Raw genomic sequence first — 576716 nt, forward strand, 5'->3', positions numbered from 1 at the left:
GTGAAATAATGCTTTTTATCAAGGCTGTCTTTTAGAAAGCTATTGGCATGCTAACCTGAAATCCGTGCTTTTCCTTAGGTTAATTGTGTCCCTTCTTTAACCTTCTTAATCTCATTTAGAAGAGAGTTGTTGCACGTGTACTTGAGGGCCTACATGACTGAGTACATATTATATGAGAGCAGTCCAGCTTACTCTGCATACTGCTTTGTTTGTCTTGGCAAACCTATACGTATATCTGCCTGTGGGTGGGGTTTCCATAGTCATGGTTCTGCCAGATATTGGTCATATTTCACCCTTCTTTTTTTTTTTTGAGCAAAACGTCCATCTACTGAAATGAGGCTCATGTTTAAGATCCGAGGATAAAGTGATGACAGTTTTTCTTTGCATTTCCTGTATTGGGAGCTCTCTAATCTTTTTCTTCTGTTTGTGAGACACAGAATTTTGATTGTATGTGAAACAATGGAGTTAATTTGTAAATATGTCACTGTGGGATCAAAGCCTTGTCCTTGGTGGTTTCATATACTCTGTCGTGCTGACATCTCTCTGCAAGACTTCATTAATGTCACTGATTTTAAACTAGGCCATCCACAATACTCTCTTCTTAACCGCCCAGTCATTCATAAATAATGCAACATGTTCAAACAAAAGCTAGATGTTCCGTCAGTTAGTGGAAACTGGTGAACTACAAGAGCTAGAAGGAATGGACTCAACTCTCCACCAGAATTACACTTCTTCCAGAGCCTGCTACATTTCCCCAGTTTATCAAGCGTCAGTGATGGTGCCGCAGGTAATATCAGCTCCTTCAGTGAATGATTTAAAGCAGCAGGGGCACATACCTCGGGGAGTATGGGACATGCCCCAGGGAGCTGCCTTTTGCCTTCTTTACATCCGAAACTCTTACGTACTCCAGCGTAACTTTCGAGTATGGAGACTGTGCAGGCTCGAGTCTTGTACAAGGAAGCGCATTCTGTAGGCCAGTATATTGACCATAATATTTTACTCACAGTAGTCTGAGGCCTATCATAATAGTTTAAACAGGCTGTCCACTTTGGGATACTTTTTATTCTACATTGCTAACAGTAAGTAATATTTGATAATTTGTTACGACGTTTTCAGTGGAGCCACCTCATTAGAAATAAATATCTTATCGTATTTTTCAACTGTTGTACCATTTCATAAGTAATTAAAAAATTTTAGGTATTTTCAATATTCTTTGTGTTACTCATTTGAATGTTTTAAATGAGACACAAAAAGTGGAAACATCGAGTTCAAAGTCGAAGCTACCGTTTGAAAACATTTATTTTTGGTGTAATGGTTTTACACTATTAGTATGCACAAGTGCTGCATAACTTGCATCTAATAATAGTGTGTTTTCTTAAACAGATGACTCTCCAGTTGCATTGACCTTGCCTTGTGTAGCAGGACCTTGCTGTCTGCTGTTTCAGACAATGCTCTGATGTGAGACCTCTCCTCCCACGGTATTTTTCTCTGTCTGTGCTACAGCATACAGCAAGAATGCTGCTGCAGAGATCTCTGGTATTTGAGGTTTTGTTACACTGCATCTCCTTTCTAACGTTTTCATAATGCATTCCTTTACTCCAAGTACAAAACTCTGTTGCTCGGATTAGGTTAATTTATTTCTGTAGCTGTGCAAGTATCTTTCAGCAGTATTTGGGGAAACCCAACTAGGTTTCCCTTTGGAATTTAGCAAGATAAAAAGGGGTCATGTAGCAGAGTAGCTACTGCTTTGTGCACTACCGACAGTTCACGTTAAAGAGCAACCTGTAGAGTTCCTCTTGAGGAACTTTCTTGATGTGAATGCCTCCTTTTTAATTCCTTTAGGGTTGCTACGATTGCTTTGGATTGCAGCTGTGTACCAAATTGCAAGGGAAAAAGAAAACCCGGTGTTTTAATATCCAGGCTGAATTGCCCTCTGAACACAGTATTCTGCTTCTGGTCTAATTTTAGGTAACTTTCATACTCTGACGTGTTTCAAAGGTGTATTTTCAACTAGTTAGTTATTGTTCAGTTTGGCCAAGCATGCTAAAATGCATTTGTAATGAGATTGTTTCATTGGTGGGCAGAGGTTTCTAAGAATTGGTTAGTATTTTTCTAACTTTTACTAGAAGAATTCACACTTTCGATGACTCAAATACATCAGAAGTTCTGTGAGCATATGCATTGTTTGTACCGAAAGCTGTGGGAAAATAATCTAACTGCAGGTATTTCTTGTGAAAGCTTCAAAAGCTCACTCTGTGTGCACCTGTTTTAGTTCAACAGGCTTATGGGAAGCAGTAGAAGTAGAGGAACATCTATCCAAGGCTCCAGCCTGCTGGATTTCTGACTGCAGGAGAGGCAGGCAAACAGGCTGCCTCCCTGTTTGGTTCTGTAATTTGCGTTTGCTCTTTACCTGTGCCGTGGGCTGCTTTTCTGTCACATCTTGAGTGGCAAAGGTGTCAAAGAGCACCAAGCAGATTATAATGCTTCTTGAAATCTTTCATATTGTGGTACTCCTGCATTTTTTTAGATGAAAAATATTGCTTAATGTGGCTCCGTCAGAGCCCTCAAAATTTTTCAGTGTAGCTGTTACTTTTGTGAGTAGTCTGTTGTTTGCATTTTTTCCCGAAAGAGCAAAGGGGACATACAAAAAGGGGAGAATCTTGCATAATTACCTTTGCTTCATTGTGGTTGCACCTTTTTTGTTTGTTTTTGCTTTTCTTAATAGTGAATTTATGGACGAGACAACAAAAATAGAAACAATAAAATGAAGCAGTTGGACAGCTGCTTATGTTGGAAATATTTTAATCTTAACCACTCAAAATGTTGCTGTTACTATTGATTTGAATATACATCTGCTGTTACTCTATGCAGCAAAGTATAAGCAAGAAATTCCACTTTAGTGGAATTCCAGTTTGGTGCCTTTGGTAGGCATAGAAATGAAATATGGAGAAACTTATTATAGAAAATGGATGGTATCGTATGTGTCATTAACTAAAACCTCCATGGTGATCCTATTTAGAGGCATTCCCAATACCATTAACCTGGGTAATTTAAATAGGTTAGTCCACTTAGAGGGCTTTTTTCTTTCTTTATTTTATTTTTGTAGGACAAATTCAGAAAGTAGCTATCACTATTTAATCACCTGTCACTGTGTAACAATTTTAACAAGTTATACCATCCACATTAAATACACTCTCCCTTTGAATAGTCTTGATATGTCTCCCAGTATGTAATAGGTACACTTAATGGTTCAGTTGTTTGTGTTTGGTTTTGTTTGTTTTCAAAATGATCTTTCTTCTTGTAAGATAGGGCTGTTGGAGGGCAGTAATTGCTGCTCAGTGCTTCTTGCCAACCAGTAATTCATCCAGTTTTGCTTTTTGCTTTTGCTCTCGATGAGCCGGTATCTTGCCGAACAGCTCAGACATGTCTTCCCCCAGTGTTGTATGAAGTCTGCAGTGTTTCTGAAAAAGGAGAATTATTGTGATTTGCTGAGAAAGGAAAAGTGCACTGCTTTTTCTTTGCTAAGCGTTAAAACTGCTCTGTTCTGTACTCCTGTCTCATATCTAAAAGCAGTTCTTTGCCTTCTAGATCTTTGAAAATACGGGCTCTTCTAAATATACCATGTCATAGAAACCTATATACCCTTTCTACGTTTTGGGTATATATTTTATGTAATGTGCCTCTGCTACAGATAAAGTTATGGAGTAGTTAATAGAAAGATGTTACCATGCAAGGAATTAAGCAGAGATTTAAAAATGCCAGCTGCGTGGATAGTGTTACCTCATATTTGACAGGTTGAGAGGTTTCCTAAGTTTGGAAAAATCATGATGTTGACTTTATATAATTCTCCTCTTTTAAGGCACGGTAAACCTTGGATCTATACTATATCTGTCAGGGTGTTTCTGGATAGAGTCTTCTTGCCTCTATTGAAAATAATATTAGCTTAGCCCAAATACATGTAACATTGGATGCTGTTGTTTTTATTGCGTTACTTATTCCATGTTGGCAGAATTATGATGTGTGTAAAAAATACATTTGCTTTTTGGTCCACTATTCAAACAGATTTCAGAGACTGTATTTCAAAATTCCACTACATGGTTGAGCTAACTTGCAGTATGAAACAGAAATGTTTATTGATTTATTTTTTTAAATTTTTTTTTTAAATTTTTTTTCCAGATGTGTGAAGGAGAAGGTGGTTTTTTTTTACCTAAGCCAAACTAGCCTTCTTGGTACTTAACCAGAAGACATTCATAGATGAAGATCTAGAGCTTAAACTTGTTTGGGAATACAGTTTAATCCGAAAAATGCACTATTCAGTTGTTTCCATTCTCATCTAGCTTTCCTGAAATAAAATTAAAGTTAGGTATAAACATAGTACCCTGGTATCAGAACATTGTGGCCATGAAAAATCTAGCTTTAGTCACCTATTTTGCTATAAAGAGTATAATGTTAATACTGTTCTTTCTTGTTTGTGTTAAGCAGATATTGTCAACTACCAATCTAGTTGCACAGGTTAAATTTATTTATATCTAGTTATGGAAACGTTTTGAATTTGCTATAAAGAAAGAACATTGTTTTAAAATGTTAGTTTAGGGCCATGAGTAAGAGGGGTTTATGAGTCTCTTATTACTGCATTATTAAATGCTTTTTTTTTTTTTAGCCGTCAGATGAAATTTTTCTTGGTCCAGCAAATTCTGAGCTATGGCAAATGTTTATTTTTAACTGAATTTCTGTGTCACTCAGTTATGAGCGTTTTTTTGGAAGAATGTTTTGCTTGTTGTGAATATGTTCATGCAGCAAATTCTGGAACCCTGCGTCTTAAAACTTCTTATTTCTGTGTAATAGGAGATAACAATGACTTGAGGAGATCAGGGAAAATATAAAGTCTTCATTAAATTTTTGTAGATTCATTTGTATAAAGGAATAGGAATTTCTTGGAAATCAGCAATAATTTGTGATGGAAATGGTCCTTCCAACTTTTCCAAGATAAGGAAGTACTAAAATTGTAGATTTCTCTGGTAGAATCAGAAAAAAAAATGGGTAATTTGTGATATTCATAAGTGGATAATATCTACGATTGGAATCTATTTTCACAGGTTTTTCTAGTCACTCCAATCAAGTCCATTTGGGGGCCATGCCAACAAAATGATTTTACTCTGAAAACTGTGTTGTCAGCACCAGCTGTTCAGTGCATCAAGTTCCAAATTCTCCTTATCCTTCCCTTTCAATGATTAGTTTGGCTTAAAAGTAATAAATGGGGAACCTTCCTTTTTGTCTTAAAATACTTAAGCCTTTATTGTTCCCATTTTCCCCTTGTTTTTATAACTAAATGTTCTGTTTTTAAAGCTGAGATTATGAATAATTATATAATGGTACAACTAGGGGCTTCTAGAAAAACTAAAATTTGTAGAAAAATCTAAAAAATCTGCAGTAAGATCTTTGAAATGGCTGTATATTATTAGACTACTATGCCTGCCTGAATTATCTTTCAGGATTCAGGTCATAACATCTGTTTGGAGTTTTGTTACCTGATAGGCATAGGAATGGTAGAGATGTGTAGACAGTAAATGGTTTTCAGGAGGTCTTCGAGTCCACCTCTTCAGAAGAGGCAAGTTTGCATCTTCTTTTAAAATTTGCAAATGTCGTTCTATTTTGCCAAAAAACCTTGTGTCATCCCCTCATTTTGTTCCATATGCGCTTTATTATATTATGCAAGTTGATAATGTAAACGTTCATCTTTAACAGTCAGGTATCCCATTGTCTAAGTACATAGAATTTGTTACTGAGGCTAAAATTTCTGAAGACAAAAGATAATGTACCACAGTTTTAATAGTACAGCACAGTATTATCCCAGGTAACAGCTTCTATGCACCCCTGAACTTCATCTCAGCCGTGTGCTTTATAGAAAGCTGCATGGAGTTGACTTATGAGTTACTGAGAGTGCTGTAAAAATATTTGAGGAAGGTGTGTCTGCAGATTTAAAGCAAGGCAAAATAGTTTGGTATGGTGTGTGCACAGATTTAAAGCAAGGCAAAATTGTTTCGTATGACAGCATGGGAGCTGTGATGGTCAATAAAGTATCTCATCTATACGTGAGTCACTCTGCTCTAAACTCATGTGCCTTACTCTGACTTGACATGGTGCCCTAGATATTTTTGTTTTGCTTTATAATGCCATTCTCAGTCTTTTATCAGCTTTTCTGTGTTCCCTTGAACTCTGAGGGCACTCTTGAGAAGAGCAGAAAGCCCCAAACAAAATAAAATTAAAAAGCCCCTTCACTTGCTGTTCTTGCTTGAATTTATCCTTACCAAAACTCTCCCAAACATTTCAGGTGCATTTGACTTGATGAAATCAATGGATAATTAAAAAAAAACCCAATAGCCTCTGTCTCCTGGTTCTCCTGCCTTACCCATTTTGCTTACAGTAAAGCTCTATTCTGTTAGCAACCATACGCATCCCAATAAAGGTTTTAAAGTTTGAATTGAGACAGAGACTGTCTCAGCTCTTGGCCAGCGAATGCAAAGAAAGTTGGCCATGTTCCCTCTACTTGCCAGAAAAGCATGAAAGCTGGGGCCCTTCCTCTGTCAAAGAAAAAGGGAAGCTCTGATCTTTCTGCATACAGATTTATGCAAGTATTGAGTCCCTGACCTGTTCTTGGTAAGACGTGTCTGTCTCTTGCTTGCTAGATGTGGCCCAAAGTCCCCAGGAAAAGAACTCTAAACTGCAGAGAACTTGTATAGATCAACCTGGGCTTTTTCTTCTGATTATCAGTTTGACTGTACTTTTTTTTTTTTCTCTAATTACAGTCTTAAATATCAACAAAAAAATTCCATCTCTACAGTAATACAGTTTTTAAGCATGTGGCTTGTCTCTGATATTCTTTCTACTAAATCTAAAGACCTGCTTGCTTCATTTTTGTTTAATATTTGATGTACATATAAGTGTATAATAAAAAGAGCATAGATGATGTCATCTAGTATCGTAGTATTTAGTGTGTGTGTGGGTGTAGACGCTTCCAGTACCTGGCCCTCTCCCATACAGGGTTTTAAAACTTTCGATATTCAGATAATCTAACAGTCCATTGAATGATGTGAGACTATATAAAATAAAGTAAGAATATTGAGTTATGAAGGGAATTATCAGTAAAATTTAGGCTTATTTTTAAAATATGTACTGGTATGGTTTTAAAATATTTAATTCATTATTGTCAAATAGTAGAATTTAAAGCATTAAAAATCAGAATCTTGAGTTTAAAAGTAGTATAGTAATAATACCTCTTGCACATTCTTCTTACCGTAACTGTACCTCAGACTATATAGAGGTTGCAATGTAATTTTTTCTGGTGAGTGGATCATGAAAACCAAGCAAGTGTTTTGGGTTTTGTAGTTATTATAGGTAATAATTATGCACACCTGAATTATGTACAACTGTTACACAGTTACATAAACAATGTACATCTGAGACTGTTGACTTTTTCTTTATAGTTATGGCATATGTTCTGTAGTGAGTATAGTTTTTATTTTTCAGAGAGGTCGCATGGAAAATAAGAAGTGATGAAATGCATACATTGTGTTTTCAAAAGTATGGTGAAACATTATAGTACTATTAGCGTTATTACTTCCATAGCTGTTTTTGCTTTTATAACAGCATTAGAATGCTAAAATAAAACCAGCCAACATTAATGAATAGTTAATAAAGCCAGAAAACTATACAGAATCCATGAAGACCTTAGTGTGGGGAGTGTGCTGTCTGTTTCTAATTTAACCTGTTCTCAGATTACTATCAGGAACTGTTCTAAGTTTGTCAAAGACTTTGAGAGGTCTACAGTAGATTTTGATGGTAAAACTTACCTTTCCTAAACTAAATTTCATTCTACTGATTTTGTTTTTTTTAAAGGTAGGTAAAAAGTGAAAGAAGTAATCAATAAATAATTTTTGATAGCTTTGGAAGTCAATAAGAAGATGTTTTGAATTTACAGGGGGTTTGAGTGTGTCAGAAGCAAAAGAGCAGGTCTAAGGAGGCACTTAAAGGTTTGCAAGGTAAGTTCATAATAAAATAAGAGGACTACTGACTTAAAAAAAAAAAAAAAAGCCCTAGAACTTCAGGCATGCCAACTGATTCGGAAAAGACGGAAATGAAAAAGATCTCCAGGAGCAGGAGGTAACTGTTTTGAGGTGTGGTGGTAGCGTGCCTAAGAAGATTGATGAACAATATTTAATTTGAATTCTCAAAGGACAGGTTAGTCTGCTTTCATTTACGTATGCTAGTTTTATATGTTGTTTCTTAATAGGCCATCTACTGTTATCAGTGAACTTTATTCTAGATGTATACATACATTTTTTTTCCTCCTCACCTCAGTCCTCACACATGATCTGCTTCTTCCTTGTTGGCTTCGTAACAAGCAGACAGTGACCTGTGGGAAAGCAAAGCAAATAACTCCATATAGTATGCAAGATATTAGTTGTGAAAATGGAGAGTTTGAGACTGCCTGTTGTACCTTGTGAGTCCAGTACAGGCGATAATATCCTCAGTGGGTTACCATTTAAAAACACTTTGTCTACGTATCATCAATGAACTCGACCGGTGATGGTGCATCACCTTACAAACTGTCTTGAACCATGTTTTTGTTTCTACGCTGCTTTGAAACATTACATAGGTTTCTGTTGCACACAGAGGAGCGTTGCTAGCATCAGCTGTTGTTTTGTTTAAAACTGTGTAAGTTGCACAGACCATTAGTTTTCATCGCTGCTTTGCCTCCCCTCAGGGATCTTTTCTCATGCCAGTTATTACTTCATAACGTGCTTAGCTGCCTGCTAAGGTCATTGTTGAATGATCAGTCCTGCAGGTGAGCCTCCTGCATCTAGTCTGCGGGTTTTCCCCTCAGCGGGATGAAGTCAGTGTTGTCATCCTGCCCCAGAGAAGCCTGATTACCAGGCCTTGGCCTGCTCCTTGTCTTTCCCTTTGCTGTCTCAGTGCCAGCCCGATGGCGTTTCATTCAGCGTTTCAGAGTAACCTCCTCGTCCCCGCTTTTGGCCTTGCTGGCAACCTGCAAAAGTCTATATTCAATGTGCTGTTCGGGTGTTACTTGTAGAATCACTTAGGTTGGAAAAGGCCCTTGGGATCATTGAGTCCAACCATCAGCTCCACTCTACAAAGTTCTCCCTTACACCATATCCCTTAACACCACATCTAAATGAGTCTTAAGCACATCAGGGATGGTGACTCCACCACCTCCCTGGGCAGCCTATTCCAGTGTCTGACCACTCTTTCTGTGAAGAATTTTTTCCTAATGTCCAGCCTAAACCTACCCTGCTGCAGCTTGAACCCATTCCCTCTTGTTCTATCACTAGTTACCTGTGAGAAGAGACCAGCACCAACCTCTCTACAATGTCCTTTCAAGTAGTTGTAGAGAGTGATGAGGTCTCCCCTCAGCCTCCTCTTCCTCAAACTAAACAGTCCCAGCTCCTTCAATTGCTCCTCATAAGATTTATTCTGCAGGCCCTTCAGCAGCTTCGTTGCCCTCCAGCACTTCGATATCTCTCTCGTATTGAGGTGCCCAGAACTGGACACAATACTCAAGGTGTGGCCTCACCAGTGCTGAGTACAGGGGGACAATCAGCTCCCTACTTTTGCTGGTCGCACTATTTCTAATTATTTCTAACTTGGTGATTATATTCCCTCAAATTCCTTTTACATTTTGCGGTGAGAGCGCGGTTGCGGCTGACAGTGAGGCCGGCCATCTCCCTCCTCACGGGCCAGCTCTGCCCACTCCTCCCCAGACCGGCACCGGAGAGTGAGCGGGGTCTCATGTTGATCTGATGAGTCTGGTGGAAAGGTGAGGAGCAGCAGAGGACAGGGCCTGGGCCCAGAGCTGCCAGCGATGTAGCTCAGCCCAGGACCATGGGGACAAGCCTGAGCTGAAATGGCTCCTGGGCCTGTTGGTGGCAGTCACAGGTGGGGCTGGTTATGGCGTTTAAGGACGTGGTGTCCTCAGGGCCCTGACACTCCCTCTGACAGACATCCACGATGATCCCATCCTGGGTTAAAATTGCATATCGTGCTAGTTGCAGCGTTGGTTTGTTGTTATCATGCCCAAGTGCGTTACAGAAAACGTAGTAGTTTCATCTTCTTTAACTGTTACAGCAGCAATAACCTTGAGTGTTTCAGCATGCATTCGCTGGTTCCTTATCTTTTACAGTCCTTTTGTGCTTGGGTTCTTTGGCTTCTTTAACTGTGGCACTGGCTGTTTTCTCTCTGGTGCTTTCCCTTCTCCTCTGCTCAAACTGAGGGCATACATCAGGCATATATATACACCTCATCCCTTCTAGAACCTTTTTGAGCTAAGTAACGTGATATGAGCGGGGATGCACAATCAAATGGATGTAAACTAATCTTTCTGCTTGACTGAGAAGGTGTAGCCTATATACATAACGATCATTTTTACGTAATGTGTTATTACTGAGGCATATGAATATTGGAATGTATGTGTATCTAGTTTAGGGTAAAAAAACGCAACAAGATTTCCTAGTAGCATTTTCAGATTTTAATGAGGCAGTGTTGTTTGGATGCTAGCAGAGTCTCTGGCACACATTCCCGGTTATGTCAAAATAAAAAAGGGTGTTCCAGAGAAGGAAGCGTCCTTTTCCAAATTATGACTGCATTTTTTAGCCTGGTTTCTTACAGAAACAACTTTGCAAAGTCACACTGTGTGCCTGTATGTCTTTTCTTCAAACTTTTAACTTGGCCTTTAGCAGTCAGGTTTATTACAAAAATGCAGATCTCAAATATACTAAAGACTCAACAAATTTCATGCAAATGTTACTTAGGTACAGAAAAGAAGTTCTGTAAATCATTCTGGCTTTGAAGAAGTTGTTCTGAGAGTTCACACATTAGCGGAGGATCCATATATGAGCAAATCCTTAGTAATACCCCAGCTGTAAGAAAAGCTTCTCTTGGAACTGGCGTCTCCTTAGACATCATGATTATTCAGAATTTGTTACTTCTGGAAGTAACTAAGGTATATAATGCTTGGTTATCATGTGTTCTGTTGTTTTTCGGTGTACCTTTGGCTACTGAATACTCTACGTGGACATTAAGTATCCTCTGAAATACTTGTCCATTAATTTTACCAGCAACTTCACTGTGTTAAAATTGCATTCCATCTGTTCAGCTGAAAGTACGAGAACCTTTAAGAAATGTAACAAACTTTGAACAAGTGATTGTTTGAGTTAGATAAGTATAGAATTAGCTTTTGCCACACATTCTTATTCCAATTAACTATATTGTGAAGACTGAAGTAGACTAAAAATCTGGGATAAAGTTCCATCTTATCAAGGGAGCAGACTTTCATGTTTAGAATTCCAAATTATTATTATTCTTCAAGCAAGGAGCTTGACTGTACTACCCGAGAGCGAGTTTTATGATGACTGCACTTAAGGTGAACACTTGCTGAAGGTTTTATCCCAAAAGAAAGGGTAAAGTCCAAATGCAGAATTATAAGCCGCAGGTTCTAAATCTCACAAGGAATCTCACAAGTAGTCAGAAATGTTTAATGGGCTACTTTCATAGAGGCTCTAAAAGATAACGATGAAAAGCAAATAAATCTGCATTTGCTCAACAAGGGTATAGATATTCGTTGCAATAATTTTAAAGATCCTCAAATGAAGGATCACCGAAACGTGTCATAATCATACATGGAGTCACGCTATATTGATCATCAGGCATGTTTCTCTTTCAAATAAGTTAAGTTGTTAAAGAAATGCAACTGGAGCTTAAGGAACACGGAAGTTGCTGTGAGCCTATAGATTTCTCTGTGTTTTGTTCCATTTATCTTAGAAGACGTGATGGTATGTTATAAAAGAAACCTCCTAATTTTGACCCTGGGTGTATTTCCATCCTATTTATTTATTGAATAAGATTGAATTACTAGTATTCATAATGTCAATTACAATGATGCCTACAAGACTTTTAAAATATTAAAACATTTATTTAAAACGATTGCTTACAATTTATTATGTTGGTAATGACCTCTTATGTTAACATAATAAATACCTTGCAGCACTGTGAAAAAATAATTTGCAGTTGTATGGTGACTTGCGGCTTGCATGTTTAATTCTGGGAAGAGCCACAGTGGTAGAGATTACTTCATGGCTTGAATGAGTCAGATTGTTTGCTGTATTTGTGTAGTGCTGTTTTCTGTGTCACTGCTTAATATCTAGAAACGTTAGAACAGCATTAGTAGTATAGAAATTGTTTCATGTATTTTCAGAGTTGCTTGATCAATAGTCTTCTGAAAATGCCATCTTTCTCAAGCCGATAACTAATTACCCTCTAAGCAAATTTTTTTTTCTCTTGAATTCTCTATTAGGCACGATAATAATATGCAGATGAAATAACAGATGTTCAAAAGAGGTAGTAAAAATAATAAGAGACTAAATATTATGATTCCTGAATGCATGGTATGAATAGGTCAGGAATGGTATACAAAGAAAATGTATTTTGAGAAAGTGCAAGAGTGGTGCAGTAATTTAATGTTAGTCTTCAGCATTTGAAATATTTTTCTTTGCTTTTCTAGGACTAAAGTGTAAATGCATAGATTGACAAAAGACTGAACTGTTGTTCACATACAGATTAGCTTTTCATTTGTATTTGAAACATGTACTGGGGTTTCAGACTCACTCTTGTTGCAGTTATGACAGCTGAGCAATAATATATAAATTATTACTCAAGTAATGTTTTTAATAGGACTACTGTGGCTTAGCATAATGTGAATAAAAGTGTTAGGTTGGGTTTATAGAAGATAAACTGTAGTGATGGATGCGCCTCTAACATACCATCAGACATTTTAGTAGTCAGAAATATTTTTATTACAGATTCTGTTCTCACCAGTGTGGCTAGAATTACAGCTAATGCAGTCAGTGAGAGAAAGGGAAATGAGAGAAGACTTGGGTGCTCACACAAGAAAAATTCCGTGAGGAAGAACAATGAAGACGAGGAACCTGAGGTGTTCTTGTTCCTCATTGTATAGCCTGGTCCAGAGTAATTTTAAAACTTTGGCAAGGTGACAGTTTCTCATGGCAAGGTGAAATTGCAGTTTGTCGAAATATTTATCGTTGTGCCACTTCAAGTCCCTTAAAGGCACGGTTTCATGCTGGGTACAAATGCTAGATGAGCTCAGGTGGGAAGGCTGCCTTGTTGTTAACTGGAACTAGGTAAGAAAGGGGATTGCCAGGACATTCCTGCTGGAGGGGCAGGGCTTTCTGCCTTGTGATGCTAATCTCTCTGGTAGTACTTTAGGAAAAGGGAGGATGAGAGATAATGGTGTTAGGATATTTGGGAAACGGTCCTTTCCTCGAGGCTGAACTGTCACTCATTTACAAGCCACTGAGCTAAGGCTTGTAGATCATCTGAATTGGTACTTGTTATTGCAGTGTCCAGGTAAATAAACCTGCTTCTGTAGAAACAGATGTGCTGGTTTCTATTGCTGCTGGAGCTTGGGTCCTAGTGCAAGGAGAGAGGCCTTGCTGGGAGGCATAGATGGTGCTCCAGGCAGGGTGTGGAGCGTGGTTGACATGCTGTGATGTCCGAACCCTGACCACCAGTCTGGAAGAGTCAACCTGCTGTAGGGCTGGGCTGGTGGCTGGCTGGCTGGCTAAGGCATTAAGTGGGGCAGTTCTGATCTTGTGGCAAGACCGATGCATTAGTAGGCTCACTTAATTCCCATATTAAATACTGAGGTAACTTGCCAGACACTTGGTTGCGGTTGAAAGAGACAAATCTGTTACTTGCCCTTGTCTTTTTGTGTCGTGTCCAGTGTGTGCGTTCCTTCATAGCAGTTCAGTTTAGGACTAAACTGAAGGTAGAATGAAATTAGAAAAAGGTAGTATATACAGAAGCTGGAAAGGAGTATTGAGGTTTCTGGTGTTTTCACATTAAATAAGACACCCCCTTTTCCATAAGCTGGTAATCACGCAAAGGAGGATGTAGGGATCACGTGTGGAATCATCACAAATTGATGGAGGGATCACCTGTGGAAGCCAAATCACCATGTGCATAGTGCAAGTTATTGCCAGTCATTGCCAGATGAAAAGGTAAACAAACTTGCTGCTCAATTAAACCATGCCCCTTGCATCTCGGATTTTATTTCTGCATGTCTGAGACAGGTTTCAGCTGCTGTTCAGTTGCTTGGTTTCGCATTTCACTTCAAGGTGGAAAATTTTCAGTAGACTCTATGAATGGAAAAAAAAAAAAATTAATCCTGATGGATATAGTGAACATGAGATACTGAGGATGGTGTAGGGGTTTGACCAATGCTTTTCTGAACAAGTCTTGCAAGTTGACTAAATGAAAATGTGTTTGTGAAACTGTAGGAAAGCGATCCTGCTCAGCTGATACTGCTTAAGCTGTTAAAGAAGTCTGCTCTCTCATCTAGGATTCCTTTCTGCCTTTTTTATCCCTTGTTTTTACAGGGCACTTTAATTTTATCATAATAATTCTCACTGTTGATCAAGAAGGTTACTTTGTTTATTTTGCTTTACTGAATGGCATTTTCTGGTTTTATGTGTTGGAGGTGTTTACAGTCTTTGTTTCATTTCTTCTAACAGGAATTCCTTACATTTTAATTTTTAAAGTTTTGCCTGGCTTATGGTTCATCTTCCCTTGTTATGTTTTCAGCTGAATTTCCTGCAGTGAAAATGCAATCTTGTAAGAAAGTTAGAATTACACTCTTCCTATTTGTTTAGATAATCAGGCACTCTGCAGCAGTTGCACTAGAGAAATTTTGATGATTAAAAATTGAGAGAATGTGGTTAAGATGTGTAATTTTTATTAGCTTTAAACAAATTTAGCTCTAATTTGATGATGATCTGATAAGGGGCAAAGAATTGATTCATTTAGCAGCTGTAGTTATTAACTCAGAGTAGTATAACCGGAGAATTGAGTTGATGCTTCTGGTTTTTGAAATCACAGTGGTACATATTTGGTTTTGGTAGTGGAGTTTTCAAATCTCCTTCAGAGCAAGATGATTTTCTAGCTGTGTTGAAACACAGCTATTTTGTTATTATGTTTGTTTTATGTTTGTTAAATTTATGTTTGTTATATGTTTCTTGTTTTATGTTCCTTTATATCTGATCTTTCCAAGAGATTCTACTCAACAGTGTGAAGTTTGTTGAATTCTGCGCTTTAAAGATTTTTGTTTTAAATTCTGCTGCACTCCCTTTTCCTCTGAGCGTAAGACTCAGTGCTCCAAAATCTTTTTCACCCATTTGAGACTGTTTTCACAGTTCTTCAAAAAGTTAAGGAATTATTCCACAAGTACTTGTTCAGAGATGGAGAAGGATTATCCCGCTGTTAATGCTTCGAGTTGTCATGCATCTCAGATAGAAGAACTCATTCGTCTGAGTGTCGATGATGAAATTAGAGCTTTCAGATAAGGTTGCTTAGCATGAAATTCAAGTAACCACTGAACAGAAAGTTTATTTAAACAGCTTATTGCAGATCAGATCTAGAAAGAAATAAAGAACTGACCCTGACAGTGAGATAAATTCAGTTGTGGGTTCTCTCAGTGCGTCTTCTCATACAGAAAAGGAATTTCTGTAAAGAAATGAAGAGTGGAGCTGCTGTCTGGCAGTAGCTTCAGATTCTGCCTGATGCAGTGATGAATGATGAGGCAATTGAGAGGGTTCACCACCTGGCAGACATTTGCGTAGTTTGGGACATCTAATACTTGATCGTGTTTAGATAAGTATTCTAGAAATTAGAAAAAAGACTCTAACTTGACAGGGTGTATAAATACTGTAGTTCTTCGAGATTTTTTTGTTGTTGAAACACAGACACTGGTGGTAAATCTGAGGTTCCACATGATGCTCTATGCCAAATAAAATGTTGTTGTAATTTGCTTCCAACTGTTCAAATAGGGTTTGTGCACATCTTGAGCGATTCTTAAGAGTCTGGCTGTTTCCTCCTTATGGCTTGCCGGTGGTTCCCTGGGCAGAAGAAAGGTTTAGAAAACTGACGATGACACATTGGTGCCCTGTTCTTGTACTGGTGTCTTCTGCTTGTTTCTGAGATAAGGCACTGCAATGAAAAATTAATAGTGTGCATGACACAGGATAAAATAAGGAGGACTTGATAAATGTGGGTTTCTTATTCTCCTCAAGGAATTGATCTGGAACAAACTGTAGCTTATTTACTAAAAAAAAAAAAAAGCTCTTTTTTTTTTTGTTACTGTAAATGGATAGTTTTAGTATACAAACAACTTCCCTCATGAATCAGTTGTTTTCTTAAAAGCTTAAACTGAGATTATATTGTTTTAAACACAGTTGTCGGGGTGACATGAGATGATCAATAGTTTTGTATCCACTTGCCGCGCCGATTTATTTCTGTAGTTTACTGTTTCCCAAGAATCTCTTACTCATTGATTGCTTATGCCTTAGATGCTGTGCAAATATTTATTAATTTGAATTCATTAATCTAATTATTTGGTTCTTGGTTTGTTCTTTTTTTGTGTGCTGAAACGTCTTTTGTTTAGGATAGATAGTCACTATGTATATGTAGCATGTAGGATGTAAGTTGGAGAAATAACTATAGATGTCCCAGCACAGCCAGGGAAAAAGGGAGGATTGTCGGGCTGCCTCCATTTGCCTTTTAGCTGTCTTGAATTACCTTCTGTCCCAGTCCAATAGCAGTTTGCCCATGGAAGCCACCAGTATGTGTTTTGTAATGTCACATACCTGTTTGTCAGTCCCCCTCGTTCTCTGCACCCATAATGTCAGCCTCGGCCAAGCATTCACTAAGTTGCCTGTGAAGCTGCCACAGCATCCTACATACTGAATTGCGTTTGGCGTCTCTGTCAGCAGGCGACTCCTCTGAATAATCCTCATTTTACCATGCGACCCGTCCCCTACTTGTCCCTCATACAGTTGCTGCTGCTTCTTCCCACAGTCCAACCAGCATCCTCCAATATTTATCTAATCATCTTTTCCTTGACAGCCTAGAGTTGAAAGGCTTTCTGACTTACCACATTGTGTGATGGTTCTGATCCTTCATATGCCTTTCCTTAGACTACATAATAGTGTAAATTTTAGCATAATGTGTTTTTTTTTCCTCTGAAGCAGAATTCCTGATGACTTTGAAAGGAAATTAGCTTCAGTGGTGAATTATAGGTTAAACTGATACTAAATTAATACAAAATTTTATAGTCTTTGATTATGTTGGATGTTTTACGTAGACTGTTACAGACTTTAATCCCAGATGGCTGGGGAATAAGGAATTACTAAACATTGTTATTAATTATTATTAATACTAACTAGAACCAAAAGGAGACAAATTAGTTTTGTGTCACATGCTTTTTCAGAGTTAATACAATTTGTGAATGTGTGTGCAGAAAGGTTGCCAGATTGTTTATTTTCATTATTCATTTGTCTTTGTTGGCTGACCTCTGCATCCAGGATGATTCACTAACGCTGGATCTAGTTTCTTATATTTTTACTTTCCTTTACTGATAGAAGGAGCACATTACATTTCTGACATAACTTAAGCCTTGTAAAATGAACCAGTGTAGTTATTAATGGATTTCATCAGCTAATCTAGTGGCTTTAGAAAATGTCAGCATGTGTTGAATACAGTGCAGGCTTAGCTGTCTGCTTCACGTGCTTTTATATTCAGATTTAACTGTGAATCAGTGTGTTTTGAGTGGAATGTGCAACAGGAAGAATATGATTTTGAACAATTTCAGCATTGTCATTATATGCAAATGCATGTATAAGTTTGTATGAGGATTTTATATGAGAATCTAGGCTTTGGCCACCCATATGCAGATAGGCAAGTAAGGGAAGCCACAGGGAGTGATAATTCTGCAATTTTACAGTAAGTTCCAAAATGCTGTTTTATTTGTTGGGTTTGTGAGTTTTACACTTGATAGCATTTATAACACTGTGTTAACGCACTTCATAACATGTCTAATGAATTCCAACAGTTTAAGGAATTTGCTGGGCACAGTGAATTGAAATCTGTTGGTTACAGTGGAAAGCAGAGACTAAGAAGACTGTAATGGGGGACACATGAAACCCTTGTCATCTGTTCAGCAGAGCCGCAGCTTCAGATATTTTTGCAGTTGTCCATAGATCAGAGGCTCTACCATCATGGTTTTTACTTGCTATTGGATGAGATTTTAGCATACTTGTACACTAGATAACTTTCCTCTTAGTTTGTTGTGTTCAGGGTGCATTTAGGCATAATAACAAACATGATCTAAACTGAAGCTACTACTGAGACATGTGGGTCCCTACCAGGCATTCCCAGTATTTTCTTTTTGTGGAATATACTGATCATGTGGCCACAAGGTGAGTCAATTCATTTGGATGAAAAGAATAGTTTCCCTACAAATGAGCCAGCTGAATCAACTTAACTCTGGGGACTCATGCTATCTGGGCGCACGAGATGCGGGAAATGGGGACTGAAGATCAAGAGTGAGGGGAGAAGCGAGTCTGCAGCTTTGGTGGTAGCTACCTGCTAGATGGACATAGCTGAAGCATCAAATTAAATTTGCAGATTGCAGAAATGTATAAACCGATTCAAGCAGCATTTTCCTCCCTTCCCCATGCTGCTCATTTTCTCCTCTGTGCTGTTGTAGCACACATGTTAGTACAACCATATATGAACTGGATTGGGAAAATGATCTAGCTGTGAAGTAACTTGAGCAAAAAATTCTTGAGATGGATCAGTTCCCTATCATGTTGCAACGGTCATGAGAGGATGGGAACAGCTGGACATAGGCAGGGATCTTCTTAGGCAGACATTATTCTTGCTGAGATGGATTTCAAATGTAGGCACAGATACACAGAGTGATGCTGGTAGAGAGAAATGGGCAGGCCTGTGGCCTCTGGAGTTGAGGAGACAGGTGACCAACAAAACCACTGATGGGGAAGATTTGAGATAAAGTTTGTAGAGAAAAGAAAAAGATCTTAGAGAAGCAGTTTGAGGAGGACACGTGTAGAAACGCTTTGGCATAAGAAAGAGGTTTGAGAATGGTATTGAAGGAAGGAGGACTGGGGAAGAGCAGCCCTGGCCTCGGAATGAGCTTTGTGGACAGTCTTGGATATAAATGGACCTCAGATTTTAGCAGCTTTCTGTTTACAGAAGCAAATCAGGGATATGATTTTTTTTTTTAAGTTTCTCCATAAAGAATGATGTAAAAAAAATTCAAGTTAGCATGCATGGTCAGTTTTGTGATCTCAAATTCAATGTGTGATGTTAAAGTTGCATAATTATCTTGTCCTTTTTGCCTTGTGGAGTGATGTTATTTTGTAAGAATTTCATTTGGCGACCAGTGTAATCAGCAGTATGTTCTTTGCAGTGACAGTTCATTCCATTAATTTTTATTCCTGGCTTAGCAATATTACAGGGAGTACATTTATGAATATATTTTGGTGGCTTGTGTTTTCATTGGATTGCCTGGAATTTTTTTGATGCAAAAATGAAAGATGAATTGGTAGACTGAGATGTTTTGATAGATGAGAGAAATCCTTCAAAAATCAGTACTGAAGACTGATACATGTACATGTTTTATACCTTTTACAAGGTTGATATAGCAACAAAGAAACTTAAGAGAACAAGAAAAAAACCAGCTGCTTCTCATTCTAGCTCCTCCTAGATCTTTCTGCTTTGATCAGCATCATTGTATGTAGATTTGGACTTGAGGGCACTGAATGGTTGCCAGGAGAAATAAGATGGGACATTTCTAGATGGATTGCTTGCAGTTTTCTTCAAGTGTGTAGTGGCAAAAAGTTATGTAAGGTGTTATCTGGGGATTTGAAGGAAGGAGGAATGGGGAAGGGGGATAGCAAATGATAGAATAAGGTAATTGCTCAGGTGCTTTCCTCTTGTGTGTGCTTATAAGTGTGTTGGTTTTTGTTTTGTTTTGTGGTGTTTTTTTTCCAAAACGAAATAGTTAAAATTGAAGAAAGTGAACTAAGAGGAATTTCAGGGTACAACTTAATGATGTAGGGACTGTCAGGGAATATGGACTTAAAGAATTGCTTGGGTGTTGTTTTCTCATTGTACCTCTTCTACCATTGTGCTGTGGCAGTATTTTATAGTGTGCTCTGTGAACTGTGTTGGTAACATAACTCCAGTTTAAGTCCCGTCCCTGCCACTCCGTCCAACTACTGCTATCTCCTTCTACACAACTTTTCTATGAATTGTAGCTTTTATTGTCCTTTCTGGTGCTAAATCTCTTATACAGGATCTGAGTTTCCCATCTTGACACTGCTCTGGCATGCACATGCATTTTGTAATGCATGGAGAATGTAAAACTTGTGGCTCTTCGTTCTGTCTCTGTCACTTTCCTTTATGACCCTCCCTGATCTCTCTTCTGTTGTTAAACCAATAAAATTGAAATCTTGATTGAAATATAAAATTGCAGTTTTGTTTTTCATGCATTTACTGCTGTTACTGTCTGAAGAATGAACGCTGTTCTCTGGCTAACAAACTTTTAAGCCATGGTTGTTTAGTGAAATGTAATTTGTCTTAAATTTGTTTTTCCTTTTTGATTAGCCTACAGGAAAAAAATGATACATTTAGTTACACTTTTGCATTTCATTATGTGAGAAAATAGCCTATCAAATATCCTATTAACTAAAGAGTGTGTTTTACCTTTTGATTTGTGCCAAACTGCTTTTGGATGAAGATTAGTAATCAAGAAAAATGAAAGCTGACACTCTGAAATGGTTTAAAATATAACTGTTAATCATTGTTACTCGAGAAGAGTATCAAAATAGGTTTAACACTTCAAATTACTGTCATTATTAAGCTTTCCTGATGTTATCCTTCCCATCATTCCTAGTTGTTTTATCGACTACAGATGATTTAATTATTATGTGTAACAACTGCATGAACTGAATTGAAGAAGGCAGTCCCTTCTGCTTCTGTAGTGGGTCATACCGCCTGGGTCAACATTTGATTGATCGGTTCAGTGATCAAGTTGCTGTACTTAGCCAGTGATTTGCCTCCGTTTTATGATATATTTTTCTACTAAAGTTTCAAAGCCATATTTTTTTACTTCTCTATTGAATTTAGACTGTTTTATTAAACTTAGCCCTTAATATAACTCTTGGCATTTTCCACATTTTTAAGAATACACTTAATGTTTTTAAATATTAAATATGATAAATGAAATATAAGCATATATTTTCTTAATTTTAATTCATCATGATTCATCTGGGTGTGTCTCTCCTATTCTTCTGTTTGTTGAATTGTCTGTAACCTCTTATTTTCTGATTCCAAGATTTACTTCTACCATGCTATATGCAGGAAAAAAGCTGAGAATTAATGGCAACGTTGAAGGGCAGGTTAACTTTTTAGCTTAAGACATACAAGTAAAGGAGTCAAAAACATTATTGATAATATTTCAGTCTTTTACCCTACTCTGCCTTCATGTTTTTTCAGTCATAAACCTCTGGCAAAAGTACTGTGTTTTCTTCATGATTTCATGGTAACATAAAGTTTAATGAAAAGAAAACCCGCATAACGCCAAAACGCTTTTAGTTGTGATAGAGTTCAGTTCTGAACAGGAAGTAATTATTTATTAAAAGACAGTGTAGATTTAAAAATGATTTTGTTCTTCAAAATGTTTTAACTTATCCTGGCTGTGAGTCAGAAAAATTATAGAAAAGACATTTTTCTCTTTGTATGTATCTTGTATGTTCAATTCCAGTGTTAACAGCTTCAGTAAAATTAGTTTTCTGCAGTCACGTAGCTTTCCGTAGTGAAGACAGCTATTTAAATATGTAAAACATGACTGCGATTTACCCAAATTGTGAAATGAGTCTTTAAGAAAGATTTAAATGTGTATTTTCGAATTCTCTAGCTCTATTATAATTAACTTCTGTTGGTTTGTATTTCTTCTCTTTACATAAAAACAAATAGAATTCCTTCTGTTGTAGTTGTGATTGTAGATTTTGTGCCGTGGATTCTGTTCAATACATATGTATTTTTTTTCTTTTCTTCACAGAAAACCAGCTTTTTGGATGCCCTATTGGGAGATGTATCTTTAACATGGATTATGTGTTTGGTCGTCTTCTACAGCCCGAGGCAACAGTGTGTGTGCTACATATGATAGAAGAATTAATTGTGCGAAGAGACAAGGCGAATGGCTATGTCACAATAAGAAGCTGGTTTAAAAATGTTTGTATTTCATGCCAGTAATCCAAGGCTGGGGAAGCCTAGTAAGCCGAACAGTTGAAAAAGTTAATTTTTTTTAAAACCCGGTTCAAAAAGAACAAGTAGTCAATGTATATTTTACTGTGTTCCCCGATTATTTAGCATTGAATCTTTTATTACACTGAAATCATGGTGTGAGGATTGGTAGACAACAACGCTCCTCCCCCCCCTCCCCGCCCCTCAATTCCCAACACACATCTAGCAACTAAAGACTGTGTCAAGATGACCTCTGAGGAAATGACAGCTTCTGTTCTTGTCTCTGTGGCACAGGGTAAAGTGATACCTGCTCAGTCAGCTGGAGATGAAAATACTGAAAATGCTTTGGACACCAGTGTTATAAAAAGACATACTGCCAGGCCGGGAAGGCAAACCACACACGCTCTCTCATACTTACACAGACTTGAAGAAGAAAGTCTTCAGGGCTCAGTGCCCAAAATATTCTCTCTGGCGAAAGAACAAGTGACTAATGACAATAGTAATGAAAACTTCTGTGAGAGGAACAGCTCCATCCCTGATTCAGTGGAATTTCTTAACATTAACTGTAACATTGTACCGAAAAGCTACAGGAGTAATATCCCGTGCAGCCAGTTGTATAAATCTTATGATCCTTTAGCAGGGGGAGAGGCATGCCTGGAAACTGGAATTCCTGTTTCACTGGAAAGAGCCATGCTTGCTGAAATTCAGTTGAAAATGAATGGATCTTCGTTAAGAAACCAGACAGCAGTAAATAAGAATGACAGCAATGATACTGATAAAGTGGCCTTTTTTCACTTTCATTGTGCTAGTGAAAGGAACATATCAAAGGCTTTGTGCAGTTTACACAACGGCTTCATTTTGGATGACTGCTTGCAGCCAGTAAGTGTTGGCGATGGTAACACCGCTGGTTCCCCGGCCTGCGCTTGCAGATTAATGGAATTGACAGATAGTTGTGAGAATGAAAATGGGCAGCAGGTATATGAAGACGCTTTAAGGGATAAGTATTTATGTCTGGAAAGAGCACCACGAAAGGTTAAAGTGACATGCTCAGGTCACAACTTTTGTGGAAATAACTTTACTGGAAGAATGCCCTCAAAGCCCTTTCTGAGCCATTTTGAAGACTGTAATGATAACTGTGAAGAAGAGATGGAAGAAGATTTTTTTAGAAACAAAAAGGAACGTTCTACTTTATTAATAAGACGTTTCTGTAAAAATGATAAAGAGGTGAAAAAATCAGTTTATACTGGAACAAGAGCAATTGTTAGGACTTTACCTTCAGGACACATAGGAAACGTTGCTTGGAATTATGTTGAGCAAAGGAGAAACAACAGTGGCTTGAAGTTTTCTAGGATTACAACAGAACAGCTAACTGTAATTCAGTCCTTAATAAAATCGGAATTTAATTCCTTTCTTGAGAAGTCTTTATGGTATGAGGTAAGCTTTTCATAGTGTTGGTTTTTTTATGGTTTTTTTTTTTTTTTTTTTGGTAAAAGTTTTGATAACCTGGTGACCTTTTCATTAAAAAAAAAAGCCTTCAACTAGTAAACAGTTAGTAACACTGAATAGGATGTTTCAATTAACCACGTTAAACCTCATGTTGAACACTGCTTTTTAGATAGAAGAATTTATTTTCATCCTTTAAAATTCATTTGGGTTTAAAATAGGCACGGGGTGAAATGTATAATTTTATATCTGTATAAAATTTATACATACATATGTATGCATATACATATATATATACAAAATTAGGTATATATACATAGACATATGTGTGTATATATATGTATGTATATGTCTTTATATATATTATTTATACATAAGAATGTAATATACCTGTATACAGATATAAAAAATTTATACATATTTTATAGTTTTATTTTTAATAGAAAATGTGTATAATATGCATTTATATTTATACATGTATATGTAAAAATAGATGTACTAATATATATTATAGATATACATTGTTGAATATATATGGCATATATGTGTATATAAACATTTGATGGATATATTAATGATATAATAATTCCATGGAATAAATTGTATAAAATGGTAAGTGGTAGTATTAGATCACAGTGAAAAATTTTGTTACTCTAAAAAAGAAAGCATAGTATTTTCCTTAAGTTACCCTTATTTACAATGCTTCTACGCTTGCAAATAACTTTAAGAAATTACATAATAGTTGAATAACATATAATAATACGCTGATAATGCCCTGTTTTGTATTCTCTTAAATTAGAGAATACAAAAAGTTCTAAGTTTAGAACGAAATAATGAATACATAAATTATTATTGTAGAAATGACATAGCACATCCTTAATAAATTGCTTTAAGTAGTAAAAGATTTTCTGTGATGGTAGTAATTAAATAGTTGTCTATGGAATCTGTAAAAGAGATTCTGACCACTGATTCTCAAGGGTTCATCTGAAATGTGACTACTGAGAAAGAAAGGCCAGCAGGATAATCATCAAGAGAAACTCTTTCAAGGAGACTAGTAGAAGAGGTGTTTACTGAGCTTAGCAAAAAAAGGTGGTGTGATTTTTCTCTGCCAAAATGTGTGAATAAGCTCTAGGGAGGGGAAAATAACCAAGGTAAGGATAGTGTGGACAGATAAGCTATTCTTCTAAACTAGTCCTGAATAAATGTAGGTTGAAAACTGGAAGAAACTTCTAGCAGTTAGTGCTCAGACTCTGCAACAGCTTTCAGCAGGACTGAAATGGAGGAAAACTTACTTGTATAGAATCATAGAATCATTTAGGTTGGAAAAAACCTTTAAGATCATCAAGTCCAACCGTAAAATTGATTATGAAATTTTGTCAGTGATAATAGAATAGTAGACTTGGTGGCTCAGGAGCTCTGTATGACAATTGTGCCCTCTAGTACTATCCTCATATCCTTCTAGAAACTGTTATTTTTTCTGTTCAAAGAGTTGATTGAAAAGTTCTACGAACATTTTTGTCAGGTTTTTGCACTAGGTTGCAAAACTTTGTGGCTTCATAATTGTGATATTCACTGTCCTAGTCAGTGGAAGCTCAAACTTGCTGGTACAGAGTGTGGCCTGAGTGGTGCAGAGTCACCCCCCTGTGAGGGGATGAATGTGAGCCATGTATTTAACTAGTATAGTATCTGCTTAGTACATTTGTATTATCATTAAAATCTTTTTTTAGGGAGGAAAGGGAGACTGTTTTGTAGCCGAGATCTAGCGTAATTTTCATTCATACACATATGAAAAGGGAAGCATGTGTTTAGGTTTCTTCATTAGGCATTTCCAGTTTGACTTGGAGTTCTTTTAACATGCATGCCTGTTTCACTACTTTCCACCACTGCTGCATAATACTGAATGCATAGCATTTCGGGGTGTGAGGGCTTTAATTTGAAGATTTTTATTTTTATTTTTTTTTTTTAGTACACATAGAAACTCAGAAATAAATGTAATAAATACTCACCGAATAATTACTTAAATAGGAAAACTTCTGTCTATAAATGAACAAAAGATTGACAGGCACAGTAAAGCACTCTGTGTAATTACTGTGCACAGAATGTTTTCTCATGGTCAGAAAAAGCTTCTAAGTCTTTATTCTTCCAAATGGTGACTACAAATATTTTCCTTCTTATCAACCTCTGTATTTAATCTATTTCTGTATAATATGCATTAAGCACTCTTAGCATTATTTTTCTGTTATTTTACAGTCAAATATTATTTCTGTGATAATACTTCTATGTGTTTATGGCTTATTTAGCATTATATATGGTTTTTCCACAAACATAGAAATTAACTCGGTGGATGTGACAAATATATGGACCTGCTGAACATATACGCTGGGTTAAAATAATTTAATGAATTATGAGCATTTACAGGAAGCTTTCATGCTAATTATCAAAGGAAGAAGGAGAAAGTAGTAAATGAATGTGGTAATTTGTTCTTTCTTTCCCCTTATCTCACCCTTTGAGCATGCATTCTGTTTGGAACAGCTAAGTGAACAGTAGTTCTGTTCTTCAAGGGGAAAAAAAAGTTGGAGAAATTAAGTTTTCATAGCAGGACTGGTGTAACATGGAACAATAGAGACCTTTATGTTTTAAGTAGGAAAATGTGGGTCTCATTTGTTCATATCCCTTACATAAAAATTCTAGTGCTAATAAAGGAAAGGCACTGAACTGTTGTCTTGAATATTTTTTTCTTTTTTCTTTCCCTGCATAGGAAGGTGGGACTGAGGCTTTGGATTATATAGAAAATACACGAAATTATATATATATATACACACATATATATATGTAATATAGCATATATGATTACTACTTATAGATATTTGTATGCAGATTTAGACTCCTCTGCTCTGGATTTAATGTATGTGTTGTATGAAGTGAGAAATTTTTTATGCTGAACATTTTCTCTAATTTTGCTTGTAGTTTTTGCAGCTATATACAGTGCAGTACTTACCCTTGTCAAATGGATACATGTAACATAGCCGTTGTATCTATTAATGAGAAATTTGCTTGTCTGTTGGAACAGTGCAAGTCCCTTGCACTGGTACATACCAAAGATGTGAAGATTTGCCACAGAAACAATGAGAGTGGAAGCTTTTGGTGTTGGCTTTGGTTGGCCTGGCACAACCTATCTACTACTTGGGTTCAGCTCAGCTGCATCATATTAGTAATCTGACTAATTACAAAGTCAGAGTTTCTGGAATCATTGAACCATCTGTGTCTGTGAGATGTTAGGTTCATAATGCTGAAGTATACTTCTTTTTCTGCGGCATAAGGGTGTTTCTGCAGTAGTTGTAATATAATATGACAAAAGTAGCCAAGTCCACTGTTGACTAAGGTACTAAATTTGAGCGGCTCACTAGACTGCTGTGGGGTGATTCTCTCAAACCAGGTAAGTGACCTCAAGATCTCCAGATTACAGCTGCGACAACACAGTTGCAATGTATAATAGCTTAATTCTTTAGTTAAGCTTATTTTGTAGGCGTCAGTACCATCTTTGCTGTGTCATTACATTCCTGATGCCAGTAGTTTGAGCTTTAAGAAGCAAGAATTCTGCTGGCTTGCTTAACTCTGCTCTCATAGAAGTTTGCACACTAATATATCTTCCACTCTTCATAGCTACGAAGGCGCTACTGAAATGCCAAATACTGATGAGGCAACAATGAAAAAAACACTTAATTGCCCCCACGTCTGTTTCCAGATAGCATAATGATTTTATTATAGATTTATCTTGTAGGAGTGTTTAGTAATTAATTTAATGATTTGGTATAGTAGTTCAGCATCTGTTAGCATCAGGTATTTTTTCCATATAGTGTCAATACTATCGATATGATTCATGTGTAAAATCAATGTAATGCAAAGATTTTTGATGATGCATGGCTAATGTAAGGAGTCTCATATTAAGATTTCTTGATTTCCATAAAGTTGAGCTAAAGTCAGTTGGTGGCATCTGTTAACAAACAGTTAAGGAGAGAAAAAAGACTTGGAGGTAAAAAATTTTTATTATCCTTTTTTATTAATATAATATCTAAAATAGTCATCTTGGATAATACTTCTAAAGAAACAGAGCCAGGCACAAGTAGTTTTCTGTTTAATAGATGGTATTTTCCTGAAACTTTTTTTGGTTTAGAATTGATTATTCATTTTGAACGTATTCAGAATTAAAACTAATATTTTGCAATTAATATAAATGTCAATTTTAATTCTGGACCTGTAGAGAGCTCTATTTCCTCCACCTCACTTCCCCCCACCTCTGCCAGAGGTCCATTTGCAGTTCTAGTCAGTGTGTCTTTACATTGCGTGGTTTTCTGGCATTTCTGAAAATGCCAGAAATTTTCAGAAGCACAGATTGTGTGTTTCACTGTCAGTCATAGAAATAACATCTGCTTTGACTCTTTTGACAACCAGTTGCACCACCTAAGTACAGGAGCACTTTACATCAAATGCTAACATATGTTTATGAACAAAGGAAAGGTTAGTAATGCTATATGTTCAGAAGAACATGTTTTTTTTTTTTTGTTGCTTTTCTCAGGTGTCAGGTTAATTTAAACCTTTTATTGTCAACTTTTTGTCAGAATGAATAGTATAACCCTCTTTTTATCTAGTAATATCTTGGAAGATGCACTTTCCAGTGTATTCCAAGCATAATTTAGATAATGAAGAGGCCTGTGTTTATTCTTAAGAAGTGAAATAAAAACTTGAAAGCCTCTGATTTCCCGTGTGCTAATGATAATAATAAGAAGCATGAGTCCTTGCGTATGTGCTGTGTTTCACTCAGATGACTGATCTGGCAGAATAGACACAAAGCTTGTTGGAGTGGCCCCGTGAAATCACCTGGCAATGTGAGTTTTACTAGTGAAGTTATTCTGCCAAACTCTGTGAGATTCACAACCCATGAAGCAGCCTAAAAAATTAAATTCTTACAAGCCTTTATTTCTCTGTTCTTTTTAATTGTTTCTGTAGGAATTTCAGGTCTAGATTTGCTGTGATATCATCTTTCTGTTAGGATTATGTGGTTTTCCCACAGGTTTTTCCTTCTTGCTCCATATTTAAAAAGATGGAATTCTTTAAATGGGCTCTTACTCTCTTCCCTTCCAGTTTTGCATGCATATCTAAAATGTAACACTGCTCTTTATGGTAAACTTTATGCTATATTTGTAGTTTTACTTAAAAAAAAAAAAACCAACAAACAACATACCCAAAAAACCCGATAGTTTGCAGTTGTTAATTACAGACAGATTTGGGGTTTGAGATATTTTGTTTTTCCGCTCGGAAATAAAATTCCTAGGCCAACATGCTGAAAAGAATTTGCAGGAAAAATGACATAAAGCAAATAATCTGCAAGTGGTTGGGGGTCTCCTCCACTCTAACAATATTTTTTTTTATCTGACTCTGCATGAATATTTTGCCTGTTACTAATGTCGTCGTGTTTTCATACATAAAGGTTTATATTCGTATGCTAAAGTAGGTGGTAGGTATGGATGAGCTGGTTTTTGTTCTACCTGGGCCCTGTGTTTCTTGTTTCTTTGCATAACAGTTGCAGTCTTTTGTTTAAAGAAAAAAGTTCATGAGCAAAATTGACTATTCGGAAAAAAAATTAGGGAAGGAAAAGAGAAGCCAAATAGGCATGAAATTATGTTTTCCCTTCAGTAAGTGCCGTAAAAATAAATTGAACGTTGTTAAATGAAGCTCTGTGCTTATATTTGCTTTGGGTTGAGTTACTCTAGTTTTAAAGTCGAGCTTTAAAAATAGAAAATTTACCCTCTGTCTGTAGAAGTAGTCAGTTTTATTACCATAATGTGTGATAGAGATAAATCTCTTAATACTTTGTATTATTTTGTAGTTGCCTCATAGCTTTAACAATTTTGTGCCAAATTATGAACAATAAGTTTTAGCTGTGAGCACACTTAGGTATTCAGAGCCAATAGTGTGGGAGTCTTGGCAAGAGCAATATATTATGCCTTCAGATTTTCCACATTTTCTGACTTTCCTTCTAGTGACTGTTCATTAACTGTAAAGAAGCATGAAGATCTGTTTTAGAAAATCTCCCTGCAGCACATTAAAGTGTTCATTTTAGGGTGTTAGAGTTGGACACTCTTCTAAATTCTTTCTCAGTTGAAACTAAGTTATCTCCATTACCTGTATGAACTGTTGAAAAGTTTGGGTTGTTTACACTGGTATGAGTGAATAAAAACTGTGCCATATAAAGCTCACTCTGTTGGTGAGTGAATAATTAAAATCTAAATTGATGAGATTTCATATACATTTTAATTTGTCGTGCTTTTCTACAGTCTTTCAGGATCTTGTAAAAAGAAGGTTTTTGAAAATGAGATAAGCTTGGGTTGACAGTAATTGGTAGGCAAACATCTTATTGGTATGAAATTTCAAGAAGGACTTAGAGGAAAAATCTCTACTGTAAAATTGTATTTGCCACAATATCTAAGGCTTTCTCCATGAGGTACGAGGCTATTTGGTTTCTCTATTTGTGAAAAGTGATTTGGTATAGTATGATTATGAGCCTCTGGTCTCGAAGAATTTTGCTTGAAAATACAGACTGGTGACAGCTTAAAAAAAGGAATACCAATCGAACAGAAAACAGCTGTTGGGTACTGTCCAAGTACGTATGAACTGGAGTATCAGGGGACAGGAGAGCTCTGAGGGTGCTCCCACACCAACCAAAGCTAATAACATCAGTGCAGCAGTTGGAACCAGGGTGACTCAGGGCAGTGTGACAGCATACAGCTTTCATCAGGAATGTCGGAAGTGGGGCAGCCCTGGAAACATAAACATTCAGCCCTGGCATTTGTAACTACTTTCTTCCTTTTTTTTATTCTTCTAATAATTTCACTAGAAAATTACATAGCTAGAAGCTATTCCTTACCTGCAAAATAAATGTATTGGACGGTGCTCATATTGTCCTGCAAATTGTGTAAAATTTTTTTAATATTTTGAACTGTAACAAGATATGATAATTTTTGAACTGAGGTTAAAGACTCACTTTTGAGATGCACTCGTCAATCCCCTAGCTGAGTATGAGAGAGAAAAATATGTTGGATTGGCTTATGATCGTTCTTACTTATGGATAATATTCCTGTCTTCATCTTCCCATTTCTGTGAAGTTCAGAAGAGTCTTTTCATCACTGGAATTAAAACACTTATTGTAAAAACTTAAGATTTTCTTAGGATAGCAAATACTCAAAGATATATACCTACAGATAAGTTTGCTGTCATAGTATGGGAACGTGCAACCGTAATGAAATGTTTGTTTTTCTCTTGAAATCAGCGCATGCACTTGTTGCAGGCCTCTGACTAATCTAATTAACTCATGTTCAAACAGAAGATTTTTCTTTTCTTTTTTTTTTTTTTTCCTTAGCTTTTCCAGTAACTGTGATGCCTGTTGACTGTTGCCAACATTTGGACTTTGAATCCACAGTAAAATAATGTGAGCTTCTTTTAAGATGATTAGAAGTTATTCTTATGTACTCTTCATGATTATTTTTATTTTATTCTCCAGATACTGTAAAAATTGCTTTCAATAGATCACAACAGATACAAACCTTCATTAGTAAAGCGTGGGCAGAAACTTTACTAAGGATGCAATATTAGCTGCTCTAGTTTCATGTTACAGCAGTCTTAGTTCTTAAGGTGTTCGGAATTCCCTTCAAGTGTTAGAGAATGGGTGAAATCCTGGCCATATTGTAGTCTATTTAAAGTCTGGGATAAAGTTATTTGGAGGGAGAAAAAGAAGCATGTGCAAAATGGATCTATTGGCTTCGTGGGAACCATAATTTTACATCAAACATTTTAATAGAGACATATGCCAAGCTTATATTAAGCACTTTTAAAACTAGTTTTAAACCAAAAAATCTTGTCTGTATAAATATGCGTAGTGCATATAATTCAGGTGGGATCATTAACTTGATATACAAAACTTCCTTCAGTACCCTTCAGTTGCATAAACTGTTGCTTACTGTTCATGTTACCACACTGGTTGGAAGCCCTACTTCTGGACTTAAATGTGTTGTCCTAGCTGTTTTACAAAGAAGCGATGATCTCATCGCTTCTATAGACTTAGAAGCAGTTACTTATTAGTGAGCTCACTTGGGTTTTTGGAGAAGATAAACTTCTCCCAGACACTCTCCATATGCTGTGGCTAAATTTTCTTTTATCTCAGCAGGCTGAGTAGCTGTGTGCTGTGCTGTAGTCTGCAAGAGAGACATATCCTAAGTTTCCAGTGGTGGAAAAAAAAAGAAAAACTCTTTCCCACCAGTTCCAACTGTTAATATTTGGTAATTTTAGAGGTATATGCATAAAAGCAAAGAAAAAACAAGGTGGGTTTTTTTTAATGTATGTAGTCAATCAACACTGAAATACTTCTAGGCTGAATAAAGGTATGAATGATAATTCTGAATAGTTTATCTTTCAGCAAAAACTTAACAATGTATCTCAGCCATGAATTGTTCTAGATGTGATTGTGAGTTGGATCAAGAAAGAGACCCCTGAGAGAAAACTGTCATCAATGATCTCTGTTTTAAATTAGGAATTTATCTGGAGTAACTTTGCAGAGTTAAAGCATCATGCTACAAACTTGAGGCCGTTCTAACCCTGTGCATATGTAAGATATTTTACTTTATATGAGCACATTATGGTTGCCGTGGCAACCATAGCATTGGACTTCCTGTCTGTTTACAGTCTTGGCATTGCACTAGGTGGCTAATGGGTGTAAATGTAAATGTACATATTTTAAAGGAAAAAAATATTATTTCATGAACATTCATAATTCCTTTTTATGAAATTAACTTGTGTTCTGGCTCACCAATGTGTCCTTTTGAAACTTACCTTACTTAAATGCAGTCAGGGAGAACTTCAGGAGTGCAAAATCTTTTGCTACATGAAGATTTCATTGTCATCTAGTGATTTGCCGTCAGCATAAAGGAGGCTTTGGTTTATTAACACCAAGTCACTCAACGGGTTCAGGCTGTAGAAAAGATAGGTAGAAGTTATCAACAAGCAGGAAATACAATATGGATCATATTTTAAACACGACATATTAATTTTCTTATTCTCTGGCAGTCCAGAAATAGAGTTTTTCTGTTTCTTTCCTTTTTTTTTTCCTTTATCCAACAGGTCGGAGATGGACTTCTATAATGATTTGAATGCTTCCTTTGAGCAACAAAGTTCTTTAGGCTTTCATCTTTAGCAGGCATTTGTGAATCATTGCATATTTAGTTTTGCTTGCACAGTGTTTCTTTGCCATTGGTTTGGACAAACTGCAAATCCAGCCTTTGTAAATGATGATGACCAGATTTGAGTAACTTTTTCTGGTTTTGAACACATTTCTCATCACACTTTAGCTTTGACCAGCTGTTTCCTGTTTTTCCTCCCAGTGGTTTAGCTGCTGAGGAGATAAATGCATCAATGGTTTGTTTCAGAATTAAAATTACCTTTATAATATGTGGATGGAATATTAAAACAAATAAGTTGGACACCATTACAAGTAAAGTTATGATGAAATTCAGAAGATGAAGTATTGTTTGCTGTACTTAGATCTTTCACTGATTACAAAGCTTTTGCTACACAGAGAGCTCTTTTGATAGAAGAAAATTATTCCAGCATCGGAAACACCAGGGTGAAGCTTTGTGTGGGGAATTTGGGGGTGTGTGATGGAATTTTTTAAGCAGTTCCGAATTTTTGTGTTCATATGAGAATATTTTGATTTATTTGATCTATGATCTACACAATGACCAGACTGTTACATCATATTTGTCCTGTTCAACCTCCCTCTCCCTGGTTTTTGGACTGATTTGGATACAGGATGTGTTCTTTATTGTAATCATACAAACTATTTAGGAATTTTAGAACTGAGTTTGTGTATGTATTTTTGGAGAATAAAGCAGGGCAGTTTAGCAGGGAAGACAGGGAAGAGTTGGTATATATCCTGGTCTATTAGGACTGGATCGTGCAGTACACGTTATTTCTTTTTGTTCATGGTAAACTTACTCCACATACACACAGAGAGCAGCTACGTTTTGTCCTGGCTTCAGACATCTTTCTTCAGGACCTTTAAATGAGTTATTTACTAACTTGAAAGGTGTTCACGTAGATAGTAATGAAAATATTGCCCTCTGTCTCCAGAACTGAGGTTGTCACTATGTTGCATTGTGGAAGGATCGCTTGTTGTCCCTTCTTTTTTCAATCCTAGTGCAGCAGGCTGTTCTGTGGAATCTAGTGTCACCTGTCCCTTGCTCTGCTTTAGTCCTCCCTGTGACCTAAGTGGTCAGATCTTATGTAGCCTCTGGCACGACAGAAAAGTACACAATCAGAGACAGTTAATAGCATGTCAACTCCCATGGCCAGTGATCCTCCCTGGATTGAGGGGTTTAAATATTCCTTACCTGTTAGGTCACTGAACTTTTTATCAACAAGTAGCAGAGGAAGAGCTGGGGTTTTGTCTGTGGTGAAGGTCCCAGCTCCAGAACCTTAGAGCATGTGTTTGCTCCCCTGGACAAGGTGCGGTATCGCTCAACTATTTTTCATCTTTACCCGTTTATAAGCCTTATCCCATACCATTTTTAGGGCCCCACAGATTTCTACAAATGCCAGCCTTAATAGCATTTACCTCAGGGTATGGTCCAGCTGTTGACGTTTGAAAGAGATTGACTCCTGCAGCTTGCGCTGCCTTCATTTCCCTATGGCTTTTCCAGGCTCCTTCTCTACAGGTTCCTTTTGGTAGATGACTCCAAGATCTGCTCTCTCTTATTCTAGGCTTCCTGAACTCGGAAATCTCTGTGGTGTTTCTCATTAAATTCTGTCAGGAGTGTTCCCCTCCCCACCTTGAAAACTCTAGTTTTTTTATAACTCCTCCTAAGTAGTTTTGCTCTTCTTACTTCAAGCCTACCAGTAGCTGTCTGTTCTTGTTCCCTAGTGCCTTTCTTGAACTTACCTTCAGCTTGCTTACTATTCCCCAGGCTGGTGGTCTTTATGGATCTTCCTTTATCCTTCAGTCTTATGTAGAGAACAGACTTCCCAATACATTTCCCTTTAGTTCTCTACTACTAGATAGTATTTTTTCATAATATTCACAATCTACTCTTCAGTCAAGTCTAATAGTTAAGGCTGAAGTTCCGTCTTCATGCAATTGTGTGGTCTTAATGGGCACTCCTGCTTCTATTAGTCTTACATCAGCTTTCTTGAGCTCATACAAATTTATATGTGGCAACTCTACCATTTATAGCTGTTATATGTCATTTTTAGCTCTTTTTGGTCCTCTTCCTTTCCATGTTCTTTTTGGAGAATTTTTTTCAGTGAAGTTAGTAAACAGCATTTAAACTTCACATTGGATGATTGATATGCACATGGTTGTAGTATTACGCTTTTAGACTGAAATTGGCTTTCCAAAAGAGCTTGTATTTTTGGCTGAAGTTAAATGTCCATTTCATCAAACTATCATAGAGAATAGTACACTTGTAACTTTTTTCCTGTTGTACTCATCAGGAAAAAAGAGGTATTTGCTAATTAGTATTTATATTAGGCATTAATGACTAGATTCCTCTGATCATTGCTTAATTTTAATATCTCCAGTCTGCAAAGAAACACAAGGAAAATGACAGCCAAGATGAAAGCAGATTCACAGGAAATATCCATGTGGTTGTGACTCGGTGGATCCAAGAGAACAAAAACCGAAAAAAACCTTTTTTTCATTAAGAAGTGCAAATCGATTTAGCAGTACTGGGCAGAATTTGCTAATGAGATATGAAAGGTAGTTAACAGAAAGAACTAGTGAAAAGGAGCCAGTGTTCTATGAAAAACTTGGAAGGAAAATAAAAGAGATAGTTGACAAAGAGTCCTTTGAGTTTTGGAACTTTAAAAATGTAGAGAGCAAACAAAATAATCTTCTTTCTAAACCTGACCAGAACTAAAGGTTTTACTGTTTTCCTGTGGAACTAAGACATATGTAAACCAGTGCTAATGCTATTGTGATGGTTATGTACAAAGGTTGCACTTGAAGTAGAAATATAAAGAAAATTAAAAGAATTTGGAGAGAGATTGTTAGTAATCATTTGATTTCTAAACCGTTATGAACTGAGGCACTCTGGCAAGGCTTGATGCGATGAAGCCAAGCATGTATGGCAAGGCTCAGTAGTTGGGCTATTTTGCTAGCTTCTTGGGTTTTTAATTAGATGATGTTTTATCGTGTTTTGTTTTGTTTTGTTTTTTTTTTTTCCTGGGAATATTTTCTGCTATGGAAAGTATCTGATGAAAAGAACATGCTTTTTTTAAAATGGTGGTTGCTTTAAAAAATTCAAATCTTCAAGCAGAGATTCAAATTCTTATCTGGGCAACGAATGAAATTAAATAATGAAGTAGAATGAAACTTAATTTTGGAAAGCTTAGGATAACAAAATTTCTTAGAAGTCTAAGATGAGGCATATCAGAAAATTCAACGCTGCTATTGATATCTGGAGTCTCTGTGTTTTCCAGAGCCTTAGACTTCCACCTCTCTCCCAGAGAGGAGGGGCAGAGCTCCCAAATTTATCTTGCTCATGTATTACCTTTATTGTGATAGCAGCAATACTTCACATGTGCACATGCAAGAAGAGTTGTTTTGTTGCTTAGGTGACATTTGTGTATAATTAATAGTATGTGCACCACAGCTTGTAAACCCATGACTGAGTCCATGATTTAGCTGGATCAAATTTTGTAGTTTTTGACTGAGATGAGATATGTGCTTCATGTTCTGTTGATAAATACTATGTTGGCCCAAATCTAAAACAGTCCAGATCGTAAGTTGATTTTGTTTTTTTGAGAACAGAAAAAAAAAAGTTGACATTAAATGTCATTTTAAAAAAGAAATAAAAATGAAAAGCCTCATAAGCATTGTATCATCACCCTGTAATCTACCATATTCCTCTGCCTCAGCCATGTCCATATTGTCCTGTTTCGTTGCCTCCCCCTCCTCTGCCCTACAACCTGCAGCGTAGGGAACTTTGAACTTCAGATTTTAAACTGTTGCCACCTTCGCTATGGTCCTCTTGTTAGGCATGCTGGTTTCTTTCAACACTGTGGCCTGAGGGCATTTAAGCCCAGGGTCCAACCCCGCTAAAACTATGGTTTGCTGAAACCTTGCTGACCTGGGCGGAATTGTTGCAGGGGCTCACACACCCTCCACTTCCACCATTTTATGTCCAGATTTAAAGTGGGGGGAAAAGGAAACTCTGTTCCTTCTGTTAGCATACCTGAGCTGCTTATCTCTTAGGCTTGTCCTGAATCACATCCTAGAGTTTCTGTCTGTGCTGTTTGTGGCTGTGTCAGCTCCAGCTGCTTGGGAGGGAATCCCACAGCTATACCAGGGATCTGGAGCAGCTGCAGCTGCTGGGTGGGCAGGGGCCGGATGGCACAGTCTACCTGCAGGGTAGTAAAACAAGTTCAAGTTTTCCAAATATTTATTTTTGAAAAAACCCTTGCCATGTTGTTAGGCCAAAATGTTAAGACATTAATGTCTTCAGGACCCCTTAAATCTGGGAAACAACTTCTTAATGAATTGTCAAGGTTACTGTTATGGGACAATAAGTAGTTTGGGGTGTATTGGTCTAGAATAGATTAATCATTACTGTGTGACATCGAAAGCCGTATTCTTTTTTCTTCTAGGTATTTGCCTTATTATGATTTTTTTTCCAAGAAAAGTGCATAAAATGAAAAATAGATTAAGCACTGACAATTTATTAACTGGAAATTTGAAACCACACGGTTTTTGTAAGACGGCAGAGTGCTGTTGCCAGTCAATGTTCTGCAGTTTTAATTCTTGTACTTTTCTAATTTTTAACTTGCATATTGTATAAGCAAGCACTACGAACAAGTCACCGATACCAGTTTTTGTCTAGTACAGAGCATCTGCTTATTGAATAACATTAACTGATTTTTCTCTTTAATCTGGTCCTCTGTGGCTAGAGGATCTCCTTATTAGTATGTCTGCTAGCACACGTGGTCCAGCTGTTGATCCTCCACATTTATTAACAAAAGATCTAGGTAAGAACAAAGGGCGTAAAAGAAATTCTGTTTTGTGTTTCCTGCCCGAGTCAAGTTTGACCTGTAGCACTTGCTTGGATCAAATGGCTCTAGGACCATGAGGCTTTGTAGATCCCTGGCTCAAAGGCTGGCCTATTTCCTAATTGTTGCAAGTTGCTACTGTCCTGCCAGCTGTTGACGTGATGTCTAACATGGTGCCTTTGTTTTAGCCAAATACTGTGGACAGATGCAAATGATCTGACTGACATCAGTCCAAGAAAGAAGCATGGACGTTTGAACTATTCTTTATCAGAGATGATCCCCCAAAACAGGCGGGAGACAGGGTGAGAAAGCTTTGTTTATACAGTAACTCTCATTATGCTTTTTTGAAGGTAGCATTCACACTTTAGTACTATTCAAAAAAAGTTATGGCCAAAACTTTTAAATACAGGCATTTAAACCAGACACCAAAAAATCATGATTAGTCTACTGGATAAAACTATCATGATTTTAGAGATGCTGAATGCCTTGTATTTCTTATAATCAGACCAGCAACATTTAGAAGTCTTATGAATTTACAGGTTTGATTTCAGGAGTCCAATTGGAAAATCTGGGCCTAAATTCCACTGAAACACGCTGTGAAAGTGTTTACAAGTTTTGTGTCTGTTTGACTACAATATCTGCATAACTGTCATGACTGATTTCCACTTAGACCTGGTTTGCGTACCTATGTACATGCACACACACAAGAAATATATATTCAGATCATAAGTGTGAATATCTGATACAATATCCATAATGATAAAATCTTTGTCTTGCTGCAGTTCTTTCAGCAATACAATTTCATTAGAGAACCTGGACAAACTATAGTGGTAGGAGAATCCTTATACTATATTTACGCTGACCCAAATCTCTGCAAGGATAGTTTTACAGGTATAACTTTCCTGATAGAACTGTATTAGCATCTCCGTGCTAGGAGAGAAAAGGCTAAGGTTTCAAAACAGCTGACAGATGACTATTGGTACTGTAAGTGTGGAAATTCATTCCTCTTTCCATACCTTGATTACAGCACGTATCTATTCATTTGTTGAAACTGTATAAATTCTGAACTATTACTGAAATTTGTACATTAGAAGAAAAAGAATCAGGAAAAGTCTAATCTTCACCCATATGACTGAAGTTTGACTATATTTGAAACAAAATGTGAGGCATATGCCATCTGGTGGACAGAATTATTCATACAGTTTTATTGGTAATCTTGATATATTTAACAAGCAGCTTTTATTAATGTTTTAAGTCAATTTCTGTTCCTTGCTGCATTGTCACTTTTAATTGGCATTGTGTCCTGGTCTCAGGCCAGTTTGGGCAAAACCACGACAGATTGGTGGATATTTCTTCAGTCAGAAGGGAAAAAAAAATCTGAAAACTGAATTCAAGACAAAACTTGGCTTTGGCGTATGATTAGTGAACTGAATGATTGGAAGAAAACCCCCAAAACCCAAATGGAAAAGTAACTATTTTCCCCCACTTCAAATACTAATTCTAAAGGCTTAAAAATGTGTGCCAGTTAGTCAAAGATCGTCTCCGATACACCTTTCTCAAGCCCCTGCCTTATTGCAAACTATGATCAGTTTGACATGGTCTTTGCAGAAAGACTGGATATTGCTGTATGTCTGCACTGACGTAGCAGGTGAGACACGAGTAGCCTTTCAGAGCCCGTGGGCTCATGTCATGCAGCAGCTTTCAGGTTCCTTTGCCTGCAGGTCAGAATTGCTTTTTGCCAGACATTCGGGGCACGGTTTCATCAAGTACCATTTTGTACAGAAAGTTACACTTTTAAAAATGTTAGACTGCTAGTAGATGTGAATGTAGACATGACTTGGGTATTTCAAAAACCTAGATTAGGCAGATACCGTAAAGAGTGTGGCCATTGTTAAGTATTTCTCTTTTCATGCAATGGTGCATGACTTCAGGTTATATGTTTCAGGGTAGTTTACATAGTAGACAGTGTGGGATAAGAAGCGGAGCAGTCAATGTATATTGATTCTGGTAGAAAAATTCTGTTGTGTTGGTGGATAGTTCTTATTCTTTGCTCTTTTAGTGGACGTGGAGGAATCTAACATCCTGTTATTTACTGGAAGACTGATATTGCAGCTCCCTCATTTTTTCTTTAGACTGATCAAACATAATACAATAAATTTTTTTTCTAAACTTATTCTTAGCCTATTAGAAAAAGAATTGAAGAAGTACTTCATAATGTCTTTCATATGGTGATTTACTATGGCTTGGATCAAATAAAAGCAAGTTTGTGCTTATAGTCTGAAAAGGAATGATTTATTAAATACATTGTAATCAATGCATGTGTGAAATGGAATTGTCATCACCATGTTATGTCATCGTTCCATTAGCTAATGTAATGGCAAGGAGAAAGCTGAAATACAACACAACGGAAAAAACAGGTAATGCTATTGCTTCCACATGCTCCTGATTTCACAGAGACAGTTCAGGTGTCTGCACTGTGCTGCACCACATTCCTAGCTCTGAACGTTTATTAGTTCAGTCATGGTGCACAAACAAGATGGAGATTTAATTGCACATGGAAGCATTCATGGTTTGTTTTATTACTGGAAGCAACTGGCTACTTTAGAAGTATTTAAAAAGATTCTTTTTGACAGTAAATTTACTTACAGTAGACTCAACAGACTTATTATATGTGACTCCAAACTTCATGGCTCTGTTATTCTTCTCGTAACTAATTTATTTCTCAACATTAGAAGACAAATAATGTTTAAAAATCCAGAAGAACAAGTGTTCACATTATTTGCAAAATTACAGTTGAAATGTTTTTGCACTGTAGTATAACAGAGCTTCTTTTTGAACTAAGCTGCTTTGGCACTTTTCTGTGTCGAATATTTCATGAAGGAACAGCATGTACAAGCTCACCCCGCTTTTAACTGTTTGACTGATGGGGAAGCACACGTTCAGTAGAGCATTGCTAAAATGGCTGCAGGTTTATACCTCTTCACATGGTCCTGTATTCTTTCAGAAACATCTGTATGCTACATTGGGAGTAAATTATCTGGTTTATGCTATGAATCCTACTGTGTCTAAAATGTTTTATATTATTATTTACTCTCACAGCACTTCAAAAGGTTCAACAAACACTGGTGTCTAAAGTTGCTTTGAAAAGATCCTTTCCCATCAATTTTTTAAGCGTTTTCCACATGCTGCTGTTGTTTGCCCATGAAATGCTGAATAACTCCTGCCATGTTATATTAAAAAAAAAAAAAAAAGTGTTTTTACCAACCTGATTGAATGATGGTCAGTCAAAGGAGAAATATAAGTGACTTTAGGCCCAAAACAGGCCAAGAGATTAAAAAAAAAAAGAATAAAGGGGGTAGATATGCTTTCCTAATGTTCAGTGGGGAGCGGGGAAGGAAGTGTTTTTATGGTGTTTAAAAGGTATTCAAGGATTCCTTCAGGGAATTTGTGCTGAAGCCCTCCTCCACTTTCATTGGAAAAGCTGGCCAGAAATGTTCTGGTTTTCATTTCCAACTTAAGAGCACAGTAAGGGGAGGCAGGTTGTTTTCCACCCTATGGGACCAAGCAGAAGAATTGGGTCTTTATGATGTCATGTAGGTCAATTTGTCTAGATCCCACTTTTGATTTAGAAGAATACGGTCCATGATACGTATGTCAAACCTTACTTTTCTAGGATTTTTTTTTTCCCCCTTTACCAGTGTGATAGTCCTCATAAAATGGTTTAAAGTTGGGATTTGGTGTTTTGCTGGCTTTGTTCTACAGACCAGACAAAATAATGTTTCCCTGAGGTGAATTTGCCCATCATGGAGCCAGCCTCCCTGGCTTTTTGTGCTTATATGGCTTGAACAGAGATATTTTCTCTTGGATAGTCTTATGTCCTGACAGTTAGGTTTATATGAATATAAACAAAAAGAAGACTTATCCCGAGCAAATTATCTGAATATAAAAGATTTATTCAATTTGCTTTGTTTTGTTGCTTAGAATGTCCTCTGTGTTCACATATATATTTGAAAAACATTTTAAAATCTGTATTTATGAAAATGTTGCTCTTGGCAAAATGATGAAAAGAAACATTTTTTTCATGTAAAGAACACTAAATAAGATTACATAAAAGAAAAATTTAAAATTAAATTCTTTTTTTTTTCTCATCTTCACTGCTAAGCATTTCAAACAAGTTTAGGCTTTAAAATCAAAATATTTACAAAAAGTTAGTCAAGCCTCAATACAGCCTGTGAATTTCAAAAAACATTGGAATATCACTCCTTAAAGTCTTTACTAGCAGATTTTAAAATGTTGGATATCAGATTCCTTGCTGCAAAAACCTGATTGCCCATTTTACTTTCTACTAATTGAATAAGATTGTGGGCAAAGCTTTTCTGCGTGTTTGTACCATTGTCATGGCTATAGAAAACAACTTTCCTACCAGTAGGTGGAATCAGATGTGAATCTTAACTATTAAACACTGTGTATCTGTGTTTTCTAATCTGGCCAAATGAAGTCATCTGAATAGCTCCAGTTTTGAAGTTTGCAAATAATAGCAGCTTTCTAAAAAACATTCAGCTCAGAAGAATACAAATTAGGTTGATATAAAGTTAGCATTTATATTTAAGAATAGTGTGGCTTTGATACCTGTTCCCTGTGTGTGCTTTTGGAGAGTACTCCTGGATGGGTTAAAAATGTTCTATTATTACATGATGTTTACCACTGTCAGACTTTAAAACTTTCTTCTGGGTGTCTTCTTACAATCACGTTCTGGTATTTTTGCATTGTCTGAGTGACAGACTGTCTGAGTGAAAGAAAATCCTGTTATTTGTTAATATCCATAGCAGTCCAGTAGGCAGTTTCTTCTGGGCAACTTTTTTTTTTTTTTTCCATAGAAATGTAGAACTAAAATCTTCGAGCTACAAATAATGACCTATATGATGCAAAAAATAAGGTGCCAAAACTTAGGAACACTGGAAGTTAGAAGTTACAGGTTTTCCTTCAGACTCTTCCTTTGAATAGTTCTTATTTTGGAGATGTCTTTTACATACTCATAGTCTCCACTTCTGCTGTGTTTGTAAAACTGTAGTAGTATTATGTACTGATTTTGGGGTATAGTTTTTCCCTCCTGGGCATTTTGGAAAGTAAGAGAAAAATTCACCTACTCAGTAAAACTTTTCAATAAAATCTAGAAATTTGTAAATAGACAGGAAAAAAAAAAATATGGTCTTTAGTGATGGACATTTCTGTCAAGGCTTTAACACAGACTTTCCAGTTGGTCTTTGTCAGGTATAAAAAGTGCAAGCTAGGCTTCAGTCTGTTTTTCTGAATTCTTCTAAAATGGTGTCCTGAATTTTTGTCTTCCTTCTTCTTTACCAGTAATTTTATGAGCTGGAGAGTTCCCATTTATGTTCTTGGAGGAAATAATTTTTCATGGGAATGTTTTTCTCCTTTCACCGAGGAGGCGCTTTCCAGGGATGGTTTGGATCAAATCATACAGAATATTTGTGATGAAAAGCATAAGTTGCTGGAGCTCACACACAAAGCATAGCTCATACTTTCTCAGTGAAAGGACTGGAGTACTTAACGTATTGCAAATGCATGTCTTGGTACAGACACAGGTTCCAAAATGTCTAAGAAGCTAAAGCCCTTTGGGACAAACTTACACAGACAAATTTCATGAAAGGTACGTGGGAGAACTCGTAACACCAGAGTTCTGCATCTGGGTTTTTCTGCTTTGGGACAGACTTGGCAAGCAGACCAAAGAGGATATGTTGGATGTTGTCTTAATTTTCTTTTTTTTTTTTTCTTCTTCCCCCAAGCCGTATGCTGTAATACAGTTCCTTGCAGATATGTGCTCTCCCCAGTTCCATTCATACAGAGAAGCAGAAAGCTAATGAGATGCGTATTTAATGATTTGTAGGATTTCTTCCATGCTATAACACAAATTTTCTGCTCTTAACGGTGTCAAAGAAGGTCGCTGTGAAATTAAAGCTATTTTAGAAATGACAGGCTGTTAATTAAGAGGTCATATAGTCAGTCTTCTGCAGAGATGGTTTGTTCTCTTTGGAAGGAGAACAAAGCTGAGTAATAGTGCACCTTCACCTTTTTGTCAAGAAAATCCTGCAGCTGGGGAGAATGTCATCTTCTGCTAAAGCAGGTTGCATCATTTATGCCTCATGTGCTGACACAATAAACTCTAAACTGTTATCCCTCAGGCAATTTGCAGTGGTTTGTTTACGTAAAATTTCTTGACATTATTGAGAAAACATAGCTTTTTTTCCTTGGACTGCAAGAACAACAAATAACAAAAAAGCTGTTGATGTGGGTTGGAGGGAACAATGCTGTTCATCTGTTGGATTCCACAGATGAGTGGAATCTCTTGTAAATCTTCTCATGCTATTAGGTCTGTATGTTGTGGCACTGAAAAATACATGAAAAGTGTATTGGACAGGTTTTCTTGCTAAGCCTGTGCTAAGACTAAGTGAGCTAAGGATGTCTTACTGGTGCCTGACTCCTGACCGGCTCAGGCATGTCAATACTTGCCTTGTGTCCTGCATACGACACTTGGGAGTTCCTGATGAGATCTTAGAAACAGCTCAGGCCTGAAAACATAAATGGGTGTAGGCTTGTCAACCTTCTTCTCACAGTCTTTCCTTTTTTTTTTTTTTTTTTTGTTTTGTTTAGGGAGGCATTTCAGGGTGCTGTGAATTTAGTTAGTTCGACAAGCCTGTTTGTGTAGAAAAGAATATTTTCAGGACCATGGGGACATGATGATCTTAAATTCAACTGATAGAGAGCATTACCAAACTATACATGGAATTTAGATAGTGTTTTGTTCTTCTGCACAAACCATAAGTCCCCAAAGAGGAAAGAGAATTTCATTGTTTATCTGCCAGAAGCGCACTTAAATTGTATTTGAACAAATCTGTTAGATTTTTCTTTTGTTGAGACTGCCAAGAAGAGATTGGCTGTCTTGAAGTATTTCTTTGCATAGTGGATCATGCTGCACATTAAAGAAGCTTAAAAGAGTAAAGCAGTTTCTGTACTAGATGGTATCAGGGTTCACACTGTTTGGATAATGACGTGGTCATAGGCACTTAGAATGAAGATTTTATTAGGGACTCCAGGAGTTAGGAATTTTCAGTTCAAATTACTTCTTTTGCTTTGTTCTAAATTTTCAAAGAACGCTTTTGCAGCGATTGTAGAGTAGTAGTTATGAAAGAATGTGAACCTTAGTGGCATGTAATATATAAGTAAAGCTACAGATTCTAGAACTGCTTAGCTAAATCCATTGCATGTTTTTAAGCCCTTATTTTTTACTTTAGTCGTGTTTCTTATCGATTACCTTTTTCAAAACCATTTTGCTAACAAATGTCCTTTAATGTCCTTTTTGTCCTTTTGAATGTCCATAGACTTGAAAATGTCAATAGTTTATGAACTAAATGCCCATAGATGTTTGCCAACAAACTTCATATTTATCTTGGAATAAATTCTCTTGTAGTTAAGAAAAGCAATTAAAAGTGCTAATCGAGACTTTATTATATTCCCTAGTTGCTTAATTCAGAATGATTGTTGTTCCCCTGCTTTACAGTGGAAATAGAAGCTGCTGCTGGGACTAGAATGATTATAGCAAAGATGGGTATCTCTTCATTAGTATCTCCCATGTAAGAGCGGGGCTACCTATTATTGAAGAAAGTGGTTTCAATGAAATGAACAGACTTGTCATGTAAGATGTCCATTTTCTAGATATTAGCAGGTAGAACATCTGTAGGCATTTCTCTCTGTTCCAGTAAAACATTTGGCAGGCCAGCTAAGGAAGAATAAATAGGTGGTTTTTGTAACTTGTAGATGCAACACACGTATAATAATAGGGGATTTCTTTGAGGACCTCATCTGTGCTGCAAACCTCAGTGTGCTTGGAAGTGTATCCAACATGTTTTCTGTGGGAGAAATATCTTTAAATATTTTTATGAGATGTCCCTATCAAAGATTCTCGATTTTCACAGACGCCTCTCAGCAGAGTTAATCAGTAGCTAGAAAACAGAAAGTGGAGTGTATCTACCTACTACGTTGTTGCTCTGCCTAGAAACACGCTCATCATTTGGCATAAAGTAGGCAAAGGAGATACTACAACTATCGCTTTCATTGATTACCCGCACAGACTCTCCTTCCAGTATACTTTTTATGTTGCTCTTTTGCTCAAATGTCATTGATCGATCCCTATTTCCAAATAATGTAATGAAATTGGTGTATGTGGAAGAGGTGTTTACCCTGTCTTTTCATGCTTGGGAATTCCATGTAAAGACTTCTGTCAGTATTGATACCATGAAAAGGGGTTGTATTCTAAACACAAATCCTTACAGGAAGAAAGAGCCAAATTTAAGAACATCTAGTAGTCTTGCTTTGTCAAGCAAAAGTACTTTTTCCCTGAAGATAATGGGTAAGAAATTTCTTCTGGCTTCCAGCACTTGAGGAAATAAACCACAAATTTGTATTAGAGAATTTTGGGTACCAAAGCAGGTGTAATAATGTCAAGGCAATACCGGAAAATCAGTGATTAGAAATAGACAAATTATTTTTTCTAAAGAACAGTTCTCCACAGGTAGTTGTATGATATTTCATTATTTTTAAAAGTAAACATTCTGTAGAAAAACAGATAGAATGCATTCCAGAAGGTCTTTTTCAACAAAAACATGCATGTGAAATTTTCTTTCAGTTCTGGAGCAGTGAGAAAACTGTATTGCAATGCCAGGGCCTACAGTACTTAAAATGGCTGTAAAGTACTGATCTTTGGAGTGTTTAATGACAAGGTTTTGTGAATTTTTTTTTTCTTAACTCAGCTATTTCCTGCTATTTTTAGATTACTTTCTAGGTGACATCTTATATTTAATAATGATAGTCCTGATAAGTACTGTTAGTACAATAATATTAAAACATTTGTTATAGTTTTTTCAGAAATCATTGCCTCTGTTTTCTGTGGATAGGAGAAGTCATGAACAATGGTCTCTGCCAGGTACCCCTTGCTGTCTGTTAATTATTGTAAGAGACACTGAAGGAAGCTATCAGGTTTTACTGCTAGGTGGATGTTTTGCATGTTATTTACTTTCCCGACACGCTTGCGTGCAACTGTAGCTTATCTTTTCATAGTTCTTGTTCTGTGTTAGTTTTTCCATAACTTTAAGGTAAAGTATTTTAAGGACTGTAAGGGGCAAGTCACGTTATTTAAAATATCTTTTCAGAAGATAGGCAACTGTCACATTTACTGCAGTTTTTCTGCTACTCAGTGGCTCTCCTACTTTTACCTTTATCATCGTTACCTTTATCACACATTTCTTCTTTTTTTTCTTCCGTTACTTGTTATTCTCACCTATCATTGCTTTTCAATCAGTGTTTGTCCACCAATGAAGTTATTCAAGAATAGTATTTGAGGGTAAACTAAATAGTAACAAGGCCCACTTTTGAGATAAAGTTACCCAGGTTACCAGATATGGATTTATTCAAGTTTATTTGAAGTGTGACCCACTTTAAGGAGTCTTCCTTAGGAGTGTAAGGCCATCAAGCCACAAAATACCCGGTGTGCTGTAGTATATCCATGTTGGCTCCTTCATCTGTACTTTAATCTTGAAGAAAATGGTTTTGTAAGGCAGTTTATTTCAGTTCCTGCAATACACAAAATTCTCTTTCATCCACTTTGTGTTCCTCTGCGACCCTCTTAAAGTGGCATACAATCACCCTTGGAATTTTTAGGTTTGCAAAAATTACTTGGGTAACAGGCCTTTCCTGTCTAAATTGTGCCCCCTTGTGAAGAAACTGGGTGGGTCAATAGAAAAGGACATCTGCAGCGTTAGAGCAGAACAGTGTGCAGCAGCCTCAGCACTATGCTTGGGAACTGTTTCAAGAGGACAGCAATTAGAAATTATCTTCTTGTGTTTATATAATTTGGCTCAGAGTTTTTTTCCTATTAATCTGTATATTTTCTGCAGTAATATAATTGTATTAGTAGCTTAGAGATGAGAAATCTAATGTGGGAAGAATTATTTTACTTTTACTTACAATGAATTTACGTGATGCCAGTGACATTATTTTCTGTATTTATAAATACATTTTAGAAATTACTTAATTGCTAACATTGTAAAATATTTTTCTGTAAATTCATACAGTACAAGGAGTCTAAGGCAGTGCTTACAGATAAATTTAGCATTGCATCATTTCATTGGCAGTAATGTAAACACAAACTCCAGTATGTCAGCAAAATTGAATATTAAATATTTCAGATTTTATTATCTTTGTGTCTGTGGTTAAAGTAAAATGCTTAGGGAGTTTTTACAATGAACAGATTTCCACTGACTGTTGGAAAAGTAGACTTGTAGGAGCTGCAGAGGTGAGGCAGCACCATGTGAAATGCAGCGACGGGATTAAGATTTGGCAATGTACGTCTTTTCTCTCCAGGCTCTTAGGCAGTCTCTGTAGACGAGAACAGACTGTCATCTTGTATTGCTGAAAGCTAACTAGCAGTTTCTGCTTGTGTCTACTTGTTTAAATTTCTATACAGTTTTGTCATTTTTCCTACCAGTTGATATGGATATGGATACGGTGAAACACAGGGGGAAAAGGTATGGTTCATGTAATATAAAATATAAAAAAGCTTTTCTTACTGCAGGAATAACAGGGAGGCTTTCCTTCTTCAGAAAGAAGAATGTAGTGCTGCAGAAAAATATATTCTTGGTATATTAAGCAAGATATTTCTTACTGGAACGTGCTCTTTTTCAGTCAGTACTTACCCTGCAGATGTAAACAATTACTGATTTCTAAAAGTCTGTGTTGTTTCCTTTGTATTTAAATTAGGCATACTGCACATGAATGTTTGCTAGCTTATTGTGTTTAATTGACTGTAAAGCCACTTACAGAATTTTAGTACTTGAAGTTATAAAACTTGGATGAACTTCTGTCTACTTGTTTGCTTAGTATTGGGTTCTAACTCTATAAACGAAGTAATATAATTACCTCTTTTCTTTTTTTTACTTTGTTGTTTTGATAAAATACTTAGACACAGTTAATGAAGTCGGCATTAAAACCTCCAATGAATACCTCATTGTTACTGTAAATTGATGAAGAAATAGTGCATGTACAGCAAGGATTTATAGAAAATGCGTGCTATTTTTTAGTAAAGTATGTTGAAATCATAAAGTGAATATATAAGATTTGGTTTTTTGAATATTCAGGAAGAACAGAAATGAAAGCAATTTCTGTACCTATCACTTCACCCACTGTAATCAGTAGAAAAATGTTCAGTAGAAATACAATCAGGATGACATTTGATTATTATTATGTACGTGTTTATAAACACAAAAAATATTCTTTTGTCTTACTCTCCCATCATATGCACATGAAACTAAAATTGCAGGCAGCTCACTATACACTAGTGATGATAGTGAGAGAAGTTTCCTTTTCTCAAACATATGTTTTACTCTTTAATATTTGAAAAACTTGAAAATTGTGTAATGTTCAAGTGTACTGGACTAGTCTTCCAGTAAAGTACTATGTTTCAGGAATTTAAACTATGAACAGTGCTTTTGACTTGGCCCAAGCAATTTATTGTGTCGGTTGGTTAATGAGGAATCCAAGTACCTACTTGTAAAAATAACATAATAATGTTCTTTTTTGTACTTAAGCTCTGATGATTAGTAAGAGTGAGTTGTGATGGTTATACTTAATGAACACAAATTCTGTACCTCTGTTACAACTTGTCATATTTTCACTTATACAGCGGGAGGAGTTTTACCTCCCTGATGCTTTTATAGTTTAGAGTTGTAGCTTTACTATGTTAAAAGCAAATAGGCTGGAAACATTATGACAAAGCTTTGAGGTTTTCAGTAAAGGGCTCAAATATCTGCTTTTTTCTTTGTGCTGCTGTGAAGTGATAAAACAAAAGGTAACTGAAGGTTGGTACATTATGAATAATGTTAAAAGTCACGTATGCTGTGATAATGTCTGGCAGTGCTAGGCTGTGGGACTTATTTTCCAAGGAGCAAAATAAACGCATAGGAAGATAAAATTCCTGTTTTAAATTGTGTACACAGTGATAGAAAAGGTGAGCTGTACAGATAGAAAATATTATTAAATGACCATATTGATACATAGCATGTGTGTGAATATGGGCTTTCATTGATGTATTAGTAAGTCCAGAGGAGTAACACCCCCTGAAGAAAGTAAATACACAGGTTGCCAGTCAGGAGATAAAAAAAAAAGAATGACTAGACTGAAATGTTAAATTACAGTCACGCGTTTGTCAAGTACGTAGTGAGGGTGCAGAGTTGTCAAAACCATCTTAACATAGTTTATGGAATAGTATTTGTTGCTATCTTTACTCCCCCTTTCTTTATTAATTTTGAGGGAGGCTGTGACTCTTAAAAAAATGTCAATTTTGTATCAGTTATTTTAATAATACTAAACTAGTGCCAAAACTTTCCATCTTAAATTTTGATAAGAAACTAAACTTCCATCATTGCTTCATTTTCTGTTTTCATATGGTCTTTGATAGATAAATCTTCATATGCAGGTTTAAATGTAAAAGAACGTATTAGGACAGTTTGTAGAGTAACTTTTGGAATACAAAGACTCAATTTTAAAATAGATTTTAGAAGTATATGTCTTGGATGGAAATTACTTTTTTCCACCATAGCATCTTCTATGCTAGTATTATAATAGGTCTATATATTTTATGTAGATTTGGAGTTTGATGAGACCGCTGTTATAAAAAGCATATGAAAACTTTACCTACCATGGGAATAGATTGTCCTCGATATGCTGCTGAGGAAGTAAGATTCTGGAAATCATCTCTGCTTGTGTTTTCTGTGCTACAGTAAAGATCCACTAGATCTAAATAACCTTTATAAAGGATTTTTTTAAGTTTGGTTTTTTTTTTTCTTTTTTTTTTTTGTCCCTGATGCCACCTCAAATTCTTATCATAGCACTATTTGAACAAAAAAGGCTTCCTGCTTATTCTTGGAATGATGCTACTGTGACAAAAATGCCTTCTGAAGATCTTAAGAGTGTACTTATCAAGTTTAGAGTATTTGAAACTTCAGTAAAATGTTACGCTACTACTAGAGTTTTATGGAAACGTACAGTGCTTTCAAGGTTTTTCTGTCCTTCTATGATAGTTATTTAAAATGAGAGAGCAAACAACCGTTTTTGCTTGGGAGTTAACTGAAACATCCACTACAAATTTTACTCCGTCAAGTACATGAATACTTTATTATGTATGTGAAAACTTAGTGCAGTTAATTCTAAACAAATCTGTACTCAGCTCTCCCAAAGCTGTTGAAGCTATTTCTCACCAAGATGAAGCTTTTGAAAAAGTTTAAAAAATGCTAAATTGGGCATATGTAATTACAGATAAAGGAGTCAAAGTTTTTTCAAAAGTGGTGTGGCGGTATGAAAGAGAAGCTCATAATAGGAATCAAAGTTTTATCCTTCATTTTGAGAGGTTAAGCATATATATAGGTCATTTACACATGTAATTCAGTGTAACATAATTGCAATTTATAAAAAAGATTGCACTGAGCAGAGTGTCTATGAATTTTGGTAAGGAAGCTGTTGTATATACAAAGTTTAGTTGAAGCTAATGCTAAAGCAAAATAAATCTCATGACGACTAAACTGTAGTGCCTGGGTCTCTAACAATCCCCAGAGAATAAGGAAAGTTAACTTAAAATATTTTTGTTCTTCTGGTCTTAAGCCAGATGCCTTAAATTCTGAAAATCAAGCCTCAAGTGACATTCCACTCTAGTGGGAAAAGAAAGGAGAACATATACTCTAGTCCTGCAGAATCATATTTACTTCATTAACAATTAAAAAGTGTAATTTAAATACTGTACTAATGCTCTCTCATTGCTGCTACCTTGTTCGGTCACTCATTTTCTCACTCAGTCTCCTAAAGCAAGCATATTTACTTTAAAAAAAAAATCTTTTAACTGTGATGAAGGAATTAGGACTTTTGAAAATTGCAGAACGTTAGATGATCTGTTTTGTGCATTTCAGGCAAGTAGAACTTAACTGGAAATACAATTAATGAATCATTGTCCCATGTTTAGAACTTGGAATTGGCTTCCAAAACTCCATTTGGAGACAGCAAAATAAATTAATAAATTTTAATGTAATCATAGTGGTACCATCATTTCATCTTTTTAGCAGATTTGGATGAAATGCAAAAACTCTTCCAAGTAACAGTTGCTTCGGTAAATAACAGTTTTACTCTAGTATGCAGTTGTCTTAATATATTAAGTTTGGCTATTAGCGTGTATTAGGTATCTATCATCAAAGTTGTGTCATAAAATAAAAATAATATGTGCAAATTAAATGTACTGTGTTCTGCAGGACAATTATTTAGTTTAAGGCAGCATTTGAACACAACAGCTGGAAACAAGGAAAAAAGGAAATTATTTCTTCCGGTCACTGTATTGTGTATTACCTGTTCATGCTGTCTTCTTATCTTAAACTTTTCTAAACTTTAGATACTTTCTATAGAGACAGCATGGTCTTCCTTAGCAGCTAATAACATTTTTTAGGAAAGTTATTAGATGTTCATTGTGAGCAGAGATGAATGAAGACTCACTTTTTATCAATAAATAAGGATTAAATATGTCATTTAAAAATTAAGTGCAGAGTATCAATATTCTGCTGTTACTTTGGGCAAGGAATGGTGCCTTTTCTATTTCTAGGTAATTAAAAAAACCCTTGAAGTGGAAAATGCCTCTTTATAGAACAAAGTTATTTTGTTTCATGAAATCATGTTCTGTAGCCTGACCTAAAAGTCTATTAAACAATTCAGTCATGAAAACTCTGAGAATTTCCTGGCCCCTAAGTACTATCCAAAATAATCTTATAATTATTCATGTGACCCTATGAACCCAACAGCTGAAGAACAAGCAAACAAATAGGCATGGATTCAGTGTCTACAAAATTAGAAATTGAGAACTAGATTTCCGGTGCTAAAGAAAATGCTCCAAGTTGCTCTTTTATTAGCTGTATGCCATGGGTAGGATGTATAAATCTTACAGCTGTAGTAATATGCTACTAATCTTTTACAACAATATCAATTGCAATTGATTATAAATGAAAATATTTAGAGATACAGACAGAGTTCTGTTGTACTACATGTTTATGTGATACTTATGTTTCTTATTGTAGATCTAAATTGTAGACTGTTTCTGATAGATTTGGAAAGACGATTTTAGTATTCTTTCAATATAAATCCAAAATGTGTAGTTCAATAAAATCCCAATATGAATCTTTGTACAAATAATAGTGATTGTATAAATACAAAGACAGTTTTATTACATGTACTTTGTCTTTGGGCTTTGACACGTTTAGTCTAAGCTCGAGACCTTCATAAGCAATTCTAAGCAGTTCCTTTAGTTGCAGTGATACAACATCACACTGTGTAAAAACTGAATTAACCAGTGCTCTGAACTTTAACCCCTACCAGTGATTATCTTTTGACTTTTAATATCAGAGACACAGAAATGGAATAGACTGTATGCTTTCTGAATCAGTTATGGAAGTATATGTATTAAAATAAGACTTTAAAAGAACAGGTAAAGCCAGAGTTTTGCAGAAGTAGTTACAGCTAATGTTGGCAAATAGGTAAGATTGTAGAAAGAGGATGACAGACCAAACATTTAAGAGCTGGGGAGACATGATCTTCAACAGGCGTTATTTTTAGGTCTTGTGTTTCTTTCTTTGTTTTTAGGATGGTCTTGTTGACAGGAGATCTCATAAGTTTTTTGTATGCTGTGGGTTACCCCTCAAACTTACTGTCAATTTGCAGTCCAGAAATATGCAATTAAGCTTGTCATTGAGCTGTTTAAATAATCAGTTCACGCGTGTGGAGATACAGTTATTTTTAAATGTATGAGTTCTGTGGAAGCCTTTCCTCAAATGGGAAGATTACGGTTGTTAGTAAGGTACAAAATCATATGGATTTCTGCCTGTGTGATGTGTGTGTGGTTTTTTGTTTATTTGTTTGTTTCTTAGAGAAAAATCTAGACTTGCTATTGCTCTGCGTATAGAATAATAGCTGAAAAAAATAGACATGTGGGAAGGGGGCTGTTTGGTTCCTCTGCGTTGGATGTTCAGCATTCATCTGTCTTGAATGCACCAGTCACACTGTCAGTGTGAAAAAGGTGAATGTGATGCCTGTTTGAAACCTGTAATGACCTAATTAAAATAATTAATTAATGTCTACCTTTGAGAAAGTAAGCCTGTAAAGATCTATTAAGTAGACTTTTCGGTGGCTTCTGTTAGTATTTCTCGCTATTTTTTACTTGCCTTTGGAAAGCTCAGAGATCAGTTTTGATAGTAGCATCCCATTACAGTTTGATGTTCTAAAGACCTACAAGAAAAGGTGGAATTTACAATGAAAATGTTCATCTTTTGAGTTGAAATTATTTGATCATGGCATATTCAATATTCTTACATCTAAGTGGATTGACTGTGAATTATTTCAGTCTGCTTTCTGACATGGAGTTATAATCCTAATTACTGTCTATTTTAGATAATGTACTTATCTACAGTAAAACTTCTATTCTCTATTGAAAAGTCAACCCGCTAGTTTCATCTTGTTTTAAAAGCTTTTTGTAGCACAGATGAGAAGTTCTATATGAATGGAATATCTTTGTTTTTCATCAGGAAGAGGTATATATTTTTTAAAAAAGTAATATGATTTTAGAACAGGAGCATGTGTGGTGCATATACTTTTATGTTAAAAACTCAGTAGACAATTTTGAAAGCTGATAACTCAAGAAATTCCAAACCATGTGATCAGGTATTCAAAGACGTGACCCACATCAGACTAGTAAAACTATCATCTTCTCAATAAATAAAGGTGTGCATTAGCTTAGCAATTATGTTTAGAATGGGTAGTTACTTTTAGAATAAGTTTGATTCAAACAGATGTTTGAATAGAGTATATTTAATTCATTTAGTTACAAAGACATCATATGGTTTGTAAGTGAATTTGTTGATGAAAGTTTGGAGGAAGTAAGTAAGCGCACATGTAGAAAATATAAAGAGAATACTGGCTGCATGAAGAATTGACAAGAGTAGAACAGTTAACAGATATTTATCTCAGGATACTAAGTTGAGAAGTACTAGAAAAATATAAAAATCATGATTTAAACTGAAGAAGTTAGCAAGAGAACTTAATAATCAAATAATTAATAACTATTAAGAAAAATATTTTTTCACATATACTTTTGTGCCAATAGAAATATAAATAGCTGACCCACCTGACCATAAAGTGATATTTTTGGCCTTTTCTGGGTAAGATTACAGAAGTCTCTTTCACTGGCAGTGGCATTGTTTCACATTGCTGAAAAGGGATGTGAAGAGCTCCTGTGTTGTGCTTGGTGTCATCCTTTCATTTTCTCCTTAATCAAATTGAAATTTCAAGTACTGACAAACAATATTTCAAATGACAGTTAATTGATGTCTATTGTCAGCCTCTGTTTTATAATTTAAAGTGATTCTTCTTAGTAGTTATTTGGATCTAAAGTGCCTGCCATGAGAATTTTACTATTTGCTATTTTACTATTCCTTCTCCACTCGACTGCTGATTCTTTAGGAGCAGGACTTTCTGGGGGTGGAGATGCTGTGGTAAATCTGTGCCCCATTTATATCACACCGCTTTTTCTGTCTTCCAAATCTGTGAAGTCCATCTTTCGTTCGGTAACAGCTTTTAAAATAATTAGTACTGTTACCTTACAGAAATGGAAAATTAGTAAGTAATAGCAACAAAACTTTATCAAAAGTGAAAATGACACCTTGTTGGAAGTTCGGGCCTACTCTTACAATTTCTGGTCATAAGTAAATACAACTCTCAAATGTATTTGTTTTTTTTAAAACTGTATCATTATTTTCTTATGATGATGAATGAAGAGATTTCCCTAGTAAAGACATTGGTCATATACTAGAACTGAATGGGGATGCCTGATATTATTTCTGAAGAATGGGGAGTTATGCTTAGGGATTGCCTCTGCAAGATGGTTTGATCCTCATTAAATTCAGTTTCTGCTCCTTGAAATGATCTCATCCTTAACAGGATGCAATTCATAAGAAGTATTGGCTGGTGAGGTAATGCACATTCTCTAATTGCAATTGAAGCTGTAGAAAGTTCACAGAACATCGGGTAATGAATGTTAATATTTGGGCACATCTGTGCTTGTTCACTCTTTTGGCAACCTTCCAGCTGCCATTGATACAGCTCCTCATGTTACCAGGGTGAACTCGGCCGTTTTCGTGTGTGTCTTCTGCTGCTCTGAGCCATGTTGCCCAGTTACAACTTACTGTGTAAAATTTGGTACACACCAAAAATTGCTGTTGAATAAGTGCACATTGTTGCTCTGTAGCATGGTACTTTGTCTTGTGTGCTGTCCTGGCACTGTAAAGATCCACATATTCCTAGTCATTGAAGAGAGAGCGAAAGTTTGAAAAGCCTTTGAGAACAGACATTGCAAAGAGGATATTGACAAGACAGTTGCTGGGAGGGTGACCAAAAGGGACAGGTCACTGCAGTATTTTATCTAAATTGTTAGAACCTGAAGATCATTTACAGAAAAGCAAAAGGAAATATCTGGGCCACCCACAGTGACAGTAACACTAGATGTTATTAGAAAAGCCATGAGCAAATTAGAGTTTGTCCTGAGTAGGCTGGAACAAGCGTTGACTCCTGTGATGAAGAGATGCCTGAAGACCACTATTCCTTTCCTGTGATGTGTTCTTTCCTTCAGATGTGGGAGGGGACTGGACAGACTTTTCTGCACGCACCTCATCTGCCAGTCTTACACACCCTGCCCTGGGGAGAACAACTTCCTTTTGACTCAGTAGATTTATTCCTATTGTAAGGAGAAAGTGAGAGTATATGCTAGACTGAAGCTTGGCATCATGTCCCCTGTCCCCATCCATGTCCGTCCCTCCCCAGTTTCTGGGCAGTGAGGGCATAGCATGCAGTGTTTGCTTTTACTCACTGTCTAAAATTGCAAATTATGCAAGCATATCTCTTTTATAAAAATCGCAATCTTGTTAAATGCATTGAAAAAATGCACACAACGCAAAAAAAACCCTAAACGACCTTACTTCATTTTACTTTATTTCCTTGCTTTCCTCTTTTACCTGCTCCTTCTGTTGACTGCATTCAAAGCATCCTCAATGCAATGACACTTAAGTTTTTTTCTACCTCAGCTATCTACTTGGAAATCTTCCCCTTTGTCTTTTCTGATGCTTCCGTGCTGGTCTGCTGCGGCAGTAACCAAACCTTTCCATTTCTTGTATTCTCAAAGTAGTTCCTAGTTTTCTTCTTTATAGTGTCCCAGACAAAAGATGAACAACGCCTGTGAGCCACACCACCCTGAACGTGCCTGAACCACCCTATAGTGAATAGTGCATTTGTCAAGTACTGGGCAAAATTATAGCGGTATTGATTACTGTGTGTATTTATTTTGAGCAAGGTTTTCTCCCCACCCTCCTCTCCCGCCCCAAGGTAACAGTGTTCCTAGTATGTCACGGGGTCCACTTCAGATTGTACCATGGCACGGTATTCTCTTATTTTCTAGGCGTTTTTTCAAATACAAAACAGCATTTCAGCAGTCAAGGGTATTTTAAGGAATTTTTCCATTACGAAAATTAGCATCTCGGCAGTCAAGATATTCTGTTTAAGCACCATGTGAAAATACATAGAGAGCAAGATAGGAGCAATTTAAGATGTAGAGAACACTGTTAACCCCCGATGTTCTGAACAGTCTTTGCACAATTTCATATATTTCAGTGCGAATGTGTGTTTATAGCTCCAGCTTTCTAGCTGATGAGTTGCTACTGCAGCTCAGATTACCAGATCTCCCAAGGCTATTCTTTGTCATCCTGACACGCTGTAGCGGATGGTGACTGTGTCACACTGTGCCAAAACAATGCTATTTCTTGAACACAAATGCAAACCTGCACCAAATGGCTGTGCTTCAGCAGAAGTCCCTTCAGGTGATGGCAGTTCCGTTGGTAAAGCTGCAGGCAGGCCCGATGGCAATTGCCATTGCTGAAACCCTATCAGTTCTGCTTTGCAGGGCAGTCCTTGGCTTGCAGAGCCAGCGGTAGGGTGACGTGCAAATACATCTCCAAAAACTGTTGAGTGTGAAGAAAGGCATCATGATATGTAACCCTTTATTTATTTTATTTTATTTTATTTTATTTTATTTTATTTTATTTTATTTTATTTTATTTTATTTTATTTTATTTTATTTTATTTTATTTTATTTTATTTTATTTTATTTTATTTTATTTATTTTATTTTATTTTAATCTGAGATGGTTGTTAATACTTTAAGAATGTTGTCTGTTAGCCAAAAAAGATGGATCATGAGATGCTGGGAGAGGATTCGTGGGAATTTTTGAGTTTGACCCCAACTTGCAAAACTGTAGTTGCTTCCAGATAGCTGTTTCCATATTTGCCACAGTGTACCTAAGGAGAAACTCAGCAATAGAGTATTATGACAAACAAGAAATCAGGGAAGCTTGGGATAGGTAGTGAATGTCATGCAAATTTGAGTGGCAGTACTAAAGCTTTTGGATGAATATTTGACATCATCCACTTCATCTTGAATAGTAAGTTAGGAATGGAATTTAATTGACCACACATTTTGTCCCTTGCCCTACTGGTCTTGTAAAATACCAGAACGTAGTAAGACACGTAGCCAAAAATTTGATCAGCTGTTCTGGTGTGTGCTTATTTGGTCACAAGCTGACAAGTGCCACCAAGAAGATAATGTTCTAACAGTCTAAATGTCTAGCTTTTGTACTCCAAACACTGAAAAATACTAAGAAAAATGCTCAAATTAGTTCAACGTCTCAAAAGCATTTCTAAAGTTCTCACCTATTTGATTGCTAAGGTGAACAAGACATGTCGATACACAGAGCTAGTCCTGACAGAGCAGACCTTTCTGCTGTTCACAGCATCATCTCTATCTAACACAGTAACATCCTTTAGCTTTGAACAACCTGCATAACTGTGTGAGATATGGGGCTCTGGCATGTCATCTCGAGAAACTTAAGTACATAATATAAAGAAAGACAGGTATATACACTGTTGTAGACATAATAGGAGGTGCATTCAGTATTTAGTGTATTTCAGTTCTCATCATTGATACATAATCAGAAATTGTTACAACAGATTCAGGTTTTAGAAAGTCCATGAATTAAAGATTTCCTTCTTCCTGAAAATCAGAAAACTATACATGTTAAACTTGTGGCACCCCATTCTTTTTCTTCCATGAAAGTTATGTAGGGATTGTCAATCTTTGATTGATCTTTTTGAGTGCAGAACATTTGCAGTGATACACATTTGAACCCAATACTGGAACCATTAATGCATAGTAACATGAAGATTCTGTCCTGAAACAGAGAGATGGTGTAAAATTGTAAAAAAAAGAAAATTCTGATAAATTTATCAATTTGTTTAAAAAATATATTGTTTGTACGTATTTGCAATTTTGCCAAAGATTTCACTTTTTTGCAGGGGAAGTTTGAGTCATAATGAAGTTGCATACAGATGATTGTTAACTTACTGCTCAATATTAAATTTTTTTTTATTTTAGGCTTATATTGCATCTACATTTTCTTGCAATTAGGCTAAAATATTTTTCAAAATTTGAATTAGTGACTTTAGCAGTGGCGATAGAAAATACAATACGACCATTTTTGCTGTAGCTTTTAAAGTTTTCTTTTATTAAGAGAGTTGTGTTTTTTCCCTTGACATTACAAACATCCATCTGTACAGAGCCTGACTCCTTGCTGTCGTCTTAACCAAATTTTGTAGTGAATTTCCCTGCAGAGATGCCTGAGCTTTCTGAGAGCGCAGAGAGGAAGCTGATGAAGGAAGCGCTATAACTAGATTCTGTAGTGCTGTGAGCAATAAGCACGCAGAAGCAAGTAAGCCTTCTCAGAAATGGGATCGCTGGCAAACACAGTGCTGAGAAATGGCCAATTTATTTGGAGCTAGCTTAGGTCAGAAAGCTGCAGGGCTTTTCTGGAGCTCGCCTTCAGAGCACTGTCCGAGTGTCTTTGTACCTGTGATGTTTACTCAGAAAAGATAATTGTAAATGAAAAGTGGAGAATTGACTGTACAAAATAGTGTGATTCATTTCTATTTTGGCAGAGCAGGAATTCTTTTTGAAAAGACGAGCTAGATTAAAACCAAGGTCAGTAATTATTCTGTATTGGCTTAGAAATCTGTATGAGTTCACAGGACCTGACTTTAAATCCCAGATCAGTGGCAGACATTTTTTCATAGATTGGTCTGATTTTCAGCATTTCTGCAGATTCCAATTGACAGTTGTTTGTTCCAACATCTTTGAAAATAAAGTCGTTAGCAACTTAGCATTGTTCAGAGAGTAATTAAGTGACTGGTTCTCTCACAGTGAACTAGATCAAGGGATAAATGTTAAAAATAATTATGTCCAAAATAATTATGTCTGAAAGAAATGTTCCTCAGGCTATGGCCTCGCTCTTGTTTAAACAGAATAATGTTGGGTGGTATTTTGAGATTAATTAGATGACTGATTTTTCAGGTAAGAGTGTTAGGAAAAGTAATTATTAATAGAAATTTCATTAGGAAATTTGTTTCCACTTATAAAATAATACCATTTTTTCAAAAGATGATAATAGTAAGGAGTAATTGGAGAAAATTCTTTCATTTTTGTTTTAAAAAAACCCCAACCCCACAGCATCCTTAGAAGAAACTGGCCAGTGACAAGTGCTGGCTCTAGGTAGGCAACATCTTTACAAAAAAGCATTTCTTAATCTATTCTGCATTTGTACTTTAGCAGTGATCTTGGAATGTCATGTGCTAATAATCAGTGGATATGGTCATAACCTGAATGAGATAAATCTGAGAAAACTCAAGATCCTTCAGAAAATGATGCGGCTATCAGCATCACCTCTTTTTTTAAAACTTTATCGAATAAATGCTCCAAAGCGTGATGCTGGAGTGCCATTTTGGAAGACATAAAACTGATGTATTGAGTAACTGTGCATTAATGCTTGATTGTTTTGTTCTGAGCAAATTCCTATTCCAGTTAAGTGTGTTTCCTCTTTCAGCCCCCCTCCCATCCACCCAAATTCACTTTACATGTTCCTTTGTTTCTACCCGAAGCGCTTTTTTCATAGCAGACTGCTGTCATATTCCGTGCTATAGGTACTTGAATTACATTGTTGTGGAATAAATCCATGTAAAAGGGATTGGAACAGTCCTTGGTCATGACTTCCAAGAGATCACTGTTAGCTTCACTTGGTCAATATTAATGAGGGTTTTCTTCTGAAAAACCTGCAGTGCAAAAATGAAAAATCACCATCAGAATTTACTCATTTTAATGAATTTTTTCTTGGAACAGAACAAATTTGGAAAGAGCAGCATTTCCTGTGATGTTACTGTGTTTAGGCTCGTATGTTCTGTAAAACCTTTGTGTTTTCCAAGGAGATGTTTAAGTGATCTTCAAGACATACTGTGCTGAGAGTTATTACTTGTTAAAATACCATTCTGGTTTACAGGCATTTAATATTGCTTTAAAAATGTGCAACAAATAAAGGCTTTGTGTCTCAGGAATGCTGTGCATGGGCTGTCGGCAGCCCTTTGTAATAGAAATGCTCTGTAGGTAAACAGCCAAGAAATCGGACTGCAATGTATAGTACTAACCAAGCATATGTGTGTATATATATATACACGCCTCCTACATTTCAGTATTTCATTTTGATCATTCAGGACATATCAATGGAGGGTTTTAGAAAGAGTTTGGACAGATGCCGGTCAGAAACAACGCAGTGAGTTATTAAAACCCCATTAGGGCCTATTTCCTGTTATTTTTACAGTGTAGTAGCAATAAGCATAATTTTTCATGGCTGTTCTTTACAATTAACTTTTTGGGTACATATATTCTTTATTATTATAATAAAGTAAGAAAAACTAAGCCTGCTTCCTAATAACAAAAATCTTTGCTCTGTTCTTAATTCCAATTTCTGGGTTTCATATATGTCAAGCAGCTGCTAGGTGTTTGGCACAATGGTAACGTGCCCCCAGGTTCTAAGCTAAATTCCTGAGGCAGAAAAAATGTGAAAAGAGAAACAAATAAAAGATTACAGTAAGCGGGAAGGGATACATGTAAGTTTAAGAAATCAGAACAGTTATTTTTGTGAACTGTATTTCCAGTACAGCAGCACCCGTCAACTCCAGCTTCATTTTGGGGGAATATTCGTCATAAGCTGTAGGGCTAAGAATGGCTGTGGCGTTTAGGTTTCTGCCGCTTTTACGTAGTAAACCTGCAGTAATGTGTGTAGAGAAAAGGACATAACGTAATTTGCAACTGTAGTGATGATTAAACAGAAGAAAAGATTATAAGAGAAAATTGTGGAGCAGTTTCAAGGCTAGCATGAGTTACTTGTTCTTATAGTTATTTTTAAAGAATATCTTAAGTAAATATGTCTGTTGTCACTGTAAGAAAGTTTTATTGCCTGAAGGTTATCAATAAGTTAACTTGCAGATACCATTTTAAGTTACTAGAAGCAAAAGTGAGGGTTTTCTAAAGTAAAGTTTTTATGATTTATTGTATATGTTATTAAGAGCAAAAAATCTATTTTGTTTCCATTTATTTTCCAAATATGGACTTGGTTATAAAACTACGAGGCTGCAATTCCTCCTGAATTTAATCTTTACTTTAATGTTAATTTTCATTTTTGATTTGGAGGACATGTTTTTCTGCTGTAGTATTCTGAAAAATTGTATGTTGCAAGTAATTTTTATTTTCTTTTTACTTAACATTAAAACCTCTTTAAAAATAGAAGAAAGAAAAAATCTATCAAAGCCATAGTATACTTTCACTGGAATACCAGTGTGTTAGTATCTGGAGGTACCTGATTTAGCTCATTTGTTATCTTAAAAGTATAATGGGGGGAAAAAAAGTATTAGAATGTATGGTTTTATTGTATAAGTAAATCTTAAGGTATTATAATTGCATATAAGTGTTACCATTTACATGTTTGCTATTTACAGTGGTATAGGTAAGAAAGTTCACCCTAAACTCCTTGTAAGCATCAGTACTTTGCACTACTTAAAAAGAAATTTGAATTACATTTAATATTGCAACGCTTTTAGATCCAGATACTGTCCTCAGTTTCTTGTGAGTTACTGCTCAATATGTAGCATGTGAGATACTGCAGCATCAGACTCCAGATGGCTTTGAAATCTTTTAATTTGATATGGAAGGCAAAAGTGAATCAGGAGCGATATGCCCCTGTGTATCATTGTTTTTTGACAGGTAGCTGTCAGTTCAGTGCTGCATTTTACTCTTTTTGGTTCACATTCATTTTTAATTACAGTAATCATTTTTTGGTAACGATATAGATAGATATAACTACATCTGCCAGGATGAACTGTAAGCCCTGGCTTGGAATCAACTTGTCTCCCAGGCAGGATTAAGTTTCCCCAACTGTCTGGTGCAATCTCACTGAAAGGTGATTTTCCCTATCAGTTACCTGAGGGATATGTTCCTATTCTGATTGTTTCAGTTCTCTTCATTGGCTGATGAATGTACGCGTTCTGAGTTTGTATTTTTTCGCAACCTCATCTGTGTGCAGCAGAAGTAACACATTCAGAGCTTTAACACATCAAAACAAACAGTATTTGAAAATGTTATATGAAGCGCGGAGTCTTTGGAGACAGCTAGTGCCCTGAAGTCTACTTTATACAAAAGAGATTAACGCCATTATTCTATGTATAATCTCTCCAGCAAAACACTGTCGCCTATTTCTGTCAACAAATGGTTTCTTTGCTTTGGGAGCTGAAAGAAATTTTAGTTGTGTAGGCAACAGAACAGGCCTTTATAAGTTGCAGAACCCAATTTTAAAAATATTTGGTAAGGTAGCTGTAGTTTTGAGAAGTTAAATTATTTTCATTAACTAAATATTTTTTTAAACAAGGAAAAAAGACTAATTATGTCTGCTATGTGTGTCACACTCACAGTCCGTGCACTATTTTGCAGTACATCTTTTGGAAAGGTGTGTCATACGCACATCCCACTCTGCCTTGCAGGCACTTACCTGACGAAAAGGTCTGCACGTATCCTATCCAGATAACATGTGCTCTGAGGGTGCATTTTCTTTCTGAATAAAGGCAGAGATGAGCAGTGTTCTTACTGAGAGTCTCAGAGTCCATAAAACTGTTGTATACCAAAGAAAAGAAGATCAAAAGCCTCAAGTAAAGGCTTAATATTTCTAGAAGCCTTGGACCATATAAATTCTGGAAAATTTGCGGGGAGGAAAAAACCAAAAAAGATAGATACGACACCATTTGACTGTGTAATGAATCACAGAAGCCGTATTTCTAATGGAATTGAGTTATAAAAGTCATAGTCAACATGCGAAAGATTTTTTTTTTATTGTTTTATGGTAATAAATATGTCAGTGCTCTTTTTCAAGTCATTGAATTACATTACTAGTTAATAAATTATTATATTTTGCATAAAATTTTACCATTTTCCCCAATAAATTTTTAATACAAAAATTAAAGCTAAGAAATATGTACTTTACCAAATATTGCATTTTATTGGATTTTCTGGTTTGTGGCAAAAAATAAATAAGCAGTAAAAAATGTGCCAAATTTTGAATTCAGTAGCTGAATCGGAGCTTCTGCTGTTCTCAGTTTTGTTACTTGGATGAAAGAATTACATCATCATTCACAACGTCTGTTTGTAGAGGATCAGGTACCTCGCGGGAGCGCAGGGCGTTTGAGCCCTCCTCACTTCCATGGCAGGGCAGAAGTGGACCCGTGTGCAGGTCCCTGTGCCAGGAGCCGCTTCCCCGCTTGGTTATGTGGCTGACATGTATGTGTGCTGGGGTGAGGGTGCCGGTGCCTCTGACATGTGGCGTGCACAGACTGTGCAAACAGTTTCTTATCATTTGACTGAGCACATGTGTGCTTGCGTTGTAGGACTGGATGCGATTTCTGCCACGTTGATGGATAGCTGTATTTTGTTCATATGTGGGGAAGGATGGCAATAAGAAATAAGCCATTAATCACAAAAAATAGACGCTAAGCCATCAGCTTGTGTCTTGGGCGCATCTAAGGACTGATGGGGAAGAACCCGATAAAAATTTTCTCAGCACGTGTCCTGGTAACAGTTATAATGCCCTTTCCCTATGTTAATTTTTAGTTTGGTAGTTTACACTTTGTTATTACAAAGCACAGATCATTGAAACAAATTATTAATCAGTAAGTCAGCGTACAAGAATGCAAAGAATCAAGTCTCTCCTTGTATGCTAAATGAAAAGATTTCTTCCAGATTCTTGCTTTGATCATTAGACTCTTTTAAATAAGCAAACATTACTTAGTTGCTAAGCCACAGACTGAAGTTCATTAGTGTGTTAGCACAAATATTGGAAAAAGACTACTAAACCAATATTAGATAGAGGACCTGTGCGTAGGCTGGAAGTAATGCAATGAACGTGACACCAGAACATTTTGAAAGATTGCTCACAGTGATTAAAACCATTTCTGTTTGCAAAAACCCGCCCCACGCAGCAAGAAAAAGTGCAAACCCTGCGTAGATCTGTTTTTCTGCTACTGATATCTGTAAGACTTTACTGAACGTACAGTAGGTTTAATAGTCTTATGAATAATTTTGTGTATATTCTTTATTTTAAATGTTGCCCAGATGTGTTGATGTGGCATTTTTTAATGATTTTGAATCATTAGATTGAAATGATTTTTAATGATTTTCAATCATTAGATTGAAAGCCAGAATGCTATCTTATTTAAATATCTGGCTTGCGAACGCATCTCAAAAATCTTCGCAAATTGGTGTTGGATTCATAGATATTTCAGGTTTAATGCATAAATGCAGTGTTTTAACTCAGTGCCTTTTTGCAGAGGCTGTTGAACTTTACAAGTCATGCTACTTCGGAATTTGTTGGTGTTCGGTTTATTATCTTAGGTAAATGAACTAACAGTTCATGCTTTTGCATTCTTCACAGATCTTCAATACAGTGAGAGAAGAAGGAGCAGAAGATGCTTTTGAATATTTTCCTTATCTTCTGAGAAAGCTCCCAACGTTTGCTACAGACTGTATATGCAAAGATGGTGGGTTTTGTGTAGAACCATGTGTAACAGGTGCATACTGTCAATATCGTGCCACTTTACAGAGGACTGCACTCTCTAACTATATAACTGGTGCTTTACTAGAAGCAACTACATCATTAGGAGCAAGAAGTGGTCTTTTAAATATCTTCGGAGGATCAACTGGAAGAACAATGCTTAAAGGTAATGATTTAATTTTTGAACCCTGTCCACTTTAAGTATGGGATGTACTGCAAAATATATACTGCTATGTAATATTCTGTAGTTTATATACTCACATATGAAGTTAACAGATAAAAAAGATTTTCATGTTTTCAAAGTTTTTCCTTTGCAATCATAATGTGCCATAATGACTAGCTAAATTAGTTTAATAAAATAAAAATGCATGCAAAACTGAAAAGATTCTTATTACAAAACAAAAATCTTTTCAGTTGTTTTTTTTTTTCTTTTTAGAAATATTCCCGTCTGCATCCAAAGTTAATGCCTAAGTGATTTTTGTTAGGGTGTTTCTTTGTATAGTATTTCTCATTGACCAAGTGCTTCTGCTGAGAAAGGAGTATATACTCAGTTATTATTGTTTTCATTATACAGCTAGCTGTCAGCATAGCACTGTGTGGTAAGTATGTACAATTCATTACTGACCGATTGTTGGTCTTCTCCTGGATCCATCATCTTTCCAGTACTGGATCATTTCAAATAACATGGGTATTGTCCATGTGGAAAACACATATTGGAGGATGGATGTTATGTACTAACTTTCCATGCTGATCATCCTCATGTGCAGTAAGAATACCATTTTGTGATTTAGTTTGGTCAGGTTTTGAAGTTAAACAGGACAAAGGCATTCTTGGTACAAATTCATCGCATTAAAACAGGGTTTTTTACAGAATAGTAACTGCGTTTTACATTCATTTTTAATTAATGCCTTGAATATTTCCTAAGGTACTCAAGCATTTTGGGATTTGTCATCATCTGATGTACTGTAACAAAAGCATGTAGTGTCTCAGTTGTACAGTTGGAGAATAAATCGTGGATATTATGGCTAGCTGAAAATTTTACAGTAATATGACAAAATCAGTACAGAATTCTCAGTGCAGTTGCTTAACTAGTGCAGATATTGAACTTATATTTACAGACAAATAATGATACAGTTTGTGCTCAGATCAGGTTGTCTTATTTTTATATCAGAATGTCCCTTTCTAGTTTGAATTAGTCTCTCTTCAGGTGAATTGAATGACAGAGAGGGGCACGAAAATGGTATGAGAACAGGTAGAGATGACAAACTAGCAGCTGAGTGAATTTCAGCAGTATGTTCAGCAGCATTACTAGCTTCACATACCCTCATTGTCTGTGAGGGACAGGTACGTACAGTACAGTGTCCTATTTTGGTAGGGCGTTTCCTTTTTATTATTATTTTTTCTATTTTTATTTGTTCCTGGGAGACGAGTGCTTAAGAAAAACAAACATGTGCATTCCTGTGACAGCTCTGGAAAGTAAGATTAAAGAACTGAGCCGTGTACTTAGTGGTGCAGTGTGGTGGACCTTCTTCCTACAGAGTGGGAGAAGGGAGCACAGGGTTTTGATGCCCCAGACCTGATCGAGACTCTAAGGATGCTCTGTCCCCTGAGTACAAATGTCATCCTCCATGGGGCATGTTGCTGCAGTGCCCGAAAAGCCCAGCTAGTGACTGTCACCATAGAGCTGGAGGCTCCGCCTGAGTTCTGAAGCTGGAACCAGCAGCAATTAGCTCAGGCTCACTGACATGCTAATATGGCTGTATCTTTTTATAGAGCCTGAGCTAATGACTGCATGCGTGTGCTCTGTGTACAGCACACTTTGCACTAGTTTGGGGATCTCTGTGGCGCCTGTATTGCATGGTGTATGCTTCTGTTGTCGTATTCTGAGGCCAAGCAAGTGAGACCTTAAAGAAAAAGCAAAGAATTGCAATTCCACAGACAACCTGTGTAGACAGTAGAGGTTTGATTTATTGTAGAGATTTGATTTACTGTCTAGGTATGACTTACTGTAGTGGTCTCTGGTGAGGAAGAGATGTGCTGCAGCTTTGGAGTGTTGCAGTTTTCTGGATGTCCATGTTCAGGTATATCACAGTGATTCAATATAGCTAAGAAATGACAAAGCTATCGTAACAGAGTCTTCTCTGAAAACATTTACAGAGTGTTACTTGGCGATGTTATTAACTGAGACATTAGCATTAGCAAGGAATCCAGCAGTATTCTGAATTCAGAGCTGCAGTTATCATTCATGGGTGTGTACCTTTTAAGAAAGAAAATTGTCCTGTCCGTGCAGATTGATAAAAACGTTATTTTCATCTGTCTGCCATCCTCTCTTACTGATGGATTTAACATCAAAGGTAAGCTAATCTCATCTAAACCTGAGGACTTTTAATTAACATGGGTAACAACTCTGTTGTCAAATGCAGTGGAGGATTTATCACAGGATACAGCATATCACTGTAACGCTTCACTTAGTAGTTGTTTGGAGATGTTGAAAAGGGTATCTATTGGTCGTGTTGTGGTTTAATAGTAGTTGTGGTTTAACCCTGGTAGGCAGCTAAGTGCCATGCTGCCACTCACTGCCCCCCATCCCCTGGAGGGATGGGGGAGAGAATTGGAAGGGTAAAAAGTGTGAAAATTCATGGATTGAGATGAAAGCAGTTTAATAGATAAAGAAAAAGCTGCTCATACAAGAAAGTAAAATATTTGTTCACTACTTCCCATCAGCAGGCAGATATTTGGCTGTTTATGGGAAAACAGAACTTCATCATGTGTAACGGTTGCTTGGGAAGACAAATGCCGTAACTCCAAATGTACCCCCTTCTTCCTCTTTCCCCCTGCTTTTATTACTGAGCATGACGTCACGTGGTATGGAATATCCTTGGGTCAGTTGGAGTCAGCTGCCCTGTCTGTGTCCCCGTTGAACTTCTGTGCTCCCTCAGCCTACTTGCTGGCAGGGCAGCATGAGAAACAGAAAAGGCCTGATGCTGTGCAAGCACTGTCCAGCAATAACTAAAACATCCCTGTGTTATCTACACTGTTTTGGTCACAAATCCAAAACATAGCCCCATGTGAGCTACCCTGAAGAAAATTAACTCTGACCCAGCCAAAACCAGTACAATAGTGAAGGCGATATTTCCATCAGCACTTGCGGTTTGGAGACCTGTTGTGCATTTCGTCAGGGCCCTACCAGCCTTTCTCAGACAAGACAGCAGTATATCGAAGTTAAGAGAGACCAGGGAGATGAAAATAAATATTTGCTTTCACAGTCAGAGGTTGTGAGTGCCCATGCAGTAATTTCAGTGCTTTGCACTGCCCTGAATTAGTATCAGCAACAGGAAATTAGCATTATATCTTTTAGGTTAGGTTTCTTCACGTTGCTCAGCCTGTTGAAGAATGGAGGGAAGATGCCTTCTCTGATTTTGTTTCTACTGTTGTGATCAGGAATAGCAAATGTTTGTCGTTGCTGTGTTTCACAAGCTGTGACAGGACAGGTTTTCAAGTGTTGGCTTGCTTCCACAAAAACTTAAAGCATAGGTTCTCAGGTCTTTGTATTTAATTTATTTTTTCATTTTTGTATTAGAACATGTCTTACAGTTTTTCCTTTAAAATTGTACTTAAAAAAGGATTTGCAATCTAGGAAGATGTCCTAGTACAATCTAAGATTCAAACATAAAGGTCCTGATGGAAGTGCAGGAGAGCACAGATGTGATGAAAGAAGGAAATTATAGACATCTGGTTTGTGCAGGATAGTGCAGTGTAGAGACACTTGACCTGTTGCTGACTTATTCAGACCTGAACTGGAGTAATGTCATGATGCAGGGAAATCCCCTATAGTGGTTGGTTTGAAAAAAATTTAGGCAGCCTCAGTTAATAATCCTAAACATGACCTTTTCTGGTGATGTTACTAGCTGAGATGGTGCTAGTTAGAGCGTGATTGCTCCATACTTCATTCTACAGATGTAGGCATGCCCAATGGCAGAAAGCATGTTGATTACTTGAAACAAATAAAAGAAAGCACTAGCAAATGAAAATGCGAACACCAATAGCACTGACGTAGGTGGAACTAGAATGAATTATGAAAACAAGATTATATAGATTTATTTTAAAATACCTTCAAAAGTAATTTGCAATGTTATATAAGCATAAATAAAAGAATTCTTGAACTATCTACTAAGTGTTCTACCACTCAGAAATTTGAACTCAGACTTCCTTTGTGTCCTATAAATGTTGTAATACCTAAAACCATTGTGAATAAAAGCTGAAAGAAGTGGTGATTTATTATTATTATTATTATTCATATTCATAAATTATGAAGTAATTATGGGAAAACATTATTGAGGTGGATCCAGTTCAACAGATCTTTACCTTGTAAAGATGCGCTACATAAAGGTGCTATTGAAGTCTCGCTCTACTGCATGTTACTACTTACAGTGTTAGACAATGACAAATACTCTTGCGTATTAGAATAAAAGTTTGTGTAAACTTTTACTGAGGCTCTGAACTGATGGTAGGTGTCAATGCTGGCATCAGCTTTGATCATCTCTCTCTTCTTCTTGGGTTCTTGTTCCTAGAAACTGATTTAACTTCAAAAAAATCCTGTAAAAGAGGAGAACAATAAAGGGCAAAGTCACTTTGGCCTAGTAGTGCCACTGAGTGCACCATTTTATCAAGTTGTGTCCTGAGTCAGAGATCTCTAAATTGCCTTAGATATTTGTATATGTGTTATGAATTTCAGTACAATGACTTAATAGGACTTCATCAAAATGTTTACCTATAACGTAGGTTTACAACTGTGTTTAAAACATGCTGTGATTAATATTTTAGTACATTGCCATGTACTTTATTTAAACATATCATAGAATGATAGAATGTGTAGGGTTGGAAGGGACCTTTAAAGGTCATCTAGTCCAACCCCCCTGCAGTAAGCAGGGACATCTTCAACTAGATCAGATTGCTCAGAGCCTCATCAAGCCTGGCTTTGAATGTCTCCAGGGATGGGGCCACCACCACCTCTCTGGACAACCTGTTCCAGTGTCTCGCCACCCTCATTGTAAAGAACTTCATCCTAATGTCTAATCTAAACCTACCCTGCTCTAGTTTAAAACCATTGCCCTTCGTCCTATTGCTACATGCCCTTGCAAACAGCCCCTCCCCAGCTTTCCTGTAGGCCTCCTTCAGGCACTGGAAGGCTGCTATAAGGTCTCCCTGGAGCCTTCTCTTCTCCAGGCTGAACAACCCCAACTCTCGCAGCCTGTCTTGATAGGAGAGGTGCTCCAGCCCTCAGATCATCTTCGTGGCCCTCCTCTGGACTCGCTCCAACAGGTCCGTGTCCTTCTTGCGCTGAGGGCTCCAGAGCTGGACACAGTACTCCAGGTGGGGTCTCACGAGAGCAGAGTAGAGGGGGAGAATCACCTCTCTGGATCTGCTGGCCATGGTTCTTTTGATGCAGCCCAGGATGCGATTGACCTTCTGGGCTGCAAGCACACATTGTTGGCTCGTGTCCAGCTTTTCATCTACGAGTACCCCCAAGTCCTTTTCCGCAGGGCTGCTCTCTATCACATCATCCCCCAGCCTGTATTGATAGCAAGGATTGTCCCGACCCAAGTGTAGGACCTTGCACTTGGCCTTGTTGAACTTCATAAGGTTTGCTCGTGTCCACCTCTCTAGCTCGTCCAGGTCCCTCTGGATGACATCCTGTCCCTCTGGCACATGAACCACACCACTCAGCTTAGTGTTGTCGTCAAACTTGCTGAGGGTGCACTTGATCACACTGTCTATGTCATTGATGAAGATGTTGGAACAGCACCGATCCCAGTACGGATCCCTGAGGGACACCATTTGTGACCCCTCTCCATCTGGACATCGAGACATTGACCACCACTCTCTAGATGTGACCATCCAGCCAGTTCCTTATCCACCGAACAGTCCACCCATCAAGTCCGTATCTCTCCAACTTAGAAGGATGTTGTGATCATTACCTTTGTGCAGGCATTATGCAAATACATTCTAAAGTTAAGAGGATTCTATTTTTATTTGATTGAAAAATATGGATTATTTTAGTAATTCTAGTTTTATTTTGTAAAATGTTTGGGAGTAGGAGGGTTGTATATGCATCTTATTCTAAAATTACTAGTGACAAATGATTTGAAGAAAAAGGTCTTTTAATAATGTATATGAAACAAGAATGGGTGGGCTACTGAATTCCACACTTCATGATTTCTGAATTGCTCTAAGGGGCAGCCCACATAGAGATTGTGTCTTGTGCCAAAGATATATAACATAATAGCAAGGTCCATGTCAAGTAGATGTGTATCTTTCACCATGCAAAACCATTCCTCAGCTTTGCTATGAGTTAAGCTGCAGTACGGACATGAAACTGTGGACACAATTTAGATGGTTGTCAACTCTGGAGTAATTATTACTGCACTTGGAACGACTTTCGAGACAGTTCTTAAAAAGCTTCAAAAGTGGAAGTGAATCTGTTTATTAAAACCAGTCTGTATCAGCTAGTCTTGAGAAGATCTGTCAGATTTATGTTTGGTGGACCTCTTCTGGACGAGACAACATTCCACTACTTTTCCTTCAAAATGTTTGCAATTCCTGGAGATATAGTTGAGCGCTCTCTTGCATAATCCGTTTAAAGAGGAGCCCATTACTTTAATGGTGAATGTCCTTCATGATTTAAAAGGAAGACTTCTCAAAACCTTATACGCTCTGGAGTTAGGGATTTTATGCAATATCTGCCCTGGAAATAAGGATCCTGCAAACACAGAGTCCCTAATGCTGGGCTGTGCTCCTGTTTTTTTTTGTCTCTCTAGCACTGAGCATATTGTGAGTTCTTCATGTTCAATCCTTCAGGAGTTATTTAGTGACCTGAGCAATGAACCTTACAGTCACAAGTAGTCCGACTCTAGGGAATACTGTTCTAAGGTTTGGTTCGGTAGCTAAGGACCCTAAATGCTCTGAGTCCCCAGGGCTGGAACGGTCTTGCAGGCAGACCAGCTGCCAGTGTTGTTAGTTCCAGAGGAGCCTCTGAAGCCAGAATTCTCAGTCATGTGGATGGGGGACTGAGAGTCTTTAAAAGCTCATGTAGGGCCTGCTCTGTAGAAGACTCATCTCTTGGGTGTGGAGCAGTGAGCCTGCAAGCCCTGCTCTCCGATGGCTCACAGAGCGGTACGGCTCCCAGCTGAGGAGCTGCAGCTCCAGTCCCAGTAGCACAGGGACAGTCTGAGGGTGGACTCCCGGGAACCACAGATGCCTGAAGTTCCCACAGCTGGTCAGTGACATTCACATCCTTGTCAGCATCTTTGTTACTACAGAGAACGTAATCTTCATGTAGTAACACCGAAGACATTTCAGCTGCACTGTTTCGGCACCTCCACATGTAACAGAATTTCTGGTTAGTAAGACGTTTTGAGAGTGTCTTTCAATGGGATTTGGATTGAAACCAGATTTCTTCCTGGAGAAAGGAAATCCTGCTTCTCAGCCTGTTCTGTTTCTTACAAATTGATTGTTACAGAAGTTTGTTCATAGTTGTTAACGGGCCAGAACTTTCACTGGAATCATATTTGTAGACTCAGTCATTGTCAGAGTTCATGTGGTGTTGACAATTTTTTTACAGAAAATGGAAAAAAGGTTTGGGTCTTTTTTAAATCTTAAGGAAGGAACTAGGGTATGTGAAAATGTTTGTGCTTTGTATTTGATGCCTGTGTCCAGAGTCATTGCTGGGAAGAAACTTGTACCTGTCCTTTCTGCATCCCCGCCCCTGAACCCCATTGCAAGGATAGCATCTGTAGCTTTGTAATCTAAGAATGCGAATAATCTAAGTGTAAAGTGTAATAAAAGTGTAATCTAAGAAAAGTAAAAAGAGGTGTCTGAGGATGGAGCAGACAGCAAACATTTCAAATCAATATTCTTTTCACTTTAGCATCTTTCAAAGTTGCTTAAGTCTGATGGCACTTTCTTAAGTGATATATATCAGACGACATCCTTGATTACTCTTGTTCATCTTCCAGACAAAGGTTACTCAGAACCCATTGACAAGACAATGACAATTTTTGACCAAGAACAGAAGGAAACTAATTTGTCGTGAACATCCAGGCAGACTGTATTGATCTTAAGAAAAGCTACTTCATTCATCCCTCAGGATTCAGAGATTAACCTTTTCCTGTAATCAGACTTTGCCATCAGCAAAGACTGGGCAGCAAACAGGATCCAAGTCTCTGTGGCTTTTCCCACTGCTGTTACTTGTACCCTCTGCACAAGGCTTATTATTACAATATTGGTGGAATTCCATGATGCTGGAAGCTGGGGCTGTTGTCTGACAGCTGTATGTTGGAAGTCATGAGCAGTACAGGCTTTATGTGCACAGACTGAGGAAGGCTGACATGATTTAGCAGCTCTGTGGTCTGCTTAACCTTTGGGCCTAAAGGTTAAGACCAGCTAAAGTGAGGGATAAAGCCAAATGAGCTGAGATTAAGACTTGGAAAGATGAAACGGTGTCTCAGGCTGAGAACCTAAGGTAAGAAGATGAGTCAGGCAACACGCTGTAAGAAAGGAGATCAAATCCAGAAGATATCTCAGACAGTAAGTAGGTAATGTGGCCTGAGGCAAGGGTGTGGGTCAGGAAACCAAGAATTTCATGCTACTTGGTTGACTCCAGGACGTACATCAGGAGGACCAGGAACAAGTGCAGGTCATTTGGTCAGGTGCAGATTAGGAGTGACGTGCAGGAAGCACAGATAAAGGCTGAGATGGCCAAAAGAAGGAGAAAGATTGGAGAGGACAGCTGTAGCCGGGGGACACCTAGGACTGTCTGGAGCTGGCTACGATGGTTGTCTCCTTAAACTGGCAGAGCGGAAAGATCACTGCAGTCTGTCTCTCAGACCTGTCACCTTCTGGTCAGGCCTGGTTGCAGCCAGGTTGGTCACAGCAAGGGCAGTAGAGGAAGGACTTAAGCAGGATCCTTGCCAACATTAGTTTAACAAAAACTTACTTTAATCCAACATGTTTAATACATTCTAGGCACAAAGACTTAAACTCTGCCAGCATAGCTTATTTCGTCCTTATAGTCATCTTTCTGGGTTCAGTAAGGTAAGTGCTGCAAGATGAAAAGATACATAACTGTTCCAGGGAGTAGACTGAAGTTAACTAGTGTAAGTAATCTAAGTAAAATAATTACAAATGTTTTAATCTGTAAAATTGGTCCTTTGGCACAACAGGTATCACACTCCATGGTACAGGACGGTACATGTTTGTATGGATCTTGATTTCTTAACCAGTGTATAGAGCTAAGCAGTTAAGAAACAGAACTGAGTTTCAGATGGGTTTGTATAGATTTTATTTCCAATAATATATGTGGCACTTTGGTACACTGACGATCCTCTAACTTGTGTAGCTGAGTCTCTGCTCACAGCAATATTTTTGTGGGTAGTCTATGGCTGCTGTTTCCACCAGCAGAAAAAAGAGTTTAATTCATAGAATGAGTCTGACTGCTATTTGTTGTGAGGAATGGAATGGAGGACATACTGATGCCTGTGGACGAAGCTGAAAGAGCAGAAGTTTTTGCAAAGTGATGTTAGTTTTATAATCAAACTACTTATTTTTTTTATGAAGAGTCATTAGTCTGTAGAAAAAATTAAATGGGATTCTAAGTGCAGATAGTTAATCCCTAAACCGCTTATTATTGTTTATTATCTTAAAGGTCTGAACGTTTGTTTGAATGGGCCTTGTAAAAGTAGTGTCCATGGGAACTTTTAAAGCGCAGAATGGAACTTTTTGGGTATGTTTATTTTAGCATGTCAATCATAAGCAAAAAACCCCAAGGATCTCAAGCCTCAAGATGACTCAAGAGTCATCTCTAAAGATTCCCTTGAAGTTTTGTTTCTAGGAAACAAATTAGAAGTAAATCAATTTTTGCATGAAAATGCTGTTTTATTTACACCTAGGCATAGTTTTCTGGGGGTTAAATTCTTAGATATACTGTACAGTCTTCTTTGTAGAATGAAGAACATTCTGATTTTTTACTTAGGTTTTCAGATATTTGCTTTTATAATGAGTGGAAAAGTCTTTAGGATTGACCCTATAATGACGAGAAATGTTTAATCTGGTGGTTTACTTTGTGCTTTTGTAGGGAGATAGCATTAATAGAATTCGTATTTATAAATAAAATTAATTTTTAAATTCTATACTGTATCTCCATGGGGGTCCTTATGTTATCATATTTAACATGAATTCTTCAGAAATGTAAGCATGCTAGTTTTCAGCTGGCAGTTGGAAACAGCACTAAATTGTCTTTCTTCCAATTAAGAAAGAATATGCTGGTATTGTCAATGAAAAAATAATGATGCATTGGCCGGGTTCCACAATCGTTCCTCCAGTAGAGGTTTTTCAGACAAGACATATATTCACCGTATAAACAAAGTGACTCCAAGTGTACTGCTCACATTCCAGTTCTGCACGGATCGCTCTCTCAGACTTCCTGGGGAAATGGAGAAAGGTTTCTTGTGGCAGTGTGTTGTTTTTCAGTCTTGTTTACTCTAGCAAATTTCATAACTAACTTTTCACTGATGTAGTCCTGCTGCTTGTAAAAGTGATGTACACGGTGTGTAGACAAGGCTAAGGTTAGAATGAGGGAGACGTGATAAAAATGCCAGAGCCTGATATTAATGGCTGCTGGGATCAAGGCAGTTTTGGTGTCTATGCAGTTTACTAACATAGATGCAGCCTGAAAGGCTGTGCTTTTTAAGTCCCTCTATTTGTCGTTTCTTTACAGTTCATCACACTTCTGGAAGCCTTGGGGAGGTTTTCTTCTTCTTTGCCACTCGTAGAAACTTTTTTGGATTGTTGCCTAAGTCATAGAATCGTAGAATCATAGAATTGTTAGGGTTAAAGCTCATGCTATTGCCTTTTATTAGAGACTGTAGTGCAGAGTGCATGATAGCTGTAAAGGTAAGGCATTTGCTAATAAAGAAACCCATGGCGCGGTTTTTGTAATGCTTCAGCTGAAGTTTCCTAAAACAAAACTAACTTCGTTTATTGCTCTTGGCCTGTTTAAACAACACTGATATAAATATAACTTGTACAAAAGCTTGGATGTAGGCTAACTTATTTCTTAATATATTTAAAGACAAAAATCCAGCAGAATTTAAGTTGTTCTTGTTTATAACTCTGCTGTCAAAATCAAATGCTTTTAGTCTTAGCAGGATGTATGTTCATCCTTAATTTCTAAACTTCCTTCCATTCAAATCCCAGTGTTCCAGCTTTTATTTGGGGAGGTGGGTAACCTGACCTTTCAGTGAGCCAGCCAAATGCATGTCTTCTTCGTGGCTTACACAAGGCATGTCAGTTATGCATTTTGCCACAGTTTGTAGCTTTAAACTGAGCAGCTGTTGCCTGACTGTTAGTTTGGACAAGTGCAGCGTACAGACTTTCTGTGGTATTGGAAGTACCTGCTCTTCTGGCATTTTTAGGAGGAATCCAAGATTCAATGGAAGACGCTTTTGCTGGTAAGATTTGCATTTCTGTGGCCCATAGTACACAGTTGTGATTATGTGTAGGGACTTAAAGTGATAGTTTTATTTCCAGAGTTAGAATTAGATTGGGTAAGGGGTTTCTAATCTAGTGTTGGATCTATAACGTCTGCTTTTAATAACAGTGCTTTAAGGACACTTAAAACTGTTTCTAGGTGGAAACTGAAGTAGGGATTAAATATAAACAGTAGGAATTTAAAATCCTCCCTGTTTTAACTGTGTATTTTGTATTTCAACTTGTTCAAAATGAAATATAATATAAATATTTATAAGAAATTTAGGTATACTTTGCATTTATTTCATTCACGTTGCAACTATTTTGATATCAAATTATGTTGTGGGACTTTCCTTTGTTTCTTATTCTACAAAAATAAGTGACTGTTACAAAAAATCCTGGACAAAATATGAACGTCAGCTATAGTAAAAATTTTTAAAAGTATAAGGACCAGATAATTATTTTCTTCCCTAAAGTTTATAAATTACTCAAATTTTACAAGTTAGTAATGTATTTTTGAATGTAAATCCACTTCTGCTTTTTTTCTCTTGAGCAAGCTTTTGTTCTTGAATCTTCAGTATACAAGTTTGTAACTTGTGACCAATTTATGTTTTGTGGATGCTTAAATCAGTTAATTATTTTTTTTCCCCTTCTGAATTACATGAGTGCATAGCAGCATATAAAAGAAATGTTTTGCTAGTAACTGGTCATAAAGAAACAGGTATATTTACATTTTTTTAAAAGTAGCATGTGTAATTTGAATGAACGTTAATAAAATTTTACTCTGTGAAAGGAATGTCTTTTATGTGCTAACCCTCCCATTTCCCTAATCTGTCTGTTAGCTAAAGGCTATGACAAACATTCACCGTTCAGAGAGGTAGGATCCCATTGCAATAGAAAGGTTGTATTTGTTGTCAAACCCTTTATTTTCACCTCAGTGATTTAGACAGCACAGAAAAAAAAAAAAGGCCCCATATGAAGTGTATTTGTATTAATTGCAAATTAATGGTGGTTTTAATCCCTTTATTCAGTCAGTGATAACCAATGTTTTTAGGTTCGATTTGAGGTAAAATGATGCAAGCATTTTCTAGAAAATAAGCTGATAGGAGAATTTTTGTTAGTGTATAATTTGTTTCGTATTTATTTATGGGACTTCTTATTGACATAGTTTTCTATTGTTTAAGTGTTCGCTTTGGAAATAGTTGTTATGTATAAAAATGCATTACTACACATTTTAATAATCCTGAAATAAGTAAATTACCCATGAGATTTATCAAGCATGAGCTGAAAATATTTTGCCTACAAAATACCAAACAACAATAGAAGAACTAGAAATACAATTGGATGCTGAAAGTACCTTGAATTGGTTCTTGTGATTAATTTTAAGGACTGCACAATTGTACAGCAATTAAATATTTTTATCCTTCATTTCCCTTGGACTTGGTACAACGGATTTTATGCACATTTTCAGCTTTCTCTATAAAGTGTTCAAACCTAGAAAGGGGACAGATCTGATGCTGTTGTATTAGGTCTCCTCTCTCCCCGCCTCAATCACCATTTCAATTTCTCTTTCCTCTGGTATTTTGGAGTAAAGCACAGATACATACCTTTTGACTTAACCATGTTGCCACAGGCAGAAGTGGTGTCTTCTGAGAGCATTTTTCTTGGCGGGGGAGAAATCTCAGTCTGGAAAAACTATAGTTTGGAATGCCTTTAATATGTTACTGTTAGATTTGAAGAAGATTTCATCTGAAGTTGTTCACCTGTATTTGCTTATTCAGAACTAAATTGCAAAGCTCTGCAAAGAAATTGAACAAAGCTTACTTTAACATGGATATTTCCTTATAAAAGTGGAGTAGTTATTGAAGTATCATAAACATGTCCGACATTTTCTAAAAATTCTCATAGGTTTTGTTTTTTTCAAATAAATTGCTCTTCTACTGAGTTTCCAGAAGTTTCAGATTGAAATTCAGAAGAGTTCGGATTGGAAACATTGTTAGTCGTTGAGCTCTGACCCTGAAAATAGCTATACCTAAAGCCATTAAAACACATGGTGTTTTTTTTGACTACACTTGTTTTTAGAATATTTGTAGGTAATACTACCATTTCCTACTACGTCCATCTATGGAACTTCAGCCACTGGAACCGTATTGAGACTTCTGCAAATCTCAGAAGGGTGTAATGTGCCAAACGTCTGAGTTCATTTTCATGTACTCGACCATCCTGTGTTGCACAAGGTCATACTAGAATTTGTAGGTTAAAGACTTGTTAGATCTTTTTAGAGATCTTTAAAATGTCATTTTTATTGGTGAATAAATTAAACAAAAATAATTTTAACAAAAAAATCACAATAAACCATTATGGCATTAGTAACTCAAGCTAAGAATCCAGTACAGTAACTAATTTGAACTTAAAAAGATCAAAAAATGGTTAGTGTGGTCAGAAAAGAATTCTTTTGCCATATTTGCTGAGAAGAATTACGTCATAGTAATTGTTCTGGTTTTGTGTCACTGTAGGCACTTTCTTGACTGAGAAAATGTAATGAATATTTTATGAACTTATTTGTGGTGAGGAACTATGAGATAGTTTTGTTATTATTTAAGCTTGATAGTGTCCTCAAGTTGAGAAAGCAAATTAACATTAAAAGTAGAATTTTCTTCTAGGTTTCAGATCTTCATAATATGCTGTTTTGCGACTTCCATGAAGCAAAAGGAATCGAATTATGTCACGTAGTTCTTGTATACCTCATAGGTAAAATATTTGTGAATGTAAAACCTCCTAAAAGCTGTCAACAAACCATTCGAATATGTTCATGGAACAGAAAAGAGAAAGAAGTGCTGGCTGTAGGTACTGGTTGTATTGAAGATGGTTGTAGGATTTTCCATACAAGCTTAATGTTTGGAAGGAAAAGACTTCAGGAATTTTCTATAACCATATATAGAGTGAATTGCTTTAAAAAAAGACAACAATTTTAAATTCCTATATACAGAGATACAACTAGAACTGTATCTGTAACTAGGATTTCTATTTGCTCACAAACCCCACAAATACTAGACTTTTTTTTTATGCAAAAGAAACAGCCAACCCCCCACAAAACCAAAACTTCTTTTGAACATCAAGGGGAAAAAACAGTCTTGTTTTGTCTGTGTGGAATTATTTGATTTAAAAAGAACAAATAGTTCAGAATGAAAAGTTGATACTTTTATTTTGAGTATATAACTTTTTTAAAGGGTATCAACTGATTGGCCAAAACATAAACTCAATATAAATACATAAACATTTTAGTCACACAAATATAAAATAATTTTATCCAAAATTTTGTTCAGAGATTCAGCATTTAATGTACTCACTTTTGCAAAAAATACGTTCTTTTAAAAATATTTCTTTTTATGTATATAAAATGTATTATCTTTTAAAAACCATAATTGCTTTCTTGGTGTTTTCCATAAGCTGTGTAAAAAGCCTGAAAATGATAATTTTACATTTACATTTTATTTGATTTACAGCAGTCTCTTGCAGAATATGTTCCTGCATATTTGAGCTCTCTCTCATATGATTGAAAGTTAAAGAACCGCAGCCATGTTGGGTGCTACAAATAAGACCAAACCCCAATACTTGCATAGTTTGGAAATTCACTGCATTTTTTAAAAAGAGAAACATGATTATTCTTGTTCCATTACTTTTGGCCGTCAGAAGGAATGGAAGTTACAGCCAGTTGTTCGATGGTAGAATAAGATTAGTATTATAATATTTTATTTCTCAGTAATAGCTACAATAACAAAGTTGATGGAATCATGAAAGTAACAGTTTTCTGATTCTACTGGGCAGAAAATTATATCACTTTTCATGTCAGCATGGGAGGACTGGTGGGGAACAGCCTGCAAAAAAGCACTTGTTGGTTATAGTGCATCACAAGCTGTCAGTTGGTTAGGTATGCCATGTTGGGGTAATAGGTTTGCAGTTTTACTGGGAGGGAAAAGTAAATTGGTTACATGTAAAAGCCATGCAGTCGTCCTCTCAGTCTTGTCATTGCTGACAGTCCAGCTTCAAGCGCTTTCGACATACATGATAACCTTCAGATAGATAATAATTACTGTAAAGGGAAAGTAAGCAGATGTCCTTTAAGTCTACTGGGAGTGGGACATAAAATGGACCGGAACAGCAAACACCTCACTGTAGGTATTGTGATAAAAGAGGAATTTGACAGAGGAGGGATCCAGTCCAAAAGGACTTCTTTTAAATGTCACTTGAAGAAAATGGACATAGGTGGTGTTGGCAGTCATAACTAGCAGGACAAAAGCAGCAAAGGTGGCGAGAAGAGAGATGCGCGTGACTGAATGCAGAGGGACTACTTTCAGAAACATCTTACAGGAAAGGGAACACCTGAGCGGCAAAAAACCCCATGTTTAGTAATTGCATGGGTGATGGCACATCAAATTTTAAGACAGGAGGGCAATAAGAGCATGTTGTTTGGGAATGTAAGACAGCTCATAGAATTGTAAAGCATAATGTCAATGGAGACCTCTAGCTACAGCCTGACATCCTTTTAAGACGTCATTTACTTAAACCCAATTTTCTGTACTTGAAGCTCAGCAGTTGAAAAGGCAGCAGCGCTAATGTACAGCCTTTAGAGGATGCCTTAGAACTACCATCCACGTGCACAGCTTCTTCCAGTGGTCAGTGATGCTCACAGTCAAACTTCAAACTTTTTACTTCACCACTAAAGTGATAGTTTGTAAGGTAAAATGCTAAACTGCCATGTAACAATCCTGGAGTCGTTTGGGTTGGAAGTGACTGTGCTGGTCATTTAGTCCAGCTCTGCTCAAAGCAAGGCTGACGTGTTTTATTTCCCTAGCTGTTTTGTTTTCTTACTATGTGAACAATATCGCTGACAAAGTTGGGCCTAAATTCCATTTTAAACCTTAACCCCAGTGCTCGTAGCAGTGGTACCACAAGGAAGGGAAAGAGGAACTTTTAATTTTTACTATGTACTTCTAGAGAAGGAATTAGTTGCATTTGAAGTGTTCAGACTAGGGGGTGATACCTTAAAATCTGAGGAAGTAATCTCAGAAGGTACCAATTTTGAGTTTGCTTTTGGATAGCAAAATCACTAATTTTGAAAGCTTTCATGTTAGAAAAGGACTGCAAACACAGTATAATCTGCTAAAGCTAATGACAAAGACAGAATTCATTAAAAAGTCTTGTGACTGTTTATAAGAGCTTTTATGTAGTAAGTGTATTAATCCTGTGAATACCAAATGGAATAAATACTTTCATTTTTGCAACAAGATAACTAGTTACAACAGTATAATACATATAGCTATGCTCTGTTTGCTTGAACGCAATCTTGTATAACTTTGTTAATTTAGCTTGCACTTAATTCCCAAATGACATGAACTAAACAAAAACAATTATAGAAAATAATTGCTTGTAGCAGGATTTAGCCTAGCAGAACTACAGCAGTTCACTAGTGAGGCTGTAAAAAAGCTTGCATGCGTAAATGTCTATTTAAAGCATTTATATTTGAAGTAGGAAAAAGGAAGTGATATTGAGGCAAGTCGTAGATGTTGGAATCTCTATTATGAAGTTAAGATTGATTTAATAGCTTTGTAGTCTATTGTTTAATTTCTTTCAGTTTCTATTCATGTGCCTGCCCTGTTCTCTGCAGTTTGCTGTATTCCACTAATCCCTCTATGGCTTAAACGCCCGAGTCATCGAACAGATTCGAGTTCTAAGGCTAAATCCTGCAGGCTCCTCCACTCTATCATTTAAATACATCTGAAGGAAAGAAACAAAATCTTTTCAGTTTTGGCTTCTCAGCAGTTCTTCTTATTGTGCTGAGTGCTTTTCATAAAGCTATGTAATACTTCTGCTGTCTCAGGGCTATAGATTCTTTCTTGGACATCACGGTTTTATTAAGCACACCACCATTTCCACTGAGATAGATGCATGCTTTAAACAGCTTTTGAGGGCATCAGTGAATTTCAGCAGGTGACTTGCTAGTTTATTTGGTTTGCATCTGTTGGCCTGGTTAAATCATGACTATTGGAATAAACTGAATTGAGAGAGTTAGTAGAAACTGAATGGAAATTTCACAAGCCAAACAGGGTATTAAGAAGTGCTTAGAAAAAAAGGTGGTGTCTAACTGATAATCATATTAAGAAACTGTTATCAATCTTATTTTAAAAATGAAGAAATAACAAATCGAGAGGTTAAGACAATTGCTGTAGTTTTTTCGGGAAATCCGTCACATTCTCTGAGACCAGGCCCATGTCATTTACTCATAAGACTCTACTGTTTAACAAATAATTAAGCTTGAAATATGTTTTTGCTGATTCTTCTAACAAATTTGCACACTGATATATAGCTCTAGAAATAATTTCACCAAAAAAATTACTTAAATTTACTGGATCTGAACGTTAAGTAATCCAAGAAGCAGTATCCAAAAAGAGTTAATTGGTGGCTCGTGCTCTGCTCTCTGTTATGAGTGCTTTATATGAGTGAATGCAGGTACTTAAGTATATCTGGAGCAGTTGAGAATCTTACACATATTTTGTTGATTGCTACAATCTACGTGAATTTGAGGATTTATTTAAATGGAAATTTTATAAATTTATATGCAGTTGTATGTTTATTCCGTCAATAAGTTCTTTGGTTTCTGGTACATTTTCAAATGTTCTAGTTTGTTTATACCGCTGTGTTTTTCACTTAGTGAGGTTTACCTTTTTGTATAGGAGTAGAAAAAGTTTCAAGAATTTCTAATAAGCTTAACTTTAGGTCACACCACTGTCTTCCATGGAAGTTAAAAGATGCTGTAGCATTTGCAAATTTATATATCAAGGTAAATTTTCCTCTTGACTTCAGTAATTTTATATGTGTATTTATGAAGATTTACCTGCATGTGAGCAGTGCACGTTTGCTGACTTTTGTCTGAGAATATGGCAGAAAAAGCTGTTTTACTAGCTTATCAAGAAAGATGTACCGAAAAATTTAAGGAGTATAAGATATTGCATTATATATGACATGTGGATGTTCAAACAATATGGTATTATGAAGTAAAATATTATACTTTTATAGAAACTAACTTTTTACTTGGCGAAGCATTTCTTTTTTTAGTTATTTGTTTGGAATACTAAATATTTTTCCTGAAAAAAATATTTTAAATATATGCTAAGAGCTTTAATTTTATACAGAATACAGGTAATAATTTCACAAATAGATAAATCCTTTTGACCAGTTATATAATTACAAAGAATAACACATTTTATTAATGTTTGCTGTGTTTCCATTTCTAGACTTCTTGGCTGTACGGTCAAGAAAATTACTTGGTTTGATGAGTGCTCTTTCTGTCATAGATGGACATGTTGAACGTGAGAATCAGCTGCTAAAAGATGTATGCAAGGTTTGCCTTTGACCTGACAAGTAACTAGCTCAGGGAGTTACATGTTAACCCAGCTAAACTGCTTCTTACATGTATTTTTACAATTTACACTAAATTCTGGGTTGCCCTCAGTAAATTCCATGGATACCTGGTAGCTTACCTGGCCACGTCTGTACTGCACGGCTGATGTGGCGCTCGCTGCAGTGGTGAGGTAGCCCTAGATGGCCAGATCCTTCAGTCACTGCTATAGCCACTGAAATTGAGTGCCCTTGCATTTGATGTGTTCTATATGTCAGTGGAAGGACTTTCATCATGTTGACCTAGGTTTTGCTGAATTTTATTTCTCTTTTTCCTTTTAAAACGCCTCTCAGCATCTTTTCAACTGGGCTCCTGGCACAGTCTTTGTGATTCCAGAAGCCTTGCTAAGAATAGCTGACTACTAGCAATACTTTCTTAAAAGAAATACTGGCATGCTATAGTACTTATATAACATCACAAACATGACTTACTTTGATGGGAAGTTGTAAAATCACTTTAATCCTTTATAAAAATAGTATATGAATTTCCTTTAGCTTCCCATCATCCTTCTCCTGGGAAAAATGAACTAGTTAAGGATGCCTGCTGATACAACCCTTGTGAAAGATTTCTGGTAATTTTTGTAATTAGATGTTTGCATTAAAAGATACCTTTTAAAATTTGGAAATTGGATTCTAAAATGAGGAATAGCTTCTTTCATTTAATTTTACAAACTCATTATGCAGTCCTTTTCTTTACTCAGTAAATGTAGCTAAGGTAATTGATCTTTACCAAATAGGTATTGTACTACACTGTAAACTTGCTTCCAAATTGCAATTTAGGAAAAAAATGTGAGACTAAGAGTAATTAAGGGGATTGCTGCTACTCTAGGCAGAGAGATCGGTTTTACTTTTTCCAAATTAGAGGGGGAAATAGTCTACACAAGAAAAGAGCTGAATTACTTCCCTTCTGAAACAATGCTATAGCAAAAAATTTATTTTATTCCTCTGTAGTTACAGGCTTTCCTTTTCTCAGGCTGGGTTCCTGGGTTATATTTTAACCCTACATGAAAAATACTAATTGGACATTTTTTGTATGTTTACAGTAATCTAGTTTTAATAGATACTACACATTGACCAATGAGCTTGGAGGAAGGACTATGTCTGGAGGAAGGAAAAAAGAACAAACCCTAATCCACCTCAAACTAAAACAATAAACGTGTATTACGAAAGCTGCCTGTGCTTTTCCTGCACTGATCCCTTTGCATGTTGTGTACTGTAGTTTTATACTTGAGATACTCTCCAGGTGTCTTTGGCTACCTGCATTGGCAGACGCGCTTAGAGGTTGAGGTTCCCACAGATTTCAGCTATTGTGCATCTCCAGCTGCTTTTTTCTTTGGTATTGCAGAACGTATGTGGAAGAAACACGTTGCTGTACTATTTTTAAAGTTTTCTTATGAAGTATTTGTTAAGTAATAAACTTTTTGACCTGAGAGCACGCATAGAACACTGTGATACCATATTTCTCAGGGAAAGAGCAAACCCCTTTCTGGTTCTCTTCACTGTATAACCTTTTCTATTGCTTTCGTTATGCCTCTTCATCACAACCAATAAATGCTGAAGACATAGATCAGTTGTTAAAATAATTTTTAAGCCAAAGTACTTTTTATACTGCCTCCAAGTGTAGTCCTTTAAGACTTACATGCTTAACTCAACGAGACTGTGCCTCTGTAGTCCAACATTGTTTTTATGGTAGTTCATAAATGTGACTGTATTAATACTAGCTTTGAAGATAGTCCACGTTTAACTCCAACTAAAAAAAAAATGTAAATGCTACATAGAATAAAAATTTAATTTCAAATACAAGAAAAAAATTTAAATAATATAAAGAACAATTCAAAATAGTTCAGTTGGAAGGGACCTACAGCAATAATCTAGTCCAACTGCAATAGCTAGCCCTAATTTCTTTTAATCCAAATTTAAGAGATTGTACCTGTGTTTCTCCAGGGATGTACGTAAGGATTACAGCAAGGACACGGGCTTTAATTTTACTTCTATGGTTTTGCTCACTCTAAATAAGACACAGACAAAATAATATTTTGAATGCAGAAATCATACCTGGGGCAGTGCAGCTCTGGATGTGTGGGGGTAGAGGTAGCGTGACAGCGCACTGAGAAAGCCATGCCTCTGCTCCACAGCATTCCCAGTGGCTGCTGTGGCTGCAGTCAGGTTACTGAGCGGGTCATTAAATAAGACTGAAATTTTCAGGGGTTTTCTTGTCAGTTAATTATGTATTCATTTTCACATCTTAAACATCTCCCTCTCTTTTTGACTAGTTCCAGTGAATACTCTTTTAGTATGTCTTAAAATACTTGCATGCCATTTCTTTAATAATGAAGTGCAAGTGCTAAACGCTTGTGAATTATGAGTATTATCTTTGCCCTTCTCGCTGTTGTGAAACCCTTAAATTTATTTCCAGTTCATCATTCTTCTCCATTTTTGGAATCTTTTTTAAACATACATGTCCTTGGTTCATTCATTTATTCTTGTATGAGAGAGTCTTTTCATATTTTCCTCTACATAGTGAATTTTGGACTCAGGGGTAGAATTACTGCACTGTAATGACTATTTCTTTATAGTAGTATAGAATTCACTACTCCTGTTAACCCTTTGTTAAGTATCTTTCTAACTTCTGGTACTTTCTATAAGAGCACTTTGAAAGGCCATGTTGTTCTTGTTAGGTTCTTCTTGCTGTACACTGCAGACAGGAATAATATAAAAATATTAGCGGAAAAGTTTCGTGATATTCCACTGCATTTTTCTGACTGATGCCTTAGTACATCATGTTACCTTCTCTGGTATGTTTTAGGGCATTTCTTTGTGTATGTTATATTTACATTTATGTTTAAATACAGATATATTTCCTAGGTTTTATTTTGGTTTGAAATCTAGACATATTGGATATCAAATTAAATTATAGATTATACAGTAATTCTCCCATTCACAAAATGTTCTCATCATCAGGGAGCATTCAGAGCACTCTGTAGAGTGAATAACAGAACCCTCACCAAAGCTAAGTGGTGAAGGTGTAGATTGAAGGATTTCGGCTATAGTTAGGCAGATAAGAAGCTGAATTTGTATTATTCAGAGTGTAATATAAAAACAGTGAAAAAGGTTCCTCAGCAGATCACACACAGATATTTTGAACACAAGTGCATGATTTGCTGTTAGTGGTTCTAGTCTCTGTCCTTTTTCTGTGAAACAAACTGGTGTTACGGTCGGATGCTGTTTAGGTAACTGCTGAAAACAGACCAGAATGATGAAACCTCTGAATTGATCAAACATTTTTCAAGTGTATTACGTTCTTTTAAAATTCTTTCACTGCTAAGCTTCAGGGCTTAAATCGGGAACATTTAATCAAGTGGTGTTGTTTTTACTGGATGTGACTTGGATTAATTTTGTTCCAATAATCAGTAAGGATAACAACAAAAATACCTTATGCAGCAGATTTGCCTGCTTTGGTTTATGTGGAAAATCATGCACAGGATTGTCTTTCATGCGAAGATTCAAAAGGCAAGAATCATTAATCATAAAGACTGTACACTTATCCGATCTTACTTAATTCTCATATTATTCCTTAACATAATTATACTTTAATTTCTCAGATTGGTGTCTAGTCTTCATCTTGTACTGCTGTCATTAATGGCGGTTTTAGTATTTCCTTCACTTGGTACGACACTGCAACCGTAGTGAACAATCTTATCGTTTTTACCTCAAAGGACTAAATTTAATGATTGTTTTCCAAAGTGAAACAATTTTCATGGAAATAGTTCTTTCAATGTAGGCATTCCTATTTTCTGCAGTATTTGGGTAACTGGACGAGACAGGAACAGACGTTCCTCTTTCCCTCCCATCCTTGAAGGGTGTCTTGTCACATCTGATCTGGCCTTCAGGGTGAGACCAAAGGAAGGAAGATGGTTTGTTACAAAATGTGTTTCTGAGGATCTTAAAGCCAAAAATGCAATTTGGGTTTGTGTTTGTGGTAATTGTTAAAAGTTGTGCAGCTGGGGAGCAAACTGCAGCAGATCATTAAATGCAGGGATTGCTGATGTGGAAGAGCAGTGCCCTCAGGCTAGAAAGGAATGCTTCAAGGCTGAGGGTCTGAAACATTGACAATATCTGTTGTTGCAGTTTTGCAGTTAATTTACATTCCGAATGCTGTATTTTACTGCAACTACTGTTTGTACAGTTTGTATAGTCTTCCAAATTTAAAAACTGCCTAACACACACACACACAGAAATAATAAAAAAAAAAAAAATTGACATCATGAGCCTCTGCTTTAATGGGTGCCTAACTTTATATGCATGTTCTTTTTGACATCCTTATTTTCCATAGGTATATATGTATTCTGAAATTACATTTTTGTTTAACTTTTCTGCTATTCTCACTGACTCATAACAGAGTTGTTTTATTCTTAAAACTGAAAAAGTACTTAATTTCGACTTCATGTAAATGGAAAAAATAAAAATAAATTTAATTTTGATCCATCTTGATCAGAATACTCAAATATTGGAACCTGATCTGAGATTCCTGCATGTTGTTTAACCACTGGATATTTCTCCATTGCAGAGTTAACTCAAAGTTGTATGCGATTTAATTTGTTCTGTCACTGGACAGAAACTCCTGCTTTGATTTTGGATGTGCTTTGTATCAATTCTTGTGAGTGAGGTTAAAGCTTGGGTTCTGCTTTAACTCAGGCAGTAACTTGTTCACTTTGCAGTGAAAATTGCACGGTTCTTTTTCTAGAACGCTCTTTTCTTCCAAAGTCAACTCATAAATCTTCCCTTTTGACCATTTCTTTCTTATGTGCTGGAATTTATCTGGTAATTTATATATACATTTATTTAGCATTTGAACTTAACATTCCATGTGCTATGCTATATTTATATCCAGTATTCTGAAAGGTCTTGAATACAGATTCTGCATGGAGAATCCTGATGGTGTGTTGGCCAAGTCAGGATTCTACCACTGTGACAACCTTTAGGAGAAAGATTTGTGACATGTATGTGAAAATGGAATATGTCTGAAAACATCTCCAGCAGATTGGCAGAGAAGGGGATTCATTAGATGGGATTTCATTGCAGGAAAATAATGAAAAATCTGAAAATAGTTCAACATCAAGCGTGGCAGTGTCACATCAATCTCTTTACAGCATTTCTACATATCTGTTACTGTGACGCAAAGGTGTAGATTTACAAGTCAGCCGTTATTTCTCTTAATTCCTCCAGCCAGCCTTCATGATGATTGTTGCTTCTGAAGCAACAAAATCTTGTGTCTGCTCTTGCGCAGCGCGGGCTGCAGCCTGCCACGGCGAGACAGATGGCATGTATCAAACAGCTTTTGAGATCTAATTTTCAACCAACTGATTGGACGTTCACTGTCTATTGGCCAAATTTATAATTAAACCTTCTTCTGGCAGGTGTTCTGAAATCAGGATATAGTTTCATGAACTACAGCAGTAGGTGAAGGTCCCCTAAAATAGCAGGGCCCAGGTGGCCCACTGCCAAACATGTAGACTGGAAGCAATAAGGCTGCTTTCTGACCAAACATGTAGATGGTGGGTCTCTTCAGACTTTTGGCAATATACACTGCTGATTCATCTCTCCTTAATGTCTATGAACATGTCTATGTTCAGCCAAACCTTGCGTAACACTAGGTGCCCTTTGTAGCTGGGATATCTATTTGCTACCGTGGTAGCCTCAGGATCGTTTGTTAGGGCACTGCCTTCAAAGCCTTTCAGGTGCAGAAGAAATGTTTGCTGGCTGGGATTAACCCATCATATTAGACTTATTCTTACGCAGATATTCTGGAGGCATTGCTAGTCATCCTGTGTCTGCATGAGGATCCAGTCCCAGCTCTTTGCTAGTTGGCCCAAAACGGAAAGAAATCAGGAAATCAGCATCAAATGGGATAAATTTTTTTCTGAGATCTGCTACTGTTTTTGTAATCAAAATTACTGTTATGGTGCTACTATCTGCATCTTTTTTCTGGTGAGTACACAGCTGGAAGCAAAACCAGTGGATCCATTTGTTATGGACAGGTCTGTGATTGTTTCTATCAGCTGTAGCCAGTACCAGCCAAACTGCATACGGAGCAGGAAATGGTTGGTTAAATGTGTTGACAGTGTATGTTAATTCAGAGACGAGCAGCCAAATTCTTCTTTTGTATGCTGCAAAATATTTCCGTGAATGACTCAGGCCAGTGGAGTGGTAAAAGCCCTGGGACACACTGCCAGAAATCTGAGCAGCAACGTAGATGTAATTACACAGGGCAGCGTGTAGCTGTTCATGGGGGATGATGGGAGGCAGGCATCGCAGTCTCAGGTGTGGTGAAATCACGATGATACTTTAAATTCCTTCCATGTATTATGTCAGTGCTCATATATATATATATATTTATATAGTTTACAACCAGGATCTTCTGAATCCAACCACAAACACAGTTTAAATGATTTTTCAAGCTCATACTTACGGGTAGGAACTTCTGAAAAATGTAAGGTTTGCTATGTAATTGTTAATTTAAAGTTAATAAATCCTTTGTGTTGATCTTTAACTCAAATTTAAAATCTGAGTGAATGTTTCTCTGTGCATAGACTTCACCCTGTGAGAGTGTTTATCCACAACTTTTTTGGTAAAAAAAAAAAAAATAAATTTTCCATGCCTATACGTCTCAACTGTTCTGTAATTTGTTTAGTCGACTTAAAATTTGTTTCACGTCAGAAATTATATAGGCAGGTTCTATCTCTGACTACACAGTATTTTTCAGTTTTTTCTGGGATTCTCTGGGTTTTTTCTAGGATTCTCTGTGGGTCCAGAGAAGGGCAACGAAGCTGGTGAGGAGTTTGGAGAACAAGTCTTATGAGGAGCGGCTGAGGGAGCTGGGGTTGTTCAGCCTGGAGAAAAGGAGGCTGAGGGGAGACCTTAATGCTCTCTGCAACTACCTGAAAGGAGGTTGTACAGTTTCTTCTCCCAAGTAACAGGCAATAGGACAAGACAAAACAGCCTCAAGTTGTGCCAGGGGAGGTTTAGACTGGATATTAGGAAAAATTTTTACACTGAAAGGGTTATTAAGCATTGGAACAGGCTGCCCAGCGAAGTGGTTGAGGCACCATCCCTGGAGGTATTTAAAAGGCGGGTAGACATAGTGCTTGGTTTTGTCAAGAGTTAGGTTGATGGTTGGACTAGATGATGGGAAAGGTCCCTTCCAACCTAGGCAATTCTATGGTTCTGTGATTCTATTTCACTCATGCTATAATTGCGAAGGATAAAAAAGAGCACACAGTTCAGAGTCTGGTTTTCAAAACTGAACCCTTTGCCATTTCCAAAAGCAAGAAGTGATTTTGAGAGTAAATGGTTGTTGCTACAAGCACTCCCTGTCTTTCTGTTTGCTGCATTCCACTATGCCGGTCAGTTCATGAGTCAGGATTTTGTGGTATATAATTGTAATTTAATTCAATTATACCTCAACATGATTGCTGCCTTTTTTTTTTTTAAATCCTCTCTGGAGGTTTCATAACCCTATTCAACAATAAAATCTCAGCCTTAATAGAAATATCTGTGTGTTACAGTTTCGTAGAGATCTATTTCCTATAAAATTGCGTTCTACAGGTGATTTCTACCTTTTTCTTTTTTCCTTTGTACTGTAGAAACTATTGTTCTTTTCACCTGGCCTATTGTGATGACCTGCTGCTGCTCCATCGGAGAAGATCACCTTCTCCAATGTCTTGCTATTACCATGATCAAATTAAACTCAAAGCAGGTATTCTCAAACTAGCTGTGAAGTTTGCTGTTTCTATTCCGAACCTGAAAAAGATCTTGTGCCCCCAGAGTGTGCCTGTAATATTATTTGGTCTAATAAAGGATTATTTTCCATACATACCCTGGCCAAATTAATCTTCTTTTCTTCAAGTCATCATTTGGGAATCTTCCTTTGCTCAGAGTATTATCTTCTGCTTACTGATGCTCAGGTCATACTGAACTCCAATTTTATTTCGTGCAAGGACCCTGTGGCTCCAGAGCTCCCCTGCTAGTAAGTTACGGTGCCTGCTGATACGTAGTTTTAAGAGGTAGCTGATAGTGCTAGATTTAGGGATATGGAGAGAGAGCATGCGTGTCTTCTGGTTCTTTGATTACTTGACTCATAAGTAAATTTGAAGAAGAAATAGGATCTATTAATTTCAGTGGTTTCTACAGTGAAATTCAGCTGGAACTTGATCCTGTTCTGTGGCAAGCTTCCCACTGAGTTTAATATCAGGCCCTTTGATACCAGAGTGAGTTGTTTGCAGTCAAAATTGATAACGGTGAATTCATGTTCATTAAAAGAGAGAGAGCTATGTTTTTAATTATACAGAAGAGGAACAGGAAATTAACAAAAGCTTGTTTGGTTTGGTTATTATGGTACTGAGATATGTCACATCCAAGGGACAGCAAAACAAATACCAGTTATGCTGATCTGTATCTGAAGCTGGTGTTCAATTAAACTGTCATATATCTTCTGTTTGGGGGAGTTTTTTATTGTATTTTTCCTCTTTTTTGAACAGAACACTTCTGTATTATATATACTCACAGTTGTTCACCTGTGGCTCTTTTTTGATTTTTTCTGTGGTCTGCTTTTATTTTCTCACTGTAAACATAATCCATATGTGCATATAAGCATACGAATAGTTTGGATGATGTCTGTAGCATGTCTTGTTAAAAAGGCTTCTATTATAATTCATTTATTGCATTACATTTTAATATCAGCTGAGAAAAATAATCCCCTAAGACTTTTGTGTAATTTCAGTCACAGTAGTATAATTTAATGGAAGCAAAGTAAAAAAAAATCAAAACCACAACTGAGTTATAAGATGTTATAATAAGTTGAATAATTACTTTTCTTCCTAGAGCTATTGAGATGTTTTCTGCTTTAGAACGCTAAGTTTGTCATAATCACAGGATCTTCTCCCAGTACCCTTCTAGAGAGTGAGCACTTTTTTAGAGATGGTGAATTTTCACTTTACTGCTTTCAAGCTGCTGGGTTTTGAATGTACAAAGAGAATACTTTTTTTTTTTCTCAAAGTAAATGTAGAAAGAAAAGTAACCTAGAAATAAAGCTAAGACACAAATCCAGTTATTTGTCAATTCATCAAACTTTATTAAAAGGAAATTTTCATCTTTTTGGCAGGTTTACTTTTTTGAGGTTGTGCTTATTTAAGAAATATGGTGGCTTTTCCCTGGGTGCGTTCCCATATGCATAGCACATTCCTACAAGTATCAAATGTACGAGTTGTTGGGTTTGAGCTGGGATGAAAGTAATTCTGTACCACTGTCCTTACTTGGTCACAATTCACATGTAAAATGATGTGATTTTATCAAAGTATAAATTGCATGGTTGGCAACTGTAATTTTATGCAGGATTAGAAATTATGACATTTGTGTGATTACAGTCAGGGTTATATTTATTTTCCTTCTGTCTTTGTATGAATTCCTCTTACTTTGCTCAAAGCCAATCTTGAATTTCTGCTTAGAGAAAATTGATGACGGCAGCCCAACATTTATACCATATTGTGTATTAATAAATGATCTGTCTGCGTGATGAAAGATAACTTAATAAATAAGCAACTTTTAATTTTAGCTTTACAAGAAATATGGGAAATGTACAGATAATTTTGCTTTTATTGTTAGGACGTATCACGTCTTATGTAACTAGTGTGTTTAGTAGAACATACAACTGTGGAAAAATTCTATGAATGATTACATATAATTAACACTAGCCTTCTAGAAGTATTTTTCATGGGTTTATTTATAGAAGTTTCTTTGCATTTTTCTTTAAAGTGAACTCCCTGTTTTTCATGTTAAAAAAATACTGAATCAGCTTCTTGCTAATATAGAAAATACAAACATAATATGGTTCAATAGAGAAAACTATGAGAAAAAACAGCTTTTCAAGATTGCCTTGAAACTTTTCTGTGTACACACACAAAAATGCACACACAGTTTTTACATACTTATATATTTGAAATTTATTTTTTCAATATAGCTTTTATACAGCCTATACATATACAAGATGTGTGGAAATTCTAAGCTTTATAGTAATAAAGGCTGAGTTAATTTGAAGCTAATCTATTGATAGAAGAGCTTCTTACTTAACCTTGTAGAAAGTTTTTTAAAAAAGTAAAAAAGAGTAATACTTGAGACAGTGTTTTTTAGAGTTTATGACTAGCCTAGGCTGAGTAATATCCTGGAGCAGGCATTCTGCATTTTTCTCCCATTCTTAAATATATTACTCTTTTGTTAGAGAAGACGAGACCTTTTTGTTTCCATGTGTATCGACAATGATTAAGTCAACCCATGAGTCATTTTTTTAAAGCTACGCAGAGGTTATCTTGTTTTGATTAATAAAGGCAGTGCTTGCTATTTAAAAGATTATCTGCTTCAGCTGTTTATCAGAAGGATAAGCAAAGCTATCAATTACAGCTTTAGATAACTTGCAAATGACTAGTCAGGGTCCTCTTATTCTACTAGTTAGAGCAATAACTTGATGTGGTAGAGCACAAAGACTAATGCCGTTTACTGCAGCAGCAGCTAATGTCAGTGAGGATTGCATCCTGCCTTAACTCTAACAACAAAATCTGCTGTGATTTTGGCCTGAACGCAGTTCCATTCTGCAAGTTAATCTAAGGACCTGGTTTGTCTTTGAAGCACAGAAAGATCCGATCTATTTCCTGAAGCACGTAAACTGGCAACACAAAGCTAGAGGATTTGTAGATGAGACTGGTTAGGGGGTTTTATAGCAGAAACAGAGAAGTGCAGATCAGTTCCTGATGTGAAAAATGATAGAAGTCTTAGACATAAAAAATAGTCCAAAAAAGAGACTAGTTTAGTACAGGCCAATAAGAAGAGAGAAAGAAAAAGGAGTAGGCTCTTGTGCAGAATGTAAATCACGGAGGGCGGTGAAGCTGAGAATGAGGATCCTGGATTTTCTGTGATGAAACACAGAAGACTGGAATGAGGAACAATAAAAAAATCAAAATCTGGAGAGGTGAAATACGTCAACAACCAAGACTTGCAAAGATGTGAATTATGGATGAAAGAAATACTTCTAGGTGTAGGAACAGTCAACAGAAATAAGTTATATTTTCACTTCTTCAGTATTTATATCCATACTTTAGCTATGAGCTGTCAGCCTTTATAATTCTGTTTGGCCTGTGCGCCTCTCCTTGGATGTCAGCTGCACTCTTGCTGCAGCAGCTTGTTCCATGGACTGTTATATTAAAGACACAGCACTTATTTAGTTCTTCCAGTTTAGTGGAGAGTTGAGAAATGCCAGTTTGAAATTAAATTTTTTTGAAACAGGAGGATTTTTATTTATTTTCGGTCTTCTTCCAAATCCAGCAATACCAGTGGCTGATCTTGTTTAGCCTGAGACTTGGATCATCTTGGCTTAGCTTCCACAAAAAGATTTTGTTTTTGACAGCTTCATTTTTCTAGTAGAATGAAGCTGGCTTGTGAAGCCATTGTTACAGAAGATGATGCTATCTCTCGGCTAGTTTCATTAAAGGATTTCAAAATCCCTGCAGTAGCTTTCATCTGGACTTGATCAATGGGCAGTCAGTCTAGCGAAATAAAATTCAAATGAGGTATCCCTAGTAGTTCCTGGCAGTCCGGAGATGCACTGTGGAGCCACTACCTCTGGTCACTTCAGTGTGTCAAGCTTTGTTCTTAGATGTGAGAGGCTGTAATAAGCAGAGCCTAAAGGGTGATTGTACTTAGGCAAGGCAGTGTGCAATAGGATCATCAACTGTGCCCTAGCCTGTTGCAAATTCAGTGTCAACCTTTGCCAGTTTTTGTGGTCTTTGTCTCAGAGCTTCAGCGAATCTGTTGAAAGTGTGAGTGTGGTCGGGTTTTCTAGTTGATGTTGTAATGGCGAAGGTGAATTCTTGAGAATGCACCCCTAAATCTCATCAGCAAGCAGTGCGTTGGGGAACAGCTCATCTTCACTCATGTGTTACCTCTCTTCCGTCAGTTACTACTTGACTGGGCACTCCTTACAGAGTTAAGCCTTCCTTTCCTACTATATTGACAGATATAAGGTGTTTATAACTGTAGTTACTGAACAATGTTGAATTTGCAAAGCACCAGTATTTCTGTGGCATTGCATTGTCCGTGCTACTTGCCGTCTTGTTTCCTGCGTTATGTGATCACCAGCAGCTAAGCCATGATCTGAGCTGTCTGGTCCAACTCTCCTTTCCTGACCTCAGTGTCCTCTCCAGAGCTCGGATGCCACTGGCAGCTACAGCTTGATAGCAATTGGGATGTGTTAGTTGCCTTCTGGGAGCACATCTGGTGCAGCTTCATCTGAAAAGGATACAGTTTGTGTGCTCCAAGACTGTAAACTGAAGCACAGTAAGTGAGGATGTTTGGGAGATTCTCTTCAAAAGTGCATTTGTGATCTAAAATAAATTAACAATGTAGACGCAACCTGTACGCCCTGTTTTAGCAGTGAGGCACAGGAGAGACTGGTACAGGTTGTACTTTCTGTGCCTTCTGGCTGGCAGAGTACCGTTATTTCCCAGGAAAGTGCTTGAGCGTGGAGAGCTGTCATGCATGGGGACTCAGTGTGCATGACATGGGCACTGTGACTTCTAGGGACCAAATGGGTGGTAGCGGATGTTTGTGTCGTGCATTCCATGTCCTTCTCTTTCTGAGATAACACTGGTTGTGACAGTGACAGTTCAGTCCGTATATGCAAAGCACTGTGCAAATACACAATCCCTGTAATATAAAATGAACGTTATATTTTGCATTGGTTTTATTTTGGCATAAGTTTATGTTCTGTTGCAAAGTCAAGAAGAGTGCAAATGAGCTTTAAGAGCTTTTTCTTATGAAATCTTTCAGAATTGTTCTGCACAGGTTGAAGTAGAAAACAGATTTGGAGTCTCATGTAGAATCAAAGCAAATGAGACTGAAAGGACACCCAGAAGCTCACTACACTTCATCTGCTGCCCAAAGCATGTCAACGTAGCGTTCTTAAATGTCTTTTTCCCCACAGATCTTTCTTGCAGGAGTTTCAGTGACAGAGATTTCTTGGTGCCTGCAGATACTTTACAGCACTACTTCACTATCCTCGAAGTTACACGTGTTTCCCACTATGTAACCAGGATATTGGTTGTTGCAAATTAAGTCCATGACCTTTTTCCTTGCCAGTCTAGATACAGAAACAATTACTCTTTGGCTCTTTCAGAAATCTTCTATGTATTTGAAAATTTCTCAATAGGCTTTGTTAGCCCAAAAGCTTTATTTAGGGCTGATATAATTTATCTTTTGACTTTTAGTAGGATATATAAAGAAAAGGCAATTTTCTCTCTTTTTAACTTCCCACTGATTGATACAGAGTTTGCAGAAAACGATTTTAACAAGGGAAACCTCATGTAGCATATTTTATGTTTATTATAAAAGGATGAATTGTAATCATTCGTTATGACTTGGGATTTTTTTGGTTTTTTTTGTTTTTTTTTGGTTTTTTTTTTAGACAACAGAAAGGATATTTGCCTCCTCTATGAAATAAGAGTTTATTGATATATATGTGTACCTCCATTATGTGTGCAAAAAATCTCTAAAGATACTTTGTGAAGCAATGCAAAAAAATAAACTCCTTTTCCTGGGAAGGGAGTACTGAATATACTACTATGACTGTTTATACACTTAAGTAATTCTTGAAAAATTATTGTTCAAAGAATCCATTCTAAACTTATCTAGTCAGAAGACTCATACCGCTGTTTTGGAATCATTGTGTTGATGTTTCAGGCTTCCCACATGGTCTTAGGAAGCTTGGCTTCTTCCTTCTTAGGAAAAGTTTTATTTTTCAAGGGACATCACTGCAAGGATATTATAAAACTACCACGAATCTTTTGTAATAATGGATAAAACATGCATACTCCCGAATACATGCATTTTCCCAGAGGAATGAAAAATGTTTTGTAACTTCAGACATCTAGTTTCACCGTGCAGTGAGGTCAGATAAATTGTATCTTATAGCTAGAGGAATATGAAGAAAAATGCTGACCACACGGGTTTTATGTCATCATTAGGTGTTAATTTCTTGTGGCAGTAGAGTCCCAATGCCCCAGTCAAGGCCTCCAACCCCTCTGTACTGGGGACTCTCATGGAGGCAAAACAGCCCCAACCCTGCCCAGATGGTCCTTTTATTTGAAGTTTTGACAAGACAGCAGGTGACTGAAGCAGGCGTTTGGATAAGTCATGAGGCAAGCATGTTATGGCAAGTAGCTTAACAATCTCAGAAGCCCTGGTTACCAGTTATTTAGCTAATACCACATGTAGTTTTATAGACATATGCAGAAAAACCCCAACTAAAAGAATGCATTAGGTTGTTTAAGTATAAAGTAGTTAGGATATAGTGTACTGCTGAATGAATGAAAACAGTTTAATAGAACAAAAAGAACAAATTGTCCTGTTTTTGCACAGCCCACTCCAAGAGTTAAAGGCAAAACCTAATAAACTTTTTATTTGTTTTGTTTTAGAACGTCAAGCGTGTACATCTATGGCCGGCTCCAGCGTCCTTCCCTCCAATGTGGCTGGTATCAGCAAAGAGCTGATCGAACTGCAGCACCTCATCCAGTTCCCGGAGGAGGTTGCCAGCATTCTGACCGAGCAGGAGCAGGAGCTCTACCGGAAAGTCTTACCCATTGACTACCTCTGCTTTTTAACCAGGGATTTGGGTAATGCCGAATGTCAAAGCAAACTGCCGTCTATCAAAGCTTCCATATCTGCTACTATTCTTTCTTCCCCCAATGGTGAACATAATGCCGTAGAAGATCTTGTGACAAGGTTTAATGAGGTAAGACAAAACTTTAAAATTACATTTCATAAGGGTTATTACCTGATTTGTGGATTAGTTATTTCCTTTATCTCTCAGAGATGAATTTAGCTGTAACGACAAATTTTTGAAACGTAAATTAAGATGACCAGGGGATTTAGCTAAATAACTTCCACTGAATTTAATAGGAGTTATGTGACCGATTTGCTCAGTCAGTTTGGAAAACTGCAACCTAAGTTTTTCCTGCACATTGTAAAGTAAACAGGAAGAAAAAAATTAGAGACTTGTATTTCTTTGTGTTTATATTGACAGTATGGGGTATACTTTCAGTCAGTTTATTATTTTGTTCAGGAGCTAGAGTTTTATTTATTTGTTTTGGATTTTTGTAGACTAAGCATGGTCTTCTAGCACAGAAGTATAATAATCTAGAAGTTCTTGTATTCTCTATAATAGAACTACACTAATCTGGACTATTTATTTATTTATTTGTTCACTATGTGCGTCTTGAATGTTGCTATACAAAGTAGTGTCATTTAGCATGGCATTTCCATAAGCCAAATTGTGAATGCTTTACTAAGATTTTACTTTATTTTTAGTATGGTGATATTCTGATAACCCCTAAATAAAACCTCATGTTTTAGCTGCAGAAAAAGTGGAACAATTTCTTTCTTCCTTTTTTTGTATGTGAACCATATGCAGTGTTAGCAGTTTCTAGATTCATAGAAGTGGAATAAAATGAAGATAGTCTTGACTTATGCTCTTTTAGTTTGTTATCCACTGCATTCTTATGCTTTAATAAGAGATGAAAAAAAGACAGCACAAAATTAAGTAAATAGAGCAGAGTATGTATTAACCCCCAGTGAATTTCCTGCTTCCTGGGCAAATAAGAATCAGTGACTGAATATTTAGCATGTTTCGAAGTGTTCCTCTTTCTTGCATGTTATTGAGATTTAGGAAGTAAAATAGTATAAATAAGTTGGCTTCTCTCACGTAATTCTATTATGGGAACATAAATAAAAGTTGCAACTACAATGTTCAGTCTTTAGGCAAAGCCGAAAAATTGTTTAAATTCGCTGTAGTACTGTATTTAGGTAGACACTGTGGCTGGTGCATAGCTGGAGAGGAATCTAGCTACTGACCCAGCCAGGGTCCTCCTTCCTGTGGTGCTTCTCTTATGGTGATCACCATGGTGAGGGCAGCGGGCAGAAGGTGAAGTGGTCAAGCTCTAGGATGTCTTAGTGAGGCACAATGCCTGGGCAGTTTGTTAGGACGTTTTGCAATTAGCTGTACAAATCAGATTGACCGTCATGTCTTCTGACACTGAACAGTGACAGAATTGAAGAGCAAGTAGGTAGTGAAGAAGTCGTGCCAGGAGTGACTGGGACTATTGCATATCAATGAGAATTTTAACAGTAAAGTTGCCTTTTGGTAAAATAGTCAGTGTTATCTTTTAGTATTAGAGGTTTGTGACTTTGCAAATATTTTTTGTAGCCTAGCATTACTTGTCTGGTAACGCTACAGGACAATTTTTCATATAATTTGAATTAATTCCTGAATATCTGGTGCATGGATTATGTAATATTTAGGGTAATGGATTATTTTAAGTATAATTTGGAATAACTTTTTTTAAACGTAGCTGTTATATGTTTAAATGGAGTTATTGTACAATATTGACTGCTTATAATAAATCACTGTTTTGCTCTCTGCTTTATCTTATGGTGGAGTATATGAGTTGCCATAGCCAATCACAAGCATGAACTTTCAAAATGTCTTTGTTTATAAATGGCAAGAAAATTCTTGTGCAGAGAGTCATGCTTTTGTTGGCAAAAGTCAGTGAGCACTTGCTGATTTTTTTTGGCATTGCCTATAGAAATACTGAAGTGTATTTATAATGTGGGAGCCAGAATGACTTTTAGGATGACAAGCCCCTGACACATAATGGGAAAAAAATCATTTCATGCCATTGTTCTGTTAAATGAGCAATTATAGTATATAGAGGATTTTTCATAAAGCAATATGCTTTTTAGTAATTTTTCTGATACTTACTACATATTGATGAGGAACACTTTATAGCAGTTCTTACACAAAGGAACTTATTTAATAGAAAAATACTGACATTTTCATGGAAGCTTAGATTGAATACTAGTATTATTTACTGTTTAAATTCCAGTAACTCCCAGAAACCCCTGTTTTTGACTGAAGGTGAAAACTCCCATTGACTGCAGAGTGCAAGATCAAGTGGTAGATATTGGGAAACATCATATGGTTCCCTTATACTTCAAATATGTTTGCTGTTACAAACCTGTTGTTTTCTAGGTGTGAATGATTTAAATATTGTTACTGGTGAGATACATAGAGTATGAGTATCTTCTAGTCATTTGTGTAAACCTTTCTATTTACTATCGGCTAGTGTTGCTTAATATGAATTACAGTATTTAGACCTCAATGGGGTCTAAAGGGAATAGGAAAGACTTACATAGGAGAAAGCACTTATGGTGAGTGGTCAGCCTTACGTTTGTCATGGAAACGGTCTACAAAGATTTGCAGAACTGAATTAGAAATTAATTCAAATTCAGAAACCAAGTTAAGAAGCACATAGTGAGAAATGTGCATCACAAGTAACTTCACACGCAAAAAGAAAAGTTGTGGTCGTGCCTTAGGCCAGAAGGACTTTGCATTCAAGTGGGATGTGTGAGCCTGTTCCTTGATGAAAGGTGAATAGGCTTTTGTCCAGCCAGACATTAACCAGTATCTTAGTGTTACACAGAATCACAGAATTGTAGGGGTTGGGAGGGACCTCTAGAGATCATCTAGTCCAACCCCCCTGCCAAAGCAGGTTTGCCTAGAGCAGGTTGCACAGGAATGCGTCCAGGCAGGCTTTGACCGAGTGACAATGCAAAAAATAAGTAGTGATGGGTGGTATAAATTTAATTTGTGGGCCCTGCCTGATTTTTTTTCTGTTTGTTTGTTTGTTTTGAAAATAGTAGCTCTATCCCTGCTTAAAAGGCAAGGTAACCAACTTAAATGTTTAAGAGAGCTCCCTTGTTAATGTCTTTGTGGCAAGGTTTCCACAGCCTGCTTATGCCTTGCCTGAAAAGCCACACAATTTGTTTTTAACCTGCAATAATCTGAACACAGTTGTCATAATGTCATTGTCTGCTCAGGGTGTCCATGGACCGAGTCCTCTGTATTATGGAAGAGATGTGATTCGCTTACCTCTGGGAGCTGTGATAACCATTCCCTGTTTGGTGAGGCTTTAGTGAGTGCTTTGACCTTGAATTCAGGGGTACAGCAAGGCATTCTACTGTAGCTGGAGGTACCTATATTTCTCACAGATACTGGATGAAACTAGTAACTGTGTGGCTTTTGTTTCTGGTATATGAAGATCTTATTAAAAAAAAACCACCAAACAATGAAGATTGGAGAAATAGATTTACCTTTATTAATATTCACAAAGGATGGAAATTACAGCACTCTAGATCCTCTTCATGTATAGATTTTTTTCTTTTCACTGTCAAGAATGCTAGGGAAAAAAATTGTAGTAGGGCAAGTAGTGTAGAGACATGAAATATGGATAGCATGGATTAAAGCTACTGTCAAGCGCTCCATGAACAGTGGCACAAACATACAACTGGCAAATCCTGTGCTGTGGAGTCTGGGAAACAGAAACTGCCTTTGTTTAAGAGAGGGTGGTTATGGATTAGACCTGACATACGCTTACTAGAGGGGATTACGGCGTTATGTATTTCCCTGTGTCTTGTCATGGATTTCGAAGAATCAGTTTGTTCCCTGCTGTGTTAATCAAGGTGGCTGCCATGACAAGGAGCTTGAACACCCAATGACTTGTTTCAAAAATACGTTGTGAGAAAGGTTAGTCATGAATGATCTGCTTGAATCCCACCAAATAGGATGGGATACATTCTCGGATTGTATTTCATCTGTATTTTAAAAGTTTCAGGTCATTTCAAGTCTCAAGTCTGTACAGAAATTCACAGGGAAATAAAATATTCACAGGAAAATAAGAATCTTATAATCTGCTAATGTTGGAGTGTCTCTGCAGGATTTACTCTCTCTGATGGAATTTTCAGACAGATAGAAGTTCATATGACATATAACCCAGTAACTAAAGAGTGGTAATATTTACATATATAGACACATTTTTTTCAGGCTTCACTACCCTAGAGGTACTATAGAAAGATGATAAACATGGTGAAGATTGCCACTGAAGTTTAAATAACTTCTATAGTGCTGCTATAGAAAGCCTGGTCACTACTGTTTAAGAAATAGTTCATTAAACTAAAGTTAAAGTAAAAAATAACCAAAGAATTGGAGGACTTTTCAACATGTGGAGTAGATGCCGTAGACTTGAAAAAGGAAAAGTTAAAAATGATGGATAACCACAGAAGGATGAGAGATGCAGACAAGAGATATTACTAAATCTACTGCATACGATGCTGCAGAAAGACTATGGATTACTATGTAATAAATATCAGATATTTAATGGGGAGGAGAACAGAACTGAGAGAAATGATACAATGCTCCTAATGGATTTGGAATACACATACTTCAGAATGAATGAAAATAAGTAAATAGTTTTATCTGCTTAAGAAGAAATGCATCCTGGTGTTCTGCAATTAGCAAGGTGCTAATTCCCATGTAAAGAATAGATCCGGTCACTTTCTTGGAATAATATAATAGTGTGGCATCAAACACTGAAAACCAAACTTTGTTGGAGTAATACAATAGTGCGGCATCCAATGCTGAAAACCAAACAGGGAATTCTGTTGGATTTAGAAAAAAGGAGAGAAAATCGTATTGTGTTCACCTGCATCTACAGCTCTTCAAGGCAGTGCACGCACTATCTTGGACATCTAAATGGGGCTGAAATTGAAACTTTATTGGAAATATTCTTTTATAATACTGTGATTAAAACACAGTTTTTTTCAGTTGTTCCTTAATCCTGATGTTTGTATCAGATTTAACAAATATGCAAAGTCCAAGGAGAAGTTAAATTACTAAAAGGAAAAAAATTAACTGCCATGCTTTTAAACCCCAGATACGTTCCTAAACTTTCATTGATTCAGTGGTCACCCTCATTTTCTAGGGTGGCAGATTGTAATCTCAACTGTTGTAAAGTTTCTGTGTTTTGACTTCTTGTCTTTATTGTATAGAAAATTTAACAAAAAAGCTTCGTAATATTTCAGAAGGCATTTAAAAGAGAAACTGAAAATGCATAAAGTAACTTTGTTTTTTATTTAATGTATTATGGGAGAATTGGGCACTAGAATGGATCCTGTTGTTTTTTCTCTCACTTTTTCTTGCAACAGCTTGAGGTTTCAAATGGTATCAGAGAAATGGAATGATATTTCTGTCTCTGTAACCTATTTGTCCTGAAACTCTGTTTGTGTTATACATCTTGTTCCTATGGGCTGTCTGTTTCTTTACCTATATCCCTTACCCTATGCCAAATATTCTTAAATGGTTTAGCTTTTTAGCTTTTTTTTTTTTTTACTGTGCTAGCAGAATGTAAAGCTGTACTGTAGCCTGTGCCATGTGTACACAGACAATTAAAGAAGGTATTTTGCTATTTGGTTTTTATTTATCGTAAAGATTTTGGGCTATGTGCATTCAGTATCACCAGCTATAAATAAAGCCCGTAGTCTTTAAAAGTTCGATTAAAATTGTAGTTATATGATAGTGGAGCCTTGGGTATGACATGTACTCATCAGCAAGACGCAGCTGATATTTCCTTTGCTTCTAATAATATCAAATTGATCATAGTCTTGTAAGAGCAAGGCAGGGGATCAAGCTAGAGACAGGTATTATTTCCTGTTAGTAAATGTCATTAAAAGCTGATTGTGAATTAGTGGCTACTGTGGGAGGAGGAGAGTCAAATACAGTAACATGTAGCTTTGCAAAACTGTTGGCTTTTGGATTGTCTAAGACCGTGCATATAATAAAAATAATAGTAGTAATATATTTTCCTGCTCTGATAGAGCACTGACTACCAGAAATGTAGTTTTCATGGATGTATAAAAACGGTGGGAGGAGACTATTTAGGAGATTCTGCAGAGTTAGCAGAGCCCTGGTAGCTGGGAAGAGATCAGGAAAATGGTACCTAAGTGTGTTTTAGGACCCTGAGAACCGTAACAACATACTTTTTCCGTCTTGTCTTTGTTGCCTGCTGTGCCTTTCCCTTCTTCCTGTAGTTCTTTTCTCTGATTCTTGTATGGTATTATAAGCGCCATGTGGCCCTTACTCGGTATCATACCCTTATGATATGCCAAAGTCTTCCTGGGCATCTGTTTCTTTTTGTGTATCTTTACCCTCCCCAACTCTCGCATGTTTATGGTTTTTACTCCCAGCCACTCTTCTGCCTCTCGCCAGCAAAGCAACCACAGAAACATAAGTTCAACGTGCATGTTGTAAACATTTATTTTTACGTAAACATTTTAAATAATTTCAAGCATTGCTCAATATAAACATGAAGAGTGTCTTGTAACTTGATCTTTCTGGCCACAGCTTCAAGTAAAAGAAAAGCAATAAAATTTTAAAGCAAAATGAAGCATTTAATTTTCCATACTTAGATATGGGTGCAAAGCAATTGTGATGTCTCTGATTGACAGTTGCACCAGATTGAAAGATCGTTCAAACAGCCGTCTGAAGGTAGTCCCACTATGGAACTGAAAATGAAAAATAAGAAGTTCAATATATGAGGTGATTTTTTTGGAAAGATTGAATTCCCAAAAAATAAGCTAAGAAGGTAAAAATGTTCAAACTGCTCCAGATTAGCACTGCTGCTGGGGTGGTTTCATCATTAACTAAGTCATTCTTATATTCAATAAAGTTAATTAAAAATATGGCTATTTAGGACACTAAATAATAGTGATGATTTTATTTTTAATGGTTTAAATTTGTAAGTTTTCTTCATTGTTCATTCAAAACACCAATTTAAACCCTCACGAGCAAAACAGAGACATATCATTTTACTGAAATAATGGAATGTAAATAAATATTGCGCTCTGTCTGTTAGTTCAGCATTTTTGTGCAGTGCCTAAATGGGTTTGCATAAGACTTTTAAAAAGATTGTGTTTGTACAAATATCAAACTGTTTCCAGTCCTTGTTTGGAATAGTGTTTAATCAGATTTAAAACGGTAAATGTTCTTTGTAAGGTTATATAATTTCACTCAAGCATGTAAAGTGAACCATCTGTTCATAAGGTAATGAAATTTAAAATACTCAGATTTAAAAAAATCCATCTGAAAATTATGTTGCATATTATATCAAAACCCCCAAAATTTTAATATTAGTGAAACCCATTTAAGTTGGTTGACAACCCATTGGTTGACAGCCGGCTGAATATGAGCCAGCAGTGTGCTCAGGTGGCCAAGAAGGCCAACAGCATCCTAGCCTGTATCAGGAATAGTGTGGTGAGCCGGACTAGGGAAGTGATCATCCCCCTGTACTCGGCACTGGTGAGGCCCCACCTTGAGCACTGCGTTCAGTTTTGGGCCCCTCGCTACAAGAGGGACATTGAGGTGTTGGAGCGTGTCCAGAGAAGGGCTACAAAGCTGGTGAGGGGTCTGGAGGACAAACCTTATGAAGAACGACTGAGGGAGCTGGGGTTGTTTAGCCTGGAGAAGAGGAGGCTGAGGGGAGACCTTATCACCCTCTACAACTACCTGAAAGGAGGTTGTAGAGAGATGGGGGCTGACCTCTTCTCCCTGGTGACGAGTGATAGGACGAGGGGAAACGGGTTCAAGTTACGTCAGGGGAGGTTTAGATTAGATATTAGGAAACATTTTTTCACTGAAAGGGTTATTAAATGTTGGAATAGGCTGCCCAGGGAGGTGGTGGATTCACCATCCCTGGAGGTGTTTAAAAAAAGGGTAGATGGGGCACTTAGGGACATGGTTTAGAAGTGGCTCTTGTCAGGGTAGGCTAAAGGTTGGACTCGATGATCTTAAAGGTCCCTTCCAACCTCAACAATTCTATGATTCTATGAAAATAAACCAATTCTGTGTTATATACTGCGATCCTTGTATCATCAGCATGCACTCAGGGGTTTGTGCACAGTTAGCAATGTAAAGGAACTCACAGTAACCAGCTATTAGTGCTAATGCTGCATACTGCTAGTGTTTTTAAAAGCCTCAGGCATATGAATCTGTTCCTTATAGTTTTATAAGAATACTGTCCCTCAACAACACTTCTACTTTGTGGAAAGACTTTGTAATATTGTGAAAGATGGATTTAATTTCTTTTTTAAAGCAGGAGAAATCACAGTACACTGATATACTGAGAATTCTGCTTTTAAACCAGATAATGTATGTTTTTCCTTCTTGCCATAAATAGTGTGTGTTATCTGATGAGGGTTAGTGTTTTACATGGTTTATTCATGTTCTTCGGATTTTACTTGAATTTCTTGATTTTATCAAACAAAATCATTAAACCAGAATGGCTTGGTTAAATGGGTTACAGATTGCCATGGTTGTCCTTTGGATACCTGAAAAATCAACTTATTGTTTTCTATTCAGAGACTTCTCATACACATGCTTCATTTCGTCGGTATTAAAGTTGCTTGCTTTCTTGCTCCAGTGTAGGCAGCAGTTAAATCAGCTACAGTGTATTATTGAAAGATATCAGTCACTAATTTTTATGTGTTAGGGAAGGTACGTACTGTGATTTTACTTTGTGGTAAGCGAAAAGATTTTATTTTACTTGCTGGCAATGCTAAGTGTTAAAAACTTCAGGTACAGAGTTACGTTTGCTGATTTCACCTCTGAAAGCTGCATCTCTCAAGTATTATGAAGTTCCTAAAAAATGTAATATAAAAATAGAAGACATCATTTCTTCCATGTAGCATCACCCACTGAAGTACGTATTTTGGGAATTGCTGTAAAAGCCTTATAAACTTAAGAGCTGGGGAAACTCTGGGGAAGCTGAGTGTAAAGCAGCACAAATGACAAAACACTGGGCTTCACAGGTGGAGATTCTTAATATTTTCCTCCCTCACTACCACTTCTTTCATTTACATTCTGATAAAAGATAAACAATAAATTCCCATTCAAAAAAAAATGCACAGAATGCATACTGTAGCAGCTATGTAAAGGATAGTAAATAATTTTAGATATATATGAATTATTATAATCTTGAGTATTAGAAGACTAAAAGAAGGAAAGGAGTAAAGTAAATCTATGGCAAATTTAGGGATACTGCTAATAATTCAACATGCAGTATGCGTGATTCCATTCTGTGTACTTCATGGAGGAGGATTCCTGTAGAGTAAATGGTAAACAGTCCTGTAGTTTGCACATGTAAGGACTTAAAGGTCATGTGTGGTACCTTGAGGGTCAAGTTCCACCATGGGTGTCTCTCTTACATCCTTCATATTCTATTAGTACAAGCAGCTGAGCATCAGTAATAAGCTATATCCTACAGGACTTTTTAAATAACTGGTAGTTCAGGCAGTTGAAAATATAGTCTCATATTATTTGAATGATTGATATGGATTTCCCACGTTTGAAAGTTTAGGGTGGGCTTATTTATTTTTCGTTAATAAAATGCTATAATTTTTAAAAAATGTATTCCTACTATTAATCCTGGCAGTTGAGTTATAGGAACTTTTCTGTCTATTTAAATGACATTTAAAAAAAATACAAATTAAAAGGGAGTTCTGAAAATCAGAACAGAAATCGCTGGATCCTTCTGCGAATGTGATGTCCTGAAACAGGAAGGTTTGTCTATCCTAAATAAAGGTCTATCGTTGCTACAGTTGTGAAAAATCACAAGTTAATTAAGTTGAAACATTGAATGAGACTTAGTCACTGACTTAAAAATATTCAGAGTATGTTTGAAGATTAACGCTTAGTGTGACATGCCTTTCCCAACTGCGTTAGTAATATTTAAGTTGAACTTATTTGAAAACTTTGCTTAAAGACAAAAAAACTTAAAAAATCTTTAAAAAAAGTTTATTGAAAAAACCAGATTTCAATAAGAAAGAAATAACTTTTAAATAGTTAGAGGTGATTAAAATAGTTAAAATAATAAGTTAAAATAATAAGAGGTAATACATAGATAATTTCAAAAAAATTAAAACTATACAGATCTTTATTACTACTGTGCTTGTATTCGTTGCCCAGCTACAAACTGCGTTGCCTGGATGTCTGATGCAGATCCTGTGTGCTCAGACTAAGATTTGGAGAAAGCTCCTGTACCTCTGAAAATTTCCAAATGAGGCTACTTTACAACGTAATCAAGATTTGGCACAATGTTGTCAGTGCTCCTCTGTAGTAGGTCACCAGAAGATATTGAAATCTTAACTAAGTATCTATTTGATTTGATTTTGTTTGTTTACTACTTAATATTAGTAGGCAGTAATCCTGAAGGACACTCATTTTTACCCATCTGAATGAAAAGACGGATGTTGTTATCAACTTGAGTGGATTGTATTTCAATTTATGACTTTTCTTGTGTCTTGCAATCATGTGGATTGTACTAACGAAGCCAGGATACATTTTCTCATGCTTTTCGGACTCATCAGCAGCGCAGCGGAAATCTAATTATAGGTTTGCTGTGATGATTTCTGTTCTGAAGGGAGTTTAAAAGGAGTTACGTTAACAGAACTGTGTAAATTGAGTGTGAAAAAAAGTAAACTAAGGAAATAATGATTAATATGTAGATCATGGTCTGACATTAAAATGATACCTAACACAAAACTTGGTCCGAAAAATGTTATTGCTTATGCTGATGAATACTCGCAATGTATTTTGATCTTCTTGGCACAGCTACTACTGCGCACTCTTTTGGCTGGGCTGGGCTGTCTCTGGTCCCAGCGCTGGCTCCTTCAGGCACTGCTGTAGCGGCAGCCTGATAACTAGGCAGCTGGCTTCGTGATGGTACTCCATCCTCAGGTTAGGTGCTCCTCAGGTGTGATGCAGCTGGGGAGGTAGCTCCGCAAGCCATCCAGCTATGAACTGCTGAAAGAGGAGGTGCCGTTCTGCATCCAGCTGCCTGACGTCTCCAGAAGTCACTGCCTGCTTCTGTCAAGGATGGAGCTCTGTTCACCCTGCTGGAAACCCCCTCTTGGAGGTAGAAATCACACCTGGTTTTAGTGACAGAGAAACTGTGCCACTCCAGAATACTGTCTGTGCTACTTGCTTGCCAAAGTGCAAAACCCAGGGTTTTCAATTCACCTTGCAGGTGATTTCCATAGTCGCCAAGAAATATGTACGTATACAGCATTGTTCTCTGCTCTTCTTTTGTGTGAGGTGCATCTAGCTCAGATGTGCACAGGCAACGTCTGAGGAATCCCATTTCTGACCTTTCATTTGAATGAAGATCTTGAGAAGTTTGTTATTTTTTGAACACCGTCTGTCAGGGGAAGCTTTATGCATCCCAGCCAGCAAAAATGTAGTATATGCATTATCAGGTATTTTGGGGATTCAGTGGCAGCTATGTAGTTGTTTGAGAATGTCGGTGATTCTTATGGAGGCATTCTTTTGAGGACGTACTCTGGACTGTTCATATATTTGTCAATAAATCACAATGTTCATGAGTATATTTACTGAGTATTGTTTAATGTTTTTATGTTTTAATTAATAAACTTAAGTTTCATCTAAGTTGTGAAACATGATGTTTCCTGAAAATCACAGTCCTTTCAACTTACCTGAATTTCAGTGCTTGTATGTTGTTCATTTTAGCTGTGGCCATTATGAATAATCATCTCAAATTAATGCCATACCCAAGCTATTTCAGTATGCATTTATTTAGAATATTGTTCTTCATGATGAAGTTCTTGGATCCTTCAGTTCAGTTCAATCTGCCTAGGGAGAGCAAAATCTTCATGGAGTTCAAAGCTGGGAAGTCACCTCAGTCAGCAGAAGTTCAGCTTTGATTTTGTGCTCCTGTAAAGCCTACTGATTCAACCAGATCTCCCACCTTCAAAACTTCTGTGAGAAAATTCTTCCGTGGCATTTTAAGTGGATAACTGATAGTTCTGCTTATTGATTCTGTGTTTGTTTCCCAGCTGGGCTTCAGGACTACATTTAGTTTTGGGGAAATGCCCCCTCAGCTCTGTTGTCTGACTGACTTCTCCTCCCTTTCCAGCTGTCTTCACTAAAAAAGCTAGGAGTAGAAGTTTTGCAGATGTTAGGCACAGAACTCAGCAATAATCTCACTGAATGAAATGAGACGGCCTTTGCTCGCAGCTCCTTTCTTCTGCTCCCTCCTTTCTGACAATACTGTTGCATTTTAGTCATCCATGTTCTAGTCTCAGACTGATGAAATTGTCCAAGAAATCAGTTTTGGGGTGTCAGGCTGTTATTATTTTAGAGAAGCCCATAATAGCCCTTTCTGGTGGATGTATGATGCATTCAGATTAATCAACCAACAGTCTCTGAATAATTCCTAGAAAAATTTTATGGAGACCTGATGCTATTCAGAACCACCAGAAAGGTCAATTTATACTCCTGGCTACTGTTAGATATGACATAAAAGAACCATAAATCAAAACAGTCTGCAGCATACGTAGAGGAACAATTCTGTTTCATGTCTAAGTTCATCAACACATAAACCGATATGAATGAATGTTTCCATTATCTGCGTCTGACTGAAGTATCCCAGCCTGCTCCTCACACTTTTTCTGATCTCCAGGAAATGTGAAAATACTGAAGTTTCTAAAGCTGGCATGTGGGTTGTGTCTTTAGATGCTCAGTTCTGCCCCTGATTCTGCCCAATCTTATTATATCTCCCTTTGCCCATTCTGTTTTAAAATGTAGAGGTTCAGTCAATTTATTTTTCCTCCTTGTTTAGTGAAAGATTTAAAAAATATTTTCTACTCTTCCTGTAAGTCTATTCTTGTCCTGCAAGAGGAGTGACCATAAACTTCATGGGAGACTACTGCCTTTTGCACCCTTGTTTTGCTCTTCCAGATACATGTGCCATCTCGAGGCTGCAAAGGCTTGTTCATGCTGACCTTTATCATTTTTTGTTTGCTTTTACAGAGTGTTTGTAAGAGTTCATCATAACTGTTTATAGCAGTCCTAAACTCTCTATGAAATAAAATTTCAACAAGTGACTGTCCTAGTTTCAAGGTTGCTTCTTAACAGGGAGTCTGAATTCGATTGCCTTTCTAGACGTTCCTTATTAATTTTGATCCTGTTTTCTCCTGACCATTATATCTTTACTACCTTAGATTAAAATGGATCTATTTAAAATTATATTATTCTTTAACATGTTTAAACACATATTAATCAAACTGTCATTACCACACTTGGTATTTCATACCAAACAAATACTAATTTTTTTTTGTGAGATTGCATGTTTAGCATTTGCATTCCCTAACAGAACCATTTCTGGAAAATAGGAATAATATCCAAAACCAATATGTAATTTTATTCCAGCATACACAAATCTATGCCAACCTTGAATCACAGATTTAACTGTTTTGTTTCACAATTTCTGATATTTTTATGCATTTAATTGATTACCTTTCATTCTGGTTTTGCCCTCGTTTCATCCCCATGTCATGCAGTTTTCTGGGGTTTTTTGTATTTTTCCATACATTCATGGTCTTCAGGTATGCACTTCTTTGTTGATTCATTTTTTAGATTTTAGGAATAACCAACTGAGCACTTCAAATAAAATTTCAGCTAAGTTCAAATTCTCATTCAGAGCCAGTGCAGTGATTAGATGTATCTTGTATAGGGCAGCCAATATGAATAGTTTCTATGTATTTATTTTTGTATTGTGGCCTCTGCAGCGACAGTGCATTAAGGCTGTGTTTGGGAAAGCTGCTTGAGCATGTTTCTATGTATGACATTGGAGTCTGGTATTTGTTCTGCCTTTGTTGAAAGCTCTGTACCTGTTGTGTGCTCCTACTCTTTTCTGTTCTTACATGTTAGTTATAAAAACATACAGGAATTACTGAAACAGTACTTAACCTGTTTTCTTTTGATTATCACTAGACTTGAAGTGAGTTTCTTCCAGCTCTTGCCTTCCATACCCAAGTTGTTCGATGCGGGCTAGAGCAGGTGGAACGCTGTTTCTTAATGGGTCCATTCTCCCCTGATCCTCACATCCCATTAGAGCATCCCTATCCCTGTTGTACACACTCCTGAGTGTGTCCTCACCATATGAAAACCAGAATGATTTTATAACCTCATTTCTTCAGTTTTAAAAATATGATTTTTTTTTTTTTAATATACATGCCTTATATTGGAACTGTGGCTTGTCTTCTCATCTGCACATTTCTTATTTGCTGTTCTTGATTGATTTGCACATCGGAAAGAGTAAATGTTAGTTTAGATTTTTTGTATTCTTTGACTGTCCTCCCTCAGGAGTGAGAGGCTCAGAACATTGTGTCTGCATAGACTTGCATAAACGGAAGCCCTATACATTTTTAGTGGATTTTTTTTCCTGTTAGTACAAATGCATTTACATTTTATTTCTCATGCTTGGTTTTTTAAATAAAAGTCTATGCCCCCTGGGGTGTGAACTAACATTTTCTAATTTTTATAAGCCTCTCCTCACACTGGTGTTGTCTGTAAATACTTGAATCCTTCAGGACCAAAAAATGGAACTCGGTGTCAGTAAACAAATCACATTTATTGCTTCCTAAGTGTTTACACAATGACAAAAATCAAGCCCCCAGGGAATCATATTGTAAAAAGGAACAGTTGGTTTAAATTAGGTTTCCATGTGAAATATAGCTACTTTTTATGGATGTTGTGGGAACATAAACTGGAAAGAAAATCTGCACACTGATAAAATGAAGGTTTGATTTTTTTTTATTTGTTTAAATAGAAACAGAATCATGTACTAAGTTAATTTCTGATTCTGGCATTAATTAATCACCAAACAGAAGTTGGTAGTATGGTCACACTTAGGAAGGTGGTGGGGTTTTTGTTTACTTCGTTTGTGATCTTGCCAATAGATAATGTGCATTATTTTCAATGTTCAGTGCATATAGCAGTTAGCAGATTTGTACATCAAATACAACTACTAGTTTTGTGAAATTAAGCAAAAATAAAAATTCCAGTTTATCAGCTTTCACTATCCATGTTGTAAGAGCGAGGGTTATTCAGTGTGAGGCTGGGATTTGTAAGCAACGTTGATGAGAATTTACACTTCAGAGCTCTCTGGCAGCTTTAGAAATCAGTGCTAGTTCATTTTCTTACGTGGCCTGAATGTATATTCAGAATATCTTATATTAAGATACAGTGGGTTTTTGTTTGATGTAAGTATTTCTGGAGTAGTTAATGATTTAAGTGTTGTGATTATGTCTGTGTGCAAGGTGTGTTTGCAATGCATATGCCATTTGGCTGTGAATGTATGAGTAGAATTTTGACTGCTACCCTTCTGATGGAAGGAAACCACAAAACCCCACATTATCCATCAAGTATGCATGAATGCTCCAAGTGACATTGCTTTGGCTGACAGTACTGTCTGTTTTATTTTACAAGGTGAGCTCGTGGGTTACCTGGCTGATCCTGACTGCAGGTTCTATGGAGGAGAAACGAGAAGTCTTCTCATATTTAGTACATGTGGCAAAATGCTGCTGGAATATGGGCAACTACAACGCCGTAATGGAATTTCTGGCAGGGCTAAGGTACTGGTAACTCTTTTTTTTAAATGGCTTTTCAGTGATAGATTACACTGCAGCTTCTGTTAAGCAGATGTCTCTGGAGAACAATGGACTAAACAGAAATCCGTGGCTAAATCACATCGTCTCACCCTGTGACTTTCTAGTAATCCCTTTTGGAAAAATGAAGCATGCTAAAAGCCTTGTTTTTTGAAAATGCTCTGGAGACACTGTCGGTTTTCCTGGTACATGCTAAATATGTTACATTAGAAAACATACTTTTTCTTTTTAAAGAGAAAATTTTAAAATGTGAAAAGAAGATGGGAAAGCCGTTGTGGTTTATCTTATCAACTAAAACTAATGTAACTTGGGGCTGGTGTCACCAAGAACATAAGTGAAACATAGTTGTGGTGACATTCTAGAAGGGTCAGTCTTAAATTGTAAAAAAAAACCCCAAACAACTCAGAACAACAGAAAACCCCAACAAATCCAAACAGACAGCTAAACCTCTTTTTTTAACCTCTACAATTTACTTATACTGGCTGCTGTTGGTATCTTATGCTGTCATGGTCTTACATAGCCAGCCCTGCAATGTCTCCAGGAGAAAGACAGAGTATGGGCTTAAGGAGATTTTGTTTCTCGCTTTCCTACAGAACTGCAGGTTCGTAGAGGGCCGGGTGGGTGGGAAGGCAACGCCTTTGCACAGGCAGTTCAGAGGGCAGCAAATTGGACTGAACAGGGAAGAGTTAAGATCAGATTTCCCATCTCTCGGCTCAGACCCTCCTTGTATATCGTGTTTGTGTAACAAAGCTTTAAAGTGTTTGTATTGTCGCTCTTGGTGGTTTAGTAAGGATTGAGCTATTTGTTTACATTTTTGGTATATAAAACACATTTGAAGCACTCATAGACACGGGGAGTCTCTTTGAGCAGAATGCATCCACAGTGTCCAAGCCGTGTAAGTTGTGAAGGAAAACGCAAAGCAAATTAAGGGCTTAATTTTATCTCTAATGCATCTGGACAGCACAAGGCAAAGAGAGGAGAGGAAGACTAATGCTGATTAACAGTGTTTCTGGGACAGAAGAAAGTTGGGTTGAGGATGTTCTCCTGTTAGCATTTCTACAGACCTTTTGGTATGTCTGAGGCCAGGGGTGGGTAGAAAGGCCATACCATTGCAGAGACATACAGCTCAGAAGGCGAGAGACCTCCCAGCAGTGCTCTCAGTCCTCAGGGAGCATTGGGAGCTATTTCTGTTTGAAATCAAAGATTCTTTTCATCTACAGCACTGCATTGGTGCCTGAGAGCTGGAGCATGGTCCTGTTCTATTTATTTCCATGAAAAGAAATATTTTATTTTGTGGGTGAAATGGGAAAAAAAACAATGTAAATTATTTTAAATACGTTTAATTTAAAAAAAAAAAACAACTTTTGCTACATTTGTGGATCGTGCATGATACAACTAAAGGAATTTGTAATAAACTGTCTGGTTTATCTTTATGCCATTTCCTTAATCTTTTCTTATTTTTTCCCAGGCCCTCATACATTTAAGGCAATGACACAATTAAAATGTTAGAAAGCCTGCTTGTATGTCATATGCAGCTGGGCTTTTATTAAAATGTCAAACATTACTCCAGTAGGTCAGACTGCTTGTTTCTCCTTTTTAGATTTGTTCTTCAATAATTCAAAGGGGGGAAAATGATCCACCAACCAGAATTTTCATGGAAATAATGACTTTGATGTCATTCATTCTTTTCAGAGTAATGATGATAATTTCCTCTGTTACGTACATACTGCAAATGTTGAAGTTGAATGTAAATTGTTTTTAATGTTTTTAATAAATGTTGTGATCTCTTTTTGCAATAGGTCAAGAAAGGTTTTAAAAATGTGGCAATTTATGGACCAGTCTGATATTGAAACCATGCGAAGTCTGAAAGATGCTATGGCACAACATGAGTCGTCATCTGAATACAGGAAAGTGGTCAACCGGGCACTCAATATTCCAGGCTGTAAAGTCGTTCCTTTCTGTGGTGTATTTTTAAAAGAGCTTTGTGAAGTTTTGGATGGAGCATCAAGCCTCATCAGACTCTGTCCACGATACAACTCCCAGGATGAAACATTAGAGGTAAATGAAATTGATAGTGTAAGAGGTTATGTTCATAGCCATCCAGTGCTTTATATTATTTCATTTTATATTATTTATTATTTTATACAAAGGCATCATCTAATTAAAGTTTTCCAAACCAGACTGTTAACCAGGCTGTTCAGTTACACGGACCTCGATTTAATTCCCATAGTTACTGTAGCAATTCAGATTTGGTTGTTTATGCCCAGTTCAATATCAGAGTACTGAGAAATTAATGCTAGTGCTAAAGGATCGTGTTTATACTTTGGGTAAAGTATGTATGTAAACCCTTAAAGATATAACTGCTTTCCGTTAAATGCCCTGACCTTCCACTTAACTCATTGGGAATTGGATGGGTTTCAGTTTCTTAAAAACAGAATTCAGAAGCTCAGTGGATCAAGCTTCTCCTCTATGAAAAGAAGCAATTCCTTTGAGTTTTATGATTTTGGTTTTGTAAGAAAAATGCCCCTGTTACATGAAAAGGTTAGGACTGAGGCTTTTAAAAAGTTTTCAGGAGTTATTATAGTTTATGTTACTTGATTTATGCAGTGATTCGTTCTGTTTAGGATTGGAAGTAGGTAAAAAATCACATTAGAAGCTAATAGGAAATATATGCTAAATATTCTTAATTAATGTAAAAATTTCTCCAGTGAGAAGCAGGTGACACAATATTGTATTTATTATTATACTGACCTTTTAGATATCTCTAGTTTGTTTCAGATTACAGTGGACAAGATAATTTCTTGCAACGAGTAGGCCAAGATGGATTAAATAATCCAGAAAAAGAATCAACAGCAAACAATATCTTTCAAACTATTCGGAGCTGCAATCGCAGTTTGGAATCTGAAGAGGGTGAAGATAATTTTAGTGAAGGGAGCAATTCAAGAAAAAACTCTTTGAAGGACAAAACCCGGTACCAGTAGGTCTTGTTTTATTTTCTATCGTTACCTATATATTTAATGTTTTTAATCTTTAATTTCCTTTTACCAAGGCTTGCTTTTAGAAGTAAGAGTGACTTTGATGTCTTCCCTTGTATTTATCCTGTTCCCATTCAGAATTTTCTCCCCAGCAGTTATGCTAAGTATCTGATACGCAAATGCTTGGGAACTCTCTGTATAGTTATATTTTCCCTCATGATGTAACTACTTCCTCTCACGATAAGGGTAAATCCTTTTCGTCTTACACATAGAGCTTTAAAAATCCACAGTTACGATTACAATTTTGATCTGTGGTGACAGGAATAGCACCAGGACATATCTGTTATCAGAGCTCAGAACATTACATTCTGCATGCTCGGGCAGTGTTCTGCCCCCTTCAAAAATAAAGGTTATTTATTATCCTTCAAAAGACCTCTTCTTTTAAGGACATGTTAGTTTGAGGCTTTTAATTATGTCTGGTAAGCATTTGTAAATCAGTACACATTTTGAATTTTCAGGTTGCTGTAGTCCTGCTATTTTACATAGAAGTTTACTTAATTGTGTCCCATGTAAAAGAGCCCAGTGTTCAGTAATCTCAGACTTTCACTTTGAAGGCGTGGTATATTCTGTACTATTCACCAGCAAGAAATAGGGTAAATGCAAAGTTTAAGACATCACTTGTTCTTCTAGAATGTTGCTTTGCTATGAAGTTGCAGCCCATATAGACATACGTGGGTCAGCTTTAAACTAAGTAACCGTGGTAGAGTGTCTTCAAACTAAGTGACAGAACTGTACTCCTCAGAGGTGAGGCACTGTAAAATTACATGAGGGCTTGCATGAAAGATCACGCTTAGGTCACTGCTTGAGTTATGTTAGTCATAATGTCTATCAGAAATATCCATATGTTCAGAAGTATCCAACATATTTCAGCTACTTACACATAAAATCTAATAAGTGACTGCCTGAGAAGGAACTACCATCTTCCTGTTTAAAATGCATTTATTTCATTAACGTGCAATTCTAAATTTCATTTCAAATAAATAATCATTATTTCCTGAAAGAATGGTTTCTAATAGAATTATTCACATCTGGCTGTAGTTGCTTCTGGAAAGTGGAGCAGTGGATTAAGCTGAGACAGACAGACCCACCTCTCTGTCCATTTATGTTGTCTCTTGACTTACTTCAGTTCAAACACTGTCTTCCAGGAGTTATTTTTGTTAATTAATATGCTTTAAAATGAACTTGCAACTCAGAGTTCACATGGAGAATAAGCTAGGAAAATCAAGATTTCACTTCAATGAACATAGTAGAATTTAAATATAAAAGAACAGTATGGAGAAAATTAAGTCCACTTTGTTATGTGTTTGTTAAATCAGTTCTTGGTAAATTAGTTATTTATGCTTTATATTTAAATATAATCTAGTAAACTCCACTCCAATTAAAGTAGGAATTAAATGCACACATAAAAAAAAGCACTAATATGACAATGAAATGAAAGTTTAAAATTTAAATGAACAAAACTGCAGATAGGTAATTAAAGTTATGTTACTTGGATCAGGCTACTAACTACTCATTTACTAGTATCTATAGTTCTGGTGGAGTAAGTACTGATTTTAACAGTATAATGACATCTAGAAAAATACTCCTGGAGTATGAATTTAGCTCACGTACCTCATAGACTCTGGAAATCCCTTATTCACCTGCCGTCTCTTTCCTGGGCATCCAGAGGGCTGGGTGAGGCACAGGAGCAAATTGCTGCAGAGGCAGAAGGGCCAGATACTCTTGTCCCTGTTGTATGGAGGCTGCAATGTGTGCTTTATTTTTAGTGCTATGAACAACTAAAGAGTTCTAAGGAAGAAACTTGGGTCTCTTTTTTTGTGAGACCTAAGTCATATTTGCATACAGTATTGTAAAAACCAAATTATGTAATAATTATGTATTACCTGACAATTGTAGTATTGTGATTATAAAGGCAGAGAAATACACTCTGCAACATGTTTCTCATTACTTTAAAATTGCAAGGAAGATTTTCAAGTAGTTTGCCTTTTGGTGATTTGGATTAGTATTGTGGAACATGAACCCACCAAAGCTGGTAGGTTAGTTTTATTTGAAGAAAATGAAAGGTATCTAATAAAATCAGTGGGTAGTGGGTATAATTACTTTCCCAGTTGTGTTAGCGAATAAACTCTATCACTCTCTAATCAGTGACCTGTCTAATCACTCTGAATTTCTGTATATGCCAGATAAATATCAAACTTTGATCTTTATTAGAACTCTGTCTTGACGGTTCTTAAATAAATAAAGGTAGGTAGGAAAAGACAAAAAAAATCAAGTTTGAAATCTAGATTTTATAGAATTGTTAATTAAATTACCTATTAAGGTACTCTAAACCTTGATGCATTGCTTTATTAGCCTGGTCTCATCTTCACTTTTAAGCTTTCGTAACTGCAGTAAATACCTTTTAAAAAAATAGGGGAAAACCTGAAGTTTGTTCCTTTTTGTATCCCATGCAATTTCCCCCTCTAAAACTGCAATCTGTTTTAATGTTTCCTTTATTCTTTCTTTTCATTTCCTTGCATCTCAGTGCAGCACATGTAAAGAAAGCTTCCAATTCAAACCGAGTTCTGTAAGTGTGTTCTCAATAATTGATAGCTGTGTGGCTTTTGCCAGCTCCTGTTGGAGGTTATGTTTCTGTATATGATTACGTGTGTGTGCTTGCCTACCTGCTTCTTGTACATTTTAGTCTGCGGCATGCCAGGGCTATCAAATGTCAAACAAGGCATAAACAAAGCTCTGCCATTTCTGTCTCCACTATACTAGTCTCCTCCAGCTGAGCACATCTAGTCTCAGAATACATTTTCTAGCATTTTTGCGGAGTCTTATTTGATTGGTTTGAGGGCCCGGGGGAGAAAGAGCTGCTCTAGTTTTGCTTAATTTGAAAATGTTAATCTTGTATAATATACATAAATATTTTAATATACATGTGTCTGGTAAGACTGCGGTAAGACAGTTCATATACCAGCTCAGTTACAATACATGACCTTTATTTTAGGAAGATTTCTTAATGAAATAGAGCTACAGTTAAGGCTGATACAGTTATTCTGCCTTTGTCAGTCCCCTCACCACCAGCAATAAATTCCCAGCCCATTGGCTACTTTTTGCTAAATTTGGCAGAGAGGTAGAGATCTCAATGATTAATAAATTCATAGAGGGACCAGTAGAATTGATGTCTGGAATAAGGGAAAAACTGAAATTGATTAGTGCCCTGGGAAGAGAAGAGTTTGAGGAAGAGCTAATGGTTGTTTGTGCTGTTTAGCTTAGGGAGATAGTATATGTGACTTGGAACAAATCACAACATGAGCTGTCTTTTGTTCAGCTGGTAGGACTGGGCAGGAGCTGGGAGTACTGTGGTGATATGAAGGGGAAGCACTGAGGGTGTTAGGACAAGATGCCTTGAAGAATATGCAGAGGAAGCTGGTTTGGATTTTATTGGCTGGTTATCCTTAGGAAAATGTGCTTCGTTAGTTCTGCTGTACATGGAACAGTTTGCTCTTTTCTATGTTCGTTAAAGCAGTATCAAAATATTGAACATTTGTGCATTCATATGTGTTAGAAACTTCTGCAGGGAAGAAATTTTATTTAAACTACCTCATTTATTAGTTCAGTAATGTTGCTCTGTATCTACTGTTTCTAATTATGGTAAAATATTTCAAAAATTTTGGTTGCTGCATAGAAGTTTCATGTTAATATCTGGCTTGAGTAAAATTAAATTTTCTAATGGAAAGTGTCTGATAAAATTCTTGCTGCATTCTTATAAGGAAGGTATGTATTTTAACCACTAGTTTACGAGTGTTAATCAGAGAATTATCTGATGTGAAAGGTCTGCACATTAAATCAATAATGGAACAGAGATTAGAAGACCTGTCTTCAATCCACTAGATCTTGCTAACTGTTTCCACATACGGTACTTCATATTTCAACTGAAGCAATCTTGTGCTGTGGATTAAGAAACGGGAATCACTTGGCTTTAAGATCCAAACAGACATTTTTTTTATTGTTAATGTAATGTTTGGAAAGTTCTAAGAAAATATAGTTACACTGTTACATGAGTTATAATTAATTATAGCAGCATCTACTAATTAATTCAAAATTGCAATAACATAAATTGTAATACTGTAAAAATTACAGATGTTCCTCTAAGTCCAAATTATATAGTGACAATAGTATTCTTTTTGTTTAAACGACAGCAGAAAAAAATATTCATCAATCATAGCATAAATCAGCACATGTATCGCTGAATATAAGTCTCTCGTCTTTGTTCACATACAGGTTTATAATCGGAGATCTTTCCGATTCTGAAAATGATATATTTGAGCAGTTGAAGGAGTGGGACACAAATTCAACTGAAGAGCAACAAAAGGCTTTCTGCCACGGGATAGAACTCATTCCCTGGTACGTGTTATCTATCAGGGCCGACGTCCACCAGTTCATGCAACAAGGGGCCACCGTCATTCATTATGACCAGGAGACACATCTCTCAGCACGCTGCTTTCTTCAACTTCAGCCTGACAACAGTACTTTGACTTGGACAAAACCCACAACGGTTTGCCCTGCAAATGCAAAGGCAAAACTGAGTGTGCTGGGTAATACTGCTGAACTTGGTAAATACCAGTTTCTTGGTAATACTGGACTGGTGGAAGGTTTTTTGGACTTGTTTTCAGCCAAGGCTGTATATATGGGACACTCTGGCATCGATATGCACACTGTGTGTGTTCAAAATAAACTTTGTAATATGTCCCTTGAAGAAAATGGTATAACACTACTTTATGGACTTCAGACTACTGATAATAAGTTGCTGCACTTTGTTGCTCCAAAATATACTGCCAGAATGCTGTATGACGGATTGCTGGAACTGACTAAAGCTGTAAGAAAAATGAGGAGATTCCCTGATCAAAGACTACAGTGGCTACGGAAACAGTATGTCAGTCTTTACCAGGTAAAAGATGCTGTGATTTTGTATAAGAACAGTTCAAAAATGTCAACAACTTAATGTATTGCAATTAGTTTCTATCGTAAGTAAGCTAAGATTAAAGATGAGCACCAAATTTCCAACTTAGTAACATGGCTTAAGTCAGTAAGATCTGATTCTCCGCATAATGTTGTATCAAATCTTGCATGTTTTCAGTACACTGAAGTTAAATCTTTTTTTGTTATGAAGCTCTTCCTATGTTTGGAGTTTTGGAATAAGTATTTTATTAAAGAAAAAGCAATGACTGTACTTGAAAAGGGTGCTGAAATACTGAGTGATGAGAGTTACGTCCAAAAAACCCCCCAAAATAGCAAACAAAATAGCCCTTTGGTATTCATGCAGTAATTAAAAATTGTCTCCTCTTGATGTTTTGTCTTGTATTGGTTCCTTAGAGACGTCTATATTATTCCTTAAGAAAATGTGTCTGTTCTTGTTCTCCTTGTTTTGTTAATGCTGATGATTTTTGTAGGAGGATGGAAGGTTTGAAGGCCCGACCTTGGCTCAGGCTGTTGAACTGTTTGGAGGCAGACGATGGAGTGCAAGAAACACCAGCACAGGAACTCTCACCAAAAGCACCGAGAAACCTAGTGTACAGAGAAACAACACTCTGGGAATAAGCACAGCTAAGAAAAAGAAGAAAGTACTCATGAGGGTAGAATATTCTGTTATTCATGTATTTTGTTACTTATCTGGCTGATTTGTTTCCTTCCTGCAGTTACTGTGTAGCTACCTGTATTCTGAACCAGAGAAGATAAGTTAGATGATAATTGTAAAACTGTTTATGGCAGTTTCAGGTTTTGGGCTTATTTTTTTCTAATAGTTTGCATTTCTTGTCTCATGCTCAAAGCATTCTTGGGACACGTGGGTGCTGGAGCTAGCAGAAGGGAACAGAATCTTGTTGAGACCTTTAGGTGCTACCTCAGTATAAAGGTAAAATATTGGTAATAATAAAAATATCAACATGCAAGTGATGTTTGGAGGCTGGTGTCAGTTTCTGTGCTCCTTTTTGTTTTCATGTTCCCAAAAACATCACCACGGTTATTCCGCCTCAGGTTAGCACGCAGTTTTATCTTATGTGGGTGACAGGAACACTGAACTTTGTCTGGCAGTCTCCTTGTCTTTTCCTGGACTCAACCACTTTTAGCAATAGCCAGGAGAGAGGCAAATGCAGGGACTAGCAGCTCTACACTATCTGCATGTTCTAGTGGGCAGGTACGAGAGATCCTCAAATGACACGATCCATCCTCTTTGTGGTCCCTGTGCACCAGTGGAACAGTGTAAGACCAGCCGCACCACTTCAGAGAGGTGTGATCATTCTTGTCTTCTGTGTGATGTCAAACTGAGGTAACACCTAATGGTCCCACACTGCACTATATATCCTGTTTAAGTTGTCTCTTTTCTACTGCTATCAGCCTTACAGGAGTCTGTTTCATAAGGAATAGCTGATTTATCTCATGGGTTTGTTACAGATTGCACTGATAAAGAATGGGAATAGCAGTGGTTTTGGGATGTTTATTGTGGTGCTCATTATTTGTAGGGTGAAAGTGGAGAGGCCACTGATGATGAAATGGCAACTCGGAAGGCAAAAAGCTGTAAGGAATATCGTAATAGAAGTGGCTCGGATCCACAAGATATTGATGAACAAGAAGAATCAGGTAGATATATCCCTTCAGTATTTAAAAGTTCCTTCGGATTTTGCTCAAAGTCTTTTTATGCAGACATGTCTTCTGGTGTTAAAAATGCACTTATGATATAAAACTGCTTTTGCAGTTGAAACTCCGAATGCTATAAACTTTTAAATTAATTTCTGTAGTTGTTCATGATTCTTCTCTAATTTAGTTTTAGTAGCATTTCCTTTCTATTCAGATGAAATGGGTATATAAGTGTTGTTCAGAGTGTATGTTTTTGATTGTCTTGGGATAAATCTAGAATTCCTTTAATGTCTTACTCTGCGTTAACGAATTATGATATAAGTCTCTTGGACAAAAGCATTTTTATTGGGCCCGATGTTGTAATTGTGTTACAAATTTTTGTTTTATCCATAGATCAAAATAATGTTACTAATGCTTCTCCATCTAACAACCTGCCATCAAGAAGAGCTCACTCTCTGACAGCATCTGGATCTCCTAATTTAGGAGCTACAACATCTTCACCAGCAAGACCAGTCTCCTCTCCTGTAATGTCTTCAAGCAAGAGTCAGTCTAGGTAAGGACAAAATCAATGCTTTGATTTAAAAAGAAAAAACGTTACTGTTACTTAATTATCATCAAATGTGTGTTTTGTGCCAAACTGACGAACTCTGACAAAAACGATGCCAGAAATTTCATTAGCCTTTTGATAGACATCTAAAACTCATTGTAGAACAACGTAGACATTTAAGCTGAAATAACATGAATCTGAGGATGGCTTTGTAGCAAGTCCCTGAGCAGCATGCTTCAGTTTATGGCTGTTACAGAAGCAGATTGGAATGCTGTTCCAAAACTACACAAATACAGAGTTTAACTCTTTCTCCAGATCTTCTCCAAAACATAGTTACAGATATCTTCTGTATAATGAAAATCAACAGAAATGTTACAGATGTGTGAACTGAAGTTCTGAGGTTTCTCAGCACAAGTGATTTCTTCCTGGGGGAGTATTAACTTTTGCTAACATTCCTGGTGATGATTGCAGTACCATCTTGGGGAATTGGAGGAACAGATTTGAAATCTTTCTCTTACAGGCCTCTCCTTCTTGAACATTCATCCTTTTTGTGTCGCTTAGGCGGTGCAAAAGGTTATGCTGTGGTTGTGCACTGACATGTTGTATTAATTCTATAAATACTAATGGTGGTGGTGGTAATAGTTGTAGTAATAATAATATAACAGCAATAATATGTCAGGGATGTGGATGGTACATGATGACATAGAAGACTGTGTCAACAGAGGCCTTCCAGTGCCTTTCAACAGAATGAATACTAAGGTGTGGTTATGGATATGAATTTTGGGGTGTTCAGGACAGCAATTGTAAACAATGGAAGAGATTACTGCTGCTGGTAGGACATTATTTTTGAAGAGACCTGTCTTATGTAATGGTTTATGTTGTGTATTTCTTAGGATTTTTTTTTCCACTTAAAATGGTTGGGTTTGGCAATAGTTGTGAGTAGTAGAGGCACCTGTGGACATCTGTGGTTGGCTGCTTCTCCTTCTAATACTGCTTTCTGAGACTCTTACTATGTTCTTTACTTTTTGTTCTTCACTGTCATTCACACATGGGATTGGACGTGCCAGACTAGGATTTATCTCCGTAAGACATTTCTCTTTTTTAAGGATTGGAACAGCTTTCTTTTACATTAAACTGAAGAAATACTGCTTTACTACTTCTGGAAAATGCTTCTCTGTTTTACAAATCCACTTTTTGCTGTTATGCCAAAATAATTGTTATTCTCTAAATGAGATTAAAAGGCTCAGCGGAGAATTTGCATTCCCAGGGGGAAGGACAGCTAGTGTTCCTTTAAATCCTCTCAGTCCTGGGTTTCTGTACAGATCCCCGTGCAGCTTAGCACTGGGGGCCTCCCCAAGTTATGACAGGTTTTCCCTGGCAGAGTTGTCTGGAAACTCCACAGCGTCACTTGGTAGAGCTCTCCCCAACTTGATACGACCCCTCTTGCTAGAATTTGCTCAGGATACAGCTGTGTGGCTGTTTCATCTGTCCTGAGGAAATCTTCCTCAGAACAGAATTACATGTTTTATCCATTACCTCGACCCAGTTTGCGTGAGCCGTTAAGAGACTTGGAGCACTGGAGAGAGTTTTATTCTTGGTATTTACCCTTTGGACCCTTGATAGGTCTGAATTGTGCTTGCCAGTTTTCATGTGTGTGGACACTTCACATGTGCTAAAGGAAATAAATATTGTAGTGCCTCAACTGTGATCAGTAAGTCTAAGCTATCAAATAGTTGGCTCTCTGCTTTGCTGCAAACTCCTGTGATCATCCACAATATGTGTATTAATTCATTCCTGGGATCTCTTTTAGAGTAAACAGCTAATTGCCTCCAAGATGGAATTTAGGTACAGTTCTGGGAATATTTGCTCCAGAGACTTCTGTGATTAGCTAGTATTGACGGAGAGCTTACTCAGTCTCAAACCATCTACAATATACTGTCTTGTATATTGTATATTGTGACTGTACGCAGTCCCAGCAAGGATTGTACCTTCAGGCAATCCACCCACGGTCATGCCATGTCCTGTTGATTTGTATTACATTAAATAAATGGTAGTCTGACAAGCAATAACTTATGCCACAGCTTATTTCAGCCACTTCAGATACAACACAGCAAAAACGAAAATGATGTCTTAGAGACAGACAGGCACCATGGGGTACCAAACCAGACCTGAGGCAATTGCTGGGCAATGCAGAGCAATGTGAACTTGAGGCTTTTGCCCCACTCAGAAAATATGACAGGATGGATGCCATTAGCAGTATAAATATAACTGACGGAGGAGCCTGGGGCAGTGGTCCACAAGCTGTGGTACATACAGACTGCGAGCAGCGCAGTATTCTTCCTGGAAGCTGCTGCCCTTAACAGCAGTGATACACAAGCAAAGTAAGTTTGGGAACCCACATAGGCTGAACACAGACATCTTTTGTTTCTTTTTGCTCCAATTCTGTTCTTAATTCTGTGGTTTCCTAAAAATCAAGTTATATACTTGTTATACCCAACCAGTTTTGTCAATAGCATCATAAATTAAGATAAAATGAAGTATCCATTTTCCAAAGTAACAGAAAGTTGGAATGACCTAGATAATGAAATAACCTAGGAAATACAGGATCCACTGGGAGTGCTTGCTCGCATTTGTATCGCTCTGAACAGATTAGAGCCAACAGAGTTTATTAATTCAGATTAACATCTGGATTTAGACCTAAACACTGGCAAGGCTTCGTAGTTGGAGGCAATGTTGGACATGAGGTGGTTGTGCACATTAGGTGAGTGCGTGATCCCTCGCGGAACCCAGAGTTTAGGAGAGTGGGGAGCAGAGGGTCCCACTGGGCTGTGCAGAAGCCTTTGTAGCACAGAAAGCTGAGTTGGTAACAAACGATTGTTAGCTGCAGTGAAGCAGCTAGGAAGAGGAGAGTAAGAGAGATTTCTAGTTCTTTTCTCTTTCTCTTGCCATATAATGTGTGCATTAACTTCACCTGACCAGTAAATTAGATCAATGTCTCCACCAAGTGAGAAGTGCTAAATAAAATAAAATGTATTAAAGTGAAAAAGAATATCTAAATATAATGATAGCAATTTAAAAAGAGGAGGACCTGGCTATCTTTGTGATACATTTTAAATAATAGTAATTCTTAGGGGTAAAGAATGAAAAACTGTATTTTTACATATATAACTCACAACCTTGATATTCCTGACCCCCTTAACAAATAATTAACGTTGAGAATAAATCTTTGTACAGTCCAGATGTCCAGATAATTTCCAAACATAGGTAGCTTGCAGCTGCCTTCTGTCATTCTTTCAAAGCAGATGTGCATCCAGCAAATTCCCAAGTTCTCTGGAAATCTAGTGCCTCCTGTGAGATGAAGGAAGCAGGGGAAAGGGTGGTAATGCCGCTGGGAAACAGATAACAGGATATGGAAAATTAGAGATGGGTTTTTTTTTGTGGAGAGAGTAAAACGGCTCTCTCTTTAGCTGTATACAGGTATAATCCAGACTGCTACTAATTGCAGTTTTGGTGGTTGGTGGTGGGGGGATTTTCTTGAGGGTTTTTGGCTTTTTTTTAACAACCTGTATTTATTACCCATGGAATGATTGTGGAAAATACTCTTTAGTGATCAGATCCGGTGAAATGCTGAGCATTATCATGTGCTGCTGGTCTTCCATTTGGTACTCTACAGTTCCAGTCTGTTTTCTGGAGTCAACAGACTTTCCTCATCATGGTTTATTTTTCTTGCCTGATAAAAATGTTAGGAATGATTTTATATGCAGTATGTCAGTACTTGCCATAGTGATGTCAAACAAATTGAACATTATCAACTAAAGTAAATGGTACTTTTTAATACTTTTAAATCACAGTCTGTTTTCAATTGCATATATCCATCCCAGGCCAGGAGTGAATTGAGGAATCTGATTTAGCATATTTACGTAAAAAGTTGCCTGCTTGCAGCAGGTGACTGCAAATGTCTTTAGGAACACTGGAAAACAAGCTGGTCCTGTTTTTCCATCACAGCTGTTGGAACTATTTGTACTGAACCTGATGGCAGAATTCATAGATTAGTGGATTTGTAGATTTGAACATTACGGAGCAATAAACTGACACACAGTCACCTAGTCTGATATTTTGAAACAAATACTGTAACTTCTGGAGTTAGTTATGGTTTAAACCAGACAATTCTTGATATTTGTACTGGCTGCTTAGTTCCCTCCCTTTTCAGGCTGCTGGTGCTGGCAGATCCCATTCCTGCAGTTGTGTTCGTTGGTGTTTAGGCACAGGAAGGGGCTCAAGAGCTCAGCCCATCATTGCACATTAGTACATGAAATTCACTAAGGACATGTTCATACTGCTTAAGGGATAGTTCAAGTTGGGGCCTAACTACACTTATTGATGTAAATCCTATAGGAGCCTAAAGATTTTGGGATGTGGGTTTTGGAAATGTCAACTAAAATATGTAGCACCAAACAGCTAGTTGTTTCTATGATCATTTTCTACCTTTGCTCTCAAGAAATTCAGTCTGCTTTCCTTCCTTCAGTCCACAAGGCTGAAAGGAGGAAATCATTAGAACCTCGTTTCTAGAAGGAGATGGCCTCCATGGGCTACTGTCCAAGCCTAAAAGAAGAGGAGGACTGTAGCTTGATGTGTCTTTGAGGTATCTGGTGATAATCCTGACTGTTCTTGGGGAGTATCTGGGAAACCCATGGGCTAGGAAACAGTGTTGAGTGCTGAGAAGGTGGAAGAGGTATGCTTCTTAAAATCTGCACCTTTAATGCTCTCAGATATAAGAAACTGCAGGTGCATAAGGAAAATATTTGTTTTTCTTGCATATCCAGTCAGAATATTACTATTTTATTTTGACAGTGTAGAGCTTTAAGGAATTCTCCATCTCTTTTATTTTTCCCATGGCAAAGCTTCAATAAACTTCATAAACAGCCTGTGCTACAAGAATATTGGCATTGTTTTCTTTAAAGAGAAAACGAGAGTGCTTTCATTTGTGCCGTTTGCATCAGGCCCTTTTGCACGTGGAAGAGTTTTAAATAGCATGCATATACATTATTAATTCTGGCAAAGTCTTCTGGTGTCTTGAGGGAAAAGAATAGCTGGTATAAAACAAGAAGTCACAAACTGTCATTATGCATCTTATAAGATACTGCTTTATTTCCTTCTTCCAGATATTGGTAATAAATGCATTAAGAAGAGCACAAATAAAGTGTTAATGCAGTAATGCGTAATACTTCAATAAGTAGAAATTTAACAAACTACAGCAGTCTCTTTCTGATTTAGCACATGGAGCAGCAGTAGCTGGCATGGTCGCGTTAAAGGAGGAATGAAGGGGTTTCAGAACTTCATGGTGTCTGATAGTAACATGACTTTTGTGGAGTTTGTAGAGCTCTTCAAATCTTTCAGGTAAAATATATTTTTATTCTGTACTGATCTCATTCATCCAAGTTTACAAAAGAGCAAAATTTGAACTTTTCAAATCTTTTCTCAGTGTCCGTAGCCGCAAGGATCTGAAAGACCTTTTCGATGTCTATGCTGTGCCTTGCAATCGATCCGGTTTAGAGCCTGCTCCACTTTACACTAATTTGAAGATTGATGAAAACAGCAGTGGATTTCAGCCTGATTTAGGTTTGTTAAAGAGGAAAATACATCTGTTAAACTGCTGAACAGCTTCAGTTATTGGCCTTAAGAAAAAGTATCTCAGTCTATAAGTTTAAGTAGAGGATTGCTGCCATACATCCACTAATACCTAGTTAGCAGGATGTAAGACAGGTTTGTTCAGAAATGAAGGGGAGGAAAAGTACTCCTGTTTTTCATTAGCCAAATATATTTGTAACTGGTATAGTAGAAGAATAAAACTTGTGGCTGAGCATCTGGGCCCAACACAGGGATCTGTATCTGGTTGCAGGAACTCTGGAAGGGCTAAAACACTGAGCAAAGGCAGTGAGGAGAAATGAGGAGTCTGTGCCCTGTGTCTCATTTGGTTGTATTTTTCCTATCCGGTTTCCTACTAGATCTCCTTTATGTGGGACAAGGGGTAAGGAAACCTCTGTCCCCCTTTACATTCCCCACTTGCTGTAATCTAAGTCTGGAGCTTTGTCCATATTTAAAGAAAACAGTCTTTCTGCCAGGAAGCATGTGGGGATGGTACCGTGCAATTGGCATATGGGACTGGCAGAAGAGAAACGGTGGTCACACAGGAAGGGTATGGGGTTGTATACAGCAAAGGCGAGGCCTTGAGGCTGTACAGGGTGGTGAGAAGCAGGAGGGTCCTGGGTGACAGTGTATGAGAGGGTGTGAATCCACTTTAAAGGTTCCAGGATTTTGTTTGTAGTAATTGAACACTTACAGTCCACTCCCACTGTTTTCATACATGCTTAATACTCTTATTTCTACTAGTGAACAGAAACAAGATGGTTTTGTTCAAATTTACTGTCAGTCCTAAAATATTCAGTCAGATATTCATGTGTATTATATATTACATTATATTCTGTACAGTATATATAATACATATTATTTTATAGCTTATATTTATATTTCCTTTTTTTTGTCTTTTAAGATTTGTTGACTAGGAATGTTTCAGACCTTGGTTTGTTCATTAAGAGCAGGCAGCAGCTATCAGACAACCAGAGGCAAATATCTGATGCTATCGCTGCTGCCAGTATCGTAACCAATGGTACTGGCGTTGAAAGCACATCTCTAGGAATATTTGGAGTGGGAATCCAGCAGCTAAATGACTTTCTAGTGAATTGCCAAGGAGAACACTGCACCTATGATGAAATCCTCAGTATTATCCAGGTCTGTAATGGAAACATCTTTCAATTCCTTTTACTTGAACTCTTGTTACTTCTGTTTTCCCCATTAGCATTGTCCGCCTTGTAGTCAGAATAACATATCTGTGGATATCTCCTTTCACACTGATGTCACTGCAGTTTACTTGAATTCATTCTTAATTTCCGTCTTAATAACCTGTCTTAATTTTGGAATATAAAATTGTGCAGAAGTCCATAAGTATGTCCATAAAAAGAAAAAAAAATCATGCAAATAAAGTTTTATTGTCTATGTGTGCTTTATCTGGAAAGGGATATCACCACTTGGGAAAAGTATTCATGACTGTGTTGTTTTCTCCTTGACTGTGACCACAGTAGAAAATTTTGCATTCCTACAAATATGCATAATTAATATACTCCAAAATTAAGCCCCCACTTAGCATTTAACAAATGCTAAAACCTGTACATTTCAGTTATCAGCGTGTAATATAAAATTGCAAAGTTTAAAAGACAGAAATTCTAACGAAACGTCAAGTTAGCATGCCACGAGTCTCTTTAATTTGAGACGGTGCTGTGTTGTGTTTAAGTACAATAGATAGGAGAAGGATGCTTGATTATAGATCCTTTTTAATTTGAGCTTAAGTGCTGACTCTGCTTTGAACAGGACGTTGGATTAGATGACCTCCCAACATCCTTTCCAACCGGAATGATTCTATGGTTTACAATTATGAGTTCAGTATGCTTGTTTAGTGAGTTGTAAAACAAGCACGAGCATACTGCGGGCACCTAATTACTTTATCCACAAAAAGATGGTTAACGTACTAGCTGGTTAGTTCAATGAGCACACTACACTATGAAAATATGAAAAAGCCGTATTTCTAAGAATTGTTTTATGTCTCTCTTAAATTTCTTCCTTTTATAGAAATTTGAACCCAGCGTGAATATGTGCCAGCAGGGGCTGCTATCTTTTGAAGGATTTGCAAGGTAATTATTTATGTGTTAATTTATGTATATATTAAGATGACACCAGTGTATTGATGCTTGTATGTCAGTCACAAAATACTCAGTGCAGCATAAAATTTCCTCACATCTTCTTGCCTCTAGATTTTTGATGGATAAAGACAACTTTGCCTCCAAAAATGATGAGTCACAAGAGAATGCTGAGGACTTGCACTTTCCACTGTCATATTACTACATAGAATCTTCGCACAATACGTACCTTACTGGCCATCAGCTTAAAGGGGAGTCCTCAGTAGAGCTCTACAGCCAGGTATGCAGGATTGGATCGTTGCGTAGTTTTCAACATGAACTTGTTTGTTTAACTGGCAAGTCGCAGAAACATGACCTTTTTGCTTTGAAAATCTGAATGTCCTAAACCCCTGCTTGCAAAACGTTGGAAAACATGATGTGTGGGAAAGCTGCCTGTAAGCACAGTTGTGCTCAAATGCCTTTTCTAAGGCAAAAAAGTTGGTTTAGTTTGAGATTCATAGCATTTAGACACCAGTCGGTCTGACCCAATCTACTAAAATTAGACTTTCCCACAGGAAAGACTGATCTAATATTTTGGTTCATTCAGATGTCAAAAACACTACTCAAATACTGTACATTGCACTGCAAAGACAAATTTCAAATGGAACTATAACTTCTAAAAACATTACTTCTAGGAATATTCTGCAGTTTTTGAGACTTTCTGCCTGATTGGTGGTGAACAGGAAGAGAAGGATTTCTCCCTAGGGCTTTTGGTTCTGTGCTTGTTTGTGTGTGTATATATATATTTATGTATATTTGTGTGTCTGTGTATTTACCAAATGCTAGAGAAAGCATCAGACTTCCTGTCAGTGGTGTTTTCATTACTCTGAATGTTAATGACTTCACCATTGAGAAGGGTTCATATGGTGTCCCGTGCGCTGCTTCACCTGGAGTTATAAGACACAGGGGTGAGGCTGTGTTAAGAAAGCCCAAATAACCTGATTGCATTGAATAATGCAGTTGCAAAGGAGGTTCCTGTAATAGCACTGCACAGAGTGATGTGAGTGTTGTGTTGGTAATAGATGGGAAGTGAGATAGAGCTCAACTGGCTCCAAAATTCGCGTGATGCAGAAAACCTTCTTCCTGTCCCTCAAGTAGCTGTCGCCAGAAGAGAAGGGGCACTTTGTTCTGGCTCAGTGTGTCTGGCTCTCATGGAAGTCATGGTGTGCCAGCTACGGACACAACTGCCTGAAATCTAATTATTCAGATTTTGAATAGGAGAAGTAATTTTTTCTTTGTTCATGAATGTTTTTGCTGGAAATGGTTTTGATTGTTGAGGTCTTCATTTTCAGTAAAATATTTAATTGTAGTACAGATAAGTCTTTCGATGATAGGCGGCCTAAATATTGATAGCAATAATAAGCTGGGCTGCCAACAGATGGGTTAGCTTATCTTTCCCTCCATCCTTCCTCTTTGCTTTTTTCAGTGTTTTTCTAGCAAGTAAGGTTTTCTAAAATAAATAAATGAATACATAAAAGATGGATGGATGGACGGATGGATGGAAATCAGCTTAATATCATTAAATTAGATGGCCTGTCACATTTCCATTCTAACTATCCTCACAGAATTTGTTCATAAGACATTACCATCGCTGTGGTAGCAACCTGGAACAAATGGCCGTGTTACTTTATAGCTGCTTTTGCAGGTAGAAACATAGAGATGTTTCTCTCCCTCAGAACCACTTTCTGCAAACAGTTTCCACCTGTCCTGTAAGATACCATGAATTTCAAAGCTTTATGGTATTTCTCCTAAGAACATGAATGCATTCTTAATTTTCCCACTCTTTCTCAACCTGGGGACTGTAGCTTCTGTGGGCTGTTTACTCCACAGAGAGCACTCTTTCCAGCACTTTCACTGAATCACAGGGCTTTCATTTAACTCTGCAATGTCAGTCTTCTGCTTTGATGGCATGAGACTGTGGCTTCTACGTGCTTACACTGTTCAATTGCATTGTAGGTTCTTTTACAAGGCTGCAGAAGCGTAGAATTAGACTGCTGGGATGGCGATGATGGGATGCCTATCATTTATCATGGGCACACTCTTACTACTAAGATCTCTTTTAAGGTATGCTGGTAATTGCACATAGAAACAAAAAATGAGAAGAAAATCAGTAACTTTTTCTCTGATGAAGGAAAAACTTCACCTACTAGAAAAGTACCAATCTTAATGGGCTAAATCCTAATAGAATATGAACTGTGGACTATGTCAGACATGAACTCCTCAATTGTAAACATGCTTTTCAAATTAGTTTTTGTAGCATGTGTACTGTAATTTTCTGTCTTTTTTTATTGTCAACATAACTAGCATAAGTAGCTCTTACCAGTTCTGTTGTAAGAAGATGCTAGGTTGATCTGTAGGAGCTTGTTTTGGAAGCAAATTGTATATTCTTTCCTCTTAGAGGGGAAAAGAGATGCCTTCTTTTCTCCCCTTGCAACTAACAGTAACTTAACTGAATGCCGCAAAATAATCACGTTCTTTCAATGACCTTCCTTTCTCACAGGAGGTAGTTGAAGCTATTGATCGCAATGCATTTGTCACCTCTGACATGCCAATTATCATATCAATAGAAAACCACTGTTCATTGCCTCAGCAACGCAAGATGGCTGAAATTTTCAAGGTAGGCCATAAATTGTGGTAAATTATTCTAAGCACGTGCCTTGGGATTTTCCATAATATATCACATGTTCTCGATATTTCAGAATGTATTTGGAGATAAGCTGGTAACAAAGTTTTTATTTGAGAGTGACTTTTCTGATGATCCCATGCTTCCTTCTCCTGGCCAACTGAAAAGAAAAATCCTGCTTAAAAACAAGAAGCTGAAAGCCCATCAAACACCAGTGGATATATTGAAACAGAAGGTAAAATCCTTCCTTAATAGCAAGGAGTGAGACCTAACTTTTGTTAGAAATAATTCATTTGTGTTTGAAGTTTTTGCCATTCCAGTACGTATAGCAGAATAATCTAATGCATACTCATGCTTGGAAGAGTCCCAGTGGATTGCAATGCTTTCAAATAAGTAGACAAGACATATAGTAAAGTATAGATACAGCATAACAAAATTTTAGTGTATTTTAGTTTTATAATACTTCATAATATTATGATTAGCAGCCCTACATGCCCTATGTGATAAACATAAATGAAGTTTCACTGTGAGGCTGTAACATCTGCTATTCATGTTTGTTGAGAAATAGTGATATACATTGAGTGTGTGTGTATATATACAGTATGTAGTAATTTTTAGTAGAATTTTGCTTTGTTTTTTTTTTTCATATTCAAGCCAGGCAAATGCTCTCTTACTCCCTTTTCAGGAGGACTCTGCTGTTCAAGTAGTATTTTTACCTATAGGAGAATGCTTTTGGTTTCTGAAAATTAGGGCTGCATCTCTGGTAGCCTCAATTTAACAATGTCTATGGTTAGTCAGCAATTAAATTGAATCCTTGAAAACTAATTGCTTTTACCCAAAATGTAAATACAATTGAATTAGAATTGAATTCTTGTATAAGAATAAGTAAACCACACTGATTGTACTGGTATATGGACATTCTCCATCTTTTAAAAAAGTTCTAAACTGTTTCCAAAACAGTGTACCTCAGACTGGAAAAAGGCAGTCTTGCTCTGAATAATGTGCAACATCCATTTTCCCATAATTAATTAGGTTTCATATCTTACTGGGTGTTTTTCTACCAATACAAGTTTTCTTTATACTCAGACCCTTAAGGATGATATTTTAGTTTGATTTTAAAAATCCTCCTTCTCACTATATATGTCCAGTGCTTCCATATAAATAAAATAAAATGCAAACAGTGATGAAAACTCTTTTGCTTTTTAAAAATACTTAACAATCATGTAATAAGTGGTTCTGTTGCTGTAGGCTCACCAGCTGGCACATATGCAAGCACAGGCTAGCAATGGTGCTAGCAACCCCACACCTACCAATGAAGAGGAAGAAGATGAAGAGGATGAATATGACTATGACTATGAATCTCTCTCTGATGGTAACAATATTTATTTATTTATTTATTACAGTGTTCTTGTTGTTAGAACTGTAGCAATAAGGCATGTAAATATTCTAGTTCAGGAATGATGTGGGTGAGTTGATCTTACCTTGTTGAGAGGAAAATGTAGTAAGTGTCCTTGTCAGCGCTTTGGTACAGTAGTCTATAATACTGTGAAAATAATTTGACGGTGTAGAAGACTTGAGTTTGACTTTAACTCCAACCATTGGATGTTTTAACTGTGCAGAGTATGCTACCTTGCAGTCTTTATAAATCATATTTTATATTATGTATATTACGCAAAAATGGTTGTGTTCATAGTGTACTCTATCTGCATCCGCCTGTATTGTCTTTTGTAAGTTTAGACACCTGAAAGCTCAAAGTTCACAACAGGTTTAGCCCTTGCATCTGCATGATTGTTGTTAAATTGACCTAAGGTGCAGATTCTCCAAAGTCCTCCTTGGTTACTGTCTAATCCCAGAGACCTCCTAAGTACCTGGCTTGATCAATGAAGATGGCTTTATTAAAGCTGCTCAGTGAAAAAGTGGCAAGTCATGCCTGACTGACTTGCCTTGTAAGTTCATGTGCTGTCTACGGTTCAGCTATCCTAGACCTTCGGGAGCTGGCAGCTTAGCATACATCCATCTTTAGGTCCAGTTTATAGATTGGATATAATGATTGGCATGCCAGAGGTGATGAAAAATACTGCAGTTAGTAACTTCCACTGCTTCCTTAGCTCTCCGGTTCAGTCAGACAAATTTGATTCAACTACAGATGAAGGAGAGGATGTGCCGCACCGAGGCGACTGAGCTGAAGTCATGCATCTGTTTTTGCTTCTCTTGCTGCAGGGCTGGTAGATTCTGGTAGAGCAAACAGCTGGAGTCAGAAACATTTAATCCTCTCAAGTTTTGTCAAAGGACATTAGTCAAAACGCCCATACATGGATTGAACAAGCTGGATGCATCTAAATGGGTTATTCATTACTTTTAATTAGTAATTTTCAGAGAATATATCGAAGTAGATCACGCTGTGTTTACCTACTGAGACAGCAGTGGTGGTACAAGTGACACCAAGGGTAGTTAAATGCTGCAGCATTGTTAAAGTCCATAAATGGATCACAGAACTGGCCAAGGGGACGAAAAATTTACAGATTTGCTTCAGTGTAGATAAGCATAAGTAATACATTTAGGGGAAAAAACTTAAACCTTGCTTATATGATTCTGAGCTCAACAATGGCAGTATCAATTTGGGAGATCATGGAATTATTGAAAGTTCTGTAAAACCCTCAGGTTAGTGTGCAGTGACAGACAAAAGATGGGCATCATCAGGAACAGTAGTGAAAACAAAACATCTTTTTGCTTCTATATAAAACCTTAATGTGCCGCAACTTGAGTTCTGTGCCTACTTCTTGCCTCCAGAATTCCAGAAATATATGGTGGGGTTAAGGAAGTTAGAGAGAAAGGCAACCAAAAAAGTAAAGGGAGTGTGGCAGTGGCCTTGCACAAGTCTGAAAAGGCTGGAATTCTCTAGCTGGTAGAGAAGAGGACTGAGGGGTGAATTTGAAGCAGGGTTTACTAAACGATGAAGTGGTGGATAAGGGGAGTACAGAACTGTTACTCATTACATCTAGGAAGTGCTTAGTAAAACAAGTGGAAGATCAGTCTAAAACAGGTAAAATAAAGTATTTCTTTATGCAGCTAGTATTAAACTTCTGGAATTTGCTGCCACTGGAAATGGCGGAGCAAAACGGTATCAGCAGATTGAAAAAAAGAATTGGGCAAATTCATGGACAGATTTATAAGAAAATGTTATGGGTAGAAATGTACGGTCCGATATCCCTAATATTCAACAATTGTGGATGTTGGGGTGGTCCTAGGGAAGTGGACGATGAGTGAATGCTCTCTTTAAACAGCATCTCCTGTTGCCACTGTCAAAAAGAGAATGCCGAGCTAGATGGACCATTGGTCTGACACGGCTGGGCATGTTCTAGGTATGCAGTGAAGTACTTCACTGATTGAACCTCTAAGTGTAATGGGTACCTGTTTAAGTTCTAGGTACCGCGTTCAGAGAAGATGTAAGGCTCAAACATGCCCTGCAGCACAGGGCTTCTTTCCAGTTGGTCTCTTATTTACATTACTTCTTTCTGTGTTTAATGGTTTAAAAAACAGTCACAAAATTAATGAATGCAGTTCAGGACCTGACACTGCTTGTGGGATAGCAGTATTATTTATGCTAATGTGAAAAGTTATGGGTTTGGTGCCAATGCTGCCCTCAGTTTCATTTTACTAGGAAGTTGGCCTAACTGGCTACTTGAGAACACTCGTTGTGTGGGATGGCGTAGATGTGAGTTGCTGTGAAAAACTTAGATCTTTGTTACCAGACTTGCCAGGAAAAAATTGCTAGCTGACTGCCCTAAGTGATGTTTGGGCAATGTTCTAGTTAAGAGAAGGTTTGAGAAATCTGAAACTAGCAAGAAACATTTACACCTTCCAATATATGAAGGAATCTGTGGCATGGTTTACTGCTTTATTACAATGATTATTCTTTGGAATCTTTAATTATGTTAATATTTTGGCAAAACTAATCTAAATAATGGTCTGTAAACTTTCTAAAAGATTTTCAGTTTTATTTTCCTTACTGATATATTTGGTTTGCGTAAGGCTAATAGTTTTACAACTGACACTTAATTTTCATTTCTCTGGCTGTAATTCTTAATTTCCTTTACTCTTATTCCCTCTGTGACTCCGTCTCCCTGTAGCTGATGTCCTTAATGCTTCTCCTGCTCCTAACAGCCAGGAAGGTAAAGGCCATTTGGTTGAGCATTTTAACTGCATGAAATCAGCACTGCATCTCCAGCCTGTTCAATGTGACAGTGTGAATATATGGTTTCTACTTCATATCAAAAATGCAGTCAGATATTTTTAGATGGCATTGTTAACTGGTGAGGAATTGTTAAAGCTGCATGTGTGACACTGGTTATGCATAAAAAGAATATGGTCAAAGCATCAGGAATATCAGGAATGAAATAAAACCATTCCTTTTGTGACAGTTCCAATATTTTGTTCCAGAAAGACCAAATTAGTAGGTGCATTATTCTCAGATAAATATGTAGCTTAGAAGAGGAATTTCTGTAGACGTAAAAAATATTTGCTCATGGTGAATGTAAGGAGAGGAAAGCCAAAACTTGCTGTACAAAGACGTGTACGTGTTTGATGTGGTTAATTGTGTTTGGACTTGAGCAATTCTTTGTTGTTCAGGAATATCAGTTGTTTTCAGATGGCAAGCCTAATTCATTAGATGATTTTGTTTTAAGCATCTTCTGAGCACAAAAGGATGGGCTTTAAAAGAAGTGCAACATATTAACCAAAGCTGAGCATTAAATTTTTAAAGTAGAAAGTTACTGCTAAAAGAGAATGCTTTCACCAGTAAATGCATTATTTTGGCTTCTGGTTATTCAGATAAGATTCACAGCATTGTCCACAAATATTGTTAATTCAAATTAAATTTTCAGTTGAAACTGTTTGGCTTTATGTTTATTAAAATCCCATTAATTTTTAGATAACATTCTTGAAGACCGACCTGAGAATAAATTATCAAGTGATAAACTGCAGTTTGAATATAATGAAGAGACTGCCAAACGAATTAAGAAGGCTGATTGTGCTACCTACAATAATAAAGGAAAGGTAGTTCTGCTTTTTCCCCCCCTTTCTTCTCAGCCACACTTTGATACATAACCAGCTTCAAAAGGATTTGAGCAGTTTAGGTAACTGAGACATCAGATAGCAAATGCGATTTAATGAAGACAAATAGTAGAAAGCGTGGAAGCGCACCAGAGAAAATAGATTAAATAGAACAACGCTCAACATACTGTCCAAGAAAAGTCCTCAGAGGTTATTGTATATACAGACTGTTTGGCTGAACATTTTAACTGTCGTTACTCTCAATGGAAGACTTCATTGGAGCTAGATCCAGACATTTATTTAGGTGTCTAATTTCCATTAACATCGATGGAACTGAAGATTTCATCTGAATCTTCAGCATCTCTGTGTATCTAAATAAGTTTAAAATACCGCACGATGATATCAGATAGCCACACTACCTCTTATTAAATCATCTGACAACTGAACCGGTGCATTGCTGTTTAGGAAATTGTAACTCCTGAACACAGATTTTTGTCTAAATTTTTGTCTAAATATTTGTAGAACTTTACTGCGATTGAGGCCTTTGCACACTACTGCAGTATCAGTAACAGGTATTGATGCATAGGCCTGCACACGGAGATATGTTAGGTGCAGGCAGCAAACCATATAGGAAGAAGGAGATAAAAGGATTTTAAGGACATAAGTAAGATACACAGTAGTGCTTTCACATTGCATAATTTTATTATTGTATGTTCTTGGAATTGTCACTTAGGTTTATGACATGGAACTGGGTGAAGAATTCTATCTTCCACAAAATAAGAAGGAAAGCAGACAGATAGCCCCAGAGCTATCAGATCTTGTCATTTACTGTCAAGCTGTAAAGTTCCCTGGTAAGTACACTGCCCTGTTTTCTTGCTTTAAGCTGTCTAATTCTTGGAGACATTACGTTTATGTTTTGAATTAGTTAGTACAAGTGTTTTTAAATTGAAGTAGTCGAGGAGCTTTTTTCTTGATGATTTGGTAGTCTACATAATAATAACTCCTGGCTGAGAAGTAGTATTCATAAATTATGTGAAGACATATTGTTTGTCATATTAAAATGTTTACAAAGGTGAGATTTGCCAGTCTTCACAACCGCTCCGTTGCCAAATGACAGACAACAGAAACCTTTATCTTAAGAGCTCCAAGTTTCCATGTAAGGACCTACTGAATGAGGAAGGAAAATATTCTCAAAACCTTGCAGGAAGAGCTTGTCACATTTCTTTAAGTGACGTCTTTAGTGTGTTTCACCTTTGCCTACAGCTGCATCTTCTGTTCCTTCCTAAGCGAATAGGAGGAGAGCCATCTGGGGGCCGTTTCATGGGGTGGATGGGGACAGCTGATTGCACGCTCACACACACTCTTTATGGAGGGGGTTAAGGAAATAGGAGGGTCGTCTTTTGTACAGTAGGAAGAATAATGTTTGCAGAGGAAAGGGAGAGGGAGCAACTGACCTGGAGATCACTGTTAGTTACTCGTTCAGTACTGAAACATGAGGTTGAGTATGTTTTGGCTCATACTGTGTACATAAATACTTTTAAATTGAGAATTTATTGTTTATTGATGTGTTTAATGTTTTGAATGAAAAATCTGCTTTTTAATGGAATGGTTCTCTCTGGAAAAGTTAGCAATTGTGCCAAATCATGATCTTATACAAATAGAACTATAATCAGATTAGAGAAGCTAACCAAACATAAAATAGTGTCAGATAGGCAAGATAAACATATTGAAAAATGGAGAGACATTCTTTTATAATCTTCTATAACTTTAAGAATTGTAGGTGTCACTTGTAAAAATAATAACTTCTAAAAATTCAAATCTGATACTCTTTTTAATGAAATCTGCAATGAGATATCTTTTAAATAAAATATTTTCTTTTAAAGAATGATATTCAAGATTAAACACACATAGCTTAAGTTGTTCCAAGCATTTTGACATACAAAGAAGTTCTGGTGTTCTAAGAAAACTTTAAAATGTTTCAGTTTTTTAATGTAATTTCAGTTATAAAAGAAATACTTGCTTTCCTTATCGGATTTCTTCCTCTTGCTTTAAAGAGAACGTGAATAGAACAATTAAGAAAATGCGTTCCTTTCACAGATAAACACGTGAAGCTGTAGAAATTGGTTTTCCAACAAACTTTGTCTCCTTTGAGACAGATACTGCCTTGTCTGCAAGATGCACAGACTTCCATGGCCACCATGCTACTGATGGGATTCCTCTGCTCAGCTGGAGGGCACAGACATTGTGCACTGCCATACCCCAGTTTTGTCCATTAATAATGAGAACAAGCTGGTAGACCCATGACTATGTAGCTCTATTGACTGGGTTACTAACCAACTCAGAAAAATGCAAGAGTTTTGGAAATATGGAGGCAGTATTCATGTCAGTGGCTGATCAATGCTGTAAATATTTTATTTTTCCTGTCTTGGTATATTTCTATTCTGTGTTTACAACTGCCTATGTCTCTGAATGTTAGTCACTGATTTGTGACTTTAAAAAAGGACAAGGACCATTATGTTCATTTATCCTAGCCTACTGAGTAACACAGACTTCCCTAAGTCTCCCTGGTCAAAACAGAGTTTATCATGTGGAGAAAATAACATTTCTTGTTTAGAAAATCTCTGGTAACAAGGAATCCACCACAGCTCTTGTTGCTTTAGTGGTTTTTGACCCTTTTAGTCCTCGTTTAACTTCAGTTTCAGCCTGTTGGATATCATCATACCATTGTCTAAGAGGGTGAAGGTCTGTTCTCTGGGTTACTCAAGACGAGGGCAGTGAAGCGTACTTGAGCACGGTACTGCTATAACCCACTGGCACATGGCTCGTTGCCTTGGTGCAGAAATCCTGACATAATGAGCAGAGAAAATTGAGTACATGAAAACAGGACCTGCACAATCAAGTGCAGGGAGCAGGGAGTCACCTGAGCTAACCGGCATGAAATTCAGTCTCCATCTCCATTGTATCAGGCTATCTGCCCCTATGGTATCACTTTTCAAGAAATAAAAGTGAACATGAAAAAGGGCATCCTACATACAAAAGTACCATAAATTCTTATTCAAGGTCTGCAAACCCGCAGACTAACTGGCTGTCTGAAATGCATGCTGAGAAGGTGACAATTACAGTTTAACCTGTTACTTGAGCATGGTTAGAATAAGAAGGACGGGTAAATTCGCCATCCTCTGGATTAAAAATCTGAAAGCAGTAAAGCAGCGTGGTTATATCGAACGTGAGAGACAGGCACTAAATTCTGTAACTCAAAGGATATAGCATAGGAGCTGTAGAGAAATGCAAAACATTTACTTTGTCATTAAGGTAGTATGATAGGATCTACGTGCAGTACGGTGGGATCTAAGCTGGTCCTGCTTTGACCAGAGAGTTGGGCCAGATGACTTCCAGATCCTTGCCAACCTCCATTATTTTATGAATTTATGATTCTTTGAATAGGTGATGCTGTATTTTGGAGTCAAGTTTGAATTGGTGTGAAAAATGGAGCTTGTCTCTGGGAGGAGGCGTGCCACATGCCAAGCACGGCCATGGGAAAGACTGAAAGAAGGCTGCCAGCTGTAGCTTACTCTATGGCCACCACACTGGGTTCAGTTAACCCTGGTGTTCTGCATTGCACTCTCTGGTGATTTATGAGGTTAGGCTGTTTCCTCAGTGACTGTCTCCACAACAGGGTTTTGAAACCTGGATCTTGCTTGCCAAATCCATTTGATCCATTGAAAACTGGGATTAAATAGTGCTGGAAGCACACAGTGCATAACTCCTCATTTTTCTAGTCAGTTCATATTCCTTGATCTCAGCTTCTACCATCTTCTGTGGTTTATGTGTATGCTTTGGCCCAAAGAGACAGTACGTCTCCAACATTGAAAACATTTATGTATATCCTAAATTTTACTAACCCAAGCAGTTCCATTGAAACTATCACCATAATAAGTACACGTAGACATGCGGTAAAGATTGAGAGCTGGAAATTTACAGCTGTGGACAGGCTTCAGTAGAAGAGAGTCCAACGTATCCTCTTTGTGATTTGCATTTGTAGTTGAAATTAGTATTAAATCCAGAACTGTCTTTTGGCAGGTGTGAATTGATGTGAGTTCATGAAGGTCGTTTTATGAGTCACAGTTAGACAGTGTACTTGCTTTCTTGTATTTTATAGAACAAGTACATCTTGGGTCTCTGAGAGCATCCCACACCTCACTGCTGTGGGTGTCATTGTGCTTTTTGACTTACTTTGAATTTGGTCTGCCGTGTACTCCCTCCAAGTCGACAGAAAGAAACTGTAAGGGGGATTGAGTCTGTTTACTTCACTGGGATTTAGGCCATGATTTTAATGATTATTTTGCTAGAATGTATATGTTTGAATAATAGCTGTACTAGAGCTTTCCAGCTCTGCTTCTAGTACATACTGGCCATTAAATGCTTAATGGATTTTGCACACCTACCACGTTTCCGTTATTGAAATACAAATTCTAAATAGAGGAAGGTAACTCTGAAAACATCTTGAGGTTAAACTGTTTAACCAACAGCATTTGGGCTTTTTCCTTTACTTATCTCTTCAAATCATATTCTTGTATTTATGTAATTATTTAAGTATCCTATCCTAGATGAATTCCATGATATTCACTAATGTACAGATTTATTGCTTCTATAGAAAGGAATATTTTTAAAAAAATTATTCTAAAGATGGGGCTGTTAGAGCAGATTTTTTTAGTATTAATTTGCACCGTTTGGTAATTTGAGACAGAGCCACTACCTTCCTCAAGCCAAAAAGTAAAACGGTGAAAAGTTATATCACAGAGAGATAACTGTATGTTGTATTGCTTCATATAAGTTTTATATACATTATATGTATAAACATAATATATACATCTATAAAGGCATGTATATATATAAAGACGTTAAAATTAAATTATGGAGAAAAATACACTGCTCGCCCTGTGTACTATATACCAGGAGTATTCATGCCTTCAAAAATAATGTAAAACATGATGGAAAATGTCGTGCCCTCTTGGTCATGTTTTTTGGCTCATTTATTTTACATTTATGGGAACAGGCTTGTCAACTCTAAACCCATCTGGCTCTAGCAGAGGAAAAGAAAGAAAAAGCAGGAAGTCCATTTTTGGCAACAATCCTGGCAGGCTGAGCCCTGGGGAGTCAGCTGCTCTTGCCAAAGCATCTGGAAAAGGTAAAGTTAGCATCTTCTTTCACCAGTCACGTGGAATGGCTCTGTAATCCAACACATGTACCAGACCAAGTTGTTAAAGATCAAATACTTTACAATGTGTAAGATGTTGAACTTTGGAATGGTTTTTCATTAGTGCAGCAGCTATTACAGTAACACTATTATAACTGAAGTGTTGAGTGTGGAATGTTAAAATGGGATTACTTGGTCCGGAATATGAAGACCCTAATTCAGAAACGATTCAAAACTAACATATTTTAAGTGATGTATCTTAAAATTTGTATTTTAAAAGGTATGAATGAATATTTTCAAAGTACAAATGGAAGGCAGAACTGTTGGGCTGGATTCAGAATAGGATTTTTAGTGTCTGAAGTAGGACTTAGTGGCCTAAAATTCAGCCAAGTCCAAACGGGTAATTGTGCAAACTCCCGTGTTCCACTTTGGATGTATTTAGACTCCGCAGGTGATTCAGTTTGTGAACTTGGAAATCGTACTTCTGCATATGAACAGATGTAAAGAAACACAAAGAAAGTGCAGAAAAGGTTCTGGAACATCTCTCTGTATGAGACCGGATCCCCTGCTGTGAATGCCATAAACAGAAAGTTAGAAAGTTGTACCCTTTATTGTACTCATTTTCTGGCTCAAGGAACATTGCGTTTCTTTTCAGCCCAAGGGCACGGCTGCAGCAGACAGGTTAGATTCCCTTCTAGAGGCCAGTGTCCTAAAAATGAAGAAGTCTAGTGCCTAACTCTAAAGGATATAGGTGTTTTGCTGGCGTTGTCCTCTAACTCTTATGGCCTCTGTAGACTGCCTGTTTGGAGACTTAGCAGAGGGGTTTTGATCTTGCCTCCCTTCCTCATGTGAAATGTATAAATTAGAAGAATGGAATTTTACTCCTCATTTATGAAAATTGTTGTTGGCACATCTAATCACGGTATCATCTCAATACTTAAACATTATGTTTCTTCTCATGGATTGTTTTTAGTGTATAAGAAGGAATGTGACACACTGAGTAGTGGCATTTTCCACTGTCACCTTTTTCTTCCATAAGCAAAGTAAGCACACATGCTTCACTAGAAAACATTGAATTTTTGGAGTCTCTGGATCTGCGGCTGTAACTTGAGGGCACTGTTTATTTTCCAGGTCCTTTTGATGTGATGCGTCAGACCTGGGAAGATCCTTGTTCTCCTTACAACTCTCCAGCTTCTCTCAGTGCTATCATAAGGACGCCCAAGTGCTACCATATCTCCTCCCTGAATGAGAATGCTGCCAAGCGGCTGTGCAGGCGCTACTCCCAGAAGCTGATCCAGCACACCACCTGTCAGCTCCTGAGGACCTACCCTGCCGCCACGCGCATCGACTCCTCAAATCCCCATCCACTGATCTTCTGGCTCCATGGCGTACAGCTCGTGGCTCTGAACTACCAAACAGATGGTATGGGTACACAAACGCACGTTTCAATCCATTTTAAATGGGAAATAAGTCCTTAAACAGTGAATTTGTATTTGATGATTGCTTTTACCAGCTGTCACGAGGGGATGTACCTGTCTGTGCACCCCAGCACAAGCAGGTTCATACCATGATAATCTGGTCCTTGAGAGCAGTGATCCCAGGGTTCAGGAGTTTTATGCCAGCGCAGCAGATCTCCTGATAGCACGGAAGTGCTTGGACAGCAACACCTGCCATTTTTATTTTTATTTTATCGCTGAAGATTGGATTTTTTTCCCCAGTTCAAGTAGCTGTTATCCCTTTCTGATAATTTCAAGTATAAAAAGGTAGTGAACTATTTTTTACATAGAAGTGCCACCTTGGATGCTGGTTTAATGTTGGTCAGACTATTTTGGCCACTTTCTGTTCTATCTTGTGTTCCTTCACCTTTTTGATGGAGGATCCGTTAGGTCATCTACAAAGCTACACATTTAATGCTTTTTCATTCTGCAGTTCAGGGTAAATACCTAGAAACTTCTCCGAGAACAGGTGTAGGCAAGCCCTACAGTTGGATAAAGACAACAGAAAGGGACAGAAAAGAATGAATGTTCTTGTAATTTTACATAACTAAGTATTGGATAGATTGGATACATAAATTACAGCTATCTCTGAAAACCAAGAATTAATTGACGGCACACAACTAAAATTAAAAAAACAAAAACAAAACCAAAAAGGTACTTAAAACATGTCTTTGTCTTCACTATTACAGCTTTTCCATTGTACCATTGCTCTTTGTGAGTTTTGGCTGCCTTGCTTTCACAGATCTTCCTCTGCAACTTAATGCAGCGATGTTTGAGGCTAATGGTGGCTGTGGATATGTTTTGAAACCTCCTGTTTTGTGGGATAAAAGTTGTTCGATGTACCAGCAGTTCTGTCCGTTAGAAAGAGATCTTGATAATAAGGAGCCGGCTATATATTCTTTAACAGTAAGTACATTAAAAGGGATTTTCATACAGCCGAACAGGTAGACGTAGACATTTAACTACAGTCTTTGACTAGAATTACAGTCATGCTTCTGTATGAAAAGACTGAACCTTTAATTCTTGCTTATACTTTTGAAGGTCAGCATAACTAACAGAAATCAGAAGGAGAAGGAGCAAAAAAATTATCTTTATTTTATTTTATTGACTAATTTCATAGTTACTTTCACCCTTCCCTTCACAATATTTGTTGAAACACAGTCCTGAAAGCATTTTTCCTGGGACCACACAACTGTGTAAAATTATACATGCGCCTGGATGTTTCACACGTTTGTGAACGCTTCAGAAGCTCCACAAAAAGCCAGTATGAAAAGCTGCGGTGAATCTTAAGAAAATAGTTTTTAAAACTTATATAATAAGATATATAAGTTATGGATTTGTGCCCAAAAAAGAATTCTAAGAAGCTAGTCCCTTCCAGGAAATGTTTCAGAAAAGTGAGATCCGTAAGAATCAAAATTCTCCCAGCTGTGGTAATTAGGCACACCTAATTCTTGTGTTGTGTGTGCCAAAGCAAGGCCGAGGTCAGTGCCATCGCCCCACAGTAACGGAGAAGAAAATTTGATCCTTTTTGACTACGTTACTGGTACATTCTTTCTGGATTAACTTTCAGATGCCTTGAATGGTTGCACTCATGATGTAGAGTGTATTTTTTTCAGAGGAAAGATACCATAGCAACGGCATGGGGGGGTGTTTAAGCAGCTCTGCCTCTGAAATTACTGTCCTTGCAATTACAAGAGTAGGGGAGCGTTGTAATTAAATCAGCGTGTTACCAAACTGCGCTTAGGAGTGTGATAAACAATATTTAGCTCAGAATCATGACAGTAAAAGAATCACTCCACTAATCGGTTTCTCTGTGTACTCCTCGGCTTCAGATTGTGTCCGGGCAGAACGTCTGCCCCAGCAATAGCACGGGCAGCCCGTGCATCGAGATCGATGTGCTGGGGATGCCTCTGGACAGCTGCCATTTCCGCACCAAGCCCATTCATCGCAACACTCTCAACCCCATGTGGAATGAACAGTTCCTTTTCCGGGTGCACTTCGAAGATCTGGTCTTTCTGCGGTTTGCGGTTGTTGAAAATAACAGCTCGGCTATAACAGCTCAGAGAATCATTCCCCTGAAAGCTCTAAAAAGAGGTACAGTACAGTTTGTAGTGACACCCTATGCCAAAAGGCTCCAGCAGATGCCTGAACTGAATCCTGCCGGAGGGATATTTTTAATCAGCTGGTTGCATTTTTCTAGAGGAGACGGGGAGCAAATATCAGGCAACATCCTTTGCCCTGACAGTACGACGCTGATCTGATCGACTCCCTGGGAGCTGGAGGCTGTCCCAGTGACCTGTAAAAGGATCAGATCCTGAGCTATTGCAGAGACTGGGGCATCTCCTACGCAGTCGCTCCGATCCTGAGCAGTGGCTGTGAGGTGGTGTCACCTTGAGACTTGCTGCTCCCTTAGGAAGCGTGGAGCGATTTCACTCCCTGCCTTGTCCTTTGCCCAAGAAACTGCTGTAACTGGCGGTCACTGGGCAGAGGGGAATTGCACTTCTCGCAGCTGTGGCTGGAGGAGAGGGGAAGGAAGGGGTGAAAAAAGGTGAGAGAGAAATGAGGAGGCATCATTAATTCCGTGACACCTGGGGGAGGGAGTTTCCATATTGCCAGCAGCCCTTCACCAGAACAGTAGAAATACTTTCACGTTCGCTTCATGCCACTGCACGCAAGTCTTAGCAGAGGAGGAGATGTCACCAGATATACATTTTCCCAGTGACAATTTGTCCTTGTTTCATTCATATTCTAATATTCAGCTATTTCGTGTGCGAATGTATTGAATATTATGGCAAAACAAAGGTGGGCAGCTGTATGAGCCACTCAGCAGTTCATAGCATTTGGGTGCATTACACTGTTTTACAGACGGAGTGTTAATGCATCTTATTACAGTGCTTTAAATCCTATAAGTGTGGCATATGGGAGCCGTAAATACAGCAAATTTGAGTTTTCCATCTATGAGACCAGGATGTGACAAAGTACTTACAGAAGGGTTTTTTTCTCTTTAGGCTATAGACATGTCCAGCTCCATAACCTGCACAATGAAGCGTTAGAAATTTCTAGTTTGTTCATAAACAGTCGGAGAATGGAAGAAAGTCCCTCTGGAAACACTCTGCCTGCATCTATGGTAATTTATTAATTTTTTTGCTCTGTATTTTTCTCTTAATGACTACTATGGTGTGAAGACTTCCAGAACCAGACTGTTCAAAGATGTTAGCCCCTAATCTGCACGTTTTTCAGAAGTACGTCAATGCCTAATTCTTTTGGGTTTTGGAGGGAGTTAATGTTAGGTTACCTGGATTACTTGTGTTTTATTAACTTTAAGCATGTATATTATCATTTTGCTGATTCCTGAAGTGTTAGATAAAACCTGCCAAGCTCCTGTGTGTGCAGCAGATGTGTTGCAGACGTTACCCTCCTGTGAATACATGCCAAACGTATCTCGGCGAATTACTGGGGCAGAAAGGAAGAACATAAATGGTTTGGAGGGTAAAATGAAGCTATAGATTTTCATCCAGTAATTCGTACGCTGAATCCAAATAGTCTGAGCTCAGCTAGAATGGATAACGAGCAATGGAGGGTCTACCCTTTGTCCAGTGGCAATTCATGGACTCTCACTGGAAGACTTTCTTCTTTCTATTCATCTTCAGATTGGGGTGGGGTCTTTTGGGGGGTTGGTTTGTTGGGGTTTTTTTAATGCCTTGATGTGTAGTGTAAGAGCCACGTATTAGCTGGATCCCTTTGCTCTGTCAAGGTGTACGCACAGTACAGTTTCTTTAAAGCAACCTAAAAATAACATGCCTGTGTAAAAACCATTCATTAACCTGTTGAATGTTGTCTAAACAGTTGTTTAGCACGGGGGAAAGGAAAGCTGCTGTGACTTACAAAGTGACAATTCATGGAATTCCAGGCCCGGAGCCTTTCACTGTTTTTACTGTAAGCGGGGGGACCACGGCTGCACAGCTTCTCCAGCAGGTAGGTGCTCACTGAATTGCAGACTCTAATCGCAAGAATCCACACTAACGCCATTCCGGACGTTCAGCTCCCTGCATTTCTCACGTGCAGGGTCACTGTAGCTCATTCATCACAGCAAGGAGCTGCTTTAGAAACGTATTACTCTGGAATTAATTACATTCCAAACACAGAATATCATCAGTCAGATTTTCCCATCTTGGCTTCAGAGAATGGGTTTATAATCTTAGAACGTGTTCCCTATTCGTATTTCAATATTCGGGCATATGCAGATGAGAAAAAGAATCTTTCTGACGGACGGAGGCAGTGGGCTGTCCTTGCAGCCATGGCAAACATTTCTGTGCAATTCTTTGAATTTGAGCACCATAGGAATACAGAGTAAAAGTTAGAGGGCTAAGTTCATGAGCAGAAAAACCAGTTAACTCAACGGGGATTGTTATTCTAGCAGTGGGAAAAGACTGTACTGTCCTGGGATTATGAATAAATTGTCTGGCCAGCCAAACAGGACAGAAATAAGCTTAAATAGTACTGCCTTGTCTGGAATAGTTGAACTGCTTGGCTAGGCTAAAGAGAACAGTACATTACCCTGGAGTAAAATATCTGAATAATAAATAGCACATCAGAAATCTTGCCGGCGCTGTCAGAATACTTACTGATTCTTAAAGCTTCCTTATTCATTCTCATTTATAACTACTGATTATGCAGTGTTTATATTTAGCATTCTAATTGCTGTGTGTTTATTGTGGTCTGTCTTAGCTCTTGGCTACCACAAAAGGCACCGAGTCATGTGCTGCAGACTATTTTCTGATGGAAGAGAAAAGTTTTATATCTAAAGAAAAGAGCGAATGCAGAAAACCACCATTCCAGAGAGTGATTGGTCCTGACGAGGGGCTTGTGCAGCTTTTGAACAGTTGGTTCCCAGAAGAAGGATACGTTGGAAGGATTATCTTTAAAACTCGAGAGGAAGTAAGTCTGGTCTAGATAAATTGTTATTTACAAAGGTAGCTAAAAATAGCTGTTAGGCCCAGGAAACAAAAGGCTGCAGTGTTTGTTTCACGACTTGGTGAGCAATGTCAATGCTGTGCACATCGTTTAGAAACAAACATAACCCTGGAGTGAGCACAACCAGACGTTACACACCTGTGTGAGACTAACCTGACTTCACTCGGCTCTGGGATCAGCTGGGGGGGGTTAGTCACCATCGCTTACTCAGCACTTCAGCGCCACTAGCTTACTGGTTTGAGTGATAGTTATAATTTAACCTACATCTAGATTTTGACGTGGTGGGAAATGAACATACAGGAAGAAGGATAATAGTTAACACCAAAAGATCATAGATAACAGAACTCCAGACTACAGTTATCAATCAGATTAGATGTCAGCTATTAGAAAGGATTTTAATATTAAAGAAGTCTAAAAACCTCAGAGGATGATTAAATTACCAATGATAGCCTAAAATAATAAAATAGGTGATTTCTTTTAATTTAAAGGAGGAAGATGGAGCAATTACTTCAGTTTAAACTATGAGCACAACAGCTTGAAAACACGCTAGTGGCCAGGCCTGGGAGGGAGAAACAAAAAAGCAGGAGAAAGACACTTTATGATCTTATTTTCAGAGGCACTTCCTTTGCTCAGTTCAGCACATGATGACGCTTGCTTAGTCTGAACATAGTAATATCTGCACACATACGTTTATATACGCAGGTTTTACATACACAAATGACAGAGATCCTTTAAAATGAAAAAAAAATATTTTTAACTGTTTATTTTCATACAACTTCAGTTAAGCTTCAGCTTCAGATAAAGCTTCAGTTTGACGAATTACCATTGTATTACACAAATCCCTGTTTTGTTTTCCTCTATTGCTAATAGTGGGAGCAAAAATCACTAGGTAGAAATTTGTTTGTGGAAACAGTAGCCTGCTTCATTCAGTTGCCTGACTGCAACACTGATTTTGTCACGGTACGCGACCACAAATGTTTCTGCCAAACCCCATTCCTTCAGAAAACATAGGTTAAAATCTTAGATGTGAAAGCTGTGCTGTAGTTTTGTCCGCTGATGCTGGTACCTCAAAGCGTTAGCTGTAAATTTGAGCCTTGCTGCAGATAGTGGCCTCAGATCTTGGAGCTGGAAACGAAGCTGCAAATTTGCATGGAAAAACAAGGAGCGGGTCCTCTTACAGCTTACGAATTCAAGCTGTGCTACAGGGGTTGGAGAGAAATGCATTATTGGGGAGGAATTCTGTCTAAAATCTGCAGTCATCACAGAGCCTGCAAAAGGCGAGAGAAGCAGCCTGCCTTCCTCTTGCTCCACAGGAAAGTACTCGCTCAGGCTTCTTGCTCTCTAAATTCTTTTGGCTTGAGTGCAGGGACAAGGAGAAAAAAGGACACTTTCCACCATCGCCCATCTGAATGCCACCACTACGTGACTAAACATAATTTTGCACACATAAGGAAATAAAGTGATCATTCTTGCGTCATGTGGTACTCTGCATATGTCTCCGTTCCTTGCCTACTACAAAAGGTATTTTAGACGCTGATTTTAGAAACACTGGTATTTAGAAACACAGGTATTTATATAGAAACACAAGCAATGGTGGGCTATCAAAACTCTTGTATCGAAGACTTGCATTTAATGAAATGGAGCTGGGGCAACAGCAGTCTCCAGTTTTCACGTGATAAAAACCTTTTGTGACCACCAGCTATTAGTTACCTCTCTGAAGTAAATGAATTTGGCTCTTCTTTTTTTCTATAGAATTTAAATGAGAGAAACATCTTTCAGGAAGCAAAGGAAGATGTTGCCATCAGCTCTGAGGATGACAGCTTCTTCGTTCAGGTACACGATGTCTCCCCAGAGCAACCACGCACCGTCATCAAAGCTCCACGCTTTAGCACGGCGCAGGATGTCATCCAGCAGGTGAGCAGCACGTGTCCCTGCAGCAGCTCTGGAACACGCAGGGGGGAGGCTGGTCTCGCACGGGATGAGGAGGGGTTTGCTCTTGGCACTAGCTGGGGAGTCAATCGGTTTAGTAACCTGGAGCTGAGGGAACACCTTCTTTTCTTCTGCTTTTAAACAGACTCTTTGCAAAGCCAAATACTCCTACAGCATTTTGAGCAATCCGAATCCAAGTGATTACGTGCTCTTGGAAGAGGTGACAAAAGAGCCAGCAAACAAGAAGTCCTCAACATCTAAACCATCTCAGAGGATTCTCTCTGATCAAGAGTGTGTGTTTCAGGCCCAAAGCAAGTGGAAGGGAGCAGGAAAATTTATCCTTAAACTCAAAGAACAGGTTCAGGTAAAAAATTAAGTATGTTGCAGCAGGTTTTGTAGATGGTGTATGATCAGCTTAATGGGAACCTACTTTGGAGGGGAGGGAGACACGACTGGCAGGAGGATGGGCAGGGAGAAGAGACCACAGCAAAAAGCAGAGTCCTCTTTTCTCCACACCTCGCTTACGTTTTTTTCTTTGCTAAACCACATCGGTTACATCCAGCAGCATGATTCCTTCCCAGCCTGTGAATCCCCCAACAACCTTTATCTCCTGCTACCAGCTTTCTGTTTTTCAAAATCTTCCGGCTGTGCACGCCATGCTCCCCGTCATAGTGAAGCAGGACTATTCAAATGGGCAGAACTTAAAAACTACAGGAATAAAGTCCCCTTTATTCCTGCCCAGTGAAAAAGTTGTTCTGTTGCTTTATCTCGGGCTTCGGGAAGGGCAGGAATGAAGTACGTGCCTGCTGGGAGAAGGAGCTGTGTTCTCCCTTCCAGCAGATGCCACCAATCCACAGCAGCTGTTGCTTTAAAGTAACTGTGTCATAAGCATGGATTTTTTTTTTTTATATACGTTTATACCATTTTTGCTAAACATATCTTTGACAATGCATAATTTTCAATTAATTTATTAAGAACAATCAGAAGAATGTGTTTGGCTATGGAAGCACAGCCGCACTGAATTTCAAAAGGGAGGCCTGCTTAGAAATACGTTGTGTTTTCGTATCAATTCCGTAGTTCACAGCTCACAAACAGCCTGTTCAACCACTTCTATGACCTCATCTTTTTTTTTTTTTTTTTTTACAGGCAGCACGAGATGACAAAAGAAAAGGCATTTCCTTTACCAGCGAACTCAAGAAGTTAACCAAGTCAAGCAAGCAGTACCGGGGATTCATCTCGCCACCGCTGCAGGTCTTGCCAGACAGTCCGCACAGCAAGGACGATCGGGCTGCGTGCAGTTTGACTTTCAGCGACATTATGGAATAACAACCACCACTGCCTACAGCACCGTCTGTTCAGGTATGAGATACTCATTCAGATTTAATACACGATTTGCAGAGTATTTCTTTCAACGCTGCAGTTGGTTAAACCGTAGTGAGGTACGCGGGGCTGACAAAGAGCCACAAGAGCCATATAGGTTGGTGTGCGCGGGCACAACAACATCAGTGAGGTCTCATTATTCATTATGGCATTTGCTACAGCAAATCAAGGTGCTGTGAAGGCTGGAGTTTCGCCCGCTTTCTCTGCCCATTTAAAAAACAAATCCAAAATGCTGCCTCCTGGTTGATTTTATGGTATGCGTTTTAATCAACTAACTGTGCTTAATTAACAATGTCCCGTTACCCTTTTGCTCTGGTCCAAAGTAAATGGAGGTATCCTGTAGAGCATTTGTTAGTTTTTATTACATGCATATAACAAAATCATCAGGATTGACGATCTCCTTTATAGCTAAAACAAGTTTATAGTGTTAATTTCTCTCTGTGGAAATTTTGCCAGAAATGTTGAAACATTTTTACTATTGTTTCTGTATCTCTTCAATTTCTTCCATCTTGCTTGACTTAAAACAACAAATGAAATGCACAACATAAGACCGTCCCGTTTACATAAAGGCTGCACATGTAACTTGTCCAGCGCTGTACACTAACCAGAGATTTGCAGAGTGCTCCCACAGCACAGAGACATCATCCGAGAAGTTACAGCTCACTCTAGATGAATAAACCCTTTTTCATAGAATCACAGAATGGTTCGGGTTGGAAGGAACCTTAAAGATCATCTAGTTCCAGCCCCATCTCACATACAGCCAATTTAAGATGGCGTTTTCCTTTCCACATACACCTAATTATGAAAGCATTATTTGACATGCGGTGTCATACTACTGCTAAATCATTAAAGTAACGGAATTCAAATATTTTCATTTGCAAAATACTTCAAATAAGAAGGGACAAATCTGATGCGTTATTTCTAGGCTACTGTAAAAGCCCTAAATCATCACAACAATCTGAATTCAAGAAAAGCAAAGTAAATTATGGAAAGATCCCAGTCACATTCCCTCTTCTTCTGCATTTGTTCTTTCATTTTTTTGAAAACTGGAATTGACACGGTTGAATCCTCCTGCAGTGCCTTTGAAAGAACCTGCTGCAGTCTGAACTGGTCAGCAACTGTGTGCTAGAGATGCTGAGTCCAGGCAACGCCGCCGGATTAACATCCAGAATCTGGGAATCCTAAGTGGGAAGTTGTAGATCGGCAAGATGCCGGTCAGCCATCGGAAGATTCCCCTCTTCCCGTATCTTCACATCTGCAGATTCTCGGTAGGCGGATGAAGAAGTTTTCTTGGACGGTATGTTGTAAACAAACATTTGTCGTTGCCCTCCCCTTTTTAAACAAAAGTTAATTTTAGCTACTTGCCTCTAGGGAAACTGAAGGCAGAGAACCAGAGCGTTCTTTTATGTGTATTATATTAAAATAATGCACTTTTACCTGAAGATTTCTGTTAAACACTGTGTTAAGTGATTGTAAAGAGATTTTAAATATACTGTAACTTCCTTCGCATGTCTGTTTAACTTTGGTGAATATACACAAACCGCTCAAATTATTTATGTTTTATCTACTTTAACAAAGTAATGTACCATAGCTAAATACACCTAACTGGTAGTGATACTTTGACAAGGAACAACATTTTCTTCTTATTAATTCTAGTTTTCCAGGCTTGTGTTTAAAGAAAGAATATTTATTATCATGTTCCAAAGTACATGCCATTGTATAATATATTTATCGTACACTACTTTTGAGAAAATGCAGAATTTTTACCTCTCCCTGGGTTTAGAGGAAAAATTGTTTGAACTTTTCTGGTTGTTTCTTTTCAGGACAAGATGTTTAATACCCAAAACTGACCAAACTCAAAACAATGCGTAGATAAATGTAATTAAGACTTCAAAACTTTGAATTCAAAATACATTTTTCCGTACAGTCAGGAAACGTCATTTTACTTGTCTGTTAAACCCAGAGAGTACAAAGAGCTCTTACACTATAACTCTTGACACTTTTGTTTACAGAGAAACACTGTTGTAAAGTTTTATGTTTGCTGAATTCATCTTTTGCTATTTAAGTTAGTCGTGGTTGTCTCCTTTTTTTCTCCGTGGGAGTTATTAATGTGCTTAGTTAAAACAATCCATACCAACTTAAGAAACAGTTGCTGAAATGGGTCACCCCTTTGCTTTCCCCCAAATGGATCTATCTGTGGTGAATAAATTGCCCAGCACACGTTTTGTCTCCCTAGAGCAATCCCTAAACAAAGCATTTCAGTTCCCCGCTGTGACTAAATCAAGAGCTCCATGAATGCAGGGAGTCGTTCCACACCAACTTGAGCGCTGGAGCTCCGAAGAGAGAGGCTGCGCCAGGCAAAGGCTAGCACAGCGGTGTCACTAAGGTGAGGCGTCCTCCCGATAGCGCACGAACGAGAGTGAACGAAGTTACGGGCAGTCCTCCTGTGACAACTACACCCACCCAATAATTGGAAAATGAAATAAAAGAAAGCCAAGTCATTAACTGGCACATAAACAAGCAGACAGAACCTGCATTCTGTCACCAGAAGCTCTGAAGTCTTTCACTGTACGCTCCAGAAAATTCCTATAAAGTAGCCGTTACCGAAGCAAAAAAGTGCCCTCTTGAGGTCATTTCCAGCTTTCATGGAAAAATAACAAGACACACAAAAGAGTCAAATTTCCCTGTGGTTTATCCCCCAGAGACCACGCAGTTCCCACTGCTTAGCTTCAATCCTGCTGCAGCAAACCAGCGGGTTGCGATTCAGCAATCGCAAGCCAATTAAAACCCCCTCCCACCCCCCAGCTCAGCCGCTTCCCCCCGTATTACCAACTCTCTGTGAATGAGGCACATCCCCATGGCGCAGGCATCGCACAAGACTGACGAGGAAAATGTCAGGCGTGACATCTTATGCGTAGTTTTATATGCATAGTTTGCTTTGGAATGCTTTGGAATTACTGGGACATCAACCTACTGCACAATTCAACTAATGCAACTTTTCTTCTTTTAATGTTAGTTTCATTCGCTCTTTTATTTTAACCCAGTAAGCAATTCACATCACTAAGAATTTTTTTTCTTTTGGTGTTTTTATGGCATTTTAGAAACAATACCTACTTCCCTATAGAGTTTGCCCATACCTGTTTGGCTTTCTTTTTTTTCTTCTTATATTCAGCAGCACTGAACATAAAATTCTTAGCAGTAGTATCCTGCTAGTAGTAGCTACTAAGATACCTGTAGTATCTTAGTAGTCTGGAAGACACGCTTGCTAATTCACTAGATTCAACGTAGAAAGTTCTTACATCCATGTTATCATCTACTAATGGTTTTCTGTCACATAGATTAAAAAAAAAACACCACACCAAAACAAAACACCAAACCTTGGGAAATCAAGGGACAACATGTCACATTGTGTAACGCAGGTGTAACACTAGCCTGACGTCTAGTGGTAACTCCAACACAGTAGTTTTGTACTATTTCTGCTAAGACAATATTTTTCTAGCTGTGGGAATAGGTTATTAATGTAACTATCATCTTCCTTTATCAATCCAAGTCTGAAGCTGCTTTTGCTGCTGTTCATCACAGTGAAAGAGAAGAGCAAAGTATTTGGCTTTCTGTTAAAAACCCCTCAACTTCATAGGCATGGAGACATCTGAAATTGTGTAAGACTAATTACTCCGTTCCATTATTTTCATTAATGTACATATATCACTTAATTTCAAGTTTAGATATTGGTAAACATCCGAGTAATCTTTTATTGGTGAAAAGTACATTTTGGGGTGACGCTGGAAAGGAATACAGTATCCTTCCCTTTGTGTTGGTTCCAAGTATCCTGATAATGAAAATAAAACACTAGTTGAAGCATTAGACAGGGTTTTTTTTGTTAACTTTTGTGAAAGCCCAGTTAAACAGATTCCGTGTGCTGAGTTATTACTCTAATAGGAAAGTTTATTCTGCTTAGCCACAGATTTTTTTTCTGTAGGAATACCTGTCCACACATTCCTATAACAAGACTGACAAAGTAACTTTGTCCCTTTTTGTGCTTTTGGCTGGGCATGGACATAAATTAGGAAAATACATTCATTTTTACATTACAAACTATTTACAGGAAGCAACTTGCAGGATAAAGTTTAAAAGAAAGGAATGTAAATAGTCAACACCTTCCAGAAACACGCAGTCTCTGAGGGGGAGCAGGCCTCACGCTGAACAGTTTACAGGTGGAAGTCTCACGCTCTGCTGCCTATTGGCAAAAATACAGAAGTATTTTATTCTACACTATTTTAAAACCACTGTCACCCTTCTGCCAATTTCTTACCGTTCCCTTGCGTAGCACGTGCTGCTTGCAGTCGTGTGGCTGCATGGGACAGAAGCTGGGCAGGCACCGAGCCTGGCCCCGCTGCGGTGCCTGCAGGGAGCGGGGCACGCCGGGAGGTACTGCCTACTGCCTGAGAGGTGTCCCGTTTCTGTCCTACTAATCCCAAGTTTGGCAGTTACAAGAATAAAAAAATACTACGTCGGTTTTAATTTTTAAGACCTAGTCACATTATTTTTTTTAAGACCTAGTCACATTATTTTTATTACTAGATGAAGTATCTCAATAGCCATCTTTAGAAGCCCTCTGCTGCTAGAAATCATGGGATTTCAAGAATTAAAGCCTTTAGCGTAGAAATACCTAAATATTTCATAAACACATTCTCTTACATTCATAATTTGTCTTTAAAAAGGAAGAACTTGCTGGTGGCTTTACATTTCAGAGAAAGGTTGAGTCTGCAGCTTCTGAAACTGAACTGTCTTGTTCTGCTCCAGCTCTCCGAATGCTTCAGCTACGATTTGGTTTTCAGTCGCTGGCTGTTACTATTCCACTATTAAACTCAGTTTACTTTTAGGGTAGTCCACTAAATGTAACAACGGTGGCATTTTTTCCTGTCTGTGATAAATATTTTGTAACTTCAATAGTGATAGACATTTGGCAGAGTTAGCACATTAAACACAAAAATAAATAGCAGTAAATAGATTTTGCTCCAATACGTGTCTAGACTATTTCAGAATTACTTAGTTGTACAGTTCTTTGCCTCTTAAAGCATATCAAAGTGTTCTGACAATGCAACATCACTATGTGCCAGTCTTTATATTGTTTGGAAACTATGTAAAATGTACAATTTTAAAAGCGACTTTTCCACCTGGACTATTTTCTCTCTGCTGACTTGAAGAATAAACTTGTATTTGTATATGTTGTAAAAAAAATAAATGGTTTAAGATGACTCTGCTTTTGCCTTCCTGAAGTGACGAAGTACTGGCAAACGGCCCCCTTGCAACTTTCACAACTTAAATCGCATCCGTATTTGCAACCACTTAACTAGAAAGAACTACCCAAGAGCTATGGGAATGAACCTCAACAGACAAACACGTGTGTTACCATCAGTATGATGTACGCAGTTTTGTAATCTACGTAGTAAAGTATGTATTTTCTAATCGGTTAATAGAGAGATGTCTGTTTCACAACTGTTTGCGAATTTATGTTTAACTACTTGAAATTTGGTGAATTTGTCTGATTAATACTAAAAACATGTATTAAAACAAAAATAAATTACTTATAAAACTGTAAATATCTGGATAAAGGACTAAATACCCTAGAGAAAAAGAAATGTTTTCTAATTATTGTAAGAAGGTTAAGCGACTTGAGCAAGAGACATCACAGACCAAACACTACAAAAGGTCTTAGCGGCCAGACACACTCCCCTGCGGAACGGAATTCGCATAACGCCAATACTCAACTTTGAAGGTATTTCATATATTTTACTTACTGTTTGCAGCTGAAAATGGATTCTAATACAACCAGACAATAAATAATATTTGGAGAATTAAGATTAAAAAAAGGAAAAAAGATTTACATTCTTACCCTGAATTTCTCCAGTATTCTCGACAGCGGTGGTTTACTGAAGACATCGTAGTAGAGCCTTCAATCATGATGGTAGTTCCGAAGTGGAATTTAGTAATCTCAATTGGCCAATACCAAGATTTACCAGAGGGGAAAAAACCCACCAAATGCAACATTTCAAGATGAGGTAAATGGTTAGGAGACGTCAGAAGAAAACCAGAAAAAAATGCAATACATATTCCAAGTCTGTAGGTATCTTAAACTCAAAGCCAATATTATATTAAAATTTCCAAAATATTTATTAATTTATCAACACAACCCAGTGATTTCTCAGAAACACGTATGTCTATATTCTGTTATAAAACTTAGAAAATACATAAACAAAAATACTATAATGCATGGTTGCAAACAATTTTAAAATGACCTGGTTTTTGTATCTTTTTTAAATTGGCCGTTGGTGTTCCCAAGCCCTGAGAAACACGGGCTCGGTGGTGAAGTGGCGAGAGAGGCCTTCAACCACGTGTGAAAAAAAACCTGCTGTTACACACATTTCTTGTGTGTTTCTGTATTCAGCCAACTTGAACTCCTTTAATGATGAGTGGAAATTTCTTTCAGACAGTCTTTCTCCATAATTAAGAAGGCAACGGAACATGACTGATTGACAGATACCATTTACGACAAGGATGATGCCTTCAAATGTTTAGCAAAATCCAAGGGTTTGTGAACAACAGTCTCACCGATGCGTTGTTGAAGCAGTTTGTTCAGCTCTTCATCTATAAATGCATCCATTTGTGAGAATGTATCCTGAAAATTACAAAATAGTAGTTGCATTACTAGCAAGGCCAGTATGCATTTTCCATGCACAGCTTGAATTAGCAGCCCCGTTTCTCTCCCATGCGCCCAGCCCACGGAACAAGCAGCTGAGGTGTACCTGGCCTGCCACTAAATGCCACCTGGCTGGCAACAACGCACTGTGTCAGGCAGCCCTTCGTAAGCTCATGGTTTTGGTGAGGATTTTTTTGTTTTGTTGTAAACTAGGCTTTAGAAGAATACCGACTACACTTAGCCACAGCGCCCAGCGCTGACGGAGCTTACACGCTGCTTCAACACACCTTATAAGTCGAGCATCTCTGATGAAAAGGCGAGCGAAAGCAGTAATGCCAACGGCAGAGGTTGTGAGTCAGAACGCAATGCCCTGACCCTGCCTTGAGAGATCCCTTCTGGCTGCAGCCAGACCCGGAGCCCTCCAGTCTTCCCTCGTGCTCAGATGAGGAAGGTCATGCACGTGATTTATACCTCCCCGCTGAAGTCTTAAACACTCCCATAGTCGAGTACTTTGTGCACTCGGGGACGAATGAGATCCTCTTTTAGTGGTGCACAGGGAAAGAAAACTCCAATGCAGAGCTTCTGTCAATGGGGGGGAGTGCTGACAGACAATGGCAGCGTGGCACACAGAGAAAACCATGCAGGACAGAGAGGGTAAAACTTGGATACTGCCAACGTTTGTTAAAATGAGCCAAACAGCCAGAGGGTAGGCAAGACCCTTAGTCTTCTTCCCAGTTATCTCCTTTGTAACCACCTGTGGACAGTTTGTTCTCCCTGTTATCTTCCTCTTCCTTTGTTTCTGCTACCTGAAGAGCTTGTGCACTTCTTTATTCAAGCACTACACAATCTCTCTCCTATCTGCTGTTCACAGTCGCCTTCTGTCAGAGCTGCTCATCTACCACCCTTACCAGGACAGGCACCTCAAGACCTCATTGTGAAAGGACAGAGTAAGTCAGTACAAATGCATTTTCAGAAGTTGCTTCTCTAAAATGGAAAATAAAATTGTGCTCTCAAAGTTCTAACTGACATTACTGAGTTACAAATTGGAGGCACTAACAAGGTTAATAGGTTATAATGTTTACATTGGGAATAAAGAAACGTAATTACCACTTTTTAAAGGATGCACCACTCAGTGGATGTTTAATGGAGGTTGGCATCTGGAACACATCCAGTGCTGAGGATCTTAACAGTGTACACCCATTTCTCCTCTTCATACATTAGCTCTCTGTTCCCTTCAAATTTACACTTTAAAGCTATAAACTGACGCTAATGGGGATCAGTATCCTCCCACATACTCAATCAAAAGCTCTGGAAATCCAGCTGTCCTGCCAACTACCCACCCTGGGGACAGAGAGCTGGCTTTTTATTACTGCTTTTTGAACAAACATTAGTTCATCACTACAGAAAAGGGCCAAGAAATCTGCACTGAAGCACTGCAGAACGCAAAAGATAAGTAAAATAATAGCTACCACACTCATTTTGCTGCATTAACTGATGCTATGGGAGGTGGAACTATTCATACAGCCTTTTTTCCTTCTTTATAGTCAGTGCTATTTTATACCAGTTAAAAAAAGGTACTTGACACAGAAAATACAGAAACCAGAAAGCCAAACTTAAGTGTGCTCGTGCCTGGGCACTGCAATATATATTGCAGCAGATACAGGTTATGTTGGTATATCGTGGTTAAAAAAAGGACACCGAGAGATAAGATGGTACCTTTCTTCTGGGTGTTACTGACGCAACAGGAGGATTAAAGGTCATTCCCCTCATACTGTATGCCTCAAAAAGTTCTGTAGCAGGCCTGTAGCAAAAACCACAGTGAAAGAAAAATGGCATTAGATACATTTTCAAATAAGACCTCACCAAACCAAGAGCAGCTTCTCCCACACATGTGCCATTCATACTCTCATCATGCTTTAAGAGAACTCCTCAGAGAAATGAGCATCACCTGGAAAAGACCAACAGCTGGGGAACAATGCAAGTAAAATGTGTCTAAATATTCAGCTGGGGGACAGAAGATGAAATGGGAGACAAGAAAACTGTTCTGTTGACTTGCCAGAGGTCCAGGCAGTCACTGCTTGCCCTGTATGAATTTTAAAAAGTAAAATAAAAAAATACAGATAAAGGTTATATCTAGCTGATACAATCTGCCTGAATTTCCAATAGTTTATTTACCAAAGGGTTTTATGAAAACTAAGCAGCCATGAGAGAACAGGGAAGACCATCACACGGGCCAAGAACTGGTCAAAAGACAGGAAAGAGAGGACAGGAGTCTATGTTTTGCAATGGCAGGAAGAAACTATGGATTTCCAGGAGGTCTGTGCCAGAACCTCTGCTTTTCAACACACTCAAAGACGAGCCGGAGAGTACCAAGTTATTTGTGGTAGTAAGAATGAGCTGCCTGCGAAGAACTGCAGATAGACTGCATGAGATGGTCAGTAAAACAGCAAATTAAATTTAACGTGGAAAAAAACCCACACAGAAAAGCAATCTCAGCGTCACATAAAAGTTGATAGTTGACCACTATCACTTAAGGAAAAAAAACTTGTTATGATAGATGCTTTCATGGGATTGTGACCTTAATGCTGTTTGGAGTTGGAAAGAAAAAGAAAACAGAATAGAAAATAGTTACATCAGTGTATACAAATCCACAGATCACCCACGTCTCAAATACTGTATCTGAGTCTCCAATTTCCTCATCTTGAAACACTTGAATTGGTAAAAGTTTAGGAATAGTCAACAAAGATGATGAAAAGTATGGAACAGCTCCTGTCTGGGCTGGATCCCTTCAGCCAGAAGAGACGGTAGCCAGAGGGACAATATGACAGAGGTCTCCCAAGTCAGGTGAGGCACCGAAAGAGCGTGTTAGAGCAGCCTGTTCACTCTACCTCCCAGGGCAAGAACCAGGGACTGTTAAATGATGCAGGCTGGCACTAGGTTCAAAACAAAAGAAGGTAGGTCTTAACGTGATGAGCTGTGGACTCACAGAACCCTTACCAAACAGTGCTCTGTTTGCAAAATGCATGCTCTGGTTCAAGGGACACTGAACAGTTCTGAAAAGAATTCCACGAAGTGGTAATAAACAAGAGAATGGTATCAGGTTCAGGAAATGCACCAGACTGAAACCAGCTGGAGGCCAGGACACTGCTCAGAGCATGTGTCTTACACACTTGCCCTGTTTCTACTCTTCCGGAGGCACCTGCTTCCAGCCACTGCTGAAGAGGGGATGCTGAATTAGCCCTTAGTCTGAACCAAGATGGCTGTTCTTGTGTTTTAACACACTAGGGACATTAGGCTGCAACTTGGTTTCCAAGTTTATGCTGGACAGCCACGGTTCAGTGATCCTAATCCATATTCAGATCAGGGCTGCTGATGCAGATATTTTGCTCCCGTGGGAAGAAAGCACACTGCACTTTGAGAATTTTACCCTTGTCACAGCCTGGCAACAAGCCTCAAAAGAAAGAAAAAGAAGAAAAAGGCAGCCAACATTCTGTGCTGGCAGAAGAACAAAGACAGTGAGTTTGAAGAACAGAATCTTTTAATTTTATGGATAATTATTTTTAGAGATTCCTTTAATAAAGTATGAGCAACAGCTACTTTTCAGGGCACTCTTTTTAAAAACAGAACTCTTTGGTAACTCACCTTTGGCTCAAATCAAGTGGAAGAGCTGCTGAGCCTTCAGTTGGAGCTCCAGCAATAAGGTGAGCTGCAAACGTCCGCACCATTGGATGATAGTGTCTCTGAAAGAAAAGAAAGGCGGCAGCTGGCTGAGGGATAAGGGATAATGTATTTATCTATGGTTTCTCGCATTTATTTCCATTTCAATAAGATGGAAGGTTCTGCTTTTGGTTTAGATAGAGAAATAGCACCCGAAAATTGGTCAGTTTCTGGGGTTAAGTGAATGAAAACATGCAGTCATACATTTATTCACTGGAGTTAACTCTCTGGAGTTAACCTAACTCCTACCCCCAGCAGGCAGGAGAAAGGGCAGAGGATGCCCTCCCAAAGCCCCAAACTCTAAACCCTGGCTGGAATGACAGATCAAGGTGTCAGTTGCTCCCCAGAGAAGGGCTGGACTGCAAGGGAACTTAAAAGCCTCCAAAGTAGTCTTATTAGGCAGCCTGCAGTAAGATCCAGTGTGGTGCTATCACACGGGATGTGCAGCATCCCCTTTTGAGCTCATTCCTGCCCAGTACCACTGTGCTGCTCTCCCTCTTTGTATGGAATAGGGTATGTGGCCCAGATTTGATTGATAGGCCTGAAGATCTCTGTTCTCTATTTGTGTAAAGCATATAAAACCATTTAGCAGCTATTTATTCCTGACTTTTACTTCCCAAATCGCTCAGTTACTCACTAACCTGCAGTAAATGCAGCTCCCACAGCGCTGTGTTCTGAGCATTGCAATGCTCCGGTTCATCTAGTTCTGGGAGATAAACTCCACTGCCTTGAGACTCGTTGTCTAGTAAGAGGTCCATCTTTGGGAATATCTACAACACACAAAAAAAGGACTGAGTTGCTTATATTACACATCCAATTATAACATGGTTAAGTTCAGGATTCATTCTATGCTATTCAGTCTCAGTAGCATTTAAGGATACTCTGTTTTCCTCATTCTTCCTTAAGATGCTTGAAAATATTTTGCATAAAATAAATTTGTCAAAAAATTCAATAACATTTAGCCAGTAAGCTAAAAATTCTAACAAGTAAAACTTACTTGCATTAATACCCTGTTTGTTGCCAAGATCCCAACACTGGAGTTTGGAAGCACGTGAAGGGCAAGCGTGGAAAGTCGCTTCAGGAAAGCAAGAGCTCGCTGCTGGGAAACTTGCTTTCTCCGCTTGGCAAACATGACATCCAGGCACTGGAGCACAATCTCTATATCATCATTGGTACGACCTCAAAAGCAGAATTTCACACAAAGAGTAAATAACCATTTTGAGGAGCATACAGCTACATACTCTGCTATTGTCTGCACACTGGAACCTGAGAAATAGCATGAAAGCTAGGAGGTTCAGGCACAGCATGTGATACAGACAGAAGCATCCATCCTTTGTTGGTAAAAACAGTCCATTTTTGAGCAGAAAAAAATGTATAATTGTTTCTGTGCTCCTTTCTAAGAAAATATTCGTTCCATCAAAAATGTCTAAACATTAGAAGCAGTTAGTGTTTTGACCCTAAGTGCATTCATTCTATCATCTTTTATAAATTGTTAAACAGTGCAAAGATCAAGTCTTTTAGCCATCCAGAACTGTAGAATGTTTTTTCTCAATCTTTGCTCCTTAGTGAATACAAATTTATGAATTTAATTAAAATTATGTTAATTTCAAACTTTATAAGTATCCTTTTCTCCATAAACTGTTCAGCTACTCAGAATTATTAGAAAATTTAGATTAGAAAATTAGAATGTCAGAATTTAAAAAATCAGAAATATAAATCAGAAGATTTTAGAAACCAGAATTTAAATTGAAATTATTTTAAAAACTGTATTAGAAAAAAAATAAGATATTTTTCTCTATTAGAGAAAGAATTAGAGAAAAAATAGATAATTTTTAAATTGCCACTGAAAGAAACAATTATAAGGAAGTCAAAAAACTTATACTGAGGACAGGATAAATGCTTATCCAAGCATACTCGGCATTCCCTAATGAAGACACATGATTAGAACCCGTTACCATGTATTGCATGGTAGGGCTGAGAGAGCTGGGGTTGTTCACCCTGGAGAAGAGAAGGCTCTGGGGAGAGCTTATAGCGGCCTTCCAGTGCCTAAAGGGGGCCTACAGGAAGGATGGGGAGGGACTCTTTATCAGGGAGTGTAATGATAGGACACAGGGCAACAATTTCAAACTGAAAGAGAGTAGATTTAGACTGGGTATCAGGAAGAAATTCTTTCCTGTGAGGGTGGTGAGGCACTGGAACAGGTTGCCCAGGGAAGCTGTGGATGCCCCATCCCTGGGGGTGTTCAAGGCCAGGCTGGATGGGGCTTTGAGCAGCCTGGTCTAGTGGGAGGTGTCCCTGCCCATGGCAGGGGAGTTGAACTAGATGATCTTTAAGGTCGCTTCCAACCCGAACCATTCTGTGATTCTGTAATAATACTTCTAGTATTAGTATTGCAGTAGTGCAATGTGCAACTTGAGAAAAAAGGAGAAAGTACTCTTCTCAGAACTCAGGTATCCAAAACAACTGTAGTTTATTAACAATATATTAGGGCTATGATATCAAATAAGCAGAATAAACATTATCTTGGTGAACAATGAAAATGAGAATCTGGAGTTACCTGCATGTAGACTGAACAGTGTCTTGTATAGATGTGTGTAGAATTTCATCGGATCAATGTTAAGAACATCACCTATTAACATAATCCCAAATAAACACGTTTACTCCACTAATTTATCAGACGATATTAAACAAAAGTTTGTTTTTAAACATCTCTTACCTTGACCAGAGAGTATATGAAAAGCACTGAGAATGCAATGAAGACTCTCACGATAGCTTAAATCCTAAGAATACAAAACTGATTAAGTACCCCAAAGAACATACTTTTAGGAAAACTGTAACAAAATGAGCTCAACTTACCCCAGATGCAATGAGAGAATGAAGGACAATCACCAGGTCATCAAAAAATTCCACATTTATGAGATGAGCAAACCTAGAATCAAAGGGATTTTTATTTTTATGCTATACACATTATCTGCAAACTCAGTTCAAACTATTTTGAATTGCCAGAATCCACACCTTAAAAGCAGAGCTAAATCAAATGGTGATTAACTGTTATCTTCACATAGATGGCCCCTTCACAGCCCCTAACTGTTAATCACAGCTTCCCTATAGGCCAGAGACATGCTCAGTGTTCTTGAGGAGATAATCAGACCAAATAATGGAATCACATCACACCCTGGGTTTGCATCACACCAATTCTATCATGGGAAATTTCACATCACATTGAAATGTTTTTAGAAGTAGGTGAAAACTTCAGCAGAGAAATAAAAGAATTTTAACAAATGTTTCAGGGGTAGTCTTCTCTCACTGCTTATAAACCCCTTTCCAAGTCAAAAATCCCTTTGGTGCTTTATGTCTTTTCTAACACACACAGAAGAAAGTGGACTCTGTTCTTACTTTGCAAGACCTTCTAGCACGGCTGGCAAAAGTGGAGACTTCTGAGCTTTCTTCAAGATTCTAAAGTATGTTACAAATACAATATTCAAGGTCTCTGTGTGCTGAAGGAAAGAAAACAAAAAAAAATACTGAAGCATGAAAACAAGACATTTCTACTTGACTTAAACTCAATTGAAAATACTCCTCTCTGTCCAAGCCTGCACTCAGGCCTTCCAAACCGGTCCTGGCACTGCCACCTCTGCTCTCCTATGGTGAAAGGCTCAAGTCCTGCTCTCCTGCTCCCTACTCTATCCCTTCACCCCCCCTCGCTAAACTGTCTCCCTTCCCCTCAGTCCACGCTAGCCATACTTCTCTCTTGCCTAAACGCCACTCTGAGAGGCTGGTAACAGCCATTACACAGCGTCATATGGAACAGGGCACCTGGAGGATATATGTCAATGGATTCAAGTACTTTTTTTGCACAGAGAACAAAAGGAAGCAGGAATGGCTAAGTTGGCTTTCCTGGGTAAACTGAGAGGGCTTGGTTTACTAAAACCTAGACCTCTGGCACAGGCAAAATGTTTGTAAGTTGCCAGTATTATCTAGAGGTGTAGAATGCTGACAGGTTGGGATGCGGGGGAGAACTTGGTTACAAAAGGGTTAGGAGTGGCTACCTTGCAAAAGTAGAAAAGTAATTTCTAAATTATTTACCAGTTTCAGTTTTTTTTCTTTGCTTTCTGACGCTTCTGCTTCCAAGAGTTCTCGTTCCAGTTTCTCTTCTGCTTTCCTCCACTGAAAACATACAGTTGATTTTAAGATAACAAATTAAATCTTTCCAATCAGCCTGGATATCCAGGTTCCAAAGATACCCAGAGAACAAATCTTCCATGCTTAGTGAGTTGCTTAAGTTGGAGCTGCGATGCTACAGGGTAATCGACTAAGATATACTCCTTCCTATCAGAAACAACCAATGGCATTATCAAGACCAGAAAGAGAAAAAAAATGGTAAGATAATAAATTCCCTGTAGAACCTCATAAATGTTCAAGTACAACACAATCACTGATGCTGAGAGTTAACAATGGCAACAGGAGAAGTGCAATCATTGCTAGAACAACTTGCTACATAAAGTCACTGAAGCAAAGCATGAAAAAGCACATCATACCTTTCTTTGCATTCTTGAAAGGTTTTTTCTTTTCTCTTTGTAAGTCATGAACTTCTTCTTTGGTGCAATGTCTTCAGAATCTTTTTGTAATTCTACTTCCTTAATTCTTAAGTGAAGAAATACTTTTAACACCTATTGTAAAATAAAATAAATACAATAAAAGGTGATCTGCGGCAGAGGAATGGAGGGTAAAAAATCCTGAGTTCCATTCCAGGTAGTGGGCTTTGCTAGTCAAAGGTTCTTCTGTTTACTCCCCTCCTGTTCCTTCATACCTGTATCTCTCATCTCTGGTCCCAGTTCCTCCCCCAGCACTGTCCATTTCTATCCATTCCTCCATCTGCCTCCCTCACTTCAGGTCCCCCCGCCTGACTTAATCCACGTCTCTGTCAGGATCTGATCTCCTCTTCCCAGTCTCCTTCCCTTAGCCCATCTCTTTCTCTCTCACCCTCTGCCTCAGCCCACTCCTAAGTTGCCTGTATTCTAACAGAGTGAGGAAATTCTGCTTATCTGTAGCCAGCAGTTGCACTAACTTTAACTTACAGCTTTTTTTTAAACTGTTGACAGAAGAAAATTGTGTAGTACAACAGAAAGACTCTTACCTCAGGTCTGACATCGTAATTTCTACCCCTCACAAGACCAGAAATGACCTTAACTACACCGAGTGAAGCGCAGCCCAACTTGTCTTGTTTAAAGAGCTTCTTAACTGCCTCGCAGCACAGTTCAGAAATCTGAAAAGTGAATTCAAACAAATGCTTCTGTAAAGCCAAGTCCATGACAACAGCTAACTGGTAATACTGGTGGTATTTACTAATTAGAAAGTGGACACAGCCTGTAAAACAGCAAAAAGATACAGCCACAGGATCTGTGGAATAAACTCAGGAATACATTATTTTTCATGCAAAACAAGAACTCTTTCCCTAATCAGAAAATAACTTACCATTTTTGATGCATCATTCATGAGCGGAACAATGAGAACAATAATGTTGTTGTGGAAGTTAAAGTGGGGTAGCGCCACAAGCAGCTCACATAGACACTTCACTGCAATCTCTGCTAGACCTTTATATGCTTTTAATGAGATGACATTGCTTTTCTTCAGCTTCCTTTGTTTCCAATCTGCACAAAATATTATTTTTAGTGATTACTGTTCAGAATGTAGGGGAGCTTCTAAATATTTACATTTTTAGTTATTGCAGGCATGCTCCTTCATACTTCATTCAAGTACTATTTCAAAGACAGCAGGTAGTATTCAATCAGAGGAGGTAAATTGTAATGCCGCAAACAATTTTACATTTACTACAAAAAATGGGAAGCACTAACTGTACCTTTAATCGTTTGCTCCAGATTTTCCAAGTAAAATTTATACTGGCTCACAAGGCCTTCTTCAAATTCTCTCAGTTTCTGAGTTTCTTTTTTAACCTGTAAACATAATACAAATGAAATTTTATTTGGAGAGCTAAATCCTGAAATTAGCCTGTGAGTGGTGGAAAAAAAAAAGAAGTTTTAAAACAAATAACAGATACCTAAGTATATTTTTCTTCTAGGCAGACATTCCTAGAAATTTATTAAAATATTTCTACATATTTCTGTACATGTTCTTGTGCTTAGAGGGCCTTTTCCAACTAGGCCTATTTAATTTATAGGGACTGAAGTGAAATTTGTAACTAGATGTTATTTTAAGGTCATGACTCTAAACTGCGCTACCTTCTACAGAATTGGTTAAAAACAAGCTCCAGAAAACAAGTTACTCTGCATTTGTTCAGCTAATTACTAAACACATCTCAAAGAAATCTGTGCCAGTTAGCTGTTAACGTTGCATAATTTCTTTCTAGTTCCCTTCAGTTTAACACAAAACACTGTCTTATTCCACAGTTTGTTATGAAAGTCACCCAGGTTTGGTATACCTCTTTTATATACTATTTTTTTCCTCCATTACCACCAGCACATCACCTACTTATTGAACGAAGTACATAAGAATTAAAGGTTCAAAACAAAGACCTCTGCCCCTGAAAGTATCACAGTTTCAGAATTTCCACAAGAACTTGTGTATTTGTCACCCTTTGCTCAAAACTGTAAATTCATATTCAACAAATCACTATTAATATTTGGCATAACTTAAAAAAATCCAAACTACTCACAATACTCTATAAAGAAATTTGGTATTTCACCTTGGTAGCCTTTTCTGCTTCAGTTAGAGGCCGAATTTTGTAAGAAGGCACAATATCTTTGAATATCTCCATCAAAGAAACCATGACCAGCTTCCGAACAATCACGGCCACATTAGGATCCTGTTCCATCAGCATGGCACGCAGTTCCTTCAACTTTTTAATCTGATTAAGAAAAGAGTCAGACAAAGTCAGCTGAAGATCACTCACAAACCAACATACAAGCACAATGTACATTTCAGCAAAAGTTTGCCCCGAGAAATGTGCCCCATTTTTAAATACTAGAAAGAGAAAACTAACTCAGCAGTTACTCAGACTCTACTTAGCACCGCATAGAGAGCCAAGAAATGCTAGATACTTCAACAAATTATCTCGGGAATGTTCAAACTACCCTGCTATTACAAATTTGCACAGAATTAAAAAAAAATTATTATCATATCCTGAAACATGGAGAACTATCAGATACAACCCTGAAATGAGAGCTTAAATAAGGTCACGCTTAAGGAACAAGGTAGTTTGGACAGGAAATATCACAGACAGTATTTCCTAAAACCAAAAGTACTCAGAAGGACAAGTTATTCCTGAACAGCACAGAGTCATCTGGTTCTTCACCTCATTCAAATCCTTTGCACCAACCTATGGCAGCAGTTTCACTGTTTGCCATCCCCTGAGAAGTGATACAACCCTGAACTTTTTCCTTGTTCTACTCACGTATTTTTCTGCTTTTGCTATTGTTTGGTCACTTTTGGTCACTTATTTATTGACTTACTGCACAACACAGGCACACGTACATGCACGTTAAGTCAATGCTACCTACGTTGTTGTCTGGCTCGGAGAGAATGGCAGATGCTAAGGCTGCTATGTGCATCTTCCTTTCCTGCAGCTTTTGTCTCCTTTGAGCAGCCATTTCCTCAGGAGTGAGAACAGGCAGGGGTTCTTCATTAAAGTCTAGCATAAGGTGTGAGAGTTAAAAGGAAGGTCACTACGGAAGCCACTTAACAAATGCTACAGTTCCAGATACTGCATTTCAGATGGGTACTGTGATAGCCCCACACAAGAGTAACACATGCCACTCCACAGTAAAAGAAGGACCTTGCTAGATCTTATATTAACCCAGAGATTAATTCTTCTTCCACTCCAAAATCTTACACCTGAAAAAAAAAATTGGACCAAATGTTTTTCAATCTGCAAATGGTACCTCTAAGTACAGTGGCAACATACAAACTCAACATATGACCCCAACTGTGCCAAGAAACTGCAGTGCTCTGCAATTTGCAGCAAATTATTCACCACTTTTTCTTTTAAAAATACAATTGTTTTATTTGCATTTTCTGAGTGTTATTTTGCTTCAAGTATTCAAGTACTTCCTCAACTTCAGATTAGAGAATAATGACCCAGAATTAGCAGTGTTACAACTGCAACAGTTATTTGCATATGACTCCTTTACTGGATAGCAAACTGCAAACTGAAATCTGTATTTCCTGGTATTCTGATGTTTTAAGTAAAAAATGTCAAAGATAGACACTCAAAAGCCTACACAAGTCTGTGTCCTGAACTGCATTTCAAAATTATCTCAGAGTAATCAAACTAGAACCACGGCATATATTCTTTAAATTAAGACCAAGATTTTCCTTCTAACTAGCAAAGATGACACATCAATAAGGAATGTCATGCAAACATCAGTTCCAGGTGAAAATCAAAATAATTTTAGAGAAAGAGATTCTGAAGCCAGCTGTTGCTCAGGTCCTGAGATACTAACATGTAAGAAACCAAACTCTGAATCACCGTTATGCTTTGGTGGCAACATGGCAACACCCTAAACAAAATGCACTTAAATTACAAGCTTCTTTAGGGAACAGCAAAGTACTCTTCAGATAAATCAGTGATTTGGTGTCCTGGTTTCAGTTGGGACAGAGTTAATTTTCTTCCTAGTAGCTGCTGTATTTTGGATTTAGTATGAGAATAACGCTGCTAACACATACTGTTTTAGTTGTTGCTAAGTAATGCTTACATTGAGTCAAGGACTTTTTCAGCTTCCCATAGAAGCTGAGAGGGAGCATAGACAGGACAAACTGGCCAAAGGATATTCCATACCATAGATGTCCTGCTCTGTATATAAATGAGGGTTGATCGGGAGGCAGGAATCCATGATCGCTGCTCAGGACAGGCTGGGCAATCGATCATTAGGTGGTGAGCAATTGTATTGCATTACAATTTTGTATACTCTCTTACCATTATTACTATTTTCTCTTCCATTAAACTGTCTTTCTCTCAGGGTTTTTTTTTTTTTTTCCTCTTTTTCTCCCTCTTTTCCCTACCCTACTAGGGGAAAGATAGGGAGTGAGTGAACTGCTGCATGGTCCTAGTTGCTGGCTGGGGTTAAACCACAATGTTTGGGGAAAAAAAAAAACCAACAAAAAACGCACAACAGAAAGCATACATGATGTTTATTACCCTCTCCTTCCTCCACTTCCGCTGTATCCTCTTCTTCATCCTGTGCAACATTGAGAACTGCAAAAATAGAGTGTCTTGTGTCAGGCATGTAATAAATGCTGTGGAATTTTAAAAGAACAAATTATGTACATCTTGGCTACTATACCAGTTCCAGAATCCGTGTCTTACCTGGCTTTTCCATAGTTCGGGGAATAATGCCACCCTTGTCTTTGATGGGGAGCAGATGGATAAGTTCTTTTTCTGGCTCAGTCTGCATGCGTCTTGGCACCTTCTCATATTTGTCCATCACACTTTCATGTTTTCGTTTTTTGATGTGAACAGGTTCACTGAAAAATACAAGGCAAACTAAATGAATTAGCCATCAAATTAGACATGAACCATGTATGACAGGACATGAGCTGGATTAAGTGTCCACACTCAGAAAAATAAATGATGGCTGATCTTATTAAGTGGAATGTTTGAGCGTGTTCACCTCTGATCACACCAGTCACCACTCAATCAAGCAATTTTTATGTGGATCTGTACAGGATCTTTAAATTCAGGACAATACAGTGCTTCCCATCTCCTTTTTATAGGAAACTAAATGTTAAACGAGCAAAGACAAAATGAGATTAAGTTAATCTGGCAGGTCAGCCAACTTTGTGCATTTTGAACATTGGCATATGAGTGTAAACGCACGCATGCAAAATACTTGCATTGATTTTGAATTTAAAAAAAAAATAATTAATTGGTGTAATCGCTTATAGTACAGGTACACTATGAAATGTGTTATCTGTTTATCTTACTAAAAAACTAAAAGCCAGGAACAAGGAATCACATTGTTGAAGCCACACGGTCTGTCTTATAACAGGAATACTGCTTTTGTTCTTGTAAGGGGCAGAGTTTCAACTATGGACATCTGAAGGATTCTGAAAGCTCTGGGCTCAGAGACTGCTAGGCTTCAGAAAGTAAAAATCACTTGTATGAGAAGTAGTTTTATATCCCAGAGTCTACCCAGATTTCCTGCACACACGACAGTCACCCTATGCGTGCATGGTAAGGACAACGCACCAGCCTCAGCCTTGCTGTCCCTGTGCAGATCAAACCTTTCCTGTGTACCCAATCCTACTCAACAAGCACAGGAATTCTATATGTCTGTGACTGTTCTGTTGAGAATAAAGAAAATACTGGGTCATACCAGACATCTGGAAACCCTAGTACTAGCTGGTGGGTTTGAGGTGGCACTGCTCCCATTCATGTAGCAGTAAAGGATGCCAGGACCCTTCAAGTAAGGCAACAGTGAACAAATCAGATGAAACTTGCAAACGCAAACACCCCTCGGAAACATGATTTCATCCCTAAAATATTAAAAATTTTGGAAAAGACTGATTAAAATACAAAGATGCAAAGTAGAAACTACTAAGACCTAAGCACAGCCTGTCTCTCACCTAGGCCAGAGTGCTATTTTACTTGCCTCCCTCCCCACGGCATGAGCAGGTGCCCTGGCAGGGCTGAAGCTCACTAAAAATTTAACACTGAGCAGTCCTGCCGTGAAAGATTCCACCAGCAAGCAAGCAGGACAAGGACCCTCGCACTGGACAAACAGTCCAGTGTCTTCCTTAAGATGTCCCGCTCTGCCCTATACTGCCTTGACTTCCCAGGCGAGGCTTAACCAGGATGTGATAATGAGTGGGTCAGTGCACATTTTTATTTATCCCTACTCCGTGTTAACTTCTACTGTTACTACCGTCACTTTTCTACTCTGCTGACTGGGAAAGCCAGTGTCACACCCCACTCTCGAAGCATAACAGAAATAATGCAGTGTAGTGTACCAACCTTTCGCAGGATATGTTCTTAACCTGCACATAAGTATATAAGAACATAAGTATTTAGTCTGTGCTAATATGAACATGTAATTTATAAGTGAGGTAATATTTCACAAGTTCTTAAGAATAATTATAGTTCATCAGAGTAAAGCAGATAAAAAAGACATATTCTGCAGTTTTAGAGAACACTATGAAAGGAGATAAAAGCTAGTAAAACAGGTAAAAGAGCACCTACTTCCATTGCGGTTTTCCACCATTCTAAAAATGCTTGTCATAATGAATGCAAGACACGAAGAACTGCATCTTGAAAAATGTCACCAAGTAAAAATACACAATAATTTTTGTGTTTAAACTTATGTGACATCTAGTTTGTTTGTGGGAAGGGGAAGGTTTGAAGTAAAACTATTATAATGCGAGAACTTGCAATTTGGCTACAAGAGACCAATCAGTAGAGTGCAGCACAATTGTTAACTCTGGAAATAAAAAGCCATTTACTACTTTCTTTAAAAACGAGACTAAATTATTAATTAGTAACTACAATCAGCATTAACAAATTAATTTGTACTGGGATTAGAAAAAAAAAAAGCTAAAAGAAATGCTCTCTCTTCTTCAAAACAATGAAAAAATGATTTTTGCTCATTTCAACATTCAATCTGAAACAAGTACTCCAGCACTGAAGAAACGTGGAGTTTACAGGGCAAATTAAAACCACCTTACAGCAGCTAGGCATACAGAGTCTTTTCACAGTCATCAGAAAAGGCAAGTTAAGATTTTCAAACAATCATGCAATAGAATACTCTGTAGAACTATCTTTCTGTGTACTTCATTGTGAACTCTGCCTAACACCTTGCTCCAGAAAACTGGTAAGGAATTTTTTTGTATGAATGTTTTGGTGTTGTATGTATTTACAGACACGGCTTCCAGAGCCTTTATTTTTTTTACAGCAATTTGCAATCCAATATGGAAAGTACAGTGGCCCAATGTCCAGGGAACATCCTGAATACTCTACATATAGAAAAAAGTACTCTGTATACAGATTAAAGTATCTTTTCCAGTTTGAGGAGTGCTACTCATCTCACAGCTAGGGACCTCACAGGAGGGAACACTGCAGAAACAGTATCCTGAAGGTCAGGCAGAACAGGTGAATGTACTGATGCACATCAATGCATTAATACTGAATATACTGACAGATTAAGGAAACACTAAACTGGAACTGAAAAGAAACACCAGACTGAAACTGACCTCCTGATGTATGTATTACATTACATATTAATTACGTATTAACCACAAAGCTGAACTGGTACAAAAAGTAGACAGACATCACAACACTCACTTAGAAGAAAGATCTCTGGTTAAAAAGGATGCCTTTTGAGACAAATCTTCCATTAATTTTAAGTCATCTTCATCCATCATGTCCAGGGGAAGAGCATCTTCTTCCTCTTCTTCATGTTTTTCAGCTATTTCAGAAGACAATGCATACAAATTAAGATCCTGTATGTACATTCAGACCTCGAAACTGCCCCGTTATTGTGAGATCCAATAATGATTAGAGCAAACACATTTCTACCACCTCCAGCTGTCAGATCTTGTTGCCAGAATGGAACTTTTTACTTTTCATAATTCTCCCTTTTGTTCATTGAAACAAGAGCAGCAATTATTGTACACAGAAAATTAAACATGCAGCAGGATATTTAGTAACCCTTGTACTTTATCACTTACAAAAATAAAACTGAGCAAACACTTACCAACTTGTTTTTTCTTGCATTCTTCCAGCGGAAAAGGTTTTCTAGAGATAGCATCTCTGACAGCCTCCCTTAGTTTCTTTTGTTCTTTTCGATACTTCTTAGCAGCGCTCTGCTGCTTGTACTGTTTATTCTTTAATTTGTTGTCAAGTTTTATTTTACTAGTTCTCAGTAACTTGCGAAAGCTTGGAACTCGTTTTGTGTTTTTTCTCTAGGGAACAAACAGAAAACTACAAGTAACTGACATATTCATAGCCTCTGTGAAATTTATTACACTGTTTCAGATCTCATTAAGTTCATCTTTCTGTCACAGGAGAACATGCTTCTTCCAAATGGTATCATGAGTTAGCTCCAAATTTACCCAGCTGTGTTACATTTTTGAAAAGACAGACCTGCAAAGAATGTTTTACAGAAACATTCTCAGACAACTATTTTATTAAACCCTGCGTCCATCACTTTTAGAAACCTGAACACTCAAAGTACGGTAAACAGACTGCTAGGGCACAGTTCTTTGCCCTATGTGCTCCCGAGCACTCTGTCTCCTCTCTTGAGGATGCCATCCTTCCCCAACACACAATAAGGTACAAGGTACCTTAGGGTACGTTAAGGTACTGGTACAAGGCCACAGCCTCATGGAAACGTCCTCCCGCAGCACACTTCCTCACGCTGAGCTTTGGCCGTCTCCAGCCCTAAACTCCCCGTGACCGGTAGCTGCATGGAAGACAGGTGGCTGCGCGCTGCAAGAACAGCTCCATCAACACAGGCACCCAGCGCCAAAACCACACAACGTTCCCAGGAGTGTTGGGGATGGAATGGGATGCAGAACAGCTCAAGGCGGGAGTATGGAAAGGCAAGGGCTACAGAGAGAAAACGGGCCATTGGGTTACGGGGGTGGTGGTGGGGTGTCCCTTTGGTGGGGGGACAAGTGGCTGGCCCAGGGTGGGGCTCCTCGAATGAGGAAATTTTGCCAGTTCACCTTTATTCTCCCTCTTTAGATTTGACTATCGGTAAAGCGCTGAAGAGACAGAAGCAACGCTGACGGTCGTCCCTGTGCCTACGGGCAGCGCCGGGCCAGAGCAGCTGCAGAGGACGACGCCCCTGCCCGGGGTGGGCTCGGGCTCTGCCTCCTCCCCTCCGCGAGGCGGCCCCGCCGCCGGGGCCGGGCGGACAGGGCCCGCCGCGGGCTGCCCCGCCGTCACCGCCCCGCCGCCACGCTCCTCAGCGGGACGAACCACGGCCCTTCATTTCCTCATCCATCCCCCGGTTCTGACAAAACCACCCTCGAGGGGCGAGAGGTGAAGGTGTGTTTTGCCGGGAACCCACCGCCGAGGGGCGGAGGCGGAGCCGGCAGAGGAAAGCAGTTCCCTCTCCAGGAGCCCGCGGCGGACGACCGGCGGCCGCCCTCCCCCCCCAGCACCGACCGGGCCGCCGCCGTGCCAGCCCCGCGGCGGCACCTGGGGCAACAGGAAGCCCGGTGAGCGCTGCCACGGCCGCCACAGCCCGCCCGCCTCCCCCCGACAGCCGCGTCCTACCGACTTCATGGCGGCGGCCGCGAGCGCGTGCGGTACCGGCGGCGGAAGCGGCGGGGCCGCGCCGAGGCCCTCCCCCCGCCCCGCGCGGCCGCGGCCACAGCGCCCCCTGGCGGCGGAGGGCGGCAGCCGTTGCTGAGGGAACGAGAGGAGCGCTGCGGAGGGCGGGGGGTCCCGCTTCCTAAGTAAATAAATCTGTTATTTTTAGTGCTCCAACACCGAAACGCCCCCTCCGGGAGCGGAGTATAACACCTCCGGCATCACCGCGGAGCCTCACAGCGAGCAGAGCCGACCTCAAAGCCTACGGCGCCGCCCGTCACCTCAGCTCCTCCTCAGGGAGGCGAGGCAGCAGGCCAGGGAAGGGCGGGTGCTTTCTGCAGTAACCCGCTGGTTTCCGTCCGTGCACCGCTACCCTTGAGGCGCTCTATCGCCCTACTTAGCAGCAAGTTACGGAGGAATGCGAAAAGAACCACAGCGCACATCTGCTATAAGTTTTATTTACACAGGAATTGTTACTAGTGGTCTTAAAGGAAGGCTTGATCCTTCTATTTACAGTTATATACAGATTTATAGTTGAAAAGTAAGAAAACTGTACAAGATAACACAAAAATATAAGACAAATTGGATCCAATTAAAGTAGTGAATACATAAGTTAAGAAAAATCTGACATTTAAATTTCAAATTGTTATGAGTAGCATATATGTAGTTTTTAAACCAGATAGCAATGTAAGGTACACCACACTAAATCTTTACCCCAATTATGTAGACTCTGCTTTTAAACACCAGACAACTGGAAGCCTCCTGCACTTAAAAATACATAATGGCAATTTTGACTTGATTTCCACAGAGGGACCAGTTACAAAAACCCACATGTAAGGAATTTATTTACATTAAATATTAGCAAAAAATGGACCAAGAGAGCGCAAGTGTTCCTCACCTGCAGTGCTATCCATTTTAAATTTCCATCCCCTACAATCACAAACTGTTGTACAGCATCTTTGAGAATAGGAAATGTTTGAAAACATCTGCTGTGACACATACAACATGACCTTATGTCTCACAGTTGAAAGATTGTTAAAGAATTAAGTATCACTAAACCGGATGGTTTTTGGATTTCAGTATTGCACGCTAATAAAAGATAGTTTCAAAAAAACCAATTCTGTGTCTCCATTATTCTGAAGTGTTAAAAGTGGCTGTTCCTTTGACCACACAAAGTCTGCAAATAGCTTTGTCAGTTTCTAGTGTTCACCATTACATACAAGTATTTCTTAGCTGGAAATGGCTCAACAAAATAAAACTTCTGGTGGCAAAACCCTTTCACAGAATACCCACTCTATTTTCAATAGGCTGCACAACCAATACACCAAAACAAATGCTTACCACCACTTGCTTTGAAAGCTGTACACTCTGAAAATAACAGCCCTGATCTTACCACTCTTTAAAATTCAGATGATTTTTGCTCTAACAGGTTTGGGCACAATACTTCCACAGTTCCTGAGTTAATTACATTTGCCCAGACTGAAGAATGAAGCTGCAACTTAAAAAAAAAAAAAGAAACAAGTAAATTAGACAATATCCCTTCCCAAGTTTTAACCATCTTGCACATAAACATACCAAACAACCTTATTTGGTCCTCAATACTTTCATCAAATGGTTAATTTTGGAGGTAATATTTGTACCAAAGCATTTGGTTTGGATAGCAGTTTTGGGGCCTTAAGATTTAGCATTTCCCTCATCCCCCCCAAAAAGTGCCTTTGTGGTATTTGTAAAAAAAGTTATGCCTCAAAATTTTCTTTAAAGTACCAACAGAAGTTATTACAAATGTTTATTGCATTGAGCTGATTCTTTTAAAGTATTAAATATGAACTCCCCCACTTCTCAGTTTCATAGGTTTTAGTATTCTGTGTGAAAACAAATCTTCCCACAACAAAAGCTAATACTGGCAAAAGGGTGAAGATTTTATCAGTTCATTACTCCACTGAGAGCTGTGTCATTTTTCCATCTCATTTTCACACTTTCTATAGTGCTTTTCCACATAGAAGAGATGTGAAAACTCCTTTGTGATCAAGTGGTTTTCCACATTTTCAGTTGACCTCAACATCATAACGATTAGCTTTTCAGTGCTGGGCTATGGTTCTTGTCCCCTTCTTTGTTGTCCTTCATCAGTGAGGCAAACACCTGGAAAAGTAAATTAGCAAATATAAAAAAAGCCAGTCTTATAGACAAGATCTATATTAACCACCACAATATTAGCATGGAGATTAATCTCTAGAATGAGACACTAGAAAGGAAGTGCCCATTGCTCAGAAGACAAACACGCAGCATAAAGCGGTCATTAAGTGCCCCATATACTCATGTGCTGACATGTCTTTTTTTGAGATATATAGATATACCCAAACTCACCTGTGCCCATTTTTTGTTACTATTCTGCATCTGAATAGCTGCAATACAACTAAAAAGCTTTTCTGATGTAATGTCTTCTGGAAGTTTTGTTAGAAACTGTGCTATATGAATAAAGTCCATCTGTAGGAGAATATCTTCATATAACCGAAGGATTCCTAATCCTGTCCTAAACAAAAATTCTTCTCCATCTCTACAGAAAACGTCCCAGACACGACAGGCCAGATCAAGTGGTAATGACTTGCTGTAGAGGGTAAAAATCCTACAATTGAAAAAAAAAAAAAAGGCACAGTTATAACTTTAACATATTTCAGAAAGAGGAAAATACAACCTCCTTTAAATCTCAGTTATATTAGTTGAGAGTGAGCAGATGACAAGTTATTTTATATGTTCTTATTTTTTCCATATTTCAAAGATCTACAAGTCTCCAGTTTTTGAAGTCAGAACTCCTACTCTGAAACCCATCTCTGTTTAGCATACAGGAAATCCTCCATTTGAAAGCCACCTCCTTTAGGAAGCTCTAGCTATAGAAGTTACAAACATTTTTACACTCAAGCAGGGTATAAGGTACAAATAAGAACTTCAGCAATAAAGATCGTAACTGTGTAACTTAACCCGTCCCATTATTTAAGCCATACAGTTTAACAGCTCTGTTCATCATTTGTTTTCTAAACTAAAGCCAGAAACTACCTCAATAGAAGGCTACATCCCACTAATGTCCTAAGGAGTAACTACATTTCCATGATACATTATGAATGTGTATTCACCTTAAAAATCATCCAAAAATCAAAAGACAGTTGCTGTTCTATTCTTACCAAGACGTATCCGATTGCATTTCTTACTGTAAAGTTTGTTTTTAAAAAGCATTCGTTATACATGGGCAGAGAGTTCAGTCTGCTGTATGTACCATATTGTAGAACCCCTCCCATAAATGTGTAGTGGTTCCTTTGACAGAAAGCACAGTGTTCTCTGTTTCCCCAATATTCTTTTTGGGAAGTCGTTCAGGAGCCTCAGAACACTCCTTACCGCAGACTACCATAACCTTTTCCACTCTGCCTTTGTAAGAGGAGCTGTCTGTCTCAAGGCCATCTTTGGAACGCATGCAGGAATAACAATTTCATTTCTCACAGGTAACTGGATGCAGAATGTTCTAGTACTTTGTACAGCAGCACTGTTTCCACAATATATATACCTCTCTCAATCTGCCCAAACTCTCAGGACTGCAGCACACTCCTGCCTCACAACCCGCTCCTGCTGAGACTTACTGCTCACTGGTAAGCGGCATCTTATAGCCAAAGTTCTTCATTCCCAACTACTCAGATGACACAATGTTTTTATATTATTGAATTCTACCCAATTCAATTTACACTATTAGAAACTTCTAACCCATTAATAATCCTATATGAAGCACATCCTTATCCACACACACACTTATGAACAGACATTCCACATTTGGCAGCACTAAGCACACTTCAAGGATGCTTGCCTTACTGCCTTCAATTACAGGCACATCACGTAGTTTGGTACTCTCTGTTTTAGAACACTCATTACTTCAAAACGTTCACTGTGTTTCCAAGTTTATCCCTTCCCAAACCAGGTCCTAAATTTCATCCTCCTTCTGCTTTAAGTCTATATTCCTCTAGTCATTCTTTCTTCAGGAGCTGATTATGCTCGTTTCATCAAGTCACTTACAATCAGTCATAAGACAACTATGGTGTAGCAGCCTCCTCTCCCCTACTTATATTGCACATAGCTGACTCACCTGCAGCAACGAGAAAATGAGACACAGGACTCCTGTGCACCTCATTTTCTATCTGAATAGATGTCACCCCTAATCCAAGCTCATAAAGTTTGAACCCTGCCAGAGGAACTCCAGTTGCACAAAACAGTTCACCATGACTTCACAAGAAAGCTGAGGTACACAAACACCTACCGAATGCTTTTTTTTTTTTAATGTTATAGTTCTATTGTTGAAAAACCTATAGCAAAACAGAAAGTGTTTGCTTTGTTTGCCATGTTCTCTGAACTCACCAGTCTATCAAATATATGTCTGGAGTAAGACTGTACGATTTGAAATGAAGAAACAATTTGGGAAGATTTTCTTCAAAGAATACTTCAAAGGCTGCAAAGTATTTCAGCATCTGTAGAGACAGCAAAGCACCTCATAAGCAGGCACCAAAAGAATGTTTAGTTGTAAAATAACACAAACCCCACCAAAACTGATGATGTCAACATAGCACAATGTGACTTCTTAGGATAAGTACAACTATTAAGTGTTTCTAGAGGGAAAACAAAAAATATCAGAACAGTAGCATGTATTCTATGGATTAGAATCTGGTACTCTCAATTTTGTAACCAAAGGCTAAAGTTCTCTGTTATTCAATAGCAGTCATCAATAAAACAACTATGCTTCAAGTCAGAAGAATGTTATGGTTCAAAACAAGAAAACTCTGTGCATACCATGCTGTGATCCACACGGAAAAAGGCCAGCTGGCATGGCTTGTTTAGAAGGTTAGCAAAGGCAATGAAAGCATCTGCCTCTTCCAGATTGAGAATGAGCACAGCAGCAATAAAGGACATCCCTTGTACCTTCAAGTGGGAAAAGCATCAGGCAAATATTGGTGAGTAGGTTCAGTACATCGTATATCTTTGGAAATGCAAATATTTACAGTCTGCAATATGTCAAATACCATTGCATAACATTTCCAGATGAACAGAAACAACACGGATAAATAGTTTTCATGCATGCAGTCAATTTGCTTTCAGCAAGAAATAGAGTGTTTCTTCAGATGCTGGGTTTAGGTGTTTGATGGAATTTCTGGGAAGACTCATGATCACGAGTTCTTGGGACTTGGAATGCAAGAAAGTTAAAACCACACAGGCTGGACCCAGAGCTCCTAGGAGGCAAAACTTGGCCTTAAGTTCATTGTTAAGCTATGGGAAAAGCAGACATGGATAAAAACCTCACATATGGAACAGTTTAGACCCAGACAGATATGTTGGAATTCAGACAAAATTCTGTTTCAGAACAGTCAATACATATCTTCCCACTTGCCAAAAAGTATTTGTTCACATAGACAAAATCACTTTTAAGTGGTTAGCTACAACACAAGTTTACATTTTCCCATGATTACTCTCTCAAAAAACACTTAGCCTGCAATAAAAGTGAAGGGCATTATTCTTGCAGTTGTTAACTGACGATCCGAATACTCATTATACTAAAAATAATTTTACCAATTTCAACTGCAATGATGATTATCCTGCTGTTTCTAGGCATTTATGCTGCCTGCTTCTCATTTAAAAAAATGCACTCAGTATTTTAACCAACTAGGGAAAAAAGTACTGGTACGAATCAGCAACAGTCCAGCAGCTTACCATTTTTGTGGGATAGATGGGTGTGGAAATAAGATTACATTAAATTTACCACCATATTAACATTTAAAAAAAAAACACCTGTGACCAGAAATATCCAGGGTAGCTGAAATGAGAAAGAGAAGACCTATTTGTGAAAAATTACTAATTTGCCTTTTAAAACTCCACCCTGGGAACAAGCAGTGTCAGAACCTGCAGAGTTTGTAATCTCACTTGAAGAGTATGGGAGGGTCTCCAAAAATGAGCTCACAGGTGATGGAATTCAGGGCTAAAAACATTTGAACATGAAAAACCAATTAGATATTAATGCAGAGTCCCAAGCTTGTCTGATTTAGGAAGGAAAACACACCCTGTGCTAAATAATCCTTCATTGCACAGATCAGACTTAAAACTAAAGTTCTTTTTAGCCCAGAAGCAATTGCAGCTTGTGAAAAGTGTTCTAGCTACCCCCAGGAACAAAGAAAGAAAAAGAAGGAAAAAGCATCCGTTTGTTATTTAACTGCTTCTGTGAGCTGACACCATTCAGCAGAGATGTTAAGCTTAGTTGGTTGGTTTGCGGGTTTTTTGGCAGTTTTTTAATGGGGTTTGTTTTTGTTTTTTTTAACACAGTAATGTTTGCTGCAAACAATCTTATCTTCACTGAACTCAGATAGAGTGATTAATCTTTGGCAACAGGACACCAATGAGGAGTTTCTGGATTTTAGGATGTGCAGTAGAGAAGCAGAGTTATCACTGTGGAAATGGCAGCAGTGGGAGCAACACCAGGACAGAACAGGCTGAGTCCTCGCTGGAATTCCGCCCACAGTTTTTTTTTCCTGTAGGTACTCTGGGTCTGTCAGAGCTATAATGCCTTGTGAACACATCTGTTTAAAACTGCAAGCCAGACAGTATACTATCCTTGACATTCAGTGCATTTTCAGCTATTTAATTATCTCTGAGAACTATCATCATTCTAACTGCTATGAAAAGAATAAGTGCCAAAGTTGAATTTTTTCTTTTTAAGTGCTAGTAGCATAAAGTTTAGATAACCTACTTATTTAAATACAATCTAATACATGACATCTTAAGATTATTTCCCATGTTATAAACATTTTACAGCAAATACTTACATATCCCACATCCGGTCTGTAACATGTATATGCTCCTAAAACACTATGCAGGAGATCATGATAAGGACCACCCTAATAAAAGGGGAGAGAGGAGGGGGAAAAGAAAAAAGTTTTTTTTCAAAGTCACTTTATAAATATAGGAAGGTAACAAGCCAGTATTTTAAGATGCAAATGAGCCAGTGAATTATTGCTTTGTTCAGATCTAGAATAGTACAAGTTTTTTTACTCGAAGCATTTCCATGTATGCTTTTGAGATGTTCAAGGAAGAGTAACAGACCAATTCAGTGGAAATCGATATATAATGGAAAGTAAGGATATCTGGTACATATCCAGGTTGGTTTTTCTTTTTCAGAGACAGTGGATGTTTTAATTCTTAGTAACACAAGTTACTGTACTGCAATAGTACATGCTATTTTCTATATGTGCGCGCATATATATTGTATCTGTATAAAAATCATAAAGCCTGAAAGTGTGTACTAAAACACAAGATTTCTGTAGAAGCAGTGTGAATATTCTCAGTTTTGCATGTAATTTCGTAAACATTAACAGGAACCACACAGAATTTTTCCAGGAGAAAAAGCCTTATAGTCCATCCCTAAGTGTCCCTACTTTATTCTCATAAAAAAAAAGAAAAAAAAAGATTACTATTTGTTGTTGTATGTAGAAAGGAGTTAATTTTGCTTTTGTTGCGTTACACAAACAACTTCTAAAAACTATTCCATCTTTAGCCATCTAGGTTTCTTTTCTTGCTTAGCTATTCAGAAGTTTAAAGTTGTCCTAACTAAAGTTACAGAAGTCTCACCTTCTGGAAAATATACAGGGATGGAAATGTGCGTGATATATCCAGCTTAATTAGCTCCAGACTGGCCTCGCGATCAGCAACAGATGCAACTGCATCTGCAAGTAAAACCAACACTTGTTAAAACTGATAGAAACAGGTTACCTGTTACATTTGTATAACACTCTATCCAGGCTGCAACTGGCCCTGCATTCTCTAGAATTTGAACTTTGCCCAGCCCAGTCCTCCAAACCCTGTTTTCTTTCTTATAATCTACTGTGACTTCAGTTACTGAGTCTATTCCAGAGCACAGAGTGAGAGTACTGCTCTTGATCAAAACATGATCCAGTGGGATCTCGCTTTTCAAATTTTTAATTCCTCATCAGCTCATTTCGTGGCTCATTTCAACCAGCAGCATTGAAATATACTATGTGCACTAGAGGGGGAAAAAAAGATGAATTACATCATTATCACAAGAAGCCAGCACTTCTTCACCTGTAAAGTCAACTATTTCTCATGTCCCACTTTTACTGAAGGTAACTAAAATATACAGAGAAGCTTCACTGAAGTTTCCAGAACTGAACACACAGTTATGATCTGCACAAGTTACATTACTTCTGAGCTCTCGTTAGCTCTCATTTGACTCAGATTTTTTTATTTTTTTATTTTTTGCATCCTTAGGACTGGCATTCTCCAAATGGCAGGAAAGAAGGTAGTATTCACTCAAGAATCTCCAGAAGAAATTCAGTCGGCCCTTGAGTTATCTCTGTCCTATCCTGTACGTAAGGGTATGATGCAAATGCTTGTGATAGCGAGGAGAAAACACATGCAACACTTGGGGAAAAGGCTCTTTCAGAGGGCTTAAACCAGCCAAAAGCCATCTGGAAAGCAGAAGATCACAGAATTTGATGAACAGGCTAAACAGAACCTGCTCTGCTGAAGCCTGGAAAGCAGCATTTCCTTCCAGTCCTACTAAAACTATGATAGTTGCATTCAGGAGTGAATGGGACTGCTGCAGGCTGTGTTAGGGGAATTTGGGAGAAAGAGGGCAATTAACAACTCAGAGAAAGAACATAACACAATCTAAAATAAAAAGTTCAAGAACTGCTGTGTAATCCCTCCTTTCTCTTTCAAAAGGCACAGGCATTATATTGGATAATTTGGGATCATTTCATTTGGGACAGTATCTGTTTAGACTGATTCCCAAGGAAGATGAGAATCTGTGATATAGAGCACAAGAAACTCTGGATTTATACAATAAATTCACTTCGTGTACTCCAAAGAGGAGTTGCTAGGGGGTCTTTTAAACAGATCTGATAGGTAACATATCTTTTGACAAATGTCTTATCTTCAAGACACCAAAACATACTTTTCATGCTTTAATCTTTATCTGCCAAAATAAAGCATTAAGATATTTGAACAGGAAAAACCCTCAAAACTACTCAAATATGTTAAATGAGGCTAAAATATTTGATCTTCTGGACTTTGCTACCAAAACCAGTAATAAGCACATTGGGCTGGCTTGCTTTTCAACCAGAGATCAAAGTCTTATTACTTTAAGTTTTCTCTTATTACGACATTTCCCAGAACATCTGACAGAATCAAAATGGACCCTTCCCCCTTTCATTCCCATCCAAAACTACTACCTTTCCAAAATAAACAAATTACCTAAGCTTTCCCCCACACTCAGCCCACACCCCAACAACAAAAGAACAAAGTGCCACCCCATAATCCAAGGGGCATTGCAAATGTGTTTCTGAGGATGAGCATATTTACAGTCACGTACACACAGAATCTTTTATAAACAGTTTGTCTCAAGGCTTCAGATGAGTCACAGAGGTAGCTTAAGGAAGACCCGAATAATTTACAGTCAAACTAGCCAGTTAATCAGGATTGGCAATGGCAAGTGCAAACAAAAAAGCAGAGTCCCAAGAGACCAACTCAAAAATGAGTTACTTCATAGCAGCTGCTATTGACAGTATGACACGAGACAGCATTTAAAAAAGTTAACAGCACAACGAGTTAACGTTTATAACAAAGATACAGCCACCATTATAAACATCATTGATGCTATTTTTAACAGAAAAAACACTCACAGGAGACAGTAATACACCAGCAATAAAACTCCATTATATATACAAGCATGCTAACAGCCCCACTTAACAGATTTGGGAGGAAAGGCCATCTGAGCAGCCAAGGAAACCCAAGTGGGATCCGAGATGTGTAATGGTACACATTCTTCACCTCTCAGTTCCACAATCAAAAAAATAATTTTTCTTTCCCAAAATTGTGGGCGGGACACCAACATAAGAACCATCTAAGCAGATCCAAGCAGCAGCACATACTGTAATTTAGTTTCCCATTTCTTCTTTTTGTATTTCATCTAAAATTTTCATGAGAGCTTACTCCTGGTATCTAATAAAGTCAGAGGAAAACACATTCATTTGCAAATGAACTAGCACATGCAATATTTCAATGCATCTTTTATTGATATAGTAAATACTGTTCAGCCCTTCACTCACCAACTTGTTATGAGAAAGCAAACATTTAAGTAGGGAATGAGCCTGAGTTCTTTTAAGGAGTATTCCTAACGCTGCAATTGCAGCTGAACTTGTGAGACCTGCTGGGTTTGTAGAAGTGAATCGGAGGCTGTCTAGCACTCAGGAGATCTCACCTTCTATGTCATTCTCAGAACTTGTCTCACTGAAGCTTTTCCATCTTTCCTTAGCTCTCGACAAGAAGATTTCATAAAGTTCTGCAAGAAAGCAAAACAGAACCAACAACAAAAAAGGAAGAGGTAAGTAAGAAAAGCACCCATGCAAAACATCCAGAAAAGCACACTAAGTATTCTTGGCTTTGGTTTTGTTGCTTGGTTTGATCTTAACCACTGTGGGCAGGGGGAGAATCTATTAGATGGTTACCACCAACCACTGCAGTACCACTACATACAGTTTTATAGTGTGCACTGTATTATGCTTTCTTCTGTGGTGAACTTGCAAATTACAACAGGGAAATCATGTCTTAAATAAGTCAGATTTTTATTTTTGTGAATAGGCTGGAACACTTCCAGTTCATCAAAATCATTAGTTATGGAATAAAGCAATTCGCTTTTCCACCCCTTAAGAACGCAAAGCTACAAATTCTCAATTTTAAAAATAAAAAGATTTTTTTGGGTGGGGAGCATCATCTTAACTCTTACAAGACTAAGATGTGTTTGTAGGCAGGTTTTGAACATTGTTCCCATAATCTACGAGGCTATGATGTCTTACTGTAAAAAAAACACCTGTTCCTAAGATTGTGAAATACAGTTCTTCAAAAAGCAAATATAACCCAATTTATATTTTTTAACAAAAGTTCAAATTTTTCTTTCAAAATAACCAACTTAATTTTTGCATTAAAATATGATCTGTTAAGGCATACCAGGAGTGATATTTAATTCGTTTCCCACAGCTAGACTCCAAACCTTCCCACGTACACTGGGGGGTAATCCCTGCCACCACAGCTCTCGAACTCGTCGGGTAGCACGCCTAGGACAAGGAAGCAGGAAAAAGAGAGGAAGAGGCACATATTACACATCTTGTTTTCTAAACTCATTGGGAAGCTTACAAGCAAAGTAATTGAATTCCCAAATCAATATTCAAGCATCTCTGCTTATACTAAAGCCCCATTAAAAAAAAACCCAAAACATTAAGCTCCCAGAAAGTACATTTCATGTTGCTTTGTAATGAGCTCTCACTATATCACAGCAACAAAAACTGACTTCTTGACAAAACAAAAAGAAAAAGGAAGATAAGGTACATGGTTCCTCCGTTTCCAGAGGAGAAACAAGCCAGCCTTGCCTCATTTACACAACAGAATTTTACTTACATGCCTTCCCAATTAGGTAGTATTTCATTGACCCAAATCACCATAGCGCTAGCAATATTCTCTTCTTGCTTGAAACGCTCTCTCATTATTTTTTTCCTTTTATGTGCTTCTTTAATTTCTGTTAAGTGTAACATATTAATAATTCTGTATTAGTGTATATAAATTATTAGGTAAATAATTCAGCTATTATCAAATTATTTAGATGATGCCTGAAAGAGATCAAGGGTAGATTACAGTTGTGCATGAGCTAGCTGGTACTATTTCTGTTGATTGTAGGTGTATTTCTCAGGAATTTTTTAAATTTAAACTATCTTTAAATTATTCAAATACACAGTGATTTAGACAAGCAAAAATGTGGCTAGAAAACTCTTAGCACTCTTTTCTGCAGTACACAGAATGACTAAAAAGCAAGCACATCAGCAGCACTGTTTTTCCTGCAATGAATTTCACACCACATTCTACTAAAACCTTACTTATTACTTAGAATAACCAGCAATAATTATAGATAAAATTATTATTCAAAAGTTAAATTCTACATCCATTTTAAAATTATTCAAATTTTACTGAAAATACCACCTAGAAGGATTATGTATTTTATTTTCTGGGAAGAGGACCGAAAGGTCTGAGATAAGGCAACAAGGCTGAACAAGAGAAAAGTATTCTGCCTTCTGTTAAAAAAGGATCATTTGCAGATCCTTTGTTTTTTAATAAGGAAGAAGCACAGAGCAGTGCTATCTTGACATCACTAAGAACCACTGTGAAATTGCAAGGCATTTTCTATTTATGGATGCATTAGACACATCAACAGAGTAAACGTGCCATCCCTGGTAAACTGATACAGCTGACCAGCTTCATTAAGTTTTTACTGAAGCTTTGTGTGCAGCAGTAGTCAATTTAATGAATACCAGGGCACACATACTAAAACACTACACATGGCTGACCCTCCAAAGATACAGTTAGAGAAAATGGACCTCAGATCACACCTTACAAGATGCACGCCACAAAAGGAAGAGTAAAATGAGTTCTCAAATGCCTTGGATTTCTTACCACATCTTTGAGAGTAAGCTGCCACAGATCCATAGAGGCTCAATCAGTTCAGAAGTTTCTATCTCTGACAACAGCCCAAGTAGAACATGCAGCACAGGTTCTTAAAATAGCTTATTCCCTGAACACTAAGCATGAGACTACAGAAGTTCTTTCAACAACTATTCATAGATTGACACAGTACCAGACACTACAGATATGTTTAACTTAAAAAACAGATCTAGTGGGAGTAGGGAGGTTCACACAGGTAAAGCTGGTTGGAAAAAAACCCTTAAGTTTTCACCTGCCTTCACATTGAAATTGATCTCAAATTCCTGTAAAAACCAGATCTTTAAGCAGTCTGCTTTATACTTTGGCTCTCAGTGGCAACTGCAGCAACACAGCTTGAAAAAAAAGAGTCTGAGTACCCAGAAAGTTTCCAGCTGATCACATTAGACAAGTAATTTTAAAAAAAAAATCAACAAGTTTCTACTTAAAAATTAAAGAAAAGGTTAAACTAACTTCTGAACCTTGATAATTGAGTTCTGTTTTCAACTGCATGCACATATGTACCAGAGAATACCCTAGATATTAAACAAGGTTGTTACTGTACCTACTAGCCTACAAGCCAGGAATTACTTTATCTTTGCTGCACAGTTAAAAAGAATTATGGGGATTATTGGCAGTTAACATACCTCGCTTTTTTGCCTCTGCCACCATCTCATCATATTCTTGCCGGTGACGTAAAGCCTCCTCCACTGATTTGGCAGGAAGATTTCTGAAAACAAGTTGTTCCTGAATTCAATACATACAAATGACATTCTGAACTATTTCAAAACAGGTTTTAATTTGGCTTCTCTCTAAGGTGAGCTCTGGGGTTGTCACACTGCCAGTGTTTCAGTAACAGCAGTAGAGGACTTACTGATTCAGAACTACCAGATGTTTACAGCTTCTGTTCATTGGTCCTCTTACAGATTCCCCCAAAGCTGGGTTATTAGATTTGTTGAACATCTGGAATGATGCTCAAATGACGTTTGCGTAAAGTGACAAAAGAGAAATACTGATATTCCATATAAAGTTGTTTATTCCAATGCATTTCTGCACATGCATATTTTAATCATTAAATATACCTGCATATCGATACTCCATTTGTTTGTATGAACTCTATGATGATGTGTTTTCTATAAAAGGTAAAGGTTTTTATTCATTATAGTTAGCCCTTTAAAACTCCCACAAGAGAAGATAGGTTTACCAAAGGAAGAAAGGCTAGATCCTCATTTATGTCTGAGCTAAAGCTAAGGAAGCTTGCTATAGAACCACAAGTTCACCAGCCTAAAAAGGGTTTGGTTTTGGCTGCGTAATGATCCCCTAATTGCCAAACACACACTTCCTTTTGATGGAGCAGACTCATTCCAAAACAAATCAGAACACAATGTTTGTCCTTAGTGTCTTACCCAATCTCTAGTCTACTTTGGTTCAAAATAAACAGAAGACAATTTTTTCATTTTAATATGCACCAAAAAAAAGTTTTTCATCTCCTCTTATACAAGGAGAAAAGATCACTTTAATAACATTTCCAATGGAAGTGAGAGTGGAATGTATTTTCAAGGATGAGATTGTGGCAACACAACTCTTAACACACACTTGGATGGCACTCCAATTTGAAACAAGTGGAAGTGTCATTTGTAGAAACAAACCTGTTTGTTTGTGAATTGTGATATTTTGAAAGTACAGAAAAGCATCAGCCAACCAGTCACCGCATATCTTACTCTCCACCATATGGTAAAAGAAATAATGCTTTTACAAAAAAAGAGTCATAGCAATCCGTACCTCCATTCAGGATATTTCTGTCTTAGCACTGAATAAGCATATATACCACTAGAGAGAATACTGAAGGAAACAGTGTGTCCTATTTTCCATTTCCTAATTGGAACCGATTAGAGCAAACATTTAAAAGTGCCATCACAAGCTTTCTCAAGGTGCAGCTGGAAAGCTTTGCTCCATTTGTTTTCCTCACAGCATGTGCTCCTACTCAGCAGGTCCTTCTCTTTCCTTCAAATTGCTGAAGACTGAAGATATATAGCTGAAAATACTGACCAATTTATTACCCATTTTTCATTACTATTCTTAGTTGTACTTAATGCAGTTTTTGGTGCATCTTCATCTGCTGTTTCCTTGCCTTCAGCTGCAGTTTTAATGAGCCGTGAAAACATAACTGGAACAGGGGCAAGGAACAGTTTCAGTGAACACTATCATCTCTGTACCAACAAAGCATTTCACTGTAGTTGGCAGATACAAAATAAGCATTCAGCATTTGCAGCAGGAAGGTTATTTCTTGTGTTTCAAAGGCAATTCTTCCCACTCCTGCTGTTACTTACCTAATACTTGTTCTTTTTTCACTTTTTAAAAAAAACCCTCTTCTGATAAACCAAGTCCAGGCTTGCTGAAGTGACAACTGCCACTGTTAAGTCTTCCCAACTGGTATAGGAAATTGTTTCCAGAATGGGGGAAGGAGAAGGGAGTGTGCACTGAGATGGCAGTGAAGAAATTGATAAAAAAAGTCCTCAGGAATATTCCCGATTAAGGATGCCCACAGCACAGGCAGCTGTGATATACAGTAGATAACAGACTGTTCGCCCCATCACAGTGAGAAAGAATTTCTCGTATAGACTATCATATACTTAAAGTTTCTTCTGGAGCTATTTGTTAGGCTATTATCCGGAATGGAATAATCCAATGATAATTTCACGTAAGACTTGTGAAGTTTATCTCATCAGAAGCATATCTAACAAATTCAGTCATCATCAGTTCCACAGCAGAATCATACTTACGCTGGTCGATCCTCCAGAATCAAAGCAGTAGTTGAAAGTGGTTCAAACTCAATATTTTTACGTCTTGCTGATGGGGGTGGAGGTTTATACATTCTTCCTGTCCGTGCCTCATATTCCTAAACAACATTATCAATAGAAATGAAGTTTCAACTTTCAGCTTCACTGCTCATTAGTAAGCATATTATTACTCATTGAACACTTATTTAATAACGTTAAAATATATAACATTAAATAATTTAAGACAGCAAGAAGCTAACATTACAAGCTGAAATTGTTTATAGAAAGACAGTGCAGCTTTCCAAAACTGCTAAGTAAAGATGAATGAGAAAGCAGTTTCTTGTATCAACTTAATCTTTGATTTATTCTAGTTCAATAGTACTACTGAGCATCCAAGATCAGTTAGTTAGGAAAACTGCATAATCTTCCCAAACTAATTAGTGCACAAGTAATATGTGAAGTTGACCAAAAAAACCAAAAAAACAACCACAAAACACCACCACCAACAAAAAACACTAACAAGAATGTGTGTCTTCTCATTTCTTCCCTTTTGATTCTAGCCACCCTTAAGATCTGGTACTTCTCACGTTTCTGAAGCCTTTAGCAAGACCAAACCCACGTTATTCAGAACTACCTACACTATACTAGTTATGATAAATATTGTTATATTGTCACTGAGTCTGTTTCATATAATTTCTTTCTCGGAGGTTAAAACACGCGATCTACTTAGAAAGAAGTATTTACCAGCCTTTAATACAAAGAAGATTCAGAGGAAGAAAGAATCCCATTCCTTTTTCCACAAGAGCAACTCAAAACAGAAATATGAAGCTGTCTTAGGAAAAAGGCTAGACAGAGCCAGATGAAAACTTCAGATCTCACATTCCCTCTTTTTTAGCCTCTGTAAATAAAAAACTTACTGCCAAGTTACCGGGAAACCCATTCCTATGATCCAGCAAATCTTAAAAGGTTATCTGTGAGAAGACTTTCAACTTATTCCCAAACCAAGTTAGCTTGTGGGTTCACACTCTGCTTAGGCATGAAGGCTAAATACTAGTTTCTCTGCAAGTCTTCCATATGCTGGAATTCAAACATAAAATATTAAGAGCTGAGAAAAAAAAAAATCATCTTTTTAAGAGAACAAATTCAAGGTACTTTAGTAATACTTTCACAGATCACACAGCTCTCTTCTTAAGCAGACCCAAGTGAGCTCTAACTTGTACAAGCTTTTTTTTTTAATCTAAAGACAGTTTGTTCTTGTACATGTTGCTTTAATAATTGTGTAAGTAAATTCAATCTCAGATTAACCAAATATCTTATGTTTAAGTCACCACAAATAAAAAATTGATCAGTTACTAATTAGGTGATGTCTCTTTCAAATGAAAAGTAACAGTCTTCTCTAGAAACTGCTCCCAAATGAATCTCACACCTAATACACAGCTTCTTGTACACATTAGTTCTCACAGGGAGAAGAAACAGAGGGCTTTACACATTCAGTGTTCATTGACAGCATTATAGAAACAGAACTCACAACTTTAAAGCTATTATATAGCTTGGGAGGGCAGCACACAGTTGAAGTCCACAAAGTTAAATGGGAAAAGACCTCAAAGACCTCTTAGAAATGCAACAATGGTTCAGATTTCCAGAGAAGGCACAAAGGGTCTGCCCAACAGCAAGGTGGCTTAAAGCTTTCTGCTCCACAGCCTCCTTACCCTACCCATTTTAATGATCTCTAACAAAATTTCTGTTCTTCCCTATTGGGCATAATACATGAAATGATGCGAAAAGTATAACCTCAATGATGTCGTGTTAATCTCATCTCAAAAGGAAGTTATCACAGAACCACTGAGGTTGGAAGGGACCTCTGGAGATGTAGTCCAGCCTCCCTGCTCAAAGCAAGGTCAACTACAGCAGGTTGCGCAGTGCCTTGTTCAGCCAGATTTCTAATATCACCAAGGATGGAGACTCCGCGCCTGCTTAGACAGAGGCTATGGCATCCGGTATTCCCAACTGGTTTCCCATGAAAGTACTAACCAGGGCCAACCTGTTATCTTCAGAGATCAGACGTGTTCAGTGTAAGGCCATATGCATTATATGCCGCTATACTTTTCAGATACTAAGCAGTTACCTGGACTTCTTGCCCTTTTCATTTTCTAGTTTGTCGGAGTCAGAACGATAGTTTAACTGATGAGAAAAAGTGATTGCACCTCCATGGAACAAGCCAAAGAATAGTTTTGGAAACCCTTCAGAATCTTTTGAAGTAGTTTCCACCCCGCTCTCCCCGCCAAGTCTTCATCTCTCCGCCCCTTAACCACTGTATCACTCTGCCCCACAACAGCGTACCAAATAACTCTATTTGTTAGCACCCTGGAAAGACAGGCACAAACCTAGAGCAACCACCCTACTCTTTCAACTAGAGGAGAAGCTCTGTTGCTTTTTTGTCTCCATAAAAGAGCCCAAATATGCACCTTAAAAAGAAAACATAGCAACTGTTTGCTATCATCATTTATACATACATTCACACTAAAACCATAATTCTTTGTAAACACAATGACTTAAAAGTTACTAGCCAACCGTTCTTAAATACAACTTAGTTCTAAATATTTCTAAGTCTCTGGCCAAGAACAGTGGTTATACAGATTTCCTAGAACAAATTCCTCTCCTGAAGGGTAATTCCCAATATCACTTTTGATTGAAAATGATATGTACCCAACATCATTCAGCACATTCAAACAAGTTTTAAGTTTTGTTGTAATCCACACAAGCCTGAGGAAAATCAGAAAACTAACACTCACTGTATGAAGGAATATACATATTTTTAAAACTAAAATTATTTAATTCCGCCTAGAACCATGGTGACATTACAGGCACTCCTGCCATGCATTATAACCTCAGGCTACCCCAGCATATTCTTAAAATCGGAATGCATCTCGTGATAGCACCCAGAGGTCAGCATCCAGGCTGCAGTACAGTAGCAATGCCATCCCTCATATTCTTGGCAGAAGTTCTGATTTACTTTTGCACTTTCCAGTATTTTGTAACAGAAGCCACAAAAATTAAGTTTTAGTAGTCAGAGATGAGGAAGCTCAAACAGTACCAACCTTTTCAACACTCCTACATACCTCATATGTATGCAGGTTAAATAGAAAAAGCATTGCAAGACGGGCATTAGAAATGAAGTCGCTCTCACCTTTTTATTACAAGAAACGCATCTGAATGGTGCTAGTGCTTCTGGCTATCATACATGCTAAGAACAGATACACTATTTCCAAAGCAACAGAGAAAGAAAACAACAACAACAACCTTCAACAGGGATTTTCCACAAACGGCAGAACTCATCACCCAACTGTGCTTTTGGAAGTACACTTTACGAACAGTTGGTTTTTGCAAGAAAAGAACACATGCGGAGAGAGGGCAAACATGCAGAGAGGGAAAATGGTAAGCGTTACTAGAAAGAGTCAAAGCAGAGACCAAAATAGTTTCAGGCTCAAGCTGTCATGACTGCACATTCCCCAAGGTGAAATATACTCCAAAGTATCCAAACTTCCCAATGTAAGACGCTTCTTCCTCAAGAAGCCTGTGCTCCAGAAAACTTATTTGAAGATTAGATCCCAGACCCATCAGACATGCATGTAACTCACTAGTTTGTGCAAATAAAATATCCATTTTTTCTGGAATATTTTGTATGACTAGATGTAAAGAATCCAATAGCCTTCACCATGCATTCAGTGCAGAATCCAAAATTCTTGGCAAAGGATAAAAAGCTTGAGCTGACATGGAATTTAACTACAAAAGAGGTGAGCTAATACTCTTCCATAACAAGCTAAAAAATACAATTTAAAGTCAAATGTCTTGCCAAATGCTTAACATGCAGGGCATATGCCAGAGAATAGAACAATTGACAGCTAAGATTCAAGACTACGTAAGACCTGTTTATGTTAAAAAAAAAAATAATTTTGGAAGCATCACATGTATAGTTTCAGTAGCTTAGGGAATGTCGTTAAAAAATTTGCTGTTGCAGCATATCTGGTATTTATTGGAAGTTAGGGAACACTTCAAAATCCCAAAATAAAGAAAAACAAAACTCAGCTTTAATAGAAACTGAGAAGAGTTACCTCCTTATTAAGGCTGGAACTGCAGCCTCTCATCTACCACCAATAATTAACCTGTTAAAAGGCTAAAAGCACGTTTTTCCTGAAGAACGCTGTGACAATATATTTAAGAGCACTTCGACATGTGGAGGGACTTGTATTTCCAGTATTTGTTCCAACAGAAATACAGATAAGCCTATTAACCTACAGACAGGTAACACAAATGGGGCTGGGAAAATAGCCTTTTGCTTATAAATTGCCTTGTGCTTAAGAAGAAATTGTATCTTCTTTATAAAAAAAGGCAAAAAAACCAACCACACAAAAAAAACCACCACACCAAAAAAGTCCCCTGATGTTTTATGCAAAAGAAAAATAATAAACCTGCAGAGGTCTTTACTGCCTGCACCTTTTTTGATACCTACATGGAAGACATACAAAGCTGAAGTTTCTTTCATCCTTCCTCAGAAGAGCCACGTGTAACAGCTAGACCATTCAGAGCTATTTTAGGTATCTCTAAGCACTACTGCATTGTGTAACATACATGTAATTGCCCATAGCTGCTACTTCCAGCATCTAAGCAAACTACCTTATAGAAAGGAAAACCAGCTGCATTGCAGCATTCCAAAAGCATTAGTTGACCTTACGTAGGGTGTGCTTGTGGGGATAAAGTATTTAACTGAGCATGCACATAACGATTCCATTTTAGAAGACAAACTTGCATCTACAGTGCCCAAATTGTAGAACTTTAATGGAATAAATACTGACCATTGAAATTTAACATGCATCTCACTGGGATAGGTTTTGATCTATCTAGGATCCAACAACAAAAGTTGAACTCCGGAAATGAGCGATAAAAGCCTTGGATTACAAGGATTGTGAAAGTCCTCACAGTCCCGAAAGTACCAATTATACAGATTAAGCACCACAGATGCAATTATGTTTTATGTATGCTGGAGGAGAACGCAACTTGATAGGCAACACTGAATTAACTTTCACCATCTTAAGGACTGCCTTTATTTGAAGTAGATGTCAAGGCATACTAATACTCCAATTAAACAGAGCATGCACCCTCTGTATGACAGTATCTTTTACAATGCTTTACTCCCCCAGAATTCTAAGCCTGATACTGAAACAGGTTTTGTTCAATCAGTCATGACTGCTGTTGAGGAAACAATGGGGATATTCTGCAAGTGGTTTTAAACCTCTCTTCCCTCTACACACACATGCAACTCTGTGGAACAGATGGGCCTCTAAAAACATCTATATGATTATTTTCACAATGTTGTACAGCTAACTAGAAATATCATTAGAAAAATTATTCCCCTTCATTTCAAGCAGAGTTGATCATCCAAGAAAGGAAGCCTTAATAGAATCTCTTTAGGAGGGCACCCATCTACATCACTTTAATAAAAGTAACAGAAAATTTGTTTAAGAACTTCTGCTAATGCATAAGGATTCCCTTTTATGTTGTCATATGTCTCCCCTCCAGGTTAAATGTTAAAATTGCTGAGCTAGAACTGTTTGCAAGGTGATTGAAGACAAAAATGTGCTTACAGCAAGAGTAGATGTCACTGAAAAATTCTGAGTCATAAACTAGACATTTTCCCAGAACTAAGAATGGCAGATGCTATCAGGACAGACAGAACAGTACATTCTTCCCTAACCTGCAGGCAATATAGGAAGAATCTATATTGAAGGAGGGAAAATTTCTAATCTACACATAGTACAGGAGAACAACCAAACAGACATGAAGAGTTTCTAGGTCAACCTTCCAAAGTAATGCCGTCCACCTTCAATTGTTCATTTACTTTATTTTTTCCCCTCAATTGGACAAGTTGCATCAAGTTTCATCTTTTGTTGTTCATGAAAAAAAAGCACAAAGCCAGAGGCTTCTGAACCCAATAATGAAGAGCTGAGAGTGGCTAGACCACGTAACGTGAACGGCAGGCAGCACAGACTAGCTAGCAGTTACGTTACTGCTCTGTTTCACAAAGCCAGAGAAAGAGACCCACAGAACTGAAAAGTTAACTTGTACCAGTCCTGTTTAACACAGGGTGTGAGACTACATAAGAAGTTTTCAAAGTAACAGGCATGTGCGTTGTACCAATTTCAGAAGGATACCAGTCAGAGCAAGTAGAAGACATAATGTATAGCAAAAGTTTCAATAGCTACCCTTTTCTAGGTTTCCAGTTTCATATTAGAAATCGTGATTAAAAGCATATGGAGTTCTCAAGTGCCACTGTTAATAGCTTGTGTGACTTAGTGGCAAGGGAAAAAACAAAAAAGCTTCTAGGATATCAATTTTCAAAGCTAATACAAGGTGTTCAAAAATATTACAAATTAAGCCTTTTAACAACTGCCACCATTATTGAAGGAAGCACAAACATAGAAAGTAAATTACTGTCAAGCTCTATTCCCTGCTATTCAAGAACATGCAATATAAACGATAATAAACAATAATACTCTACCACTTTAAGTTGTTAGTGAGATTCATGTGTGAAGTTAATTTATTTCTTTATTTTACTAATGGTATCTAATGAGTTGATGGTTAGTGCCATAAAATATTCATGCTATTGTGAAAATGTGATGTTTGTTCTATTTTAATGAGTGCTACATAGTCCCATGCATGGCATTGAATACAACTAGAAAGAATATATATTAAATGTCATACCCCTGTGTTTAATAGACTGAGAGTAGATATTGACGCAAGACTGCCAGAACTGTCATCCTAATGAGAAAAAACAGAAGCAAAACCTTAGTGAATAAATGAAGGAAAAGACCATTACAATATAGCAACATGCAAGCCAAAATTTAAATTCACATGTAGAGTATTAATACTCTGTGTTTGAAGAAACGTGGCTGTTCCTCCTTCTTCTCCAGGCCTCCAAACATAAAAAAAACACATAAAAAGACTTCCCACTTGTGCAAGATGTGCACTTTTTTTTCCTGTTTTAATTGATGTTTCATATTTTCTATGATAAGCACCTTTGCCCGAAGGGAGATCTTTTTCCATGGCACTTCGCAGGTGTGAGACAAAAGGTGTTCCCTGATACACCGTCTCTCCCTAGACCACATCACCCATAAAAGTTACACTTCCACTAGCCTTTGTGGACTTCCACTAGCCTTGGAAGATAAGCTGTTAAAAAGGAAAGAACAAAAGACTGTCTATAGGCTGACACAAGAGAACAGAAACTGTTTGCTCTGAAAATGGATCTTGAAGACCTTGCCTTCATTCAGCTCCTGTTAGATTGCGTCTCACACCTATAAACTAGTTAGCTTTAAAGCTTAAAAGGAATATTCGAGAAAGGGAAAAGAAACATAACTGGACTTGGATAAGCATTTGGCAAGGAACAAAATACGAGGGTAACTTTCAAACTGAACTTTCACATTAAGAGTTTGGGTTTTTGTATTTAACATGAGAGGGCAAAAAATACCACTAAATCACACAGTGACTTAGAGCAGGCCTTTAAGTCCCTCACCTTGCCCCCTCCCCTCTTATGTTATAATTAGTATTTCTAAATTGAAAGCTCCAACGTGTACTGCATCTCAACCTCACTGGTGAGCTGATGAGAACTAAGATACATTTGTAAGGCTTTGAGGGAAAAAAAATCACTTAAATTAAAAGTAAGATTCTAAGCAGCGATCTGAACCCCCTCACGCCCCATTGCAGCAAGGCAACCAGGCAAAAGCACGCCCGACTGCAGGAGCCCCTGTACGACCACAGCTCGTCAGGTTTCCATTTCAAAGTCAAGGCTGGTTTTCTAATGGAAGAGCCACGCTTAAAGACAGGGCAGGGGGTGGGGTGGGGAGACACAGCCATTGCTCTTAAGCATTGGATTACAGCACCTGGAAGAAGGAAAATAAGCTTTTTATCATACCTTCAACGTTATTTCTGAACTTATCTGTAGTGTTCTTGTACCATGCATACCTCACACTAATAAAAAGCATTTTAAAGGCTTCCTTCTCCCTTGCCATACTATTTTCTCCTTTCCAGTACTGAAGCACCATGCCAGTCTCAGAAAGGTTAAGGCTTATATAAGTAATAAAAAAAAAAAATCCAAACAAAAAAACCAAACCACACTTTGAACAAAAGTCACAGCATCTTTACCACCTGAATCTTTTTGCTAAATCCTGTCCTTCTGGAATTTGATACAGCCTGCCTAGATGATGATTTTGCTATCGCAGCACCTCAAGCTCACCAGAGTAAATCTGCTTAACCTGCAAAAGCTCACTTCTTAAGAGAAGAAAAAAACAATTATTTTTATCTGTGCCACCCTCTGCTAAAGAAATTCAGAGGCTTCCCATCAAAAAGAGAATCCAGAAGACCAAAAATTTAAAAAAAAAAAATAGCGTCCCACCAAGGTAAACGTAGTTCTATCATTTTTATATCTCAAGATTGTTTCTATAGTCTTTGTTTCCCCAAAACCCATCAGCTTCCAAGCACAGAAATGAAAATACATACAATGCTTATGTTTTCTTTTTCAAACTTTAGGAAGAGAAAGTTTGCTTCAATACTCTTCAGAGTTTACCTCAAAGACTTTGCTTTTTTTTTTTTTTTTAAAAAAAAAAGCAATCAGAAGAATTCACATCAGCAGAGTCATCACCTCTGCGGCATTTCAAAATGCCAGTCGCATGCTCACTGTGGAGTACTCCCCCGAAGATGCATTTGTGCCACCAACATAGCACTGACATCATGAGAAGTTCTCCTTGACAAGTTTTCCTTGTCAAAGCAGTGGGTAAGCGCTGGGAGTAGGAGCTGAACCGTGTTTTACAACCTTTATGCAAACAAAAGGAGAGGCGTTTGTCTCCCTGAGGTCCTACCAGTTTCATTACCATTGTACTGACAAGACAATAATTGCAAAAGTCTAAAACGGTGGGGAGTGTCTTTGAAAGACTTCAACACAACGCTTTGTTTTACCACTAGCGTAGCATTTTACTGACTACCTGTGCGACTCTGGAAACATGACGGACATTTCTTGAGAACCTGACTGCTACAGGGTCTACAAAGAAAACCGTCACAGCCTTCTCACTGCTGCAAGCAGACAAATTGTTATTCGGGCGTTACATGTTCCTTGCAAGACCTAATATCCCCATTTATCCTCTGTCCTGGTTTCCAGGCAGTTTGTTACCAATGTTTTTCGACCTATATCTGCTAAACAGGCATGAGTCTCGCCTTTCTCTTCTCTCCAGCAGTAGTGCAAGACCAGCCAATGTGACCTCTTATCTAGATAACTATCTGCTTAAGAACCACTCCTATGAAAAGGCATCTAGCACTGTACATACCTTTTGTATGTACAGAGTTGTACATACAAAATGTACTTCTTTCCGACACTTTCAAATCCTTAGATTTGTTGACAAACGTGCCATATACACTTTTTAACCATTAGGAGCTTCCTGCATTGTTAAATTGAAACAACAAAGATGGGAGAGAAGAGTTAACATTTCAAGTTAGAAGGTCTGAGTCATATGAAAACCGATTCAAAATGCATCTGTTCCTCCGAAGAGAAGCCTCTGACAACTCTGGTCCCTGGGAGACCATGGGAGTTGTGCTGATCCAGTGAATGCAATTTCTCCATTAGATTTCAGACTGGAGATAACGACATCAGAAAAATATGCAAGTGAAGACACTATTTTTCAGCTCTCAAGTACAGTATTTTACTCCCTCCCCCCCCGAACAATTTCAGAGCCACCCAAAAATAATATTTTCAGAGGTTAGCTGTAGGACAGTGACCCAAAATCAGAGTTAGTATTTAACGGACTGTCCAAACTAATACCTTCCATTTTGTACAAAACGTGGTAACTTTTGGAAAGGATGGCTTTAATTCACTTCTGAATAAGCAATCATTTCTAAATCACTGCAACCTTTTCATGGTGTGTCAGATTTAAATAGAAAAGCAGCTTCCCCCATCTTATTTAAGGCTGTCACTGACAGTATTTTGTTAAAACTGCTGATAAAGTGAATTTAGTGTATGTTTTATTTTTCTTTATCTTGCAATATGTATTTCCGTATTTTGAGTTTACTTTAATTAGGGCGTATTAGGAAAAAATCACCACGCTGCTTTAAACAAATTAATAAAAAGTATTCAAGGCTGCTTTAATAAAAAGAGCTAAATTTAATGGCTTGATATTCAGAACCATTACAGATTAAAAGCTCTTTATTTCAGTAAATGAAACTGAGCCTGCATTTTTAAACAGAACTTGCGCTTCAGACAATACGCACCAAAATGTTACAGATCAGCCCACAAGTCAGTTTCTGTTTTAAATGCTTCTATATTAAAATATTTCAGCAGTCTAATTTAAAGCAGATTTCTGTACAGACTGAAAAGAATTTACTAGACTAATCATTAATGACCACATACTTCTTCTAATAGCCAGTTTTATTAGCTGCAGCTCAGGAAAAAAGGCACGCTTCCTGAAACCATCAAACGCATTTGACATTTGCAATCCTAAAGAGTTGCTGTCTTCCCTTTTTAAAAAACAGTGAAGGAAGGAAGCCCAGAGGAGGGAGATGTCCAGCAAAAGAGTTGGCCTCAATCACATCCTGCTTGGGCAGCTCTAAATCCAAGGAGAGCCGAGCCTGCCAGCAGCTGCGAGCAGGGAGATGCGGCTGCCAAGAGCTTTCAAGCTCTGCCCCAGTTGGAGCCAGAGCATCTCGCCCAAAGCATTGCTGATGGCAGCACAGCTGCAGGGGACTCCACCATCTCCCCAGCCCAGCAAGCCCTGCAGGTTCGCTTTTCGACAACAGTATTTGTCGTCTTCTACATACGCTAAGAAACTTGCAAAGATATTATTTACAGTAATGTTCATTAGACAGTCTCTGAAGGCAGAGCTGGCTAGCATCATTGTCTGAAAAATGTCTGAAACAGTATCCCTAATTAAGTTTCCAGATTTTCTTGGAAGTTATTCAACATATTAGAATCACTACCTGGCTTCTCTGCAGAGGCATATATAGCAATGTCCAGTTGATGAACAGTTACTGAGAGACACAAGCATTCATTTAAATGTAGTTATCAGTTTACTACATCATCCTTAGCAAAACACAGATAACAAAGGAGGCTTCCCATCAGCCAGGATGGAAACGGGGCATGTGAGCTCTACCATCCTTTTGACTATAAATCTACAATGATGCAATTTTTTTCTTGTTTTATTAATAGGAAAGTCCTTTAACCTTCACGATATTGCCATAAACCTTTGATGTAAGTATGACCCTTAACCAAAAGGCTTCCTCCTTCTATTAATTACAAAGCTTTTCCTGTTGCGAGTTATTTTTTTCTGCAAAAGGACTTCTCAAAATTCCATCCATCATCTGAAGGATGCTGACTCATTAACGAGTTTCCTTAACCAAGGGTTTATTTGCACCCTCCCAAAGCTGGCCACTGGCATCAGTAGAGGCACAGAACTTTGCGTTCAACCATGGAGAATACCATAGCTGTTCAGGAATGGCATGATTGTTGCTAATAAACTACCCTAAACTCCCTCACAGGCAGCTTGCCTACAGCTTAATCCCATTCTACTTGCATAGTCTTACACCTAGAAGCTCATTTTACAAAAGCTGGTAAACAGCGAACAGCCATTGTTCTGACCACAGATGGCTTAAAAAAAAAAAAAAGGGGGGGGGTGGAATTCAGGTTTTATATTTCAGATCACACTGGATCCCTTGACTTCAATTTAGAAAGTCAATGTGGAAGTTCATAGAGACACTCCGCGTAGGACATGAAGTGTTCTGCCAGGTTCACAGAATTACTTGTGAACAGAACATATTAAGCTTTAACCATATTTCTGTCAGCTTCTTAAAGGCCCCAGAACTGCATTCTTGCCTACATTCATTTCACTCACATCTCCTGCATAGTGAAGAATTTAGTCCAGGGACTTCAGTCAGCCATGCAAAAGTGAAGATACTATTTTCCACTGATCTTCAATAACCAAGCCTGCCTATATTCATTCTTACCCATCGCCAGCTTGGCAAATTTGAACACTTTTGAGAAAAGAAACCATTGGCTTTTCTTCAAAGGCATATGCACAAGGAGCAATATTGGAAATTTTAAACACACATGCAAGACATCTGACATATATTAAATATGGGAGACATTAGGGTCACCTCTCAATTTAAGAAACAAATTTTCTCAGGTATTATAGATCTAACTGTGCAGAGTATAGCATCAGTCTGGATCCCCCTTTGATAAAGCATCATGAGCTTAGATATACAGTTATCTAAAGACCACACTTTATCTAAATTAGAAGCTAAAAATATTAGCTATTACTGACACATTACTCAAGATTATGTAAATCCGATACTGACCCTAATCTGGCAACCATAACAACACAAACCACATGACTAGTGGCTAGGACCAATTCAATCACGTTTAAAGACAATACATTACTTTAATATATTTGCTCTTCTGCCACTTCGGAGAAGTTAAGAAAATGGGAACATTACAGTTTAAAAGAGTCACTAAGGGACAAGAGAAAATAAGACTATTTCTGCAGATTATGACTTGGTCTCCAGAACAAACATCTTCATTACTAGAAAACGGGAAGCAGATGACTGGTAGCATTGTGCAAACCCTCTGTTTCTCAGGATGCAAGAGACATCTGGATTTTTACCACAGTATTTTCATAGCACAAGGCCAACAGCATTCATCTGCAAGTAAACTAAGAACACTTGCCTTCTCCCACCCAAAAAGGGGAAACCATTTAAATAAGGAAAATCATATTTGAAAATGTTGAAAAAGCATTAAGTTTACTTCACAGTACATCAGAATTATTTGGGTTGGAACGGGCCTTTAAAGGTCACCTAGTCCAACCCCCAAGGATTGCACTTTAGGTAATCTCATCATTTTCCTGCAACATTTTATTGTATGACAAGTGCCATTACATTGAAGCCCTTCAAAAAGAACCTCTCACTTTTCACTTCAGTTGCTCCCAAAAGGCCCTCTTCACCATGAAGCTCTTTCTAGAAGATGGCTGAACACTACTCCATTCACAGCCATTTGCACCTGCCAAACACATCAGCTTATGTGGAATTTAAGAAAGACGACAGAGAAAACGGCTCTCAAGAGATTCAAGTTACTGTTTTCACCAACACAAGGGGCGTTCACATTTCTTACGTCAATAAATCTTTCAAATTTAGGATCTCACGTTAACATCAAGTCAATGATATATTACCAATTGCTCATCTTTAAAGACTATACATTTTATTATTATTTTAACAAAGTAAAGACAGACTCCACAGGAATGAGTATATGGAAGTGCAGCTTTGTATGAGAGGAAGGAAATCAGAATTACCTTTCTGTAGTACCCCAGTAACTCCAAAACAAGTTCAACATACAGTACTATTTTGAAACAAAAACACCTTGAGTGAGATTAAAAATCCAAATGAAACAAGATCACACGTTTCAGAATTCTAAGCAATTTGTCACAAGTTACTCAGATAGTAAGTCTTCCAAGGCAAGGACTACTATGGAAAGATGAGTTAAATAACAACCACAAAAAATATTTTAAAAAAAATCAGTTTTGTAACACCAGAATATCCAAGAATGCTTTAAGAGGATAAATTTATTAGATTCATATCTAGTTTGAAGAAAAACTGAATATACAAGTATGACTACAGTTTTATTGCACAAAACAGGCAAAAGTAACTCAGAACTAAACTTCATAAAAGGAAGCCTAGAATACTTCACAATCACTTAACCATTAAAAAAAATGTAGCATATCACGTTAAATAAGGCAAAGTTTTACAGGAAATTAATACAATTTCTGATGTTTTGACCAAAACAGCTTAAATGCTTTTTGAATAAGTATTACTGTATAAGCACTGAGATGTACTGAAGAACGTACTAGCTAATCATAAAACTCAAACTCCTCAGTAACTACTGTCCTTCAGACAAAGTCCCAAAAGAGTCTTCCCAGAGCACTCTATGGCTGTGTAGTAACAACGTGGAGATAACGGCAGAGCACTGCAATACCTATGCATTAATTTCTACAAGTTTTGTACCTACAGTTGTGTGATATTTACTCACCTGCTGAATAATTTTGGAATCTTTTGGAAGGTTTTCCCTGGGTGGGACTTTTCCAAACAACTTCCAACCAGGAGCGCTTTGGACAGCAGGTTTGAGTTCCTTTGTCCTTTTAGTGAAAAAGTTTCTGAAAAGAGAGGAGGGTTTTCTTTTTGTTTATTGTAAGCATATAAATAAGTGATATTTGTACTCACATTTCTTTAAACCAAGTTCACCACTGTAGAGGTTTATGGCTCAGCAAATGCAGCGTGCTACCTTAGCTTTCTCTTATGCTCTAAAATAAGTAACTTGAAGTGGAACAGCTTTCATTACAGGTGCTTTGATGCTAATATATTTGTACTTAACAATTTTACCTCTGAATTCTAAGCTACTTTATGCAACATCAGATCTGTTTCAGTAATACGGGACACTTTCTTAAACGTAAGTTAGCAGCATGCAACAGCTCTCAGACTTTTGTTTGGGATTTGGTTTAGTGTATCTTATGGAGCTATTTGGAGACTGAAAACAGCTGGAAATCACTGTGTAACTTACAGATTTAAAAAAAGAAGTGGTGAACTATTACTTCTACTAACACTTTCTGCAATCTTCACACCTTCAACTTTCATAACATGGACTAGAAAACCGCAGAGCATGCACACAGCTTCAGTTTAGCGGGTAACCTTTGCCAGTGCCTAAAGCAATTACACTCAAACAGGCAGCTGACTGCATCCCGCCTGGATGCGTTCCTGTCCAGCTTGCTCTAGGTGAGCCTGCTTTGGCAGAAGGGTTGGACTAGATGATCTCCAAAGGTCCCTTCCAACCCCGACAATTCTGTGGTTCAATTACTTCTTAGAAAGGCAACAATCACAAGGTCATACTAGCAACCATTTGTCTAGATACATGGCTGTACTATTTGACTCTGATCACAAGCTCCCACAGAGCGTTAGGTACGAGTGCTTTGAAATTGAAAGTGCATTTATTTTGAGTATTGGAAAGTTACTTTCCAGAAACTTATAACACAAAGGGATTAAAAGTTCATAGTCTAAGGTTACTTCTCAGGATGCTTAAAAGTTGACCTCTGAGCAAACATAATACGGAGCACTTTTATTGGAAGATGTTTTTGTGCAGTGCTAACTAGCTAACTTTGTACTTTCACACTGTTCCTCTGGAAAGAGATCCCCAGATTTATTCTTTACCTAAAGCATTTGCTATATTTTAAAACACATTTCCTTCTCAAACTGAAAGCATTCCCATTTTTGCACAGGGAATAGTCTCTTGGCTTTGCCCAGACAGAAGTAGTGTGCTTCAACAACTGCAATCCCTCTGAAAAGTACACAGTTGCTCTTAAATTCCAGAGCTGTCAGGGTTTCTGACCATGCAGCACAGTTTTACAATTAGGAACTGTTAGTGTTTGTAAGACATTGTATAGCTTTCAAATACAAACTATCTTTTCAGTTCCCAGAATGTTTTTGTTATTTGGGAAACAAGGAAACGCCTGTCACAAAAATCCCTTCTGTGCAAGTCTGTGTGAATGGACTCTACAGATCCTTGTGTGTAGCTGAAGGTCTAGTCCCCAGAAAACAGCAAACTGAAGAGAAGAAGTAGATGCTGATAAAGTATGAAAGTCTCCCAAGAACCAGTAACCTCAAGACTAGCCGTCCTGTGGAACCCACGACAACCGAGAAACTCAGAACACCAAGACTCTGCTCGCTCCGCCTGAGGCCACCAGCACATGCTGCCATCAACAGCTTGCTAAAAAAAAGGCAAAAGGCTGCATTCAAGAAAGCAGCAGCTGCTCTAGGCAGGCAGGGACTATGGGATTACATACACACCTGATGAAAGACAGCGCCTTGAGGGGATTATTCTTTTTTTTCTTGAACACCCACGTAGAAGCTGTTGGCGCATCAGTGCGCCCCACCACTCTGTGGAGGTCTCACAGCTGTTGTTCCAACCCAGTAACTGAGTAAGCATGTTTGGGAATAACTGCTTGCACTGTATGAATAGTTACCTGCCATTAATGGAATCAAGCTGTTGCTATTAATAATAGCTTAATTAATACAAGGTGATCTAATAAGCATTGGTTGTGAGCCATGCATCCCAGAACTCTGTCCCCCATCACGGAAATTTGCAGTATCTCAGTCCATCCCTGCGAAAGCCAAGTAAGCACCCAGAACACCAAACGAGCCATTTCTGACACGTGACCTGGAACGAAAGGCTGATGAAAAGGCCAAGCCACGGTACCACTAAAAGACACTGTCTTCAGTCAATCCCAGGACTGCATACCATTAGTGAAATGAACAGGTCCATCCATAAAAGAAAAAAAGATGTAAAAAGTGTGCTTATGTAAATGACAAAGATTCATTTCACAAGTACATGACACCTTTCACAGTGCTCTGCAGGGTCTTCAGGAGAGGAGTGTTCAAAGAATCATCAAGAAAACAAGACAAAGTATTCTAAAGACCAAGATGTCACTGAACACCACGCTACAGCCTTGCCCTTAAACTGGCAACTACTGCAGTGGCTGTATTTGAACTTAATCAGAGATTTTTTTTTTCCCCAAAAGCAGGTATGAAGAGAGATACGCTCTGGAGTACTGTTCTTGAAATATGGAATAGCTCATGCATCCTGACTTCATGGATAGCCATAAGCATCCAGTCCCAGCACATACTTCAGAATACCACCAGGATTACCCAGCGGTTCAGCTCCATTGCTTCTAGCACTTGTGGAAGCTGAAAAAATGCAGGCCTTTAACACTGATGGCAATCTGTCACTGTATCAAAGCTGTCTGATGATTAACCAGGAAGCTGGCAGATTTAAAAAGGAAAAATGTGTAAACACACAGGTTTTAATTAATATTTCTGTACAAAAGATTTAAGCCTGCTCATGGCTCTTATGAGATTTGATTTAATTTTTTTTAAATAAGTATAACATTAGAACAAGCCTTCTAGAAGGTAGTCCCCACCATAATAGATCTTGAGGGTTTTTTTTTATTTAAATATTCTTTGCTGTACTGAATTAAGCAAAGGCTTATTTTGCTTTTTACAAATGCACAAGTGAAAATACAAGTGTTACTCTTATTGAGTAGGTATTAATTGAAGTTTGTTTCTTGCGAATGCAAAAAGCTGGTCAAACTTTACATCATGTCAGAATAAACCTCACACAGGAATGCTAATCCAAGAGAAATTAATGGAAGGTTTACAAATAAGCTTTGCTGAAGATGGAAGGACACTTTTAATACATTGTTTTGGCAGCTCACAGTATCACATCTGATGTGTTGTTGACAACAGTAAAGCCTTACAAAAGCCCTGTTAAGGAACAGCATCTGTGAATACTTAGAAGTTGCATTCACTGAATTGCACGAAGTGTACTAGATTTGATATATTTGTTGCTGCTTAGAATATTCATGAGTTTCACTGATCCCAGGAAAAGTTATCCATTGAGATGGACTGAAGAGTCAATAGCATTTTGGTACAGAATCTCAAAAAACATTGGAAAACTTCAAAATTCCTTAAAAAGAAGCCTACCGTTTAGAACTGAATAATGCTTTCTGCTGAAAGGACCTGTGGGATAGAAGTATTAAATTATTTCATTGAATTAAGCTGTAGTTTACAAAAGCCCAGTGGAAAAGTTGCAAGCTTTTTCCCTGCTAGTTTTATATACCCACACTGGAACACATATTAACACTCTCAAATGGCGCTCAAAAACGTTTCCGTAGGTGTGCTGAAGAGCTTGAAAAGTAGCTGAAGCACCACAGAACAAGAAGCTGTTACTGGCACATACCAAGACATCTGTCCCTACCGTGGTTTGGATCACACTATACAAAAACCTATGGTCTCTCATGATCGCACAACTACAACAGCTGTAGTAACAGCTACAAGTGGTAGTTTTCTTCCTTATTTAACAACATTGGTTCAACTATTCCTGCTTGTGCCCACAGCAGTCTGTGCAAGAGTTTCACCATACTGATGGTATGATCATTCAAAGATGTTAGCCATCTCCACAGGTGGCATTGATGTGATGTTCTAGTAATGTGATTGCTTGTTTCCACTCCGCTTTTCTTTTCAAATCACTTTTTTTCTTGCTGTTTAAGATAAACTGGTGAAGTCTAAAAGCAGTTAGAATTAAGCCTCAGAAGGGCATAGGTGGAACTTCATATTTTAATGGGATTTTTTTGTTTACTTGGGGGTTTTGGCTTTCCCAATAGCCACCATAAACCTGAACACAAAATTTTTTCCAACATTTTGAGCTAGCTACATGCCAGCCCAAGAGGATGACAGATTTCCAAGTTTTAGAAACTACTGGAAAACAGCAGAGACAAGTGCTTCAAAATTGATCTCAAATTTCATCCAACATCAGACTGGAAACTGGGCTGCCGTATTTGCACAATAGTCACTCAAAGGAAGCTGAAGTGCTTTGAATAGCAGCAACCATGAACATCAGCGGGCAGCAAAGGCACCAGGCTAGATACAACTCCTGCACTCTGCCTCTAGGTAAAACTGATCCACCTCTCTACAAGACCAGTCTTGTGATAGTCTGCTCTTTGACCAAAAACATCAAACTCAAATCTAGTTTCAAGATAGATGTAATTTTGGTACAGTTCTTTCAAAAAAAAAAAAATCCCACATACTGACCTTCCCTTTCTACAACTCCACTGTGTGCCAATCACAACAGGCTATACGTATTTCGCTGCTTTGTTCATCCCAGTAAAGCCTGAAGTTGCTTTCCTTCCCACTCCAAATGCACATCCTTGGGTTTCCAATCTTAACTTTGAGCCTCAAAGGAACATGCCAGAAGAATTATCTCTGATGATTCAGAGCTCTGACGTTGTTGAGATATAGTACTGCATTATTGGACACAATCAGCTTCATTTACTTCCCATTTTCCCTAAAACTCACCCAAGTGCAGCATTCTTAACAATAACACTTGGAAACAGCATTCACAAGCCTGTATCTGCCCTTAGCTTTAAAACAAGATATACTTCCTAACTCGCCTCTCCACTCCCTCCATAAAACTGTAACCTGTAGCCTTTAAACCCACACATACATTCAACGCCACTTGTGAAGCACCAGCCCCAGCTTTCAATGCTACAGGACTAAAGGGACTCCACGGATAGCACAGCTGTTCTAACCTGGCAGAGAAGCAGGAGGATGAATTGTGCCAGAACCCCAAAGGAAAAAGAAAATAGTAATTTAGAAATCTGTGAAATGCAACTAAGTTGCGAGATGGCAAGCTAAAATGCAGTCCTGGTGCATACAGTTCACCCTGAGTTGTTAAAGTACTTTTAGTGTGACTGCCTAGAAAGTCATCCTAACAGTTCAGCCAGTGAGGCTAGCAATGCAGTTTCAGTCAGATTTTTAAAAGGCATAGCACACTCAGAGTTAATTAGTCAGCCAAAGCAGACAGGTGTCCTAATAGGGATTTGCCTCCTCCGCATGGAAGGCGAGGTTGCAGCATCATTCTACTTCTTAGTAGGTGTTAGAGAATCAAGTCATTACAACACCTTCAGACCCAAGCTTCACCTGTTCTGCTGCTTTTAGGTATCTATATACAAACTGCAAGTGCAGAAGGTTGGATCTTACACCTGAGCCATTTAAGATGAGCATATCAGTGTGAAGCATATTAAAACCAGCCTACCTTTCTCCAATTTGTTAATCCTGCACTACAAAAAAACCAGCAAAAATCAAGTGGTATCAGCTACTGACACAAGGATACGGTCTCAGAAGAGAGGATAAAACACGGAATCATCATTACCGTTAAACCTAAGCAACCAAGCACGCTTCCTTACAGTTCACTTTAATATGCAGATAAATCTAATTCAAAATGCTGCACAATATTAGGCAACGAAAAACTGTGAGCATCCTTGGAAAGCAATCCTTGCAGAACCTGAAGCATGGCACCAATGAAACAATTTTTTCCAAATAAAGTATTCAGAATTCAGAGTTATCTTAGAAATAAATGAATACTGTGTTTAAAGCTTGATGCTGAAAGGTAGACTACTATTCCCTAATTTTTTTCACTTGCAAGGTAGCTTTGACCTTGCTCAAAATATTTACTCACTGATCTACAAATAAAATAGTTCCAACAAGTGACCTTTTAAGTTAGAGTACCAAAAATTACTTTTTTTTTTTATAAAAAACCCCAACTTACTGTTAAAACATTTTTGTGACTTCTACTTTATACACACAACCATCTGGTTTACTGTCATTTTCAATCAACAAACATTTCTTCTCATTGCATCCACCTTTCAAGAGCTGATAACAGGGAAGAGCTGAGAAAACAAGCTTTGAAAGCCACAAGAACTGACAAAGGAAGTGAGGGTTGATTACATTTTCCTTTTTATTAAGCATCTAGTACATATTATTAGACATGGCATAAGACAACTGCCTCATGTTAAATCCAGGGAAGCGAGACACCAACAGGAAGGAATCAGCATCACATCAAGAGCATCCTCATTCTATCCTATATAACTTTTCGACCAGGAATCACAAAGGCCAGGAGAGGGAATCCAGCATGGAATTAATGTTACAAATGAGCACTGAGTTGGACAAAGAACAGTCTAGGTTTACTGTTTGTTTTAAATATAATTATAAAAATGCAATTAGAAATCCTGGAAGTTTCATTTCTCTGCAATAACTATAGAACATTAAAAACCCACTGATTCCAATAAAACCTCAGAATTTGTAAAAGGAATGTGAAGTAACAAAACTCATTAAAAACTGTGTATGTATTACATACAATTGATTTTGCATCTCCAGAAAGGTTAGAGTTCTGCTCATGCATACAGGCTGTTCTTGCTCCATCCCTAGGCTAATTTTTAAGTAAGTTTCCTAGGCATACCAAATAGGTCTATGTTTGACATTTGATGAAATTTGAATTAGCTGAGAGACAAACTGGTAAGAAAATTACTTGTGTACCTAATAATCTTTATCCAGGGAGCTGTATCAGTGAGGAGTTAGAAGAGGTATGTCCCAGGAATTTTTACTGGTATAGCATTAAAATGAATCGTTTTGACTTAAAACCATACTTCCAGAACAGTCTTCACTGAAGACCTCCGCAAGCCTGCAATTCCATATTCCTTTCAAGACTATAACTGAGTACAGAACAAGAATTATTACATTCACATTGGCATGTCTTTACCATGTGTAAAACTCAAAAGCTGCTTAAGAACACAACAGAATTTTTCTTTGTGCTCAAGTCTTGTCCATTCTGTTAAGGTCTTACGTGCAACAACTCGGAAATAACAGCAGAAAAACATTGCTTGATTATATATAATTAGCTCTGCTTTAAACAAGACTTTTCAATAATTTACATACAGAAACAAACATAACAACTCTAAGCATAAATAATGAATCATTAAAAGGAAATAAAACCTTTTAGTTAGCCACTTACAAAGCTTGCTAGGCAAGAAAAGTAGGATTCTGTTTCTACATTTTAAACTGTTTACATACAGTACACTATTTGTAGGAATTGATAAAGTGTGTCCAAAAAGCTACAATGTATGTTCAGAGTGCACACAGTAATTATTTCTCAGACCAATGGATAGGATATCCCCTTTATTTTAGATTTGAACTATATGACATTGTCCAGGAGCCATTTGCTCACTTTCACATGCTCAGAAATGTCATCTCACATTATTAGTTATGGCTAGAAAAGGGATATGAATGTAAAAATATCAAGAACAAATACCCCCTACTTTACAAATGCACTTTTCAACTCATCCTTTACTCTCACATTTCAACCTTAGTTTGTAAGTTTACATGCAACTGTTTTTATGTTTAGTTTAAAATTCTTAACACGGAGATTTAGAACAAGGGACTAATAATTTTTTTACACAGTCTATATTTCTAGTTTCAAAAACTGAGAATAACATCATCCCATTTTGATTCAATACATTTATACAATTGCTCTGAGCAGAAGTTCCACGTTCTACTCTATATTGGGGGAGAGGTGGCCCAACTGATTCTACAGTTCACATCTTCCACCACCTGGCCACAAGAAGTTGGACACCAGCTTCTCTTTAAATTACCCCCAAACACAGCTCTATTACAGGATCTTTCTAGTTTCAGCACATTTTAGCAGTACAAAGATCTCTTCTTTCTCTCCACACCAAAACAACCCGAAGAGTATCCCAAACCACCCTCTCCAAAGGAACTTCAATGTTTGCATTTCTAAAACTACAGCCTTCAGTGCTATACAAGCAAGTTTTTGGTTTCCCCCTCCTCCCCCCAGAAAATTAATATAATGAAACTAGAACACACACTTTCAGCAAGACCAAGCTTGCAGTATTTTATTTTTTTTTAATGAAACTGACATTTCCATGAATACTACTGGTCTACTAAAGCCTCAGCTACAATTAGGTATATCTGAAATCTAATGGACTGTCAAGGAGTAGCTGCTAAGGAGCGAGGGCTAGGGAAGGAGGAGGTTTCTGGCCTCTTAGAGAGGATACAAAGATTAACAGAATTATTATGGAACTGCGCTGAAGAGACTAAACTAGATCAAGCCTATTGCTCAAGCTCCTAGTTGATACCAGTCCCAAAGTGGCTTTACAAACTGCTGGCAAAACAGTTTTACTACAGGTACACACACATTTGGGAAGTTTTAAGAGTTGAAAGTGTTTAGCAATATATCACAGAACACTTACTGGCAAACAGTACTTTACCAGTCCACGTTATACGCTTAACAAAAAGCTGGTGCACAGGCCAGCTTTACGAACAGGCTCAAGCATTCTGAACCGTATGTAAACAGACAGACACGTATGTAAGGTGATTTTCAGAATGCTCAAGTACAAAAAGAGTAAAGGAAGATAATCAGTGTGGTCTCACCTTTACTTTTCAGAGCAAACTAGCAAAACAGAGCTCTATGCCAAACTATTCTATCATCTTCATATTTAATCAGGTAGTTCAGCAGATATTTTGACAGTATGCCAAACACTATGGTCAATTTTCTGTAATAATAACCAAGTGTCACTTGCCCACAGAATCTAAACCGAAATCCTAGATCAGAGCTGCAAGAAGTGAACAATTTCTACCAGTTGACTACAGATGTTCTGCTATTTCTTGCATGGCCAGGAATATCTACTCCAGCAAAGCCACAGCTGGTTAACCAGCAACATACTCCAAACTAAACAACGCCAGAAGAGTAAGACCTGTTCCTCCCCGCCACACACATAATGGTCAAGCTGTTTCAGCTCCACTAAGGGGAAGCCCGTTTCTTTTCCTTGCACCAGTACTGTCCTACACTCCCTTCTGCTGCAATTCCGAGACTTTCCATACCTTGCAAGTCACTAATCCTGCAGAAAACCATCCACATTTTTCCCCTCCCCAGCTTAATGAGCTACAGCAGCTCACAGAGGATCAAATAAATACCAGAAGCAGGGAAGAGACATTCCCTTTGTTTCCTGACAACAGCGAGTTCTTCAATCAGCTCACCAAGATATCTCAAGGAAGTACAACCTAATTAAGCAAACTACCAAAAACTGTTCAAGTAGTAACTCACTTCCAGTTAAGGCAAAAGTCACCAGCTTTATCAGGGCAGTCACCATACCTATAGTCCAAATGTTCCTATACCAGGTACGTTTTCAAGACCAGGTATGTTTTCGTGTTTCAAGTACGTGAGAAAGATTTTCAGCCTTAGACAGCCTATAAGTCAGTGAACTGTAAATTCAAACACAAGACACAGTTTTATTTTGAAGACTGTCCCAAGGGTTGGCAATGCATAGTACTCTGACCAGCCTGCTTAAACTTCATTGAATATTTTTCCCTTCTGCTCCCAGACAGAGTGCCTGTCGACTACTTGATTGTGTAATGTAGTACTACAAAGTACTACTGTACTATTTTTGTAGACGCTCACTGTATCAGGTTTCTGCTGTGGTTCACAATATATTTTATATCACTGCCTCAGTGATAAATTGCAGAAATACTACAAAATGCAAGAATCCATTTTTGATATTAGACAGCTGATATTAATACGTAAAAGCCTGATTCCTTTCAGTTTTGCCTGATGGCTTTGTGTTTTACAAAGCAAGGAAGAAATTCCCCAGTCTACCACTCAGCTGCTTACAGAATTTGAGGAACAGCAAGCAACTTGCAAAACACCTGAAGTTTATAGGAACAAAAAGCTAGAATCATAGAATCATTTAGGTTGGAAAATACCTTTAAGATCATTGGGTCCAACTGTAAACCCAACACTGTCAAGTCCACCACTAAACCATGTCCCTCAGTGCTACATCTACACGTCTTCTAAACACCTCCAGGTGTTTAGAACACCTCCAACCTCTGCACTGGGCAGCCCATTCCAATGCCTGATAACCCTTTCAGAAGAAATTTTTCTTAATATTCAATCTAAACCTCCCCTGGCACAACTTGAGGCCATTTCCTCTTATCCTATCGCTTGTTACTCGGGAGAAGAGACCGACTCCCACCTCACTACAACCACCTTTCAGGTAGTTGTAGAGAGCAATAATGTCTCCCCTCAGCCTCCTTTTCTCCAGGCTGAACCACCCCAGCTCCCTCAGCTGCCTAAAGCAGAGATACTTTGTGCTCTGGAATCTTCACTGCTTCCCACTTCACAGCAAATACCTTTGGTAGTTCATGGTTTGTTTGGTTTTTTTAAAGCACGCTGGCATCCAGCATACAAACAGCTTCATTATTGCCCAGCAGCGAGACAGACAAGAACCTACATTAATGGATGCATTAGGCAACTGGAGCAATACAGACAGGACTGAGCTGTGATGTGGCCAGGGCCAAGCTTCCCCTGCTACAGAAAGCAGAGAAGCTGGTATCAACAACTCTGCTGCTCTTGGGGCACTAGTAAGATGTGTGAAGTACAGTCACCCTTTTCCCATAGCATCTTCCTCAGCACATCAAACCAGACCGAAGCAACAGAGGCAGCAGCAGCAAGCCTGGGTTTCTGTGGCTCCAGCAGAAGGGCTATAGCTGTTCTGCTGCTCTCTCTATCTCTGGTGCCTTTTCTCCTTTACTTTTAGACAATCACCTAGTTTGCCTATAGCTGGCCTTCAGGAAGTTTGTTTAGATCAACAGAACTGCCCTAGGCAAGGGAAGCCAACAAAGGCAGCTTTTATTTTACTACCTGATCAAGAGACTCTCTCACTGACTTGAGAGCACATTTAATAAAAGTCCCCAATATAACAAGGGAAATTTAACATGATTTCTTCTTAATAAAGGAGCACCTTGCAGAAGGATGGAGAAAAACTGCAAAGAGCTTCCTCCCATAGGCCACAGGTTTTATTTTCAGTCAGGAGGAAAGGAATTTGCAGGAACACCAGTCTGAGTGTTTGGCTGTCAGAAGCTCTGGAAGAATAAACTCATCTGTGACCATCGAAACTAGTTTTCTACTAATTGAAGTCATAAGTTCACCCACACAACATCCATCCACCTCACACCACTACCCCAATGCCGGGCCAGAAGCAATATGCTCTGGAAGCAGTTTGCACAGCTGACTGGTTTCTGCAAATACAGAGCCAAATTAGCAGTCTCTCTTTTGCAGGCTCTCCTTATGATCAGCCTTCATTCAAAAACCTGTAGGATTTGTACAGTCGAGTCCTCTCAGAGAGGTTAGCAGGCTGCAGTATTAGAGAGATCAGGCAGTACCTGCCTAAGCTTCACGTCCTTAGAAAGCAATAATAAAAAGGCTGAGAAGCACAGTGCAGGCTGAGAAGCTTAAAGCAGTGCCTACCACCCAGTCTGGCAAACCTAGTCCCTTCCCAGCTGAACAGCAAACAAGACCAATAAGGGATAAAAAAGGACAGGCTTCATATCATAAACATCTCAGCAGTTCCCAGAAACTGAAGAGAGGAATAACAATTTTTGCATCCATGTGAATGAAATGTGACCAAAATCCTTAAACTCCTTTTTTATTCTTAAACAATCAAGACAAAATAGCCTAATGAATAATTGAACAGCCAAAAGAGCAAAAGCATAGAACTATCATTTTCTTAGAGGCCAGCTGTGATTAAAGCAATCTCCTTTGGTTGTTGTTTTCCATGTACAACATTCTCCTTTTAGTCATAGCCTATTCAGAAGGGAAGTCCCATTCACTTTGCCACACTACTATATTGAGTCTGTAAGAAATTCTGCGACACAAAATAAGCAGAAGAGACCAAGGAATGAAAAAGGCATTCTGCAAAATGAAAGGGGGGAGAAGATACTTTCTGGTTAAGTTCAAATGCCTTTCTAAAACACTCCTTAGCAAAACAAGCTATGACTCCAACAGTTTGTTGCACACTAAACAGCAATTTCAGCTGTCTGGCTTGAAAAAAAACCCAACCAACCAAACAAACGACACACCACCACCACCCCAAAAATACAGCATTAGTTTAAGGAGAATTTACTTCAGGAAAAATCCTATTAGATTTTATAAGACTCCCAGTGCAAATATCTGTACCAACATAGAACATTACACTGTCTACCAGGGAGAGCAGAGAAACTGCTAATACTACTTTGGGTAGTTTAAATTGATGAAGATTACACATATGGCTCTAAAGTCTTAGAAGTGACATCTATTTAGTCAGCTTTTGGGGGGAAGATGGGCTGCAGACAGAAGTTAGAGTAATATAGCAATCTGATACCTACCTAGAGTTAAATCAGTACGTGATTTCTTCCGCTTGTGCGCCTGAAAGTTAATTTTGGTTTGCTACTCAACAGACATCCTAGCCAAAAGGCTCGCATGGATGCACAGCATCTTACATACTTATGGTGAAACAGCCATTGCTAGTGCTTTTCAGAAACACAAAACTCTAAAACCTATATATCACGAGGCCTGGGAGTGAAACTTTCTCAAGCAGGCATTTTCAACTCATAGACCTTGAGGACTGCCTCATTTTTGTGAGCTGCTGGGAACTGGTTCACTAATAAAAACAAGGCTGCCACCATATAGATTTAATTTTCTCCAGTAGGATCCGCTCTTGCAAGAGAAACTTTAGATGTGCAGAGTTATTTCCCTGACCTTTTAATGAATAAAAAGTTTATATAATTTGGGTAAAATTTTCCATGTACAGTTATTAAAAAGTCGGGAGCTGGAAAAAAAGAAAAAGAGCACTGAGCATTCATCTTCAAAGTTTGCTACAGTTTGTTTTACTTTGGAGATTACCCTTACTTAAGTTGTCATTATATTTGTTATTCATGTGACTGAAAGACAGAAACTGGCAAACACGTCAACACAACTTCAAAAAACAAACCATTCTTAGCAAACAGTGAATGAAGAATCTACAGAGAAGCTCCTCATTTTGATTATATGAACGCTTTTTCCCAATTATGCCAAGTTAATTAAGTCTCTAACTCGGGGAAAAAAGAATACTTTTTGAAGTTAGTCACAGGTTTGGGTCCAGGTGCTCTTGCCTACTTTCTCCAGCCAGCTTTAATGCAAATCAATTATAAGTATTCGCTTGTTCACTTAGGTTACAAGTTTGCTTAGAGAAAGCAAAAAACTAGACCAACAAAGACAGAAGGGTGCCCTCACAATTTCTGTGGGGGAAGCCTTACTGTACTCCTTTAGCTCTTCTCTCCAGTTATCTTTCCGATATATTGTCAGTAAATTTCCTTGATCTGTTTGTTAGAAGCACTCTGTACCTTCCCCACCCCCTTATCCAGACAGGGAAAAACCAACCCCAAAATCAAACACACAAGTCTTTCAGGATGTCAGCAAGAACTAAGATACAGGCACAGGCAATACAGGAATATAAATTAAGCATTGTGAAGTGCCCCCATCAATCTGGTTTTCATCTTTACACAAATAGAAGGTTTAGAACATCTGTAGCAAGTAGGACAGCTCATTCCCCACTTGACTCTCATTTTTGACCCAAACCCCACAGAATTCTTCCCCATAGATGCACAGTACAGCCCCTGAAGTTTCATGCTGACATATGAAACAGAAAAGCTCTGCATACGAAAAGAAAGATCAATTCTGGTATTAAACATTGACAAGACACAACTGCAGGCTAGGTATATGCCTATATAGCTCAAAGAGCTTCAAGTGCTACTCAGTGATAAATTGAAATATAAACTACAGATCTAGAGACATTACTACGTACACCAGTAACAATACTCAGGGAAATGAACCTCTTTGCAACCCTCCACAGCCTCTGTCAAGGACATTTGTAGGAGCAAGAAGATTAGCAGCTTTTGAAGAACTTCCTACTTACTAAACCACAGAACTGTGTTTACAAAGATGAAGAAAAAGATGTGGGCTTCAGTGATTTCTCAGTTCTTTGTTCCACATACACTGACTCCCTTCAACCTTCCGTCATCTCCCCGAGTGAAGATTTTTCAAAACAATAAGCACAACTGTTCTGGGTGAGGAAGGAAGGATGAGACTAAAGACAGTTGTTCTAAGCACATGTGTGCCACCTACCATATACGTTTACAACCCCTTACACCTATTGCTCACAGCACATCCCAAAGACCTACAAGAAGGGGCAGTTATGAATTAAGCTCTTTGCAATTTTATCAGAAAAACTTGTTAGATGAAGTCTGGAAAACAAGTACTTTGGAAAATGGTGCTTTACCACAGCAAAGTAAGTATTGCTGCTGTTGTCAACAGTAAGCTTTGAATCCAGGAATGAGAAACTTTTGACAACTACCAGATACCTAAATTTGCCTATTAAATACGTAATTCAGAAAGGGACAGTATCTACACAAGCTGAGAAGATATATGTATGTACACAGGTAGAACTATGAAGTATAATTCATCTTTAAAAGAGGTTCAGAACCACTGTGGCTTTATCTCAGCCCTAGAATACTCACTGCTGCTTGCCCTTTTTGGGTTACTGTTCTGCTCTGTATGTGCTGCTTTGGGGAATAAAGTCTAATTCAGTCAAGGTAATCATCGCAGCTTTAATTCTACTGTCCATGCAACATTCCTGCTCACTGAACCATTCTGTACCCAGTAGCAATCCACTGGAGCTACCCAAAAGTGATCCAATAACTCAAGAACAGAGCTTTGCACTTGTAAGCTGCTACGTAAGACCACAAGCTGTAAGAGCAGTGCCTACATATGACTGTGTTTGAGTCATACATAGGAGTACGAAGCAGTGACAGGTGACTTTCAAGAAGCCACTTAATGGTCTGACCATAACAGTAGCACAGGGGAAACAAGTGACCATAGTCACACAGTTTTCCTTGCCACAGCACTCTGCTCCACATACCTCTGATTTACCTGAGGCATCCCACTTCACATGCTGAGAGAAACAAAGAGGTAGAACAAAAAGACAGCAAAACCAATTATTTTTCAGTTAGAAGTTGTTAGCATTGATTTGACAGGCTTAATAATTTGTCATAAATACAACTTAAGATCTCAGGGCCGAATATTACACCTAATACTTACCTGGAGAAAAAAAAAAAGCTTTAATCTTCGATGTAAACTTTCCCATGACCTTAGAATAATTATTACTGACAGTCTCGAGGGTGCAGCCACTCTTCCTGTCACAGAGCTTGGGTAAGATGCTGCTGTTCAGAGCTGCAGGCTTTTTCCCCTACCTCACCTCATCGGTTTCTCCTCCGGTTCAGTGAAATAAAGACAGACAATTAACATGGATGATTTCAAAGAACTGAGAGGCAGACCAGTCTGAAAACTGAAGAGCTGGGAACAAGCAGATGGAAACAGCAGCCTCCTAACCCAGATCTGCCGTGACCGAACAGTTTGTCTGACTGGGCAATTACAACAATGAAGCTTTCACACTGAAGGCTGTAGGACTTTCCCCTTCCCTTCTCTCAGTTTTTAAAGAACAGCAGGAAGTGTCCACCTTTTAAAAAAACTTCCATATATAATTATGACCGTTAGAAAAAACAATGAGAGCTATCAAATTTTAGACAGTTTGTAAACTAGGCAAAAAGCATTACAAGTAAAAAACTTCCTATAGAAGATGCTCCAGACTGCTGCACTACCTGTGTTTAGCACATCCAGTACCTTTTCTCATATACTGTGGGAGCAGGTACACATTCTGACAAAACACAAATGAGTTGTGCTCTCTTAGCGAGTACATTTGATCGAACACACCCACCAGTGTAACAAACTTTGGAGAGCAACATCATTTATGGCTCTGTGCTCATTCAAAAATACAAGCAACCATCTGCTGAGAAGCTTCACAAGGAGCTATAAGTTGCTACCAACATTCAATCACCAGACAATTTTTATACAAGTTGAGTCCTCATTACTGACAGCCAAGGTATTTCTCTTTCTAAGAACCGGAGAAAAATCCACTTACGATGGCAACTGTCAGTTTTGACTAAATCTGAGCAGTTTGAAAAAAAAAAATTGAGAAGTCTGAGCTTTTAAAGTATCAGAAATGGTTCAGAAGACAAGAACTAACTACTCAAAAAAATAATGAAAAGAAAGTTTTATTACCACTTTCTAAGCAATTGAGAACTACAAACTCTAGTGTTAACGTATCCAGAAACAAATCTATCAAGGAAGAAAAGTTTGGGGTTGTTTTTAAAAGAAATCTATCTGTAAAAGTGGTTATTAGTAGATCTCATTTTGGCTGCTCAGATGAAGTCATCTGTAACTAAGGCACTTTTATGAATGTATAGGCAGAGCTGAAGGTAGTCTCTGAAGCCGATATTGCTCACCAGCCCAAATGCACAAGAGGCACAGCCAGCTGGGCTACGATATTGGCTCTCTGGCCAATCCTTTTTTTCACTGAGGCATCAGCACTATAGCTTTCGCCAGGATAGCAGCAATTAAACTTTTCCATGTATTACCTAATGCTTCACTGAAAACAGCAAACACCAGTGTATATTGACAACAACAACTACTGCAACACCAAGTTCAGTCTTTTCTATGCGGAAAATTCTCCAGAATTTCATTCTCTGGGGCAAAACACAACAAGAACCCATGTCACTGGTCAAAGCATTCAAGTAATGAGGCAAAGGGAAGGCAATACGCTGCAGTCCACATACCACTGGGGGGAAAAAAAAAAAAAAAGGGTGTGGGAGGGAAGAACACTAACAGGAACTAGTGGGAATAGAGGGACATCTCTCTGCCCATCCTTGAAACAAAGTGGAGGCACCAAACTCACCCTGCAACTGCCACTATCCTTATCCTCAGGCAGGAATCCATCTCTCCCTTTCCTGGAGGTTGGCAAAAGGAGCCTGTTTCTCAATTTAGGATCCTACCTTGAGATCAAACCTCTCCTCTTCTATATCAATTCTTCAGTTAATAGGTTCAATCTTATTCTGTCTTCTCAAAACACTTAAGAGACCCACAGTGCTATCAGGGCAACTGTCACACAGTAACTATAACCCCAGGGCTTTGGAAAATAAAAACTGTTAGAAATGAAACTCCCCTCTTCAAACATAATAAAAGTAATACAGAGCATGCTATAAACTATTATAGTCAAGATGCATCTCCTGTGTGGTACATTAAACAGTGAGCCATGCTACAGAGTCCCCAGGTAATGAAGGTGGACATCCTAAAGTTTTTGGGTTTGTGCTAGAAACTTAACAGACGCCCAATTAATTTGAACACAAAGCCTAGTCCTTATAGCTTCCCACACCACACTTCAGAAGATATAAGTAAACTGCATCTACACTGCCAACAGGTAGCAAAAGCTTTATAAGCCTTTGCAGCTTTCATGATGATTCTCAGAATGACCCAAAAGCAGCTTCTGATACCAACAATTTTCACCTTATTCCCCAAGCGGTTTAATCAGTGCCACCGTGCTCACTGGGACAGCAAAACGCTCTGGCACTGGAAGCAAATTCCAGTTTGAAGTCCACGTAGTTTGTAGCACCGAGAGTATCTTTATCATCTTACCCTCACGCCCCCCGCAAAGCCTCTTTCCTGCTGTACCAATATTTACTCGGCGGCAAAAGATCCCGCCGGGGTTGGAACCACTCATCGCCTGACCAGCAGCAAGACACGGACCTTCGCAGAAAACCCACCGCCCGCCGTGGACTGGCCGGGCGGACCTTCACCCCCGCCCCGTGCCACCCCCCGCTCCCGCAGGGTCAAGGCCGGGCGCTGCCGGAGGCGCCGGTACCGGCCCCGCCGCCCGCTCCTTTACCTGGTGAAGAACTCGGCGAAGCTGCTGCCGGCGCCGGCGATGCCCGCCCGCCGGGCCCTCTCCGCCGGCTCCTGCGGCGGCGCCGGGGCGGCGGGCGCCGTCCCTCCGTGGGGCAGGTGCTCCGGGGCGCTGCGGCGGCGGCTCACCTCGTAGGTGTTGCGGGAGTTCAGGTTCACGTCGGTGAAGCCGAGGGGGGCCGGGGGCTCCGCCCGGCCCCGGCAGGTCCGCACGCCCGGGGCGGCCTGCGCCCGGCTGCCGGCCTCGTCCCCCGGGCCCCGGGGCGGCGGGGCGCTGCCGGCCGTCGCTCCCCCGCGCCGCTCCGCCTCGCTCCGCAGCCGGCAGCTCTTCAGCGGCTCTTCCAAGGCGGTTCCCGCGGGGCCGGGCGGGCAGGGGAGGAAGCCCCCGTTCTGCAGTTTCGCTTCCTCCTCCTCCGGCCCCGGCTCATCCCGTCCTGCCCGGGGGGGTGGCGGCTCCTCCGGCGGCGGCGGCAGCAGCAGGAAGCCGACGTCCCCGTTGGTCATCCTCCCGCGGGGGCCCACGGCGTAGGCGGCCCCGTTGGCGGGTTTCTCCGGGCAGCGCTTCCCTCCCGCCGCGGCGGCGGGGCCGAGCGCCGCCAGGTACCGCTGCAGCAGCCGCTCCTGCCCCGGCCCGCCGCTCCTCCGGCTCAAGCCCCGTCTCCCATCCCGCTCCCCGTCCTCCTCCTCCGCCGCCTCCTCCTCCGCCGCCGCCGCCTCCTGCCGGCCCGCGGGAAGCACGGCTGCGCTGCCCGGAGCTCCGGCATCGTCCGGCCCCACCATTTGCCGCCGCCGCCGCCGAGCCCCGGGGATGCCAGCGGCGCAGCGGGGCGCGGGCGCGGCCCCCTCGGCGCGGCGGGGGGCCGAGAGGTGCGGGGTCCTGCGCACCGGCGGGGCGGCGAGCGCGGGCAGCCGGCGCCGCTCACCGCCTGCGACCGGGACGGCGGCCTCGGCGGGGGGGGCGGCGGGCCCGGCTCACGCAGGCGCCCGGCGCCGGCGGCGGCCCTTCCCCCCCCGGAAAGCCACCATAGAGAGGCGGGGCGGGAGGGGCGCGCCCGGCGCAGCCGCTTCCGGGACCATAGAGATGCCAACTAGACAGGATCTTCCCCGCCAGAGAGGTGCCGCGGAGGCCGCTCCCCCCCCCGTTCTCCACTACCGTATTACGGTAGGCGCGCCGCATCTACCGCATTCCTTCAGCGTGCCGCGCACCCTCCGCCACGAAAGAGCCCAGCTCCGCAGCCGAGCGAGCACCCACCGCCCGGGCCTCGCCGCCTGCCCACTCCTGCCGCTGCCCCGGCACCCCCGCAGGGCCGGTAGCCGGGCGGACAGACGGACTCCGCGCACCCACTGACCTCCCAGTGCCTTGCCCGGCAAGGCCGCACACGGGGCACCGCTCCCCGCCGCGGGCTTACGGAGAGCGCTCGGTCATTTCACCGTTAACCTTTTCTTGAAGGAAGAGCAATAATAAAAAGCCGTTTAACCGCCAGCGAGCGCGTGGCGAGGGACGCCGCGGGTTAGGGTGTGCTTACGGGCGGTGAGGCAGGGCGGGGAAGGCGGCAGGGCTGCGCCCAGATCGGCGGGCGCTGCGGCAGCGACCGGGAAGCGCGATCCCGGTCCTCGGAGCGGGGCGGGCTCTCAGGAGGACGGCGGAGGTTACCCACGGAGACCCGGCACCGGATTCCCCGCGGGGGCGGGCGGCAGCGGAGCAACCCGCCGACCCGCGGCGCAGGGGGCGGGGGCTGGGCTTGGTGCCGTTATTCACCTCAGAGCCGGGGAGGGGGGCAGCGGGTCCGGCGGCCGCGCCTCGGCCTGGGGAGGAAGGGGAGAGGCGGCCGTGGCGGAGGTGAAAGGGAGACATCGCCAGTGCGGAGCCCCGGGGCCGGGGCACGGCCGCGGAGCCACCTCCTGCCCGACGGGCGGCAGCAGTGGCCGCGGGGGGGCGGGACGGGACGGGGCGGGGCGGGCAGGGCCCGGGCTGGGGGTCTCCTCTGAGGAGACAGGACGTACTTGAGCTTTTTTGGGGGGAGGAGGGAGGGAGAGAAGAGAGGTAGGATGGGCGCTGTGAAATCACGGGGTGAATCTTCTCCCTTGCCGTGATGGGATCTCAGAACTCCTCAGGCTGACGCTGGGGAGGTGGATGGAGGATGCATGGGCAGGCAGGTGTCAGCACCTGGGCTTCCTACCACACCTCTCAGAGGAAAAAACCAAGTTATTGCCATCCCCTGGGCCTAGCGAGGGCCCAAGGCCAAAAGTCACAGGCAAAAGAAAAGGCAGAGGGGCTTCAAGTCCCCAGAGCAGCACTAACAGCATAGGCCCCATACAAGGTCTAGCGGGTACCGTTCGTCCTAGGCAAGTGCCCCAACCCAGCAGGTTATCTTTGTATTCCTGCCGTACATACTCACAGCTGGTGGCAAGGGAAGTACCACTCTCCTGGAAATCCTCGGCCAGAGAAGTCCTCCATTTAGGTAACCCCACCTTCAAACCTCCTGCAGCACAGTGGCGGTCCTTGCTTTTAAAGGCAGGCAGGTGGGGCATGCCCAGAGAGAGACCGCGCCTACCGTGTGGAGATGGGGAACTGCCATGCTCTTTTAATGTGGTTTGGTTTTTTTTTTCTCTTAAAAATTGTGGGTGTTTTAGAAAGAAAGGTTTAAACTGGGAATCTTCATCCAAATAAAAAGTTGATGCATTTCATTCTGTTACGACTTCTTATTAGGACTTTGCACTATAGAGCCTTCTGGGCTTTGCTTTAGTAAAGAAATAAACAAAAAAAAAAGTTTGTGATTTTTTTTTTCCCCTTCTTGTCATCTGGTAACTGCACTTCTGAAGTCAGATGTGCAACGCTGGGTGTTTTACATGTAACAAGCAAGTCTGATCTCACCCCTTTTGACTTGAGTAGCTGGCAAATACTTGGGATCTCAGAGGCTGGAGAAGAAAAAAATCTGATTTTTTATTTTATTTTTTTTTTGCCTTGCCTATCCTGATAGCAGGTATGCAGCTTCATCCAACTACAGCTGTGCAACATAAAGGACCATTGGCTTCAGCTGCTTGCAAAAATGCCCAGTAAAGGTTGCCAGGATTAACTTTCCTTTGGATGTGCCAGCTGAACTGCTTGTGGGAGCACTTTGTAGGCTACTTTGATCAAAACAAACCATTAACAAAGGTGAACTAATTAAGCTTTTTGGTTAACTAAAGCTTTTTAATTAAGCTTTTTGCTGTCACTAAGATGGTAGGTTTTCTGTTCTCCGCTGTGATCCGCGTCATCTCAGACACGTGGACTCTGATCACCGTGTCTGCCGAGTGAACGTCCATCCTGGGTGCTCCAGAGGCTCTCTGTGCAAGGAGACTATGCGACTCATCTGCGGTATATGCCACGGATCCTCTTTTAGACTATGGGTCTGCATGGGTGGCTCACCCATCCACCCTGCACAACTGTTGTATTTTAGTTTTTAGATAAAGTGATGCAGCAAGCAGAATATCCCAAAGAGTACTTGAGTCGTAATAAAAAAAAAAACAAAAAGAGTCTTCGTATTGTTCTACCCCTCTTAAATTGGTGACTGCATACACTGTAAGAAGGGATCAACAGTGCTTTCACTTAACATTCACATAGTCATCGTTACCCTGGATAATGTGATATGAAGTGAATTGTTGTGGAAACACAGCAGCACTCTATGCCTTGCAGGTAAGGAAGGGGTGGATGCTGTGTGAGTCCATGAAGTATAAATTATCCAGGAGCTCATTCTGCACCAGGACAAAATGAGAGGTATATCTGCCTTTACTAGTGAGAATTTTAGGTTTAAGGAAACACTCAGAAATCCAGAGGCTGTTTGTGCTCATTTTCAACGGTGTTCACTGTTTACCTGGGATGCTGTATGGCAGTGTCACTCTTGAATAGACTCCTGTGATTTAATTAATGTAGAATCTGCAAAATAGGACCAGATGTTAAACGAGCTAAGCAAAATGAAGACTGGCACTGAGACTGTAACACAAGACTGGCTTATGGTGAACTTATTTCAGTGACTGTGGCTGGGATAGCTGGTAATTATGCCAGGGATTCCAAAGGGTAGCAGGTTGTTTTACACAAAATAAAACCACTTGGTTCACTGCATTTGCATTGATTTCCACCTCTAGGAGTTGCTAGACAGGCAGATTAGTTATATTTATATATACAAAATATATTTAAAAATAATATTTCCAAATAGTATTTTGGATTTTAAATCACTCCTGCAGGATGGAATCTAGAGCTGAATGAGGATTTTGAGGCTCTGTATTGTATTTTCCAGAAATGCTCAGTCCTGAGGAATACCTCAATGAACTAAAGAATTAAAGATGTGATTAGCAGGGATACATATTATACAGTTCATACATAGCTGATAATGAAACAGCTTTGAGCCAAGTATCTGAAAGTCAAGGCAATAATTCACAGAAAAGTACATGCACCTCTGGGCAACTAGTTACATGTTAGAAGGTCATTCTGATTTGGATGGGCAAGGGTGAGCAGGTAATCTGCATTCTGCAGAGGGCTGTCAGCAATCCACAGGGAAGAACTGGGGACTAAAGAGTGGACAGGTGGTTATAAAATCCAGGAATTTTAAGAGCAGGGTTGCTGAAAGGACTAGGAGTGAAGGAACACGTTTTGAGCCTTGCGAGAGTGCAGTCCCATGTTACAAATATTACAGCAGATCTGTGAAATCATCTGGTTCAGTAAATCAAAATCCCCCATCACTTCACTGATTCATTTTAGGGCAAGGCCCCCCAAACAGTTGAATCATCACAAGTGAAAGAGAGTTAAACTGTGGATGGAGGTTGGGAATGACTGGCCAGAGCAGGAACCGCTCATCTTCACCTTGACATTGAAGAAATTACAACATGGGATTCTACCCTAACCACACCATACTGTAACTGTGCTGTTGCCTGGTACTGTGGAAAATTGTATTATTTATACTATCGTTCTAATCTGGTAGTGAGGTCCTTAGTACCCCATGTTTTAGGGATATTCACATGAGAAATAGCATAATTTATTAGTGAAAAGAAAATGTCTGCTTAGTTGAATATTGTGAATAACTTATTAAGCAGTGATTTTGTATCGTCCTCAAACTGATTAGGACAATTTGTGTGTAAGAAGATTGTTTGTGCTCCTGGATCTCTAAGGTGACCCTTACAAAGGAGGCAACTTTCCCAAATAAGATTCTGTGAAGAAAGAGGGAGTAACACTGCATAAACGTGATGCTGAATCCTTTTTCTTTTGCTAAAAACTTTTCTGCAGTAACAAAGCCTCTAGCTCAGTTTATAAAATATCTCAGCTATGGAGAAGACAATCCGGGCATCTGGGATGACAGAAAGTAGGCAGCAGTATCTTTTCTACCTTAGAAAGGTGTCAGCTCTGAGTTCTATGCCAGTTTTGGGGTGGTAGCAAGAGAATACAGATGAAACAGGAGCTATGCGAGAGGAGTCTGGCTAGTTTGTTCTCACAGTTAGTCATTGAAAGAGAAAGGAAGCAACCTTCACTGGATTCATGATTTTATGCTACGAGCAGGACGTACAACTTTCCGGTGAACAAGTCCTCACGGAGGCAATGTACAAATAATAACACATGTAGACTTTGCTCCAAAGAGTATACAATTAAAATATTATGTAAGGAACAAGCCAGGGTTTTCAATACTCCTTACTTAAGGTTTGCACGAACTGCAACTTTGCTCCTTGTTCCAAAGAGGCAGCCTTCTTGGTTGTTAAATACGCTGGCACCAGAGAACTAGACCTGTCTGCATCCTTGCCCGTGTTTGACAGCTGACCTTTCGATACCATCCCTCATTAGGAATAGCTCCTGTCTATATCTACACCCTGGCAAAGGTCTGAACACTTAGGAAATGTCACACCTTGCTCATATAATTAGCACAATTCTAGGTCATTAGTTCCAGCTCTGGTTTCCATTTTGATCTGTGTTGCCCCACCCAGTTATGGATTTTAGTTGAAACAGACCATTTTTTACTCCCAAGCTTAAAGTGTAAGGAATATCCTGCAGTAACATAAGCCAGGCAATTGTTTTCAAGGAGGTTGTGAACACAGGGGAAGGATCTAATCTCGCAAACGTTTGTGACAAAACACATGGCTGTGAACTCTGCGTACTTTGGTGTGTGGTCCGTGCAGAACTAGACTCACACGATGCCGCTGGCAGTACTGAGAAAATCGTTAAGGCATTCGTTCAGGAACAAGAACCTGTGGCTGAAATGCAGAACGCAGTGAGCTGATTTCCCCACCAAACTGACATCTCCATGGGGGCTCAGGTCTAGTGTGAAATGTTAAAAACCTCACGTGTTTAACACCTTGTATCTAGTAGGTCAGTTCAAAGGCCTGTCAGGACGGATCTCTGGTACAAACGCAAAAAAAGGGCTGTGACTGCAATTCTCTTGACCATCATTTTAGCATGGTGAATTTAGTTCGCAAAGCCTACAAACTAGTATTACCATAAAAATTCTTAGTTTGTGATAACATTGTGTTTACCTAGACTGCTCATTAAGTGCTGGTAGAGTCTCTTCAAGAGCCTGCCTTTGCCATAAAGCAGGAACTATCCTTCCTCTTCAGGGCCAGATATCTGAGATTTTTTGGACTAGCCCTAGCATTAATATATCCCAATGCAAATGCCAGCCAGTTGTGATATTGAATGAGATATTGAATGAAACTGATCTAAGAAAAGCACACACCAAAGTCTTTTCTTATCGCTGGCATTTTGCCACCAAGAAGATGATGCAGCTTTGTATTTTGAATGCCTGCACACAAAACCTAATACACTAGTAAATTTTAACATCAGAATGGCTACTGAAAGTGCTAAGCCTGAAATTGTTAAAAATAATTGTTTTTATATAACAGGTCAGGTGGTGAGAAGCAAGGAGAATGTCCCTATTGACTCCAAAATCATGACACCTGTCTTGGCCAGGACTACCTACCACAGTAGATATACCAGCCTGAGCTCCAGCCAGTCTTCCTTTCTCCTGTATTTATGTTTCTCCGAGGAAAGGAATAGTAAATGGATTGAGGAGACAGGTGATCTGCTTCTGTGTCATTAATTTCCTACAGAATTGTAAGATATACTTACTTTTCCTTATGGCCGCTGTGCAGGGACTTCAGGAACCCCAGCACTGAGGCCAGGAGATGGAGAGGCCAAGGCCCAGACTCATCCTCCCTATTCCTTTGCATTTTTACAGGTCCCCTCTATAGGCAATGGAGACAGACCTTCTCGAAAGGGCAGGTTAGCTCACTTGAAATCAATCTCACAAGCCCATCTGCGCTGTCTACCGAAGGAGAGCAGAGGCAACACACAAGCTAAGGGGCATTCTCCTAGGAAAGAGTGAGAGGGGCAGTTTTGGGGCTAGGTGCTATGGATGCAAAACATTTACAGGGATTCCAGGGGAAGCCAGGCAAGTGCTTGGCTGAGAGATACAGCAAGGTACAGTCGGTCAGAGCATGCCACTGCTCAGAGAGGTTTCAGGGGCTCTTGTCCCTCGTTTCAAGGTTGAGGCCACTGACAACAGAGCTGCTGGTGCTCCCAGGGAGACTCGGACATTTTCCTAGCAGGGGTAAGAGAGCCCCAGCCTCTGGTTTAGAGGCAGGATACTGGGCTAAACAGACCCTTAATCTGACAGGAATTACTTTTCTTATGTTCTTATATAAGTTCTCTTCTCCAATTCCTGTCTGAGGCTCACAAATCAGACACTGCAGTTCTAGAAATTATGAACAAGGAGACCGTCAATTTTTAATTTGTTCCCAAGTGCTGAGAAACAGCACTGCTCTAAAAAAAACCCAAACAAACTGTACAAAAAATAAGCCAATGCCCACCACAAGGTTTTCCTTTTCAAAAGAACAACGTAGCAAGGACTCAGATATTAGTTTACCTCTTGTTCCAACCAATGCTGATAATTGAAATACACACTTAACCAATATGTAGCTGGTGGTTTCCCAGTGTTGTTTCATTACTTCTGTAATTAAAATATGGAATGGCTTCCTCAAATCAATATATAGGAAGAACTGTGCCCTAGGGCTGCAAAATGTTCTTCCATTTGCAATAGAGTTGTGCTCTTTGGCAGTTCACTCCCGAGGCTCTCGTTTCTTTGGAAATGCTACTTTGGCAAGAACATCTTCGCACCCCACTAATAGCAGTTTGCACTTTTAATACAAAGCCTTCTGGGCAAGATCTCATCGCAGAGCATAACCAACAATTAATTAAGATGTTCGGAGACACGATGTTTGGCAGACTCCTGCACGCTGCAAGCTTTTCCTGAGCACATTCCCAGTTGTGCTGCAGCCCTAGAATTTAATTACAGTGCTTGCGGATCAAACATGTTGGATACCTGTATTAAGAATTCAGTCCGTGGTGCTTTGCTTGTGTATGGCTTATGCTTGCTGTGGTTCAAACAGTGCCAAAGCCTCCCTGAGCACTGCAGGGGGGTAAGCTATGTTTGCCATTGCTCTGCCAGGGGCTAAAAGGCTTTCCGGGTTATTGACACTCACTGGAAGACTCTCCTTCCGTGTAACCTCCATGTTTCCCACTGCCAGACTGGTCTATGTAGATGACATACCTATGTAGAGACTTCTGTTACCCTCTGGGTAACACCATCGAGATACTGAGAAGCTAAAGACTGCTAACATATCCTGGTTTAAATGTCACCAAACCCGCAGGGACAGAGAGTTAGTTACCTAGAAATCACCCTTACCTGAAACCAGGTTAAACCAAATAGAAATATTTATTACCACATCCAAATCAGAAGTGTAATCACACTCATTCTTAATAGAACAAAAGAGAGAAATGAAGAAGAAGATATATTATCTGCTTCTGCTATGATCCAAAAGGATTTTTGGATTATTTTTTTTATATTACTGATTCTATCCAGCTGATTGATTACACACTTACCTAATCCACAGTCTCGATCTGTCTGCCTGCCAGAAACCTCAGATGGTTTTCACGGAGACTGCGAGCTTTCTCTTTCATTTTGTCCAAATCCACCCTTCAGGTTCCACCAAAGGAGTAGGTGTAAGCTGGCAGAGAGCGGGCACAGATAAAGCAGAAGAAAAGGAACAGATGAGGGTAAGCAGGCAATACCGCATCTCACATTCCTCACTCACTCGGGCAGCAACGCTGTGTTGTCGGTGGAGGCACGTTTTGGGGATGAAATGAAAGGGGAGTTGCTGTAATGAAGCACAGATCAGAGCCCTTTCCTCACTTCCCTGGGAATATATCGGCCAGTCGGACTCCATCTGAGTTGTTTGGGGGTTTGTTTTGTTTTTTTAGGACCAACAACAGCTCTTCCTTTATTTATTTCATCCACAACTTAGAGCCATTTTGAATTATTATACTGACCCCCAACCCTTCCCTATTTCCAGGCAGGTTATCAGCATAGTCCTTAGCCTACAGCAGTAAATAATTTTTTGGGGGAGCTCATTCAACTGTGTGGACTCTACTTTGCACTTTTCCTACCAATATTTATTGTCCCATGTGCTGAGAGTGTTTTATAAGTTTTTTGTTTACTTTTCTAAAGTTATTATGTAGTTGATAAAGATTTGTTAGTCCGCCCACATGGTGATTACAACCTTATCAAAAATTCCCGTCTCAGTCTCGTGCTCTGTTTGCTTGCTGTGTCACTGATACTAATCAAATCAACTTCTATGGTTGATAAAATATAAGCAGCAAAAAAATAATGGTTTCTTGGAATTTTTCCTTTTATTTTTTTTACCAAGTCATATTGGATATGTACTCTTTAACAAAAAAAAAGTGCTGTAATGCACAGTGTGGGCTATGAGAACAGGACTCAGTTTTTGCATTCTCCGAACACAATCTGTTTGCTTCATAAACTAAGTTCATATTAACTTTTTAGGAATAATCTAATTTATCTGATTTTATGCTGCCCTGAACCTACAGGTGCTATATGTGTGTGTGTGTGTGTGTGTGTACAGCATGGTTGTGAAATACTTCCTGAGGCTGAGCATCAGGTCCTGGGCACTCTGGAATTCTGTCCACTAAGTTTAGTGGCAAGAGAAGTCCACTAAGAAAAAAAGATGAAATTTGAAAGAGTCTTTCCTCTTGAATTCAGTGAGAACTGAATTGGGCTTAGGACTACTTGCAGATGAAATCTGTTAATTGAATTTTATTATAAACTATTTTCTTGAGAGATGACCAGCATAGAAGCTTTCAAAGCTTTCACGGAAAATTGAAGAAATTATCACAGGGTGTATAAGAGCAAAAGGTAGAAAGAGCGAACAATTTTTCAGTGACAATGTTGGTGTGAACAGACCCTTTCTCTGTCCAGCTCCTGGTCATGCATTCATAGAATGATAGAATGTGTAGGATTTGAAGGGACCTTTAAAGGTCATCTAGTCCAGCCCCCCTGCAGTAAGCAGGGACATCTTCAACTAGATCAGGTTGCTCAGAGCCTCATCAAGCCTGGCCTTGAATGTCTCCAGGGATGGTGTCTCCACCACCTCTCTGGGCAACCTGTTCCAGCGTCTCACCACCCTCATTGTAAAGAACTTCTTCCTAATGCCAAATCTAAACCTACCCTGCTCTAGTTTAAAACCATTGCCCTTCATCCTATTGCTACATGCCCTTGCAAACAGCCCCTCCCCAGCTTTCCTGTAGGCCTCCTTCAGGCACTGGAAGGCTGCTATAAGGTCTCCCTGGAGCCTTCTCTTCTCCAGGCTGAACAGCCCCAACTCTCTCAGCTTGTCTTGATAGGAGAGGTGCTCCAGCCCTCGGATCCTCTTCATGGCCCTCCTCTGGACCCGCTCCAACAGGTCCATGTCCTTCTTGTGCTGAGGGCTCCAGAGCTGGACACAGTACTCCAGGTGGGGTCTCACGAGAGCAGAGTAGAGGGGGAGAATCACCTCTCTGGATCTGCTGGCCATGGTTCTTTTGATGCAGCCCAGGAAGCGATTGGCCTTCCTGCCTGCTGTCATGCCATCTCAGCTGTTTGTGTGACAACGTGATGAATCAGACTGAGAAAGTGATATGGTTGAAAAATAACTTAATTTTTTTTGCTGCGCTGCTTTACAGCCCTAGCAGTTCTGGTGGTTTCACAGCAGGTGAAGCTGGGTGATGCAGACACATGGATAAATAGCTGGAAGCAGGAGTTGCCCACCTCCGCTTACGACGTGCTGCTTGTGAATGCTGAACCAGGTCCTAAATAGTAGTACACAAGAGCTTATCCTTAAAAGAACAGGTCTCTCTTATCTTGGGCAAACAGAATAACAGGGAGTGGTTGGAAAGGGTAAGGTTCAATTTACTGCTCTGTGTTTAAGCTGCGCTGAACAGGCAGATTGTCCCTTGGGAAACAGTGCAGGCAGGCACAGCCAGCGCGACTGCGGCTAATCACAGCCAGCCCAAAAGAGGAGAAACTTCCGAGGTCTGTTATTTAGGGAGGCCGTTTGTTAAGTATATTTACTAAGAAAAGTTTGTCTATTTATAAAAACCAACACGCAACATTTGGCACCATGGATGGATAGGAATGAGGAATGAGGAAAATGAGAAAAAAAAATGAGGCGTATATTTACTATGCAGAAATAATCACCTTCTAGTTATGCAGTGTTGCATCCTACACATACCCTGAGCTGTTTTCCAGACAGCATTTCCAGAAAGCTTTTGCTGCTGAGTTATTCTATACCGTTTTTTACACGATGCTTATTACCGTGATGTAACAATCCAGCAGCGCATTAAGTAATGGCTGTAAGCGCAGCCATTAGATAAAAGCTATGGCTGAATTTTGGGACAGTGGAACACTTCTCATTTCTCAGTTCCAGGGGTATAACTCATTTTATCCTGACTCAATGTTAAGAGCTAATCATACATCATGCCGCCACTTCTCCATGCAACGGTTTCCATAGATGGAAAGCCAAGGGAAGACTGAAAGGGACCTGGTCCCCAGCCTAAATGGTTGGGGTGTCTCCTGGGAAGTACCTGTCATGCAATCAAGATATAACCAAGGCAACTAACATTTGTCACGTTCTACGACAGGGAAAGATGCACGTACTACAGACAAGGACTTTTCCTTATTTGTTTTGTATTCAAACACAAATTTGCTCAGCTTTTGCTAGAGAAGAAACATGGAACACTAGGTGGCAAGGTGTGTGAGGTGCTGGAACTTCTGGGGCAAAGATTGCAATCAAGCGATTCCTGCAGGATGGATTTTTTTTCTCATGAGAGACAGTCCCCAAGCAGTTATTAACCACGATCTTTGCTGTGAACATTTCATGTGGCCTTTACCAGAATGAAATCTGGGGAAGCCTTGAAGATAAAGAACAAGAACTTGAATCTGAATCAATTTCCAAAGTAGCCAACGTAGGCTGTAGAGACCTTACCTGTTATGCCCACATATCTGTAAGTGTCCTTGAACATCACTGCCCAGTTACGTTAAATGCTGCAGTCCAGCCATGAGCTTGCAGTGAGTGAGTAAATGAGGCTTGCCATTGCTTACCAGTATGGGCTAGTAACCTAACTTAGTAATAGAAAGTTTATGCCATCAAATGAGTGTTTGAGAGGAATCCAAAGATTGTTCTAAAATACAGGTTGGGTAGATTGTAGGGATGTGGGATCTTCAAAGAAAGAAGAATGAATATAGGGTTGTAGAGCCTTCAAAAGTCTTTTATCTGCCTCCTGGCATCGCTTCTGCCTTGCTTACATTCTGTGTACCTAATTGTTGTTATTCCTCAGACCCAGGTTACCCAAGCACCAAGCCTTACTGGCGGCAGTGGCGTGGTCACCTCTTCAGGACAAAAACCACTGTCCATCATCTCTGTGTCATCTGACCGTGTGGTCCAACCAGTTCCAATAGTGGGTGCATTCGGACTTTTAACAAGACGAGAGATTGAAATGGCCCTTGTGAAACACTAAAATTCAGTGGCTATTGTGTATCCCACCTGCTGGGTGCTAGAAAGGTTTCCAGCTTGCTGACAGGCTCTCTTTCACTAAATCTCTAAAATAAGCGAACACAAACCAAAACAAAAAGCAATGCTGTGGCTGTCTGAAATCCATTAAAGTCAAATAATTTTGAGCAGAGATTAAATTGCACTTCTTAATGCTGTGCTGAGCACTGTCCCATATAGACAGAAAATCCATTTGCAGTCTACCCTTTGAAAATATCACACATCTCTCAGAAAACTATTTACACTTCAGGGGGACATGGGCAAAAAAGCAAGGAAAACTCCCACTGATTTTCTGAATAATTAAAATTTGCATATTCTGAAGCAAACCAAAGAGATCCATTCCCAAATTAGCAGATAGCTTTTTGTCGGAAGCGGAGCAGAAATTATTAATTTCTATAAGAATCTGGATATCATTTGACAATGGTTCTCTCACATCAGTTAGTAAGAGCGGATTTAAAATATTTTTCATTCTCCAAAGTGCTGTGTGTGCCCTCTATTGGAAACGTATGATGGATTGCGTTTTTTAACATTAATTTTAAAGCTTGTTTTATAAATGCAATGGCAGTCAATGAAGCATTTGTATCCCAAAGTATACGCAGGTAACATTTTAAAACAGACAACTCTTTATTATAGACTGGTTTTCACTTTGTTATTCTCTTGATTACTTTAATCTAGATTAAACACCGGTTAAAATAACATAGGTACTGATTACTACAGCAATGTAATGTATTTTGTATTTCTGTTTAAGAAGCAAAATCAAAAAGCTCTTTGCCCTGCCTCTCTGGAAAAAGGCAGCCACTGTCATAATATACCTAAGTAGCAGGACACGTTGCTTTGTTCAATAGAGAAAGTGCTGGTTTTTACGCTGTGCAACTCCACAATACAGCTCATGCGCAAGAGGACAAAGATTTCATTAAAACCATCTTTCTGCCTCCTAAATTATGGGCTGCGTCAGGAGCCAACTCAACCCGAACTTTGCTCCTATCAGCCTCGTGTGCTGCTTTGCCTTGCAGTACGGGCTGCCCGCGAATGGTGCTCAAGATGAGAGCAGCAAGAAGCACTGTCCCAGGGCTGCCTGGCCATTAAAGCTTCTGCTTTTACCTTCTGGATTTTGGACTGCACCTAAATGTCGCACTGGGCGTTTCATCCCTGCCCGAATTGGGAAGGGCACCCGCTCAAAGGTGTTCGCCTTTGAAGGTGCCGAATGAAAAACAGCAGTGTTCGGTCGGTGGCCCCCTCCCGGGAAGGTCCGAGGCGTGGGGCCAGGGGTGAGAAATTGCCAGCCCCGTTCTCTGACCTGAGCATCTTTGGTGGCAGCAGCTGGCTAGAACTGTGCTTCGGAGGGATGAGCAGAGGGAGCTGGTAAAAGCCGGGCCACTGAGAACACCAAGTGGGGAAAAAAACAAGAGACTCACTTATGCTCGTTCTGAAGAATGCTGGAAGGAATGATATCTGGATAACAGAAAACAATATGGTGAGCTTAACAGTGTGATATCAACACAGAAATTCCCTGGAGAATGGGCTGAATTACTGAAGCTGATCAGAAAAGTGCCATCACCAAAGGTGACCTATCGAAAACAGGCAACGCAGGATGCCCGAAAGATGGATTTTGCCTTTAAACTAAGCCTTACCCAGCAGACTAAAATAAAGGATGAAGACTCCTTTTAGCATTAGCTGTGGTGAAATATGAGCATTATTTTTCTATTTAGTAATAAGTATTCACTTTTTTCTTGCACAATACTGAACTCATTTGTTTGACTTTTTGAAGGAAAGCGTTTAGAAATGTTACATTCCTTTATGTGCATTTATCGCTAACAGAAAAGATTAAATGGTGGGAAGACAGCTACTCCCTGGAGGTATTTAAGAAACGTGTAGACGTGGCTCTTCAGGGCATGCTCTAGTGCCCAAGATTATTGTTTGTGGTGGGGTGTTGTGTGTGGGGTTGTGGGTGTGGAGTTTAGTAGGTGGGTGCTTTATTTTTTTTTTTTTTTTTTTTTTTTTGCAGTTGGACTCGATGATCTCAGAGGTCCCTTCCAACCACTAAGATTCTGTGATCTAATCTTTACTAGTAGCGAAAAAAAAAGCACTCTCTCAGACTGAAGAGTAGCTGTAAGGTAAATCTGAGCAATGCTATCATTTTAAAAGCGCTAGAGTCCTCATGTCCAGGTGGCATACCCAAGAACTCTGAAAGCACTTATAGATGAAGTGTTTGGGCTATTAGCAAAAGCACGCAGCTTTTGTGTGAGACCTGGAGGGTCAAAATAGTGCACCTGTATTTAAATTATAACTCTACAGGGCCATCTCCAGGCATTCCCAACAGGGATTTACTCAAGAGACTGTATGGAAAAGGATAGCTTGGTAGACTCTCAACCAAATGCCTCGATATCTGCTAGAAGCCAGTATCAGACCCCTAATGTCCATAATCTCTACATTTTAAAACTCTAAAAATATCTGAACTTTTAGGTCCAGATATTCTTGCGTTTACTTCCCAGACATGTCCTGACCCAGCCACAGTGAGAGACTCGTGTGTGCCAACCCTGTGGCTCCCTGGGCACGCTGGCATCCACGGGAAGGGAACTGGGGTACAACAGCAGGAAGGAGCCAGGACCTGCTCTAATGAAGTTCCCGGTCTGGATGAGGATGTTGGAGCATGCTGCGATACACACCTGCAGCTCAAATTAGGCAAAGCCTGAACGATCCAGTCAGCAGAAGAACATAAACCCACTCTGTTTAGATTACATAAAACAGATGCACAGCTAACGCAGAGACCCTGCATTCGGTCAATTTGTCAGCCATGCTATAATAAAACACCTTAGTGATTATGGTAGGAGAGTATCTAGTTGGCAAAGTTTCTGCAAAGAGACATCATCTCTTGCTGAGCTGGTATAAAATACTGTCTTGATTTTGTCAAAATAGCAACAAGGGGGAACTGATGGCAATTATTCTTTGACATTTAAAATTCCTTAAACATTATCCTTCATGAAAGATTGCTAAAAAAATTAAGAAACTTCTTTTTATCTCTCAAGGAAATCTGTTCAGCCGCTTTAGTGGTCCAAATAGGTGAGAAGGTAGCACCTTCACTGCTGAGTACCCATTGTGCTGTGATAGCAGCAAGCGTTGTGGAAAAGCCATTTACCTGTAGTTATTGTTCTCCAAGCACCCTGACACAGGAAATCCCAGTTGTGTGTGGACTGTCTTCCAAATTAGATCATGTGAAAGTATCCTCACAGACCGGTATCCATAAGCTATCATAAAGCGATGCTTGGAGGACCTTTCCAAAAAGTGAATTTGACACCTCTGGCCATTATACTGCAGAGAGAAGCCAAGCATTTTTCCCAGAAAAGTAATTTAGTTAGATATTGCATCACTTGTAGTCTTCCTTACTTAACTTCAAAGGTATTCCAAACTCAAGAGCTGATTTACTAAAGAACTCCCAGTGAAATCACTTTAAGAACTATATTAACTTCAAATGAGGTGAAGAGCTACAATGGACTCTGTATCGGACATCACAAATTCAAGTTATTTCTGTTAAGCCTGAACAGACTAAACATGCGTTTGATATTTAGCTGTTGATTGAGCTATTCTTTCTGTAACTTGTCTAGACAGTTTCTGAAACAATGAATTATTCAGTGACTTCCAGTTCTATCATACAGCTAATCCATATCTCTGTAATAAAAAGGTCATTTTTTTTCCCAACAGTAAATGCTGGATTCACTGTACAAATAGATCAGCAGTCTCAGTAGATGATCAAGTTCACAAAACTCACATGGCATTGAAAGCATGAATGTAATATATAAAGCTAAGATGGTAAGTGTACTCACATATGCATATATGTATAAAATTTGACAGATTCTTTAGCTATACAGAGATGGATAGATGGAAAGACAGATAATCCTATTCGTTTCAGCTGTAACTTTATTGCCTTCAATGACATTTTCTTCCAAGACATATAAGATTAGTCCCCCAAAGTAGCTGTAAAGGTAATCACAAACTCCAGTTTAGTCTAGTTCACATACTCCCCATGTTTTTTCACACTGCAAGGCAGACAACTTATTCAGAGCATCATTTTACTAGTACCTCGATACGTCCTTACACCGCGTGATCACATTCCATTAAATCGTACTTCTTCATGAAGTTGTTGTAATAACACTCCTCCATTTGGACAAGATCTCAAAATTAAATGAACTGTTTAATTAACCACGGTCGGTATTACATTCTTTCGACAGAGCAGTAATGATCGGGTAAACGTGGCTGAAATCTACAGTCGCTGTCTGTACGAGACCAGGTCAGGGCAGTGAGATTTGGCGTCAGCCCGCACGCAGGCTGCAGGCGCGGCGTGGACCCTGTCATTAACCTGCTGGAGGCTCCTTCTCCCCCGCCAACGGCAGTGTGACAGCACGGGACATGAGAACTGCGGTGCCCTTCTAGGAGGCACCTTGAGGTTGGGTTGAAATGTTCGTGGCCTGTTGAAGCGCTGAGTTTTAACCTGCTTCAGTTGTCCGGCCAGCTAGCACAGTAGGGACCTGGACAGCAGCGTCAGCTCCAAATGCAATCATAGTAAACCATTAAAGGCTTAATTTTAAGTCCTGAATCAGATCTCCTCTTAATCATAATATGTCCTATAAATATGTGAGCACTGAGTCTAGGATGAAACAGTTTTACAGGGCAAAGTAAGACAAGGAGAGGGAAAGGGAAGGGGGAAGGAAAATGATTTGAAGCGTGCCTGACCAGGCTTCCTTCTTTCTCTTCTTGGAGGCAGAGAGATTTTGAATGCAGTGACTGCATTTTAAAAATGTACAATATAGAGACATTATATATATTGCAGTATGATTTACGTATGTTGTCTGGGGAGGTTTACTTTTTCACAGATGGAATGAGCTTGCAAATATTCTGGAATCACAAGAGACAGTTTTATCCAGTCCGTTAATGTCTTTTACATGATTTTGCTTAGACCCTTCCTATTCTATCCCAAGTAAGATTAATTCAAGAAATAGCTACAGGCCTTAAAATCAAATTTTTCAGCATTTTCACCTTGCTGCGCACACTGATTTTCACACAGCACTGTGTTTTCCCCTGTGTGTCTCTCTCTTCCCTCTCCGATAAGCTTACACTTCACTCCACCGTGCCCAATACAGGAATCAGAGCAGGGCAATGTTTCTATTCCTGTCTTTGCCACTGACTCACCGTATAGTTTCTTCAGCATTTGCATCTTGCACTTGGATCCTCTGGTGTCTAGGAAGATGAATGTGTCCATGTTTTCTTTAGGATAAGACCATTCATCATGTCTCGCTCTGTGTGGATTCTCTCATGTTTAATAAGGGCTGAATCCGCACTGCAACCTTCTTCTTATTGGTGAGGACATTAGTAGGGGTTCTGACTTCTACCCAGATGCTTACTTTAATTACAACTGTAGGAAATTAATTTTTCTAGACATCTACCTCTTAGTCAGATTTGACTTCAGCCAACAGCCTCAAAATTTTGAGGTAGGGCACTCGCATAAAAACACGCACACAAACCAGTGTGATCACATCCGCTTCCCTTTATAATACATGCTAAAAAGAGATCTTTGTAGAGCATGATGAGATCCTGGAAACTGGAGCTACACAGAGACACTGAAACCAGTTGTTTTTATAAGGATAATGCTAGCTACCTTCAGCTGCAGAGCCTTGTAGCACTACTAACTGCTGAATACGCCAGCATTGCTCTTTCCTTTTCAAGTGCTATATTGCCCTAATTCCGTCTGCTGTCCCATTTACAATTCTTCACAAATATATTCTGTTCTTCAGGGTCATTTTACTGACTGTTAAATAAATGTATTGAGTAAAATTAGCAAGTGTGTAGATAATTCTTAGAAGTTTTTACAAATGTAGTCCTTAGTATTGGAATGAAAATCAGAGACCTACTGTGGTTTGCAGATATTGGCAAAATCCACGTACGTGGAACTACGGATGTTTCCAAATAAGACAAGGTGTGGAGCTGGCTCTTACATTACAGCCTGTGTCGTTTTAACAGCTACTAGTCTTTTTAACAAAGTATACATTTTACCAGAGAAGATTCTAGCTAAACTGTTTGAATTATTAGTTAGTCTTATGGACAAACACATTAACAAGAAACACATTCCAATTTTCAGTAGGAATAACACAGTGGGCTGCGTTATGAAGACTGTGGTCTCCAAGGCACAAAGCAACTAGGATCTTAAAAAACATGACCAAATGTTAACAATCTGTTATGAACTGATACAATCCAGCTAGTTTATCTTAAATATGCTGATTTTTACAGGCTAAACTGACAGCTTAGCTGTTCAAAAATTTTCCAGTCTCTCTTCTAATTACCAAGACTATCATAACAGTACAATGGAAATCAGATACTTACTGGCTTGAAAATTATTTGTGTTGGCACTAGTGGATGAAGTCATTTTAATTAGGAGGCAAAAAGAAAATATAAAATACCTCATCTAAAAATAAATACCTGTTTGCTACGTTAATTAATTACACGAGTTGATATTTTGTGTTCACATCCCAGTCTCTTTTTTTCTCATGACAGGATTACCGTATAAGTCCTTCCAAAATAAAGGATTATGCCCTATTTGCATCAGGATACTTTATTGTAAGCAAGCTGTAAATATATGCAAGACGTTTATATGACAACACGGGTATAATTATAACAGCAAATGAAAAATTATTGAAACACATCAGAAAACACCTTAGGCTGAAAAATACGGAGGTAGGTTTCGGGCGCTTGTGTCTGAGGAAACGCATGAACCACCTTCTGCCAAATTGCAACAAATCCAAACCAGAGGCGTCTTAGGTTTCCATGCTTTTGGTGTCTTCACACAGGATTTCAATTCGAAACGAAAAAAATAAACAGCAAAATGCTGTTTTGGTGAAACCACAGCTTCTAATACCCAGATTGGATAGCCTTCTCAGTGGAAACTGATGCGGTGCTGTCGTGAGCTTTAAGAAAACTGAAATTTGATCGTTGTCCCCAAAAGGAGGAGATACTGGGGAAGCGCCCGATCCTCGTCCCTGGCACCGAAGGGCAGACGGACGCGGGGCTCTGCCCAGGGCTGTGCTGCGGGGAAATCTCCCTCCGGCCACTGACGAGGGTCGCTGGATCCCGGGGACTTCCCACGCCATTCATCCCCCCTCCGTCCGGCGGTGGGCTGTCCCCTCCGCTGCGCCTGGGAACCGGGGCGGCAGCCGCCGCCGTGCGGCACAGCGGGGCCGTCCGAGCCGCTGCTGCGCCGCCCCAGCGCTCCGGGCGGGCACCGCGGCTCTCCCCCCGCCGCCTTCCCCCGCTCCGCGCCCGGGCCGGTCCCCTCCTCGGGCCGGGAGGAGCCGCGGCGAGGGCGGCCCCGAGCAGCCGTCGCGGTGAGTAGCTCCGAGGCAACCCGCGGGGGAAACTGAGGCAGGCGGCGGACAGAGATGCTCCCGCCGGCGGCCGCCCTCCCAGCCCCGGACGGCGCCGGCTGCCAGCGGTCCCGCCGCCCCCTCGGGGGGCGTCCCGCCGGCGGGAGCGGCCGGAGGGGCCCCGGGGAGCGCCCCCGATGGGGAGCGCGGTGGCGGGGGGCGGCCCGCGGGCACTGCGGGCCCTCACCGGGTGCCTGCTGGGCGCCCTGGTGCTGAGCACGCTGGTGGGCAACGCGCTGGTGTGCCTGGCCGTCCTGCGCTTCCGACACCTGCGCGCCAAGGTCACCAACTGGTTCGTGCTGTCGCTGGCCGTCTCGGACCTCTGCGTGGCCCTCCTGGTGATGCCCTGGAAAGCGGTCACTGAGGTGGCCGGTGGCTCCTGGCTCTTTGGCAGCCGCTTTTGTGACACCTGGGTGGCCTTCGACATCATGTGCTCCACCGCTTCCATCCTCCACCTCTGCATCATCAGCCTGGACCGGTATTGGGCCATCGCCAGCCCCTTTCGCTACGAGCGTAGGATGACACAACGCCTTGCCTGCACCATGATAGCTGTGGCCTGGGCCCTCTCCATCCTCATCTCCTTTGTCCCAGTGCAGCTACACTGGCACAAAGCCAAGGATGTGAGATATCCAAGCTCCTGGCTGCCTGGGACACCCCGCTGTGATGTCAGCCTGAACCGCACCTACGCCATCACCTCCTCCCTTATCAGCTTCTACATCCCTGTGGCCATCATGATCATCACCTATACCAGGATCTACCGAATTGCCCAGGCCCAGATCCGCCGCATCTCCACCCTTGAGCGAGCAGGGGGGCAGTGGCCAGCTCATGGCAAGGAGCCCACCTCCTCTTTGCGGAGTTCCCTGCGCAAGGAGACCAAGGTGCTGCAGACCCTCTCTATCATAATGGGAGTCTTCGTTTGCTGCTGGCTGCCCTTCTTCCTGCTCAACTGCCTGCTGCCTTTCTGCCGGGAGAGTGACCATGAAGGACAGTCACCCTGCATTGGCCAAACCACCTTCAACATCTTTGTGTGGTTTGGCTGGGCCAACTCTTCGGTGAATCCAGTGATCTACGCTTTCAACGCAGACTTCAGGCGGGCTTTCAGCAACCTGCTGGGCTGCCGGTGCTTCTGCTGTGGCACACCCAGATCCACTGTGGAGAGGGTCAACTTCAGCAATGAGCTGGTTTCCTATCACCATGACACCACCTGCCAGAAGGAAGGAGCTGCCTCATCGTCAGTGCCCCCTCCTGCCATCACTGCCTGGGTGCAGCCCGTACCCCATGCCATAAGCCTTCAGGGCGAGGACAGCAGTGAGGAGATGTCTATGGAGAAGAGGCCTGTGGCTTCTCAGACACAGGCTTCCCCCGGCATCAGCCCCAAGAGTCGTCAGGTACCAGCCATTTTGCAATTTGATTGCGAGGCAGAGCTCTCCCTGGAAACTATTACCCCCTGTACGGGGCTTGGTCGGTGCGAGGGACCCCATCACCCCATTCCAGAGGGATAAGTGCTTGTGCAGTTCTCACACACAGCCATCCCATGGGGAAAGGTCACTCTGCCCGCACATGGGATACATCTGTCTCCCAGCAAACAAAGTCCCATCCCAGAGGGATGGGGACCTGCTGCTCTTACCCCAGAGGGGTGACGGGTGTATGAAGTCCACCCCAAAAGCATATAGCAACCACATACTAACTGCTTCCCACGGACACCTTTGCCCCTTACTCTCTTTCACAGTCAGTAGACATTTCCCATGCGTTTGTTCACCCCCAAGCTTCAATCAAACCTGCGACATTTATTGAGAATAGTGAGATAATTAGATCAAAATAAAAACAACTCATAGTTTGAGACTCTATAATAGATAAATAATATGTATATAAATTAATCTTAGATTTAGCTTCATTGCTAAAACCCATGTTTTCCCCCTCTCATGTTTTCACATCATACCTGTGCATAGTTCTGGTCTTAAAGGTTTGTGTTTATTTCTGTGTTTATTTCAAAGCTGCCTGTCTGGATTTACACATCTGAATCTGTGTTTAGGCTCTTAAATAAAAATTGCTGTGTTAAAACATCGCTATCTCATGTTGAGTCAAAAGACTGCCCAAAACCTTGGAAAAATAAGTTGCTTTTATGTCGGACCCCAGACACAGGTTCAGGTGCCAAACTTTGGTATCCAGGCTTAATGATACTGAGCTAGGATCTTCCTCACCCTCAAATGTTGGAAAATGTAGGATTGTATTAGGCTGAAGTTACAGCTGGATGGTGTTTGAGAACTAACACTCCAACTCCAGAGTGAGTTAAGAGCTGCTATCGGCTGAGGCAGCTGCAATCCTTCTTTCTCCTACTAGTTCAGGCAGCTGATCCTTCCAGAAAGCAAACTGGTCCACAAAATAAAAAGTCACCAGGTCATCTCTCTGAACCCATTTCGCTACTTGTAGAATGAACAGCAGCAAAATGCAGAGCAAATGGGTGCGGGAAGGCTTGCAGGAGATAAAATTCTGGGGGAACTTGACAATCATTTCTGTATGCGTAAAAGGGTTCAGCAGACAATAAGGGAATACAGCAGCACCACAACTGTCCACCACTTAGGAGTTCTACTGCTGACCGTTTAATACTGTGCTCCACTAACCACCATCATTACCCCATTTTTCCGTCCTTCACCTCTGATTGAGTTGATTGACCTTGATTCATCTAAGGAAGACGATGAAGATGCAACTGTCCAGAAAGAGACATCAAGAATGCTTACGCTTCAGGAGTTTTCTTGGACATTTGGTCTTATAGATGGCACAGCTGATACCTTTCAGAACAGTGATCCATGCTGAAAAGCCAGCTGCTGGAAGAGCCAGACTCTCCTCCCAGTGATCCTGCTCCCTGTGAATTTAGGTCGTGTGTAGTTAAGTCCCTATATGCATTTCCCTCCACCACAGTAATTCTTGTAAGAAACACTGCTTTTGCTATCCTGCTCTTTTCAGGAATGTGTCCTTCATGAATAGCCGTGTGTGACTGTAATCTGTTCTTCATGGCCAAGACTGGCAGGACAAGGCGTAATGGGCTTAACTGTAAGAAAGACCAAGGTGAGACTTTGGAAAGACTTCCTAAGAATAAGGATAATTAAGCACTGGAGCAGATTGCCTAGGGAGGTTATGACATCTCTCTCAGTAAAAGTCTTTAAGATGATATTGCTAAACATCTGTCAGAGAGGACATTGGCAGCGTTAATCCTGTCTTGGGGCAGAGGCACAGTGTAATGGTGTCTTGGGATCTTTTCTAGTCCTGCTTCACTATGACAACACAACTCCTTAAGCACTGAGCTTAAGATGTTTGATTTTATTTTTTTTTTTAATGCAATGATCCTTAGCTATTTTATTGAACGCAAAAAAGCATACAGATAAGAACTTTAGGATCCCATTGGCGTATTTCCCTTCTCTTAGTGATTACCCGTTTTTCTTAGCATTTAGCAGCTATGATTCCGCATGCCTAGTGCCTCATCTGGAGTGCAACCCTCAAGTAAACCTCGTATTTCCTTAAAAGAGATACAAGATCTGTGGGTTTTGTTTTGATTCCCTTTGATTATTTTCTAGGTTATCATAAGTGAACTGTATATGTAATCAGATGCTAAAGGGTCAATCAACTTGTGAGATTTTCCTTGCTACATTTCTTCCTTCTTACATAAACCAGAAACACGTATTGTAAGAGTGTCAGGATCTTTTATCTTCTCCAAAACCCTCAAATTATATCTTAGAGCTGCGAGAGAATTCTCGTCTCACCCCCTCCACACTAAAACCCATGCCAGGGAGATACAGGCACACCTGATAAGACGCTATCCTGCAGCGTGACTCCCTTGCTGCCCTTGCTGCCTCCCACTTCTGTTTCTGTTGCAAGAGCTTCAGCTGGTTCCATCCCTCAGAGAGTCAACTCTCCCTGCCCACACACATCTCCCTTCTCGTGGGCAGGCAGTCTTCTGGCAGTCAAGGCCACACATGAAATTATTATGCACAGGAGCTTTTTTTTTTTTTTTAAGTGTGTGTACAGTCTCATTATTAGTGATAATATTGGAAGGGAAAGATTTACCTTCTCACAAGGTTTGCCCTGCCTATGGGAGATGTCTTGCCCAGGAAGTAGCCTGGACTTAATACACAGAGTGATGGAAACTTAGTGTATGACAGAGTGGGTGGCAGAAATTAAGCAATGAATATATTTGAATAACATTTTCTCTTAAGAATAAGCCGAAATGCATGGTAGCTTTGATTTATGAAACCATACTTGTGTTAAGAGTGGAAAAAGCTATTTGTATCAGTGCTTGTGCCTATAGTTTAAATAAGGTGCATTAACAGGTCAGATTGTACCTGAAAATGAATCGATATTTACCTGAAGAAAAAAAAAAGGTCTTTACTGAAGCATTTTAAAGGGACAATTTAAAATTCCTCTTTGTAAGTGATGACGGAAATAGTTGTTTGTACCTAATTGATAATAGTCATTACTGATGTGCAGATGATAGACGTTACGATAGTTTACAGCTGTAAGGTCCATTGTAGTAAGTGCAGTGTAATGTTCAAGGCTGCAATAAATTTCAGAAATTGTGTGTTATAAACTGTTTATACTCATTTTAAGTGGCATATTACTGAAGGTACTTCATATGAAAGCTACAGTGCATAGCCCTTCAGACTACATCTTCTGCTGTTGCTGATTTAATAACACATAAATATTGATACTGTATGTATTTTTATTTTCCTACACTGGGAAGGCTCCTGAATGTTAAGCATACTACAGACCACGCAGTCCTGTGAACAGTAAATGAGCAAGATTTATTTTCCCAAGATATTTTTTTAGTGATTAACTGTGATTTCTAATTGACATTTTTCTAATGACAGGACAAGTTGCTACGTTAGATTACACAAAATTCGATTAGCATTGTTAGGTTCAAGTCTGATGAAATATATTGAAATTATTACAAAAAGCCAAAGGTTTACTTCAACAGAAATTAAGAGGCAAAATTATTTTCTACCTACACCATTGCAGTCACCCAAAAGAAATACCTTCCAAAGCAAAACCTTGGTGGTACTTTGTTATCCATTTCTGGGTCAGAACTTTCTTGGCTTGGCAGGACAAAATGAATCACAGATGATGAAGGTATTGTTTTAGGGAGATCTACAGCTATACAAAACCCCACACTTCTAGTAACTCAGACCATCAAATCTACATACTACTGTATGCATTCATCACAATATATGTAAGGTATTTTACAGACTAAAAGCAGTTCACTTCCATGCCTACTAGTTCCACACTTACATACCATTAACATCACAAGGACCTAAAAAATAGCTTTTCAATAGCCTTGGTGTCAAAACGGTCCAACCTCACAGATACCTTATCTAAACACTCTTATTAGCCAATGTCTAAACATTCAAATCAAAACACATTCCAGTTCAGCAAAGTAGGGCTTTACGATGTACACCAAACCTCTTCTCTGTTCAGGCATATGATTCCCACTCCCTTTCCTTCTGTCAGTCTACAAAGTTCTCAACCAGCTACGCCTCCCGAGAGCACTTATTTCTTTCTACTACACAACTGAAATGAATACAAACTTCTTGTGGTCAATTAAAAGCTTACATAGCTGAGCTGACACGACAGCCCTTCTCACTATTACCTTGCACACGAGAAATAGGGATAATGTCTCTGTAGCCTCCTTGAGTGGCTGCCGAGATGCTTATCTAGCTGAGAGCTTTTCCCTGCTGTTCAATTTCTCTGAAATTGCTCATTTGGTTTAAAAGTTAGTCATGGGGGTAAACAGAGACAGATACGTCCATGCATACGCGCATGCCTTCTTAGACAACAGGGTTAAAAAGTAATCAGCATTCTTCAAAGAAAAGGAAATGTGAGGTTCAAGGCAGAGCTCTCTGGAGCTGGAGACACAGCAGGGTGAGGACAAGAACTCCGTCCTCACCAAAGCCCCAGGCTGGTTCCCACACCCCTCTGTGCCAGAGGTGCCAGCAGAGATACCAGGTGACATTTCCACCATCTAAGACCAAATGTACCACCGCCAGCTACACACAGCGCCTTCCTAGCAGGAGGCAACAGTGGGACAGCAAAGATGTACTTGAACACCGCACCGATGCAAAGTGTCTTCCTGCTTTCCAAGCAATACTTTTAAAAGATTAACTACAACACACGTACATCCTTGACGTTGTGCTTACATTTTTGTGTTCTGTTGTTTATTGCTTATCTCTTTGCCTATCATCTTATTTATGTAGGGCTTTACTTTGCATTACACACAGACTTTCAGAGATCGCCGCTGACTTTCAGAAGCTTGTTATAGCTACAGCACTGCCTCTGCGCGTATCGGTTCCAGGAATGAGAAGGGACTCAAAAAGCACATGCCACTCAGCATGAGAAGATGTAAAGCCTTGGGACAATTCTACAATTCAAACCATAATAACAGAGAAAGACATTCTCAAAGAAATTCCCCATTAGCAAAATCCTAATGAGCAAAACCTAAAAAAATTAGATTTCCTCCCACTCTGCCCCTTCCCTCAGATTAGAAGTCTACCCATATATCCAATCTGCAAGGAAAGTCTTCCACGTTCCCCACCTTCTCTCTCCTTCACCAATGCATGCAGACACGAGGATATTGCAGAGGGAAAGGGTTTCCAGCTCTAACTCTTCCCCTCCTTCCCACATCCCGCTGCTCCATCTTTAAATAATAAGAAAAGCAGAAAAAGAGAAAATCTAAAGGAAGCCACCACCAAAATGACAAATGGTTCCACTGTCCAAAGTCTAAGCAGCCACTTCTCAGGGTGGAAACCAGTACAGTCATATGGATGTGCTTTATATTTATATAAGCTTTATATAAGCTTTTGGATTCCTCCACCTGGATGTTTTCAGGAAGGGCAATTCACAAAAGGCTGTGAAAGTTATTTTGGCCTTTTTATATTGTAAAATATATTTCCAAGGCATCAGAGGAGGTAATATTTTTCCAAAATTAGTCTTCCCTCCTCCTCCTTTTTTTTTTCTTGTTAAATTGTTGTAATTTGTTTTGCTAAGTTGAATACAGACTAAATAACAATATGTCAGTCCTTAGAAAGTCCATCCAAATATACGTGCAAATGGAAAATAAATTGAATAGGTCTGATTTAGTAACTAGCCCATATAGTTACTATGATAAAGGTAAAAATATTAAATCTCATCCACAAGTTTATAGCTGGGTGTAACTTTAACAAATGCTGAATTCAGTGGAAATATCAATGTAAAGGAAGCAAAGGTCATAGTTCAACCGTATATATTTTTTTCGTATCCCTCTGATACTAAGCTGATGCTTTAAAATTTCAGTAAAGCTTTAATTTCAGTGAGAAACAGCTGACCTAGGTAGCAAAAAGAGAACTCTGTTACAAAACTCGGTTGCCATAAGCATCTGTTGTTTTGCCTTTGCCAAAATCATGCCTCTTGTGTTGGATTTCAGATGATGCACCCACGCACACCATATTAAGTATATTTCAATCAGTTGAATATTTGTCAGTAAAAATTCGTGTGTGAAAAATTCTCTGTTCTTCATAAACTGTTTTCTTCCCCTCACCTGGGGGCTGAAGTGCCTTTCTGGATGTTAAGCACTCTCCGTCCAGTCCCCCTGGACCCTGATGTACTTAAGTCTCTTCATCACCATGGTTACAGCCTCCCACCACATAACTCTTAACTTTATTTATCTCATTGTTATAATTTAACTCGCTTTCCTGAATCCTCTCCCCTTTCCTACTGCAGAGGGACATACAGCAGGGCGCATCCCTCGGGTATGGGCTACTCCTCAATTTCCTGCTCAAGAACCGATTCGCGTTTACACCAAAGGCGGGCACAAAGGTGCGCACGAAGACGACTTGTTGGAGTTATGAATTTTTCTAGCATATTTGGCTTAGGAAAAAAACCCACCTTATGATAATCCTTATGACCTGGGCTTGTTAACCCTCACCAGTCCCTGCCTGTGTCTGATCAGACAATCATTTTAGAAAACCCGGGGCTTGTGCCTGCATTTCACATTTTGCTAAGTTAACTAGTTACAGGATAGGAAAACCGCCTCGCAGGGGAACCACTGGCAGCAATAAAGTGTGGACATGTATGCAGGATCTTTACATGTGCATAGCATGAAGTGAATGAAGATGCTGGGGAAAGTGTAGGTTTATCTTCATCAACCAGAGGAGCAGAATTTCATCTCGAGCCAGTTTTATTTTAGTTTAGGTAGTGAGAAGACATTTCCATTTGTAAAATTTGCAGAAACCGTTGCTAGGTTCCCCTTTTTCTTTAAAGATCATTTTCATAGAGTTTTCTGCAGTTTAACATTTTAATATATTTTTAAAACTAATTAAATTCATCTTTGCACCCACCCTCAGTGAGAATGCATCAGTTCATTTTACTCCCTTCGTATTTAGATCTGAAGTGGCTGCGTGGAGCTTATATACACTATTTCATGGGCTCAAATCCTGTGATGACTTCTGCATGGAAGGTAACTAATTACATGTGAGCAAGTTGTCTCAGCTTCCATTGCAGCCAATAGGGATCTAGAGCAAACAGTCCAATGTGTGTAGAGGGATTTATCGGAGCAGGTGAAGATACCTGCTTTAGGATGAGAGGAAAAACTCCCTAGACCCTGACTAGCGGAAGGGGGGAAAAAAACCCCAGTAATGCAGGATAGCAACAGACAGGAGATAACATGATAAAGTTATGAAGTTAAACTAGTTGCATTTTTTACTGTTGGTAACAAAGCTCAATCAGTTAGAGATTATACTAAAAACCTGACAAGAAGTAATGATCTTTACTGTCTACACAGAGCTGGATTTGATCTTTTGTTTGCTGATCGGTCCAAGAAGTCTAACGTCCCATTTAGATTTCAGGAAATGGATGAAACCCAAAGTGATAAGAACTATCAGTTTTCCAGAGTAGTTTAAATAAATGAATGCATAAAATAACACAGAGCATGGAGTGTTTACTAATGCCTAAATCAGTAATATGGTCATCAGGGGCAGCATCACGGCAAATGTTCTTGATGCACATTTGTTAACAGAGGAATGGAAGTATATAACAGAGCTGAGTTTCAAGGCAGCAAACTGGTAATTAGACATTTTGCCTCTCATGTTTTGTACTATAGCAGAATATTAGTGCTGACAAACTTCATTGTGGCAATAAATTGATTGACAGTGGTAATTAATAACCAGAATTTTCACTCTAAGCATGCTTATCCTGTAGTACCAGTGCCCCCAAGCCATGAATTACAGTAGCTGATACCTCCTTGGTGTGCTGGCAGCCTTTGGTCTAAAGCTCTTCAAGAGCTTAAAAGAAAACATCTGCACCATCGTAACCCAGAAGGCCCTCTGCTACAGTCACTCCTGCTGTTAGGCCTTTCACGACCGCAGCAATGGTCAACGGAAAATCTCAAAAAAAGGAAAGACTTTGCCCATATTCTCAAAAACCTGTCCCTTTCCCAGGGTGCTGGCACCTGGGGACAGTGGCTGTTCCACATGAAGACGACATCCTCGAGGCGCTCTGCCGGTGTCCTTTCAGGCAGCATTATGGCTGCGTTATTTCTGGCACCGTCTGTTCCTGCTGCAGCGGCTCTTCAGGGAACAGCGTGGTGCGGGAAATTGGGGTGCTGGCCCTGTGACTGCCCCTTCTTTTGCTGTGTGACTGACCGTGCCATCCCGCTGTCTTCTCCACAATGGCCACGAAGCAGCTTGGGAGAGGAGAATCCTTCAGAAACCAAATCATTGGGTAAGTGGCATGAACAGCAAAAGCCACGTTTGCTCTTACATTTATGCAGATGTTCTTCCGGTGTGATGTTCTCCTTTCAAACAGGCTTTAGAAGGTAATAGTGACCACTTTTGCTTTTGTTTACTTTCCCACTTTTCATTTCCAGCTGCATATTGTGAGGTCCCCCGTTTTGTCTTAGCACTTTGGTGGTGACCACAGGTATTGCCCACAGGGCCAGTCCGGCCACCTAGGCTACCTTTTAACCCAGCCTAACAGCATTCGACTCGTAGGAAAACTCTTTTTGAAAACAAAGGCAATTTTTTGTTGCTGGAGCTGCAGTAAAAGTTCTGCACCACTGCTGCATTTCAAGAACCTTTTAAGGTTAGATTTTAACAGGTATTAAGATAGTTCTCAAGATAGCTGCCTAAATGACTTCGCAAAAGGCGAGCGTACAAGGCACAAGAAAGCATAACGCACAGAGCAACTATTACTGGGGACAAGCGGGTGTTTTGGGGACACAACAGCTTATGGCAGGCTTCTTTCAAAAAGGGGCTAAATTTTCACTGTACTGCTGACAGCTTGTGCTACTGACGGAGCATAAAGTAACTTTAAAGATGTTTGTAGTGGAAGCCATTTCCTTGAGGCGGGGTAAAAAGTTGCTACGGTGACCCTCAGAGGCACTATCTCAGCACATCTGAGGGCAGCCCAGGGACAAGGGAGCAGAGATAAAGCGTAATGCCTTTTGTGCTGCACTGATACCTGACAATTCAAATAAACTGATTTTATTTGAAGCACAGGTCACTGTGCTCACTACTACCGTCACGTTTGCTTCCAGATAACGCGCAATAGCTGCTTATCTGAGTATGCTTTTCTTTTTTAATAGAAACAACATTTTATTTTGCTTCTGAATAATCCCCTCTGTGAATTTAAGCCTAAGTCTCAGAGACAAGCAAGCTGGACAGGCAAAAAATTTGAATTTTAAATGTCTTGTTGAGCTTCAGTTGTTGTTTAGTATGTCTTACTTTATAAAGCTGAAATGTGTGATTTTGGGGTGGCACAAGCTGAGTTCAAACAATGCCTCAAGTCATATGCTTCCAAGTATATTTTTTTTCTCCCTAGGTGTTGCTACATCATGCCCGCTCCCCTGCAATCCAGACAAAAGAGTCATCCCTGGGAAAAACACTGACGGAAGATGAGGGAAATCTACAGACACTAAAAAAAAAGAACTAACCTTGAAGGCAGAACAGCAACACAGGGGAAAATTTTCACGTAGTTTAATACCACTGAGTATTGACGCTAATATTTCTGTATTACTGAGAGAAAGAATACATTATTTTTTTTCATATGCTGTGAGAGTACACATGGGCTTGCACAGCCTGTGTATTTCTGCCCCATAAAAAACACTTTCATTTATAGGGCAGGGCCAACTTCATCATTTGCTAGTATCTAATACACCAACGTTCTCCTCACTACCTCAGATCTTTAGATAAAACCGCAGTATAAACAAAACTAACCACACCATTCTATACAGTTACTAAGTTGGGTTTTTGGGGGGGAAACCCGTCCACCTTTTAGGTAAGTGACATCTCTCATAACTATCTCTTAACAGTAATTCTTTCTTGTAATCGTCTACATATCAGCTCACATCACGGAAAAGCAAAATCCAGCCTTCAGTTTGTGAAGAGTTTGGTAAAAGAATTAAGCTCTGAATAAACTGAGCGTCTGAACAAGTTGGGTGTCTGAACTTGCTCCAGTCTCAGGTGAGGTACTTTATTGTGATTATATACAGAAAGCATTATCCATGTTACATTTTTCCTCTGAAAAAAATATATTATTTCTATTATGTTTTATTAAATAAAATTAAGCCTACCAGGTAGTTTTGCTGTACGGTTAATACATTTGCCGTTTAGGTTTTCTGGAATTATAACTGGTAGATGGGACTTTTTGTTATAGAAAACATCATTGTTTTTTAAAACTTGTATTTCAATATATGGTTTTGAAATTTTCTACTCAAACTACAAGACATTTAATCTATTTTAAAGAGTGCTGGTTTTTGTTTACAACTTGGTTGTCAAGTAATTATAATTTTTGTTTCCCTTTGGAAGACCTCTGCAAGTACATTTTGTTAATAAACCCCTCACAACTTCCATTTTCAGAACGCAAAATTTCCTCTCATCTCACAAAAAGAAGAAAACCAAGAAGCAATCCCAGCCCTCTCTCAGTGATCTCTACAGCACGTTTCCTCCCACACGTGGCGAATGGGGAGCTCATGCTGCAGCACCAGGTTTTACATCGCCAGCCGTCTGCCATCCTCACGCTACGCCTGCTGCTTCGGGAATAAAATGCTCTCTCACACCATCTGATACAAACATTCTCTGGTAAGGATTTAATAGCCGGTCTCCTGCATCATTTTAGCTTTTTCCTCCCTTTCTACTCTTTAGCTACTCTTCTCACTTAAGTGATGAAATAAGACTTTCATAGCGTGTTGGTCACCTCCACCACGTTGTGAAAGACTGCAAAGAAATAGTCTCAAGATGTATTTCTTGAGTTGATTTTAAAACTTTGCATTTTCTATAAATGTTCAGATTAAATGTTAGGTTTTCCCCCCTCCTTCTGTCTATGTCTAAAACAAGTGGCCAAGGTCAATTTAAAAGGTAATCAATTTTCATTCTACAACACTTGCATGGTTTTTGAATTACACGGTGTAGGCCTGTATGCATGTTGCAATGGAGGAATATATTTTCTGCATCCTTAAATCAGCTGCAGGATGACCAGCTGTAAGTTCTATGAAAGGAAATGGCCTTTTTTTGGGTATTCTAATGAAATCCTCTCTTTAGTAGTACTTGAAATCAATTCTTTCCGTGATTTCCTTCACTATTAGAGAGCAGAGGCTGATTTATTTTGAGCCAGCTTAAATAACTGGAAAGGCAAAGCTGAAGTTCAGCCCTTCACAAGACTTAAAGTTTTGATCAGCTGATCGAAAAGCCTGGAGCAGTAGGGGTGTCTTAGCAGCTCCCACACCAAGCTCAACAAGGGGCATTGTCAATGACGGGGTCAGTCCATTAATTATACAGTGAAGAATGAAGGTAGGAAATAGTGGTCATGTGGGTTCTCTGAAGGAGACAACAATGACTCTTTGACAAACGTTTGAGAAACAGAAATGAAAAAGCTTCATAAGTTTGCTTATGAAGGTAAAGAATAAGCACGGTAACATTTACATGACTAGAGAAGATGCATTCTCGCAGAGGAAGGCGGTTTACAGAAGAAAACGCTTAATAGTTGGCATTTTAAATAAGAATAATTACATGCTTAGGAAAATGAGCATGTAGTTATGCATCTCTAATCAGAAATACAGAAGTTGAGAATATACAAGTCAAAGTACGAAAGGAATATACACATGGTGTGAGGAACAAAGCGATTCCTATGGAGCAATGGGACCCCCACCAAAAACTCAAATCACGGAGACTTCCTGAACTCCAGTGTGAAAAGCACAGCACTGGAGAACACAAGGCGAATGACTCAGACCACCTCGTGAAAAAAAAACCTTCAGGGAACGCAAGACAGAAAAGATGGTGGAAACATATGTGGAACAGCTTTTGTTAAAGCAGATGAAGTGAGGAAAAACCGTATTCTGAGATGATTCTGAAGCGCCCTGCGATGGCCTGGCTTCCAACAGAGCATTCAGCAGCAGCATGATCTGTTGACTGAAAGATGGGCATATGGCTGACTTTAAACAGACTCTGCAGCCTAAGAAATTGACTTGCAAGTCTTCTAATCTCTGGTTAATACTACGCATTTTATTTAACTTTTCTATCATTTTGCAAAAAGCTATCTTTTGAATGAAAGGTTGGGTCGAACTTCATTGGAACTTTATTGGCAGGGAAGGGAAGAACAAGCACACAAACACGCCAAAAAACCCTGACCCTGGAGAAGCGCTTAAATAGGATCTAGAAGACACTTAAAAGGAAAATGTGAGCAAGGAAATTCTTGTTTCACTTTGGTCCTTCCATACTTTTATGAACACAACACAAACCCCAGAATTTCAGCTATCTGCAGGTTAAAGGTGCTAATAATATATTAACCGGTAAATAATTTTACAGAACTCTTTTCAGTTGTGATGCTTATTTGTCGTCTTATGATGGAAGGAGGAAAATACTTCACAACTTCGCCTTGCAGTGCTCTAGCTCAGAGTGAGGGGCCATGTCATTGCATTCAGAAGATCCTCCAGCATAAATGGACATGACGCATTAGACACCTCCACCAGTAAATACATGATACCCTTTAGGGACTGAACTTCTGAGGTGCCCAACACAGATGAATGGGACAGTTGGGCACCTTCCCAGTGTAAGGGAATATTTTACTCTTCTTCATGACCATATTGCCCTGAGCAACTGAGAAGTCATTCTACTATCTCCTGTCTATCTCCTTGTAGATGATGCTTATTGCCACATTAAATATGCTTTAATTCTCTTGAGTCAGTAACAAGAAATCAAATAAACAATATCTCAAACAAGTAGGTTAAACACAGCTATGCTCATGTTGCGTATTTAGAACAATTAAGGTTTATGAAGCATCGATTTTCTTTACCTACTTCTCTGAAAAGGAGCCGATACTGACAGGGCTGGGGACTGTGGATACTTTCCACTTGTAAAGCAAAAGTATTCTTCCAATCATCAGCAAAGGTTGCTGCAATCCTAGGGTCTAAAGTAAGAGGAATAAGTTTGATTCTTCATAGTGATTGGAGCTTTCATAACAACCCAAATGCTTAGCTCAAATGAATTTTCAAAGCTCAAAACCCTGAAGTCAAAGCCCTGACCAGTTCTGTGCACAGCATCTTCAATGTGGGTGAAGTGGCCTATAAACAGAATATAGGGCTTTCAGTTCAGAGTTAAAATTTAACAGCATAATTTATTCATTGGCCAATGAAAAGTGTGATTAAAGTTATCGTCTGAACTTCTGAAACAGAAAGATGCATGAGAAGGAGACAGCTTTAAGCAATGATCGATTTTTTTTACTGTTGCCATATTTGCCTTCTTAGTTTTTTTTCTTCTTTAGGTTAACAAGCCCACCGCTTCAACTGTTTCATCATAAATCAAGTTCTCTAGGTCTGTGACCTCCTCATTGCTGTTCTGCAGACTCAGTCCAGCGGATCTTGATCTTTCTTGAAGAGCAATGCTTAAAACTGGATACGATGCCCCAGTCAAAGCCTGGCATCAGCCCATGCATTACTTCTTGTGTCTTATCCTTGTTTATGTGTCTGCCTTTTTTGCAGTTGCATGAAAAATGCTGTCTCACATCCAGTCTGTGATTCACTGTAGCCTTATATGCATTTCTGACAACGTGTCATTTACTCAGCATCCCTCAGCCTGGATTTGTGGAGGTGTTTCAGACCAGTAACTTGCACTTCTCTACATTGAGCTGAATCTCACGGTTTAGACTGTTCCTGTGAGTGTTCATGTTCACTCTGAATTTGGGTTAGAATTTGGATTAGAGTCCAAACTGCAATCTAGCCCAACACAGCTGTAATTCCCTCCAGTTTAGTCCCCTTGCAGGAGTCACACAGTAAGCACACTCTATTTCATTTGCTTACGTGGACGTGCCCATTAACTCCTCTGAGATTTGTTTCAGGCTCTCTGCATAGATCTCCACCACGGTGAACATTTTGATTAAGTTTTCAAAGATAACCCCATAACTAGCTGAATTCTAGAACTATAAAGGTTATATTCTAAGGCGAGGGGGAAAGAAGTCAAAACCCAGCTACAGCAGCAACACAGACCAACTGGATTATTTTAACGGCAAACAGAACAAAAGGATACAGTGATTTTGGTAAGAATGATCTTTCCCTACTGTCCTGTTTTCATCTGGGATAGAGATAATTTTCTTCCTAGTAGCTGCTGCGTTTTGGATTTAGTATGAGAATAATTGAGATTACAGCTGCAGTGGAACGGGGCAGTTGTGCAGTGCAGAGGGGATGCTGTCGACGAGCACCTACTCATGGATAGCAACAACTAAACCAATATGTGTTAAGTAATGCTCTTATTAAGGCAGGGACTTTTTCAGCTTCCCATAGAAGCTGAGAGGGAGCATAGACAGGACAAGCTGGCCAAAAGAATATTCTGTACCATAGATGTGCTCAGTATATAAACGGGGGTTGATCGGGAGGCAGGAATCCATGATCGCTGCTCAGGACGGGGTGGGCAATCGATCACGAGGTGGTGAGCAATTGCATTGCATCACAATTTTGTATATTCTTTTACCATTATTATTATTATTTTCTCTTCCATTACTGTTCTATTAAACTGTCTTTATCTCAATCCATAAGTCAGGGGTTTTTTGTTTGTTTTTTTTTTGTTGTTGTTTTTTGTTTTTTTTTCCACTTTTTCTCCCTCTTGCCTCCCTACAGTGGCGGGGGGGATGATGGCGGGAGGGCAGTGAGTGAACAGCTGCACGGTCCAGGTTGCTGGCTGGGAATAAACCACGACACCCCACACATATCCCCATCAAAACCAAGAGATAAAATCGTAGCATGTGCAGGCAAATTAATATTTATGTAAGTAAATATAGTAAATATAGAAGTAATGAGTATCAAAGACTAAGATCTGCTTTACTGCAAAAGATGAGTCACAACCATGGAGGAAAATGTGTACATAAATATAGGTATGAGGAAAACATGGGAAAGAAGATTAGGGAGGATAAAATTACTATATGGGGCGGCTAGGCAAATTTCCTTTCTGTTTCATTCTCTTTCCTCAACTCCCCAACATAATAACTTGTATGAGATTTAAAGTAAACCTGACCAAATCAAAATTTTACAGTAAAACATTCATTAAAACACAGTAATATTTCCCTCCAAACCTGATATGCTTAAGATAGCTTGCTGTAAAAGCAATCCCACACATATTAGACAACTCCATTTCACATTGCATAAACGATAGCAAGACTGTAGAAAACGGACAGGGATCTCAGTGTAATAATATATAGCAATTACAGGTGGTCAGAACTTAATCTGAAAGCAACTCCAAGGTTTGATGGACTAATTAGCTAAGGCACATGATGTGCCTTATGCTCACTGGAGCCACAGAGGGTCTTAGAAGTCACAATGCAGTTCTTTATAATGCCTCACGGTACCCACAGCCTTAAGTTAGATGCCAAGATTCCTCCTACAGCCCATGGGAAGTCCTCAGCACCCATGAAAGCGATTTACGCACTCCAGCATGCCGAGCACGGAACCATGCACAGCTAACAGTCACCTAAGCCCTGTCCTTCAGAGATACTTACATATGTAACTCCAGGACAGAAGGAGATACTGGCTTCCACTTGAGATTCTTGGTTGTAAACCCTCTCCTATGGTTTATTGCTTAAGCCATTTTATCTCCTTCTCAGGACCCTCTCCCCCTGCTGGTTTCCCTTCCCCAAACAACCAAATAGGGAGAGCAGTGTCCCCATGCTCTAAGTATGAAATGCGGCAAGGAAATGTAAGCTCTATCTGAAGATCCTCCCTTCCCCCTGAGTTGGAGGAAGGACTCCAACATCCCACACCTTCTCCAGCAGTTGTTCACTCAGCCTCTGCAGAAGCCTTTCCTTTTTAGGACTTATTGCACAGAAAGAAGCGAGTCAGTATCAGCGTCTACCCGCCCCCCCCCAAGTCCCACTGAATATTATTTGTTCAAAATAGAACAGCTCTATGAGGAAAGAGTAGAGGGGTATGGTACCCCCAGGTACCCAGGAGTAACTAAGCTGCTCTTTTGGGATGTTTTGGAGAGCCACTGCTCCAAATCACATCCTTGCTCTGACCCATCAGGGCAGCTGCCCAGTGAGCCAGCCTTGGAGGCAAACTAAAGTGTTCTTGGATCCAGCTCAGGCTGCAACTAGTCAAGAGCTGGTGCCTCGCAAAGACATGGGCAGCAATGGGCGGCCTGGGGAAGACAGAGAGGGAGCCACACTTAGACTGGCCCCAGGTGTTGATCAAATCACATCCTTACCCACATGAAGATTTAGAACAGAAATGCATGTGAAAGCCAATGTCTAAATGTCTGGGTGCAGATGACTCCAAAGGCACCTAGGCACACGTCTTCCTTTGTGGCTGTAGTTACACACACCTCTCCCATGAATATCCTATTAAAAGGACGGGGGATCTTTAAAGAAGTCACTGTAAAGGAGTGATGACACAAGAAGAAATCCTAGCGCAGTTTTCACTGCCCCAACTCAGTCTTCGATACAGCAGCATTCATCTCATGCAAAGAGGGCTCGATTTTAGCTTTGATCTCCCAACACCTCTGCTGCCGTGCCCCATCCCGGGCAGTGGCTGTCACCAGGTGTCCCCCGCACAGGGGCTATCTGCCGCTGGCTCAGCGCTGCCTGCCTTGGGGCAGCTGCGGCACCACTACAGCCTTGCACCTGCGATACCACGGTCTGGGTAGTATCTTCACAGCAATGGAAATACAGGGTATAAATATTCATGGCGGATGTGAGTGTACATATATATAGAGAGAGCGAGCTCAGTAATATTCTGTCCAGAAGTTTGTGACAGCTCAGCCTGGAGCTCCCCTGCAAGCCCCTCGGGGTAGGAGCGTCCCTGCCGTGTGGTGCTGGGCTGAGCAGGGACTCGCTCTGCTGCCCATCTGCTGCTGCGGGGACAGCGGGGACCTGCTGGGGACTCGCGGGCTTGTTTTCTATCTCCATAAGAGGGCGAGAATGCCAAGTAGTTTGGAACAAACATGCAAAATACATCATCACCCATGAAACTGAAGCACGTGTGGATTTTCAGAGCCTAATTCCCACCAGAGGTTTCCAAAACTGGTGTCTGATCTCCCATCCCTAAACGTGCAGTAACACAAAGATCACATCCGCGTTCTCTTGAAACTTCGGGCATTTTTTTTTTTTTTTGTAAAAACACATCCTCCCTATATAGAAGCCTGTCTCCGCAAAAATAACCATCCCAGAACAACCCACACTGGTATTTTACTTCCGAAATGGGATTCCCTTTTTGTGATTCAACTCCCATCAACTTCAAAGGAAAACAAATAAATCAATTCCCGTCCGCCCGAACCCTCCCGAGGAGGGGCTCCGCACAGCCGCTGCTGCCCGGCTCTGCACCGGGACCCCGCTCCCGCGGCCACCTCCCAGGGGCGCCGCAGCCCCGGGATGGTTTTGCGGTACCGGCGTGCGGTTTCCTCGAACAAAAAGGGCGTGTGCGCGTATGTCGGGGAACTCCTCGCAAGCCGGTGCGGTCGGGGCACAGAGCTCCCCGCGTGTCCCCGCGCTGTCCCCCCGCGGGCGGCGGGCCGGGGAGGGGCGTCGGCGGGGGCAGCCCCCGGCCATTGATAACCCCCGTCCACGCCGCCGGGGAGCGCAGACCGCCGCGCACCCGGTGCCCGGGCACCTCCACCCACCCCACAGCGCGCCGTGAGTGGCCCCGCAACAGAGCGGAAAATACTGGGGGGGGGGGGGGGCGTTGGGGGGAAAGCGGGCTCGGGAGGAAGCGAGGGGGCTCTAGGGGAGCTGTTTGCCGGGAGCAGGCTCCGGCTGCCGCTCGCTGCTTGGATGCCGCAGCCGGCGGGTGCGGGTCCCGGCTCACGTTGCCCCGGGGTTACGGTTTCCCGCTGGGGTGGTCCCGGGGCCCCGCCGCCATCGGAGGGGGAAGAAAACGAACTAAAAGCCGCGGGGGTTACGACCCTGGAGGGATAAGCCCGCCCTGCGTCCCCCTGCCGACACAGACCCCGCCGGCTCAGCCCGGCGCGACCGGGGCGGGTGGGAGCCGCGGGGACGGGCAACGGGTGGGAGCCGCGGGGACACCCGCCCGTCGGTGTCCGTGTCTCCGCAGGGCGCGGAGGATGCTGCGGGCCGGGACGCTCCGTCGCTGAAGCACCGGAGGAGGCTCGGGCGGCGCCGAGGAGATGCGGCTGCCCCTGGCCCTGCTGGCCCTGGCCGCCCTGGGGGCGGCGGCCGGCAGGGCGGGCCGGGAGGCGGAGGAGGAGGCGGCGGCGGGGCGGTTCTCCACGCCGGAGCGGCACCGGTGCAGCTGGGAGGTGCGCTGGGCGGCGGGGGCCAGCGAGCTGCGGGTGAGCTGCCGGCCGCCGGCGGGCGGCGGGGCGGCGCGGAGCTGCGCCTACCGCGGGGAGCCGCGGCGCTGCCCGGCCTACGGCGGCCGCAGCCGGCAGTTCTGGCGGCAGATCCTGGGCCGGCTGCGGCGGCGGCGGCACCCCTGCGCCCGGGGCGGCCCGCTCACCGCTCGCCTCTGCGCGGCCGGCCGGGCGCCGCCCGAGGCGCAGCTCCGCCTGCTGCCCGCCCCCGGGCCCTCCGCGACCGCCGCCCCCAGCGCCCGGCCCAGCGCCCGGCCCTACTGCGCCCAGCGGTGGCACTCGCTCTGCAGCTTCTTCGTCGGGTTCTGGGAGGGATGAGCCGCCCCCCGACCCGCCGCGACACCCACCCCCCCTCCCCTCGGCCGTGGCAGCCCGCAGCCGCCGGCGTCCCGCTGCTTTGTCAGCTTTCCTCTTCTCCTCCCCAATAAAGCGATAACTATTTTGTTACAAGAAACTCGCGTAACTCTTTCCTCGTCAAAGTGCTGCGATCCCCTCACGCTGCTGAACAGCGTGTGTGGCATCGCTCAGGGAACCGAGGTGACGAGAGCATCTGGGGACAGTTCGTGTATTTGAGCACATTAAAGTTTTTCAAAGGATGTAAACGCCCGGAGGCAGCTATTCTCTCCCCCTAATCTATTTCTATAAGCCTAAAGGTTAAAGTCACACTGAAATTGCCCAACTAGAAAAAACAGACATTTATACCAAAATAAGGAACACCTGATGCTTCACCAAACAGTAGGTCCTAGAAAAATCTTTCTTGCTTACAAAGCTTTCACAAGCTAAACAAACCAGCCCAGTTCTGTTTCCACCGACCATATGATCACCGACCAACTTAAAATATTAACATGAACAGAGCTAGGTGAGAAACCAGCTGTGAAAAGACTGAGAAACTCAGAAGGAGCTAGGCACACACAGTGGATTTGGGAAATGAATGGTGTTTCACCTGCCTAATGAGCTAGGGCCAAAGCAACAGTCACACTTAGAGGGACATAGTGTTGAAGTTGTAAAAAGTTGTTTTACCAAGGGGGAAGAGGGGTTCGAGATGCTAAATACTTTTATCCACTTACTGTGGCACATTTTGATACGAAAAGCTCAGGTTTCCCCTCAGTCCTGCTTTCTCTCCTTTAGACACATCCCACTCGGATTCAAAAAAAAAAAAGGGATTGTGATTTCTACAGCCCACACCTGACTGCACATCAGCAACTCCCCGACCCCGCTGCCCAGTAGAGCTGTGTAGAAAGCAGGGCTGCACTCCAGGAGATGCAGGAAGGACGTACCCCCTTCATTCATAAAAAAGGAAGCTCCTGGGCAGTCACTTGTGGAGAAACCAGTACAATACTTGTCTGCAGGGAGGTGTTTGGTTAAGGCTTACATTAATTTAACTGTTCCGCAGAGATATCTCAAAATAATCCCTGCAATCATAGAATCATAGAGTGGTTTGGGTTGGAAGGGGCCTTAAAGATCACCTTGTTCCAGCTCCCCTGCCCTGGGCAGGGACACCTCCCACTAGACCAGGCTGCTCAAAGCCCCATCCAGCCTGGCCTTGAACACCTCCAGGGATGGGGCATCCACAGCTTCCCTGGGCAGCCTGTTCCAGTGTCTCACCACCCTCACAGTAAAGAATTTCTTCCTAATATCTAATCTAAATCTCCCCTCTTTCCATTGAAAACCATTATCTCTTGCCCTATCATTACACTCCCTGATACAGAGTCCCTCCCCATCTTTCCTGTTGGCCCCCTTTAGGTACTGGAAAGCCACTATAAGGTCTCAGAGGGCTACTTCTCATACATTCTTCCTGAACCAGAACACTTTGGTGCATCAGCAGACCCAGCACAGAGGAGATGAGACAGAACCAGTGATTAAACATCAGATCCCCCCAACAGGTGTAGTAAAACAACCACAGAAGCCAGGGATAAAACAGACAGGGCAGTGTCACAAATAAAACACAGTCCGCCTCAAACAAGAGGGATCAAAGGAGCACTCGCATCAGGAGATATCAGATATATTTTCTTTTTAACCTGAAGAATCATTTTGGGGAAGCAGCTGGGTTAGAGGATGAAGCCAGCACTAGTGTTACAGGGCCAGTGCTCGCTGCCTGACCAGCTCTCGGCCCCAGGAAAACACACTTCTGTCAAAGCTCTAGCATTACGGATGGATGAGTGTCTGGCCATGTATTCTGTATGCTTATGGCAGCGTTACTTACCTTGCTGGATTAAAGAATTTCACCTTTTCGACAACATGTTGCAAAAGCTTGCATTCACAGCTAAGCTGTGGCCAGCTTATTAGGACAAAGCGGTATTCAGCCTCACAGGTAATCACAGCAGCCTACAGACTGCGCTAATCCAGAATTTTAACTATTTTAAATTGAACTTAATCCAGACAAGTGAGAAGTGGTTTCTGATTTATGGTCCTTGCAACTCGGACGCTCAAGATCTGGCAAGATAGCAAGTAGCATTCCCTTTCTTTAATGTAAGTTCATAACATAATTGTTCAATTAGAGTTGTTTGAGACTGATGAAGTACTGCCCAGGGACAAACTCAGCGTTAGTTTTGAAATTAGTTTTTTAAAAGCCGAACTACAGAGTGTTCGTAAGAGTTATGCAACAGGAGCTGCTTATTGCTAGTCCTGAACGTGGCCCCTTCAGACAGCCCCTAAATGCACCCAACCTACAACTTAATGTGCTTGAGAAAAGCCACATGAAAAGGGGAAAAGCCAACAAAAGCACCAAAACAGGACTGCCGCTTGCATAGCTCTGTAAGCACATGTGTACCTTCGCAATCTGTGCTTTAGCCCTTCTTTTGCGCCATGAATCCCCATGTTTAATAGAGAAGGAGCATTTGACGTGAACCCCTAGCTTGTGGTCCCTGGTTCATTGTATCAAGTGCCACAGACACACCTGGGTGCGGTAGGGGGGCAGCCACCAGCATGTCCTGCTTCGCAAACCAGCCCCCCGGGCTGCCCCAGGCACATGGGGCTGCCTGTGGTCCTACATGGCTCCAGGTGCCTGCCCATGACTGGGAGCACCTGCAGACTCTTTCTATACAGTTTTAAGGCTGGCTGTGAGGAGGCCACCAAGAGGCCACAAGGATGCGCCCAGTGGCTCTCAAGAGGACCTGCACTCTTGCATACAGCTTAGTGCCAAGGCATTTTCCTTTACCTTCCATTATTCCTTTGGATAATCCTCAGGAGCGCTATGCAAGAGCTTGATCGTTAATGTATGTGACTTACACAATTAATTTTTTTAATGACTGCTCACTCTTCCCTCGTGTGTATGTCATGCCGACAGCTGCATGGCAGGCTGCTGGCCATGGCATTGCACAGTATCTTGCAATAATACGCAGCTTTGTTTTACTTCCATGGCACTGGCATAGCAGCTTTGTGCAGTGTCGTTACAGCTTGCATTTCACGCCATCAGACGCAAAGTTGGAACACCATGGCAACTGATCTGATTACCCACACCACCCCATGTTTAAAAACCCAACTAGGAGCTCTGAACAAATTCATTGTTTTACCCAAGAGGAGAAGAAAGAGGATCCCTTGCTCCACGTTTCACCACATTATTCCCCTGACTCTCCAAAAGAGCTCAAAGTCTTTCTTATAGCACCACCAAGTAATGAAACACAACAACCCAAGAGACTGTATTCATTGCATTTTCTGTGGTTAATAGCACCAATGCCTAGAGCTGAACAGCAACAAATACTCAGTTTTTGTACTTTGGGTATTGCAGCTCCCAAAGGCTGGAAAACCCCAGTCAGAGCCTCAGATTTGTTTTTAAGGGGGAAGACCATGGCTGTTTGCTTCCTAACTCAACATTTTCATCCTCTCCCATGGTTATGTGGCAGCTGACACCATCAGCTCAGCCAACCAAACACAGGAAGGCTTTGTTGCCAAAATCTTCACTTCCAACAGAATTTGTTCCTTGCCAGCCCTATGACAGCTCCACCACAGCATGTACTTGTCACTCCCCCTAGATATAGCTCAGCCACCCAAACCTGCCCACAAACCCCCCTCTGCAGCCAGCCTTACCTCTGCTCTCCCACGGCAGCTGTGGTGGCCCTTCACCGCATCTCTGATTCCTGGCTTGTCTGGCTCCTGTCATCTCATCCTTTGCTCCTCATGGCCACCCAATGTCCTCATCAAGAAGAGCCAGCGTACCCAACCTGTCAGAAGCAAGCCCTAGCTGCCTGTCCTGCAGGCCTGATAAGCTCTCCCATCCCATGGGCAGGTGGTCCTGGGCATAATTAACGAGAGGGCACCTTCCCCACATGCAGCTGGAGGTTGGGTTGTCATCACAAGGGTGCTGCCAGCTAAGAGTATCAGGATACCAGGCCTATCCTTCAAGGAAAAGCATGAGCTACCTTAAAAAAAAAATAATGAAAAAGAATCAATTGACTTTTTAGCTTCTGGATTTTGAATTCTGGGAGCTTGAACTCTCTGGAATTTTTCAGCGGTAAAAAAAAATCAAATCAGCTTTGTGCCATATTGCACACAGAGCATTGTTTTCTTTCCTTTGGCTGCTCAGTAGAGATGGGAGACAGTTTGGATTCACAGGTCACCATATATTCATGAGACCATACAAACAGATATCTCCGTGTCTGGAGGTTCCAACAGAACCTCAAGAGCTGGCAATACCGTTTCTTGACTTTCCTTTGGGGCGAAATCAGTGAAGCTGAATCTGGGTATGTTTCTAGTGCAGCTGGCTTTAATTAGTCTTTTTATACATAGAAAACCCTTGATCTTATTAAATAGCAAACTAGTAATCCCTCTTTCACTGCTTTCTGGTTTCGAAGGGACAATTACTCCAATTTGTGAGGTCAAAGCCAGCAGTAAGTCGTGTTGCTGTCTGCCGCAATCCCTTCCTATACAGCATCATCCCAAAGCTGTGCTGTCTCAGTGCAGTAAAGGACGGTGCTCCCACGAGTGGCGCTGGGTCGCGGCCAGCAGGAGCGGCTCGGTGCTGTGGGAAGCAGGCTATGGAGGGCGATTTAAAAAACAAAAAAAAACCACCAAAAAACCAAACCTTGAAATGGCTAAGCTGCAGAGAGTTTCACCCAGAAATGTCAGCGGCCATGAAACCTAAAACGAAGCAGGGGAGTGCCGGGGGAGGATGCCGGGAGACGTGGTGCTGGGACTGGCAGCAGCAGAGGCGGCCACGGCTGGGTTGCCAGCCCCAGGTGGCAGCTCCCGGGGTGGCTCTGGGGGTGGCAGACCCCAGACTTCAAGGGGTTCAGTCTTTTGCCCCAGCGCGCAACAGGAATTACTCTTTCTTGGCTTCTGCACTAGGCAATTCCATGTGGAAAATGCCTGATATTAGGAAAAAAGCGTGAGGGTGGAATAGGGAGGGAGATCCCTGAGTGAGATGCCATTATTTACATGCGCCGCAGTGCAAAAAATGTACTTATTACTATCCATTGGAGCGTATTGGGTCCCGGCCGGCTCACAGACTGACCCCAGCACCCCGGTGGCCTGGCAAAGGGTGGGTGCTGGTGGGTGCTCAGGTCCCGGCTTCGGCACCCTCACGTACCCCCATCTCTCTGTGGGAGCCCTCAGTACTGCCTCCTGGCACCAGCGCCCGAGGCCCCGTACAACTAGCGAGGACACCTGCGTAAATCTTGTTTATTCCAAAAGCTGGTTAAACTGAGGCCTCAGCTGGGCTGGAGAAGTCCTTCAGCTATTGCAGATATCTGGGAGAAATTGTTTTTTGGAAAAGGGGATGTGACCAGTGTTTTGGTCTACTGGGATTTACACTTAACCTGGGCCCCCACCCTCTTTGAGGCTGAACGGCACACGGGCCGAACGAGAAAGTTCAATTTCCTGTGAGATAACGAAAACTAAAGAGAGTTCCAGCACAAACCGAGCTTAATTGTCAGGTGTTTGACACAAACTGGGATTTAACCTGCTTTCCCGCAGGGCTGTAGGAAGAGGAGAGCTGAATTCCCGTCTCATTCATGCCTTTACCATTCCTCTGAACACTTCAGAGTTTCAAGAGGTGAAATCTGGTCGGGCAGTCTCCCTTCAGCCACCAGCTCTACTGGCTCATACGTGCCTGTGTTTGCGTATTTAATGTTTCCACATCTGATCGGTTGACATCGACGTTTGTTACCTGAGTTTAGGACCAGCCTGTTCTGGGGGAGCCTGCAAAGGGATGCTCTGGTTTTGGGGACTTGTGCTGCAACTGAAAAGCCATCAGGTTATTAACAAATAAGGAAAAGGTGGAGGCACAAAAAAAAAAAAAAAAAAAAAAGCAACCATTCAGTTGGGAGCTGGTTGGATAGCAGAACCTGAAATCTTTGGGAATTTCTCTTTAAATGTCTCTGACATATTCTATTCTCCCTTGTGCTGCGAGCCCCGTCTGAGGCTCGCTGTAAAGCCAAGCAATACAAGGGGCGAGAAAACAGCGGGCTTTGTCATTTTGCCAAACGCCATCCTTTGTAATAATTTGGGTTTTTAAGAATCTGAAGCTGAGTTCATAAACGCAGTTACATGAAAGATGCTTTTAACCATACGGTATTACAGAGTTTCGATTAACTCTCCCAGCCCTCACACTCCTTCCTTACGTGGAAGGGAACTGTTAAGTACAAGCACGTATGAAATATCTGTAGCTTTAGAAATAATTCAGCGTTTTAGGGCCTAACCTTGTCTGGTCTGTGCTGGGCTCTGTGCACTGTGTACGGTCTGCGCTGGCCTCTCAGAAGGCAAACACTGTCCCCAACCGATTTCAAGCAGTGGGAAGGTTAACGATGCGCGTTCCTCCGAGGGGGGTGAGGGCCCCCAGTTCCTGCTGCCGGAATAGGGGCATGGCCTGACCGCAGGGCTGGGGGGCTCCAGCCTTCCCACGGGAGAGACCCCCTCCCCTGGTGCCCCGAGCGGCCCCGGCCTCCCCCGGGGTCCCACGCAGCCCCGGCCGGCGGGGACAGACCCCCACGGTCAGCCCCTGGGGTGTCAGCACACCAGGGAAACACAGGGATGCTTCACTGACAGCAAAAAAAAATAATTAAAAAATGTGTTTGTATATATAGATTTTATGTATTTATATATAAAAATTATCTATATTTCTATATTAATTATATATTTATAGTTATATATATTTCAGAGCTCCGCCCTTGCTGCTGGCCCGTGCAGCCTGGATGGGTACACACAGTTAGTAATGCCCCGTGTGCCGCGGGCAGGGGGCTCTGCTGCCGGCGTGGGTACCGCCCGGGACGCACAGCGCCGACACCACGCTGCCGCCCGCTTTACACCCGCTGTTGGATCAGCTGGAGAAGTTTTATGTGCCTCTCTCGGAGGAAATCTAGGAATAATCGCTCCTTGCAAAAGAAGGCTTCTTAGGATTAGAGTTGCAACTAATTTCAGACTCTAACGTGACATTGTTTTCTATTTAAGCTCATAAAATGAGTCATAAAACGAGAAAAAGTTTGATGAAAGGGTCATGGTGAACACAGAATTAAATAATTTCTTATTACAAGTTCATAAAGTACTGAAGTTAAAATACCTCTTTAACAAAGGAAATACATAGAACAAAACCTGGTCCAATAAAACAGATCCAAATCCCAAAATGCAAAGTTGTATGTAACATCTATTTCAGCACACATTGTTAATTTAATGAAAATTATATCTAGAGCCCCTATTTAGTCTGACTACTGGATGCAACAGATTTTCTTGCATGAACAAATGAAGGTCTTGGGCCCCAAAATGTCTACAGGGTTTGAATTCGCAGTTGAAAGACAGCAAAAAAATCCGACTGTGACTTATTTTTCAGACCGCACTTGTAACTAGAAAATACATGAGATGTATTATCCTCAGAGGCAGTTTAGTGAGAAGCAGGAGAAGAAAACCTAGTGGCTGACTTTTTAAAGCTGAGCTGCTTTTCAATTAAAAATTGTGGTGTGCTTCCCAAAGTCACCATGCTTAGCAGCAGCACGATTTGCACTAACAGCAATAAATATAGCCTCAACCTTAATGTGTTTCCTTCTTTTTCTTTTTTTTTTTTAATTTTAAGAGCAAAACCTCATGTGTTTTCTTCTTCTTTTTTAATTTTGAGAGAAAAACCTTTCAAAATTATGAATAAATTTGTCACTAGTATCCTTTTGATGGGAAAAGAGTAACAAGACAGCCACACAAGAGAGTATTATTTTGTGGTAGTCGAGACAAGATGTTGAGGGTTTAGAACTGATCTTTTGTCTCTGCTCGAAGACAAATGGTACAAAATTTATATGCATGCTTCTGTCCTGACAGCAAAGGGCTTCGGCGCGGCGCTCGCTGAGAGCGAACGGCTCGTGGGGATGCTGCTCTCTAAAGTCCCTCACCATGAAATGGCCTCTTGCGATTCATCTCCCGTTAATAGCAGCTCCAAGACTGTAGCCTCTCTCTTTTTGTTTTTGTTGGGTTGTGGTTTTTTTTTTTTTTTTGAAGTTCTTTTATCCCCAGCTGAAGCTGCCCGTGTTCTCATTGGAGCCCAGAGGGTGTAGTGTGAAGGTTTTTCTCCCCTGGGCTCTATTCTCTCGCCGCCCTCAGCAGACGTCGGGGCAAGCCGGAGGCCCTATGGCAAGCGGGGCCCGATGTCATCCCACCCCGCGCGGGGCCAATGAACGGCCTCCGGCACCGCCACACACGTACACATCAACGGCATCTTAATAGCTTCTGGGGGCTTTTTAAAGCTTTATTAGTCCACGGTAAATAGCAGCGGTAATGTGATCGTTCGTTTCAATGGACATCTCTGAGCCAGGAATTTTACGGTGCCGTAGTCCTGTAGGAAAACAGTACCAGGAAAGAAAAAAATAGTTTGGTTTAAGAAGTTATTATAGCTCTGAGGGAAAGAAAAGCTCCTATTTTCCTTTCTGGGAGACAAGGCAGCCCTGGGGCCGGGCCAGCCGTGTGCAGGGGGCACCAGTGGGGACAACACATCACTGGGCCACCAAGAGGCCCCAGCTGACCCTTCATGCCAGTGCCAGGATGGTGGGAGAGCCCGAATTGCCTGGTGCTGGCTGCCACCTTCCTTTTAACGTGCCCATGTGGCAAACGTGGCTTAGGAACCAAATAATATCACAAAATTAGGAGTGTGCACACCATGCCACCAGAACATAATCTGCCACAGCTTCCTCTGCCGTTTCTGTGGGTCCTCACCTGCTGTGGTCGTGCAGATGTTTCGTTGCCTTTTTCATGCTCTTTGCTGCCCAAGGAAATTAGACTCAGATGGTTGTGTAGGTTTCTGCCTCTGTAGTTCCTCTGCCCACAACTTGAGGCTGTGGTGGGGACTCTCAGAGGTGCTAAATCCTTTTAAGTTATTTAAACTAAGATGCTGGAGCAGAGTAGACTTCTTGTTGGAAATTCGGACCTAACTCCTGAATTAGGTTGATGAAAATATTTCCATGGTGCATCACTTGCAGCAAAAGTAATTGGTTCTATAGAGAAGGCACCACCTAACATTAAATCAGAGTGGAGGCGGGTTTAAAAAATTCAGAAGAAAAGGCTGGAAAAGTTGTCATTTGCTGAAGAAGAATAGCTTCTTTATTGTTTGTTATTACATAGTCTACACAGACTATTACATAGTCTACAAGGACTAAGTACATACAAGTACTCTTTGCAAACTTGAAGTAGTGATTTGTTGGATGCCCTCTCTCTCCTATGCATTTGGAAATCCCGTCCACTGCATGCCTGTGCGGTGAACCCGCTTATCTCCCAGCGGCTCCCCAAGGCTGGGGAACGTTGCTTACGCCAGCAGCCGTGGTCGGCAGGAGCTGGCCTTGCAGCTGGCAGGGGCAGCCTTGTCCTTCTCCTGTTTTGCTGTTGCCCATGTTTTTATGTCAGTGCAAGTGTTTATGGAGTCACATCGCTTCAGGGTTGAAGCATTCCGGGACAGGGGAGGTTTCGGCTGGGTCATTTCCCCCACATGGTCACACCAGCATCAGGGAAGGGACAGCACAGGACCTGAAGTGAGTGTCCAAAGGCAGGTGAGCCTGGCTCCTTCAGTGACAGGGCTGCTGAAATCTCATCTGAAATGGCTGTAATTCAACGGCGTGGGCTGTCTGTTTCTTGCAACTGAGTTAGGGCTCCACAAAGATCCATTTATTTATGTTTCCCTAGAACTGGCCTGATGAAAAGGTGGTTTCAAACTAGCTATCAGCAATGTTTCATTTAACCTCCTGTACAGTGAATTACACAGCAGCGTTAAGATGACCCGGTGTAACCACCAAACTCCCCACGCACATTCGCCAGAGCACCTACAGGGTGCCAGGCTGCCCCAGCAGCAGCACGGAAAGGGCGCGGATTTCTGGCTCTGAAGATCACCAGAAACTTGAAATCTATGCAGTTACAGAGAAATAACTGCAGTTCTGCTTGCCTTCTATCTGCAAATGCTGTGAGATATATTTTCTGTGCTTGGGCTGGCCGCCTGCTGGTGTTTCCAAGCCCCCCCCGGCCCTGAGCTGCCTGCGCAGCCCAAACCACCCTTCCAGCGTCCTGCCACAGCATCTCACGTACACCCCTTATTTCTGTCCGGAAAACAAAGCTAGGGGACAGAAAAAACAGCTGTGGGCTTGATCACTCAGAGAAGAAGTTCAACCAGTTACACTATTGAAGAGAATGGGATATTTTTCACGTTGATGACAAAAATCCTGGGCTCGCTGATATGAGCTAGTAGCTTCCCTGCTGTGTCTTGATCAGAAGCTGAACTAAGCACAGTCCTCGGCCTTACATTTAACGGGGCTATAATGGGGCTGCATTTTACATCCTCCACTATCACTCCTACCTGCACCTGGAGGCTAAGAGCCACCCTAGGGGCCCGAAGGGACGGTGGCCACCCTCGGTGGCCTGTGCTCTCGTACAGCATCTCCCAGCGCTGGCCATGCCCTTACCCCACCAGCTCTCCCACGGGGGGCCCAGTGGCCTCCTCAGCCACCTTGCCCTCCCCTTCTCCAGCCCAGACCATTCCCTGTCCCCCAGGGAGAGGCTTTGTCCCGTGCCAACACCCAGGCATGCCACCGGGAACTGCCGAGGGGTGCGTGGCCATCGTCCCTCAGTGCAGACGCAGCAAACAGAAGCCATCGCCAGTCTAGCGACAAGCACAGGCTCTATTTTAGCAACACCGGCTGACCAGCATTGCAAAAATGAAAAAAAAAAAAAAAAAATAAAAATCACACAGTCTGTCTTGTGTGGGGAGGGGTGAAGGGAAAGGAACAGACATTTAATGCTGACAGGGGTTTTAGTTAAGTTTTGATCGATGAAATTAAGCTTTCCATGGCCTTCAATAATTGCTTGAGGCTGTAGAAAGGCAGGGTGTGCGTGTGTGAGCTCATCCCTGGTGAGGAGCATCCTTCCCCCAGCGAAAGAGCTTATTACAACTGCTGCTGCTCTCGATTTGCATTAAGATTGTGAGTGGAAGAAGTCAGAGTAAGAAGTATGATTTCTGTTGTTGGCCTGTTAAACCAACACAGCCCTGTCACTGCCAACAGGGGCGGAAAAACGGTAGGATGTAAAGGGAGAAAGCCCCCCGCAAAAATCTACTAAGATAAGCCACGAACACAATACTGATGTGGTAAGTCAGGGCAATATGCAAATGGCTGCATGTCCCAGAAACCCTAATCCTATCAAGAATGCAGAAGATGTTAATTTGACCATCTTTCACAGCTCATAAATCTACCCGCAGCAAAGCCAGGCTGCCAGATGTCATCCAGCAGCGCTTCTTTGAGGCCGGCAGCCTCCGCGTAGGCGCTGATCATGCCTCAGTAAAGCCCAATAAAGAGCATTGTTTGTGTGGCCTGAGAGCAGCGTCTCGGGTTTCGCTACAATGGGGGAAACCAGTGGGAAATGCCAATGACTGACTGGCAGAACTGGTGGTCTCGCCTGGGCTGCCTTCCCCATACGGAGCTATAAAGATTTCACAGGCCTTTCACGTTGTTAGTATGCAGATTAATTTATCTTGTTCTTAAAAATTAGCAGCACAGGCTCCTCAACTTAATCTCTTGAATCCTAAACTATAAATACAAGCTGGACATAGCTCCTTTCCCCTCAGGCAGATACTCCTTATTTCTTGACACAACTTAAAATGACAAACAGCTCTTTTTATGATGTGATCTTACTCTTACAATTCAACATCGAGAATAGAAACATCCTATTTCAAAGCAAGGAAAGTTCTCTAAATCAAAGACCTCTAGAAATATATATGCCCTTTATTCTTCTCAAATACAAGGCTTAAAATTACCCGTTGCAATTTAGGTTCTTTAGTATCACGAGGGATTAATCTAACTTGCTTTTACAAGGCGTATATTAAGGCGCCACAGCAGATATTTTTGCGTGAAGTTACCTGGAAGCACGCTGGATAAACTTCATTTTTGTCCGAACTGAAAATGCCTTTCAGCTTCTCAGTGGATATTGTGACTCTCACAGAACTCTGCATCGTTCTGATTGATTTTTCTGAGAATAACAGAATTCTAAGGCAAATACATGTGATTTCATAGTGTTTACAGACACCAGAAAATTCATTATGCTAAAACCAGGTCAGCGAGTCCAAACCCGCTATTTTAGGAGTATTTCAAGTAGGTTAAAGAGGCTGAACCACAAACTCCCCAAAATCTGTACTGTAAAACCAGTCCAGTGAAGGAGACAATATATTAAGCATTATTTTTAAAAGTTTTTTCTTTTTTTTTAAAAGGAAAATATGTTATTTATTGATATTGCAATAAAACATCTGTAATACATAACAATGCACCCTATTACACAATTAATGTTTAAGCTATTAATTGTACAACAACGCATCATTACTCTTTCTTCTTCTCAAAAAAATAACCACAACCAAAACTTGATATATGAAATATTTAACTCTTACATTTTGTTAAACTCCTTTACTGAAAAGCTGGCATTTTCTCGGAACGGGGAGAGAAGTCTCAGCAGACAGAAAGCAGGAATACCTAAATCCACAACTATTTGTTAACGGACCATCTTGTACGAGTCCTTGGCTGTTAATAGTTGCCACATGTCCAAGGTTCTCGTACCTCTTACAAATTATTGCCATGATTTCAGTATTTCTGCTGGACTACCTCCTTACAGCAGACACATCGTACTTACATATTTTAAACAATTCAAAACTGGTTTTAAGCATGTTCCTGAATAAATCTTTCCATTTACATTGTGTGAAACAGTCCTTTTAATTGGTCCAGGTCTGAAATTACCTCTGAGCTGAATTATTTCTTTCTTGTATTTTACAAACATCTGTTCTTTTTATTAGGTGTTTCCAAAAGTGTCATTGATTAACCGCACGTTTAATAGCAGGCGATATTTCAGAACAAGTGCCTTGGAATATGGTCTAATACACAATTACATTAAAAGAGCAAGTTTCCGTATTTTTTTTTTTTGTCCAATCCTACCCATAAGGGGTCGTTCCCATTGGAATTCCCCCCGGTACCAGTCAGCCCTGTGCTACTAGTGAGGATCGCTTGAGACGTGCCAGCACCAGCTCATGGTTCTGCCGCTCCCTCTCAGCCCGAGTCTGATTATACAAATGCTCAGAGGCTTTTAAAGATATTTAAAATGCTTACGTGGCGCATAGAAACGGGAAGCTGGATAGAAGGTTCACTTTAAAAGTTTTTTATTTCAGAAATTCCGCAATCTGACTGACTTTTCACCGCAGTTAAGAGCGGCACTTCTATTTTTGTCTCCTTATCCAGAGGCTTAGTGCCTTTCATCCTAATTTTGTGTAGGCTATTTCAGATCTCCCGGTATCCCACTGACCAGATTTTCTCTGTTAGTGTACCTATCTGCCACCCCTCTGAGACGCTCAGTCAATCTCCCCACCCCTCCTTTTTTTAACCCCCTCTTTTTCTTCAAGGTCTGTTCTGCACCCTTAGAAATCCACCTTACCAGTAACGTGCCACCCGCTCTCCGTTCAGAGAGCTCTAGTCCCAGTAGGAGAACGTTTTCCTTTCTTAAAACCTATGTTTTTGCAGCTTCTAGTGCATTTTCACATTCCTAATCTTTTGAAATAAGCTTTAGCATTAGCCCCTTTATTTTGAAGTCAGATTTATTTATTTGTCTGATTACTGGATTTAGAATATTTGCATTAAATAACACCTTCTGTGCTATGTGCTTCAGGGGCCTCGTGTTATTACTGGGCCTAGGCAACCTGTGAAACTGCCCTTTATTTATGTAGTTTTGGTTATTTATAAATCTTTAGGCTTTAGTAACCTACAGCTAAGTAGGTTCTTTCCCTAAAGTAGTTCTTTCCCTAAATCCTGAATTAGACTTTGTTTTATGAAAACAAGTGCTCTAATGAATATTTGTTATTCAAAATGAAGCCCTTTAATACCAACCCAGATCTAATTTATTCTATTGCGGGTTTGCAGTGCTTCAGTAAAATACTTCCAAATAGGGAACCACTATCTCTCAGGCATTGCTCATCATATACAGATTTATTTAAAGATGATACTTTTGGGCTGCTTGATAATTAATTCTATCATTAATTAAAACAGTACTTAATGTAACTGCTCTTAGCTTCCACTTTGACTATGTCAATGATTAAAAACTATTAGATACGATATCCTCCACAGTTGGGTCATAAATATTACATACGCTAATCGATTTACTTATACTCATTTTTGCAATAAAATCCATTTTTCCCTTTGTTTGTGTAACTTCAGTTCTACCTACCCGTCAATCCTATTTCCTTGCTTAATTTATTTACCTGCTTATTTACCCGCTTATTTACCCGCTTCTTTATCAGGGGAGTAAGAAGCTCTGCTTCTATACCCGTCTAGTCATCTAGGATGCCCGCTGCCTCACAACATCAAATAAATCTCTTGGTGTGAAATAAAGCTTCTGAATACCTTGCTGGAAAATGCTACGTTTTTGAAAAGCAGCTAGACAACATAAACCATAAACCAACATATACCGCTAGCGCAGAAACAAGTGACTACTTCCAAGTCTACTTCTCAGGCTATTTCTATTAGCTTCACCATTCAGTATTAATGCTCTCCCCACGTACCAACCTAGATCTGTAAACGGTACTATCAGCTGACGTGAAGCTGCTTTCACAACTACAAAAAGTCTCAATCATACGTTCTTAGGCACTAGCGCGTTTTCTTTTGCTCCTTAAACAATTTACATCTATTTTAAATGTTAAGGTTTGCAAGCACTACTATGATCTTTTGAAAACTCTGAATGGTCCTACCTTAGAAACTGTGCCAGTGTGCGTCCCTGTAGCTGTGTCACCGCACGTGCGCTGTGCAAGGGCACCGCGTACACTGCAATCCTACCAGGTAGGAAACCACCACAATGCCCCTCGTTGCCCCCGTTAAGACCCCAGCTGAAACATACTTGAGCTGCGGAATAAATTCAGCGGTTTTATCGAGATGACAGATGGAGAGCTGGATCTGACCTCCGCTTCCTTCTTTGAATTTTCTGGCTGTATTAAAATCCCCACCCCCACCCGCCCGTATACATCCTGCCACGAGACAGAACCCAGGTAGATGATTTAACGTGACATGCTTTAATTTACCACTGTGCCATGTACTGCGGTTTTTCAGCTTCTCTCTGATAATCAATGCTTCAAAACCAATGTTTTTAAGAACTATCGTATAGGCCATTTGCCTTCAGTTTTTAAATTCTACTTCTTTTTCTTGCACACGTTATTTCCCAGGTCTAATGTCCATGCTTTGAATTGGCTGCAACTTTCTCCTAAACATGTGTAGCCTTCTCAAGAAAAGCTAGTGTGAAATCCCTGTAATGCCTACACATCAAGCCTTGTTTGCTGGCTTTACTCAAACATAAGTTGGGAAGTTGATGTACCATGATTATCTTGGCCATTCCCAATAATTATCCTAGTTATTCCTACTGCCACATTTCAGTGCTTGGAGAACCTGCCTGCCTTTCTTCGCAGGTTGTTCTTTTATTATCTCTCCCCTCCCGTCTGTCTTCTCTCAGTTACCAACCTTGCCCCTTTCTGGGGCAGAACACATCAGCTACAAACCAGCCATCTACATGCTTTTTTCATCTTGCATTCTGTTGTGGCTGCCTGCAGCTTCTTCTCAGCTAGTGAGCTGCAGGCAGAGGGAAGAAAGCCCTTGACACTCTCAGAAGTCCCACTGCTTATGCTTCCTTGGAGAGGGGCAGGAGGCGGCGCACGCCTCCCCCCACACCCTGGCCTATAGCACTTCCCTCGCTGACACCGTCTCCATCCACCTCCTACTCCACCTTCAGCGGGTGAGGGAAAAGCACAGCTCCGAGAAGCGCAGCGGGGCAGAGCTCAGGCAGCCTGGTTTTCCAGCGCACCCAAGGTGAGAAAGCAGTCTCTGCTGTGTTGTTGCGTTCCATGAGTACAAATCAAGCCTTTACACTTTTTTTACTGGAAGGCCGAAGGCAAGACACCTGTGGAATCCTGTTGTTGTTTCCAAAATCTGTTTTATTACATTACGTTCAGGAGATGGGCAGAAGAAGGGGAAATGGCTCCTAGGATGTTCTTCACTGACAATGGTGGTCTGCTGGGAAGTTCACTTTTTTTAGCTTTTCTCAGCTTCCTGGTGAATAAAGTGAGTGAGAGTGAGCAAGTGTGTGCGTGTACTCATATGTACACACACAGCCTGGTGCTCAATGAGCAAGTTCAGGGTAGAAGAGACAGGGGCAGCTCCTTTTATACACAGTTATTTCTATTCAAAATTAGTGCCAACATACCTCTTGAACACGCATTGCACAGATAAGCTTTTCAGTTATGTATGACAGAAGAATCTGGCTAAATTATTTCTTTATTTCTAAGAACTAAATTATGAGTAAAGTTTTTAAGAAACAACCCAAACATTTTCAATTTGCTTAGTTGCAGCAGTGTTTTTAAACTAATAACTTAGTGTTTAAAGAACTAATGATGCAGAAGGGAAAGTTAAATTTTAGGTTGGTTTGTTGGTTTTTTTTTTTTTTTTTTTTTTTTTTTTTTTTTTTTTTTTTTACAACCTACATTGCTTCTGGAAATTCCACCAATTTTATTAGAAGTTGTACTTCCAAGATACTTTAAAGATTTTCATCACCCTTGATCTTACTAAACATTTGCTTTTCTGCCCTCTAGTGCTCGTATCTATTTAAATCTTCTATACAAGTCTGGTTTTAGAAACCTACCATATAAGTGGTCCTACTGAAATTAAATTTATTTACTTATTGTGATACTACAAGTGACACTTTTGTTGTTGCTCATATATGTACCATACTGCTACCTATGCAGTTATCAGAAAGGGAAGAATTTTTAGGTTACTCTTCATTTTGTAAAACCAACTTAAGGCAGTTTTCTTTTTCAGTTTTGGACCATATAATGGAGTTTTAAATGCATAAATTGAAGCTTACTTCTAGATGTATTGCTAAAACGTTTTGACTGGTAGCTAAAGCTGTTAGCTATATACCAAACTACAGATTTCCACAGTATTTACAGGTTTTCATCCACACTAAAAGATTTTCTATTTAATGCAATTAACTTCCCCTCTAATGATGTAGTTTGTTATAGTATTGTGCGTGTTTACATTTAAAACAATGGGTTGACATACTACGGCTGTAATTACTCCCATGCTACCAAAAAACAAGTGAATTAAATTTATTTAGTGTTAAATGGATATGGAATGTTATACAGTACATGTAAAGACACTTCAAGATGAGTAAAGCAGAACTAATTGCACAAGAGATTAAAGGATCACCTCAAAAGTCAGTATTATCAAATCATTACAGCTTCCATCTTCAGAGTGCAAGGTATGTCATGCAAAAAAATAGCTAAAAAATCCCCAAACAGACAAAACCAACATTGTGGTACCACTTAAAATGCTATCATACCACAATATTTTACAAGACATTAAGTGATCATTCATAGAGAATGAAGCATTTTAGCAATAACGAAGAAGTTTTAAACATACTTAACAGATTTTGCATGAACACCAATTCCAGCATTACTATACCTAAGGAACAGGCAACATGCTGGGAGAAAGTACCTAAAAATCAAAGCCTTTTTTATTCATAGCCAATATTACTTTCCGCAAGAGTTATGCAATCTTATTATTCAGATTCCCCACATAACTGGGTAAGGCTCAATACATTTTTACATAGAGCATAATCACATAACCACCACATCAGCAAGACAATTTCATTATCTTGACCAGTTACTACATTTAAAACCATGGTATGATAACATGCCCTGCAAACAAATTGTCTTCTGGGACAGCGTCCTGCATGTAGAAATATAAAACAACTAAAATATACTCCTAACGACTTTAACCCCAAATGAACTATAATTTGTATTTACATATTTTTGAAATATGTAGGTAAAAACTGCAGATGGAAGAGAAGCAGAATACACAAGAGAGCTACAGCAGGGCTGAGTGAACTGATGGGTGCATTCAGTAACCCCAAGTGAGACTTGAGCAGGGGGCTGTACCATTCGTACTCTTCCTCCACCCAAGGGGTCTTACCAGGGCTACCAAAGGCAGCTGCTGCCGTGGAAGAGCTGCTCATCCCGCTCACGCACTCCTCGCCCAGCCGGCCGAGCACAGGGAGCAGATCCTTGCACCCCGACCAGTTTCGCTCAGCCAAAAGCGCTGCAAAACACGCTTCTACACACCTGCTTCAACTACAGCTTGAACGTTAACACAGAAGAAACACAGGTGATGACAGGATGGTTGTTAACATTTCCACCTCGCAATACTCATATCCTGAGGGCACCAACAGGTTGATTCATTTACCAAAATAAGCATACAAAAGAGGCCAAGTTGTATGCCCTCATATTAGGAATAAACTATTTAACTTCCCGGCTTAAATGTAAGCAAGAGGAACTCAAGAAAGACCTCCTTGAGGTTAATTTTCCAACTACATTCAAAGAAAATAATTTACTGAAACTGTAACTTGCAAGGTCTACTAGCCTTGAAGTGAGGATACAGGTTTAACTATACCTATAGTTAAATAAAAAACTTCAGAAGACATTTTACAGAAATAAAATGCAACTCTAGGAAGTAGGTGGAAAAACACTTCAGTATTCAGCTGGAACACTCTATTTTCATATCCCATCATTCTCAGGAATGTATATTTCATAAATAAAAATACAGAAAAAAATTTGCGTATTCAATCTAAAATCGGATATTTCTAAACTTCTTCAGATAAAATTTGCTTTCTCCCTCACAAATAAGTGATAAACCCTGAAAAAAACCTGACTTTTCAAATCTATCGTGCATGAGAAAACACAGATGAACAAACCAACATCTGGGGAAAAAACATTTTGTACAAGGTTGCAGTTCTAAAACACTTATATTACAAAGCAATGTAAATAAATACCAGGCTAGTACAAAAGCTCTTATTTACAGTTTTACAAATGAAAACATTTTCAGTGTAAATGTAGTGTTTTAAAGAACACAATATTAGTAAAGTGAGTTCCTGTATAGAGCATTACAATTTCTGCTAAATTTCAATGCAGTATTGTATAAAACCATTTTTTCAAGTTAATTTTTGCTTATAATTTAGTACAGCCAAACCCCAGTTTATTCCTGGAATGGTATCTGTTAAAGTGCTGAAAAAGAGGACATTTCTGAAATTTTAGAAAAACATACTGTACATTATTAAAGCTTTATCAAGTCAAAAAATGGTATATTTTGTTCACATTTGTTACCACACCACCTGTGGATGAAAGTTTTTCAACAACTCGTTGCAATTTTCAGGATGGCAGCCATTGGTATCTTCGCATCAAAAGTCTGATGGTTTCCCACAAGTAATTTGTCTTAAGCTTCAGTGGTGGCTTCAGGTTTCATAATCTGGTAAGTAATCAAGTATTCTGGATAAGCCTGAAAGAGTGACACACACATTCTTTGTTATGATTTTCTGGATAAATCCTGAATGTTTGCTAGAGAGGGTAAAAAAAGACAAAGAAAAACGGCAAAAGGTCAAAGGTAAAATGCCTGGAGCATTCAGGAAACATGGATCCTTTCACCTGCAACCACAACTGGAGTTTGTTTTATGCCAAAAGCAAGTCCTAGCACCTCGAAGGTCAGGGAAAAAACCCCCAACACATTGCATGCTTTTAAAAAAACCACAAGTCTGAAAAACCAAACCAAAAAGCTGTTTACCTGCTCCCCTCTGTAAATGACATATTCTGCCAATGCCAAGCCATTTACACTGGGTCGCCCAGTAACCGAGTGATGTCCTGGGGGAGAATGAGCCATTTTCATAGCACTGAACTGCAGGAAAGACTTGCCCAGTGTCACGCGGCAAAACAGCAATTGCCTGTGTTAAAAGGGAAAAAGGAACATGAACACAAAATACTTGTGAAGACAGCCAAAAAGACTATCTTTGTATTTTGAAATGTTTACTTGTGGGGAACAGTGGAACTTTAAAGCCACTTTAGTCACTCTCTGTAGTTCAGAAAATTCAGAGGTTCTGTTATAAAGGGCAAAAGTTACGCTCCCTTTGGAAAAGCTTGTGAGCCTGAGGGAAGGGTTGGTAATAACAACGAAAAATTTTGATCTTAATTACTGGAAACTGTATGCTTAACAATAGACTCAGAGACTGTCACTACCTTTCCACCTTTATTTTGTATTTTGTTTTTTTTTTAAAAGTTTTCTGATTGTGACCCCCATCACTCATACCGACAACATAATTCACTTGTGTTCTAACACTAGATTTGTATCTAACAAACAAATCAACATCAACACCAAGTGCAAACTCTAGGTCAACACAGAATACCTCATACAAGCATTATTTTTGTAGATCAATGTTAGTACCATTTTGTTTAGCCAAAACTTTTGCTTTTCTAACTCTTCACACAAGACAAATCAAAAAAACCCATCTTACTCAAAACTTTAGAAAGCATGGAAAGACTCTGACATCTTCTATAACTCTAGAAGATTATTCTCTTTATTTGAGAGCACCAGGAAAGAGTAAGCAATATGAAAAGGGGCAGAGACTGGAAGGAAGGAAGCGGGAAAAACAACCTTATCCCTGTGATACCAATGCAAAACAGTATGCCCGCAAGCACACAAAATAAGTCTCCTGGTTGAAACGATGGCCACTACCCCAACTAACTCCATGAAGTAAGAGTGTCAACAACAGGTGTTCTGCAGAAAAATGGATTTAAGAACTCAATCAGTGGTAGAGCCTCCACAAATCCACATCTATAGTTTAGTGTGTGAAGCAGCAGTGACGTGGGGGTGGACTGTTACAAAGTACATCCTCCTCGAAGAAATACAGCATCTGGGTATCACTGATATTCTCCTTTCTCTGTAAAAGGCTATGGACTAAATGCTCATATTGCTGCATCTTTCACACAAGCATCTAGCAGATCCTGTTCATTCTCTACCTAACTCTCTAATTTTTAAAATAAGTTAAGGGCAAAGGTTTGGTTAAATGCACTGAAGATGGTTAAAGAAGGTTCTTTAACGCTTAAATATCAAAGTTTTCTGAAAGTCTCTATTAGGCCCAGCATATAGAGAGTGCTGAGAAGGTTTGGTTACCAAGCAAACCTTTTCTTCAGAGAGACTCTGATGACTTGATGGTCTATGACACAATACCCAAAGGCAAAATCAGATCTTTTGAATGACTTACCTGTGGCAAACATAACAAGATCTATCTTTGTGAATGGGACATCCAGTGCCACCTCCAATTCCATACACATACTGATTGCTTTTTGAAGAATTTTCAGCAAAATAAATCCCAGCTCCAAACATACCGCCTATATAGGCATGTCTCTCATCAAAGCCCTTGTGAATGATTGCATTCACAAACGGGGAGCCTAGAAGAAAGGAAGTACAATTCTGAAAATACAGCATACAGATTTTTTTTTATTTGTCACAATTCAATCATCCATTCCCAACATTTTTTTTTGTAGGGTTTCTTGTACACATACAAGGAAATCAATCTCCAGAAATTCTGACATGATTTACACAGACATCTTGCTAGGGGTATTCTCCAAATGACCGTAGCTGCTAACTGTACATTTTTAATACAGACTTGCAAAAGATAATATCTGAGACAACTCCTGCTGCAAGAGAATGCTCTATAAATCTGCACTCCTTTGGCAGAACTTCATTCTAACCAAGATTCATTGAACGCATTGCTACACAAATCTTGTGTTCTTCCTAACACTAAGTAGATTGCATTTACAAAGCGTTAAATGTCAATCAATATTTATTCACTTGCAGTTGTCATAAAATTTAGCCTGAAAGAATAATCTGTTCAAAATGGTTGGATTCTGCATCTCAAGACACCTGACACCTATTAATTTTCACAAAAACTGCAGGGTTTCTTAGTAAGGATTTTTAAAACAGTATATATCAATATGAAAGCACCTTTAGAGAAAAGATGTTCAAAGAGCACATGGCATTTCAGAGTTACGTTAGGAATTATAGTGAACACAATCCAAAGCTAAAGATGATAAAACCATATATGAAGCAGAAGAACATTCCAGATGAGAATGAGAAAAATCTGACAACTGCTTGTCATCTTCCGCAAGTGGCATATGTGGTTAAAGATATATGCTAATGTTTAAAAAAATTTATATAAACTAAAGACTTCAAAAAAATAAAACAGAACACTCATAAAGCATTAAATTGCTTTGTTCCAGGGATAATTTTGTTATTATCTAACTAACCTAAAAGACTTTCCTTTAAAGACAGGTCATTCAATTAAGAGGCCATTTCCTCTCACAGGGGTACAGACCACAGTCAAAAGACAGGATTTAGACATCTACAAGTTTGGGCAAGCAGTTCATTATTGTGTTATTGCTGCTTCCAGCAATGTATGTAGCTTTCATTGTTAAGGATGTATCGTGAACTTGCTTAATTTGCTCGTCAGGATAAACTACGTATTTGTGCACAGGAGAGCTTTCAATTGGTGTTAATTTGCTAATTATAAGCTATCTTTTCTGAAATAATGACCAAGAACTAAGTTACCAAATTAGAAAAAAAAGAAAACAAAAAAAATTTCACCCTAAACCCCAAAACAACCCATCGCAGAATAAAGTTTGACCCTTAGTAATTTTGGTCATACAGCCAGTAAAACAGAATTAGTAACTTAACCATGGAGGAGGCACACCCCTTAATCTCCATTCATAATTGCTAAAATGTTTTCTCTTAGAACTTTGAAGTCTCCTTTAGGGAGAAACAAGGAGATGCAAATTTCAGAAGAAAGATGCAGTGTGTTATATGTCCTCACTGTGACACATATAAACATTTGTTGAATAAAACTCATGCGAAACCTAGAGCCCATTTCCATTAAGAAAATTTACTTCGTTTGAGCTAGTCGAATGAAGCGTTGATGGTGAAATGAGTTCATAAGGTACATTTCAATATCTCACCATGAAACAGCATCCTTTCATTAGCGTGGTTATGATTCTCTTCAGAAACTTCTTTCCTCCTGTGAGTATATCTTTCCCATAGTTTTTTGTTGCACACTTTCTGAATCTGAAAGTCAAAAAATGTAAGTTCTGCTCTGAAATGGAAAACTTCTATTTGCTTTACTTGACAGATGTTTAACCTATAGTGGCTATACCACAGTACACTTACACTGCCACTTAAACAAGAATACTTTCCTTAGAACTCAATGAAACACAAATTCTCTAACTTATCCTGCAGAAGCTGATTGTTATAGTGTAATTAAGTTAATCGTAATTATATGCTTCATTAAGACTCAATTAATTTTAAACATCTGCTGAGCAATGCAATACCTCCTAGTTTAAATTTAGCAGGCTTAGTCACAATTCTACTTGAGTATCACTCCAAATATAGCTGGATGCCAAACCACTAGTAAAAAGATCACCTAGTAAATGAAGAAGTGTCTTCCACGATGACTTCTAGAACACTTTTAAAAGAAAGTAACTTATGTAGTCTCTGCAAAGGTATGCTGGACATTGGTGAAGCCTTATGTGTGTAGATAACAGCATATCAATTCTACTGTGAAAACTGTAACATCAGTTCAGAATAAAACTTAGTTTTATTTCAAGTACTTACTTGAAAATCAGTCTCTACCATTTTAATGAAAATGACCGTTTCTTCAGGGGGAAAAAAAAAATGAACAGAAACCAAAATTCCACTAAATTATTTAAAGCAAGGTTGTCTACTGCCTAGTGTTTTAAGCTTCTTTGGCGTTAAATCCAGACAAAATAAGTACCCTTACTTACAGGCTTCAAGAGTTTTGCCTTCACTTCTTGCTGTTTTCTGTTTTTCCCTGCCGTTCCCTCAACGGAAACCCTTCTTTTGTTTCCTAGAAAACCTTCCGTCTTTTTCTTCATATGTTTTGCAGTTTTCTGTGAGGTCCTTCTATGTCAATGTCTCATAAAATTTCTTAATGACTCTTAACCCATAAGCAGTGTTTCCCTATAATCTTACTCTCTGAATTTCCCTGGAAGATGATCTTTATCCTGTGCGTGTCTCAGAATGGCATGTCTTATCACACTATGGAACTCAACAAACAAACATAGAACATCTTATGGACATTTTCTTTTCAGCCAAAACTCTTGTAAGGTGTAACCACTGACCACACAAATGCAGCAGCTACCTTTAAGATGTTGTATCTATTGAATACTCCGCCAGCATGTCCTCCATCTCTATGCTCTCGGACAGTACTCTGCATCTGCAGATTGAGAATTTTAAGGAGGATCAGTTTGTTTCAGACCACATTCAAAACAGATATCCTTTACACAGACAAATAATCAAAAGAACTAATTCTGTCTAAAAAAAACCCCAAAACAACGCAAGAACTTTTTAGGCAATAATTATATGCCAGATTTTGTGGATGCACATGAACATGTTTAATGATTATTTTTTTTTTAAAAAAACCCAACCTAATCTATTTAGAGTATTGTTTCTTCAGAATTTTATTGTGTGGTTATGACACTTTGGAAGGAAGTGACTTAAAGCTGTGTGTAACAGACAGGACATTGGCAGTATAGAATTTATATGTTATATCAAAGAGGTTTTCTATAGTAGAGGTTTTAAAAATACTACAACCAGTAATAACATGGGTAAGAAAAAAGTTATGGACATTATGAGCACAGATTATAAGCGGTGCAGTCGAAGTTGGAAACCTGAACTACCCTTATGCAAGTTTTTCTTAGGCTTAGAGATGCTTATTGCACTGTTAAATTGTCTAGCAATGCTACTTTATCTACTTCTTTAGTAGAAATAACAATACTGAGATAGTACAAGGAAAGGCATACCTCTTCTTCTACTGATTGAAATTCCTTATCTTCAGTGGAAAGATCTATGAGAATAGTTCCGCTACCAGAAGTATTTAGAGTCAGATACGGGTTAAGTCCTGTGAATGTAACAAAAGACAACAGTTTCAGAAATTGCTTTAAGACTGCTGATTTGGAATGATAACCAGCAACATTCTTCTTTTTAAAGGGACTATTTTCTCAAAACTCAATTTACAGAATGAAGAGATTGGCTGCTAAGGAAGGCAGAGATTACCAATGACTATAATTGCCTTCCATCAGCCTCATACATTTTTGTGGATGTCATAGTGCAATCCCTCCAATCATTTTGTTAGTTTCAAACAAATTTTTTCAGCATCTCGGTTTAGAGCCTCTACCTATATGTTACCATGCACACACTATAAACGCAATGAGAAGTACAGCAGCTGGGTCTGGATGCAGATCAACAGCAATCATTTCCATTGATCTGTGGTTACTGATCAATCACTCTCTCAACAAGAATAAACCTTTCAGACACACGAACCCATTTGTGTTTAGCTCAGTATGTTAATGTACATGGCAGGGAAACTACATGTAAGCAGTTGCTTACTTAAGGGTTCATTCAACTCTAGGCAGTGAAACAGTGAGCAACCCGTCCCTGTACAGAGTCCGTGACTACTGATGGCGATGGCATCATGAACAAGAGAATTGACTTGAAGTGCTAATTCAGTAGGATTAATCTTCCCACGGATCATGCAGAAAGAGCAGACAGAAGAACTAAGATTGTGCACCTAAAAGGCCTCAGCCCAATATCATAACAAATATGCCCCCCCAAAATTTGGAATTTTATGCAGAATCCATTGTCAATTTACATATAGACAGACTTCAATCACAACTGGCAAGTAATGGTAATGTAGTTACCGGACATAAGAATACAAAGCCAGGGTACATCAGGTGTCTCTTTGCCCATGGCCTTCCCAGACAACTAGCAGAGTTAGATACTGGGTCCTAACCAGAGCATTTGGGGTCTAACCAGATACGGGGTCTGTCATAATCTCTCTAGAAAGGAATAATGTGTGGAAAAGGGAAATTACAGATTCATCCACAGTCAGGAGCCTCACATTAGCAGTGTGCAACTGGAATAGTGTATAGAAAATTGACAAAACAACTGAACGACAACAATCGTTCATGCCCCAAAAGCACAGCCTAGAAAAAAAAAATATTGAGTTGCTGGAATATTCTGTTTAAGTACTTAGGCCTGTGGTTAATGTTACAAATGAAAGTGTCAGGCCTTTTATGGCAAGACAGCAAGAGTCTAGAAAGAATGGGGGTGGGAGTGGCGAAGGAATGTTTGACATTTTGTCTATATACAGACACTAAAATATGTACAGATATACATATGCTCAAAAATATATCAGTCCTACTTGGAAGGCAAAACCAGTGTATGATTACTGGTTGTGTAAACTTTGTACTCAAACAGGACATGAGGCTGAAATGACACCTTAAAAGTAACTTCTATCCAAAATACTCAATGAATCTGACAAAAACTATCTGACAATTACAAGAAAATTACGAAGATTTGCTTAAATACTTCATTACTAGAAGAAGGATTATCTTAAGGGTTGGTTAATACTGTTTTAAGGAGCAAAACAAATTTAGAGCTTGGGATAGTGACTCTCATTACTATGGAGTGCAGATTTTATAATGAAAATTCACAGATGATGTCTCAAGAGGGAAAAAAATCCTACCAATTCTAACTCGTTTCTTCAATTTCTATGAAACACAGCAAAACAATAGCAAGTGATGTTTCAGTGAGACAAGGAGGAAACAAAGGTTTGGGTTCTTTTTTGTCTCTTACGCAGCCATATTTAAACGAAGCACATTATTCCCAGGATTGGGCTATCAACAGTGCTGCACAAATAAAGAGGTTTTAGCATAAACATCAATACAAACTGAAGCTGTTAAACAAAGTAATTATGTTAATTTTGGTTCACTGGAAGCACACCAACTGTATTTTTAAAGAAAAGTATATATAAGAATTTCAGCTGGCTTTCTGAGAGAGCAAACACAGTATTCTTTTGCAGAACCCAATGGAACAGTATGTAACAGGCCCTAACCCAACAACAGAGAAGGTGCTCTGCTCTCCCGAGTGCTCCAATGAAGATAAATACACCCTACCTCAAAAAGCTTACAATCATTTTGCACTAGATCTTAGTACCTAAGTAAACACAAAATAGTGATCACAAAGAAAAAAAAAATAAAGAACTGAAAGGCAAGATTCACAGCACAAATAAGTGCTTATGTTTCAAGTCGGAAGACATTCTTATAATTTGAAGTGCTGTTTTCTAGGACAAGTTTTATTATAAATTCTTTTTAATGAGATACAACCCAGAATAATCCAAAGCATTTATAAAAATGGATTCTATATAGGCAGTGTTACATAATAATTTGAAACCAGTATATACCTTGCTGTCCAGAAATGAGTCTTTCAACTCCTTTAATGATTTTATGCCTATGGCCATACGCATTAATTCCAATCTCTTTCAATTCTTTGTGTCCCATTTCAACCAATACATCCAGTGTTATCTGTAATGAAAGCAACACCATTATTTTGCAGAAGAGCATAAACGGACTAGAACAGCTGCCAGTGACAGTGAAAATATACCTCACAATAGTTAAATAGCAAGTGTGCAAAGAACATGGAGACTGTAGTGTATTATTCTTGTACTTTACTTTTACTCAACTGTTTTATCCAAACTCTCTCTTCAGATAAATATGCTACAAACCACAACTGTGTAACTTTTATTGCTTTCAAGGATCATGTTTCTGATTGAGAATTTTCCAGATGTATTCAAGTCAACAGAAACAAAACCCCAGAAATTACTAATCAACACTGACTACTTATTTCCTCCACCATTTATACTACTGAAAGGAAACATGCCTACACTCTCAAACTGATATAGACATTATTGCCCCCAGCTTTTAATAAAAAAAATCCAGTGACACTCCTTTCTTTCATTCCATTCCTTTTGACATTCGCTCATTTTAAATCTGTCTCATTATGTTATTCTAAACGGTCAGTATTTATTCCCTTGCCTTCTAGGGGAGTATCTGGAAATAAATATAGCTACTCACCTGTTCTCTCTCAAATATGTCAATCAGATGTTCAAGGCCAAGGTTCCGCACAAACTGATTTATGCTAAAATCTACACCTGAAACTGGGTAAGAACAAAAACTCAAGATGAACATTCATACATGTATTGTAAATTAAAGTACACACATCCCACACTGTCTGCGGCAATAACGAGACAGAAATTCCTGGTCTTCTGAAGATGGGCAATAAATACCTGTTTCACTAACCAGTGGCAACTATTACTTAATCTACCCTAGTACCGTAATACTACCCCTCCCAAGAGCAGTGTTGGTGCTTCCACGAGCTAAGCAACTAACTAGCTACCACAAATGCAGGTTCAAACAGAAAATATTTTAATAACCAAAACGCTACAGAAGTAACCTTTTCAAGGTATCTTATCTAAGGATAGATAGATAGATAACGTTTGTAGTAAAGTACCGCCTGGTATGGAGCCAAGTTTCATTTGACTTCTTTTTTTTAAAAACACAATTCACCATTTTGGTTCCATACAGCAAAAAAGGAATATTTTAAAGATTCTGTAAGGCTAAAGTACTAAAATCTTACACTACAAGACTTTCAGACTTCTGTTCCTCGTTAACAATATCATAAGGAACCGGGATACTGCATATGTCACAGTAGCTGTGTGCATGTGTGGGAAATGCTACACTTGTGTATTCTTTTTACCATATGGTAGAAAATGTTATTCATTCCTAACCGAGAAAGTCTCACCTTCTTTTTTCTCGAGAACAGTGGCTCCCTCTGCACTGTTTGTACCAACAACAGAAGGAAGTTCAGAAAAACTACCCGACAAGTTGTCAAGACTACTTGCAGCAGACAGACTGGATGGACTGGATGGAACAGAAGACAGGGAATCGCTTGTAGAACCTGTAGCCTGAGACACACTTATAACCTGAGGTTTGTAGCAAGTCGGTAAGGCAGAAGGAGGCATTGCTGCTGTCAATAACGCGCTGACATCATCTGCCTAAATAGCAGAAAACAATTTATTAAAACAGACAAACACTTTTACACAACTTTTTTTTCCACTACCATGCATTATCATTATTCCAGAATTCTTACGTATACTGCAAAATAAATAAATTCGTATTGTAAAATGCATATTTTTCCAACACAGTTTACAAATGGCTTTTTGTGCCAACAGCATACATGAAACCGTAAATAATTTATGAATAAAAACTGCAATAAGATAAAAAAGTAAAGACTCTAAAGTTTCTAAAAAACTTTACAGACAGTTAAACAGAATTAATTTTCTAGGAAAAATGAACAAAAGCTTCTAGTGGCAATCAGAATTTATGAAACAAAGCAGTTACTCTGAGTGTAGCTTTGAACTGTATTGTAGTACTTAAAAAAAACAACAACCAAACACCCAAAAACTTAACAGCCAGAGAGTTTCCTAAATTTATCTTGCTACAAAGTTTGCTTACATTTTATCGCCACAATTTTTGTATTAGTCAAACTGTAAGTACCAAATTAAATGCACCAAATTATAAGCATGAATTCCTTTTGTTGGTGGCTTCCCCACTTTATCCTGAAATAAGAAGTCTTGAGCGAGAAAATAAAGAAGGTTTATAACAGCTCTACTGACTTTCCTTACCAGACACGTGTAAACACCAGAGAAGCCACAGTATTTTGAATTTTGCAGAAGCTGCTGTATTACCTTTTTTTTTTTTTTAAAGGATAGTTTCTAAATGAGCTGCCACAAATGGTAGGTAAGTACAGATTTCCCAAGAAGAGCCTCATCACTTACAGTGACCAGGTCCAATGGTGTTTGTCCTTCCTGGTTTTTCAGAGTAGGATCAGCCCCATGTGCCAGCAGCAAGGCACAAAGCTGTGTCCTTCCTTTCTGGGCTGCTTCATGCAGAGGTGTGAAAGCCCATTTGTCCGTAGCATTCACGCATGCGTTATATTTTATAAGTAAAGCTGCTACATCAACATGCTGGAAAAATAAAAACACGTGTTAAATTCCAAGGTACCACAGCGTATCAAACTAACTCAGAACTATTACTAACACTTCTCTGTAAACCTCATTCTGAATTTTCTTAGAATATGTTTATGTTTTAATTAAGATTAAAAAAGATTATTAAAACAAGGTGTTTTCTTCCTCACCTATTACATAAGAGTAAAATGTTACTATTTTTCCTCTTGTGAAAAAAGGATAGACTACAACAGAATCCCAAATCCAGGGGACTCTGAAGGAAAAAAAGTCTGAATTTGAACTTCCAGTTTGGAAAGTACTCCAACTGTTTTAAAAACTTGATCCAAGCACAAAGATCCAGGAAGTCCACAGAAAACAATTACTGTCTCAATACCAGCCAAATAAGTGAAAATGAAATCGTGCTGATAAAATTTGACTGGCACAGATAAGGAAACGCATTTTATGGAACACCGTTCAGGCTGTTGGCTTTCTAAGTGTTCATGTTCAGAAAACTCAATTCTGTAAACTCCAACCATGACTTTACAAATTCAAGAGAGCCTTCACCTATACAATGAGCTGACTATGACTGAATTATTTTTTTTGTATTTTAGAAATAAGATCACAGTACAACTCAATGGCAAAAGCTTTCTAGAGAGTACTGGCTCACAATGCTGTCAATGAAATACATCTTTTTTTTTTTTTTTTGATAAATAAAGCCTCGGAAAGTTTGAGATATTTACCCCATAAGATGCTGCATTATGCAGAGGAATCAAACCTCCTTTATCCTGTGCATTCACATCCGCTCCATGCTGTAACAGGTATTCTGCAACCTCCAGATTGTTGTAACCAGCTGGAAGGTTGCAAAAGGATATAATAAATAGAACATATTAAAAAAAAAAAAATCCTCAACAGACTGCAGAAAAGTAATAATTCACTTAAATTACTTGAAAGTTAAGATGTCGATCCCAGTGAAGACAGCGTATTACCTATTACAAGAGTATTTGGTTTTAAAACCTCTGTCACTAAGCAATAAAAGATCCTCTTTGGCCAGAGAGAATAGGAAATAAAAGTCATTAAACAGTTTAGAAGAGAAATATAAGATTAATATGCATAAAATGCTTTTATTTTTTTAAAAGAGAAATTAGGGAATCCTCTATCTTAAGGCTACACTTTAAACTTGCTTAAACATAGAAAGTTCAACCACAGTAACTAATAACTCTGATCAAACCAAGCAATTAAAACACTGACCTGCTAAATGTAGCGGTGTTGAATGCCGTCCTTGTGTATCCCGACAGTTGACATTGTCAGGTGAACACAGCTTTTTTACTCGAGCCAAACAACCTTTCTTCGCAGCATCTAGTAGAGCTGCATCTCCTCTAAGTAAGTCTTGAATATCAGTATCACCGTCTTTAACAAGGTCTAGAGGAGTATTTCCATCTCTGTTTTTCTTTGTAGGGTCAGCTCCATGCTGTGTACATCAAAAAGAGGTGGTAAGAATGTAAGTAGAATAAATGCATTGCGCCTTAGGCACCTTATGCCTTATCGAGCAAATATTCTGCACATATTTGAATCCTTCAGAGAGAGCCTTCCATTTACTGCGTAGGAAAGGACAACATAATTGCTAGTATTATCCCTTTTACTGAAAACATTGTTAACTACAATCATTTAGAAACCACAAAACACAAATCAAATTCTCAAAGAACTTACATTTCAGACTGAACAAGAAAGGAAAGGAAAGGAAAAGTAACCTCTCTCCAGCATATGTAATACCTGTAACAGGAGTTTGCAAATCTCGTATTTTCCTTTTGCTGCAGCTTCATGCAAGGGAGTGAATTTCCATAAGTCAGCTACGTTGACAACTGCACCATGTTTAACCAACAGTTCTGCAACTTCATAGTGACCATATGAGCAAGCATTATGTAAAGGGACAAGTCCTCTGCAAACAACCAAAAAAAGAGAAAAGTTCTGTTTAAAAATTGGGTCTTTTTTCACAAAGTGATATGAACTTACAACACAATGCACCTTCAACAATCAAACCACAACAAAAACTGTTGGTTTTTTAAAAATTTTCACAATAGTCTAATATAGTAGGAATACCTACTGCCCAAGTGGTAAAAATGCAATCAGCAGTGGCACTGAAGAGAAGCAAAAACACAGGGCCAGAGAAACTCTTGACAGTCTAGTCTCTAGTACTGCAAAATACTTTTGTGGATATTCTGAACATCTTCATTCTAACAGAACCTTCCATGAAAATAAAAAAGAATTGAATGTCTGAAGAAAGACAGGATGTTTACCAGCTAGCAATATTCCAGAGGTGACAGATATCAGCAATTACAATTACCAAGAAAATACACATTTAAGTATTTACCCCTTATCTTTTGCATGCACATCAGCTCCATGTTGAAGAAGATATTCAACAACGGATACCCTATTATATCCAGCTGCAAAATGAAGTGGTGTAGACTGACGACCTTCAATATCTCTGCAGTTCACACTTTGAATTGTACATAGTTTCTGTGAAAAGCCCAAAACAAAACATACATCATTATACACAGTGTTGGCACACTTTTAATTTAGTCATAAAATGTTGTTACAGACATCTAATTTTGAAAAATTGTTTTCATTAAAAAGAATGGGTTTTTTTATTAATTTATTTTTACATAAAACCTTTGCTTTTCACAGATTGTGTCCCAAGAAAACAAATAATTAAATACTCCCTCCTCCCAAATCCACACCTGTGACTTCGTATTTACGCTTTTTATATAAAACAAAATTCTGGAGGTGGTGAACATGACATTTTGTCATCTGTAATATTTGTGCAAAAGCCTTGGGACAGGGATCACAACTCTAAAGCAGTCAGTAAAGGGCTATTTGATTGCTTGTTTTGAGAAATTATAGTTTGGTATATGATTCCCTCATTTTTAGGATGGATTTAAGCTTACTTTTACAGTATCCACATCTCCAGCCTTTGCAGCCTCCAGCAATTGTCGATCTGCATCGGAATTACCTAACGGGATACCTTCTGCAAAATAAATGAGGTTGCATGACAGGTTAAGCATATGTAGTTAAAGGACTATGTTAAGACAGTCAATCATTTGAGTATTTCAGGGATTCCCCTTAAAAAAAGTTAACCAATTATAGACAAGTTTCGGCTTTTCTTACTAGCTACAACTGTAGCTATTAGCTCTAACAGTGTTTGCAAAGTTGCCGTTAGCAACACGCTTCCTATCCATTTCGAAGTACTGTGGAACCAACTAAAGATTCTTATTTCAGTATGTACCCTGTTGCCTCTGTTCACAATTGCAAAGTACAAACCAGACATTTTTTGCTTTTGAAACTCATTTTCTACAAGATCCCCAACTCCCTACGTCAGGGTTTTTCCAAAACTATTCCAGGTGGTTACACCATTACATATTCTGAGCATCTCTGACAATCTGTATAGCTGAATACCAGAATGCAAATGATATTGCTAACTACACCTAGAGCAGGCACCCTCCCTGTGCATGTGGTTATGGAATAAGAACTGCACAACTTAGTACTGTCTTTTGTAGAAAGTACTTTTTTGGGAATTGTGTTCACTATTATTTCTTGACAGCACTTGAAATGTCAAGTAAAACGAAGCACCACATAACTTCAGAAGTGGATCTTGAATACATCAGTTGTACCTTGCAGTAGCTGTTGCACACTTTCAGTCCCCATTTGTAAGGCTGTAAAGCCCTGCAGAGACACAATGGAAGGATCGCATCCAGAGCTCAACAGCAACCTGCACGTCTGAAGATGACCACAGTGTGCTGCTCTATGAAGAGAGGTCTGGCCAAGATTATCTAATGCATTAACCTAAAACACAGACAAGAAATACCACCATCAAAACTTAATATTAAAGCTGTTTTCATTGCTGACTGGGAAAGCATCACAAGTAGTCTTCTTAGTTTAATTAAAATAACATATTCAGCATATTTGTAAAGGTCATAACATTTCAAATAGTAAAATTTAAACGAAAGTAGTTCATAAAGTTCTAACTACTTTACTGAGGAAGAACAGGACCCTTTTAGAGGCATGTGATTAATCCAGCATCAACAAACAGTTACAGCAATTCTACCACATACAGAAATAGGCCCTTATTTTGCTTGTGGCAGCACAAATCCTCAGTGCCAGCATGCAGAACAGCTTTTACCTGCATTGGTTTATCGTAATTTTTCGAGAGTGAGGGCTTCCTACGTGTTTCAGTCAAGATGTATTTAACAATTTAAAGCTCTGCACCCAAAAGTTACTTGTATTCCCTACTGTTCCTCTGGTTTTGATCATTGCTTTGGAAAACTCATGGCAGTCAGGCTGTAATCAAATTTCCATGAGAGAGAGATTCAACTCCTAGTTCTGCAGGAACCAAGCATTACAGAGAGTATGTCCTTCCCACTTTCTCTTTCTGTGGAAGTTTCAACTGAACACTGTGTTATGATTTCACATTTTGCCTTCACTGTAATTTTTACTGCACACGTCCAAAGTCTACCTGTTACACAGTTCAGTCTAGCTTCTTGTTGTTCGTATATATCCCTTACTTTTTTTTCCTTAAATATTTCATTACCACTGCTGGACAATGAACTGAATAAGATACTCCACAAGCTTTCAGTTATCAGTGAGAACTACATCTGCATTTCTTATAAAAGAGGACCAAAACAACAATGACGCCTCAACGTATGGGGCTGTACTGATGGCCTATGTCTTAAGTGTATGAAATCTACAACCTTCCAAAATGAACTATGTCAGAAAAACCTGTCTACTCGGCTGTCCATTCTCATGGTATGAAAACCTACATAGTAGGCAAACCTCAACAACAACAAAAAAGTATGAATAGTAACTCATACCTTAGCTTCATGTTTCACAACTACTTCAACAACATCATTATGAGCCTTTTCTGAGGCCACATGCAGAGGAGTCAAGAAGCTTTTTAAAAAAAAAAAAAAAGAAAGAGTAATTATAGAATTTATTTTGCAAAGTCTTCTAAATGCACACTTAGGAGTATTCATTTGTAACCACTCACTCTTTTGTTTTTTCATTGATGTTGGCTCCTTTCCTCAGCAGCAATTCACATACTTGTTTTCTCTTAGGATATGGAGATGCAGCAGCACAGTGCTGAGAACATTAAAAATGGTAGCATTAACAACTAGCTAGCAGTATACAGGTTTTAATGCTTGCTGATTAGCTGGCAGTTAAGAGCTGGTTGTATGCAGTCAACAGAAAAAAAACCCAAAACATGCAGAAGCTTATTGATTTGGGAGATTCCACATGGGCTTTTGGATTTACTCTTGTATTTTCCAGAGCTCCCTCTCCAATAATTGCTGGAAACCTTCAAGCTTTAGAAACAAATCTAACATTTGTAAGCTTACTGTTGCTTAAAACTAGAGCATTCTACAGAAAAACAGTCATTTAGACAACCTAAAATAAACAGGTGATTTAGATTAGTCTTAACATTAACCTTAAGAACAAAATATTAATCAACAGTATTTAACTAGACACTTGATATTCCAGGTTTGTCTGAATTACACTGTTTGACACTAAAATTTTTAGTTCTAAACTATTACCTAGTATGTTTAGGTCAGCCACAATATATGCAAAATAATGAATAAATCCTGAGATATTACCAATGCTGTCTCATGTGTTTGAGGATGCTTGAAGTTCACCGTCTCCAAAGAAAGATGTTTCTTTATACGAGCCACATCCGATTCTCTTGCAGCCTGTAGCAGTGAGTGACCTTTGAATTCATCTTTAAAAAGAAATACATATATACCAGAAGGTTACACTCCTTAACTCAAGAAGGACCAAGAGGATTGTTTCTTTCAGTTAGATAAAAATACTCATTTTAATCAGCACACCACGGTGCAGACATTTCCAACTCAAACTTACATTTTTACATCACTTGACAGAACTTGTTAGCCAAGTCAATATGCTACAGGAATGCGCTTTGCTTCTAAACCAAAGCCAGAGACATCCCAACTGGCTGAACAAGATCTATTTCACTCACCACTGTTCTAGCCCCACTCTTTGCATATGTACCAATTCAAGCATATATAAATCGCTACTTCTGACCTGTCTTTCAAAAAGCATTTCTAGATGCTAACACAACGTCCAATGTAGTATTTACTGGTAATTTTTGTACATATCCCAGAAAGTTACTGTTTGACCACGGAAGGACAGAATTTGAAGGATTCTTTTCAACTCCTTGAGTTTGCGGGACAACAATCAACGCCTTTACGCCAACAATTGCTGAAAGAAATTGATGAAAATACCAAGCTGTATACTCAAACATATTCAGCATTCTAAACAGTAATGTTTTTTCTTTTCTTCAAACAAAACACAGTGCAATAAAAACGAGTATTTCAAGAGTCTTGATGCAATGACAGGAGCAAGTATGGAAAATGAAAGTGTACTGGCAAGGTCACGAGGGAAAGCATGTATTCAGGGAAGAAAAGCTACAAAACCTGTCACAACCACATGACCATAAAACTGACAATAAAATTATTTTAAATGTCCACGTTCAGAAAATCTAGCAACCTCAAATTACAAACAGTGAGATGTACTGTCCAACACTGCACAATTACTTGAAAGTGTAAACATTTTCCACATCTGATTTCTGGTAGGTCACTGTCTAGGGAACCTAAGTACACATTACAATCTATAACTGTAGAACTGATCTCACTTTATACTCACATGCTAATCGTTCTTTTAATTGGGGTGTTGGAGCCAAATCAATGGTGCTTTTGTTGTGACAGTTCAACAGTGTTGGGTCAGCACCATAACTTAACAAAAGAGAGCATACTTCCACCCTGTTCTTAGAAGCTGCTTCATGCAGAGGAGTGAATTGCCATAGATCCATTGCATTCACACATGCTCCATGCTTGAAAGGGAAAGGAGTAAAAAAGATACAATATCAAAACCAGGTCATTAGAAAAAAGACTTCTGTCATTAGTTTCAACGCAGTAGACTATTAAAATGAAAATCAATGCTTGTATGCAAACTGTATCCAACACATTCGTCAAACATTCATTTTCAATACAACACAACATTTCAGCACACTGCAGTTTTTAATCCTCTAGTGTCTCACAGGTACATTCAAAAAAGCCAAAGGCACGCTAGTCTCTTCAGGCTTTCTCCAGCATCTCTAAAAAGACAACAGCTCTGCTACAGGTCAAATAGGAGAAAGAGCCTAGTTCATATACTGCAAATCACCTTTGAACACACTCCTGTTTCTTGTTGCTCTAGAAAAAGTCTAGAGCGAACTGTTGCACTAAGATAAGTAAGTGTTCTGTGAATTCCCCCCAAGATATGAATGCCAAGATATCTAGGAGACAGGCACTCAAAGTTGACTTCAAAACATTTAAGAACGAGGTTCTGCAAGAAATACTCTTGGATGATTAATATCTGTTTAATTTTTCTCCAGTAACATTACGTATATGCCTTGAGTTCTGTAAGCAAGTCTGATAGGACATGCTCTTTCCCTTTGCTCCTGTTAAAGCTGTAGTGCTTTGCAAAAAGTAATTCAAGATTCCCTGGAGCAGAAATCTCAACAGGGAATACAACACAACCTTAACAGTTAAGACACGCAGTGGCGTCCAGGCAAGAGGATTTTTTTATTGTCTAGTACCACAATTGTAAAGATTCACTTTACAATGGGCCTCTGATGTAAAAAAAAAAAAGAAAAAAAAAGAAAAAATCTTGTCTATTTATACTTACTACAATATATGCTTATTTTAGTATTTTATTTTTTTTTCCCCACTTAATTTTTGCTAAACAAATAGAAGAGAGACATGGAATTAGTGGGGACTGAGACCTACAGGACAGAACAAGAACAGCTATGCCCTGAGCATCCAAACATCTAGAGTTATCTAAACGAATACACCCAGCTGTTATAATGATCGTGATTTGCTGTAGGAGCTGAGAATGGGCACAGTTCAAAAGTCCACTGGTGGACAACACAGATTTTTGCAGGCCACATCTTCAAGCCACTAGTTTAACGTGCATCATACTTTTCTTCAACATTAACGTAATCCAGATAAGCCACTCCGGTTGTGAGAGTTCACTTACATTAGGAAAGCTGACATATTTTTCTTTCTTTAGGGTGAAGGCTACAATTCAGGTCCAGAACTAACATTCTAAAGTTCATTCCCTCAAAAGACCCATTACTCTTTAATTTTAAAACATTTACGATCTTTACTAGTATTCTTCTCAAGAACCTCCTAATACTCTGTCTTCTGAAGTATTTTTTCTACTGTCAAACTCAATATTACTCAAGTTTTGGTGGGTTTTTTTGAGCGTTTTTTTTCGTTTTGTTTTGGGTGAGGGTGGGAAGATTGACGCAAGAAGTACTTACTTGGTGGTACAAAAACATTCAACTTCAGAGCAGAGAAAGTTAAAAACAGAAAGCACATTTATAAGGAAAAAGCTTCCTTGCAAGCAGAAGATTCTGTAGCTCCAGATTAACAATCACTAACTAACACGTAAAGCATAAGCAATCTACCATTCTTTAAGCTTAGTAAATCTAAATTAAAAAAAATGCAACTTGCACTAGTCTAGTATAAATTGTTCTTATTTAATAATATGCAATTTAACCTCTTCAAAGACCAACCTTTACTAGAAGCTCTGTTACTTCATAATGACCATAGGAACAGGCATTGTGAAGTGGCACCAAATCTCTGTATAGGAGAGAAAGTGGGAGGGTGATTTTCTTAATGTGCATATTTCAATTCCAAATGTATCTATATTGCATTTATATTGCACCTTGAACACTTTACAAAAATAGTATCAACCATGCTCAAATGAAGTTGAGGGGAAACAAGAAGGCGGAGAAGAACACAGAAAATTCTGACAGCATTTTTCAGAACAATAAATGTTTAGAATAATCAGAAGGTGAAAAATTTTAATTGTACTGTCTTACTGCAAATGAAATGGTTCTGCTCAAGACTCAGAACTCTAAGCAAGAAGAGCTATCTGCAGGGGATTTTCAGGAGTCATGGTAATTATTTCCTTTTTCACAATAACACTGCTGTAAGATTATCTTCTCCCTTGGAAACTAAAGGAGTATTACTGGCTAATGTTCAAGTAACTGCACAATATTGTACGGTAACAGCAGAGCTACAGACATTTTAAAGCCAGCTTCACACTCTCTCAAACCCAGTGGGGTCTTCGGAGCAAGCGAGAAATTGCCCAAAGCGAATTTTTTCACTCTGGGCTAGTAAGGAAGAAATGACAAGTGTGAATTCCAACCCCACCAGGACAATTAAAGCTGTCTGATCAGGCAGCTATTTATGTAGATGTTAAGTGATCCTAGGAAAAAGAAGGAATAAGAGCTTGCTTTCCATAATCTTTAACATACATAAATACAGATCTGAAAAACAGGGTTTTCATTATATTTTATGTAACTAAATAAACCTAGCATGTCTATATTTCACAACACTTCCTGACGTGACAACCAGATACTTGAAAATGCAGTCCAAATAAAAACTGGGAAACAAATCTTCAATTTTTATCACATTATTTGCAAAAAGAAGCACAGAAACTTAAAAGTAGAAAGAAAATTAAGATTGATTCAATCGTCAAAATATTTGCTGACTTCACAGTGGTGTATGAATGTATTTTATTAAACAAAAGATAATAATTTGCCTTGTGATATCTAAAAGGCAACATGTTCTATGGTCAGCTCAATTTGGATTCTACTGAATCACAAGTCTTAAGCCCATACACTTTGCATTTTTGTCACAAGAGAAAGGTTAAAGATAGCATAACGGTCTCAAGTTAGAAATTCTTCATGGTTAAAATAGTATTGCTATTCTTTACTTCATCTTAATTTTTAACAAATTCTGTTTATTCTGAACACAGGAAAAAGTGAACCTACCCTTTATCTTTAGCATGTACGTCAGCCCCATGTTGCAGTAAGAGCTGTACTATTTTTACACGGTTATACCCAGCTGCTAAATGTAAAGGAGTAGACTGAAATGACAGAACACAGAAGTAATCAGTAACACAAAATCAAGGGTCGATTTTATATTTATTTTTTTTCAAAACTTGTTAACAGTACTAATTACCGAAGTCTTTAAAATACTTGCAACATTAAAAAACAGAGTGCTTGAATCAGACATTTGATAACTATGTTCATTGTTTACTGACTATCGCAGTCATCATAAACACAAATCCTGGATTTACTCCATCAATAATACATTTTGGCAATGAAGACCCTTTTTAAAGATTTTTGAGTCCTGCAGTCCATTTTTGTCTTTTAGCCTACCATAATTACGAATACTTTGCTGGGACAAACTATGTCCCTTGTGAAAGGGGAAATAACATGGCAATTAGAAATGACAACTGCTAAATTATAACGGGGTCTCCCTGCCAATCAATAGATTAAGTTTAGAAATTCTCAACAGAGATTGTTATCCACATCTTTGAGTGTAGTAAGTCAGTGGGGTGTGAGGGAAATTTAAACTTCTCTTCTAAAAATTCTCAGCTTCCACAGAGCCCTCGGGTAACTGCTCTACGATCTTTCCTAGTAGACCCACCCAAGCATACCCATCAGCAGCACCAAGGGAAGAGCTACATATTAACGAAAGGAAATCTTATCCTCTTCCTTTACAAACCAGCAGCTGAACTGGGTTTGTACAGTTCCTAGAGGATGAGTCTCCTAACTAGAAGATGAGAAAATAGACATGCATAGGCATTTTGGAGATCCCAATATCTCACCACAAAGCCTTAAACAGGGCAACTCATTCGAACAAAACTTAAGTGAATGAGTATGCATACTTAATGAGAATGAGGATGCCAAAAATTGATACTCGATAATCTGAACTTTCAGTAGGCTACGGGCAGAAGACTATCAGGATTTTTTAGAATGGAGATTTTGAACATTTTTCACGTAGTTCTCTATCAACGCTTATAGCAATGAACAGCTTGCTCCTGAAACAGCAGCAATACCTTGCCTAGGGTATACGGCAAACAAGGGGCCTGTGCGTAGCTCTTTGTGATAGCAAGAAGAATCTATGAAAAGGCCTCCCTTTTTTATCATTGCAGATATGAAGGTCAAGCCGTAGTTCCAATTAAAACGGTGTTTGTTAATTGCTCCTAGATGGAAATACCTACACAATCCTTTTACGGTTAAAAAACAAACAAAAAATTAGCTGGCTGCTAGAGAGGTACAATCTTATTTTCCCATATATATTAAAGAAAATAGATAGATCCTATGTTTAACATTCTTAAAATCTGGTCAAACACTGTGAAACATGTAAGAGTGAACTAATTTTAAATCAAATTTTAAACAAAAATACCTTTCTGCCATCACTTGCATGACAGTTAACATTTAACGGTGTAAGAAGAGACATCATCTTTTCTTCATTTCCACTCCTGAAAAACAAGATACGAAATGGGAAAAATATTTTTATTCCAGTTTTTAGAGCCTTATTATGTTTTTATATTTTTCCTTGCTATAACGGTTAGTAAATCTGTTCTGCAGTAATACATTCACTTCTGTATTGTCAGCATTAAAGGAAAAGCAAAAATACATTTATGTTACTATTTTTGTAGCTTTATTCACAGATAACAGCCAAAGCTTAGCACCTAGGTGAAATGCCAGCTCAAAAGACAATACGTATATTCATTACATACAATTCTGAAAATATAAGTAAATTTCAAATAACTTCCAAACATGCATACCTCGCACTTTCTAAGAGTTCATCTTTCTTGTATTCACCTGGAAGACAAAAGGGAGATTCTTTAATTGTTAAATAAAAATCTATATACGTGAAGTTCACAACTTCTCCTCCTCTTCCAAAGTTTTAGAGAACATAAGTGCTAAAAATTTGACAGCCCATTACTGACCTAGGACAACAAACTATTTATCCAGAACACATCCCATGACTAAGATAAAGGCTATATGGGATTTTCTACACAGAATTATAAAACAGAGAAAAGTTAAAGTAGCATCAGGAGGACAAAACCCAAAATACTGTCTTACATTCGTTTGACTGTTATTAGTCATAACGTAATCTAAGGATTATCACTTACCAGTCAGCACTGCTTTTGCAGATGGGTCTGCTAAATCCAAAGCTGTTCTTCCATCTGTGTTCCGGATGGTTGGTTCAGCACCATGCTGCAGCAGTACTACAAAATGCCAAAGTTTCCCATAAGAAAACAATTCTATAAGACAAGGCTTCTGTGACGTATCATTACTGTAAGCCACAAGCAACACAAGAAACATCCAGTTACCAATCCTAACTTCCCCTCTCAAATTTTTAATGTCAGAATTCCTTACTGTCATCTGTGAACAGTTTAACTAGTGAAACATGCCTAGACACATTTTATGAGAAAAAAGCAGAGCAGAAATGGAACAATTACAGACGGGCAGAAGGCGATCTCAGTTGAAAGACTGTGACTGACACACCACAAAAACCAGCAGCTACTTCACATCAGCTCCAGAGCATGCTGCCTCAAATCCACAAGTGACTATGCCCTACGTATGAATCAGTAGCAGGCCATGCATCTTGCACACATATTGAGGCCAAACACGCAATGTTATATATAAAACTCTCCAGATGTGCTCCTTAATAAAGTAAATGAGAGCAAACCACACAATCAAAAAATTAGTTTCTTGACCACATATCTAATTTTCTACCTCTTCCTAACTCTTAAGAACTGTGTCGGAAAAACAAGTAGTCAACATAGTTGAAGTTTAGCTTCTATCCTTAATGAATTTAACATGGCTGCTACACAGAGAGACAGAAAGGATTCATTATCACAACCAGTTTTGCTCTTTACACTGTGCTGTGAGCTTACACACAGGCAGTGTAAGAGTCTAGGCTGAAGCAGGTAAGAACCTAGCTCTATCATGTCACTCTAAAGTTCTTTCCTCATGACATCAATGTGAACCTGGCAATAATCAAAAACAGATCTAAAAACTTGTTTCTTATAAAACTGGCATATGAATTTAAGTTTATGAAAGATTTTTAGTTTTAATCCTTATACCAGCCATAGCTTCATTGAGTAAAAATGGTCTTTAAAAAGTTCTTGATTTTTCATAGTGAAAAGAAATGAGTCAGTCACAGGAAGAGTGGGAGAAAATTACCAATGCAGACATCTGTCTTGCCCTTAATGGCAGCTTCATGAAGGGGAGTGTAATTCCAGTTATCCCGAGCATTAGGATCTGCACCATGTCGCAAAAGAAGATTGACAACTTCAGCATGACCAAAGGAGCAGGCATTGTGAAGAGGAATAAGGCCTCCATCATCTCGCGCATGGACATTGGCACCACTTTGAAGTAAATATTCAACTACATCCTTCCGACCAAAACCTGCAAGAGGTAAAGGGAAGAAAGGTGTCAGGGTGCAATAGGAGAATACCCTGTCCCACATATACAGATTAAAACAACAAACTTAACAGTAACCACTCTAAGTAACAATCACAACCAGCATTCTTTACTAAAGGAGCATTTACACACTAAGGCTATTTTTGAAACCCCTAAAATTAGATTAAAATCAGTAGAAAAATAATATTCAAGATTACTGCAACAATGAATATCTTAATAGTGCTCCCATGAGTCAACAGCTTCTTGAAAACATAACAAAAAGAAGAAAACACTGATAAGAAAACCTCCTTCTTAGTCATTTTATATGACTACTAAATCAAACAATATTTTGTATGATGCTCTGCCAACTCACAGCCAGTCTGTGAATGGACCAATAGATGAGACCTGGGAGCAGTAAGGATGAAACTGGCTACAAGCCAATGCATGTACAATTCATATTCTAAGCTTTTAAAAAAAGATTCATATAACATGAAAAGTATTTTATGGAAACAGGCCACTTGTTTTAAAAAAACAAAAAACAAAAAAAACCAAGCAAGCACCACAGCTTTCAGGTTAAAATTAGAAGCCTGGCTATTTGCTTTCTACGGAATAATTAACGCAATATGCACACAGTTTCCATCTTTGAAATGATCACTTAAGAAAACCGTTAGGGACATAAGAAGTTTATCTGAGACCATTCTCTATTGAAGAAATTTATTATGAGAGCATGAACAACCATAATTTAAAGATATTCAAAATGTCTATCTTCAGTGATGCCCAAAACGATTATAAAAATTTGATCATGACTGAAGCACAAAAATGTTCTTATACTTTCTGAGGCACTTTTTTTATAAACCTGTCACTGAAGTTAGTAGACAGCAAAAAAATATGCCCATTCGTACACTTGGAGCTAGGAACATATAATAAATAAGGTAATTGTTCTTATAAGCCAATTCTATAGCTACTGTTGTTTAATTTCAGCTGTATCTTGCACATTTTTATAAGAGCAAATAAACGAGGACATCAAACTGTATATATGTTGTCTCTAATATTTTCGCAAGAGGACAAAATGACTTAGGACTTCTGCTGGTAGCCGTCATGCCCATCTGGTTACATTCCAAAGGCCACTGCCTACAGAAATCTCTCAAAAGTGCCATGAAGGTCTCTTTGGGTCTCAGGGATTATTAGGGCAGGTAAGAGCCATATTTTGGTATTTATCAGACTTGTGCCAAGTACCTTCTGGGAGATAACCCATGTGTGCAGGACTTGGCCTTCCTTACTTTAAATAGAATCATAGAATTGTTGAGGTTGGAAGGGACCTTTAAGATCATCAAGTCCAACCATTAACCTACCCTGACAAAAGCCACTTCTAAACCATGTCCCTAAGTGCCCCATTTACCCTTTTTTTAAACACCTCCAGGGATGGTGAATCCACCACCTCCCTGGGCAGCCTATTCCAATGTTTAATAACCCTTTCAGTGAAAAAATGTTTCCTAATATCCAATCTAAACCTCTCTGAGTTGCAAACCATACTCCTGAAGAGATCAAGAACTGGGTGGCGATCAAGTCTTGATTCAGACCAAATCATCACACAGTTGCCAACACCAGTGATACTCAGATTGTAGCAAATTTAATCCATGGAATGTAGGCAGGTGTAAATCCCTGCAACCATAACCTGTAAACGATGTTCATTCCTGATAACCACAGAGCATTCCACAACAAAGTCACAGAAGCATATGAGAAGTGTCAGCATTTTAGTTACAACTGAACATTTTAGTTTAGTTGCAACTCAACTTTTTCATAGCGTGTTCTTCACTGAACCTGACCATTCAGTAAATCCTTCTCCCAGACTGACAGCAACTGATATCCTGGAGCAAGAAGCACTTTTGCCTTCACTATTCAGAGCTCCAAAAACCAAACATTGCCATTATTAAGCAATTTCGGGATCCGACTTGCTGAGAGGAGATCTTGTATACAAGCTGTACAAGTCAAAGCCAGGAAATGTATTCAGAAAAGCCTTTGGTTAAATTCTGTCTTTCCTCCCACATTCCCCACAGATTTCTGATTATTATAAAAATAATTTTATGTGGAAAATTTTTAATCCCAGAATGAACTCCAAGGTATTTTCAAGTAACAGTGAAAAGATTATACTGGCAATGTGCTCCAATTCTCCAAAATACATTACTAATAACACAAATCTTAGCTTGCTAGCACCTTGACTTCGATAGAACCACGTACTGTACAGTAAATTTGCTTTCAAGTCTCCACATTACAGCTACCCACCTTATAATTAACAGAAGGCACCTTGCCTGCCCTAACAGAGAACGGGAGCTCAGCACACTTGAGGTGAGAACTGGATCAGACCTACGGTCCACGCAAAAACAATTTATCTGCACAGGCACAGCAAGCCATATTCACTGCACATGCATGCATATTTCTGGTGCCAAAAATACCAGTACCTACACAGCATATAGCCATGCAGCCATATTGTCTATATAGTAAATTATATGCAGCCTATTTCTCATTCTTAAATAAATTCCACTTCCATAACTAGATATTATAAGTATTGTTATTTTTCTTAAATATGCCCTCCTGAGTTTTTCTTACATCGTCAAAATTTCAAAAAATTCTGTTTCTAGTTTGAATGTATACTGGAAATTTGCTGAATTCTTCGAGGATCTACTCGGATGAGACCTTTTAGAAGTGACAGAGTCCTGCAAGCACATCACCAAAGCTGTTATTTGATGACAGACTGCTTGGTGTCATCTTCTTTCAGTACCAAAAAAATGTTTTCCGGAACTGCTTTAGTTACGTTTGAAAAGCCTCCGATCAAATTCTCTGTCCAAAAGTTACATGTCTGGCAGCTAAACATCACTCATTCCTGTCCCTCAAAGCTTTGATGTATAGCCATGTTTTTGAATGTAAACTGCCAACCTTATCAGGAATCAATACCATAACTGAAAATCAGCTATAGTAAACCTCATTATAGGCATAAAGAATTCACCTGGATACCTTCTATTTAGTACGTAGGTTCAATCAGATACAGTTCATGAGCAACCCATAGCTTCTCTCTGCACAAAGCCTGCATCCATTCAGAAAACACCCTAAATAGAGCAACACCCCTAAACTACCTGTAGTTATCTGGATGTTGAGATGGCCTCGTTTGCATCACACCAATTTTTGTAACTTCTCTTCAGCACTGAGTGCACAGCAGGGATTCCTTACTTCCTTGTGGAAGCATCTGTACAAGAGGGCACCATATATGGAAAGAGGAAGTATTTTCTCATTATTTTCTAAAGAATGTATGTGTACAGAGGAGATAGCCAAACTCTGTATGATGGTCTCTCCCTCCTCTGTCATTTTCAGCTGACACAGGGGAGGGAGCCACTACCTACTGTAACAGTTCCTCTTTGCCATTAGTCCACTGCTGCAAAAACAATTTCAACACTTAAAAAGCCCTCCTCGTTGTAATTTTTAAGGGGTAGTGTTTCTTTTTGGCTCTTGAGCTTCTCTCAAAACACCAACTGAATGGTATTAGAACTTGCAATTGTGCAAGGTAACCATCTCATCATCATGAACACTTTATTTCTTCTTGCAAAGCAGAAGTGCTACTCAGGGCCTTCAGCTGACACTTTTCCACCATCTATGACAGCCGAGTAGCTTGCTGCACTCGCTCCCCGAAAAGTTACAAACTTTTCCCAGACAAATCCTGAATATTAATCACAACAGAAACTTGTAACTGTATATAATTTTAAAAAAAATATTTATTTCATTTACAGCCACTGTCGTGTCATAATTGACATTCACCTAATTTTGACAGGATGAAAAGCTAATAGAAACAGCTGAGCTCCAAATTTTCTACCCTGCCCCAGGTGTTCACTTTTCTCGATGAATTTTAGTTTGCAGAAAAGGCGTTTTGTTTCCTGCCAAGTCCCTAAAACCTTGTGATACTTTTGGATTTGACATGCACTGTGATGAAGAGGCCTGAGTTGAGGTAGCATATGCAGCTTAGCACTGAGCCCATTATGTTGAGAAGGGTGGTGAGCTCTTGACTTAAGCATCAATACAACTTGTCTGCAACACACACAGTTGTGTACTACAAAATCCAAAGAGCAACCTTCACCAAGATCCCAATGTGTGTTACTTCTAGTAACGACACATACCCAGGGAGAGCCTGCAGTGTTTTTTAAAATATATTTTAAAAGCCACATTTACAAAATAACACATGGAAAAGAGGAATTTGTTTTATTTCTTTAAAATGCTAGGTAAGATCTGGAAAAAGACTTAAATGGTAGAACCCAAGTTCAGGTCCCAGAATGCCACTAAAAAAAGCAAAAAGGGCAACACAAAACCTGTCTTCATATTTCAGCTCCACCTCTTCCATAAAACAAGTCTTGAAACTGAGTGAAACTAGTCAGAGAAGTTTCGTAATGTATTTTCTAAGAATACACACCTAGGCTAAACAAAGCAAGAATACAGTGGACTTTTGCTTTTACTTCCTGGAATGTAACTCCTTTAGAGACAGAAGACAAAAGAAGCTAGTGTTACTCCAACTGTAAATAATGGTGGAAAAGCAAAACAAAACAAAAACAATAACCCCCAAATCCAGGAATTACTTATGTCCATCTTTCACACTGAGTCTACTGCAGGTATGCTGACAAAAGCGGAGTTCTACCTGAAGCAGTGGCAGAGCGTTAAATCAAGAAATTATACGAATATTTTATGTCACATGTTAACCAGAAACTTTTGGCATCTCCTTGTGAAAGGTGCAATTAATTTTTCTCTATCACGTCTGAAGCAGATATAAGCATGGCTATGGCCTCTCCCATACCTATTTATCATTAGAAGTCTAACAAGTATGTGAACTTATTGCTATGCTTTTTTGAAATAAAAAGCTTTCTATAGATCTGGAGTTCCATTTTTTAAAGTCAAGACAGATCGATCCTGTCCAGAAAGATAAACTAGATCACTGTATTCCACGAGGAGCTCCTTAGGCATAAAAAGAAAACGAAGAAACAAAACCCCCAAACCCCCTCGCTTCTCCAAAATGCTGTAATACATACTCATTTTTTTAGAAGTCCAGAGTTTATTAATGAACACACAGGACTGCTGCACATAAAAAGATAGCTACAAAATTGTTTTCCTCTGACAGGAAACAGAAAGCCTCCTGGGCTCTCTTGTTGATCAAGTTTCTTAAAACTGTGAAATGCAGCTGTCCTGAAGAGGCTTTCAAGAACTTAGACCCGTTAAGTCTACTGAATGTGAGGAAAAGACACCTTAAATAAAAACCCTTTCAAAAACAATTCAGTGAAGAAACAAATGTCTTTATTACTACCCATGTTTTTTCAGATGAAAAGCAGGTACTGTCTTCTGCAGCTTGCCAGCCCTGGGGTCCTACACCTAATGCCACAATCAAATCAAAACAAACAACATGAAAACAACAGTCACAGTCAGGTCTTTGTCTGAAAAGGTGGGATAGAATCTTCTAGCCTGTTGCCAGCGAAAGCAGTTGTGCTGTGATGTCAGTTGTTTGCGTATTTAAGTCCCGAATTAACGAAGTCTATTTGTTAACGATAAGAATGCAAAAAGCTTAGAAACGGCGTTATCTGACAGACACCCTTCATGGGTAAAATTCTGAAAACGAGCAGGCCTGCTGACATCAATGGAAACGATACCTGGGACGTATGTCACCTGTCAGCGCACACATGTCACAACACGAACAGTCTAAACCTCGCTCCAGATGTCCTCAACGCCAGCTAAGGTTTATTTTATTTTATTTTAAAAATTAACAGGACGCCACCTGTAGCGCTCGGGACAGCTGATCAGCCACGCCAGGGCGGGCGCTGCGCCTGGAGACGGCCGCAGCCCGGGGCCGACTGCCGGACGCACACCGGCGCCGGCCGGTGCTTCCACCTCCCCCCCTCGCCGCGCCCAGGCCCACCCTCTGCGGCGGGGCCTGCGGGGAACCGCGCACCCAGCGCTCCTCCCCGGCCCGGCCCGGCCCAGGCCCAGCGCCGAGCGGGAGGCGGCGGTGCGCGGCCCGGCGGCGGGCCTGCCGCCTGGCGAGGCCACCTCCCGGGCTCCCCCTTCCCCGCAGAGGCGGTAGCGGCGGCCCGTACCTGCGGCGAAGTGCAGCGGGCTGGACTTCCTGCCTGCCGTGTCCCGGCTGTTCACGTTCTCGGGCCGCACCAGCCGCTTGACCCGCTCCACGTCCCCGTTCCTGCAGGCCTCAAAGAGCTCCCGGGCCGGCTCCGCCGCCGCGCCGCAGCCCGGCGCCTCGGCCAAGGCTGCCGCGCCGCCCGCGCACCGCCGCCCCGCCATGCCGGCCCGGGCCCGCCGCCGGCAGCCGAGCAGCCCCCGCCGCCGCCCCGCTCACAGGCCGCGGCCCTGCGCGGCAGCCCCCCTCCACACGCGCCGTTGGGCGGAGCGAGGGGACCGGCGCATCGCGGCGGAGGGATCCGGGCGGAGCGAACCCCAGCACCGCCGGACTCGCTTGCGCAGGCGCCCCTTGATCGGCTGGGGCGCGCACGCGCAGTGGGGACGGTGCCTCGGGGTTGGCGGGGGGTCGGGGCGGGCCCCGGCCCGGCTCCCGTGCGTCTGCTGCGGCCTCCGGGACGCTTCGAGCGTCGTCGGGGAGCTGACGGGGTCGCATTGCATTGCACTGCCCGGCCCTTGCCCCAGCAGCGGTGTTGCCGCTGCGCTCTGGGAGGCGCGGCCGGGGCCAGAGGTTGTCGCTGGGGCCTAGAGGCGGGGATGCGGGAGGTGTGCGTGAGCCGAGGGGGTCCCGGCCTAACGGCCAGAGCCACTACACGAAGCTCTTGTCGTGTCACGCTGCTGTCCTCCTCCGTCCTGTGCCCCGGGGGTGCCTTTACTGCTGCGTTACAGAGCTGAAACTGGATTCTTGTTAATACGAAACAGTTTTTGAGTACGCTTTTCGCAAAGTTGGGGAGGAAGCAACATAGAAGATACTGCTTGCGTGGTTCATCCTCAATGAGCCCCATTTTAGGGCAAGATTTGTAGGACAAAAACTCAAACGCAGAGCTAGCAATTTGTCCCAGAAGAATAGAAATGTCCCCTTCCTGCTTAACAGTAATTAAATGTAGATTAGGAGGTGACAAGTATTGAGGGATTATCTTCTTTTTTTGGCTGTAAAATATGTAAGACTGTTTTGGTGCTAATAACTTAATGATGCAGTCAAAATCCTTACATAGTTATTTACATACCAAAGTATCTTGCTCAAAATTAAGTGCATAATAGCTATGAAATGGAAATTATACAATATAAATTACGTAGTGTTCTTTATTAATCTCAGAAAACAGATACTAGAAAATAAGGTTGGTTGACTTCGCCAGTTCAAGGTTTTTGAAGAGAACAGGGAGTATCTCTTTCCCTCTTGTAAACCTAACGAGTTGATGGGGAAGCCTGAGCTCACGTGGGACTAGCTACAGGATTCATTTGGTAATTTTGAAATGTATTTTTCCACTCATGCCATAATAAAACACTTACTTTGGACAAGGTAGTTGAATAGCTGGTCCAAAGGCAGGGAAGATAAGTGCCTCCAAACTGGATTGAACTTGCAGACTGTTATTATACTAGTAAATTAAATGGCCTAAGAACCGGGAAAGAGATGCAGCTGGTAATTTCCCCAGTTTAGTCACTTCCAGTTAAACATCCTTGTCTCTGAAACAAGGCAGTTACAGCCACATTGCCCGTCCCTTGTCTGTGCTAATGCCTAAACAGTGACCAGCATTTTTTTGGGGGACACTACTAGGGGTCCCAGGCCAAAACCATGGTACAGTAACAGGTCAACGTCCAGTGTCTGTGTCCTGGCGCTGTTTAGTTTACTAATTTACGCGTAGCTGAAGCAGGACAGAAGAATGCAGCCAGCCCAGGGACAGGAACCGTGTGCTTGGACAAACACGTGATACCTTGGTCATGGGTATTTTCTGTCATCCCACTGGCTGTTCTCCCCATCACCACTTAAATTACAGGCTGTGCTCAGTGGCCAGGGAACAGCCAGGCTATGACCAGAGTCCCTCTATCAACTTTGTCACACATACATAATTCATCCCCTGCTTTGCATGTGGCCATGATGTTCCAGCATAAACTGTCATCAAGCGTGGCTCGTGGGCCTACAGCCATCGCAGACCTTCACAACATCTCCAAAGTACACATGACCAAAACTGCCCTTTCTGCGTGCCAGCTCCACAGACAAAATGAGATCTGCAGTGCTGCTGTTTGTATCTTTTATTAGCCGCGTTAGCATAGCTGGAAAAAATATACAAGCTTCTGAGTTCATAAACCCTTCTTCGGGCCTTCAGCAGGAATAGCAAATGCATTAACTTGGCTGCTTCCATTTTGAAACTCAAGAAGGGACTGTGTCCGTGGAAGAACAAATACCTGTGGAAATACAAACACATCCTACGCCCCAGATCTTCTAAAAATGTTAAGAACAATTTTTCACTAGCTCACTATATGTAAACTCTATCTGTGTTTCTTTCCTTGACAAAAGCAATGATGAAATGTGAATGGAAAAAAAACCCAACCAAAACACAGAGTTAGAACAAGAGCAGGGTTATAAAGAGCATGATCTAAAATGAACAAACTCCACATTCTTTCCACATCATTATACCAAAAAGATACTATTATTCTAAATTACCTGTAGCCTGACTTCCTTTTCCAGTATGGCTTCTTGATAGATTGAGAATAAAACTATGGCAGGTTTCTGTGAAAATAATTTTTAAAAATATTACACTGGAAGAGCAGGATTCAATTAGTCTAGAATTCAGTGAGTCGAAGACAGCATATTTTAAGATGGGTGCATTAAGAGCCTTCACACTGACTTTTGAGATTCACATCGTATAAATCTACTTTTTATTTTACATTTCTTTTATGAGAAAATAATCTGTAAAGTTCAGTGCTTTCCTTCAGTGTTCTGTACAAAAGTATGGTTAGAAAACCATAGCTGAAATATATGCCAGATTCCACCCAATATACGTGGTAGGGATTTTTCCAGAGGAAGCGTGTGTGTGGAGGGGTGTTATAACCCACCTATTATTAGCACCACCTGAGAGGCTCAGCCAGTAACAGCTTCAAAACATTTAGTTGCCTTTTTTTTTTAGTGTAATTTGTGATATACCAATAGCCTCTGCCTTGGCAGCACATTTACGATAGTGGCATGACCTGGCCTAATAGTTACATGAAAGTATTTTTGAAGTGTGCTTAAAGAGTTTATTTAGAAATATGATTGGTTGGCCGCTAGAGGGCAGAAAAGAAGAAGTAAAAAAAAAAAAGAAAAAGAAAAAAAGAAGAAGAAGAAGAAAAAATAAACAAAAATAAAAAGAGGGACTGTTGGGTATGGACAGATTAAGGAAGCCTTAAAAATAAAGCCTTTTTCTTTCTGCGTAGGAGATTAACGTTTGCTTATGGGCAGAGGCATGGCCCACGCTGATCTGCAAGGCAGTCCCTCAGGTTTAGGATTTTCATCCGTCTGCCCTTCATTTTGTGAGGATTTCTCAGCTCTGTCTAATTGGTCCCTGCAGTAGTTTGCCTTGCTCTTGAAAGCAAAGGAAAATGCTAGAATTAGTAGGTCATTTCAAGTGTTCAGAATGTGTCTTATTCCAAAAGAAGAATTATTTAAAATTTCTTCCTTTTGAGGTATTTTCAGATGAGACTTGGGAAAAAAACCTCTAGCCAACCAACAATAATTAATGCTTTACAACAGGAAATAATAAAACATGCCTATAAAGAAAACAAGTAATTTCGGAGGGAAACAGAAGTGGTCTATTGTTTAGTTACTAAATTTTTAAAACTAAAAATAGAAACTTTCTCAGTGCAAGTGACTTTTTCTAAATGAAAAGAGAGGCTGATCAGTTTAAGAAATAAGAGCTCACTGCAAAATCAAAGCAGTACAGGTTGTACAATGGTGAATGTTTGTACAACCAGATCTTTAAAGGAACTTATTTTCTCCCTTCCCCTTCTCATCACATCTACCAAGTACTTTGGGTCCTCATTTTAAGCAGGAACTAGTTTGTTCCTTTTCTCTGCCAGTCAGTCATCTGTAGTTAGTGGCGTGGTATGTGTGCCAGCTTTGTTTTACCAGCAGATGGGGGTAAAGTGGAATAAATATAAAATGTTCTGGAATAATGAAGGGATTAAAAAAAAATAGATGAAGAGAAATTTGGAAATAGTGAAACATTGAGAGACTGAGCATTGCAGAGAGGAGCAAACGCGGAGCCAAGCCATCCCTCTGGGAGATGTGGATACGCTGTGAGTTGCTGACAAGCTGTAACGGTTTGCGATTTAGTTATTGAAATACTGTATCCATGTATGCAGCAACCAAGAGAACTCTTCAGCAGCTGTGGAGATGACAGTTCACATGATCCATTTAGAGAAGATTCTTTTTAGTGGTAGGGAGAAGCTTGTGATCATGACACCAGAAGCACGGATAAGTGCATGACGGTTCATGGAAACTAGATTACACAGAAAGCAAGCCTTTAGTCCCGGACCCTTGTGATTTCACAGAATCACAGAACAGTAGGGGTTGGAAGGGACCTCTGGCGATCATCTAGTCCAACCCCCCTGCCAGAGCAGGGTCACCTAGAGCAGGCTGCACAGGAATGCGTCCAGGTGGGTTTTGAATGTCTCCAGAGCTGGACACTCCACCACCTCTCTGGGCAGCCTGTTCAGTGCTCTGCCACCCTCAAAGTAAAGAAGTTCCTCCTCATGTTTAGGTCGAACTTCCTATGTTCAAGTTTCAAGATTTCTTTAGAATGATTCCAGTTTCGCTGTCAAAGATGACTAAACAGACACATGTCTAGAGGGCTTAAAGAGAGCTTTTGTTTGTTTTTCTCTAGTGCCTGAAGCATGGCTGGGAGGAAAGAGGGCTTTTTTAAAAGCACGGACTCCACAAACGCAAAACAGAATTACGTGGGAATATGGCAGAGACCTGGGAAATTGTTATTTGTTATTCGGAAGAAAGCCACAAGAAGCAGAGGAGCAGTAGGGCCAAAGATCAGCATTGACGAGGAATGTTAGCAAAACAGACTTAATTTATATCGCAGATAGGTACAATAAGATGTAAACGCCAAAAATAAATAAAGGCAAACTAGAATGTCTGTCCAACCAGGTCATATTCAGCTTTTCTGAAGCTGACTGAAAGAAAAAAAAGAAGTTGGCTGCTTAGCGGGCTATATGTCTAGAACCGACAGAGATGGGAAGTAGTACTTCTCACAGAAAAAATCATCTTAGAGGGAGAAAATGTCAGAGGAGCAATAACTAGTGAAAGAATCTCCATGCATTTAAATTGCAGTTCAAGTGACATCATTTTAACAGATTTCAGTATTAGTTTCTTGTTCCAATTGAAAAAAAAAAAGGCTTTGGTGAGGTTCAGGCATCTTCACAATCTATCCCAGGCATTTAACAGAAATGTCCAGCTCCTCCGAGTAATTAAGAAAGCAGGAAGATTTCTCACTGATGTACTCTTAATTGCCCTCTGACGCCCTACCTCTTTCTATTGATGGTATAAGAAGCCTATACTTTAAATTTGGATACCTAAATAGGTTCCCTATAGTATATATTGTAAATATCATACGGAGTGTGAAGGAAAGCAAAAAAGCAACTAAGTGTAATGGCTTTTTAAAAAGTGGTAGTGTACTGCTCCAACTACTTGCACATAGATTGGGAAAATGTTATTTCAGGACAAATCCTTGAGAGGCAATTTCTCAACAATTCACACGATGGCTTCTTGGAATGCCTAGTTCCACAGTCTGGGGAAAACAAAAAAAAGAAGCAGCCATTCTTGACTTAAGCCTAAGCAACACAGTTACTTGGTTAAAGAAGTAATTATAGTTTCACCGTGAAGTAATAATGATCAAATCCAACGAATTTCAACATTTCTAATGGGAAACTCCCACTGAAAAGTAGTCCATGGCCCTGATTCAGAAGAGGAATTGTGATGAAAAGAAGGAATGTCATTACAGTGGTATTAAAATCAGATATGAAAACATTAAAATCCTAAGACTTACAGTGAAGAATATATCTATGCAGGTTTTTAACCAAGTGACAGAAAAGAAGAAACTGATACATTACCAAAGTTCAAACTGTTTAACCATTGTAATTTTAAATTTTCACCTTTTACATGCACATTCACAGAATTATCAAGCAGACAAGTGAATTACTTCCCTTTCAACTGCCTATTAAAATAGCTGTTAAAATATTTTAAAAGTAAGATGTCTTGGGCATCTGTGCCATACCCACAAAACCCACGTGTAAAGCAATTTTAAAAATTATTTGTTTTAATTGAAAGAAGAGTTAGTATATTGGTAGGCTTTGTTTATTGCCAATGTTATACATTTAAAGGATGGGAAAATATTAGCAAATTAAGTATTGTTGCATTCTGTCACAGTTGATTGATGTAAATGAATGGCAATGTACCATTCATTTATGTACCTAGAAAATCTTTTTCTGGATTTCGTATTTTATAGCAAGGTGAGGAAAATTCTGAGTGCTTTATTCAAACAGTTTATTCTAGAATTATTTCTGTGATCTACTTCTTTCTGTAGTTCTTCACAAGCAACTGAGATGTTTCTTCTGCATAGGTTATAGAAAGCCTTATAACAGTAACTTCTGTCTTTATTGATCCACAGAAAATACTTTTTTCCATCCATTCGAGAAAATGTCTCTGTTTTTTTTCTTGGATTGAACATATCTTGATTGTTGAAATGTTGCCTTATGGTCACTCTCAAGATCACAGTTACACGGTGCCTAAAAATAGTAAATAGCAGCGCTTGTATTTCACCTGTGACTGTGATTCTTTTGTGTAGCATGTACCCGCTGTGTACTTGGCCAGTACAGCCCGTGCCTAACACCTGATAAATTCCTCTTTAGATGGCAACATTTTTGAGTGTATAGGGTAGTCCTTAATGTCATGGGATTTTTAGCTATCTGTGAAATATATTTAAAAGTTATCCTTTCTGGATTTTATACGTGACCGAATACATTTCTATAAAACAAAAAAATAGGTCTTTTTTACTTTACGGAGTTACATAAATGCTAACTATTGCTGTTCAGATGAAGTTACAGAGGATGTCATTTCAACAGCAAGGTTACTTGGGGCTAAAACTATATATATCTCAGGTTCTATCACTCTGGAGTCCCTCCAGGAGAGTGAGTGGTCATCCTTCTCTCTTTCCTTTCCGCTTCTTTTCCTCGTCTGGCCAGGCCATTTCGTCCTCAAGGTGGGATCTCAAAGTACTTTAGTTGAAGGAGTCTCTGACCTCTCTTCACCAGTACGTGCCCAGTAGGAGCCTATTTCAGTTTCCAGATCTACCTCATAACCCAAACAATTTCAAAACTGGAAACGGAACAGCTGCATGGAAAATTAGACTGGTGTGGAGGTAGTGGGCATGATTAAGCTCTTAAAACCTTAAAGATACTTGAAATGCTGTCACTGCACACCATATACGTGCACACAAAATAAATGTCCCATAGGCATGTAACAGTGAAACAGCTTTCTCCCAGTAGGTTTGGAACTGTTTTTCTTCAGAAATAATTTCAGTGATGGTCCGTCCTTTGTTGTCTGGACAGCTCGTGCAGCAGAACTACTGCTGTCTGTCTTGGTATTGTGCATGTACGGGAACTCATCAGCGTGGACCAGAATAGCCCTTGGAGTGTAGCTGAGGACACAGCACCCAGCCATTTTTGTGGCCCTCTTAGCTTGTAAACAAAAATCCTGTGCAGCAGATAAGTACCAGACAGAAGCTGGCCTCATTTGTATTTATTCCAAGATAAATGATATTCCTTTAAAATAAATAAAATGGAATGCATGCTAGTTACTAGGGATCTTTAATTGTAGGCAAACAAATAATTTTTATAATTTGAGTTAGTTTGACGCAACCAGCAGGGTCCCCAGTGTCAGCCATGTATTCAGAGCGGTGCAAAGCACTGTAGAGCTTATGACAGCATACGCGGGGGAGTACGCAAACGGCTCAGGGACTTTCTTCTCTATTCAGACACTTTAGACTAGAGCAGTATCTAGTAATTTTATTAGGAATATCAGTTTCCCATTTTATAGTTAGATTGAGTGGTCTGAAAGAAGTCTGCTTGCTTAAGCTAAGATTTGAGTGACCAAAGTGCAGACCGTTCTTATCAGAACAACTGATACGTGCCTGCCCTCATGCTACCAGCGTTTTATCCAAAACAGAATGATGACAGTACGGAAACATCCGAAGGTCTTGGGAGTCCTCCAGCTTAGCCAAAATAGCTTTTAGTAAAATGAACTTGGAACCAAATAAAATCATACTTTTTTTTTTTTTTTCCCCTGAGCTATTCTCATTTGGCAGCTAATCAGGCAACAGAGAGGGCAGCTCTGGAAAGACGGATTCACCTTATGGAGAGTCAGACCTGTCCCTTGCATCTGACAGCACGGCAGCACCAGCTGCTGGGGGGGAATTGCCCTGCTTTTAGTAGAGATCTCAGGGAGTCCTGTAGGTGTAGCCCACCCTGCCTAAAAGCTGAATCAGTGAGGGTTTTTTCCCAGATGTCCAAGCTCTGGCTAGCAAAGTATTACGGTATTTTGAATAGTCATGTTGACTTACATAGAGGTACCCACGTACGGGAAGTTCAGAAACATACCTAAATGCTTTGCTAAATAAGCCGGCCAACAACCAGTCTCTTTAGGACAGCAAAGGAAATCAAAGCTTTGCTTCTGGGCCAGGCAATTCTGCTGGGGGTGGCCTGAGGTTCTGCACTGGCAGAAGGGATAAAGAAATAAATAAACCTTACTATAGATTCCCTTAGCTAACATTCCTCAGTCCTGTTTTATTTATCTATGGACAGATTTATAATGTACTTTGATGCTGAGCTCATAACATTCTTAAATTATTTAATAAGCCGCTGAAGAGAAGAGCCAGTTCTTATATGAAATCAGAGACATTATGCTTCAGTATAGTAAGAAATTAAACAAGTATTCATGCTACTTACATTGCTGACAAAAGCTGTGGGAAACCATGCTGGCTACACCTCAATTACACATTAATGACTGCCCTGAGACCACTCCGTAAAGCAACAATCTTGTCAGTCAGATCATAGAATCGCAGAACCATTTAGGTTGGAAAAGACCCTTGGGATCATCGAGTCCAACCATCAGCTCCACTCTACAAAGTTCTCCCCTACACCATATCCCTTAACACTACATCTAAACAAGCCTTAAGCACATTCAGGGATGGTGACTCCACCACCTCCTTGGGCAGCCTATTCCAGTGTCTGACCACTCTTTCTGTGAAGAATTTTTTCCTAATGTCCAGCCTAATGTGCCAGCTTGGAAGCACAGGCTGAGAGATGGCGTGAGCTGGTCCCTCACAGTGCTGGGAGTCCAGCATCCCAGGTCACAAAGGCTGCAAGGGACTTGTGAGGCAGCAAGATGGACTGAAGATGGCCAGGGAGTACGGCACTAATGTGTGGACTCTCTCAAAGCAGCATATATAAAGCTGGTTTGTCTACTTTTATGGAGGTAATTCACTTGTGGAGGTGGTAGAAGAATTCACTGTAGATGTGGTAAAAGAGTTAACTCCAGAATGACAGAGGGGTTAAGTAAAAGCAGACGTGCTGCAAAGCAATATTAGAACCACACAAGTTGTTATATCAACAGAATGAAGTAGTCACAACCTTGCTATTATTATTGGTCTGAACATCAGAAATGCACGAACTCCAAGCTATGCTCCCACACAGGCCAAACTCATAGTGTTACTCCAGCCAGAGATCTGTGTGTATGGACAGAAGTCAGCCCGGGACAATGCTGAAACTCATCCTTTAGGAAAGAGCAGCCTAAGGAACCAGATGTGACCTTTAGTTACTGAACTACTTCAGAAATATATTGCTTCTTTACAAAGAAACAAGGAATCCAAGATTGTCTATGTTTGTATTTTGAAATTGCCCGGTTACAGATTTTTTTTTAATTTCTCAGTTGCACTTTGTCCAAATACTTTAGACAGAGGATTTATTGGCAGTTATTTTTTCTTAGGCAAAGTGCCAGTGTCCTCTTTTAAATCCCTGCTTCTGCTCCAGCTGATCCCAGCACAAATGTGAAGGCTTAGGTGACTTCATACTCCCCAGCCAGAGCTTCCAAACTTACATTGCGTAAAAAGCTTGATATAGCCCCTCTGTATCTACGTTGGGAGGAGTTGTGTAAAGCAGCTAGATGTGTGGTTATTGTGAGTACTGGCAAATTCCGCTGCTTTTTTTTACTTCTGATGCCAAGCACTCTGATATATCTTGGAACACAGTCTGTGCCATTTGGAAACCCTGCCTTCTGCTCGCTCTTCAGGGAAAAAGAAGTTGAGTGAAGAGAAACCAACACAAACATGATGTGCATTAGGTGTCAAAGAGTTTCAACCCAAAAAATGAATATCAGTGAAAGACCTTGATTTTTCAGGCCAAAATGGTGCTTTCATTTTGATAACAGCTGCTTTAGAATTATGGCTAAGAAATTAGCTTGTAATATTGCATGCAGGCTATTTTGTACCTCAGTCTTTTGTAAAACACTGGGGCACTTCAAATTAATGGATGGAAACATTAGCATAAATGTTAACTAAGAATCCCAAACAACAAAAAACAGTGAATATATAAAAAATGTCAGAATTTCAAGGGCAGGGGGGAGAGAATATTTTCACAAGTGTGTGACAATTATCCGCACTTTGTGGTTGCTTGGTATGAAAATTTAGATTGCTTCTCTTGTAGTAAGAAGTATGTTTATGAAAAGACAAACAATAACACCTTTTCTTGGGCTTGGTCCCAGGAGAGGGAAAGACCTTCCATAATTTTGGAAGGCTTTAAATCATCAAGCGATTAACAAGGAAAAATATGACAGAGAGAGGGGAACTGTTTTTTATGTTTGCAGCTCAGCTTGGGCGGGTTGTGTTGTGCTGTGTTCAAACAGCCACTTGACATGGGCATTGATTGACATTCCAGGCTAAATTCAGAAGGAATTCAAAGCCAGGCCACAGTGACCTGCAGGGGTGGATTTGTACGTTCTTTTCCTTTGCTGCGTGCCTTTTACCACCTTATATCACTCTCCCACGTTTATCTATATGAAACTGACATGCTCCTATTTTTAAATCTCTTCTGAATTTGGTCTAGACCCTTTCCTTTAAACAGTACGTTCGCGGTTGTGCATTTGAGCTGCCGCACTGGAGCTGGTTCGCAGCAGACCCACTGACATGCAAACCCTGCTTTTGCATCTAACACGTTAGCATATGGTAAGTCTAATCGCACACTTACAGGGAGGCACCGCTTGGGAGCTGACAGGCCGCTAACGTTCTAAGCTGCCTCTCAGCTGTAATGGAGAACACGACTGCTCTGAGGGCCAAAGAAGTTCATCTGAAATCCTGCTGTGGCTTCAGCAAGCCTCTTTGACATGACCCAAAATGAACGAGAAAGACTCGCTGAATCAATTCTTGGCTGTCTTCTGTTAGGTGAGAGGAGGCAAGGATGGATCTGACCCCTTCTCCTCACGTCTGCAGGGCAAGAACGGCAGGTTGAGTCCCCTATTATGTTCCCTCCAGCAGCCTGCAGGGCTGAGTTTTCCACTGGGAAGTGTTTGCTGTGTGGATGCGTGATCCCAGCCCCGAGACTGGCACACACACGGCAGCTAGACACACTCGGGACTGGCACAGCTCCTCTAGCTGCAGGGACAAAAAAGGAGCAGGAGGAGGAGGAATGGGATGGCAGGAAAATGTGCCTCTTAAAATGTCACGCACCATTTTAGCTCTCGCTTTTTCCTAATGTGTGTGTTGCATCACTTGAGGCACAAGGTGAAGAAAACAGAGCAAAGGAAGGGCAGTGGCCAACATCACCTCTGAATTATGGCCCTTGTGCTTAGCACAGCTCAAGGACGCTGAAAATCTTTTTAAAATAAAACCCAAGAAGGAATTTCTGCCGGAGTAGTGATGTTTGGATGAAATCAAATGTGCCTACAAAACACTTAACTGCAGTGAAAATACACAATTTATGAAGACATAAACTTTCCCTTTATATTTAGAAGATGTATCTAAATAAAAAGATTTTTGCTTAGTTCTTTGTTGGCACATGTTACATTTAAATTGTGACACGTGTGATGGGAGAAAATGATCAACGTGAACTGGCAGTGCTCTCTGCTCTCTTCTGGTTCCCCTTTGAGGAACGTGTAGGAAACCATAGAAAAGTGCCTCATGAGTAACCATCCTGGGACTCTGCTCAGAACCAGAACAAAGCCTCTGAGATACGGACCCTCTAACTCAACTTATTTCCTAGCCTGGCATTTATTTTTTCCATCACCATTTCCTCCTGCTCTCTGCCTCCTGCTCCAAGTTAGACCAAATTTAATAGATAATTCCAGACATTCCTATTCAAAAGTGTCCCCTGGAAGGAAATCAGTGCCCCATTTTTCAGATTCAAAAAAAAAAAAGCAAAAAGCAAACTAAGCATTTTCTTGGAACGTATGCCTATACCTCTCTTACCCACTCTAAATCCGTGCATACACTTTTTGCATCAGACATCCTATCACCTGCCGTCTGAGCCAGGCTACCAAAGACAAATTTAAGACGCATGAGTAGTCAATTATCTGCAAGAATGAAGTCTCAGTGGGTAATTGAACTCATCTACTCATAAGACTTAAAAAGGAAGAAAACTGGTTTTAGATATGATGCTATGTATCAGCAATGGAGTCATAATCTGTTTCGGTAGTCTTACCCTGCTAAAAGTATGCTGACGCAACAGTTAAAGCATTGTACGACATAACAGTGGCTCAAAGGATTCTACAGTAGTTCAGCTATAGGTTATTGGAGCGCATATAGTACGGTGTATCTGTAAGTCTCCTTACCCTCCTGCTAGAAAGCCTTGCTCTAGTTCCTTGTTTCAGATCTTTGACCATATGACTCTTGTGATAAGGCATGAAAACATCATCATTCAGCTGTGAAACTTATACCAACATTAATCTTCTGGGAAAGTAGCAGATGTGCTCAGCTGGTCTGCTGAACTACTTCTTCTTCCATAAACAATACAGGCAGATGAAATAAATAAAAGGCGACACTTCTTGAAACTATCATAGGGTTTTTATGGTGTTTCTTTTCAGCATTGCAGCAGATTGGTGTTGGTTATCGCCATTCAAGCCGATTGAATTATACTGGCACTGAAGTACAGAAACCCGCGTACTCAAAGGAACCTGATGCTTCGTTAAATTTGTGCAAACTATTGTGGCTGTGGGGATGATGCACAGTGCAAGTATAATTGTCTCAAAACTCGGAGCACATCCCACTGAATGGCTTTCTAAGCATGTCCTTGCCCCATCAAGAAAAGACTGGTAGTAGGAGTTTCAAGTGGGAGTTTCCACCCTTGTTATTACTTGCATTGTAAGGGTTACACGCTGAGTGTGGTAACATTGTTCAGGGAAGGATCTTCAGGAGTATAATTACTCTTTCAAATTCATATGGATAAAGAAAGGAAATGATCCTAAGAACAGAGGACCTCAGAGACCCACAAAAGCAAGAGGAATATCTCTGTTGACTTAGCTGAGAACCTATCATTAGAGATGTCAACCACCAAATCATGGCAGGGACCTTCTGTATTTATATGGTAACAAGTTATTCATCGCTTCACACTAGTTTGATGTGCTTACACTGGGAGTAGTTCTCATGTTTTTCAGGAACTCTGCAGTTTCATTAGGCACAGTTGGTTTTAATCAACATTGCATCCAACTCTAATAGGTTTGTACAGTTTAAACAAAATAGAGATTAATGCCTTATTTTGATAAAAATGGTAGAAAGAAGGTTTTGCTAATTTCAACAAACTGATGTAAAAAAAAAAAGAAAAAAAGTCTGAGGTCAGGAAACTCCCTGCCTTGGACAGAACGACCTTTACCTGCAAGAGGGATTGATTTGCCTTCATTTTTGTATACGGCTATCATAAAAAAACTGGGCACAAGCATGAGCCTAGAATGCAATTTACAAAAGCTATAGTGTGCTATAGACTATATTATGTATTTTTAAATTTCTACATGCCATTTAAAAACACAGAGGACAAAACTAATGCTATATTACTTGTAAAGCTTATAACAAGGGGTGCTAGAAGTAGGGCATATTAGAAGAGACATTACAGACCTGTAAGTCTAAGGCTGATCTGGACCTTTTGATTTAGAACAAGATCAGTGACAGAAACGATGGGCGCACTCCAGAGCACAGCATCTTTTTACAGAGATTTGACAATAGTGAAGAATACGTTTAGACTTGTGAAGCTTTAGGATGTAGCATATGAATCAGCAATCTTGTTTTTTGGATGAACAGATAATGAATCATCACTTCTCTTCCTCTATCTGTACTTACGTCGTGTTACATAAAAGGGCCAGATATATTATTTTATTTTCTGGTATTACACCTGCAGGGCATTCATAACCTGATTTTGGAGCTAGCAGCCCTGATAATAAGGTGTCTCATTTCTAAAACAGAGACATTCCATTGACCAACACCCCATCCTGCTTTCAACGTTGCTGTGCTATGACTAGCCGAGAAGTTTCTCCTTAAATACCTTCTTCATGGCATATTCAAGTACAGACTGTATGAATTATGAATATGGCTGTTATCCGGAGAAGCCAAATATGTAATGCATGATGGCAGAAATAAAATGGATACATCATTCTATGCTACCATTTTTATACAGAGCTAGAGTTTATTTTCTCTTCTGCGCACTGTCTTTATGACTACCCTGAGGAAAAAAGTTACAAATGGAGCAACTTTCCTTTCCCTTGGGGAATGGAGAGTTTAAGAAAGTTAGCATTCCATGTTGGATGGAAACAGATTAATTCAGATTTAGTTTGCAAATATTTTACTTCCCTCCAGTCCCTCCCTTGCTCCCAGAGGACAGAATCACAGCTTCCTCTCCCACAACAGCCAGTTGATAGGGCCAGGCACCCGCTGGCTCAGGAGATGGCCTGCTCCTGCCCTGTCAGTAGGCTGCAGGCTGCCTTTACTGGAATCTATCTCTCTCACCTTCTTCTGTTAGAGCTATGCGGCTTTGCATACATAAATATACTGCAGAGAAATATAGAAACATATGAAAAAGGAACAGGAACTTTAGGATGGGTTTGACCTAACCCAGGAGAAGGATATGAATGGCACGCCACCCATGCCATGTGTTACTTTGCGTCCCATCTCATTCCCTGGGAAGGGATCCCTGATAGAACTCCTTGCTAAAGTCAAAGAGAAAGGTTGGGGTTTTTTTAAAAAAAAAAACGGTTATGTTCCCAAGAAACACTCTGATGAACACTTATTCCTCTAAACATTCCAATTTTGTAACAAAGAAGAATTTCTAACTACCCCTGGTTAAGAGAAGCTTTTTCCTTTTTACTAGTCTGGGAATAAAAACAGAATTCCTTTTCCTCTCCAGCACACTCAGTGCTTTCTCCTTCAGAGAAAAGTCCTCAAATAAATCCTCATACCTTTAAATAGTACATTATGACTAGTAAATGCGTGGCAGTGTCGCCGAGGTGAGATCTATGCTTTTGCAGTAGAGGGCAAGTTAGATGAAATTAGTGCATGAGCTGTGTTTTGCTCAATGAAAAAAGTCCATCCAGTTGCCTGGTTAACACAAAGTGGCTAAAAAGTACTAGCCATGAAGGATGCGTGTGGCTTAGATTAGCATTTGAGCAACCTTAAGTGCTTTGAAGCAAATTTTTGTTGGTGTGGTGTAGGAACAGCATGGTGGAAGAGCAGCTGTGATTTTTTGCATTAGATGCCTTTTTAACGGGCTTCAGAAAGAAAAACTGAAAAGTTGCCAGCCTGAATGCTTAAGTGAGATGAGGTAAAGTAGTCATGAAAATCTTAGTGGCTTTCGCTAAGCTAACAGGGCAATAAGCCTTGGGTAAAAGATTAAGGGAGATAAAGTGGAAGTGTGGTGAACCAGTTTAGTAGACTTGGATCCAGAAGGGATGAGAAGATGAAATGTAAATCGACAACATGAGAAGACACACAACCAAACATTAATTAGAAGAAGAGGTAGGAAGATGGAAGCGGCAACACGTGTGGAAATAAAGATGTGGAAGATCTTAAGGTGCCAGAGCAAAAGCCTCCAAAGAGGTTTGATGTTGGCCTATCCATGACAGCAAGCAAAGCAAATTGTTTGTGTATCAGTATTTTGAGGAAAACTTTTTTTTTCAGTTTTACAGATTAAGTGTGAACAGGTGTCATTTTGAAATGGAGGCAGCTGTTAAATAAAAGTCCTGAAGGTCTGGAGAGAAAGATTGCAATAGTCTGTTTACAGAAGTGCAATATCCCTTCCATAGATGACTGAAATCATATACAAGAGAGAGAATGATTTCCAAAACTGCCAGATTTGGAACAAAGAGCGATAAAAAGAGAATCCTCCAACCCACAAATAAAATGTAACTTATTGTATGCCAAAATACTGATGTGATAACCGCTGTTTCCCAAACAGAACAAACAGCCCTGAAAAAATTGCACAAATTTCTGTGTACTGATCTGTACAGAGGCGCTGCCATAGCAAACAGAAGTTCTGCTTGTGTTCTAGTATGAGGGAACACCATGGATCTTGTTTAAAATCCTGAAATAAAGGCCAAGGGAAGCAATTATTCCCCTCCATGGGGCACTTGTGAGGTTGCATCTGGAGAACTGTGTGCAGGTTTGGGTTCCTCAATACGAAAACCTCACGGACTAACTGGGGTGAAAGCAGTGGAGGGTCACCAGGATGGCTAGGGGACTGTAACGTGCTGCACAAGGTGAGGCTGAGGGAGCTGAGTTTGCTAAACTGGCAGAAGAAAAGGCCAAGTAACAGTGGGTCGGAGTGCAGCCTCCCACTGCTGAAAGAGGGAGTAGAGAGAAGATGGAGCCAGACTTTCCTCTGAGAGGTACAGCAAAAGGAAAAGAGGCAGCAGTCACGTGCTGCAGCAAAGGAATTCCAGATCGATAAATGGAAAAAATTACAAGAGTGGCTAAGCACTGGCACAGGTTGCCTAGAGAAGCTGTGGACTCTGTCCTCGGAGGTATTAAAAGCTCAGCTGGACAAGCAACCTGAGCAGCCAGATCTAACTTTGCAGCTAGCCCTGTTTTGAGGAGGAGACTGGATTAGGTGACCTCAAAAGGTCCCTTGCAGCCTCTGTTATTCTACGACACTAATTCTCTAGAGAACCATGCAAGATTTTTCTCACTGATTAAATCCATTTTAAAGATTGCAAAACTTACTGTAAGCATTATTGCATATATGGAGCAAGCACATTTTGACAGTAAACTCTGTGTTCTGGGAAGCAGCATCCAAGAATAACCCAAGGAAACCAATTTATTGCAAATATGTTATTTAGGCCACAAATCTTTCTACACTCAGAGGCCCTAACTACTTCCCCTCCCATTGCAGGATGAAACAAGACTGATGCTGTTACAGCACTTGGATTTAAGAGCTTCATTCTTTCCAGCAAATCTAAAAATGAAATTAATCTCTGCATGAAATTTGACCCCTCAGAAACTGAGTAAATATACATACACACACACACACACACACATATATATATATGTTGTGCATCCAAAAAGGATAACTAGGTCAGATCCTAGGAAACTCCAATGTTACAGATGAAGTGATTAGAAATTAGACTAAATCTGAAAAAGAGAAGGTTCATTCATCTCTTAGACCTATGCCATAGGGGAGCTTTCCCCCCACACACATAGCAAATCCAAGAAAAACTTGACACAGAATTTCATGGTACTGATTTCCAAGCCCTGTTCTTCCCTTGTGATACACAAGACAGAAAGAACCTTGTAAGAGAACCTAAAATACAGGAATGGATCGAGTCTCTTGGGTGGCAGAACAAGAAAAGGAGCATTATTCGGACCCTTCAAAGGCTTCTGAACACTCTGAGCGAACATATTGCAGATGTCAGCTGGGCTGCTGTCAGATACAGCAATACTCATTCAGGGCGAAGGTTTTCATTCAACGTAAGTCTTATGGGAACGGTAATCATATTGAAAAAACATGTGGCTCCTGAAAGGCTGTAAGGAATTGTTCACACTTGGATAAAGAAATCACATTTTTACTTGAAAGTTTGCCAAGAATGAGAATACTTCCCTCGTAGCTGATGGAAGTGGCTACTCAACCAACATTTGCTTGGTCACACAGGATTAAACATAAACTCAATTGCACAAAGCAGCATTTCACTTACTGTTTTCTTTGGAAAAGATTACCGATCAGCAGAGGATCCGCCACCTGGGCCTAGGAAAAAAAAACAGAGAATAAACATTGATTATCTATCAGCATAGATAAATATAAATCAGCAACACGATTTATAAATATAAAACATTTGGCCACAAACCTTCTTGGGTGTGTGATTAAAAAAACCCCAAAACACACAAAAAAAAAGAGAAAAGAAGTGCATCTTCAAAAAATACTGAAATACTGCATTTCTTTTAAACATCTAGGAGAGCCTTTGCATTCTCAAAAACTGATCTGTATTCATAAGCCAGATTTATACTCATGTATAAAATATATGTATGCATTTTGTTTTCTGCACTCTTATGAATCCTTCATTGGAAGTTCAGATCATTCCAAGAGTTCTTCCTTCTTTCAGTTTTTCTTTCCCTTTTTGCTCTAAGTAGCAGCAATTTATAAGTAACACAGCATTGTCTTTATTTCCTCTGTTGCTTACTACAACCAAAGCAATTATACTTTTAAAAGGCTGCATTTTGCATAAGAGCTGTTTAAGGGAATCTTGCTCGAAATATCCTAATTTTAATGTAATCACGTTACACAAAACATTTGAGCAGTCTGAGATGCATTTTACTGCTTTTTCTGTCAGTTGTTTCAGAAAGCAATGCACTTCTCTTGCACTATACATTTCCAAAGCGATGACTCATCTACCATTGACTAATCTGTCATTAATCGGTCTTAACAAGATTAGACGTTTTAAATCAATTTCTAGCTTCTACTTCAGTCCAAAGCTTTCATTTTCTAGGAATTTAAATGCCTTTGAAATTAACCTTACAAAGTTCTGAGACCCGGTACTGGCAAGAACTTTTGCTGTTGACTTAAAAAGAACCAGACCGAGCGCCTCTGCTGGTGCTTAAAGTTAGGCCTACATCCTGTCCTGGTGAGATTGAGTATCCTTAGAGTTGCAATAATACAGCATAAACCCCATCCATCTTTGCAGAGTTTCTGGCGGGGTTTGGCTGCACGCCGCTCGCCCTTTCCCTGGGGGCGGGTGGTGTTCTGCCAGGCAGGGCTGCGACCAGCCACCATGTCTACCTGCAAGCTGCGGCTGGGCGAGAAACGGCCATATTGTCCTGTCAAAGGGTGACTTTTCAAACATTGTCTAATAACAGAATATCTGGAAAAGTTAAACATTTCTGAAAACTTACTATTCCCATCTCCAGCTTTATGTCATTTTGCCTTTTTGAAATGTTTCATTGTATTTGTTACCTTCTTCTTTCAGAGTTAAAAGTTTATTCCCAGCATATCCCAAACAAACGTGGTTTACCAGCAATTTCATCCTGAATGATACCAACGAAAAAATGCTCTCGCAGCCTCCCAAAGCATAGCGGTATCATCATGATAAAGAGGGGTTTTGTGGGCACCAGAATACGTTTTTCCAGACTTTCTGTGATTTGTCTGTTAACAGGTGGTCATAAGTTACTGAAGTCCTCTTGGTGAGGGGATCCCAAAGGCTGGAGCATGTTAGGTCTGGTTGAACCATGAGGAATGGGCTAATAAAAATTCTAAAACGATCAAAAACTTATTTGTTCCTCATATGGAGTGTGCCAATGCTGCAGAAATCCCTAAAACAACAACGGAGTTTCCCAGGACAAGTTTCCTCGGTATATATTCATAACCATTAGGAATTTTCAAAGTTCACCAAAGGGCTCTGAGAAGCAAGTAAAGAAAATAACCTTCTATTAAGACTAAATACGACTTCCGCTCACTGTATTTCCTTGGATAAACCACTGATTTGAAATTTTCAAAGGCTCACCGTCTGAAGTCAGTTTGGACTTCACTAGCCTTGCTGTGTACCTGAATAGTCGCTCTTTGCATCACAGGCACATTCATAGAAACCTGCTGCCCAGCTTCATAGTTAATACACATTTACAAAGATTAGTCTTAGTAGCAGAGAGCGAATACTGAACAGAAGAGGTCAATTCAAGAATAAATAAAAGAAAAGGCTGTTGTAAACCCTGGGTGACAGCACTGTCCCCTGACCTAATGGGCCACGTCTGTCTGTTATCACAGGTATTCTTTCACCAAAGCTCTGCTTCATTCACAGGTGTTGAGTGATCCTGCAGGAACCAAATACGTGCCAGCCAAAAAGAAGATGGATGTGTTCTGTTTTCTAGTAACCCCAGTATTTTGCCTTTGGCCTATGAATTGATTTTTGTCTCAGGCCTAAAATCAAATAAAAAACTTCCCTGTTAAATTGCATGCTATAACTGCCTTGAGCTAGCGTGGCTCTCCCACCCTGCAAACAGCATCAGTTTTTCAAGGGGTGCATTACTATGCAAGTAAAATGGAGATTTACTTCTTTTTTTTCTCTCTGGACCTTTTTTTCCTATAAACGTGATTCTGACTTAACTTTGCTCTGAGGAAATGCTTGCTTATCTTTGCTTCAAAAGGCTTCGATTAAATGCCAAAGGCCATTCAACCCTTTCTGTACCCTCAACAGCAACATATCTCCTTTCTTCCCTCCTGGAGCTGTGGGGGAGGGGAAGCAGAGAAGCGCAGCCACCTGAGAGCAATAAAGTCAGAGTAAACCACAAAAACCTTGTTTAATTACTCAATTTCGGAACACAGACCGAAAAAAAAGCAGCTCTTTCATTCTACTCTGCCATAAATGACCAGAGCCAACAAACAAATGACCAAAGCAGCCCATTGCTGCCCAGTAGCTGACAGAAACTCACAATCGCTCATTATCTGCTCTCAGAGCTGCTGATTGAAAAGCCTTGGTTAGTCCAGACAGGTGAAGAACTGTGAGACCCAGAGGGCCGTCTGCATATAAAAGCTTTCACTGTGGAGCTAATACCATATATTTTTCTTTGAACAGAACGGCGTGAACCCAATTGCCGGCTCGTCACTGAGCAACCTCAGTGAAGCCCTTGCAAAGCGAGCCTGTGCCTTCCATCGCCTCCGGATCAGCCAGCCTGAAAACTGGTTTTAAAAACATGCATTTAAAGTTTACTGAAACTATGGCGACTATACTAGAGCTGTATTTAGTATTGCTAACTTGTTGCGATTAGCTTCTTACACTTCAGTTGCAATGTTTTCAGAAAAAGACAACTAGTCTAGGTGGTCAATTTGGGTTTCCTTGTTACAGAAGCAGTTGGAGATATAACAGTCTATGATGGGCTTAATTTTATAACCAATCCTGCCTCTTCCTATATATATCTCTCTCTATATATATATCTGCCATTGCTTCTGTGTGCACCTACAAATGTCAGGAAAGCTGATATGCCACAAAGTGCTGTCAAATGCACAGCAAGACAATGATTTTTTTTTTTTTCCCTCTGGTGTTCCCATTTTAGCAACCCTGTTTGAGAGGTAAGACAGACAGACAGATTTACATTTTTAAGCTGCCGATGACAGGAGAGCTGCTGAACCAAAATAACTGGAAACCTGAGTCCTCTATAAAAAGCTCAGCGAGGGAGGCATCATTGACAGTGCAAACTGGCGTGCCACCTCAGGTGACCCTCTGGGTTTGCCTTGATAACTCCTCGGATGAGGAAAGAGTTACCCTGGCTCTGCACAACGCTCTCTGCTTGTACTGGCAGCCGGAAACCGGGACTCCAGTCTGCGGCCATGAACATGCCCCAGGTTACCAAGAAAGCACGAAGTTGCTGTATCCAGTCCATATTTACTGACTTGGGCAATGATCTGACCGTGAAAGGCTCTGTATCTCACTACTGTTTTTTTTGCTAAGCATACTACCTGAAATAATCTTTCATCATGTTGTCTAAACCGGGCAAAACAGGTATTTTAACACAACAGGAACAACATTTTTTTATAGCAGCAAACAGAGCTACTACATAATCGCAGAAATAGGTGTAGCGGAACCTTGAGGTGACTCCTTTTATGCAGGCTTCAAACATGGAATAAAAATAATTTCCCAGGTGTTATTTAATGCCTGGTGTGATCCAGCAGCCGCAGCTGCTCTTGTGCTCCCAGTAACGCATCAGCCCAGGACAAACACTCAGGTACCACAGGCTCAGAAAACTTCTCCAGAGTTATTCGCTCATGTTTTATAACGGGGGAATAGAGGAGATGTGGTAAGTGCCAGCCATGAGCGCGACCCTCCCTTATGCCCCTGGGGGATCGTGGGCTCTGCTTACTGCTGCCAGGCAGGGAGCAGATTTCCTTCCCAGGAAGGATTTGTAGCTCTTCCTAAAGAGAAATAAACCCCTTCCAACTGGCGAGGCTTCCAGAGCACAGGTACTGTTTTCTAGCGCTTTCCCTAGCCAAATGATGAGAAAGTATCATCTGCCTTTGAGAGGGAGCTGGCTGTCACCAAGAGATAAGATGGTGAAGGGAAGGGAGAGGAAGAGGATGTGAGCGGTGGGGTGCAACTGGGGAAGTGAAGGACCAGGGAAGGTCGTCCTGAATAACTGGTGGCAGGGAACAGAGCAGTACTTTCCAAAGGCTTCATCTGCGTGACACCTCGTGTCATGTACTGGCACGAAAGGCAGGAACTTCAGTCACCATGGGTCCGAGCTAAGACACTGAAGCCTTACTGTACTATGAATACTCTCATTATCCGTGGAGACAGCGTACTGATCCGTGTGCCACACGTCAGTCAGCAGAAGTCTTCCCTCTCCAGCCTTTTCGTGACAGTTTTTTCTCTCTGCATCTATGTAGCTTGAATCCAAAATGGAGGTGTCCTTGTCACCACCTGCCACACTCATGCTCACACACCATCTCCTAATAAACTCTCACACATAGCAGCGGAGCTTTTCATTATCTCTGCTCGCAAAGCAAGAACAGAAAAGCAATTTGCATTAGCCAGAAAAATCCTGTATCGTCTGTCCATCCCTGTAAGCCCCCTTTGCTTCATGTAGAGCACAGGAGGGCCTGCCACATCCTCAGACAATGCGCACATCACCACGCGTGGGAGGTGAAAAACCATCAGCACCATTGAAAATAAATGTCCAAAAGTACTTTTTCACTGAGGACAAAGGACAGTTACATTACAGGATGACAGATTTCTGGCCCCGGCAACATTATCTTACAATGTAGGGCTCCAGCTCCTTTTCAACGAAGCTGAGAGTCTGTAATTTCAACTGGGTATTACTGCTGTTCCACAAGGTAACATCCTTTAGCAGTGATTTGAAGCAGCCCTACTGTGACATGCGAAACAATATTCACCTTCACACGGAAATCCCGTGTAGCAAATCCCTGTTTGCTTTCCAGGTGCTTGAAAAGGCGGATGTTTGAGCAAGCTCACTTTGAAACTCCTGCCTGCCTTCCAGAGGCTCTGTCGAGGCTTCTTCTGCCTTTCCTAAGGAGAACAAGAGCGTAAGGTGCAGTTTCGGAGCAGGCTCCTACAGCGCTGCAGCTCCCTGCTCCCCTCTGGCTCCGCTCAGGCAGACTGAGTCCTGGCAGGGAGGGCTCTGCTTGGACACCCCTACGAAACACTTGCAGTGAGACATGAGAACCCCGAAAACAGGAAGAGTTAAGTGCCACAAGTAGGCAACACAGTAGGGCATTGGGCCTTAGGGATGGAAAAAGAAAGGGAAAAAAAAGGAGGGGGGGAGAAGGAGGGGGAGAAAGGTGGAAGGGGAGGAAAGGGAATGGAACAGTGGGGGAAAGGAGGGGAGAAAAAAAGGAGGAAAAGGAGAAAAAGGAGAAAAAGGAGAAAAAGGAGAAAAAGGAGAAATAAAAAGAAAAAACGAAAAAGAAAAAATAAAAAGAAAAAGAGAAAAAAAAGAAAAAGAAAAGAGAAGGGGGGGGGAAGGGGGAAGGAGGGAGTAAGAAGAGGGGAGAGAAGGGAACCGGCGGGTGTCCCCGAGGGGCGGCACACGCCGCTCCACAGCCGGTGCAGCCGCCGCCGCGCGGCCGGGACACGTGAAGCGGCGGCAGCCGCCCCCCCGCCGCGGGCACGCACCGCACACACCCGCCGCGCCCCCCGGCGCTGGGGCCGGGGCCGGGGCCGGGATCGGTGCCGGTGCCGCCCCTTGGCCGCCCGCCGCGGGAAGGGCCCCATAAAGGCGGCGGCGGGGCGGGCGAGGCGCGGAGCGGCCCCGGGAGCAGCAGGCGGCTGCGCTGCCCCATGCACTGCAGCAGGTAAGCGCCGGCACCCAGCCTTGTCCCCGTCCTCGTCCCCGCCCCGCGTCCTCCGGGCGTCCTGCTCCAGCCCCGCCGGAACGGCGGCCGGCCACCCACCTTCAGCCGCTGGGGGAACGGAGCCCCCACACTTCCACTGCTCTCCCTCGGTTTTATAGGTTAGGCTTGTGTAGTGGCTGCTAATGCTGCTGGACCCCCCTCCCTTTTTGCTGTCAGTTCATTTTTGCCTCTTCTAGCAGCCTGCCTTTTTCAGGTTGGGAGGGTTTGGATTTTTTTTTTTTTTCTTCCCTTCCCTCTTTTTTTGATGCTGCAAAACTTAGGAGCAGTAGCCCTAGTAGATGGTCATGAAAGTTGCAGAGAGTATTTTTAAAGCCTTGGTTCTTTTCCTATTTAAGCAAAGCAAAATTTGATTGATTTGTTGCTGGTACTCTCCTCATCCTACTTATTATGGCAAATCCTGCCATGATAAAAAAAGCAAGGAGAAGAATTGAGAGGCCAGTACAGATTCTGCTTTTCTTGGCAGGGCTCTGGAATACCAGTGAGAACCCTGGGAAGGAGAAAGCCATTTATTTAAGTGACAAAGCAAATGCTCTGGCTCCCCATGACTCACCAAAAAAAACTCCAAAAAACCACAACATTTTCAGCAAGGACTGCACCCACCTTAGAAGGGTCGTGCTGCACTTGAAGCCCCTTTTTGCAGATTCAAGCTCACTAGCTTTGAATGGGCTGTGTTCTTGCATAGTAATTGTGATTCTCGTCATCTGAGAGGGGGGGTTACAAATTAAGTCTTTACAAATAAAGCTGTAGCATTCTTATTGAATACTTGCAGTAGGCTTTCGGCATGGGCTTTGGGGATTATAAGGAGATGTTTTTAAGGCAGTTCTTGAAGCTTCTCCCTCCCTTCCCCCCCACCCCCTTATTCACTCATCAGTCAATGTTAACAGTGCAGAAGAGCTCTGTTACCTAGACTAGGGTTAACAGCTCATCCAAAATACTTCCAAAGGTGCTATAGCATTTTTATTCACCTGAATTAACCAAAACCAGAGTGCCAAACAAATGCATTTATGGTTGTTCAGAGCGAGGGTTCTGCATCAAGGTACATAGCCTCCCCTTGGATGCTCCGGTGGGATGGGCAACTTGCTTAATATAGTGCTGTCTCTGCTCGGAGATGAAGCAGCTAATCCAACTTGCTGGAATTTTAAGAACTGGCTCAGAGTCTCTAAAAGGAAAGCTGAAGTGGACGAGCGCTTCCACTGTAACTGGATCCATTTTACTGGTTACTAGAACGTTCTTTTCTATATTTTCAAGGAAACGTGTTTAATTAGCTATCACTAAAATCTATTTTTCAGAGGTTCTGAAAATGCAAATGAGACTACATCTGAATCGAAAGAGTTCAGAATTAGCAAGAAATGACTGAATGCTCTCACCCTGGTTCCTTAGCTTGAACTGTCAATTTTAATTTAGGCTGCATTATTTAAAGCTGTGCAAAGACGAGGCTATGAATAATTAAGACAGCGGATGAAGCAAATATGCATTCTTAAGAAGCTTCTTACCTGATGTAGCAAATAATAACACCCTGTGTTTCTGCTCCTTTCAGAATGATACAGGTCTTGGACCCGAGACCCTTGCCAAGCTCCATCATGCCCGTGGACGTGGCCATGAGAATTTGCTTAGCCCACTCTCCACCCCTGAAGAGTTTTCTCAGCCCCCTTGAGGACTGTCAAAGAAACAACTTTGTGAACAGATTCAAACCTCTTAGACCGTGTCTTCACGTGAAACGTGACTCCGAAGCTCAGAAGAGCGACTGGAACCGCTCGGCGGCCCGAGCTAAGAAGCGAGTTGTGTTTGCAGATTCGAAGGGGCTGTCCCTGACAGCGATACACACCTTCTCCGAGTTCCAGGAGCAACCTGGATGGGATCTTCAGTTTGACCTCTTGGGCCTTGAAAACATAACATCTGGCTTAAAGCTACATGAGGAGAAAAACTTGATTCTGGGTTTCCCTCGACCCTCAGCTGACTACCTGGACTTCAGGAATCGCCTGCAGAAGAACTTGGTCTGCCTGGAGAACTGCACCCTGCAAGAGAAGGTGCTCTCGGGCACTGTGAAAGTAAAAAACATGAGCTTCGAAAAAAAGGTTCAGGTTCGAATCACCTTTGACACGTGGAAGACCTACACGGACGTTGAGTGTGTGTACATGAACAATGTTTACAACGATTCTGAAAATGACACCTTCTCATTTTCCATTGACGTGCCTCCTGCCGTTTCCTCTGAAGAGAAGATAGAGTTTTGCATTTCTTACCAAAGCAGAGAACATACCTTCTGGGACAATAACGAGGGTCAAAATTACAAGATTGTCCACGCAGAGTGGAAGCCTGATGGCGTTCAGATACCATCTGCCGAGAAAGACTGTGGAGATCTTCAGACTCCAAGGAGAGGACAAGAGAGAGAGCCTGATCAACTAGGCAGTCCGAGGCTGTCCAGTGGTCTCTTTCCCCAGTGGCAGAGCTTGGGTCGGATTGAAAATTCATCACCGTATTGGTGATCCATACCAGTGAGGAAGCATTCTTCCATTTGGCAACAGAACAGTGTCAGCTTCCTGGTTCACATACTACATGATGAAACCACCCGACAGGTTTTTTTTGGCTGGCTGAACAAATCCAAATTCACTAGTCTGTGGGACTTGTTAAACCATATTATGCTACTGAAGTTCTTAGCCAAAACTTATCCTTGGAAAGAAAGAAAACCAAGATAAAACCCATGTGTACGCCACCTACTATAGAGATAGCATGCCCCTATCTTAAGTAAACGCTGCTTTCTTTCTGCTGTAGGCTCTCGCTGAGTCAGTAGGTGTGAGACTCTCGCGAGGAGGTATGGAAGGCAATGGTATCTTAGCAAGCAGTAGTAACTGCATGTGTGAGAGTGTGTGTGCCTGCACAGGGACATTACGTGAACAGAACATCACAGTGAATTTTGCACCTATTAGGAGTGCTATAGAGATGAGGTGCTGTGGTCGGGACGGAGGTGTGCTATGACCCTCTATGTGCTTGTAGCAGAGGCAGGTAGGAATGTGGGTCTGTACAGGCTTGTGGCGTCTGGGGTTTGTGGTGTCAGTACAGGTTAAGAAACTTGGAGAGGATAATGGAAAAGTGGGAGAAAGGGAAGAGGTAGGATGCGCTGTATAACTTGGAGATGTACAGTGTTCTAATTTCTTCTTTCCAAAGCTGGTCTTCTAAATCCCAGATTTTAGAAATCTCAATTCTGTGGGTTAAAAAGGAGAATGCAGAAAAGGATCCAGAGGATCGTGGAAGTGACTGCTGCTTTGGGAAGACACGTCTGCCCTCGTTGGCTTTGGGAATAATAAGTGTCTTGCATCTGAGAACAAATCTAACCTTGACTTCATCATCCTACTCACTTAGAAGGCAGATGGTTACCTTTTAATGTTAAAAGAAAAACGTGCCTTTAAAAAAAAACCAAACCACCCTACATGCCAAAAAATAGGGTTAGGTGACAAAACAGACCAAGTGATTTGCAAACTTCCTAGTCTGTAGCAGCATGAGATGATTTGACTCATCACCTGAGCTGATCTTACAGCATCTGATGGTGAAGTGTCCTGCTCCCTATTGCAGAGTTAGCAATGACTTTTCACAAGTGTGTAACATAGGTAAGGTCCTTCATATTGAAGACAGTGAGTTAGCTGCACGTTGTGAAAGCTTATTTCTTTAAAAGAGCAGGGTTGCTACTAGTTTTTTCTAGACTGAATATAGGCTTGCACATAAATAGAAAAAACTGCTCTGTTTTATTGTACCTCATTTTTTGAAGATTTTTTTTTTTACTTCAGTAAAGTAATGTGTATTTTTTATCTGTATGCTTATAATTTAGCTTTCTGAGCTGTCAAACTGTGTTTCATGCAAGAATTCAGAGAAATTGTCTAATGTGTACTCAGCAGGTGTGAATACCGGCACATCTTTTAGCTTTACAGAAATGGTGTTAACATCAAAATGTAAAAATCACATTTTTGCCCATTGCTGAGAAGTATAACATCCTGAGTCTGAAGGTACTTGCAGTGCAGTGAGACAATAAATTCTAAGGGGAAATAAGCCTCCTCCACTAATTGCACTTTTTCCCTATGTAACCCTTGCTCTTATGTGTAAACTAGCCATTTTAAGAATAAATTGTATTTTGATACACCTGGTTCTTACTGTGTCAGCTCAATCGCTCTATTTTCTCAACTTCTTCAAACTACTTCAGTTGTGATAGAAGGCACAACCAGGTTGTTCTGTGCCATGGGACGTTTCTGAAGCTGGCTGTGGTACGGTATCTCAGGTCAACAGCTGGCATGACCCTGAAGATGAAATCCAAGGTCTTCACTAAATGAGTGATCCTCAGAAGTATTCACCTTATGAGTTGTATTATTAAAAAAAAAAAAAAAAAAAAAAAAAGCCCTGTATCTCAGCAAATTTAACTGGACTATTTTGGTTTGACAGACCTTGCCAGGAATCCTGCTGGACCGTGGGCGAGCCTGTCTGGCAGGGCTCTGTCTTAATCTGATGGCTGGACTTAACCTGCCGAGCTGTAGCATATGTGATACTTGCATGGATGCATCTAGACAGAAGCACTTAATGCCTTTTGGCTCGTTTTCACCTGGTACTTAGCTCATTGTGCTGCCTCCTGCAGCGGTACTGCTGTTTGGGCACTGGGAGGTTGGGTTTTCTCCTCTTAGACCCAGGAACGCAGCTGAACTGCCATCAGTACTAAACAACTCCCTAAAAAAAATAAAAATCAAGTGTCTGTCTCTGAGCCAGCCATTCACCTTTGGCACTGCAGCGTGGACCTACCCTTGCACGCGCTTAGAGTGGAAAACACGGTGCGTTGTTTCCCAAGGGCCCTGGTGCCCCGGGGACAGAAGGTTTTGGTAAACTCCTGCTCCTCCTAGGTGGCAGTTCAGACCAGCACAGAGTAAGAACAGGCTAGCCAGCACCAGGCGGACCCCAGATACTTCATATGAGATTTCATAATACGTTAACTCAGTGACAGGATGCAGTGTAGTTCAATCCGTTCCACACGAAGTCAAGGGTTTCCCAGGAAGAGGTCGAGTTTAATTACAAAAAAGCAACTCCCAAAAGGCAAAAGACACGGCACTAACAGCACGTTTCTGATCTAGGGAAAGAATTTAGAGCTTCCGCATCGCAAAGCCTGCACTGGACACAGATCCCTCCTTTCCCCAACGTCATCCACCAGTCTCAAAATCTACCAAGTACCACACTGTGTCTTACTGGGCAGGGGCTCTCATGAAACGCGCTGCACCACCAGCTCCCCGCTCTAGAAAAAAGTGAACTGAAGAGAGATTTGTAACTTAAGTGGCTTGAAGGTTCCTCTGCCTCTCTGTGGGACTTTGCTTCAGCAAACCAGATGCAAGGCTACTGCGTAGAGCAGAAGCCTTCCAGCGTGAGGAAAAGCAGCATTTCTTATGCTCCAGTCAAGTTTTGTGACCAGCCATCACAACTGAAAATGCTTACTTGTCCTTCTCTTGGCTGAGACATAAATCACTTGAAAATACCAGAAGACAGGTTCCTTTGACCAAGCTTTGGCTTTAAGCCAGCTTCTTTGCAAAGATGCCTTGCAGGACTTTATTGGCCCAGCAGAGAGGCAGCGCAGTGCCGCAGCATCGCTCAGCAGCTCCAAAGCCCTCCCTCAGTCCAGAGAGAAAAAGGATTTCTCCCGTCTCCGATCCCTTACAAAGCAGTGCAGTTTCACTCCTTCCTCTTTTAAAATACTAAAGCTTGCATCCATCAAAAAGGTAACAGGCTCCTAGAGGACAGCATTAGCAACACTAAGGTATATTAACTGAAAAAAGATATTAGCATTCCAGTATTTTTCTTATAGTATTTATCAGAAACTGAGAAAAAACATACCACCCTTGGAAAACTGTTTTAGCTACAGGGATTCAAGTATGCGTCTTAGTTGCTGCTCTTTCAGACACATCCTATTCAAAATCTGAAGTTATAAAGCAGATGCAGTCCTTGAAACAGAGCTCGCAAACCTAGGGCATGGTCTCATGCCCTTAGGAAGACACTTTTCCAGCTGCATTGCAGATCTGTATTTCCACCACTAAGGTGACAGAGTGGGCAACTGGATTCACTCCTAGAGCTCTGTAGGTCTATGGTATCTAACTTTCAGTTATAGCCTGTGGGTGGCACAGCACTTTATTCTTCAAACATAAGTGTTTCAAGTTGGGTTCCTCCTAACCGTACTCACTTTTGTGAGGCTAGGTCTAGTCTCACCGTGGAAAATTAAATTGAAATTTGCTAGTGCTTAATATTAACAAAGATCTGTCACCCTGGAAGATCAGCATCTGAACATTTCCCGAGAAGATAATTAGAATTTTCACAGGCAATCAGTGAATGTCTTTTTCTGTAATTACACATATGTCTAGGCAAATTGCCCCAATTTGTATGGTAGATCTAGTAAATTAGTGGTAACATGGCAAATATTATGGTATTTATATATACATAAAGCAACAATTCCCACCCCTCTCAGTCACTTCCGAGCTTTAAAATGAAGTGTAATCAAGAACAAAATGTTTCTGTGAGGGTGAAACAGAAGAAGGTAAGGCTGCGCTAAATCCTCTCTTGAGAGGCCTCTCCTCCTGTTTCAAGAGACACCTGTACTGCAGCCATTCCTGACTGGCATTGGCTTAACCTGTTCTTACAGCCCTCCTTACAGCTTTCCAATTATTATTTCCTCTTCTTACCTCGAAAGAGGCTCCTGAGGCCTTAGCCTAATTAAAATTAGGCTCCTAATTACTTGCTTTATTCTGCATAGACGAGAAGAGGAAACTACTGCTTTCTTTTTGCAATAGCTCGTAAGTGCTTGAGAGCAAAGAACAGCTTTTCCACCTCTCCCAAATCCCTTCTCTAGGCCATGTAATACTTCATTGCATGAAAAATGGGTGATCTGGCTTTTCATCCCCGTTTGGAAAGGGACCTTTGGATTATCCTTAAGGCAGAAATACCACTCTCAGCTAGCTCTGGTAAAAGTCCTGCAGTGTGGTCCTCAACTGCACCAGTGAAAACACAGCACAGCTCAGTACCCATCTTTCCTCGCTCAACTGGCTTCACGTGTCTCATACAATAAGGCCTGGGGAACGTACATATCGTTTGTGTAGTGCTCGATAGACTGTCTGTGAAGCTTATGACAGCCAGGCAGATCGAATCACTGGTGCGCTCCACTGAATGATTTATTCTAAGGATGGCATTTCCACCATTAAAACATTCATCTTTTCCCTGCTCCTCCTCCCCCTGTTGCAAACTGCTTCTAACACTCCAGCCTTTGTCTGTCTCCTTTCTGGACTAGTCATTAAGTTGGTCAGCTTTCATTTTTTCCATGTGAAGAACAGTGTTTTCTGCTTCAGCGACAAAATTCATGCGAGCTTGGTAAGATTCACACAGAAAAGGCAGATCGACTTTTGTTTTTGCAGTGTTCGCTGCAGGTGGCCCAGCATTGATCTCGGTAAGCGCATCTTTCAAACAGCGAGGTAGAAAATACCAGGGTTAATTCTGGCGAGGCAAAGCACGACCGCAGCGCTGTGGCTCCGCTCAGTTGCTGATAATTTTGTAAGATGCTCTAGGCATCGCAGTGCACTGAACGTGCAGCAGTCGTGTTACATGCGTTACGTCCTCAGCTTCCTTTGCGCGCAAGGGGAAAAAATAAGGCTGCTCAACAGCTAAAGACTGGGCTTTCTGACAGTAAGATTATGGTTACAGTAAGTTAACAACCGTAACCGATTCAGGGGGAAGGAGTAAGTATTGAACAAGGAAGCAAACATAGTATACCAGAAACTGGAAGTCTGCAAGAGAAGAAATTGGTCTACAGTTTACTATACTGTAAAAGAAACAAGTGGGCAAGAATAAAACAAAAATTCTTTGCTTCAAAGGTGTTATTGGGGTAATACCTCTGCTATTTCTTCATATTTCAGGTCATCATAATATTTTATATGCTTTTGGATTTGCAGCATCTTACACCTTGCTTTTAGGAGCAACATGAAAGTGGCTGCTGCTATGCACTTGACAAGGTGGCAACGGGACCAACATGGCAATTCCCCTCTTTTGCAGAAATAGTAAAACAAACCAAAAAGCTTCGCACAGCTCAACTCCTGCCCTAAGTAGTCCCCTCTTCCCCCAATCACACACACAACCGTAGTTAACCATGAAGTCAAATCCATCAAAAGCAAGTATCTGATTTCTTTTTTTTTTTTTTGAAAGAATGCCTCTTACTGATATTCCTTTGAGAAAACATCGTTTTAACAGACCAATTCATAGTATGCAGCAAGTATCATTAACTGAAATCAGGGAAAGCTCAGGGTGAGGTGGTTTTCTGTGTGTGCTTTTGTATCTTGGGGTTTTTTTTAAAGGCTTTTCCTTGCAAGGCTTTGCTTTTGTGTCTTGCCTTCCCACTCACAATCTCCCTCCAGTTTCCCATGCCTGGAGCTAATTCAACATCTAACCAGGAGACAGGTTCTGAAAGCATCCAGCTGCCTTACTTTAACCCAACAGTTACAGTAGAATGCATAGAAGTTTACAAAAAAAACCCCTCAAACACAAAATCACAGCACACCAAACAAACCAAAAACCAAACAAGCAAAAACCCCAGTTCTATTCCTCAACTAATTACAAAAGCTAAATTACATACTGCAGGTCCATCAGGTTAGGTCAAGAATATTATGATCCAGTACAGACTTCTGACTTGGCTCTGGGGACCATAGCAAATCCACTCACCCCAGGAAAACAGATCCATCCGTAACCTCAGAGCACAGACACAGCCATTACTGTTCTCCCCTCCCCATAAAAAGCTCAGGCCACAGACCAACACAGTGCAGAAACACGCAGGAGCTGCAGAGTTGGATGGGTACAGTTACAGATGATTTTGTGTTCAGGTGACAATCATATGTCAAATATTGGTATCCTTCAAGCTCTCCATCTATCAAAAAAGATGAATGATGGAAGAGCTCCTAACATTTTCTGCTCCACTTTATTGTTCCCTTGGGAGAGCCCCACCCTCCCTTTTGCCTTCAAAGGTGCACAGTCAAGACCAGCACGTGGTCTCTGTGTCTGTAATTATCACCTCAGCAGCTGCACCAGCAACACCATTTACCCTTTGCTCAGCATTGGGAAGTCAGGAAACATTAACTTCCAAGCCATTCTCCCCAGCCGTAGCACTTCTGTTTCTATCAGGCTATAAGAGCATCATTTTCTTACCTGGCATAATCTTCTGAAAGACACTGAGTGTCTGACTTGTTGGACAATATCACTTTCAGAGGTCTGTCAACACCTTTGTTGAGGAAGGACACCAGGGCAGTATATAATCCCAGCACACAGGAACAACCTGCTGGTGGAAAGGAGACCCCAGCAATTGAGATGAGAAGAGTTAGGACCACTCATAGTCCTCTCAACAAGAGCTAAGAACCATCCCCACCAGTAGGAGATAGAAAGGATGCCTTAGGGATAGGTGTTATTGCTGAAGTAAATCTTCTGCAGGCCTGATGTCAGCCTGGGAGTGGTGGGTTAGTGCTGAGTGCTATATTAGCGGCAGCTGAGAAAATGGGAGTAGCAGATGCTAATTGTATGGCACACATGATAGTTATTCGCTAAATAACTGAATAACATTGATTTCCCTCCAAATCAAACCTTTACCATGCTGGAGAAAAACAAAAGGGGTGTTTCACAGGCCCCTCTCGCAGCATCCTAGTTGTGCTGGGACCAGTTGCTCAACTTTTTACATTGGCTCATGCAAAAGTGTAAGGTCAAGGCACCACTGAAGAACTGCCTGGGCCTGTGCTGAACGTAGTGTGGACCTTGTCAGAGCAACAGAAGTGGGTACAAGGTGTTCCCACGCAGCTGGAAGAGAGCGATGGGGCGATGCACTCTGTGATGAGTATGAGTGAAGGCTCTGCTCCTCTATTCCAAAATCCATGAGCAGCTGAATACTGAAGAACTTGACTCTGATATTCATTCTAGCTAGCAATTAGAGAAAACATAGTATTTTGATATTTTCAGTGGACTGCAAATGTCAAATATTATCCTTTTATTATCAAGATCGGTTACAAAAATAACATTGCACTTTATCCAGTGAAAAATATGCTACTTCTTAAGTATAAAATGTCATACAAATGCTACAAGTGTACATTCTGTGCAAGTGCAGGTCGAGCTGTCATGTAGCCATAGCCCCAAGCAGCGAACTGACAGTGGAGGTCGTGCTGGATTTCTACTCCTCGCGCTTCAGTCATTACTTAGAGAATGGGAAAAAAGAGAGATGAAGTCTGTTTCCCAGACCACATCTTGCTAGCTAGTTATTACAGCTCACATCTTACTCCTGCCAGCTCCAGGAAGTTGCCCAGGGCATACACCTGAGCTGAGGTCAGGGTCACGGTGGCCGTGAAGCTGTTCGCCCTGGCAGATACAGTCTGTCTGGTCTCGGGTGATAATATGGGAAAAGAATTACTTTCTGCCAGTGTGGCAATGATGCAGAGAGAGAGGTCTGTGCAGTCATTTTAAATAATCAGAGGCTTAAAAGATCCTCAGAGAAGGCAAAATTTTACCCTTGCGGGCCTACAGATCACAAGTTTGTACTAACGCCTTCCTCAGCCACCGGTGAATGAATGTACGGCAGCAATGCCATTACAAGGAACAATTAGGCAGAGACATATATTTATAGTTAATTATCATGTTAGGGCAGCAAGAACAGAGCAGAGTGAATTCCAAATACATAATATTGCCCTCTCTTCCTTTTCCGTGTGGATTATATTAGTCCCTCTGGTGTTTGCTTATCCCTCTTGGGAGCCTTTTCAAAGGCTTCTCAGCTCTGGGATTTAATGCCTGGCATTGCTGACGTGCGGAATTAAAAATGTAAGGCATATTTGCCACCTTCTGTTTTTAGATCAGCAACAGAGAAAGTAGTGCTTGGCCCACACGTAAAGCCAGGAGGGCCCAAGGGATGCAGCTGGGGCAGAAGAGGAGAGGAGAACCCATCGCAGGGCAGCCCGGAGGGAGGAAGGCAAAAGTCCCCCTGGAGCTACAGGAGCAATCGGAGGAGAGGGAAGCTGTGGAGGAAAGCTCTGTCAAATGCTCATTGCTGTATGCTATCTGGCAGGGAAACATGTTGAAGTGTTATTTCAGGAGACAAGAGGAGAATGTTTTTGTCTATAGCCCTTTGGCCGGGAAAAGGACTGGGTAATAGCTTAATTGATAGCTGCAGTTGTTAGCAATCAGACAGGTTTGACAAAAGACAGTAAAAAAACCCGGTTTTCACTGGATGGTCATGATGTACAAAATGAAAAATCTTTTATTAAAAACAATAAAGAGAATGGGAAGCGCATTTTCTCTACCCTTAATGCAGCATTATTAACAGTGCCAGTGTTTGCTTTCTGAAGTGGCCCACGGACATTTTCCACACACCATTCTACCTGTTTTCCAATTCCTCTTGTTTACTGAGTATTTTTTAAACCCTCAAGGCATAGGTGTTAAAGCAGTACTTACAAAAATGGTCTCTCATAACACTTTTGAAGGATCTTCTCAGACAGCAGGGTTACTACCGCTCCAGCAAAACTGGAAACCAGAATAAATTTCTAATAATTTACCTTTATTTTTATACCGTTCCTTTGGTAAATAGAGCAGCGTAATTCATAGGCACATAACCTGTGGTTTAGGTGCCACAGGGACATTTGCCTCAGGTTTAAAATAATCTTGAGACTGTGGTGGGCTTTTTTTTCATCCATAGCTTCAATTTTTGTCAGAGCAACTTCTTGCCTTTCCTGCTCTGAGTCACCAGTTTGTGCGGAACAGCATGGGAGCCCCTGCAGTACTTTATGTAAGGGTTTATTTGTGGGCCTTTATGGAGACAAATCTGCGCAGTGGTTTCTAATGTATTTTTGCCAATTGATTTTAAATTCTGGCCTCGCGCAACTAATCTCTGATGTTACTAAAAGCTTGCTGGTTTTGTGACTACATGACAGAGCTCGGTCTGAGATTGCTTGCGAGGGAGAAGTATCTGTAGGGCAATTCCTCTTGAACTAATGCCAGTCCTGCCGGAGTGACTTTGGCCCATTATGTTCAAGCATCTTTTTGTTCCCCAAAGGGCACTGCTTTTCAACACCGCACCGCGAGCCCGCATGATTTCCCGGGCAGTGTGGATTTCCCTTCACATAATGGTGCAAATTAAGCGTCTCTGTCCTTCAGTAAATTTGGGACGTGTGTGACCGCCTCTCAAACTGGCAAGCAGCACAAAAGCGAAAAAGGACAGAACGTGGACTGGCGTCCCTGGATATGTTCCACCATCCGCTAGCTCCTCGCTTCCCATGCCGGCTGCCAAGCAGAGCCCAGCCAGCTCCAGGCACAGGGCTGAGGGGACGGATGGGCCGGCGAGGGCTGGGCTGCGGCTCAGTGCTGCTGAAGGAAATATTCCTCTGCTCTAAGGAGGCGCTGATACAGTTGTACCGCCAGCATCTGCTTCCTCTTAAACATCTATTTTAACTCCTACATTTGACAGATGGGCCAGTGATGGGGAGATGAGTGCTGAGAGCCTCGGCTAATTTCACTGATTTGGAAACATAACTGAGAAATACATGTATTTTTATCCCTTGCTATTTTCACAGGGGTTTTACTCCTTTCATTTGGCAAAGGCCAGGGCTACAAATCAAATCTGAATTTAATTTAGCAAGGAATAGAAGATGGAGGTACGAAGGTCTGGCTGATCTATACCAAAGGTTTGGCTGATCTAAACCATTTCACCCGTTTTCATGTTTTTGCAGGCCTGCTGAATATTTCAAACACAATTAACAAACATATTCTTAGTTCAAAGACTGCATCTCTGGAGAAGAAGGAGCAATTTTTGATTTCTGGCTGGATTTCCCACCGTACCCCAACCAGGCTGCAAATAGTTCAGATTTCTCTGGGGTAGCCCCTCAGTTTTGTTGGCCAGGGGACACAGTAATTCTGCCATCGTGCTTGCCTCCCTTCTTGGGCTCCATGCAGTTTTTCCTCTCATGCATCCCCAATTCCCACAGTTGCAGCAGGGCTATTCTCACCTTATGTCCTGCCTGAAATTCACAGGCTGTATGTGCCCGTGTGAGTCAGCAGTAATTACACTTCATCTTTAGGAAAGACAGCGGTGAAGGAGGTGAAGGTGATTCAGCAGAACGCTTTATTAGCAATATCACACTGGCAGTCATCACACCTGAGTCATCAGGTCCGAGCTTCACAATCACAGTGATCGTGTAATAGAGAGTTATCCTAAAGGTTTTCTGTAGTAGCCTGAAATATGCTATCCCTTTATACTTACAGACTGCAAATTAAAGCACTGTGGAAGGGCAGGGATGGCGCCTAAGCGCTATGAGCAATTTCACATTTGTCTACCCTGTCAAACGTTCTTCTCTCATTTCTCAAAATCCACAGCACTGTAGTTAGAAATCAGCTTATTGTGATGAGTCAGTGCTCGTAGTATTATGCTGGCACAATTGAGGCACTAGCAATTAAACCTTATTCTCCAGTTTTCTGCCTTTTTAATCACTGCCAGTTTTCATGTGTTTCTGGCTTATTACTTGCCTTGACGGAGCTGGAGGCAGGTGGCTGATCAGGTATCACAGAGACGTGCCACGCTGATGTTAGTCTAACCACAGAGCTAAGATCTCATCTGAACCAAAAGGACTGGATTTATATAATGAATTCACCATGGGGTTACGTTGCAGCATCCATTAAAACAAGAGCAAAGCAGCACTGGATACCAATATCATAAAAGGAACCAGCAGTTAACTGTGTGATTGGCCTGGTATGTTTGTTAGCAATTACAGTAATTAGCAATGTAAACTAAAGTCAAAGGAATGTCTTCCAAACGTTAACTATTTCTAATTTCTTCTATAAAGTGGTGCGGCTGGGGGTAGCTCTTTCTGAGGCGGAGGGTGAACCACCCCTGGACTGGGACACACAGCAGAGACTCTTCTGTGGGCCGTGTGAGTCTGCAGGCTCCTTCTACAGCCCTGCCAGCACGCTGGCCCCCGCTGTCAAGATCTTCCCCCTCTGGTCCACCTTTCCAAACAAAGCCTGCTAATTACGTGATATTTTGTACAAGACAAATCAGTAAAGGGTCGGCACAAGACCAAGAAACTCCTAGTTTGTGGCTTAAGGAATGCAACGCTTAACATATTTTGCCTAAGAAGTATTTTACAGCAATGACATGCCGTCCTCTCAGTGCTTTATAAGGCCAAGTGGATAATCTTTCCTTATCTCCTAAATATGTTTTGTGTAATACCCTGAACAGCCTTTGCAGCCACTAATAAAGACAGTATTTTTTATGGACGTTCCAATTTTACAGAATCACATTTTATTATTTTTTTACTTAGCATAAAGATGTTACGTTCTGCAAATATTTTCTTTAAGGCTGACCGTATTTTGAAGGCATGTCAGAAGGAAAGTGCTGGGTTTTTAATGTAAGCAGAAGAGACCATTGGAATGCCACGAAGGGAAAGATGGGATGGAACGAGTGCTGTGGCTGTGCAGGGGGGGTCACATCCGAGAGCAGGCGTGACGGCTCCTAAGCCTGTAGCTGCGTCTTGGGCAAGCAACAGCTTTTCCCTGAGTTCAGAATGGAGGCTAATTGTGCTCTTCCTCAGGGGAAACAAGGCATTTCAAAAATATATCTGCAAAAGCTACATGGTTATGGAAACCACTCAAGTTAGCCAACATGAGAGGGTGTGTCAAGCCTTGCTCCTCTCAATAACTTGTGTTTTACTTAATAGCACTTTAAAAATTTCACTTAATTCAGCACTGCCAAATGCCTTCATGCTTTTGGTTTTTCTCCTTTTGATTCCTTTCTTAAAAGACTGAATTAAAACCTACCTGTCTCCTTTCAAGGTTCCCATTTCTGTTAAACAAAAGAATCAGAAAGAGGAATATAAAGTCAGCAGAGAGAGAGACTAAGATTAAAGGCAAATGGGATTTTGGTAGCCTGGCTGTGACAACCCTTACCCTTTCCTCCCTCTTTGTCTCCCAAGAGCTGAACTGCAAATGGTGAAGACATCAAGGTGTTCTTTTCCAAGCACGCAGAGTTACTGGGTTTTCTGCTCAGCACTTTTCCTTCCTCCAAGACTCTGACAAAACCACAGACATCACATACTGTAAGAAGCACCCATGGGGCACGAACCTAATCAGTGTCCTCATCCCCACTGCAGTGTCAGCCCTTCGCTGAGACCACGCAGAATGGTGAATAATTCAGATGACAAATGTGCCAGGTGGAGCACAGGCTGTGGGAGCTCTTGCAGCCACCGGTGCCTCGGGACCCTCATTTCTGTGCTAGCACATTGCTAGCTACCTCAGCCCCAGTGGGGGACATCCAATTTGATTCCCTTTCACATCTGAGAAAAAGAAAGAGAATTTATTGTAGGAGAGGGTCCTGCCTATGAGTTCCCTCCAGATCTGAGAGGAGAGGCTTGGAAGAACCTTTTTCAAGGTGTTCCACTGTGCACCATAGACAAAAAGCTTCCCTGCATATAAAAAATGGATCTATTTTAAAAGTCTAGTGTTTAAAGTATTCACCTGTCTTGCCGTGTCCTGTGAACACTTACGTATTTCTGTATTAAATTGCCATTGGGTAAAGCGCACAAGCAATTCCTGAAGCCGTCCAGGGGGTAAAGTGTTCCTCCTCTTATCTGCAAGAGAAGAGAGTTGGAAGTAGGTGCTCGGTTGCTGGGGTTTCTCACAACTGAGGCACCTTTGGGGCACACAGTCCCAAGAATTAGGCAACCAGAGAACATTAACAATGAAAGCTGAAGCTGCTGTAGGCTGCATCTGCCTGCGGCCGTAACCAGCTGCTAGATGGAGTTAGGGGAGCAGAAGGACTTAGATGCCAAAGTTTCCTCTGGACCTGGACCTCAGTGCAAGGAAGCTTCCACTGGATTTCAAAAAAGGGTCTGTCGTTTGACCTCTGGTCCTCCCTTCACTTTCAAAAGAAAGGTGGATGCATAATAGGATTACTGTATGCCCCGATAATACTTGAAGTAGCAGATAAAGAGATAAGGGGATTCGGGGATAACTAGTCTGTACTCAGATGGAACTGATTTTCATGGAGAAAATGGAAGAATCCCTCTCTCAAATATATACAGTACTTGCGTTTTCCAGAAAAAATACTACTAATTTCTTTACATGGTTTTACAGAGCTCTTAAACAGTTCTTCAGTGTGAAAAGCTTTGTTTTTTCCAAGTATGTATAGATTTATTGAGCATTTAACAACGGCTAGAAACACAGTCGACACTGAAACATTTATCCACTCGATTGATAAATACCTTGTTATAAACATAGTCAAGATGCCACAAAATATTTTCCCTGATAAGAAATAAAGCACAGTCATGTGTCATTCTGATTTCAGCAATGATGATATCGCAAAATATGTATTCATAAATTCACTTCACCAGACAGTACCATAAGGACACAACTACTTTGTTTCCAAGGAGATCCCACAACAGATCCCATATTAAATAATGTTCCAACTTCATTTTCAATGAACAGGGTTTTCTTTTTAATTTAAAAATGGGACATCATCTGAAAGGCACACACACTTACCTAAGCTGTGGATTAATCAGGCCCTGCCTTCAGCTGATGCCTCTATTATGGAGCTCTTCACAGAAAATGTTTTATGCTCACCTCAGACGCAGCTTCGCCTACTTTTAGTTAAAGCTCTTCCTCTTCTCTTTAGAGAGCTGATGGCAAAGGTGAACACACTCAGTATGTTCTTATAGTCTCATTTACATATGTTTTATATCACGAGTCTTTTGCTTTATCTAGTTTATCCCACCTCATCCTTATCCTGGGTAATTGAGCAGTGAGCATACAGCAGAATTGGGTTCTGAGGGAGGAATTAGCTCTTAGGTGAAGGGCTGTACTCCAGGTAGCTTCCCAGGGATTTCCAGGGAGGCTGAAGGGAGCTAAAAGCGTGCTAGCTTCTGGATCTGCCCCCAGGGTAAGGACTCCTCCGGGAGGCGAGGAGCTGCCCTAGTTAACCACGGCTTTGAGCAGCAGAGTGGACTGCCCCGAAGTTATGGGGCAAGTTGGTGCACAGACCACTTTGGCCATATTTCTGACTGTCCAGCTTGTCCTCCAGATCTTTCCTGAGGTCAGCCTGAGTCACAGCCTTACATGTGGGACTATAGGGGCAACGCGGATGGGCAGGCTCCTGGCACCGTGCCTACGTGAGGCTGCCCGGAGACTTCACAAACTGAGGAGGGAAAGGGTGTGTGGATCTTCTGCCAGACCCCTTTATAGCACAAAGATTACCGAGTCCCCAAAATACACCGGGTCAGGTTGTGAGTTTAAAAGCACAGATATGAAAAGCATGAGGAGGAACCACAATTTTAACTTCTTGCAGGCTCAGAAGACACATGTGTTTCTAACCTTAGATCTCAGAAAAATGAAGGGCATGAGGTCTCGCAGTCTGCCCTTAACACTCAGGGTGCTTCTGGGATCTAGTGATTGTATCATATCTCTCAGAACTGCTAAATGAGCCTTTAAAAAAAAAAAATTAAGCAATTTAAGAGCCGAGAAGAAATGCCAGAAGTGTCAGTGATAGGCATCCTTCCCTACCCCCAGCCCACCAGCCGTGCTCAGTAGGAGGTTTGCCTCACTGGAGCTGTATTAAAAACACTGTCCTGGGCTAGATTTCCATGAGGAGAAGGATTCCACATGCCCATGCCAGAGCTCGACCCCAAGCTTACATTCCTACTGCCAAAAGGTACTCTTTGACACTTAAAAAAACAACTTGATTTCAACCTGCAAACCACAGACAGGCCAGGATCCTCTCAGGAAAAAAAAAAAAAAAAAAGAAAAAAGCAAGCCTAATTTCTACACATGGAATCCCAAGTTCTCAGGGTTTTTTTGGACAACGCTGCTTAGAGGACCTCAAACAGAGGATGGAGACATGACTAACGCTCTAGGCTGCAGCCTTTCCTCACAGCAGCAAGTACAGTGGCATCTAAGGCATCCATCCTATGTACTCATCTCACCACCATGAGTTAGGGTTGCACAGCTGGCATGCAAGCACTTTCAGTTATGAGAACTCAACCTGGGAACAAGTCATCAGTAGAGGTCACAGCCCAAAAGCTTGCCAGAGCTTTGTTGCAAGAGATAGCAACATGTAAAAGGGGTTAGCAAGTTTCCTTGAAAAGCAGGCCTCAAGTTGCGCCGGGGGTGGTTTATATTCGTGTACCAGGAGAAATTTCTTCACTGAAAGGATTGCCAAGTACTGGAACAGGCTGCCCCCAGAAGTGGTTGAGTTGCCATCCCAGGAATTATTTAAAAAGCATGTGGATGTTGTGCTTAGGGACACAGAATCACAATCACAGAATGGCCTGGGTTGGAAGGGACCTTAAAGACTATCTTGTTCCAGCCCCCCTGCCCTGGGCAGGGACACCTCCCACTCGACCAGGCTGCTCAAAGCCCCATCCAGCCTGGCCTTGAACACCTCCAGGGATGGGGCAGCCACAGCTTCCCTGGGCAAGACATGGTTTAGTGGGACTTGATAGCGTTAGGTTAACGGTTGGACTCGATGATTGTAAAAGTCTTTGCCAACCTAAATGATTCTATGATTAATTTTGAAATTGTTGTAGACAGTGAGCGAGCCCTGGTTCTCCCTTATGCAATTCGGAAAAATTCCCCTATATATCCCCAAGCTCAGTACACACAAGTCCAACACCCTCCCCTCCCCGCTTCGAACCCCAGATGCACTTTTTATTTGAATTCTGGGTTTTTTTTCACTTTCAATAATGGAGTGAATTCATGCGAAGGCCAGGTGCTATGCTATAAGAAACATTCATTCTCTCTCGAGAAAATCAAGAAAGAGCCAGTGAGACAGCAGCGTTCACAGAAATATTTCTGTAGGACCCCTACTTCTGTACCCCCTACTACTGAGGCACTAGCCTCATTGGTTCTCGAGAAACATCTCCCTGGGTTACGAATTCTCCTCTGATGAATTCTTTATTCCACCCAGTGACTTGAATTTATCCCATATAAACCAGATATATTTAGAAAAAGTTGCAGTCAAACCCATACGGTGCCATCATTGATTTATGCCCAGAGCAGCACCAAATGAGCGATCAAGTTACAAAGTAATAAGAGAGGTCTAGCAGACGGGCGAAGCACCAAAATAAATATTCTGATAAAAACACAGATTCAGCAAAACACCAAACCCAGCATGTTCTTGGGAGTTTGGGTTAACTAAGTAAATTTGCTAAGAATGTTGTTAAACTATTATAATACTAAGGCACAGGACACGACCAAGGACAGTTCAACATAATCTGGATATCAGAGAGAAAATGCAGATCTTATTGTGGCTCAGTTAAACTTTGCCCCCATCACGCAAGCTTAAAAATCCTTCTACAAGAGCTGCCCTTTCCCACAATCTGTGTCACTAAAACTAGATGCAGCAGTGGAATTTGTGCACCCAGAGCCCTCAGCTGCTGTTCGTCACATCCTGCCTTGACATTTCATATGAAACTGCTTTCATTTCAGGAAATTGGACTCAAACTTGGGAAAAAACCTACAGTAATGCAAGTGGATAAAATACTGTGCCATCTTAATGGGACATGGCAACTTGGCAAAAAGCTTCTCATTAGCAAGGTTTTTGGTCACCTTGGTTTCTGTTTTCTGCTGCAGGACAGGAAATGTTAGATAAATAATACTTTTGTTTTGGGGAATGTGGCCTCATTATAACTGGGGAATCCAGTGCCATTGCTGATGGTGTCTTGGGGGCAGATTCTGAAGCTCGGCTGCTCCCTTATTTCCCATACCCCCACTTTGAACCCGCTCACGGGTAAGGGAAATGGGTAATCTCTCCTTTTGATCAGAAAGAGGCAGTCACAGAGGCTACTCTGTGGTAATAAAAATTATTTTAAGGGGGTAACAATGCTGCACAGTCCATTGCAATCTGCAAATGAAGTAGAAGGACTTTCAACAGCATGGTTTTCTTGTATATACAGCCTGTGTACAGAACTAACATTTAATTATATCTTTTGGGGTTAAAAACATCTGAAAATAACCTCCGACAGCAATTATAACCCATGGATGGCAGACGTATTTCCAGAGATAATCATCTGTTCTGGCCAGAAAATGAGACTTACGTGGCTCGAGTCCAAGGTCAAATTTTAAAAACACTTTCAGAGAAATCACTTCTAGGACGATGGTTTCTCAACAGTTCTAAGTCAATCCAAGCGCACGGTGCCACCAAAAATTTCTCCCTGCCCTCCTCCTTCGCCTGTACGTTTCCTCCCTTCTCTTGGGCCTGTGTGAGCAGGGGGTGACCAGAGCAGGACACTCATCCACCTGCCAAATGGACTCATTCTTTGCTGGGTTCATTTTCAGCGGCTCAGACTGGGATGATCCCAAGCCGACAGTCTTGGTTACAAAAGTGCTTTGGAACCAAGCACAGTTCAAATATGTTTTTTCCTGCTGTGAATAAATAATTTGGTTTCTATTGCAGCAGCAGCTCAGGAGGATGGGAGACCCTCGTGATAGTCTCCCACAATGGTGCATGGTGCCTGTTGCCTATGGCTTGGAGCCTGAAGCCCTCTGCCGGACTCTCGCTCTCGTGCAAAACCCTTTGCACGAGTGGGAGCAGGGCTGAAAGGACCTGTCTATGTGCTTCCAGCTATAACACCTGGGCCTGAGCAAACTTTTCCAGCATTAGAACTCAGGATGAATAGGCATTTATAAAAAGACATATGGTAGGCAACTCTCGTGAGTAGCTTTTGTCGGAAACAAACGCTGAATGCTGTACGAATGGGGGAACTTCCGTTGCAGGAGACTGTATAGCGGTTTTCTCAAATATATGTTTGTTGGATATGGCTGTCTCAGTCTATCAAATCAATATTTTCTAAATTAAGCGGGATTTATATAAACAGAGCGTAGTCTCTAAGGTGCTGTTTATGGTCTGTCTGGTATAAGTATTTATGATCATTCTAAAATTAGTGATTTTTCTAAAGCGTGCTTTTGTTTAACATAGCTCACGACAGTTTCTATGGTAAATATGCAGTTTTATTTTTTAAGAGAGAAACAGAGGCAACATAGAAACCCACTGTAAACAGTGCTACAATGGTGGCTAATCAACAGAGGGTTGTTCTCATTTAATGCTAAGCCTGCTTCTTCAGTCCAGTCTATTCGTGTTCAGCCATAACTGGGAAGACCTGACCTCGGATACGGCAGGTGCTCCGAAATGCTTGGAGAAACAATCAACTTCCATGTGACATATTCTAAAGAGCTGCTGTTATGGCATAATCGTGTATGAAAATACAGAAAAATAAACTAAATAATACACTTATGTGGAAACAGTTTTCCTACACGGAACGCTCTTTAGGTTGAGTGATCAGCTCCACAACTCCCTGTTTAAAAAAAAAAAAAAAAAAAAGAAAAATCTTAAAATCAATCATTCTATGATGTGATAGTTAAAACTGGGCTGTCCCAAGACAGCTCTTAATATCGTTTCAGACTGGGCTTAATGTTAAGAGGAGTGCTGGCAGGGCTGGTGCTTCCGCAGCTGCAATTGTTGGGATTTCCCCTGGGTGTTCTGGCAGCCCAGGGTCCTGGCATCAGCATTATGGGGATAAAACAAAGCAGATATTCCATTTTGTTCAGAATTAAAACATTTCCGTGTTAATATGTCCACAGAATGCAGTCCAGCAAACACCCCCTTGACACAGGCTCTTTCCTTCTAGCTGTATATGCTATACTTTGCTTCTCAGGTCTTTTTTATGACCATGTAGTGTGAAAGGAACAGTAGCAGCTCTCTTAATAGGGAAAAGAGGGACACACAGGCTTTCTCTGAAGGAGTTTGAAAGACAGAGTTCGTTTTGCATCTCTCTCTGCTTTAACGCCTTGCTGCTTTGTGCAGTTCTGGATCTTTCTGAATTTTCATTCTGGATAGCAGTCCGCGCTGCATAGCGAGTGTTGGCTGGCTGAAATGATTGTCTGTCCTTAACTGGGCAGGTCAGAACATTTACCAGTACTATAGTTCGGTTTTCTTTCTAGTCTGTTTTTAAATACCTTGGTAAAAACACACTCCAAATACTCTTGACAGCAATAGCTTATGTGTCTTTAAATACAAATCTAAAGGTACACTGAAATATCTATCGAACCCCAGAAATACAGAATTTGCTGCCGTATGTACGCGGCACTTGCAGACTGTACAATCCAGCACTTGTGTGGTAAAATTATGTTGAAATTTCACCTGTCTCTTCTGTTCAATAGTGTCACCTATGTGTAAATATATCGTCCGCAGGCTCACAGGTTTCACTATTTGAAAAACAGGCCCTTCTTTGTTCTCTGTTTATTAACTATACATTCATAAAGCATGCTTTAATTATTTCAAAGTATATATAACTCCTGTCAAGTTGTGGTGGGTAGGATGCTTCCAGGTAACATAAGCATCACAGTTTCTACTGCCAAGAAGTCGACAGCCACATCTCCAATGTGCTGAGAAGCAGCTGCTCCCATTGACTGTACGGTACCGGGTTAGGGTTTCAGGTCGCTGCAATGGAGAACATACGTTGCTCTCATGTTCAGCCATGGCCGGAGTGCCTGGTTTTTAAAAAGTAATGCAGGATTGCTAGAATTAGTTGTGCAATTTTTTTTTTTTCTTGTCTTTCAGCCTGGTGGATTTTTTTTTTTTTCTTTCCAAAAATGAATTACTGTTGGCATTTTCATTCTTACCTTCATCACAACAGCAATGGGAAAGTAGCTGTAGACAGTAACTTTTCTTGAAATTTTACTGGTGACACGTGCAATTGGTTTTCACAAGTCCATTTCTTAGTACTTGTCTCATTATTGCTGAATAAATTTTGTTCCAGGATGTTTGGAAAATTGGCAAATGTTTGCCAAACTGTCTGTAACAAAAAGACTATGAAATTAGTTGTGAGCTTTGCTGGAGTCATGAGAAAACTTTATCTTTAATTACAATTCAAACATTGTAAATCGCATTATTTGACTATAAATAAAACACCTCCCAGTTTCCCAGTCTGATCTCAGCAACTGACCACCGCTCCCAAAGCCAAACGAATCACTTATGCTTCAGGTCACTGAGATTCATCTTGGGCTGTTTTCTGCCGGTAGCAATTACTAGATCACGCAGAGGAAGCTGCTGAGCTTACGGAAGCTCAGCTATAAAATGAATTCCCGCTCCTGTCTCCATGTATTCTCTTTGCAGCTACTGGATCTGGGCCAGACTGTTTTTTTATCCATGTGTGCTGCTGCAGTACCATGCTGGCCAGAAAGAACATTGCATTCTGCTGCCTTCCTCCTCTGGCAGACGCTGTGTGTACCCAGCTAATTAAGTCCACCCTTTGCTAACTTGCTCGTTTTTTTTTTTTTCCATGCTGCCTTTTCTCTTCCTCACCCTCCTTTTAAAAGCTCTTCCTCCTTTTAATAACATCTGTCCGCTTCTCAAGTGTTTCTGATTATACTCGTCTCCATCTCTTGTCCCTCTGATCTCTTGCAGCTCTTTCTTTTGCCACAAGCTGCTTTTCCAATGTTTCTCTCTCTTTGCTTGTTAAGGAAGTCCTGTCAAGGCTTGCTGTTGCCGCTGCGCTGCTGCACAGCTCGCTCTGCAAAGGCTACTTGTTATTTATTATGTGGATATTAGTCAGCCCTGGAGAGAAGGGCTGCATTGTGCTACGGGTAAGGCTGAACCCTGACCAAATAAATCAAGCTCCATTTTGCTTCCTTTCAGCGATCAATTTATTTCGCTGCAGCCCGCAGCAGGACTAAAGGCATCGAGTCGCACGGCCATCAGAAAACATGGAGATTTCTGGAGTTTGTATGAACAAACTGGCTCAGATTATTTTCTTAAAATGGAATGAATATCAGCAAACCTGTTATAAACAGCAGCAAAAAATTATGCAAGTGCAGAGAAAGCACAGCTGAAAATTAGCTTTTACCGATTTGACTAGATGAGGATTGACTGTTGCCCAGCATCTGCAGAAATGGCTGGAACTGACAGCAGGATTGAAATATCCCTTCTGACATGATAGAAGAAACTGTGAAAGAAAAATCTAGCAGCTGCTCAGGGAGGTGGTAAGACAGACGTAGAAATCATTCAGGCTTGAACAAAACACTTCTGGTTTTTTTGGAGATCAGCTCTTGCTTTTTGAGAAGCAGCTCTTACACCTGGTCGAGTTCAGTTACTACAATTCAATGATCCTGGATGCTGTGCACTTCCCCTTGCCCTCCCTTCATTTTATCCCTGAATGTCATCAGAGAGGTTACCTAGGGAAATTATGTATCAGTGGTTCTGCAAGCCTTGGGGAAAGAAATCAGGGAGGTAAGATGAAGAACACGGAGCATCTCCTAAGAGGACCTAGGCCTTCTGTCGATGATGATGATGAGCACAAATCTGCTGCCCCTGTTCCAGGCCTGAACCGTAAGAGCTGAAACATCCATCCCTGTTACCACACTACATATCTTACCTTCTGAGTTGTCATCCTTCCAATATTAGCATGTAAACAATAACTTACGTTACTTCTCGCGTGCCTGGGTAAAACCTAGCAGCAAGAGCTGCTCTGATAATTCATGGGAACCGGCTCTACAGTCTAAAGAGCACTCCTCTTGCTGGGTTTCTGATTGAAGTACATCACATCTGACAAGAAGGGCTTTCCTGACAGCTGGCTAAATGAGCAGCATTGCAGGGCTTTGTATTAGGCCCTTATTGTGACTTGCAAAAAGGTTTCAAATCCTTCATTTGCTCAAGATGTAGTGACCATCGCAGAAACGTCTGGCACTGCTGCTGTCAGGAGGGGAGAGAGTTGCCCCTTTCCTTCCCCTCAGATTCTGCTGCGGAACGAAAACCAAGGCACCAGCTACACAGCACCGGCCCAAATCCCCATGAGCAGGCTCCCTGGCTGCCAGCAGATCCTCCTTGGCAGGAAGGAAACATGGGGAAAGGGAAGACCCTGGTCTTAGGGAACCAAGATCAGAGTCTCACTCAAGTTTGGAGAATGGCTGGAAACAGCATCAAGCCACTATGTACGAGTGAGACTCCTATCTGTAAAATCTGCCTTTCGTTTATGTCTGAATCAGAATATTGGGCATTTTTGGGACGCGACATCCTTTTTGTTGTTACTGCAGGTCGTATAAGAGACCATATGCAACTCAAGCATTTTGTTTTCAGCTAAGACCTGCAAGCTTTGCTGAACTCTGAACTCCCGTGGACTCTCTTCTCTCTGCTTGAGAATAATTCACTCCTACGCACTTTTTCTCAAGCTACACGATCCTTTTCCCACATGGCCATGTAAGCAGATCCATGCGACGCAGGAATATAGAGAGGAACAGAGCACTGAAGAGCGAGCACTGGAGTCTGCCTCTGCCTCCTGCAATAGAAGGAATGTGATCACGTGGAGTGCATCTACTTGCTCAGATCTGGTGTCAGACGGATAATTTGTGTCCTCTCTGCAGAAGTAAAAATAAATAGGGTTCAGGCTGAGTTCAATAACCTAAGGTTGCATATTGGCAGCCCACAGTTTTCCTGGGAGATGGGGCCCTTTTCAAGTTCCCCCTGGCAGGAAAGCGGTGGGATGAAAGCCCAGTGCAGGGATGAAGGGCACGGTGCTCACACTTGGTGCATGAGGTGACTCATACTTTGTGGTCGTGACTTTAGTGGGCTTTTGTGAGCCATGACTGCAGCGTCTTTTAGCAGGATTTCCTTGAGTCACTGGCCTGTCTGTTCAAGATCTACACATCTGTGGAATGTGAGCAGGTTAATAAAATAGGCTGTTCCTGTTCACGCGCAGCATTATGAATCGTGAAGTGCAACTGTGGGTAGACTGTCAATTAATTTCTATCTTAATCTCTCTTTTGAGTAACAAAAATACTTTAGTAAGTAGTAACCATCCCTTTGCCAGATCTCACAAGTAAAATCTACTCTTAGTGTAGAAATACCAAATGAGAGTAGCAAACAACTGCAAACTATTATAAACCTCCAAATCCCTGACCAAATTAGGTCATCCAAACAGCGTCCCGTCTTCTGCTGCTTTTTTTCCGTTCCCACTCCTCTCCCTTGTTACACTGCGTAGGAACGCTGACTTCAGAGCAAGAGCAAAAGCAAGGTTGCCATGGTCCTCCTCTCGACCCACTTTAACGAATCTCCAGCACACAAACAATTTAAATTCATGTGTGAGGATTTACCATGAAGACAGAGAGCTGGCAAACTGTAAAGCAGCCAACCCAACCCACTGCTGCAATTCAACCGATCGAAGCTGAATGATTAATGTACATTTGCAAATGGGGAATTATTTGTCCAAAAGGGAAGAAGCCAGGCTGTAGTTGCTGAAGGGGGAAGAAATGGATTCTAAAAAGAATTTGGGATCAAAGGGGGCAATTGATTGAACATTTTATCAGCATTTATAGATACCTAATGGTCGTGGTGGGGAGTAAAGAAGAACGAGCTAGGCTCTTCTCTGCAGTGACAGGACTGTGACAGGACAAGAGGCAACAGGCAAAAACTGTAACACAGGAAATTGCCTTTAAACATGAGAAAAAACCTTTTCACTGTGGCATAATCAAACACTGGAACAGGTTGCTCAGGGAGGCTTTGGGTTCTGCATCCTTGGAGACAGCCCTGGGCAAGCAGCTGTAGGTGGCCCTGCTTTGAGCAGGGGGCTTGGACAAGAGGATCTCCAGAGGTCCCTGCCAACATCCACCTCTCTCTGATTCTGTGAGAAGTTGCCTGTGGCTTTTCAGTACCTACACAGAGATTGCAAATATGAGAAGGACCAGAAACTTACCTCTGTGACAAGATTAAAGAACTAGGAGCTGATCCTCAATGATTTAAATAAACTGCAAAGTTTTGACCATCTGACTCGCTGGAGCAATTTGCTAAGGACTATGGTGGATACTCCACCAGTGCCAATTTTGGAATCCAATCAGACATTATTCTAAACACCACCATTATATTCAACTTGGAACTAATTTAGTAAAATCTCTGGTCTAAGCTGTAATGTGTTTATATTAGATTCTTTTTAATAACGATCTATTCTATATAAAGTATATTCTTATACTTTATAAAAGTACATTACTGAATGGGGCCTGTGTTCCAGTGAACTTAAATTTCTTGGTGTATCTTTTAGCTCCTGATTTTCATAACATAATTTTGGCCTCAGAAAATTGAAAAAAAAAAAAAAATTTTTTTTGCATAGCATTGTCACCTTGTAGGAAAAACCTACAGTGAGAAGACCAGCTGATGTATTTTTTTGACTCCATAAAAGTGCCTTTGAAGAAATAAAAATACCTTTGAAAAAGAAGATATAGCACAAGAGAGCCATGTACAACCCATATTTCTCCCTGGGGTGCCTTGCAGTATTGGTCTTCACAAGGAAAAAAAGTATTGGTGCATTTTTTAGGCTGAGGTTTTAAAAAGTTTTTAAGAATGACAAAATCACCTTAAGTACAAGTGTAACCATGAGGGCAAACTTCAGTGATAACTTGTAAATTTATGGAAAAAGTGCCCACCTCCTCCTGACTGCAGACGATGACCAGGTGCCATGGGCACAGAACTGAAGCTTGCAAAGAACTTTAGGATTTTAAGCTGGCTCAAAACACGAGGGCATGTGCATCCGAGCGGTGCATTTTCTAGTTCAGTGTGTCAATGGAACAGCAGTCAGTGTACGTAGTGTGTTGCACATGGACAGAGTGCCTTAAGAGGTTCAAATATTTATTTTGTAGATTCTACAGCAGTTAGGTCTGTGCAGCCTCTTTGTCCATCTAGAGTGTGCTGCAACCGCTCAGGTTACAGCCCCCAGTTTGCTGCGCGTCCTGCTTCCGTGAAAAGCAGAATATCCTTCCCATTCCTCCCTTTGGCAATTTTCAGAAGTGAAGGTGCTGCAACTTGTCAGCATCTTCCGTGGGATACCTGAAGTAGAGACAGCCCCGGGCTCCACACCGGCGTGTGGCAGACCGCGGGAGAGCTGGGGGCTGTTTTTCGCAGCCTTCTGTCAGGCAGCCAGACCAAATCCCTTTAGACACAAAGAGAACATTTTTAGAATAACTAACGTTCAGCCAGTGACAGGCCAGACAAAGTGATGCGTTTCAGAAAATTGCTGCTCAGGAAGGAAGACTGGAGATATCAGGGAAAGAGGACTCTCAGCTTTTCAGAGCCGCGTTCAACACTTGCTAAATCTTTCCAAAACGAAAAGAAGTAACACTAAGTTGGCTAAAACCACCGAGTACGTTTGACCTTTTTTTCCCCGATAAGCAAAATCTTAGACTTGAGCTTGAAAAGAATATAAAACTTGTTCTCTCTGGTACATTATTCCTTTCTAGAGATGGGGAAGAAGATGTTTGTACCGGTTACCCGAATTTAGTAGATCAGAAAGATTCCAGCCTTCCACCCGAATCGACACGACCAGAGACCTGCCCCAAGATGGGACTGCGTAGCAGATCCCCCTCCCCACAGAAGCAAACCCCTGCATCGCTAATGCTTTGGAGCACCTGGGAAGAGACCTTTCAATCTGCAAGAATCGGGGCTCAGAAAGGACCAATGCACCTTACCAGCCTCCCCTTGAACCTCTTCACTCAGCTTTCATGAGCAGAAAACCAGACCAAAATACCAAAGGCACACACAAAGAGGAATACATAGACCATTTCTGACTGTTACCATTGCAACGGAAGTCTCGGATCCCCTCTCCCCCACCCCCAGACTCCCCAGCCCCACAGCAAAAGTAACTGGGGAGGCTGCAGGCACTGGCACGAGAGTGCAGAAAGGGCACAAATCACTCTCTCACATAAGCAAATTTCTAAATACCCAGCGGGAGTAAATTAAATGCCACCATTATTTGCTGGGAGCGGTGCTTTGCTTATGTGATTCACCTGCAAAGTTGTAAAAGATGTGCAAACAAGCACTGCCATCTCTTTTTTTAAATCCAGGCCTGATGACTGGCAGCCGAACGCAACATGGAGTTAAGAGAGTAGTTCAGAGCTTGTGGAAAAGAACTTTTGTTTCATTCTTCCCATTTCTGGGCAAATAGAAGAAAGGAAAATAAAGTAAAAGACATTGCTAACTTTAAAAGTTTGCTCATTTTCTAAAATGCACCAGCACAATGCTTCGCTAGCAATGGAGAAAAAATTCTTACAATCCATGAAAGATGCAACCATTCCAATTTTTTACCAAAAAAATTGCATTCAAAACCCGGGGGAGAAGAACTGTCTTTATCAGCCTCCGTGTGTTTACTAACATGCATATGTCTACAAATATGTATTTACCAATCGCAGGTTACCCAAGTTTAATAGGTCAGAAAGACACTTTAATGTCAGTTAAAATTTAACAGTCGTCTTCTAACTTGTGTGGCTGCAGACTTTGAAGCTATGCCCAAAATAAAGTAGGAGTTGTCTGTGGGACTAACCTGATTTGAGCATGGTTGGAAGGCAACCTTTGAAGGACTGCCAATACAAATGATCCTTATTGATAATGTCTGCCTTGAGCGTGGTGAAATGTCTCTTGGATCAGATTCACTAAACGTTTCTGTCCTCTTTGAGCACCTTTCAAGTTTAAAAAGATTAAATAAAAAAAAAAAAAATCACAGAGTTTTAGCAAAAAGGTTACCCTAGTGGTAAGTCTGCATTGTTGACCTAAAATGGCGATTGCCCAAGCTCTTTTTATGTTCTACTAAATAAAGATATTTACTCTAGTGTGATGTTAATTAATAACTATCTGATGGGCTAAATTGGAAACCTGAAGATGGGACTGAACAATCAAAAGCAGAATCTTTTTTCATTTAGTCTGCAATTGCTGCCAAAATCAGTGTTTTAGACGTCTGCTTCAGCTCTCTTGTGATGAATTTCGAGCGATGAAGGTTGTCTGCCAAAATGGTTAGATTTGCATGCTGGAGCTGGGATGTAAAGGCACTGGTGTTCTCATTCCCCCTTTTTCTCTTTCCTTCCCCAATACAAGAGTAAAATTTTTCAGGTATGCAGCTTATGCTGAAAGTACCACAGAGCCCAAATACAGACAGCTGCAAGGATGCAATAGAGAATTTTAGTCCACACGGAGTTTTAAATGTCTGTTTAATATGGGAGCCTGACCGTGCACTGTACAGGGAAGGGAAACACTAGCTACATCTTTTTGGTCCATTTTCCTCAGTTTACTTTGTGCCAGCTCCCAGGTTTGAGCAGGTTTCCTCTGGAAGGCCAGGACAGCCATTCCCCTTCATCTGTAGCAGGATTTCCTAAACTTCTGAAGGCTGCTGCTCCTCCTGCTTCAGGAAAAGGAGCGAGGTCCTGGCCCCTGGCAGTTTTGCTGCAGGCTTCCTCCCCATCCCAGGCCCACCCGGGGTAAGCCCCTGGCATGTCAGCACTGGCTTGTGCTTGTTTTTTTCCAAAAATACCACCTCAGATTGTCCTTTCAGAAAACGGGAACCCCTGACAGCTTCTCTTTAACGCCAATATTTTAAGAGGTTACCTATTGCCAGTGTTAATGTCAGTATTCACCCCATCTATATACCTTGTGTCTGACACAGATTTCTCCTGCTATCCTATTAGTGAAGCCTTATCACATTTAAATCCAATTATCATTAATTCAAAAGACAGCCAACAGTGGATAGCTATTCTATATTCTTAGAGGCTGGAGTACAAGTATCACAGGTTCAACTCTACGTTTCTTTTTAAGATGATGAAGCGCCAACTTCATTCCCAGGACTGAAGGGATGAACCCTCCCCTCCAGCCCAGGTACGGCCCCCCCCCCAGGCATCACCAAAATGCTATAGGAATCTGTGAAGCCCTGCAGTGAATTTCAGCCTCTGCTCCGCGTTGGCGATGCCACGAAGTGAACTTCCAGCAGAGCGAAAAACCTCTGCTTTCAGTAAAATGGTCCCTGGCCGCCAAAGCGTAGCACATAGACAGTGCTTCGCTTCCATCTGCCCTCTTTGGTAGCACATGTAAACTTGGATTTTGTGATGTGACACTTAAACAACTAATGTAGGCATGCAAGCAAATAGTAACAAAGCCGTAAGCCTTTGTCGTGGCTTCTGCAGCATTAATGCTACTGCAGCAGAAAGCAAAGAACACTTTTCCGGTTACGGGAGAAATACAACTCCTGCCAAAATCGCGTGTCATAAATTAACAACACGGAACGCTTATGAAATGTGAGATTCTTCTTTTTCTTAATATATTTTAGAACACATTCTCCCACTAACGTTTTCCAGAAACATACAGGATAACCCCACCGCAGCTTAATAAACCACCCCTTTGCTCTGTGCTTTTTGTATTTCAACACACTTTCCCCAGACGCCACTCTCAGCTGAGATGGGCTGTTTCTACATTTAGCAAAAAAAATGTAAACACTCTGCAGTTTAATGAACCAAAACCATGTCATGAACTAGAGGCCTTCCCTTCCCCTCCTGCCTCTCCAAGCAAGCGTTTCAACTGGCCTCTTAGCAAGCATTTAAACTTCTTTAAAGGCAACATTACCAAAAATGAAATCAAAGTGGCTTTCATTCTGTCTTCAGACCTACTGCTATTAAATATGGAATTATCCTGGGACTTGACTGACAGGCGGCCCTACTCTCATTTCAGTCCCACAAGAATCCGTTTAGTTTTTCCAATCTCAAAGAAAATAAAAGAAAAAGACATATTTTCTTTAGCAAAAACTTGTCTGTATGTTGTTTAAAACATTCATACCAAATGTAGGAAAATAAGTAATCCTCCCAGCTGATATATTAAAATTATTTTGCTAAGAGCCATGAGTGTCAGGTGTCCAGAGTTTTCCAAAAACCTGGTACGTGAACAAATAGCTGCACTTTCTGGGTACAAAAAACACGGACTCCCCTGCGAACAGCCCGGGTGCTGCCGGGTGTTTGCGTACAACCCCCTCCACGTGATGCAACCACACAGGTCTCATCCACCAGCGCTGGAACCGAAGCCAACCCCGGGTAGTTACGCTACATAGTAAATTTTCACTTACGTTTTACCCATGAATATTTATATCCCAGAGGCGCACAGCTGTGATATGAACGCAGAGACGGAGAGGATCCACACCACCGCCAACATGAACGATGGGAGCTAAGAGCGATACGGCTTTTCCAATTGCAGCCCGTCAGTGCTGCATTTTGAAGGATGAATTTTGAAGGACGCCAGTGGTCAGAATCTCTCTGTTGACTCAAGTTTGGTCAGAGCTTTTAGTCCTCCCGGTTAAGCGAAGAGACCGCTTGTTTGCCATCCGAGAGCAAATGCCCACCCGGTTCTTCCTGAAGTGTTAGGAATAAGAAAATCGTATGAGGTGTTTTTGTTTCAAGTGGCTAAAATTGTCATTCTGCATAGTTAGTACGGCTAGAAATTAGTCCACTAGACCACTTATTCCAGTAGTGGACCAATGTAGCTCTGACTGGGCTTAATTGACCATGTTGAAAAGATAACATGTTGATAAAGCTCATGTTCTCTGAACGAGCTATTTTATATACTTTAATGTGAGGTAAATGGATATTGCTGAAAGGAAGGAAAAGACAGTGCTAGAGCAAATAATCAGCCATTTCAGGCACAGAGAAGCCATCTGGGAGTGTCCATGCCATACCTTCGGTATCCAAATGTTCTTGCTTTCGGCAGATGGATAACCCTGACTCTGGGCAGAGCCAACCTGCTCGCACAACACTTTTGGCTCATGGTGTCTCTCTTTCCTTTCCCCTAGTCGCCCAGGGAATGGAAAGCACGGAAATCTGGCACAAACTGCCCATACGGGAAGCCGAGGTGAGCTCCTGCTAAGCAGGGGCTGCCTCCAGCAGCAGCTTTCCCCTTTTGAAGCAGCTTCAGGATTTTCTTCCCCAGCCCTCCCTGCCCTTCGTTGCCTTTGCCAGCACCGTTTTCTGGTTCCGTTAAACCCACTTTAGGGAATTTTGTGACTACAAAGAGGGAATTTCAGTGGTGTTAATGATCCTAGCAGCAATGCCGGGGCTGCAGCAAGTGGGATGCCAGGCAGTGCGAGCTCGACCGCACCTTACCAGCGGCTGTCGAAGAGGAATAGGGGCTGTTGTGGTAAGGAAGTGGTGGCAGACAAAAGGCAACTTGGTAAAAATGAAGGAAAGCAACACTCCTGGCACGCCGGCACCTTGCTTTGACCCAGGAATAACGAAGATTGAGGCTGGCTGGAAATCTGTGGTATTACTATGCTGCCTCTTGCAGACTCAGGACATTATCCTATTTGCCCTCCGCAAAGCTTCTCGTGAAGAAACAAAACAGTCTCCTGAGATAATGCTGGTTTATGGCAGAAAACCACCATCAAACATAGAGAGATTGGCTGCACTTTCTTACTATACAAACTATGTACTTGCCTGTACTGACCTCTAAAATAAAAGAAGGCAAGGTAGCGCTTGCCATGGAGGAAGTGTTTCTGATCCAGAGGATTTCAATTCTTTACTTTGCCCAATATATTATTTTGCTCTTACTTCCTGACTAATTTATCTTGGATTTTAAAGGTGATTGTGAATTACAAGAACACATCCAGGTTTTCAGTGGACTTCAGCTTAGATAATATTGTATAAAATATACCCCAAATAGGAAAATACCACAAAAATCATTTTTTTGAAAGCACTGCAGTCTTTAGAACTGATAAAAAAGAAAATCCTCCTTTGGGTTACCCTGCTTTGGGTTCATTCTAAGTGCACTGAAAAGAGTCTTTTCATGGGCGCTGGGCTGAGACCACTCTGATATTATCAGGATGGAAAAAATAACAATCTATTATTGCACGCAGAATATGCTGGTGATAAATGTTGGTACTGCTTACGTTATATTACATTAACATTTCCCAATACTTTTTCTCACCTGTTTTTGTCACCTTTTCTCTTGACTTACCTCCCCTTCCACCTATTGCATCTGCCAAAGAGGGGGTAACCACTGAACTTCTCACAGTCCTAACGCTGGAGAAAAGAAAGCAATGTTCAGTGGTACTTGTCATTGCAGACAGTGGAAATCAGGGGTCATCGGGAGTCATTGCATATGGCTGAACAGTCACATACCCTTTTGCACATCCATTCGTCCTGGGCGAAGAGAGAAGTCAGTAGCACAGAGATGTGCGTTCCCCCTTCCAGACTTGTTCTGCTGATGCAATGCTAATAAACCGTGTCCTGGAGAAAACTCACTCTTTGGGGAATATGAGCATCCTTCTGCTTAAATATGGTGAAGACTTGGACAAAGAATTATTCCACGTGTAAACAAAGTCTGCTGCTTATTTAAGAACTCTTTTTTAAAAAGCTGAGTATGGATCAATCTTAGGGGAAAATGATCAAGAAGATACTTCTCAGAGTGAAATGGGGGCTGCTCTAATACTTATTCAGCATCATTCTTTATTGATGCTATTGGATTTCAACAACTGACCACAAGTCGTGGGTTTAGCACTCCTTAAGCATGAATGCATCAGTGCCACGCTATTTTAAGAAATTGCAAAGGATGCCCAGAAACACTTGTTTCTGAGCCCAGAAAAAGCTTGTTTCTTAATCTATGAAGACGTAATTGGGAGTAGGCTGAGCTAGATGCAGCGAAATATGAAGCAACCATGTAAAGGCAAAGAAAGTCTATTGTAATCACTGGCTGAGTTAAAGCTGTATTTGTAAGAAGCGTGTCAACTCAGCCAACAGACGTTGGCAGCTATGTGTGTGCAGCTAGTTTTCCCAAAAGAAGGCCAAAGAAAAACTAGAGTGTGTTTATTCTGGCATCAAGACACTCTCACCCTGGCTGAATGCTCAGCTATGTCTGCTCTAAGTCCGGAATTATCTTCATTCTACTCAGTGTAATTTCATTCCTTTTGGATACGTATACATTCTTAAAACAAATAGTAATTTGCATCCAGCGTTAATGTTTTTGAGGAGGGTTAATTCTGGTGAGGTTACCTGGCTACTCAGCAACCAGCTGGGCACCTTCTGCAGTTCTCCACTGTCTGGTGTCCCTCAGTACACGGAGCTTTTACTACAACCCTGCATTGCTCCCGCTTTTTCATATGAGGAAACTGAAGCCTAGGGAGACTTTCTGATTTACTGTAGAGCAATAATTTCCTATCTTCTTGCAGCCTCATTTGGGAAAATTGGCAACATACCGTAATTCCCAGGTAAAGGCTTTTGGCTTTCAAAACAGGGTGATAACGAAGCCTACTGATGTTTACAAAAGTAATGTCACACACAAACTATGCAGCTCAGGGAATGGGGTGGCTGTACTAAACCCAGAAGCAAAATAATCACGTTTACCTTATTAGAGAGAGCTCTGTGGCGGCCTCCATTCATTGAGGCAGGCGTTACCTGGAGGAGTTCCCTGGGAGCTGCAACAGGATGGGCTGTGAGATGAGGACAGCGTCGCTGGAGCTTTGGGAAAAGCTACAGGAGAGTGACTGGAATATCGCTGCGGTTGGGATGAATCCCTGGGGAAGGGACAGAGCTAAAGGTGCCCCACGCTCTACCGAGGGTGGGTGGGTGCTGCTGCGTGGGGTCTGTGGGTGCTGGGGGCGACACCTGCGCGAGGGGCTGTGGGTCTGCTCACAGCTACACAGGAGCCAGGGCAGGTGGGGGGATGCTGGTGAGGCTGCCGAAACCTGGATTAGCATCAGCTGTGATCCCACCAGCTGCAGCTCAGTGGCCCCAGGCTCGAGTGGGCTGCTGCTGCGTCTCCTGGCCAGCAGAGATGGGTAGTGGGGAGCCACCAAGCCCTGCCCAGAGCCATGCTTCACGTCCAGCGTGTCCTGCCTCCTCCCCATGCCCCGCCAGGCTGTGCCTGGGTGCCAGCGACTGCTGGCTCTGCGTCACACAAAAGCCCTGGTGCAGAGCCAGGTGCCAAGTCCAGATCTCCAGAGCTTCAGGCTGGTGCCTTCATCACAAGCTCCCTTCCTTTCCTGGCAAGTCTCTCACACTTTCTCTCCAAGGGGTATGCATGTGTTTTGCTGTGAATGGAAGAAAAAGAACGGGGCGGGGCGGGGCGGGGCAGGGGGGGAATAATCAAAGGAAACTTAAAAACCATAATTACTTCTGTATGGAAAAATCTCACAGAATACAAAAAAAAGCCACCAGAATTTTACAGAGAGAGAGTCCCGCAGAAATGATAATAACAAGTCTGCAGAATTTTATCAAGAATTATTACTTGTTCTTTTCATCCAGACCTGTATTCCTGCTAGAGAATTCTGCAGCAAGCCTGAAAAGTCTAGTTATAAAGCATTAAATTATCATCTGGACCACACAAAAAGATTGCGAGGGAAATGATTTCCTTCTGCAAGTCAGAAATTTCATACTTGAATGAGAGTTCACCTTTAACAAAGTTCCCTATTATCGTTATAACTGAACAGTTCTAATCAAACATATTCCTTTGCTGCCTTACAAATGCACTTCGGTGAATTACTGCATGACTAAGATTATTGCATCTGTATCTTTAGATGTTTGCCCATTAAAGACACCTTAAAACATTATTTTTTTTCCAGGATACCCGCATAACTGATATATCATGTAACGTGAATGCACATTGTCATACCAAGTTCCCACAAACGTATTTTTTGCTCATAGGATGAAATGAGTCAAATTCAGAGCTAGATTTGTATCTTTATTCATATAATGCCAGCCGCGGTGGAAGTATTAGAGACATTAGTAAGCAATTAGTCCCAAAATGCCAGCGAATTTAATAGCCTACTAGGCATTAAATAAATAGATGCTTTACCAGCTTTGGCTGACGTTCCCACGTACAGTGTGTGGCCACTGGAAAGAAGGACTTTGGCATCTCAGTGATCCACAAGAGCCTCCTCTCCCGGAGAAGGCAGAGACACAAAAGGTATCAGAGCCTGGGTCTAAAGTACGGTACCATTTTGCAAATGGTATTATCCAGACTTATCACGCGTGTATCAGTTTTGAATTTAATCTCTGCATTAACTGCCTTTCCCCCAGAGCATGTACCCTGCCACGAAGATGTTTTTTCATTACCTTCCTATTTGATTTTTATAGCATTAATCCTGAGGCAAACTTGAGAGAGCAGAACAGCAGTTAGATCCCCATCTGGGTTTTGCAAAAAGTTTGTGGAGGTTGTCAAAGGGCTTGGAAAAGGAAAAATTAGCATCAGATACATAGCGTTCAGATGAGATTTATCGGCAAGTCTGCTATGAAGACTGGCCTTAGGGGAACAGGACAGGCCTTGCTCATGGAACCCTTGCGCAGTTATTGCCTTCTCCAAGACCTTGCGATTTGCATGAAATGCTGCCTCTTGCCACAGGCCGCTCAAGATGCTGACGTTTTGCTCTTCAGCTGTACATTGGCAACAGAGGGATGCGCAGGCTCCCAGGGTGTGCTGTGGCTGACGCGGCAGGTCAGCCATTTCCATTTGGTGGTGGTTTATTCCCCTCCCCTGGCACCTGATAGATGAGCTGGCTTTTGTATTCTGCTGAATCCTGTCATCACTCGCGGTCTTACTGAAACGGTAATGATGCAGGGTTTGGGAACACACAGGGGAAGAGAAGGCTGTTTTACCTTGCCTGCCATCTTCTTCCTCGTTTGCCCGCGCTTGCTCAGGAGCTCCTGCTGCCGCGAGAAGCAGCAGCCTGTGCATCCTGGGGAGGGGGCTCAGCCAAATACGCTTTCCTCATGGAGGCTCGGGAGGAGTTGCTGCCAGAGCCAAGGCCTGATGCGAATCTAAACTCAGAGAGTAAGACATTTGAGGTTAAAAGGACCTACAAATCTGGTTTGTTTCACTTCATTCCCCATCTCTCTGTAAACCATCGCCCTGGCCTTTAAGAGAAGCATCTGCAATAAGCTGTGACAGTGAAAATATTGGCAAGGTGCCTCAAGAAGTCCTGAAATAGCACTTTCATTTGCCTGACACATGCCTGGTGATTGCCAACCATACCAACAGGCTACTCGCCCAGCCCCGCTACCCAGAGGGCAGGCTGATGGCCTCGGCACAAGAGCTTGTTCCTTCAGCTGCAGACTAGATCCGGCTCACAGGAACGGGCTTTGGCTCCATCCCGGAGCAGCGATGGTGGGTCACCTCCGTCCCTTCCCCTGCAGATCCCTGCCAGAAGACCGGGAGGAGCCCAGCGGCACTGCCAAGGGAGCGACCCGTGGGTCGGACACCCAAGGCTGGCTCCTGCTGATGGACCTGAAGGGCCATGGAGGCAGAGCCCACCAACCCACCTTCATATGGTGGGCGCCAGAGATACCAGGGGGCTCTGTACTGTAAGCAGCCCGATGTCTGCGATGCACAAATGCCAACATTAAGTGGAATTTCTACTTTATTTCAAGAATGCATTAATTATATTTAAAAGGTGAGGTAATTACGTGGTGAATTGGTCTTAGATAATGGAAAAGAAAACATTTAACAGTGATTAAAAAATTTATAATGCAAGACTGGGTATGTTTCTGTAGATGAAATCCCTTTGAGAGTTTTTAAGTACAGATTTATTCCCCCCCCATCTTAACTGTCAACGCTCCTCTGAGAAACGCTGCTTCACATTAGAATGAGGAGTTAATGTGGAGATAAATACTTGGGGCGGATTCTTGCCCAGCATGAACTCGCATCTTTAGGATGGAGGATGGCTCTGCTGGTTTAAACAGCTGCCTGTCTGCCACCGCTCTGAATCCCAGCTGTTGGTGCTGACAGTAGACGTGACCTGAGCAAGCTCCCCACGCGAACTCCGTGTCGACCGATGAACAGCATTTCTTGCCTTGCACAGAGTCAAAGTTCTTCAAAGGGTTTAGAGGGCAACAGTGAAACACCTCACCTCCTATTAAAAAAGGAGGGAAAGAGCAACAGACTAAGTAACTAGTGGACAAAAAAGGAACCATTTCAGAATAAAGAAAAGCAAATTAGACTGGAGAAGCTGTCTTTTTTGTATTAGAAATATTTACGGAATACGATTTTGATGAGGTTAAAAGTGATGAGTTATACAAGCCCACGCTGAGGTACCAATACAAACACACGCCTGCAGAAACCGCAAAGGTTACACATTCTGGGCGTTGAGTTACTTTATTGATTCAGCCTGATCACTCAAAACTTTAAACGTTCAAAAGGTAGTCAATAGTTTGGGGAAACAGCGTTTGTAAGGACGTTCTTGCCTGCAGATTAGGGGTCTGTCCACGCTGCAGCAGCCGCATCCTCAGGGTAATTGCACGGGAGACGGCGATGCACAGTTCGTGTTAGGAAATGGTCAAACTCACGTCAGGCAGAATTTCATCTGGAGCTAGGGGAATTCCGTCAGAAAGTGATTAGGCACAATTGGGCCCAAACATAGAACTGGAGCAGCTTATTTATGCTGCTATTAATTCGTACTAAATGGGATGTATGTAAAAAAGTTTAAATATAAGCTGCATATATAATACCCATGGGCAACAGGCACACAGTTGCTCACGCTGTTTTGATGACTTTTCTCCTTCGTATATTCAGAAACACGGTGTTCCTGGAGCTGATTAAGATCCCTCTCCTCAGACTGGAGAGTTATAAGAGCATTTCAATTTATTTTACTTGTCTTGAGAAAAATCAGTTCATTAAAGAATGAGAGATCCCTTGAAAAAGGTGTGTAATACTCAGTGTAGTAGCGCTTCAAGGCAGGGGGGAAAACCTACAGAAACGCTATTTACCTTCTTATACTTGAAAACAAACACCTACTCAATTAAAACGAAGGACATTTGTGTTTTAAGGGTATTCTAAGTAGTAACTAAATAATAAGGCAATTTAGGAATATTCAGAGGGGATAATTGCCTTATGTGTTTCTGGTGTGCTCTGTGCTCTGGGTATAAACACTCACAAAACATCCAAGCTCGATAAAGGGGAAAAAATTTAGAAATTAAAGCTTCAAAAATGCCTTTTCATTGTGCAGGCTGCAATTCCGTACACAAAGTTATGATTTTCATAAATAAGGAAAGAATGAATGATCAAGTTGTTAAGTTTGGAGAACATATTTTGTAAACTAGTGAGCGTATAAATAGTTATATTAAAGTCTTTGCCAATCAGGCTGTCAAACTGAAACTTCTACAGCCAAAACCTGAGTTCTGTACTGACAGCATTTTTACAAGTTGGCAAATACAGGATTCATCCAAAGCCTGCTAAAATCAGTGAGCGTCTTCATGGGCTTGAATAAAGACTTTAACATGATATGCTTCATAATGCAAATAGCACAGCATTCTCAACACCTACCTCTGCAAAACTGCTTGAAGCTTTAACATCAAAATGGATTATTTTCAGCTTAGAAAGCATGTGAAAAATTCAAAGTCTCATGGAGACTCCAAATGCATATTTTCCAACACAGTATTCTTCAAAACTGTCTATGTTTCATTTAGCTACATGAAAAAATAGCTAATAAGTAGAACAGAGAACCAGAAGTCAGGAAATCCAGGTTGGGTTCCATCCTGGATGTGATTCTGTGCAAAAGGCTCTGTTCTTCCGTGATGAAAATAATTATTTCAAAATGCCATAGGCACGCTCTCCTCCAGCACTTGAAGTACAAAGGTTTTGCTGCTAACGAAATCTGCAAAAACAAAACAAAACAAAAAAACAACAAACAGAACTATTAAACTTCTTCCTTTAATTATTATTATTATCCAGGAAAGAGTTTTGCAGAAGAAATGGCCTAGAAAGCATTCATAAGCATCCACGGGCTGGTAAGGCTTCTGCAAACACCCACTAAAAAAACCTACATTTACAGATCTCTCCATATGCTACAGAAGCGGAAATTTTAGGATGCCTTACGTTGCACTTGTTCACACAGAATTGCTGTGCACAGTGCAGGACATGGGCTGCAATACTGAAAAGCAGCGGTAAGAACTGGTGATGAGGTCTCTTGCTCTCACACAAGAAAACGTCTGCAAATAAACGGGCATTAGGAAATAAACCCCACACCCGATGTGAAGGGCAATTGAGTCCCGACTGTAAAGGTTCCCTGCCTGCTCCACTTCGCGGCTCCCCAGCTCAGAGCCTGACTCTCCACTGGTCCTTCCCAGGGAGAAGGCAGTTCCCCTGGAGAAAATAATCCCTTTGATGGTTCAGAGGCCAGGCAAGGCCTTGTTCAAAGGTTTATGACGGAATATAATCAGCTAAATGCAGCCCAAAGAATATAGTGCTGATATTACAATAAAACCTGTCATTTTCTGAGTTCGATAATAAAAAAGAAGTTAGTGCTATGTAATAACTGAACAATTTCCCATGATGGCTTTCACGGTATTCCCTGTATTTTCAGCCAATAAGGTCTTTCTGGCTTGTTAGCTTTCCACATTGGCCAGGGAAATGTCATGCTGAGACACGCAGAATGATGGTACTTGGGTTATTAGACTTACCACGCTTTGCAGAATGCTTTCCCATTCTCAGCCCCGTCTCTCCTCCTCTTACTCCTCATGCCTGCCTTGTGAGCGGGAGGGAGGGTTTCGGGCACCGCTCCTGAGCACGAGTAATATTTCGGTTTAGCCACCAAACTGAAACGTTTTGAGAAAACAAAGACTGGGACCAAGTTGAGATAAAAGCGCAGTGGTGGCTATTTTACCTTCCTGAGGTGAGGAAGAAGGCGGGCCTGGTCCACACTGAATCAGAAACGAAGCTTTTATTCCACTCGGAGATGTTTAACAAGAGTAACCACGGAAGTTAAAAGCTAGAGCTCACAGCATTCACGACGGTGGGAGAACACAGCTCTGACCGACCCAGCGCGCTCACCTCGAGTACGAGAGGACCAGGCTCCCTCTGCCTGGTGCAAACCACAGACTGAGGAGCTCATGGGCCACGGGCAACCTCAAACCCTGCCCTCAGGAGACTTGAATGCCAATTCCCCCCATCGCCAGGTGAATCCTCTGACCACCGGAGTGTCGAATGGGAAGGATGGAAAGGCACGACACCTCCTTCACTTTGTAAATCAAGTATTTCTCCCCACATAGTTCATGAGCTGAAACTAGCCATTAAATTTTATCATCAATCAAACAAACCAAACAAAACCTGAAGGTTTTGTAGTAGTAGTAGGCTCTGAAGGCACAAGGGAGGATTGCTTTAGGTTCGAATAGCTGTGAATACGCAAAACCCTGTAGCTATATTTTATGGATGCTCTATTTATCAAATGCAATCTCTGATGTATATTAGTTTATCTTGCTGCAAAAATCAGACACATTTGCTATAAAACTAAGTCGTTAGTGAAATAAGCACTTATACTACTGGCTCGATGTAGTACTGAAGTCAGGGAGTAGTTACAAACTAGAACATTGCCCTAGAGTTACCTCTTGTTTTTTAATTCCCTTCAGCCCAAGCCATCCCGTGCTCTGCTTGTGGGCAGACTGGGAACCCCACCAATAAAACCACCCAAACAAACAAACAAAAAAAATCCAAAAAACTCCACCCTTCATTACGCAGAAAATAAGCAAACCTTTTTTCATTATATGCAAGTTGCCAACATGTGGTTCAATATTTTGTGTGGTTCTTTCTTCACAATCCGCCTACGCTAAAAAAAAGTAGTTGTGAGAGACTGGAAAGGCTCTGACTCAGTTTTACAAGATATAATTGACACAAAATGCCCAGCATGCACCACATGTTAAGATAATAGGAGACATCTTTATTTAGCTGTTTTGGACTAGTAATATTCAACAATTGTGATGAAGCTCTGATCTAAGCAATACATTTCCACATTCTTTTTGTATCACCGCTTTTAGGTTTGATAAACTATATGAAAAATTCTCTGCTATTACTGACTAACAAAGATAGTGTTCACTGTGGATGTTTTGTCTTTGAATCTGCTGTAATTAAGACAAATGAAGCTATGATATCAACATCGCATATTTCCAAAACTGACTTGATTTAAAAAACTTTAAAAAAGTCACCAACCACCCGGCTGACAACTTGGTAATACTATCTGATCCGTCCAAAACACAAGAACCTCCTGCTTCTTGTTTTTCTCCTTTGACCCCCGAGTGGCAAAACCAGTGGGGTACAAACTGAATGAATTCATCACAGAGATACCTACATGCACCTAATTAAAGAAGAATGCTAATTGCAGAGATTCAGCACATCAGGATTTTGCATTTATGACATTCTCAGGACAGCTGTATGTCCACGTATAAAAAGCATGACCAAGCAAAACCTAAGGCAGGTAGGTAGATTATTTATTTTTTTTTTTTTCCATAATTTTCTTTAAAAGGAATGACTGACCTACTAATCCTATCGATTTGGTAATAAGCCTGCATTTCAAATTTCTTTTCTTTGCTCGCCTCCACTTACCAATTTCCAGCAAAATGTGTTTGAACGAGGTTGGGAAATCAACCACGGAATACAGAGGCAAGATACTCAGCGAGCTCCAGCTGGGATCTCGTCTTTGTTGACTGGCTGACATTAACAAGTGGTACCAACTCCAAATGAAAACCCGAGCAGCATTTAGGGAGCCTGAGCCCCTGTGCAGGCAGCCGAGCCCCAGCCGGCAGCTCCGGCATGGCTCCGCCGCAGTGGCAGGATGGGGCACACGCTGGGCAAACACCAACATCTCCCACAGCAGCTCGGGAATCAGGCTTGGTTAAAAACAGGTCCACCTAGACCAACTTAAGACAGATATTGTTAACTCTTTAGCCTTCTAAATACTGTCAAATAGGGTAGGATATGGTACGGTCCAAGACAAGTCTTGGCTTCTTTCTCATCTCGTAAGTGGGGCTCGCTTGCGCAATTTAAATCTGTATTCTGGCAATCTGAAAGCATGTGAAACCCATCACCAGTAGAAATTAGGTTGCATGGGCTATGACAAGGTCAATAGAAAAAAAAAAAGCAAACATCCCCAAGGTAATTCAAATAATAAGCTTATTCCAAGAAAAAGGTAAGATCAAATTACAATGACTGATCTGAAACACTCATAGCATTATCCCGCGGGGCTTCTTCTCCCAGACAGGTTGTCTTCAATATGTAGCCTCTGTGCAGCTCCTCTGAATGGAGAGATGAAGCATTACCAACTGTTTACTCTTCCCCCACCACCACCTTGAAGCACTGTTTTTCAGCAGTCCTTTTTTTTCTTTGTTTTTTTTTTTGAAGGGGCAAAGACGCATTTACAAGTTGCACCCCAGACACGCACCAACTCAACCAACCAAACTACTAACTCACCAACTAAGGCTGTCCTTTCCCGACAGCTTTATCTATGTGTTCTTTATTAATATTAGAATCAACTTTGATTTATGAAAACGCGCTGCAAACAGAGCACGGACATTGCATGTAGCTAGGATACGGACTGACAAGAGAGGGAGTCAAATAATTCATCTCTGTAAGTGACAACGCAGTTCTAAAACGTCTGTTAAGTTCCTCTAAGTTGCCCTATGTCTTGAGAAAATACAAAATAAACCCTGAGGTCTAGTAAAAAAAAAAAAAAAAAAAAGGGTGTGTGTGTGCGTGTAAATTTATCACAAGTAGCCTAAGGGACGATTTCCTAATCTAGGGAAATGCAAAGTGAAAGCTTCCATTTCTTTATCATTCTACAATTACATATCTGTTTTATTATGAATGACAGTAGATCTTGAACTTAGTGGAAGGCAGCACCACTGTGCAAAGAACGCAGATTGTTGCTCTAAGTAATGACAGAAGAAATTAGCCAGGGATTGGTTGTGCTGCATGAAAGTAGTAATTTCTTCTTCATGGTACACCTACAAGTATGAAAATGCTAACTGCATGATTAAGCATAGCATCCGTGCTTATGTCATATATAATTAATAAGCTCTACTAATAAAGTCAGCAACAAATAAACTGAGAAGAAATTCAACGGCAAAACATACACTGAGAATACCTTTGCGCCATAAAACATAAAAGCCTCGATGCATTAGTTGGTGCCCAGGAGACAGGGAAGGGAAAACCAGGAAATTCATTTTTTTCTTCCAAACAACAAATGATACGAAAAATGACGCAAGCAATTACACCTTCCGATTCACAGCAGGAGCGTACCCATCGCAAACAGTTACAAGTGAAAACCACACACAACTACGTGGGGACGGGAAATCAAGCAAAGAGTTCAAAACATTCCAACACTATCACTTTACTATTAAAACTTACTCCTATTGCCTCTCACATTTTGGTTACGTGCCTACAGTAGTTTACACACAAAAAAAAACCGTAATGAGGGAGAGAGCACACAGCTCAGCATAGCTGAGTTGATGCTGCCTGAACAGCTTTGATTATAGGATGATGTTTAACTCTTAAAATCAAGTATAGGAAAATAAACCTGGGTCTTTTAAACTAATTTCATTGAGATTTTAGTTCTTGTGCCTGTGAATTCTTGGCCAACATCACAGGCTACTGAAGAAATTGAGTTCACTTTTTGGAAGGAAGAATTCATGGCTATTGAATATTGCAGCATAAGAAATACATTAAAAAAATCTGCAAGCATGCGAAACCTGTCACCAGTAAGTAGAAACTGGGCAAGCACGGGGTAGGAGATGATCAATAGGATGAAAGCAAACCCCCTGGGTAACTCACCCACGGTTTGGTTGTAATACCCCAGGAGATTTCAGCCCCTACCTGGCAACTAACAGAGAAAAGTAAGAAATTATTAACTTAGAATCCCTTCCACAGATTTACAGTAACTTCCATGAGCACAGGCTACTGGAAAGAGAGTTTTCACTTTCCAGAATGTGCCATTTGAGATAGTAGCTTAATGCATTTCAATCAATATGCAGAAATATCATATTGAATAAATTTCTGAATCCTAAAACAAAACCACCAAACCAAAACGCAATGAGGTTGTTTATATGCCGCAGGAACAACCGTATGTTATTACTTTAAAAGCTTCAGCCTGAATGAATACCAAGTGCTTTCACTGCTTGGGAAAGCTTTTCTTTCACTGTAAAAATTGCCACAGAATTCCAAAAGAAAAGGGATGCAGAATATTTTATTGATTTCACTACAATTAGACAATGCAGTAAGCACTGTACAGCTGTGCACATGGGAAAATATTAGTTTACTCAAATTTTAGCTCTAACATGGGGATTGAATTAAAGGAAAATAACTTGCATTCTTAAACTCTCCAAGAGATTAGTCATTAGAAAAATTAAACCTCATCAGTTAAGGGAGTAAAATTAGGCTTTTGCAACTAAAAAACAATTCTATAGAACTACTGTATAAGAAAGTAGATTTTTCTCTTCCACTAACCAAATTTTTCCTGTGCTCATCTCTATTTTACATAGGTCACATTTATCTGCCATGATTGATTAATTTTTCTATTAATGAAGTGTTTAACAATGAATACGATGCATTTTTTTAATCACGGAACACGTCTTGTCAAGGAATTTTAAAATCTGAGCAGGATACTCCTCCATCTTGGAATCCAGAGAGATTTGGGAAAAGATCCCTCTGTAAATGAGCCGACAAAGTTGGGTGCCGCCTCCGCTCACCGTGGCACACGTTACTGGTTCACCTACCCTTTCCTTCCCACTCATGAAGGCCGACTACTGCAATGCCCAAGCAGTATACATGCTGCTACCACAGTCCTTGAAAATAAGGTGTGTGAGGTTACATAAAATCACTAGAAGACAACCAAAACCAAGACCCACATTTGAGTTTAAACCACACGGTCTTCAAAAGGACTGTGTTTTGGCTACTTTATATCCACCTGGATTGATTTTCCAGGGGACAAAGCAAACCTCCTGCCCTCCACGGTATCTGACATGAAACGACTAGCAAAATAAACGAATATTCTAGCTTTCCGCTACAGCAAAAATACATATCGAATAAACTCACTCATTGACAGGATGGTTTGAATATTCTACACAGTTACAAGCAGTTCTGTTCTGATAATTCCTACAGAGACCAGCAGAGGCTGGATTGTTATTATCCATAATGCGGTAGCAGCCAGAGATGCTAGCGTAAAGATACTAAGGACTCTTGTGAGCACTGGTGCATTTCTCCTGCTTAATATGAAAACATGCTATATAGTTAAAGCACCATATAAACAAGAAGCCCATAAATTAAATGTGACCATCATACATCTACAGAGTGTAGGACAACTCTCATGGGAAGAAAATATTGCATCAGAAAGTAAAAGTCTATTAATCACTCACTACAAGTATCAAATCATAAATATTGACGCCCAAAAGAAAAATGGTAAATGAAGCCTTGCTGTGTCAGAACATAAAACTCCTGGAACACACAACAAAACCATTAAAAAATAGATATATCCTCTTCTGAGGCATACAGGTATTATTTAACATCGGTACTGCAGAAGAGCCCAGAACTGAACTTATGTTAGGTGCTGCCCAACTTACATGAACTTCTCTGACCCTTCCAGAGTTTAATGAGCAACTACTCTACCAGGCCCCCAAAGAGAAGATCTCTCCCATCTTCCTTGACCTCAGAGTTCTTTTCTGAATGTAGTTTGTGGAACAAATTATTTTTGAATCCAATATCTATTCTACGGATAGCAACACACTAACTGTATCAAACTATAATAACTCTTGCCATACCTGTTCTGCTGTTATATTTTACATAAAGACATAGAGGTTTAAAGACTTTAATAAGAATTTAATTAACAATTTGAAAGGTGCAGATCTCTGGGGGCCCATTTTTGCTTATTAATTTAACAACAAAGCCCACTTGACTATGAATTAGAACATTTCTAACACAAGTGAAACAGCTGTGGCAGTCCAAGCTGTCCCATTACTGTTTTCCTAGACCCTATGAACCTTTGGAAGTGCAAGAAACTTCAACACATACAACAGCCAACAGCATAGATCCTGAAGAAAAAAAAAGTCCAAACAGAATAGAAAATTACTTGACCCAAACAAAAAAGCGATTTTCTTGAATGAGAACCAGGTGCTCTAGAAGGAAAAACACATGGTCTTGCAGTCTGCCAATCAGGATGTGAAGACAGAGGCTTTGAGGGACCTTTAAGATATTTCAGGTTTTTTTTCAGGGAAGGATTCTGAAAGAGTATTGAATACCACAGCTATGAAAAAATAACAAGATAGATTTGCTTTTGGAGCAAATCAACCAGTACCACCACCAACTACAACCACAGAGAAGGAATCTCCCCACTTTGGGCCATAAAAATCCAAAGGAAATACTGCGTTTCAATACCACGCCCCAGCACCAGCCATCTGATCCCTAGTTGGAACTGGACAAGGCAAACTAAGTTTTCTAACCTCTTTCTAATTATGAGTCTTGAGGCTATTGGCTGTTCAGAGATCAGTTACCATCAGTCTCTTCTTGTTGAGGTTTCGCAGAGTCTCTCATTGATCCCAATACACATTAGGGAACTCTTCATGGAAAGAGAAGACATTGTCAAAACCCAACGCCAGACAGAAGCAACTGCTTCTCCCTCCTCCATATCTGTTTGCAAGAAGCCAATGTGTATTTGCCAATTTTGCCAATCTGCAATTATTTGTGATACGCCTTTATAAGATATAACTTTTTTTCTCCATTATTTGTACTGAAAATATCTACTGTTAGTTAAGAGCAAAGTCTGACATCTAATTAAGCGGTTTCAATCCTCATCTTTGCTGCCATCTGTAGGTAACTCATTTGGTACAAAGGAGACAAGAAGCAAATTTGAATCTGGTCAGGTATCAGCCCTGTGATCAGGACACATGTCCATGAGAAAGCATGATCTTCTTGTTCCCTGCCCCTCCCGATTTTAATGTTAAAATTAGTCCGAAAAAGATAAAACATACAACAACTTGGCTCTGTCTCTCATTGTACCTCATAGTAATCCTGCAACTGAGGAAATAAGAAAAATAATGAAAATTAAGTTGAGGATCCATGCTATGTTACAGCAGTGTTACACCATGGTACGCACTGGAACACCTGTAATTTTGACTATAAATATGGAACATCCTTCTGGGTGTATGTCTGGTACTTGAAGCTCAGTTTCTTTTTCAGTGAGCCATTCAATGTTGTAGCAAAACTGTTACTGTAAAGAAAACTTTTCAAAAGAAAAAAATAAGACAAAAGCAGATACGTTCATCGTATTTTCAAACCCATTATGATCAATAAGTTAAACAAGTGAGGCCAGAAATTTAAATATTTGATTTAATGACTGCACAATTTTAATACATAAAAATATATACTTAGTAATGAACAAGTTTATACAAACCAGATTTGTTTTGTACGGTACAAAACAATGATGGAGATAAAAAAAAAAAAAGATTTGCTGGATTACAGGGCAAGACAAAAGAACAATAAAACATCATTGAGGAGAAGTTTTAAAATTACCAGAGGCTTATTTCATAAATACAGTGCAATGCTTTCATTTAACAAATACAAAATTTACTATTTAATTTATCAACATCAGGAAATATATAAAATGTCATTGAATGACAATTTTATTTAAAAACTGATGCAAATACAATAGCCTTTTTAGAATTCTGAGGTCATATTATACAGTAAATCAAAAAAGCTTCAATAAATAAAACTAAACCAAAGGCAAAGTGCAATTCAGTGAAAATAAGAAGATAAAGCTTTTAACAATAATAGATAAATAGTTATTAAAAGTGGGCTTAAGCCATAAAAAAATATTTTGGCTATTTTGCCGTGTTTTCAGATAAACTGTATAGCTATTTATTAATACGCCAACCTTCTATTAATCCAATTCTACAGAGAGGGGAAAAGGAGCAGCTGTTTGTTTCCAGATTTCTTACCCACATCCACATTCAGCTGTTAGAAATTTAACATTGCTTGAAGCTATCTAGTTCATTCAGTGCAATGGTGAAAGTTTCATTTATTTCTTAACATCTGAAATCCTGCAAATTAAAATTTATTTTAAAATCTCTGTTTGAGAGAAACAACGTAGGATGCATAAGTCTGAAATGCTGCTTTTAATACTCTCCACGCTAACCTAGTTTTGTGCCAGGCTGAAGTCAATACAAATTTTATTATTGGTTTCAAGGAGAGTGCAATGAATACAGCGCCAAATATTTTAAAATACCCTACTACTTATCTCTGGTTCACAAAACAGTAAAGTCACCAGTACCTTCTGTAGAAAATAGAATAAAATAAAATTTGCAATTAGCTACTGAAGAAAATCCACAACAGCTTTGAAACTACAGATTAGGCAGATTAATTTGTTCATCGTGTGTAAATCTGTTTGTTATGTGTAAATAATAATACAGAGAAGGAAAACAAAAATAATACAATATTTTACTCTTATTGCAAATAAGTAATTCAGTACACACACTACAAGGTGTGTGTGTTTCGGCACCCATGGGCACCCATGGTGGCACCCATGCCCCAGCAGAACTCCATGGGAAAACTGACAAATTAGATGTTGAAGTGCCTTGAATGATCTGGGTCTCATTCATCTGAAAGAAAAATCTATACAACACACAGTAGCTCTATTCATATTTTTAAAAAATACTATACTGCATGCTGATAAATTCTTTCCATTTAATGAATAAAACCCAGACTTACAATTACATCTGCATTTTAGAACCGGTTTCCTTCCCAGCTCCTAATTTACTAACTTGGAGCAGGCACACCAAGAATTCTTTTCATGTAGTTTGTGCAGTGAAAACCACAAAACATTGTCTTTAAATGCTGGCTTTCAAGTTCATGAAAGCTTCAGCATTCTTCCGAAATGTTACTGTATTCACTTTTGTCACAGCTTACTTAAGAATTTTCAACAAAGTGGCTGAAAAAATGAGAGTGTGATATACTATGTGAGTTTTCCATGTGTTGTGGATTTAATTCTTTTCCTGAAATATTTCACCGTATGTGGAATTTATTTTAAATACCTAGTTTTGTTTACTATAACGCTACAGTACATCTGGTCAGTTAGCCATCAAAGAATGAACACACAAGTTGCTTAAGACCTGTAGTTTGAACTCGAATCCCCTCAAGCTGAAAAAAGTACCTTTTAACACTCTTGTACAGTCAAGCCCGTTGATCTGTAAAAGCTGAATATAGAACATCTAAAACCTCTTATTCATAAAAAATAAATTTTTAGCAGTAAATGGCACTATCAAAACCCTATTTGTTCACAGGCAGTTATTTACATGCTTCCTGGACAGCCTGTTTCATTGAAAAGGAAAACCAGAATATTAAAACTGCATACATTTTATAAAGACTAAAATTCCTATTTGCCTTTGTGAAAATATGGCTACATGCTCTATGTTATATTTTTTTCTATTATTCATGTTAATTGAAAACATTCTACCACTGGAAGTGGCTAATAAGGAAATATTCTATATATTATCTCCCAGTGGGATACCTGCGATGTAAAGGAATGATGATTAATGATAAAGTGCTATTAAGAAAAAAGAGAAACAAACTTCAACTTAGAAATTGTCTTAGTCAGGTTTCATTTATCAAATAGACTAACTTTTTGTATGAAGAAAGCTACTTTCTGTGACAAAGCAAGCAGTAAACGTATTGCCAATCAGGAAAAGACAGACACTTTATATTTAATTAAAAAAAATTAATATCTAAGTTGGGTAAGACTGGCACATTATCAAGAGACGTGACAACAAAAAGCTTAAAAGGCACAATTAGAAGAGAGTGAATGCTACATAAAAATGCTGTTCTTGAAGTATTTCATTTTATTCTAGACCAAAACCCTCTGCATTTGAAATTCCAATGATCAGCTTCTGCTTCAGTTCCTTCTTGTTCTTGTAAGGAGGGAGACAAAGCTGGTTGAAGCAGGTGTGGGCCACAGGTAACCTAAAATAATTTAAAAAAACCCCAACAAAACACATTTAACAATAATGCCATAGAAGCAGGACACTGCCAACTGCCTACACATTTTCAGTTAAACATTACTCAAACAAGAAACCCTGTAAAGGGAACATTTATCCTAATGTTGTTGGTTCAAGTTCCATTGAACACATAACACCACTGGTGGTCATAGGCACCTCAGGTGCATTTGTTTGCCTGCAACTGCCACCTGCCCTTTGTTTTTTTTCTTAAGTTGGAAACATTTCCTTTTAGCTTTTGCTAACACCAGGTACCATGTGGCTTCAAAATCAGTTTTGCTCTAAATACAGAATCTGGGTATAATCATAATCCACAACATGAAGGAAGATGTGTCCTGGAGTAGTATTGAGACATCTAGATGAAGCACAATAACTGTAAGGATACAGAACTCAAAGTTCAGCCTGGTAAAATACATCTTTACAGACACATGTTTCTGTGCAAAGCACTGAGGAGCTGACTGAAGGAAAACCAGCAGTTCACAAAGTTTGGTCTTAGCCACACCAACATTTTCAGTTGCAAGTTTCTTCTGAGAGCTGAGTTTCTCTTAGGATTACCCAACTGAAACACTGGAAACTCTGCTCCTCTCTAGAACAGATTAGTTTGATGAGAACTGTTCTTCAGTAGCAGAAACATTTGTTTTGCCATCCGTATGAGATGCCACTAACATTCTGCCTCAGAGACACAGGCAATAAGAAAAGCTACGGGATCTTCTTGCTCTTTATATCCTGAAGCAACATGCAGGACAGCAGTGAGGATATAGACTTGTCCTACAGCTGATTACTTGGCGGGGTGGGGGGGGGCGGTGGCGGCAGAAAGAGGAGAGTTCAACCTGACATTTGGAATTAACCCTACATGCTGAAAAAATTCTAAAACTTGGACACTTAAAAATTAAATTTTAGTATGTGACTCAAAAGCTCTCTAGTTCTATTTTCATTGAAGCCCTTAGTCTTTTGAACAGCAGGAGCTTGGCCTTTGGTCATTAGTAAACGTTCTTGAAAGGGACTGGAATCCCCCCAGATCTCAAAACCCAAGCTACCTCCCCCTCCCCACCCTTTAAACAAGCAAAGATTTGTCAATCAGACTGGAGTCATGTGCTTCAGAATTCGGAAAGTTGGTAAACTGGATATTAATTTGGCGATTCTTATTGCTATTATATTCTTCGATCCTACTGAGAAAGCAATGCAATGCCAGCATGTCTATGTTCATCCCTGCGCAGGCAGGCAGTCTGCAACAATTATCTTGCAAAACACAGACCTACATAATTTTAAAATGCACACTATTTCAAAACACATATTCCCATTTTTAAGAAAAATAACAATTTACAGGAACATGAACTTAAACACAGATGCAATGTTAACTGATTTTTCATCAGATCCTCATGTTTCTTTAACATGTTACTGGAACCAGTTATCAGCTCATTGATAAAGCATTAGAATCATAGAATCACTTAGGTTGGAAAAGACTCTTGGGATCATCGAGTCCAACCATCAACTCCACCCTACAAAGTTCTCCCTTACACCATATCCCTTAACACTACATCTAAACGAGTCTTAAGCACATCCAGGGATGGTGACTCCACCACCTCCTTGGGCAGCCTATTCCAGTGTCTGACCACTCTTTCTGTGAAGAATTTTTTCCTAATGTCCAGCCTAAACCTACCCTGCTGCAGCTTGAACCCATTCCCTCTTGTTCTATCACTAGTTACCTGTGAGAAGAGACCAGCACCAACCTCTCTACGATGTCCTTTCAAGTAATTGTAGAGAGTGATGAGGTCTCCCCTCAGCCTCCTCTTCCTCAAACTAAACAGTCCCAGCTCCTTCAATCGCTCCTCATAAGATTTATTCTGCAGGCCCTTCACCAGCTTCGTTGCCCTCCTCTGCACTCGCTCCAGCACCTCGATATCTCTCTCTTATTGAGGTGCCCAGAACTGGACACAATACTCAAGGTGTGGCCTCACCAGTGCTGAGTACAGGGGGATGATCACCTCCCTACTTCTGCTGCTCACACTATTTCTAATACAAGCCAGGATGCCAGTGGCTTTCTTGGCCACCTGGGCACACTGCTGGCTCATGTTCAGCCGCTTGTCAATTAGAAACCCCAGGTTCTCTTCTGCCAGGCAGCTCTCCAGCCACACTTCCCCAAGCCTGGAGCGATGCATGGGGTTGTTGTGGCCCAAGTGCAGGACCCGGCACTTGGCCTTGTTGAAGCTCATTCCATTAGCATTGGCCCATCGGTCCAATCTATCTAAGTCTCTCTGTAGAGCCTCCCTATCCTCATGCAGATCAACACTCCCGCTTAGCTTTCTGTCATCTGCGAACTTGCCGATGATACACTCTATGTCCTTATCAAGGTCGTCAATAAAGATGTTAAACAGAAATAGTCCCAACACTGAGCCCTGAGGGACACGACTTGTGACCGGCCGCGAGCTGGATTTAACTCCATTGACCACCACTCTTTGCGACCGCCCATCCAGCCACTGCTTGATCCAGCAGATCGTAGAAATACCACAGTAATGAGAGAAACCCGATTTAAAAACCAAAATCAGGATTTATTATGTTTATGCATTTAATTCAGCTCTCCACAGAAAACCTAACAAAATGTTGACTTTAAAATTATAGTTCCATTTAAGTATTTTGATTACCTTAAATGTTTGAGAAATTTACATAAAGCCAGTAATTGCTGCTTATCAGCAATTACTACTTAGCAGTGAGCTGCAGACCAGTAAGCTTTCCTATACAGCGTTCCAAATTATTTAAACTGACTTCCTCCAATCTTGAGAAGGAAAATACTAGCTGGAAAGTATGTGGAATTTCTCAAGTCAGTTCAATACAAAATAAAACACTACCAGAAACATAAGAACTTAGCATGAACAATTTAATCATCACAATGAAATTACAAGGCTGCTTTGTTCCTATTTCTTCTGAGCAACCTCTGTATCAGACATACACTTACTCACCAGAGACCCTAAAGGAATGCTACAACTTCTCCAGCCATACGTGTTAAAATTCTTTAGACCATCAAGAAAGAATGCAGGCATTTTTTTTTGCAACTGAAGTGGCTGCTATACATAATGACAGACTCAACAAATTCAGAACAATTCATGCTGATTCACTGTATATTATCATTAGCTCAGCTGTCATGTTAGGACCAATTAAACAAATAATTTATTTGAATCGAAAACATGTAAGGAATCTCTATAAACAAAGAATTTCCAGCCTCAAATGTAAACATTGACTGGAGAATCAATTTTGTATTAGATGGTCACCTGCAAAATTTATGCAATCAATAACACTTTGAAGACAAACTAAAGGAGTCCATACAGTTTCTTCCTTCTATATTAGTTTGATTGTCTTCAAAAAGACATTCAAGAGCAATAAGGGCTCTCAGGAAATAAATTTTTAAAAATCCAGAAAACTACTTACCAATTAGTGGATGTTTCACTCTTTGAAATCTTGAAATTCAAGTCAGCCATTCCTCCCACAGGTACTCTATCACTTCCTGTAGCAAAGTGTAGCAGCTTCTTTTGAAGGTCAAGAGAAAATCCAAGTACTACATCCCAAAAGTATCTATGTTTGGGGCAGAGGGAGAAGAAAATGGTGTGAGATGAAATATCATGACAAAACAGTAAGAGGATAATACAACTGCAAGTACTACATGATAATGTTATTTACTGGAATTTCATTAACGTAATATATAGGACATCAGTAGTATCCTAATATGCAAGGCTAAATAAATTCCTAAGGAATTGACAAGTACAATGTTTTATGAAATTTGGATGATGTCTTGTCAAAGGATGCCCAAACCCACTTTTCTACAAAAATATAAATGTCTCTACTCACTAAGATAAATGTCCTTAGTATCAAATAGAATTGGAAGAGAAAAAGCATTTTTAGAAGATTGGATAATAAAAATAAAGACTCAGATTTCACTATGTAGGATTTGAAGGTACTCTTATTAAACTATCTCCATTTCAATCTAATCATAACCTTTTAAAAGTATTCAGCAATACGTTATGCCATTAAGGATCTCACTCTTCCTACTTACAGATAATTTAATAGCGTCTTTGTCTTATTTCCAAATAAGTTTTTAAAACATCAGTCATTCTCAGATTATCCTTGAAAAAGATTATTCCCAACAGTCTACCATTTTATGATGTTTTTAAACTCAGTAATTAGAATGAAAAAAATTAAGCCTACCTTATAGTAAGATCATTTTTTTGGTAGCCCTCATATTGAGTACTTCGCTGTAAAGCGGACATATCCAGTTCAGGACTGCCACAGACAAGAATTTCAACCTCTTCTGGACGAAGCAGCTACCAGAAATTAAGGATAAAATATTTATTTTTTTTTAAAGATGAGAAATGATGCTACTAGATTCAGATTAAAATTTTCTTTTGGCATTATAGAAAAATGAACAGTATCATTCAATAAAAGACTATAACTTCGATACATCCTGTTTTATATGAAAATGAATTCCTCATTACTTTGAAAAATCTCTTACTACTGTATATATTAAAAAGCAAAATAGTAGATAACATTATATTTTAGCATATTTCTTTTGTTCCTCACTTCTTTTCCATTCTTAGATTTATTACACTGACTTGCTCATCATTTGATTAATATTACAAATGGGTTGGGAAGAAAATTAAGTTTGTACATATGGAATTCAAAGGGAGGGTCTTGATCCCAATTGTGTTTGCAACTTCCATTTCATTTACACTGAAAAGGCCCAGTGTCGGTTGATGAGTAGCACTGACTGACGGAACTTGACTCTCAGTTGTACACACTGCAGCGCAAAGCAAATACACATAACAATAAACCACGTTTAACAACGACTAAACTTAGACCTGCAGAATCTACTTATTCATTTACTGTATCATTAAATTGCATGAAAGTATGTCACGGCATTTCAATGGATTTTCATTCTCCTTCCAGAACCTTCCCTGCAGTTAGTCACATCTCACTTTGCTGCAAGTGTGTCATACTTGGCTAATTTCACAGGAATGAAGGAAATCTCATGCAAATTGTAATTGCCTCTTCTTTCTCTTCTTACTGCATAAGGGATGATGCAAATTACAAGAGGCATTCCAACAGCCTAACAGGACTGAACATGGAAGAATGTTTAATCTCAGCCTCACTGAGTGTTCCTCCTGCAAAAAGTAATAGGTGTTTTCAGAGTCACTCAAGAGCACACAGACAGAGTTGCTCTGCTGCTCATAAACATAGGGAATATAGAGAATCCTTGTAAACGCTGACACAAGAGCCCCTGAAGTGCCTGTGAATCCATACGATAAAGCTAATTCGTGGAGCTTCATTTATCTGTTTTTCAATGGAACACTACAGGTAACAGTTGATTACCTGCTTAATTTCTTCTCCTTATATTGGATTAATCGACTCCATTGATCAATCAAGATTACTCACAAATCCTAAGAACATCCAGTGTAATTTGTTTAATTTAGATAAGTCATTGTCACACATTTGAACCGGAAGCGAAGGGTTATGTTTCATTTTATTCTTACCAGTAATGCATATGAAGCACAGACACTGTGAAATCCATAATAGAAAGCTGCAAATTGTTTGTAGATTGATTTGTTGAGAAGAAAATCAACATAGAGCTGCACATATTCTAAAAAAAGAAAAACATTTTATTTTGTTTTGAATAATCATTTGTTGTACTCTCTCAAATTGTACCGAATTAAGGAAAATGAATGCATTTCATTTTAGATACTATTAAATTGGCAGGCATACCAGAAAGGACTACAGTAAATCTCATTTTCACACTTTGTTAAAGAAAACCTTGGCTTATAAGAAGGAAAAAAAGGACAAACTTCAATCTGCCAAATCTGTGTAGTTAATATGGATTGAAGTACCTTTCCTATTCTGATTTGTGACTGGAATTTTATCTCCATTTGGCTTTAAGTTGTAAGATTTTATAACACCAAATTCTTCCTGAAAAACCTGGAGAAGAAGAGGAGTCAAAGTCAGTACTGGAAAATACATTCACATACTCACAAATTACAAAGCTTGTATTTATTATTTCATGTATTTCCCATGTCTCTCTCTAGCACATGCTGTAATTCTGAGGGTTGTGGGGTTTTTAAAAGTTAAATATTACAATTTTCAACAAATTGCTCAAGAAATTGCTATTCTAAGTAGAAAAATTGACCCTATTACACAGTGGCATATTGAACTGACCTGCAGGCTCTCGAGTCACAGAGTTTTTCATACAAAAGAACAATTTAGGAGCATCAAATACAATTAAGAAGGTATTTGTTCCACTGTAGATCACCTAGGAACTCTAAAGTACCCACTTTACAAAAATTCTTACACAGTCTGACAATAACGTAATTCAAAGCTGAGGAAAAAAAGGTCAATACTAGTCCAATGCACATCCATAAAACAGTGTGAAATTTTATTAACTAGTAAGTGTTCTAAAACAATGAATAAACGAAAAAGGCTTTCTTGATTGAAGAAGCAGTTAGACATGCAGGTCAGGCTATTGTTCAAGTGAGATTTCCTGGACAAAGCGTACAAAAGAACCAGAGTAAGCTTTGACTGGCATCTGGATTGGACAGAAAAGGGATTGTTTTGCAGCCAGATGAATTCCACAAACCAGGTCACCGATTGCAAGGTGATGGTGTCAGAGCAAGCAAAGAGCTGGCAGTCAGTACCCAGGTCCACCTACACTGTGCCAGGGGACAACAGCTTAAAGCCCTGTAAGGGAGCCAGCCTCTGTGTGCCCCGAGACCCCAGGACCAGACAAGGTTCTTGAAGCAAGTTTTAATGCCCATGCACTCATATTCCGAACAATCAGCAATCACACAGCAGCAGGCCACTCCACTGCAGAAACACTGGTAAAAATTACCGAACGAGTTTGAGAATCACTTATAATTGTGTACTTAATGACCTGAAAGGTTGAGTAAAAATCCTCTTCGACATTGCCTTCATAGGATAGAAGTTCACTTAGTCCATGGGCCAATTCCTACAACATGAGTAAAAACTCTTTAGTAAATCTACAAAACTAAGCGTGGTACTTTCAAGGACGTGCCAGAATCATTACTTTATACAGAAAGTATCTTGGAAAAAGCTGTATATTCAAAATGCATACACAAATTAAAACTCACTGCTTAATTAATGTGTGTGTGTGTGTATATATATATTTATTTATTTTTATTTCAGTAGAAACTCTTACATTTTTCTTCTTACTACAGAAAACATGTCTAGAATGCTCATATCGGATTTTGGTATTCTAACTTCAAGTAGATCAACAAAAATTCTGCTATGCTAGAAAACATGGAGAATTTCTGTTTTCAACAGAAGAAAAGGAGACTTTACCAGCCTGTGCAGAAAAAAAGGCTGTTTCCAAAGAGTTTATAATTCAAGCATTAAATATAAACAAAACAGGTTTTAAATCAGTGATTTAGCCTCTTAAAAAACATGATACTTACGGGCATAATCTGAAACAGGTCATCTAACGTGACATCACAAATGCCTACAAGTGTGTTATGATCACAGGGAACAATAGGAGGACTCAATAATTTCTTGTAACAGCAGGGTGGAAAACGAATATCCAAGGTGATGCTGTTATATACAGCAAGTCCCATAAGCTGTACACATCAAACGTTAAGGGCAAACCCCACACATCCTTATTAAAGTCAATATTTTAAGTAACTTGGAAGAAATAGTTTAAGGTTTTACTCAGCATAGTCTAATACATACTAAACAGAAGGAATGGAAATTGTTTAACTTTTTTGGACTGACAATTTCAAATGCAGTTTTGTATTACAACTAGATAGTAGTTAAAATGGCTAAATGATGCACATTTAAAGAAAGCTTGAGTATCTTCATCATAATATTTTATATAAGCATTTCTAGAATAAATTGTTCCAAAGTATTGTTATGAAAAAGGTTTTTAAAGAGAACTGTAGATATCTATTTTTTAATCCAAAAATTCTAGCGAGATCTCAATATAGCCATTTTTCTTTTAAATAAATTTAAAAGCATAAAGACAAACGTGCACTGGCACTAAAGCTCATCAGCTAGCACATTTAAATGTATCTCATGAAACAAATTTGAAATTATACTGAAAATTAGAAGAATCCAATTCACAATTCAGCTTCTCACTAGAGTAGAAGAGTTCAGTTGGAAGAAACTTACAACTATCACCTGGTCCAACTGCAATCGGTAAAATGGGGAAATCATCCCGTCTTAGTGGCGTTATAAGCATATATTATCATGAATCATTTGCCTGAGGACTTAATAAATGAGCACAACACAAAACCTAGGAAATAAACTTATGCTCAAAATAGCATGTGGTTCCATTCAGTTAAAAAAAAAAAGCCACATACTGATCAGCAGGGACTTAAGTGAAGTATTAATGCATACAGGCTTATTTATGTTTACTGAATGAAGCTCGGAGGTGGAAGTACCTAAAAAATTGCAACTTAAACATAAAAAGTTGCATGTTTAATCTTAATTCTAGTGTTCTCTGACTGCAAAATGTGCCACATACCACCATTTTCTTCCTATTTTTAGTTCGCTTGCTTGAATGCCTATTTTATGCATTTAAAATGGAACACACTCGTATATACAACATCTGAATGAGCTTTAATCAATGCCTTATTTCAGCCCCACACCAGCTCAATGAATGGCTGCTCGTTTAGCACCGTCTAGCAGACATGAAAGGATACAGCTCCAACCAAGCGGAATTCAGAATAGTTATCGCACTTAAAGCTGCTGAACCAATGGCAGTGCGAGTCCTTGTGGTAGGTGAACATGCCTGCAGAACAGGAACGGTGGTCTTTACAGAGCCTGAGCTTCAATAAAGTCATAAAAACCCCTCATCTTTCTCACGTATGTACCCTTAAAAGTGCTCCTAGGAGTGCCTGTATCTCCACGCTTGTTCTCAGCCCCGTCTTCTCCCCACAGCAGGAGGCTGCCGGGGCTTGGGCAAGGACCACCAAGCGCCAAGCCCAAAGCAGGCCCAAGCCCACCAGCCCCATTGGGTGCTGGTGGAATGTGTTCTTCAGTGCCTCCAGTCGTGGATAGTTTGCACTGTCTCTGTACTTCATCATCTGTACAGCCAGAAACGTTAATTGTCTAACCAAAAAAAGTTCTTGCTGCAATGCCAACACATTTTTTTCCTCCCTTCCTGGGTCAATAGCAGATGACAATCTTTAAAAACACTGGCGTGAATCTCATAATACAAATACCATAAGCTTTTCCTTCTTAGAATAGAAAGCCGTAAAAGATTTCTTATACACACACTAGCAGCAAAGGAGTATGTTTGACATTTTCTGTCAAAAAAATTGCAGAGAAGTTAAGAAACTCCCCAAACACAAACACCCTAAAGAAGCCACTCACTGGTCTAAAAGGCAAGCTAGATCCTACTGAAATCATGACGATAGACCAGTTTGACTGCTATTTGCATCAGATATGGATCATTCTGTTTTAAAGAGTGATAGAAAGTAAAAAATTATGTAATGATACCACGTAACGGCTTTAAGATGCCTAGGAAGTAGTGCTCAGAGAAGCACGACACTTACACTCTACTTCAGCGTGCACAAACAGTGAAATTAACTCCGGCAATACAGAAGTAAATTGCATGAAATGTGATGACTGGTTTTAATTTGTTGGGCTTGAATGGGCTGACAGTTTATTATTGTTTCCACATTCAGTGTACAAACCAAAGCACTGAATAGTTCTAAAGACATCTTGTATGCAATAGCTTACTGCATCTATGCTTGAAGATCAAGTTGGCGAAAAACAATATTTTAATGAAAAAAATCAAACTCCTTTGGATTAGAAAAAAAAAACCACAACCCAAACAAACAACAAAAATCCAACTGATGTCTCAGGGAGATCTAGTTCCTGTGAAAGTTTATAGGTAAAACTCTGCCTTCATATTTTTCCCCCCCGACTCTTCTAACAATCTAACTTTATTTTTTGAACTTTAGCTCAAAAAGGTGTTCATCACTAAAGGTTTAGACAGTGCCTTTACCAGAAGCAACAGAAGAGTTGCATGTAAGGCAGAGCAAGGTTCATGTACTGAAAAATGGCAGCGATGCTGAAACAAAATAGGTCTCAAATCCCATTTATTAATTGTCTGCACTGAAACGAAGAAAGCATCGTAATGCACACAGAAGGGCAGACAACTGAGTTAACTGGGAGCTCTTTAATTTCAGGGGTTAAGTCTGCAGGATAAGCTAACCTAGAAAGGGTATTAACAGTGATGTTTTCCTATTTTTTTCCTTTCAAGCTTCTGACGTGTTATTTGTAACTTAAACATTAAAGACAGCAGAGTATACAGTCCCTTTCCAAGGGACAAGAACATTTCTGAACTCCTCCCACGCTTTGCTGATAGTTATATCAATGAAAGAATTTACACTTTAAAGCGTGGAAGCCTGCCAGAGATGGTGAAAAAAAATTACTCGCAAATGTTTCCAAACTCATCAGTTACCAAGCTCTGCTGACAACACAATTTTTTTTACTAACAGAGCTGTCAAACTTACAGAACACTTTCTCCAGGATAAATTGTTTCCTATTAAGGTTGTTATCACCAAATGTCATCTCTCCACACAGACCCCTTTTTACTAGAAAAAGGGCTATAGGCAAATAAGGATCTCAGCAAATTTGCAAATAAGGATCTCAGCAAATTTGAGGACATATTTATGACTTAAAACTCTGGACCTTCAGAAGGAGACCAATAAACAACAGATGACCAGATGTTTAAGGGACAAGAACACTTCCAGGCAAAGACAGACAAGCTCTTGCATTCTACCAACAACTAGCAGGTGTTATGCTGAAGTCCCTGGAAATCAGTGTTTCTAATTTAAGAGCCAGCCTGGGAACACTTTAACCTATTATAACATCAGTACTATATCCATGCACAGCTGAGAAAAGCTGACTCATTTGAGAAACATCAGAGCAGGGAAAAAAAGCCATGCAGATCCATCTACAGCAATGTAAAGCAAATATGCTCGTTCACGTCTTCCAATCTCAAAAACTCTTCCTTTTTTTCCCCACCTCGGGCCTGCAAATATCATTATAAGCTCACAGGTCCTGGTAACAGCAGAGGCAGGCTATTTCACTGAGTCTCACATCTGCCTATACCGTCTCTGCATCTCACTGAAGGACCTTGCTCTCCTGAGAGCATCTCAGACCACTTAAGAATACTGGCCAGACAGATACCCCAAACAGAACATATGATGACAGAAACTCAAGTAAGAACTAACTTATACCTATACTAATCACAGTGATAGTGCTAGAATTTGCAGACTATCTATCTATCTATATCAGTGCAACTACCTGTGCAAATGGAAACCATTTGCAGGCCAGAGTCAGCCGTTTGCCAGAAATGAGCACAGTACCAGCACCCAACCGTAGCTACTTACGAAAAGCAGGAAGACTCCCTAAACTAGCAATATGAAGACAGCTGGGAGCAGTGTAAAAACAGAAAATGCAGCACGAGAAGAAAGAGGCAAGGATGGCAGGTGACAAACAAATACATTTGGCCTTATCGCCACTTGAGTATTTGCTAAACCATCTACTTCAGAGGCTGCTATATATCTCTTCCTATTTTGGAACAGGAATATCATATTCCAATTGCAACCAAACAACATATTAAGCTAAATGGAAGAAATGTATTCTTAAATCCAAATATACGAATGCAAACATATTCTTGTGTGAATTCTAGAAAATTTCCAAGGGCAGACAAGTGTCAGTGTTTCAATGGCTTGCATAGCTTTTGCTTATTCTTCTTAGCTTGTTCTAGCTAGGTCTAGCAATTCATAAGTGATGACAGAAAATTCTCAGGAGTTTTCTACTCAGAAGAGAAATGGAAACAACCCTTTCAAAGGTCTGATTCCATTTGAGTTATAACAGATTTAAATTATCCTTGCCCTACTCCATAGAATAGTTGATAGCCTTCTCCCATTTGCCCAGAGGTAAATCAAGATCCTTTCTCTGGATAAGGATGGAAACACTGTAACACCACAGAGATATAACAGCAAGAACTTCAAGGAAAGTCTCCTGCCAGTCTTGAATCCTCCTGCTTCATATCCAATATGCTCAATAGCCCAGGGATACTAACAAACCATAAACACTGCGCCTCCTGTTTCAGGAACAAGATTTAGCATGGCTAAAGTCTTAAAAAGCTGAATCCTAATATTAATTCTAAACTTTTCCATTGATCAGAGATTCGTTCACACTCTAATTTTGGCATACCACTGAAGCAAAATCTCCGTTTTTCAGCAATGCTTCCACCTCCTTGTCAAAAGCCAAGATCTTCAAAGCTCTTCAAGTACTTCCCACTCTCTTCTACCTTCCTCTGTGCCACAGCTTCTTCTCATCTATATACAATTCTAACTTGCCTACTTTTGTTTTTACATCAATTAGTAACTGGTCTGCCTAATACTGGATTAATGAAGAATTCTTATGCATCACTCTCTTGATAATTTAAAATGAACAAATTTTCACATTGTATTTGAGAACGTTTATGAGTACTCACCATAATCTGGGTGAAAAATCTGGCGAATCAGAAGAAGAAACCATTCTTTTGTCAGGCCACCCATATCAAGACCAGCTTCCCCTACAAATGTAACTTTCAACTTCTTTTTCAGATCTGCCCTCTTCCTTGCTAGCTGTAGCAAAATAGGTAGGGAAGAAGAAAAGAGAGATTTAACGTATTATCACTACCTCTAGCCATAGAGGACACCTCTCTGCCTCCACCGCTTTTGCTTTGTTTAAGCTAGTAATTTGCATTATCTCCTACTAATAGGTCAAAAGTATATCAAGACAATGTTTGAATTGCAGAAGCAAGACGGTCATCACTTCCTGACATCATCAAGTACCTTGCACATGGTGCCACTCGCTCGGCTTGAAAAGTTAAGTGATGTGCAAACAGACTTTTAATAAGCTACTAGATACAATGAGTTGAGTCTGGAATACTTTGGATCTATGTAATTTTTTACCTACACAGAAAATATTCTGCCAGGAAGAAATGGTAGATTAAAAAAAAGTTACACATACTTTGGAGATATTTAGAAATAAGGAGGTAGCTAAAGTTTTCAATATTTGGACACTGTTCTGTTCAGCATAAGATACCTGCCAGCAAATATCAGATGTTTTGTAAAATTTTTTAGACAATGGTAACAAGCTCTTTTTCTTCCTTTATCCTAAGAGACAGCATTTCATCCAGGTATGCAAAAGATCTGCAAAGAATTAGATTACAGCCTTTCACGCTTAGCAGTGATCTTTCAGATTAAGTCCCTATACAATTTTTCTTTAAATCATTAATTACTGGCGAGCTCCAGAGAAAGTATTTAAACCAGTCAGGGAGATGCATGTGAAAATAATTTCTATGTTGTTAGCTGCTCAAGTAAATTCCTGTTGCACAAATTTTATAACTATAGATATTTGTATTATTTAACAAAAACTTTTTATTAGCTGCAGTGATTTTCCTTTGCAAATGGTTTTCTTAAATTTGAAATACAAATAATAAATCTTTCCTCCACCTTCAATTCCCCACACTTTTAAGAATACAGATAATATAATGTATTCTTATTCCTCCCTGAGATGGGCAGAAAAAAAAAACATAAGAAAGAAATAGGAGAATATTTTGGCTATCAGAAGTCTTGAAGTTGCTCTTGGTTACTTCAGTGCAGTAAAAAAACCCCAAAACAAACCAACCCTACAGCGCCTGAGAGAAAGCAGAATTACCACTCATTTCTTCTATCTTAGAAGGCCATGATAGATAAGCTTTCATCGAGCAAAAAAAGAGTTTAAACTTATGTTTTCTGAACATGAGTAATCAGTTTGGTATTGTTTTCACCACAGGCTGGTTTTAGTGTTGAGAAATATGTTAAAGATGCCCCTGCTTACTGCAGGGGGGGTGGACTAGATGACCTTTAAAGGTCCCTTCCAACCTAACACATTCTATGATTCTATGAAAGAGGAGGGAACTAGATTTCATTAAATAATGCTAATTAGCGAGGTTCAGTGGATACTGAAAAATTGCCTGCTTTAATGGACACATCTGTTTCCTTTCTAAAAAAGTCTAAAAAAACCAAAACACATTCAAGAATGTGAGGAATTAGTTAAAATCAAGATAAGAACTCTGGGACCAGTGCTGTTTAACATCTTTGTCAGTGACATGGACAGTGGGATTGAGTGCACCCTCAGCAAGTTTGTGGACAACACCAAGCTGTGTGGCGCAGTCGACATGCTGGAGGGAAGGGATGCCATCCAGAGAGAACCGGACAGGCCTGAGAGGTGGGCCTGTGTGAACGTCGTGAAGTTCAACCAGGCGAAGTGTAAGGTCCCGCACCTGGGTCATGGCAATCCCATGCACAAATATAGGTTGGGCGGAGAATGGCTTGAGAGCAGCCCTGAGAAGGACTTGGGGGTGCTGGTGGATGAGAAGCTCAACATGAGCCGGCAATGTGCGCTTGCAGCCCAGAAAGCCCTGAGGAGACCTTATGGCAGCCTTCCAGTACCTAAAGGGGGCCTACAGGAAGGATGGGGAGGGAGTCTTTATCAGGGAGTGTAATGATAGGACACAGGGTAACGATTTCAGACTGAAAGAGGGTAGATTTAGATTGGATATCAGGAGGAAATTCTTTACAGTAAGGGTGGTGAGGCACTGGAACAGGTTGCCCAGGGAAGTTGTGGCTGCCCAATCCCTGGAGGTGTTCAAGACCAGGCTGGATGGGGCTTTGAGCAGCCTGGTCTAGTGGGAGGTGTCCCTGCCCATGGCAGGGGAGTTGGAACTAGATGGTCTTTAAAGGTTCCTTCCAACCCACACCATTCTATGAATTTAAGAAGAGAAAGCCTAAAATAATTCTTATAGGATAGAGAAGTTAGTGAAGGAAAAGAATAAAAATATTCCAAGAATTAGAACAGAACAAACTCATTAGTGATTAGTCACGTACTATTCATGCTCCTACCATGGAACTAAGTCCTACATAACCTGATAATTATGCACTGTATTCTTAAGACAAAAATTGCAAACACAATTTGCATGCGTGACATGCAAACATATATGTTTTTTATGGGCTTAGCTATGGAGCTGCATGAGGATGGAAAACGAAGTTCAGAAGGTCTAACCCAAACTATTCTGCAGCACTGCTATCGTGACAGCAATTCAGTTCTTTTTAGTATTAGTTCTTTTAGTATTATGCAGTTATATTACCAATCTCTTTGTGCAGAAGATTTAAATATGACTTATCAAACTGAAATCTAAGTGCAGAAGCTATTCTGCAGCAATACACCATTTAATTAAATTTTTTGTTACCTCATCAAGTGAATCACTAACAAGGTGCGTCCTCCTCACTTTCACATTTAGGAACAACATATTCATGTCAGGTTTCTGTCTGCGAGAGACTTTATCCACAAGGCTTTGCTATTTGAATGAAAAAGAAACATCATAAATGCAATATCTTCATTTAAAAAACCAAGTGCCACACTTGTTAAATGTAAAAAGTCCTTAGTATCTTGCATTAATGACATTACCCTAATATGATAGCTGCTTCAGTATCTTCTAAGAGATGGAGAGCAATTTCTTTTCTACCGTAGACAGCATTTACACGATATTTGAACTAATTTATCAGGAAGTTTAACAAGGTGGTGACAATTGCACAGCAACCTTTTAAACTCCCCAGTAGTTAAAAACATACCCAGAAGATTCGGGAGAGTGGCATGTGCTTTACTTAGCTATTCCCAAGACACATCCAGTAAGACAGGAATGGACAGGTGGTGGTGCTGCCACCCTGAGCACTGAGGAAACCAGCATCGCCTAGCACCTGGAGAGAATTACCACTGAAGGAGGCAGACAAAGCCCCTTTCAAAACAGAAGAGGCTGCCCAGAAGCAGTACCTCTTTTGTGATTTGTGAACATGCAGTTGCATCTTGGTCTTCTGTGACAACACATCTTCCCAAAATTCTCCTGGAATTTTTATTCCTTAATTATCTTTCTAATTTAACATGCTAGCGCATTATGCTGGTTTCTCAAAAAAGACAAAAAGACAAATTACTGTAACTCAATCTCCGTAACGCTAAATATCCTGAAACTAAGCACATAAAAATAAAAAAATATTGAGAGAATCCAGCATGGACATTTTTAGACTAGTAATAGTAAAATGGCTCAAGTTCTTTTTCAGGGTAGTCCGAAATACTAAAAGTTGTGATGAAAGGCTGTTTGTAGTATCAATTTAACAAAAACTTATAAGATACCAATGGATGACATACAAATATTTATCACTAAATGACTTACCCGTGCAATACTTATCATCTGTTGTTCTGAGTCCCTTTGAATAATAACTTTTTTTGCTGCTATAGAAATAATAAATGGGTATTGACAGAAAGAAAACCTACCAAGAGAAAAGACGACAAAATATATCCTTTTCAGCATCTAGCATATTATTTTCTTTTTAAGAATACAGGAATGAATCTTTGCATTATCATTCAGTAACTACCTTCCCTCCACTAATAGTAATTTGCAAATAGCTGCTGGATTATTTTTGCATTGTATACATAGATACTCAATTAAGTACAACAAACTGTTATTGTAATTAGTAATTGTAATTAGTAATAATACTTATCCATTAAATATAAGAAAAACAGCTATCTCAGTGCAGCATTCTTTGGTGCACAGTAGAAATATTTCTGGTTTGGCATATTTGCTGCAGAACTGATTTTCAAAGGAACTCATTTTAGCACAGATCCGTCAGATTTAACCCAGGGTTACAAGTGTTTAAGACTTCTAAAATACCACATCACAGCCACTGCAATCAAATAATTTTGAAATACTTCAGAAATCATCAAGGTAAAAGATTTTTTTGTTACTGGCTATTCTGGTAAATTTTTTGTTGATTTAACTCATCCATCACCAGAGCTTGAGACTCTATGCGCACATCTTCAATCCAGACTGCATGTACACCCTGAATCCTGCCTGTGAGAAGCTCTGGATTCTAATGTCTTTAAGAAAGAGAGGAAAATGAGGAAAAATATTCTCACTTGGTCTCCTGGAAATCCTAATCCAAAGTGTTTTACCAAGGAATGTCGACTTAGTTTGAAGAATTATGTATTTCAAAATATTTCATATGGAAGGTAAACCAGGACTTGCTCCTACTTGGCCTCCTTAGTTCTAAGCATATAGTCTTGATTGTGATTCTTTGGGGTTGTTGTGGGGTTTTTATTATTTTGGTTTTTTAACTGGAACAATACAGAGTTAAGAGATGTAAAATTGGAAAAATGCATGGTTGTAACAGAGTAAAAGAATTAAACTTTGAGAATAATAGAGCTAGTCTGCACTTCAACTACAGAAGTTATGTATCAAGAAAACTTTGTGTTGATATATATTGATTCCCAGTGTCCCAACTAACTGAAAAGAACTGGAGCAGGTGGAAATCTCACAGCCCTTTTATAAGCTTGGATGTGGGTGCCAAAACAGCCAGATGGTGTCAATGCAAAAAGAAAAAAATAAATTTTTTTTGAAGCTCAGCAGTATTCAGATTCCAATGCTTTGACTGAGACTATGCAAAGCCTACTGTACATTTATTGCTCTCGTGAATCATGGAGTTTGATGGTGTGCTTTGCTTTAGTTTTTTTTTCTTCCCTCCCAAGCAGAGTATCAGGTATCAGACAGCAGCCTAGCCTAAAAAACCTGCTTTGGTGGAGCAAATTATGCTCTCCAAGTTTTCCTCAACTGCTGCTAAAGGCAAGGAAAATTGCACACGCAATAAACAAAAAGCTACATTTGGATGGCTGATGTCTTAAATCAGCTCACTGAAAAGTCTTGAAATATCGGGAAATTTTGACCTTATGATTCAAGCTGTAAAGACTGAGTGATACATGCTGATATGCTGTAAGAGACAGCTATAAAAATAACATTTTTCTTAAGAGAACATTAATAAGATTTTAAACTTTAGCAGAGAAATGAAATCAGTGTTTCTCTAGATCTTTCTAAGTCACACTAATGTCTGCCCCTCAAGAGGAGAAATACCTTTGCAAGCTTTGTAAAGATTTAACTTGTGTGTTTATTTTCATGTAACAGAAATAGTACAATTGATTTCAATGGAACAAATATGATCTGAACCACATATCTACAGGTAATTAGATAAATTTTCATCATTAAGTGGCAAGTATGCACACAACATGCCTTTTTATGAATGTACTGTAGGTTAAAATACATTTGTAGTAAGACAGAAGTCTTACTACAGTCCAAGTCTTAGAAGTCTATGACAGTAAATAATAAACTCATATTACTATCATCTGTATTTTACATCTTTTCTCCAGTTTGCAAAGGCAGAATGAGTTTTATTACAGTCAATCTTGCATCCGTGCAGTAGTAAGTATAGCAAGTAGTAGCTATACTATGATTTTCCAATAAAATACAGTACTTAATGTGGCTACATATACACATATAAAAGGTATGTATACCATATATACACTGTATTTAAGATAGATATACATAGCATACATGTGGTGCTTTGAAATACTACTTAATAAGAAACAACCAATTATTCCTCTTACCTGTGAGAATTTCCATAACATTGCCAGTTATGATATTCTTCCATAAGATCAATATGATCAAGTGTAGAATTATAGAAATCCGTATATGAAATAATAGAAGGGCTGTTCAGACTATTTGCAGCATCTACAAAGAAAACACCAAAGTCTTTTAAAATACTGCCTGGATTCGGCACATCTGTGTTCTAGGCATCCAGAGCTCCAGTGACTTCCGAAACTTTAAGCCAAATCAGCTACTAATAACTTTGTCTCAGTCTTAGTTGCAGAATTTGAGCTATAACATAACACCATACAACAACAGATTAATTGCTGTAGAAAACAGTAAATCCCTAGTTTATGATAAATCCCATTTATGATAAGAGAACCTCCATTTGACTCTGGCCCGTTTAATGACATACACTAAGTAAGGTTTCATGGATAAAGAATGGGAAGTTCTGCTGAAATCAATGAAAAAACAGGTTGATAGAAGGAATTCTTAAACACCTTCATTTAATTTCAAACACAGCTATGGATATAACATCTATGTGCTTTCCAGTTAACAATTCTCTCTTTGAGTTTGATACCTGTTTGCAAAAGGGATGGCAAGGTAGGGGCACAAACACAGTATGCAAAGATACGCCTGTTTCCTCAGGTAACTAATATACCATTTAGAATGACCAGTACAAATATTAAGTACTTCACCAAATGAAGAAAACCAATTCATGTACAAGCTGCCGATCTCATTATGTAACGTTCATATAATGCCAAAGAGCTAATAAGTTTTCTCTGTTTGCACTTAAACATAATTTAATTTTGATCAGTCAGACAGAAAGTACTGTATTTTGAATTACTACTTATCCCTTTTCCCAGAATTAAGGAGTTGGCAACTCTTTCACAAATGACCAGACAACACACATCTTGGTTTTAGACACAGTTGAGCTTATGTGTCTAAACTGTTGATGTGGACAGGCAGGACTGTGCAGAATGCTTTTACTTAAAAGTTTTAAGTTGACGGTGACATGAAAACATCCTCATTCCAATATTAGTTTTCACTCGTTGGTTTCATTTTCTCTTAAGGAAGGAAAAAGGGATTTACCCCTCAAGAAAAGGGACCGACCTTAAGCCTCCCATTTTCCATAGCAAATGCTCTAATCGCTAAGCTACTGGAGCTGAGTGGAGGAGGTGTTTGCATTTGTAATGGTCAAGTTTGCTGCGCCCTATGTTGAACTGGACAGGGATTTACTTCTTTTAAGCTGTAGTTTTGGACCCAAGAGGCATATGCATTGCCTAACTTCTCTTAGATGCTGAATGCTTCTGTGGGAGTAAGCTAGTTACAAAAGAAATTCTGGCAATTACACATTTAAAACAATTTTTTTTATAAATGTAAGGGAATCCTTAACCATTCATTACATCTGTGGATTTTTGTTTGAATGATCTTCAGTTGTTGTTACGGGAAAATAATGCATAGCAACTATCCTCTACTGGAAAGCAAGTACGAAGACTTGCCAATAGAAGATGTTTTTTGTTGCTTACCACTTTTTTGCATTTTATTGTAATTCATACTGTGCCACCATCACTTTCAGTCTCCCCCAGAAGAGGGGAAGTATAAACTACTCCCCCATATGTATATATATACACACACACAAAGGTACATATATATACATACAACATACATACACAGTTCAAGAAAAATACCTACTAAATAAAGCCAGGACTTTGGTTGCTGATGGAATCCACCAGGTACATTTCACCATAGGGGGAAACTCTTCAGGTTTTGCAGGAAACAGGCGTAAAGAAATAAATTGCAGTAACCTGTCCACCAGCTGCTTGAACCTCTTCTGTGAAATCCTAAAACAAATATGCTGCAGTTACTCTCATGTGATCCCTGTCCACGCTAGAGTTTATATTATCAGATTTCAATGTTATTTTTTTTAAAAAAAAAAAACACATGCTTTTGTCCTATACATAAAAACAAAATTCCAAACACAGTGTTTGAAGAAGCATGCTTTTAAATATTGGCACACTGCAATGCTCTTCAGTGCACCTATGCTTTTTAATGCAACTATGCTTTTTAAAATCTGTGATTTAAAAAATAAAGAAAGCCATAGAATCACTACTTGTTCTTGACTTTTAGTAATCTAAAAGAAAACAAAAATCCTTAGCTGTTTTACTCCACAATTTTGTTACTGAGTAATTATGATTTTTTTATTTTAAGATCCTTGGTCCTATTGAATACAGAGCGGAAAATACTTTATGCACTTGTGACAAGTGCACATTTTAAATTATGTGCTGCACCACTTCCATAATATCACAACAATACACATATATGTGTAGATATAGTAAAGCATCTTTTTCTAATTAAGAGCTCTCCTATGTAATGGATTAGATTTCTAATACGTATTTAAAGAACAAAAACGTCAATAGGCCTATTGCATCCTTTAACCAAGAGGGTAAACCTTATTCGTAAACACTGATTCAAATGAAATTATATATACCAGAATTCTAAGCAAATTTAGACATATTACAGGATGGGGTGAGGGAAATATAATTCCCATTCTTGCAGAGAACAAAATCCTTTGTTAACAGATTCCCTAGGAGATAGGGGAATTGTGAATGGGGACATTCAAACTTTTTTTTACCCCAGACTGAACTTTTTGCATAGTCATTATAAGGAAGGCAACGTGCAGACCAACTTAAAAGCCACTTTCTGGGCAGTCACCCCCATATGACTTTATTAGTGAGGGGCTACTAGAGTTATTTCAATTAATTAAAAATCTAATGCCCTAACTACGGTCTCTCACCACCTCTATTACACTATGAAGCAGGGACTTGATTTCATTTGCAGTTTTCGTACACTACAGCAAAGTCACAGCATCTTTTGCAAATGATGCAAGATAAACCTTTATTTAAACAAAGATCATAAATATGTTTGTATTAATAATACCATTTAAGCACGTATCTAAAAACTTTACATACATAAGTCATTTTGCATCTGTTATAGAAAAATCACTTACATAAGTTATTTTGCAATTCAGGCTTTTTTGCATAAAGATATTAATATTTATACATTATATACTGTTTGCATCTATAAATCAGTATCACTTAGTGGACTATGTCCAAATGTACTTTGAAAACAACAAAAACAACCTCTTTAGGTAATTAAATTAACTTTCATATAATTTATAAAACAGTCAACATCAATGGAAATACAATAACAATTGTAATCCTAAAAATGGAATTTTTAATTTTATTTTTTTATTTTTTTTACTTTTTAGACCAGTGCACTAGGAAATGATGGTCAGCTTCTGTTAAGGCTGCTATCTGTCTTAGCAAGTGAGCATAGATGACATAAGTAGAAGTGTTACTAAATTGAGGATTCTGAAAAAGATTAAAAAAATGTGTTAGGTTAATAAACTGCAAAAAGGGAAAAAAGTCATTAGGATTTTTTCTTATGTTTGTTGTTGCCGATACAATTACGCAGGAAAGGAATTCACAAAATTGCTGTGACAGTGGTAAACCTATGAAAAAAAATGATTTGCAACTTCTAGTCAAATAAAAAATACATAACTTCCATATTGTAAAAGTATGATTTTGTTTTTGAAAAGAAAGCCCACCGGTAATAAAGGCAGTACTCAATATATTTGTCTGGATTATCATTTACTGTGTAGCACATAAATTACACTCCTCTGAGTGATGTGCTTTCCATCTCGGTTATGAGGATTCTCATAGCTCCTGTCTTCCCGCACATCAATCCCAACTTATTTTCCATCTTACGTATGAGCTCAGACATTCCCACTTTTCAGCAGGATATATTCCTTATAATTCACAGCTAGTATACCACCCCAGAGAAGAAAACTATTGTCTCAGAAAATTAAATTACCATCTGATCTTCTCAAATAACAGCTAACACCTCTCCACACAAGGAGAGGTTTCATCTACACTGGCAAAATTTAAATGGGAAATTTGCTACAAATGCAAGTCAACTATAGTAGCAAAGGTGATAGGTTAAAACAGACAGAAATCAGACAACCTTGCCAGTCAGATAGACTGGAGAGAGTCTGCTGAGTAAAATGCAACACTGGAGAAAGTTACAGCAATATAAAGAAGCGCATATATTGAAACTTTCTGGAAAGATCAGAGTTACAGCATACCAATAAAGCAAATCTGGGAATAAGGAAGAAATAAGAACAAATAACCTGCTAAAACATTTGTTCTTTCAACTCACAGAACAATAGGAAACAATTACATGTCTAACTGTTAGCTCATAGTTTTAAGCTATGCAACCTTTGCCCATCAGCTGTCTTCCATTAAGCTCCCATTCCCGTCATGCATACCCTACACGTCTTCCATATTTTAAAACACTCTTATAACAGGAAATTAAATGTGAAGTATCTCAGCTATACAAAGTATCTTGTTTGCATAGTATACTGGTTTATAGATTATAAGTTAAGCAGACATATACTTAATAAAAATACTGTATTTTTCTTACCTGTAAAAGTATACAGTATGCTCTAAGATCATCTTTTGTTCGTGGCCTTTGAATGAAATAATAAGCAGAACCATATGTATACATCATATGCACACACTAAGAGTCATGAAATCATGCACCCTACAATTTAACTTTGCTTTGCCAAAACGCGTAGAATACCATATTTAAGGATCTTTACCCTTCTCAGAAACTGAAAAGGACACTCAAAGATTCCAACTACTCTCTAAAGGCAGTAGGCTATTTTAGCATCTGTCTTTTGTGGCATAACATGAGAGAAGGCAAAACAAAAACTCCGAATTGAAGAGTAAGAGGGAAGTCCATGCTGTTGTCTATCTCGGGTGACACCACAGAAGAGTTTATTTGCCCCATCTTTAATATTTCCTGCCAGAATTCTCCACGCACTTCTATCATGTCAGCCTCTGGACTTCTTGCTGTTCATCTGCTTCAAGGCTTTTACAGAACCACAAATGCACATGCAGCAACAGCAAAGAAAAGGTAGTGTAAGGTGGAGAAAGGAATAGCCAAGGGCTGGGTCACAGGTGAGTCACAACAACATGCTGCCACTTGCTATATCTTTTTGTGGATCAAGCTATGCATTCTCACTTCTATTACTTCTTGCTGAAATGTTGTCTTGTCATCTCCAGACCTCCTGCCTTTAGGCTATCCCTTTCTGCGTCCTGCACTGCCCGCTCTATGCTCTTGCCACATGTGAACAGTGTTGTGAAATAAACTTCAGATCAAGGAATTATCTAGGTTAAAACATCCTAGTTGCTGTTGGGGGGAGGGCAGGAAGAATATGTTTTACTCTAGATAAATTCCTTAATTCATCTCACAGTTCAGATGCCCAAAAGATTGGCCTGGCAACAAGCAGCTGCCATTTTGTGGGGGAATGTATGGCTGGGGCTGCCTCTCAGAGGTTCGATGTCAGCTGACAGAGTTCAAGATACATTTCAGCAGGTTTGTCAGCCAAAAGGAGACAAGTCCTTACGAATCAAATAAATTGTATCGGAACATTTTATTTCTTTGGCAAAACAATAAAGACAAAACCTCTATCAGCTGTAAGTGCTGGCACATCGCTAACGCAAACATTTGTTATAATTACCCTTTCCATTCTTGTAGCAGACCATTAATTATTCCTTTTAGGACTGACTTCTGAACATCTTGAGGCTATGGAAAAGGGAGAGGAAAAATCATATCTGATGTAATTATACATAGTCTATACAAGAAATTGTATAAACAAGCAAGTTTGTTTTGCTTGTGATTCAAGCCATCTAAGAAACCCTTGTGTTATGATGCTGAGCTCCTAAGTATCTTTCCTCACAGACTATCAGTTGAGGCCTGGATAGTGCCAACGGTGGCTTTCAACGCTTTAAACAAAACCTGTAAATAGAATTTCTGAATTATTCCCGTCCTTTTTTTACTAGACACAGTACCTACTTTTTGCTACCCCCATCCTCACATTTTCCTTATTTCCCACCATGAAGTGTCCCATCACAGTCACGTCATATCCTGCAAGTGGTCTTTGAGATCTACCGCAGTATAAACTGTGCATTACTAGTAGCAAAAGTTTCCTCCTCTTTTATTAGAGCAGTTTTCATGATTCTATGGCAATTCTCATGAGACCACTTTAAATATGTTTTGAGAGATTCTTCAGAAATCGTGCCTATCTGAGAAAAAGTTATGGTATAATTTGCTTCTTAGCATATTTCTTTGCTGAAATAATTGTTACAATGTTTTAAAACATGAATTCTTTTCTTCTACTTACAGTATTTAATAAGGCATCATAGACAACATTCACAAATTTTGCATTGATTCCAGAGTCCTCAATGGTATTAAATGGAGAATTGGTATCTTTCTGTAAGTTAGATAGTACACAAAGCATTTTGGTTTTGAAATGTTTTCAATATTTTAGCCATCTTTGAAAAATAAAAGTTTAACAGCAAGTTTAAACAAAACACATACAGAAATAACTATTTATTTTCCTTATCAAAACATAAGAATGTAAGTTGCTTTTATTAGTAAGTGAAAGACAAAGCTAAACAATAGTAATCCTACACACTGGTAATATTCATGTAACTCTTACCTTGTCATTCTATTTTTAAAACGTAAGAGGACTTCAAATAGTAAATTACAACTATTTTCATCTTTCATCTTTGTTGTTGATCCATCATCAGACAAAAGCAACAAAATCGTAAGCATTCAATATTTGTTAAGTAACTAAAAGTCACGGGTTATTTTGTCTAGGTGCGGGCCCTACAGTCCGTATTAAACATCATAAACGCATTTTGCCCTGTAATAGGCAGGCAATATTAATTTAGCACGAATTCAGAAAGTTTTCAAGCACAAATATGATCTTTCCCAAGGAAAACTGAGTATGCCATCACAACACAAGAACAGCTATACTACTTGAGCCCATATGATACATTTTTTTAGGGACAGGGAATTTGTTTCCAGATTTGCCTGGGCCTCTGCATTAGCTTGCACGTTATTAAACTGTAGTTTCTGTAGAAAGTATCTACACAGTCATATTGTCACAAAATGAACTACATACTGGAATTTTAGTTACTTAAACTGGAACCTATAAATCAGTGCACTAACAGATTGTCTACCAGAGGCAGGTGTGATCATGACAAAATGATCTTAGTGGCCTTGAGTAACCAGCTGCAAGCCTTTAACTGATGTTTTTGTGAACACTTCGAAGATACAAAGCACTGTAAGTATGAAAGAGTATTAGAAGTTATTTTATACCTTAAATGCAGCATTTATTTCCAGGAAAGAATCAAATGTTGTAGAATAAAAATCATGTACAGCTTTCCAATCTCCTGATGACTTAGCATTTTCCACATCATCCCTAGAAAGAATATATTAAAATATGGGTAACACAAGGGTTCAACCTTCCCAAACACTTAGTCTTTAGACTGTGTTGTAACTCTTAAGCTTTCCTCACTCAGCACACTTAGAAGACAGACAAGTACAATATCAGTATCTTTCTAACATCTTCCTTGTCATTTTAAGATCACAGTATTGCAAGAGAAAAAAGCATAGTTTGTGTTTGATACACCTGAGCAATGTCTCTTATTCAAAATCCTAATTCATGGTGTCACAGTTCAGTATGTTAAGACAAATAATTAGCAGAACAGATTACACTGAAGATACACTGACATGATAAAATTTCTGAGACTAATTTATTTAAGTATGCAGGCTCCTAAACTAGTCAAATTCATTATCATTTGTATATAATTTTATTTCTCTTCAAATTTTTCAAATAAAACTTAATCTTTGTATGCGACTGTACATGTTCCTTAAGGGGACAACAAAATCTATTGATTTACTCTTAAAGTCTTTCTAAGTATTGGTTCTTAAAGCAAGTATCTATATATCAAATTTTGTATAATATCATACATTTATAAACAACCCAATCAAACAAAAAAGCCAACCAGTCTTTGAAGCAGACTTATTTTAGCTATCTACAGCGCCGATGATACAAATCCCAGGTCCCCCATCTCCGCCCCCCGCCCCCCCTGATAATGTCTTCGTACAAGATATTTTTTTAAAAGTTATCAGTGGGACAGACCAAAAATGCTAATGATTTTTAATACTTTACTTGAAAGAATAAAATTATTCATAATTACATAATTAGGCAGCAGTCAACAGATACAAAAAAACGAATATGGAAAAAATTTCAGGTCTTCAGGTCGCCTGAATACCAACAAAGGATCACTTCTTGCCAAATTCTCTTATACCTGTCTCCTTTTCCACAAAATACACACACCGACTGATCAAAAAGCATTCCTTCTCCTCACTGAACACACAAAATTTCAAACATGGAAAAGAGCAATGAAGAGTATATGGCTCATATATCTCTTGGAGCAACTGTGATTATTTTTTCTCCATCTGTTTGAAAAATAGAAGAATCGGGCTTCTTCCTAGGAATACTTCTTCCAACTGAAAGAGGGGAGATTTAGATTAGATATTAGGAAGAAATTCTTTACTGTGAGGGTGGTGAGACACTGGAACAGGTTGCCCAGAGACAATGTGGATGCCCCATCCCTGGAAGTGTTCAAGGGCAGGTTGGATGGGGCTTTGAGCAACCTGGTCTCATGGAAGGTGTCCCTGCCCATGGCGGGGGGTTGGAACTAGATGATCTTTAAGGTCCATTCCAACCCAAACCATTCTATGATTCTATGATTTCCTGACCAAGATTATCCTACTGTAAAACACTCAAAGGTATTAGAGCAGCATAATGCTGCTCTGTGGGTGACAAGGCCAAAAAACCTAAAAGCCACACTTTCAATGACTTAGTAAATACCCTCCTAAGAACACCTCCACAATAAAGAAACATTCTGCCTAGTGCAGACAAACCTTATGCCGTTCATTAGTTTTTCAACAAAGTCCAAAGAAAGAAAGTGCACTTCTAGAAACACCCGTGTAACTTACTGAAAATCTTTCACAGTTTTGGTTCGGATGGGAAGAGAAGGTTCAGGAGGAATCGGTGCTTTCAGTTCTTGGGGTAGTGTATCTATGGAGATGCGCTGCTTTTGTCGTACATCGAGGCAAATAGGTGGTAGGTCTCTCACTTATGAGAAAAAAAGAAGTAAGGAACAATAAATATAACGCCATCATATACATAAACATTTAGCTAGTAAAATACAGATATAGGAACTACGGGAAAAAAAAAAAGAAAAACTCACACTGATTGATTACACATCTTCAAACCCCTTCTCATCCAAGTACTTTTCTTACCACGTGCCCATCCCAGACGTGATGGAAACTTCGACTAAATGAAGGGAAATAAAACTGTACGAACAGAAATTGTGCCCTCAGTTTTTAACTATGTCTTTGTGAACAACGTGCTCCCTCCTGCCAACGGAGGGAGAAAATTGGCCAGACTGTCTCCTATCTAAGGCCTTCTGAAAGAAGGTAGCCTCTACTATTTTATAAATGAGCTCCTGGACCAAGTTGCAAACAAATTATTTGCCTGTTACAAAAACAAAGAAAGAAAACCAAGCCTGATATTCAGATATTCACAACTGAATTGCTGCCATGCTGCTGACAAAAAAAAAAAAAAAAAAAGGAAAAAAAAGAAAAAAAAAAGCAAAGCTGGTGACCTGTGTTCCAACTCAGTATTAGGGAAAACAGCAAAATATTGTACTTGCATAAGACACGCTGGTATTACATCAGCAACATGCACTGGTATACATATAGCAGTATTCACATCACACATGAAAACCCCAAGTTCATATATATTTTCATTTTTAGAAATGAGCCCTGCAGAATTTCTGCAGAATCTCTTTGTAGCTGTAGATACTCAACCTTCTGAACATTAAGCCAAGTGCCTTCTAAAGTTCGATGCATAAATAAAGTGCCTATTCTGAACATCACATCTTCCTGAACCTATGAGGAACTCAACCTAAGCAAGTGAGAAGATAACTACCACAAAAAAGAAAAAAAAAAAAAGAAAAAAGTCAAAGGATGTCATGGAATTATAGAGTTACCCAGAGTCATCCTGTTATATTTGCTGTTTGAACAACAAACCAAGCACTCCATGACTGGTAGCTATTAGTCATGAATAGCAGTGCTGTCCATTATTGTATTTACAATATATATTGTAACTATTGTAATAGACAAACTAACACTGGTGTTCTCTACACCTAAGAAAAATCTCAAGCACAGCGACAAAGTCCAACTATTTTCTAATGTACAAGGACAAGTCTCCAGTCAGTTTTTCTACACTGTGATACATAATTTTAGCTAGAGCTGACTGTGGATCATCTACGGCCTCCTAAAAGAATCTCTCCAATAAATTAAATAGGAAATGCAAGCTTTCTGTCTTGCAGAGAATTCCTGCTGAAACAGTAGCATCTTTAAACATTTCTTCTCAATGAATTTGGTTCCCTATTCCAAGTACAAATAGCAGTGTTTTAACAAGGTCATTCTGTTTTACTCCTTACTTTCTATTTGATCCGAGAACATTGTATTGGGTTTATGTGGTAAGGTTTTGGCAGCAAGGCATCTGCAGGGATGGCCACTGTGAGAGGAGACAAACTACCCTGCAGACACCCAGGTCAGCAGAGAAGGTGCTCCAGGCACTGGAGCAGAGATTCCTCTGCAGCCCATGGAGAAGACCATGGTAAAGCAGGTTGTCCCCATGCAACCCGTGGAGGATCATGATGGAGCAGATATCCACTTGCAGCCCATGGAGAGACCATGCCCAAGCAGGCTGGTGGCAGGAACTGTGGCCCGTGGGGGACCCACGCTGGAGCAGTCCATTCCTAAAGGACGGTACCCTGTGGAAAGGGCCCACGTTGGAGCAGTTCTTGAAAAACTGCAACTCACAGGAAGGATCCATGTTGGAGAAGTTTGGGAAAGATTATATCCCATGGCAGAGACCCCATGCTAGAGCAGCGAACAGTGTGAGGAGGAAGGAGTAGCAGAGATAAAGTTTTGAGAGATGACTGCAGCCCCCATTCCTCACCCCACTGCGTCGGTTGGGGGGAAGGTGGTAGAAGCATGGGGAACAAAGGAGTGAAGTTGAGCCTGGGAAGAAGGGGGAACAGGGCGAAGTTTTGGAGTTTTGTTTTGTTTGACTGGCAATAAATGAATATCCTCAAGTCAAGTCTGTTTTGCCTGTGACAGTAATTGGAAAGTGGACTCCCTGTCTTTATCTCAACCCATGAGCTTTTTCGTCTTATTTTCTCCCTGTGTCCTGTTGAGGAGGGGGAGTAAGAGAGCAGCTTGGTGGGCATCTTGTAGCCAGCCAAGGTAAACCCACAAAAACACGAAAAAATAATATTCCAATGCAGTATACTCAATCATCCATTTACTGACAGTGTCTTCTCAAATATCCTTAAAATGCTTTTTTAGTCCAATATTTACTGCACGTTTCTAAAAGCATTTATATGAATTATGATGTACATTTGGGATAAAAGACACTATATAAACTAAAAGTGTCCTCGAAAGTCAATGTATTAAAACTGAAATCCTCTATGAATTGTCCAAGAACTCTCTAAGCCTTTTCCAAGAGTTGTTGTTTTTTAAAATTAACTAAACATCAAAGTAGCATCATTACTCTGCTGCCTACTCCATTTATCACAGCAGGGAAATAGATGCTAACAAAATCCCCAAAACCCAAAGGCAGATTCTTTTCACTCATGCTAATGACAGAGACACTGTCATTGTGACTTAACTCAGCCACTATTCATCAGACAATAATAGATCAGAGCTGCCCTCAATCCCCTGAGCATTGCATTGGTTATAGATATGGAACCTTGCCCACTCTCACAGCTGGAATTTAAAGCTATTTAAAGAGAAGAGTAGTAATTTAAAAAACAAAGTGGACACATAGATACTAAATTAATTAATACCAAGGTGTCAAACAATCCCGTCATGGAAGTGCTCTGCTATTGCACATCATTCTCTGAAAGTAGGATGGACTGACTTAAAAGAAACTAAGGCTTTGTCTTATCTTTATAGTCTAAGAAAGACAAGTCATTCTCATTTAGCTCGCATTACGTCTTCTCAATCTTAAATGGATTAAACATTGATTTATAACCAGCCGAATACGAGGAAAATACTCTCTCACATCTGTAGAAGAGACAGCTGTGGACAGAAGCTGTTTCTCATTTCGGTAAATTGAGGCTGCAGGTGCTAAGCTGGTAACTTGCACCCTGTCAGCGATGCAATTTTCTTTGAAATATATGCAGCTTAAATTAGATACACTAAACCTGAGTTTTAGTAATATGTTTAATAAATACCGTCAACTTCAGTATGTTTTGCCATAATTCAAGTTGATTTGTATATAGATTTATTCGCTTGTCTGGCATTCAAAAATATTAATTAAGATCTGTCACTCGAGTTCCATTGAGGAGAAACTTGAAACTTTATGTATTGAGTTGATAAGCAGCAATAACACAATATTACAAGACAAGAAAAAGCAATCATTTCTGGCTGTTTGCCCAGTTACATCAAGTAAAAAGACTCAGCAAAGCGTGACTGCTTAGGGAATAATCAAAAACTTCGAGGAAGAAAATCTCATTGATACAAAGCAGAATTGACTAGTACAAGGAAATTTAAGATGAATGACTTCAGAACAGCAGTTATTTTCACAGTGACCAACACAGCTAATGGCAGGTGAAAATTTTCAAAGTAGGTAAAGCAAACAAATCTTACTTGTATTTGTAAGATTATATAAGAACTAGAACAATCTAGTTCATACATAGATTTCATACTAGATCACCGTCGCATTAGAAGACTTGTTATACAAATTCAATCTCTGCGGTAGCTACATAGCAAACAAACATCACCCTAGCTTTCATGCTGTATTTACCACCACTACTTTTTCCAGACTTTTGTTTTTCAAAAAAATTAACACTCTTTGAACTCACACCTAAAGGATTACTAGTATACGCACATACGTACACATATTCAGAGATATAGCACATGTATAGATAAACTGAAAAAAACCAACCAAGCATCATTACTGAATTCCAGAATAGCAAAAGAAGCATTTTTAACCAATAAGTTTTTTTCAGTTATTTTTTCCATAGAATACACATATCTCATCAAAAAATTTTGAGTGCACCTTGGACCGTCAGTAAAAATAATCTGGTTTTATATAGGCAGGTTACCCTGATCCTGAAATTACCAAAATATCTGCTCAATTTTACATGTTGAGCTCAATTTCAAGAATATGTTCTTGACTATAATAAATATTGCCATGCATTGGTGTGGTGAAAATTAACAATTAAGTACTTGAGAGGCAGTATTACAACCAGAACAGTATCAAGTACAGCAAGAACTGAGGGCACTTCAAGAGAGATGTGTTAAGAGTTTACCAAAAATAAAAAAAGGGCGGGGGGGGGAGGTGGAAGGCATATTTCTTCTGTTTACTGAAATGAATTCTGCAGAAGGATACTGTATTTTTCACATTTCTTGGCCCTATACTAGATTTAATTTTACTTTGTCCTAAATTTTATTAAGCAACAAGCTTTCATTTCATAACGTAAGATTGTATTAAGCAACTATTCAGACAAAAGGTGGACAGGTAACAATTAAGGCTTAAATAATGAAAGATGGTAGCCTGGAGTCTACGAATCAACTGTATGCATGTTTCTGTTAAAAAGGCTAGCAGCTGAGTAGTTAATATTGACAAGAGGTCACTTTTAGCTTCTGAGGAAAATAACCTTAGCTGAGAAAGCCAAAATATTTCACCTTTTCAGGATTTTCAGATACCAACAATATTGCAATTGTTTACAGGCAATTCACATACAAAGCCTTTCCTTTAAAAATATATAGGCGAGAGCAATGGCTACTTGAAGGTTGTTCTTCCAGCTTTGTTAGCTTGACCTTACAGCACTTTGTAAGAATCAGCAGAGCTCTGACCTGCTTTGCAGCATCTTCCTTTTGCCATACCCCAAATACTGCCCTCAAAAACACTACTTCTACCTTAACACTGCTAAGTTACACAGCAGTGGGAGAATTCCTCACTGGCCATCTCCAGCCACCTTTGTCTCCTTTGTGTAGCACAAAATGACTTGAGCAAAGTACAAAATCCTTTCTGAGCCATCATTTACACATAATTGCCTTTTGTGTTTCAGTGATTGTGGTTCTGTTCTTTTTTTTTTTTTTTTTTAAGTAGAAAGCACCTCCTTACTTTATAACAAAAATTACTTTAAAAAAAAAAAAAGTCTTGTATTGACTTTTAACTTTTGCAGTATAGCTAGCAAGGATACAAAGATTATTTTAGTAAGGATCCAATCCTGCAAGGTACAAGTCACCTTTTACTGCACAACTTTGAAACTGACAATACCCATCCATGGTTTTGTTTCAAACTCTCACTAGTCAATGCCCTGCCTTTCTTTCTAGCCTCGAGTTCATTGAGTGCTATAAAGACTTGGAGAACCACAGAAAAATAAGGCTGAGGGGGACCTGCTCAGAGATAAGAGTACAAACCTGACAAATGTTTGTACAGCCTTTTATCAAAAGTCCTAAATTACTGAAATTCCGTATCCTAGCTGAAAAAAATCTAATAAAAATTTCAGGTCTAACCACAATGTCATCTCATCAGACTTCATGATTCTAGCCTGCCATACTGAATACACAGCTCCACTTACTTTCTTTTCATCAATTATTGTTACCTCATTGTACCACAACCACCTTCCTTCTCACCTTTAAAGTTCTTCAGAACTTACCAATCTTTGCCCGTGAATTTTGTTTTGTGTCATCACCAGCCTTCATCTTCACTGGAAAACAGCAACTCTCTCCCTCTAAAAGCACTATGCTTGCCTCATCCCTGCCATCCTTCGGATAGAGATAGAAATATCTTCTCCGCAAAGTTCTGATGCAATTTCTAGAGAAACTGCCATCTGACTGCAGTTAGACAAACAGTATTTGCAGATGGACTACTGAATCTGAAACTTTCTTTATAAACTTCAGATGGTTATTTCATCCTCTAGGTCTATTTGTTTTTCTTATCCTACTTGTTTCTATGACATAACCTCTACAGAGGATGGACTATCTTATATATTGCTGCCTGTACAATGTACAGCACAGCATAATTTAGTGAAATCTAGATTTCTAGATTTTCTGGCACTACCACAATACAAATATTGGCAGAACACTGAGCACCTTCTTAAATTGGTAACTAAGTAACATAAGGCTTTTATTATTCTCTTACCATTTTTGATGTTGGGTATAACAAGTTGCGTAGGCGAATTTCTGTTTCCGATGCCTTCTTTCTTTTGGTTGATAGTTGTGATGAAATTGCTGAAAGTGGAAAACTGATTTTTGGCTCCTCTCTCCAACCCCTGTAATTAAGATGACAGCATGCTAATAAAGGGCTAATACATTACTGCAAGAGTAATCTTACTGATGAGGTATTACACAGAATACTTAAATATCTTTTATCTTTAAATCAGAGTGGTAATACCTACTTAAGACATAAATAATGCTTCTGCAAGTTTGTTTCAAATTCAATCAGGAGAGACACCATAACATTCCTTCACATTACATGCAAAAACGCAATTATTAATTTACAGGATATGAAGTTATCCTTGGATTATTGCAAGGAAAACACAATACAATTGGAATGCTTTCAACAATATTCTCACTTTCTGTATCCTAATTTCTAACTACTTTTATATTCATCACTACATCCAGCTCAGTTTAAACTGAGGAAAGTGTCACATATTCCTTTTTCCAGATAACCCTAATAGTAGTTAGATAAATTTCCCAAGACTTGAAATGCAGGGTAAAAATTCTATGTGACCTAAACTGCTAATAAAATTTAAATACTGGCTACCTGGGTAAAAACCCCTAATGATTCAAAACCATCAGCATCAGCTGCTGCTGAAGAAAGGCTAGCCAACAAATAATCATTAACACAGTGCTAAGAAAACCTGCTTGAGTACCTCTACATGCTGCCATCAAGCAGTCTGCACAAACCTTTGCTAAGAAGCGTTGAGCATTTTAACAATAAACAGAAGTGAAGTAACACAACAGACTTCCAAAGGATTACACCAATTACACCAGGATAGACACTGAGTGCTGTTAGATAACTCTGGAGAACTTCCAAAGCATAAGTGCTTTAAAGGGCTTGCCCAAGATGACAGAAATCACACGATGAAGATTTTCATTTCAGTCTCTGCTCCAAGTTACCAGTTGGTATGAGGCAAAGGCAGAACAACTCAAAGAAAACATACACATTTTCCCTGCACATCAGGATTTTCTGCCTCACATTAACCTAAAGATTCGTTTCCTTGAGATCTGGTATCTGTGCTCTCAGTTAGAGATAATGTTTTCATGCAAATCAAAACTGTTATTCCCCAAACGAGAATAGAAATTCTAGAATAATTAACATAATATCTTCTCATTTTTTTAAACACATACATTTCCCTTTCCCCTTAAGAGGAGTAAATTGGCACTAAGACATGCAGTCAGAGTTCTGAGGAAAGCACTTCACTTCCACCACAACATCCTGAAATACCACCAGGAGGATAATGACACAGCCCGTAAACCTGCCACGCTGCAGCGTACGCAAGCTGGTACACTGCCAGGAATTTTAAATAACTGTGGCACATTTTTCCATGGCTTATAACTCAGCAAATTATAAATTTGAACAATCAGCAGGACTTCTGGCTTTAAAAATAGCAAGTTTCAATTTCTAGCTCCACATTCCTTGTATGCAACAAACATTCAAAAATAAAATGTGATTACCACTACAATTTTCATATTAACTTTTTATTTTGTTCTATAACCATTGAAATAGCATTAAGATGCTTCTTAAAAAATCACCTGGCACGTGACTGGAGAAAAACAGACCCTGAACAAACAGAGCAAGACACGATTGACTGAAAAAGGACTTTTAAAAAAATACAGATCTGAGGTTAATCTGCTGTGTCACAAAACGTATGCTCTAGATAGAAAACCTCTGGAGCTTGGATGAATCTAATTATGATAAATAGGGAACAGATATCATAGATAATCGATAAGAGGAGCTTTTATGAAACAGACTATTCTGACAGCCTTTTTGACCGACTCATCTTTCTAAGCATTACTCCATCCATGCCACTGAAATAGCATAGTTGAACAGTTGTTTAAACACATTCTTAATGTCACCTCCCTCACCAGTGATCAGAAAGAACAAAAATTGCACGTGCTATTTAACTCCATTCATGCTGCTCCACGTGCAGTTCCAACAATATTAAGCAAATGCATGGGCAAAGGCTTTACTGGAAAGCCCTGGTAGAATACTGGGAAACTACATGCTCATTAATGAGCATCTCCGACATCTCCCGGGAGAGTAATCTAGGACAAGCGTACAGCACCACGTGATACTTCGAAAATTTTGTAGGAGGTCAGTGAGCCTCTAGAGCCTAAGGCTCTACACATACTGCCATCAGAAAACCGAACCTCCACATAAAGAATGAGTGTGCTTAGAGGGAGTAAATGGATCAAAGGAATCTTTACTCCTGTTTTTAAGAGCATATTAATAACTCACAACTCTGCTGGCTTCTTAGTGGAAGTTTCCCAAAGCATTAAGCCCTCCATAAAGCTGGTGAGGTACTAGCATTATACTTTATAAATGTATGGTTCTCACTATTGAAGTTAAATGAAATGGTGAAAATAAGTCAAACTGTTTGCAAAGAACACATACGGAGAGCTTTCTGGGAAGAGGCAAAAAGATCATCTAGAAGAGTTTCTTGAAAATAGTACTCTCTGGTCCTAACATAACTCACTCAAGACCCGTATGTGCATGGCAAGCAAAGGCCAGTGAGGAGTAAAAGGTTTTCTTCCCTTTGCAAAAAGACATGGAGGACACTCAGATTACCTAAAGGCAGCTGTCAATGCAACAGCCTACTCAAGATGTAGGATTTTCCCTTCCATTCATATCTTGAAAGGTGTAACATAGGACTGGTTTTGCTTTACAGAAGCCTCTACTTGTTCCTCTTATTAGGGGGCAAGTTAGTTAACTTCCCGTAAATTTCCTTTCAGAATCTGAATACTGACCTCCAAGCCATCACCCCTTATGCAATATTTCTAATCACCATTTGGCACATAAGAAAAAGTCTGAACTCCTTGCATGATCACATTAATTTATGCATAGACTAATTTAATCTCCACAACTTTCCTTAGAAGTAAAAGCCAAAAAAAAGAAGTAACCATTCTTCCACAATCCCACATGGCCCTTGGCTAGGAAAAGCCATGATATGAAGGACAATAGTAATAGTCACATAATCCCTTTATACTAACTTGCAGCTGTCTTCAACTCCAGATGAGACATCTTTCATGCACGTGCTCTTAGGAGAAAAAGGATACCATGGTTATCTATTGACTTACTAAAATTCTGACCCTTTCCACTGCTATAGCAGGGAATGGAAACTCTTTAAAAGACATGTCGCACCTTCATGTTGCCTTCGAGGAAGCTCTAGTCATGCCACATCAGTTGCACAAATCTATGGTACGTCTTTAGTGCATTGAAGAAAAAGTCAATTACATAAAATCTGGGGAGATGGTCTGAGACAAAGATATCTGAGGCTCACTTTATAGAGAGACAACGTATAGTATCTATATCACCATAGTCATTGTATGATGGATATAACTTTAGAAATAATAGGCAGAGGAACAGGAAAATTAAAGTCAACTGGAATATCACTGTATTTGTGTCAGGCATGTATTTTTAAAGGAAGGGAACTTTAATGGGAAAAATCCGCATGAATAAGCAAAGATATTTTTAAAAAAGACAATAATTTTCCTTTTGTCGTTATATCACATTAAAAACTTTTCCCCAGTTTAATGAGGAGGAAGCTGAGAACATATTTCTCTCTTTAAAAGTGGTTGAGAGAATTTGATTAATTAACAGTCATTTTTTGATGTTCAATCACAACTTTTAATACAAGGACTTGTATTAAAATCATGCTATATATGATGAATCTCACAGCATACTTCACAAAGACCTGGAATTAGACGCGTAGGTTGGTCACAAGTAGGGCTTAGCAGACCAACAGTCCAATAACTTCTTTACAGCAACTCAAAACTTGCAAAAGCATACCTGCCTTCCCTATTCAGATCAAAAACTGCATTCAGTTACAAGCAAAGAAATCCAGGGCTACGGAAAGATCCATTACATCCGCTCACAAAACTCCCTCTCTGTAAGATACTATTAACACCCATATGGAGCTCTTTGTAAATTCAAAATCCCATGGGCATTTGACAAACAATCACACCTAGCCGGATCTGAGCTCCTCTGCAGCAGGTCAACTTAGACTAACTTATGCCTGTGGACAACAGCTCAGAGGTACATGAAGGATGTCCGGCTACAAACAAATTCTCATTCTTTAAGGCAGTGGGAATTCTACATGGCTGCCCATTTGCACACATTTTCATCAGCTGAGCCGAGCCTGACACATTTTAGACCAGCACTCATATCTTTATTGTAAGGGACTGCCATTTGCCATTCAAAGCCTGAAGCGGAGATTTTCAAAGGTACAAATAACTCCTGGGCACTTGTCCATTACAGACTTCTCCCACCAAATCTGTATTTGAATCACAAGAACAAACAGATTCTTCCACATTGAGACAGATTTCCAAAGCTGAAAGTCTTTCAGAAGGTTGCAATGTTGTAGGCAAAACACAAAATTGGCAGAACTGCTCAAAGGAGTTTGCAGTTTGCCTACGATTACTTTGTTTAAAATTACAATTATTTCATGACAGTCATAAACATTAGACACTTAATCTGTTAAACTCAAATTATGTAAAATTATAACATATACCGTACCAGATACTTATCAGAATTGTTAAACTAAAATCTCATAACTGTACTACGTGCAACAGGATTGGTAAAATTTTTCTTCTGTTGTCGGACTGAAGTAAGTTACAGCAAGCTTTAACATTGAGCTAAATAAGATATTCAGCTCATGCCAGGAAAATTTTGTTTCATAATATTGTATGGTCAGCAGAAAGAAAATCGTAACTCCAGTAAAATTAAAAATCTCCAACGAGGTTTCTGAAATGAAATTATTCAGGCAAATATCCTTCTCTCAGTTTTAGCTTTTTTTAGCCTTGTTAACTCATTCGTCAATTACCAAAATGTTTTATCATCTTTGCTTCAACGCAATATAAAAACCGGAAGAGACTTAAGAAAAAGTTAAAAATACAGAAGTATTTTTCGGCTAGCTCTCTTGCTATTAAGCGTATTAAGAGCTGAAACCCTCCACCCCCGAAAACCCTTAACGAATATTCACAATGCTGCAAACCCTCAGTCATGACTAACCCAAAAGAGCAGACCGTTGTAAAATGTTAAAGAACTATAAGTAGACGGAGAATTTATAGCTTCATTATGTCACTGCTTACAGATGCACTTGTTATTTTTAAGAAACTTGAATGAAAGCCTCTCAGCGGAAAAGAGCACCAAAGAAAACGAACATGACGTTCCCTCACCGCCACGAACAGAGCGGCACATGGAGCAAATGACAGCGGGGACAGCAGGGAGGGGACGGCGGGGACGGGACCGCTCCGGGGGCCCGCCGGGGCAGGGGAGGGGGGTGTCTCCCGGCCCCGCCGGCGGCCGCAGACCTACCCCGGCAGCCGCGCTGGACGCCGACGGGATGGGCGGCAGCTTCTCTCGCTCCTTTTCGTTCTCCCCATCTTCCTCCTCTTCTTCCTCATCCTCGCCGCCCTCCTGGGCTAACGGGGCCGCCGCGCTGCCCTGGTTCAGCTCCGCGCCCGGCGGGAGCCCCGCGCCGGGGCCGGGGGGGAGGTCGGCGGCTGCCGTGGCCGCCGGCGGGCTCTGCAGCGACATGGCCCCGCTCCCGGCCTCTCTCCTCACGGCAGCCCCGCAGCCCCCACGCCCTCTTCTTCTTCGTCTTCTCCTCCCTCCCGCCGCCCCCGAGCCCCGCCGAGGAGACCCCGCGGGCAGCCCCACCGCCGCCGCTCCGCTCCGCGCCGGGCCGCCGCGGCAATGCAGCAGCCGGGGTGCTGCCGGGCGCTCAGACACCCCCGCACGGCGGGGCGGAGCGCGGCCCTGCCGCGGCCCCGGCGAAGGAGGGGGAGCGCGGGAGGCAGCGGAGCGGAGGCGGCCGGCGCCGCCGGACCCCGCTGCCCTTGCGCCCCCTCAGCCACCGCGCCACCTACAGACGGCGGGCAGTAAGAGGGGCTGCCGCCGCCATGTTGTTTATAGGCGGCTCTTGGAAACGTGCTTGGCGACCGGGGGCGCCGCGCGGGGGCAGCGGAGGACACGGCTACGGAAACTCCGTAGCGGAGGAAGAGCCGCGGTGCCGGCCCGAGGCGGCGCCGGGCGTACGGGAATCGGGGCTGTCCCCTGCCCTCTGCGCAGCCGCGCCGGCGAGGGGGAGCGCTGCCCGGTGGGGCGGCCGCGGCCCCGAGGGGGCTTCGCTCGCCGCGGCGGGGGTGGAGGGGCCGCCCGTCAGCATCCACCTCCCGCGCCCCCCTGAGGCGATGCTGCCGCCGGGCGGGCCTTCCCGCCTGCTAGTCAAGTCGTGCCGCCGCGAGCGGCCTCCTGCCGGGCCGGGGCACGGCAACGAGTAAATACACGAGTAATAAATACAAAAGTTCGGTGAAGGGACATCGGGGTGGGTGCCGGCTGGTGTTGCGTGTGGCACCGCCGGCGGGGGTTGCGCTGCTGGCGGCACCGCCCTGTCGCCTCGCGGGACCCTCCTCACGGCTTCAAGTCACACTCTTAACCGGGAAAATGCAGAAATGAGGTGTAAAAGCTCAGGCCTGTCTCTGCTTCACCGGCAAAGCCAGAGCAGAGCCTGGGCCCCTGCGTGGCAGGTCTTTGCCCTCCCTCTGGACAGGCCTCGGGAAGGCTGAGGTAACACCCGCGGTCAGGGCCGCTGTGCGGCAGCCCAGGCTTGCTCGAGCTTTGCTGTAACAAAATAATGAAAAACTCATCCTCAGAAGATGTGCTGTGTGGAACTGGTTGCAATACAGCATCTAGCCTAGATGTAATACAGCGTTCGTCTGTGGGGTACAGACCTACCGCTGGTCTTGGCATGCAAAGGGATGGGAGCCCTTCCGCGTGCCAGGGGTGCCATCTTTGTGCACGTTAAGCGACGTAACGGTTAAGTCCTACAAACCGTCAGCTGCCAGATGAAATAAGTTGCTTTCAGAGCACTCTTATTTTGTGTCTAGAGAAAAGTTGCCCTCCCAGCTTCAGGATCAAAGGAGTGTGAATAGCGTTACAGGCCACTTGAAACAAACCTTCAAAATTGTTTTTCAGATGGAGGTAAGCCATGTGATAGCTGTTCTCAGCATTGGCATTACAGAAGAGCTCGTGCAGGTTGGAGCTGTGGTAAGGATCTCTATAAGCTGCATAAAAGCAAGGGCATAATAGGTACTGCAGTGTTAATCTAACACAATCTAAGAAAAATGCTTTCACTTTTTGAAGGAACTGGCAGACCTGGAGTTTATTACTTTTCATTAAGAAATCGCTTTGTCTCCTTACCAAGTTAAATACGAGAGCTGGTTTTCCAAAAAGTTCACTCCTCACTGTGCTTACTTCCCAGTTGCTCTCAGTGGTTTGCGTGAATAGGTAGCCCGCTGCACTTAAACAAAGCCCCCCAAACACTCACTCATCTTTTTCCTTTCTGTGCCAAGGAATAACATAATGACAGTAATTGCAACAACTTCAGTACAAGCCACTATACACCCAGTGGCAGTCCCCAGCTGGAAGCAATTGGCATAGCTGTTCTGTGGAGCTGTGCCAACTTGAAACATGGAAGGATCTGCTCCCTTGAGCCTGCAGAGAGAGATGAAGCAAAGGGAAATAGAAATGTAGGAAGGCAAGTATACAAATGAATTCATGCTTTTTTTTTCCCTTTTCCAATTCCATTGAGCTATAAAGGCCTGATTTTCGATAGCTTCAAAAACACTGAAACAGCCTTCTACCAGGATTATTTCGCAAAAAGCTAATGCAACATCAAAGACATCAATTTTTACTGTCCATACTCTCCTGTGCTATTTGAAGCTGCAGTGTTCTGTTGAACTAAACTAACTCAGATAAGTATTTTGACCCATGACAATTATGAAAATAGGCACAAAAGTACTGTTAAAAAATTGATTCCTATTTTATAAGAAAGGAAAAGGACCAGATACTGAAGCAGATGCAAATGCATTTTCCTACTTCTAACAGCAGCAGTATGTGCCTGTGGTTTGTAACTAAAAGTATTTCAATGTAATTCATAGATCCACAAAGCAGTCAAAGATGTAACCACAGCTGGAAAAGGCATGTTTAAACTGGCTTTCCATTTGCTAGCACGGATGGATGCTAGCTGGGTGCAGCAGTGCCACATGTAACGAGACAATACGTGTAAACCCTGCAATCATTTGTTGCCAAAGCGATAAACTAGGGTAGCGGGCAATGGAGGAGTCAGAATACAGGATAAAGACAGTCTGTCTTCTCACAGACAAGAACTGTGTGACATACGATGTACAAAATTTTGCAAAACCAAACAGAGGTATGCAACTGCCATTTTACAAGACTTCACAAATTTCTTGGCCAGATGGCCTGGGAGCCTTGACAAAGGGCCATGCACACTCCATGCCTTTATTTTGAAAGTGTTTGCAGGCTTTTTGTTTGCATCACTTTTCATAGTATTTCCAGTTCCTTCTTTGAGGCTGGTAATGCTTTTGCTTACCTCGGTGGTTGCTTTTCCACCCTCAACTGTTGTTATACTCCCTCCTTTATCCTTCCAAGGACCCTTTCCTTGATTTTTTTAATCTCTTCTGAGCTGCTTAAAACTCTTAAATCGCATGGTGCCACAGTACTTTCGGGGCAGTGGTGGAAAGGTAAAGTTCAATCAAAAACTGTTGCTCATGCCAAGTACATGCCGCCTGGGCCTACACATCCACCCTGGTTCCCGTGTGAGTTTGCAGCCTGTGCTGGACCCCACGCTGGCATGCCATGCTGCTGGCTCGGGTAAACATGTGTACCCCGCAGTAACACCCCTGAGTGACTATGGGGGGGATACAGGCAGTACGTGACCCTGAACATATTTTCTTGTACTACGGGAGAACAGTCCTGCCTTAGCAGGGTGTTGGTCCTTTCAGCCAGAAGACCTTCTTGCCAACTTATTTTAAAATTGTTCACCGCTATATCTCTTCTATCCGAAGAGTTGGAGTTGTCAGGAAGGGGAAAAATTCAACGGCGCATCTCTGTGCAATGGCATGGCCAGGCACAGACCACCACTGGGAATGACAGATGGAAACAAACCAAATGCTAACATTTGTTCACATATGATTAGTAAATGCTTACAAGTAATAGATACACTCACAGAAACTGGCATTTGGGAGTGATGCACAAATGCAAAAAAAAAAAAAAGGACTAAATTCCCTGGCTAGTATTTTCATGACAAATAGTTGAGTGTACCTCTCATATTCCTCTGCAGTCAGAAGTCAAAATGCAGCCATAGCCAAAACCAGCCCTGGTTTAATTCCATAACATTAGGAGTGGTTTTGGCCCATTATGAGTTTTTCCCTGTCCCTCAAATGCTTTACTAGTGTTTGCAATCAAAGAGTATCAAAGATCCCTGCTGCAAACTGGCATTTCAGGAATTGAAGTGACCTGTGTCCTTTAGAAAAAGTAGGCTGAATTTTGTGTTCAGTTGGTGACACACTGTCATCACTCAGCTGTACTCTGTCTCTCTCTTTTATTGACTAGTAGTTTCTTTCTCTTCATACTGTTTGAAGATCTCATGCACTTCCCAGTACAAAATATTTGGACCATTTAACAGATGTGTGCTTTGTGAGTTGGCCCCTGAGTGGGCACAAGGGGAGGCACAGGATGGCTGAAACATCGAAAGGGGAAGCAAAGGCTGGAGACAACCCATTTCCTCTCTATGGGAGTAGGAGAGAGATAAATGGTTGGGAGCTTTCCAACACAACAGGTTTTCGGCAAAACATTTCGGTTTCAACAGAAAGACCTGATTCATTGAAATGGAAATGTTTTACAAAGAAGCATCTTTTTCAGTGACCTTTCAGCAGAACTCAGGCAAGATGCCACAGAAATCCACCTGTTTCTCTGCCGACTCAGTTGGAGAGCTCACCACACATGCCATGTGAATCATCAAAATCAGAGCCTGCATGACTTCTGGACTCCCCGGCCAGCTCTACCCTCCTGTGCCACACCACCCATTAGGGAAAGTGCAAGTCCATGCCTGCTCACGAGTCATGTCTGAGACTGCACAGCCTCAGCGCTTGTAAGGGATGACCACAGTTTCGTCCAGCCTCCCCTATTGGCAGCCATCCGTTTCCCTTGAAGTTGGACTAAGGTATAAATTTGGGGAATTTTGTCCCAAAGAATCCAAACAATTGTGAATCCGTCTGCCATTGCTGACAAACTGTCCAGTTACATTTATTATTCTTGCTGGGAATAAGAAATTATGTCAAACTTGAGCTTGTTTTATTCTATCTTTCTGTCCCTGGATCATATGCCTTCATCTGCGAGAGAGAAAAGCTCCCTCTTTTCCAGGAGCATGTGTGCAAGGTGCACTTGAACTCTCCTGAGCTAAGTTCACATTATTTCCCCTATGACCAACATTAGATGAACTAATCTATAGCTCTCCCTTATCCTTTGGTTCTCCTCCAAGCCCCATTTTTTAAAGACTTTATAAACATTTAGAAAAGTGGTGCAAAGAACTCAGATAATTCATCTGAGGCACTTGCATCCAAGTTACCCAGCTGTTGTTTTGTCTTGGCAGGTACTCAATTATGTCTTTCCCTTTGGCAAATGGTAAACTCTTGATTGAAGGTATATCATCAGATGGGATGCATCCTGCTTGGGCATTCCTAGTACAGAGAAGGAAGAGGTAATCAGTAGTTCTGTCTTATCTGCACCATTACATTTGCATTTTGAGTTCCTTGTCATCACTGACTGGTGCAATACAACATCTGTACCAGTGAACTGTAAAGGGTTTGTGGACACTGGTGCCTAGGCAACAGCCGATTTTTTAGGTTAGTGATTAACTCTTTTTTGTCTGCCTGAATAAGCTGAATATTGTATTACCTCTTGCCATGGAACAGGACCTTTGGGTTGAAAGATATCACTAGCCTCTATTTTAGATACACTGTGACTATTTTAGTAATGTCCAGAGTGAGGTTATCTGAGATAACACAGTGTATGCAAACACTAGAAGAGAGACAGTAAGAGACAAATTCAGCAGGTGAAGAGAATGAACTTAGTGACCACACAACTTTTACTAAGGTTTCCATTTTGTCTCTCCAGAAAGTTGGTGTTGGTTATTCAGTCTTCAAACTTCAGTTAACTTCACTTTAAAGTCTTACAAGATATAACAGTAGCATGATCTTCCCCAAGGTATAGCAAGGGAAAAGAGCTGAGAACAGGAGATATTTTTTATCACGTCTGACCTGGAAGTTATTTTAAAATGAGATAGAGGCAGATCCTAGACATGGGATTTTACCCATTTTCTATTCAAACAGGAAATAAGAAACAAGTTTGCCATGCTAAAGAACATTCAAATGAGGAGGCAGTGTGTAATGTTTAGTTCAGAAAGTTGCTTGTGTACCTTTGTCATCGTATGACCTATAAAATTGTAAAACACTGTTAGAATTAAGATTTCTGTTTAGCATGGCTGTGCAAATCTTTGCTTACTTACACGTTAACAAACTAGCCTTATTCCTTTAAAAAGAGAACATTCTTGAACCGAAGTGGCAGGGAGAGGTGAGATTTGCACCATTTCCATGTGCGCATCCTCTTTGCCCGAGAGGCCTGAGCCGAAGGGGTGGCAGAGGCAGCGGTAACCAGGGCTGCAGCTCCCTCCAGCGCCGGCACCACGGCCTTTCCAGCCGGGAGGGAGCGAACAGCATCCCAGCCGGCTGCACTCCTGGTTCCTGGCGTTTGGAGGTTATTTATTAGTGCACAGATGTGCTGGACATCGTAGAAATTCCAAATAAAATAATAAATGTGGGATCAGGTCACATAGGCAATAATTCACAGGAATATCCTGCAAACTGATAGGATCAACTTTATCTCCTATGTTAGTTTTGGCAGGCTTAAGAGCTGGGCACTTGAAGACTGTTGAGAATTTCACATCTTTAATGCAGTATGTGGTATTCCCTTTGTAATGTCTAAATGGGATGGGTACAGTGCTTGCTCCTTCCGATGCCTTGGTTAGCTAATTCTCATTGTGTTTCTTATTTCTTGAAAAGAAGATGGCAAACTTTTGTAACTAGGAGAGATGTCTGAACAACTTACAGAGGTCTTGAATCTCGCAAGGAGGAAAGGCCTCTGGCAGACTTGCAATGGTAACTAAAATCAGAGGGCTGGGGTAGACACTGCGCCCTCCCACTAAACGGTGCTGTTCTTGTCAATGCATTTGCTCCTTTTCTGCCACGCTTTTCAGGCTGGTCTGTAAATGAAACCAACTCTGCTTTTAATCTGTTGCTACAAGCCCGTGGGAGCCCAAAGTGGAGGAGAAGCCTCTCCTTCGGCAGGGTGCTGCCGCGGCTGTTCCTGCAGGAGAGGAAGCCCTGAGGACAATTCTCCGCAAATCCCATTCCTCACCTGCGGCTGGAGCCAGGCATGGGATCCACCTGCAGATCTGTAGTGTGGGCCCCGACATGCCCCAGCTCAGCACCCGGCTGAGTGGTAGCTGTTGGGTGCTGTGTCAAACAGGCAGGTTCCTGACTTTCCCAGGCTCAGCCTTCCCTCTTCAAGGGCTGCTTTATTTTCCCTTCTTCCCTGCTCAGGGTAACACTTGAGAAAGTCGGTCATTTCCAAATGTGTGCCAGGGCTTTCTGCCCTGCCTCCCATAAACACCCTCAGTTCCAAATCCAACACTGCCACTTTCACAAGATTTTTTTTTTTAATTTCCTGCATTGCTATCAGTTGCAAATTTCCCCTTGGACACTGCTGTAGACCCACTGGCTGCCTTTCAACAGCTTGCCTGGAGTAGCTGTGAGAGGGAGCAGAGATACGGATCACCGTGCTGTGCTATGGCAGCCGCAGACCAAAACCACAGAAGGGAGAAAAAAACTCCCTAAAAGACCCCAAACTATGCTGTAGTGTCAGCACAGGCCCATCCCACGTACATACTGGTATGTTCACCATACCTCTGAGGAGCACACCTGAGGTTTCACAGCAGCTGTGGGGGAAGACAGCAGCCTTCAGAACTAGCATACTTTAAAAAAAAAATGCACAAATGTAAGATCTAGGTGTGCTTCATGGATATTTCTTTGACAGAAATACTCATGTTCACCCCAAAGTGGTTCATTCCTAAACAATGTATCTTCCAATAAAGCCTCCTTTTCCAACAAAAAAACTTCCCTTGGTGGAACTGAAGGAGTGAAGCAAACACAACTAATGTAATGGCGACTGAATTTACTTAATAAATGTACAAATAATGCTGTTTTGCTTGTGTCATCTTTAGAGGAACTGTTCACCAAGTGATTAATAATCACATTTTCTGCCCTTGCCCCGCACAGAATCGCTGTATAAAAACACCCACCACAGAGTTTGACTCTAGTGGTAGAAACTTTATAAAAGCAAAGCATTGGTCTAGATAATAGGGTTGATATATCTGACTTCTTCCTGAATAATTCTCTTTTAAGAAATGTTTCCCCTTTTTCCTTTTCCTGCACTTATTCTCCTTAAAAAATAAATATTCCAACACTTTTCACAGAGATCTTCACCTCTACATAATCTCTAGTAGGGTCCCACTCACCGGAGTCCCTGAGACACATAGTAAGGCAGTAGAGAATCCTGTAGTTACACAGTGCTTTTCATATATAAATAAGAGATATTAAAACTAACAGCTGTACCAGATCTCTGTATAAATTATTACAGGTCTTCAAACTGAAAACTCCATCTACTGAAAATAAATCTGGAAGTGTTTTTCTTGAGACCAGCTTCAGCTCCTGGCTTTGTTGGCCAGCGCTGGTAGTGTGAGCAGGGCATCACTTTCCTTTTCCATCTGAGTGAGGAAAGAGGCTTATCCTGGTCTTCTACCACGCACCACTCCACCTGACTTCTCTGGAAAAAGAAAAGGGGCAGAGGAGAGGTCTGTAGAGCTTCCTGTGGCCCCTCTGTCCGACAGAAGAGCAATAAGGAGATGTGTATAGGTCCTCCCCATGCCACAAAGCCTGGACAAGAGCGAGCAGGGGTGCTGAGGGGAAGCCAGGCGAGGATGGCCCTGCTCCTCCAAGGGGCTGAGCTGGCAGCGGGGGAACAAGGGAAGCGGCTGTCCTTATAGCACAGTCTCCCACATTTTCAGCTGATATTGCAGAATTTACTGTTATTTGAGTATAGAGGTGTCTGATTTGCTGCAGAGCACTGCAGGAGTACAGGCTCCTTCCCAAGACACTGGTGCCAAGTTATAACGTCATTTGTATTCAGCCAAGTAGTTCTATTTATAATGACCTTTCAGGTGACCCAATCGTATACTTGGTAAAGCACTTCTAAAGAAGGAGATTACTTTCTATCTTTCCAGGGTATGAAGTCGTGTACTATATAAATACTGCACCTCAACTACTGTCTATTTCGAATGTCAGTTAGGATCAGGTAGTGTTTATACACTCCTGATTTTTAGCAGTTTTTATTCAGGACTTTTCAAATTTGCATCAAGCCGAAACTTGGCATGTAAGCTGTCAGCACAGATGCTAGTTTTATTCCAAAAATAAAGTATGTTAAAGCTTTTAAAGGTGTCAAATGGCTTATTTATGCAGTGGTTGCAGATGCTTTCATATTCTGGCTCTTTCAACTATACAAAAGCTTTCTGTATCACTTCCCTCCCTCCTCCATTCTCCGACATTACAGTCCTGAACAGCGAGGAACAAGAAGACAAGTGATCACACTGGAGTAATAATCCAAGGACAGTGTGCCCTGGAAACAGACATAAGTAACAGTCATTTTTGGTGAAAAGGAACTCTCCTTACAGAGTCACCATAAAGAATAAAAGTTGAGATGATACCTGGAGCGAACATGTTGCCCAGAACGATGACAGTGAAAGGGAAGACAAAATCCTCAGCACTGTGGGAGGTCTGTAATGCTCCCATTTAGGTAAGAAAGAACCTCCTCCCAGGGATTACTGCGACCTCCTCCTCTGCAATGATTACTGCAGACGACAGGTCTACATCCACCATGATATTTATTTTATGTATTAAAGTCTAAAGCATCATAATTCAGAAAAGTTATAATAGGATAGAACATTTATGTTCAGCGATCTACAACACTGTTCAAATGGTAGAAAACTGCCCCTCGTAGAATAAACCAACCCAAATATATAGCCACAGGTGAAACCATTTGCTCTGTTTTGCACAGGCAAAGAAGTGCCCTCTGCCACATCCTGAAATTAATCAACCTGAGTTCTGGTAGACTAGCAAATAAAGCCAGGAGATTATAAAACACAGCACCTTTCTTGCAGAATGTCCTGCTAACAGCTGCAGGAGAGGGCAGATAGATTGATGTCAACGTGACGTACACCCCCTGCTCTTCCATTTCTAAGTACCCTGGAAGACGGGACAGGAGAGACAAAAAGCTGGGGAGGTCCTCCCTAGTCAGAGATCTGTCTCCAGCGCAAGTTTCCATTTCTAACAAATGGACACAAAATACACATAATTATTTGCAAGCATGTTAAAATATAAACAAAGAGTGTCTCATATTATGATATGTAGACTTCTGTTAATTTTCTCAGTGTTGAGAATACTTGCAGGATGCAAAGATTGTGATCAGGTTTCAACTGAACTTACTCATTTAACATGAACTTCAAATTCATAGCTCTGTTTTTTCTAGCGAGCAATTTACTCTTGGTAGAAGCTCTTGTGCCACTGCAAGTTAATATGCATGACTTTATTCTACCCCTCTTGGGAAGGCATGCTCCATCTGTTTATAAAACAATTCGCCACAATGGTTACAAACAAATATTTTTAAGTTTAGATCCTTTCATTCCAATGAATCCAACTAGACCAAAATATGAATAAAGACCAGTCACAAGATTATAAGCTTGAAGCCTTTGCTTATACATAGTACAATATATTCACTACTCAAACATATTTTTTTTCTCTGAGGAATGGTAGAATTTCAACAGTCGTTGGCTATACCTCTTTTTAGAGGTTTTCACCAGTAATTTCTCCTCTAAAATTTACTCCATGTAATGTTCAGCTGTATCAAAATAATAGATAATGATACCACATCATGCTCTATTCAGTAGCCAAGATTTAACAACACACACCTTCAGTACTCATGCCATGCAAACGTTTTAGTCCTGCCTGTCAGAATGATGCAACGTGAAGAACCTGAGCTAATTTATGTGGGTTTCAGACAGCTGTGAATGAGAACTAATTTATGGTCAGGTTTTGAAATCATGCCAGCAGGAGCTTGCTCTTCGAACAATGCTCCAGCATGCTATTGGGAAGGTCACACATCTCACATCATCATTTGGTGGGACCTTGTCAGAGGTCTCCTCCCCTCCTGCTACAGCTGTCCTTGTGAAATAGCAAACATGTTTTCTGGTCATTGTGTGCTCTGTGAATTATTTCTCTAAAAGCTTATTTACAGAAAACTCAGGGACCCATTTTCTTAACTCTACAGCCCTGCAGGTTGAACCAAATCATGTTTGTTAAAAAAAGCCACCAACCCTCAGTGTTATGAATCTGAATCTTTTTTAATAATTTCAAAATGTTAAATTCATTTTACAAATAAAAGAAATTAGAAAACCCAAATCCAAACGGGATTCTTCTTTATCAATCCTTTGCTTTTGAAGATATATGAAAATATAGAGATTGCATTTTTTCCTAATGTGCATAAAAATGAGACAGCCCAGAAAGACGCAGGCAGAAGAATCCAAGTTTGTGTCTGTCTGCTGAGACCACCTCTTGGATCTGCGTGAATGCGGGGACCTTCATGTCACACATCATCTGCCGCTGCTGTGTGGGCATAAACTGGTGCTCCCTCCTTTGAAAGGGGTTTCAGGAAGGCCGGGCACAGGTGAGAGAGGAGCACAGGATGGCTGTAGTGCCCAGCACTTGCGCTCTTGGAGGTCATCACGGCTCTGTGGGACACTCAGGTCAGTCCAGAGCTGAGTGTGTCGTCTGTCCTTGCTGCCTGTGCTCCAGGTGGTGTGCAGCAGCAGCAGCTCCGTGTTTCTCCTGGAGCACAGCCCTCAGAGGGAACGGGCAAGAGGAGCACACCTTGGCCAGAAGTTTCTCCTGTGTCCTCAGCCTCCATGAACCCCAGGTCACATTGTAACATTTCCCTTCAGGAAAAACCATGGTTGGTGCCAGAGCTTTCTAGCTCCCAAGAGTTTCTTCTGTACCTGTCTCCAAGTGAGAAAAATGGAAGTTGGATTTTTTTTTTTCCATAGGTTACTTACACTGTTGTAGTCAGCAGTGGCTGTAGTTTCATGAATGCTTTCAGGTAAGACTAAACCAGTTCTGGTGTTGAAAGAAGCTGTCCACCCTTCCCCACCCCACAGCGACTTGCTGTCATCCCACCACTCCCCTGCCCTGGTGTTTGTAGGAGCATTTCACGTGGTCACATCGAGAGCTGGTTGTGCTTGAACCATGGAAAAACCAAGAAAGGTTGGTAAATGATTCATGACAAGACAATGAGGGCCAGCAGCATGGCCTGAGCTCGGCGCTGGCTCGGTGCAGTGCCTGAAGGTCAGGCACCAGCTCAAGGCTGGAACTCACCACGCTGATGTAGGTGCTGTACAGAAGAGGGCGACTAAATCAACCCCTGGGGGAGACTCCAACGGGGCACCCCTGGGATTCAGAGCCCAAATTCACTGCTGGTGCCCGGCTGCCTGCGGCACAGAAGGGGAATGCGCACACGTAGGTTACATTTTGCAAGAACTGCCCAAAAAAGTTCCAGTGAATACTTTTTGCTTGTGGTGTGATTTGACACATGACATACCACAGCAACCTTCCAGGGCAAAGAATGCATTCCTAGTATGTATCTGATACAGTTAAGGATGTATGACTTAAGTACCAGCTCCTGGCAGCGGTCTGAAGTGATACCATTGGACTGAGATACAACGTTGTGGTTTTGTTTCCCATCTAAGGAATTGCAATATGTGCTAAAAATACTGATGGGCTCATGGAAATGCAGAATGTTATCACACGCAGAGGGGGAGATGGAATGTCAGTCCCAGTAGAAGTCACCACCAAAGAGGGAAAATGTAGCATTGAACATTTTAAGGTAAGCCTTTTTGTGTTGCCAGCGAGATTAGCTGGGACTGGGTTAACATCCTTTATCCCTCTCTCCCCTCTGTCCTTTGCAGGATGAGACAGGATCTGTTTAGAAGTGTCATGGGTAAATAAAAGATATATAGGTAAGCATTCGCAGCGTATTAAGTATCAGTTTTCTGCCACACATCACATCTATGTAGCTACTGAAGACGTCGTTTTCCTCCGTGTTTTGTCATGGGAAGACCCATTTATTTTTTAAGTGGTATTTAAAGCCCCTCATCTCTAGGGAAACGTGGGAGGGGATGCTTGACACGGAAGGACTGTGGTGACTCATCCCCCCCCCAAACCCGCTCAGTGCCCTGGCTCTGCTATCCCAACTCTGGGTGGCACACAATGACTGTGATTTAAGAGAGCAGACAAAAGAGAGCAGTTGTTCTGACAACCTGTTTAGAAAAAGTACCCATGACCCTGTTTGAAATCGCGGTTATAGACAGCGGCATCTGCTGAATTATTTAAATTGATACATTCAGGTTCTACAAACATGTAATCAAGATGAGAGGGAGCAGAGAAATTTATACACAGAGTTACTTGTGAAGGACAATAAGGTAATAAACACAATGTTCTGGATAAATAACAAATTAACCAAACTGATTAGGTTTGAGCCTCAGAGAGCTGTAGAGCCAACTCCTGCCCGTTTTACCCATAGGAGTAGTTTCATTAACAACAATCTGCTTCTTAGTAAATTGCCAGTTATAATAAAAAAAAACCCAAACTTGTTCTGTTGCTTCTCTATTCTTATGCATTTTAATAATTCTAGTCATAACCATTAAAACCTGTGCTTTTGTACTCCCATGTTGCAAAATACTCTTCACATTACTGTTAAACCACTCAATCTCCTTTTTCTGCCCGAGCGTAAACGTAGCATCTGCGGAAGAGGTAGAGGAGGAGTAAATGCATCCAGAAGAGGTGGAGGAGCGGGATGATGCAGCCGTCGGCTCGCTCTGCCCACAGGAGCCACGCGGCACCTCGGGGCCATCAGCACCGATCCAGAAAGTGGGACTGGGTGAATCCATGCCAAAATGGTGACAACATCCGATATGCGCAAGAGGGACGCTGCGAGCACAGAACTGCGAGTCTTGCTGAACATAACACGGTGCAAATGCCAGCGGGGTTAGATTTGCACACAGTAATCATTTATTTGCTATTAAAAAAAACAGATGTGCCTTATAATTGCATCTAAAAGGTGCGTTCCCAAAATTAACAATCCAAACCCTGTACGAAGATAAATGTTTTGTAACTTAATTATTAAAGTTGGAAAAGTTACTCTCCATTTTCTTATACTATAAGTACCAATTTTAGTAAAGTACTCAGTGACATCTCTGAAGGTTTTTCTAAATATTTTTTATTTTGTCACATTTTTGTGTTTATAATGACTCTGTGCTACAAGGATGAAGCTGCGGCCGTGCATGTATTGGTTTAGAGCAGCGAGTTTTCTTTAAAAAGAGTTGTTTGTGTATTTTCTTTTCTTTTGTACTGCTCATGACATACTTAAGGCTGTTCAGCGGAATAGCTAGCAAAAAAAATCATGATCTTTAATATGCACGTGTACAGTACTTATTCTGCAAAAAAACAAGCTGGCGGAATTTTGTGTGAAGTTGTGGGTAACATCTCTTTCCTGAACAATGGTACATTTAGGAAGTGGCCGGCAATTTTTTATTCTGCCCGTGAGAAGCGCCACTCCAGAAGACTCACTGTGTGCCCGATCTTCTCAGGAGCGTTACTGAGAGGGCGACTGGCTCGGTGGTGCAACACCTCTGGAGGGAGAGATTTCACTGTGCTGCCCCTGTGAAAGGGGAAAAGTGAGGTAAAATGATACTGGCCTAGATTTTTATCCCCACTTCCAAGATTCACACTTGAGAAACTAGCGGAGTTGTGTACGGGCATTACTCATCCCTGTTTCTGGAGCCCCTAAATCTGTTGTGCTGAATGTTGTACCAAAACTGGAATAAAAAGGCGGGCCCCAAGAACGCTGACAATCCACACGTGATACAACAGATGATAAATAAGTGCTAATGGATGCAATTAAGGAAATTTTTCTGTTATAGTCTGCTCGGCTATCTGAAGAATTGGTATGCAGGGAAGGTGAGAGGGGGTAAAAACTTGCTGTTTTCTAGCAAAAAGACTGTTTCCAAATAGAAGGACTTCAGGCAGTACCTGTGTACAGTCTAGTTGGAAATTCCTCTTGACACTGATGGATATTAAGTGCGTTTGAAGTATTTCATCTTACACTTCATGCATGTTTGATGCCCTATTGTGGAACCCTCTTGGATAGCCACAAAGTTGTGATCTCTGGATTAAGGAGGGACCCTTAAACCTTAGGGGTCTGTCCTAAGGCTGAATCTAGTCGCACCAAAGTTCCTCGTTGTACACTGTGGTGGTGCTCCGCAGGCAGAAATCCAGCATTTCTGGCTCTGGTGTAGATTTATCAAGAGAATAAGCCAGAGACCAGGCTGCTGCCAGCGTCCATGGGTCATGGCAAATGCATTCCAAGTAGAAAAGTCTCTTGGGTCTTTGTATTGCACCAAGGATAACACAGTCCCAATCCAAACTGGATCTCCACAGTACAAGTAAGAATTATTAATGGTAACAGATTGCTGTACAACTGAAAGCACAGGTCAAGGACACAAGACGTCCTTGCCTCAGTAGTTTTCCATTTGCTCGTGATGGAAATGTCTCCAATGACTATCAGACTGTTCTCTTGGCTTGTTCTAGTCCTGTGGGCCAAGCATTAACCGTGATGAACTTGGGGTTCATGTGAGCTCAGCTCACGTGGCAAGCCAGACTCCAGACTCCCAGTCTGTGGGAGTAACTCCACTGATGGCATTTCCTTAAGTAGAGTTGTAGTGCCGTGCCCTTTATTCTCTGCTGTATAAACTTGGGCCCATTTCCTCTGATGAATTCTGCTTAAGACTGGTTGGCGTAGTGGTGTTTTTGCTGAAAGATGATTGAAAAAGGAGAGAAGAAGTGAGTGATAGGAAGTGAAGCCAAACTATAAGTGGTGTAAACCTTGTTTTCCTTTTCAAAGTAAAACTAAATGTATGTGATCTAATTTAAAACGACAGGATGCTTTTGAAATATATATAAAATGTTTCATTTTTGTAAGAAGAAATGCTGAAAATCTTTTTTCCTACCAAGCAGACATGTGGATGACATTGGCTGGCAGCTTGTTACGACACAGTAGTACAAAGGGAATTTTTTCAAACATTGCCACAGTACATGTTTGGGTTGTTTGTTTTTTTTTCAGTTGAGACCTTGCTACTATAAAGTCAGTCAACTGAGAAGAATTTCTCATGCTTTTGGGTCATAATAAATCTTCCAGAGCTGTGTTAACCAAGACCTCAGGCAGTTTTCTGGTTCATATTACCACAATACAAATTGCTGAAACGGGAGAAGGGGCTTAGGTACACATTTCAAACATTTCCTTCCTAGTTTTAGTCAGCATCGTATGACTACATGAGAGAAATAGCAAGGGTCTCATCAATAATATAAGCAGTAAGATACATGTCAGGTTTTAACTTAAAAAAACCCCACAAAACCAAACCAAGTCTTACTTTCCTGCTCCCCCTCCGTATTCCCATCTAACTGTTCAAGAGACTTGGAGAGAAGTCTTGGAACAATTTCCCTTTTCAACGCTTCTAATTTAAATGACTTACTAGAAATGAATATTTCATGGCATATCAGGACTCTGTTCTTCAAAGCTTCGTTTCTTTAGTGCTAATTATTTCAACAAGACCTATACTAAAGGCAAATCCTGTCACTTCTCTATATTGTCTGCATTAACACTATAGAACTAGCTTCATATGACAGTAACAGTTCTTGTTTCTGGTATTTCCTCATTTTCACTTTTTAGTGTCTCCCACATAAAGAAGTGACACAGTTTGAAGAGATGTAGGGTTTGGAAATCATGTAGTTAAGCCGCTATGGCCTCATTAGTGAAAAAAAGCAAGACTGCTAAAATTTAATCCTTACTTCCCTTTCTCTTCAAGCCAAAGCCACCTTCAGTTTCTACACTGGAAATTCCCATAGCAGTATCTGTAACAAAGTAATGTTTAACCCTCTGGGTCAGTTTGCAATAGTAGGTATTCCCTGAGCAGGGAAGCAAGGTCTGCTTAGACACCTACGTATTTGGAGTTAAGAAACTTAGAGAGTTTCCACTAGACCTCACTTCTCCTTTTGTATTAAAAAAAAAAAACCCAAAACAATGAACCCTCCACCTGTATTCATTTCACAGTCTGATGGGTAATAAAATAGCCCCCCAAACCCAACACATATGTCATTTGATCGAATGGAAAGACAGGCAGTACGAAGCTGGAAATCTTTACCACGTATCTTGGCCAAGGTCAAGACAACCCTGTGCACAACCTGTCCCCTGGCGTGTCAGCGTTTCAGACACACTTTCAGAGGCTCGTGCCACATTTCCTTCATGTGCTGCACACACGGAGGAAAACACGTGCGAGGAAAAGTCCAGGCTCTTCATCTCGCCCTTTGAAGCTCCCTCTTCTGTCTTTACTCATACTCAGGCTTCAGCAGCCCACCTTCATTAGCTGCAATTAGGAAAGAGGATCTTCCTTCGTCCTGGCTTCTGCCTGACTCTCGAAGTCTAGCTGAGCATCCAGGTGGACCCTCACATTGAGAACTTGGATAACAACAGACGCTGGGAATGGCCTACAAGAGAACAGCATGGGGGCTCACAATGACGTTCTGCCTGCCGCTTGCTGGTATAATCCTCCAGCTGAGAGCATTAAGGGCTGGTGGCTGCTCTGTGTTGCCAGAGTAGCATAAAGTTAGGGCAGTGCAGCCACAGAGCAGTAAATGGCATGAGCAACAGTGGCAATAATTTCTCCAGACGACTCTTTGTGTCACTGAGCAGCCTGAAGCTGAGGAAACACCTCAAAGAAGGAAAAGCCAGAGTTTCAGACTTCCACTCTTTGTCCTCCAACCTCCCAGCTGAATGACCTAGATCAGTTTTGACTTTCTAAAATTGGCATTCACAAGACCCACAATTCACTGCTTCAAATACTCGAGGCAGCTTTTCCCTCGATACCTACATATGGCTCTTACTCATCCACGCTAAGTTTTCTGATGGGGAACTGGGAGGCTTTGCATGCCCTTACCTGTTCCCACAGCCCGTCTCCCAGGTGCCCAGCATCCTTATTCACAGCAATCAGATACATGAAAGCAAAAATTCAATTCCAGTTTTATGAAGTGCAGATTTCTGTAAGGATGGAGTTATCATCACAAACAACCTGCTGTTTATTATCAGGCCCTATAGGTTTTGAGAAGTTTATTAGTTTTGGATGTGGATCTTGGCTACCTCCCATTCCTTGACTATTACAAGAGTTTTGGCCTTTTAAACACTTAATAAACATGATGAAACAATAAACTAGCTGAAATGAAAAGAAATGTTGTGGGATTAGCTCTGCATCTGAACTGAGCTCTTACTGTATTATTTAGCAAACACAAGGATAAATGATGGTTCTTTTGAAACAGCAAAACGAGTAGGATGATTTGGGGAGACATGGTGTGAGTAGGATTAAGTTTTATACAGAAAAATCCCTCATGACACTGTAGCTGAAACAAACAAGGCATTTTTCATTTGTCCATACAAGCTTTTGCAACAATTTCTGCAACAAAGCTGAAATGGTATCTGCAGATAGCCATTGGGGTGCAAACTCAATGGCTGTATGAAGCATCCTGGCATACACAAATGACCTTCAAATGCAAAGGATTCCTTCTATATTTTGCATCACCAAACATTTGCAGCAGTCCTACAGCATTCGACAGCACTCTTTATGATCGAGGGCCAGATTGGAATATCTGTGTTCACAGCAATTTAGCTTTTACCCTAGCCCCTCCCAATCTTTCCTCTGTTTATCCCGCTTCTGTTGGGCTTGTGACCATATGAACTATACGAACAAGTCTACTTCTGTCAGGCTACTCACCCTGTTGTAACTGCCAGCATTTCACCGGGCTGATAAATCACAGCTCAATAGCTGCTGCCAGACATAACAAGGACATCCACTGATGTCAGTGAAGCTATTTGTGAAGCACGGCGCCGCTCAAAGGGAATAAGGGTACCTCACAGTTGGTCTGCTCGCTAGGAATGTGGAAGTTAGGAGAGCCACAACAGGCAGAAATACTAAAAAGTCTTTTTGTATGGTCAACTACTTATTTGGGGACTGCAAAATACAGGAAAAGAGGGAACATAAATATATTAATTCAATAAAGACTGGACTGATGAAAATGATTCTTCACATGAAAGCTGAAGCACAACAATGAAAAAGTACATATTCCAGCAGAAAATCCATCACTATTTACCTCCCTCTGTTAATACAATCATAGTTTATGCTAAGCCCATCGTAAAACTTAAATGAACTGGAAAAGAGAACATTCTGTTTTGCAATTGTTAAAAACAATTGAATATGATGTTAAGTTCGCCATTGGTTTTGGCAGCGAGTCCTTAATCCTTTAAACTCCTATGTACACACTTTCTACTCTTTTGTAATAGGGACTTTAAAAAAGTCATTAATTTGGCTTAGTTTGCATGGGAGTGACGCAATCTGGACAATGTGGAGAGCCGCATTTGAAAGACATTGTTTGCAAGGTTGTGCTGGGCGACAGCAGCACTTTGATCTGTCAAACGCCTGAAACTCTGAAAAATGCGCTCACTCTGGGCAAGACTGGAACAAACGAGGAAAATAAGGTGGTATCAGTCACTCAGCTGCAGCTACAAAGTCTTACCTGGCACGTGGCCGAGGTTCTGGGCAGGCAAAGAGCGTACCAGTGTCCTACATCAACAGAAACCCCAGGGTAGATCTGGTCCTGGGCAGAAATAATTCTCCCTTCATCCGCAGCGCTTAGCAAACAAATTTGTTTCACTAATTTCTCTTTAATCAGATTCTGAACTAAAATAATCCTCGCTTCAGTAAAACTGGAATAGGGAATATTCTAAAAGCATGAACAACTGATAAAACATGAATAAAATTACTTCCATGTGTATGTAATTATTATAAATGTGACTTCTCTTTTAAACAGAGTACTGTAAACAAATACATGATCCAGTTTATTAACTGAAATTGGCTGGATTACAGTTTGAAAATAAGATACACATGTTGGCAATTACTATACTGCACTATAGTTAGGCCTCTAAAAAGCACGCTTGGTGTGTTTTAGCCTGTAGAAATCGTAGCCTTTTTATCTTGCCTTACTAGAAGATTTTGAGAAGTACCTTTTCCAAATGTATATACAAGCCTGACTTCTGAATCCGTATTCAGACATGAGAGGGCAGACCCAGGCTCCATCGGTTACATGGGCTGGGGTAGAAGTCAGGAGGTCGCCCAGCCAGAGGGGGTACAGCGCCGAGGGGGACGGCTGTAAATGTTTCCGTGGTCAGCACGCTCGCCTACGGGCTGTGGTGCTCACCATACAGGAGCAGGAGATGCTCCTGGTTCAACTAGGACAACTCTGTCAGTGCTCTGTTTTATTAGGGCTGTTTTATCTTGCAGGATGGTTTGTCTCAGCTCTTGGTCTGTAAAATGGTGACAAAACAGACCTTCCTTACTTCCCATAGATGTTATTAGGGGAACTTTAACTGCCAGGCTCTTGGGTACTAGTTGCCAAAGAAAGTTAGATTATTTTTTTGGTTGATTTTAGAGTAGCTTTGAGAGAAAAAGCTTCTCCGCTGGGTATAACTAAAGAGAGAAACCTTTTAAACAGCAGCAGCCTGGCATCCAAGGCACTCATGGGATGCCCGGGCCAAGTTCTTGTTCCCTGTCAGGCAGAGCCCTTGCTTTGCTCTGGGTCTGCTGCCTTGCCGGTGCTTAAGCCTTAAGCATTAGGCTGCTGGCCATTCTGGAGCGAGCCTCTCAGAGCGAGAGCCTTTTCTCTCTGAGACACAACAAAGATGTGATTTAAGCACTTCATGCAGGTTTTGAGAGAGCTCTGTGCTGGGATGTGCTGGTTAGACTGGAGGGGGTAAGTTAGATCCCATGGCAAGGAATGGTGGTACAGAGCTGAACCAGAGCACCATACTCAAGCCCAAACAAATGGTTGTCGTTGCACAGTTTGGGCAGATGGCTGGCAAGAACAGCCAGAGGCAATTCAAAGACTGTATTCATGTGATGTCCCACTTCCCCACGTTAAAGAAACGCGTGTTAATCCTGGCACTGATCCGGTAACGGGCTATGACATTAGAAGGACAAAGGCAGCAAGTAGAAACATGTCTGCAGAGACCATTAGGGATGATTATTCACTCTCACATTACAAGGACTTTGTGCAGCAGATGTAGAAAAAAGAAGAGGAAACCCAAGCCCCGAATCTCTGCTTCAAGCCCATACTAATTTCCAACATATCCCAGCAATGATGACAAAGTGTTTTGCAGACATTCATCAGGGGTGTAGTGAGACATCACTTTCCAAGCAAAGCCTGGGATAAAATTACAGCAGAGGACGTGCAAGTCTTCAGCTGCCCTGAGCAGGTCAGTAACAGAGGAAAACTTTTTTCCCTGTCTTATCTTACAGCTTTCCCCGTGTCGCCAGAAAACCTCATATTATTTTTGCATTTGGTGCTGATTCTAATGTCACTTTTCAATAAAGTGAAGTAACTTGTCATTTGCAAAAGGAATAGAATTAAAATTAAGCACGTCATATATCTTACTGGAAAAAATCTGTTCAAGTGACAAGAGATGGCAGTGTGTTCTGAAAACTCTCTAAAGGGTCTTAGAAACCCAGTAGGGGCGGAGAAATGCCATCCGGTTAGTCCTCTAGTCCTACTCCCCATCACAACTACGCTACATAGCAAAATAATCAGTTTAGGAGAGGTCAAAAAATGGGTTGAAAATATTGAGTGAAGGACCCAGAAAAGGCAGCATTCCCACCTTTCTCTCTTTTGTTTCATTCTACAAAGCCAAAGATGTTTTTCTCGTCTTTAGAAAATGAAAGTCCTGCTCTGTTTTGTTAGAAAGTGTTGATCTTTTTATACCACCTATCCGCTCCAAGAAGCAGAAAATTTCAGATAAATCTTTGTAACAGGCTCTTTTTTACTGTAAGGCCAACTAAATGGTTGAGGTATCTATTTCTTGGAAGAATAATAGATGAGTTTCTGCTCTGCCTCCGAGTCTGTGGCCGTTAATCAGTGACAGCAATTAAAAATTATTGCCTTGTGAATTGTTTCCATTACCAGCCTAGTTCATGTGTTGGAGGGAGGCAAAGGTGAGCGGGGCCGTGGCCGCCAGTGGATTTCTCAGGTTGGCAGCCAACACTAGCGCTATTGCTGTTATGTCTGTCTTCCTGTGAGGGACGTTGGCCGGAGCAGAGCTCCGTCAGCCTGTGCCGTGTGAGCGGTGGAACGCATCTCCTGTCACAGCGGCTCCAAAGGGCTGACACGGTTCTCTCTACGTTCCCGTGTTCCCATCTTTGCTGCACGTTAGGCTAAGCCACAAGGCAGCTAATGGCCTTATCAGCCGCCTGCAGAGGATTAGGCAGCCATCACTTGACTAAGGTTTCACAGCAAGCCCGGGCAGCTCACGGTGGCAGTGGCTCTGTCTTGTGGGGAGCTGAACTGCAGCGTCCCATGGCCCCAGCAGAGATCAGACTGCTTTTACGCTCTACAGAACAGCCGTCAGTCACTGTTCAGACACAGGGGACTTAGGTGGGTTTTGGCAGCTGGATCCCCAAATGCATTCAAAGAATGTGGTGGGACCAGACTGTAACGAGTCGATGATGGGGACCTGGGGAACTGTTCCTGGAACAGAGACCCTCCATCGCAGCAAACCCTATGCCAAGAACTGCAGCGATGCAAGGACAGGAACATCCATCCCACTACCTATGAGGTGTTCGTTTTGTGGTTTACACAATAAGAAAGGTATTATTAATAGCAAATTAATTCCTTGCTCTCAGACATAGAATTTGCAAAGCTGAGAAACCAGGTGTCTGATACTGTAGAAATCACTTCAGAGATGAACACCACCAAAACTGTTTTTAACTGGCCATTCTGGAGGTGTTTCCAAATGTGAAAGCCTTTGTTTAGGGAAATCTGCTAAGTTGCCAGGTAACATCAAGGTTACCTAAAATAGAATTTATAGAATTGGGATGTCTAGTACAAAAATGAACAATCATGAATCTATCTTATGCTAAATTCCTCTTTTTATTATTCAGGGACCCCTAGATTTTAATGTTTGTATTTTCTAATGCTTGGCTTTGACTGTGGTAGGAATTATACTACTGTCATTTGGTCAACTCTAGCAGCCATTGCTTTCATTAAAACCAATGGAAGCAAGATTGGATGCAAACCTATTTACAGCAAAGCCAACCAACCAACTAACCAAAAAAACCCAAACAAACCCCAAACCCTGTAATTTATAAAACGCTTTATTTGCTGAGCTCGTGCACAGCACCATGGGAACCACGAGGGGGTCCATTAAACCTTTGCAAGGCTGAAGAAGGCAAGTATCGGGTGGAAGACCCTTTATAGTGGATCTACTCTTGACCATTTCTAAGACATTGAAACTTTGACAACTATTTGAGATATCTTCACATTCTCTGGCTATAATCTGTTATTTTCAGACCAAACGTGGGCATTCTCAAACCAAAACAGTTTTCCAAACAACATTGCAGAGGATTAAAAAAGAAAAAAGTAATTTCTCCCTCAGACAGTTAAGGGAAAACCCACAATGAGGAACTCAAAAGTAATACTCTGCTTTTATACAGAAATTCTAAGAAAAGAGAAGCAGGGGAACAAGTATAATGAGCAGCCAAGGAATGGTCTTTAAGAAGGATGAAAAATTAGACAGTTTTCAAGTGTATTTTAGGCAGATATCATTGTAAAAATGGCAATAAGGAGCTTTTGTTAGTGTTACAAATTTAACTGGAAGCAGACTTTTGTCACAGTAATGAAGCTGTTACTATAAATAGTCTACAATGGAGAAATAAGCTTTTAGTAGCTAATAAAAACATACATATTTAAAGAAATGGTACATTACCCAGGTCAGCATTATGTTTCACCTCTGATTTCCTTTTTTTCACACCTTCTGCACATTTCTTTCTCGCTGAAGGCTATAATCCTTGAGAGAGCAGGTAGTGAGGTTCTGCACAAGGGTAACAGTCTAAACCTGTCTTTTTTTTTTTTTTTGCAGATTGAGACTGAGAATTTAACGATTTACAAGACAACACCTCTGCTTGAGGCCTTCTTTCAGCTTTTATTAATTAAAAGTACGTGTCTTTTTGATAGAAAGTGGGATCTCCGCGAGATGGGAGGCATTGCATTCTCCAGTACATTTAACAGAGAGCGACATAATAGATGCAATTTAGGGCTCTTGTAAACTGCTCATCTCTTTGGTGGCATAAATTTAGAAAGTGTTAAAAGGTTTAATGCTTATAAGACTTAAGCATGTTACAGCAAGCCAAAAAAAAAAAAAAAAAAAAAAGGGAAGATTATGCATTCTCTCAGGAATCTGTCTAAGGAAGTTATGGGTGTAGCTGCAGCTTTGGCTTTTTGAAAGCCTAGAGCAGGAATTATTGTGGGATGTCCCTGGGTAAACTTCCAGAAACAAAAGCTATAAAGTAAGAGAAAAATCCAGATAAGAGAATTGATTGAAAACCTTAGGAGACATGAATCTCCTATTGGACTGAAAGTCTAGAAGAGGATTATCTTCCTTCTGGAATTGATAGTTTATTGCAGAAAAAGCAATGAAATGCTATAGCAATGGTGGGTTCCCCCAGAGTGGTTTCTGGGACCTCTCACTCAGAGGAGCGAGAAGAATTTTTTTTCCTATTCTGCTATTTCGTTAGTTATGGCTGTAACGGCAATTTAAGCAACAGAAAGAATTTTAAACCCCTTGGGGAAGTAGTCAGCATTTTGTGATTGACGGTTCTTTTGTGATTTCTGTAAAATGAGTGGGACTCTGAGTCTTGCCCCCCTCACCACTGACCCCAGAGCCGCTCCTGAGGTGGTGCTGTGAAAGCCCGCGCTTCCTACTGGAAAGAGCCATCACTGACAAATGTGGTTTTAGAAAATGTTCAGAGTAGTCATGTGTCCTTCTGGCTGACTTATTTTTCTAAAAGCAGAAGTTACCTGGTTAAGTCTATTCTGTAACAATATTATCAGTTGTTTTCTGAGTATTCAGAAAGTCCTGCTTTGTTTGCAAATTTAGACCAGAGAACAAACAAAAGTAATTTGTCAACTTGAAAAAAACTACGTATTTGAAGCTGGAGGCCAGTACCTTCTTGCTTGAACATTATGGGCCAGGCCAGGCCACCAAACGGTGGAAACCAGTTGAACAACACTATTTCGCCAGTTCCCAGTAAGCGAACATCTGACCCTGGGCTGAGCTGCCCCATGGTCAGACTCCAGCGCTCACAGCCGGCCAAGGCTTCTGCTCCACAGACCTGGAGAAGGGCAGGAGCGACCAGCTGCCCTGCAGGTACACGTTTTCAGTGTAGCTCCAGCCTCTGCACCAATGCCTTCGCTTGCATAAAGCACTGGGCTCTGCTCAGTTCCGCAAAAAGTCACATTTATCATGTTAAGTTTCTTTAGGGAAGAGGGAGTCCAGAATTAGCCTCCTTGAAACTCTGTCTTCTGCTGCTGCATCTTTTTCTTTTAAGTTTAGAATGTATAGGTATAAAAACAACAGGCATGTGCCTAACGCCAAAATTCCAGTACCCAATATTTTACATCCATGTTTACTTCACAGCATCATTCAAGCCCCAGAGCTGGCTGGTACAAGAAGTCTTAATAATTGTTTAATAATAGCGCAGCAGCTCCTCAGGAAGTCCCCGCATGGAAAATCCACTGCTGGCAGACTGAGGAGGGAAGAGGTTGAGGTAGAAATTCTCCCTCCTTCATACCCATCTTTAGGATTTCATGTGGAGCTAAACATGTGAAGAGTATAGCTTTCACCCACAGATGGCGACGAACACAATCTACGCCTTCCCGAAGATAGAAAATTACATATATAGACTCAAAGAAATGCCAACTTATAGCTTGAGGAATGGAGCTCTAACTTATGTTGAAACAGTATAATCAATTTGGCACAGAAAAAGTGAGAGTCAGATTAGTATAACGTCTACCCATTCACCAGGCTCCTGCGCAACCCAGGGAAGCGCAGGCTCGGGGAAGGAAACTGCCTCATCCTAATAAGGCAGAGCTGCCTGCCGGCCACATAGCCCGCATGCCTTCTATATGAACTAATGCAAACCGTCGGGGAGCTGCTTCTGTGCGGCTGAGGAGCCGTATCGTCTTCCCATCAATAACAAAGTACGATCACCTTTGCAGGATTATTCCTGCTGAGTTGCACACGAATGCTTTGCTCGCATGCGCGCTGCATGAAAATCTCGTGTTACAAGAAAAGCCACTTACCGGTGTCCTGGGTTACCCTCTGCGTCTCCTCCAATATCAAAGCGCAGCGAAAAAAAACCCAGTCACCACGACTGAATAGTAAGCATTTTTTTCTGCCCAGGGAATATAAAATTATAGCAAATATTTGATTTATTTTTGACTCTGCAGTAAAATGATGTTGCCTCTTAGTTTGACTTGTCAGGACCTTCCTTTGTTTACGTTTAACTTGATATGAACAAATCCTTTAGAAATAATAGGTGTGCTTTGGAAGAGAAGACAACCGCTCCGAAGAAGGGCACCTATCCGAACAGCCAAGCTTCTGCCTCTTGCTGAGTGGAGATGGCAGGGTGTCTGCTGAGGCAGAAGCTGCTGCTCCCTTATTTTGAAGGCATGTCTTTATTTCTTGACTTATTTACAACATTTGCATCTACTACTTTAATGCATTTCAGGGAGAGCCACATCTCCCTACTGACGTCAAGAGAAGCAGCTGAAAATAGGCCAATAACAATTTTTGGGTTTTAAAGCAGGCTCTGTGGCTGTGCAGGAAGGAGGAGATTTCTTGTTACAAGCACAAATAAGAAAAAAAAAAGTCATTTAAAAAGAAAAAAGTAAAAGTAAATCATGTCAAAATTACTCATGTTTTGCTGTAGCGCTTATATTGTATTGCCAAAAAATGATCCTTCCTGCAGCAAGATTTCCATCTGAATTATTAGGAGATTTGCTTGATTAAAAGGACTGCAAGATGTGGCTTTTGCTCCAAAACTTCATTTTGGTCTATGAGCATTGTGGACTTTTCTCATTCAATCAGAAACACCCAATATATTAAAATGAAAATGAACGCTCAGCTACATCTACTACATCTTGCTGTTTTCTCTCAATAATTATAAACATCTATCCAAAACACGGTGACATTTTGTACTTTTGCAAAGGAGCCCAATTAAAGCAATCCACCGATTGCTTTTTCTACCGCCCGCAATAATCCAGCATGGCTCTACTGGCCTCCTAATCCCTCTCCATGCCCTCCTTCCAGATTTCTTCCTGGAGCGGGGTACTTGTGGCTTGAAAGAGAGCTAGGCTTCGGGGCGAGGGCAGGAGAGTGCCGTGGTGCTCGCGGGTGAACAAACAGCGCGACTGAACAGATTTTGATTAAACAGAGATGTTTCTCTTGGCGCAGAAGAAAGCATGAGCTTATTCAACTCGCATTTTTATGAGGTGGTTTGTTTTTGTTTATCATCTTTGGGGCCCCCTAAAGTTTGGTTACAATTCATTTTCAGTTCAGAGGAGACGCCCTCGTTTCTTCATCAATTATTCAGGAAATGAAGGTAGCCCCGACAATTCACACGCCGAGAGGAACCTCCGCCACAAACCTGCCGGTCACTGGAAGCAGCTCCTTTAACAGCAAACTGCTGCAAAAGGACAAGACACGCAAGAGGGTGCATCAGACCAAGCGTAAACACACCTCTATAGCTAATAAAACAGAAAAGAAGTCAAAATTTTCAGAAGTACTTTTAAAAGCCCTTCTAATGAACGTATATACACAGAGCCAAGGAAAATTATGATGGAACTCTTTGACATGCCATCTCCTACAGACATGCCTTTTCTCTACCAACAAACCACACGAATCAAACTCTGCCTGCGCGAGGAGAGAAGCTGGGTCTGACCAGGGATCTACTTACAAGGCCTCCTATTTCATTTGTAGTTATGGTTTCCAGTTCAAATTTTCATGTTTGAGGAGATGGACAGACCCAGTTGTTCAAACCTACACGTCTGGGAACAGCGCATCTCCATTGGAGCAACAGAGAGGGGGGCTGCAGAACGCTCAGCAAAGACAGAACGGTGAGGAAGCGCAGGCCACTGCTGTGGCACAGTGCCGCTGAAGCATCATCAAGGTGCCCTGCCAAGTCCTTGTGGGTGTAGTCAGTATAGAAACCCATCTGAAATTTTCCAGAAAACAGCGTCCACACGAATGACATCTTTTACAGGTCAAAAAAAAGAGAGTTCGTTATTTCACCTCTCTGTCCCAAGCAGACAAGATAACAAATGCTGACACATCAGCGTTTCACACAAGATGCACATTGTCATTTATGGCCACCTCTGCATTCTTCTCCTTTGGATAAAGGGTTTCATTCCTCTGCACCAGAATCTGTCAGCACACACCAAACAACAGTGGCATATCTAAGTGTAGATACCCAGCAGTATGTACCCGAGCACCTACAGCTCAGAAAGCTATTCATTTACTATGACAAATTCGGAGCCCCATTCTGCTCACCCTGAAGAAATGCTCCGTCATCGTGGAGAAAGCCTGGTGACTCAGAAGCGCCCGCTCTTGGGCAAAAGAAAATGTAAGACACTAGAAAGCAGAAGTACAAGAAAAGAAACTTCCTTAAAGCCAGGAGCCACTTTAAAGCCACTTTTTAAAAATTTATTTTGAAGTGGGCTGGCCATAGAGGAAAGTTTTCCTCTTCTTCCATATTGCTTGAGTTCTCTAAGCATGCTCCGAGTCCAGACTGTGGTTGGGAGACGATTAGTTGTAACGCAGGGTTTACCAGACTGAACACCCTCAAATCTGGTTGAGAAATAGGTCTCTCATTGCAGTGCTTGCTTTACTCCCTTAAGTTTTCATCTGCTCTCTCCATGTCCCTGTGATGAGAGAATGCCGAGTCCAGTCCCAAGCAACCATTCTGAGTATGTATTTCAACATTGTTGTGGTTAATTAACTTGTCAGATAGCAATCCAGGAGCAGTTGGATATATAGGTCCCTCAGGCGTGCAGCGTATTTTATCTTTGCCGTATCTCTAATTATAACCACAGTTGTGATTAGAATGCCGAGATTCACGTGTTTACACCTCGCTCTCTCCTTGCCAATCCTAACTTTCATTTCAGCCTCCTCTCTCTGGCTCCAGCGGCAAAGAAAACAGACATCAGTGACGGGGAATACCTGCCAATGCAGCAGGAGCGAGCCAATGCTGATCCCTCTTCCAGCAACATGTCCTGGCTGAGCGTGTCCAGGCTAAAAAGTCATTACAGCCAAACCTAGACATCCTCAGAAGCAGCTAGTAGCACTAAGTGCTAGAACAAACAGCACTCTCATCAGAAGCTTCTTCAACAGACTACCTTTAGATTAATGGAGAAATTGGAAGCAGGTTAAAAACTAGCTTTTCCTTATACTGGAAAGCATTTCTTATGCTTAGTTGCACTAATAATACCTAACTCCTTGAAATGCTCATCCTTTCAGAGGCCTGATGGGGTCCTTGACACGAGGGAATTCAGGTTAACAGAGCTGGGGAAAAAAAAAAAAAAGAGACAAGAGAGGATACAAGGCAACATCAAAAAGGAGTTAATGCAGGACTCAAGTACCTGATCCCAGACTCTCCTTGCTTGGTTGCCTCTTAGCACTGAAGAAAACACAAATTGACAGATACCTACTTTTTCCACTTGACAATGCCCAGGTGCCCTGAACTGCTCCACTTTATACATCCAGAACCATCTCCACTCAGACGGAGCGGAGGAGTGGAGCATCCAGCTCCGCTTCAACCTGATCCGCACTCAGAGACGGGGCTTTAGCTCAGCCAGGTGGCAGAAATCACTCGGTCATGGTGCGGTTGGTTTCCAAGACTCAGAGATGCAGACGGGTATCATTGTGGCTCCCGTCTTCTTGTAGAACAGAGGATGAGGTGGGCTCCTCTTAGTTCATTATCAGCCCGATGCTTAGCATCTGCCTGCGAGCAAGAAAGCTGGTATCCTGAGCAGGATGTCCTTGTCACTATGTGACAGCTTCATCCTCCTCGAGGGAACATTCCCATCCCACCAGCTGAAGCTGCGGCACTATTCAGAGAAGCACTCGCCATGCTCAGGGCACTCCAGTGCAAGCAGGGAGTCCTGGTTGCTCTCTCTGCTGCCAGAAATGCTTGCATATCTTACTTTTCAATTGCCAAACTTAACTCATCTTGGGGGCAGGAACCACAGCTCATGACACCCGTCTTCCTCATTAGTACCCTAAGCATTAGCCTACAGTCCTGTAGCTTTTTTCTTTCTCAGAATTTATGTTTTCTCTCCTTTTAATTAATTTTGGTTTGGTGGCACTCACTCAAAAGGGGAGAGGAAGGCTGTTCTTCCAGGACAGGCGGTTGCCTTGAAAACAGGACACGTGGATTTGAATTCTCTCAGGTTCAGAAGGGAACTGAATGTAAATCCCCTGCTTTAAGGTGCACATCCGACACACGCAGCAAACCATACCCTGCTCCTTGAAGGAATGGACCTTGGAACTGTCCCCAAGGCAGAGCCAGGACCAGGCTCCTGGGAGAAGGCTTCTCCCCGAAGCTTGAAGCCCGGAGTAGGACATTTCACTCAGGTAATTATCCAGGCAACATCTTACTGAGAATACAGACTTTGCACGACCCTCTTCTCAGGCTTTCTGACTGCTAATCTAAAATGTTAGGGAAAAAAATCAGTGATTTTGTCTAAAAATTGGTATGGTAATAAAGACACTTTCAGGATTGAGACAATAAGTACAAGCGCCACACTGACCTTACTGTTCAGGTGGAATGGTCTTACGCTTGATCTATAGAATCACAGAATGGTTTGGGTTGGAAGTGACCTTACGGATCACCTAGTTCCAACCCCTTGCCATGGAGGAGGTCGGGGGGTGTTGGATTTTTTGCCTGGTTATTTTTTTTTGCTGAAAAGTACTTTTCCCCTATAACTTCACTTCAAGCAATGTGTTAGTATTAGGTCTGGGTTACTTAGAGCGAGTCAAATTGCAAAAAGATTGTCTCAGGGCACGATCTTCCTGAAAAAATGCCAACAAATACTCACAAGCTGGGCTTAGATCACGCACTGAGTTTTGTGGGCTACTGCGAAGGTGTGAAATGGTGACCACTCCAGGCGTCCACAGCAAAGGACTAGGGGCTGGAGAGGCTGTGACCCTGCTACTCCTTTAAGCCCTACTGTCCTGTGCCCAAACGATCAAAAGCAACCGAAATAACAGTTACCATGTTACATCATGTTGATTCAATACACAAATATACATATTCTCACAGTAAGGGGAGACCTTATTATGGCATACAGGTATCTAAAGGGTGGGTTTAAGGAGGACGGAGCCAGGCTCTTTTCAATGGTTCCTAGCGACAGGACAAGGGGCAATGGGCACAAGCTAGAACATAGGAAGTTCCGTTCAAATACACGGAAAAACTTCTTTATGGTGAGGGTGACAGAGCACTGGAACAGGCTGCCCAGGGAGGTTGTGGAGTCCCCTTCTCTGGAGACTTTCAAGACCCGCCCGGATGCAGCCCTGAGGGATGTGCTTTAGGCAATCCTGCTCTAGCAGGGGAGTTGGACTAGAGGATCTCCAGAGGTCCCTTCCAACTCTGAAGATTCTGTGATTCTCACTTCGGCTTTTCCAATGAATCGGAAAAAAGTGCAATTAAAAAAAAAAAAAGTCTACGAAATTAAATTGCATATGTCCAAAAGCCAAGCCTGTTTTGCTTTGCTACTTTTCAGTTCATTTACACTAAGAGGATTTTTAGAAGTTCAACGTACCACTGCTGTCCTGTAACAATATTTTGCAATATGGTAAGATACGCTGACTTACTTATTTTTCTTCTTGGCCCAGAGCGAATAATTCAGTGTCGCATGTTTCATAGTCTGAGTCATAAATGTTGAAGCTGATTACACAGAGGCATTGGAGCAGTCTCTCATTTTGCTTGCTTAAAGACCCACTGAAATTTGCCGAGACATTTACAATTCCCATGAAACTGAAGCTCCTAACTTGAAGCTTTTTATTTTTTCCCACCCACTGTCAGGACAGCCACTCCGAGGCCGCCGCAATACATGTTCAGAAATTGCAAGAATGCCGAAACCCCCAGATATTCCCTTTTCAGACGATGTGTGGTGAACATCGCATAAGCTGGCTTGCTTCTAGCAGTGAGCAGGTATTACCAGGACGCAGGCGCACGCCAATTCTCAGTACTCTGTAACCTCTGTGGCAGTCCTTGCTCCTCTGCCTACAAAGGATTTTGGTATTTAATGAAGTTTCTTTTTACTGAGATTCCCTCTTTTAACCCTCTAACACCCCTTTTTAATAGCAGAAGAATGCAGTTAGATCCTGCTGACCCTTTCTGCTCCAGGATAAACAAACCCACCTCTCTTAGCTCTCTTCTTCTCTGTCGTATGCTCAGCCTCCTCCTCAGCCCCCCATTTTAATGGCTCACCACTGAATTAATCTATTTGTCAATAATTGCATTTGTTTTTAAAAAAAAAAAAATATACAGCTGCTCTTCCTACTGGAAGTAACCCCACATACACCAGCGTGCAGGATGAAAGACATTAAAGTGTTGGTTTTTTTTAAAGACGGGACTTTGCTTCTTGCCTTTGGAGCCACTTGTGGTCAACTGAACAAGAGTCACTTGTGCCCCTGTTGAAGTCCATACAAACCTGGGGTAAATCTCCTACAGGAAACGCAGGCTTGTTTGTTGTGCTCCTTCATACTAGCGTAACTGACTCCATCCCCCACACCAAATCCAAGGCCAAAGCAGAGGGACATTTGCCATTGTGGAGCAGAGATCAGAACCGATCTTTGACCGGCCTCCCCGAGAGCCGCCGGTGCAGGAGCTGGCTGATATAAAGCTGGCCTTGCACAGAAAGGGTGCAGCTCAAGGTAACGGGGCTAGAATAAAGAGGGCACTGCCAACGCCCGCTTCAAATTCTGAATATGCTGCCAGGGGAAAAAGTCAGTGGAAGACTGTAGGATTTCTAAACGTGCCGGCCATTTAAAGAATTGTGTTAGTTTACATAAAATCGTGCAGATCTTCATCCGCCTGTAAGTACTGTGCAAACTTTTTATGAACGCTTAATCATTTTCTCTTCTGCAAGCTGATGGATACTGAAGTGGGGGCTCTGGGGCAGATGGAGGGAGCCGATGGAACAACCTCAGCAGCCCGCTCATTAGACCTCCTACACGACCAGGACTGGGCAGGCTTTTCTGCACAGCATGTTCCTCTTTCGCAGCCTCACAAGGCGAATTAGAATACAGGCAATTAAGACATAGAGGAAGCTTCATCTAGAAGGAAATAACCTAATTCATATTTCACTGGGACATGAGGGCGATACATCCATCTTTATTAAAGCAAACAGAACAAGGATAACAACGCTCTGCAGCCCAGGGCCAGAACACAACCCTTACTGTAAACAGAGGGTTTAAATATTATTCTTAGAAGGATCATCTTTTTTAAAGAGTTGCCAAAACCCTCACTGGCCAGAGCTAATGCCCTCTGACACGTAGGGAGTCATGTTTTTAAGAGGTGGTGTCTTTGTGACAACCCCATCCCCTAATGAAGGGCTGTCCCCCCCCGGCCCCGTTGGAGTTTGCTGTGTTCCATCTTGCTTTGTGCACGTGTCACACCTTGCTCCCCTCCCTTTGCTGGCTGCATATGCAGCACTATATTTCAATACAGCTTTGACCAACTGGTTTCACGTAATAACGTTTGGAACTTTCACCTTTGAAAAATTATGCAGCAAAACCACTCCAGAGATAAGAGTTTTCAGGTGGGCGGGAAAACACTCCTTGTCACAGATGAGACTCGGGAGTTTTTCGTTTGCTGTAATGCAGGATGTGTTTTTCCTGGCATCTGCGGGGAAAGAAAATAATGTTGGTATCAGACTATGATAAATCAAAGCATTTTTAAAAGACAGAGTTCTACTATGTCCCAAATGCACAACGGCTTCATGGAGACGAGCGCAGACATAAGGCAAAGCGGTGCCTACCAAGAGAGAGGAGGAGGGGACGTGCTGACAACGGGGCACATCCAGCTCACCTGGTCCCTCTCGGTGCCACATACTTGCTCTGCAAAGCCCCGGGTACGTGGAGGGCTTGCTTTGCTTGCTGCCTGCTTTTTCAGGAGAGGAGCATTAGCCATGTTAGAGATGTCCATACCATGCAGTGAGGTGGGGAGAGATTTGCAGTGACAACGAGCAATGCTGTTGTCAACCTTTTATACCTTCCAGGCCAAGGCCTCAAAGCATTCCCCAGCTGCTCGTGTAGCCTCATGGTCTCCCCAGGACACAGAGCGGCTGCTCGACCCCGCAGCATCTCCCCGCGACCCCCTCTCTGGTGCTGAGCTGGTTTGAGCTTCAGCTCTGGCAGGGAACGTTTCAGCTGCATCAGTGCGGAGCGATTCCGTTCCACGGGCAGCCTCCCAGGCTAATGGGTGAGTTTTAAAAGCTTACTTAGTAAAGATCAGGTTTTACATTGTTTCATCTACCGTTTCCCACCCCATGCCCAGGGCTAAGGACAAAACCAATGATGTAACTTTGCCTTTCTAACCAGGCTGCTGCCGCTCTCCTCTCCCTTTCCACCTCTCCCCTCTCCCAAAGTTTCTAAATAACAGGCGTTACCACTCCCCTAGCAGTCACCCCAAGCCCCCATCCACGCAAAGCCAGGCGAGGCTGTGGCATCTCAGGAGCACAAGAGAAAATGAGACTCAAGACACCCACGAGCTGGTAGAAGGTAGGAACTATTTCAGTCTGCTCCTGGGCTCAAAGAGCCGGCTGCCAGGACAAAAGACTACGGAAAACGCCCTCTACAAAGACTCACAGAAAATGAGAAAGGTCAGGGGTGACAAAGCTGCTAAAGAGACAGTAACTGTGGGTAATTAGATGGGCTGCTGCCTTGCTGCCTGAAACCCAAGGATTTGTCTGCAAGATATTTTAATTTTTGGGGCCTTGCCAGCCTTTTGTATTATGCCAATGTAGTTCACACAACACAAAGATGTTTCTTTTCCCTTTCTTTTAGTATTCATACCTTAGATGCATTGTTGTGTTCTCCATTAGGTCTTTTTTTCTAGAAAAAGCAGGTGAAGGTGGGTAAGGGATAGAGCTGCAAAGTCTTACATAGTCAGCATTAAGTGGACACTTGTGAACTTTAAAACGTTTTGCAGGTGGACAATTATTTCAGTGCAAATTTTTTCATTAGGAAAAAGTTTTAGCATTTGAAATGGCCAGTTCCAACATTTTCCAGATATATTTTTCAGTTCAAAATTAAACAAAATTCCTGCTAGGGTCATTTTAACTTGGCATCTCCATGTCGGCATCTCTCCCCCTTTCTTAGCACGTCTCTGTTCTTTCCCTGCTGGAGATAAGCCGGGGGATTTGCATGCTATTTTCTCACTGAGTCATTTTCCAAATATGGCCATTTAACAAATATTATTTCTGCAGGCAGCCATCCCCTTCAGATCCTTCATAAAGGAAATTACTCAATCAATAAAGTTAATTTTCACTCCCCCCTGAAGCAGCCACCCACCCCAGCAGATGTTCAGAAACAGACTAAAACAAAGCCGGAAACCTACTTGGATCCAAACATCTCTTGCCAACGTCCTCCTGCAGCTAAGGTTGAAATTAATACTTTACCTACGCTAGGAAGCAATACAGAGAGCAAGACCATGTTCTGGCGCTTTAATTAGCTAACTGAAAGATTAATAACCAGCAATGATGGGCTCTGGTCCATTCTCATTATGTTTACAGTCAACCCACTTCTACTATAAATATTGTTTTCACGTTTAAACAAATTCAAAGGTGACATTAACCCTAACTGGGTATCCCCTGTGTACAGCACAAATTACCGCAGTTCTGACACTAGTCCAGCTGGGACAGAGGAACTCGTCTTGCTGCCTTGTTCCACCCCAGGAGCAGGTCCACACTGGAAAGGGCGCAAAAAGACTTACCTGGAGGTCCTGAGGGAATCCTGCAGCTGTCATACTTCAGCTTATGCATGGATGCCCCTGGGGAGACCCTCTCAACTCCTTGGGTAGGGTCTGGTTCTGTAAACCTGCAACCTGTGGCAAGTAACGCACAATCGCATTAATCACAGGAAGAAAATACACCACCACACTATTTTTACATCTCTCTTGTTTACAGTAAGAAAAATGAGGTCCAATGTTGCATGTACTAAAAAAAAAGGATCTTGGGATCTAATTGAATGTGCTTTACATGAACACGGTGTCATGGAGCAAGGCCAGACTTGAGAAAGCTTAGAATTAGGTTGTCCTCTAGAAGGGTTTTACCATGTCCAAGTTCTTGCCACATGTAGTCTCCCTGGTCCTGACACGTTGGCAAAGGCAGCACAGAAGTTGGCCCGTTAGAATTTCCCTGGGAGTCACCCTTGGGTAGAAGGAGCACTGGCACCCTTAAGCAGGATTTAGTGAGGGCATTAGCTGGCCTTAGGTAAAATTTGGAAGAAGACAGAAATAGGAAATTTTAAATTTAATGTTTAAGGAAAAAAAAAATTACAGTTGTTCTCAGGCATAACGTCAAGAAAGGCTGTTAACAACTGAAGCAGGTCTCCACAGAGGGAGGAGGCACAGGGAAAAAGTCAGAAGAAAAAGCACTCAGTTACGGAGAAGGGGATTTCACGGGCAGAACAAACACGGTGAAATGACTCAGAAATGCAATACCAATGCACAGCATCCATCCTTGCAGCATGTAGAGCATAATGTAAGAGAGGCGTGAAGGAACTGGGACCATCAACTGTAAGCCTACGATATGAAGCTAAAACCAAGGGAAAAACACTGTGAATAACGACAGCAGGAAAGAGAATGAAAGCATAAACTGATCTATCTGCCTACTATGTATTTACCAGGATAAAAAGAAAATAATGCATTCTTAACCAAGCGCGGCTAACCAGAACACTAGTAAAATAGATCTACTCACATGCTTAAAATAACTCTCCTGTCTCTGCAGTGCTGGGTGTCTCGCTACCCCAGGCGCTGCAGGACACTATTTATGTTACAGGTGTCACCACTTAAGGGGCAAAATTAGCCCATCTCCCAGGGGTTTATCTCCCGGGAGTCTTAGCTGAAAGGCAGAGGGGGGTAGATCAACTAATCCACCCCTGTGAGTTGCGGCAGGGGATGCTGCTGCCCTGGGAAACCCCCCGTGGGTTCATGCCACCTCTCGGGAGCGGGACAGGAATCTTCCAGAGCAGGGGCAGCCCGGGGAGGATGCCCCATGCTTTGGTGGTATGCTGATAAGGAAAGAGCGGTTGAGGACTAAGACGGCTTTGCATTCAGACCTTCGCATCCGCACATACCTGGGACTGCTGGCTTAGCAGCAGTTTCCAGCCTGCTGACACAACCAGCACTGGGAGAGCCGGCTGCAAAGAAATTAACCACTGTAATTTCAAGCAGAGCTGTTGCTATTAAGAGGACAAAGATGTTTTAATGACAGACAGAGGAAAATCTTCTGCAAGAAGATCTGATAAGTCAGCACCTTGATTTGACAAGAGATCCAACCTGAAAGGTTGGAAACTGGTAAGAGAATGCAGCTGGCTTCTCGGGTGGGACTTCTGGTGCTGAAAGCAAATGGAATACGCACTGCTGCTGGTAAAACTAATGGCGAAAAGCTCATGGCTTCACAAGCCCATTGGCTGTTTGAACTGAATTGATAAGAAAAGACGGTGAGCAAAATCTTTCTGCAATTTAAACAACTATCTGTGACATGTATCATATACAATGAGCTTAAAACACGGAGCTCCAGCATTCCTACCAACGGCTCCTGCATATGAAGAACTGCTTTGCTCTCTTTGCTCTGCTTATTGCAGGGCAGCAGAGGATCTGATCAATTTACCTTCGTTTTTCTACAGAACTACCTAGCATAAATGCTATCAGAGGAGTCCAGCTGCATCGCCTAGTGAAAATAATAGATCCTGGAGGTTGAGGATGTTTTTAGAAACCTTTGCCACGTAAGAGAGCTAAAGCTGCACAGTGGTGCTTGGTGTCTCATCCTGCCCCGTATGGAGTCGCTCTGTTCAACCAACACCACTCCCAAAGGTCAGGGCTGATGACAGACCGCACACGGATGGAGTTTCCAAACCTTAAGATAACCCTCTACACCTCCTCCCCAGCTATCACAGCTGATCTACGGCAGCTGTCTCCTGCATTTAAGCTTAGTTTTTGCCTAACCACTGTAAAGGTGTTATTTACAGCTCAAAATCCTGACTTGGACACATATGAAGCCAGGGAGCGGCTGCTCTGCACTGATCATTAACGGCAGTAAATTCCATGCTAACAGCTTAGGGCTCAACTATTGTCTTTGTACAGGAAAAAGGCCAGATATTAATGAACGCGGAGAACATCTATAAAAACAGCTTTTAAAAATGTATTTAATTCTGCTTTCCTTGGCTTCTAATTTAATGTACAATCCAGTGAGTAATTTTTTAAATCTTCTGTAGTTTTTGCTATTTAACAAGACATTTTCCAATCGCAGAACCCTCTTCCTTTGCTGCTGTCACATTTGCAGTCTCTCCGTGCCACTGAAGGTCTCTCAGTGCTAAGGGAGGAGCTCTGCTTTCTGGCCTTCCAGTACTGGGTTTTGCAGTCAAATTTAGAAAAAAAACAATAATGCCTGGGGCTTTGGGGAAATTGTCAAAAAGTAATTTTTCTTTGAATGCAAAGCACAAACCCTCCATATGCATTCCACCCTTGACAAAAGCACTGGGTGTGGGTGAAAACTAAACAAGCCTGGATCCATCTGAGTCTGGAGAGCCACGGAGGAACTTTTCCTCCCGTTCCTTGGGATGGATGCCTCTGTTTTCTCCGTGTCCCGCTCTGGAACCCGGGCCTTGCATACATCCACATTGCTCTGCCGAGAGCAATCAGCTGTGTGCCGTGTTGCTGCCCCCCATTCTAACTCAGAGTCACTTCGGCGCCCGGGCATTGCTGGCTTGCTCCCATGTTTATGGAAGTCAGGGAATATCTTCTTGCCACCTCTCTCCATGAATTTTGCAGAAGCACAACTGGAGCATCTGAAGTGCTCCTTGGAAGGGACGTATGACACTTTGAGCATCCTTAATGCAACCTTCACGGGTCGTCACTCACCAAAGCTGGATTTCTCCTCCTTTTCTAAATATTACTGATGCATGAAGAGGTACAGATTCAGCGCAGCTTCAGCTCCTCAAATTAGAAATGTATATATGCCTTGCGGTCTGTTGCATTAGAGGCGCTTGTACCTGTAGGCTTTTAGAGATGTGTATAATTAATCCAGTGCTGAAGTGGAAGAAAACACATTTACTCACAGAGTAAATGGAAACAATCGTAAGCCTCTGTGTGGACTACATTTAGAGAAGTTCTCTTAGCAGCAGGCTACAGCCCACTGTGCCTTTGCTCTTGGGACATGGTATCTTTTCTTAGAAGCTATTAATAGCATGAAGCACTATCTAGTGCTTACTTTCTCACAGAAATGTTTTATTTATATTTGCAACTGTGCACTCCTTACCACATTACTTTCTACCACTCCCAAATAAATGTTCTTATTCCAGTGGTTGCTTGTGGGCAAATAAAAGCAGACCAGGCAATATAGCTGCTTCCCAACAGGTGGCTTTCCTGTCCCAAGACCTGTGCTCCCAAAGTATTTAGCAACAAGAAACCTGTGAACCCCCAGGCTGAGTCTCGCCATGGGTTTCACAGGCTCAGTCTCAGGCTGATGGGTGCACCAAGAAACCTATCTTCTGCCATAGCTAGGACACTTTTTTTTCTGTCTGTAATTCTATGGTAAAGCTCTAGGATGCCCTTCTACTTTTTCCAGGGTCAAATTCTTTAGTAACTCAACGCTAACAGTAGCTGGAATTAAGTCTAAGCTTCCTAGCAGTAAAATGTGAGGACACTTAAGAAACATAGTTATACCTGTTGGTATATCTATTTTAACCTGAGGCTTGGCTTGGCAGCAGTTAAGAAGACGGGTGATATTAAAAATGCATTTGTCGGTGAAAGGTAATATACTTTGAAGTTTGGTTTTTCATCTACACCCCATGGGTAAACATATTGTATACAACGAAGCACGGTGCAAAGGCAGCCTGGCTGGCAGCGACCCAGGCTGGTACCTCGGCTCAAAACCCACAGCCACTGCCCATCTGCTGCCAGTTTCCACCCTCACCGCACCGAGCTGCTAATAGCTTGGACAGCACTGTACCGACCCAGCTACTTGTGCTCTACTGGTTGCCTCATGGCTGCTCTGTGGGGTGGCAGCCTGGTATTCCCTTCTCTTGGCACGAAGAGCAACTTCCTCCGCGTGGGGCTATCTGCCATGCTACATCTTTGGAAATTCTCGGCCCCACCTGCTGTTGTGCAATTGAGAGAGCTGGGAACCATGAGAGCTGAAGACTGAGTTTCTTACAGGCTATTCAACTTTGGCTTTAGCCAGGCTCCTCCTGTGACCAGCAGCAGATGACATCAGAATAAAGAAAATTAGTACACAGCCCTCTCCCTTGGGAAAAAATTCTTCACAGAAAGAGTGGTCAGACACTGGAATAGGCTGCCCAGGGAGGTGGTGGAGTCACCATCCCTGAATGTGTTTAAGACTCGTTTAGATGTGGTGTTAAGGGATATGGTGTAGGGGAGAACTTCGTAGAGTGGGGTTGATGGTTGGATTTGATGATCCCAGGGGTCTTTTCCAACCTGAACGATTCTATGATTCTATTCTCAAAATCCAGCAGATATTATAAGGAACTTAAAAGAATTTAGCTTTTCAACTTCTTTAAGCAGTGATTATTGTAGTTTCCCCATGTTGGGAAATCAACCTACATTAACGCTCACAGTAATAAAGCATATTACACTGCTTCCTGATGAAAGAATATTTTTACTCCTGAGAATTTGTGTAGTGTTAGAATAGGTCTTGGCCCAGAGCTGCAGGCAGAAATGAGCGTTTCAAGGGTGAATGCAGACGGTAAGAAGCTTGCCATGCGCAGTCACTGAAAGGGTTTTTCTAGGCACTTTTCTCCAAGGCCAGGGGACAGACCTGAACAGATTTCAGCGTGAATTCTGATTTCACATTCCTGTTACCTTGAAAACTTATCTTGCAGTTGCAGCTGAATGTAGTGTTACTTTCTTGTGCTAAGTTGCTCTTTTCTACTTTCACCTATGGCCACGTTGCCATGGCAAAGTCACTCCCGCATGCGTACGTTTTAAATACATAACTTCAGATTCCTTTGACATGGTAGACATCTATTTTCCAGGTGATTTTCTTGTTTTAGATACAATCTGTAAAACAAATGGAGAACGTGCTACCAGCAGGCCAGTTCATCTTTCCACAATAGCATCAGTAAAATTCTATGCACATGTGTTGCACGTTACACAGGTGAGTACATGCCTGTTTTTTGGATCAAGCATATATGTAACACGTCTTTGGTTTCATGCTGTTACCATCTTGCAACATAATTCCTTGTGGTTTTCATAGCAAGTATAGAAAATTAAATTATAGTAGCCTTTGGTTGAAAACAAGAACAGTACAGATTTTATCCTTCATAGTATAACTTCTCTAAATAAGCTATAGCATTGCTTATTTATTTATTCTTATATTAACACAAATTTCCACTAGCCTGTCACAATGACCAAACATTTTAGATTTTACATGTCTGTGAGTAAATAAAAGTCATGTCAGATTAGATGGGTAATGCTCTGAACGCACACATTTACCCTCTCAAAGTAATAGCCAGAGCGCTCTTCAAAATAGCAACTATTGAAAAATTGAAAAACTGTTACATATTTCCTACCTGAAGCAGATTTGTAACGTTATTCCGTTTATTTATAAGGTACTCTGAAAGCACCTTTTCAGTCTAAGAAGAAAGATTCTGGCCATCAGCAGAACATGAAAAGAGCAGTAGCTTGACTGCTGCAAGTTACAGAACTATTTCCCAGTACAGATCCATGCCTTTTTTTTTTTTTTTTTTTCTGTTTTTCCAGGGATTATCATTACCAGAGAACAACAATCTGAGCTGAACGTTTGCAGAAAGAGAAAGGGTCTAGAAGAAGTCTGTGAAATGGCCATTTAACATCATAATGCAGTCAACACTGGAGAGGAACAAAGAATACATATAAAAATACAGGTGCTATTCTGGATGCTGGTTGCTTCCAAGGGGTACTCATTGAGAGTACACACCTTTCCCTTTCCGTTTTAATGGATTCAAATACATTCCAGAACTTAGAGAGAATGAACGCTGTCCGGATAGCCAATTCTGGATGCTGTACCATAGAAAAATCTCTGGACCTATTTAATATATGCAGTATAAAACCTAAGACATAGTCTATACCCAATGCTACATAATAGGTTTTACAATAAATAGTAGGAAATCCATTATTTTCAGCTACACTAGCACTTCTCAGATGTACACTAGAACGAGTGCCATTTTTTGCAACGATAAAATTCTTTTACATCAAGGCTGGTGACAGTCAAAATTGTTCACATGAACCAGATTCAAGTTACGGTGCTGAATTTTGTTAGTCCTGTGGAATTAGGCAAAATAAATAATGTGTTTCTTAACACGAGTCACACATTATGTCTCAGAAGAGATCTGCTGTTCAAAGCCATTTTTCTGCTGGGAGCTCTTAATGAGTAATAAGGTGGTTTATGAACTCAATATCACAAACTAGCAAAGCGCAGGAGCAGCAGCGAACTTCCTGAGCCCACTTTTTCAGATTTGCAGAAATCTTCAACGTTGGGTGCAGCGTAAGGACAAGTTGACCACAGAGAGCAGTCCTTTTACATCTGCATCACCATCAGTAGTTTAGAGGGAGGAGCATGGGAGTAAAACACTGGTTAGAAAGCAGTCAAGACAAGAGTCATACCATTTTGAGAAAAACATGGACAGAAAAATTAAAGGTAGAATACTGGTTAGTAACAAGCTCTGCCAATTCTACAGATGTACTAGAACATTACAATCTGTAGAGGCTACTGGGAACAGGACTGGAAGTCTGCAGGGGCACTGACACATACGTGGGCATCTTCAGCCACCAAAGGATGAAATGGAACCCAAGGAATTTAAAGTGTCTCCCAAACTGGTATTAAGTACAGCTTTTCTTAAGAATAGGTTCATTATTGTAATTATTTTCATATTTATAAATGCACTTACTGTAGTTATTTGCATACTGCAGGAAAGGACAGAACTTCACCAATAAATAGTTTAGAAAAGATGGACAGAGAGTTTTTGAATATAAGAATGTTTTTTCTTTCTGTGTTAGTTTAACGGGATAGATGCCAATGCTTTTATGAATTATGAATGCAGCAGTCTTCTTTCCAAATGAAGATGTTGGAAGTCTGCCACTGGAACGAGGTGCTCATATTACATACTGCCAGCAAATTTCTGTTTCTTTAATGAAAACTAGATTACTAAATCACTTTTCTTTTGAAAAACATTACTCTTGCCTATAATGATGTCGCATAGCATATTCTCCTCTAGAATAAAAGAGAAAAAAATAATCGGGATAGAAAGCAATTTGAATTACAGTTCTAACAGGGAAATTCACATGCTGTGCCCCGATGTAAATAGCTGTTTGTGTGCCACCTACCTTCCTCCTTCAATAAAACATAATCCAGGCTTATGAGCGATCAGGCATGTTACTAGTCCTATGCACCTTTTTTTCCACAACGATTCTCTTTTTAGCTACCTGAAACAGAGCGATTATTTAAAATAATTTAATCACCAACATTTTAAATGGAAATCTTACTTGAGGAAACATTGCTCCCTACTTAGGAGCAGAATTTTGCACTTAAATACAATTCAATTTCCGATTCATGAAGAATGTAGTAGCATTATGTAGAAGCATTACGTAAAGTTTGGGGTTTTTTTCCACTGAACGACCCTAAGTCTCAAGAACAGTTTTAGAAGAAGGGAAAGTATTAGCTTATGACCTTTGACAAATCTGAAGGTCAAATATTCAACGTGGAAAAGGTCCAAAGAAAGCCAGTGAGGCTGCGCTGCTGCTGCTGCACAGGTTACAGAGCAGCCAATGGTGCCTCGACTGCTCTCTGCCTGTGTATCAGCAAACTGACAAATGACTAACAAATTTCACAAAAAATGCGTTTCATTTAATCATGTGTACATATTGCAATATGCTATACATACCTTCACATTTTGTGTTCACGAGCAATTGTTATCACCTTCTGCTAACATCTAGGAGGACTTTACAAGCAGATGCAAAATGCTATTTCTTGGGTCATTTTAGTTTAATCAGCAATCCTTTCTATCGTTTCCAAATTGGAACCAAATCTGATCTCATGGGGTACTATTGCAGTTTTCACAGTAGCATCTCAGATAAAAGGTATGAGTTTTCTCGAATAACAGCTCTCCCTCCACTGTTTTTGTTTGCAGTAACTCAGTATATAGTATGAAGACTGTTAGTTCACACCAAGGGCTCATTTCTAAGGATATCCTCTAGCTTCCAATTTGCATGCACATTTATTTTACGTTATCTTAGTGTTAAAAAAACCCAACAACATAATAAAAGGGTAATCAGAAGGTAAGAGCATCAAACAATAAATACTACTGAACCATATTAAATCAGAAAAACATCAGAAAGAGAGAACAAAAAGGAAAAAAATGAAGCTGACTCTGGTAACAAGCAGTGGAATTAGGTTTAAAAAAACCTGGCAGAAGCTCTATAGGATTGCTAAGCACTGAAATGTACTTTTTAAAAAAAAAAAGCCTCAAACACACAGTCACGCTGTGTAACCCACCTGGTTACATTTTACAAACGGGGTGACAAATCCAGTCAACTTTAGTGTTAGGCAGGAATTGCAGCCATGAAAATTAATGGTAACGCTATGACATTAACGAGAACAAAATTTTAGGCCCTGTACCTTCTGATTTTTCTGTAAGGCAAAATATTGCTGCATTCCATTTTCTGCTCTGCATTTCTGTAAGCTGATAGTATGCTTGCATGATTGAGATATAAAGCTCGTAAATGTTTTAATTCAAATATTATCACAAACTAGAGAGAAGTCAGATAAAACCAGAGATTTTTTTATTGCACAAAATAAATTATATAGAAACAATGCAACAAAACAACTCGTATCGTAGGCTGCACAACAGATGTTACAACATGAATATATTTATTGCTTTGAGAAAGGAGCAATTCAGTGCTAGTAAGCAGATTAGTTATACTTCTTGCTCATCTAGATTTTTCATAAAATTAATCCAACTGGGCTAGAGGCATCTTGCAGCATACGGGTCAGACCAAATTGCCATTTGTTATCAGCTGTTATAAAGGTGCTGTGAACATTCTTGACATTAGCATGAAGCGCTCAATTTAACATCACCGCTGCTGAGCCGTACAGGTAGTTACAGAACTAGAAATACCATTACATATCAGATAAGATTTATACACGAGGTTTTAAAAGGTCCATTACAGGGTTTGCATGAGCTGCTGTTCTAAAATAAATCCTGCTTAAAAAATCTAGATGCAGCTTTGAACAGGCACACTTAGCACTACCCCAAGAGGCAGGACCATGGGGTTTTGCCAAAACCCCCCTTAGTACCAACATTTCCCCTACCTAATTGTAAAACTGCCCACTAGTGCTAATTCGCTTACAAGTGTCTCATTTTTTCCAGGGCCACACTTGGCTTCTAAGGATTTTAGCAGAGATTAACCCCCCGCCCCCCCCCCCCCCCCCCCAATTCCTTTGGTAGAACTGGGTGAAATTTGCAGTGCTTTTTAAAATACTTGAAAACACAACCTATCTGGTTCGTTAAAAGATACAAGACTGCAATACTGATAATGTGCTCATAGCTCAAATGGATTTAAGTTTTTACAATGCTACTTTGTGGACCCTGAGATGCTAAACCCCAATGAATTCATACCGAAATTAGCTCTTAACGAAAATTAGAAAAATGGACAATATTCAAATAACAAAATACATCAAAACCTGATCACAGGCAGAACTTTCTGAAGCGTACGTATTAATGAGATAGTGCCATTACAAGTGTTCAGAGTCTGAGTGAAATTCTCCCCCAATTTGACAATTATGCGAGTGTTTACTCAGCTGAGTTTATAACACTGAATGCTAGCGTACACACTCAATGCTGCAAAACTGATTTACTTATGGGGAGGTTAATATAATAAGATTACATTTAAACAATATTAGCCACCCATGAAAGGAAACTCAGTGAGGGAAGTGGGAACTCTGCGTCACTTCTAGTTGTAGCTACAAGGATAATTAAAGAAAGTAGCTCTACTGAGGTCAAGCTGAAGAGCTTCACTCAGCATCAGGCCAATGGAGTAGACCCCTCTAGAACCCCACTGAAAAACAGATTTTGGAATGTACATGAATAACTACAAATAAACGTGGTCATTACGTGGACAAACGTCACTCTTTACTGTACTTTAATAAAATTCTTTGCTTTACTGTTTGTTTTGTTTTTTTCCCCCCTGAAACTGTGTTAATCCACTACGTTGACTCAAAACACGGTTAAGAGTGAGGTTTCAAATAGCTGCAACATATTACAAGAAACGAGTTATTCTGAATTTAAAAAATACTATCTGTACAAATGCTCAGAAACTTTAGTGATACGATCGTGTTCCATGCATGTACCCAGCAGTAGTTTCCTCTGTAGGAAAGTAAGTATTAAACTTGACTAACCTGGCATACTTTTTCATCTGGGAAACTAGTTTTTAAATACTGTACGCAAAATTTTGTCACCATTTCGTAAAAATGCGTATAGGTATAGTAAGATACAACTGAATAACCAAATATACCTGAAAACACCCATTAACACACAAACCTCACAAAAAAATATTGTATGTTTTGTAATCATTATGAAGTAGAAATGTTATAAGGCAGGATGAAGCTAATATCAAAGATGACAAACAGCACCACCAGTCTGTTTTGCAATCAGCCTTCTGATCAGACAACAAATATGTTATCATAGTCAAATACAATTGATTAAGGTAAGAAATGCATTTAGCCCAGCTGTACTAACTATACAGCTTCACACAGAATAAACATTCCATAAATCAACAGAAAATGCATTTAAGCACAAAAAATAAAAATATGTAAGTGATTCTCTAAGCAGCATTTTGTTTTTTGTTTTTTGTTTTTTCAAAACATTAACATAGATAGATATTGGACTGATTAAATATCTACAAGTGCTTTTCCTTTACAAAAATACATATATTCTTAATAGTAGGATAGACTGTCATTAACAATGACCTGTGTTTTTTTCACTTCAATTTGAATGATTTATAAGCTAAATTTTACAACCACAAAAAGGTTTATTTGTAATATGATGTTATCACTTTTGACAAAAAGCTTAAAACATTTTATATTTTAAAACAAATTAGCAACATAACATCACAATATGTTCTATGAGCTCCTAAGTACTGTGAGGGCTGTTATGTTAAAAACTGGTAACTACTGATCAAACGCAAGGAAGCATTAGAACATTATTACTGCTCACCATAGGCTCCTTTCTTATCTTAACTTGGATCACAGCTTATATAAGGACACTTAGGCCCCCATCCCGAAAAAAAAAAATCCATTGAGAATAACTCTATATCATCTATTCAGTAATTGGATGTACTCAACATCCACCAAGTCAGGCTTTGCATTAATTTTAAAAAGCACAACCTTTTTTCCTTTCAATAGTTAAGTCTGCAATAAGGGAAAAAATGATGCATTGCTTCATGTTTATTCTAGGAAGCTTGTATTTGGGAAAAAAAATACCACCGGTAACTTTTTAGAATTAAGTATTTCAGTCAGCTAAATAATTAAATTGTCTTATTACTTTCCAGTTCAGATAATCACTATCCTGGGAAAGGAAATCAAGGTATTTGGATTTCTTTATTTCTATTTTGTACTGCACAAGTAAAATAATCAACTTCTTGCTAATCAATGGTCTCGTGTCAAGGACAGCAATGCCATTTGCTAAAAAAATATCTATAAAAATCTGTAAAACACACTTAATATCTTCTCATTATCCTCCAAGTCTGTCCTTTCCACCCTCCAAAATATCACTGAACTACAACAAGAAAACCCCAAAGTAGCTTGGTGAATATTTTGTGCTTTGGAAGGTTTACAGGATTTACAGCACACTGAAGTTTGTTATTAGTTCACAGGCCAGGTATAGCAGACACATCAGTAATACAAGCCTTTGTGCTTCTCTTCGTCAACATGAGCTATGACTCCAAGAGCTACTCTACGTCCGTTAACTCAACCTTTATGCTACTCCTGTTGGTTTTCAACTTTTCTATTTGTTTTGGAAACTGCTAAGTGTGCCTAACCCTTTAGCTTGGTGACACAGACAGCTACCACCAGTTAAGTTCTGCTTGACTGATTCCAGGTGTAACTCTTGACCACTGCACTCCAGAAAAGCATCAATGCCTTATTCCAAGTCAGATTCTGGGTGGCTTTACCTTTGGTACTAAATAGGTCCCTTAAAACTATTAGGCAATCAAGATTATCCGTAAAAATATTTTATTTTTTTTAAAAAAACCGCAACTTTTTAAAAGAACGAGCTAAATATTTGACAACAAAGGTAATTTTAAACCAATTAGCATGTGATATTTTTCAGGAAAATGGCAGCATGTTTCATTTTACCGCATCAAAATTCGTGAGACAACAGCAACAATGTCTACTATACTCAATATAATACAAAACAGACTTTTGGGAGTGGAATACCATCACAAAATACGTGCCTCATACTTTGATAATAAACATCTTTATTACAACTTCATTTGTAATACAAACCTCAGTATGTTAACTAGCAGCACAAACGTTTTACTGTTGCAGCAATTTTGTATACTGTACAGCAACCTACTCTTAACTCTTACTTTGTTTTCCACTCACCGTCACGAGGAAAAAGGAAAATGGACAGTAACTACTCCTGTCAACTGTCACATTATTAACCTTCTTAGAAGCATTTGCTAAAAATACACGTAAAAGTTACTTCAAAGAAAAGTACACCTAATGGTTCAGATAAACATGCAAAGTCAAACTAATGCCTCTCTTTGGTTGAAATTCATGTCATTACAAAACCTTCCACTTCTAGAAATCTTTGATTCCACAATGTCTCCTCCATCATAAGCCTACAGAATCGTGTCTCTTTCTGCAAGTACAAAAAGTAGCCAGGACATTCCCAGCCATCTATAGACCTCCTCCAATTCACTGCCACGCTCCAGAACTGCACAGATCTAAACTGCTTACTAGAGAATGAAACAAGATCCTTACTCAACTGCAGTAGCATGTTACCTGAATTCACATTACTTATAGCACATACCTTGGATGGAAGAATCTGTCAGGAATTCATTAATTAATCCATTTCCTATTCTGGAATCTGATGTTTAATCTGACCTACAGACAGTATAGACAGCAGTTTAAAAAAAAAATATTCAACAGGTAGATCTGCTTATGAAGAAAAACATATTACCATTATAAGATCATCTTTTAGAGGACATTCCTACAGAAAGATGGTTCATCTGAGGTCTGAAGGCCAGAGACCACCCATATGGGGTAAAACTAGTGGTAAATGAGCAGTTGGAAGCTTTTCACCTTCCCTTTAGAGTCAAGCCCCTTGTGTCTCGGAATTCATCCTGGAACATGCTCCAGTAGACTGCAATCCCTCCTCAAACAAGTATCTTTAGCTGAACACCTTGTGGAAGCATCACCTTGTTCAAAGTGGCTATGAAGGATTCAAACACAGAACTGTGAAATCTTTGCTGAAATCCACGAGAGTTGCCTGATGAACCAAACCCACGAGCCGATTCCTCATGTGCATTTTCTCCTTTGTAACTCCTCAATGCTTCTACTTACTGGGCATGAAATGGGGTGGGGTATGGGAACGGGCAAAGGATGCGTAAGAACCTAGAATCAATTACAGGACAGAGGGTGCCCAAACAGACATTTAAACTGAGATAAATAATAAAATAACATTGCAGGAAGTACAATGAGGGGAATATCCTGCAAGACACATACATTTTTGATGGAATCAAGCAGGTGCCTTTAACCTGTCTAAGTTAAGTGAAGAAACTGGACCAAGCTCTTGATTTAAGCATCCCTGTGTTTATATATTTGCTGTGGATAGGCATATAAGTCTTAACTGCCTTTGGTCTTTTCCAGGATAAAAATGAGTTTGATCAGTCCGTGTAACTGACCAGTATTTTATGTAGCCTCTCTATAAACAGGGCTCAATCTGTTTATTTTGAGACTTAAGACTGGCTTTGAACAACTATCTGTTCTCTAGTATTTCCACCAGACACAGTACCTGGCTGAGCTGTATGCTATTCCTTTTGCTGCAAGTCCTCCCAAGAATATTTTTTCTGGGGAACGAATGCCTCTTGGGGTCTTCAGTGACATGAAAATGTAAAAAAAACCATAAACGGAACAATACAACTCAGTGATTGTTCAATTAAAGGACTAAACCCTGGCCTATTCTGTTATGTTAGAAACAGCAGAGAAGGAAAAATTTCTTAATTCTCTCACAAGGTCACGTTTAACAATTATACATGGGGGAGATGAGATGGAACTCTAGACCATCTCTTTGCCTGCAGTGGAGAACAAAAGCCTAGCTTATATCTAAAGGGAATGTGATCAATCTCTTTTCTCCTACAGATACACTGGAACTGTTTTCGATAACTGCAGAAGAGAAAAAGTAAAGTCAAATTGTTGGAGCCTGAGGAGAAAAAAGATCCAGAATTCAAGGGCTCCTCATGCAGAAAATGAAATTTCAATATAAAAGTAATTCTTTTCATAAAATTTCTACAGATAGGTTTTTTTCAATTTTAAATTATCTAACAGAACACATTTCTTTTTCTGCTTGTTTCCCATGAAAGAAAGCTTCCTAATGTAGCATGTTTATGGAATATTCTTGCTGAAAATATTAAGACCATAGATAAAATACTGAAGCAAATAGCAAATACCCTGCCAAATGCAAATAATGGGCTTAGAAGGTATTCTGTATTAATAATCAGGCACTTTGCTTTATATAACATTTTCAGTAAAGTCAAAATAATACTTTTTAGAAATTTTTTTTTGCATAATAACTGCAAGGTAGCTGAGTATGCACAATATACTTATAGCGCTGCATACTCCTAGGACCCAAATCCTAGAAGCTTTCATAGGAACGGTACCTACTATAGCGATGAGTCACTTAGATTACTATAGTAATCTCATTTGGTATTTCATCCAAATAAAATCTGTTCATAGGAGTAGGCCCTTAGCTATGAGCAGTGTAGTAATGCATGATGGAAGATACGTTTCTTGGTTAATCATCTAATTCCATATTGTTTGAGATATTATAGGATCTTGCTTGTAAAATCTAGCTTACAGTTTGTTACTAGACAAATGCAGCATACAGCTATATTGCTTGTGACTTCCATTAATGAGTTGCCCCAGAGTCAAAAGTACATAAAAGTTTTCCACTTTAGGGGGGAAAAGAAAAAAGCACACCAAATGTGCTAAATAAGAGACCGCAAGGTTAGGTAGTAATGTGGAATTTTGTAGGTCTTATTCCTCTGCAGCTAGGTACTGCCAATATGGGAAAGCCATAGAAACACAATGGCAGCAACACTTATCTTATATCCCTATTCTTTACAAACATGCAGTGGTGACACTTCGCCACGGAAATGCTCAGAAATTGTGACTGTGTACAGTAGTCTGCTCTAGGATGGCATATGGTGCAGTTTTAATAGAATGCTTATGCACTCGTTTCACTTTACCCCATCTTTGGCACAAAGGAATCTGTACACGCATTCTCATATTCCCCTGCTGTTCAGAAATTCTTAATTGGCACAAATGAATTAAACGTGCATATCTGTAGACACATGGCCCATACATACTACACGGAAGAGAAGTTTCCTGTAAAAAAGGCAATGCCTGTGTTATACAAGCTGCCCGGTTTAAGATATGCATTTCACTGGCACTTCACTGCTACAAAAACTATTAAACTGTAACAGCACGCAGGCACCGTGCCATCAAATCAGAAATGCTTAAAGTGTAGGTGGCTAGATCATATGCATTTAATGCCATGATTCTCAGCTGGGAACATTACATCATATCTGTCAGTATTTTCCATGCTTAAAATGAAGATTTGCCTTCTGTAACCTAGCTTTAAGTTGCATCAAGAAAACACCATGAATTAAATCAACGTCCAATTCTGATCAAGAGAAATTCACGGTTCTCTGAATTGTGAGTACAGAAAGTCATTAAACAGTCAAATCTTCTATTAGTTGTCATTCAGAAGCAGTCCTACTTCAGGGGTCCTGTTAGGTGGATGCAAACTTCTGTGCAAGATACCTGAAAATGATTTAAAAATACTGTGTTCTTCTCTTTTTAAAACAAGTCTGTTCAAATTTGGCAAAAGAGCAAGCACAATTGTTGAGAAAAAAATTGTCCCCTGAACGAAGCAGAAATTACACTTCAGAGTACTACCATTAGTTTTGTGAGAAACTGAAATAGGCGTTTTATCTCAAGTGAATCTACAGTGAAAATTCTGTTATAAAAACACGTGTAATATATAAAAACTGTAAGGTGTCATTTGCATGTGCATGTAAATATTTACAAATAATACCTATTTCTACCATACAAAACAACTGTATATACTAAAGAGAAGAATGATTTGCAATTAGAATGCATGCTCTGCTCTTCCAGGCTGCTCCACAAGGAGGACTTCTATATACACAAAGAATCTATTTCTCCCTAGAGCCTCTGCAGAGGAGAAGAGCCCTCCCTCCATGGAGTACCTTCTTGTTTCTATCAAGTAGCACATCCTAGACTGGGTGAGCAAAAAGACGACCGCTTCCTGCGGCCAGCATGGGCACCTCTTCCCATCTGCAGTGTGGGCAAAGCAGTGCCTGTACCAGTCAGAACACTGCGCCCACAGAAAGGAGCAGTGGCTTCCCAAACGCTTTGCTTCCCCAGGTTCACTGGCATCTGCACAATATGTGCAACCTTGACCTGCAATGGCAGGTTTCCTAAGCAGACTGCTGCCGACAGCATCTTTATTTGTGCACGTCATATGGGCTTTGGAGTGCAATGGCAGAAGTTAACCCGACTATATATGGATTCCTCAAGTCATCAATGTTAGACCTCCTACTAACATTAAAGGGGCCAGATTTAATCCACAACATGCCTTTTTTTTTTTTTTCCCTCTACAGAAACATACTAATGTACATGAACCAAAATTTACAAAGGAGTTACAGCCTTGCATCTATCTTTTATACTCGATCCCAAGACAGAATTTTTCACTTTGTCTTATCTAAGTATCATTAGTTCACTCCATAGTAGCTTCTGAAAAGTTGATTTGGTTCCTTTTTGCTGTATGCAAAAGGCGTAAGAAAGTAAACAGTTATCTACAGTACTAGCAGGCGTGTATTAAGTATAAATTACATAAAGGTACTGAACTGAAAGTTTCTCCACAGAATTTGAAGTGAAAAAACTCAACTGACTTTTAAGCAGAGCAAAGACAACGGAAGACTACAGAAAACATACGCATTAATGTGCTCCCTGCAACATTACCAGAAACCTCAATAAACATTCTATACTAGAACCATCATGCTTGCAATACCTAAGGCAACAATCACTTTTTATCCAGCACTACCAGGTCTTAGGAAAAACAAGACCCGAACAATTATTTTGGTCAGACTGCTTATCTTCAGTATTGCATTACCTCTGATTTTACAGAAATATGAATGAAAATTTCTATAATGAATGCTAAACTCCGGATAGTCACAAGAGATATATAATGTAATTAAAGCTATATATTATTTTCGTTTTAGCATATTACATACCTCCAACCAATCTTAAAAGGAAATGCTTACTATGAAAGGCAATAATTATGTAAAATTTTGCCTTGGTTGGAATCTTACAGCAACATTTATTTGTTCCATACACATTATTTTTAACTTCCTTTTTATGGAGGCTTTATTAGAAGAAATGTAATCTGACCAGAAGCCATTTTCCAAAAATAGCTAGTATCCCAAACTCCAATCTTTAGGGAAACCATAGAAAAGTGCAATCACAAAGGCTGCAATGCTTTTAAGCAATATTAGCAGAATCTATTTAGAAGATTTAAAATTACTGTTTTGAATTACCATGTTCTACATCTCTTGTTAACAGTAATTAATCTTCACTCACTGCAAAAGGACTGTTGCACACTCATGAGTGAGCTATACCTGGACCCATGAGAAGCTTATCAAGAAAAAGGTAGTGGCCCAATCACCACTCTTCTAAATATATTTTCTATACAAAATATTTTCAAGATATAATCCTTAGTTATTTTTACAGTACTCTATGATTTAAACAACGATATTCAGTAAAATAGTAAGTGTGTGAAACTGCAACACCACATGGAATGAGCACTCTGCCATTTTGCTAGTGTAATCAATATTAGGACCAGAAAAATTTTCTAACACGCAAGCAAAAATATTCCATAGTTTTTGTATCTTGACTGTACACTTCATGATTTTGGCTATGATTTGCAGCACACTCGTAAGATACACAAATATCTTATGCACATTTCAGTAGCAGAATGGCACTTGGCTTGCTCTAATAGAAACAACAGAGATGCAACTGACAATTTTAAGAAAGACAATGTCCTTATTTGCATGCTGAAAATCTGGTTGTGTCCCCCTAATCCAGGCACATCCATTCATTGTGCAATCTGTCGATGGGTAAACAAATAGTGCAGGATTCATCTCAGTGGGATCTGGCCCTTTGGTCTAACCGAAGTCAATTCTAGGTCGATACTGAAGTACCATAGGGTAAGACTGAAAACAAAAACAAGAGAAAAACAACAACAAAAACAGACAAGAAAACATGAAGACATAATTCATAAAAAAATACAAAGAAAATGCAATTAAAGATTGCTTTAGACAGCGCTTATCCCTAAGAAACATGTATATGGCAATCAATTTTACTCATACATAACAACTCTATACATTTCAACAGTTAAATCCATACCTGTACTTCAAATCTGTATTTAATTTTTAAGTCAGTCAGTTGTAGCTATTTTTCATTAATATAAAATTCCTGTATCTGCTTTTATATATTTCGTGATTTATATGTTTTCCGACATATATACTTGGTGTGCTCAAACAACTCCACTTATTTCTGCGTTGTGGTGTTTGAGGAAAAGCAATCTTGAAATGTTACGATTTCTAAACCAAAGTCCGCTTACAGATGATGTTCTTTCTTTGACTTTTATGTATATGGAGGTTCCATAGCTATACTAGTAGTCAACAATAGTTAATGGGAGCCAGGCTACTCTGATATTAAAAAGAAAAAAAGATCAGGGCAAACTGCTGTCAGCTGATTTTCTGCGAGACGAGGGCTAACTTCCCCACAAATCCAAACTCCTCAACTGCAGATCTAGTGATACATTTTTATTAGTTCTTACTGAAAAAAAAATGGCTAATCAACAGCTTGGATCCCTGAATTGGACAAAACGGTTGGGGAACAGGAGGCAAGAGTGGGCGGGTTTCTAGAAAGTGTTGTGGAATAACTGGGCACTTGTTGATGGACATTCTGTTTTACTAGATGTTTTATTTTTTCAGTTTGTCAGCATTTCATTTAAGTTTGATGTTTTCCTCTTAACATCATTATGTTACTGGAAGTTTTCTATAGCATAAAACCCAGGAAAATCCTACTGTCTCAGCAACTGTATGGGCTTAACTACCTCTCTGCCACAGGGCAGAGGCATGTAGCTAATTTAAGTCTTTTTATTGCAAATTTGGAATAATGAGGAATTATTACAGAAGCTATCACTAAAACCAGAAATATTTTACTGCATCCTTCAAATGTGATACAGATGAACTTCAGTGACCAAAAAAGAAAGATATCACTGCAGGTTAATAAACTTTCCATGCCATGGCAGTGAAATGAACTAAATGTGATCATATTTGCTGGGGATTTATAAACTGGAGTTCAGAGAAATCAAAACATAAACCCAGAGGTATTCAATGGTATCAGGAGCATTTAAGAGAGAAGACAGGGAGCACGATGTGTAGCCTGCATTTGCAATTAACAAACATATATTTGTAGTATCATAAATTACTTGGTCTCCAATTTTTTTTTTGCATAGGTTATGACTACCATATTGTTTAAATGCTATTTCACATGTTTTTCACTTTCAATTATATAAATTGTCTCTAAAAGTACTCAACTCTAATGGGAAGTGCACACAGGCAGTCACCTCACAGAAATTGCCGTGTAAACCAGCGAAGCTTGGTGGTTTTGCAAACAAAATAACAAACCAACTGTATAACTAAAATGCACTATGCTGGCACAATTCTTATTAATGAAGTAGGCATGACTGCAGTAGGTCACTCCCATCCACAGTGGGGACTGACCTTCTATCGTTAACTTTATTTTTTTCCCCTCGAGCAAAAACATTATTTCAAACTTCCAAAGTAACTTTTAGAAATTAGTTCAAATCAAAATTCTCAATGAGGAAACTGAAATGCTGTTTCATATAGGTATGAACCAGTTTGATTGATGAAATTTACAAATCGACTTCATTTTGCAGGTTCTGAAGGTTTTGGCTTGTTATATTCCGGAGATAAGGCATTATTCCATTTCTAATTTTAAAAGCTGTGAAAGCAATACAGCATTAGAAAAATCTAACATTTTTACTCCGTTAAAAAGAACACGTGAATTGCCATAAAGAGATGAAACCAACGTAGTCTCTTTTGACTCACACTCTTCAGTTTTGATCCCTTGTCAGTGACTGCCCAATGCTACTAGTTAGAAGGATGAGATAGGAAGAGTTAAATAACCCTTCCAGACTGATGCAGGTATCAGCCTACAGAATGGCATCTCTCTAACAAAAAGATAAATGGCCTAATGTAAAGTAAAAGAAACCCCTACACCTTTTGAATGGATTCTATTTATTCATTCAATAAAGCTTTCTCTGAAGGAATGAAAATGCTCAGGCCTTACTCATAGAGTTGTAGCACTTTGTAGTGAGGAATTATAAAAACTCCACAACTTGGGTTACAATTGAAGTGCTGACAGGACCTTAATGGCTGTAGTATGTACAGTCGTGAGTGCCTCTTACCTGATAAAAAGTGCCATCCTGTGAGCAGACTTGCGAAGATGAGCAGTTCTGACACCGAAACTGCGAAGGAGATGATTTTCTGATCAGATAAGAGGCATCCACAGCCGGACATACACATTTACCATTTAATGTTTTTTTAAATTTTCAAATGTAAAGTTTAAAATTGATCTACTTATTTAAAACAGGAAATATTTCTCTAAGGAATAAATGGGTATTTTCCCTTTACTACTCTACCTCTTGTAAGGTCCATAGGTGTAACAGTAGAAGCTCATGGTGAATAGTACCAAAGATGGAGATAATGGATTTACTTGATGTTCGTCCAAAAGAAGAGATTGTTAATTAACTACTATCACAGCTTCTGTTTTATAAAGAGACTCGTTACAGTTAGGGAAAACACGATCACAGAAGCACAGATGTTACTGGGTTTATCACCAGCACAATGTAATTTTTACAGGTTTTAGTTTGTCATCTCCGACTTCAGAGGAGCGATTTAAAACACACAAATGAACACATACCTGACTATACTATGTGTATGTAAACACAACTTATAAATTTAATCAAGAGTTGTCAACTCTTACATTCACTTAATGTTATAAATAATAGTTCTGAGATTTTTGAAAAATTTTAACTCTGACAAATAATGTCCCTTTTGTCAAGATGATGGTTACTGCTGCTTCTAAACCAATGCAACTGCCAAAAGTCCATTTGTAGACAGGGGCTGCAGGATTACGTGTCATGAAAGAATTCCATTATCACTAAAGTTGTTGCCTCAGCATTTCCTAACAGTACAGCCAATGCTAACAAAAATTTAAGTTGGTAAGCCAAACAAACAACAACTGGTTTCAAAGCAGTATTGAAAAAAAAACTACTTAAAGTTTACTTATTGGTCCAGTACTGGGGTTTCAGCAATCATCGCATTTCAGTGCAGTATTACTTTCAAAATTAACAAATACTTGCCTATATACATTAACTACCCTAATTCCTATCAAAATTTAGCTTTCTTTTTTCTCCCCTCTCTCTCTCTTCAGATTAAGGTAAAACTTCAATAACTTGTGAATTTTTAGCTCCACAGTGTGCTTAATCCTCTGTCTTCTCTGTCTGCGCCCCAGTGTTTTTTATTCTGAGCACTAGGAAGCTTAAAAAAAAAAGTACAGAGAGTTTGGAATTTTTTACAGATCCGTAAATTAACACATGTTAAGTGCTTAACCTTAGCTGCACTCCAATATAGCCTCCACTGGTAGTGATAGACAACAAACCTGTATATATCGCAAACCAATACAGAGCGAAGAACAATCAACAGCCACACATAAGCAAAAAGAAAGAGAAGAAATAGAAATACAACTTCTAACAACAACAACAAAAAATTAAATACAGAAGGCAATTAAGGGCTACTAAATCAAACTGACTATCAGACCTGAAATAAATGTTTTTTAATAAGTTAAATATTGCAATTCTAAAATACACACATGCCTCAAGGAAAACCCATTTAGCTGTGTTATCTGGATGTGTGTTATACAGCACACCTAAAAAACATGGGTGTAGTAAACCCAGAAACAATAAACCAATTACATTTCTACGATAATTTTTCAATGTCACTTTCAGTTTAGTGACCGAATACAACCGATTCTTAATAAAGAACTGCTGGATGCAGATTCACCAACTATTGCAACTCAAAAGGTCACTAAAAAGCAAATTTGCAGAAAAAGAACAAGCACTTGGTTTTCAGATACTTGACTTAAAACTCAGAGCGGAACTTGCATATGAACTTTGTATACCTGCTATTTTTAAGTTTCAGAATCTACACAATATACGTGCTGCAGGGTTTCAATCATAGAGTTTAACATGAGAAATCCAGAAAACATGCAAAATGCATTTTTAAATATAGGGATATTTGAAGGGCCAAGTTGTGAAAGCATATATACTCTCTATATTAAATATACCAGAACATCATTTATTAATAATGTAACAGCATTTACGTTTTCGCCTCTTAGTCTCCATCTCGTCATATAGATGAACTCCATAGTATGATCCTTCCCCATGATTTCTCCGTTGCATAGTACATCCAGCTTAAAATACAACAGAGCAAACAGTAAGACAAAAGGATTCCAAATTTTAATGTCTAAATGAACTCCTAAATGAACGTCTGAGAGTTAATCCCACAACTCCTATCATTATACAGTAATTTTATCAGACGTATATCAAATGTGGATAAACACAACATACTGACAAAGTGTGATTTTGTACAGTAGTATTTCACTTCGGTTTTTCACTTTTGTGTTTTCAATTAAGGCGTGGACAGAAGAAAAGCTACTAAACTAAGCAGGAAATCACTGGAAGACAAACTCTCCCTGTATTTATCAAGACCCATGCTACCTGTTTGAAGACAAAGCCTTGTGCTGCATTTTGAAGGCCTTCTTGCTACATCAATGCTCTTTTAAACTCAAAGATACAAACTGGAAGTACTGTAATCTGCAGTTTTCAAAAATAAATGATAAAGTAATTTAAAAAAATACTTAAAAATAACTATAAGTGACAAGAAGAATGTATTTCTGAGTATAAAAACATCATTCTTCATTAATTGAAGGACTAATGACAAAAGAAAAGAAAAAAGCGATGATCTCACTGCTAAAGATGACTGGTTTAAACTGTATTGTGGCATCTTACTTTTACCCTCCACTGAAAATGTTTGACAGTTCTTTCACTACTCTAGCCATAATGCTTTTCTTTTTTTAAGAAGAAAAAAAATGCCAAAATTTTGAAGCAAGGAGATACTATGTAACACAAGCCATTCAGGTGCCAGAAACAGATTAAATTAACATAATTAACAAAACCAAATGACATCAAAATGGCTGGTCAGCACATCATGATACTGTAACAAACACCTGCGTATAGTGCTCTGCTATAACCTATGCACCTACCCTAACTCAGCCCAAGGCTGGGATGCTGCCGTTTGTGCTAAGGGCAGCTGCAGTTCATGGAGTCATCGAGTCCTGTAAGAGAACTGGCTGAGGGAATAGAGAGTGCCGAGGTCAAAATTCCCGTATCCATGGGAAGAAGAAAAGCAGAGGCAGGAGTCTCATGCTTCCCAGCTCCACCCTGCATTTTTAAAGATTCAAATAGTATCGCTCCTCACTTCTTCATAATTCCTGGATAGTTTCTTACATCTAAAGAGAATGAAACTGCATAGTAGTTTGGTGTATGTCTAGTTGAACTCTCCTTTTCCAGTTTTCCTTTTCCACACTAGCCCGAAACTGTATTAAGTGACTTTTTTTTATTAGCCACATGGAAAGAGAAAGTATATTTTTTTTTTTTACATAAAAATATCATGAAAATGTCGTTCACAGGTGAGCAACAAACTGAAGTTACTGTATGAATTCCTTGATTAGCAACTTCAGTCACTGTGATAAAATGATCACTTCTCATTTAAGGGCAGAAAACACAACTTGGAATATTGAACACTACTTAGTGATTGGGCTAAAAAAAAAAAAAATATTCCTCAAGTTCAAACATGATTAAACTTCATAAAAACCTAATACTGTGGAGGGAAATAAAAATACAAGCATCATTTTTTCAAATGTACCTCATAAGAACTTGGAAGTTTTAATTTCAAGCTGAGAAACTTTTTGATAGTTCCCACGGTCACTCGAGTAGAACAGCGGATAAATTTCTTCATTAAACCCTAAAGCAACAAAACAGAAAAACCACGTTAGAAATTCTGGAACACGTAAGCAATTTTTAGTACAAGAACAGCTGTAACTGATTTTTTTTTTTTTTCAACCAGTAACCGATTTTACTGCACTCTCTTCATTCATAGTGGCACCACAGGTTCATTTTTGTTTACCTTTTTTGCAAAATTTACAAGATGACATACAAGTTCATTTGACCCATCTCTGGTTCTAAAGAAATTTCCAAAAGATACAGGAAGCAGGAAAGAAAACAAACAAACACCAAAAGCCCCAGACGAACTTAAATAATCTAAGTGTCTGTTGTTAGCAACACTGGGGGTCAAACAGATTTTACTTTTCTTAGAACTTCTTCAGTCCTTCATAGAAAAAGGAAGTTAAAACATGCTCAAATAATCTAGGTAAAACACAGGGAAGCTATAAACCTGAGATGTGATCTATTACCACAGATTCTGTGATCCAGGATGTAATAGTTTTGATTCAACAGGAAAGTTGGAAACCTGAGACTCCTACATGGTGATGGAGATACAGATTTCTTACTGTATGTAGCGTAAATAGACAGTCATAACATATACATATGTTTTCTTGCTGAATCAAAACTTTCTTGCTGTGTAAGAACTTCCAAAATTATACATGTAACATAGCACACACAAAACAAGTAGTATTTTATTAGACAAATTTTAAGTATTTTTTAAATTTTTTGTCTTTTTAATTTAATAAAATGTTATTAAAATCTAAGAGGATTTCTAACCACTTTCTTCTAGACTCAATACCATTAGGTAATCTTCCCTTCAGGAATAGAAAGCGAATATCCTTGATTCTTAAAACAGCAGTTAGCAGGTATTATTCTACACGTTTTACACACGGAAGTGACCTGCCCGAGGCCACAGGTGACACATGAGTCTCAGAATCAGGTTTACAGCTCAGAAGATCTGGATCCCAATCATTCAGTGCACAGCATAACTGAACAGCAGCATGGCAAAGCAGCAATCCTGGAAGCGTAAGGCAGCTCACCTACAGCTAACTTTTTAAGTACCTCTGTGCTATGTTGTTATCTGTTGTGTAATGCAGTTATGCACCATCGAGGCTAGAGACTACAAAACTATAATACATTAAAAAAAGAATAAAAAGCCACTGTCAACAGATAGATTTCTGTATGGAACTGTATTTTTTACAAAATTCCAAGATGTACTGAAATGCCTCAAACAAAGGGACCAAATAAGCGTGGGAGACAGGTCACCACATTGAAGTTTATTGTCAATGGTTATAAAATGATTTGGTTCCCGTAAAATGTTATTCTGTCAACAACAACAGCAGCACAGATTATCTTTACTACTTACTTTGACTACATTATCTCCTGACTGCCCATTGTTGCGTAAACAGTCGAGGCAGATAGCAATCTGTGGGTCGCTCCTGTGATAGTCTTTATCTTCTTCATTTTCATCACACTCCTCATCTACTTTGGGTTTATCAGCTTTTGGGCTTTCATCTGTAAAATATAAAGATCATATTATTTAAGTGTAAAATAATTAAAAGTCACAATAGCAACAAGCACGTATTTAAAGTGATACTTCATTTTCAAGAGCGTATCTTTTCTTCAAATTAACTTTACACCATTTTAATTCACTGCATTCTTAAATTGATCAGTTTACAAATCTCTGAAAACAAAGTTTTACTATTGAAATTGAAATTTTAATGTAATATGCAAACAACAGATTTTTACATGACAGAAAATAATTAAGCTGGTGGACCACTAACGGTTATGGCTGTCTACTTCTGTTTGTGTCCAGTGATTAAAACCCTGCAACTGCGAATGCATCAAGATCACTCAAACATGCAAACCTACTCTTATAGTATGGCAGTGCACTACCAAAAACATTGCTTTTAAACAAACAGTGGAATAACTAATCCCAACATTGTATATCAAAGTAATCAATTCATATTAACTGCCTGCCACAATAACCCAGGGGAGAGAAGTTCCTGAAATGATGTTGTGAAGTAAACTAAGGGAAGATGAAACTTTCATCCGTTTTTGCCTGGTTTAAGTAACATCATTGTAAGAACTCCAGGTGTCCCTCTCCAGAAGGATTTTATAACTAAATAGCCATATACTCACTTATTTCTCTTTAAAAATAAAATTACAAAAAAAGAGGAATGCTCCCCGTATTTTTTAGCAGAGCACACGTACCCTCTACAATCATATATACCACGTTATCTCTCTTCACTGATGCTGTTACCTGTTCTAATGACTCCTGGTTTAGAAATCTAACTCTTCATAAAAAGTACAGTACAGTTTTCAAAGGTTTAGCATAGTTGAGCACTCGAATCCTAAGACTAGCAAGTACATCTAGATAAGGCTGCAACGTACGTCAATAATAACCATACAATGAACCATAAAATGGAGTCATTTCTACAAATTTGGAATACAGTATACAAAAAAAAAAAATCTATTGTATACTTTTTCTGTATCCCCAACTTACTTATTTTGATTTAAAACAAAGGCTGCTCTCTGTTGGAATAAAACATTATCACAAGTAACTTGACTAAGCGACTTTTTCATTTCCTGAAAAACTTTCAGATCAAATTCAGCTCTTTTCCTACACTTACCATAAACTTTTAAAGTCACTTAGAAGAGTTAAGATGAGAAGAAACAATGAAAACTTTAACAAATGTCAAGCTATGCCTAATTTACTAAACACAGTAATAAGTTCACTTTGTTGAGTTTACAAATTCAAGATGAGTTTTAAGCTTCATTCATTGCTTTTCAGTCTTACAATTTTGGAATATTTTGTAATTATAAAAGATTTGTCCACAAGTCCCTACTAGCTACTGACACGGCTGAATGCGTATCATAACACACATTTTGTTCCTATCACCTTGCTATGAACAGAATTTGCAGTTTCGAACTACATATTATGTTTTCTCTTTTCGTGAAAAACCACAAGGCAAACTCTTAATCAAGCAGGCACAGTCGACCTGTCACAAGCATTTGTGTGAGGAGTATCTGCCTGTGATTTACAGATTCTTTGGCAACGCAAACACATCCACAGCTTTCAACAGTTGTCACTGCTGAGCAACGGAGGAAGATTTAGTTATGCAGTCCGAAAAGTCTTGAACAGCAAATCAACTACAGAACTAGGAAAATTAGCAAATTTCCACTCATAAAATCATTCCAGAAACAGGTAAACGCACAAAAAAGGTTGCATCTTTCAAGGTTTTCTGTAAGAAATTCAAATGCTCTGCCATGAAAATGGCACCAGACTATTTACTAAAAAATCCTTGTTGATATTAGAATTAATGATGTTTGTAAAGGCAGCCTTCAGGAATCAATGTGATGGTCCACTAGAGGCACGTCATTAAGGTTAAATATGACAGAAATTAAAAAAAAGAAAAAGAAAAAAGAAAAGAAGAAATTTTAATCTCACCAAAAGGGACCTGGTGTTCTCCAAGTCAAAAGCATGAATCCAAGAACAGATGACAGCAAAAAAAAAAAAAAAACCAACACCCCACTCACCGCCATCCCTCTTTCCTTAAGGCACAAATTGGTGTCTCGTTTTTTTTTTCCTCATCTTTCTAGCAAACCTTAGATATTGTCTACTTCATTTTTTTTCAGATATTCAGTGTAAAACTGATCGCCACAGACTGAGTCAATGTAAAGTTGTTTGCCTTCTTTCTTCTCCAGGTCAGACTGGAGAGGACCAATAAAGATTTTTTTTCTCTGTATCACAGTATGTTTCCGATCATCATCCACAAATTTTCTCTGGTAACTGCTCTCCTAGTGGAATCACCAGTGCCCGAGATACGCTTTGTTGTTTGTTTTTTTTTTCTTCTGACATGTGAAAATTTTAAGTCCCAGGATTTTTTTACAGATCTTTGATGCTAAAGTTGCGAACTGTGTTGTGACCTGCGGTACAGGACATAACTGACGGGCTCTTTTAACCTAGACTGGCTATGTGATTACAGGGCATGGTATTGACAACTCAAACACTCCTTTCTTACTGAAATTCTCAGCAAAATATTTATTCTCAGGCAAGATTCTAAATGCTTGTTTATGGCAGAAAATAGTTTAAATGCTCATAATTTGTCTCAATGAGTTGTCACGACTTTCAAACGGCTTGTAGAGCCAAGGATACAGTCAGTAACAGAGATGGATATATCTGTAGCTACTTAGAAGTGTATTTTGAGAGGTAGAGCCTTCCTCTTATTCATAAAACAATCCAATCACTCATTACATTTAGAAACTGATCTCCATTAGGTTTACCGTTAGATTACGGGAGGAAGGTAAGAACCAGCAGAATAAATTGGTTATAAGTAGGTCACATTTGACAAATTTGCAAATTATATTTTTTTTCTATCTGTGTATATAGCAGAAAATAGTTTTCTGAACAGTCGACAAATGTCTGTATTTCATAAAAATATTTTCTAAGTATTTTTAAAACTGAATAGGTATACACTACACAGTACGTTGTAGTTAACTAATGTAATCTCATCTAAAATGTCCTGCAGTTCTTCATTTAATTATATAATAGAGAAAAGAACCTAGTCCCTTATAATGGATGCCAAATGCAAATCAACAAAACTAGTGAGAAAGAAAATGAAATGTTATGAAGTTAAAAAGAAGATACTATAAACAGTTGAGCGTAGAAGAGTATTGCAAGACGTTTACTTGACAGTGATCCTTTACTAAAAATAGCTACTTCTTCAGCCTAGCAGAGCTTTTCAAAAATTCTTTAAGATGCCCAAATCAAATAGGCTATGATACTAAAACCCTGATATCAAATTAAAGGGGCATAAAAACAGTTGGATGTAGTCCTCACTTAGCACCTCAATACTGAGCTCTCAAAGTTCATGGGTCAACTACAAAAAAAAAGGGGGGGGGGGGAGAAAAAAAAAGGAAAAGCATTTTGGAATCTATATAAAACAATTGTTTAGCATGTGTGGAAAACTGTTTTACTACTTGTCATAACTAATTCTTGACAACCTCCTACTTAACAGCTGGTCAAATTCAGTAACAGAAAGTAATCTGTAAAAAACTCAAGTAGTTCTCCATCTTGCTGTATTAAGAAAATTACGAATTCAAGTGGAAAATTGCATGAGTGTTGAAAGTGAGAGCTTAGGGCAATGCAAATAAAAATAACGGTAAACCAGCTAATGTTTGTAAAACAACTGGCTAGTAGATAAGCAGCAGTACATGGAGATCCAGACTACATTTACACAGATTTGTTATGAGTTTCTGTAGTCTCTTTGAATTCAGTAAAAACAATGTACATGCAGCAGTGTTTGAAGAAACAGGGCTTAATGAGCAACGTTACTTAGCACACAGAGAAGAGAGGAAAACAAAATCATCACCTTGCCCATTTTCTTGAGGTTTGTTTTTCTTCCAAAATTCGATCTCTCGCTGCAGTTCCTCTAGTTAACATCAAAGAACAGTAATGTGAATTTTTAAATCAATACTACAGGTATATCATTAGAAACAGCCATATTCCCTCCGTCAACCCAAACAAGTACCTGAAACCAAATCAGAAACTTACGTTCTCGAAGTCCAGGCACGAGCTTAAATATAATCTCCTCTAAGGTGTTATCCAGCCTTTCAAAGGGAAAAAATACATTTCAAATTTAGTAGAAACTAGCATTTAAACTATTTTCAGCCTTTAAACAACAAAAACTTTTGAATAATAAAATGAATCATGTTTTTGGTAAATACCACATCATATAAAACCCCATGGATTTTAACTTGAGAAACAACATGCATTAAAGCTTATCTCAGCCACCACTTGAATTGATTTCCTTTTAGAAATAACCAAGGAATTAAACTTTTTAATGTATAAAGACAAGAATGAAGCAAAAGAGAAAACAAATTATACTCTAAAATTTTCATTGTTGTAATTTGTGTTACATGCAAACCACTGTGTTACTAGAAAGAACAAACTGGAGAAGTAGTACGCAATTTTAAGGTCCCGGTCACGAGTAGTATGCATGAAAACTATAAACTTCATTATCATATTAAGTGTTCAAGTGCTTTGTAATAAGGCTGTTATGAAAAACTGAACGGACTATTCCTTACTCACTACAAGACAGACAAACAAATGTTGGCAGGATAAAGAAGACCACAGAGCATCCATGCTGCTCTGCCTAGACAGTTCTCGGTGCCCAACCTATTTCATTTAAACTCTTTAAATCTGCCATGCGTTTGTCTGCCAGACAACAGTACACAGCACAAGCATGTCCTCTGATACCATGGAATGACCTACTGTTCTCTACGGTACCAAAAATAGCTACTACAGTCCCCTTTACCTTTGTTGTTGAAGCTAAAATATTTTTCTTTTAGTTTCTCTTAATTTTACCTATTCTCCTATTAATTTAATTTATCATCCGCTTTCTAGTTCCATTTCCTCTCCCTGTCTCACTTCTTCGGTTTCCTCTGTCTCTCATTCTGTTTCGTGTTCCTTTCTCTCCTCTGTCCCCTACGTCTTGTGAGCAGTAACTCCCACTGCCCCCAGCCTAAACAAAAACCCACGACAAAACAAAGTACTGAGTAATATGGCCAGAGAAATTATGCACCTTGAGATTCAGAAGATTCAAACAGAACCTACAATACAATAATTGCTTTTGGCATATTTTTAATTGCCTTAATTCTTCATCTCAATAATGATATATCTCTCTCTATATACATATACACTTGCATATATACACACATGTTATTAATGATACACTATAGGCCTGATATAAAAACATATAACTGTTTTCTATCTTTTGTTCTCTAGCAATGGCAAAGTAGGAAGAGGACTGAATGATTTTATTGTTAAGGAATGCCTAAAAGCCATTTTAATAGATAACAATTATCACCTTATAATAAATATACAAGCATTCCAGTGCTCCGCTGTGGGAACTTGGGAACCTGCCTTGGAAATGGAATTCATTTCACATTTTAAGAAAGCTCCAATCTTCATAATTTACTCATTAATAGAAAACAGATGAAGACTTCAAAGGAGAACATTACTACCTTAACTCAAAACCCCAGTAACCGTTCCTGAGGATGGTATAACACATGCTGGTTTTTCTGCATTTATTTTTGAAAATTCCCACTTAGCACTTCCTAATTCATCTTCAACTGCCCAAAAGAAAAGTCATTGGTAATGCCAACATGGCAAGAAAACCAGTCTATTTAGCAAATTTACGATGCCAGCAGCAAGAACTGGCTTCATGCTTTAGTCAATGACTTTATTTTCTTTCAAAAACTAAGCAAAAAGAGATATTTTGTCCTTATGAAGCATAAATACTAATTAGTACTTTTAAAAATGCAGAAGAAACCCCCACTTATCTGATCTTTAAGTAAAGGGAAACTAAACTTAAACCGCAGGGAGAAAATTTAGGTAAGATTCTCAATTTGAGATGCATCTTACAGTGTTCCTACTATCCATGCCTATGAACACTCTGTAATGAAGATCTGAACTTCTGTGACTTGCATCAAACTCATTCCAAAGTGAAACTACTTGCTATAACTCCAAAGTTGGTCTCAGTCATTTAATATGATACTTCCTGTTAAAGCTGAAACCAGAACATTCATATTTTAGACACACCTCTTTCCACCCCCAACACCTTCCAACCTCCGAAACAGAACATACAGAAAGAAGAACCAAGGATTTATGTCAGCTTCGCATAGTCTCTTTTTTCACCTCTTCTATAATATTAAATGAGTTATAAGATCAAAGCTACTCTCTGATAATTGCTAGTTATCTGAAGCGAAGCAAATGAAGAATATCACTCAGGAAAACTTGCATCCAAAGAAACATGCCACCAAGAAAAAGAGAAGCCTGCCTTCATAGTATAACCCACGCAGACCCAACCGAATATTGCTGATACAGAATTCTGCTAAATCAAGAAAGGGAATTCTAGAATGTAACACTCCTCCTGGATTTTCATTTTAGAGCTCAAAGTTGAATTTCAGACTTAGGCTTACAGTTTCAACAAACTATAAGTGCTGCCAACTAAAAGATACATCTAAAAACCTCACATAGATATGAAGTTAATGGTCGGACTTGATAATCTTAAAAGTCTTTTTCAACCTCAATGATTCTATGATTCAATGAAGTTATTCAGAATGGAGTTTATAAAGTTTATCTCAAAGATCTCAGTTAAAAATACTATCTAGAGTGTTCAACGCCATTTCTCAGAAAATGACTTGCATTCTTGAGCAATGATGGGGCCGGTCCCTCTGCAGTCAGAGTACAAGACATGTATTAAGTTATGCAGGCAACATCCAAAAAAGATAATTACACAGCTCATGTGCTCTTCTGATTATTAGTTTAGCAAATGTTTCATAAAATACAACCAGTAAACTACTAGTTATATGCAGTTTGTTGGCAAATAAACCCAAAGACTCTAAAAGGAGTTTCAGGAAATAATCACAGAGAAAATAGCTCTTCCCACATTTCTGGCTTGTGGTCTCAACTTTTCTCACCCTTCTATCATTTTCTGTTTAAGGCATATTATTATTTTACTAAACTTCTACTAGATGTTTCAGAGAATGCTTTTTACAGCTCCTATGAAATGGTCCTGTCAGAATAAATGAAATATTTCTAAAATGGTTATTAGTAGCCTTATGCACTCTATACAGCATCTCCTATGATGGTTGACACAGTGCCTCAGACACTGACAGATCAGAAAAATACTTATGGTAACCATCTACATAAGCCCTTTTATTCCTACCCTTCCAAAATCATTCAGATGATAAAGCCTTAAGCTAACGACTCCCTTTAGAGTTGCTGAATTTAGTTCCTCTCACCTATCCTCTCTTGGTGCATCACTGAAGTGTGGGAATGGCTCTGCACACACACATCAGTAATAAGAAGCAAAGCAAAACATGACAAATTGTAGCAAACACAATGGAATTTGGAAATAATACCAACCCTAGTAAATTCCAAATGTAAATACTTATTTTAAAATTGATGTAAGAATACTTTTTCCTAAATTATAATTCCAAACTCATAATACTGTTGGGGTGGGGCGGGAGAAGGTGGAGGGAGTGTTGGGAGGGCAGGGAGTGGCTTCATCATTTTAGGAAAAGTTCTTCCACTTACGATGACATTTCTTGATTTCTCTGTACTATACTTGTAGGATGGCTATCACCTTTGTTTCAACATAACATCACTAAAAGAGAATCCAGAATTTCAAGAAAAATAATTGTTTAAACAAAGAGGTGTTATTGTGATATAAAAAACGTAAACTCTCAAGAAAGGGCATTTTCAATGTCAAAACTTTCATGAGCATCTTTTCTTTAATCTGACAGCAGATTTCAATTCAGATTGGTACATCTACCCCTTGGAAAACATTCAGTTATTTGCATGATTCATTTTCTACATTGCTTTAAAAAGAAAAAAAAAAGTTGCATACGGTTTGGAATGCCCTAAATAGTTTGAAAAAAGAAAGTCTAGAACTTCATTTCATGTAATGAATAAAAGATATGTACTTCATTTCTTTAATAGAGGCACTAAAATACTTGTTTTAATTTGTACGATATACCCAACCCTGCTGTGTTTTTCCTTATCTTTTCTCCTTTTATTATATCTGATAAAACTCAATTTCCAATTTACTGTGAGACGAAAAATTGTCAGAATCTATCGCCAAGGGCACTCGATATATTATACAAATAAGCAAAAAAAAAATTCCTTTTCAGGATAAAGATATTAAGAATTATTTTTATAATAATTTTTTATTCTTACATTACAGCAAATGCTGTGCAATGTCATCTTACCTTAACATTTCTAGTGGATTGGTCTCATGCACTTGGTTGCCACACCTGGGACAGTCATTGCTGTCTTCAAAGTGTTGAACGATACAAGTCTTACAAACTGAAGGACAAAAATAAAAAAAGATAGAGAAAAAAAATGAGAAAAAAACCAACTTAGACCAAGAACTAAATAGTATTGTTTGAACACGACCTAATGATACCAGCTAACTACATGCAAAGATAAAAGAGTATTATTTTAAAGCAAATAATTACAATGCATCTTACCCAATTCTTGTTCCCCAGTTCAGCAGCACCGAGTTCAGCAGAACAGGTTAGACAAGCACTGCTTTAAACCATGCAGTATTTTTACTACTTATAATTCTCCCAGCATCATAAAATGCAAAACTCATACTATGTCGCACACGTAAAGAGCAGGTTCTGCAAAAGTGCATGTTGGGGAGCAATAGCCCAGCAGAGTCAATCATCACTTCAGAGAATCTGAAAATGATTTAGGCACATTATTTTCTTTCCAATACTGTTGCTGGCAACTGAAAATACTAGTGTAAATACTTGTTGTAAGAGAAAAGTTCACAGAAATTGTATGCAGGTTCAAAGTGACATGGCACCTTCAAAAGCAACGACAGAACCTATAGTAAACATTTAATACTTGAATCTTACAATGACAAATCAGGATCATCGCCATGGCAAGTATAAACAAGCCCAAAACAACAACCATGTGAATTTAAAATCCAATAAACTGAAATTAAACTAAACAAGGTGTTACACTACTGTTGCTTCTAAATGATTAATTGCAGACTGTAAATTTTACTGCCATTAATAAGAAAATGGAACCCAAGCTGATGAGAACAAATATGCCTGCTATTATTACTGCGTTACAACATTCTGGATGGAGATAAACTCTATCCCCTGTTTATTATTACTTCACCTAAACTGAAATGAGAACTGCAAATTCATCAGTAAATGGACTGAAAAAATAAATGGACTGCAATACGCTTTCTGCTGAAACACTGTGATTTCTTTCATCAATTACCTAAAGAACTAAGAGTACCTCTAAAACAAGCTGGTACATCCTAATTATATGACAATCTTTAAGGAATCTTGAAATTCCTTTAACAAATGTCACCTAACAAGTGAAATCTGCATTTATCTTTGCTTTAGTATGCTCAGAAGAGTTCCTACAAATCAACCGATGCTGATAATGTACACACATTAAACCTCCATATAGCTGTTTTTTTCCAACTGCTTTAAAACACTAACCTAGACGTTAACTTCATAGCTGTGGCTGAAATGCCAACGAACTTTCCCCTTTCAGTCTGACTTCAGAGCGCTCTGGCTGCACTAAACGGCTCCAGCAGTGCTGGATGCAGGGCAGATTTCCAATGATCTGGTGACATGTGCTCAGGAAGCCCACGAGTCCTGCCAGGCAAGCCCACAGCTGCCCTCTGCACATGGGGACGCCAAAGCAGAGCTGAGACCACTGATGTTATGACAGCACCATTCAGCCCTTAGGATACAAGTGGATTTTTTCTTATCCTCAGGTTGTGAGGTATTTAGCACTGGCACACAGATGCAAGAACCTGTAATCACAGAACTCTTCTTATATCACAGATCTTTTATAATTTGTTAAATTACTAGACTTAATTGATTTTTGCACATGCATTCCCTAACACTTCTACAGGGCAAGAAGGCAGCAAATGTGATGTTCTGTACCTACAACATTTCTTCACTTTTTGTAACTCGTACTCCTACAACAACATATTGCTACTACACTTAGAGAATACAGAGAATTTCATCCCCACGTGGACGCCCAACAAAGCTTTTAAGAACATGCTTAAATTAAAGCACAAGTCCCAATAATTTTTAAAAGACACGTAGTTGAGAGTTCTATAATCTCTCTTCATTAATACGACTGAGAATCTCCTCTAGAACTGAAAATAACAGAAGTTTATCCTTGAAATTGAAAAGAGATGAAGATTCTCAGCTCAAAGCTTTTCTTAAGATGTAGTGTCTCCACACGCTCAACCCAGGAGCAAACATCACAAGGTGGAACTCCAGCTGATCAGTAGATCCTCTGCCATCCCAGCTCCCAGAACTATCTGAACTATCTTTCCTTCTGTCACCCACCTGAAATACAAGCAGCACAGGGAGCAACAGAAAGCATAGTTCAGTTGCTTCACTAATCAAAACCCACCCACATACGCACAATGATATAATTGGGAAGAGGCACAGATAATAACATATATACAAAAATCACCTCTCTGAGAATTGCTGTTCTCTTTTCTTAAATTAATGCACTAGGTGGATAAAGGTTAGAGCTTTCTGATTTCAACTAGCTATGTCAAGGTTAAATAGATGTGGGATTTTTTCATTTCTTCACCTACATCTATTATAGAGATTTTTAACCGTGTTGTTTGCCTTGGATATCACAATTAATTTTTTTTTGCACCTTACCTTAAAATGGTTTAGGTTTTGTAAGATTTTAGCATAAATAGATAAGAACATGACATTGCTCATGAAAAGCTGTCATGATCTGCTCTGCAGTGCTCCCTTTAAACAAATACCCTGATTCTAAGCACAACTTCCAGCACCTTCAAAGGTAGCAGAATGTACCCTCATTTCGGGCACACAGCCCTGTAGAGGAAGGGCTGTTGTATAGTACCACGTAGCAAACAAAAAGCCCTCCCTCCAGTACCTGTACCTGAGGTCAGGAAGTGTCACAAGCGGTTCTCAGAGTCACAGATGAAGAAGCAGCATCACTTTCCCAAAGCTACACTTTTTGAACAGGCATTGCCATAAGACACAATGCTCTGTAAAAACATGTACTAAGGAACAAATACAAACACTGCAGGTGTCCAGACCTGAATTACTTGCAGGCAGCCACCAACACCATTCAAGTGCACAGACAGAATTCAATTAGCTGGCCAAATAACATAGTGTAACATTCTCAAAAACTCTAATTACTGAACCTTTACTTTTTTGATACTATCAGTAGTCCTGAAGATTGTTCAAAATAAAATAAGATGTGGCTCCAGCTAAATCACAAGCTTGCCAGGTCATTTGAATTGAAAAAACCAACAGACAATAACACTAATGAATATGAAATTCTGATACGGTGTTCATGAGAAAGGTAGGATGAAGGGAGCTTTTCTTTCTGAAATAGGCCATGCTGGTACCACGTCATTCGTTTATCTTACTCTTCTTGAGAAGTGAAAATTGAGCCAATCATAAAAAGGTCCTACTCTGAACACATGACAGGAAAATCAAAACAGAAGACAAGGTGAAACAAAACCATGATGAACATGGCTCTTTAATTGATAGTAATACATATTGTAATCTCTGTAAAAAAAAATAAAAATATTAGTGGCTAAACTGCATCTAAATTTAGTTAAGCAGCCCACAGATTTTTAGAAAGAAGATTGTCTAGAAAAGGAAATATTGCCATGAATAGAAGTAGGTAACATTGTCGAAAATCACATTTTCTCCATTCATTAATGGAGCTGTCTTCTTCCCATTTATCCAAAAAAAATCAGGGCATTTTTTGGGCATGGTTCTTCCATATTATTGAAGTAGAGAGCATCAAAGCAATTAAATGTAGAGCTACTACGTCTGTGTGAAGTACACCAAAGGACTAAGGAGGATTAACCTACTAAATCTGATGTCAGATATAATAAAAGTCTGAAACAAGAGTCCTAGAATAAGCACTTTTTGGATGATTTCAATGAGAATGAAAATAACCACATTCTGCTCAAGCTTCTCAAGGAATCTGTGAAATATGCTACTATCAATTAAGCTCTTCAACTGCAGCACCTGATATTTCATAATCCTGGTATCTATATTGTGCTAAAGGTGGAGATAATACACTGCTTTTGTCAGGAGAAAGCGTACAGATTAGTGGCGGGTGATGACAATACTGATGAGAACCACAAGGTTAAGAATCACCCTGCTATTGCAGAAATTCCATTAGCTGGAGAACCTCCATTTAAAGCATGTGTGGGTGGGGTGGGGGGGGGAAGCCTGAGAAGCTGGTATGATGATGAAATCGTGAAGTCTAACACAGTCGTGAGTAACGGCCACATGGCAATTCAGCTGAAAGTCGCTGAGGTAAGTAACGTAAGGGCTTGGTTGACTCTAGACCTTTTCTGACTTGACCTCACAGAAACTGAGTTGAGGGATAACTCTTTTTCACTGTAGAACTGCAAGTGAGATGGAGTTCCTCTTCTGCTAACTCCTACAATAAAGGAAGGGGTTGGTCTTTAATTTTATTTTTTTTTGTAAGCCTCCTGTCCAGTAGAAACAGCAGCATCTCTGTGGAGTCAGTCTTTCTAACCTGACACCAATTTTAAATGATTGATAAAGAATAAAAAAAAAAAAAAAAAAATGGAAAAAATGGCATTAAGTGTAACTGGTATTGGTCAATATTAATTTTGGAACTGATAAGGCTAACCCCTAACCTCCTCTTATTTGGAAATTTTTTAGCAATGGAAACTCTAAGAGGATTAGCACAAAAATTCTTCAAAAGGATTACCAGTGAGTTCATATCAACACCAGAGTGATTTCTTTTTTTCTGTACGCAATTAGTACTAGCCTCCTCCAGGAAGCATTTCCCTGTGTTTTAAGAAAGCTATGTCTGAAACCCTTTGAAGAGAATTTAATTCCCTTCACTTGCTCTTAGGATCTCTGTCCCATTCACGTCACAGAAGTTCTCAAAGTCTGTGATGAGATGACACTGACCTGACTGCTTTGAAAAGGACTCATTGGTTTGTCTTACAAAGACATTTTAAACTTGGCTTTGCTAGGCTTTTTGTTTGTTTTCCAAATTAGAGACAAATAGGACCTATCTGAGCTATGGCTTTCATTTACACCTAGAAGAAATTTGAAATTATTACTGTTCAGAAGAACTCTATGCCAGAGGATAGATAACTAACACACTTATTTAAAGTCAGATGACTGACTCCCCAAAACCTCCCAAACACTAAGCACTGCTAAACATAAAGCCTGCTAAGATCCACAATAACGTTAACTTGAAGAAATATTTATAATATAAATCAATCTATGGAAAGGAACTGAATTCCTCAGTCTGAATATATTTATGTGCTCTCTTTATACATTTTTTTGAGTGGTCCAAGAAAGTGACTAATGATTAATGAAAAGATTAATCTCCAGTGTAACAGAGGTCTTTGAGTAGAATATATAGAGACAAAACACCATAAGGAACCAAGAATCTTAAGCCAGTCCTATATGCATGTATTCCCTACCCCAAACAACATACAGATCTGGATCAAGTCTGTGTGCAGCCAACTTAAATCATGAGGTCACCTTATATCACGAAACTCCCCCTGAAACTGGAAACCAATACCGTAGTAACCTAAAACAACTTCTGCTTTTTCTCATTTAAAGCTATGGTGCTATGAGGATTTGCCTGTCAAAACTAAATGTGATGTACCGATAGCAATGAAAAAGTGAAAAATACACATAAATTCTAGCACTCAAGAACAATGAACTGATATGTGACACTCCTAGTAGGAGTAGGATCATCAACCAGTGTTTTCAGATATGATAGGTATAATCATCCTCTGTTAGTCTCAATATATAACACTGAACATTTTTCAGAGTTTATCACTTTGAAGTCTCGGACACTGGGATGAAGTCTAAGTACTGGGTTAAAAGGGTAAGGGAAAAGGGAATCTTTAAACACAATTAAATTACAGATATATTTAATTCGCCACCCTAGGGGGAAAAAAACCAAACAGAAATCCAGAACCTTTAATGTTTCCAGCACAGATTAACAAAATGACATGGTTTCACTTGCTTTACTGTAGGTCACGGTGTGGCAACAGGCAAAAGAAAACAGCTTAACCAAAATGTACACAGTTTGCAGAATACTGAGGTATGGGCTACACGTGCCAGTGAAACGAGGACCTGAATTTCACGGTTGTACTCTGACATTTCAGATGAGCCACAATTGAAGTTAGACTCAAATAAGATGATTTCATACAGCTGATAAAAGTACTTGTGTGACATATGCTAATTGGCTGGCAACTGTAACATACCACACGATGCTACGCTTTCCAATACAGAGACCTCTGGTTCACACATTCTTTCACTAATTTGTAATCAGCTGAAAAATACAGATACAAGTGTCAGGACTGTGCTGTATGTCATCTTATGCAAACAAAAAACCCCTACATATCTTATGCGTATCTACATATATATTGTTCAATGAGAAGACTCTTCCTAGGTTATTTTTTAAATGCTGATTAACAAGGTACCTAAATAAAACCTCATATTGCATTTTTTAAACAAAATATTCTACAAGAGAAAGTTCAATTAGTGAATTGTGGGACAAATTCTTTGTCCGAACTCATCCTCTGAATTCTTCCAAGAATCTCCTCTCTCAAAGTTAATCACTCTTTGATCCAGTGAGCAAAGGAGGGGCAGAGGATACACACAGCTAGTGGAACATCAAACCCATCTCAGTGATAGCACAGAGAAATAACAAGTCATTTGGTATGTTTAATGAAGTATTTAATTAACTACCTTAAACCTGCTTTAAAAGCACTTACTTTTAGGAAAAGCGTCTGCATAAAAACAGGACAGAAAACTTTAATATACTTCACCACCATTCTCAGAAACTATACATGTGAGACTACTCCACTGTTAATTACAATTACCAGACACAGTCAGACTGGATTCCCTTCTGTTAAAAGAGAGAGAGAATTTCAGTACATGATGATCAAGAAAGGCTTTTTGGGTTAAAATCTATTTCAAAATAAGACAGACCTGCTACATGCCATTGACTGAAGCTTCTGCAGGAGACTCAGCTTGCCTGTCTAAGGGTGGGAAATTTTGCTTCAGTAAAGTTCTTTTGGGATCTCTTGGTGAGAGCACAAGTTCTTAGCAAAATCTGAAAAATAGTCTGGTTGCAAGATTATTGGTTTGATATTGAAAATTACATCTCTGGTCAGTTTCCTGCATGGAAGGACATTTCTGAAAGTTCAGAAACTGCACTGGTTGACAGCTTCCTGAGGCAAATAATAGAGAGAGCAACTAGAAGTAATGCACCGCTTGATCTGCTAGCCATAAACAGGGAAAACTGGTGATGAATAGAGCTGCAGATGGCAGCTTGCCTTGCAGTGACCACAGGATGACCGAGTTCAGGATCTCAAGGAAGAATACAAAGTTAAACAGCAGAGTTAGGATTCTGAACTTCAGGAGGTGGCACCTTAGCTTGTTTAAGCAACTGCCAGTCAGATTTCCCAAGGAAGGTATCATTAGAAAGAAAGGTATTTAGGAAAGCTGGCTGTTGGGTTTTTATTTTTAAGGAAAATTTATTTAGACCTCAAGAGCTAAACAGCCCACTGTACAGGGAATTTTGTCAGAAGAACTGCTTAGTGCACAAGCTTCCAATTAACTTGCAAAAACAGAGCGTATTAGAAGTGGAAACAAGGATGGGAAAGAACAGGATATAAAGTCATTGCTCTGGCACTTAGGGACAAAATTAGGAAGTCCAAAGCCCAGCTATAGCTAAAACTGATGAGGGACATAAAGGGATTCTGCAAGTAGGTTAGTAGCTGAAGGAAGTTCAGACAAAATGTGGGTCTGTTAATGAATGAGGGAAACAACTTAGGAATGGATTATGTAGAAAGGTTTGAAGTCCTCAATATTTTTTTTTGCCTTGGTTTTCACAGGAAGAGCCTGATCTCCATGCACATGATTTGGGAAGGAGAAGGATGACCAGCAGGTTTGGGACTACTGAGAAAAGCTGGATGTATTCAAATCTACAGGCCAGGTAAGATTCACTAAGCTGAAAGCTTATCACCACAACCATGGTGATTATAGGAGGTGCCTGATTACTGGAGAAGGGTAGTGTGTTATGCCCACCTTTAAGAAAGATGGGAAGGATGACCCAAGTAACTATAGCTAACAGTCTCCTCTAGCTCCCTGGAATGATGGCAGATGATGTCATGTCCCTTGGAATTAATTTCCAACTATGTGAGGGACAAAAACGTAATCAGGAATAGGCAATATCGATTTAGCAAAAACAAATCATGGTTGAGGCTAGCAGATGATTGAACAGCAGTTACAGGAGTGATGGAGACCAGCTCTTCTTGGTAGTGGCAAATACTATAACAAGGAGCAATGGTCACCAGTTGTTGTCTGGTAGGACACTCAGAAAAACTTCTTGACTAGATAAATAGTGTAGCACTGGAAATGGTTATTGAGAGACTGTGGAGACTCCATGTTTGGAAATTCATAACTCAACTATACAGAGCCATGGCTTGTCCTGGAGTAGTGTTGGCAACTAACCTGCCTTGTGCATGGTTTGGCCTAGACAACCTCCAGATATCCCTTCCAACCAACATTTCTACGATTGTGTAAACAGTCTGAAAATTTTTAGGACACTAAAGAATGTTCCTGTAGAAAGTCTATTTTCCAAGTTTTGCAAGCGCACACTGTCCTATACAGAGTGACTCAGGAGACAGATGATGGGACGTACCCTTTAGCTCACATTTAGCCTGCTTCAACCAGTAGTTCTTAAAGATCCTTCACAACTGTGTAACAGACTAGAAAAAAAGTCTCAGTCCAGAAGACAAACCCAGTCTTTTGCAAGTAGCAAAAAAGAAACAAAGTACCGAATTTGCAATATAATTAACTATTTTGCAGTAGTACAAGCATTGCGTTCCCAACAGAGACAGGAAAGTTTGTACTGCTGATGCCCAAGTTGCACTTATGCTTCCCAGTAAATGGTGGAGTTGTCTATTCACCATTTCCAAAAACGTCATCAAAACCATCTCTTATTAAAAAGGCACAGATTTCTCAGAGCAGAACTTTACTACTTAACATTTTTCAGCACTACAGAAGACGTGAATTAACGGCTAACTGATTTGGTTACCACTACTGATCACATTAGTTCCTCTATGATCACTGGAGAACATCTATGTGAATATATGCTTTTCATCTACTCCAGAGTATACATTGCACTCCAAGTATCTAATGAATTTATGCTACTTCTTAAACTATTAATATCTGCAGATTTTGATCATTTATACAACACTGTTTTGAATTACGACCATTAGTAGTATAAGACAAATACCAAAGGGCAGATAAAATCATTGTATTTTGCAGTAACTATTTGGATATGACTGAAGAACCATATCTGTACTTAAACAAACAAACAAACAAAAGTTTAAATATCTTCTAAAAGCCAAAGCATAAAATAATCTGTCAGAGTATCTTCCCCTGGATTCTCCCTCATACAGATCACCTTTTCCTCTACAGACATAGAACTTCCATATCACCACTTGAAGTTTTTCATTTTCCTTTCCACCATTATAAGCTTCGTATTTTGACAACTAAACTTTGCTTTAAAGAAACACCACCTTCTTTCCTGCAGTTCTACTTAATGACCCAAACATGTGGCAGCTTTTCTGTAAGGAGACCTGTGCAACTATATGGCAGCTCAGTAAAATTCATGTGCACTCATGTGGGGACTAGGCAGTAATGGAGCTCTCTCAGTGAAGAGCTCACAATCTACAAGTGAACAAAAGAAACAGATGCTGCTGAGAAAAAAACACGCCTTCTGCCATTATTGTTTTGCAATGGGAGCAAAAGTAAATAAACAAATAAATTATCTAAACAGAAAGAGACCATAATAAAAACATTTTTTTTCTAAGTCTGAGCTGATTTCTGATGCCGCTTTTTTCTCTTCACCCCAACCTTTTAAAAGTTGCCGTTCACTGAACTTCAACAATTAAAAAAAAATAACTAATGCTGGAATTTTTCCATTTTCTTTTTAAGGAAAGATAATAACAGCTCATATACCCCTCTCCCTCCTTTTTATTTCAAGTTCCTATAAGGACACTTTGCTTAACTTCTCTCCTCCTGAACTTAAATTCCTTTACCAAGTAACTCAAACCAGAAGAACATCACCACAAAACAGGTTACAATCCTTCACTGATATTAGACTTGGAAAAAGTCAGTTCAACACTATTTTTTCTCAAAAAATAAACTAAAAAGAATATTATTATAATGGTAAAAAATATTATCTTTGCACTATGAACAACATAAAGGAGTGATATACTTTAGTTCTCTATGTGCCTGATATACTAGGGACGCAACACCATAATGTAAAAATTAACAGTGAAGACAGTAACAACTGCAAGAACACCACCGTGCAGAAGTGACAGGAAATGCTAAGACAAGGCTTTTAACTAATATTTATTAAAGGTTTAAAAATGAGAAATCTACCAAAAAAACATATAGTTCCCCTTACTCTTCTTTCAGAAAAATTCAAATTTTATTTGGAAAGACGCCAAATTCTCCAGAAGGTCCAACCAAACCATCTTCTATTCAGGAATAAAAGTAAAAAATTCAAACTTGTAAGTAGCTTATGGAAGTAAGACAACTGAGTTTGACAGGACCGTTCATACACTTAATGCAATTCGTACCAACAAATGTTTCAGAAGTATTAGGATCATAAGACATAAGACCTGAATACTTCTTCCTGAGTCAGTTTCATTCAAAGACATCTATTCCCTAAATAAATCTTTTGCCAACTTTCAAGTATTTCTATGCATTGTGCCACCAACACATTACAGAGACATGTGAGCCAGTACTAACCAAACTGGTGTATCTATCATGCACACTGCCAGAAGATACATTGGCTTAAGTTTCAAAAGCACAGTTATATTATCAAAAGACCACACCCGACCTAACGATCTTCCTTGAGATCAGCCGGCCGCAGTGATATGTTTGGTGCTAGAGCCAGCACAATCACCACTAGCTTGGGGGAAAGAAATGAGGTACTTTTACTCTGCAAGGCATTAAGCAGAGTTGGCACGTTCTCAAGATGACCCAAATGGCAGACCAGAGTCTAGGAAACCCCACTAGAAACTGCACAGCATTTCATACAACACTTCAAGAAGTAAACAAAAACCAACACACAGATCATGTTAAACACATAATACTTCAAGGAAGTATCACTTACAAAGGAGGGATATTTTGTAAAGCACTACTTACAGGTATGGAGGCACTCCGTTACTGTAGTCGGCTTGATGAGATAGCCTTTACAGATATAGCAGGTGATATGAGGATTGAAATCTTTCACCAAGTGCTTCCTCTGTGTAGCCATTCGTGGGGTAGGAAATGCTGGCAGAGTGCTTGGTGCCAGAGGAACAAGTCTGAAAGGCGTCGATGCCTGCTGTTCACAAGAGCTGCGGCGCTGCTCTGTGCAACTGGACTTCTCCAGGCATTTGCTCTTAATTCTGGAGGACTCACAGGGACATGGCTCGTAACTCCTGCTCCTGGGCCAGGCGAGTCATTTTCCTACCTGTAACACACGTGGAAAGAGAAAGGTGCGTGAGCCTGGTGGCACGGAACCGGTGACGAAGCCCCGGAGGACAAGTGTCGCCATGAACTTGGCAGGGACACCGGGGTTACTATTTACTCCGCAGCAGCTGCGCGCCTGCCGCTCGGCAGCCGAGCTCCGAGGCAGCGCCCCGGCCCCCGCCAGGCTCCGGCCGCCGGCGGGACAAGTCGCCGGGCGCCGCGGTGACAGGTGCGGGGGCCGCCGGCCAGCCCCGGCGGGCGCCCCGCGGTCCGCAGGCCTCGGCGGGCCCCCGCGGCGAGGAGCCCTCCCCCGCCGCCCCGGCCGGCGGGGCAGGGGAAGGGCGGCGGGCGGGGCGGCTCAGGCGGCGACCGAGCTCTTCCCTCCGCTCGCCCGACTCCCGTCCCTCCTCCCCGCACCTGCGGCGCCCCCCACCCCTCCTCGGCCCCCCGCTGTACCTGGCGCGGCCTCGGGCGGGCGGCCGCCCAGCGAAAGAGAAAGGGAAACGGCGTGCGCTCTCCCGCCCCCTCCGAGCCCTCCCTCCTTCCCTCCCCGCCCGGCTGCCGCCGCCGGTCCCAGGGCGGGCGGGACGGGCGCGCAGGCGCTGCTCCCCGGCCGAACCTCGCTGCGCCGGGGCCCGCAGCACCGCTCCGGGGCGGGAGCTGGCGGGAGCCCCGGGGCGGGCGGAGGGGACCGGGGGCGGTGAGGCGAAGGGCAGGCGGGAGCGGAGCGGGACGGAGGCGCTGCCGGACGCAGGTAAGCGCAGGGTCGGCCGCAGCGCAGCCTGCGCCCGGCGGCAGGACGCTCCCCCGCTTCGGCCCTAACGCCGTCTACTTAAATCCAGCTTCTCCCCGAGGAAGGGTGAAACTTAAACCCGGGTTTCTGTCCCTCAGAGGAAATACTGAACCAAGTTAGGCCCGAATCCGGTAAAGAGTTATACACGTTACACGGGTGCTTCCCTCTAACAGGGACCAACTAGTCGGAGAAGGATGACACGAGTGAAAGCTGTCTCCGTGATTCAGTGCATCTGCTTTTGGCTCCCCTGTTCACAAAAATGCACCGTATTACCCGGAAATCATCCAGAAAACTAAAGCCACCCTAATGGTATTTTTCAATTGCACTATTTCTAGAAAATGTCTTCTATATTCTTTTTAACAATAATAACAATAATAACAAGAATATAAGAAGGCATTGCTGCAATACCATCCCGTTATCTGTGACTGTGCTAGGTCTTTGCTTTTCCATTCTGTATTTGAAATAAACACTCATTTTGCATTGCCCCTCCAGTGCAGTCTCCCCTTCATCCTTGGGTATGGGCTACAACAGCAGAAGCCTTTAATAACTGAGGCCTGCTCCTGCCATCCATTCCTACTTCTGGAATATTTACCCTCCAGTAGATCTCTGTTTACATCAAGTCAATTGTCAGACTGAGTCAGGCGCATGAAAACTGTTACAATTAAAGTTACAGTGAGTGGCGAATGCATGATAAACCTGACATAGGGTAATTCAACAGAATGTGCGTATTTTTTTCTGATAAAATGTTCATCTTGTATGAGATTACTTGTCTACAACACGAACAAAAGTTTATAAAGCTAAAAAACTTTTGAAGTAGTGTGTGTTATAATTTAACAAAAAGTTGTGTTTTGATGGTTTTGGCCTTCTATTGTTAAGCATTGCTTGCATTATTATACCATGAAGCATACACTATATATATCTCATGGGAATATTTTAATTAGTAGTCACATTCTGTCAGTTTAGCAGAAGTTGACATTTTTCAGAATGAGCATGAGAGTGGCCCTGCTTGAATGTGGACTAAGCATGATACACCGTTATTAAACTTACATACATGCATTTCAATCCAGCAACTGCTGATGCTCTCCCGCCTGTTTCAAAATTACTGTGTCTGGTAAAATTTGTTTTAAAAATAAACTGTATTCTAAGTGAGATTTCAAAGCATAGTTTATCACATGTCCCTACTGGGAAAAATAAAAAATTCTAAACAAATTTATCAGCTAGGCTCATGTTTACACAATAATGGATACACAATGTTCTATTCAAGGACATTAAAAACAGAGAGTTATATCATTTATGTGAAGCCCATACAGTAATAATTGCACAGCAGTTGTGATACCTGCAAACACACACAACTGGTATAGATTCCCACCAGCCATACTGAAGACCCTCTTTGAAGGGCTACTGGGTAAGTGACAGCGTACATGACAAATTCTGGCCTCATCTCTGCTCGCTCCTGCTGGTAGCAAGCTGTATTTATGAGACGCTGAGCGCTCTTAACTCCCACTGAACAGGATGAAAGTTGAGGCATTCGGCACCTTTCAAGACCACAACGTAAAGAACACACGAGAAGCAGTGCAGAAGCAGCTCTCATTTCATTATCAGAGGAAAGTAGTATAACAAAAATCCTTAAAGCAAATTATGTTAATAAATGCTTATGAATTAATTATGATTTCAAAGGTAGTTAACTCCTAGCACTGCATACAATAGGTTTATTTACACAATAGCAGCTGCGTACCTGGCAGCCAAGCTCCAGGGCCCATACAGGTCCCATATGGGCCCAATATAGCCCCATATAAGTGATGTGAGCATTTTGAACTACTTATAGCAGTTAAAAGGTAACAGAGGAATAGTATTTGAATCAAACAACTCGGTCATCTTCATATTATGAGAAAAACAGAATTAACAAAATAAACTGTATGTCATGTATTAGCGACAGCAAACATGGTATTACAGAGAGGGTGATTATAGCCCTCAACTCAGTGATGAAAATACAGCTGCTCTCATTTTTTCCCTGCTTCTCAAACTTCTGACTTTCGTATCGACTGCAGCTCTCAGAGTGTCCAGAGTACTCAGCAATTCTCAGAATGTCCTCTAACACAGTACTTACTTTAAAAAAACTAAAGTTCTTTTTACATATATGAGCTTATCTGACACGTTGAAAATAAAGACTGCTTTCTAAGCATTATCAAAGTAGAGAAGTAGTTGGTTGAAATTCTTGAAGAACTACTGGATCATCCTAATGTGAAACACAGTAATTATTTACTTTTAATACAAATAAAATGGATCTTTTTAAAGGAACAGCCAGGACACATAAGAACTTGTGAACTGCAAGCATTTCATTAATTTTACTCATTAATGCAGTTCCAAGGTTTTTGAAAAATACCAACGTCTGTTCTCAAGTAAATTCCAGAGAGAAAACAAACATTGTTCATCTAAGTTCTCAGTAACATTTGAAATGAATGAAAAATTCTAATTCTGCAAGTAGGTCCACATGAGTACGACCTTACATCCCTATGGAGCTACACCGGAGTCTGTTTCTAGGCAAGTCTCCAATTACCCTCCAGTTATCCTAAGAGTTACTTGTGTTTTGTTGATGGAAGAATTACTGGGACACATCTGGACTGGGAAAATAATGAAAAAAAAATAATCCCTGCTTTTCTTAGTAGACATTGTGGAGCAATCTGAATGATACTTAGATGGAAGCCACAGCATTCACCTTCGCTGAATACTGAATCTCTAGACATCTGATGGAAATGCCGTTTTATGACTTTTAGAATCCTGAAAACTTCACAGAATTTATACCTGCTGATAAGATCCCACCAAACCTTCTCTTCTCCAAGCTGAACAGTCCTTGTACTCTCAGCCTCTCCTCATATAAATGATGGTCCATACCCTTAATCATCTTTGTGGCCCTGTGTTGGACTTGTTTCGTATCTTTCCTGTACTGAGAAGCCCAGAACTGGACACAGCACTCCAGATGTTGCCTCCTCAGTGCCAAACAGAGAGGAAGATCACCTCCCTCAAACTGGTGGCAACTTACTTGAAGTTACTGCATATTTACTCTGGTATGAAATACAGACCAAATATAACCACTTTTGGATCTTTTATTTCCAGTGTTAAATTCCCCGTCCACTAAAACAGTATCTAGAATAGAACCACACACTAACTGGGTTGATGGGACCTTTGAACACTATCTAGTCTGATGCTTCTGCTCAAAGCAGGTCAAATTAACATTAAATCAGACTGCTAAGGGCTTTATCTAAAGTCTGAATATATCCAAGGACGGCAACTCTACAGCCTCTCTGGACAACAGGTTTCAAGCCTTGGCAATTCTCATTGTGGATTTTTTCCCTTAGGTCCAGTTGGAATTTTCCTTGCTTCATCTTGTGCATTTTCCATATATATGAATTATTTACTAGCAGCAAGTAAACTCAACTCTTACTGTCATTATCATTGTCTGTGCCATTATCTTGGGATCATGCATCATATTTCTTTGCTTTTTAGGCAAAGAGTAGTAACATTGTTTATTGTATAAACAATATTACTATGCTCAGTGTGAAAACTGTCTTTGATTTGATAGGAAACAATAGGAATTAGGCTATTCTTATTCCCATCTCTTATTCATGAAAATAATCAGCAATAAGATTTTGCGTTTCTACTGTGGGGGCTTTTCTTCATCCCTACTGAGCTCTATATAAGATGCTGTATATTAGCACATAATAGCACTTCTGGGATATATATAGTATTTCTTTCTTTATGCTTACTTTTCTTTTATAATCTAAAATAAAAAAAAAAACAGGTTGCAAAATGCTAACTTCTGTATTATTATGCCATTGATGAATAAGTAAGCAAGACAAACGCATTCAAGATACATTTCAAGGGTAAGGTAAAATTGTGTCACAAACTCTTCCAACTTTGTTGAACTAATTTCAAGCAATTTTTTAAAAATAAGAAAAATCGCAAAGTAACTTCCTACAGGTTTTATAAGAATTGGCTGCTAGTAAAGGAGAGGGACTCAAATTAGTGACTCTACCACGGGACAGATGAGCAGATCTCTATTGTTAAACATTTCCTTGGCACACTAAAACACTGATCAGCCATAGCACACACTGCCTTTTCCCAGCCAGAGAAACACAGAAAACAAGTAAGGAACAAGGCCATAACAGTGGAAGAGGGAGCTTGCCACTGAAGAGAAAAAAAAATCACAACTGTGAAATAAAATTGACTAGAGATTGTCACTAGCATGAAGGAGACAATTTAACTTTAGCGCCTTGTTATGCAGAGGTTGAAGTGAAAAAATACCTGGTTCTGAACATATTATCAGCTGACCATTAAACACACTGAGGGAGGATCTTGTGATCAGCTTGATGTACCTCCCTGTGAATAACAGCGTTAACAACTGTGGTTACAATCTTTAGGGGTATTGCAAATTTAAGAATACTAACACTAATCTATCACAGCAGAATTCAAACTATTCATCTGAATGCAGCTGTAGATTTAAGAATTAAGTACAATGGGCACAAGGTATTTTCCTTGTGTTGCCTTGATTATTTCATCACTATTTTGTATTTTTCTTTTGAAGAATAGCTTTAATAGGTATGGTTGTATGCATCAGACACAAACATCTCCAGAAACTTCCTAAAGAAAGTGGGAGAAGCTTCTAAAATATTAGTGACCAAATTCTCTATTCTGTTACTCTAGTGTCCAGCTGTGAGAACTGTGTTTTGTTGGGGTTTTTTTAGCTACAGTAAGCTGCCGTATAGCCAAGCCGATTCTTCATGTGAGAATGACCTAATTGACATTTGGCTTCAAAGGCAAAAATTCTTCATTATGGTATAGAGGCTTGCATTGTGACACAATAATGTTTTTTCTTTTCTTTGTATGTAATTGCTTTGTGGTGACACAGCTAAGAGGTGTTTTCCTGTGAACCATCAGAGATTGTTCACAGGGAGCGATGCGCAGCAGGAAGTATAGAAGATGTGCGATTGAGAGGCTTCTGTGACTCCATTTTCCAGTGTGCTTGGTTTCAAAACAATGATCTGCGGTGGAGTTAGGATCTGTAGACAACCAAAATACTGGTGGTATCCTCAGCCTCTCCTCGTTTTGTCTTGCAGCACACTGCAGTTTCCACGCACTTCAGTCTCCTGTACTACACCTCTTTCAGTCTTTTATAGGGTATTGAAATAAACATTTTGTGGTTCGTAGTATGTTCTGTAAGCTGAAATGGAGTAGGCATTATTTCACAGTTGCCTGCAATTGTGGGCAACCACAGAGAATGACCAAAGTAGTCTTTCACAGTCCTATGTTTTATATAAATTTATAGCAATTTAGAGCAAGTAACGGTCACACATTTTGGTAACAGCTTAAAGAAGACGCATAACTTGAAACAACCCATCTTGGTTCTAAATCAGATGCTCTCCATGCACCAGAAAGATCTTGCATCTTCAGAATTACCTTTTTAGCCTCTGGCCAGTTATTTCACTTCCACTGCATAGTCTGTTAGACTGTCTCTGAACTCATGGAAATCACACCTGTATTATTCCATATTCTCTAATACTTCTTAACTACCTGTATTGCTATCTGATTATATGCTTCTGCCAGTTCAGTTTCTTTTTACTCTGCTCTCTACAATAGTATCACCTGCTTATTCTGTGGCTTTTCCAGAGAAAATCTACTTGGGAATTAATGCTATTTCAAGTCTCCCTGCTACTGCACAATGGAAAAAAATAAATCAATCAGCGACAATCAGAGCCACATTATCAGAAAACTCCAGTGGTGCAACAGGTACAGGCCAGCCTAAATATAGCTGCTGTCTGCATGGGCAAGATTATGTCTCCTCCATAGATTTCCAGGACCTGTTGGTCGTGCAGTAAACACTTTGTCAACTCTATGCATGTATCCTTCCAGGGAAAAAGTCAGAGAACCATAAAATAATTTGTGTTGAAAGGGACGTTTAAAGGTCACCTAGTCCAACCCCCCTGCAATGACCAGGGACATCTCCCACTAGATCAGGTTGCTCAGAGCCCCATCCAACCTGACCTTGAATGTTTCCAGGGACGGGGCATCTACCACCTCTCTAGGCAACCCGTTCCAGTTTTTCACCACTCTCATTCTAAAAAATTCCTTAGATTTAGTCTAAATCTTGCTTCTTTTAGCTTAAAGCCATTGCCCTTGTCCTATTGCAACAGGCCCTGCAGAAAGGTTTGTCCCCATCTTTCCTGTGGGCCCCCTTTAAGTACAGAAAGGCCACAATAAAGTCTCCCCAGAGCCTTCCCTTCTCCAGGCTGAGCAACCCCAGCTCTCTCAGCCTGTCCTCACAGGAGAGGTGCTCCAGCCCTCTGATCATCTTCGTGGCCTTCCTTCTGGACTCCTTCCAACAGGTCCATGTCTTTCCTGTGCTGAGGGCTCGAAAGCTGGATGCAGTACTCCATGTGAGGTCCTACCAGAGTGGAGTAAAGGGGCAGAATCACCTCCCTCGACCTGCTGGCCACGCTTCTTTTGATGCAGCCCAGGATGCGGTTGGCCTTCTGGGCTGCAAGCGCACATTGTTGGCTTATGTCCAGCTTTTCATCCACCGATACCCCCAAATCCTCCTCAGCAGGCCTGCTCTCAACCCTTTCATCCCCAGCCTGTATTGATATCAGGGGTTGCCCCAACCCAGGTGTAGGACCCTGCACTTGTTTCTGTCAGCATTATATTGCTTTGTCCATTCTATACTGTATTTTTCTATATATAATATACAGAAATATATATAATAGATTATAATTTTTTTCACTCTTTTTCCCCCTGGAAATATCAAAGCCACTTATATAACATATACAGCTCAGCTGAACAGTAATGTGAAGTGTTCAAATAGTTTTATCAGAGTGCCATCTTTCAATCTCTGTGAAATGGAAAACAAACTGCAAGAACCCTCCAATGACTCCCGCTAAAATTGTTACTAACAGATTTTGTTTCTTACACTTGAAAACTGGCAGGAATGCAAATCAAATTGTATCACACATGTCAAACAGCTTCACAATTATGCAATCAACTTGCACTGCAAATTAAAAACAAGACTTGCTACTAGATCTTAAGTCAAAACAAATTTAAAACTCCAATAAGCTCAGCAAAAGCAATCCTCATGAAATCTACTCATGCCGTTATGGCGGCAGAACCGGCAAACAAAGAGGACTGAAAGGAAACAGAAAAGTAGCAACCAAATTAATGACATTCACAATGTCTTAGGGAGTTACCTACCCTACTTCAATCAATTTTCAACAGGAGTTCTGTTTCTAGCTCTCTCAAGAATAAAACCTTTAACTTAATAACACAATGCTGGGTGGATTCCCATTTCATTTGAACTGCATGGGAAGGCTCTCATTCATGGGAACCATCACTTTGTCTGCCAATCAAAAGAGCAGGCTTCATTGGAGGAAACCTAATACAGATACTTGCGAATTTCATTTTTAACTTTTAAAATAGATAGAGAATGTTTTTTCTGAATACATTTAGAGAAAATAGGGGGCAGACCAAGATACTCCAACCTTAGCTTCACATCCTCAATACGATCTTTTTTGACAGCAATTTTGCATGTATATAGAGTCAAACTCTGCAGCAATGTGCTCCATATGATACAGTCCATCCAATCATATGACTACAGTCATAGCTGGCTTTGGCCTACTGAGTTAGATAAAAGACATTAGCTCCACCTTTCCCTAAGAATAAGCAAAAATATAAGTTCTTTACGTATTTTGGACATTTGTGACAGTTCACATTAACAAATGAGAGTCACTCCAAATAACATTTTACTGAAAGCATTATCTTGAAATATTAATAATTTTTATCCAATATACTAATGGAAAAAGATTAAGCAAAACTGATACTTTTAATTGATTCTTCATTTGAACACGCCAGTTTTTAGGAGAGACAAGCTCAGGATTCTAGCCAGAAGCTATTCTCAAGTGAACAATCATTCCTCAGCCCATAACTTGGCATCATATGCCAGTTCTGCAGTCACATTAGCTTAGGAAGTTGACAGTGCTGGTTTCCCAACTTTAGTCCCATGACTGCAGTAAATCAGAAAAGTCTGCATAAGTGGTGCCTGTGTCTGACATTATCATCACTGAGTTTTCCAAAGAAAAGATGTATAAAACAATTCTCAAGTATTCAAAAAAATGTTTCAATTTTTTTTGCAGTTACAAAGTCATGGCCTTCAGACTCCGCCTGCATGTAAACAGCATATTCTACATCGTTGTGCATTTAATCAGATTGAGCCCAAAATCAACCAAAAGCTGTGAGAATATGTTTACCATCCCCGCATCTCGAGCTTCCTTTTTGCAATGCTTGGAAGTCTGGGTTCAGTATAGTGCTAATGAGAGCATGTGGCTCTTAGCTGGGTGGGCTATGGCAGTTTGGACTCTCTAGGCTCTGGACAGAGCAGGGCCGAGCCCCTCCCAGAATACAAAGAATATACACAATTGTGCTTTTAAAAAGCTGTGCTGTCTGTAGAAGTTCATTCTCACATTACTAAATTGTCCAGTCTCATCAACTAGACAGGATCACAATCTACTTTGCTATAAAATTCTGTAGGAAGAAAAAGATGGTAAGAAATGCAGGTAATGCTTCAGGAGATTACATGCTTTTGAGTCAGAAATTAAGAAATCAGTTCTTAAGCACACTGGTACAAGCGAAGTCCTTCCAGAGACGCAGTTGTTTGAATAAAACAAAATAATGTTTGGTTTGATCCTTAAATATCTAATGGCACTTACTGAAAAGGTCTGACAAATGCTCAAATTGGATCATTCTATTAAGATTCTTGCTTTATATTTAGAAAAACAGATCTTTAGTTCCTCTTCAAAAAGCTGTCACTTAGCAAGAATCACATTCTTGCCAAAATCACTACGTTCTCCTGCAGGGGTATCTATACTTAAATGGCAAATGAACTATGTTTATATTTCGTATTCAGGCCCTGATTCTATAAACACTACCATTCCTGTGTCACTATCTATGCCCATAGTCCATGCAGGTCTACAGTTCAGCTCATTAAAGTGGGTGACTTCACTTGCATCAAGCTTAGTATGCAAGTCCATGCAGCAGTGTACATATGTATGTGTCACCTCCCTATATTTTACAAAGGTGTATAAAATGAATAGAGAGCATACATCATTCTTTACTATTGTTTCATGCCTCACTGCTATTTCTAACCTGCATTGCAAGAGTTACAAATCCTATAGTCACACTGAACACTAAGAGATTCTAAGAGATGAGATTTATCTCAGATATAATACCTCAGCTTGAGGTTGCCAGCTGCCTTTTTTTTTTCTCTTTTAACAGTAGCAATACATTTTAAAAAAACACAACCCCCCAAATCTTTTCACTTTCTAAATTTTTCACAGTTGGTAATGAGCTGTACTGCCTGTTAAATACATTTCAAGAATGTTTTTCTAAAGTAGATTATAAACTACGCTAAAGATATCATACAATATCTGACCTTTCCACGTTACTACAACCTGTGTGCAGTTTGCTGAGGTTTTTTAGGTGTGACTATTTTCTCCAGCACCGTGATAAGTTTAGGTTCTAGACGCTTAAAGCTAGAAGGTTTCACCTACCAATTTAAATGTCAAATCTCACTCCATTCCCTAATCTCATATCCTTGGTAGGGTTTTAAGAATAAAAGGCATAATGCTCTTAAAATTATTTCCCTTTTTCACAAATGCATAGATGGGAATATGAATTTTTGACAAGGTATTTGGCTTATGAGAACTTGTTGATACATATAACACATAGCCTGCTCCTATCATCATCATGCTGTCTATTTAATAATTCACATTTAAATACAAGACCTTCATTGACACAGCTCAGTAGGAATAAAATTAAGGAGATTTAAATTTTCCTGCTAAGAAATCTGCAATGCTGTCTAGTGTTTTATCCTCACGTCTTTTAAACTTGCCAGAAACATTGGTGCCATCATAACCTTCCATCAGTCAGGAACTAAAATATGTATTTCGCGGCTATGTCTTCCACTAAGCAGCTACTTACCAAAATCATGAGAGAAACTATTGTTACAAAATACATCAAAAAGAGATACCTTCAAATACAGACTGCCAATTCACACTTTTATCCGATATATTTTTAATGTATTGTACAAATTTCTTCATTGCATCTGTTGGTCTCCACATTTGTACCAGTGAAGCAATTCCCAATCCTGTCCCTTTAAAAAAAAAAAATAGCAGCAAATAGTGTAAAAAAAATGCAAGAACAGTTCAAAACCCTCAAGCTGAGGTATTGAAACTGCTTCCTAATAATCCTATTTATGTTTGTGTCCCTCATTCAATAAGGACCAACTAGTTAATTTTAGTACAGACTCAATAATACTCCTGAAAACTACAATTTTTGGTACAATTAAATGTGGTGCTAAGAAAAATGCATAACAAAGATTGTTATAGAGAAGAGAAATGGAAAGTATACTGTTTTCCTGTAGATAGATTACACATGGGCACTTTTTTCATGAACAAAAAAGTAGCTCCGTAGTTTGTCTGAAGTTTAGGACCACCTGTCCAAATATCTAGAAACATAATTTTTACTTAGTAACTAGGTCAATATTACTAATTTTAGAGCAAACATCCTCACCATGAACATGACCTCTCACATTGAGGTTATTTTGCAAACCACTGGCACTGATGGAACAGGAGCCACTGGTACTCAGTGCCCAAACAATAATAAACTTGTAACCACTTACAAGAATACTGCAAGTAATTTATTTAGCATAGACAAAAGATGATGAATATCCCTACTTCTTTGATAAGTGTCTTTTCTTCGAAGCCACAGAATACAGTAACATTAATCAGACAAGATGCAAATATTGACAATAAAGAGTAAAAAGTAACTGCCAATCTACCACATAATTTTCTCCCTCTGTTTATGATTTTATCGTACAAAGTGCTCGAAGAGTCACTAAGATAATTAAGGGATTGGAGCACCTGTCATAGGAGAAGAGATTGAGAGAACTGAGATTGTTTAGCCTTGCTTAGGCGGGTTCTTATCAATGTGTATAAACACCTGATGGGGGAAGTGCATAAGACAGACCAAGAGACTTCTCAATATTGTGCAGTGGACAGAATTTGAAACATAGGGAATCCCATTAAAACATAAGGAAAAAAAAAATCCACAGCGAGCATGGACAAATGCTGGAATTGTTGCCTTCCTGAGGCTGTGGAGTCTCCATCCTTGGCAATGTGTCTAGCTGACCCTGCTTTGAATAAAGGGGCTGGACTAGACAAACAGACAACGAGGTGGACTGATAACTGGCTGAATGCCAGTCTCAAGAGGTTATGATCAGTAACACAAAGTCCAGCTGGAGATCAGTCACTACTGGAGTGCCCCAAGGGTGGACTGTGGGGCCGGTACCGCTTAACGTCATCATTAGTGACCCAGTGATGGTACAGAGTGCATAGTCAGCAATTTTTCAGATGATGCAAAACTGAGAGGAGTAGTTAATACACCAGATGGTTGCACCACCACTCACAGGGACCACAAAAGGCTTGAGTGAGCACCATAATATAAACTCAACAAAAGCCACTGGGTTTTCCTAAAGATCATTACAGATCAGTATCATTATATTACACAGCAGCTATTTCCATTCTCATTTGCTCTGTGACATGTCTAAAAACTTTAAATTATGAAGAAGCTACTGTATAAGCTAAATAATTGAAGGACAGATTTACCACTAGTTTCCTGGAATAGTTCACAACAGCAAAATACACAGTCCTGTTCAACTGGGTTAATTGGTGCTTCTCATGTCCCAACTTCCTCCTTCTTTCCTTCCATTCAAGCTTTTCTCTTTCTCTTGTCCTTCCTGCATTCCTCTGCTTCTATGAGTTGCCACATTTCTTAGAGGCACTAAATTTTAACTCAAAATCTGATGAACAAATTTACCTGTTAGCTTCCAGAAAAATAATTGTGTTTTCAAAATATTATAGCTTTGGGGTACTTACGTAACAGGAGTCTAAATCCTCCCTGAAGAGGAAAACTCAACAATCTCAAAACGCAGAATATGTCCTTCCATAATATAGAACTCTACTCAATCAACTAATTTTTATATTCAGTATGCTACTTGGCTTTTGAACACCTGTAGCCCAATTGTCATAGAGGAGAATGTTAATTTCAGAAGTGGGTAATTCATGGGCTCTCTGTTAGAGGTGGTTCAGGATAAGAATGAGGGTAACTACATTTGGGGTCTGGGCTATGTATTACCACTATCCAGCCCTAGGGAAATCTGTGCAAATCTCTATTGACTCAAGCTTTAATTATGTTTATTTCTTGCTTTTCTTAAAACATTAAGGAAATCATACTTTTTGGGAATTCTGGGGCAATTGTCAACTAGTATTCCCCAGCAAAACAGCTTTGTTGAGCAAAGCAGCCACAGAGGTATGCCTTCTGGTCTTCTGTGGGTAAAGGCAGAATCTATGTACTATGGGGCAGGGAGGGCCAAGGGAAGACAGAGGATGGAAAAAGCCTGCTTCTACAGGAGAATAAATCAGAAGAAAATCTAAAGGTTGACTGCAGAACTTAGCAAAGAAGTAAAACAAAAGCTGATCAAAAGAAAACATTTTTTCTGAAAGGGAAAAGCAGATCTGCTCTTTGATCTAGCTAACTCCAGTGATTATGGAAGCGAACATATAGAATGTACATCAGTATAATGTAGCCACACAAGGGTCCAGGGCAAGCTGGAACCCATTTACCAAAACACCTGACACTATTTTTATTGCTATTTAACAAAGCTGGCTAGATTACGCTTAGTGCAAATATATCGGCTAATTCACCTTCAGCTACAGCGGAAACATTTCCTTTGACAGTCCACCTGGTCTAAAGAGTCTCCAATCTAAACTGTGCGAAGAAAAGGATACATTAATGAGCCTTATGTAGGTTAAGTGTTCAATATTGCTATTTTTTTCAAAATAAAATCCCTCACCTCACAGATGAGATGTCTGGTTTAAATGCACATCAAATGAATATTCAGATGAAGAATAATGTTGTGATTAACAATTGTATGGGAATTTGAGAGTTAGAAGTTTAATTCCTAGGCAGTCACATCTCTCTGTGTGGCTGACATCAGAAATTTATTAGGAAACCAGCTAGAAGTATTTCACTTCTTGTGTAAAACAGGCATATTGCCTCATATTGCTGTTGATACTAGCTCCTGAAAATAACTAAGATATCTGCAGGTAAGTTTTAGAACAGGATTGGTAAGGAATTAAAAGGTAAGTCTCAAATTTTCAGCATATGGAGGCAAGTATAACGTTTTGCAAACTAAACTATTTGAAGATAAAAAGCTGGATTCTTCAGAATTTCATACGTCATATAGTGTCTGAGTATTTATAGATATATGATTTTATACACTTGCAAAATGGGAGTGAAACAGAACATTGTGTTTTAATTGCATTTTTGCATTCAGTTTTAAGCAAGAGTAAACGACCACCTAAGATGAAAAAGAATCAGACCCATCAACTCATCTTCCCTTTTCATATTAACAAAAATCTCATGAATGTGAATATTGCTGTTTACACAGCCTAATCCCACACAATACCTCCATGACTTCCTGAAACAAGTTATTTTTATGTTTATATGATGTAATTAAATGTACTTTTACCTCTGCTGTGATGAAGAGGTTGTTGGTTAATACACATCTAGTACTGATAGAATGCTTTACAGCTGCACATTCATTATTAAAAAGGAAATAAAAATGCAGTTACACTCATTTCCAAAGCAGCAGTTAATATTAACAATCGCTGGAACAGAAATACTGCCTCACTTTATATTTGTAATTAACTGAAAGTATTTTTGTTTGCAAATAGAAGAATGTCATTACAGATTCAAGTGCACACACTATTATACTCTGCAGTGAGGTTTAAAGATAATATCTCCATCATTGCACTCTTTGCAGCGTGGTTAGAAGTGTACTTGTAAACTACTTTTATTCCACACATGCACAAGTACACAATCTCTCAATAACTAGGAGGGAAGGTGACAAATAAAGGATACCACTGGTGTCCACAGCGCGCTGATAACTCTGGGAGAACAAAGCGTCTCTCGTTCTAACTCCTGTAAGCATTCCTATGTGAGAAAATTCCAGCAACTACATTATCTAATAAAAAATGTGCTGGAAGCATGTGAACACTATTAAGAACTGAAGTAGTCCTCTTGTCTACTGCTCTATTATGCCTCTTCGTCTTGAAGCCACAAAGATTGCATTTATAATCCTATGGATGCTTCGTTATCTTTGGTTAGATTGTGATGACCACTGCACAGGCAGAAACAGCTCACAAGAAAATGCCAAATTTCCATTCCCTTCCTCACACCTTCCAAACCCAGGATGGTTAGATAGTATAAGTACCTTCCACTCTGTCTAAAGTAATTCCATACTTTATAAGTACTTGTGTGAACTCTTTACTTCACAGTGGAGTCAGTAACTCATTTCACTAATGACATGTGAGCAGAGATGAGCAAAGAATAAGGTTTTCAAGCAATATTCAAACACGGTTACGGAAAGAAAACTGCTCACATGAGGAATGCTAGACTGCTTACATCCTCACAGACTGCGCGTCAACAAAAATAACAGCAACCTTTTTGCTCTATTCCCAAACCAGCACTGCTAGTAAACCTGCAAAACTCTCAGTAGATTCCAGCAAAAATTTCAGTTTTATAAGACACTAATGCCAAACACGATCTTTCAGATCTCATTTCTCTATAAAAGGAATGCATTACGTTAGACAGGAGTAGGTGGAAACACAAGACATTTAGGCAAAACATCTGAAAGACTCCTGCACAAGAAAATAAACACTCTAGTTTGAGAAAGTTGAGGATTATGCAATGCATACAACTGTATAAGTAGTCTTTTTTTCTGCAGTAAAATGAATGAAATTGAACACTTACTGACCTAAGTACACATTTGTGTCCAAGACAAACCTAAATTCTTATTTTTCTATTCAGTGGGACACACTGCTTAAATATGTACCTTGAATATCTTTGATGTGTGGATTCCCTTCTCAGTCTGAGTTAGAAATATTCATCATCTCCCTCACCACGAGAACTATAAAATGCGTTCAAAGCACTAAGGAGATCTATAAAAGACTGTTTTCTTCCTTCCCGACAAATATTTTGCTATTCAGATGCTATCTATGCCTTTTTATAGTTTAAGTATTGAACGCTTCCTAGGTTATCCTGCTAAATAACTGTACTGGGCCTGGCTAGGATAGAGTTAACTTTCTTACAGCAGCTTATATGGTGCTGTGTTTTACATTTGTGACCAAAACAATGCTGATAACACAGTAATGTTCTAGGTATTGATGAACAGTACTCGCACGGCATCAAGGTCTTCTCCCTTTCTCACTCTGCACCCTGGCAAACAGACTGGGGGGTGCACAATAGGTTGGGAGAGGACACAACCAGACCGATGACCTGAACTAACCAAAGAGATATTCTGAGCCATATAATGTCATGCTCAGCCATAAAAAGGGGAAAGAGGGGGGCTTAGGAAGGTTAGCTGCTTTTTGCTTGGGAACTGGCTGGGGATCAGTCTGCCTGTGGGAAGTGGAGACTGATGAGGCCTTTGCCTCACTTGTTTTGTTTTCTTTCCTTTCTCTCATTTTCCCCTTATCCTTCACTTATTAAAATATTATTTTTTTTTTATCTCGACCCCCAAGTTTTCTTGCTCTTACTCTTCCTTTACTCTTCCCCCATCCCACAGCGGGTCAGTGGCTGAGTGAGTGAGTAGCTTGTAGTGCTCAGCTCCCTACCAGGGTTAACCCATAAAAAGAACACAATCGACAAAATTAGTGATGTCCAAGCTTTCTGTCATGCTGTCCGGTGATGAGTGAGTAGGTATCGAGGGTTTAAGCACACTTGTGACATGACTAAGACTGTATTTGCGTTACAGCCAGATGTATGCTGCCCCATTTCTCCATGGCCAGACACAGATGTGCACTGTGTGACATAACCAACACCTCTGAGCAACAGAAAGAATGTGGGAATGGGCTGGGTGCCAGATGAACTACTTACTCAGGCAGTATCCAGCTCAGTCTGTAGTTTGTCTATAGGTCAATCAGCTATATGAGAGTAACTTCATGTAACACTATACATTGATTACATGTTGTCAGCATAAATGCCTGCAACACACTTGCCCCAAAATAAGCACAAAATATCTACCAAAACATGGCCGTGTCCTGCACATGCTTCTCTTCTTAGGGAGAGGATGTGTTAAAAGCATGTGACAGATGTTAGGCACATTGTTTAATACACTGCTGGAAGATGTTTCATTTATATGGCAGTAAACACAGTGTATGAAGCCATATAGAGAAATGACATGATCTCATAACAGACAGATATTTATATCAAGATACTGACTGGTTTTTTTAGAATGGGAATACAATAGATGCAAATGATAGTATTCTGGGGTGGCATCTCACTGCTACTTGTTACTTTTACTGCACTCAAAGTAAAGCACCATTTGTGTTATCGAATATTCTTAATGTCCTCTCACCGAGCATGAAAATGCTGTACTATATCAAAAACTAAAAAACCTCTTAGCCGTACATTTTCATACAGAAATTTTACGGGTAAAATAGAAATCAAATTGTATGGGCTATAAGTGAGAAGCGAGCAATTTTCCCTATTGACTTTAGCGGGATTTGAACCTGTGGCTTTTGACTCTTAAAATAAACATGGCATTGCTGTCACACATACGAAAAAAGATATAAACACTGAATTGTACTGCAGAACTAGTGTAATCTACTTGTTATAGCAAACTGAGTATCTCTTACAGGGGCTTAAAGATCACTGTACATCTGAGGCAAAGCTCTTTATTGCATACCACTGGAATATAGTACAAAGAATGTGGTTATTAACAAGGATGTTTATCAATTATAACAATTTTTTTTTTCTAGCAGTGGTATGAAAAAAATTGCCAAAATGAAGAGAAGAAGCCTGAAAGATAGGAATCCTGACTTCTTAGGATTCTCAAGCATCTGTTAGTTCTACTTATACAACATACACCCTTGTGTTATCTTAGGGAAGCTAGGGCATAAACTTCTACACAATATTTATTTTCTCTAACCTTATTAATTTCAAAATAAATATGAAATGTTCACTGAAGTCTGGCTTTTTTCTTTCAGAAAGAACTCTTTTTGAACGCTGATCTTGGACCATTCTGCACCTTAGCTAGTTTGCTTTTATCAGTTGTTAAAACAACACATCTTTTCTAAGTTTATTTTTAAAGAACATAAAAATATAACTGAAGAAGGGTTTAATAGAGAACAAATAGGGAAGAGTATTTTTACAGAAAACCAAATGGCTAAGCAGATATCTAACATACTTTGAGACCAACATGTTATGCAAATACAGTACATAGCTCTGCCTTGTGTCTAAGGGCTATCTTTTGCAGAGCTACGGGGCTAGCTGTTGCTTTACTTTCCGTATTCTTTTTGAATACCACCCACCACAAAGGGTAGGTCGTTTAAAATTGAAAGAGCCAGGTATTTTACAAGGGACCCTGTCGTACCTTTATAAAGTGCTGACAAACCACACTAGATATGCTGTTTTTGAAAATGTCTCATCTGTCTAATAGCATCCTACCTCTTTCTCAATATACATGTCCCTCTATTTTGCTTTTACTGAATTAGCAATCTGAATTCTGGAGAATTTAAAGTAATCGCATGCAGAACATTTTCTGCCAGGTCTGTGTATAATAAAACATGCAAATGTTACAGTAAAGACTGACTGCACAACCTTTACGGTGATACATATTAAGTCAAAAAAGACCACTGTGACCAGTGTGATGCAGTCTGAGCTGCATTAAAAAAACCCACAAACCATAGGACTTACTCATATTAATTCCCACTTCTTAAAGTTCACAAGATTACTTTGACTAGTCATTCTTCTTAATTTTCAAGATTACCAGCAGAGAAATCTACCACAACCATTAGTAGTTCCAATTAGTAAAATAATAATAATAATAGTAATAATAAATAATCCTTAATTGTAGTCTGAATTGGTCTGGTTTTTTTACTACCCTGTTCGCTAAACTGCAGGTATTTGATTTTCTTTTAATCTGCAGGACTGAACAATCTGGGTTTGAATATCGATTACTTTATCTCAAATGTTTCATTTAGTTTACCAAAGACAATATTAAGGGATGGCTCAATTACTGGCTGGAAGTACCATCTTAGCTTTACTTCTATGGAGCTGTACCTTCAGTCTTTCACAATAAAGCATGTGTCCCTAGTCCTGTATCATTATTTTAGGACTTCTACATACCCTTTTCAATTTTTCAGTATCCTCCTTGAAGTGCAATTGCCAGAACCAAGTTCAGTATTTGAGTAGTGATCACAGCATTAACAACCACAGAAGCAATGTAACTCGACAACTGCTTGATATTCCCCTTGCCCATTCATCCAAGACTACCTTCATCCTTTTGTCTCCCCTTGATGCTGGCACCTGATTATACCATGACCCTTCAAAACTCTTTTAGAAGTCTATGCTTTGTGAGGGAAGAATAAGGCACTCTGTAAAGAGAACCTACAAATAGTTTCTACATAGTGATTTCTCTTTTGCTATTTATCCTATTCTCTATTTTATTATCTCAGACCTTTGAGAGATCTGGAACATGCTCATGTAAGTGTATGAGATTTCTATTTGAACTCATCTAATGTCAGGGAGCTTAATTACATTTATATGGAATATATCAATTTTAGAATTACTCCCATAGGGTTTTTTCTGCTGTTTCGCTCATGAACACCTAAACACTGCATACTTTATTTCTGCAGTTTCAAGCGAGAAAAGAGCTCGTACGATATGAACGCTGAGACCCCCTATATGCATTCTTTGCCTTCCGTCTCCTTTGTGATGCTTTTTTGATTCACAGTTAAGCTGCACTCTAGTCTAACACTTGAATCAAATGTCTATTGTAGGGAAATCATGATTATAGTACCTTAAGAATATTGCCAGATTATATCTCCATTTCATTTCTGATGATGCACGAGTTCTTATTCAAGGTTCTGTGTTACCTAGTTAAACTACTTTTGTAACGAGTTTGTCCTGTCTTTTGCTCCCTGTCCTTTCTTCTGGTCGCCCTGAACATAAAACTAACAAACTTCTAGCTGCAGCATTTTATACCAACTGAAGCTGGTACTTAGCAACAGTGAGATCATAACTTGAATTTCAGTTCAGTGGGCACTAAATGGATATTTTTATATAACAGCACCTAGGATATGGGCCTAGAAAAGGTACATGGTGACGTTACAGTCTTCTGTCTTGCACTTACAAAGAGAAAATTTTTGAACAGTAAGTCCATCTACATAAGACCAAAAATAATCAAACCATTTCTCTAGGATTAGGTGACTGATTCCAGACAGTCAACTTGTAATGCAAGTATACCTGGTTTTAGCCTGACGAGCTTTTACATAGCCAAATTCTGGAAATAATTACTAGTAAAAAAAAAAAATTAAAATGCAAATTTAATGCTACAGAAGTGAAAAAAGAGCAATTAAGGTTTTCTAAATTTAAAAAAGCTTTCTTGGGTTTTAAATATAATCTGATTTCAAGGGAAAGACCTTTTTTTTCTTGCTTCTTGCAAATTCACAGGTCTAAATTCAGAATTTCCACAGTAAGTATAAAGGATTCAAATTGTGGCCCCTTAAACTAGCAGGAATGCTTGCCGTGCCTTCAGTGGAAATATGGAGTAAGAAACAGACCAAGGTATTCTCTAGGTGAATAGTGATACAGCATTATTTAAATGTGTAGAAGATTTTAAGCATCTTCATTATCAAGAAAATGAATTGCCTTTTGAACTTCACACTGTGGAAATGGAAGAATGCATCTCAAGAATATTTACATACGGTTTTCCTTCTGGTATCTTGAGGAGGAAAATAATCATGCTCAAAACATTTTTAACAGTAGCAAAAAAATCTAGTACTAGAAAGTTGTCCTGACTTTGTGGCTAGTTTTCATACAAACAAGTTTTCTTACATATAAGACACTTCAACGTTTAGATAAAGCATGAAAAATATCTTAGTGGATACCATGTTCCACAAGGTAGGAACTATGCTATTCTAAACCCACTTAAACATAGTTTTTCTGGTAAGAAGTAATCTTTGCCTGGCCAGCATAGACCTAGTGGAACTATTTTACATGCTATACTATATACTAAGGTTTGTGTTCCAGAGCAGACAGTGACCTAAATTCCAAGGAAAATATTTAGAATTTCATACCAGAACTTGTACTCTAGATTCTTCTCCACAGTCCTTCTGTGATTTCTTTTCAGTGTAAGCAAGTTTCTTCTTACTCTGAAATTTATCTTCTACCCGCAGTTTTGATCAGTTCCTTCTGTTTGTGAGATAAACAGGAACATGGAAAGAAAAAAAAAAAAAAAGGACAATGAAAAACTAAACCCTGAATGCAAAACCTTGCTAACTCAGAAACAGAAGTGTTGCAGAGAAAACCATGAGGATAAGACCTAAAAAACAAAAGACTGCAAACTTATGTTTACACAGACAACACCACCAGCCCCCCAAACTGAAAATATTTAGCACTTACTTGCTCACAGGAAACAACGTTGAAAAAGACTCTTAGTCATTAAACCCAGTAGTCTCTTGTGCAGGTAACTGCAACGCAGTTCACTCCTGCAGTGAACTTCTTCTAACTACAAAGGTACTTCAAACTGGTATCCCACAAAGATCTGATCTACTGCCCTTCCTCTAGAGAAGGAATACAGCCTAAACACCTCCTCCTGCATCCCTGCATGGTCCAGAAGGAAAAAAAAAAAAAGTACAAGCTGCTAAAGCAACTATTCTATCATAAAGTTTTCCTTCTATATTAGTAGCACTCAAAAAAGTTCTGCAGCTCTCTGCTCTGCTTCCGGGTATAGTACACTGATTAATTTTGGTACATGGCGAGACAAGAGCAGCAACTGCACAGCCAGCAGCTGGATTTCCCTGCCCTGTTTAGCTATATAGCTCATATGGAATCACTGCTTCCCTGTGTTTGGTATAGGTCCAGGGACTGATGCATGCGGACCTGGTGATTTCTAAGTGAGAGCTGCTCATGATAACATGATAAAATTAGCAGTGATGCAGTATAAGGTTTTTTAGCCACTAAAAACCTGTGCAGCCCACAGGATACATAGAAATGAGCAATTAAGAAGAAAAGTTAGCATAGTTTAGCAGCTAAATTAACATGTGGGATGCGATGTTAACACTGCATGTAGCACTCCTGTCAGCTATCTGACTGAATAGTCACAATCATTAATGCCAACCTTTTACCACTGACTTTTAGAGCAATACCACACTAAGCTGTCTGATCCACTCTGACCTGCAAAAAGCTCCTGCAGCACAAGTTCCTGAGACATCTATCAACACAGGATGCTCAGCGATGTTTACACTTTTCTTATTGGTAGGAAAGCACAGGATTCAACATTTAACTGTCAATCACCACTTTCAAGGAATGGGTAAGTTTATTGCTGTGAAGAAGGTAAATCTCACACTCTCCAATAAGCAGGATCAATAACATCCCACTCGCTGAGGTATAAAAGAAGAGAAGGTTCTGCATTGTCCAGCTTTAAGTATTATGGGCTTCTATCTATTATTCTACAGTTACACTAGTTCTTTTATAAACTCTGCCTGTCTCTTCCCAAAAACACCATATGCAGAACTCATCCATAAGATCACTGTCACAGCTTCCTAAATAACACAGGTCTTGTTTTAATAAAGTATTTTTAATGAGTCTTGTTTGTTTTAATGACAAGAAAAGTTGCAAGCTGGGTCTACTAGCAATGAGATAAATCTATGCTGTAAACTGACTAGAAACCATATTCTGGTGTTACCATGGCACTGAGCCACAGCTAATATACTCTGTCTTGATATTACACCAACCATAAGCAGATACCTTCTCAGTTTCTTCAAGCTCAGGCAGCAGAAGCATACATCTGCTCAAAATCACATAGATGTGCCCCAATGCATACTTAGTTTGAGGAATAAAATAGCACCTGTATACCTCCAAGCAGCACACCCAAGTACATTATGGAAAAACATACCTGTATGACTAGTGCCTCTCCCTGAACCCAATTTGTCTATTACATTCCATTGTCTAAATACACAACCTTTAGGCAAAACCGATCTCTTATACATCTTCATGAAACCAAGCTAAACAGAACTCCATATCTAGATGGGGCCTTCCAAGATTAGTATAACTTCAGTAAAAATTACAGACTCCACAAGAGTTGAACACTCATTCCTGTAATATTTTGATGCTCCCCAAATAGTAAAAAAGGACTCTTCTCCACAACCTATTCAACAAGACAACACTGCTTGCCACAGCTTACAGCTACAGAAATAGAAGACGTAGAAGTCTAGGTCCAAACTGTCCCAACTAGTCTTTAGTTCCATACACCTGATGTAAGTTTTAAGGTTCAATTTTTCAGTACATTTGGGACTCTTAGCAGTTAACAGCTTAGTTTTCCTTGATGGTAGCGGTACTGGTGATGTCAGAACACTGGCAAATTTGGCTACATGTGTCTCACAAATGTTAAAAAACGAACGCTCATCTGTGCACCCATGACATATTACCTGCCCAGTATGAAATAGTCATTGGGCAGAAACTAGTCCTCCAAGGTGGCGTTCAACTTCCCTAAGCAGAGATCATTCTTTCTCTTCCTGAATTCCTCTGTGCCCATTCTACACTCTACTGCAGACAACTCCTGCAGATAAATCCCCAAATACTTTACAACTGTTCAGTGAATAAGGGGGTGCTGGGGAGAAAGCCTTTTAAGAACTGTAGAGCACTACAATGGATAAATTATGGTCACACCAACAGCCTAAAATAAGAAATGTCCTAACATTTTAGGCCTTTAGCCTTAAAATAGCTATATTATAACAGTCTAATTTTTATACTTAACCATGCCCAAAATACAGGAATTCTACTGCAGTGTCAGTATGACTCCATGCAGTGCAAGTTGTCAGCAGCTTGACTTCTGCACCCACCAAACAGACCTCACGTGTATAAATAAACAGAATCAATACTAAACCAGCAACCACTGAAGGGAAAAGATGTTCTTTGCCTACTGTTCTCTCTGCTATTTGCTGATAGCAGAGGAAAAATGAGGCTTAGGAATTCTGCTCTCTATTGGTTTGGGACCCCTACCCTCCCCCGAGCAGGGGACCCTTCCAGATCACTCAACATATGTCTCCACATTTCCCTGTGCCTAGACCCTCCTAATGGTTTTCTAACTTCCTTTACCTTGCAAACAGAAGCAACTTGCAATTCTAACTCTGCAAAGCAGTCACTTCTTTCTCCTTCATGATGTCTGGGCCTCTAACAGTCAAAGCAGAGCTAATCTCCTCCTTTGTAATACTTGTATTGGAGCGCACACTGGGATTCAAGGAGGAACAACGACGGAAAGTTCTACTCAGCTGCTTGGCTGCAGATGCTGTCTTTGGAAAATGGCGCTGCCAAACTCTCACCAGCCTCTTCTACTTAGATCAAACACTTCTATTTTCACAAGAACAGGAAAAAATACATATATAATACAGGGGCAATAATTAAGCCAAATTTGAAGTCCTGGCTTAATGAAAAAGTTACAAAAGTTTGTTTAACTGGGCAAAATGACAAGCTTTTCTCTAATCTTGTCCTTGGAATTATTTAATAACTGACAATTTTATAAGCAATTCAATGCAAGGTCTATGGTAATTTAACTATGATAAGCAAAAGCAGTACTCGTGGTTAGGCTTTCCTCTTTCTACAGGCATATTCAATATTCGCATAAAGTCAAATGGATCAATTGAAGTTTAAGTTAGAGCCTTTTTCATCAACTAAGGCTAAAGTTCTATATTATTTGCATTTTTATGGATTCTACCTTGGATTCATGAGACCAAAGACACTTTCTTTGAAGTAAAAATAACATATACAAATACAGTAAAAATGACATGGTAAGCAGATATCATTGTTGGCAGGAAAAATAGGAAATTTCTTTTCAGTCAGCACATTACCTGTTAATGTTATCACATATTACCCCACAAAAAAAGATGGAAACTGTAAATCTAAAGGCCCAACAATGTGCAGGTCTTTGCAAATATTCTTTATATATCAGAGGTGCTTGAGAAATCTAGGTATAGGACAGCTAGATGGGGGAAGCAGGGAAGGTTCTCCACTACCAAGAAAGAAGTCAGATGCAGAGTCTGCACCTAGTAGTCCAGAACCAGAGAACATCGAACTTGCTCCAGCAACTCATGTCCATGTGAACCAAACCCCCTTCTAGTGCAGCAGCCTAGTAAGTATCCAACGAAGGAAGACCAGAGATTACCTTAAATAAATACTAAATAACTTCTCTCTTTATGTACACTGTTCTATTCCTGTTCTTCTGTCAGTGTAATTGCACACATATTAGCAAGACTTATAGGTGCCAGACTGGTGCCAGAATTAATTCCATGAGAACGACTTTCATCAGAAAACTCCACCTCTCACTTCACAGTCCTAATCACCAAGTCAAACCTGGAAATGAGAATTCATAGAACTTCTAGATATCAAAAATTATAGACTTACTGGAGATACTGCCTCTACCGCATGATGACACTCCAACTAAAGCCTTCAGTGTTCTGGTGGTAATGGCCCATTTTCTTTCTGCCCATGATGGAGCACTACCTCACAATTTCTCCCTATACTAATATCTTCTTTGTTTTATAGGTGATAACCCCACTTTTCCCTCAAATTAGCTATTTGATTGCCGTAATTACAATAAACTCAAAGCAACTATTCCCAACTTGTCCTAAATTTACAGTTAACTGAACAGCAGAGCTGACCTAATGGACCAGTTGTACCAAAAAAGGGAAGGACCACTCCAAAGTTTGTTGATCCATCTGTAAGTCCATTTAACACAATACCCAGCAGAAAACTTGTTTTTATTAGTTTCTTGCTGTGTAAGTTAAACTCAACTTATTTTGGAGTTCAATGACTGCCAGGGCTCAGGCAGCATAAGGGACAGTAGCAGCACTTCCCTTGTTAAATAGCAGTGACTGTAGATGTCTTCTGAAACTGCACCCCTAGTTCAAGGTTTGATGCTATTTTTTGAGAGCTGAAGAAGGGCTTGTATGCCCAACAGTTTGTGTGGTTCTTCCTATTGTATTATTTGATCTAATAAGAGCTATTATACCTTGAGAAGCCAGATGTTATAGATTTCCTTTGTAACAAGTTTGTCACTGGTTTCATCCAGCTTTACACTGAATTCACTGTAAAAGCTCCTCTGCAATTAATGGAAATTTTGAATTGTAGACTAATCCCATGTAAATTTACATTCCAAATTTTCAGCAACAAATACACAAAAGTTACACATCAATAGTAGATTTTGAACACTTGCTTATGCGTGGCACCGTCACTGAGTACACAATTTCAAATAAATCCATTTGCATTCTGTGATCGCTGTCCACACAAAACACTTGCAAATTTTAGTAAATATGTATTTGCAATGAAAGCATGAAAAATTACTTTATCTATGACATATCAAAAGAGTTAGGATGGAGAGCTGAAAAATATTGGTTTGATTAAGCAGCTCTTCAAAATCACTTTGTATGCAGGGAAATTCTACAGCCAGAATCAACCAAGAGTACTTAGTCAAAATACCATTTATATCATATAAAGGATCTTTTGTCTCTGCAGCTAGTGCTGATGATTCTTCAAAAAAGTAAATAACAATTTTATAAAACCATGAAAGAAAGAAACATCTTTACCTTCATTCAATCCACACATTGGCTATTTAAGAGCTGATCTTCCATCTGAAAAAAGAACTGTGTTTTCATTATGAAATTAATCAAGAGCCTGGTTTCTTACATATTCATTCTTCTTCTTGAGGGAGGAGATAAATATAATTGCACTTGCTTTAATAAGTGGTGATGCTTCTCTAAGAATGACTCAATACTTTCATGTCAAGATCAACTACTTCTTTTGTGGCAGAGAGAACTTCCGTGTCTGTCAGACCTGATCAGTAGTAACTAGCACTGAAATCTACCTTCAGAATATTTAAATTTTGGATTTTGTTACTTTAATGTGCTTTGTTAGTACACAAAGATTTTAATAGATGTAACACAATGCAAAAAATGATCTGGAAAATTCTCTCTAAGAAAGTTACATAAATAGATAATGCCGGCACATTTTACATCCCAAAGAAAAATGATAATTTCTCTTTTGGGGACTTTTAACACATAATGGAATAATGTAATACACAGACTTTCCAATACAAATGAAATTAATAAGGTGATAATATTTTGCCAGCATCATTAAAAAGAAGAATCAGAACTAGGAAGCACAATGCGAAGTCTTCTGCTATTGCAAGGAACTCCAGTCCCTTTTCTTTCTTCTATGTAGAGCTTCAGATTCAGGAAATTAATATCTTGTTATAGGTCATGTCATCAGTATTACATTGTATTATTACGTCAGCAACTGCTAAGGAGACTCAGTGTCAAGACTTGGAGAGCTGCTTTTATGAATCAAGCCCTGCTATTGATCAAGGCCAGTAAGCGCTATCACTGTACCGACAAAGCTAAAATAGGAATTATGACCATACAAGTAATTTCAATCAGCAGGTACTTCCTTTCTGCATCACAGATTCATATACTATGAAATACGCAGTGATTAGGAGAATGCCAAGACTGGAAATTGAGATTGTTCCATAACAGGAACTTTTTCATGGGTTAGGACACTCAATGAAAGTTACAAAGCAACTGGGGCAGAATACACATTACAGCCTATGATCTTGATTTATATTAGGTTGATGGTTTGTTTGGTTTTTTTTTTAAAGCTCTTATTTACACAAATTATCCCCCTGTTAAAATTACTGAAAGCAAAAATGAAACGTCTATGGGCAGGTGAAAACATAAGAATTAATCCAAATGCATTCTCCTACATCCACACTATCTGTATGAATACATACAAAATACTTTGATTTCTTATACGATGGCAGAAACTCTCTTAAGAAATGTAAATGTTAATGCATATTAAAATGTTCCATTTTATAGTTCTAAAGAGAAATTTTGGATATTCTGCTTCTGCAAATTAGTTTGTCAGCTGCAGCCACTTATTTCTGCATAATATATATGTAGAAATATATATTACTGTCTCATAAAAAGTCATAAAATCATCTATATGATCATACAACTACTAGTTCACAGTTGTTGCAAACTAAGCTGGGTATTTTCTTGTTTTATTTGGTAAAATAGAATTCATTAGTATTGACTGAAACTGCTACAGAACAATTATATTAGTCCTGAAAAAAAGTAATCCGTGAACATCAATACTTTTAAAGACCACTGCAAAGAGAAATATAAATGTACCAGGTAAGACTACATTGAAAATCCATGTATTTCCTATGGTCTGAAACAGTGCCAATGTGAAATCACCCTTGTAATTACATAGTGAAGATAAACTGCCTCACTGTCATCACGTTATAACCACAGCATTTGGTTCCTCATGGAAGAAGTCAATTGTAGCAATTTCAGCTGTCTATAATCAGTCTCTAACTCCACATCTCTGTGAAGAGAACCAGGACAGCTCAGGTACAAAAAGAACTGTGTGATTCCAAGTCCAAAACTGAACCAACCTCTACTCAGGGTGCCACAGGGTGTTTTGGCCACACAAGAAAATCACAAATATTTTTTTTTTTTTTTAAGAAGGACCAGAAGATACTATGAAAATTCCAACCAATCTGTCCCTTACATAAATTCATCACATTCGAGAATTCCTGGGAGATCTTTCCTATTGAACTACATTAAAACAAAACTGAAGTCTTATTTTTCTCAGGGCTTCATTTTCCTTTTGGAGACATTCACGATCTCCCTCACTGGAGCTTCACATGAGTCACAAAAATGTGAATTTAGATTTGTTATTCTCTCTCATTCATACTGTTGTCTATTTGGAGTCATATTTTACTTACAGTGTTGGTCTTTGGACAACTGTTCTATTAAAACTGCAGAAGAGTTGTTTTGGTTTTTCTTTGCACTGGGATAGAAAGATGGTAAAGATTCAGGCAAAAACATCTAAAATGAAAGCTATTATTTGTTACTTATTTCCATAGAGACCGGAAGCCAAATCATCCAGGCTACTGAAGTGCGGCGAATTTTACAAATACAGAATGAATGACAAAGCATTCCCCAAGAGCTCATAAAACAAAAGCTAAGCTGTAACAGGTGAACTAAACAAGTGCGCAGGGTGGAGTTTGGAAGATGGGAATAATAAACTGGATGCAAGCAATTCTATGGCAATTACAAACTATGAGCCTCCCTGCTGGTGTCAGATCGTACTCACTGATTCAGCTGTCTGCTATCCATAAGCACAGAGCCATAGATTTTTCTGAGGAAGCAGATAACTGCCAGAAAGTTGCCCCAAACAATGTATCTTTGTCAGAAAATAATTTTGTAATGCTGCCATCAATAATATGCATAGAATGAATCATACCAATGAATCAGGGAAAAAAAACACAGCTTCACCATTTAGGTCCCTACACCATTTCTTGGTACATCTCCATGAGTGATTTAGTTTGTCGGAAGGGTTATTTTTGATAAGAATTTGCTTTGGGTAGAACTGGTATGACTGCAAAGCAGTTTTCCTCCTTGTGGAAGAACCAATACTGAAGCTGTGCACAGGGTTTCACCAAAGGCACCCCACTTGCAGTGTGGATACCTGGTTCTTCAGCAGTCATTGCTCAATGCCCATGTGCTGCACTCTTTAAAATAACTCATGCAAACTCAACTGCCAGCAAAGATTCAATGTGGGAAAGCACTTCTTGAACCGTAACAGACTGCAACAACTTGAAGCCTGGTGCCTCCCTCTTTGCAATGCCTCAGTCAGTAATACAAAAGTATCTTAAGGAAGTGAAGATCCTCCCAATAACTTTTACTCTCATCTTTAACCTCTTCTGAGAAAGTAAGTCTTCTCGTCTTTTCCTAATTAGCTCTTTTATGAAAACAGGATTATTATGGCAAATTAGCAGTCTATTTTTTTTTTAATTTCAGCCAAACCTCGAAACACATATAAAAGAACAATAAACAAAGGAAGAAAATTCTTCCATAACAGGAAAGAAATGACCAATGCACAGTAGCAAACAAACAGTTTGGCCAGATGTTAGGAAAACTGCTGAGACATGCATGAATTCAACTATTAATAATGGGACAAATGGTTTCAGCTTTAGGTAACCAGACAGAACTATTTGTTTCACATGTAAGAACTAACAGTGACAGCTGCTGAGACCACAGTACTTAAGTAACACTATGTATCTTTCATTCCAGAAGTGTCCTACGCTTGGCAGTGGACAATTTTTATTTTATAAGCAATAATTAAGATAGAGACAGTAACACTGGTATTTCCCACATGCACGCATGCAGCTAGATATACAGAGTCTCGTCATAGCGTGGTGGAGCTTGCTGCCAGTGCTACACCTGCTCTGCTCATTATGGGCTTCAGTCTCAAAGTCTGTCAAGCTGGTACTTTTCATGGCACTACGTTTACTGGAAAAATGTAAAGAGAAAAACAAAATAATCAGGCGAACAAGCTTCATTGTATTAGAGATCTAAGGCACTATCTGCCAACGCTCAAGAACAGATTAGCTACAACTCTAATATACACAATGATACACCGTGATATAGTATCAACTTTTTCTAATTATTTTCTTAGCATTTTAAATATTGAGACTAGTAATACAAATTAAAACTTCTTCCCAGACAACTGCATCAAGTCTTTTTAACTGGGGATTTGGGGAGCAAATGACCCCCAGGCCAATGTGCTCTTGGTGCAAAGTTTTCAATAGCTGAAGAAAGGATTCTCTTTTTCAACACCAGCAGTATGTCCTTCTACAGGAATAGTTCAAAAGTTTGCTTGGGACTGCTGCATCTGTCTAGAAAGGGTCTTTAAAGAAAAAACTGTGAAAAGGAAAGAATTATTTCTCCCACCCCCATTGGGATGTTAACCATTCATTTCCAGTTGAGATAGCTGGAAGGACACATGAAGGTGTTGTTGGCACCAGTCTTTCAGAGCACATAATCTGCAAAGCAGGTGATAACTTGAACTATTTTCTGAGCAAAGTACTATTCATTTCAAATAAACATTATAACTTCCATCTCTTTTTTCTTTTTGATAAAAGGTAGTGTAAGATTTGATATATATTCATAAATGTATCATGCTAAGAACAAAGCCTATGTATCCCAACATAACAAAAAACAAGATACAAAGTTCAGTCACTCCACCTTTATCTGCATTGCCCTCCGCTGTTCTCAAAGTTCTGCTGTGCATCCTACAGTAATCTGCTTATCAATCCTAAAAATGGAGCTGCCCAGAAGCAACCTTAAACCAATCCATTTTATCTTGCACATTCTGCAGGCTTAAAAGTGAAACCTAGAATTTTTCACTTCTGCTTTGAAGCCTAGCGTGCATATAGAGCAGGGGAAAACAGCTGGAGCAGAGTGGTGAGTCCACTTTCAGTATTATTTCCTTTACTGCTTTCAACTGAGGTTTGGGTGCATAGAATGCCATACGCACTGTATGTTTCTGGCGTCTTTGTAAGGAAATTAAATAAAGAAGGACGAATGCTATTTAACTGTTGATTTAAATGCACAAATAAAATAGTATGTTTCCTATTTGCTAACTTGACCATCTAATATACCTAACTGAAGAGATTCTCTATTACAAACATCGTGTTCAGTCACCTACAGTCTTAACTTCCCACACTTAGCGGCTCCAATCCTGTAATTAACACTATAAAATTGTTTTTGAAGTGCCAGTGCACTCAGTTCTACACAAGCAAAAATGGTAACATGCCCTTTCTCCCCAACAGTAACAAATACCTAAACCATCCCCTTCCATCATTGATTTATTCCTCCATTCCTGTTTGGAGAATGACTAGAGGTACAAAACATGGGCAACAAGATAAAGGATACCTGATGCCAAAGGAGACAGAATAGTTTATCTGTAAGACGTACAAAGATCTTCATGTACTTCTATACTGTAAACCCATGTGCTTGTCCGTGTAAAGCACTACTACCCTGTTATAAACAGTGACTGCATTTCTCGAGAGTGGCAGGTATGCTGAGAAAAAAAAGAGGAATTAATCTTGTAAAATGCATAGTTCTGCCTCTGTACAGGGAGAGACAGACATGTCAAGAAAACGTGGAGGATGGAAATTCCACTTTGGAACCAAGACGGAGTTGAAAGAAAAACTATATATAGGACCCAGCCTCAATCCCATTTAAAACAGTAACAGGCAAGAGGATCGGGAACAGAAGTCTATCAGGTACAACTCTTAACATGTTTATTAAATAAACTGGGTTAATTTGGCTTCCAAATATGTATTTATACATTTTTAGTCTAACAGAGACTAACTATTTTTGCTTAACAAAACTAAGCAAAACAGATCCCAGATTAAAAGCATCTGGGATCAGTCTCTGGCTTCAGGGTCTGGACATAATGTGATACCATTTACAGGGGGGTTAAATTTTGTTTTAAAATAACACAATTTTAATAACACAGTTACTTAAATCTTACCATTAACATTCCCCTTTTGAGAATTTGGCTTAAATAAAGGGTATCCAGTTGATGCAGAAAGAAGTTTCCATTCAACCACTGAGCCAGAAAAACTGCAGTTGAGTGTTGCAAAACTTTCACAGTTCACAAACCAGCCCCAGGAAACCTGGTGGGCTTCTGAGCGCTGTCGATGGTTCTTCCATCCCACTGCGTACCAGAAACTGACACTAACCTTTCACTGTCTACAGTAACAACTACACTCCCTCACAGTTGTGTGTGTGTGTGTATGAGAGATGATTCACTTGCTTTTATTCCATGGAACTGATGATTCATTCAATCGTCTCCAGACCATGTTAACATACCAAACATGCACATAAAGGAAGCAAAAAAAAAAAAAAAAATCAAGTTCTTAAACTTTGTGCTCAAATGTTTGTTTTTTTTTTTTTTTTTTTGAGGGGGGAAAAGAAGAAATCAAACGTGCGGAGAGAAACCAGAACAGGTTACACTTCTGCTCAAAGGCGAGGTTTGGGAAACACACCCAACCCACGTGTAAAAGGAGGCACCGTGTTTCACCGGCGGCTGCGAGGGGAGCTCCCACCCGGGCCGGGCCGGGGCTGCTCCCGCTCCCCGGCACCCGGTGCGGGGAAAGCAGGGCGGCCCGGTGTGTGTGTCCCCTGTCCCCCCCCCGCCCCGCCGCCGCACAGAGGACTTGTGCCTCTCCTCCTCCGGTGACATCTTATATAATAAGCCAAGCTAATCACGACGGAAGCGAGCCAAACTGCCACGGAGCATTACCCAGGGATAATTACCCCGCAGGAACAGACGCTTTGGACCAGAACCTGCTCCTCGCTAACTGCCCGCCCCGGCGCCTTGCTAGAAAAATCCTCGCCGGGGTGGAAGCGGTTCCCGCGGCGGCCGGAGGCGAAGCGCTCGTTCCCACACACACACACACCCGCTCCCTCAGGAAGCCACAAGCATCGCGAACGGCACCAGCCTCCCCCGAGCGCGTCCCGCCGTCCCCGCCGACAGCCCGCACCGCCGCCGCCTCCCTCCCTGAGGAGAAAGTTACTCGGCGGCCCCTGCCCCTGCCGGCCCCGCTCCCCGCCGCAGCGCCGTTCAGGAGCAATGTCACGTTTAACAACTTGTTATGACACATGATCCATCCATCCCCCCCATCCCCATCCCCATCCTCCTCCTCCTCCTCCACACACATCCACACCCCGGCGGTCCCCGCCCGCCCTCGCCGCCGGCCGGCTCCGGCGGGCCCCTTACCTTCCCCCTCCAGAGGCCGCGGGCACCCGCGGGCGTGTGCGGGAGTGGGGTGCGTGTGGCGGCGCGGGCGGCGCCGGCTGGGCGGGCGCGGAGGGGGGGTGGGGGGGAGGAGGGCGGTTGAGGCGGGAGGGAGGCGGTTGGGCGGCGGGAGCGCGCGCCTTGCCGGAGTTGTCGTTGGCGGGCGGCGGGGGAGGCTGCGGGGCGGCGCGGGGAGAGCGGGCGGGGGGCGGAGGAGCGTCCCGGGGCTTGTTTACGCATTGCCGCCCCGCTCGGTGCACGCACTTCACTCTCTGATTGGACACAAACTGGGGCACAGCCCGGACCGGGCGCTGACGGCCCCCCGGCGCCGCTCGGCCGACGCTGGAGCCCCCGCGGGGGCTGCGCCGCGGCGGGGCGCGGAGCGCACCGCCCGCCCGCCCCGCGGGTCCGCCAGCGCCCGCTGCCGCTCCCCGCCCTCCCTCCCTCAGACTCTGCCCGGCCGCCCGCTCCGCGCATGCTCGGCGCTGTGGCGGGGGCCCGGCGGGCGCATGCGGCCGCGCATGGCCGTTGAAGGGGGGGGTTACCCGCTCTCTGCCCTCAGCTCCCGCCGGAGGCCGGAACGGTGTGGGGCGGCGCGGGAGACTCGGGGAGCTCGGCTCGGCGGCCGGAGGGGCCGCATAGAGCGTGATCCGCTCCCCTCTGGCGGGGGAAAGACGGGACCGAGCGGGGATCGGCCGAGGTGGCCGCGGCTCCGCTCTTTCCCGGGAGGCGTTATGTAAGCGGCGGTTTGTGCCGAGCGCCCGGCGGGACCCTTCGCCTGTGGGCGTCCTCAGCGGGGGGACGGCGCTAATGCGGCCTCTATCAGCCGTACCGTCTGGGAAGGAAGGGCCGCCTTCCGGGGCTGCTCTCCTCCTCGTCTGTGTGGTGGCGTTTCCCTGCCGGGGAGATGGATGCGCTCTCTCCGGCTCCTGCCCGGGGACCGGCCCCCGCCATGTAACGGGAGCGGCCAGGGAGGGCGGCTGCCCCTTCGGCGGGCAGGTGCGGCCCCGTCGGTGACAGGAGCACAGCATTGCCATTGGTGACAAAAAGAACGCTCTCATGCTCCTAGCGCATCGGAGCAGGAGAACTTCGAAGTTCGGGTGGTACGTGGGCACAGTATGCGAGGTGCAGAGCATGCATCTTCAGGCAGCAAGGTTGACTTCCGCGAGCAACTGCTGCACAGAAATACCACGTTATTCTTGTTTGCGTAGGCAAAGGGCCCTTGCAGCAATGGGTATTTTCTCCTCAGTTTATTTCTGCACTGCCGATGGTGACTCATATCTTATCCTTGGTAATTTCCACTGGAAGAAATAATTTTAACCAAGGAATTAATGAGAACATAACACGGTTGTACGACATTACTCATGTATTCATTAATTCTAATTAAGCAACTATTCCTTTTACTCCCTTCCCAGTCAACAATGGCAATAAATGTAATATCAAAATACGTGCCACGAGAGCTCTTTGTGATAGGAATCCCCAATTTGCACTCTCAGTATGCACCACAGGAATTTCCCTGACTAATTTTTACATGAGTAAGCTGCTCAATCAAGTTTTCCTGAGATTTAACAGTAAAGCACTCGACGTCCTCATGCTGGTAACAGAACGTTCCCTGTAATCTGCTTCATGTTGCCTCTTGCATGAAGTTTGGGGCAAGGCCCCTTGCTAGAAGCGTTTCCCTGCGAGCCAGCAGAGCTGCTGGGTGGCAGTCAGGACTGCTGACACTAATTTAGAGCTCAGCTTTCACCTGCGAGTTAGCGCCTTTCATGAGTTCAACTTTCATTCTTAGATGGAAAGCAGGAGAGTGGTTTTGAAAGGTTCACTGTAATCTATCCATGATGCTTTCCAAGTAGCATTGCATTAAGAAAAACTTTTATCTAGGGAAGAGTTCTCTTGTACCTACTGACTTACGTCTTTTTGCCTTTTAGCCACTTCAAGCCTTCCTGGCAGCACTTACCAGGATATCTGAGTTGAAGATGCTTTAGCATCATCTGACCAGGTTGCAGCATCAGATTTATTTAGGCATCAATGTGCACCGTCACAGAATAGCAGTGGCTATTCTGAGGCTTTGCTGGTCAGACTAGTGTTCATGTTGCCTGTCGGGCCAGCTGCTGGTTATAAGTGGATTTGTGATAATCAGCCAGATTCGTGATACCAGCGCAGTGTGTTCAGCTCCTTTGAGTTTATACTCAGTGGGGGCCACACGATGCACAGCATATTTTTAGAGATTAAAAGAAACTTCACTGAAAATAAACTGGGCTATCTATACTTTAAGCTATTGCATAAGGCTCACTGAAAACTCAGACATCTCTGAATTGTTTTACCTGGGCCCTATCCTTGCGGTTTTCGGGTTTTTTTCTTTGGTTTTTTGGGGGAAATAGTAAGTAAAACTTAATGACTATTAGATTTCATTTGCAGAAAATAAAGAAATTCTGGATCGTGAAAGAACAGTTCCAGAGAGACACAATAGTTTTCACTGGGGTCTTTGGTCTGAAAAAAGGGCAGAAAAACCCCAACGTCCTTCCTAGTCCTTCCTTTGCATGAAGGTACTCGAGCACTCAGTGATTTTACTGGAAAATGAATCCTGCATTAAAACTTTTGAGAGCTCCCCTGTTTCTGGGAGGCACAATAGTACCAAATTGTAACACGTAGAGAGAGGGCTGTCAGTGAGGAACAACCAATGCCTACTCTGGAGTCATGGAAGAAACCATACCAGAAGATAAAGATATTCAATATGTTGTTATAAGTAGAAAATATAGCTACCAATGATAGCCTGTACATGGCAGGACAGAGCTCAGAGGAGACTAGATTTCTTTACTAAGACAGCAAGGAAGGCATACAATAAAAACAATGCCAAACATAATTCAGCATTAAGACAGTTATCTCACCAAATGTTCTCTGTCTATCTAAATGATGGATGTAGGTTTCTCCTTTCAAGCTTTTCTTCACAGCCAAGAGGGCCACAGGTTTAAATAAAAGTACATATATATAATTGTAAATTTACATGAAAGCTTATCTTCTCACATGTTTGCTTGGCTCCTAGGAGACACCAATAGCAAGAGACTAATAATCAAAGCACAAGAGTTGGCACCACTCGCTCTGTTTGTTACAGTGTAAGACATAAAGGTCTAAATCCACTAAGTGACTCTGAAAACCTCAACTATGGATTCCAGTTTTATTCTCTATCTTAGATGATACCGAATTTTTAGTGTAAATAGCTTTTACAGCTTCACAGTAGTCTTTGCATACACCAGAAAAGGCTTTGTCTGGTTCAATACTCAGTTTTCTAATTATATTTGTTTCACTTCCTCTGTTGATTTTATTTCTAGTAGAGTGAGGAGCCTTAAACTACTCCCCGGGGCTCTCTTCTTGATCCCAAGCTTTTTAACATGTAGGTGTTTCCTCAAGATGATGGCTTTTGTCAGCTGACAGTTATTTGTTATTAGAGCAACAGCCATATCTCCCGTCTCCTCTTCTGATGGTGCATCTTTGGAGAACTGGCATGAATGTGGTTCTCAACTGTAAAATACGTGGTTGAGAAATGTTTTTTAAAACTAAGCAGTTGCTACATTTAGGGTTGTAAGTTATTAGTAGATTCTGCCTGTCAAATAAGCCCACATACTTTCCACTGAAGGCCAAGCCATAACCTTTTGGTTTACATTTATCTTTCAGAGCCCTGGCTCTCAATTTCTGACTGAACATACATAAGTCTCAGTGGGTGCCCTCCCTACCTCCTCAGGAATATTGCCAGGGTACATTTTTCCATTTCCAAAGCTTACATAGGAATTGCAATTCATGGCTTTAAAATATCTAGCATTAATTATGCAGCTTTCTTATGAGTGAGGACTTCTTGCCAGAGTGAGTGATGAGTTTCATCCAGAATTTGACTACTAAGCTATCTCGTTTAGCAGAGTACTAGGGCACTCCATGACTACTTCCATTTGAAAAGAGAGCATCACCACTCCTAACTCCCTATTTAGAACCATTATGCTATTTTAAATGCTATCTTACACTATGATTTTGCATTTCAGGCATTTTGGTTTCATTCATTACATATGTTACTGTGTCATATGCAAGAGGCTCTCCAAGCAAGGTTATCAGTTGTTTACTGGTTAGCTATAGGCACCCTTGGGTTTTACTTTTACTGAGTACAGCTTAGAGGTACTCTGATTCCAGAGGATTTCCTAGCAAGAGTGAGACTAAACTGTGAATTCTGCTTTTTGGTGAATATTTTCAACTTGAGTATTGTTTAATTTCTATTGTATAAATACCAAAACACAGTGACATATGAATTACATGTCAGAAAACAAGTGATCTCTTGCCTTTAAGACTAGACTGAGAGACTTTTCACTCCGTTGCAGAGGGGAAGGAAGAGGTGTAAAACACCTGCTCAGCCTGGCTTCAGCTCCAACAGGAGGAGGAGTTGCCAGATGATCTCTGCCTAATTACAGAGTCGGTGCAGAGCCTACCACAAGAAAATGTAAGAGTTTACTTTCTCCTCAGGACAGAACTGTTGAGATCAGTGGCTAAATGGCATCTTTAATATGATCTATTGGTGCATTCTAAATATGTAAATAAATAACAACCATCTTCTAGCTACCAGCCAGCATTTGGTACTAAAGACAAACTTCTCCAGTGTTGGAGCAGATCATAAGCCCAGCTGCAGCAACATCAGGGCTTAACCCTCATCAGGGCGTTCTGCCCACCTGCAGAGGCAGCAGGAGTCTCCATGGACCTGCTCTAGTGCTTTGCGGTGACTTGTATCTCATCTCCAGTTGCACTGTTCCGGAAACTTTCTCTATTTCCTTCCATTTCACTAGTTGTTTGGTTTTTTTTTAACTCAGCCATGCTCTATAGCTTAGTATTACTGTTAAGTATTTTAGTTTTAATGTCAGAGAAAGGTGTTTCCCAGCAGTAGTTTGAATTTCATCATTTTATGCAATATGAACTAAGGTATAATTACATTATATAAGAGACTATTACAACATGTCATTTTGTAGACAGGATAAAATACCTGTGAATGACTATGGGCAATCTTCCTCCAAAATGGAGAAGGGTATAGACAGGTTGTCTCCTAGTAACGAGCTGTATTGTTTCACACTGGGGAGTTCTGCTCATAGAGAATTGCAAGAGAGATTTTAATAGGCTAAACTATTATCGTTGTGTTTGAGTGGGTTGGCAGGACAGGACTGATACCTGTGCTCAGTAATCACAGCAGCTGTTTCTGAGAGTATCACTCCTGTCAGTGAGGTGACAATCCCTTATCAAGACATTCAGAGCATAATTACTGAATGGAGTCAGTCCTTTAGCAGCCCAGAGACCACACTAGACGGTCACTCTTACGCTGCTGAATGGAATGAATGAAGGAGAGGAGGATGCAGAGGAAAGTCTCCAGGAACGCTTTTCCTCTTCACTTACAGATGGGGACATAACTGGTCTCCTGCACATCCCTCCTGTAGCCTGTGTGTGCCAAACAGTTCACAAGTCAAGTGAGAGAAGCAGCTGCTCAGGAGCATACCTGAATTCGGATCATGAGTATACCCTACCCATGTAAACATTTTTGGATGATCCTAAATAAAAATATTTCCTGCATTGAGTCTTTATTTTCTTTTGATGATGTTGATTTGAGCCAATGTTGAAGTGAAAAGAAGTAGTAGACTTTTTTTTTCTTTAAGATCCCTAGAAATCAGGTTTTTAAATTTCTAGAGTTTCTACTAAAGCCCCTGCAGCGGGTCTTGCTGGCAACATGAACAGTGAGATAAATTACAACCAGTCAAGTTCACGTATTGCACCAGTTTCTACATTAGAATTCAAAATGCTTAAGGTCACAAGCGTTTCATCTGGTTGGTATGTTTTGTCATGGTCCTCTCTGGGGCATCTGAACATGTTAGTAGGAAAAGGGCAAATATATTTTTAAGTTTTATTTGTATGTCAGCTAGAATGTAGGAATAAAGATTTTTAAAAGGCAGAGAGAAAAAAAAAAGTCCTGCTTACACTGTATTTATTTTCAGTCTGGCCTGTAGACCTTGTTGAAAACAAGGCAAGTTGGAAAGGGTTTATCTATTTAGGGTGGAGCAGTTGAGGTCTCTGTGTAGATAACTAGAGCTGTGGATACTGGAGATTTCCTTTACAATGGGATGCAATAGTACAAGGAGAAAAGGAAAAAGAAAGATTTGTGTGGCAAATCCATCCCACAGATCAGAGATCTTCCTTGGATGTCTTTAAAAAGAAGCAGCCGCTAAGAGCTCTTCCCACAGGATAGAGCACAGATGGACTGAAGAGTCCCCGTAAGAAAAGCAGCTTTTCTAATTATTAAGGCTCAACTTATTCCCTCACAAATACTTAGGATGACACAGCACACACAATATTGTATAAAAAAAACCAACCTGGTTTTTAGCACATACCAAAATGCACAGTATAAACCCACTTTTTTTCTGCTCTATAGCATGAACATATTTTATGCATTTTTTTTTATCCCCTCTGCATGTACCTGATGGCACCATCACTTCAGACACAGTAACATTCCTTATAAACTTCCTCCCAGACAGCAGGGATACAGCAGTTTTTAATCCTAAATGATTTTAAAAACTATTAAAATATATCTGAGTGGCCCAAACAGTTGAGAGCTTAAATTGTTATTAGGCAATATAGATATATTTTGAAAATGAGTCAGCGAAAGATTTACTTATCAGGTGGTAGCGTACTAGTGTATTTTCTTGGCAAACACAGAAAAGATTTTCAACCACCAGATAAGGAAGGAGAATTTGACAGACTGCTCTTTATACTTCTAATCGGAATGGTTACCAGGATATTTTGGTTTATCAAATGCCTAAGAATTCTCCCGCTACTTGAAAATTTTCACTCATTAAAACATGAAGAGTCTATAGCTGCAAATCCATGCAGAAAAACCACAGTGCTTTCATAATTTGAGCTGTCATATTCAAAACCAGGTACTGCATAGCTCCATAATGGTATATTGAGCATTATTTACTTTTAGCTCATTTTATTTAATGAGGTGCGTGATCTCTTGATTTTTGAGTTCTGCTACTTACAGATGAGTTTATAGCAAACTGAAAACACTTTAGTCACATGTCTGATTGTTATTTCTCCTGGCTTCACTCCACTTAGGCAGAGCTGGGCTACAGCTTCATGGTAGGCAACAAGAGTAATCAGAGGTGGCTTTGATTTGTTCAAGGCAGATGCGTCAATGCTTTGGGCTGCTATATTGAGTACTTCAGAAAGCCTTAAATATCCTGTCCTTTCAATTATTTTTCAGCTTTGCATGTGAAAAGCTGGCATAAAAGTATGGCTGCTGGGAAACATGGGACACCCTGACATTCCTCAATAAACCACACGCAGGCAGTTGCCTGTAAGGTAGTCAGAGCAGAAGCAATTGCAGAAACACTCTGCCCATCAGATTAATGAAAAGAAGTTTCTTGCCAGAGGAGTGCACCTGAGACAACCATCTCTCGCCTCTGGATAATTAGCCTGTGAAGACTAGGGGAGGGAGGCCATGCGAAAGTACTGTCTCATCACATACCCCTTTCGTGCTGTTCTTAAATACGAATTACTTTATTTGTAAGCCAACAAGCTGTTTTCTGAGCAGCAGGACTGTGGCCGCCTGCTCCCTACCCATTTTTGTCCTATAAACTCACACTGCCCCTTTTCCCATTGCTCCCAGATGCCGGTTTCCCCTCACAACTACAGCACACAAAGCATCACCCACTGCGCTCCTGCGTCCCTTACAGCCCTCCCCATTGGAGCTAAACTGGTCAGGGACCAGCTGGACTAACTGCCATTAATTGGGGTGGCATTAATCTGGGTCCTTCTCCTCTGGCCAGTTGCTGTTTTTCATGAAGCTTCCTGTTCTCACAGTCTCTCCCTCTCCAGTCAAATACAGCTGGAACTTGTCAGTAAATTCAAACATCGTTAGGGAAGGGAAGCCAGTAGCAGGTGGACAAACCGTGGCACTGTAGGTCTTATTTCCTTCAAACACCCAGCTGAACTCCAGTTAGATCTAGCCTTCGAAAGTTCTCTTAATCCTAACCAAACACTTTGCTATAAAGCCAGTTAAAAGCTCAAACTACATTTGCAGTAACCTTACGATAAACATAAATTTTTAAATTGAAATTCAAAGTTTTGAGGAAGAGTTTTAAGCAACCAAATTTACAGACAACCTTAGTGACAAATCAATGGAAGCAGGTGGACATCTAAATTTAACATTGAATCTATTTTCACACAGCCAAAGCTCTAAATAGGAAGAATCTACAAGATGAAGTGGTGAAACTGAAAAAATTTACACCCCCAAATTTTATGTAATGTAAATTTCAAGATCTCATCTAAATTCCTGCCAAATTCAGGATCCATATGCACTGCTGTGGAGTTAATTTGAATTTGGAATTTAAGGTGTTACTTCTTTTCACTGGTGTATAGCGTGTTCGATAAAGACAAATTCATAGCTGGAGAGATGAAATGAGAAAGAGCAGCAGAGCGTGAGGAAACAAAGATTGGAAAGAGAAGAGCAGTAGATGGAAAGGGGATGCCTGTCAGGTGCTTGTGTAATTTAAGTTCTCAGCTGCTCTGGCAGCTCCTCTCCCCAGAGGAGAGCTCGCTGCAGGTACAGTGGCAGGAACAGGCTTTTTCATGCTGTTTGGAGACTTCATTCACAAGCACTGGAGGGGGAAGTCAAGAAAAATCAATGCCACTTTTTCCATCTGGTTGCCCACAAGATCATGTGAATGAAATCTGTCAGTGATGCTAGATGGCTCGCCAGGCTGGATGGCTGCGTAATTACTGCAATTTCCTCCTTCCTCCCTCTGTTTTTAGTTTACATTTTCTCTGCTACGTTCTGTCCAGCCCCACATACCCTTAGTTACTGAGAGAAGTCACTAATTTTAGACGTACGAATTCAGTGCATTATAAAGAATCATGTAGACCAACCAGAGGGAAAGAGAAGCCTCCATAATTGCTTAGATACAGACATTGGTGGAAGAGTAAGTAAGAACATGGATGGACACAACACCTGGTGAACTGCAGAGTAAGAAGCGGGTAGGTTCTGTCTACCGGGGATGATATCCTCAGTTATAGTCTTACACCCCTAGTGCGATGCTGTCATTCAAGGAGGCATTTTGGAAAGGCAAGAAGAGAAGGCGCCAGTTAAGTATAAATCCATGTTTCGCAGAAGGCTCTCTTCCTTTAAAACACTGCATTATGTCTACGCATTTTCCTCAAATAAAAGGGAAGCTCTCAAATACCTTTGAAACCTATTAAAAAAAGCTCTCATACATTAGAAATGAGAAAGGAACTATCTTTTTCCTGACTGATTTTATTTCCCACTTGCAACTAAGTTAATTTTTATAATCCTGTTGTTGCCACCACACAAAATAAGCTGGTTGGACCTCATTTAGTAACTGACACACAGGTAAAGCTTCATTAACTATAGGCAGAAATACAATAAAATCAGAATTTTTAAACAAATATCCAAAGGCAGAGATTTTTGAATGTTGATATTTTCAGTTTCAAATAATTTCACTGATACTTTAAGATTTGCTTTTACAGATGGAGGTGAGCAAATTTAATTTTGCTGTGACTGCAGTACTTTGGACTTCAGGTTTCAAAGCTCAGACATGCCTCACTGGAATCTCATTCAAAATGAAAGTCTTGTATGATACGACCAAATTTTAGTTTCTATGTGCAATGAATTCTTTCAATTGTCAAGTACCAGGCTCAAAAATCAGTCACAGTGTCTGGTGAAATAAATAATTAAATAGGATGGCTGTCTAAATGAGAGCTACACCTTGACCAGCAGTAATATTTAGTGAAATCTGACTGCTTATCATTTGATGTTTGAATATCTCCAAAGCTTCAGAAAGCTGAGCAAGGCGGGCCTGAGCCCCTCTTTGATTTTTTCATTTGGAATAGGAGTTCTTAAACCATTAGATGGAGCCCCTCGGAGATGTACCGACGCCTCCAGTGTGGCCCCTGCTGCACCGTGAGGAAGGGCTAGGAGAAACCGGAAGACTTTAAATGCAAAATATACTCCCTTTCTTATGAAAAAAAAAAAAAAAGTACTGATTTTCTATTTATCATCAGTTTGACTCAGGAGGCTGGTTGGACTGCAAAGCCACTTCGAGTGACGACTGGAGCTAGGTGTGTCCTTGCAGTGGTAACGCAGCCGCCTCACTCAGCGAGGTGAAGAAAAAAGGCACACTGATGTGACAGGATACACTGACGCTGGCATTAGCTATGCTAAGCCTGTCTGGTAGATAGAAGACTTCTGTCTCCAGAACAGATTTTAGGCACATTTCATCAGCCCAAGTTTAATCCCTCCTGACAGCATGCCTACTTTAATGCCATCTTTCTTTTTGGAATATTTCATCCAGCTTTTCCCACACAGCTCCTAGGTAAGTAGACCTAGGGGTGTGAAGAGTGCCGGATTGTTAGCCAGAGAGGTCAGATTCCTTTATCCAACAGATTTGATGCAAGTGCCACACGATATTCAGCTGAAGAGCGGCTTCATGACTGGTGTGATTAGGTGACGCAGTTCATACATGCTTTTGCTTAGCCAGACTCTCGAGGCTGATGGTAACTCCTGGTAGCCGTTACTGATGATCTGTCTTCCGAGAACATCCATCCACTATCAAACTTCTCCCGGTTGCAAGAGAGACACCAAATGAGGATTCCCCCCCACCCGCTATTAGCAGTAAAGTCTGCATAGCTAGCAGCTTAGACATTATTATTTTTTTTTTAAATGGCTTATATAATAGCTGTGACAATTTCAGTAAGCTCCAGCATCTTGCTTCCTTCTCTCACAATCCCCAAAGCAGCAGCATGCACTGCTGGTAGCCCACACCTCTCCTTTTCAATCCCTGCAGCAGCTCCTGATTTCTTCATCTTTACTCTCAGCAGGGAAGGTACCTTAGCTGCCTCACATTCATCCTTCCTTCAGCAAAACGCGCAACAAATGTTCAGCGACAGCCTGTTGCACACCAGTTTAATAGTGCATAAAACAGAAAGGCCACTGATAGCAGCTTTTGGAAATTCAGCATTTTGTATTTAAAGCTATTCAGCTTTACAGTAATGTGATGGTTCATTCTGCAGTTAGATTTCCAGAGAAGTGTGGCTTCACGTAAAGCAGTATTACTGTATTTTTAAGACACTTTTGGACTTCCAGTGGAGTCCTTCGTAAAATTCTAAGAGAAGTCTGTTCCAGAAATTGCAACAGGAGGGGTTAATAATGCAAATATCCCACTAACCTCTACAGAGTACTTCACGCTCCACGTTCTCCAAGAAGTGACTAGAAGATTTTTGAAGAGGCCAAAAATCACAGCAATGTAAATCAATAATAACGATACCTTTCTCTGGTGGATGTGTATTTCTACCTCACGGAAAATCTTAAAAGCTGATTAAGCACTTCATTACCAGATCATGTATCTTCTGACTGCTGGTGAAACTGTTACTGCGTTAAGGAAAGAGATATTTGTATTAGAGGGGAAAATCACAACCAGTTTTTCAAACTTCAAATGCAGACTTGGAGATCTGTTGTCCCCAGTTTCCTTCTGTCTTTCCAGCCTCTCCCTCTGCTCTTTGTTCACTTTCCCTTTTAGGACTCTAAGCAGCCCTTTTTTTTTTTTTTTTCGGACTTCTCTCCCCAACATAGGTCTTACTTCACCATCAGTTACTTTGCTCCTATATTTCTGTTGTCCTGCCATGCCTTGCAGAGGTTATGCATTTTCCTTCCGTAGTACCCGTAAGTGGCTGCATGGAGCAAATCCCTCGTCTCTTCCCGTGTGACTGGTGAGTGGTTCAGTGCAGTGTGAAGAGGCGTAGAAGCACCTTTCCTATGAGGATCTTTGGTGTCCCCATGCCCCAGTTTCTGCCCTGGCTGCTCTAAGCAGACTGTGGGATACCCCATGTAGCCATCTGCTCTGCTTATTACATGAAAGGGCTCCATTTTTTCCTGGGGCTGAAGATGGCAGTGCAAACCTATTCCTATCCCTTTCTCTTAAAAGGCGTTCATAGATTATTTTTTTTGGCTATCACAGGATAGCCGCTTTCCCAGCAGACTATGCTGAAGGCTGCAGAATGCAGGCCCCTCTCCCTGCTTGAAGAGCATCCCTGGGATTGTGGGAGAACATACTGGGTCTTTCCAGTTGTTCTCCCTCCTGTTGCACTAATATTCCCATTGGCAGCCAGCTCTTCTGAGCCAGCCAGGAGACATTCTTGTAAACAGAACAGAAGGTAAAGAGCTACAGAAGCCAAGAGCATCCTTTTACACATACTAATTAGTTTTATAAGAGCATTTGGGGGTCAGGCATCATACCCTGCCTGCATTCAATTCCTGTGGAAGTTTTTAAGCATCTTTGAAGAGAGCTCTTAGCAGAGCCTTCCTTCTCAAGTTGTACATTAAACATAAGATATGACATTTGAAGAAATACTTTTGTATATGGTTAGTCTCTAATCGTCTAAGAATAAGCCAATCAGATGCAAATCTATTTCCCAACAGCATATAATATGTCATCTTAATATAGACATCTTTCCAGGCAGTGTGGTTTCCCTAATAGCAAAAAATAGAAAGCTGTCCTCATGGAGGGGGGGTGGAAATAATACAACACTGCTCAAGTAATCCTATTGCAACACAGTCAAGAAGCCTTCAGACTGTAACTTGCTATTGAATCCTGACTGTCACCTGCAGCTGGTAGCAAAGCTAATAGTGCACCTCTGAGAAGTGGCCCACTTCAGTGGTTGACCTCCATTTACCTCTGGCGCATGGGCAGTATTGTTGGAGGGACACAAGTTATCAATCTCCAGTCATAGAACCATAGAATAGAATCATGGAATCATAGAATCATTTTGGTTGGAAGAGACCTTTCAGATCATGAAGTCCAACTGTAAGCCTACCACTGCCAAGTTACCACTAAACCGTGTCCCTCAGTACGACACCTACATGTCTTTTAAATAGCGTAATTGCCTCCGGGGCAACTCATCCACTTCTCTGGGCAGCCTGCTCCAATGCAACCCGTTCAGCGAAGAAATTTTTCCTAATACCCAATCTAAACCTCCTCTAGTGCAACTAGAGGCAGTTTCCTCTTGTCCTATCACTTGTTACTTGGGAGAAGAGACCGACCCCCACCTCACTACAACCTCCTTTCAGGCAGTTGTAGAGAGCGAGAAGGTCTCCCCTCAGCCTCCTCTTCTCCAGGCTGAACAACCCCAGCTCCCTCAGCCGCTCCTCATAAGACTTGTAAGTCCTTAGTGAACAAAAAGGAGCTATACACAGAACAAAAAACAGTCTCAGCTCAACTTTCATCCACGCCCAGAGATTTAAGTGAAGCAAGAGGTAGGTGACAGATGTATAGAGAGTCCCCACCTGCTATTATCAAAAATAATAGGAAAACTTCACAATTAACAGCTCTATAATAATACTGTAAGACATTAAACAATGTTTTATAAGAAGTATCATCTTTGACTGGACTTGTATCGTGAAAATACATTTAACATCTCAGAAAGATATAACATAAACAGCTTATAGCACAGCTTTACATAGAATAACAGGTAAATCACTGTGGTTAATTTTTTTTCAGAACTATTGAAGTGCTGAACAACAGAATGAGAATTCAAACAGCAATAATGTGCCAAAAAGATGATTTCAGTCGCAGTTTTGTTTATGCAAAAATGGAGCAACAAATTACCCCCATCAAGACAAAACTGCTGCACAGAGTGCAGCAAGGAGCCCGTGTTTTTAGCTTTGCTCATCCTAGAGGAGCAAGGGAAGGTTTGCAAAGTGCCTTCTGCCCTGTCAAAAGCACTCAATGTTTGAGTCACCACAATGCCTGTGACCCGGAACACCTACCATTTTTTTTGTGTTGATTAAACTTCATTAGAGGTGAAAAAGCTGCCTGCTGTTGGAAGGGAGGGGAGAAAGAGGCACTAACAGGCCACTTTCCAAACAGATTTCCCAGAAACAGAGCAATTAATAAAGGGCTCGAGAAATGCTTTTTGTGCACTTCTATTTGTTATGTCATGAAGTGTCAACTGAAAGCTTAATGAATCATAAAATGCAGCATTTTTATGATTATTTCTTCACGCCTAATCCAGATATTTCTAAATACACAGGGTATTAGTAATGCACAGGCGGCGTTTGGATCTAGCTTCCCCTTGACCAAGGTCACATACACAAACCAAATAGTTCTGCGAGCAGAGGAGCTAACGGAACCTGCTTTGCTATGGATTTTATCTGGGAGCTGAGTTCACTGGTAGCAAACTGAGTGTGAATTTTAAGTGAGGTTTTTCCCAGATTTGGGGTACGCATGACATAAAAATCACTCCTCTTGTGGTCTTGTGAGAGCCGAGTCCTCAGTAGAGGGGCTTTCCCTTGTCAGGGGCAGTCTCAGAGCCTCCTTCACTCCCCTCTGTAACAAGCTCTTGATTTTCATGAATTTATAAGAATATATAAATTACTCAGAGACTGCTGTTGCTCTAATTTGGTTAAAATTTGCTAGTGGGTTAAAAAGCTGCCACAGCAGGACAGACAGGACCACATCCAAATCACATGATTGCATAAGCCTTGTTTCCTTAGAAAACCAGACCCTCAAAAAGGAAATTACAGAGACAGAAACGAGCAATTTAAACAAGATATTGACAACAGCTAACAAGCACATCCTACTCCTATCCACAGCAATTCTACACACATGAAAGAGTTCTTGAGGCAAATATCGTTCACAGATTAAAAACATCTTAGTGGCTCTCAATTACCACAATAGTTCCACTTTTTCATACAGTAAACACAACTGAGCTTCACTGAGCTACCAAAGGACATTATGAAAGAGTTGTGGTGAATGGAGTTAAATCCAGTTGGCGGCTGGTCACAAGTGGTGTTCCCCAGGGCTCAGTACTGGGGCCTGATCTCTTTAATATCTTTATCAATGATTTGGACAAAGGGATCGAGTGCACCCTCAGTAAGTTTGCAGACAACAAGTTGGGTGGGAGTGTTGATCCGCTTGAGGGTAGGAAGGCTCCACAGAGGGATCTGGACAGGCTGGATCGATGGGCTGAGGCCAATGGTATGAGGTTCAACAAGGCCAAGTGCCGGGTCCTGCGCTTGGGTCACAACAACCCCATGCAGCGCTACAGGATTGGGGCAGAGTGGCTCGAAAGCAGCCCGGCAGAAATGGACCTGGGGGTGTTGGTCAACAGCCAGCTGAATATGAGCCAGCAGTGTGCCCAGGTGGACAAGGCGGCCAACAACATTCTGGGTTGTATTTGAAATAGTGCGACCAGCAGGACTAGGGAAGTGCTTGTCCCTCTGTACTCACCACTGGTGAGGCCCCACCTCAAATACTGCGTTCAGGTTTGGGCCCCTCACTACAGGAGGGACATTGAGGTACTGGAGCCTGTTCAGGAGGACAACGAAGCTGGTGAGGGGTCTGGAGAAGAAGCCTTATGAGGAGCAGCTGAGGGAACTGGGGTTGTAGCCTGGAAAAGAGGAGGCTGAGGGGAGACCTTGTCGCTCTCTACAACTACCTGAAAGGAGGTTGTAGCGAGGTGGGGGTCTTTTCTCCCAAGAGGAGGGATAGGGCAAGCAATAGGACAAAAGGAAATGGCCCCAAGTTGCACCAGGGGAGGTTTAGCTCAGAAATTAGGAAAAATTTCTTCACCAAAAGGATTATCAATCATTGGAACATGCTGCCCAGGGAAGCGGTTGAGTCACCATCCCTGGAGGTATTTAAGAGACAGGTAGACACGGTGCTGAGAGACATAATTTAGTGGTGGTTTTGGAGCGTTATGTTGATGGTTGGACTTGATTATCTTATAGGTCTTTTCCAACCTAAACGATTCTATGACGTGTTTCATCATAATAATATCAATAAGAAAATACATTGCATTAAAAAAAAAAAAAATGTTATCTACTGAATGACAGGTCTTATTGTAGAAGCAAGAAGGTATCAATAGATGTCCATCTTAACTTTAGGGTTTTTTTTCCAGAGACAACTAAGTCAGGGACAAGTATTTCTGTTCAGATGAATAAGAGAATGAGGATTCAATCCCTTTAAAGATTATTTTTTTTTTCAATCTTATAAGTCATGCAGTTTTCTTTCACACAGTATTTTTCACCAGAAACAGGATCAAAGCAAACTTTCAGAAAAGACCTCCTTCGTTCTGCAGAAGCTCTGTTTTGGAAAATTGTCTCCTTTGATTCCCCTCCTTTTCCCTCCCCATGAGCTATTTTCAGTATTTCCAACAAGCTGTTAGTCATAACAAGTTATCAGACCTGGAGGGTATTAGTTCTCCAATGAAGCAGAAACAAGTCATAGATGAGGTTCTCCTCAGATAGCTTCATCATATGAATGACACAGGAATCATAGCACCCTGAGTATCCTCGTGCATCTTACTTTGAACCAAAAATTTGATCATATTTTTTTTGAGTACGTATTTCTGATGCAAAGTCTAAATGGGCATCTCCTCCCACAAGAGAACTTTATGTTGTTCTAGGAATGTTTACACAGGTGATACAGGACACAGTTGTATGGCACCAGGAAGGCATATTTGCCCTAAATTAAGACCAGTAATGCTAATTATGGCATGACAGCAACACTTGTAGTCCTCTCCCAGTGTTACACACACCTCCCATCCATTCTTTTGTCTTTCCTCCTAGCAGTAGTTCTTGGTCAGGTTTTCCCCTCGCCTCCTTTCCTTAACCTCCTTCCCAGCCACCACCATGGAGTGAAACAGCAACTCGGACACCGTCAGAGAGAGTTCTACCTGGCCGGCAGCTGGCGCAGATGCTCTGCCATCCCCACACTGGAACAGCAGCTCTGCGTGGTGTGACCTGAGCTACCATCTAACTGCAGAACGAGGGACACTCGGCATTTTCATACATACCAGGATTTTGCATGCACTGAAAAAAGCTCTGTTGTTTCCCCTGAAGTGAGCCGAGGTGGGTGATGCTCAAGGTAAACAAGTCTTCAGCTGCAGAACCCATCCCTGCCAGCTTTTTTCACCACTTCTGCTGATGCGACCGCCCGGGCTGCAGGAGCATCATTTAGCGGGATGCAGCTCTGCGTGGGGGGCTGCGTTTAGGGTGGCTGCGCTGAGCACTAGGGTGGCTTCATAAACAGGAGGTACTGCATTTGTGAATACTGAATTTGGAAGATTCGATACTGGGAGAAAAGCCTATAAAACCAGAAGTTAAGCGATCTGTATTGTCACTCAAAGGAGCAAATTACATTATTCCTTCCTTGCTTCTGAATTAGCTGCAGTCTCAGTACTAATTTGTATTTCTCTTAAAGTTTGCTTCTTGCAATATATGCTGGTTAAATTCAACTGAAGACTTTAGTATTTTTCTGTTTAATGGAACACTATGTTACAAACGATACAGACTTCCTCTAACAAACGTATTCGGAGTCTTGTGTTTTCCTGTGGGGGGGACAGCACAATTGTTCTCACCAACTGTCCAGGTACGTGTAAACATTCGGTTGTGAAGTTTGTGTGTTCAGAGAAGAGCTAGTGAAGAGCCAAGTTCCAGGAGTAATGTAAGTGCTCATTATAAAGGTAGCATTTCTCACAACAATCGTGCTTTGTCTTTTTCGCAGACGAGCTGTACCACTAGCCGCAGGTTTGTTTTTTCTAACGGCCGCCGCTCCCAGGGAAACAAAATCCCCAGCAAGCGGCAGCGACTGCTGTAATTGCTGAGAGCAGAAATAAATGCACATTCAGGACTAATCTACTAATAACCTTTCCCCTCCTTGCCCCCAGCCTGGCCCATTATCTGTGTTCTGCATCAGTTACATGGAAGCCTAAAAGTAACCAGCCAATTCTGAAACCTGAGCAGCTGAAATTGTTTAAGTCCCTCCCCACCACCAAGGAGCTCCATCCATCTCTGGCAATTACACTATGGTTAAAACCCAAACTTTTTCATTCAACTGAACACATATATTTTTCAAAAATACCCACACTGGACTTGGAGTAACCCAGAAAGAGCAAGGTATTAATGCAGACAAGAATTTTACTGCTCTCATATACAGGTTATTTGTAGCTTTCTTATCACATCTGAATTATTATTTTCTCATCTCTAAATGGCAGCCTGCCAGTTGTGTCTGTCTCTTGAACTGCTCCTTTGTATGCTAGATCCAATACAAGCACCAGCATGCATTAATATTTCTATTTTTGCACCAAGCACCAGCTCATAAAATGACAAATATGATAGCACAGAACCAGAATTTAATAGAGGCTGCTGATGATCAGAATCACATTTTTCCTGGTGAGAAGTGAAAAGATTTTGATGAGATCTAAATAGAGTAAAGTTCTTTGTCATGCGCAGCTTTAGGGATTCAGATGAGCACTGATTGGAACTTGCCCCTTTTGAATTTGCCCCTTTTTTTTCTTAATATGGGGTATCTCTGCTCAGGACTCATCTTGTTTTCTTGCTAGAGGAGAATATGTACTCAAGAGACTTGCTACATTCCCCACCCTCTCCCTTGTGGTTTTATCTCAAGTTCCCATACAAATAGTTGTCTGCCATTATTCTGATTTGGCACTTGGGTCTGCTTTGAGATGGGAGAACACAAATCCGTGCGCTGTTGAAAAATAAAAAGTCTCCTTCATTTATTCTTTGTCATTTGAACACTTTCATAGTGCAAAAGGCTTACTTGTAGCTCAAAATCCCACTCTGGAAAGTTTTTTCCCCATGACATTTTCCTTTTTCTACTCAAATCCTTCCTTTCCCAGTTTTCCTTCCTTCATTATACAGCAGCAGAGCTCACAGTATAATCCGCATCAAGAGTTCCTCTTGATTCTGCCTTCATACCAAGAGGCATTTTAAAGAGACATGTTGAAGAAAGTATAGTTTATACTGCTTACTGTAATGGAGCTAAGAGGATGATAGCCAAGGAAGACAGCAACCATGCAAAGCAAGATTTCTGCAGGATTAGATTTTATAGTAAGTATTTAAGCATTGGATCCACTCTTTAACTTTGAGTCATCCCTAGCAGGAGCGTATCACCAAAACTGGTCAGGTATGCCACTGTACTTTAGCACAGCAAAGCCTAAATTCTAAGAAATTAATGTTTCAATCAGTTATTTATTTTATTTTAAACCACAGTCAGATCAGGGAAGAGGAAAATATTAATTCCTGTTGCTCTCAGCAAAAACTGAGATTGTCAGGCAGGACTGCCAGGCTCTTTAATTAACAGTGGGGTTGGCTCTCTTTGGGAAGATCCACCCAATGAACAAACTCAAATCTAAAAAAGGCACGTCCAACTTGGAGCCCCAAATGTAGCCCCAAAAGTTTTAAATATACAGTTACATACATAAAAATTAAAATGAAAAAATAAATATGTATATAAGCATATAGATATAAAAGGATAGTTGAAACAGCCTTGCACTTCCCCCTGCCCTTATTTAGCTGTCCTTATAAAAATTGTTATGAGGAAGCATCTGCTATTTAGCATTATGAACAGTACAACTTTGGATAGCCTGTGTTTGTCTTTAGTTTGTTAATTGTTAAGGAAATCAGACACAAAGAGGCACTTGTTTGTGTGACTTCCCCCACTATTCAGGGGTAGATAACCCTGAATAACGACACAGCAAGAAGCAGGCTGCATTTTACTGGCCCTAAGTTCTTGTTCAGATTTGGTTCTCATTCCTCCTCACCTTTCAGACAGACATTGCCAAGATCAGAGTTTCTGCTTTTCCTTTCAGAGGGGATTTCAGGAAGGGACTGTTCTGGCTGGTGTCAGGCAGGCAGTCATAGGATCTGCTGCAAGTCCTAAAGCAGAACTCCAAGAAAATATTTCTTACTGCAGCAAGAGCTGTAACTTCATTTTTCAGAAGGGAAAGAGCATAACTTTTGTAGGTGTCCCATGTCCAGAACACGTACCACTGCCATCTGCAGGAATATCAAGGTGCGATTCAGCTACAGTGCCAGAACTTCGCTGTGAGTACAGAGACACACCGTCACGCCGTTACTTCTTACTAAGATTTCAAGTCTGGTGCTTGTAGCCCTGATTTCAAGGTTGTGCCAGAAAATGTTGTTACCACTCCAGAGACCTTCAGTCACAGTTACACTAGAGAGAAGCGTGACCTTAGCCAGTTGTAAGAGTCAGCATTCATAAGGCCATTTTACTTGCCAGGTATCTCAGATAATTTCCTGCTGGGTAAGGAAATATCCTCTCCATGAAGCAAGGGTAACTGAAGCACTGGAGAAGTCATGTGTTGATACCACACTAGAAGTCTGCCACCAAAGCAGCTTTTCTGAGTCCCAAGGAGTCACCTTTTTCCCCAGTAGAACCATTCTCTCTTCTTTTGCATCACAACTGGTGACTCCAGTGGGTTTGGTTTATGGTCACTTCATGACTTGAAGGTCCTGCTGACTTCAATGGGAGTTAGGCCAATATCAGGTTCTTTTCAAAACTAATGTCTGAAACGCACCTCAAAAATTTAAAAAAAAGTTTTCAAAATAACAAAAATGAGGAAAAAACCCCAACATATCAATGTCTATTCCACACAGTTAGAAGGCTCACACACCAAGAACCTTGAAGCATACTTCAGTTAGGATCCGGCTTGGTTTTGTAGTCTTTAGCTTAGTGGATGTGTCCCCTCTTCACTCAACAAGGCTGAATCCGAGTACTCTACAGAATTTTCTTCTAGCTTCAGAGTTTTAGTTACCTTCCTAGAATCTGGAAACAGGGGAGGGGCAGGGGAGAAGGAACCCCAACTCTCACCTTTGAATTGTTTTGTGGAACCAGAAAGTGCTGAACTTGCTGATAAATATTGTTTAAGAAACTTTTCACTGTTGTCGTGATGAGTAGGAAACAAACTTTCACTGAGACTTGAAGTAGTGGAAGTAAAGCTCTAATTAATTTCAGGAGAGCATAGACAGTCAAGTCAGACAATTCTTCTTGAGGTTCAAAAGAGAAGAGACTGAAAAAGGCTTTGACTCATCTGTCATTTATGCTGCCCTAATATACATGGACTACAGAACTCCTTATGAGAGCAAACTCAGACTAAAGAGGAATTCTCAGAGCTCATTATACAATACTTGCAAATGAGTCAAAGCGTTAAGTCTTTGATTTCTGGAGTTGCAAAACACTGGCTTAAATCCCGACCCCCTAGCACACAGCCTGTGTAACTGGGACATACACTGAGGAAATCAACAGGAGAGAGGTTTTTTTTCCTCCTTAAGAGTTCAGGGCAACAACAGAGCCGCTTTACACTTAACCATTCAGTAATTGCATCTCTAATAACTCTCAGACACATCTGTTCTCCACTGCAATGGCAAGCATGGTTATATATTTGCAGTATCCTACCCTTTTCTTTCCCTGGCCCTGAGAAGGCCCTATCTGTTACCCTCCAGGATGTGTAGTGTGGGTCTCCCTGTGCAATAGACCCAGTGCCTGCATGGCTCCGGCTGGGTGTTCAGAGAGTTGGTCAGATTTAGGAAGCTGTACAGCAGATTGTGTCTATCTGAAGAGATTAACCTTTCATGGTCTTATTTAAGGGTCAAAACTACACACACAACTCCCTCTCTGAAATGCTTATGCACCAATGCACGCAGCATGGGGAATAAGCAGGAAGAGATGGAGATCTGCGTGCGGTTGCAGGGCCACGATCTCATTGCAATTACTGAGACATGGTGGGACAGCTCACGTGACTGGAATGCTGTCATGGATGGCTACGTCACGTCCTTTTCAGGAAAGACAGACCAGCGAGGTGTGGTGGTGAAATTGCACTCTATGTGAGAGAGCATTTAGAATACATCGAGATCTCACTAAGGGTTGATGAAGAGGGGGTCGAGAGCTTATGGATAAGGATTAAGGGACAGGCAAATATGAGGGACACTGTTGTGGGTGTTTATTACAGGCCACCTGATCAGGATGGGGAAGCTGATGAGGCTTTCTACAGACAGCTGAAGGTAGCCTCGCACTCGCAGGCCTTGGTTCTCATGGGGGACTTCAATCACGCTGATATCTGCTGGGAATACCACACAGCCAGGCACACATAGTCCAGGAGGCTCCTCCAGTGCATTGATGATAACTTCTTGACACAGGTGGTGCAGGAGCCAACAAGGAGAGGAGCACTCCTGGACCTGGTACTGACACACACAGAGGGACTGGTGGAGGACATTAAGGTTGGGGGCACCCTAGGTTGTAGTGATCATGAAATGATAGAGTTCAGGATCATGGGTACTATGCACGAAACATCAAGAAGTAAAATTACAACCCTGGATTTCAGGAGGGCTAACTTCAACCTCTTCAAGAAACTGCTTGGAGAGATCCCATGGGCTAGGGCTCTGGAAGGCAAAGGGGCTCAAGAAAGCTGGTTGATATTCAAAGACCACTTCCTCCAAGCTCAGGATCGGTGCATCCCTAAGAGAAAGAAATCAGCCAAGGGACGCAGGAGACCTGCATGGTTGAGCAGGGAGCTTCTGAAAAAGCTCAAGTGGAAGAAGGAAGTCTACAATAAGTGAAAAAAGGGACTGACCCCTTGGGAGGATTACAAGAATACCACCAGAGCGTGCAGGGATGAAACAAGGGAAGTCAAGGCTGCCTTGGAATTAAACCTGGCTAGGGATGTCAAGCTCAACAGGAAGGGCTTCTACAAGTATATTGGAAGCAAAAGCAAGACCAGAGAAGTTGTGGGCCCACTGTTGAATGAAACAGGAGCCATGGTGATGGAGAAGGCGGAGTTACTGAGTGCTGCCTTTGCTTCAGTCTTTACTGCTCAGCCCAGCCCAGCCCTCAGGAGTCCCAGGCATTAGGGGAATTAACGAGGAAAGAAGACGACTTCCCTTGGGTTGAGGAGGATCGAGTGAGGGATCGATTAGATATTCACAAGTCCATGGGCCCCAATGGGATGCACCCGAGAGTGCTGAGGGAGCTGGCGGAAGTCATTGCTGGGCCGCTCTCCATCATCTTTGAAAGGTCCTGGAGAACAGGTGAGGTGCCTGAGGACTGGAGGAAAGCCAACGTCACTCCAGTCTTCAAAAAAGGCAAGAAGGAGGAGCCGGGGAACTACAGGCCGGTCAGCCTCACCTCTGTCCCTGGAAAGATGATGGAACAGCTCATTCTGGGCGTCATCTCAAGACATGTGGAGGGAAAGAAAGCTATCAGAAGTACTCAACATGGATTCACCAAGGGGAAATCATGTCTGACTAATCTGATAGCCTTCTATGATGGCATGACGGGATGGATAGATGAGGGGAAGGCGGTAGATGTGGTCTACCTTGACTTAAGCAAGGTGTTCGACATGGTCTCCCACAGCATCCTCATAGGGAAGCTTAGGAAAAGTGGGCTTGATGAACGGACAGCAAGGTGGGTAGATAACTGGTTGAAAGACAGAGCTCAGAGGGTTGTGATTAGGGGCACAGAGTCTAGTTGGAGGTCAGTGACGAGTGGTGTTCCCCAGGGGTCAGTGCTGGGTCCAGTCCTCTTCAATATATTCGTCAATGACCTGGATGAGGGGATAGAGTGCACCCTCAGCAAGTTCACCGATGACACAAAGCTGGGGGGGGCGGCGGCTGACACACCGGAAGGCTGTGCCGCCATACAGAGAGACCCGGACAGGCTGGAGATCTGCGCAAAGAGGAACCTTATGAAATTCAATAAGGGCAAGTGTAGGGTGCTGCACCTGGGGAGGAATAACCCCATGCACCAGTACAGGTTGGGGGCTGACCTGCTGGAGAGCAGCTCAGCTGAAACAGACCTGGGAGTCCTGGTGGACAACAGGATGACCATGAGCCAGCAATGTGCCCTCATGGCCAAGAAGGCCAATGGCATCCTGGGGGGCATCAAAGAAGAGTGTGGCCAGCAGGTCAAGGGAGGTCATCCTCCCCCTCTACTCTGCCTTGGTGAGGCCGCACCTGGAGTACTGTGTCCAGTTGTGGGCTCCCCAGTTCAAGAGGGACAGGGAACTGCTGGAGACGGTGCAGCAAAGGGCTACCAAGATGATTAGGGGACTGGAACACCTCTCTTAGGAAGAACGACTGGGGGATTTGGGTCTCTTCAGTCTGGAAAAATAGATGGCTGAGGGGGGACCTTATCAACACTTATAAATACTTAAAGGGTGGGTGTCAGGAGGATGGGGCCAGGCTCCTTTCAGTGGTGCCCGGGGACAGGACAAGAGGTAATGGGCACAAACTTGAGCATAGGAAGTTCCACCTAAACGTGAGGAAGAACTTCTTTACTTTGAGGGTGGCAGAGCACTGGAACAGGCTGCCCAGAGAGGTGGTGGAGTGTCCAGCTCTGGAGACATTCAAAACCCACCTGTACGCATTCCTGTGCAACCTGTTCTAGGTGACCCTGCTCTGGCAGGGGGGTTGGACTAGATGATCTCCAGAGGTCCCTTCCAGCCCTATGATTCTATGATTTTTGTATCTGACTTAAAGAGCCCCCAGACCTTCAGGTCCCTGCTGCAACACTGTTTACCAGCCCCATCCCAATGAGCATTTGTTACGACACTGGCCAGGAGGACAAGAGCATTTCAATAGGAGCAGGTTCTCTAGCCAGGCTACAGCATGGGCCAGTGCCAGAGCTATGCATCACAGGGCCAGTTAAAAGGCAGTTCTCATGCACCTTGGGGGCAAAAAAGCCAGCTGACATTGCCATTCTTTTATTACTCTTTAAAGGTGGGTGGGGAGGGGAGGGAGAAAACCACTTTTGTCTAGAAGTGCTTTTCCAGAGTGATGTCATCTGAACATGGAGGATTAAATCCCCTGCTAACATAGACTGACATAAATCAATTGCCTTAAAGCATTGTAGCTGCATTGGATCTAGCCCAGAGCTCCTTCAGTCATCTTTTGGCCATCAGATAATGTATCACTAGTTACTTCTGGCTTCACTAGGACTCCTCCATTTCATTCCCAGGAGGCAAAAACTGATATGGAGTTACACGACTGAATAGGCATCCTCCATGTGATTTACTTCTTTGTGATCACTGAACACCCAGTGTGCTCTGACTTTTTGTTAGCTTTGTCAGATTGAGCATGCTAAAATACAACAGCTGAGTAAAATTTTATAATTACACAATTAAAATCAGGAGGGAAACCTTCCACAGTCTCAACAGGAAAGAGTCTAAGGTAATAGCTTTGGTGTTTTTCTTAAGATGTACCTCAACTACATGGTTCTTCTATTTGCGTTTGACTTTTTTCTTTCCCTCCCCAGCTAAATAAACCCATACTGCGTGGGACGTTTACAGAGTACTGGTAACATCATCAGGGCTGTGTCCGATCACTATGCTGGGACCATACTAGGCAGAGTCCTACTTTTCAAGAGGAGAGGAAGAGAAAGGGAAGGGGCACCCGCAAGCATGTCATCAACAGGGTTTAAGAATGTAGTCTCTCCTGCTTTGCAGAGGAAGAATGGTCTAGATTCCCCGTGACCCTTTCTACCTCAGTTTGGCGTTTTCTTTTAAATGGATAAGGCCTAATTTATTTCTTTAATCCACAGCTGAGGAGCTACAGGCTCCTCAAAGGTAAATCACAATTCATTTTGTGGCTGTTTTCTGGATTAGTAATTACACATGGAAGAAAAACAAGCCTCTCATGAATTATACATAGTTATTGCTTTGATTTCAAAAGCTCTTGACATTGAGGGTATAAGTAATCTAATTAGTCTTTTGTACAACAAACCTTTCCTTTCTTCTAATGAGGATAGTGCATTTTAATTATTATTGTGTTACCAAACCAGACCACAAATTAAGTAAAACCTGATGCAGTTGGTTGGTAATGGTAACATGGTATTTCTATTTAATGTAAGCACATTAATGGTTAAGTTCGGGGAACACATTCTGCGTGATTCTTCACAATTTCTGCCTCTTCTTCCACAGCCAGGGCCATAAAACAAAGCATCTTTCTGTTGAGGAGGGCAGCAAGCACCCAGCAGCCCTTGTGCACTTACAGGATGTTACAAACTGGTCTCCAATGGGCCTTTCCTCTGTAATTCCCCAGAGGGAAAATAATGATGATGTATCAAGCTGATTTTCATGATACTGAAGTCATCTGTCTTTCCTGCCTATGAAGAAGGATATACGCCACGAGACACTGCTGCAGTCACCAAGAGAAGGTGATAACATCTCACCAACTTTTGACTGACTATAGCTCTTTCATCCTTTTCTGAGATAAGCAGTTCACTATAGTAGTTGGTTGCCAGGTTTTTCCTCCCTTAAGTATACAACAAAACACACCCCCACCCCTTGTCCTTACAGTTAACACTGTCAGGGCATCTCTTATTTTTCTTTGAGGTCATAACTTATTAATAGTCTAAAAATACACATTTTGTTTCTGCTGCCTACAACAGAGAATGCATATTGTGTCGTCCCTAGCCTTGGAACTCCCTTGTGTCCCACCAGGTGCAAAGCAACTTCAGTTTTGTTTCCTACTGCTAAGTAGAAAGGAAAATAGATCAGTTTGCAATCGTTTATAACACAACTCTCTAATGAGAGGAGCCCAGGGACTATTATTTCATAAATTAGGGAGCTGTGAAGTTAAGGGCTCATCTAAAAAGAGATAAGATTTGTACTATTGGTTTACAACGCTAAACCATGGGCTCAGAAACCTGAATTTTAAGAGACATCGTACAGTTTGGCACAGTTCAGAGTGCTCGGGCAAGCTTGCATTTCAGATTCTTTCAATCTAAATGAGCAAAGGTCAAAGCTTTGGGGTCAGGACAGATTCCCAGGCAGAAGAGATCACAGCTTGGCATGCAACTGGATATGCTGTGAGCAGGTGACCTAAGGACAGAGCTGATGACACAGAGTTTAAGTTATCAGAGCAGTGAAGTCAAGAGTTATTTTCTTTGACTTTATCCATGTTGCTTTGCAACAGTTCTGTATAGCAGATGAGATCACCAAACCACTTTCCATCATTTATCAGCAGTCCTGGCAAAACAGGGAGGTCCCTGTTGATTGGAGGCTAGCAAATGTGACACCATCTACATGAAGGGCCACAAGGAAGATCTGGGGAACTACAGAGGCCTGTCAGTCTGACCTCAGTGTCTGGGGAGGTCATTGAACAGATCATCCTGAGTGACATTACATGGCACATGCGGGAAAACCAGGTGATCAGGCCCACTCAGCATGGGTTTATGAAAGGCAGGTCCTGCTTGACAAACCTGATCTCCTTCTGTGATAACTTGGCCCGTTTAGTGGATGAGGGAAGCTGTGGATGTTGTTTACCTAAGTAAACCTAGTTTACCTTTAGTAAAGCCTTTGACACCACTTCCCACAACATTCTTCTGGAGAAAGTGGCTGCTCATGGTTTGGATGGGTATACTCTTTGCTGGGTAAAAAACTGGCTGGAAGGCCAGGCCCAGAGAATTGTGGTTAAATCCAGTTGGTGGCTGGTCACAAGTGGTGTTCCTCAGGGCTCAGTACTGGGGCCTGTTCTGTTTAATATCTGTATCAATGATCTGGATGAGGGGATCGAGTGCACCCTCAGTAAATTTGCAGACAACACCAAGTTGGGCAGGAGTTTTGATCTGCTTGAGGGTAGGAAAGGTCCGCAGAGGGATCTGGACAGGCTGAATCAATGGGCAAAGGCCAACAGCATCCTGGCTTGTATTTGAAATAGTGTGGCCAGCAGCACTAGGGAAGTGATTGTCCTCCTGTACTCAGCACTGGTAAGGCCCCACCTCAAATACTGTGTTCAGGTTTGGGACATTGAGGTGTTGGAGCATGTTCAGAGAAGAGCAGTGAAGCTGGTGAGGGGTCTTGAGCACAACTCTTATGAGGAGTGGCTGAGGGAATTGGGGTTGTAGCCTGGAAAAGAGGAGGCTGAGGGGAGACCTTGTCGCTCTCTACAACCACCTGAAAGGAGGTTGTAGCGAGGTGGGGGTCTTTTCTCCCAAGAGGAGGGATAGGGCAAGCAATAGGACAAAAGGAAATGACCTCAAGTTGTGCTGCCAGGGGAGGTTTAGGATGGATATTAGGAAAAAATTTCTTCACTGCAAGGGTTATCAATCATTGGAACAGGCTGCCCCGGGAAGTGGTTTAATCACCATCCCTGGAGATATTTAAGAGACAGGTAGACATGGTGTTGAGGGACATAATTTAGTGGTGGTTTTGGCAGCGTTATGTTGATGGTTGGACTTGATGATCTTAAACGTCCCTTCCAAGCTAGACAATTCTATGTCAGCTTAGCATTCACCCTCCCTTTAGTGCCAATGGTAAGTATCTGCTCAGGGGCCTTTCATTTAGTACTGAGTGCATTTTAGATCTTTAGACAATAAAACTAAATAAAAAAGAAACCATCGTGCAAAGATTTTCCTTTGGGGCTTTATAGAACAGAAAATCTCTTCAAAAGTTTCCTCTTTCTGCTTTGCCTTTTTTTTTTTAATAAGTGCTAAAATATTCTGATGTGATAATGTAATTCATAGTATTTCTGACTAAAATTCTGTGTCAACCCAAGCTGTGATTTTAACCTTCCTGCTGAATGGGCAAGGCTAAAAATTAAGTATTTTAGTGAATCTATTAAGTCAAATATTCCACACCTACAATTCAACATTGAAAGAAGTCTGTAGTTTTCTTGCATATCATGTTTCACAGCAATCGTCAAAATACAAGAATAATTATTGAATCACCCAGTTTACAAGTTTGGCAGCCGCACCAATGAATGCATAAAGCCTTGTTTTTAAATAAGTTAGCTCTAATTAAAGCAAACAACCCTTTTCACCGCTAAGAACTACATATGCATGAACTCACGCACACACACACTTCTCTGTTGTCCTAAAAGCATTGCGAGAAGAGTGCTTTAGGAAGCACATAGCAAGTGAGCTCGGACTGCTTTAAGGGTTGCACAGATGTGCAGGCTGGGAACTGGGGCTGTGCACTTCCATGAGATCCCAA

The 576716-nt window shown here is 40.0% G+C and overlaps 9 protein-coding genes and 2 long non-coding RNA genes across 21 annotated transcripts; 5 read left to right on the forward strand and 6 right to left on the reverse strand.

Annotated features, from left to right (window-relative positions):
* The first annotated feature begins 22013 nt into the window (after nucleotides 1-22013).
* Nucleotides 22014-161596, forward strand: PLCE1 (phospholipase C epsilon 1). Of its 2 annotated transcripts, XM_063337769.1 has the most exons (33): nucleotides 22014-23628; nucleotides 65777-66062; nucleotides 99397-99713; nucleotides 115155-115300; nucleotides 117133-117391; nucleotides 118102-118310; nucleotides 120893-120934; nucleotides 122638-123304; nucleotides 123807-123989; nucleotides 124875-124992; nucleotides 125383-125542; nucleotides 130811-130933; nucleotides 131019-131155; nucleotides 132087-132325; nucleotides 133220-133281; nucleotides 133402-133567; nucleotides 135283-135390; nucleotides 135827-135943; nucleotides 136026-136184; nucleotides 137198-137321; nucleotides 140880-141004; nucleotides 141735-141852; nucleotides 146058-146189; nucleotides 147330-147620; nucleotides 148437-148600; nucleotides 149527-149788; nucleotides 150703-150821; nucleotides 151541-151669; nucleotides 152423-152632; nucleotides 154421-154582; nucleotides 154743-154961; nucleotides 155744-155956; nucleotides 157055-161596. In XM_063337769.1, the coding sequence occupies exons 1-32, from the start codon at nucleotides 22441-22443 to the stop codon at nucleotides 155921-155923; spliced, it is 6921 nt and encodes a 2306-aa protein (XP_063193839.1). In that variant the 5' UTR covers nucleotides 22014-22440; the 3' UTR covers nucleotides 155924-155956; nucleotides 157055-161596. The 2 variants fall into 2 exon arrangements, with proteins under 2 accessions (XP_063193839.1, XP_063193840.1); XM_063337770.1 differs by lacking the exon at nucleotides 120893-120934.
* Nucleotides 161597-162074: 478 nt separating this feature from the next.
* NOC3L (NOC3 like DNA replication regulator) lies at nucleotides 162075-180910 on the reverse strand. Of its 2 annotated transcripts, none has more exons than XM_063337773.1 (21): nucleotides 180628-180910; nucleotides 179099-179306; nucleotides 178687-178810; nucleotides 175717-175874; nucleotides 175549-175605; nucleotides 173912-174042; nucleotides 173098-173259; nucleotides 172255-172348; nucleotides 171870-172045; nucleotides 171532-171660; nucleotides 170933-171064; nucleotides 170481-170561; nucleotides 169791-169891; nucleotides 169251-169323; nucleotides 169111-169174; nucleotides 168952-169023; nucleotides 167392-167573; nucleotides 167036-167164; nucleotides 166320-166417; nucleotides 164394-164478; nucleotides 162075-162656 (listed from the first exon to the last, which is right to left on the reverse strand). In XM_063337773.1, exons 1-21 carry the CDS (start codon nucleotides 180634-180636, stop codon nucleotides 162525-162527), a joined length of 2397 nt encoding a protein of 798 aa, XP_063193843.1. In that variant the 5' UTR covers nucleotides 180637-180910; the 3' UTR covers nucleotides 162075-162524. The 2 variants fall into 2 exon arrangements, with proteins under 2 accessions (XP_063193843.1, XP_063193842.1); XM_063337772.1 differs by lacking the exon at nucleotides 180628-180910 and adding an exon at nucleotides 179688-179793.
* A 201-nt stretch (nucleotides 180911-181111) lies between these two features.
* Nucleotides 181112-229998, reverse strand: TBC1D12 (TBC1 domain family member 12). 3 transcript variants are annotated; one of them, XM_063338508.1, is made up of 14 exons: nucleotides 229650-229998; nucleotides 210109-210232; nucleotides 202761-202817; nucleotides 196005-196120; nucleotides 193869-193951; nucleotides 192151-192268; nucleotides 191704-191810; nucleotides 190958-191038; nucleotides 188308-188402; nucleotides 187506-187577; nucleotides 185485-185613; nucleotides 185056-185165; nucleotides 183028-183286; nucleotides 181112-182802 (listed from the first exon to the last, which is right to left on the reverse strand). In XM_063338508.1, exons 1-14 carry the CDS (start codon nucleotides 229976-229978, stop codon nucleotides 182734-182736), a joined length of 1749 nt encoding a protein of 582 aa, XP_063194578.1. In that variant the 5' UTR covers nucleotides 229979-229998; the 3' UTR covers nucleotides 181112-182733. The 3 variants fall into 3 exon arrangements, with proteins under 3 accessions (XP_063194578.1, XP_063194576.1, XP_063194577.1); XM_063338506.1 differs by lacking the exon at nucleotides 229650-229998 and adding an exon at nucleotides 228107-229460; XM_063338507.1 differs by lacking the exons at nucleotides 202761-202817; nucleotides 229650-229998 and adding an exon at nucleotides 228107-229460.
* Nucleotides 229999-231743: 1745 nt separating this feature from the next.
* LOC134516861 (uncharacterized) lies at nucleotides 231744-265600 on the reverse strand. The gene is made up of 3 exons (XR_010071472.1): nucleotides 265431-265600; nucleotides 237023-237147; nucleotides 231744-232039 (listed from the first exon to the last, which is right to left on the reverse strand). It is a non-coding gene; the product is annotated as an uncharacterized LOC134516861 (long non-coding RNA).
* LOC134517797 (D(1) dopamine receptor-like) lies at nucleotides 247964-252998 on the forward strand. Its single transcript, XM_063339693.1, has one exon. The coding sequence runs from the start codon at nucleotides 248570-248572 to the stop codon at nucleotides 249932-249934; it is 1365 nt and encodes a 454-aa protein (XP_063195763.1). The 5' UTR covers nucleotides 247964-248569; the 3' UTR covers nucleotides 249935-252998.
* A 1855-nt stretch (nucleotides 265601-267455) lies between the features above and the next one.
* On the forward strand, nucleotides 267456-268552 carry FGFBP3 (fibroblast growth factor binding protein 3). The gene is made up of 2 exons (XM_063337502.1): nucleotides 267456-267557; nucleotides 267976-268552. The coding sequence occupies exon 2, from the start codon at nucleotides 268049-268051 to the stop codon at nucleotides 268550-268552; it is 504 nt and encodes a 167-aa protein (XP_063193572.1). The 5' UTR covers nucleotides 267456-267557; nucleotides 267976-268048.
* Nucleotides 268553-285777: 17225 nt separating this feature from the next.
* Nucleotides 285778-318150, reverse strand: TNKS2 (tankyrase 2). The gene is made up of 27 exons (XM_063337852.1): nucleotides 317867-318150; nucleotides 311529-311753; nucleotides 310472-310567; nucleotides 310121-310157; nucleotides 309736-309811; nucleotides 308313-308407; nucleotides 307047-307113; nucleotides 305132-305318; nucleotides 304066-304187; nucleotides 303465-303556; nucleotides 303289-303367; nucleotides 302092-302263; nucleotides 301369-301448; nucleotides 300795-300940; nucleotides 300197-300362; nucleotides 299675-299894; nucleotides 299167-299276; nucleotides 298259-298447; nucleotides 297223-297475; nucleotides 296496-296578; nucleotides 295826-295946; nucleotides 293385-293482; nucleotides 292724-292798; nucleotides 291525-291630; nucleotides 289775-289961; nucleotides 288301-288457; nucleotides 285778-288018 (listed from the first exon to the last, which is right to left on the reverse strand). Exons 1-27 carry the CDS (start codon nucleotides 318066-318068, stop codon nucleotides 287956-287958), a joined length of 3504 nt encoding a protein of 1167 aa, XP_063193922.1. The 5' UTR covers nucleotides 318069-318150; the 3' UTR covers nucleotides 285778-287955.
* Nucleotides 318151-341876: 23726 nt separating this feature from the next.
* PPP1R3C (protein phosphatase 1 regulatory subunit 3C) lies at nucleotides 341877-346223 on the forward strand. Its single transcript, XM_063339679.1, has 2 exons — nucleotides 341877-342035; nucleotides 343633-346223. The coding sequence occupies exons 1-2, from the start codon at nucleotides 342022-342024 to the stop codon at nucleotides 344576-344578; spliced, it is 960 nt and encodes a 319-aa protein (XP_063195749.1). The 5' UTR covers nucleotides 341877-342021; the 3' UTR covers nucleotides 344579-346223.
* Nucleotides 346224-391023: 44800 nt separating this feature from the next.
* On the reverse strand, nucleotides 391024-433346 carry HECTD2 (HECT domain E3 ubiquitin protein ligase 2). 4 transcript variants are annotated; one of them, XM_063339070.1, is made up of 21 exons: nucleotides 432731-433346; nucleotides 427331-427460; nucleotides 421093-421231; nucleotides 419404-419506; nucleotides 418421-418510; nucleotides 417758-417822; nucleotides 416656-416701; nucleotides 415435-415544; nucleotides 413866-414014; nucleotides 412191-412314; nucleotides 409930-410026; nucleotides 408952-409059; nucleotides 406168-406300; nucleotides 402350-402438; nucleotides 401108-401266; nucleotides 400567-400641; nucleotides 399530-399617; nucleotides 399179-399285; nucleotides 397857-397972; nucleotides 397083-397226; nucleotides 391024-393627 (listed from the first exon to the last, which is right to left on the reverse strand). In XM_063339070.1, the coding sequence occupies exons 1-21, from the start codon at nucleotides 432950-432952 to the stop codon at nucleotides 393507-393509; spliced, it is 2415 nt and encodes an 804-aa protein (XP_063195140.1). In that variant the 5' UTR covers nucleotides 432953-433346; the 3' UTR covers nucleotides 391024-393506. The 4 variants fall into 4 exon arrangements, 2 of the variants coding, with proteins under 2 accessions (XP_063195140.1, XP_063195141.1); XR_010071646.1 differs by lacking the exons at nucleotides 391024-393627; nucleotides 397083-397226; nucleotides 397857-397972; ... (1 more) ...; nucleotides 401108-401266; nucleotides 402350-402438; XR_010071647.1 differs by lacking the exons at nucleotides 391024-393627; nucleotides 397083-397226; nucleotides 397857-397972; ... (7 more) ...; nucleotides 409930-410026; nucleotides 415435-415544 and having other exon boundaries at nucleotides 412194-412314.
* Nucleotides 433347-445253: 11907 nt separating this feature from the next.
* On the forward strand, nucleotides 445254-447249 carry LOC134517613 (uncharacterized). The gene is made up of 4 exons (XR_010071688.1): nucleotides 445254-445324; nucleotides 445407-445457; nucleotides 445845-445919; nucleotides 446237-447249. It is a non-coding gene; the product is annotated as an uncharacterized LOC134517613 (long non-coding RNA).
* A 30217-nt stretch (nucleotides 447250-477466) lies between these two features.
* On the reverse strand, nucleotides 477467-548183 carry PCGF5 (polycomb group ring finger 5). Of its 4 annotated transcripts, XM_063338176.1 has the most exons (11): nucleotides 547863-548183; nucleotides 535310-535424; nucleotides 513965-514274; nucleotides 502949-503045; nucleotides 498726-498781; nucleotides 498544-498603; nucleotides 494535-494683; nucleotides 493092-493190; nucleotides 491488-491577; nucleotides 489512-489571; nucleotides 477467-487223 (listed from the first exon to the last, which is right to left on the reverse strand). In XM_063338176.1, exons 3-11 carry the CDS (start codon nucleotides 514074-514076, stop codon nucleotides 487176-487178), a joined length of 771 nt encoding a protein of 256 aa, XP_063194246.1. In that variant the 5' UTR covers nucleotides 514077-514274; nucleotides 535310-535424; nucleotides 547863-548183; the 3' UTR covers nucleotides 477467-487175. The 4 variants fall into 4 exon arrangements, with proteins under 4 accessions (XP_063194246.1, XP_063194248.1, XP_063194247.1 ...); XM_063338178.1 differs by lacking the exon at nucleotides 489512-489571 and having other exon boundaries at nucleotides 547863-548177; XM_063338177.1 differs by lacking the exons at nucleotides 535310-535424; nucleotides 547863-548183 and adding an exon at nucleotides 514730-514846.
* Nucleotides 548184-576716: the final 28533 nt, after the last annotated feature.

The sequence above is a fragment of the Chroicocephalus ridibundus genome, chromosome 6, assembly GCF_963924245.1.
Source record: "Chroicocephalus ridibundus chromosome 6, bChrRid1.1, whole genome shotgun sequence".
Lineage (NCBI taxonomy): Eukaryota > Metazoa > Chordata > Aves > Charadriiformes > Laridae > Chroicocephalus > Chroicocephalus ridibundus.

Excerpts from the sequence above, each read along its gene's own strand:
- PLCE1 (XM_063337769.1), top strand. The coding sequence starts at position 22,441 with ATGACCTCTGAGGAAATGACAGCTTCTGTTCTTGTCTCTGTGGCACAG. Across the intron at positions 125,543-130,810 it reads TCAAGCAAGAGTCAGTCTAG|CACATGGAGCAGCAGTAGCT; the intron begins GTAAGGACAAAA and ends TTTCTGATTTAG. Across the intron at positions 151,670-152,422 it reads CTGCACAGCTTCTCCAGCAG|CTCTTGGCTACCACAAAAGG; the intron begins GTAGGTGCTCAC and ends GGTCTGTCTTAG.
- NOC3L (XM_063337772.1), bottom strand. The coding sequence starts at position 179,729 with ATGAGGCTGTGGCCTTGTACCAGTACCTTAACGTACCCTAAG. Across the intron at positions 179,307-179,687 it reads GTACCTTAACGTACCCTAAG|AGAAAAAACACAAAACGAGT; the intron begins GTACCTTGTACC and ends TTTGTTCCCTAG. Across the intron at positions 171,661-171,869 it reads TGAATGATGCATCAAAAATG|ATTTCTGAACTGTGCTGCGA; the intron begins GTAAGTTATTTT and ends TTCACTTTTCAG.
- TBC1D12 (XM_063338506.1), bottom strand. The coding sequence starts at position 228,903 with ATGGTGGGGCCGGACGATGCCGGAGCTCCGGGCAGCGCAGCCGTGCTT. Across the intron at positions 192,269-193,868 it reads GGCAGAGGCAAAAAAGCGAG|AAATTAAAGAAGCACATAAA; the intron begins GTATGTTAACTG and ends TACACTTAACAG. Across the intron at positions 188,403-190,957 it reads TTCTGAGAATGACATAGAAG|ATGCAGTTGCATCTGTTGCT; the intron begins GTGAGATCTCCT and ends TTTTACTTGCAG.
- LOC134517797 (XM_063339693.1), top strand. The coding sequence starts at position 248,570 with ATGGGGAGCGCGGTGGCGGGGGGCGGCCCGCGGGCACTGCGGGCCCTC.
- FGFBP3 (XM_063337502.1), top strand. The coding sequence starts at position 268,049 with ATGCGGCTGCCCCTGGCCCTGCTGGCCCTGGCCGCCCTGGGGGCGGCG.
- TNKS2 (XM_063337852.1), bottom strand. The coding sequence starts at position 318,068 with ATGGCGGGGCGGCGGTGCGCGGGCGGCGCGGCAGCCTTGGCCGAGGCG. Across the intron at positions 296,579-297,222 it reads TGTTCTCGAGAAAAAAGAAG|TTTCAGGTGTAGATTTTAGC; the intron begins GTGAGACTTTCT and ends GTTCTTACCCAG. Across the intron at positions 288,458-289,774 it reads TCTTGTTATGTTTGCCACAG|GCAATTGCTGTTTTGCCGCG; the intron begins GTAAGTCATTCA and ends CTTTTAACACAG.
- HECTD2 (XM_063339070.1), bottom strand. The coding sequence starts at position 432,952 with ATGTCGCTGCAGAGCCCGCCGGCGGCCACGGCAGCCGCCGACCTCCCC. Across the intron at positions 419,507-421,092 it reads AAAACTGTGAAAGATTTTCA|GGATGATGTGGAAAATGCTA; the intron begins GTAAGTTACACG and ends TATTCTTTCTAG. Across the intron at positions 417,823-418,420 it reads ATGATGCCTTATTAAATACT|CCTCAAGATGTTCAGAAGTC; the intron begins GTAAGTAGAAGA and ends CCTTTTCCATAG.
- PCGF5 (XM_063338176.1), bottom strand. The coding sequence starts at position 514,076 with ATGGCTACACAGAGGAAGCACTTGGTGAAAGATTTCAATCCTCATATC. Across the intron at positions 494,684-498,543 it reads ACCTCAAGAAAATGGGCAAG|ATGAAAGCCCAAAAGCTGAT; the intron begins GTGATGATTTTG and ends TATATTTTACAG. Across the intron at positions 489,572-491,487 it reads GGAGACTAAGAGGCGAAAAC|TTTCGGTGTCAGAACTGCTC; the intron begins GTAAATGCTGTT and ends TCTCCTTCGCAG.